Source organism: Lissotriton helveticus, chromosome 8, assembly GCF_964261635.1.
Source record: "Lissotriton helveticus chromosome 8, aLisHel1.1, whole genome shotgun sequence".
NCBI lineage: Eukaryota > Metazoa > Chordata > Amphibia > Caudata > Salamandridae > Lissotriton > Lissotriton helveticus.
In genome coordinates this window covers 408,418,024-408,994,739 of record NC_136069.1, presented here as the reverse complement: position 1 = coordinate 408,994,739, position 576,716 = coordinate 408,418,024, and the positions used below count along the sequence as shown (strand labels likewise).

Sequence of the window (576,716 nt, the reverse complement as noted above, 5' to 3'; positions counted from 1 at the left end):
TTATATAGTTTAGACTAAAATAACAATGTTGCACACTTGTAGAATACTGTGTGTGAATCGTTTGTATTTGTGTGAGAAGAAGAGGAGTGAACCTGTACAGTAGCTGCCGGTGAGTTGATAGAGTGGCGAGACGGTTGGGAATGGGGGGAAGGGGGAAGGTGGGGAACGGAAACGGGGGCAGACAAATACTTTTTTTTCCAAAAAACACTTACCTGCTCGCTGCATCACGCTCCTCGCTTCTACAGGCACAGGTTCCCAGAGTGCACTGCGGCCAATCGTTACGCTGCTTTCATGCAGCTGAAAGCAGCATCAGGATTGGCCTGAGTGCCAATGATTTGCGCTCCCACACAGCCTAGGAGCCTGTGCCTGCTCTCCAACCCAGCAATGCAGTTAGGGATGAAGAGAGCTTCACTGCGCATGTGGATTTGGCCACCCTGAGACAGCTGGCCAAACCCACGTGCGCAGTGAAGGCAGTGCCCAACACTATCCCTCCAGCCTTTCACCACCCTGGCCTCGCCCACAGGCCTTCGCTCGAGAGACAAATAAAACAATAATAAACAAAAGATTATTATCATTTTATTTTTCATTTTTTTCGGCTGCATACAGGTGGGGGCGACGCTTCTCCGCTATGGCCACTGCCGTTGCGGATCCTGTTCCCCAGAAGAGCCCTGAAAGATGATAGGACGAGATAAGGAGAAGATTCAAGACTAACAGCAACATGATTTTTGACTGCTTATATTAGTACGTGTTCCTAGAGTAGGTTAACGCCATTCTGTGAGAAGTTGGCCTGGTATATGCTGTCCACTAAATATAGTGGGCACCTTGTACCAGTCCAAAAAACCCTTATTGATGATTAGGTTAAAGACAACCTTCATTGAAATCTATCCTAGTGGTAGCTATGGAGAGCAGCCTTCAGGCTAAGTCTTGAAGGAATGTAACACAGCTTGTTCTACCAGTGTATAACCTCCCAAATGACCAAATGAAAGGAGAACCACACAAGGAATATATGAAATATATGTATTTATTACTAAACACTCTCTAATAACCTCTTTATGAGATTAGAGAACAAAGCACACACTATTAAATCTCTAGAACAACAGTAAATAGCACAATACACAGTGGGCTCCAGGGGGAGACCAAACCATATACTAAGAAAGTGATATAACAACCACAACTTGACTAGACACGGTGCCTAGAGCATGTAGAATCACTGGGACTCCAAGGAGCCACCCAAAGTAGTGACACAGGGGGATCCACAGAGGACGGGTGCAGTGTGAGAACACAGACGCGAGCTCCGTACAACTCGTGGTTGGAATTTTAAAGATTAAGGACACTTCGGAGAGGACTTTGAGCAAACCCTTTCAAACTTAGAAGGTTCTAAGGCCAGCACCCTTGTGAGTACCCGTGTTACTTAGCCCAGGGAAGCCGGGTGCATAGGTGTCAAGTGATGTTGTCTTCACCATTTTCAATGGCATCATGCTGATAAGTGCTGCTACCGGAAAGATGAAAAGTGGCCGGTGTGATTCAAGAGAAGAGAAGAACCTGAAAGCAGAGGGGACAGAGTCTAGGTCCCTTCAGGGTGACCAGGGGCTCGGCAGACGAATGCTCACCGATGTCGGGTCTTCAGGTGAGTTGATGGAATGCTTGACTCTGCAGCCACGGGTACCAGGAGATGTAGAGGACAACCAAAGTTCAGAGGTGAGCTGTTCCACAAAGGCTGTCGAGTGCTGGGTGTCAGTGTCCGGATGGAACACCAAAAAACCTTGGCAACTGCAACCCATGCGGTCAGAGGAAATTTGCTTTGGTGAGGACCAGCAAGGTCCTGGGGAATCTCCAAGCAATGTAGAGTCCAGGCATGTCTGGAGCAACCAGGAAAGCCCACGGAAAGTCAAACTTTCCTTCACAGGGACCCACAGGCCAAGGACCAGGGATCACGAAGGGACCTCAAGAGAAATCACAAAATGCCAGCCCACCGAACACTCGTGGAGTGTAGGCCGGAAATCTTCAGTGAAAACACTGCTCAGGATCAGAACTACAAGGAGCCCAAAGCTCAGCCTCAGGCATTGCCGGAAAGCATATGCTGCTGCAAAAGTACACAGTGCACAGGGGTTCGGGTTGCACAGACCCCATGAGGGATACGGGCCTCAGAATAGCTGAGAGCGCAATTCAACCTCAGAGACCATGCGAACCCACCTCCTGTGTTGCAGAAATCTTCGGAGTTCTCAGGAGCTTCGGAGATGCAAACCGGTCAGATTTGTTTTGGTGCCTGTTTAGCAGAGGAGTAACTCTTTTACTCCTAGGGAGATTCTTCAGTCATCCAGCGTCGTACAGATCACTAAAGTACTTGGTTTCTGTAGCTGAGTTTAGTCCAGGTAAAATCTAAAGTCCTGTAGTCAGGGTTCCTACTTTTCCTACTTTATACCCAAGGAAGGGGTGGAACAAACTCTGGGGACCCACCTCAGGACAGAGAGGTGGCTACACCCATGTCCTTTGTTCAGTTTCGCGCCAGAGCAGGAGCAAATGGCTCCTGCAACCGGTTTGAGCTGGACTATGCACAGAGACACCAAATGTGCCCCCAGTGCAGATATCAAAGCACTCTGAGAGTGCACCTACCCAGCCCCAATGCACTAAAGCCGGGCTGGGAAGTGGTTACACATCCATGTGACAGGAAGCCTATTTTCAAGCCTTCCTCTGCTCGAGCTTGGCTCAGCAGCAGGAGGGCAGACTCGTGTCTGTGGCTGGCAGCATCCACCTTTAATGGCAGGGTCGAGAAAGCTGGTACCGCGTGTACCAGTGTTGTCATATTTCTCCCTCTAGGAGGGTGGAATCATACATCCCCCACCAGTTACTGGTGGGGAGGTATGGTTCCAAGGCGTTTGACACCGCACACAACATGTTTCCTGGCAGCCGTTTTAAAGTTAGCATTTACCGCAAGGTTATAATGCACTTAAAACTATATGGTTGGCTGCATCACAGAAAAACCCCGGAGAATAGGTTCCGAAGGCTGCAGAGGGGTTCTGCTCCTGCATGGCCACCCTCTCACATAAAACCCAGCACCCTGCCTTCAGGATTGATGAGGCATGCCATAGGGGTGACTGATAAGTTTATATGTGCAGTGATATAAGGTAGATATAGTTAACCTATATCTAAGTAAGGGATGCATGCACCACCTTACACAGGCTGCAGTAGCAGACCTATGGTGTCAGTTTGAGTGGTCTCTCAGGGGTGGCACATTACATGCTGCAGCCCCTGGTAGGCCTCTGGGGTACCTATGCCATAGGTACATAGTATACCATATACTAGGGACTTATAATGGTACCCCAGAATCCCATCTGGAGTGTACCTAAAGTACCTGCAATCAATGTAGGGAGAAAGCAGATAAACTGGGGGACTGATTAGCAGGATCCTAGTCAGACTAGTCGAAAACCAGCAAAACACCATGAAAAAAGTGGGGGAAACCATGCAGTCAGATTCCACCTTCCTACACATTCCACGCTGTTCCATGCCATTCTTTAACTACCGAAACTCACTCGATTTACAATCCCTATGCCATTTTTCCATCCTTCCTTTTTATCTTTGCTCATACCATTGCTGATTGCAGTTGCTATTGCTACTGCACATTTCCCCTGCCTTATTCTTTATTGCTTTAAGACTCTACTGAGGTTCATTAACCTTTCTTTATGGGACGTTCTGATGTGTTCGATTATTGACTTTTTGAATATAATTTGAGCTTCATGCTACATCTCACTCTCTATCGAAATGTAACTGTTTATGGGTTCCTACTGATGCCTTTCGCCCCATTCTTAGAATAGGTATTTCTTCCTTTATGGAACATGCTTAATGCATTTTTAAATATTTATATTTGAATTAGCCAACTTCTTTTATCAATTCCGTAAAAGATTGATTATTTGAAACTAATATGAATAAATTGTATGATTCTGAATAAAGATGATCTACTAAACTTTGAAAAATAAAACCCTTAAAAACTTTTAACTTTAAACTTTTAACAATTCTCATTATTGACTAAACTTCAGATAGTTGTCTTTAAAACCAAGTTTTATTTAAACTGATTCCAGCTCCAGAAAATTTGGTTGCAGAAGGAAGGTGTACGTTGTGAGTGGAGGAGCTACAAATACTCGCCCAAGTTAGAGAAATACCAGAGTTCCAAAGCCCAATGCCCAGAACTTGAAGATTGATAGGGTGCAATTTTCCGAAAGTGGTTGCTGTATTAGAGGTATGAATATCCATAGGGTTATGTGTCATGAATTGTGATTATTGTTTACTTTTTTGATTGAAATGGAGTATGCGTGTTGAACGAGTTGGTGATGTTTTTGTGTTTATTGTAAAGAAGTTGGAGAGGTGATCAAACTTGTGTACCCCAAGATCCCAGGGCTTCTTGTCTGCTAAGATCATGAGGTACCATTGACTACAGAATTGAGATAGGGATAATAATGATTTGTTATGAATGTATTAATATTGATTGATTGATTGATTGATCTGCCAACGCAGAACCTAATCGCACAAAGGGTGAAGCTGCATTGATTAGAGTGATTTCCCAATGGTTGAGATTTTATTCGTTTGTGTGAAAACTCTTTTTGTGTGAAAAGTCGTAATGTGTAAAAACCTTATTATTCCGATTGTTGAATTGCCTTTTTGTTTTTCTTTAGTGTAGATACTAATATTTTTGTATTTACGTTGTTTGTAGATTGTAGTATTGTGTGTATTAGAGAAATTGTAAAGAAGGGTGAACCGCTGCAAAGAGTGAGATCATGGGTCATAGTTTGCCTTGCCGAGATTGGATGGTTGGTGTACTGTCACGCTGTGATAGGTTGATGACGACACAGTGTGCCATGCTGTGATGGGTCAGTTTATTGTGTGAGCACTGCACTGAGATTGATTAACTAGTCTTCAAGAATTAAAACTGTGACATGATTGGAGAAGGAGTTTTGACATTTGCACAGGAGCGGCTGCTGATGGTCTGAAATGGTGAGGTGGGGGAAGGAAATGAAAACAAAACACTTACCTGGGCAGTCTCTCCATAATCGTCTTCCTTATTCCTGTCTCAGATGGCAGCAGGAAGTAGCAGGAAGCACCCAGGCTCCCCTAAGCCAATCACAACATTGCAATGCAGCACTGTAATTGGTGTGATTGCTGTGTTTGGGGACTGGGAAGCTTAGCATGTTCCTCACCAGGCTGTGTAAGTCAGCCTGGTGGGGAACATAGAAAGTGTGCATGACTGTTTGGCCGGCTCAAGAGGGCCGGCCAAGCAGTAATGCACACTTAAGGAGGTCAAAGGACTCCTCCCCCCTGCTCTGGCCATCCCCACCCTGCCCGAGAGCCACTGACTTCAATAGGAAAAAGAAAATTATAATAACAATACGTTATTATCATTTTATTTTTATTTTTGAGTAGTGGGGCGACTCTCATCCGCCTTAGCGGAGGAGCCACCACTGTGTTTGCGAAAACAGAATCAAAACATTGAATTTGAATTTCATTACCAAACAATTTATTGTATACATTTGCAGAAATCATGAATTGTCTTAAGGGATTTAAGAACTTTATGAAAGTTGATGTTACAATTCTGAAACTGGAAGGTAAAGAGGCGCTTCCCAAGGTTACACCTGTTTGTGGATTCTTCAATGGTACAATATTCAAGGAGCTACCTTTATTAGAGGTTTGTTCCGACATCACAGAATTCACAGATTGTTGCCTGGAATCCACCTCAAATGATTCAATCATTGAGAAAAGGGGGAAGGATTATCGTTACGGAACCAATAGCTCAGGGAGTAACCAATTTATTTGAAGATTGGGTTTTTCCACCATGGTTTGAGGAAGTGGCAGAATTTAAAAAGACAAAGAGTGCAGAGTGAAAACTTATCACAGAACCTGAAAGGGAGGGACCTCTGACTGTTTCCAAATTAAAAGTGTAATTATAGAAGATTCTAAGGGGATGTTTAGAACCTGAGCATTTAAACCAGTACAGAGAAAAAGAGTTGATTTATTTGAGTAAAGAAATTGCAAAGCGTGCAGCAATTACACATGATAAATTAACTGATTTGGCTCAAAAATAGGATAATTATCTTTCAAAAAGTGTTCACATACAGAGAAGTTACAGAGCTCAATTGGATGACGAAGCTATAAAGAAAATGCATTCTTCAGGAATGTGATTACACATAACTGAATTTGTAAAATGCATCAGTAAATGGAGTGACTTTGAAAAATTAATTGAGTAAATAGTCAAAGAAACATGAAAAGAAAAATAAACAATCAGAGGTAGATGAGGATAATGTGGTAGAGGCGTTCTGGTTGATCCGGTTGATTCGAATACTGGTATGGATGTTGCGACGCTGAAGAAAAATATTCCTTGTCACCTCTGTAACAAGATTGGGCATTGTGAGAGGGAGTGTAGACTTAATCCAGACAGAAATGTACAAATGCAGGGAGGAAATCAAATGCAAAAGCAAAATGTGCCAGTTCAGCAAATGCAAGTGTCAATGCAGAAACCAGTTCCAATGATGCAAGTCCCACAGGGCTCGATGGGCCAACAGGATATGGGGAACACAAGATTTAATTTGAACTAGTTGCCCAAAGCAAATTTAAATGCATTCCAGAATCAGAACCAATGACAACAGTTTCCTATGTTTGATAATGATGGTTTCGGCTCCAACAATTCCCAATGAGGGTGCCTGAGGAGGGAGGAAGATTGCATGCTTGGCATGGTCTTAGAAGAAGACCAGAGTGTACTATTTGTAAAAGGAGAAGTAAATGGCGACAGAGTGTCATTCCTTATTGACAACGGTGCTATCTGATTCACTGTGAGAACAGCAGAAGTCCCAGACCTACCCCTCTCGAGAAAGAAGATCCAAGTCACAGGAGCTTGAATAAACAGAACACAAACTCCGTTTCAGAGAAAGCTCCTGTAAAGATAGGGTAATTTGAGTAAAAACATCAATTTGTTATTAGTGGTTCAAATCCTGCAAACCTGTTAGGAAGAGATTTGTTGTGCAAGTTAAGTTGCACAATTTACTGTACTCCAGATTGCATAGAATTTAAAACATATGATAAAGACGTTGAGTTTAAGATGGCTCAACAAGAGACAGATGTAGGATTGTTCCCAGTGAGAACAATTGCAGAGTTACCTCCTGATTTCAAAGAGAAAGTTAACCCAGGATTGTGGGATTTCACTGGGAAAAATATTGGTCTGATTAAAGGTGTAGAGCCTGTTCGAATCACACTGAAACAAAATGGGGGGTATCCAAGAACACCGCCATACAATTTGACACCAGAAATAAATGCAGTTATAACATCCGTAATTGAAGATATGCTGAGTAAAGGGATATTAAAAGAACTCGTTGGGAGTCCCTGCAACTCTCCGATCATGGGTTTACAAAAGCCCAAAGGTAAATATCATATGGTGTAGTATATCCGAAAGATTAACAGCATTGTTGTCCCATGTTGTCCCGTGGTACCGAATCCAGTCACTGTACTTTTTCAAATCCTGTGCACTGCAGAATGGTTCACAGTTGTGGACCCTTATCAAGCTTTTTTCTCAGTGCCATTGCATGAAGGTTCACAGTTTTTACTTTATCTAGAGTCATTACAGATGCCCTACAATTTGGTTCTCATGCAATACATTGATGACCTACTTATGGCATCAGAGACAAAAGAAACTAGTAAACAGGATACAATATCATTATTGAATCACCTGGCCAAAAATGGACACAAAGTGTCTCTAGGTAAGTTACAATACTGTCAAAAAGAAGTCAAGTATTATGGACATACCGTTGAGAAAGGAACAAGAAAAGTGTCACCAGAAAGGGTGGAGGCGATTCTGCAAATTAATTCGCCTTGAATACAGAGAGAAGACAGGATGTTTTGAGAAATGGTTGGCTACTGCAGGCCGTGGATACCTAACTCCTTCCTATTGCTAAGCTTTTACTTAGGCTGACATACAAAGATATGCCTGATCTGCTGCCATGGGACAACAATTGCCTGAAAGCTTTGCTAGAGCTGAAAGCAAGTCTCCGTCATGCCAAAGTAGATTCTCCAGGCTTTTTAAGTGTGGGCAGCCGTTTTGATACATATAGAGGCCCTCCGTCACTACGCAATGGCTAATATATAGTGGCTGTGCTGAGCATGTTAGAATCATCCCTCCAACACCGTTACCAGTGTTGGACGGTGTTGGAGGGATGACTCCATGCACTGGGGGGCTCCTCCGGGGAGCCCCCAGTACTCCTGGTAACAGCCTTCCAGGGTCTACCAGCAAGCTTTTGCTGCTGCCAACCACAGACACGATTCTGCCCTCCTGCTGCTGAGCTGAGCTCAAGCAGGGGAAGGTAGAACAATAGGTTTATTGTCACAGGGAGGGTTGACCACCACCCAGACAGGACTTAGTGTATTGGGCTGGGGTGGGGGTGCTTGCAAGCACCACCAGACTGCTTTTTTAGTGCACATTTGGTGCCCTGCTTGCATACACCCGTTGGAACCAGTTTTGGGAGCCCTTGGCTCCAGCTCTGGCATGAAACTGGAAAAAGGACATGGGGGTATCCTCCCCTCTGTCCAGACCCTTCTTTGGGTGGGACCCGAGTCGGCCTAACCCCTTTTTTAGGGTATAAAAGGGCTCACCTGTGGGTAAGTCCTCAGATTCATTGTGTAACAGGACTCAAGCCTAAAACTACGGCACTCTTCGGCTGTCTGGACACATGACTTTGCTGAACTTCACCTGGGACTGAGACTGCATCAAGGAAGACTCCTGCTGCTCCTGGTCTTGCTGTTCTGCAAGTTTTCTTCATCATCTGTGTCTGTGCATCTTCCAGGATCTTCAACAGACCTGTTGGCATCAAGGACATCCGGAGTAATCTCCCTTGGAGTAAAGGAGTCACTCCCTGCATGTGCAGGCACTGCAAGAAAGCTGACAGGTCTGCTCCTCCTGACGTCCCACAGACTTCAAAAGGCTCAGCAACACAGGTGGTAGTTCTGCTACTCCCTCCAGGCTTGATCTGTCTTCTCAGCCATTCTTAGGCCAGTATCCTTCATTGTAACCGCTGGGATGGAACCCCGGAGCACCGCACTGACTTGGCTTTGCCAAGGCTTGTTGGCTCTGCATTCCAAAACTCTTCAGGTTACAAAAATCTCAAGCCTCCAGCATCCATTCATGCCAAGAACAGCATCCTTACTACATCCTCTGTATCCTGAGCCTTCATCTTTGGAGAGCTTCTCATGGTCCTCTTGCTACTCCTGTGCCCTTGGTCTGTGGGTCCTCTCGAGGGTCTTCTCCTTCTTCAGTGGGCTTCCTGCTTGCACGGGGCCTGCTCTGACTCTCTTTCTCTTGGTGAGTCCCTTGGACCTCGCTGGTCCCAACGTTGCTCCTTCTTCGATTTCCTAACCTGTTGCAACTGCCAAGGCTTGTTAGTATTTCCACCGGACACCGACCCCCTGGATCTCGACTTCCAGGGTGGGACAGCTCGTGCATGACTCCTGGTCTTCCTCAGCATTGCCAAGTCCTCACAGCTGCAGTGACAAGGTCACCGCCAACTCACCTGAACCGTCCGTCATCAGTGGACATTGCTCTTCCGTGCCTCCTGGTCATCTCTGAGTGACATAGACTATGTCCCCTCTACTTGCAGGTTCCTCTCTTCAAGAATCTACCCTTGGATTCCATTGGAGTCTTGCACAGTCAGCGCCAGCTGCATCTTTACTGAAGTCCTCCATTGTGGTCTATCGCGGTTTCCGACGTCAATTCGCACCTATGCAGCCGGCTTCCCTTTTGTAGGTATCCTGGTTCCTGGGATATCCACAGGTGGGGTGACTCTCCAACCTCCTGTCTTCAATGGGGTTTTTTCAGGATCCACTGGGAAGGATCTTTCTTCTTCAAAACTGCAACCACAACTTTCCCATTGACTTCTATTGAGTATGCGGCTGTGTTTCCACTCTACACACAGTCTTCGTGGGGTTCTTAGATACTTACCTTGGGTGGTTTCTGGTGTTCGAAGCTCTTCTGAGTCTCCTGGTCCAAGTCCCGACTTTGGTCGCAGTTCGCATTCCATTTTTTTAGTATATGGTCTAGCCTCCCCTCTGGAGACCACTGTGTATTGTGCTTACTTATCTATTTGCAATTGAAGCATTGTGTATTTGTATTGATAGCTCTGGGTAGGAGACATACCAATGTGTTAGTGAGTGCTGTGTAAGAAATAGACATATATTAATAAATACACTGTATGGTTCTTTTTCATTTACCCTACAGTACATGATTAAATCTGGTAAAACAAGCTGCTTGACAATCCTTCAAGATAAGCCTGTAGGCTGCTCTCCACAGCTACCACTTAGAGAGCTTTCTATGGTTGTCTAAAACCACTAAAATCACCATAGGGTTGCCTGGATTAGAGCAAGGTCCTACACTTAAATAAGTGTGCACCATATACTAAGCCAGCCTCCTACAATTTTGAGAAGACTTGTCTGGAACTGGGAAGGAAAGGCCAGGTGATTTTAAAAGCAAAGACAGCTTTCAAGTGTGCTGGAGTACAAAACTTGGTGCATGCCTCGCACACCCAAAGAGTTAGAGATCTACATGAAGTAATAGTGTTCTTTGAGCCTGAATGAAGATTACTGGGGACTGCATGACCGCAAGCTAAACGAGTGCAGAGAGCCCGTCCACCATGCAGAAACCCTTCAGTACTCGCCCGGCCAGCTCTTTCCGGCCGAGGGAGTACAATGGCAGTTTCCCACTGCCTTTCTTTGCCGGCCTTTCCGACACAGAAAGGCATTGGGAAACTGTCTTTGGGGGAACCAGCAGGTTCCCCATGGGTTTGAAGTTGCTGAATGGTGGCCTAGGGGGCACCAATGGTACCACCGTGTTGATCCCTGCACCCGGAGGCAGGCACCTCGGGGTGCCTGCCACGGGGTGCAGGGATTAACCTGCTCCCATTATTAAGTATAGGATTGTGACCGAACAGGGTTCGGTCGCATCCTACTTGCAGGTCTGGAACTGATGACAAGAGGTCTTCAAGTTCCAGTTCCTGACTGATCTCAGGCAGACTCCGATCCGTTAAACATCAGAATCGGCCCCTTAGTGTTTTAGAACATTTTGGAAAGGGAATTTCAGCCATTGCCAATTGGTTTGCTACTGCCAAAGAAGGAATTCGGAAAGCTATTTAATGCAAAGATTAATAATAGCTCTTTTCTTACTTTCCTTGTTTGCTTTACTCAAAGGTTGTAGATATTGCATTAGCAAACAAAAGATTAGAGAAATGAGTTAAAGAATAGAGAGAGAAATAGCACTAAATGATCACATACAGAAAATCAAAACAATTTAAAAGTTTGAAAAGAAAAAGAGAACACTCAACTGAAGATGAAAGTGAGCTTTGAGGGATTCACATGTGTAAATATGATGGTTAAAACAACCATCAGAAGGGGGATTGCAGAGGCGATTTTAGTAAAATGCAGAACAATATAGCTAAAATATGTGTGCAATAATAACATGCAGATTTAAATTAACAAAATGCATTTAAAAATGTACAAAATATTAGTAAGTAGCTGCACTTACACATACTAGGCCTCAAATTCGTTTAAACCAGCATTACATTGTTTAATAAGTATCTTGACTATATTGTGCTGAAGCATGCATCAAATGTTTAATTCTTGACCTTTCCATGATCCTGTTTTTATTAAATAAACGTTTCACATAACTCTTCAAAATGTTTCTACAAAGAAAGGCTTGAAATACTTGTTTAGAATGTATTGTTTAGTAGAATTATGAAGAATAGCCACACATAGAATGCAGCACATGAACTGAACTTAACCTCTGTTAACATTTTTGTTTTATTTCCAAAGGATGATGTGGAGTAAAAAAGTTTTTTTCGTTACTGCAGATGTCTCGATTTCTGCATGGCCCATTGTTAGGTAACATACATTTTGTTTATTAGAAGGTTAGTGTTGTAGTCCCATTCATGAGAAAAGATCTTTTGAATGTAAAACACCTAATGTATAGTTTAGACTAAAATAGCAAAGTTGCACACTTGGAGATTACTGTCTGTGAACCATTTGTAGTTATGTGAGAAGAAGAAGAAGAGTAAACCTCTTCTCAGGAAGAGCCCTGAACGATGATTGGACAAGAGGAGGAGAAGATGCAACACTAACTGCAACATAAATTTCATCTGTTTATAATAGTGCATGTTCCTAGAGTAGGTTAATGCCACTCCACGGTATTCCATGCCATTTTCCCACTACCAACTTTCTCACCATTTAACCTTGCCATGCCATTTTACTCTCATTCCATTTCTCATTGCCCAGATTCCATTGCTGATTGTCGTTGCTACTGCTGCTGCACATGTCCCCTCCCTTATTCCTTATTGCTTTGAGACTTTACTGAATTTCATGAACCTCTCTTTATAGGAAGTTCTACTTTGATCAATTATTGACTTTTTAATATAATTTGAGCTTTATGCTTGATATCACTCTTTCGAACTTTAAACTCTTTATGGGTTCCTGCTGACTTTCAACTCATTCTTAGAATAGGGATTTCTTCCTTCATGGAACACTCTTAATACATTTTATTGTATATAATTCTGTAAAAGATTGATTATTTGAAACTAATATGAATAAAGCATAGGATTCTGAATAAAGATGACCTATTAAACTTTAAAAATAAACACTTAAAAACTTTAAACAATTCTCATTATTGATTAAACTTTAGATAAAAATTATGATTACTATTTATGATATGATATGCTCCTGATGTATTTAATACACGGCTAAGGTCCGTTGGTCTGTTGGGCTTCAGCACAGCAGGGACCATCCCTGTGTGTGATGGTAAGCCGAGTTTTATTTAAACTGATTCCAGCTCCGACAAATTTGGTAGCAGAAGGAAGGTTTACGTTGTGAGTAGAGGAGCTATAAATACTTGCCCAAGTTGGAGAAATGCCTGAGTCCCAAAGCCCACCACTAGTGTCAATGTTTGCTACCCTATCAACGTACAAGTGTCACTGTCTTGATGTCAACATCTCCATGTCTGTGTTGATGCCCCTCTATCAGTATTCTAGTGTCTGTGTCTCTACATCTGCCCAAAATATAAGTACTCAAAGAAATAAAGAAAACACAGAGACATGCAACTTCTATTTTGCTAATACCTCAGTTCTACAGTAAAGGCTGTGCATACCAGAGGCTTAACAAAGGCCCCCGCAGCCCCCGCGGTGCAGGGGGGGCGAGCTCCAGGGGTCCCCGAAGAGCACTGTACACTTACACTCACAGACAGGGTCCATCTGAACTCTGGGACCTAGTGTTAAAGTTAACTCGAGTGAACTCGTCGCTCAATGCACTGAAAATGCAAGTTTTTTCCAGAGCCGCTGTTGAATCTGGGTGGGTGATTGGGCACACTCATCTGCCATCACCATAAGGTGGGAAAGGTGACGATGGGGCAGTGCAGGCACTGGGCCATTCTCTCCCTGCCTGCTTCATTATCACAGACTCCTCTTGCACCACTAAACTGGAGTGATTTAGAAGACTGTTATTTATAGCGCTAAGAATCAGCAGAAGTGCAGTGTTCACGCAATATAGATCACAGATTATTATTGCATAATAGTAACAGTTCGATGTAAATTGCAGGGGCAGTGATATCCCTAGCATGGTGAAGGGGATATTCCAACGGCAGCTTCTCCTCTGCGTTTCTCTTTTCCTAATTACAAGAGAGTGTTGCCCATAAGCGCTCGGGTACAAACCCGAGCCCGTGGATTCATCTCTGATGTGGTCTTGGAGCATCGGCCTTAGCGAGGTCTGTGCCAGCTGTACCCCTTGTGCTGGCAGGTGGGGTTTCTCTTGTGCATTGTTGTACACCATTTTGTTTGGACCAGATTCCTTTATTTGCACCTCAGCCTCTCTGCCAAGTGGTATCCCGTGATGCCTTGCACTAGAGTCACACTTCCACTGGCGCATACAGCTAAGCCTACTTCTACCGCTCGGGTATTTAAATGCCTCTTTCCTATTCCTCCTCTCTCCTCCCTTTCACACCTGGTGACCTTCTTCACTGGGGTCTCTTGCCTGTCTTTTTTCTTTTGGAGTAAATGTCCCGGAGAGGACTGGATAACAGCAGGTACTCTGGCTACGAGGCTGAGAGACAGAAAGAGACCGATGTGGAAAGAGAGACAGGTAGAGAGGCAGTGAGCGCATAGGGTCAGTGAGAGACAATGCTCGAGAAGGAAAGAGAGAATAAGGAGTGAGAGAACGTGCTAATGCGAAGGAGAGTGACGGGGAGAGACAGAAAGAGATTGAATGCGAAAGGCAGGAAGAGTGAAAGAACACACTGCAGACCGACAGAGACAGGAGAAAAACCATAGAAACAGGAAACAAATTGCGGAAGAGGGGGAAGAAAAATGTAGTGTATTTTGTAAAGCGCACAGCTGCCCCAACGTGGCCTCCCAGCGCTGTATAACGATGTGGAACCTTTCCTGGCTCTCCCTGTGAGATGCCTCTCCTGGGCACCCCCAAGGTGAAGCCAGGCATCCCAGAGTTGTAGGGGCTGTTGTGGAGATTAAGAAAGCTATTGCCCAGAGTTGCAGCGTGGGACCCATGATTAGAGTAATTCAGAAAAGGGGGTGGTGATGAACAGAGTGTCTGAATTAAGCAGACCACTCTTACCCAGTCCAAAGATCAGGGCTTGATCCATCACCGTTATTTAGCTCACTGCCCCATCCCAGCTCAGAACCTGGCTATATGCAAATTAGTCTGTCCCTGGCCCAGTGCATCATGGGAACAGGGCAGACCAAACTACCAAGCCAATTCTTCACCAGAAAGGAGACAAGCTACCGGGGACCGGTTTCTGGCATTTCAGCCTCTTCGGCCCGGCTTGCTTGAATCCTGATGGAGCAGTGAGCAAGGGACTCATGTCTGAGTATACCCTTCCACGCTTGTGGTGGACAAAATGATTCAGAAAAGGGGGTGGTGATGAACAGAGTGTCTGAATTAAGCAGACCACTCTTACCCAGTCCAAAGATCAGGGCTTGATCCATCACCGTTATTTAGCTCACTGCCCCATCCCAGCTCAGAACCTGGCTATATGCAAATTAGTCTGTCCCTGGCCCAGTGCATCATGGGAACAGGGCAGACCAAACTACCAAGCCAATTCTTCACCAGAAAGGAGACAAGCTACCGGGGACCGGTTTCTGGCATTTCAGCCTCTTCGGCCCGGCTTGCTTGAATCCTGATGGAGCAGTGAGCAAGGGACTCATGTCTGAGTATACCCTTCCACGCTTATGGTGGACAAAATGATTCAGAAAAGGGGGTGGTGATGAACAGAGTGTCTGAATTAAGCAGACCACTCTTACCCAGTCCAAAGATCAGGGCTTGATCCATCACCGTTATTTAGCTCACTGCCCCATCCCAGCTCAGAACCTGGCTATATGCAAATTAGTCTGTCCCTGGCCCAGTGCATCATGGGAACAGGGCAAACCAAACTACCAAGCCAATTCTTCACCAGAAAGGAGACAAGCTACCGGGGACCGGTTTCTGGCATTTCAGCCTCTTCGGCCCGGCTTGCTTGAATCCTGATGGAGCAGTGAGCAAGGGACTCATGTCTGAGTATACCCTTCCACGCTTAAGGTGGACAAAATGATTCAGAAAAGGGGGTGGTGATGAACAGAGTGTCTGAATTAAGCAGACCACTCTTACCCAGTCCAAAGATCAGGGCTTGATCCATCACCGTTATTTAGCTCACTGTCCCATCCCAGCTCAGAACCTGGCTATATGCAAATTAGTCTGTCCCTGGCCCATCACCACCCCTTGTTGTAAATAATTTTGTCCACCCTAAGCGTGGAAGGGTATACTCAGATGTGAGTCCCTTGCTCATTGCACCATCAGGATTCAAGCAAGCCGGGCCGAAGACGGCTGAAATGCCAGAAACCGGTCCCCGGAAGCTTGTTTCCTTCCCAGTGTAAGAATTGGCTTTTGTAGTCTGGTCTGCCCTGTTCCCATGATGCACTGGGCCAGGGACAGACTAATTTGCATACAGCCAGGTTCTGAAACTGGGATGGTGCAATGAGCTAAAAAACGGTGTTGGATCTAGCCCTGATCTCTTGACTGGGTGAGAGTACTCTGCTTAATTCAGAGACTCTGTCCATCACCACCCCTTGTTGTAAATAATTTTGTCCACCCTAAGCGTGGAAGGGTATACTCAGATGTGAGTCCCTTGCTCATTGCACCATCAGGATTCAAGCAAGCCGGGCCGAAGACGGCTGAAATGCCAGAAACCGGTCCCCGGAAGCTTGTTTCCTTCCCAGTGTAAGAATTGGCTTTTGTAGTCTGGTCTGCCCTGTTCCCATGATGCACTGGGCCAGGGAAAGACTAATTTGCATACAGCCAGGTTCTGAAACTGGGATGGTGCAATGAGCTAAAAAACGGTGTTGGATCTAGCCCTGATCTCTTGACTGGGTGAGAGTACTCTGCTTAATTCAGAGACTCAGTCCATCACCACCCCTTGTTGTAAATAATTTTGTCCACCCTAAGCGTGGAAGGGTATACTCAGATGTGAGTCCCCTGCTCATTGCACCATCAGGATTCAAGCAAGCCGGGCCGAAGACGGCTGAAATGCCAGAAACTGGTCCCCGGAAGCTTGTTTCCTTCCCAGTGTAAGAATTGGCTTTTGTAGTCTGGTCTGTCCTGTTCCCATGATGCACTGGGCCAGGGACAGACTAATTTGCATACAGCCAGGTTCTGAAACTGGGATGGTGCAATGAGCTAAAAAACGGTGTTGGATCTAGCCCTGATCTCTTGACTGGGTGAGAGTACTCTGCTTAATTCAGAGACTCTGTCCATCACCACCCCTTGTTGTAAATAATTTTGTCCACCCTAAGCGTGGAAGGGTATACTCAGATGTGAGTCCCTTGCTCATTGCACCATCAGGATTCAAGCAAGCCGGGCCGAAGACGGCTGAAATGCCAGAAACCGGTCCCCGGAAGCTTGTTTCCTTCCCAGTGTAAGAATTGGCTTTTGTAGTCTGGTCTGCCCTGTTCCCATGATGCACTGGGCCAGGGACAGACTAATTTGCATACAGCCAGGTTCTGAAACTGGGATGGTGCAATGAGCTAAAAAACGGTGTTGGATCTAGCCCTGATCTCTTGACTGGGTGAGAGTACTCTGCTTAATTCAGAGACTCTGTCCATCACCACCCCTTGTTGTAAATAACCATGATTAGAGTAGGCGCCGATGCGAGAATTATCGAGTCCGCGGACATTGAGCCTAAGACCCTGCCGCATCGGGACTGTAACCCTGGTCCCGGGCCTGATCTCTGCTTCAGAGTCTGCTGCTAGTCGACTAGCACCAGCACACAGCGTTTATTATACTCCTTTCCAATATGGCGTCCGGTTTACAACGGGCGACTGGTAACATTGAACAACAGTCCATTTTCAGTTTTGGTATCCAGAGGTGATTATATTTTCATCTGCTGGCCATGGTGGCCACCGTTTGAATATTCGAACATTCTGAGATTGGAGTACTTGGATATACGAGGAGAGACCATTACAAAGTATGCGACATAGACCCATCCCGATTTTCCTCCGTTTAGAACGCTAGAGGCTTTCTATAAGCATTGACTTATACCCGTTTATGATCTTTTTTCAGATACGTGAAGACAGTTACATATCCAGGTAGGAAGTTACGTTTTACCAACAGGTTGTAGAGAACGATCTCGCAAAGGCCAGAGAGTAATTTGGTTTTCTATTCTCGTTGTTTTTAAACAACGTACTGGTTAAAAGCTCACCGACTGCACATACAGGTAGGAAACCTAATATTGCTCGATAGAAAACATATAAACGTCTTGGCTCACTGAGCTTGAATGGCCAGTAGTATGTAGGCAATGTATTAACAAACCACACGTGTGGTTTTCTATTACAGCACTTATCACCGAGGTTTCGCAGTATACCCGGGTAAGCTTACATTTAAAAACGCCATTACCCATTACTAAGTTGTCAAATACGATGACATCAGTTATACAAAGATGCTTTTCCATTTTTTAGGCGATATTCTACAATTATCAACTCAATCAAGGTATGAGATTTAACATTGATTTAGATTTATCATTAGCTACCATGGCCACACACAACAATAAACACATTTTCACTTTTTTCTTTTAGAATTGCCCCTGAGGAAGGTACCGTCTGGGTACCGAAATGCATCGGGCGTGCTATACGTTAATGTTGACTGTAACATAAATTGAAATGTGAATAGTATCAAAATGTATACATAACGTTCAAAAAGTGATTGAGATGAATTTATGACATGTGAAAGGAAACATGAATTTTGTTGAAACTAAGAAAGATTACAATGTATGAAAAGTGATGGTATTATCAATTGATTTAAATTGAATAGCAGAATAGGTGTGGGATAACACCAAGTGTACAGTGCATGATTGGACTAACCTTTTGGCTAGTCTTACATATGCTCTAACCAGTGAGCTACACTTCTCCGGTAGAGACATTTATTAAGAGACCGAGGTGAAAAGAGAGTCCAGCGAGAAAGAGACATAGAAAGGTGCCAATAGGGAAAGGATGAGGTAAGGTAGGAACAGAGAGAGAACGCACGCCTGAAAAAGAGGAAGAGCAAAAAAAAAACATGAAGCGGGGAAGAAAGAGCGTGCGCAAGAGAATGTGGACTTCAGAGAGGATCTTGTGATGGAGGAGAAAATGCAATGGGAAGATGCCAACTGCTGAAGACAGCCAGTCACCCTGCTTCTCTGCACTGGCACAATGAGATGGCAGCTGCTGAAGGCAGCCAGTCACCCCGTTTATCTGCACTGGCACGATGAGATGCCCACTGCTGAAGGCAGCCAGTCACCCCGCTTCTCTGCACTTGCACAATGAGACGCCAACTGCTGGCGGCAGCCAGTCACCCCGCTTCTCTGCACTGGCACGATGAGATGCCAACTGCTGAAGGCGGCCAGTCACCCTGCTTCTCTGTACTGGCATAATGAGATGCCAGCTGCTGAAGGCAGCCAGTCACCCTGCTTCTCTGCTCTGGCATGGTGAGATGGGCATGGTGAGATGCCAACAGCAGAAGGCAGCCAGTCACCCTGCTTCTCTGCACTGCATGATGAGATGCCAGCTGCTGAAGGCAGCCAGTCACCCTGCTTCTCTGCACTAGCACGATGGGATGCCAGCTGCTGGAGGCAGCCAGTCACCCTGCTTCTCTGCACTGGCACGATGAGATGCCAGCTGCTGAAGGCAGCCAGTCACCCTGCTTCTCTGCTCTGGCATGGTGAGATTGGCATGGTGAGATGCCAACAGCAAAAGGCAGCCAGTCACCCTGCTTCTCTGCACTGCATGATGAGATGCCAGCTGCTGAAGGCAGCCAGTCACCCTGCTTCTCTGCACTAGCACAATGGGATGCCAGCTGCTGAAGGCAGCCAGTCACCCTGCTTCTCTGTACTGGCACGATGAAATGCCAGCTGCTGGAGGCAGCCAGTCACCCTGCTTCCCTGCACTGGCACGATGAGATGCCAGCTGCTGGAGGCAGCCAGTCACCATGCCTCTCTGCACTGGCACAATGAGATGCCAGCTGCTGAAGGCAGACAGTCAACCCGCTTCTCTGCACTGGCATGATGAGATGCCAGCTGCTGAAGACGGCCAGTCACCCTGCTTCTCTGCTCTCGCATGGTGAGATTGGCAAGACATAATAGTCGCAAAGTGGCCAGATTGGTTTTATTCACACTTAAGAGACACTTTACAAAGTTTACCAGTGAAGCGCTTCTTTCGTTTTCTCGTCTTTCTTTGAACAGCATTGTTTTCCTCAGTTGGAGAAGCGCAGCATTCCTGAAGGGACTGCAATAACTAGTTAATGTGTAGAGTGGGAAACGTTTAATGTGTTCAATATAAGCTGTTTTCCTTATTTTAGTTTATCTGCGTCCAGGGATGTGGTCTTTATAAACCAAACTGCTTACGTTTTGTAAGGATATAAGCAATGGACATTGAAATGGTTCGCTTATAGGCCCTGTAGTCATTTCCTTAATTTTCAAGCAAAAACATTCATTGATTTCTGAATAATGAGTGTAAAAGCTTTAAGGTAACCAAATGGTTCCTGCTTACATTTCACATGCTTTACTTAATCTTGTATTTCCTATGAGAGTTTGCTTTTTCCAGGATGTTGTTACTTTTTTTTTCAGGCAGTATATTACTCTTGTCTAGTGCATTCTTTGAATTGAGTCACATCCAGGTGTTTATAGCACGGCAGGATTTGGTTGTAGCTGAAGGTGGTGCGAGTTTCTCTCAGTGGAGCAGTCTGGTGTTCAGTGGGGGAGAGGATGTGGCACTATGGCCACAGCTGTCGATTTTGGTACTGGGGAACCAGGTTCAGCCTTCCAGTCCACCGGATCACTATCCTGAAGGAGCACATTCCCATGCTAGACCTAAGAAGGCACTGCAAGACCTTAGAAGCACCAGCAGGTCTACCCTAGTGCTGACAAGTGTGCGTTACCTTTGAAGGCCTGTCCAACACAATCCATACAGAAGTGTACCTTCAGTCTTGCGGGCAGACCTACGAAACAGCACATCCTAGAGAAACAGTGACCCTGTCACTGAGGTCAAAGGACCCTTGAAACCAGTCCGCCTCACCCATTGGTACCTCCATTGGCCTTGTTACAGCAGTAGTAGTGCAACTCACCAGGGATCGGCAATGCAGGATCTGCACACACATCAAACTAAGTTTGCAAAATTCACTGTCTCTCTACTTCATGCACGAGCAATTTTAACATGTGATGCCTGCTGTGGGTCCACTGGAATTATACAGATAAGGGCAACAAAATTATGCCGCAGTGTTTACTAAATTATGCAGCAAAGAAATGGCTGCAGCTTAATGTGGTATATTTTCTGATACTTTATTATTTTGACTTTTTACACATACTAACTGTCTTTGCAAAGATTGTGCCTCATTAGTACCAGTGTAACATACAAATGAAGCAGTGAGAAAGGTGACTAGTCAACCTTTGCAAAGGGCCCTCCACTTCGCAGCAACACAAGTCTCATGTTTAATAACCTTTGATCCATTTGAGCTACAAACAATTTATTAGTTATAATCACCAAATTATGCAGCCAATGATGTATTATGTGACAAATATGGCAGAGCCATAATTATATGGAATACATTTGCAAACTAGGATATTTTGCCATTCATTTTTGAACTGCTCTTGTGGAAAAGGACAAGAGAAGTTCTGATGACAGAAACTGCATGGCTCGGAGACAGATAATTTGTGATTCCACTTTTGAGCATATGTGGAACATTCTGTGATTGGAAAAGTATCCCACTTTGTGAATGTATTTTAATGTTAATAACTCATATTAAACCTTTAATAAACATGTGCATCCATTGGTTGAATTAAATAATGTAATAAGCTGTAACTGGTCAGTGAAATGCTAAACAAATACTAGAAATTGGGATGTCCTTCTCTTTCTGGCCACAGCTCTGACACTGCCCACTTATCCAATCCTCGGGTTATCCCCACCCTCTGATTCCCCGCCCACAGTTCCCCTACATTTTTTCTCCCACTTCGACCACTGGTTGAGTTCAGTTATGTTCTCTCTTCAAATCTCTGCAGCGGGGGCTGCTTTTATTCAGGGACCTGGGCCCCGGATTTGCTTGCATGCCATTTGTGAGACTCTAGCCACCATAAGCAGTACACCTATCATAAAATAAGCCTAACTTTTTTTTTAATTTGGCAGTTTTGCAATGTCAGCCTGCAGCCCTACAAGGGTATTTGATTTATTGATGCTTCTTTATTGGAGGGTCCGGTGTCTCCGGATGGGGGGTGGCACATGAAAAACTTGACAAATGTCTTTTTCAACAGCCATTCACCATTACAGCCTGCTGGTGACTATGAAAGTGGACAAACAGCAAGACCCAAATGTCTTAAATCCCATGCTTCCTCTGGAGGAACAGTGTTCTGTTAATATGGCAATGTACATTTTTCATTGTACTGAAAATACTCAATCGTGCTTCACATCCACACATTCAGAGTAAATTGTGCATGTCTCTAATTCTTTTTTCTGCAACATTTGTATGTATATTAGGCAATACTTCAGTGATTATTTTGTCTTCAGCAATGATGTAACATAAGTTCCTGCAGAGCTCCAAGGGCCCCCTCAGCAAAAGTGGTAGGTGTTGGGGAGGGGGCCCCCTCCATGTACTTTGCAGGGGAGCCCCCTCAAGTTTCGTTACGCCACTGGTGCATACAAAATAACACTGACACCCTGGAGCAGAATTGCCCCTCCTGCAGTAGTAACTTCTTTAAAAGCACAAACATTATTACACTCTACAGAGTTACACTAACATGAAAGAATCAAAATAGGCTGTATCTTGTACCCCCAAAAATCATAAATGATCTCCCAAGCTAAGAAGCATATTGTTCATGAGCCGGAGTAATCAAATTATTTTGGGGATAGCTCTGAAGTGCAACCAATGCTCCCATAAAAAGCTAATTACTTTTTTGGGGGGGAAATGAAAACCTATTGCATTCTGGTGTTTATAGGAGGGGGTTAGAACCCTTAGGCAATGTCAGGCAATAATAAAAGCAACTACATATGTAGTACTACGGAACTAGAAGAGTGTGTTGGTCGGTACATGGACCAGCTGGCCACAAACAGAAAAAAAGGAGAGAAATATAAAACAAGCACATGGATGGCTCCCTCTGCGTTAAAAAGAAGTATTAAATGCTGAGTTTTACTGAAGGGAAGAGATGGCGCCTTTAAGTAGAGGGCATTAAGCAAGTTCTAAAGATTTTCAGGGGGCACTTTATGTAGAGCAAAACATACCTGCCGTGATAAGGTAAATTTTTGCATGGTTAAAGAGAAGTTCTGTGTTCATGTAGAAATATCAATCAATCAATTAGTGTTTATAAAGCATGCTACTCACTCGTTAGGGTCTCTAGGTGCTGGGGAGGGGGGTGGAGGGTGCAGCTACATTGAGGTCATCTGAAGAGCCAGGTCTTGAGGTCTTTCCTGAATTGGTCCAGTGTTGTGCTTCACAGTAGATGGAGGAGCTTGTTCCATGTCTTCGCTGCAAGGTGGGAGAAGGACCTTCCACCCGTTTTGTTCCTGTAGAAGCGTGGGACGGTGGCTAGGGAGAGGTCGGCTGATCGTAGGTTTCTCTTTGGTGCATGCAAGGAGAGACGGTTGTTGAAGTATTGAGGTCAATGTTGTGGAGGGCCTTGTATGCGTGCGGGAGCAGCTTGCAAGTTATCCTTCTTTCGACAGGGAGCTGTGTAGGTTGCTGAGGTGTAGGGTGATGTGGTTCTGCCTTGCGATATCCAGGATTAGTCTGGTTGTGGGTCGTTCTGGACGGTCTGGAGTTTGCGGAAGAGTTTCTTGTTGATTCCGGCGTACAAGGCATTGCCGTAGTCCAATCAGCTAGTGATGAGGGCGTGAGTGACCATTTTCCTGGCGTATGCCGGTATCCATTTTAATTTTTTACGTAGTATGCGGAGGGTGTTGAAGCAGGTGGAGGAGACAGCGTTGATGTGGCGATTCATTGTGAGCAATGCATCCAGTATGATGCCAAGGTTGCATGCATGGTCTGTCGGGGTGGGTGGGTTTCCGAGGGCGAGGGCCACCAGGTGTCGTCCCATGCTGAGGGGGTGGAGCCGAGGATGAGGACTTCTGTTTTATCTGAGTTGAGTGTCAGGCAGCTGTTCTTCATCCAGGTTGCAACGGCTTTCACCCCTTCTTGGAAGTTGTGCCTGGTGATGTCGGGTTCCTTGGTGAGGGAGAGGATGAGTTGGGTATCATCGGTCAAGAGATGATGTAGAGCCCATGGTTTCTGGCGATGTTTGCGCGGGGGGCCATGTAGACTTTGAAGAGGGCGGGGCTGCGGGACGATAACAACATGAACTCTTGCTATCAAATGTCCTCAGAAGGGAATAGTGGGCTTCAATTTGTTGAAACAACAATAACAGAAACTGATGCTGTACCATTGGGGAAGTGAGTAAGGGACTAGGAATGCATAACTGAGATGATGTTGACTGACAAAATACTTTCAACCATCATTCGTACAGCCCTCACGGAAGTTAAACTAACCAGTCTAGGAGAAAGCCCTTACCTTCACAAAGATGATTCATGTGGGCAAAGCCAGTGGCCTTTTCTGCTCCTGTAACCTGTGACCCAGATTTAAGTGGGAGTTGGGTTCCAGGAGATTATGGTATGCTTTAAAGTCAAGGTGAGAACTCGACTATGGCCCTCCTTGTTTGTCCTTCACACTCATTTAAAAGCCTTGTGTGGATAAAATCATCATTCAGTTGCATTTCTGAACATTCTTAGGATATGTAAACAGGTTGTGTGGTTGGAATTTCTCAATACATACACATCAGTGTGTTAGAACAAATTCATAATTCAAATATTGAAAATTACAAAAATAGCAAGTGTTGATGTTATATTGATAGTGATGATGTGGTGGTAAAAAATTGTTCAGTAATTATATATGTTTCTTTTTTTTAGCCCTGACAAAGGGATACATTCCAGAAACACATTTTGGAATTTGGAATTTGAATGAAGTACTTCGGAAATGTACGTCAATCTTGCATGGATTGAATCTTTATGAAATAAATAAATGCAGTCAAATTATAAAAGGCTTCTTGCCAGGTGCCTCTATAAACTTTGAGATGTATGCGACACGTATTTGCTCAGACTTAAAGTAAATGTTTTTTTTTCTGATGGATTTTTCTGTCATTCTCACCGACCTCTATTGAGAAGTCTCTCGTCCCAAGGTGAGAATAGTAGGAAACGATGTTATGGCATGCACTGAAACTTGAGGATACATTCTATGGCGTATAATAATTATAGGCTGGCAGGTTTGCTAAATATACATTGCCGCGTGCATCTCGTGTTTTTTAAGTCAGGCAGGATGTCTGTGAGACTTTTCACGTGCCTAAGGCACATTTCGCCCTCGTTGGCATGTATCTCCATGGGAATTTTCGTAATATCTTGTTTCCTCTCTTGGTTTCATGTTTAGAGTTTAAGAGCTTTAATCCTGAAACCCCCAGCAGACAGCTAACCCGTAGCAGCCACGCTGCCATTTCACGTGTCACAGGGCAATTGCAGAAACGTGGAGCCAGGGCGACCTCCATTCATACTTGAGGCAAGTGGTAGCCTGGGGCAGACAGGTGGCACAACTGCTCTCCAGGAAGGGGTCTCACTTAGCCCCGGACAGGCTCAGATATAAATAAAAGCCACAATTCAGCATATCGTTTTTGACCTGTACACGACCTGTGAATGGAAGCCTTGCAAGACCCTTCTACACAGTCAAGTGGGAACTTCCTTACACTGTATTTAGTTCTACACGACCTGTGAATGGAAGCCTTGCAAGACCCTTCTACACAGTCAAGTGGGAACTTCCTTACACTGTATTTAGTTGCCTCCTCTACCCCCACCCATCGCACCACAGAACTGTGTGAGCTGGGTTCGGTACTCAAGTTAGCAAGCGAAGCGGGGGTGGGGGCAGTAAAGTGTACAAATAAGCATGATGGTGAAGTCAGCATCTTATTCGGCCAGTATTCTAAAAAATGCAGGGCACAGTCAGAAGAAAGACATGTATTTTAACAATCACATAAATTGGAACCCATTAGCATATTTTATTTTACCAGTTGCAAATGGGTTCTACGGGAGGCGACTGCGGACATGGGGTTTGATATCTGCTGAAATGAAATGGAAATTTCCAGTTTATTTCAATTGCATTTAAAGCGCATTGTTTATACTTCATGATGGTTTTAGCTGTTTTGTTTATCTTCATTGGGCACAATGTTCTGTGTCTATATCCTCACAAGCCTCACCTGATTCCAGGGAAAGCATTTATAGCAGATTGACTGAAAAACCCATTACTTAATTTGTGCCAGTGGTTACTGGTAGTGAGCACTGCCTCTAATTGTTGAGGACCATGAATTACTGCATCAGATTTTCAGCCCAGAGCAAGGAAGAAGAAGACAAAGAGAGAGCTGGAAACAGTGACAAAGGGAGAAAGAAGAGAAGACAAAGAACTTGCTGGAGGAAGATGGAGACAAGAAGAGTAGGGTGGTGGAAGAAATAGGTATGAAGTGGAACCAAATCTAAGCTGTGTTAGCAATCGGCAATGGCAGCATTTGGCAGCAGTGGGCTCCTAAGAAAATGATTGGACCTGTGATGATGTTTTTACTAATTATGCAACCACTAGAGTGCTCAATAAAAAGAAAAACAAAACACAGCTCTTCAATTTAATTCACGTTAAGCCACACAGTCAACACCAATGTAAAGCTAGTGCAGCATATTCCATTGCTAGTTTTTGCTTCATTGACAAACTTTGTATTGTTGCGTCCCCTAATGTCTGTAATTATTGGTTGACCTCTTAAATGTGGTCCCTTATGTCATCTTAGAGACCCCCAAAGGGTACTTCCCTGGACAACTACAAGTGGTCTGGAGTTTCCACAGACTTTGTTGGGTCTTGAATGACTATTTCTGGCGTTACTAGGTATAGATTAACCCCTTTGTTGCTAGGCCTTTCCCCCCTGTGCCAAGCCTTTTTGTGGGAGTGTGTGCTTAGGCCCGTGGTAACTTTTTAACCACATAAGTTGTGCACGCCAAATTTGCTTCCTTTTCTTCCATCATCCTGTGAATTCTAAAAGTACCCAGGGTTTGTGGAATCCCCTGGAGGGGACCCAGAAATTAGCCAAAATACAGCAAAATTTTGTTTTTGGGGGGGAAAAATGGGGAAAAAGTGCTGCAAATGAAAGCGTCTGGGTTTTTCCCTCAAATGGTATCAAAAAAGGTTTGTGGAACTCAAATCACAATTTTCCCAGCTTTTAGGGAATGACAGACTTTTGTCAGAAAAACTAAATTATTTACACAGTTTTGGCATTTTCTGGGACATAGCCTATTTTTGCTGTTTTTTGTGCTTACAACCTCTTTCCAGTTAATGGTAGACATGGGTATGAAAACAATAATGGATCCTAGAAAGCTATACATTTTTTAAAGGACACAAAATTCTGAATTCAGCAAGGGGTCATTGTGTAGCTCCTTCAAGGTTTCTTTATAGGATCTAACAGTTAAATATAGGAAAAATTGAAAATGAGTAAAAAAATGCCTTTTGTGTCATCGTTTTCACCTGTAACTTCTTCTAAATATGACAGCTCTTTGAAAACAATATACCATTACAAACGCTGGACCTTACTGGTGGTGGGGATATATAGGACTTGTAGGTTCACCAAGAACCCGATGAACCCAGAGCCAATAACTTAGCAGAGACTTGCAATGATTTTTTATTATGTATCGAGTATATAGCAATTATTCTGGGAAATTGTATACATGGAAAATCGGTATGAAAGATACCTATGTATTACTGAAATGGGAAAAAATAAAGAGTTTAGAAACAGTACATATTTGCACCTTTCCGAAATTGGGACTATTCATATTAGCATGAGAATTATCGATCATTTTTCAAAATTACTTCTTTTTTACACATTGTCTTTCATTTGGAAGGCAGAAATGCATCGAAAGTCAATAGGTAATAACAGTTGCTTTACAAATCTGAATTACTCTAAGTCTCTCAATAAAAATGGTACCTCACTTGTGTGGGTAGGCATAGTGCCCATGACAGGAAATGGCTCAAAACGCAACGTGAACACACCACATTTTCACAGTGAAAAATTACCCTTTTTTTGCAAAGTGCCTAGCTGTAGTTTTTTAACCCTAGCTCGGCGGGCACCTAGGGAAACCTAGCAAACATATACATTTTTGAAAACTAGACACCCAGGGGAATCCAGGATGGGGGGACCTGACTGTCTTTCACCAGGTTCTGTTACCCAGAATCCCTTGCAAACCTAAATAAATATTTAAAAAAACAGATTTTCCTCACACTTCTGTGGTGGAAAGTTCTGGAATCTGCGTGGATCCAATAATTTCCACCCACCCCACGTTCCCCAAAGTCTTCAGAGAAAAATGGTACCTCACTTGTATGGATAGACCTAGGGCCCGTGATAGGAAACAGCGCAAAACGCAACTTGGACACACCACAATTTCACAGTGAAAAATGACCGTTTTTTTGGCAAAGTGCCTAGCTGTACTTTTTGAACCCTAGCTCTGCTGGCACGTAGGGAAACCTAGCAAACATATACAATTTTTTTAACTAGACACCCAGGGGAATACAGGATGGGGTGACTTGACTAGCTTTCACCAGGTTCTGTTACCCAGAATCCCATGCAAACCTAAAAAAAGTTTTAAAAAAACACATTTTCCTCACATTTCTGTGGTGGAAAATTCTGGAATCTGCGTGGATCCACAAATTTCTACCTACCCTGCGTTCCCCAAAGTCTTTTGAGAAAAATGGTATCACACTTGTGTGGGTAGGCATAGTGCCCGCGACAGGAAATGGCGCAAAACGCAACATGGCACACCACAATTTCACAGTGAAAAATGACCCTTTTTTGGCAAAGTGCCTAGCTGTAGTTTTTAAACCCTAGCCCTGCCGGCACCCAGGGAAACCTAGCAAACCTATACATTTTAAAAACTATACACCGAGGGGAATCCAGTATGGGGTGACTTGATTGGCTCCCACCAGGTTCTGTTACCCAGAATCCCTTGCAGACCTAAATAATTATAAAAAAACACATTTTCCTCACATTTCTGTGGTGGAAAGTTCTGGAATCTGCTTGAATCCACAAATTTCCACCTATCCCACGTTCCCCAAAGTCGTCAGAGAAAAATGGTACCTCACTTGTGTGGGTAGGCCTAGTGCCCGTATACACTAGAGCCGCCCATCGGCCGGGCTCCTGTTCATGGTTGAGAACTGCCCCATGACCTACAGGGCTGGCATTCTTCAAGGATTTCGGTCTGTCAAAGTACACCAGCGTGGTGTGGTCGAGGAGGGCCCTCTTGACGGCTTGAAATGCTGTCTCTTCGGCTGGGCCCCCCTGCCACATGGCATCAGCCCGAGTGAGATTTCCGAGGGGTTCCGCAAGTATAGCTATATCCGGAATGAAGCGGCCACAGTACATGGCCATTCCCAGGAAACTGCATACTTCCGCCACGATAAAGGGGCAGTTGCTGTCTTGATCGCTTGAGACTTCCGGGGATCAACCTGTATGCCCTCTTGGGATAACATGCAGCCGAAGAACTCTATCTTTTGTAAGAACAATAGGCACTTTTCTTTCTGGAGGGTGACTCCATGGTTCAGAAGTCTCCTCAGGGTGGCTCTCACTTGCCGGTAATCTTCTTCCGCTGTCTTTGAGTAGATGAGGATATCATCACTCACGTTTAGGACGCTGGATTGCCCAACCAGGATCTCCTTGATGGTGTTTTGGAATATTTAGGCAGCAGAGGATATGCCGAAGTTCAACCGTCTGTACCTCCGGAGGCCTAGGTATGTGCTGAACGTAGTTATGTATCGTCTGTCTTTGGTGAGGGCTAGTTGGTGATAGCCCGCGTTCAGATCCAGCTTCGCGAACCATCTGGATCAGTTCAGGTTGGCCACGATGTCGTCCATAGTCAGCGTTATGTGGCCTTGTTTGGGAGGCGGATGTCAATGCAGAGTCGAATGTCCCCTGGTTGGTGAGGCTTCTCTGCGATTACCATGGGTGACACCCACGGCATTCCTGATGATCCTTGCCCGTTCTCCAACCCCTAGGCCTTAGCCAATCGGCCGTAAGGTGGAGGAGCTAGAGGCGGGGCCAGGCATAAAAGGCTCACCATCACGCGGGAGCACAGCGGTCGCGCGCAGTGGGCGCGCCGGCGGCGCACCGATGGCACGCCAAAGGCAAGCCTGTCTGCGTCCATCCGCGCCCGGCCGGGCCCAGGGGCCACGGACTATGGCCAAATTACCAGCTATTCTTCTAAAAAGCTACGGTCACTAGCCCAATAATGCCACCCCTTAGACCCCGTTGCATATAGTCGCATCTTGGCTAATGGTATTCTTCAAACTCAGCCGGGCCACGTCCCCCTACCCTCTCCCATCCCTTATTTTTTCCCAATTATCGCTCCCACAACAGAAAATCAAATCGCCCTTCGTATTCTTCACCTCAACACACGCTCCCTGGTAAAGCACCAACCCGATATCTTTCTGCTGCTCACCTCGGAAAAACCTGATGTTCTCTTGATCACCGAAACCTGGTTAACCCAGGATGCCACTCCAGACATCTTAGCGGCACTCCCCTCAGATTACTACATCCTGTCGGCCAATCGGCCCCTAGGGAAGATGGGTGGCGGTGTTGCCGCCATTATACATAAAGTTCACAAATGTATCACCATGACCTCCCTTGACCTTCAGGGAGTAGAGAACATTGTTATTAAACTCGACACTGACACAGGGTCGCTGGTGCTAGTGCTCATTTACCGACCCCCCCCCCCCAGGCAATGCCCACTTCCCTCTCTCCGTAAGCGAACAAATGGCCACCATCGTCGTAAATCATGCTAAGGTCCTACTTATTGGAGATTTGAACTATTAGTTAAACGACACCTTGGGAGGGCCACATGCAGCAGAACTCTCCGAGCTACTCTCTAACTTGAACCTGGCCCAGCATTTTTACTCCCCCACTCATGAAAAAGGACACACCTTGGACCAAATATGGTCCCATAATCTCTCATTGTCGGTGCCCATAATCTCCCCATGTATAAGGTCAGATCACCACTTAATAAAATTTACAGCTACTATCAACGGTAAGATCAAACCCCCCACACTGGCGGGAGGCATGATAAGAAAGTGGAGAACCCTCGATAAATTGGAATTCATTAACACCTTGTCTAGCTCATTACCCATCTTGAGCTCTGATGTCAACTCCATGGAAGAGAACATCTCAGATTTGGCTACTGTCGGCAAGTAATGAACACGTCCCACTTGTTCAATTTACCCGCGCCCGGCATTCAGACGCCCATAAACGGTTCACCGCTGAACTCAAAAAACAAAAACTCGTGCTTCATCAAAAAGAGAGAAAATGGAGACTAAGATACTCCACAGAAGATAAGGAGCAGTTCTCGCTATCTCAAAGAGAGTATAAAAAAAGCCATCTTCGATACTAAAACGGCTTACTTCTCTTCCAGAATACTAAATGCCCACAACAAATCTAAAGAAATCTTTGTGATTGTGAACGACCTGTGCAATGACGAGAGAACATTGCCCAGTCAGGCACCTACCCACGAGCTCTGCAATTCCTTGAACAATTTCTTCTTGGACAAAATTTCCACCATCAAAGCCAGCATCACCAACACTGCCAGCACGTAACCACTGGAAGATGTATCCAGTAACCAATCCACACTAGACCTCCTCCCACCTATCTGTCCCAAAACATTATTAGATCTAATGACTCGTGTTAAATCCTAATGACAGTTGTCCACCTTATGTCTTGAGGGACATTTTCTCCGTCCTGCCTCAAAGTGTACTCCCTTTCCTTAATGAGTCACTCGCTCAGGGCAAGGTACCCAGCGCATTCAAGAATGCTGCGGTAGTTCCTCTTATTAAAAAAAAAGGGGCCGACCCCTCGAATCCCTCGAACTATCGCCCTATATCTCTCCTCCCCTTCCTGGCCAAGATCTTGGGGGCACACGTGGCCAGGTGCCTTTCCAAATTTATTGAACAATCAGACTACTTAGAGCCAAATCAAGCTGGCTTTCAGCCGGCGCATTCAACTGAGGCAGTGATCCTCGCAGTTCTGGACACTCTCAGAGCAAATGCGACAAGAGGTGTCCACCAGGCTCTGGTGCTCCCGGACCCGTCAACTGCGATCGACACGGTCGACCACAACATCTTGTTGAACTGTGTCGAACAGGCAGGTCTATGAGGGCCTGCACTCAATTGGATTTAATCCTTTCTCCCGATCGAACCCAAGCAGTAAGACTTGGAACTTTTACCGCCCCCAAGCTCACCTCTACATGCGGGGTCTGTTCCCATTATTGTTTAATCTTTACCTCAGGCCCCTGATCCACTCCATAAACAACAGAAAGATCATCATTTTAACTACGCAGATGACCTTCAGCTCGTATTTCCGCTGTATTCTCCTGATTCCGCTGCTGAATTCCAAGCTCTCATGCTTCATATCCAGCGCTAGATGGATCTGAACCACTTGAAACTTAACCCAGGCAAGACGGAATTAGTGTTGCCTGGGAAGAGCGAGACCAGCTGGGGCCCGCACTACTGGCCGACCGAACTTGGACCACCCCCTACTCCCTCCCCCTCGGTGAAAAGCCTAAGGGGGTCACCATCAATGCAGACCTCTCGCTCAGTGGACAAGTGGGAGCAGTGGTTTCCTCCAGCTTTTTCCAATTGCGAAAATTAGGAAAATCGCCCACTTGCTGACCCATTCATCCCTCATACAGGTGGTGATAGCTTTGGTTCTTTTGCGTCTGGACTTCTCGAATTCGATCTACCTCGGCCTGCCGTCGTGTCTACTCAAACGCCTACAAATTGTTCAGAACCAGGCAGCAAGACTTATCCACAAACAGCCTAAATGGCTGTCTGCCAGACCTGGGCTGCTTAAACTCCACTGGCTACCAATGGCCCAACGGGTAGCCTTTAAGACAGGATGTTTAGCCTTTTATGCCCTCCACTGTAAAAGCCCCAAATTCATCAGTAGCATGATCTTAAAACACTTGCCACATCGAAGTCTACGATCGGCTCACCTTCACCTGATAGCCACCCCGACCATCAAACGCAAACGGCAAGAAGGGTGCCGTTTCTCTTACCTCGCCCCTAAATTCTGGAACTCCCTACCCCTGGTGCTCAGGAGCTGCGACAACCTCCTGGGTTTCAGAAAAGCTCTGAAAACCTGGTTGTTCTAGCAAGCCTATGCATAGTTCGATCTGCGGCGACACTACTCATGATTAGCGCCATGAAACCTCTGGGTGACCGTGCGCTCTAGAAGTTTTTATTAACATAACATAACATAGGTGCGGACATTTTCTCTATGACCCCTTGGTCTTCGAGCATTTGTAATTCTTCCTTTACCAGTGGTCGGAGATGAAAAGGGATCCTCTGGTGTGTTAGGGCCGTTGGCGGGATGGCCTGGTCTATGTGTAGTCGGATGGGGGCTCTCTTAATCTTCCCTAGTCCCTTGGTCTGCCTGTACTCTCCTGGCAAACATCACCGGCCCTAGGTAAGTCTTCAGCAGCATGGCTGCTGAGCAGGGTGTCCACTCCTGGTTTATGACTGTCGCTGTCCTCCGTCTGAATCCTCAGGATTGTGCTGATGCTCAAAGGGGGCCCACCTCTGAACTACCCCAAGTCTGGATTACGAATGAACACACAGACTATTGAGGAAATTGAGCAGGGGAAGGAAAGGGTAGGACTGCGGGGAGGGAGATCTGTGAAGGAAACAAGAAAATAACGTTAGACCTCTTCTGTCTACTCTCCCTCTTAAGCACTATCTCTATACCTCCTTCTCCTATGAACTATAACCCCTACCTGTAACAAAGAAAAAATGAAGCGATTACTTCAGAAGAGAGCAGCGGGTAACGACACATTGCAGAACATCTTCAAGACCTTTTGTCTCTCATACTGTGATGCCAAATCATGCCTCTGTAAAACAACCTCTCTCCTGAAGAAACTGGTATAAAAGAAGAACAGCCAAAATTTGACTTGTGTCAGAGGGTTTACTCGGAACTCAATAATTCACAGCTTGATCCTTAGTAATCAAGATCAAGATCAATGCGCAGGAAAGCAATAAAATCACTTGAGATCCCAAACACTTTATCAGATAATTGTTTCGATTAGAAATCCAAACAATATAGGCAAAGTCTGTGTGCAATATGCTCCTGTAATGTCTCGGAAATACTCAAAAAGCTGTGAGCAAAACCAATGTACATGAATAATCCAGAGGTATTTTATTCATACCCTGGATCCTCGCGGGCGCTGAGCATTCCCTGCATGAAACAGATAATGAAAACACGGTTTCGCCAAAAGGGAAAACGCAACCCAAGTGCCTTTACCAGCACCTAAGCTCCCCTGCAAGAGACCACAATACAGTGTTTGTATCTCGTCCAACAGGGGAGTGTAATGAAGATAACGTGGTACTTACTACAGTACTGTAGTCAAAACTGACGGTTCGAAGATCGGTGCTCCAGCACCCCTACTGCCAGATGCAACTCTTAGGTTCTTTGGAGAACTTCACATCAGGATACCAGGTAGAATTATTGGCAGTGCTTTTGGGTTTTCGCCGATCTAATTCCTTCCGGCGTCACGTCTAACTCACGTAATGTGGGACGCCGCAAGGGATGTCGGGATATGTAGTTTAACGCGGGTGTCTCGGGACGGGTCCGCGCGAAGAGGGCAGGCAGTGTTGTACCCGCATGCTGAGCCTGACAATGAAATGGATGTCGATGGTGATCTCAATGCCTTCTGACCGTACTGGCACAGTAATTTTGCCCCAGAGGGGCAATGGTGAGCTGCTACCATCCGCGAAGATCTGGGCTTTCGATGGTTTGAGTTGTGGTTTGGGTCTTAGCTTGTTGTATTGCTGGATTCTCATTACTGTAACTGAGGCTCCTGTGTCGATTAGCGCATTGACATCTGACCCTGCAATCTGTACTGTGCTGCGAGGTTGGGGTCGTCTCCTACTCTTTAGGGCTCGGTGAAGGAGACTAGGTACGTCTCCCCTTCATCTTCCGATGTGGAATCGTCCCCTTGGTAGACTGTTCGCTCTCTCTTTTTCCCTCCCTGTTGAGATGCGAGCGAGACATGCCATAGTTGGCGGACTATCCTCCTCATTTGTTTGGGTCAGCCCCCTTTCTTCTTGTCTTCTTTCTGCACACTGACGCGAAGTGGTTCGCGATGACACAGTTGGTACAAGTCTTACCTTGCGCCGGGCATGACTGCGTGGGGTGCTCCTCATACCCACAGTATCCACAGTGGTTCTTTGGTGCTTGCGGCTGGTGATATTGTGGTCTGTAGGACTTGTCTCTTATTCTGACTGCGTCATTCCTTTCCGTTTCGACAACTACGCCCTTTTCCGCCCCATGCACTAATGCCATGTCCATTTCGTCCGCCCACACCGCCGAAAGGTCGTGAGACCATGCCAGGACAAGGATGTTGTTCATTGGCATGTTTGGCTGCCTGAGTATGAGGCCTCGCAGGACTTTGCTGCGTATCCCATTAACCAGCTGGGCTCTGATTTTTTCCGCTGCATGATCCCCCACGAGGTGAGTATTGTCTAGTTCCCTGAGTCGTGCGTGAAAAGTGTCCACTGACTCACCCTATCTTTGCTTGGCTTGCCTTAGCTTGAAATGTTCGAAGTCCGGGTTCATTTGGGGATCAAAGTGAGCGTTCAAGGGGGTAAACGCTTCGGCGTAGTCTTCGGGAGGGCTCGTGTCCAGTAGGTGCTTAAATAGTAGATAGATCTCTTCCCCAGCATAATGGAGCAGCAGCAAGTGTTTTACTGCCCCATCTTTTTCCCTTGTGGCGATGAAATAGTTCTCCAGGTGGCCAAGGCAGGTCTGCCACTGTGGCGCTGCTGTGGTGGGGTCTGCCAACTCACTGATTGGAGGTAGGACACCTGAGGGGGGGTGGTGCGGAGGTGCTGGCACTGGGGCCTGGGCGGCGTTGTCCTGATCCCCCATGGTGGTGTGTTCGGTGAAAAGAAGGAAGGAAAAGTAAGTGACATAGGATAAAACAGAGATGCGTATTATTTCCAAAACGGCACTATGATCGGTTGTCATTCACCGTCATGCGAAGCCTAGCTCCACTTGAATTTATACACAATGTAAGTCTTGTGTTAAGTAATATTCAAAATTTGCACGGTAGGAGACACAAAGGTAACTCTAGGCTTATGTAAGGGCGTCGACGTTTCGATCCGACTTGGGGCGCAAGGGTGATTACATCCTCGGCCGTGCGGATCTCCTTCAGGACAGGGGTGTTCTGGGGCAACCTAGATGAGGGTGGGTGGGTCACCCTCTCGTTGGGTGCGAAGCCATGGTGTAGATCCAACAATTGTAGAGGTTCAATTAGGGCACTCGAATAACCATCAATGGGATAAGCAGTCTCCCGGTGATCCAGGAATCAAGCCTGGGCAGGTTTTGAGAGCGCCGTCGACGTTCGTGTGCATTCGCGGGTAATTTTGATTGACGATCTGGAGTACAGCAGTCCTCTCCGTACAGTGTCCCAGCAACGAATGAAGAGCCTGAGACACTGTACGGAGAGGACCGCTGCACTCCAACCTCTAGTTGTGTTTCAAGGCTCCTGTCTAAATATATAATTGAAATTAAATATACTTTGACCAAATGCTTTTTGCAAATTAGGTTCTAGGACCACTGTATTTTGTATCGTACAGTGCCCAGGTCCAGGACTAACCTTGGGTATACCCCATTTTTTTAAATGGCCCCCATGGTGGTGGGCGTGTGCACAGAGAGGCGGCCTGGTGAGAGCGCTGCATGCTAGTGGTGGGCCGTGATGCGCCAGGTGGTGGTGCGAGGATGCTGGGTGTAGCGTGGGCCCGCGTGCGCCTCGTCGCGTGGCACGTGCTTGGGCTGGCCTGGGATGAGGCGCGCTTGTGGGGCCTTTTCTGCATTGTGCAAGACTCACCCAGCCTGTGCAGTGCCGATCATCTTGACCGGTGGATGCTGGAGCATGAAGAGATCGCCGTGTGCTACTGTTCTTTAGCAGCTGCCCGATCTGAAGTTGATGCGCGGCAGGGATTACTGAGGTGTGGCCTGGCAGGGGCTTCAGTATGCAAGTAACTTCCTCGTGGCCTGGGCTTGCTGAGGTGCTTCTCAGCTGGGAAGGAGCAGGCATGAGCTCCTTCCGCTCTTCGTCGCCAATGTTGCATTTAAGGGGGGGTCCACCCTCCCACCGATGGCCGCGCTCCGAGGCCTTACTGTGCCATGAAATAAACACACTCGCATGCTGTGTGAATATAAGGCACGGACTGCCGTCGCAGCTCCGCCCATCTTTATTTATATATGTGCTCACGCCGGCCAGCGTGAGCGCAGGGACGGGGAACTGCTGGCGCGTGCCAGTGGTAAACGCTGGTGCGCTGACTGTTACAGGTAGATGGTAACAGAAGAACGACCATTATTTGGATGATATGTGAAAAAGGAACTGGTAGTCCAGAGTCCAATAGATTATCAGGTGAAATTTACAATGCCCATTATTGGGGCGAGAATACTGTCTGAATAAGAGATTCCAGCCCCCCAGTATTCTGCACCAAATAATGGCTGCCCCTAATTGTACTGGGGCTCCTTGTGGCTCCATTGATGGTCAAGACTGCGGACAGTGTCCGAGTCATGCATGCCACATGCACAGAATGAACAGAGATGTCAGACACTGGGCTGAGGTTATACCGGTCAGCTTGTAACTGCCATGCAGTTCTGCCCGACATCTTTTATTTACAAACCCACGCCTGCGTAGGCTGAACCAACCATGAGATACAGGCGCGCAAGAGCTTTTGTATGGCCCCCTCTCACTTGATGCTGTCCCCTCGCAGCCCTTTTTGGGGCGGACGCTACATCGCTTCTTACTCATAACCAAAACGTATTAGTGGTAAAACAACACACAACCTTACAAACAAAACAAAGAACCAGGGTTCCTAGTCTTCCATGGCACAGTTTGTTCACACACTACATTCCTTGAGCCCGGAGGACAGTGTGGGGTTGTCCCGTGGTTGGTATTTCGTGTGAACACCCCTTCCGCTAGGAGTTGGTCTGTTCGACGACAGTGGAGAGCCAGGGTCATGTTCTGGGCATTATTCTTTGGGAGAAGGAGCTGGGTTGCAGGCTAATTCATGTGAGCCTGGCCCATCACCATCATCTCCCGGTGGTGCTAGGGAGGATTCACTTTCCAGGCATATTTCTTCCTGGCTTATGTCGTACTTGGTGGGTTTAATGAATGACGTGTTGCAGATTACTGATTCTTCATGGCGTTGGGCTATGATTGTAGTGCTTTGGGGTTGGGTGACAACTCAGAGTCTATGTTCAAAAGGGAGCCTGAACTTGCTGCCTGGGTATAAGTCTCACACGTAAACAGGGTCCCCAGGGCACAGATCCGGCAGTCAGGCCCCTCACACTTGCCTGTTGGTTGGAGTTCTTCTATCTCTGTGGCACCATGGTGTCGTCAATGGAGAAGGCTAACACCCACCTCATGCTGGTATGTCCCAGGGGTTGCCCGGTGGTTGAGTGGGAGGGTGATCTAAAGTCTCACAGGAAGGCGTACACCACCTACTCCAACGGTTGCTAGTCAGCACGTGCTATCCGAATGACTCTATTGAGAGTTTGCATGAACCGCTCTGCTTCACCGTTGGCCTGAGGCCACCGTGCATTTATCCTTTTGTGTCTGATGCCCCAAGATAGTAGATATGCTGCAAACTCCTGGCCTTGGAGTGGTGGGCCATTGTCTGTTTGACGTTTTCTCAGTAGCCCGTATGTGGCCATCATCTTCTCAAGCTTGGGGATGACATCTGAGTCACGGGGTGTTGTGTAGAATCCAGGTTTCGCTTCTTTGGGAACACCATCTCAGCAGCCGGAGTAGCCCCAGACCCAGAAAAAGTGTGCAACATCAGAAATGTGCCAGCCCCAAGCAACGTGTCATAAGTTAGGAGTTTTCTAGGAATGGTGAACTATTGTGGCCAATTCATACCAGATCCAAACACTCTCACACAGCCACTTTGCAACCTCATGAAAGCGGCAACTCCAAGGACATTTGGTGATGAAGAGCGACCAAGGACGCCCTCCAGGCTGACACTACGCTGGCATATTTCGAACTGTCAAAGCCCACCATAATTGCGGTGGACACCCACCCCAAATTGCTAGGAGCGGACCTCACCCAGGAACAGGCCCATGGAGACTGTAATCCCACTGCACGTGCCAGCCGGTCGCTGACCTCCCTAGGACAGTGGTACTCGCAGATAGAAAGAGAAGCCATTGCCTTTCACTGGGCCTGTAGGCACTTTCATCTGCATACACACGGACATTCTTTCAAACTCATGGCAGATCACAAGCAGCTTATTCCTTTCTTCCTAGACACGTCCTCCAAGCCACCTCCGTGCATCAAGAAGTGGACGCTGCAGTAGCAAGACTAAGACTGTGGTGTGCAATACCGGCGGGGAAGAGAGAGCACTGTAAGTTTATTTGCTGCTGCACTTCTCCCCACCTTGATTGTTCGTGGAGTCCTTTATTAGATCTTTTTTTTTTCATATTTTCTTTTTTTTGTAGGTACTGCACCATGTGCACTTCGTGGCACGAGCACCGCTGGCAAAAGGGTACCGCCACGCAGATCGACAGAGTCACTGAGGGGGCGAGAGGCTGTGCTGCGGGGTGGCAAGGTTCGTACTGGCTACCTCACCCTGTCACCAGAGCACTGGGCCTCCCTGTGGCTCTCCTGCTGTTCAGGGTACGGACAGGGCCCGTGTCATAAGCACCGACAACATGAGATTAACAGAGATGAAAGACACAGGGCTGAGTCCAGTCAGCTCATAACTGCTGTTCAGTTGCACCCGCCATCTTTTTTTGCAAACCCACGCGTGCAGTGATGAGTGGGAAAATGGTTTCTCATCTGATAGGCACATTAGCTAATTAAAAATGTTTCCTAGTCTCGATCTCGAATATGTTTTTTTCCTAATTAATTCAAACTGTGCAAATGTCCATTGATTAGGTCTCTCGCCCAATCTGTCTACAAGGAGCTCCTGGCAGACTTCCAAGACATGGCTATTTTTCTTTTAGCCAGCTAGCATTCAAGATCTATTAAGTTATCTGTTTCCCCTTTTCACTCAGGGTGTTTCTATTATCTTTAGTATACACAACAAAGGCTTGCTTTACTTGTCCCAATAAGCTCTCATGCCAGTGTGTGCACTATTTTCTGAACTTCCCAACGTACTAGTGTACAATCCCAGCTGTTGTATCAGAAGTCCACTCTCTGGCTTCTACACCTGAGACATGTTTCGTTGATGTGTGCTTCACCTTATGTAATGTGGATGATATCCTGCATACGTAAGTTTAAGTAAGTTTCGTTTATTTGTACATAATTAATTAAAATCTTTACAAAATTAGAAAACATTAGTAAAAATTATTTAGAAAATTCATATGTGCTCAATCTTATCAAATTAAAAGTTTGGTTAAGATCAATTCATGATTATCCTTAAAATCTTCCAGTGTTCATCACGCGCTCTTAAGTCTTTTTTCTACTAAATCAAAAAAACTTTATGACCTGGCAGTTTAATTTGGTGTTGGTGGGGTTAAAACACAGTTTAACAGCCTGCCTGCATGTCCGAATGCCGTGTAGTTTGAAGGAAGGCCGTAATAAGTTGTACCTAAAGCCCTTTAGTTTGGGACAAATGCAAATCGCATGGACAATGTCCTCCTTACCAGTTTTGTACAGGCGGCACTGCTGTGAAAAGTTTTTTCTCTCCCAAGGTGGTAAATGTGGGAGTACAGGAATTACACAGAGGCATAGTTTTAGAAACTGTTCTTTGATCTTTATTTTCATACCAATGTTCAGGTATGCTTGTGGTTGCGTGCTTCCATAATCACTGAGCGTGATCCAGCCATGCGCTCTGTTTGCTAGTGCCTCCTTGTCCTCAATTGCTGAAATGATACGTGCTGATTTTTTCGCAACTTTTTTGAAGGACAAGAGGTCTATTGACGTCAGACAGACCTAGGACTTGAAGTGATTCAAGTAGATAGTCTCTGGCTGAAGATTTATGATGCCGAAGCAGCTCTTCCCATACATTGGAACTTAAAGAGCCAATCTCGACAGTGCGGATCTTATGCCAGCTGGTTACAAACGCACTCGCCTTTCTAGTGTTTGTTTGAGAATACCGAATTCCAGCCGGATCTGAGTGGGTGAAACATTTCTTGGGAGGTTAAAGATGGCCCTGTATGAGTTAGCTATGACTATGTCCAATAATGCGTCGGCCTTCCCATGAAGGGATTCACTCCCGTATGTAAGGGTCGGCTGTAATTTTGCACGCAAGATCTGGAGGGGAGGGTTAAGCGTTAGATCAGGAAGTTTGGCCTTTAACGATTTTATAGCCAAGTAGGTCATGGTTGCCTTCCCTCGTAAGGAGTCTAGTTGGGGTTTTAAATGTATTTGAGTCCAAAATTACACCCAAGTACTTGTAAGTAGTTACCAGGTCCAATTTTTCTCCGTTTAAGTGCCAACTAATTTTCCTTTTTTTCCTTTAATTCACAGCCATAACCTTTGATTTATTGAAGTTTATTTGCAGGGCATTCTTTACTGAAAAGGTGTGAGCTACATTCAGGAGATGCTAGAGGCCCATGGGTGTCCGACTTATCAGCACCAAGTCGTCCGCATATAGCAGGTTGGACAGGGTAATTTTCCCTAGTTTAGGTGCATGATTAGGGCATTTATCAAGTTCCCCTGGTAGATCAGCAAGGAAAAGATTGAATAAGATTGGCGCTAATACACACCCCTGCTTTAACCCTTTTGTTGTCTGGATGGGTTTAGAGAGGTGTGTGCCTACTCCTAGTTTGACTTTGATCCAGGTGTTTGAGTGGAGTAATATCAGCACATCTAGGAGGTGTTTAGGTATTCCCCAGTTGTCCAATTTCTGCCAAAGTTTGTTGCGATCCACATGGTCGAATGCAGCGGTGTAGTCAATGAAGGAGAGATATAGAGGTGTTTTAATCTCTTTTGCTGCTCCCATCAGCAGGGTCAGTGCCATGATGTTAGTTGTGGTCCCTTGGCCTACGTAGTTCAACTGAATGAGCAATAATCTCTTAGTTCTAATTACCTAATTGTCTGGGAGCGCATACTGTTTCTCACATCTGGTACATCAATTACCAGCCTTTTCGTGGCCTCACATACCATGTTTTAGTTAGATCACTCAGATGAAGGCCAGCCACTGTATCACAGACTTATAAGTGTTAGTATTTTTGTATGATTCTAATGTATTTGAGAACGTGGCATGCTGAGATATTAGATTCCTTGTTTATCGGAGCTAGCAGTTTCATCCTGTGTTCCTGCAAACATCTCTCATGTAGTCAAGTCATATTTCTTTCAGGCGTTTCTTTTGATATATCTGGAAATCTTCCTGGAGAACTAATTCCTTTGGCATGGTAGCCAGATAATAGTTACCAGCGATAATTGGTTTTCTACATGTATTACACCACACATGTATCAATATGGAGACAACTAAAGCAATCCCCCTATTAAAAAAGCTCAATCATGTTGCAATCTGTCTCTTCAAAGAGTTGCTCAGTATTACTTATTACAACATCCTTCGTTGTCTCCCGTTGAACTTGTGACTCTTGGACCTCAATGATGAGTGCACCCACAATTTCCAATATGTGAGGTGAGTATCATGGCCCGCAGCCATCCAATTTTACCTAGGCAGATCTTGAATACACATCGAGGGAAAATGCCTGGTAAAGATCGGGACATGCAGATTTTATTGCAGATAGCACCAAAATCAGGTTTTTTCAAAGCTCAAAAGAGGGGATAATCATTGCACTTGATACATTTGAAACACCCAGTGTTTGATTTTATTGGGTGCAACAACTATATGGCTTTTGGGATGATCCGAGGTCATGAAGCAGAGCCTCTGGAGATTGGGCAGGATCCTGGGGTATCCAAGGGCTGCACGTGTTAGCTCAGGGATGGCTTGACCTAAAATGAGGATAAGCTTGGTCCCTTGGTCAGTTCTGAAGCATGTCAGGTTGGGCTGGGATTGATTCTGACCTAAAGCTAAGCAAACACTTTAGCGTCTGAGCATGTCAGAAAGACACAGTCTGCCCAGCTCCACTGATAATATCCCCACTTCCTGTTTGTAACAAGTTCAGACAAGAAAAAGTCATTCCTCAGGAGGAAGGGGAAAAGGGAAGAGAAACAAAAGAAATGTAGGCAGCTCAATCACGCGGTAGAAATACGTGCCCTCTGCAACATGTAAGGCTGAAGAGACAGCAGCTCAATACAAACACAAGAATTATTCAAGCAGTATGCACGATGTCAAATGATTTAGGAAAAGTTTAACCTCGTCCTTCACGAGCAATTGTTGGAAACCTAAGGAAAAAGAGGTTACATTTCAGAAAACCAGAAGAAGCACACTGCGAGCTAAGAGCAGGAAACTTAGGGCCCCATTAGGATGTCGGGCGGATTGCCTCCGCCAGGGTGGCGGTGGCCACCGCCACCCTGGCGGAGGCAATCCGCCCGACAAGCACTCCCGTTTTCCCCTCCGCCAGATTAGGATGGCGGAGGGCACAGCAGCGGACGGAAAGACCGTCCGCCGCTTTACCGCCGCGGTCGCAAGGCGACCGCGGCGGTAATGGATTAATATGGTGGCGGTGTCCAATGGACACCGCCAGCCATATTACAATGGCACAAAGTGGAGGCCTTTCCGCGGCGGCAATGCCGCCACGGAAAGGCTGGCGGGGATTGCTGCGGGGGCCCCCTGCAGGGCCCCCAGGTTGACACCACTGTCAGGGGGCACATGGGGGGTACCTATGGTACCCCCCCACATTTGCATATGCAAAGCGGCAGGCACCGCGCGGTGCCTGCCGCTTTGCATATGCAAATGCAAAAAAGCATTTTTAGCATTGTGGCGGGCGGTGCAGAGTGCACCGCCCGCCACAATGCTAAAACTACAGGATGTGCCCGCCACTGTGGCGGGCACATTCTAATTCCCCCCACGGGGACCCCCGCCCTTATGGTGGGCGGTCCCGTTCCCCACTATGGTGACAGGCGGACAAAGTCCGCCCGTCATCATAATGACCCCCATAGTGTTAATACTTACAGCAAGAGAGGAGAATCCAGAACCACATGCTCTGAAACAGCAACAAACAACCTACTCTGAACTCAGAGAGAGAAAGAATCGGAAAACACAGTAAAGTCATGGGAGCGAAAGCCAAGTGAGCAAACTCCTCAAAAACAGAAGATCCAACAACTCATAACGTTGCTAGAGGCTGTCCGCTAAGTGTTGGTGTCCTATATTCAGTTCTTCCCCAGTTTTTCCCCAGTCTTACCCGTCTTACCCATGACCCTGTCCTGGAACCACTCTTGAGACTATACTAACCCAGCCAACAAGATCTGGTCTGACACACACAGGTGTGGCTCTCCCCCTAGAGTACCCGGGACTTCTTCTGTGCCTGATACTCTGTCCATCAGGTAAGTGCTAATGTTTGCGGACAGAGCATGATAGTAAGTCGGAGGCGCATGGTGAATCAATCACTAGAGCTACCAACTGAGGTCAATAGGTCTAAATCGGTTGACCTGGTCTCATGTATTTATCTGGAGGTGGGAGATTATGTTATGCCTTACACATACCTAGGACCCTCAATGAACGTTTGCACAAGAGGAATAGGTTTACTCAATGTTGCTCCAGGGGCTCAAAGGGTGAGACTCCCTCAGTGACTCCATACACTGTTTCTTCCTCATGCAATTATTATTCTGCCCGGGGCAGGAAGAGAAAAACCCACATTGACCACAGGTGGTAAGGGAGCGCTCTATGCCACTTTCAGATAAGCTATAGACACAAGATCATTCACTTCCATTTCTTGAACAGGCTGTATTGCACACCTAAATTGCTGCACAACGTTGATCCCTCACGCCCCTCTGGCTGCGCTAGGCGTTATCTGGTGGATTTTCTTCATCTAGCCGGAAGATGCCCGTCTATCTGAGACCTTTGGATTGCTAATGTGGCATGCATAGCGGTGGTTCTCCTGTTGAGGTATGTTGCAGACATCCCTATGCCCTGTTAGGCGACTGACAGCCCTCTTAATACTGCTCACTAGGCATAGGGTGCTCAGATGGCGGTTGTGTCACCCTATCCCCAATGTGCGGGATTGGCTCAAGGATGCTGCACTCTGTAATGAAAATACTGATAAGTATGCTGCTCCGCAACCCCAGACCATACAGCTAAAGGGTTTATTGGGCCCCTTCAGAGAGTACATGCTAAGAGAGAAACATGGCGGATCCGGCGATTGGTACCAATGGTTAAATATTTTTTTTTACCCTCCAAAATTCCTGATGCTACTACAGTGATTTGGGAGATGATCCTGCCCTATAGCATACATGCCAACAGACCCGATTCAGGTGGGAGACTCCCGATTCTTACATCCAAATTGGCTTTGTTTTTGGTGTCTGCTGCCTCAAATCTCCTCCTCTTAATGTAAGTGTTGTAATATCCTCTTGTCCCACTTTTCCCTTCCTAATGCATTCTCCCCTCTTTCCTGCCTCACGAGCTGCCAACATTCCACGTGTCGGTTAGCATTGATAGTTCCTCTTAATTCATTGCAACCGTGGTGGTGGAGGCAGATGTGCGAAATAAAAGAATTGAACTTACCTTCTAAAGCCTTGAGTCTCACTTCAAGATTGGCGAAGATCAGCTGTTTGGGGAGAGCATATTCAGCCTCTTCCCCGGCATTTTATCCCCACCACATCTGGGGTCTGTTCCTCACATTCATGATTCTTCAATCAATCAGGGGATTGTAAGCACGCTACTCACCCATGAAGGTCTCAAGGCCCTGAGGGGGGGAGTCCACAGATCTGTTTAGCCGAAGAGCCAGGTCTTGAGGGTCTTCCTCAAGGCGTTCAGGGAGGGGGTGCATCTGATGACTGCCGGTAGCTCCTTCTAGGTCTTGGCTGCAATGTGAGAGAATGATCTTCCAACTGCTCTGGCTCTGTGGATGCATGGGGTTTCGGCCAGTGCGAGGTTGGAAGATCAGAGGTTTCTTTTGAGTGCATGGAAGTTGATTCTGTCATTGAGGTATTTGGGTCCATTGTTGTGTAGGCATTTGTAGGCGTGAGTGAGGATTTTGAAAGTGACTCTTTTCTCCACGGGGAGCCAGTGGAGATTTCATAGGTGTTGGCTGATGTGTTCATGTCGGAGGATGCTGAGAATGAGTCTGCCAGCGGTGTTCTGTATTGTCTGGAGTTTGTGGAGTAGGAACTTGTTGATGGCGGCGTAGAGTGCGTTTCCATAGTCCAGTCTGCTGGTGACGAGTGCGTGGGTGACTGTCTTCCTTGACTCAGGGGGGTTGCACTTGAAGGTCTTGCGGAGGATACGGAGGGTTTTGAAGCAGTTGGACCTGACGGCGTTGACCTGTCGGTTCATGGTGAGTGATGGGTCGAGTACGATGCCGAGGTTCTTGACGTGGTCTGAGGGGGTAGGTGCGCTTCTGAGGGCGGTCGGCCACCAGGTGCAGTCCCATGCAAAAGGGGTGGTACCAAGGACAAGGCCTTCTATCTTCTCAGCGTTGAGCTTCTGGCAGCTGCTGGTCATCCAGACTGCAGCGCCTTGCATTCCTTTCTGGAAGTTGAGTTTGGCAGTGGTGGGGTCTTTGGTGAGGGAGAGAAGAGATGGGTGTTGTCTGCGTAGGATATGATGTTGAGGCCGTGTTGTCGGATGATGGCTGCGAGGGGGGCCATGTAGATGTTGAAGAGGGTGGGGCTCAGTGATGAACCCTGTGGGACTCCACAGGTGATTTTCGTGTGATCGGAGAGAAAGGGTGGGAGTCTGATCCTTTGGCTTTTGTCTGTGAGGAATGATCCGATCCAGTCCAGGGCTGTTCCTTGTATGCCTGCGATGTGCAGTCTGGCGACTAGTGTGCGGTGGGAGGCGGTGTTGAAGGCCGCTGATAGGTCAAGTAGGATGAGAGCTGCGGAGTGGCTTTGGTCAGGAGGGTGCGGATGGTGTCTGTGGTGGCATGTAGGGCGGTCTCTATGCTCTGGTGGCTTCGGAATCCGGATTGGGACGGGTCGAGGATGACGTTCTCTTGAATGAATCATGTCAGTTTCCTGTTGGCTGTTTTCTCTGCAACTTTGGCTGAGAAGGGGAGGAGCGAGATGGGACGGTAGTTCTTGAGGTCGGTGGGGTCAGCTGTGGGCTTCTTGAGCAGGTGTATGACTTCTGTGCTCTTCCAGTCATCTAGGAAGGTGCCTGTTTTAAAGGTGGTGTTGATGGTGCATTGTAGTTCGGCTGCGATGGAGGTCGCAGCTCTGTGATAGATGTGAGGGGGGCGGGGGTCGGTTGGGGCCCCAACGTGGATGCTTTTCATGGTCGAGGCGGTGTCTTCAGCTGAGATCGGTGTCCAGTTGGAGATGGTGGGCTGGCTGGTGTTTCTGTTGCACCTGGTGGATGGTCGATAAAGTTGTCATATAGATTTTTGATCTTGAGGTGGAAATAGTTTCCAAGCTTGTCGCAGAGGTCTTGGGATGAAGTGATGTTTGTGGTTTCGCTGTGTGGGTTGGTGAATTCTTGAATGATACTGAAAAGTTCCTTGGAGTTGGTGGAGTTGGCCAGGATTTTCTTGTATATGAAGTTCCTCTTGGTGGCTCTGATCTGGTTGTGGTAGTCCGTCATGGCGTCCTTGTAGGTGGTGTGTTTTTTGGTTGTCTTGGTGTTTCTCCAGTTCTTCTCCAGGTGTCTACAGGTGCGTCTGGCTTCTTGGAGAGCAGTGGTACACCAGGCGGCTTTCCTGCGCCATTGTCTGATGGGGTTACGTAGCGGGGCAAGCTCGTCTGCGCAGTTTGTGGAGTAGGAACTTGTTCATGCCGGCGTAGAGTGCGTTTCCATTGTCCAGTCTGCTGGTGATGAGTGCGTGGGTGACTGTCTTCCTTGACTCAGGGGGGATTCACTTGAAGGTCTTGCGAAGGATACGGAGGGTGTTGAAGCAGCTGGAGCTGACGGCGTTGGCCTGTCGGTTCATGGTGAGTGATGAGTCGAGTACGATGCTGAGGTTCTTGATGTGGTCTGAGGGGGTCGGTGTGCTTCTGAGGGCGGTCGGCCACCAGGTGCTGTGTGGTACTGAGGACAAGGACTTCTACCTTCTCGGTGTTGAGCTTCAGGCAGCTGTTGGTCATCCAGACTGCAACGTCTTGCATTCCTTTCTGGAAGTTGAGTTTGGCAGTGGTGGGGTCTTTGGTGAGGGAGAGGAAGAGCTGGGTGTTGTCGGCGTAGGATACGATGTTGAGGCCGTGTTGTCGGACGATGGCTGCGAGGGGGGCCATGTAGATGTTGAAGAGGGTGGGGCTCAGTGATGAACCCTGTGGAACTCCACAGGTGATTTTCGTGCTGTCGGAGAGGAAGGATGGGAGTCTGATCCTTTCGCTTTTTCCAGTGAGGAATGATCGGATCCAGTCCAGGGCTGTTCCTTGTATGCCTGCGTCATGTAGTCTGGCGACTAGTGTGCGGTGGGAGACTGTGTTGAAGGCCGCTGAAAGGTTGAGTAGGATGAGGGCTGCGGAGTGGCCTTGGTCCAGGAGGGTGCGGATGTTGTCTGTGGTGGCGAGTAGGGCGGTCTCTGTGCTCTGGTGGCTTTGGAATCTTAATTGGGACGGGTCGAGGATGACGTTCTCTTCAATGAATCGTGTCAGTTTCCTGTTGACTGTTTTCTCTGCAACTTTGGCTGAGAAGGGGAGGAGCGAGATGGCCCGGTAGTTCTTGAGGTCGGTGGGGTCAGCTGTGGGCTTCTTCAGCAGGGGTCTGACTTCTGTACTCTTCCAGTCGTCTGGGAAAGTGCCTGTTTTGAAGGTGGTGTTGATGGTGCATTGTAGTTCGGGTGCGATGGCGGTCGCATCTCTGTGGTAGATGTGAGGGGGGCAGGGGTCGGTTGGAGCCCCCAAGTGGATGCTTTTCATGGTCGAGGCGGTGTCTTCAGCCGTGATCGGTGTCCAGTTGGAGACGGTGGGCTGGCTGGTGTTTCTGGGGGACGGGGGGCCGTCTGTGGCACCTGGTAGATGGTCGATGAAGTTGTCGTAGAGATTTTCAATCTTGAGGTGGAAATAGGTTCCAAGCTTGTCGCAGAGGTCTTGGGATGGGGTGATGTCTGTGGCTTCGCTGTGTGGGATGGTGAATTCTTGAATGATACTGAAAAGTTCCTTGGAGTTGGTGGAGTTGGCCAGGATTTTGTTGTAGATGAAGTTCCTCTTGGTGGCTCTGATCTGGTTGTGGTAGTCCGTCATGGCGTCCTTGTAGGTGGTGTGGTTTTTGGTTGTCTTGGTGTTTCTCCAGTTCTTCTCCAGGCGTCTGCAGGTGCGTCTGGCTTCTTGTAGAGCAGTGGTGAACCAGTCGGCTTTCCTGAGGCGTTGTCTGACGGGGTTGAGTAGCGGGGCAAGCTCGACTGCGCAGTTGGAGATCCAGGTGCGGAATTCTCTGGCTGCGTCGTTTGCATCGGGTGGCCAGGTGTGGTTGTCTCTGGTGAGGGTGGAGTTAAGTTGCTCGTCGGTAACCTTTCTCCAGTTCCTTTGTGGTGGGTGTGGGGCTGGTTTGGATGCCTTGAGTTTGTGGCACAAAGCGGTACAAAAGGGGGTGGTGATGGACGGAGCATCTGAACCAATCAAACACTCACACCCAGTCAACAGAGCTGGGTTGAGTCCATCACCGTTCTTTAGCCCACTCTGCCACCCCAGTTCAGACATGGCCATATGCAAATCAGTCTGACCCTGTGCCTCATGGGAACAGTCCATCCCGAACTGCCAAGCCATGCCTTCCCTGGACCGGAAACAAGCTTCCTAGGACCGGTTTCTGGCATTTCAGCCGTCTTCAGCCAGGCTTGCTTGAATCCAGTGGCAAAGTGAGCAAGGGACTCACGTCTGAGCATACCCTGTCAACTTATGGCGAATAAAGCGGTACAAAAGGGGGTGGTGATGGACGGAGCATCTGAACCAATTAAACACTCACAACCAGTCAACAGATCTGGGTTGAATCCATCAACGTTCTTTAGCCCACTCTGCCACCCCAGTTCAGACATGGACATATGCAAATCAGTCTGACCCTGTGCCTCATGGGAACAGTCCAGCTCGAACTGCCAAGCCATGCCTTCCCTGGACCGGAAACAAGCTTCCTAGGACCGGTATCTGGCATTCCAGCCGTTTTCAGACAGGCTTGCTTGAATCCAGTGGCAAAGTGAGCAAGGGACTCAGGTCTGAGCATACCCTGCCAACTTCTGGCGAACAAAGCGGTACAAAAGGGGGTGGTTGCTCACTTTGCCAAGTGGCTTCTGGGTCTAGACGAGTTTTATTTTACCATGGAACACGTGCCTAGTAAGAAAAATTGGGTAGCAGATTGTCTCTCAAGTTTGCCCTGCAAGGAAACTGATGGCGTTGTCAATTCCGGGGATAGTGAAATTGTTGCATCGGTGGAAATCCCAGGAATCTCCAAAAAAGAATGGGAGTTAGAAATGGAAGAAGATGAGAACTTGAAACAAGTCCAGAGTAAAATTGTTGAGGGTTGGCCTTTCAAACCTGGTTCTTTAAGTGAGGGTCTCCAGATATATTGGGTTTTACGACACAAATTAAGTATTCTCAATAATAAGGTAATGAGAGTGGACAGGTGGTTCCTCTTGAAAAATTGTGGGGTAGGTTTGCAGCGATTGCGCACGAGAGGCATTTGGGCAGAAGCAATAGAATGACCAGGGTCAGAGCTAACTATTAGTTTCCCAGAATAGATTCCGTTGGGGAAGAGACAGTCAAAGATTGTTTGACTTGTGTCTTTAGCGACAAATCGAGGTTCACTAGGAAAGCACCCCTGTTGTTGTCCCTTCCAAACCATGGGATAAGCTGGGTTTAGACATAATTGGGCTGCTCAAAGTACCCATGTTGGAGGGGAAGTTCATGCTAGCTTTCTTAGATTATTACTCCCATTGGATCATGGGCGTCCGCAGGGGGGAGGCAAGAGGGGGCGCTTGCCCCCCCTGGATTCAGGCCCGGTTCTAGAGGATGGGCCCACATCCCTGGGCCGATTTTCCTACCTGAAAGGCTGCTACAGCACCGAGTGTGACTCTCAGCAGGTCACAGAGTGAGGCCGGTCCATTGTCATGGGCAGAATGACAATGGGCCGGATGGGCCGGCAGAGGAGGCACAGCATGGAGCATCTCCGCCCATCCCAGGCCTCAGGAGGTGTGGAGCACGGTATGCAACGGTTACCACGCATTTTTTACAACGCGGTACCGTTACCACGCTACTTTTACCACGCAAGTCGTTACCACGACTTGCGCTGGGGGGCGCTCCAGGATAGTAAATTGTTTAATTTACTATCCAACTCCTTCCCTAGAGTCCACGGGGACTGGAGTTGGAATAGTAAATTAAAAAATTTACTATCCAGCGCCCCTCCACGCAAGTCGTGGTAACGACTTGCGTGGTAAAAGTAGCGTTGTAACGGTACGCGTTGTAAAAGAACGCGTGGTACCGTCATACATCCGTGGAGCACAATTAGCAAGTCTTAGGCAGGGGACGGGAGCTTTAGTCTCTCACAGCAGGCCACAACAATCAGATAAAAAGCTACAGGGCGTGGGTGGGGGCGTTTGGGGAGCGGGGTTAGTGCAAATATTCTTAGTTTCAAAACTGTGAAGTGACAGACCGGATTGAAATTTAAACTTTATTATGAAATTCAATCTGTTTGTGCAATGGGGAGAATACTGTATACAGCTAACAGTGAAAAAACTCTGCAAAAAACACTAAGGACTGAAATAACTACATTTAAAGAACAATCAGCTAGATTCATCAACGTGAAATCTGCTCGCAAAGGGCCGGATTCTGAGAATCTGGCCCTTTGCGAGCGCAATTTATGATTTGGGATTCATCATCCCAAATGCAAAAATCGCTATTATAGAATTCGCATTTTTGTAATTGCATTTAAGGAATCTCTATTTGAGATTCCTTAAATGCAATTTATTAACCATTTTTACTTTGCGAATTCGGAATTTTTGAACGCTATTTACCACAAATTGAAACTTCGTGGTAAATAGCGAAAATTTCGAAAAAAGCACTTTAGTGCATTTTTCTAAGTTGCATGTTACACACACACACTTGTCCTGCGGACATGTGTGTGCGCAACACATGTGTACATTTGCATTTCAGGGGTGCTACAGGGTGTCCTTTGGACACCCCTGCACCCTTGAAATCGCATCCTTATTTGCGATTAGCAATTTGCTAATCGCAAATAAGGAAGCTGTAGAAATCGCAATTAATATTGCGATTTCTACATGGATCCCGTTTTGCAAGTCCTTAATAGCGATTCCTTAATAATCCCTATTAAGGACTCGCAAAACGGGACAATGATGAATCTAGGGGTTAGTGACTAAAAATGGAAAAAAAATGAAAATTCGATTTTGACAATGTTGTAGTGAAAATTTCTCCTCCATGTTGTGGCCAAGGGAGACGTAAGAGCAGAGGAGAGATAAAGAGAGAGACAGAGCCAAAAGGAAAGCTAAGAGACGTAGTGGGGAGTAGAGACAAACGGAGAGGGGGAAAGGAAAGAGGGAGAAATGATTGACGAGAGAAGATAGGAAAAGAGGCGAGAGGGGGTGACATAATTATAGATAAACACAATGAGGGAAGGAGACGGAGGGAGAAAGACATAGGGAAGGGGTGACAGAGGGAGGGAGACAGATAAAGGGAGATACAGGGTGGGATACAGACAGAGACAGACAGAGGGAGGGAGACAGAGAGAGAGGGAAAGAGAGTGAGACAGAGAGAGAGAGGGAGACAGAGAGAGGGAGACAGAGAGAGACAGAGAGAGGGAGACAGACAGAGCGAGGGAGACCAAGAGCGAGGGAGACAGAAAGAGGGAGACAGAGGGAGACCGAGACAGAGGGAGACAGAGGGAGGGAGACAGGGAAGGAGCCAGGGAGGGAGACAGAGGGAGGGAGACAGAGGGAAGGAGACCGAGGGAGGGAGACAAAGACAGACAGAGGGAGACAGAGAGAGAGGGAGACAGATAGAGCGGGAGACAGAGGGAGAGAGGGAGGGAGACAGAGGGAGGGAGATAGAGGAAGGGAGACAGAGGGAAGGAGACCAAGGGAGGGAGACAGAGACAAACAGAGGGAGACAGAGAGAGAGGGAGACAGATAGGCGGGAGACAGAGGAAGATAGAGAGAGAGAGAGAGAGAGAGAGAGAGAGAGAGAGAGAGAGAGGGTGGGAGACAGAAGGAGGAAGACAGAGGGCGACAGACAGAGGTAGGGGGGTGACAGAGGGAGGGAGACAGATAGAGGGAGACAGACAGAGACAGACAGAGGGAGGGAGACAGAGAGAGAGGGAAAGACGGCGACAGAGAGAGAGAGGAAGACACAGAGAGGGAGACAGAGGGAGGGAGGCAGAGGGAGACAGAGAGAGAGGGAGACAGAGGGAGACAGAGTGAGGGAGACAGAGAGGGAGGGAGGCAGCGGGAGGGAGGCAGAGGGAGGGAGACTGAGGGACAGAGACTGTGGGAGGGAGACAGAGGGAGGGAGGGAGACAGAGAGAGGGAGACAGAGAGAGAGAGGGAGACAGACAGAGTGAGTGAGACAGGGATACAGAGGGAGAGAGAGAGCGAGGGAGAGCGAGAGAGAGAGGGAGATAACTACATTTATCTAAATGGGAATGTGCTAAAAATCTAGCAGGATCTGGCACTCCAGGACCGACTTTGTAGAACCCTGGTATATGGCCCTACTGCCGTACATGCTGGTAGCCGAGGTTGTGGGTTCTGTGCACAAAGCTGAAGCAAACTTAAAGTGAAAGGAGCATTTGTCTATTTTGCCTACTTGCAAGAAATCCATGATCACTGATCTAAGCTGTCAGCAAGCAGACAATGGCTTCAGCTTTGATGAGTACTTCAATCAATTTATTGAAGAAAATGTGCGCTTGGTGCAAAGGATACAAGCATGTATTTGCATCCCATTGAACTTTTCCATCAAGTGTCCTTCAGTTCTAAACTTGATTATAAGATATCCATATAGACAAGGTATAGTCAACAGAGTAAACTACTAATTTTCTTATGTGAGATTGTGGCACATCCTTCATCGACATCCCACAGCCACAATATTTTAAGCACACGCTATTTTAGATAAGGGAGAATCATTACCTTTGTGCATATTACGCTTTAATCATTCACACGCCACACAACCTCTTTAAATGGACAATTGAGAGGCTAAAAGTACCATAATTCCATGTGTGAAAAGAATCTGGGATCAGAAATAAAATAAAACAAATTGAAAACTTGAGAGACCAAAAGTATCATAATGCCAGCAAGAGAGAGGTCGCAATGTCCTGGCTCAGCTAGGGCAGTACTATTCAAAAATATGAAGCAAACTCAGTTGTTTAGCTGGGATCACTGATAGAATATCGAGGAGCAGAACATCGAGCTGCCAGAATATCAATGAGAAAATATCGAGTGACCGAATATCGAATTCCTATCGACAAACATATAAGTACAAAAAAATTGAATCCTAAATATCATTGCCAATAATATAGTTTGCTAAAATATCGCCTTTTTTAAATGTCTTAAAAGTAATATAAAATTAATTGAATAATAAATATAATTAAGTAAAACATACTTAAAAATAATTTGGAAAAATATTCAAATTAATAACTAATAAATGTAATGTAAAAAACATGCATTTTTATGTTTATTACATGTATTAACTTAATAATATTTAAAAATATTACATATTTTTAATTATATAAAACAAAAAACAATGTAAAATGTATTTACATATATATATAAATAAACCTATATAATAAGGTTAAAAGATTAAAATAAATATTTTTATTAAATAGTATTTTACACAACATTAAATATAACAATACTAAATACGCTGCATAGCACAAAGTATAAAATTACTATTTCCTCTCCAACGAGTGGTACAGTAGGGAAAGTGTTGGATAGCGGGTGGATAAAAATTACTGTTCCCACTCCAGCGAGTGGAACAGTAAAGAAAGTGTTGGATAGCTGGTGGGTAAAAATTACTATTCCCACCCCAGTGAGTACAACAGAAGTGAAAGTGTTGGATAGCAGTTGGGTAAAAATTACTATTCTATATCTAGTGAGTGCAACAGTAGGGAAAGTGTTGGCAGCGGGTGTGAATAATGTACTATTCCCACTCCACCAAGTGTAACAGTAGGGAAAGTGTTGGATAGCGGGTGGGTAAAAATTACTATTCCCAATCCAGTGAGTGCAACAGTAGGGAAAGTGTTGGATAGCGGGAGGGTAACATTTACTATTTCCACTCCAGTGAGTGCACCAGTAGTGCACCAGTAGGGACAGTGTTGGATTTTGAATGGTAAACATTACTATACCCACTCCAGTGAGTGCAACAGTAGGGAAAGTGTTGGATAGCGGGTGAGAATTATTTAATATTCCCACTCCACCAAGTGTAACAGTAGGGAAAGTTTTGGATAGCGTAGGGGAATAATTTAGTATACCCACTCCTGCAATATAATTAACATTAATTAACAAGTATTTTTTTCTCAAAATTAATTTACTTCCCACCATTTTCCCCTATAAACATCACCTACAATATTGTAAAATATTAATAAAATAACATAATTGATTAACAATTAAATAATTAACAAAAAACAGTTAACAATACAATTAATAACCATCAAATCTACATTAATTCACACAATAAAATATCTTTTAATAAATATAATATAAAAAATAATCAAAATTACATAAAAACTAAATTTCTTCCTACCCTCATCCTCTATCAACCCTCAACCCACTCCTAAAAAAAGTACACAATTACCATATTTACAAATTAATTATTAATAACGAATTACTTACTAATTAATAAAAAATAACAATTACCATAATTACCAATTAAATATTAATTGTTATTAATCACTTTATACTTAATTAACAATAAATTAATTAACTTAATTAACAATATAAATAATTACATATTAAATGATTAACTACTAAATGATTAATTGATAAAATAATTAATTAATTACAATTAAATTACTTCCCACCCTATTCCCCTATAAACCCACAACCCGCTACGTAATTAAATTACACAAAAATTAATCAAAATAAAATTCATTCCTTTAAAAAAAATTCAAACATACATTACAAAAATAATACATACTTTTAACACATATACTAATACTTAAAACACTAAAAAAATGATATTTTTAACAACTATATTATTACTGTCGATATTACTAACTTCGATATAATGACAAACGATATTTCTTACCTGCATTTCGATATTCTGCAAAACTATATTTTTGAAAGTCTATATTATGTCCACTCGATATTTTAAACTTAATATTTTGCCATGTCGACATTTAAAATTCGATATTTTGACTGTTCACCGTTTAGGTGTATCCACATGCAACACTTTCTAAACATTTAATTGGTTTTAGGAGCTTGATGGATTGCAGCTTCTATGGATGAACTTTCTCTCAGAGGTAACTCTGCATTTGCCATTTGAGTGATACTAACCAATGTGATTTACTGCTGTATTTTCTCTGGTGAATGTAATGAATGCTATATATATATATATATATATATATATATGTATGTCACTTCTACGATAAGATTCATGGAAAATTGAGAAACTAAAAGTATTATCGTGCAAATATGAAATGGACGACCAAAGGGACCCCAACAGGCTATTCCTACAGGAGCCAAGCGGTTTTGTTTGCTGTGGCCTCACCACTGTTTCACACTTCAGGGCATGAAAGTAAAAGCACAATCCTCACTATTTGTTTGGAGTTAAGAATTGTAAAGGCATGTATTTGATTATACAGAACTGAACAAAATCACCATAATAGAGAGGACTTCCCCCCCAGGGTGTACAAATTGATGCTGGGGGGGCACTAGGCTCTGGACAAGAGAAGTGTTTGGTATGCCCTTGAAAAGCACCAATAAACAGTACCCAGAAAAACAACGCTGTGGTTTAATAAAGAAAGAGTGGAGTGCATAACAGTAAAGAACTGTGATGTTTTGATCTTTAAATATGTTCAGAGATGCTAAGTATTCCCATTTCTTTGTAAACATCATCAGCCGTTATATTGCATTTTGGGACTTGTAGTACCATATTTAACATTGTAATAACAGAAAAGAACTGTAATGTTTGGATCGTTAAATATGCTCAGAGATGCTAAGTATTCCCACTTCTTTGTAAACACTATCAGCCGTCATATTGCATTTTGGGACTTGTAGTACCATATTTAACATTGTAAGAATGGTCTCAACAGTTCCAGCATGCAAGACTTTTGGCTGAAATGTTAGGACCAACTGGAAGTGTCACATCACATAGAGCCATTGGCAAACTGTGTATGCTGATGTGAAAAATGAAATGCAAGAATAAACATGAAATTCTGTCAAAAAAGGTTTGATGTCTATAACACCCAATACACTTTTTTGGCTCTTTTAATTACAATATGTTTGAGGTTCACATAAGGGAATTGCTGTAAGAACTATGAACACTGCTTTACCATATTCCTCTACCCTTCGATCTCATGTGAAACGTGTGGCCTGCATGCATGTTTTACACAGCACACATGTATTGTGAGAAAACGAAAAGCACTTCTGCAAAGCAGCTTGTGTCTATGTTTGTTGAAGTGTGGTCCCCCAAGCAAGACCTTCACAACTTGGATAATGATGAAAGTGGTGAATTGTATCAACAGGAAGTCCCTCATTGGTTTTCTCAAGGAAGTTTTCATGTTGAAAGGGATTCCCGGCTCTCTCATCCTCGACAATGGAGTGCAGTTTATTTTCAATGAGATGTGTGAGTTCCTGAAGAATTTGTCCGTATGCCATTTCAAGACAGCCTTATATTGCCCCAGGGCAAACGGGTTGATTGAAAGGGTTATTTGGATCATAAAGGAATGCCTGCAGTCATCCTTTGTGTCAGGTAACCCTGCAGACTGGGCTATCCAATGCATGATGTGGTCCTATCACACAACACCTAATTTGGTTACCAACATTTCTCCATTCCTGGCACTAAAATGGAGATTATCTGGAACAAAGTTGTCACCTAATTGGTTGAGTGGTGGGGAGCCCAAGTGGGTGAGAAGGGATGAGATGACTCGGCTGAGAAAACTTCATAAAGATTCCTACAAAAGGAAGTATGACGTAAAATATAGTGCCATCGAAGGCAGATGGAAGGTGGGCAACACTGTTCTTATCAAATTACCAGTGCCGCGTCATAGTGGTGAGAGTAAGTTGTCAAAGCCCATGAAAGTAGTCGGGGTGGGCAAGAATGTGGTTACCTTAAATGATGGTCATACATGGAGAGGCTGTCCGTGTGTTATCCTTCCCTAGTTAAAGAGAAACACGTGGGGTTCCCAATGGCTGTTTCTAGGATTAGTCATGATCGTAAAAGTACGAGACCTCATAGAGCTCCTGGATGGCATAGTGATTATGTTCCACATTAAGTAGTAGTTTCCTGTTTTAACATTTCTTGTTAAATTTCCCTTTCCTTTTCAGGACTGTCCACCTTTTGTTCTACTGATGAATAATTCTGTGAAGGGGCAATTTGCTATGGCGTATTGGATCTGTCAACTTGCCTTGCATGTTCTATTGCCATTATTTGACTGTTTTTGTCAATTTGTTTTACTGACACTGGAGGATGGTTGGTTGAATCCTGGACACCTTATGCCTATGCATCTTTATCTTGTTTTATCCTGTTTTGTTAAGAGGGAGTTATGTTGTAATATCCTTTAGCTCCTTGTCCCACCTTTCCCTTCATAATGTATTTTACCTTCTTTCCTGCCTCGCGCTGGCCTCGCGAGCTGTCAAAAGTCCCCGTGTCGGTTAACGTTGACAGTTGCTCTGTCTTCGTTGCAACGGTGTTGGTGGAGGCGACTGTGAGAAATAAAAGATTTTAACCTACCTTGATCTCATTTCAACAGTAAGTCAGTGGGGTAAATCAGTTTTCCCTATTTATTTTCAAAATTTCGCCCTTGCCACGTTCAAAATCTTGGCATCTGTGCTATTGCCAACCATATAACTTTATGCCGCAGTACTCAATTATTGTTAAACTGCTGTTGCCTGCCTGCAAACCAAATAATAATAATAATACTTTTCGTGTAAGTATTTGCTATGCAAAAAATCAATAAACAGAAGTTTAAATTGAATGATCCCACTGCGAGCTTTGGAACAGATCAGTCAATCCTCAGTTGTTAAACACTAATCAGCACAAGGGCCATGTTGTGAAGGTGAGAGCTCTCAGCCCGCAAGAATGTGGTTATATGCTTTTATGAACTACCTGGGTCGAGCTGGTGCCACTGCATATGTAAAGACATTAATAGAGCATGGAAGCTAGAAGACAGAGAGAGTAAGAGAGAGAGAGAAAGAGAGAGAGAGAGAGAGAGAGGGCGGGAGGGAGGGAGAGGTTGTGTGTATGTGTGTGTTTGTGTGTGTGTGAGAGAGCGAGAGAGAGAGAGAGAGAGAGAGAGAGAGAGATGGAGAGTGTCTTTATGTGCAGTCCTAAACTCAAAGAACCAGACAAGGAAATCTTGTGAATAACTTAGAAGTGACTAGGGTGACTGGGGTTACCCTTGGGAGGACACAAGAAGCACTCAATTGCCACTTGATTACCCCAAATTAATCAAGTCCTTCAGGCAGAATAGTCTTCTGTGAAGCAGGTTAGCAGCATCAGTGACTATTAATCCATGTTATTGCTTCATTGGAGGAGGGTGACTGCTAGGGGAACAGCAACTGCACGATCCACTAACACCAGCCCTGCTGACTCCCATATTAAAGGTTGAGTCCATTGAATTTCTTTGGGAAATCTTGAAGTTTTTTATCTTTTAATCTCTACTTTTCAGTTTTTAAATATTTTGAGTAAATCTAGTTACAAAATGTTCTTTTGTAATCTAAACTTTGTTTAGACCAGTACACTGTTTATTGCCTAACTATGCTTTTGTCGCATGCTCACATTTCTACAAGAGTTAGCTGTGTGCTTGACCTATTCTGTCAAGAAATGATGCCACCTGGATACCCGGACACATGAAAAACACTGTAATACACTATATTTCACAAATATTGTGTAGTACAGTACAATGTATATACAACTTTTAATGTATTCAATTCTGTAAGAAAACCATATACAAAGTACCATGGAAATACCTAGAAAATACCACACAAATATCGCACAACCTAAAGTATTTTTTTTAAAGAAGCATTTTCCTAAAAATTACTGTATTTACTAAATACTAGTGCAGTAATTTTTTTAAAAATATGTAAAAAAAATGTTTAAATACATCTCCCTATCTATTACCATTTAAAGAAGTGTAAATAGGTAGGGAACTACAATAGTACCTACTACTTATACCTATATCTTAGGCCGTATCTTAGACAAAGTGTAGTAAAAACAATATGGCTACTTTTCCATTTTCTAAAATTACACAATGATATGCTGACTTATCATCGCAATGTACCACAGTGTACCGTAGTATACATGCCCCAAAATATAACTAAGACCTAGCTGTATTATTGCATTCCGGTACCCTTGTATCACTCAAGGTGTCACATGCGCAACGCAATACTTAAATCAGGTTTACAAAGCAACACAAGGCCGCCATGCGTGGTCCTGCATTTATTGGTAAATCTGGAGAAACACAAGGGATCGCAATTTGATGTTTGGTGTTACTCTGCACACCATATTCTACATTGCTGCTAAATTTCACATACATCTGTATGCCACTCCACTGAACACCACTGCTCTATACACTACTCCCATCTATGGTATGCCAGTATACGCCACTCTTCTGTATGCCACTCTACTATATGCTATTCCACTCAATGGCACTCCACTCTGCACCTCTTCACTGTACGAGTCTCTACTATATGCGACTCCACTCTACACTATTACATTGTACGCAACTTCACTCTATGCTCTTACACTGTACGCACCTCCACTCTACATCTCTCCAGTCTATGCCACTCCACTGTACGAAGCTCCAATGGATGCTACTCCACTATATGCTATTCCACTATATGCAATTCTACTCTGTGCTCTTTCACTGTATACCACTCCACTCTACAACACTCTACTGCATGCTCTTCCACGGTGTGCAACTTCACTATACGCTGATCCACTCTGCACCACTTAATTCTTCTCTATTCCATTGGATGCCACTCCAATGTTCACCACTCCACTACAACACTCTGCTATATGCTACTCCACTATATGCTATTACACTCTATGCCACTCCACTGTACAACACTCAACACCACTCCATTAAACGCTACTACATTGTACAAAACTCCACTCTATGCAGTCCACTCTATGCTATTACACTGTATACAACTCCACTTAACGCCACGTCAGTGTACCCAACTCCACTGTATGCCACTCCACTATACGCTACTCCACTATTTGCTATTTCACTCTACACCCTTCCACTGTACTTCACTCCACTCTATGCTATTACCCTGTATGCCACTCCACTGCACTACACTCCACAGTATGCTATTCCACTGCATGCTACTACAGTATACGCTATTCCACTCTGCGCCACTCCAGTGTATGCCACTCCACTCTACACCACTCAATTATGCTCTAGTCCATTAGCCACCACTCCACTCTATACCACTCCGCTGTATGCTATTACATTCTACGCCATTCCACTCTACACCACACCACTGTACTCAACTCTACACTGTTCCGCTATACATCACTCCACTGTAAGCCGCGCCACTGTACACTTTTACACTGCATGCAACATCCGTCTTCGCCACTCTACTGGATGATATTGCACTCTACCCCACTCCACTGTACACCACTGCATTCTATGCTAATCCAGTGGATGTCACTCCACTGTATGCTATTATATTCTACCCTACTGCACTGTACACCACTACATTCTATGCTAATCCAGTGGATGTCACTTCACTGTACGCCCCTCCACTGTATGCTATTACATTCTATCCTACTCCACTGTACACCACTCCAGTCTACACCACTGCACAGTATTCCACTCCACTGTACACTACTACACTATACACTATTACACTCTACACCACGGGGTTGCTGATGACACTTACCCACAGGTAACGGGGGAGTTAGATCACCCTACAGAGATTCTGGCAGATTTACCCACACTAGGAAGGAGCAAAATATACCAGTATTTATATGCTTGTATATATTCTTAATAAACAGCACAATGGTTGAATTATTCATCTTCTCCACCATTCTTGTATTGCTGATCACATTATTCTATTTCCATCTAGTGAATATTGTGGCATGCATATTTCGCTCAAGAATCATAATGCTTCAATAAATATTGAAACACCATGTTGTGTATTTCTTATGTATCTCTTTGGGTAAGCCTGAGTTACCAGACGAAAAGGTTCTAGATCTGTTACCGTGATTTCCTTGAGGAGCCAGGGTTGTCATTTTCTGAGGTTGCATATTCCACCTGTTACTTTATCTGGTTATAGGTACAGATGGTGCACTGTGAGCGAGTAGGCGCTAAGGCCAACATATCCTGATGATGTGCGTAGATCAGTATTGCACAGTTTTAACATTTATTTTGTCGAACAAATGCACAGTTTTTACTGATAAAGTATAAACTGTGCAACAGTACAACACTACACTCCATGAGACCCTCCGCCACTCTACTGTATGACAGTGCTCTTGACAACCCTGAACCGTACGACATTCTACTCCACTGAACTCCACTCTACACCACTATACTCTATAACACACTACTACACTCTGTGCAACTCTATGACACTCTACTCGATGACACTCCACCACACTCCATTTCATGACACTCCAGTCGACATCCCTCTACTGTACAACAGTCATCTCTACTTTTTGACATGCCCCTACATTATACAACTCACCTCCACTTTACAATATCCTACTCTACAACACTAGACTCTAACAGGCACATGCATCAAAGGATTTTGCGATCGCAAACGGTGCGAATCGAAAAAATCAACCGTTTGCGATCGCAAAATCTCTTTTTGGAATGCATGAAGGGTGAAGGCCCTCGCAATTTGAGAATTCACAAATATTTGCGAATTATCAAATTGCGATTGCATTTAAGGAATCGCATTTTGCGATTCCTTAAATGCAATGCATGAAACTTTTAAAAATTACGATTTCGCAATTAGGGGGAGCAAATTACCATGAGGTTGAACCTCATGGTAATTTGCGAAAACTTTGAAAAATGCACTTTTGTGCATTTTTCAAAGTTTCATGTTGTGCACACACATGCTCTTAGGACATGTGTGTGCACAACATATGTGCACAGATTGATGCACATATACAGATTGGACACCCCTGCACCCTTGAAATCGCATTCTCAATTTGCGATTCGCTAATTGCTAATCGCAAATTGAGAATGTCTTCCCATTCATTCCTATGGGCCTCTAGGCCCATAGGAATGAATGGGGAGGTATTCCTTAATTGCGACTCGCAATTTGCGAGTCGCAATTAAGGGATATTAAGAAATCGCAATTTATTTAGCGATTTCTTGATGCATTGCATTTTGCAATTCCTTAATTGCGATTCCTTATTTTTCGCAATTAAGGAATAGCAAAAAGCAATATTGATGCATGTGCCTGTAAGACACTCTCCTTCATGGTACTGTATGACACTCCATTTAAAGGCACTCTAGTGAATGACACTCTATTCTACGATTTGAAACACATTTTTATAAAAAAATAAAAACCATTGATATACAATGAAGAAAACAATGGTTAAGGATAATTTCTAGTTAGCAATACTTTATTTACTTTTTCTATGCAAACTCAACTTACAATACACAAGCATAAAAATTTGTAAAGTTATAATTATAGCTTCAATTTATAATTTTTCCACCACCTTTAAATTACTATGTCGCGCACCACTGTACACAGTCTTGCCAACTCACTAGCTACACTATGTTAACTATAACTCACGCCTTCTCCATGCATCGGTTATATCCTTGCGTGCTGAATCACTTATAGTGTGTAAAATCATAGCATTCATAACAACACTTATAACATCTCAATTGACATCACTTGTTACAAATTTGATTTTGGCATTCAGTTAAATGTCAAGGCAATCTAGTTTCATGAAAAAATTTCTGCCATTTGCTTTTTACTTACCTGTTTATTTTCTAATCTTTTTTCATCGTAAGTATGCAGCACAAGTCGATGTGCATGATGGTTCTGGGATGCACCTCTATGTTTCAGGTTTCTTTCTCATTTTTTAAGTAATAGTGTTAGGTCTGGTGAGTGAAGAGGATAGTGCTTGTTAGTTAATGTGGTTTGGTTAGTTGGGCTTAAGAATCATTAATGTTAGTTTGTTAAGTATGTTAGGGCTTGTGTTTCATGTAGTGAGTTTGAAAGTTATTGTTTTTTAGATAGACCAGTGCTTGAAACAGAAATATTGAAGTGCAGGTACTCCTTGTATCAGAGTGCCTGTATGCTGCTGAGAAGTTCTAATACTATGCCATCAAAAGAGTTGGAACAGGGCTGAGAAGTGTCAGTACTATCATTTTCGAATTAAGGAAGTGCAGGTACCGAGTACATAAGTACCTGAGAGTACCTTCCCAATTAAAGCACTAAATATAATAATGTATTTAGCTATGTCGGACATTTAAGGAAATTGTATTTTTCAAAGTGGTAATTATTTTCTGGGTAGGGATGTAAGGTTTGTTCTTACAGGTAAGATTGGCTACTGAAAGAGTTTTTCGATCTAGACTTAGGGGTTCATTACGATCGCAGTGAATCCGCCACCGGCAGCCTGCATGTTTTTCCATGTGTAGCCAGTGCAAGGCCTTAAGAGCCTGCGTAGCTGAAGAATATTTAGGAATCCCAAAAAGCAAACGAGTTGCAGAATTTTTAAGAACCTGCAGCTTGATAGGGAAACCCTTTTGTATACCAACCAGAAGGGCGTTGCAGTAGTCCAGCCTGGACAAAACGAGCACTGAGACCACTGCTTTTTGCAATTCTGGAGGTAGAAAAGGGAAAAACGTAGATAACGTGAAAGCCTTTACTTGATGGGAAAAAGACAGAGGTGGGTCAAAAATGATTCCTAGATTTTTTGCCATTGTGACCGGTGTGGGAAGGAGGCCTAATTCCTGAGGCCACCAATCAGAGGACTAGATGGACAGATCTCTGCAAAAGAGTAGGACTTTTGTTTTATTTGAATTTAATAAAAGGCAGGTCTCTGCCATTCATCTTTCTCTATTTGATAGGTTGCCTTGTTGCGTAAGCTCTGACTTTGGTGTAGCTCTACAAAGTGTGTTTTCCCACCCACGAGTGACACAGTTGAACATGGCTCATACACTAACAATAAATGTAAAATACAGGTTATTGTAGCCCTAGAGACCTCTAATCAATGTGTTATTCAAATAGAGTTGTTGTTTTTGGGTTACTAACAATTCCGGAGAAGAAATTAGGGACACCATGGTAACCCTAATAGGCCTATTTCATTATTCACATCACACACTGTACTAAGAAGAATGTGATCCAGCGGGTTACCAGCAACAGGTAATGTAACACCACATACTCATCTGGGCCCATAAATTAATTCACAACACACTGGCAATATCCACTGAGGTCATGTTTTATAATTCACTAGATTAGTTATATTTTTGACCCTAACTAATCTTTCACTGATCAAAGGTTCTTTCCTCTGGTCAATGGACCATTGGTTGGAACTAGTTGATGGTGAAATGACATAAGATTTCAGTATACTTACACATTTGGGATAATCACAGAGTCAGAATGTCTTTTAAAATGTTATCTTAGATTAAATTCATGTGAACCACTTACACAGTACAGAACAAACACAGTTTCTCACAGGAAGGAAGATTTAAATAATCAATCAAAATTGCATTCAAATATACTTTGCAATGACACTGCATGAGAGAGAGAGAGGAATCCAGAGAAAAGTACATATGCGCATATACAGATATAGATATAATTACCATGTATGGTGTGGAAATCAACTCCCAGGCCTAGGAATTGGAAGGGGTCCCCCAGGAAAGGTCCGGCAAACAAAGAATTCAGGACAGTATTCAGGACAGGACAGATGACCTCTCTATCACCGACGCTTGTGTAGCACCCATCTCTAACACTCTCTTCCTCCTCGAGATTCTTCAGCGATCTTCTTCTAAATTAATTTTCTCAAGATAATTGGTTCAGCAATTCAGCATCTCTGTCTAAGACTTCTCCGTGCTCTCAGACAGCATCCCAGTCTCCCAACTTCTCTGGACTCTCGTCTCTCTAACTAACTAAAAACAACCTCAATTATACCTTTCTGTATGCTAGTACTACCCATTAATGTTTCAAATGTATGAAACTCCTAACTCTGATTGGACAGGCAAGGGGAGGTGATCATCACACCATGCTCATTTTCTAACATTTTCTTTCAATCCTTTGTTTGAAATCCCACCCCTTAAGGTTTATACATCAGTCTTTATTCCCACCCGTCTTCACAATGTAATTGTCACATATTAGAAGAAAAAAACAGTAATTCTCATGAATTTCAGTGGACTGTCGTTCCGGTTCCCATGAAAGTTGCAACTTGCAGCCTTGGATGAAGTTCAAGTTGACATCGCGTCTTTCAATTCGGGTTCACTGCGCATGCTCGGTAAAACGAGAGGGAACAGACTGTAGTTCAAGTCAAAAAGCCCATAACAAGCACTACTGAAAGAGTCAAAAAGATAAACGTTAAATCAAAAATAAATGATTTCCCTGTATACCACCTATCTCTACTCTAATCCCATTTACTTATTTTTATTCTTCCCGCATTAGCATTAGTAAAATAGTTTAGTTTAGTTTTCCAGCAAGCAGGTGGCAAGCATGTGAGTTTCAAGCGGCCATTTTATTAGCTACTGCGCAAGTGCAGAAAGTTTCCCTCAAGCATAGTTACGTCATACTACGAAGATGCAGTTGACACATGCGCACTTAAGAATTTCAGTTAGCGGCCATTTTAGCATCACTCTCGAGTTACTGGTTAGTAAGACACATATGCAAGCTTCGATCTTATACTTAAGGGTCATGTAAATGCATGTTATTTCCACAATACAAATTTAATACAGGGTTAGCAGTTACTGTAGAGGATTCTTTTTAAGCAAATCTCTTTTTCACGAGTCCTTGCTACATCAATCCCCTCTCTGATGGCATTTTAAAGCCATCACAAAATTACATATCCCTGATCAGATGCCAACTTTAGCATTTCTCAATTTGTTTTCTTTTACCACTCCTGTACTGATGTTTATTCTTAAATCCTTTCATTTTCTCATATAACTTACCTTTCATTTCTTCCAACTGAATTTCTTCATAATTTCTCTTATTTGCCTTTCCATTTATTACATATCTTCTCTTTCTTAATTTATTAGAACAACACTTACACCATATTATTATTGATAACACTATTATTGCTATTCCTACTAGGGAATACTATTTGTCCTAAGAAACATTTCCCTATATTTGAAAACCAACTCCCTACTGAGGATATACCTTTTGTTAGTTTTTCCCATACATTATCAACTTCCAGTGGTTTAAGTTTTTCATGCATTTTGTAATATTCTTTATGTATCCTTTAATTTCAGTACGTTTGTCAGGCATTTAAGTGCAACAATGTTGCACCTTAAACATTTTACAGACTCTGCCTTCTTTAGCTAAAAGTATATCAAGCGCAAGTTGATTTTGCAAAACCATAGACCTAATCGCAACCATTTCTGTATTAATCATCAAGAGGCCTCCAGCAGTATCAGTCGATAGATGAACAACCACTGTTGACAATTGACAGATTCTATGAAAATGTAGTACAACTCCCACTGAAGTTATCAATGCACTGAATATGCCACCTATTATTTCTGTATAACTAGCTCTCCTTCTATGTATTAGTCCATTAGCATTTTCATTGCTTCCAGTGATTCTTTTTGCGTGATACATTTTTGGAAAAACAATTCCAAAATAGCAACTCCCATACCACCTGATAGGCAGCTCATAATATGCCTTATTCCCACACACGTAGTAAACTCCAGGAAAGACTGGATCAGTTCCCCCTTTTAGTCCCCGACCTCCCAAAATTAGGAAGTTATGTTCACATTCACTGGAACCAATAAATACGTTATTATAATCTGTCTTTAATCTATGGAGGCATATTTTCCCTGTTTTCACAAAATCTAGAGCCATTGCAGCGTGTTCCTTGCCAGCAGTATAAATCCCTTCTTTTTCTGCCCTTGATGGAACATGATATTTCTGTTCAGTAGCTTTTCTTTGGACATCTTGCCTCCTTTCCTCAACTAGATTCAAAAACACTTTCTCTTCTTCACATAATGAACATTTTAGATAATATTTATGTGCCTGTTCTATATCTGATTACTTAATTGTTAGGAAAAATTCACCCTTAAACTGTGCATCTAAACTAGTTTTCACTGGATTCATATTCTTTTGAATAGGAATTTCTGTAAACACTACATCTATATTTGAATAATAATACTGTAATTTCCCAGTTTTATAAAGTAGACTTGATAATACACCACAAGAAATGCCATATGTTAACGGTAAGTGGTGATATGTTACTCCAGCAACTGAAGTAACTCATTTCATACAAACATAACAATCACTTATCTCCATTGTGTCTACGTATTGAAATAATAACTTTGTGAATACATTTAAAGAAGTATCATTGTCAGTTACTGTATGATGTAAATCTATCTCATCTGATGCTTCTAATTCTACTCTATCTCCTTTTATGTTAGCTGTTTCTAATTAACATTAGTGTGATTCTTTTTATCTGTTATTAACAAATAAGGGACTGCTATTGTAGAAATAACCAAATGAATACCACTAACAATGGACTCCATATACAAACTCTGCAACATCTTGTTAAACAACTTATTTTCGGTCTTTAAGTAACTCTGGTTTCAGCCATTTTAATTCAAGAAGATTTCTCTTTTTTCTTTTAATTTGGAATCAATATTTTAAGTACTTCACGGAGGTCTCACTTCTCTTTAAATATTCTGCTCTACATTTACTTCTTCAGATTCTTCATTTATGTCAAGATTCTCAAATTCTTAAAGAATCACACAGGACCACTCGGGTCCTTTGAACATATTATTTAATACTTTCAATCTTGGACTTCTAAGAATATTTTTAGCAATTGACTGTTCACCCTGAGTCTGACTTGTATCTTCGTTTACTTGTTCTGGATCTTCAGTTGTTGTTTTCAAACGATAATTTAACCTTTTGACCCCACCTGGCTAATTGTCACATTTTCGGAACCTTTTGAATTGCACTGTACTTTCACTTTCTTGGTCTCTTTCAAGAGTCCTTTTATTTTCGTTGCATTGTGGCACACCCTAATTTTCTTCGTTTTCTAAATCCCTCTCTACCTTTCCTTGTTCAGGACTTGTCTGTGTTGCTTTCTCAGCCTGAACTTGTTCTTCTGCTTCTACCTGTTCCTGTCAGATTGTTCTTTTCCTTCTTCATCCAGAACTTGTTCTTCTATTCCTAACTGGTCCTGTTCAGGTCTTATTGCACCTTTTTCTTTTTCTACCTGAACGTGTTCTTCTACACAACCTAATTTTTCTACACACCTGTCTTTCCCTGCTCTGGTCTTTTGATTTCTTTACTTGCCTGAGTATGTTTTCCTGTCCCTATCTGGTCCTGCTTAGAATTTTCAGTTCTTTGTTCGATTCTTACTGAGTGTGTTCTTCTTTACCTATCTGGTCCTCACTATTCTCTTGTTCTTCTAACTTTGCCCTTCTCTGTGTTTTGATGTAGACCTCAGGTATGTCAACTATTGGTACTTAGTCTTCCTGACTTGTCGAACTCTCTGGAATCTCTTGTTCCAGGCTCTTCGACAGTCCAACCTTCAGTAGCCTCAACTGTTTTTGTCAGTTGTGGTCTATCTTCATCAGGGGCTGGCACCCTTTTCGTATGACTAGCATGAACCCAGTTTGGCAAACCTGCACTCTTCACTGCTGTGGCCATAACAAGTAGGACTTATCGTGGCTCATCCCACCTTGGTGCTAGCCACGACTCTCTGGTGTGGTTCTTTTCCACCACCCAATCTCCAGGACTCAAATCATGAGCTTGATCCGGCTGCCTGGTCACTGCTTCTTCTCCAACCTGGTGAGAGATAGAACGCACTAGGTCAGCCAATCCTTTGCAATAATCTAGTACCAGATTATCAGTTATACTCAACAATCTATGTCCTGGTATAAATGCCTGGCTCATTGCTCTTCCCATGATAATTTCATGGTGACTCAACCCTGTTTTCCTGTCTGGAATACTTCTGAGTCCCATCAGAACAAGAGGCAATGAATCTGGCCAATTGATTGAAGTGGAAGTACACATCTTTGCCGGTCTCAATTCTATTGTGCCATTCAATTGTTCCACCACTCCAGAAGCCTCTGAGCGGTATGCACAGTGCACTTTTTGTTCAGTCTTAAATGCTTCACAGATTATTCAAATTATTTCATTGTTAAAGTGAGTTCCTCTATCTGATTCCAAAGTTACTGGAAAACCAAATCTAGGGATGAGTTCCCTCAGCAGTAACCTGGCAACAGTTATGCTGTTGTTTCTTTTTGTAGGGTATGCCTCCACACACCGTGAAAACAAGCAAACAATCGCAAAGACGTACCTCAACTCACTGCATGGTGGTAATGTTATGAAATTGAGGTATAACCTCAGAAATGGTCCTTCTGCTTTTCCAATTTTCCCCAACTGACCACTGTCTTTCTTCTAGGGTTTATATGCTTATAGGTTAAACATCTCTGGCAAAGACTCTCTGCAACCGACCTAAATCTTGGATTATACCACGCTTGTCTGAATAATCGAATCATTGTGTCCCTGCCTACATGTGTGTCTCCAATGTACATTCTTGCCATATGTAAGAGTAAACAATCTGGCATAGCTGGTCTGCCATCATGGCACACCCTCACACCATCTTCTTCTCTTCGTTCGCAACCCTGTTTTATCAATTTTCTCTTTCACTTTCTTACACCGGTTCCTGCAACTGTCTCACCTCCTCCCACATCTCAAAAACTGAAAATGACATAGTTTGGCAGCTGATTCCACTAGTGTCCATTTTCTGATTTATGGACATATTGTTTCGAGCACAATACTGAGCAGTTTGGTCAGCGTAACGATTGCCAGTTGTCACTTTGTCATTTCCTGACTGGTGAGCAGCTCACTTGACCACTGCTATTTCTTTTGGCAATTGTATTGCTTCCAGCAATTTTTTCACAAAATTTTCATTTCTAATAGGGGATCCTGAGGAAGTCATGTATCCCCTTTGCGACCACAATTGGCCGTAATCATGCACAACCCCGTAACCATATTGGCTATTAGTAAATATGGTCACTCTCCAATTGTTCCCAATTTTACATGTTTTAATTAAAACTATCAATTCGGCTACTTGTGCAGATTTTACTCCAGGTAAACAAGATGCTTCTACAACCCCAGTTAATTTGCATGCAGCATAGGCTGCACTCAGTCCGCCTTCCTCAAGCCTAAGGCTGGAAACATCAACGAATAATTTGTGTTCTGGTTCTTTCAGTGATTCTTCTTTTTTGTCAGGACGTTGTTTGGTGCACATGTCGGTAACATCTACGCAGTCATGTTCTACCTCATCTTTTACTTCTTCACATTTGGGATCTGGTAATAGAGTGGCTGGTTTCATCACCGTACATCTGATTACTGTCACATTTTCTTCTCCTAGAATGATTCTTTCATACTTTGTCATCCGACTAGGGGTAAGATGCTGTGTTCGGGTTCTTGTTAACAAAATCTCTACTGAATGTGGATCATACACCTTTACTGAGTGTCCCATCACAACTGACTCACTATGTTCTATGCTCATATAAGCAGCAGCAACTGCTTTTAAGCAGCCTGACAATGCTGAAGCCACAGGATCCAAAGTAGCCTCAAAATAGGCTACTGGACATTGGCTTAATCCATATCTCTATGTTAACACTGATAGTGTGCAACCTTCTTTCTCACAACAGAACAGTGCAAACTCTTTCGAATAATCTAGCATTCCTAGGGCTGGGGCCTCACATAAACAGCTTCGCAATTTTACAAAAGCTTCTACACTTTCATCATCCCAAACTATTGGATCTTTCACTCTTTTTCATGTCATTTGAATTAAAGGCTTCCCCAGTAAGGAGAACCCAACAATCCATTGTCTACAATATCCTGCCACCCCCAGAAACATCCTGATCTCTCTCTGTGTTTGTGGTAGCTGCATTTGTCTGATTATTCTGATTCTCTCTGTGGTCACTTTCCTCACTCCTCTTTCTATTTGATGGCCCAAATATTTTACTCCTCGCTTGCAAAATTGTAATTTTTCTGGAGATACCTTGTGTCCTCCATCAGCCAAATGAGTTAATAGTGCAATTGAATCAGTGACACAATCATCTTTGCATTTTGATGACACAAGCAGGTCATCAATGTACTGCACTAAGACTGAATTTCGGAGCATAACTAACTTTTCTAGACACTTTTTCAAAATCTGATTAAAAATAGATGGACTTTCAGTATACCCTTGAGGAATGCGATTCCACACGAAAATACGATCCTCAAATTTGAAAGCAAAAAGATATTGACTATCAGGGTGAAAAGGAATCGAGAAAAATGCTTGACACAAATCAATTACAGTGAACCATCTAGCATTCCAAGGTATCTGATACAATATCACTGCTGGATTTGGCACCACTATCCTGTACTTCCCACTAGGCTTTTTAAGACCTATTATAGGTGAGCTACAAAGACTGCTCATTATTTCTTTTGGAATGCTTTGCTTAATCATTCAATCAGTTTCAGAAGCTACTCCTGCTTTAACTTCCGGACACATTTTGTATTGTGGAGAGTTTGGATAAACTGCACCTTCTTTCACTGTCACATTCACTGGGTCAACATTTTCCATTAGACCTATTTATTTTCCTGTGAAATCCCATACTTCTGAATTTACTGTAGTCTTCAGCTCTTCTGGTTAGTCATTTTCTGTCATTAATGAGTACATCTCGTCAACTTCTGTACCTTGCTTAGCTAGCATTGTTTTATAAATCATGTCTTCGTCTGGAGTTTGGAGAGCAACACCATCCGGCGTGCAATAAATCTTGCAATTTATTTTGCACAAAAGATCTCTGCCTAACAAATTCACTGGACGTGAATCCCATACTACAAACTTAGGCATATCTTTGAAGGTTCCAATTTGTACCTCCATAGGCTTTGTAATTGGAGTTCTGATCTGCTGATTGGTAACTCCAACCACTTGGATTGAGTCTCCCGAGAGGGGTAGGTTTGGGATGTCTGCTGTTCTAACAGTAGAACGGGAAGCACCAGTATCCAATAGAAAAGTGATGTCATTACCTTCCACTTTCCCATCTACAAATGGACCTGACTGATCTATCGGTAAGGCTGCGCCAAGTCCGCATTCCTCTTCCTCCCTCCTCAGGCCCCGTCATTGCATACATTCATCTTCCTCAGTATTATTCTGCAAAAATTATTGTGATACCACTGAATTTTTCTTACCGCTTCCTGGAAATCCGGCATCCACACTGTACTGTGCTTGATTTACAAAATTTGGTATGGGGCAGGTGGCAACTGATACTTCTGATTAACTACCTGCTGCGGTTGATTCACAAATCCTTCATTCTGCGACTGTGGATTTAAGTTTGGATTTGGGCCATTATTATTCTGGATATTTTTACACTTGTTTTTCCAATGTCCAAGCTTTCCGCATCCATGACAAGGAAACCTTTTCTATGTATCCTCTCTGCTCATTCGTCCCTTTTATTTGCCATTACTTGCCAAATTTTCACTGTGACTCTGTTCCTTAGTCTGTCTGCTGGTTTGACCATATAAGTTTATTCCTTGCTGCTCTGCCAACTTCACTTGTGCCCACATCATCTTTTCTTTCAGTTTCTTATGTCTATCCTCAATATCAGCCCCACAATACTTAGCATACTTTAATATCTCATCTATGGTCTTACTTTGCTAACAAATCTTATGTTGTTAATTCATCTGACTAATTTCTGGTTTTAGTCCAGTAACAAATCGATACACAAAATGCCCATATCCTTGTTTCCAATACTTCCAAATCCACTGTACTGCTTAAATACCTGCAATAGCCTTTTGTAATCTGCATGAACAGATTCATTTGGTTCTTGAGTAGTTCTATCTATTTTTATCCAATCTGTTTCTTTTGGATGTATCTTTCCTTTCAAAAATGTAATTATGTGATGATATTTCTTCATCATATCATCTGAGGGTGCTCCTGTTTTTTAATGTCTCGGATATTCTTCACTAGGCCAATCAACTGTGATCTTACATTCTGTCCACAAATTTGCATGCACCACTATGTCAAATAAGCCATCTAAATCTTTCAACAAAACCTTTGAAACTTTAACGAATCTTTCAACTTGCTGATACCATTCAACTAGTTTCTCTCTCAACTTTGGGAACTCTTTTGCAAACAACAAAATATCCTGTTGAGTCCATGGACATGCACATATCCTCCACGAGGTACCTCCCTCATAGGACACAGTCTTTCTACTTTTCCTGTTTCTTTCATTAGGTATGCAGTAGATGCTTCCTTTGCCTGTGCTTCTTCTTTTTTCTTTTGCCATCTCACTTTCCACTTATCAATGTCTCCCCATTTCTGCAAGATATTCAGAAACTCTTTCACTTGCAACTTTCTTCCAGACACATTCATATTTTCCAAATCCTTGTCAGTAAGCTCCACTCTGTAAGGTTTCTGTAATACCTTTGATCTTCCTATATCTATTCCTATTTCAGAGGATAATTCTGTCAATTTCTCATGAAACAGCCATGCATTACTAGTTATGCTCCTGCATACAAACAACAATTCTTCTTCATCTCAAGTGTTTAGTCTATCTATTCCCACATTTCCAGCAATCAATTCTTCCAATTCTACTTTTAATTTGTAAATATCTAATATTTTAGGAGGTGAACTCTGTTTTTCAGTCCCTTGGGCCCATCTCTAAAGTTCTTCTGGGGTTACTGGTGCGGCACTCCTTATCCCTGAGGTTGTCACTGTCCTTCCTTCCTTTGAATTATTAGATATAACTCTCTTTGAGGTTTCGCTTATATTATCACTTATTGGTAGATCCATTCATGAAATTACTGAATCGCACTCACTGGCTTGGTCATCAGTTATTATGATTTCTTTTCTGGGATTATTATTTAAAGGAGACGCTGCAACTTGTGGCTTTAGATAATTTACCTTGTCTCCATACAAAGGAACAACTGGTCCTATAGTTACAGGTATTGCCAATGCTTCAGGATTCACAATTAATTGGGTTATTTTCTGTATTAATTCTTCTCTATTTTTATTCAAAGCTTCTTTTTTCATGTCATACAGTACTCTATTAACTGTTGGGTCATGTACAATCTGTTGAATCAATGGAGTTCCTAATACTGGAGCATTTGGGATAACGTTACTTGGTCCCTTTTGATACGGTGGAGGGTTTTTATTCAAAATGTCCTCTAATAACTCATCCTCTGATTCTCCACACCCAGTTGCACTCAAATGTTTTGATTTCGCTTTACACTTACTCCCTGTATGTTCCTCAGCCATTAGTACAGGATACAACCCTTCTGATACAACATTTCTTCTCCACTGTTTCATTTGTTCTTCATGCGTCCCATGCATACCTCTGGTATAAAATCCTAAAAATCTTCCTCTTTGACCCTTTTCTCTCTCAAATGACTCAGTCTCCCATTCTTCTAATGCCTCATACTGATTTAATCTAGGTCTTGGCTCCAATTCATACATCCCCATTTCCAAATTCTGTAAAATTCTTCCATTAAAAGTACCATGCTCTGGAAAAGCTAGAACACTATCATCTTTTCTGTATTCCATCCAATTTTTCATCCATACACATGTGTGATAACCTCTCTCCAGCATAATAAATGAAACGGGCATTTTAGGTGGCGCAATAGGAATTCCCTCCCTAGTCAAAACGGGTTTATCTTTCTTGAAGAAATTCTTAATTTTCTGAACAAATGACTTTTTCCTCCTTTCTCCATACATTTTCCTGGACACTTGAAGAATAAAGCAATAATCTGCAAAACCTTGAGCTTTCCTGTCAGGACGATTCGTGTAAACGGACAAATGAGAATCGAACATACAATTATTCACTAACCAATCAAAATGTAGTTCTTTTTCAGCTTCCAATCAGGCTTTAGGTCACACTCAAAGTCTGTCCAATACTAGCGCGGCCTTTTGATTGACGTCATTTCTACTCCTTACTACTGACCCCTCCTTTACAATCTTTGTTTGTCACACATCTGCTGTTTCCACTAATCCAAGCGTGGCTCACTGTGATGTCAGTGCAACCTCTGGCAACTGACCCTCCCTTCACAAGGTAATGCTCAAAATAAATCCATTAAAGACAACAATTAAACATTCTCTACTCTGTCTGCTTCACTAAAACTAAGGATAGATTTTTTTTCAACTGCAAGTAAAACCTCCGCTCACTCTTCTTTGAGTAAGACCTTCCGTTTACTTTTCATATATTGCAAGTAAAACTTTCTGTATACCCTTCAATCAAGCTCAGAAGAACCTGCTACTGCTTCAATGTTACCCTTACTAGGTAATAATATAACACAAAGTTTCACCAATGAATTCTTTGCTACCAATCACTCTCACTTTTCAAACGAAATAGTCCCTAGTTCAACACTGCCAGCCCTATCAAGCTTCTCAGTGTTATTCCAACAGACTAGTAACCTTACTGCAGTGCGGTTTCTATCGCCACCCGCTATTCAATTTCCCCGGGAATTCTGGGCAACATAAAACAAACATACAGAAACAATTTTTCAAAAATCAATATTTATCACCAAACTAGTCAATAATAACCATAGCTCTGCTACTAGAAAACTGATCCAGCGGGTTACCAGCAACAGGTAATCTAACATCACATACTCACCTGGGCCCATAAATTCATTCACAACACACTGGCAATATCCCCTGGGGTCATGTATTATAATTCACTAGATTAGTTATCTTTTCGTCCCTAACTAATCTTTCACTGATCAAAAATTATTTCCTCTGGTCAACAGACTATTAGTTGGAACTAGTTGATGGTGAAATGACATACGATTTTAGTGTACTTACATATTTGGGAATAATCACAGAGTCGGGATGTCTTTTAAAATGTTATCTTATATTAAATTCATGTGAACCACTTACAGAGTACAGAACAAACTTTGTTTCTCACAGGAAGGAACATTTAAATAGTCAATCAAATTTGCATTCAAATATACTTTGTAATGACACTGTATGAGAGAGAGAGAGAGGAATCGAGAGAAAAGTACACAAGCGCATATACAGATATAGATATAATTACCAAGTATGGTGTGGAAACCAAATCCCAGGCCTAGGAATTGGAAGGGGTCCCCCAGGAAAGGTCTGGCGAACAAAGACTTCAGGACCCGATTCAGAACAGGACAGATGACCTCTCCATCACCGTCGCTTGCGTAGCACCCCGCTCTGACACTCTCTTCCTCCTCGAGATTCTTCCACGATCTTCTTCTAAATTAATTTTCTCAAGATAATTCAGCCACTCTGTCTAGAACTTCTCCGTGCTCTCGGACAGCATCCCGGTCTCCCGACTTCTCTGGACTCTCGTCTCTCTAACTAACTAAACACTACCTTAATTATACCTTTCTGTGTGCTAGTATCACCCATTAACCCTTTGTATGCTGATGACGGAACCGCTCCGTCATCAGCTGAGGTGGCGCTGTGCTGATGACGGAGCGGTTCCGTCATGGCTAGGCCGCCGCCCCTGCACGGCGTGGATTCCGCGCCTGCGCTGGGCGCTCTATTGAGCGGGCGGGGCCACTACGGAACCGCTCCGTCATTAGCACAGCCCAACCGTGGCTGATGACGGAGCGGTTCCGTCACCAGCATGCGGCCGCCCCGCCCCCTTAGCACTGCGGCGGAATAGCCGCCGCAGTGAAGGGGTTAATGTTTCAAATGTATGAAATTCCTAACTCTGATTGGACAGGCAAGGGGAGGTGATCATCACACCTTGCTTATTTTCGAACATTTTCTTTCAATCCTTTGTTTGAAATCTCACCCCTTAAGGTTTATTCATCAGTCTTTATTCCCACCCGTATTCACAATGTAATTGTCACATATTAGAAGAAAAAAACTGTAATTCTAATGGATGTCAGTGGACTGTCGTTCCACTTCCCATGAAAATTGCAATTTGCAGCCTTGGACGAAGTTCAAGTTGACATCGCGTCTTTCAATTCGGGTTCACTGCGCATGTTCGGTAAAACGAAAGGGAACAGACTGTAGTTCAAGACAAATGGCCCATAACAAGCACTATTGAAAGAGTCAAAAAGACAAATGTTAAAATCAAAAATACATGATTTCACTGTATACCACCTATCGCTACTCTAATCCCATTTACTTATTTTTATTCTTCCCGCATTAGCATTAGTGCCATTGCTGAGTTTAGTTTTCCGGCAAGCAGGTGGCAAACGTGAGTTTCAAGTGGCCATTTTATTAGCTACTGCGCAAGTGCAGAAAGTTTCCCTCCAAGCATAGTTACGTCATACTTCGTAGATGCAGTTGCGCATGCGGTTAGCGGCCATTTTAGCATCACTCTTGAGTTACTAGTTAGTAAGACACATATGCAAGCTTCAAACTTATACTTAAGTGTCATGTAAATGCATGTTATTTCCACAATACAAATTTAATACAGGGTTAGCAGTTACCGGAGAGGGTTGTTTTCAAGCAAGTCTCTTTTTCACGAGTCCTTGCTCCATCAATTGAATACTTTTAAGTTAATGTATTTATTACCACAGTAACAATCTGTTTCTCAGTGCCTCTAAAACAACCACAGAGAATATTATAAAAACGGAAAAAGGCATGTTATAAATAACGAGAATGAAAGGAACATTTCTAGCATGTTTAAAATGTAATCTAGATCCTAACACCCTAATTGCTTCTTCTATGTGCTATACTAAGAGAGAATGGAAGGCAGAGCAACTTGCAGTCTAGAGTTTCTTAAAGATAAGAAACACAATGCATACCTTGTTGACAGCAAAGGCCTTCTTTATCAGCGGAGGCGTGAAGAGATTGTTCCCCATGAAGGGTAAACACACACTGTGCTCTTCCTCCAGGACTCGGCTTTATCGGCATCAGGTGAGAGGTAGCATCTTTGAAGTGTGATGGCAGTAGGTGAGACCATCTCTGGCAGAATCTTGTGCAATAATCTGGACGAAGAACCTCTCCTGACAAGTGGTCATGTGGCAGTCCTTATATACTAGATCTTATCTGAAATTGGAATGTCTGACATATGTTTAGGAATGTCTGACACAGTTTATTTGTATCAAGGTGTGCACGCCAGACATTTTCTTATGAACATATATGCTCCCGCCCCCTCATCCCCGATCTGTGCCACTGCCCGGGAAATATCATAAAGGTCACCAATTAAACTAGACACAGAAATAGCCATATGACACTGAAGGGTGGCCAATGTGCATATGAGAAAAAGCACTGTGTGTAAACCCAAGGTTAAGACAATATGGTTCAAACAGGTCTCTTTCATTGAGAAGTTGCCAAGGCACAAAACATGAGCTTAATGTTTGTAGTGCCCAATTTAGTGGTATAATTGCTCTTTACTAAGCCTGCCCGAAGGCCAAAGACAAAATGTGAGTTAATGAGTACATTCTCCACCTTGAGCCCGACTCTCTTTAATGTCTATGTGCATCCACTGACGGATATCATTTCTCCCTTTGGGATTCATATAGTTACATATGCCGATGACACACAGTTGGTTGTGTCATTGACCCAGGCTGACCATACCATACGCCCTCTGATCTCCACGCTTGTCTTAAGGAAGTTACTAAGTGGATGAGCCTGTCCCACTTAATACTCAACGGTGATAAAATGGAGTTTTTGCTGCTCGACAACCAGTTAAATTTCAAATCTAATACCATGTGGCCAGCCTGTATGGGCCCAGTACCCACCACAAAAACTGAGGTAAAAAGCCTGGGTGTCTGGTTGGATCAAGATCTTACATTTAAAATCCAAGCCAGGAAGACCGCTGCTTCATGTTATTGCTTGTTGAGAATGATCCGCAAAGTGCTGCCCCTCCTACCGGACGAAGCAAAAAAAAATTTGGTCCAGGCACTATTCCTCTCTAGGATATACTATGGCAACGCCCTCTACCTGGGCGCCCCAAATGCAATCATCACAAAACTGCAGATTGTACACAATTCCGCTGCAAGACTGCTCATGGGAACCCATAATCGCTGCTCGGCAAAGCCGGTATTACGCGCCCTCCACTGGTTACCGGTGCAGGAGAGAATTAATTTTAAAGCCCCTTGCGTTGCCCATAAGACTTTAGGAGGAAATGGACCTCCTATTATCAAATCAATGATCTGCCCTTACAAGGCCAACAGAAGTCTTCGCTCAGATGCGCTGTACCTAGCAGTGGTACCTAAGATTAAGAAGGCCAGAAGTGGCGGCCGGCGTTTTTCATATAATGCCCCAAAACTATGGAACAGCCTGCTGCTGCATCTGCGTAGAGAATCCAACCATCTATCATTCCGGAAACAACTAAAGACCTGGCTCTTTCAATAGAAGTCCTGTCCAACTCTAGAACCACTACAGCGCTGGGATGCTCCTGGGTAGCCATGCGCTATATAAAAATCTTTCCTTTCCAATCCATTCTTTTTAGAAAGCGTTTGCATTCCATTGTCAATAACTTTAAAAATAGTCTATTTGCCTAATTCTTTCTAAAGCTTCTTTCTCTGAGAATTTGTTTAATTCATTATAAATGGCATATATTCCTGTAGCAAGGAATCTTTTATTTCTTTCAGGACACTGTCCGAGAAGAAAATCTGAAAAATCGTTGTTTTCATTAATTAGGGAAAAGTGTTCCATTCACCACTGAAAGACTAGACAATTGTAGGCATCATTGGCTTAGCTTACCTACACTGCATGTGGCATCTACTACAGGTGTGTGTGTTTCATGACATGGGCCAGGATAATTAAATATTAGGTCAAGGAACTTTGGAAAGAAAACTCTGCATACAGTAGTCTGAATCATAAGGCCATAAGGCAAAACCTCCAATAGGAAAGTGGGTTGAATTATAAGTTCCATTTGGTATCATATCGTTTATGTCTGATTCGGACATATTCCAATTATTGAACATGGTTAAATTGGCTTTTGGTATAGAAGGTTTCTTTAAGTCCTTCATTGTTCCAAACCCCAGACAAGTAGTCTGTTGGATAGTTTTGTTTAGAAAGATCATTTATTTTGGCCTCATACAGGCCTAAAATATGTTTCTTTGTCTTGGATCTTACAAAATTTGGTACCCCAAATATTTTTCTCGTCAACATTTGCTTTCCAATACTCCAGTCCTTGAATAGCCAGATTTGACTAAACTCAGTAGAGTAAATCAGCTCATTATCAGTGATTAGAATTTTGGAAGCTGCTGAGGTTTCTGTATGAATTAGAAGGCTTAAGGGTGTGCTTGATTAGTACTCTGAAAGTAAGGACATTTCTCCAAGATAGCTAGTCGTATGTATGAAATAGTGTGCATAATGATGATAACAGTACAATTCTTTGTAATGAGCTACATTCAAATACAGATCTTCATTATTCAAAGTAGCATAAGCCTGAAAATCAGACATCATTCTTTTAACAGTCTCAGTGTCCCAATGATCTGTAATAGAACCGGGTATTATACTATCATTCATCAACACTATTATCACATTATCAGGGTTTATGGTTAGAGCCGTCAACAGAAGCAGAGACTCTACCACTGGAGTAGTTGCTGGTACTGCCCAGGTGCTGAGTGGGGAGGAGGGTGTGGGGGATGCATGCTTCCGGAGTGGGATTCTTGGTGTGATATTTAGGCTGTGGACACGATCAAGCGGCTGTAGTGCGACCTTGGGGGGTTGGGAGAGCGAAGGTGGGAGTTAGGGGGGGAAATCTTTTTTTATTATTCAGCATGTCTTTGTTATGCATTTTGATCCTATGACTACAAATGTCAAGTGAATATATGTTCTCTTATGTATGATTTGGCAGATGTCTCTGGAGTACAGAGCTCTGCGTTGTAATTGCTTATTGACGAATAAAATATGTTTAAAAAAAACAACTATTATCACATATGGCAATTGCAATGTCTTAGTATGTCCCATAATCTGGTGTGGAACCTTTTCCCATGCTGTGCTCTATAATGTTCCCAATATAGAGACCTCTTCGCGCTCCACTGGATGAAGAGTGTGGCTGTAGTTCACGAACCACAGGTGAGGTGATTGTTCTTGCAGGGAAAAATGTCCATTCAGCAGTAGTAGAATGAGTAACGTTGATAACCACATGAACAGAAGGAAAGTTCCCATAATGATCTAGGAATAGGATGATGGAGTAATCAGATACTTGTCATTAAACCATTGCCAAAAGTGAAGCAGTCTTTGGTTCTGAGTGACTGTAGAAGAGGTTGAAAAATCTCCTGCAAAATATCCAGAGTCATTTTCAGTATCGTAGTCTCTCTAGGCTATGGAAAGGGCACCAGTTCAAATAACGTAGCGTCAGGTGGAATTTTATAGTAAATCATGGAATTACGTAGGACAGTAGCCGCTGTCATATTGCTAGTATCAGCTGTGTTTGTTGAAATCACTGTTCTGCGTAGGGTGTTGTGCTTAGATATCCTCGGCTCGGAACTTGAGCCAGAAATTTTACTGCTTTGTTCAGGGGGCTATGTTATTCAGTGTAGGGAGTGGCTGGTAGAACAGTGATGGGTGGTCTGTAAGATGGTCAGTGATAACCTTATCTTCACCGGTGACTGTGGCAGAGTGGTTTGTGTTAGCTTGTTTCTGATTTCTTGGATATTCTGTAGAACATTTAAACATTTCTCTAAGTCAAATTTATCTTCATCTGCCACCTTCCCAAAATTATCTAAGCCTCGCACTCCTAATAGAACCTCATATGGAGTGCGTCCTTCCTAGACACGTTTTTTAATGTTTTCTGAACTCTGTACTGATTATGGTACCATGAAGACCTAAACTTAGCACCCTAGCACTAAAAGCATGTTTAATCATGCCATTAGCATGCTCTACAAATTCATTCAATTCAGCTTTGAACAGGTTGCTGAACTGCAGACAAATTTCCAGAGCAAACATTGAATCCCTGAAAGCCTTTGAGGTGAATGCAGGACTGCTATCTAAATGAAATGAATGAACTACCCAATTGCTACCAGGCACTGCAAATCATTTACTACAGCTGAAGCGCTTGCATTTCAGCATGGCCAAACCCATAGGAATCAGGAACATGGATCAATAGCTACCAATATGTATTTAGATTGTTAAGCTGAGGGGAGGAGACCAATGTGGTCAAAATAAATCACCCGGGAGGCGATATTTGAGATCATGAGTGGAGTTGGTGAGGGTCTTTTGACAGTGGAGGGTTTAATCTTTTGACGAATGTCACTTTGCATAACATAATCCCTAGTCTCTTTATAAGTTATCCCTTTGAATCCTTGAGTACCTTCAACCGCCAATGCTGTAGATCGACATTGTAATCTTGCGCACAAAAAGATGAGTCGGACACAATAAGTGTGAGAACTGATGAGTCAGCCTTTTGCAATGCATTGACAGGGTATATAATTATGCATAGTGTAAAGTATTGACACATTATTTTATTATGAGTGCCGTGTGGGATGAATTCACCATCCTTCACTACACCTTGTACTGCCGCGCAGGCTGTGGAGTACTTGCATTTTGTTCCTACTGCAGGTTGGGCAGAACCATGAGTATAGAATATGCTCTGGTAAGACTCAATGGGTAAAGTAGTTGAAGTTGGAGCAACGTCCAGTTGATATTAGAGAAATGCTTATGTATGAAGAGCAGTACACTGAAACTTTATGTCCACTGCACTTAACCCCTTCGACGCTCATGACGAGCTCAGCTCGTCATGGAGTTGCCATTGATTTCAATGGAAATTACATGGAATGTCCGCCCACAGGCTTAGCATCCAAGTGGTTAAAGAAGAGGCCCACTGTACATATCTTGGATGTAGGGCAAAAACATTAAGAATGCTTGCCTTGGTGGTTGCTTCCGGTGCTGGCAAGGGAGAAATAACAATGATATGTTTTCCCTGTGCCAAATGGGCACTTTTAGGAAAGTGGGGGTCCTCTCAACAATTGGTCTGAGAAAGTGGTCACAGAATTTGGACAGTGGTTCAAGAAGCAATCCAATAAGTGAAACTGTAGGTTTTTCCCTCGACTCTTTGTGAATTTTAGGAAGGGAGCAGAAATAATGAATTCTAGGTTGTTGAGTAATAAGATTTAAAAAATCTGCTTCCTTTTTAGAAATCTATCCATATAACTCAGCCTCATTGACTGTTATACGGATATTTAGTAGGAGTCTTGGGGAGGGGTTTTGCTCGATGATTTTGTAATACTTAGAGCCCCCTTACAGTCTAACACATTCTTGCCTAAAGGCTAATGTGGATAGGATAATGATTTTTCCTCCCTTATCTTCTGGCTTGATGGTTACAGATTCACCTTCTGTCAGTGCTTTTCATTGTAATTGCATTTATATAGCCCTTGCTACCCCTGATGAGGCATCAGAGTGCTTTTTGGTGAGTAGCACGCTACTCCGGAACCCAAAAAGGATTAGTGGTGATTTAGTATAGGGAAATATGAAATTAGTTTGAGCAGTGGACATGCGAGTCTGTTATTTGGATTGAAAAAGGATAGCGGAGGGATAGAAGAAGGAAGGGTCTAGACAGTGTTTATTTGGAGATCATACAGTTAGAAGGACATTTGGGATGAGCAAGGGGGAGGTGGGGGAAGAGTCAGAGGGAAGAGTTTAGAAAGGCCTGTTTGGTAGATATGAATAGTAAAAGAGGATTGAGATGATGCAAGGAGGGGTAGAGGAGGGAAGAGTCTAGAAAGGGGTATTTTGGGATCACAGTAGTAGAATGGGGTTTGGGATGAGTCAGAGTGGGGCTAGAGGATATATTGAGAGAGGTATAGGGTGAGAAATAGGGTAGTGTATTGGAGTGAGTAGTAGAATGAGATTTGGGATGGGTCAGAGAGTGGAGGTAGAGGATATGTTGAGAGGCATAGGGTAAGATATAGGGTAGTGCATTGGAGATGCTGAATTAAGAGTAAAGTAATAAAGATACATAAGTCATGGACATTATATATGTACAAGTAATTGATATATATTTAGATTTAAGTTGTATTTAATAACTTCAGACTTTTAAGTGTTGCTGTACTTTAAGTGAATGTATTTGTTCTTATAATGTATACAATTGTTTATTCAATAGTGAAGCAACTGTAGACAGTTATGATAAAAATGCACTTATTTATGCAGTGATCTATATGCATGTTAAACATAGAATATTATAACCATAAGAAATATGCACATTTGTTAAGCAGACACTAATGAATATCTATATATTTATAAACATAATTATACACATTTATACAAAGGAATACAGACAAGTAGATGCACATCTATAAGCCAAATAAATGTTTATATACACAGGGATATGCTGTTTATTTGTGTTTGAGTATGGTGGTTATGTGGGGAAGAGCCAACTCAGGAGTGCTCAACTGAAGATAAGGTAGTTATCCATTGGTCGTATGTTTGGGGTAAAGAGTTTCATAGTTTGGCTGCTTGAACAGAGAAGGATGTGCCACCAATGTTTTTCTCCTTGTATGGTGGGATTTTGAGGCAAGGTTCCAATCTAGAGCGGAGGTTCCTTTGTTGAATGTATTTGGTGATTTTATTCCTGATGAATAGCAGCCCTGTTCTATGTATAGTTTATGAGTGATACAAAGCATTTTGAATATGGATCTTCTGGCAACCGGTAATCAATGCAGGGCCTTCAAGGCTGGGGTGTTGTGGGCTTGTGGCTTTACATGTAAGAGTAGCCTGGCAGCAGAGTTCTGAATCCGTTGTAGTCTCTTCATAATTGTTAAAGATGATCAGTGGTAAAGGCTATTTGCGTAATATACTTTAGACAGAACCAGAGAGATAGTAGCCTGGACCATGTTTGGAAATCCCAGGTGGGGCAAGATGCGTTGTTGAGTTTTTATAGTAATGAAACTGGATCTTGCTAGTTTGTGCACTTGGGCATTCATTAATAGCTAGGAGTCCATGGTAATTCCAAGGTTTCTAACTTCCTTAGATAATTTAGGCGGTGTTCCAAGATCGTCGGGCAAGGCAGTGAGCAGGTCATAATTCTTCCAATTGCCACATGTGAGTACTTTTGTTTTGGAAGCATTCAGTTTGAGATGGCTCCATGTCATCCACTGATCAACGTCTCTAAGGCAACTGTGAGTGTCTAATGTCTTTGGGGATTAACAGTTTAAGGAGTATTTGTGTGTCAACTAGTTATAGCATGTGCGATTAAATTGATTGATAATGTAATCACTTTATATGTAGTTGTTGAAGAGCATGGGTGAGATGATAGAGCTTTGAGGGACCCTGCTTTTTTGAAGTACGGTTTGAATGAGAAAAGGGGGTATGGATGACATTAGTTCTGTTTTGAAGGGAGGATGTGATCCAGTTGTGAGCCGTCCACCTATGCTGGCTTCATAGAGTCTTTGCATAAGTGTCATGGTCAATTATACCAAAGGCAGTTGAGAGGTCCAAGAGGAGTAGTGCACAAACCCCGTTCCATTCAACTGTGTTCTTAAGGTCATCCCTGATAGAAATGAAGGCAGATTCTCTGCCTCTTCCTAAACAGAATCCTGTTTGCAAGTCTGAAAATATGGAATTATCTTCAATGAATAGTGACATCTGAGCAAATGCTGCTCTGTCCATCAGTTTGCCTAGGAAAGGTCCATTTGTAATTGGTCTGTAGTTGGGGTTATGCCGGTCCAGGTTTGTATTCTTTAGTAATGGGCGTATGTATGACTTTTTTAGGTCTTCTGGAAATATTCCTGTAGTTAAGGAATTGTTGATGATTCTTCTTACTGGTGTGGCAGCAGAGGTAGTCAAAATAATGTTCTTGAAGGTTGGTGTTGGACACTGGTCAGAAGGGCTGCCAGCAGGCCTGTTTGGTTTGACCAGGTACATACAGTAACTGTGGGATATTTGTTGGAAGGAACGGAGAAGCTGGATTAGTCTATTTTGGAGGTTTTCTTTAGAAAGAGGTTAGTGCTAGTGTTTTTTATTTGTTTTAAATAGGAGTCAAAAGTGTCCGCTTTGGTTGTGTAATGATTTGCTTGTTTGTCTGTTAATTCTTGAGTAATGGGATGATATACAACTAGGTTGTTTGGCTTATGAAATTCTGTGAGAATTTTATAGAATTCTTAATTTGCACATGCAGACTTTTTAATTCTGTCTGAATAGCATCTTTTCTTAGCTTTTGTGATTGCGGACTTTTATAATCTGTTAAGTTTCTGTAGGTGAAGTTTGTCTTTATTGTCGTTTGTTTTGAGCCAGGTGCGATGCAGCTTTTTAGTTTGCTGTTTTATGTCTTTTAGATAGGTATTTCTCCTAAGTGCCTGTTTCCTTTTGTTCTGTTGTGTCGTTCTCACTAGTATGTAGCCGCTCAGTTTTTTAACAGAATTTATTGTGCGTATATCTGTATTGGATGTTAGTTGTGTTTTTAAGTGTTCGAAATTTAGTTTGTTCTACGGTCGATAGGTGGATGCATGTAAGGTTGTTTTAGGTGTGTTATGTTGGAAAACAAGTAAATGGTGGTTTGACCATGTGACTGAAGTAATGTTTGAAAGGTAAGTTTTGGATTTGCAAAAACAACATCTAGAATGTGTTCAGCGATGTGTTTGGGTTTGAGGGCGATCTGATGTAGGTTCAATGCGTCTATGCAAGTAATGATTGTTTTTGGATTGGGCATATTGGGTTTGTCATACCAACTGTTTGGGTCACAAAGAATGCATAGGTTGGAGTGTAGTGTTATCAGGTTTGAAACTGTGTCTAGAAGATGGTGTACGGTTGCATCTGGTGAAGAGGGCCTCACAACCTTGTATGGAGACGTCATCAGCTTTAGTGATATTTAATATTTGCTTGAATACAACAGCTAGGTCACCTCCTCTTTTGCCTATATAATTTTGTGCGATAGTTTGATAGCCTAGAATAATGGCTTCATGCAACACTGGCCCCATGTCTTCCCTCAACCATGATTCAGTTATAAAGAGTAAGTCAGGTTGTGGTGTGTCAGTGAGAAGGTTGTTGGTGTGATGCTTGTTTTTGTAAGTGAACAAGCAATTATTAGAAGACAGTTGAGAAAATGTGTTTTGGTGATGGTGTGACTTTGTTTTGTGTAAGAGTGAGCAGTGTTTTGTGGACTTGTAGCAGGTGTGTCATTAGTGCTGGTATTAGCTGTATGAGGAATGCAATAGAGTAGCTGTTTTGTATCATATTTCTCATCCAGCAGGCATTTTGATGGGCCGATGTGTGTAGGTGGTAGATATGGTGGTTGAGAGTAAGTTGGTGAGCTTAAGTTGGTGAATGAGGAAGGAAGATGGCGGACTGAGGCTGCCGTAGAGAGCACATGCCTCTGGTTGCTCCCACTTGAGGTTCGCTGATCCTCAGTGTGGGATCGATGTAAGCAGCGACACGACAACCTGGTTGCGATACAGGCAGCATTGCAGCGGTAGCTGGACTGGATAAAAGAGGCTTGAGAGGATTTCCTTGGTTCCATGATCCCGTTACTAACACAGGCAGCTCACCGTTCCTGGCAACTCACAAGAGCTGCAAGGTGGCTGGCAGGCAGAGTCGATCTGCCCTCAACTGCACTGGGCTGACTCCGGCATTGTACGTGGCAGTCATGGCTCCACAGCGTGCGGTTAGAAACCAACATGCACCAACAGAGAAAACCAAGAGGTCCAAAAAAGAGGACGCGCTCGCTCAACCGACTCGGGAAGAGATGACAGGTGGCCGCACCGCTAACATAGCTAAAGGTCACAATTCACAGCTGGGAAAGCCCATTCTAAAGTTACTGCATTCAGGAAAAGCAACAGATATTTCACAAACTTGGTGCTTAGCGGCACCTACACTGGAGAAGACTATGGCCGATGCTCTGCTGGAAGCAGTTTGGTTGGAATCCGACGGCGACGCTGTTGCCATTGACGCCTCTGGCAATGGAAGAGGTGAAGAGGTCGATCCGGCTCGGATGGTGGAGAATGGCACAGTGATACAAGGTAACTCTTCTAACGCACAGGCAACCCCAGCATTAGGCAGTACAAACGCCACTGCTACCATTACTGTAGCTATCTTTGGCATTATTCCTCCATTTGCTGATGTTCCTGACTGCTGTGCTTCAGCTATGCCTCAGTTGGGTCTCACTAATAAAACTATCATTGATGGAATTTACTCCAGCATTGGGCAAGGGGGGCCCTACTCAGGTTGCTGTTGGGGTAAACCCTGGGGGAAGCCCCCGCAGGTGTATGGGGGACTGGCCTACATGCAATTAGAAGCTGACCGTGAAAACAGTGACAAGGTCGAAACAGAGGCTGTGGCTGGTGTGCAAGCAAGTAGTTGGGCTTCGGACTCACGCACTGATTCCATATGCAACAATAATTCCTTAGGTGAAGCCGGAATTTCACCCTCGCTGACTCTCCGGTGCTTCATCTAAGGCAAATGATACACAATTTAAGAAACAGGCTGGTGTTTCAAATAGTGCCAAAAGGAAGTTAAACACTAAGAAGACTACTAGGATAGGGGAAAAGGCAAGAACTATTCTGTAGTTTCACGAAGTGTCTTAAAAGCGCACTCAGATGGCAAATTGGATGATAAAGTGAGTCCTTTCTGCAAGTGGGTCACTGGCCGATGCGAAGTGAGAGCCATAATATGAAAGCTGTCTAGCTCATCACTTGGCACTGGCATTACTACTCCTACAATTCCTAATCCTACAATAGCCACTTTAGGTATCTAGTTTCAAGCACAGGAGATTTCTAATAGCTCTAAATCTGGTGATGGAGGTGTGGATAGTGCCCCCTATCTGATACCGGCAGAGACTTTCTCTAATAATGAGCCTTCGCTAAATATGATTCTTCAAGAGCTTCATGCTCAGAGGGCAGAGACACAAGAATATTTTAGCCAAGCTAAGGCTGACAGTAATTTGATACAGCAAGTATTGTCTGAGGTACCACGTAAAGTGACTGGCCTGACACAAGAGATTACAGAACTGCAACAACGTGTGCCGCACACAGAAGATCAAAGTGCAGCTACAGCTAAAACTACTAAGCTACATGATGATCAACTGTTATTTCTCAAGGACATGGTCGAAGACTTGGAAAACTAACAGTGAATGAATAATCTGAGAGTATTCGGCATAGAGGAGGAGAAAGAGGGGGCCGACCCAGGGGCATTTATAGTACAGCTCTTTCAGAATTTGTTTCCTGACCTATCAGACTGGGACTGGGACTCACAGATACAACAAGCTCATAGACTTCCACCATTACTAAGTCATGAATCCCGAGCTAACAGGTAACATCCGCGCCCCATGATTATCTATTTCTGCTATTCTCTGCTACGTCAAGCTGGTTTTTTTCAGACCCGCCCCGGCACAGCCAGTTCGTTATCATTCTTTGTTAGGTCGGATCTCTGTAAGAGAACAATGGCACAGAGCTGGATACTTCACCAGCTGATTGACCCTATGAAAGCAGCTGGGGCTCAAGCATTTCTTCAAGAACCAGTCCGTTTAAAGGTTATACATGATGGTCACACATGGACTTTTCATGTAGTTAATGAGGCCCAGCAGATACTTAGTTCTTGGGGGATCCCCAGGTAGGAAGGATCCCCTTAGTAGTTGGTTCCTGAACTTGATCAATCGACTATTGGTCTAGCTTCACAAGTTTCACTTTTGTTATAATGTCTTTTTCTTTTTCTCTCTTTTAGAAGCTTGAAGTCGGAAATTATAAGGATGCGCTAGGCGATGGCTAGAGATTTAAGGAAGGGATACGGGGGGGCTGGTGATCTCTATCTTCTCTCCTTTCTTACTCTAAGCTATGAATGAGGATTCATCTTTTGTCTTGTGGATCTTTAGGGTCTGTCTTTATCCACGCCCAGGGGGCAATCTCCATAGCGGGCAACACGGGGGTACCTGTGCTCTTTACTAGCTGTCAATGTTATCGACAGCCTGTGTGGGGTGATTCCTTCTTTGGGAAACTGGGGTGGGTGGGCGTCTCCCACTGGGTTGGTTGGGGGGGCCACAGCTATGGAAAAGGGTGGGCAGGAGGGCGTTATAAATAAAAAGGCATAGAAGGGAATAGATTTGTGTGATTATTGGGATGTTTGACATGGTTTCTAGTAACCCTGGGTGTAGCGGGCGTAGTGCCTATACGCGTATTTCCACTGAGTTTTAAAAAAATCAGTGGAAATGCTCTACACTCCGCTACGCTCCCTCCCACCTCCCAAATCTTGAAAAATGTAAAAGAAGCCACTTACTTGTTGTCTGCCGCCTTCCCTGCCTGGCCTCTCTCCATCCTGCTCCTCGGTCTTCGCGTCCCCTTCTATAATTAAAAAAACACTACGCTGTATGTCTGACACGCATGCACATGCGCGTCAGACATACAACTTAGTGTTTTTTTTTATTATAGAAGGACACGAGGAGCAGGATGGAGAGCGGCCATGCAGGGGAGGCGGGAGACAACAGGTAAGCGGCTACTTTTACATTTTTAAAGACTTTGGGAGGGGGGAGGGAGCGGCTAACTCTGCACCGCCATGGCTGCAGGATTTTTGCCTACTCCGCATTATCCACAGAGCGCGGAGTAGGCAAATCTCCGCAAACTCCGCTGGCGGAGCGGAGTCACCCGCCCAGGGTTAGTTTCTAATAGGGTTCTCTGACTGGGTGCAAATTTCTTGCTAATACTGTTTCTTGTTCAGGTGCTAATGAAGGTGGGGGAGATAATCACATTTTTCTTTGGGTTTTTGCTTTTTTTATGCTTCAAGGAGGTAATTAAGTGTCTGTGTTGGAATGTGGCTTAGATTCCGTTAACAAATGTCAGATGGGTCGGGAGGAGCTTAAAATGTATAAGCCTCATAAAGTTGCCCTTACTGAGACTTATCTAGCTAATAAAGGCAGACATTTCTTGAGACACTTAGGTTATAAGATACTTGACTGCACCGCTCAGACTGTTTCTATTAGAGGAGTTGCTATTTTGACGGCTAAATCATTCGACTGTACCCTCCTCAAGGCTTCACATGATATTCGATGCAGGTGGATAATTGCCCAGGTTTTGATTAAAGATCAAAAGTTTGTGTTATGTACAATTTATGGACCAAACTGTGATGAACCTCAGGTGATTGATACTCTAGCATTAGAATTGCCATATTGGCAAGGTGAGCTAGTTGTTATGGGCAATTTTAATTGCATCCTTGATCCTAAAATAGAATCTACCAACCGGTTTGCCTCAGTTAGGATGAGCAAAGTTAGAGCAGCAATCTTAGAGATGGCGCACTTGCATAACCTTAAAGGTGTATGGAGATCGTTATTTCCTTCGAAGCCTGGCTACACTTATTATAGTGGCCCACATAAGCACTATTGAAGAATCAATATGTTTTTTGTTAGTAGAAGAATTCTGAGTTTGACCAGGTGCGAGGTATGCCCTCAGATTGTATCAGATCATAATCCTATTCTACTGTCATTTTCGATAGGCCTCGCCAGCAGGCAATTGCGTCTGTTTTCCTTTCCACTATATCTGTTGGCTGATACTGACTATGTGGTACTTGTTAAGAATAGTATTAGGGGTTTCTTATTCGACAATGAAGGCTCTGCCTCCCCTCTTGTAGTATAGGATACGCTCAAAGCTTATCTAAGGGGGATCACTCAACAGTATATCTTTCGGCAGAAAAATAGTAAAAACACTGCTCTTAGGTTGGTCAGTGACGCGATTCTGCAGCTAGAAATAGCTAATAGTGGAGAGGCCATGCTGGGGGGCCACCTGCAAGGAGCCACGCAATCATACTCACATACATATCTGTCCTCGATCGAAAAAGGGCTATGCCTGGGAAGGATACTGAAAGATAAAATAGGGGCTAGATATAATAAAAACCGGGCCCTGCAATATGAGTATGGGGAGCATGTGTGGAAGGTTTTAGCATATCAACTCTCTGACAAAAGTGCGAAGTGTGAGATAAAAGTTATTAAAGGTGAAAGTGGCCTACTACATACACAACCACAGTTAATAGTAGAACAATTTGCCCAGTATTATAAAAATCTATGTGGTAGTCCTGGCTTGTTTGATGAAAGCAAATATCTTGAATACATTGGAAAGTATAATTTACCTGGGCTTGAGGAAGAATAGACACGGTCCCTGAATAGGGTTATCACTAGCGAAGAAGTACTTGATGCAATGGCGGCCCTTCCGTCGAGCAAAGCTGGTGGTGATGATGCAATATCAGTTGAGTTTTATAAAACGTTTAAGGATTGCATGATTCCCCCAATGATCAAAGTCATACAATATGTAAGAAGTGAGAATGGGGATACACCCAAGTCTTGGGAGACAACAAATATTGTTTTCTTTCCCGTAAAGAATAAACCATCAGTTGAGTGAGGGTCATACCGCTGAATCTCACTAATTAAAGCAGATGCTAAGGTATTCGTAAAAGTATTGGCAACTCGCCTGGCACCTTTTATGTCCCAATTGGTCTCACAAGAGCAACACAGATTTATGCAGAGATGCTACAGCACATGCAAATGCTACTATAATAACCGTTGATGCTGCGAAAAAGCTAAAGCTTGAAATGGGAATGGTCACACTTGGTGATGGGAAAGCATTCAACCGTGTCACCTGGGAGTGTCTCTGGGCCACCCTAGCGGAGTTTAATATCCATGGTCTATTTTATACTTGGGTCAGGACTCTTTACAAAGAGCCAAGCGTTAAATTAGTTTACCTACAGGGAGTGGGTGTATGTTTCTAGTTTTTTGACAAAAGGTATTATGAGGTTGTGTATGTGTGTGTTTTTGTTGTGCTGGTGTGTGTTATGTTTAGTTTTTGATGAGCAGTGAGAGGAGATGATGATGTAGTTTTCTAAGACGTATTTGCATGTAAAGTATTGTTGGCGAGTGAAGGTTGCAACATAAAGGGGTGGTGATGTGTTTTGGAAAAGAGTGTATGTGGTGTGTGAGAAAGGATGGACAAGAGTTAAGAGTGTTTGTGTTAGATTTGATCGCTGGAAGAGGTAATATGTGCAGTGGAGTGCAGTGTAAGGGTTGAGTGGTTGTGTTTTTTTTTATAAAAAGAGAAGGAATATGTTGGTGGATGAAGAGATGGAAGGCTGAGTATAGGTTTGGTTGTAACAGAAAGGGGTAATTAGATGACAGAGCTGAAGTTTTGTATGACCAGGGAGTGTGTGTCTTGATGGTTTATAGTTATGTATGGTGTGGATTTGGGTTGTGTTGGTGATGAGTGGATTGGTTAGTGGTATGGAATAGAGTTATGTTTTGTGTGAGAGTGAAAGTGCCATTGTGTGGATGTTGGGGTAGAAGGGTGTATATATGTGGTTTTGTAGTGGGTGCTAAGACATTCAAATGTGTGCAGGGTTTTTTTTGTAAATGAGTAGATTGCATTTGCTGTGAGTGTGTTAATATGTTTGTGGATGGGTGAAGGTGGGTGCTGGCGAATGGAAAAAAGGGAAGCATTTATGTCCCTAGGCCCGACCTGGCCCGAACAGGCAACTGCCCTTGTCCTTTCCGCCCCTAGCCTTAAACCATAGGCTTAAATAGCCCTAGTGGTCAGGTGACACCTTCAGCCAATGAGAATCATAGCTCTAACCCTAACCAATCACAACACTAGCGCTAAGCCCTATGACAAATTGGAAACCAAATTCTTGCAACCAATCACAGCTCTAGTCCAAGCAGCCAATCAGAAACCTAACCCTAAGCCCTAAGTCCAATAGAAAACTTAGCCCGCGGGACAAATCAGAAGAAGACCTATCAGCCAATAAGAAACCTATGCCCAAAAGAAACACTGGATACAGGAGCCAATCAAAGCACAGATGTAAGGACCAATGGCAAGCCTATATAAAGGAGTGTGTGACTTCAAGCACAGGCTGATGGCAGAGGGGCAGTTAGCTGCTCCTGAAAATCAGAATCTCCATGGATGCAGACAGGCTCAAGCCACACAGTGGTCAAGTGCCTGCTTCACCCTGCAGGTAGGCCCAAATCTGACCCACTAAAATACCGCTTTTCGTGCACTTCAACAAATTCCTTTTTCTAGCCAAAAACCAGGGTTACGTGCACTTTCCAAACACAGTTTAAAACCTTAAAGCAGATTCAGCAGTCTTTCATTTCTTTCCTGAGGGAACTGTACAGTGGAGCCACAGCATCCGTCCGCTACGGCAGGGGGGGCGAATGCTCCAGACAATTTAGTGTGGGCCGCGGAGTGCGCCAAGGATGCGTTTTAGCACCTTTTCTTTTTTTGCTCTATATTAATGGGCTCGAGCACCACCTGCTGCACGAGTGCGGGGACATGCCCAGAGTGGGGAGGAGGGCAATCCCCGCACTAATGTATGCGGATGATGCCGTGCTTATGGCACGCACTCCCCGGGCTCTGCAAAAACTAGTAGTAAGCTTCGAGAATTTTATGCTTAACCTAGACCTGCTAGTTAATTGTAGCAAAACTTTTACAATGAACTGTGGTTCCAAATCATGCAAGCCGATGAAACGTATAATTTTAAATAATGTTCCTCTAGACAATACCCCAACTTTTTCATATTTAGGTATTTTATTTCATGAGTCAGGTTCTTGGACAAGTGCCATCAAGGCAAGAACTCTTTTATTTATGAAAACTATCATGGCTTTAAAGAATTTTGTAAGAAAACTGGGCAGGAGGCCGATAAAAGAAATGATAACTATTTATAAAGCAACATGTGTATCGGTGGCTATGTACGGTTCGGGGCTGTGGGGCTACTCAAACGTTGATCCAATCCAGGTTGTGGAAAACAAATTTTTGAGGGAAGTCCTTGCTGTTCCACAGTGTGTGGCCACTTTTAATTGTCACGCTGAACTTGCCCTAACGCACATAACTGATATTATCAAAATCCAACCCATTTTGTTGTGGCACAGGGTATGGACTACAAATGAATGTGTTATGAATCGGGCTTTATTACAGGACACCCTCAATTTGGATCACGTGGAGAGATCGCAATGGCTTGCCTACGTTAAGAGCTTCTTGACTGAGATTGGGTGCTATTCTTACTATTTAGATCCATCAACATTGGATAGCATCTCAAGGCGCTCACTGAAGGTCCTCTGCTTGGCTCATTTAGAAGCTAAGAGGAGGAGAGCTGAATCTCTAAAAAATTCAGTACAGTCACATCTCCTGACCTTATGTGAGCTTAAGTCCGTACAGCCATATCTATCCCTGCCTATGACAAACTATGATCGTTTTCTTTTAACACGATTTAGATTTTGTATATTTTTTAGATTGGTGTCACTTCCAAAAATGAACCTATGGACACGTACTTTACCCCTCTGCCCATGCGATGTCACCTCACAACAGTCAGATATCCATATCCTGTTCTTTTGTAGATTTTATACTGCCTTACGTAGAGAAATTATAATCCCTTTTTTAAAAGAAATGAATTTTACCAGATGCCGCCCAGCTTTCTTAGAGCTCCAGAGAATGGACACGGTTTTATCTGTATCTGTGGTCTTAAAATTTTTAAAGAGTGTTTTTAAATTACGGAAACATATGATAACAGAAAACTTTTAGATTAATTCATAGTTTTCTTTCCGTTTTAAACATTTATTTTGTTGGTCCTCGGTATTGAACTTACTTCAAAAGCTGTAATTATTGCAATTTGTTTTGATGTTTGTCTCTTTCTTGGTTACTTGTTTTTTAACCGAATAAAGATCATTGAATCTGAATCTGAATCTGAATCAGTCTTTTAAACACACTCTTCTTAGCCTCTGGGGGAGTAGTTTGCCTTTTTAACTTTTACAAGACCCAAAAGGAAAGGGGGGTTGCCCCTGCTTCCCTATGCACAGTACAGGGGAAAACTAGGACACATTTTCAAACAATCACTGGTAGAAAAACTGTTTTAAACAATACCGAATTCACAGAAATCAAGGGTTCAATTCAATGTCGCTAGCAAAAAAATGCAGTTTTTAACAGTACAAATTGCACACAAGAGAATTATTTTTCTCCATTTGTACACAAATCGTTTGGGAATTGTATTATTGCTCAACTGTGTGAGAGAGCAGATAGTGAGGTAGAAGAGAACCAGAGGAATATATAATATATTGACATGTGTTGACTTTTCTCAATTGTAGCAACATTGTTAAAAGCAGATGAGACAATTGATAAAGATGTAAAAGGGCCTTTCATATTTATCAAAAGAGTTCCCGAAGTCTTAGACTGCTATCTTGACTGCCGCTTGCTACAAAAGAATTCACTTTCATGAACAAAATCACAAGTCAAACAATTCATATGGTTACGCTGAGCCTTAGACAAATTAATTAGCATTGTCCAGAGAAATAAGGCAAACCCAAGTCCTTCGGTCTTACAACTGCCTTTGCTGCTTCAGGAAGAAAACTAAAAGAAGGATTAAACTACGGGTCTGCATGCAATATCCTCTTTGCTATAAGTGGTGTGTGTAAACAAAATCTACATCTTTTGGACATGCTAAGAAACACCTAGGGTTGAAGCCTGGTGCAATTTTGACTTCATATACTGAAGAGGTGCACTTTTTTCTTTAGTTATTTACTGAGTGTTTTGCATGCTTTGTTGGTTGATTCAATTCAAGAGCGTCATCATCTAAAGGACCTTTATTCCAACTACAATGCAGTGTCAATACAAGGCTGAGACATCATAAGGGACTGTGTTTTGCTCCAAGTAATTACTGTAATTCCTGTAGTTTTGGTGTAGGTCTGACACAGTCTGACACTGTTGGAGAATGGATAGTTAGACAAAGAAATGGTTGCGCATTGGTGACTGGATGGATGATGGGAAAATAAGTGAGGATAAATGAATGAAAAACTTGATAAGAGTATAAAGATTAATGAGTCAACAAGGCCATCTCTAGAAAGAAGTATCGATGAATGTGCATGCACTGATGAGAGAGCTTGTTATTTTAAATATAGTCTTTTAGGTAAGGGGGTGGTGAGAGGCTACTGAGGTGTCTGGAACGGCGAGCACTACAAATAGCAGGGCATCTGTACAATAAGGAACGTCAGCTTCTAAGGTGACGTCATGCTTATAAGAAGGTAGTATGAAGACAGACCTTCAACTGTGCTCAATGTTGTCTATTAAACGGCAATGATTGCACTGCATCTGGCTCCTCTGTTCAAATTTAGCTAAAAGCAAACTGCGTCTGCCACTCCACAGTCACTATTTTCATTGCCTCGGAACTGGTTAGGCCATACATATGCTGCTGTGACAAGCAGGTGGCATGAGGCTGAGAATGGAGCCAGGAATAGGTGGGCTCTAATGATGTATTTTGCAGTAAAGCTGGGTCATTGGAGCAGGCAGCACACCTGTATCTGATTCAATCCCCTCTTGCCAACATGTTTTCTTACATTCTGGCTCTTTCAAATAGCAATAGGCAAAATGCTTTCCTCACACTAGGTGGACATAAGCTGCAGTCCCAATGAAATACATATTGTAATGTTGCAGCATTCAAGCATGTTGGGTATGTGACCAAACTCAAAAATACATTTTACCAGAAAAGCAGAAAGACCCTGGTTTGATGAATTAGAAGTTCTTAGAATCAGTCTAGTACTAGATATGAGTTATTATGTGAGGATTTAATGCCGAGAGTTCTACCTAACCTCCAACTCCAACTAACTGTCATTGTTGGTTGCAACGGTTCAGCGAAGCACACCTATATGCTAAATGGTCTTAAATTAAGATGAACATACTTTCTAGCTCCATGCTGTTCGCGATTGAGCAGTATTTGGCGCCAATCTCTTTTCACTTAAGGCAGAACAGTCCTCTAGGAAGTGGGGTCGCTCCATATATGTCTCATTCTGCTGAACTCTATATTTGTACTGGCTTTAGAACATTGTGCACTTGAACCCTTTTAACCAGTGGTAAAGTGCCTGTGTCCCACCTTTAAACATGGTCGAACTGGCATATTCTTAATTGGGCAAATACAAGGAAATAATGGCCAGAGCACGGAAACTTCTCAGACACTCACCCCCAGTCACTATTAGATCTGGGTTTAATCCATCATTGTTCTTTAGCCAGACTCAGCCATATGCAAATCAGTCTTGACCCTCTTCCTCGTGGGAACAGTCCAGCCCAAACTGCCAAACCTGGTCTTCCCTGGACCGGAAACAAGGATCATGGGACGGGTTTTGGAGTAACACCTCTCATCAGCCAGGCTAGCTTGAATCCAGTGGCAAAGAGTGCAAGGAACCGACGTCTGGGCATACCCTGCCAACTCAGGACAAACTGTTGGGAATGCTCCGCTCCCGCTGCGAGCTACAGCGAGGGCAGAGCAGCGCCGGCTTAAAATAGCCAGACGACCCAGAAGAAGCACTTTGCGTTCTAGTTATGCAGGTGTCTCCTTCTTGTCCGGGTTCCTCCTACCACTTCTGGGTCATCGCTTTTGTTCCGGTCTCCTCGCGTCCAGTTGGCAGGGTGTCTGTTGCAGCGTTTCTCGTCCCCTGGATCTCTCCCAATATTAGGGGAATAGTCACCTCGGGCTGCTTGCTAGTGAATTGCCTCGTGGGTAATCAAGCGTTTGAATCACCTGCAAGAGAAAAAACAAAACCCAGCTACAGAATCAAAGGCTCCAGTAATACTGGCAATGCCCTTGTGCTGGCATACAAATATATATGTTTATAAGAAGCTATACTTATCTGACTGAAGTCCCCATGGCATTTCTGGAAAGTATCCGTATTCTTTCTGCACATTGATAAGGCTGTACATGAACAGTAGTAGCCTGTTTATAGTTTCCTGAAATTAAGGAGGCACAAGATTGGCATGCATATGTTTGCATTTTTTAATGTTACTTACATCTGAATATACATATAGTGTTCTAGCTATTGGCTATATGTAAACAACTTATTTTTGTTGGGCTATACTTTTTCTTTTCTTTTTTCCTACATTGATGGTAAGAAATTTGGCATGTATTCTCAATTGAAAAGTTATTCTATATATACGCTGGTGTATCCCTGTCTTGGTCCTTGTTGTCCTTGATATAAAACTATTTTGATTCCGGAGGGAATTTTTTTGGATTATAGTAGAAGAGGGGAGTGAAACATGTAGTGAAGATAGTTACATACCTTTTTGATATACACACTATTCTACACTTTCTCCCTTATGGTTTCCTACCCTTTTTCTCTCATTTCAGGGACACACACATCTTCCGTTGATGATTAACTGCTGCACTGGGCACGCCAAGGGACATTTCTTCAATTTAATTCATTTATTTCCCCTCTTCCCCTTATACACTGGTCTTGCTTTGACTACTTTGGGCATACCCCATGGGTAAGGAAGGAGGGACCTACTCTTCAGCTTCTCACATCTCGTTCCTGCGGGAACTTCAGGTGAGCCCTGATACGAACAAAACAAACAGATGATGGACAGAGCACTGAAACTTTTCACGCACTCACCCCTAGTCACTATTAGATCTGGGTTGAATCCATCATCATTCTTTAGCTCACTTCGCCACCTGAGTTCAGACTCAGCCATATGCAAATCAGTCTTGACCCTGTTCCTCATTGTGACTGTCCAGCCTGGTCTTCCCTGGACTGGAAACAAGCATCCTGGGACTGGATTTGGGGTAACACCCCTCATCAACTAGGCTATCTTGAATCCAGTGGCAAAGTGAGCAAGGGACCCACGTCTGGGCATACCCTGCCAACTTAGGGTGAATAAAGTAAACACAAGATATGGTGGACAGAGCGCTAAAACTTTTCAGACAATCACCCCCAGTCACTATTACCCTTCCAACTTAGGCTGAATAAAGCAAACACAAGGAGATGATGGACAGAGTGCTGACACTTTTCAAACAATCAGCCCCAGTCATTATTAGATCTGGGTTGAATCCATCATCATTCTTTAGCTCACTTCACCGTCTGTCTATAAGCATCCAGCTCACCGGGGTGAACATGGCGGCAGGCTGAAAAGCTCGGCCGGGAGGGCTGACTCTCTCTAGGCTAGTAATATAGAAAAACAAGGGTACCCCAATATGTGAGCCTGGAGTGGTAAGGCGTTTTGGGGAAACAATGGCTCTGGCGTGGCCTACAAGAACAATTCAAATTTGACCCTTTGGGGGACACTGCGTTTAAGAGTGGGAAGTTAATTCTTTAAGGGAGCGGTAAGTAATATACAGAGGGACATTTAGGTCAGTTTATGACAGGTATTTATTTCCAAAACAATAGTATTCAGGTGCTCACACAGTAAGTGACAATAAGCATGCCGTGAAAAATGAGGGTGATAATAAAATAAAGACATCGCATTGACAACTATAGTAAGAACTCCTCAGAAAAAGTTTACAGAGTGACAGGAGTTCATGTTGTAGGGGGTCGACAGGGTTTCCATCTCAATTATTCGAGATCATCTTCAGAACATACAGTAGGTGAGCAAGCTGAATTAGGTATTTAGGCGGTTTTGACAGCATCAATTGGGGCAAGGGGCTGCGAACCGCTGCAGTGTTGTTCACTGGAGCGCGTGATAGAAATTTTGTATCAGGAATGAATCGCCCGATACTGGAAGGACAGCTGGGTAGGTTCAGAGGCGTCGCTCTGGGCTGGTTAATTATTTTGGGATGAACACAGGGCACCAAATCATAGCCTGGAAACGGAGAGCAGAGCGTGTCCTACTGCTTTGTAAACCTGCGAATAATTGAGATCAAAACGCCGTTGACCTCCTACAACATGAACTCCTGTCACTGTAAAATATTTCTGAGGAGTTCTGACTATTGTTGTCAATGCGATGTCTTTATTTTATTACCACCCTCACTTTTCACGTCACGCTTATTGTCACTTAACGTGTGAGCACCTTAATACTATTGTTTTGGAAATAAATACCTGTCATAAACTGACCTACATGTCCCTCTGTATATTACTTACCGCTCCCTTAAAGAATTAACTTCCTACTCTTAAACGCAGTGCCCCCCACGAGGTCACTTTGAATGGACCTTTAGGACACACCAGAACATTGTTTTCCCAAAACGCCTATCTAGGCTAGAACACGGAATACTTATCAAATTTTCTCCCCCGATGTAATTTTCATGTAAACTTTCGTGATTTAATTTGAAAAATCAAAAAATGCTTTCCTCGCAAGGGAGTGTGGCTGCAGAGGGGACTCTCCGAGCCTGAGCCTCAGCCTCCGTTTCTCATGTGGGGCAGCTGGGAGCCAAGCCTGTAATGTTGCAAGAGCCAGGAGAGTTCGGAGGAGGGAGAGGTGCGTGTGCACAGTGTCTGCGTGTGGACTAACGCAGCGGAGGAGCTTCAGTGGAGCCGAAGGGTAACGGCGAGGATTGCTTACAGGGGGCCCACAAGCAGGCGGGAGGACAGCACATTAGACCCTGGGAATCACAGACAAAAAGACAAAGGGAAGCCGTGCATGACTCTGGTAAGTGGTAGGGGGAGGGGAAGGAGTGGCGATCTCGCCCCTAGAGTCCCTTTAGACCATACATCCCAGGCAACCTCCACTCCAGCTAAAACCTCCTCTAGAGGAAGGAAAGCTCAAAAAATGTACGCCTTAGAGGAACGCATAGATACAACTTTGCAAGGAGGTGCCCAAGTATCAAAAGTGGAGGGATCACCACAACCAATAGGTTTCAGGTACTGCTCATGGAAGGAAAAGAGGCAGAGGCATAGCCAATTTTTCCTATTGTTTGTGCTATCAACATCCTTCCAGTAGTGGTAGAAATGGGTGTGAAAACAATAATGGATCCAGGAAAACTATACATTTCTGAAAAGAAGACACTATTCCAAATTGAGTAAGGGGTGATTTGTGTAAATCCTTCAAGGTTTTCCTATAGAAAGTAACAGTTGAAATAAAACAAATAGTGGAATAGAGTTGAAAATAAACCAGCCATTTGTGCCTACATTTTCACTCGTAACAACTTCTAACAATGCTAGATTCTTTTAAGCAATATACCATTACGTCCGCAGAACCCTTCTGGTTGCAGGGATATATTGGGCTTGTAGGTTCACTAAGAACCCAAGATACCCAAAGCCAATAACTGAGTTGCACCTTGCAATTGTTTTCCATTTCGTATCGCGTATACTGCAATTCATTTGGTAAAATATAAAGAGTAAAAATGAGGAATCAAGGAAACCTATGTATTTCTGAAATGGGACTAACATGTGGAGTTTAGAAGCAGTGGGTATTTGCACAGTTCTGACCTTATGGGTAACCATACTAGCATGTGAATTAGGGGACATTTTTCAAAATGTTTTCTTTTTTATACATTGTCTTACATTTGGAGGGCAGAAATGCATAGAGAGGCAACTGGTAATAACACTTGTTCTACTATTCTGTGTTTCCTTAAGTCTCCCATTATAAATGGTATCTCACTTGTGTGGGTAGGCCTAGTGCCCGTGACAGGAAATGGCCTAAAACCCCACATGGACACATTACAATTTTCCACAGAAAACTGACACTTTTTTTGGAATATGGCTAGCTGTGGATTTTGGGCCCTAGCTCAGCGGGCACCTAGGGAAACCTATCATAGCTGTACATTTCTCAAAACTAGACACACAGAAGAATCCAGGATGGGGTGACTTGTGTGACTCTCACCAGATTCTGTTACTTAGAATCCCTTGCAAACCTCAAACTTTGGAACAAAAAAAAACACATTTTCCTCACATTTCTGTGACGGAAATCTTTGGAATCCACAAGGAGCCACAAACTTCCAGCACCCAGCATTCCTCCCAGTCTCCCTATAAAAATGGTACATCACTTGTGTGGGTAGGCCTAGTGCCAGCAACAGTAAATGGCCCAAAACGTATTGCTGTATCATAACATTTTTCAACAGAAAACTGACCCTTTTTTGGCAAAGTGCCTACCTGTAGATTGTGGGTCCTATCTCGCCAGCACCTAAGGAAACCTAGAAAACCTGTACATTTTGAAAACCTAGACACCCAGGGGAATCCAGGATGGGGTAACTTGTTCAGCTCTCACCAGTTATGTCACCCAGAATCCCATGCAAACCTCAACATTTGTAAAAAAAATAAAAATGAAAAAAAATCTCACATTTCTGTGATGGAAAGTTCTGGAATCAGCGGAGAACCGCAAACTTCGACCCACCCAACATTCCTCCAAGTCTCCCGATAAAAAATGGTACCTCACTTCTGTGGGTAGGCCTGCCCACAACAGGAAACAAACAGCCCAAAATGCAACATGGACACATCAGATTTTTCGACAGAAAACTGACCCTGTTTTTGCAATGTGCCAAGCTGTGGATTTACGGGCCTAGCTCAGACGTACCTAGGGAAAAATTGTGCAGTCTTTCTGCCCCTCCCCGGGGTGCAGATGGGGGTAATAGCCCCAGATCTGCACCCCTGGGGGGGGCAGAAAGGCCACTAGGCACCAGGGATTATTTTTTTTTTTTTATAATAGAGGTGTGTGGGCTGCCCACAATGCCAATGCCCCACTCCCAACACAAAAGGGACAGGGTTACTACCCCCGATCTGCCCCCGGGGAGTTAGAAAGCCCACTAGACACCAGGGATTTTTTCCTATCTAAAAGAGGGGTGGGGCTGCCCAGAATGGGCATGCTAATATCCCCAACCCCCAAAACGAAAGGTACAGTCTTTCTGCCCCCTCCTCTGGTGGTAGAAGGGGGTTATTACCCCCGATGTGCTTCCGGGGGTTGGGGGGGTAGAAAGCCTAGTAGACACCATGAATTATTTAGTCAATGGCTAGGTCTACATGATGTTTCATGGCTTTATTGTCCAAGAGGATCTGCAGTAATTCTTCAGAAACAAATATCTATGACCTAATCTTCCCTAGTGGACGAGTTACTATCCTAAACAGGATCAGAGCGAACCCCCACCTTAAGAGAAGAAATAACAATACTAGTTATTGTCCACAAGATCTTCATAACATACGTTAGGGTTGTAGTCGACCCAATTATGCTTACGACCTAATAAAATAAAAAAAGTTAACACAAAGCGACACAAATGGAGCAAACATCAAATTAACAAGAAGCAGATCCTTCTTTCACGTTAATTCCTATCTTGTGGTAAGTAAACATCATTATTGATTTATATATGGCAATATAACCAGCATAGTGGTCATGTGTGCACCATGCTCATGCAAAAAGCGGTGTTGTCATGGGTGGTACGCCATCTCTAGTGTAGAGTGACAAGTTTGTTACAAACATAAATCTTTGCAAGTTGTTACATTTTCACCCTAAATTCCTAATTAAAAGGCCACTTGGGGGAACATGGATATTAGAATGTTCCCTGGTTGTCTACAAAAAAGTGAGCAGAAGTACACGTTGCACCAATATACATTATATTTATGTCATCAGTCGAATGACTTGACATTTTGATAGTTCTTAGAAAGATAAGGTCAGACGATATCTGTGTCAAATGACGGACATGACAGTGATTCTGCATAAATCGGGAAAGATGGCAACTTCTATTGTTTAAGATTAAGAAGATGGAGACTTCTATTCAAACAGATGGAGTCAGACCTACATAAAATGGAGTCTGCCCTTCGAGGCTTTATGTCAGCATTTTTGGATCTGTATTCATATTTCCCACATAATTCTCGGTTATTAGCAAAGCATCACGTCTGAACTTTTTTTTAGCTTGATTCTGTTTGGCAATTGAATTTGAGAGATCATGAGATAACTATTTTGTTAATTACTGATAAAAATTCATCACAGCTTCACAGGATATATTAACTTCAGGTATGGATCTCAACGGTTCCTCAACAGAATACTAGAAAAAGGTGGCATTGTGCAATTTTTTAATCATAGTATCCCTTCGTATGACTCAAACTTCCCTGTTAGATTATACAATAACATAGGATACAATTATCCCCTATGACTATAAATGCAACTTCAAATACCAGGAGCTCCTGAGACTTTCTGTCCAGGGGGCAAAAATAGGTCCTTTAGCAAAGGTCGAACAGTCAGAATTCTAGGATGATGTATTCTATGATGGATGATCTAACTCCTGGCCTGCAATTTACCTTCAGTCTGTCTGCCAGTTCTACAGCAAAACTGTTCAAATAACTGATCCAATTATGGAATAACACTTCCAACTCCACTGCTTCTTCGATGTGCAACTGCCTTTCTGAACTTTTTCTCTAAAAGAGCCAGTGGTCCCGCTGCATTACTTCTTTTGCTTCCAAACTCATTCAACTCAGGTACAACCTTGGCAAACAGCCTGCTTGATCCGAGCAACTGCCTGCACTGAATAACTGTTTCAACTAAGGTATTGCTTCACTTAAACGACTGCTCCTGCTGCCTACTGCTTCAAACAAGCTACTACTATGACTGTGCAACTGTTTCAGCTGCGTTACTGCTGCAAATAAACCTACTGCTTCAACTCTTCCATTGCTTTATCTGAAGTAATGATGCAGGTGAACCATTGCAATTGCACTATTAGCTTGACTAACACAGCTCTTGCAGTGCGACTTCGACAGCACTACTTCTTTGTTGAGATACTGCATCTCTTGCACTGCTTCAACAGCACTGTTCCAGCTGAGCGACTACGTTTCTTGCACTACTTCAATAGCTCTACTGCTACAGACGTGATACGGTATCTGCTACACTACATCAACAGCACTACTGCTTTGCTGAACAACTGCATCTGTTGTTGCACTACTAGTCGCATTACTCCTTATACAGAACTGAGGCTTCAGGTCCGCTCCTGCATCCCAACTGTGCAGCACGAATACATCCTCTGTCAGCTCCAACGATCAGTGCTTCAAATGGAAAAAATAGAAGTGCAGGTACTCACTATTTAGAGTACCTGATTGCTCCTGAAAAGTGCCAGTACTCCCCCTTTAAATCTATTTCAGCCGTGCTGAGAAGTGCTGGTACTCTCCATTTCAATTTAAAGAAGTGAAGATACTCAGTACCAGACGGTACCTGCCCATTTAAAGCACTGCCTATAATATTTCTTAGAAAAACCAAAGGTGGTGATGGACGGAGCGTTGACAATACAAACACTCAACCCCAGTCAACTGATCTGGGTTTAATCCATCACTGTTCTTTAGCTCACTCCGCCACCCCAGTTCAGACATGGCCATATGCAAATCAGTCTGACGCTGTGCCTCATGGGAACAGTCCAGCCCGAACTTCCAAGCCATGTCTTCCCTGGACCGGAATCAAGCTTCCCAGGACCGGTTTCTGGCATTACAGCCGTCTTCAGCTGGGCTTGCTTGACTCCAGTGGCAAAGTGAGCAAGCGACTCAAGTCTGAGCATACCCTACCAACTTAGGGCGAACAAAGAAAAACCAAAGGTGGTGATGGACGGAGCGTTGACAATACAAACACTCACCCCCAGTCAACTGATCTGGGTTTAATCCATCACCGTTCTTTAGCTCACTCCGCCACCCCAGTTCAGACATGGCCATATGCAAATCAGTCTGACCCTGTGCCTCATGGGAACAGTCCAGCCCGAACTGCCAAGCCATGTCTTCCCTGGACCGGAATCAAGCTTCCCAGGACCGGTTTCTGGCATTACAGCCGTCTTCAGCCGGGCTTGCTTGACTCCAGTGGCAAAGTGAGCAAGGGACTCACGTCTGAGCATACCCTGCCAACTTAGGGCAAACAAAGAAAAAACAAAGGTGGTGATGGGCGGAGCGTTGACAATACAAACACTCACCCCCAGTCAACTGATCTGGGTTTAATCCATCACCGTTCTTTAGCTCACTCCGCCACCCCAGTTCAGACATGGCCATATGCAAATCAGTCTGACCCTGTGCCTCATGGGAACAGTCCAGCCGGAACTGCCAAGCCATGTCTTCCCTGGACCGGAATCAAGCTTCCCAGGACCGGTTTCTGGCATTACAGCCGGGCTTGCTTGACTCCAGTGGCAAAGTGAGCAAGGGACTCACGTCTGAGCATACCCTGCCAACTTAGGGCGAACAAAGAAAAACCAAAGATGGTGATGGACGGAGCGTTGACAATACAAACACTCACCCCCAGTCAACTGATCTGGGTTTAATCCATCACCGTTCTTTAGCTCACTCCGCCATCCCAGTTCAGACATGGCCATATACAAATCAGTCTAACCCTGTGCCTCATGGGAACAGTCCAGCCCGAACTGCCAAGCCATGTCTTCCCTGGACCGAAATCAAGCTTCCCAGGACCGGTTTCTGGCATTACAGCCGTCTTCAGCCGGGCTTGCTTGACTCCAGTGGCAAAGTGAGCAAGGGACTCACGTCTGAGCATACCCTGCCAACTTAGGGCGAACAAAGAAAAACCAAAGGTGGTGATGGACGGAGCGTTGACAATACAAACACTCACCCCCAGTCAACTGATCTGGGTTTAATCCATCACCGTTCTTTAGCTCACTCCGCCACCCCAGTTCAGACATGGCCATATGCAAATCATTCTGACCCTGTGCCTCATGGGAACAGACCAGCCCGAACTGCCAAGCCATGTCTTCCCTGGACCGGAATCAAGCTTCCCAGGACCGGTTTCTGGCATTACAGCCGTCTTCAGCCTGGCTTGCTTAACTCCAGTGGCAAAGTGAGCAAGGGACTCACGTCTGAGCATACCCTGCCAACTTAGGGCGAACAAAGAAAAACCAAAGGTGGTGATGGACGGAGCGTTGACAATACAAACACTCACCCCCAGTCAACTGATCTGGGTTTAATCCATCACCGTTCTTTAGCTCACTCCGCCACCCCAGTTCAGACATGGCCATATGCAAATCAGTCTGACCCTGTGCCTCATGGGAACAGTCCAGCCCGAACTGCCAAGCCATGGCTTCCCTGGACCCGAATCAAGCTTCCCAGGACCGGTTTCTGGCATTACAGCCGTCTTCAGCCGGGCTTGCTTGACTCTAGTGGCAAAGTGAGCAAGGGACTCACGTCTGAGCATACCCTGCTAACTTAGGGCGAACAAAGAAAAACCAAAGGTGGTGATGGACGGAGCGTTGACAATACAAACACTCACCCCCAGTCAACTGATCTGGGTCTAATCCATCACAGTTCTTTAGCTCACTCCGCCACCCCAGTTCAGACATGGCCATATACAAATCAGTCTGACCCTGTGCCTCATGGGAACAGTCCAGCCGGAACTGCCAAGCCATGTCTTCCCTGGACTGGAATCAAGCTTCCCAGGACCGGTTTCTGGCATTACAGCCGTCTTCAGCCGGGCTTGCTTGACTCCAGTGGCAAAGTGAGCAAGGGACTCACGTATGAGCATACCCTGCCAATTTAGGGCGAACAAAGAAAAACCAAAGGTGGTGATGGACGGAGCGTTGACAATACAAACACTCACCCCCAGTCAACTGATCTGGGTTTAATCCATCACCGTTCTTTAGCTCACTCCGCCACCCCAGTTCAGACATGGCCATATGCAAATCAGTCTGACCCTGTGCCTCATGGGAACAGTCCAGCCCGAACTGCCAAGCCATGTCTTCCCTGGACCGGAATCAAGCTTCCCAGGACCGGTTTCTGGCATTACAGCAGTCTTCAGCCGGGCTTGCTTGACTCCAGTGGCAAAGTGAGCAAGGGACTCACGTCTGAGCATACCCTGCCAACTTAGGGCAAACAAAGAAAAAACAAAGGTGGTGATGGGCGGAGCGTTGACAATACAAACACTCACCCCCAGTCAACTGATCTGGGTTTAATCCATCACCGTTCTTTAGCTCACTCCGCCACCCCAGTTCAGACATGGCCATATGCAAATCAGTCTGACCCTGTGCCTCATGGGAACAGTCCAGCCGGAACTGCCAAGCCATGTCTTCCCTGGACCGGAATCAAGCTTCCCAGGACCGGTTTCTGGCATTACAGCCGGGCTTGCTTGACTCCAGTGGCAAAGTGAGCAAGGGACTCACGTCTGAGCATACCCTGCCAACTTAGGGCGAACAAAGAAAAACCAAAGATGGTGATGGACGGAGCGTTGACAATACAAACACTCACCCCCAGTCAACTGATCTGGGTTTAATCCATCACCGTTCTTTAGCTCACTCCGCCATCCCAGTTCAGACATGGCCATATACAAATCAGTCTAACCCTGTGCCTCATGGGAACAGTCCAGCCCGAACTGCCAAGCCATGTCTTCCCTGGACCGAAATCAAGCTTCCCAGGACCGGTTTCTGGCATTACAGCCGTCTTCAGCCGGGCTTGCTTGACTCCAGTGGCAAAGTGAGCAAGGGACTCACGTCTGAGCATACCCTGCCAACTTAGGGCGAACAAAGAAAAACCAAAGGTGGTGATGGACGGAGCGTTGACAATACAAACACTCACCCCCAGTCAACTGATCTGGGTTTAATCCATCACCGTTCTTTAGCTCACTCCGCCACCCCAGTTCAGACATGGCCATATGCAAATCAGTCTGACCCTGTGCCTCATGGGAACAGACCAGCCCGAACTGCCAAGCCATGTCTTCCCTGGACCGGAATCAAGCTTCCCAGGACCGGTTTCTGGCATTACAGCCGTCTTCAGCCTGGCTTGCTTAACTCCAGTGGCAAAGTGAGCAAGGGACTCACGTCTGAGCATACCCTGCCAACTTAGGGCGAACAAAGAAAAACCAAAGGTGGTGATGGACGGAGCGTTGACAATACAAACACTCACCCCCAGTCAACTGATCTGGGTTTAATCCATCACCGTTCTTTAGCTCACTCCGCCACCCCAGTTCAGACATGGCCATATGCAAATCAGTCTGACCCTGTGCCTCATGGGAACAGTCCAGCCCGAACTGCCAAGCCATGGCTTCCCTGGACCCGAATCAAGCTTCCCAGGACCGGTTTCTGGCATTACAGCCGTCTTCAGCCGGGCTTGCTTGACTCTAGTGGCAAAGTGAGCAAGGGACTCACGTCTGAGCATACCCTGCTAACTTAGGGCGAACAAAGAAAAACCAAAGGTGGTGATGGACGGAGCGTTGACAATACAAACACTCACCCCCAGTCAACTGATCTGGGTCTAATCCATCACAGTTCTTTAGCTCACTCCGCCACCCCAGTTCAGACATGGCCATATACAAATCAGTCTGACCCTGTGCCTCATGGGAACAGTCCAGCCGGAACTGCCAAGCCATGTCTTCCCTGGACTGGAATCAAGCTTCCCAGGACCGGTTTCTGGCATTACAGCCGTCTTCAGCCGGGCTTGCTTGACTCCAGTGGCAAAGTGAGCAAGGGACTCACGTATGAGCATACCCTGCCAATTTAGGGCGAACAAAGAAAAACCAAATGTGGTGATGGACGGAGTGTTGACAATACAAACACTCACCCCCAGTCAACTGATCTGGGTTTAATCCATCACCGTTCTTTAGCTCACTCCGCCACCCCAGTTCAGACATGGCCATATGCAAATCAGTCTGACCCTGTGCCTCATGGGAACAGTCCAGCCCGAACTGCCAAGCCATGTCTTCCCTGGACCGGAATCAAGCTTCCCAGGACCGGTTTCTGGCATTACAGCCGTCTTCAGCCGGGCTTGCTTGACTCCAGTGGCAAAGTGAGCAAGGGACTCACATCTGAGCTTACCCTGCCAACTTAGGGCGAACAAAGAAAAACCAAAGGTGGTGATGGACGGAGCGTTGACAATACAAACACTCACCCCCAGTCAACTGATCTGGGTTTAATCCATCACCGTTCTTTAGCTCACTCCGCCACCCCAGTTTAGACATGGCCATATGCAAATCAGTCTGACCCTGTGCCTCATGGGAACAGTCCAGCCCGAACTGCCAAGCCATGTCTTCCCTGGACCGGAATCAAGCTTCCCAGGACCGGTTTCTGGCATTACAGCCGTCTTCAGCCGGGCTTGCTTGACTCCAGTGGCAAAGTGAGCAAGGGACTCACATCTGAGCATACCCTGTCAACTTAGGGCGAACAAAGAAAAACCAAAGGTGGTGATGGACGGAGCGTTGACAATACAAACACTCACCCCCAGTCAACTGATCTGGGTTTAATCCATCACCGTTCTTTAGCTCACTCCGCCACCCCAGTTCAGACATGGCCATATGCAAATCAGTCTGACCCTGTGCCTCATGGGAACAGTCCAGCCCGAACTGCCAAGCCATGTCTTCCCTGGACCGGAATCAAGCTTCCCAGGACCGGTTTCTGGCATTACAGCCGTCTTCAGCCGGGCTTGCTTGACTCCAGTGGCAAAGTGAGCAAGGGACTCACGTCTGAGCATACCCTGCCAACTTAGGGCGAACAAAGAAAAACCAAAGGTGGTGATGGACGGAGCGTTGACAATACAAACACTCACCCCCAGTCAACTGATCTGGGTTTAATCCATCACCGTTCTTTAGCTCACTCCGCTACCCCAGTTCAGACATGGCCATATGCAAATCAGTCTGACCCTGTGCCTCATGGGAACAGTCCAGCCCGAACTGCCAAGCCATGTCTTCCCTGGACCGGAATCAAGCTTCCCAGGACCAGTTTCTGGCATTACAGCCGTCTTCAGCCGGGCTTGCTTGACTCCAGTGGCAAAGTGAGCAAGGGACTCACGTCTGAGCATACCCTGCCAATTTAGGGCAAACAAAGAAAAACCAAAGGTGGTGATGGACGGAGCGTTGACAATACAAACACTCACCCCCAGTCAACTGATCTGGGTTTAATCCATCACCGTTCTTTAGCTTACTCCGCCACCCCAGTTCAGACATGGGCATATGCAAATCAGTCTGACCCTGTGCCTCATGGGAACAGTCCAGACCGAACTCCCAAGCCATGTCTTCCCTGGACCGGAATCAAGCTTCCCAGGACCGGTTTCTGGCATTACAGCCGTCTTCAGCCGGGCTTGCTTGACTCCAGTGGCAAAGTGAGCAAGGGACTCACGTCTGAGCATACCCTGCCAACTTAGGGCGAACAAAGAAAAACCAAAGGTGGTGATGGACGGAGCGTTGACAATACAAACACTCACCCCCAGTCAACTGATCTGGGTTTAATCCATCACCGTTCTTTAGCTCACTCCGCCACCCCAGTTCAGACATGGCCATATGCAAATCAGTCTGACCCTGTGCCTCATGGGAACAGTCCAGCCCGAACTGCCAAGCCATGTCTTCCCTGGACCGGAATCAAGCTTCCCAGGACCGGTTTCTGGCATTACAGCCGTCTTCAGCCGCGCTTGCTTGACTCCAGTGGCAAAGTGAGCAAGGGTCTCACGTCTGAGCATACCCTGCCAACTTAGGGCAATAATATTTCTTCAACAGCACTACTTATTCAGCAGAACTACAGCAACACATGCACTTGTTCTTCGACAGCATTACTTCTTAAGCTCAGGAGCGACATTAGCTAGGCTGCTTCTTCCCTTTGCTCCATTGTTGAAATGAACTAAGGCAGTTCTTCAACAACACACTCACCTTCAGCTGAAGTACATCATACAAAACTCATAACATAAGAACAAAACTTGCCCACAGTTTGCACAGCTGTGTTGCTACTAAGTGTATGTGCCCACCTATCCGCCATACTTTACCATTTTCTCCAAATTATCCACAGCGGCACAGACCTTAGCAACGTTTCCCACAACAGCAAAGGCAGTAACAAAGTTCGACCATCTTGCAATCCAAGTTTAACATTTTAAAGAAGAAGACCAACTAACTGAGGGGCATATTAGCAAAAACCTTGTTAAAATTATCGCCATTTTAGCGGCAGGAAACTGCCATTAAAACGGCGATAATGGGCTTGCTAATATGCATTATAGAAGTCCAATAGAAGCCCAGGTTAGATGTCCTGCACATCTAACCTGGGCTTCTATTGGAATTCAATAATGCATATTAGCAAGCGCATTATCGATGTTTTAGCGGCAGTTTCCTGCCGCTAAAACTGGGAAAATTTTAATGAGGTTCTTGCTAATATGCCCGGAGTGTTTAAAACATCCTTTACAACGCTGATTATACAATGCGTTGCCTTTACAACGTGGTTGTAACAACGCAACTACCATTACATTGCATGGCATTACAATGCAAATGTTTTTACCATGCATGCCTTTACAACTAATTTCCTTGTAAAGGCATGTATGGTGAAGGCATATGTGTTTTACTTGTAAGTATAAGGTAAGTATAGGGTTTAAGGGGGTGTGGGTGTAAGGGTACAGATTTTGGGGTACCTAGGTTCATTTTAGGGTGCAGGGTCGATTTTGGTTTTGGGGGTTCCAAGGGTAATTTTAAGTGTTAGGGTGGGTATGTGTTTTGGGGTAGCAAGGGTAATTTTACGCTGTGTTTGGGTTTTGGGATGCTAAGAGTAATTTTAGGGTTCAGGGTGGGTATGGGTATTGGGGAGCCTGGGGTAATTTTTGGGTTCAGGGTGGGTATGGGTTTTGGGGTGCCAAGGGTAATTTTAGGGTTCAGAGTGGGTTTGGGTTTTGGGGGACCTGGGGTAATTTTAGGGATCAGGTTGTGTTTGGGGTGCAAGAGTTAATTTGGTTGTTCAGGGTGGGTATGGGTTTTGGAATGTTTGGGGTAATTTTAGGGTTCAGGGTGAGTATGGGTTTTGGGGTGCCAGTGGTAATTTTAGGATTCAGTGTGTTTGGGTTTTGGGGTTCAAGGTTTAATTTAGGGGTTCAGGGTGGGTATGGGTTTTTGGGTGTCAAGGGTCATTTTGGGATTCAGGATGTGTTTGGGTTTTCGGGGTGCCAGAGGTAATTATAGGGTTCAGGGTGTGTTTGAGTTTTGGGTTGCAAGGGTTCATTTTAGGTTTCAGAGTGGGTGGGTTTTTGGAGTGTAAGGGTTAATTTTTGGGTTCAGGGTGGGTATGGGTGTTGGGGTGTCAGGGGTCATTTTAGGATTCAAGATGGGTTTGGGTTTTTGGGGTGCCAGGGGTAATTTTAAGGTTCAGGGTGTGTTTGAGGTTTGGGGTGCAAGGGTTAATTTTAGGTTTCAGGGTGTGTGGGTGTTTGGGATGTAAGGGTTAATTTTGGGGTTAGGGTGTCAGGGGTAATTTTAGGTTTCAGGGTGGGTTTAGGTTTTTGAGGTGCCAGTGGTAATTTTTGGGTTCAGGATGTGTTTGGGTTTTGGGGTGCAAGAGTTAAATTTAGGGTTCATGATGTGTTTGGCTTTTGGGGTGTAAGGGTTAATTTTGGCGTTCAGGGTGGGTATTGGGTTTGGGGTGTCAGGGGTAATTTTGGGGTTCAGGGTGGGTGGGGATTTTGGGGTGTCATGTAATTTTAGCGTTCATGGTGTGTTTTAGTTTTGGCATGCAATGTTTCATTTTATGGTTCAGGGTGTGTTTGAGTTTTCAGGTGAAAGGGTTAATTTTGGGGTTAAGGTGGGTGTGGGTTTAGGGGCGTCAGGGATAATTTTAGGGTTCAGGGTGGGTTTGGGTTTTTGTGATGCCAAGGGTAATTTTAGGGTTCAAGGTGTCTTTGGGTTTTGGGGTCAGGGCTTATTTTTGGGTTCAGGGTGAGTTTGGGTTTTGGGGTGCCAGGGTTAATTTTAGGTTTCAGTGTGTGTTTGAGTTTTGGGGTGCAAGAGTTAATTTTAGGTTTCAGTGTGTGTGAGGGTTTGGGGTGTAAGGGTTAATTTCGGGGTTCGGATGTCAGGGGTAATTTTAGGGTTCAGGGTGGGTTTAGGTTCTTTAGGTCCCAGTGGTAATTTTTGGGTTCAGGTTGTGTTTGGGTTTTGGGGAGCAAGAGTTAAATTTAGGGTTCAAGATGTGTTTGGGTTTTGGGGTGTAAGGGTTAATTTTGGGGTTCAAGGTGGGTATTGGGTTTGGGGTGTCAGGGGTAATTTTGGTGTTCAAGGTGGGTGGGGATTTTGGTGTGTCAGGGGTAATTTTAGGGTTCATGGTGTGTTTGAGTTTTGGCATGCAATGTTTCATTTTATGGCTCAGGGTGTGTTTGGGTTTTGAGGTGCAAGTGTTAATTTTGGGGTTCAGGGTGGGTATGTGTTTAGAGGCGTCAGGGATAATTTTAGGGTTCAGGGTGGGTTTGGGTTTTAGTGATGCCTGAGGTAATTTTAGGGTTCAGGATGTGTTTGGGTTTTGGGGTCATGGCTAATTTTGGGGTTCAGGGTAGGTTTGGGTTTTGGGGTACATGGGGTAATTTTAGGGTTCAGAGTAGGTTTGGGTTCTGCCAGAGGTAATTTTAGGGGGCAGAGTGTGTTTGTGTTTTGGAGTGCAAGGGTTAATTTTGAGGTTCATTGTGGGTATGGGTTTTGGGGTGCCAATGGTAATTTTAGGGTTTAAGGGGTATGGGTACAGGGGTGGTTAATGTATTTTTTTCTATTTAGGGGGTATGTGTATTGGGGCAGTAAGGGTAATTTAAGGCTTTTTGGTGGTCAAAAAAAAAAATATATATATATATGTATATATATATATACATTTACTTACCTTAACAGCCTTTACCAAGTATTTGGGGTGTATGGGTATTGGGGTAGTAAGGGTAATGTAAGAAATGTGGGGGGGTAATATATATATATATATATATATATATATATATATATATATATATATATATATATATATATATATATATATATATATAATTTTTTTTTGTTTTTTTTTTTATAAAGTACACGATTGCTTCAAAGCAATAAATTGCGCACTCAGGAATCCGCTTATCAACTAATTTATTGATTTACAGTTTACACGCTACGCGTTTCGACACAATGAGTGTCTTGGTCACACGTGAAGTCTCCGGGAAAGAAGTGGCAGATAAACACATCACAAAAGTAAACATAGAGGAGGTGACTAGTAAATTAACCAATAGTGGAGCGTAACTATGGGTGCCATTTTGAAGTGGTGTATTTCTAAGGTAAATCCATCATCACATATATATGTACTCCCCTAAAGCCAATTAATTCAAAGGCCATAGGTTATATACTATTTACATATTTGTCCCTATTCATGGGTAAGAATCAAGGGGCATGAAATAATACAATGATCATCATACAATTCATAGGTTCTAGTGCCTTATGTATAATACTAACGACTATTGTAATGCCGATAGGTATACATTTAATACATTCCTGCAATCCAATTATGCAAGTAGCTGCATTCGGTCTAGTGCCCGTAATCTACCACATATGTGCACCTTGGTATTCTAGTTCTACTTCTCTTTTTTCATCATATTACATTTGTAGCCAACTACATAACCCCAAATTCGAGTGCACATCTACTATTATAAAACTTGCATACAAGTGAAAGTGTCTTTCATTCCAGTGAGGAATTATTGAGATCAGAGGACCGTGAAGTGAAGGTGACGGAACCAATTTTTCTCCTCAATAATATCCTACAAAAACAAAAATAAACATACCATTAAAATCTCTTCATAAAATCTTGTTTATAAAAGAGGTTTACAATTTGAAGTTCATTAACACATAAGAGCATATTCTATACTGTAAGGCATAACTCTGTCATATTGGCCCAATTAGTCTTCATAGAGGTGTGTGCTAAGTTCCTCATCGAGGTTGTGTCCCCCAGGGAACTTTGACTCTAGCTCCATTATCCATTTTGACTCCTTCTTTCTCAGGGCTAGTTCACGATTCCCACCCCTTCTTCCTATGTTAACCTGTTCTACAATAAAGTAACGTAGCAAGGACTCATTGGAATTTTGGTACTTCTGGAAATGTCGTGCAATAGGGTATTTCTCATCTACATGCATGATGGCTCTGAGATGCTCTTGTACCCGCTTTTTGGCCAGACAGGTAGTGCTCCCTACGTACCTAAGTTTGCATGGGCACTCCAGGACGTACACTACAAAGTTGGTATTACAGGTCAGAAACTGTTTGATAACCCTGGGTTCCCTTCTCCCAGGGACGTCAACAGTTTTGACCATGGTGCTGGCTTTGCAAGCTTTACAATGGCCGCATGGGTAAAAACCTTTGAGGCCCTGTACATGTGTTCTTTTTTCAGTGATATCTGCTTTTACCAGGATATCTCGTAGATTTCTCCCTCTTCTGTATGTGATTTGGGGTCTATCATCTAGGAGAGGACCAACTGTGTTATCTGCCTTCAAAATATTCCAGTTGTCAACCAATATTTTCTGTACCTTTTTGGATTTACTATTGAAAGTAGTTATCACCCGAGTCTTGTTGTTGGTGGCCTCACTTTTGTCTCTGGGTTTCAGGGTGTCTGTTCTGGCTACTTGCGAGATTTTAAGAACTGCTTTTCTAAAACCTCTTCCGGATAGCCCTTTTCTCTGAATCTATCCAGCATGGTCCCTTGTTCTTTTTTGAAACCTTCTTCACTGCTGCAGTTTTTCCTCGCCCGCAGAAGCTCTCCATATGGGATACTCCATTTCAAGGGATATGGATGAGCACTAAGGGCGTGGAGTAAACTGTTGCCTGCGGTGTCCTTCCTGTGGAGGTTGGAAACAAGTTTTCCATCCTCCACACTGATTTCAGTGTCTAAAAACTCCAGGACTGATATTGTATGTCAACTTGATATTACAGTTGTTGATATTGAGTTTCTCTATAAATCGGACCGCATCTTCCTCTGTCCCTGTCCAGATTAAAACCAGATCATCAATATATCTGATCCACATGGTTACATTAGCTAAGTCATTGGAGAAGTTGGAATTGCTCATTATTTCCTCCTCCCACTTGCCCAGGAAAAAGTTCGCAAAGCTAGGAGCAAATGCCGAACCCATAGCCACACCCCGTATCTGCTTGTGCATGACCCCATCGAACATAAATATATTGTTGCGTAGGCATATCTTCATCATTTCGATGAGCATGCAAGTATGTTCCCTAAAGCAGTTGTCTCGGTGTTTGAGATAATGGAGACTTGCTTCCATACCCTGCACATGATCAATGATCATGTACAGGGCACTGACGTCCATCGTAATCAAGAAGGATCCCTCAACCCAGAGTAAGTTATTGATCCTATTCAGAAAATCCGTAGTATCCCTTGTGTACGAGGGTAATTTACATACATATTCTCTTAGAAAATGATCAACATACTGTGATACACATTCATTGATACTGCCTATTGATGATATAATGGGCCTTCCCGGAGGGACCCTAGCATCTTTATGAACTTTGGGCAGCAAATAAAAAATGGGTAACTTCGGATAGTCTTTTTTGAGAAAACAATACTCCTGCCAGGATAAAAGACCCTCATTTTGCCATTCCTGTAGTTTTTCCCAAGTTTCTAGTATGCTGTCATTATAGTTATTCATAGTACATTTTGAATAGAAATTGGAAGTGTTTAGCTGTCTTAGGGCCTCAGTTACATACAATTCTTTGCCCCACAGAACAATGTTACCACCCTTGTCCGATGGTCTCAAAATGATGTTCTTATCATCTGCCAGGTCAGATAGAAATTTTCTTTGCTCACTCGAGAGATTCGTGTCACTTTTACGCCATTGTTCTTTGCTGTGTTTCAGTTTTCCCAGTTCCTTAGTGACAACCTCGTGAAATGTGTCTATGGTGTCATGAGGCATGATAGGATAGAACACGGATTTAGGTTTAAAAGACGTGCAGGCTGCCCTATCCGTTCTCATCTCATCGTGACTAACGTTATATTCGATATTCTGATTGACAAGAGTCGTATCATCGTCTGGTACGTTTAGGTTCCCACTGTTGTACATATCAAAGAGTTCCTCTACATCATCAGCAATATCAGCGAGATCATTGTTTCTTGCTTGTTTAAAGAAATGCAATTTTTTCAGTTTGATCTTTCTGACAAATTTAAAAATATCCACCCTGGTATTTGCATAATTGAAGCATTCAGTGGGGCAGAAACTAATGCCCAAACAGAGAGTTTCTTTTTCTTTGAAAGATAAAGTACGTGATGATAAATTAATAACAGTTTTATTTACCGTTTCTGCATCCATGATTATTTTCTGTTTTTGTAACCCTTTCCTTTGTTTCCCACGGGTTTGTTTTTCTTTTTCTCTTCTTCTCCTCTGCTGGAGCCTGAGTCGTCTCTTTGCTGATCTCCCCTGCCTTTTCCCCTGCCCCTTGGTCTGCCTCGTGTTGGATTCTTCTTGAAGACTAGAGTTTGTTCTGGTACCGCTTTGCTTCTTGTTCTTAGCACTCTGAACTCCTCTAAAAAATTCGCCGGCCTTGTAGTTATTTCAAATTCCGATGATGTACTTGAAGACTGTCTTGATGCATCCGTATCTGAGTCAGTGGTCACCTCTGTTATTTGAGTTGCTGCGCCAGAGGCATTGACTCCGCCTGATTGTTTAGCTGTGCCCGTTTGATTGTAGAGATGATCATATTTTGGACTATAAGTTAGTATTCGTCCACTTTCATAATCTCCACAGTCTCTGTGGAGTTTACGCTGTTTGCGATATTTGATGTCATCCTCATATTTTTTCAGACGACCCTTTAGTTCATCCTTAAATTTGATTATAGTCTCTTGTTCTGGGCTTTTGTCAAAATCCTTATCCAGCTCTTTAAGTTCTTTCAGAATTGCCTCGCGTTCTTCCCATGCGTCTTTGATAAGGATGCATAGCATATTTTTACTACTCATAGCCGAGTTGTTTGCCCAATCCTCCAGCATTTGAGGGTTAGATGACTCTCGTGAAGGCGTTATATAGATGCGCAGACCACGTGGCACCATTGCCTTATCAACGTAGTCCTGCAATGATGTTGCCTCACACCAACGAGAGATTTCTTGTTTAACTAGTCTCTCATACTTCCTTAGTTGGATATACAATGAGTCATTTTCTGGTTTAGTCACCATTTTAGAGATATTGCTGCCGCTGCCTGGGGCTCTGGCAAATAGTGTTGCTGCCTCACGTTTTCTATCTCCATCCTCCTCCATGCTGTAAAGAGACAGGTTATGCCTTGCAGATTGCTCTGTGTTATTTAAATCCTGCACTCGTAGTATGGAACTGTAAACATCGGCGGTATATTATACCATTCCCAAAGAATTCTTGACAAATGTCTGTAAGCGTTTTCCCCCACTTTTATAAGTGGTTCCTGATGCCGCTTCGTTTTTGTGTCAATGAGGACTCTCAGTACATCGTAACGGACATGATAACAACCGCTGTTGTTTTTATAATACAAATAGTTCCGTGTCCCGTTCTGTACCCTGCGCCGCCCGCTCGTACTCGGCAAACCTCCCTCCGCCTCCCCCAGCCAGGAAATCAGAGCGAAACAATCGCACTCCTGCCACTGCTTCCCTTGTTCCCCGCACTTAGGCAGACACGGATGGGCTCACCTTTAGAGTCGGGACGGCGGCTCCTCAAAGACTCGACCTTCTCACAGCTACATGAATGTAGCTTAGCGTCTGGGGGCAGGCACTGGATCCCTCCGTTTCAATCACAAAAGGCAAGCAGGGTCCTGCTGGAATCCTTTCTCCCAAGTCAGGTAGCGCAACAATATTCGGCGGACCACAATGGCCGAATCCAATTTTTTTAAAGTACACAATTGCTTCAAAGCAATAAATTGCGCACTCAGGAATCCGCTTATCAAGTAATTTATTGATTTACAGTTTACACGCTACGCGTTTCGACACAATGAGTGTCTTGGTCACACGTGAAGTCTCCGGGAAAGAAGTGGCAGATAAACACATCACAAAAGTAAACATAGAGGAGGTGACTAGTAAATTAACCAATAGTGGAGCGTAACTATGGGTGCCATTTTGTAGTGGTGTATTTCTAAGGTAAATCCATCATCACATATATATGTACTCCCCTAAAGCCAATTAATTCAAAGGCCATAGGTTATATACTATTTACATATTTGTCCCTATTCATGGGTAAGAATCAAGGGGCATGAAATAATACAATGATCATCATACAAATACACCACTACAAAATGGCACCCATAGTTACGCTCCACTATTGGTTAATTTACTAGTCACCTCCTCTATGTTTACTTTTGTGATGTGCTTATCTGCCACTTCTTTCCCGGAGACTTCACGTGTGACCAAGACACTCATTGTGTCGAAACGCGTAGCGTGTAAACTGTAAATCAATAAATTACTTGATAAGCGGATTCCTGAGTGCGCAATTTATTGCTTTGAAGCAATCGTGTACTTTAAAAAAATTGGATTCGGCCATTGTGGTCCGCCAAATATTGTTGCGCTACCTGACTTGGGAGAAAGGATTCCAGCAGGACCCTGCTCGCCTTTTGTGATTGAAACGGAGGGATCCAGTGCCGGCCGCCAGACGCTAAGCTACATTCATGTAGCTGTGAGAAGGTCGAGTCTTTGAGGAGCCGCCGTCCCGACTCTAAAGGTGAGCCCATCCGTGTCTGCCTAAGTGCGGGGAACAAGGGAAGCAGTGGCAGGAGTGCGATTGTTTCGCTCTGATTTCCTGGCTGGGGGAGGCGGAGGGAGGTTTGCCGAGTACGAGCGGGCGGCGCAGGGTACAGAACGGGACACGGAACTATTTGTATTATAAAAACAACAGCGGTTGTTATCATGTCCGTTACGATGTACTGAGAGTCCTCATTGACACAAAAACGAAGCGGCATCAGGAACCACTTATAAAAGTGGGGGAAAACGCTTACAGACATTTGTCAAGAATTTTTTGGGAATGGTATAATATACCGCCGATGTTTACAGTTCCATACTACGAGTGCAGGATTTAAATAACACAGAGCAATCTGCAAGGCATAACCTGTCTCTTTACAGCATGGAGGAGGATGGAGATAGAAAACGTGAGGCAGCAAAACTATTTGCCAGAGCCCCAGGCAAAGGCAGCAATATCTCTCAAATGGTGACTAAACCAGAAAATGACTCATTGTATATCCAACTAAGGAAGTATGAGAGACTAGTTAAACAAGAAATCTCTCGTTGGTGGGAGGCAACATCATTGCAGGACTACGTTGATAAGGCAATGGTGCCACGTGGTCTGCGCATCTATATAACGCCTTCACGAGAGTCATCTAACCCTCAAATGCTGGAGGATTGGGCAAACAACTCGGCTATGAGTAGTAAAAATATGCTATGCATCCTTATCAAAGACGCATGGGAAGAACGCAAGGCAATTCTGAAAGAACTTAAAGAGCTGGATAAGGATTTTGACAAAAGCCCAGAACAAGAGACTACAATCAAATTTAAGGATGAACTAAAGGGTCGTCTGAAAAAATATGAGGATGACATCAAATATCGCAAACAGCGTAAACTCCACAGAGACTGTGGAGATTATGAAAGTGGACGAATACTAACTTATAGTCCAAAATATGATCATCTCTACAATCAAACGGGCACAGCTAAACAATCAGGCGGAGTCAATGCCTCTGGCGCAGCAACTCAAATAACAGAGATGACCACTGACTCAGATACGGATGCATCAAGACAGTCTTCAAGTACATCATCGGAATTTGAAATAACTACAAGACCGGCGAGTTTTTTAGAGGAGTTCAGAGTGCTAAGAACAAGAAGGAAAGCGGTACCAGAACAAACTCTAGTCTTCAAGAAGAATCCAACACGAGGCAGACCAAGGGGCAGGGGAAAAGGCAGGGGAGATCAGCAAAGAGACGACTCAGGCTCCAGCAGAGGAGAAGAAGAGAAAAAGAAAAACAAACCCGTGGGAAACAAAGGAAAAGGTTACAAAAACAGAAAATAATCATGGATGCAGAAACGGTAAATAAAACTGTTATTAATTTATCATGACGTAATTTATCTTTCAAAGAAAAAGAAACTCTCTGTTTGGGCCTTAGTTTCTGCCCCACTGAATGCTTCAATTATGCAAATACCAGGGTGGATATTTTTTAATTTGTCAGAAAGATCAAATTGAAAAAATGGCATTTCTTTAAAAAAGCAAGAAACAATGATCTCGCTGATATTGCTGATGATGTAGAGGAACTCTTTGATATGTACAACAGTGTGAACCTAAACGTACCAGACGATGATACTACTCCTGTCAATCAGAATATCGAATATAACGTTAGTCACGATGAGACGAGAACGGATAGGGCAGCCTGCACTTCTTTTAAACCTAAATCCGTGTTCTGTCCTATCATGCCTCATGACACCATAGACACATTTCACGAGGTTGTCACTAAGGAACTGGGGAAACTGAAACACAGCAAAGAACAATGGCGTAAAAGTGACACGAATCTCTCGAGTGAGCAAAGAAAATTTCTATCTGACCTGGCAGATGATAAGAACATCATTTTGAGACCATCGGACAAGGGTGGTAACATTGTTCTGTGGGGCAAAGAATTGTATGTAACTGAGGCCCTAAGACAGCTAAACACTTCCAATTTCTATTCAAAATGTACTATGAATAACTATAATGACAGCATACTAGAAACTTGGGAAAAACTACAGGAATGGCAAAATGAGGGTCTTTGATCCTGGCAGGAGTATTGTTTTCTCCAAAAAGACTATCCGAAGTTACCCATTTTTTATTTGCTGCCCAAAGTTCATAAAGATGCTAGGGTCCCTCTGGGAAGGCCCATTATATCATCAATAGGCAGTATCAATGAATGTGTATCACAGTATGTTGATCATTTTCTAAGAGAATATGTATGTAAATTACCCTCGTACACAAGGGATACTACGGATTTTCTGAATAGGATCAATAACTTACTCTGGGTTGAGGGATCCTTCTTGATTACGATAGACGTCAGTGCCCTGTACACGATCATTGATCATGTGCAGGGTATGGAAGCAAGTCTCCATTATCTCAAACACCGAGACAACTGCTTTAGGGAACATACTTGCATGCTCATCGAAATGATGAAGATATGCCTACGCAACAATATATTTATGTTCGATGGGGTCATGCACAAGCAGATACGGGGTGTGGCTATGGGTTCGGCATTTGCTCCTAGCTTTGCGAACCTTTTCCTGGGCAAGTGGGAGGAGGAAATAATGAGCAATTCCAACTTCTCCAATGACTTAGCTAATGTAACCACGTGGATCAGATATATTGATGATCTGTTTTTAATCTGGACAGGGACAGAGGAAGATGCGGTTCGATTTATAGAGAAACTCAATATCAACAACTATAATATCAAGTTGACATACAATATCAGTCCTGAAAGAGTGGAGTTTTTAGACACTGACATCAGTGTGGAGGATGGAAAACTTGTTTCCAACCTCCACAGGAAGGACACCGCAGGCACCAGTTTACTCCACGCCCTTAGTGCTCATCCATATCCCTTGAAATGGAGTATCCCATATGGAGAGCTTCTGCGGGCGAGGAGAAACTGCAGCAGTGAAGAAGGTTTCAAAAAAGAACAAGGGACCATGCTGGATAGATTCAGAGAAAGGGGTTATCCGGAAGAGGTTTTAGAAAAAGCAGTTCTTAAAATCTCGCAAGTAGCCAGAACAGACACCCTGAAACCCAGAGACAAAAGTGAGGCCACCAACAACAAGACTCGGGTGATAACTACTTTCAATAGTAAATCCAAAAAGGTACAGAAAATATTGGTTGACAACTGGAATATTTTGAAGGCAGATAACACAGTTGGTCCTCTCCTAGATGATAGATCCCAAATCACATACAGAAGAGGGAGAAATCTACGAGATATCCTGGTGAAAGCAGATATCACGGAAAAGAGAACACATGTACAGGGCCTCAAAGGTTTTTACCCATGCGGCCATTGTAAAGCTTGCAAAGCCAGCACCATGGTCAAAACTGTTGACGTCCCTGAGAGAAGGGAACCCAGGGTTATCAAACAGTTTCTGACCTGTAATACCAACTTTGTAGTGTACGTCCTGGAGTGCCCATGCAAACTTAGGTACGTAGGGAGCACTACCTGTCTGGCCAAAAAGCGGGTACAAGAGCATCTCAAAGCCATCATACATGTAGATGAGAAATACCCTATTGCACGACATTTCCAGAAGTACCATAATTCCAATGAGTCCTTGCTACGTTACTTTTTTGTAGAACAGGTTAACATAGGAAGAAGGGGTGGGAATCGTGAACTAGCCCTGAGAAAGAAGGAGTCAAAATGGATAATGGAGCTAGAGTCAAAGTTCCCTGGGGGACACAACCTCGATGAGGAACTTAGCACACACCTCTATGAAGACTAATTGGGCCAATATGACAGAGTTATGCCTTACAGTATAGAATATGCTCTTATGTGTTAATGAACTTCAAATTGTAAACCTCTTTTATAAACAAGATTTTATGAAGAGATTTTAATGGTATGTTTATTTTTGTTTTTGTAGGATATTATTGAGGAGAAAAATTGGTTCCGTCACCTTCACTTCACGGTCCTCTGATCTCAATAATTCCTCACTGGAATGAAAGACACTTTCACTTGTATGCAAGTTTTATAATAGTAGATGTGCACTCGAATTTGGGGTTATGTAGTTGGCTACAAATGTAATATGATGAAAAAAGAGAAGTAGAACTAGAATACCAAGGTGCACATATGTGGTAGATTACGGGCACTAGACCGAATACAGCTACTTGCATAATTGGATTGCAGGAATGTATTAAATGTATACCTATCGGCATTACAATAGTCGTTAGTATTATACATAAGGCACTAGAACCTATGAATTGTATGATGATCATTGTATTATTTCATGCCCCTTGATTATTACCCATGAATAGAGACAAATATGTAAATAGTATATAACCTATGGCCTTTGAATTAATTGGCTTTAGGGGAGTACATATATATGTGATGATGAATTTTCCTTAGAAATACACCACTACAAAATGGCACCCATAGTTACGCTCCACTATTGGTTAATTTACTAGTCACCTCCTCTATGTTTACCTTTGTGATGTGTTTATCTGCCACTTCTTTCCCGGAGACTTCACGTGTGACCAAGACACTCATTGTTTCGAAACGCGTAGCGTGTAAACTGTAAATCAATAAATTACTTGATAAACGGATTCCTGAGTGCGCAATTTATTGCTTTGAAGCAATCGTGTACTTTAAAAAAATTGGATTCGGCCATTGTGGTCCGCCGAATATTGTTGCGCTACCTGACTTGGGAGAAAGGATTCCAGCAGGACCCTGCTTGCCTTTTGTGATATATATATATATATATATATATATATATATATATATATATATATATATATATATATATATATATATATATATATATATATATATATATATATATATATATATATATATATATATATATATATATATGTATATATATATATAATATTTCACAATAGCTCTATCAAGTCCACTCCAATTCACTTGTAGGATAGCAAGACAAGAAAGCAAAATCTGCACTACAGTGCTTCTAATTTCAAATATTCTTTATTTCACCAGTGGAACTGTGTGGCGTTGAGTGAAATGATGCTGATTAGAATTATGTAGTATGGTTTGGAGTGTATTTATTTGTATTGTTGCTATGTGCCATCAAATGAACTTAAAAGCCATGTTGCCTTTCTGATACCAGCAAAGCAGTTCGCCTTTCATCTCACAGAAATGCATGCTTAATTTACATATTGTAGTTATTTAGCGCTTACCTACCATTGATGACGAGTTGAACTGCTTTGTTATGAGTTGCAAGCTAACCTGGAACCTAATATTAGCGGTTAATAGTAAATTAGTAATCTTTTTTTCTTTGTGCATTGGTTGCACATCTTTGCTGTTGTGTGGTACAGCGCTGATGTCTTCTCTTCCAGACCTATACCATCGACATCGAAGATGTGCACATCATGACCGGAGACATTGCTGTACCGTCCTGTAAAAGCTACATCTACAAAGGGTGCTTCTGGGAGCTACAATACACTCCAAGGGCCAGATGTAGGTGTCAAAATACCGGTCGGAAACGGCCGAAAATACCGATTTTCGGCCGTTTCCGACCGGTATTTTGACATTGGTATGTAGGGGCACTGAAAACTTACAGATTCGGTAATTTTACCGAATCGGTAAATTTACCGCTCGGTAAAATTACCGAATCTGTATTTTCCTATGTAGGTAGCACTTCTAACAGTGCTACAGGGCCTTTAGAATTCGTTATTTACCATGCAATACAATTGCATGGTAAATAACGAATTCCTGTATACATGCACATCTGTGCATGTACACCTGTGTGCCATATGGCACACAAGCCAGAAACAGGGGTGCAACAGGGTGTCAAAGTGACACCCTGTCCCCCTTGTAAATTCGGTAATTTTACCGATTCGGTAATTACCGAATCGGTATTTGCTATTGAATCCTATGGGCTTCAAGGCCCATAGGAATCAATGGCAAATACCGATTCGGTAATTACCGAATCGGTAATTACCGAATATTACCGATTCGGTAATTACCGAATATTACCGATTCGGTATTTTTACCGATTCATTTACCTACATAGCAATTACCGAATTGTAAATACCGAATCTGTAAAATTCGGTATTTACCATTCGGTAATGTGCTATTACCTACATCTGGGCCCAAGTATTGCAGCGGTGCAGAGACCCTATCCAGGTGCACCCCATGAGAGCCCTATTCTGGGCTGCAGTGCTGTCTGTATGGATACCATGCAGGGATATGTACTAGGAAATCAGTAGTGTTTTGTACCAGTGCCATTTCATCCACATGGGAAGGATGAAAATTTTAGCGGACTCCAGGTTCCAGCCTCCGCAAAGTGCTTTTAAGCCACTGAGCAATCGTCCGAAGTGAAAAGGCAGAAGAGGTAAATGGGTGGAATAAAAAATTAAATAAATAATCTGTATATAACAAGAAATGAAATTCCATGTAGTGCGAGGCGCTTTTTATAAGGTTGAGCAGCTGTTGGCAAATGTGGCCCACAGAACGTGCTTCAGATTTGGTGCTACAGCATGTGTCTTACACATGGAGGGCATGTGAACAATTGTGAGGGATTGTTCCTCAGATGGAATATTTAAACCAATACCACTAGTTGTCTACAGGTCACTTGAACCATAATTCTGAGAAAAGAGGATGTTTATTGTTTCTTCTGAATTCCGTGTGGCATTTGATACATATTCTCTTTGGAAAAGTGAAGAAGGTTCACTTTTCAGGTTTGGATGTGTTTCAGCCGCGGCCCGCTGAGGGAGTTGTGGTGGGGCAGGCAGGCGGGGCTGGGGAGGGGCAGGGTGGGCGGTGATAAACACCGGAATATGGATGAATACAGGTAAGTAAACAATTAAATTAATAAAATGACTTTCGTAGCTCGCCCTGCATTGCATTTTGCGATGCAGGGCAAGAAACGAAATTCGTTATATTAATTTAATTGTTTACTTACCTGTAACCATCCATATTTCGGTGTTTATCACCCCCCCGCCCCGCCTGCCTGCCCACCGCAACTCCCTCCACGGGCCGCGGCTGATGTGTTTGTCTAGGACCATAAAGTATGACCTATATTTCTTACACACATTAACTACCTATCTCTTCCTCATTCTTTAGCTATGTATCTTTTCTTCTGGCTACCGATCTTTTGTCTTTACCTTATGTCTCTCCCGATCACTACCTGATTTCTAGTTCTACTACACCTCTCTCATTATACTGTCTCATTACCTCTCTGTTCACCTCATATTTCCCCACTGCCCCTAGTTGATACTGCCCAGAAGAACTGGGGATCACTGCCTAAATAGAGTACTGCACACAAAGAAAGAGGGGAGGGAGGACAAGGTGGCAAAAGGTACTTACGGTCAGGGAAAAGTGCAAAATTTATGAGGGAGCTAGATTTAATTTATCTTGAGTGTTTTGCTAAATGTTTTTATGGCTGATATGCAAAATATATTTCTTTATTGTTTGTTATTAGAAGTTCTATTCGCCAAGGCAGAGGTTCAGAGCTACTCTTCCTCTTACTGTTATATCCAGAGATTCCAGTCTTACTCTGACCCCTTGACTTTGTATTTGATTTCTGATTTATGTGATGATCAGAGTCAAAGACATAGCAGGTTGGGAAAGAGTAACTACATTGTGCAGGGCTTTAAGACTGCAAGTAAGTATTCAGTTTTCAGAGCTGCAGTGGTCCTAGTCTTTACCAATGTTACTCGCTCAATAAGCTTTCAAATGCTTAATTTACCAAACATTTTCTACAAATGAGACCTCGGATAGTAACCAAATGGTGTTTCATCAAAGTGCACTCCCGTGAAAGTGGGCAAAAGTGTGAATCCAATCAGACCCTGACAGTCACTGAGAATAAGCAAGATGCCTACACAGTGTAGTGTGCTACCCATGTAGGCAAGCGCTTCAAAGCCAGCACATAGAGATAGGAAGCTCTATATAAATGTTGCAATACAATTCATAAACCACGACTTCATCCCTGCTGGTGACAAAGGATGCTTCAAAAATGAGAACATTAAACGCTGGCTCATCCGAAAACTGTGCCATACTTTCTAGTAAAAGAAAACAGGCTGTCTCCCTCGTGCTTCCGTGACAGCAACGAGGAGCGGCGGAGGGGCGGGTGGGGGTAATTTTCTGTGCTGGTTCTCAGCCCAGCCCCCCCGTGATAAGTTGCCTCCGCCGCTCGCTGCGCCGCTTCTCGGAGCGGGCTGGAGCTGGGTGTGGTTTGCGGTGATTGATGGTCCCCCTGTGAGTTTGAGACACGCGCACTCACGGACACACTCACTGCCGCTCGGTCTCCAGGAATGCAATAATTCTGTTTCCTCTGCGGGGTCGTGGCTGGGGAGGGGGCGGGAGCCCGGCTGCTGCCTGGAGAAGAGACAGCGGCGCATCGGAGGCAGCTCTCTCGCCCGGATCCCCGCGCTGTGTCACTCCAGGTCTGCGGGAGAGACTGCCGCCCGGAGCCGGACCTGACCCCGCTCGACAGCGCGGCACCCACCGCCGGAGCGCCGCCTTGCATCCCCGGGGGCGGAGGCTCAAGTTTCCTGCCGGGACTCTCCGGACGGGTCCGGCCGTGCGAGGACTCGGAACCGGCCATGTAAGTGACGGGGTCCGGGGCTCGGAGGCTGCATTCTGCGCGCAGCGGCCAGAGGGACCCGCTGCTCCGTGAACTACTTGATGCTGGCGGAGACGGAGCGCAGCGGGGACGAGACTAGCGGGGACCGGAGGATGAGGGAGGGCGGCCCTGTGCAGGAGGGCGCGACACCGGGGCTGGGGTCCTGGGGAGGGGGTCGTCGGCTGATCCGGAGCGGGCAATGAAACGGGGGACTGGAGGAGACTAGAGCGGGAGCGTGCAGCTAGGGGTGAGGGGATGAGAAGGGGGCAGTGGGGGAGAACCCAGAGAAGAGGCAGGACGGAGCCCCGGGGGCAGGGGGTGTAGGAGAGAGGGTAAACGGGAGAACATCCGAAGGGAAGAAGAGGGTGCTGCTGATGGAAGACGCACTCCACAGGGAGGTGGTGCGGGATTGAGAGAGGGGTGCGCCCAGGGGACGGCTACAACTCCAATAACATGCATAGATGGATGAATGGTTCACGCAAGAGAAGCGATGAGAGCGGAGACTGGGGGGGGGGGCAGTAGTAGGTGTCCACAGATAGATGCTTAAGTAAGGTCGGGCTAAGGGGGGCATGTGACGATCTAAACATGCGTGTGGGTTGGGTCGGTGTAGGGTGCAGAAGGAATTACTTGGACTGTAGTAAAGAATGGACCCAGGGAGAGGGTGTTGGCGAGCCTGGGACAGCATTGCTGCCGGCCTACTATGTAATGTCATGTCCTTCTGCTGCTTACTGTGTGTATGTAAAGCGCTCTGATACTTAACGGGTCAAGCCAGCGCTATATACAACTTTAAAAATAAAAAATAAATAAAAAAGTGGGTGTTGAGTTGGACTACGAGCCAGAGATGAGAACCAGCAGTAAACACGGCAGCGCGACGGCCGGGGAGGAAGTATTTAAAGTTGAGCGCGACGGACGAGCTGGGGATCTGTGTGCTCGTCCGGTGACCCCGAGCTGCGGAGAGGTCACCGAGGGTCACTTCTTTATTTATTTATTTAAAGTTGTAGCTCCTCGGCGTCAGAGCGCATCACTTTTGACAGAAAATGATAACGTTTCTGACAAAGCCATCATTACAACATGCATATGTCATGCTGGCTGGGTCCCATGGGGGCCTTTAAAGCGGGCTGCTAGGCATTTCACCGAGGACCTCATCGCCTCGCTTAAAGGCACCCTTTAAATATGTTGGAGTTGGTGTAAACCAACAGCGCACGGAGTTCATGTGTTCGGCAGCTGAAGCCTGTCCGAAGCTGGCATCCCTTCTCTGATGCTTCATTCGTGTCCTGCCCCCCCCCCCCCCTCTCTCGCGCGCGCTCTCTCGCTCTCTCTCTGTCTCTCTGTTATCTCCGTTGCCCAGCGCAACTTTTACACTTTGTGGCCTTCAGTACTCTTTTTGGCTGTTTTCCATTTTTTAGTTGATGAGTTACACAATAATTTTTTCTCGCTTGATTTCAGAAACATAAGATCAAGAGTCGTGTGGGAGGGAATAAACAACTTGATTTATTTAGGCGTTTTCTGTTGCCCCAGCCTACCACCTCTTGCCCACTTCTGCGCATCATGCATACAATCGAATAAATTATAGTTGGAATCGCATACGGTGCCCACTTTTGATCAAAGAGGGCAAGTTCCATGTCCGATTTTCAAGGTATCCACACAAGACAGATTTATTCATGATTAATCAATCTGCATTTCATTCACGTGACGTAATGCTTACTTTCCCTGATATTCCGACACGGACTCTCCCCTCCCCTCCTACACTGGAACCCACTCTTGTGGGCTAATATAAGATGCAAAGTCACTGGGGCCAGGTTGTGTCTACTCTCAGAGGGGTTACATCTAATTTCAGAGCTGGTTGTAGTGTGGTGCGGAGTGGACCTTCTGTTGGAGGGTGGGCACAGCTTGTTTCCAATGCTGGTGGCAGCAGTGATCTGTCCACTCGCCGTTCTCAAGGGTAAGTTTGCCAAACACTGTGCTTCTGTTCAGGATCGGAAAATAGGAGTTGGACAAAGCTGTAATTGATCAGCCATTTCTGGAATCCTAGGTTATCTGTTGCTGTTTAGAAGGTAACAATTCTCAGATTAGTGGAAGAGTCTATACTCAGGATGCCTTATCTGGAGAGTGCTCTATAGATTTGGACTTTGTGCTCACAGAGGCCTACCTCATCTTTAGTTTATTAAACTTTGGGGGGGAAATAGTGTATCTTTCCAAGCTTCTTGCATCCTGTGCCCTGTTCTACTTTCAGAATGGGTCATCTGACATAACTACTTGTTGATACTCCCTGTGAAAGCTGATAACTTTAAATAATATGAAACACTGAATTTCACCCGGGCCTGTCCTGGGAGCCAGTGGAATGTGGGTTTCTGGTGGTGCCATTCCTTCCAATCAGGGCTGACTTTGTTGCCCGATTTTGTAGATGTTGTTGCTCGTCTGTGAGCTTCTTACGTGAGTCCGTGCACACCCCACTGTGGTACTCCGGCCAAGCCTTGACTAGTCTTATGGCGGGCTCCATTCTGAGGGCTGCTGGGTGAAGCGGGTTGACCTGGCGCCGCAGCGACTGTTGTAGGTCAGTTCCAGCTGATGGCAGGTTAAGGTTTACCAGGGGAGGCAGGAAGTGTTGATGTCTTACCCAGCAACCTACACATAAAGGGCTGTGAGTCCTCTGGAAGACACACACAAGCTGTGCTTGTTCTCCTCACTCTTACCGGCCACGTGACCATCTACACTCTGAAGGCCTAACCCTGTAGACCTCATAGTGTCAGAGATGCGAGACTTTAGGGACATCGTGATCCAGTTAGACCTTATGACTATATACTGCGTTGTGAGCTCTGAACCTGCCACTACTGCTTTTGGTTTGTGGAGTCTTCGGTTCTTGCACTGTTTGACTCCTGGGTAGAAGTGTTTGCTATTTTATTTAATGCCTCTCTTTTTAGGCTTGGGTTGACAGTGCAGCTGATTATTGTCAGCAATTCCTTAACATAATGTGGGCTTTGACTCCGACCCACAGAGTAATGCCCTCTCACCTCATGCATTTTTCTAAGGGCAGATGGCACATACAAAATTCAAGTAACTGCACAAATGTTCTGAATCCATTCGTCATTCATAGTTAGGGTAGCCTGTTTGTTATTTTAAATCGATCTCTCGTGCTTGGCTATTAACCACCTTCTCAGTAAACTCCTGTACACTAGTATAATTGTCACATCTAGTCATCCTACATTGAAATAGTATTAAATTCCCCAAAAATCCAAACTCATAATTTTTCATTACTAAGTTGTTATACTGTGTTTTAAACCCTTTCACGTGAATAATATTTCATGTACATCTGTTGGAATGTATTTCCAACCTGTGGCCAATGGTCCTTATATTGTCTGCACAATTCTTTGCCAGATTTGGTGAAGCTAAGCTCCTCCTTCTTGCTGGTGCTTTTACATGCCAATCACACCAGACCACAGCCAGCAGGAATCCCCATGTATTGCCATTCACTTCAGTCTCTCTCGCGCTGTCTCTCGTTCTGTCTCTCTCTCTCTCTCTCTCTTTTTGTCACTTGGTCGACAGCTCTCGCTTCTCTCGATGTGGGAAGACTAAACCACTTTCCGTCACTATTACAACACAATTGTGACATATATACAATACTTACCCTGGGAAGGAACAAGAAAGCATTGGAATAAAGAACAAAGCCGACCAGAAAACCAAAGTGCCTAAAGAGAAGTCTACAGACATGAGGCAGGGGGGGAGGAATGTAGAGAGCGAGTATGAAACTAGAGCCTGAGTAGAATGTCACAGTCGAATATGCCTCCTTTTCCCAATTTCCCTCATCCCGCATGTTGTTACAACACGGTCCTTACAACGACCGCGTTGTAACAACGCAATACCATTACCCCGCAAGCTGTTACAACGACTTGCGGAGGGGGGCACTGGATGTTGGAATAGTATAATTTACTATTCCAAAACCAGTCTGTGCGGACAGTAGGGAAGGTGTTGGATTTTAAATCCAACACCTTTCCCCTCTGCAAATCGTTGTAACGACTTGCGGGGTAATGCGTGGTTACAATGCGGTTGTTGTAACAACCGCGTTGTGACAACATGCGGGGTGACGGATGCAGGGTGACTGATGTTTACCGTCACAGTGCCCAGAGGAATGACCCGATGCCAACTTCTCTGTGAGGCATCGCGGTTCTGGATGGAGACCAGCATAAGGGCCCATCCAATGCCCTGTTCTCCAATGGTCAGCCCAGATTGAGTTGTCTGTTAAATTTAAGACCTGGTCTTTCTGACATGCCCCCTCCAACTGCCATCCTAGTTCTTCTCAAGCTTCCTTCCAGTTTTGGAACCTTCACTTCCTGTTTCTTAAAAGCTTGTACACAAGTCACTTTACTGTATAGGATACTTTAAAGGTATACGTCACCAAGGATGCGTGCAGTCGCATGATAATGGGAATGCTTACAGAATAGAATCCGGTTCTGTAGTGGTCAGCGGCGGTGATTGCAGGGTATTGTGGGTAGTAGTGGCCCTGATAGGTCAGGGAGGATCATCACCTGAATAATAAAGGGCACTAGCTTTTGAATTGTAGTGTCTTGGGGTCTGTAAGTGTTCTGGTGCTGCAAAGGTAATCCCTTGACCCTGCAAGTTGCTGTGAAGGAAGGAAACAGAAGTTGCCAGTGCACAACCCCTTCCACCAGACAGAGCGATGAATATGAAAATACATTATAGATTCTGAGTCAGTGGTGCGTGTGGCGCCCGCTCCCATAAGAAAAGCCACTTTCGCCAACTCTGAATCGCTGACAGTGTGGGAGGAAGAATCCAACCTCACTAATCATGCTGGAGAGGGCACTTGGGGAGGGGAAAGCTGGAGAGGAATGGGAACTGTTCCCACTCTGCTGTTTTTAATCCACTTGCAGGCTACTTCTACTAGTGACATGCTGTTCCCGCCGTGATGCAGCTGCTAACCTCTTTAAGGAATTAAACACATATGCAATTGTAAAATCCTCTGAAGAAAGACTTCAGGCTAGCTCTTTGCAGGCCTCTGCCCGTTATTTTCTGACTGAAAATAGAGCGATTGTACACCATTCAGGCGGTGGGAGCAGGGTCACATGAGGTGCGTGAGGAGAGTTTAGACGCCATTTTGGGTTGGGATGAACGGGAGAAGCTGTGGCACCATGTATTGGAGAAACGTTCGCACTCCAAATACGTTTTAGAGCTTCAGAAATAACACTTGATTCATTATAGCTATAAATTATATGTAAAAACGAACATTCTTTGAATCTTTTATGTGAAAAAGCGTTTTTGTCAAATGTTGACCATTAACTTTTCTATTGTTTTATTTCCCCCACGATGTCATCTTTTCATTTAGCTTTACTCATTTGGTACCTATGGTTTGAAATGACTTACAGGGATTGTTAGCATGATTCGAACATTCAGTATAAACTGTAGCTAGTAACTATGGCATTCCCGTATAACACATCACTCCTAATGTCAGGGAAATTAAAGATAATAAATCAGTACATGGAAATACTGATCAGACCTAACATTAACGCCATTTGTGCACTTTGATGTGCTTGATTCATTGTAATTTTTTTAAACATTTTAATCAACATTTCTGTTTGTCGCTTTGCAGTCCAAGAGTCAATTCAGTATTTTCAATTATGTTAATGACATCAAAATATATTTCCTGGAGTTTTTTCTATATATTCTTCTAGAAGGTTAAGAATTGTCTTTCTTCTCTGAATCCTCAGGGACAGACCTCGATGCTAGAAGAAAAGGCATGGATATTAGAATTCAAGAACCCAGCAGGTAGCAGTGTCTGCAGGACCGAACAGGATTTGTGATTTCTCCGTGGATTATCTCTGCTGCGTGGATTGGCTTTCTTCAGTGTTAGGATTTGCCCTCCTTGCCCAGAAACCTCTTTGGGAATAAGAGTTTTTTGTCGTTTGATGCAGAGTCAGAAGATGGCTTCCAGCCTTACGTGCACTGGGGTCATCTGGGCACTTATTTCCTTCCTCTGCGCTGGTGCCTCCTGTGTGGGTTTCTTCATGCCCTATTGGCTGCTGGGCTCACAGCTGGAGAAGCCTGTGTCCTTTGGCACCTTCCGGAGGTGTTCATATCCAGTGCGGGATGAGAGCCGCCAGGCCACCGTAATGGTGGAGCAGTGTGGCCGGTATGCGTCCTTTGGAGCTATCCCGAGTGCTGAGTGGCGGATCTGCACTGTGGTAACAGGGCTGGGCTGTGGCCTCCTTCTTCTGGTGGCACTCACTGCCATCATGGGCTGCTGCATCTCCGAGCTCATCTCCAGGGCTGTGGGCAGGGCGGCCGGAGGAATACAATTTCTGGGAGGTAAGATACTCATTTAAGTCGACTCATAGTTTCTCTGTAACACAAAACATGTATTTCCAGCCTTTAAAAATCTTTATGAGAAAGTATTTCTCTGATCTCTTCATTTTCCCTGAATCCATATGAATAAGCAAAGTTATGATGTCACCGTAGGTGGCAAATTTGAAGGCCTAGTGAAGGACTGGTGTGAACCCAAACCAGTTGGAAAAGTCATTAAAGAGCACATTGTCCCTCATTTAGAAATTGTCGAAAGTAGAAATAATTGTGGTAACTGTGCTATAAGTAGATTTCTACCCATTGAATACGATTGTTCCTTGAAATGAATATGGTATTGCCAGATGAAGAAATCCGTGTATAGTAGTTCCATGCTTGTTACAAGCGGCAAGAAGCTGATGGTAGCTCTGCATCCTTAAATGCAGAAAAACATGAGAAAAAAGCATTCCTGCACATGACTTCCCATTTAAAGCTACGCTTGCAGTAATATCACTGCAGGTCACAGTAATGCAATTACCACAATCGTGGTACTAATGCAAATAAGCAGAGTTTCTCTAAATGGGCGTCATTGTATTTTGTCTGATTTAAAAATGTTTATTATTGTTTTGCAAAAGAGCTAGGAAACCTCAGAATTAGGGAACTTTCTGGTACCTCAAGGTGATGGATGCGCACACACGCATGCGTTATAAATCTAAATTTAATTTAATTTAATTTATCAATTCAGGGTCTTTGTCTGTGTCGATTTCTTGGCTTAGTGGACTCTGTTGTCTATAACTATCATTCTTATTATGCTAGCTGCGGGTCCAGATTTGGAGCATGACAATTGTGATGTTGAATTAGTGGTAACTTGAGTATTTTTGGAAGCAGATACTCTGGTGGACAATGCGTGTTTCCAGCACGTTTTCAGACCAGTTCAATTCTTTTCCACTTCTTAATCTTCAGGAGACTGTAGCAAAAGTGCCATTTTTAAATAGAGAACAACTCCAGCCAGAGGCTCAATTATAGAATGCGTGGACAACCTTTACCTGAGTTGATTTGTCTGGAATTTGGTTGCCATTATGCAAAGAAAACAAAGATGTTCTTGGTATAACCACAACGTTCTTATTGTATCAGTTAAGTGTAACCAGAGAGTTATTATTATGTCAGTTAAGAGTTTTCTTTTAATCTGTTAAAATACTGTTTTATTATCCTTGGGGTTTTATGTCTGAATGGAGATGAATGTTGAAGTCCTATGTAGCTTGTTATTTAAGCACATCTCTGATATCAGTTATTACATTTTGAATATTCAGTTTCAATTTTATGTTGCACACACCTGCATTGGGCAGACTTGCCCTATGTAGTTACCTTTTAGTATAGCATTCTAGCAAAATATGAATAATACTATTATTTCAGATACAAGTATACCTCAGCATGGTGTAACAATTGATTTATTTTCCTGCACTATTTTTGATATGCCACAATTATTGTTTTATGAACACACTATAAGTTACACTGTACTACGGTGCACGAGTTTAGCGAGAACAATATTGCAGGCTAATAGTGTCTGTGGAGGATAAAGCAGTTTCAGAACAAATGGAGGTGTTCCTAGGAACAGAGTGCATTAGTAAAGCAAGAACTATTTGACATGTGATGTGTGCATTTGTAAAGGAAGAGATGTAAGAAAAGTCTATTTTTAAGGTGCTATAAACCTGGCGGTATTAATGGATAAGAGCGTTTGATCAAGGCAACAACTGCTAGATGACACGTGACCTAAAATCTGATCAAACAAGCCTCTTTTCTTAACTCCAGGGGAAGACCATTCCACAGTTTAACTCCAGTGACATGTAATAGTTTAACCCATACTGTTTTCCATTTAAAATTAAACGGACAAGCCACTCCTTAGTTCCTAATAAGTGACCAGGTATATAGAGTTTAACCTGAGTCAATTTCGCCTGTTGCCTAGTTGTATCAATCACTAATCGAGTACAAAATCCCCCGTGGGTTGCAATAGCTAGGCAAATGTCCATGTGAATGGTCGGGCTGAAATGCTGCTGATGGCTTAATACAGTAAACAACAAAGCAGCATAGTTTTATATTTTGTACTATCGTCTGGGTACCTTATGAGATGCTTCAATATGGATTGAGCAGTAATAATCAAGCCTTGATCCACTGATAGAACAAGCTGTAGTAGTGGCATTGTTGTCTGCAGCTAAAAGTGGCCTTAGCCTAGAAAGGAAATGAAAGCAATACCCACAGATCAAAGGTCGCAATTTATTCTTTTCTTTCACAGAAAGAAGCCTATCACATATGATCCTCAGCGTCTTCTTCTCACGTTGGTATGGCCACCGTCCACATCTTACGGGAGTTACCTTAGCCTTAGAGCCTATTAACAACTCCTCTGTCTACTGGTATTACAAGCACGACTACACACCTGCAACCATATGTTGATGTTATCCACAACATTAGCCAGATGCGAGGAGTCCACCACACAATCATCATATAAAGGGAGCAACACCTCTGTGTCATCTGTATATCTGTATATATATATATATATATATATATACACACACACACACACACTATATATCAACTTTGAAGAGCTGGAGCACATTGGAGGATTCTTGAGGTACTCTACAGCATGATGCAACAGCTGACTTACCCGGTCAATTCCTCACAGCCTCAAAGGTTCTATTAATTAGAAAGTCATAAGTCCACTTGTGAGAGGCGGCGTATATCCCTGCAAGCTGCTAAGGTCAATTTAAAAGGGTCTCATGGTAGCCATTGTATTAAGCCACGAGGATTGTGTTGCCCAAGCATCCACAGATAACATCAGCTTAGTTGTGTGCATTAGTAAAGGAAAAGATTTACAATAGGTAGGTGACGGAATATTTCTGGTAAAATGTACGATAAGTATGGTGGATGTGCTGGCTAGATATGGTTGAAACTATCACTGTTGTTACGGTACCTGGGAATCATTAACCTTACCACAGATCTTTCAGGATTCCACGTAGAAACTGAGAGGCTCATAAAATATTATTTTGGAAAACTGGGGTGGAAAGATCCCGCTGTGATCAGTGGCGTAACACAGGCCCCCGCAGCCTCTGCAGTGCGGGGTGGGGTGGGGGGGGAGGGGTCTGAGCTGCAGGTGCCCCCTCAGCACAGTACTCTGGTTCGAGAGCTAATGATTAAATCCTGAGCGGGGGCACCTCCATGTACCTTGCAGAGGTAGGGGGGTCTCTAGTTTCGTTACACCACTGACTGTGATACTAGGACCAGATCTAGTTACACGTTGCATTGGTCCTGTTTCGCTTAGTCAAAGAGGGTCTTCACAGTTCCAGCCTGCTGGAAATCGTGGATGGGTCTTGCGTCTAAAAAATAATTTTATAGTTTTAAACACTGCACAGCAGACTTGGGTCCGAACGTGTGCAGGTCCCCCAGACAAGCTCTTTACTCTTCCTTTGCAGCCTTCCATGCCTCTGCTCGTCTACACCATTAGTAAAGCATTTGTATTTTTTGATGTAAAAACAGATCAATACCTACTTGGGCATTCATAATGCCATTCCGCCTATGAACAAAGAGTACCAGTGTTACTAGCATGTATATCTTTTTTGGTCCCTAAATCAGCCCGCTTCTAATTCTTTTTTTGTAAAAGAGAAGTCAGCCAAGGTGAATATGGAATGTTGAAACAAAAAGGGTCTTGCCTAGGCTAATTTGCTAAATTCAACATTAGCCCTCGAATTTGCATGCACCACTGCTTTGAAAAGGCCCGATGAATGTCTCCTTTGGCAGAGAGAGATTACATGGACATGCTTTTGAAATGCTAGATCCTCTGGTGAGTTAATAGAAAAAAGTTTTCTACTGAAGAAGGTCTTCTGCAGAGCCGGACTGGGAACCAAAAGGAGTCCTGGCAAAAAAGTTCAAACCAGCCTGCACCTACCTGTCTTTATTTCTTTCTATCTTTCTTTCTTTCTTTCTTTCTTATCACCTTCCTCCCTCCCTTTTTCTCTCTCCATCTCTCTCTCTCTTTCCATGTGCCACCACTGTGTCCTCTTCCCCAGGGAAAAGGAGAGTCCCTCCCTGGGCCTTCAAAAATGGCTTTCAATTCCCCCCCATGCTATGTCCGATGGGTTAAGTGGGCAAACCGACCGTGGTCTGCTGCATGGTAATAGTCTAGAGACACTCCTATGTCTTAACTCCATGCGCGCTGCGGGTTAACCCGCTGTGCGCTAACTTTTGCGAAAACCCGCGGTTCATGATGAGCTCAGCTCGTCATGAGCGTACGACAGGCGTAACTCATAACGAGCTGAGCTCGTCATGAGCGTCGAAGGGGTTAAGTACAGTCACTTTATAATCACGGTCACTCGCCATTGATATGATGCAGGATTGGTTGAAGGTTTGGGAAGATAATGGGAGAACAATCTCTTTGCTGAAAGAAAATTTGAAAAGTCCTTGAAACAGGTGGAATGAGTCCAGAGGTCCTTGTCAAAGACTTTGCATTCTCCGACAATCGCACAGTAAAATGTGTGTACAGATGTGTGGAAAACTAAGCATTGGTATTCAGTCAGAAGAGATGCCGCTCAGCTGGAGTGTAGAGAATACACAACTTGATCTAGTAACCAAATATAGGTCCTTCAGACTTGTCCTTCAGAAGTTTTTTACGGAAATCTCATTGGTAAATAACCAGCTGTGCAAACAACAATGACCAAACGTACAACAATCCTGAAAACAAACATGGAGGCAAGACAGCTCTGGTAGATTTGTAAGCTCTTAATTTTTAAAAGAACTCAGTCATTTTGTACTTCATAATGGAACTAGAGGAGCAGGTTATTGTCTTGTTTTCTAGGCTAGATAATTTTAATAACCATATTTCTGCCCTTGTTTAAAAAACAACCAATTCTGAATTAAACACAAAAAGAATCCTCAAAAATAGGTTTGCCCGCTGCAAGAATGGGTACTCTGTATAGCATTAGTTCTTGTTGTACAAAACACTACCTGTTTTTGGAACATATTATTTTTCACAGAGTTTGTTTTCCTAAGAACTTAGAACCACACTAAACCCCTATAAGAACCCCAAATTCCCTCCGCCTGAAAAGAGTAGAGAGGAAGAAATTAGTTCTCAACTTTTGAGATGGGATGAGCGAGCTTCTGACTTGTTTGAAAACAAAAGTTGAAATGATCAACGTAGAGTCCAAGAAACAATGCTCCCACTTTGCCCGATAGTGCGTTATATCTTCAGGTGTTGTTGTTGAATATGTTTTACCCAATGGAGCATCTTGTGACCCAGTTCTCATGCAGGAGAATATATCCCTAGGAGCTTCACTAAAATTAACACATTAGGGTGGTGGGAAACCTGTGTGGACGATTTCTTGAAAACAGTTCAAGGATGTGGCATAAACAGCTAGAGTGGTTGTCCTCGAAGCTGGGGAACCGGGTTCGAATCTCGGCATGGACGCTCAACATCCTGTGGTTCTGGGTTAATTACTAAATTACCCTGTGCCTAACAAAATGAATATATCCATCTGTTACGCAACTGGTGCTCATGTAAAGTGCTCTGATACCTTCGGGTCGAGTGTTTGTGCTATACAAAAACTCCCCCCCAAAAAAGGCCTAGAGGTTCTAATACTTAAACAAGAATTAGGGCCTGAAACAGACAACCATAGCTCTCACTGCGTCAGCGTCTCATTGTAAAGCTGAGGCAAGGTGACTTATCAAATAAAGCCACTTGATAGTAATGGCTACAAGGCTTAAGAAGATAAGAAGCAAAGCTGAAAGCAAATACTTGAATCTGAGAGGAGAGGAAACTGTAATACATACAAAGGGCAGGGTGAACTGGGACTTATTAGCAACAGTTGTTCCATGATTTCCCTCCCACCTATGAATAATGGATTGAATCAATCTTTGTGCAGGATTTTGCACCCTTGGTGTTGGGATCGGGAACTTGAGTATGTGCAGTTGTGTTTCATGTAGTATTTATTTTGGGTCTAAATCCATCAGGATGCCTAGTGACTGGCTTGTAAAACCTCTATGGTCGACCGCCTCGATCTGCAACAAAGCACAGATGCATGGTGACAAAAACAGCAATGGCTTGAGATATTCCGTCAGGTGCTACATATATAAAAACACCTTGCCTATGTGATGGAATGCCGTTAAGATGTGAGCATGCCCTCTACACGCCTGATGTACCAATGGAAGTTTGCTCGGTTGGTCCAATAAAGACGCTCCTCGATTTATAGTGGGTGGTCGAAGACCTGGTCTTTGGTGCTTTGACTAAGATACAGAACTAGAGTTTAAGACATCTGTACCGAGTGACCGGTGGTACCAGAGGATTAGGGGTCTCCACTGTGATGATGTAGGTTAGAAAAAATAGACTTCTTCTGATGTTAAACACGAGTGAGATATGATGGTCAGTTGTCTTGTGATATCACCAGAACCCATAGGATGGACAGTGCAGGCCTTGTCAAAGGGAACCTGAGATCATGGCTCGTGCATGTAGCGTGTCTATTTCAGGCTGCTGCCCTCTGCTACTGATGCACGGCCCCTCTGTCCCCGTCGCTCACAACACAGATCAATGAGCACAGTGTCTCTTGGGAGGGAGAGTCATTAGTGATGTATAGGACGGTAAAGGGTAAAGGTCAAGGGAACGCACGCAGAGGTTGAAGGCCAGGCCAGCAGTGAAAGAACAAGGGGCAGGGGAGAGATGTTTTAGCAGGGAGCAGTTGTAAGGTGGAGGTAAACACACCATAGTGTAGCCCTTTAAGGCGAAGAAGCTTTGAAGGTGCACTACTTTCACAGTGTCGTTGAGTTGTGTAGTTGTGCGCCAAAGTGCAAGTTTGGTTCAGTGTAAGGTTTTCAAGGGTTGATCAGTCCCCATATGTTTATGGCACATGAACCTTGTGGATGGCTTTGGAATTCAAAGCAATGCAGTCATATATTTGCCTTCAGTCTGGGAAATGTTTACCCTCTCCGTGTACACAACAATAAAGACTAGCGAGGGAGTGAAACATTTTCCAGTCAAGTGGGATGTCAATAATGCTGGGTCCATCACTATTTTTGCCCCATGTCATTATCTCGTTAGTCACTGCAATAAAGTGAGCAGGGGATTAAGAGTCATGAGAACTTGTGTTTTTTTTCGTAGTCTCTTGATCCCTGGGATAGAAGGCTGGGCACGCTCTCTTGGGGGAATTCAGAATTAAGATTTGTTCACGCTCTGCAAAGTATTTTAGGACGGGTAGCCATTGTTTAACTTGTAGATTCAGATCTGTAAAAATTAACCACAGCACACTTGCATCAAGTGCAATGAAATACCAAACTGAAATGCATTTAGAATGAATACCAAAGGTCCCTGCTAACACTGTGTAATTTATCTGCACTGCCGGTAATGAATAACAGCCCACCCAATCCAAAATAAAAACTGAATAGTCCTTCAGCACAGTCACTCACACATAGAAGACACTGCAGAGATCTTCCACGGCGAAACTCAATTTACGTTCAGACAACACCAACCACTTCTATACTAAAGGTTGAAGAAACTCTCGAAGAAACAAACACCAGGAAACAACAGACACAATCGATGAATGATACTCTCAGATCTCACAAAGGGCGTCCAGATTGAGAAAGTGCTTTAGGGGAAGTTAAGCTTATATAAAAGACGATAACATAACACAATAAAACTTAATCTTAACATGAGTATGTCTCATCGACTTGTTTTGATCGTCAAGTAATCCCACTTTGTCGAGGCTACATCCCTTGCATGATTTCATGTACCATCACCAGCGTAACTCTGACACTGTATTTGTGGTCCAACAGGTGCTAGCTCACCTGTCTCAAAGAACAATAACCTTTTAAAAGGGCAAATATCATCATTCAATGGATTTCCCCTTTAAGAAGCTGAGTGATAGTTATGCTATAAACATAGCTTTGGAAATTGACCCCTTTAGGTATCCTATACTCAAGTTTCGGAAATATTTATTGGTAGACCACAGGGTTCCTTGCACATGTATATTGGGGGTCACCATTAACACCATGCATACCTTGCTATTCAATATTGTGTAATCTCGGCCATGCTCAACCATCTTGGAACATATCCAGCGACTCTTTCCATACCTTTTGTAATGGTCAATGTTTCACACACCTTCAGCCATTCCATAATATGTGCTGCATATGATCTGCCGTGATATGCAGTAATCAGCCACGCTTTGCATATCATGCACCTCGCCTTGCCCTCACCAATGTTCTGCAGACCCTCCGTTGTGTGCAAACACCCTCAGGCATTATCTGCACAACTTTTGCAGCATCATGCACACTCTTTTCGTGCTCTGCGTATCTCCAGGCGCTCTCAGGCAGAATGGACCGCGCTCTGCCCATCCTTTGCCGCACTCTTCCCGTACTCCGCTGGGCTGTGCACACTTGACCCACACCCTGCACAGAATCAGTTGCCCTCCACTTATATGTTCTGCACTCCTTCAAATCCATATTTTCACACACTCCACCGGTCTAATGTGTTTCTGGTGAGAAGGAAGGAACTTTTCTGTATAGGGAAGATGCCGTCAAAGGGAGGGAAACATGTCAGAAGAAGATAGGGCGGTAATACACAACGGAAGAAAATGGGTCTGGCTAGACTCCAGCTGTGTAGGGGGCTCACCAGGAAGACAGCGGTATAACTTCTACCTTGCTATTTACTGCAGCTGTCTGTAAACAGCTGGTTGCAATGACCTGCTCCACACTTTGCACATCTCCCCACTCACAATCTAATGGTCAAGGAAGAATGACAAGAACGGTTGAGAACTACACAGCCACAGACTGTTCTAACCTGATCTTCACCTTATAGTTTCTTCTACCTTACTCCTGTTTACTTCTACAAATGGGAGATGCAAGGAGCCTGCGGTGCTACATGCAGAGGCAAGCAGGGAGCCTGGAGTTTATAGAGGGTGCCTAGGTCATAAGGAATTATGAATATTGTTAACATACCTGCAAATTTTGTTTGTGCTTTTATGGTCTGGTTTGTTTCACTAATTTTGCAGCCTCTGGGCTTTTGTGTGTGAGACACGAATGTTGCAGGTTTATACTTTGTTTAAGGTTTCCTAGGGTGGATTTAACTTCTAAACATTCTTTGTAATAGCTGTGATGCCCAGTGTTTAAGTGGATTAAGATGGATCAGTGGCTTTTCAACTTTGTCAAGAATTGACCCTTGCACAATTGCACTGTTCTGTTACCCTATATACATCCTCTGGTCTTCATAACATTTTTAAGTGGCAACTATTCTTTACAGCAGTTTTGCATAAGTGTAAAAACAGTTTCAATCGGGTCGGGGACAATCGATATTTGCCCGGCGGTATTGCCTCTGTGACCCTCTAGTTATTTAAATCAATGAAGAGGCAGGCGCTGGAGACTGGAAAGCAGGAAACAAGGTTTTTTATTCTCTCCGGAGGAGAACACAACGAAACGGACAGAAGGTATCGTTCTGAGGTGCTCTAACTGCATCCCGGAGGCCTGGCCTCTTATACACGAGTTTATCTCTTTATTACATGTAACACATTCTCGTTGATACTTTGATGTGCGGAAAAGACATTCTCGGAACTCCCCTTTGGGCCCGTTCCCACACACATTTACAGTTAAAGTCCCCACCCTAGTCACAACAGGTGATGAGCATCGCGCAGCTGGATAATCCGCCGGTTCACGGAATGTGGGGAGTCTGATCGGATCTCATGGGGTGGGGGGGCTTTGATCAACCCGGGGATTCTTTGATGGGGGAAGCTTTCTATTGCACGGGGAGGGGCAAGGATGGTATCGGCAGAGCTGGGTGTCGGCTTGGGAACGGGGAGGACAAAACGGGCTCACGGGGAAAAAAGGGGGTTTGCATCTAAGGGCCGGAGATCATGAAAGGAAAGCAGGGAGGTGTCGCGCTGGGAACAGGATGAGGGCCGGGGGCAGAGCAGCGCCGAAGAGGGGTTTATGACTCAAGGCAGGTGCAAGCAGGGGGTGGTCAGCGGGCAGGCTTAGCGAAGGCAAAGGGCTATGTCAGGGGCCAGCGGCATGCAAAAGGGTTGGTTCTGATCGGGGCATCTTAAAATGGCGGGCGCGCACGACAAAAGTGTGGCATCAGGGGAAGAGGCAAGATGGCGCAGATAATGTTCACCAAAACGCACTAATTTTCCACAGTCCCTCCTTTAACATATTCAAGACATCTTGTTGGTTCATTTTCTACTCGGGTCTATTGTGGTGAGCATGAGAGAGAAAACGGTAGGAAACCCAAGATAAAGAGTTGTAAACAATACATTTTGAGGTTTCTAGTTTTTAGGAGGTGCACCTATTTGATAAACTTTGATAAATTTGTTCAGCAGGAAAGTCATAGGAATGAAGTACAAAAAAACGGCGAGCAGCAAGTACATATCATAACGTGAACTGGCAGGTTAATACATATTTCAGATTCGGTTTGGAGCAGGCTCAATACAATGGCGGCTGGGAGAGAAATGAGGCAAAAAACGGTGATTGAGGATGTCAAATGTTCGAAGTTTACGAGTTCTCATTGTTCTTTGTGGTCTTTCGTTGGCGCTGTTGAGCACCGGCGGTGGAGCTACAAGTCCGGCTCTGTTCTAAGTTCTGCGTTGCAGGGCACGACCCTTTCCTCGCGTTTCTGGTCGGAAAGGTCCTTTTCGCCCTGTGTCCTTTGAGGTGATTGTCAGAAAGTTCCGATGGAAGAAGAGCGTTCAAAACAGTCCATAGGGTAGGTCAGAGGAAAAAAGGGGGGATGGAGCAAGGCCAAATTAGGGACAAACTAGGGGAACGAGAGACTTCAAATAGGCGGGCGTGTGACGGAATTTCAGAGAGCGGGGACTGGTCGACAGGCACTGGACGTCGAGCAGGGGCATCAGGTCGACCCTTTCTTTTCATGCTGTCGAAAACAGTGCCTCGTCCTGCAGCTCTTTTCAGTCGTGGTCTCGCCTTGGCTAATGTCGCAGGTGTCCCTTAGTCTGCAGTCGGGCCTCGTGCTCCCACATCCGGTCCTTCTCTCCTCCAACAGCAGTACCCTTAAACAAGTTTGAAAAGACAGTCTTTTAGAAAATTTTCGGATGAAGATAATCAAAAAGTCTATTTCTCTCCCAGCTCCAGGCAAGGAATGAAAATGTCCGTCATTTTTAACGTTCACAACTGGCATATGAATGACCGGTGGCGGACCTGCTGGATTTACTATGACTTTCCTTCATAATCATTTATTACAGGCATGACAGTTCATCTGATGGTAACCCACCTTCGGGAGACAAATCTGGCAAAGATATGCCGTTCTCTAGAGTTTCACATTTACAAAAGGGTACAGTGAGTCGTCAACATGGTACTACACAGGTATTTTGCTGAGAGACGAACATGGCTAAACATTTCCTTTCTATCGGTGCATCCTGTTTTTCAACTACTGCGGGGTTCATTTTGATGATTTCTTTACCTTGGTCTAGTCTGTTAACCTTGTAAAACATCATTCTGGGTCCTACGTAACCTTTTACAGCCCGGTTACTTAACTAGGAAGGACAGGGGTTTTATGGGAGACAACCAGGGACATAGACAGGGGAGGTAGCGGGGGCGATCGTTTTTTCTGGTTTGGGTATTGCGGCGTTTCGGGGAGGGGAGGGTCGCGTATTCTGAGGTCCTTGTTTTATACTATAGGAGCCGTTGACATGTAGTTCCCTCATTTCGGGCCAGATTAGGGAACCTCTGTCGTCTTACCTGTCCTTTCCCTTACGGCCCAACCTGGGTTCATTGACTTCTAGCGGAAAAGGAGAGGTAATGACGCGGCCTCAGGGTGATTGTATTAAAGACAAGCGTTTGTGCAAATACTGACGGTTATTTGAAGCCAATTAGGTGGTGTGCTAGGGGTGGCAATCTGCCAATTTCGGGGCTAACCACTCGGGAGAGTGGTAGTGCAAAAATAGAGAGAGAGAGAGAGAGAGAGAGAGAGAGAGAGAGAGAGAGAGAGAGAGAGAGAGAGAGAGAGAGAGAGAGAGAGAGAGAGAGGGGGAGAGAGAGAGAGAGAGAGAGAGAGAGAGTGTGCAACGGCAGGCTAAATAGTGCACGTGCAACGGAGAGGGCGGCAGTGCATTCAAGAAAGGCTATTTAGTGCATTACACAGTAAAGGGTATTCACGAGTCCACGGTAGAATCTTGTAATCATGCAGTTTGAGCATTAGGCAGGGTAGAGGGGACGTGCTTTGAGAAAAGGAAAGAAGAAAAAGGAGGTACCATTTTGTCGCACTTTCTCGCATTCTCGGTCCTTTGACCAGTTGGGTCAACGCTTCAGTCACACACACACACATTCCCTCACAGTTTCGCATCATACATAACGTGGGTTCATTCGTCCGGTCTGGTTTAAGGGCGATCACTTTTTATCAGGTTGTGCTAATTTTTCGGGTTTGTTCGATACGTGAGTAGTTTGCAGGCGTGCTTAGACACCACCCTGCGGCGCTAGTCCGTTTCGCGTATTTAGACGTGGCAAGGTCTCAGATCTTCGCCACACCTTGGCTGTAATCTCTGATGTAACCTGCAGAGGGAGGAAAAAGGGGGGGGTGGGGGAGACAGCATTCGCGCGCATTCAAATACATGGATTCATAAGTCTTTTACTTACCTCTTACTCGTCTTTCCTCCTTGGGGCAGGGTCCCCGGGGATATAGTTTTCGGAGTCGGGGGGGCGGTAGTGTGTTCATGTAGGGCGTGTGCGGGGAAACATAAGAAGGAAACCAGAGGTGCCTAGTGCGAGGTATCTAGTCAAAGGATATATCTCACTATCGGGATCCTTAAACCTCTTTCAACGCCGTGGCGTTCTAAAGTTCTTCGGTTCTTGGGTCCCTGCTACTTCGGAACGTTGTACTTTACAATATTTACATTATTTCATTTCACCCTCCTTTTACATTCCCTCATTTACACCATTCGTTTTACCCATCCTTGGAAGTCACGGTCTTCCTCTACGCGAGAGTTCATGAGTCAGTCGCGTACTTTTAAGACGGAGTGTCGTGTTGTCGATCCGATCCGTCCTCCAGGGCTGGGCAACCATCTTCCTTTAACCTTAAAGAGAGAGCAGAGTAGGGTGCACAGAAAAAGAACTTTCCTACCCATCCCATATTGTTTTAAAATAAAGCATGCAATACCCGTCCATAGTTTCAAAGACTTTATTTTGCAAATTCCTTTCAGCATATGGATTAGGAGGGTGTGGTCGTATTTGGTCGGTCGTGGCAATGGCTAAAGTGCGTACAGTGGGGGGTGTCGTTTGCAACAGTAAAAACATCGGAAAGTTTTACTCATTCATTTGTGAGAGACTAAAACGTCTATTAATTGGCTGGGGGTTCGGGGGCATATATTTTCATAATTTAGAAACATAATCATAACAGTTGTAATCAGATTTCCTATATGCATACCGTACGTATGCATCGTAAATGAGGTTTACATCAGTTATAAAAATATAATACATTGTATATTCGTAGTCAACATTTGTAACGGGGATCTTTTCATACTGTTCGTCGAGTGAGCTCTCCTTGTCTTTTCTAGCCAAGTGTACAAAGGATCACAAAAATCTCAGAACATCAAGTTTATATTAGTGCGAAGGAACACCACGAGGTGTTCGTAAGTTCCGATTGATACCAGCGCCATTTTGGGCGGGGCCGGCACAGTCCGGAAGCAGCATCAGGGGGAAATGTTTCCATTACTGGCAGTTTGGACCAGAGTCCTTTTCGGCAGTTCTAGAATTCACGCTAACAGAAGGTGTGGCAATGTCATGTTTGTTTCGTTGGCGATCGAAGCAGCCGTCCCTTACCGGAAACCTGCAAAGGCCGAAGGCTCCGCCGGGGACCTTTGTATGATCTTCAAGGCTGCGGAGATGCTGTCGGAGATGGGGGCTCGTGCTCCATGGGACAAATGTTCGAGTTGTATGGCTGGCCAAAGTTACTCTAGTGGCCGGGGCCCGCCTTCCAGCGGATCCGGACGCCATTTTGAGGCCCTACTGTAAAAACAGTTTCAATCGGGTCGGGGACAATCGATATTTGCCCGGCGGTATTGCCTCTGTGACCCTCTAGTTATTTAAATCAATGAAGAGGCAGGCGCTGGAGACTGGAAAGCAGGAAACAAGGTTTTTTATTCTCTCCGGAGGAGAACACAACGAAACGGACAGAAGGTATCGTTCTGAGGTGCTCTAACTGCATCCCGGAGGCCTGGCCTCTTATACACGAGTTTATCTCTTTATTACATGTAACACATTCTCGTTGATACTTTGATGTGCGGAAAAGACATTCTCGGAACTCCCCTTTGGGCCCGTTCCCACACACATTTACAGTTAAAGTCCCCACCCTAGTCACAACAGGTGATGAGCATCGCGCAGCTGGATAATCCGCCGGTTCACGGAATGTGGGGAGTCTGATCGGATCTCATGGGGTGGGGGGGCTTTGATCAACCCGGGGATTCTTTGATGGGGGAAGCTTTCTATTGCACGGGGAGGGGCAAGGATGGTATCGGCAGAGCTGGGTGTCGGCTTGGGAACGGGGAGGACAAAACGGGCTCACGGGGAAAAAAGGGGGTTTGCATCTAAGGGCCGGAGATCATGAAAGGAAAGCAGGGAGGTGTCGCGCTGGGAACAGGATGAGGGCCGGGGGCAGAGCAGCGCCGAAGAGGGGTTTATGACTCAAGGCAGGTGCAAGCAGGGGGTGGTCAGCGGGCAGGCTTAGCGAAGGCAAAGGGCTATGTCAGGGGCCAGCGGCATGCAAAAGGGTTGGTTCTGATCGGGGCATCTTAAAATGGCGGGCGCGCACGACAAAAGTGTGGCATCAGGGGAAGAGGCAAGATGGCGCAGATAATGTTCACCAAAACGCACTAATTTTCCACAGTCCCTCCTTTAACATATTCAAGACATCTTGTTGGTTCATTTTCTACTCGGGTCTATTGTGGTGAGCATGAGAGAGAAAACGGTAGGAAACCCAAGATAAAGAGTTGTAAACAATACATTTTGAGGTTTCTAGTTTTTAGGAGGTGCACCTATTTGATAAACTTTGATAAATTTGTTCAGCAGGAAAGTCATAGGAATGAAGTACAAAAAAACGGCGAGCAGCAAGTACATATCATAACGTGAACTGGCAGGTTAATACATATTTCAGATTCGGTTTGGAGCAGGCTCAATACAATGGCGGCTGGGAGAGAAATGAGGCAAAAAACGGTGATTGAGGATGTCAAATGTTCGAAGTTTACGAGTTCTCATTGTTCTTTGTGGTCTTTCGTTGGCGCTGTTGAGCACCGGCGGTGGAGCTACAAGTCCGGCTCTGTTCTAAGTTCTGCGTTGCAGGGCACGACCCTTTCCTCGCGTTTCTGGTCGGAAAGGTCCTTTTCGCCCTGTGTCCTTTGAGGTGATTGTCAGAAAGTTCCGATGGAAGAAGAGCGTTCAAAACAGTCCATAGGGTAGGTCAGAGGAAAAAAGGGGGGATGGAGCAAGGCCAAATTAGGGACAAACTAGGGGAACGAGAGACTTCAAATAGGCGGGCGTGTGACGGAATTCAGAGAGCGGGGACTGGTCGACAGGCACTGGACGTCGAGCAGGGGCATCAGGTCGACCCTTTCTTTTCATGCTGTCGAAAACAGTGCCTCGTCCTGCAGCTCTTTTCAGTCGTGGTCTCGCCTTGGCTAATGTCGCAGGTGTCCCTTAGTCTGCAGTCGGGCCTCGTGCTCCCACATCCGGTCCTTCTCTCCTCCAACAGCAGTACCCTTAAACAAGTTTGAAAAGACAGTCTTTTAGAAAATTTTCGGATGAAGATAATCAAAAAGTCTATTTCTCTCCCAGCTCCAGGCAAGGAATGAAAATGTCCGTCATTTTTAACGTTCACAACTGGCATATGAATGACCGGTGGCGGACCTGCTGGATTTACTATGACTTTCCTTCATAATCATTTATTACAGGCATGACAGTTCATCTGATGGTAACCCACCTTCGGGAGACAAATCTGGCAAAGATATGCCGTTCTCTAGAGTTTCACATTTACAAAAGGGTACAGTGAGTCGTCAACATGGTACTACACAGGTATTTTGCTGAGAGACGAACATGGCTAAACATTTCCTTTCTATCGGTGCATCCTGTTTTTCAACTACTGCGGGGTTCATTTTGATGATTTCTTTACCTTGGTCTAGTCTGTTAACCTTGTAAAACATCATTCTGGGTCCTACGTAACCTTTTACAGCCCGGTTACTTAACTAGGAAGGACAGGGGTTTTATGGGAGACAACCAGGGACATAGACAGGGGAGGTAGCGGGGGCGATCGTTTTTCTGGTTTGGGTATTGCGGCGTTTCGGGGAGGGGAGGGTCGCGTATTCTGAGGTCCTTGTTTTATACTATAGGAGCCGTTGACATGTAGTTCCCTCATTTCGGGCCAGATTAGGGAACCTCTGTCGTCTTACCTGTCCTTTCCCTTACGGCCCAACCTGGGTTCATTGACTTCTAGCGGAAAAGGAGAGGTAATGACGCGGCCTCAGGGTGATTGTATTAAAGACAAGCGTTTGTGCAAATACTGACGGTTATTTGAAGCCAATTAGGTGGTGTGCTAGGGGTGGCAATCTGCCAATTTCGGGGCTAACCACTCGGGAGAGTGGTAGTGCAAAAATAGAGAGAGAGAGAGAGAGAGAGAGAGAGAGAGAGAGAGAGAGAGAGAGAGAGAGAGAGAGAGAGAGAGAGAGAGAGAAAGAGAGAGAGGGGGAGAGAGAGAGAGAGAGAGAGAGAGAGAGAGTGTGCAACGGCAGGCTAAATAGTGCACGTGCAACGGAGAGGGCGGCAGTGCATTCAAGAAAGGCTATTTAGTGCATTACACAGTAAAGGGTATTCACGAGTCCACGGTAGAATCTTGTAATCATGCAGTTTGAGCATTAGGCAGGGTAGAGGGGACGTGCTTTGAGAAAAGGAAAGAAGAAAAAGGAGGTACCATTTTGTCGCACTTTCTCGCATTCTCGGTCCTTTGACCAGTTGGGTCAACGCTTCAGTCACACACACACACATTCCCTCACAGTTTCGCATCATACATAACGTGGGTTCATTCGTCCGGTCTGGTTTAAGGGCGATCACTTTTTATCAGGTTGTGCTAATTTTTCGGGTTTGTTCGATACGTGAGTAGTTTGCAGGCGTGCTTAGACACCACCCTGCGGCGCTAGTCCGTTTCGCGTATTTAGACGTGGCAAGGTCTCAGATCTTCGCCACACCTTGGCTGTAATCTCTGATGTAACCTGCAGAGGGAGGAAAAAAAGGGGGGGTGGGGGAGACAGCATTCGCGCGCATTCAAATACATGGATTCATAAGTCTTTTACTTACCTCTTACTCGTCTTTCCTCCTTGGGGCAGGGTCCCCGGGGATATAGTTTTCGGAGTCGGGGGGGGCGGTAGTGTGTTCATGTAGGGCGTGTGCGGGGAAACATAAGAAGGAAACCAGAGGTGCCTAGTGCGAGGTATCTAGTCAAAGGATATATCTCACTATCGGGATCCTTAAACCTCTTTCAACGCCGTGGCGTTCTAAAGTTCTTCGGTTCTTGGGTCCCTGCTACTTCGGAACGTTGTACTTTACAATATTTACATTATTTCATTTCACCCTCCTTTTACATTCCCTCATTTACACCATTCGTTTTACCCATCCTTGGAAGTCACGGTCTTCCTCTACGCGAGAGTTCATGAGTCAGTCGCGTACTTTTAAGACGGAGTGTCGTGTTGTCGATCCGATCCGTCCTCCAGGGCTGGGCAACCATCTTCCTTTAACCTTAAAGAGAGAGCAGAGTAGGGTGCACAGAAAAAGAACTTTCCTACCCATCCCATATTGTTTTAAAATAAAGCATGCAATACCCGTCCATAGTTTCAAAGACTTTATTTTGCAAATTCATTTCAGCATATGGATTAGGAGGGTGTGGTCGTATTTGGTCGGTCGTGGCAATGGCTAAAGTGCGTACAGTGGGGGGTGTCGTTTGCAACAGTAAAAACATCGGAAAGTTTTACTCATTCATTTGTGAGAGACTAAAACGTCTATTAATTGGCTGGGGGTTCGGGGGCATATATTTTCATAATTTAGAAACATAATCATAACAGTTGTAATCAGATTTCCTATATGCATACCGTACGTATGCATCGTAAATGAGGTTTACATCAGTTATAAAAATATAATACATTGTATATTCGTAGTCAACATTTGTAACGGGGATCTTTTCATACTGTTCGTCGAGTGAGCTCTCCTTGTCTTTTCTAGCCAAGTGTACAAAGGATCACAAAAATCTCAGAACATCAAGTTTATATTAGTGCGAAGGAACACCACGAGGTGTTCGTAAGTTCCGATTGATACCAGCGCCATTTTGGGCGGGGCCGGCACAGTCCGGAAGCAGCATCAGGGGGAAATGTTTCCATTACTGGCAGTTTGGACCAGAGTCCTTTTCGGCAGTTCTAGAATTCACGCTAACAGAAGGTGTGGCAATGTCATGTTTGTTTCGTTGGCGATCGAAGCAGCCGTCCCTTACCGGAAACCTGCAAAGGCCGAAGGCTCCGCCGGGGACCTTTGTATGATCTTCAAGGCTGCGGAGACGCTGTCGGAGATGGGGGCTCGTGCTCCATGGGACAAATGTTCGAGTTGTATGGCTGGCCAAAGTTACTCTAGTGGCCGGGGCCCGCCTTCCAGCGGATCCGGACGCCATTTTGAGGCCCTACAGGGGCCACTCTTGTCGAGTTTGCAAGAATGGAAGAGACCCTTTGGAGTGAAGGGAAGAGGTCCCTGTTTTGTGAGAGCGGGACGTTCAGCTGGGGTGCAGCTGTGATGCCCCCACCGGGGGGGCGAGGGAGACTCGTTCACATCGTCTCCTTCTCCCGGTGCACTCCATGCCGCTCCTTTTCATCGCCCTGCATGAAGGCCTCTCCACATCCGGTGTTCCCCAAGCGTCACCATTGTACGTTCGGTGCTGCGCAAATACTGGGGTGCCACCATTGTGTGTTCGGTGCTGCGCAAGTACTGGGGTGCCACCATGGTGTGTCCGGTGCTGTGGAAGTGTGGGCACCATCGCCTGACTGGGGGTGTTCGGCGCCGGGCTGGGGGCTGGGAAACCTCCTACCGGTGGAGGTGGGAGAGGCTCGTCCGCGTCGCCTCTCCCTCCCAGCCCAACTTGGACAAATTGTTGTGGAGGTACGTGCAGGACATCCCGCCGTCCAGGACTGCTGCGGCTGTGACGGAAGAGAAAAGGAAGAGGTGCCTCGCTCTCCTCTTGACATGTGGCGGGACTACCTTAGTCTTTCCAGGCCCGTTGCGGCCGGCCAAGGAGACATGTGGCGGGACTACCTGCAAATGCCCAGGCTGCGGGCTCCTGTCTCTCCTCCGGCTCCCCCATACGTTAAGATTTCCTGACCAAGAGTTGGCGGCGGGGCTCGCCTTATATGGGTTGCCGTTGGTTGGGCGTAGCCGTAACCCTGCCCTACTTTGGAAGGTTCCAGAATGGGGGGGGGGCGAATGTTCTGTTTGACTTTCATTTTCTACAGTTTATTATTCCTTGTTTGTTGTGTTAAATTAAAAGTTCAAGTTTATTAGTGGTCTACGGATTTTATTTTATCATTTCTTTCTTTCCAGGTTGCTTTTATGCTAAGTTTCTGCTAACAGGGGTCGAGTAACACGGAAACACGTATAGAGGGATGACGCAGATTTGTACATTACATACACACAAACTCAGACGGGGGACAGTACAAGTACGACATACAAAGACCCAAGACAAATATAAGAAACAGTTATTGGTCATAATTATCTCTTTCCGTCTGTGAATTTTAAACGAGGCTGGGTTCCCGTCTTGACATTGCCCGACCTAGGAGAACTTGATCATGCCGCTGAGATTTTCCTGGCGAAATCTGTGCCATCGGGCATAATCAAACGTGGTGGTTCTGTCTGGCCTGTCTATGTAAGTCGGGTTCTTCTCTGTCTCGCGCCTTTTCTCGTACTGTCGGTCTGTCGTTCCTGTCGGCCCTTTGCTTCTACTCACGCTCAGTAGAGTCGGGCATTGGGCTTTCCAGTGTCCGACATACCTACAAAAAGCGCATTGGTTTGACCCTAAGTCTGGTCGTCCTTTGTATAGTGTCGGGGGATAAGTTGTGGGTAGCGGTGTCCTGGGGTTGTCCTGTCGGTATATTTCCCTACTTGGTTTATCCTCGTCTTTTCTCTGTCGTTTCGTAGCCTCTCTGCGCCACATACCGAGACTGTCGAGCATAATTGGCGTCGTCTTATTATTTCGAAGGGCTATTTCTAACGTTTCTATTTTATCAAGGTCGAAGGATCCTGCCAGTGGCCACTGTTTGTCTTGGCTATCTTCGGTATACCTGTGCCATAATTTATTATAAGCTATGGTGACTAACCCATAGTTTATGAACATGTCCTTATTAGGGGTGCCTTCTAGTGGAGCCATATGGTCCACCTCTAACACCCGGTCCGGGCTAAACAGGCTATTTATCAATGGGGAGAAGACAGACATGACGGCTCGTAACGAGGGACTAAAAAGTCAGCACTGCCTATCTTATCACTAGGTGCAAAGACTAGACAGAATATTTCTATTCTACGTTGTTTGCAGGCAGTGAATACCTCATGGATCCAAAAAAAACCAATAGACCAACAAAATAACAATGGGGAGAATGAGTAGGACCGCAAAGATCTGCGTTACCTACCCTTTTCACTATCTGCAAAAAGGATGGTCTCTTCCCTGCTTGCAGACAGAGAATCTCCAGGAAACAATAGTTTGTGAACAACAGTTCAGTTTCAAGCAATTATTGAGTGGGGGAGAAAAAGAACAAGCACGGCTGCTACCCTACTTATCCTCCACTGCTTGCAAAGGGAGAGAGAGCCTGTTGCTTCTCCGTTTGCAGACAGTGAATCTCTAAATAAAAATAAACAAGGCAATACTAGTATTTTGAACAATCAAGCAATCAAAACAAATTTCGCAACTAGTCGTGGCAACACGACCTTACCCGGACCATGTGGACAGTTTCTTGTCTTCCGAATCCAGCGCCCGATCGTCCTCTTTTTCTCGTATTTCTCACGGCACTCCTGATGGTTCCCAGTCAGGACCGTAGATCACTCGAGAGAGGTCTGTTCGGAACTAGTGAAGTTCGGATGATCGGCTGCCAGACGAGGGTCTATTGGGCAAGAGCTCTCCCGATCGTTGCAGTCGTTCACTCTGTCGTCGGGACCTCTCCCACTGGATCCACGAGTCGCTGATGGGCCCCACGCTTGGGACGCCAATTGTAAAAACAGTTTCAATCGGGTCGGGGACAATCGATATTTGCCCGGCGGTATTGCCTCTGTGACCCTCTAGTTATTTAAATCAATGAAGAGGCAGGCGCTGGAGACTGGAAAGCAGGAAACAAGGTTTTTTATTCTCTCCGGAGGAGAACACAACGAAACGGACAGAAGGTATCGTTCTGAGGTGCTCTAACTGCATCCCGGAGGCCTGGCCTCTTATACACGAGTTTATCTCTTTATTACATGTAACACATTCTCGTTGATACTTTGATGTGCGGAAAAGACATTCTCGGAACTCCCCTTTGGGCCCGTTCCCACACACATTTACAGTTAAAGTCCCCACCCTAGTCACAACAGGTGATGAGCATCGCGCAGCTGGATAATCCGCCGGTTCACGGAATGTGGGGAGTCTGATCGGATCTCATGGGGTGGGGGGGCTTTGATCAACCCGGGGATTCTTTGATGGGGGAAGCTTTCTATTGCACGGGGAGGGGCAAGGATGGTATCGGCAGAGCTGGGTGTCGGCTTGGGAACGGGGAGGACAAAACGGGCTCACGGGGAAAAAAGGGGGTTTGCATCTAAGGGCCGGAGATCATGAAAGGAAAGCAGGGAGGTGTCGCGCTGGGAACAGGATGAGGGCCGGGGGCAGAGCAGCGCCGAAGAGGGGTTTATGACTCAAGGCAGGTGCAAGCAGGGGGTGGTCAGCGGGCAGGCTTAGCGAAGGCAAAGGGCTATGTCAGGGGCCAGCGGCATGCAAAAGGGTTGGTTCTGATCGGGGCATCTTAAAATGGCGGGCGCGCACGACAAAAGTGTGGCATCAGGGGAAGAGGCAAGATGGCGCAGATAATGTTCACCAAAACGCACTAATTTTCCACACTACAGGGGCCACTCTTGTCGAGTTTGCAAGAATGGAAGAGACCCTTTGGAGTGAAGGGAAGAGGTCCCTGTTTTGTGAGAGCGGGACGTTCAGCTGGGGTGCAGCTGTGATGCCCCCACCGGGGGGGGCGAGGGAGACTCGTTCACATCGTCTCCTTCTCCCGGTGCACTCCATGCCGCTCCTTTTCATCGCCCTGCATGAAGGCCTCTCCACATCCGGTGTTCCCCAAGCGTCACCATTGTACGTTCGGTGCTGCGCAAATACTGGGGTGCCACCATTGTGTGTTCGGTGCTGCGCAAGTACTGGGGTGCCACCATGGTGTGTCCGGTGCTGTGGAAGTGTGGGCACCATCGCCTGACTGGGGGTGTTCGGCGCCGGGCTGGGGGCTGGGAAACCTCCTACCGGTGGAGGTGGGAGAGGCTCGTCCGCGTCGCCTCTCCCTCCCAGCCCAACTTGGACAAATTGTTGTGGAGGTACGTGCAGGACATCCCGCCGTCCAGGACTGCTGCGGCTGTGACGGAAGAGAAAAGGAAGAGGTGCCTCGCTCTCCTCTTGACATGTGGCGGGACTACCTTAGTCTTTCCAGGCCCGTTGCGGCCGGCCAAGGAGACATGTGGCGGGACTACCTGCAAATGCCCAGGCTGCGGGCTCCTGTCTCTCCTCCGGCTCCCCCATACGTTAAGATTTCCTGACCAAGAGTTGGCGGCGGGGCTCGCCTTATATGGGTTGCCGTTGGTTGGGCGTAGCCGTAACCCTGCCCTACTTTGGAAGGTTCCAGAATGGGGGGGGGGCGAATGTTCTGTTTGACTTTCATTTTCTACAGTTTATTATTCCTTGTTTGTTGTGTTAAATTAAAAGTTCAAGTTTATTAGTGGTCTACGGATTTTATTTTATCATTTCTTTCTTTCCAGGTTGCTTTTATGCTAAGTTTCTGCTAACAGGGGTCGAGTAACACGGAAACACGTATAGAGGGATGACGCAGATTTGTACATTACATACACACAAACTCAGACGGGGGACAGTACAAGTACGACATACAAAGACCCAAGACAAATATAAGAAACAGTTATTGGTCATAATTATCTCTTTCCGTCTGTGAATTTTAAACGAGGCTGGGTTCCCGTCTTGACATTGCCCGACCTAGGAGAACTTGATCATGCCGCTGAGATTTTCCTGGCGAAATCTGTGCCATCGGGCATAATCAAACGTGGTGGTTCTGTCTGGCCTGTCTATGTAAGTCGGGTTCTTCTCTGTCTCGCGCCTTTTCTCGTACTGTCGGTCTGTCGTTCCTGTCGGCCCTTTGCTTCTACTCACGCTCAGTAGAGTCGGGCATTGGGCTTTCCAGTGTCCGACATACCTACAAAAAGCGCATTGGTTTGACCCTAAGTCTGGTCGTCCTTTGTATAGTGTCGGGGGATAAGTTGTGGGTAGCGGTGTCCTGGGGTTGTCCTGTCGGTATATTTCCCTACTTGGTTTATCCTCGTCTTTTCTCTGTCGTTTCGTAGCCTCTCTGCGCCACATACCGAGACTGTCGAGCATAATTGGCGTCGTCTTATTATTTCGAAGGGCTATTTCTAACGTTTCTATTTTATCAAGGTCGAAGGATCCTGCCAGTGGCCACTGTTTGTCTTGGCTATCTTCGGTATACCTGTGCCATAATTTATTATAAGCTATGGTGACTAACCCATAGTTTATGAACATGTCCTTATTAGGGGTGCCTTCTAGTGGAGCCATATGGTCCACCTCTAACACCCGGTCCGGGCTAAACAGGCTATTTATCAATGGGGAGAAGACAGACATGACGGCTCGTAACGAGGGACTAAAAAGTCAGCACTGCCTATCTTATCACTAGGTGCAAAGACTAGACAGAATATTTCTATTCTACGTTGTTTGCAGGCAGTGAATACCTCATGGATCCAAAAAAAACCAATAGACCAACAAAATAACAATGGGGAGAATGAGTAGGACCGCAAAGATCTGCGTTACCTACCCTTTTCACTATCTGCAAAAAGGATGGTCTCTTCCCTGCTTGCAGACAGAGAATCTCCAGGAAACAATAGTTTGTGAACAACAGTTCAGTTTCAAGCAATTATTGAGTGGGGGAGAAAAAGAACAAGCACGGCTGCTACCCTACTTATCCTCCACTGCTTGCAAAGGGAGAGAGAGCCTGTTGCTTCTCCGTTTGCAGACAGTGAATCTCTAAATAAAAATAAACAAGGCAATACTAGTATTTTGAACAATCAAGCAATCAAAACAAATTTCGCAACTAGTCGTGGCAACACGACCTTACCCGGACCATGTGGACAGTTTCTTGTCTTCCGAATCCAGCGCCCGATCGTCCTCTTTTTCTCGTATTTCTCACGGCACTCCTGATGGTTCCCAGTCAGGACCGTAGATCACTCGAGAGAGGTCTGTTCGGAACTAGTGAAGTTCGGATGATCGGCTGCCAGACGAGGGTCTATTGGGCAAGAGCTCTCCCGATCGTTGCAGTCGTTCACTCTGTCGTCGGGACCTCTCCCACTGGATCCACGAGTCGCTGATGGGCCCCACGCTTGGGACGCCAATTGTAAAAACAGTTTCAATCGGGTCGGGGACAATCGATATTTGCCCGGCGGTATTGCCTCTGTGACCCTCTAGTTATTTAAATCAATGAAGAGGCAGGCGCTGGAGACTGGAAAGCAGGAAACAAGGTTTTTTATTCTCTCCGGAGGAGAACACAACGAAACGGACAGAAGGTATCGTTCTGAGGTGCTCTAACTGCATCCCGGAGGCCTGGCCTCTTATACACGAGTTTATCTCTTTATTACATGTAACACATTCTCGTTGATACTTTGATGTGCGGAAAAGACATTCTCGGAACTCCCCTTTGGGCCCGTTCCCACACACATTTACAGTTAAAGTCCCCACCCTAGTCACAACAGGTGATGAGCATCGCGCAGCTGGATAATCCGCCGGTTCACGGAATGTGGGGAGTCTGATCGGATCTCATGGGGTGGGGGGGCTTTGATCAACCCGGGGATTCTTTGATGGGGGAAGCTTTCTATTGCACGGGGAGGGGCAAGGATGGTATCGGCAGAGCTGGGTGTCGGCTTGGGAACGGGGAGGACAAAACGGGCTCACGGGGAAAAAAGGGGGTTTGCATCTAAGGGCCGGAGATCATGAAAGGAAAGCAGGGAGGTGTCGCGCTGGGAACAGGATGAGGGCCGGGGGCAGAGCAGCGCCGAAGAGGGGTTTATGACTCAAGGCAGGTGCAAGCAGGGGGTGGTCAGCGGGCAGGCTTAGCGAAGGCAAAGGGCTATGTCAGGGGCCAGCGGCATGCAAAAGGGTTGGTTCTGATCGGGGCATCTTAAAATGGCGGGCGCGCACGACAAAAGTGTGGCATCAGGGGAAGAGGCAAGATGGCGCAGATAATGTTCACCAAAACGCACTAATTTTCCACATAAGTACAATTTACATACGTATCTAAATATATTTACATACTTATGTCTTGTCAAGTTCACACTTCTCAATTTGATGGCCAGTATGAACACATTTCCAAACAGAGATGTTTTTTAATGTGGGAGCGAATCAGTACGAATATAGTGAATGTTCTTTAGCTAAAACATAATATGAAAATAAAAAAAACAGTCTCAAGTAATTGTATATCCTTCAGAGGCACTTGCTTTTATACTTTTTTAATTCTTCCATCCTCTTACTGTATTCGTCTCTGTGTGTGGGGCTGGGATTCGGGATGTGTCCCACCTTGTCTCTGAATACCACTGAAATCCACATCCGTGTCCCCAGCTCTTATCCTGCAGGGGTTCCGTATGTTCTGCTCCCGAGGAGGAAGCCTTTGTGGCGTGTGCCCAGAGCACCACCTGACTGTGACCTTTTACAAGCCAACTACCAGCGGGTGAAAAAGCAAAGTATGCTACCTCCTGGGTTAATGGAGGCGCGCTCAGGAGGAGACGGGAGCAGCTGCGGTGATGCTACCACACATTTAACAAAATTGTGCCTTTGATGCTGCAGAAATTGGGGCAGGCGCTTGTTCAAAAAAAGTTCAATTTATTCGAAGGAAACAACTTCACAGGTTCTATTTTTAGGGCATAGATGTGTTAAAGTGGGCTGATATATATTTGCCATGCCATGCGTTTATTAATGATTGAAGGAGGGGGTTTAAGTCGCACCTAGTGTATAATAAGAAACATTTTAAATATGTACTTCTCGGAACATTTGGATTTAAATGTATAGGCAATGAAGTCATTTATGTCTGGTAGGAGTAGCCAATCGTAGTATCTGCTACCTCCTGGTTAATTATTAGTACTTCTGGGTCTGCTGTCGCTACTAGCCTCTTAGCAACAAACAGGAGAGATTAAGGGTTTAAAGCCCACAATCTGATCAGGTCATTAATCCAGATTGGGGCTCCTAAATCCGAATTGGGAAGACAAATTGTTCAAAATTACTGTACCCACAATGGAGTATTTCGTGCAATACATATACAGCAATTATGGATAATCTGAAGTACCGAAAAATATATGATCCCCTCCCAACAATAATCATTACATTACCAAGTCCCTTATCATTACAAATAAGCAGTCGGTCGGCAGTGTAGAAGGTTCAAGCGTTTATTAGACAAACACAAACTCTGCCAGAGGAGCTCCTTGCGACCTGACCCAAAAGGTCCGCCAAGAAGACTGCTGGCACATTGTCAGCACATCACATATATACAATTGCGTTGGCACCGGCATGGCCTAACATGGAAAAATACAAATTGGTACAAGCTAGTACAGTAATAGGAAAGCCCATATAAGGCACACAAAGAGCTCCTGATTTCGCTCAGGCAGCAAGGTCAGACGGGTGACTCCCTTCTGTCTTCTCAGAGACAAACCACTCTGCACCCCTCCCGGAATGTGCTTATCGGCCCTTCCTTGGCTAACTACGACCTTGCCGAGCCTACCGAGCTGAAACAGCAGTTTCTGCAACAGTTGGTTTCTTTCCCAGGAGCAGGGCTTTTAGAGCTAAGGGAGAATAAGGCCTGTGCATGTACGATATTAAAGAGGGCCATAATATGGTATTCATATAGCGTAACGTGGCATGAAGCTAAGTGAAAGAAGATACCGTAAATACTAATTATGCATGTCTACAGTGTGAGTTTAGTGACACCATGCTAATCCTAACATATCGATTATCAATACTACGTGATCAGGAATCGATTCTGGTACCTCAAACCCTCCTTTTAGCGTGGTGGCGCTAAATGATAACAGACATCTACTCCTCAAATATTTCTTCATCGATGATCATCATACCATGTACCTCTTTCTGCAGCATTTTGGCTTTAACAGCTATAGGGGATGGAACACACAGAGTGGTGATACGGGAAGCACAGTAAGAACAGCAGGCTGGACCACAGTGCATCAAGACACAGCACGTGAAAATGATGGCAGCAGCTCCTCCTAAAATTAACATTACCTTCCATCCCCATGTGGCCAGAAGTCCCCAAAACCAACCTGACAATGACCAAGACCCATTGTCAACATGCATTTCGGAAGCAATGCGATGCAGTTTCTGAATGGCTAGATGGACGGAGGGGGCGGAGTCAGGAATATATACACAACAAGACCTGCCGATGACGCGGCATGCCCCACCCCGATCAGCTAAGATAACGTCTAGAACCATTCGATTTTGAAGCGCTACGAGGCGAGTAGCCTGAATTTCCACCGTTAGGTTAGTTAAAATATCAGTAGTGATATTAATGACATTCTCCACTATTCTAGACAGTCTCCTAATTTCCCTACTATTGAAAATAGGCCCCCAAAAGGGTACTAGACCCTTGCTGAAATCCGTAAATTGCTGCAAGGAAGTATCCGTCTGATCAACTTCAGTCATATCGAGCTGTCTACGTGCTCTATGTAAGAGTGTACTACGGGAATGGCTCGAGGTCACCTCGGTGAAGCTTGCTATCGGTGTGCTTGTGATTGGAGCGGCTGGGTTCCCATGATACGACCGCATCGGGTATAACTGATGCGTTTTATGATAGTTGGAGGGAGCCACATAAACAGGGGGAAACAGAAAGGACAGATAACAGCGTCCCCCCCAGTTTCGTGGTAGCCAAGTGTATGCATGTTCCCCGCACACGAAGTACACATTGTGGGGAGTAATCAAAGGAGGGCTAATACGTTTTCGCAGTCGATAGGTATAATTGCAGATGCTATTCCCCATTTGCACCTTACCTATCCCTTGCACACAAAATCCTGCAGAAACATTCAAAATAGGGATGGGGACAGTGCGATCTCTGGTAACATTTCGTTCGATGAAAATCTGAAAGTATTGAGTGGCATTAAAGTCTTTAAAATCATACAGTTCATCTTGTAACCAAGTTTTGTTCATTACCGCTAAATACAGCTGTATACACCCTTGTGGGTCAATTATCACCTTATCCCCATGTCCTGTTCTATTATAAGCATAGTGCGTTCGAACATAATCAAGAATAATATTGTGCTCATTGACATCTAGATCCCTGAAATGCTCACTCCCATGCCGGTATATCGCCAGAAACAGTTTGTACCATGCTTCACAACTACCTAGATAAGACAGAGGGCGGGAGAGAAATAGATCATGATTGCGCACCACAGTAGGCAGGAGTCCACAAACCCAACAATCCGTGGCGTTAGTAACATTGTGCGTCTGATGCAACATTTCTATGAATACATTTTTAGCATATTTTTGGCGATGTCTTTCTTTGTGGGGCGCTAGGGTAAACAGGAAATGTTCGGGAGGTGCGGCAGTTGTGGGCAAAAACTTTTGTAATGGGTATTTATGTTCTAGGTATACAAAGAGACTCATGAACACAGCTACTATAACAGTTATAGTTACAACAAAAGCTATTTTGACCTTCGTGGTCCATGTGGAAAACATTGGCTCGTAAAAAGGTATGCGTCTAGGCGCAATAGGAAACTCTTCTTCTAGGATTACACGACCAAAAGGGTACATTGCTAGCTAAAAGTCCAGAAATAGGCCTAGCAGTCCGACCTGCCAGAGGGTTTCTTCGTTCCTGCGTCCGTCAGAGTCTCACAGGCAGACTCGTATCCCTATTCCAAGGTAGAAGCCATATCCATTTGAACAGAATCTTCTTTCTGAACAGAGCACAATGATTGAAAAGTTCCAGCTCTCAACGAGTTCAGTCCAGTGTCTCGCTCAGCGCTCAGACCGGTAGTCTAGCAAACCCTATCTTATGCAATGAAGTCCTTCCCTATCTCCTGACAATGTGGTCTGAGGCGCCGTGTGTCGGCCTTCTGGGCCGAAGATTGTATCGCTCACGACCCAACACTTCAGGGTCAGAAAAGAGCACACCCGGGCCTTTCCGTACTGGTGACGTTTGGTCGTCTGGGGTACTTGAAACAGAATTCAACGCTACTGCACGCTCACTTGCAACTTCAGTGGAGACCAAGTCATCTGATCTCGCCGATCCTTCCTGTAGCCTCTGCTCAATCTCGCAGGCGTCAGAAAAGGGCACAAATGCATCAGCTCTTTCAGTTTCCTGTGTTAGAATTTCCCCTGGACGTGACCGCTCACCAGGGAGTGGAAGTGGTAGCCGTTTCAGATGCGAAACATGTATCCAATGTTTTCGGCCATCCACTTTAACCGCCGTCCGGGTGGCCAACAAAATCTGCCGTGGCTCAGACCATCTAGGAGCCAAGCTGGTGTCTCGCTCAAACTTTTTGACCAGGACCCACTGGCCGGGCTGTAAACGATGACCGGGGCCCTCTGGCAGTGGCTGCAGTACAGAAGCTACCTGCTGATGAATAGAACGAAGGTCTTTAGTCAAAGCATACAGGTAATCAATCAACATAGGATATTCAATATCTGCAAAAGAACGAGGTCGAGGTACCCCCCACACGTTAGCAGGTCTCCCAAACAGTATCTCATATGGAGAGAGACCCGAACGTGAGTGCGGGGTGACACGTAAAGACATAAGGGCTAGAGGTAAAGTGTCAGGCCAGTTCAACCCCGTGCTCTCCTTTATTTTTGCCATTTTCAATTTTAGAATGCCATTGTACTTTTCCACGAGCCCTGCTGATTGGGGGTGTCGGGCAGCATGGAACTTTTGTTGTATGTGTAAGCCCTCGCAGATATGCCGCACAAGGGCCCCGTGGAAATGTTGCCCGTTGTCCGACCAGATCAAGCGAGGCAATCCGAAGCGAGGCACAAACTCTTTCAGGAGAGCTTTTGCAGTCGCCAATGCTGTGTTCTCCTTAGTAGGGTATGCCTCAACCCATTTGCTAAATGCACAAACTACAACCAGTACATATTTGAGATTATTGACGCGGTCCATATGAATATAATCCATTTGGAGCACTTCAAAAGGCAATGCAGGTGGTGCGAAATTCCCGGCTAAAACAGTTTCTCCTTTTCCTGGATTATGCTGCAAGCAGACCATACAATATTGGACCAAACGGACAGCCGTCCGTTGGATATTCGGATTATTCCAAACTGGATCTAAGATCCCACAGATACCTTTTGCTCCTATGTGTGCTGGTCCGTGCGCCATTGTTACCACAGCCTGTACTAATGCATTGGGCAGTAGCCATCTTTGTTTTTCAGTCAAATCGATCCAACAATTATTTTCATCCAATCTCCCTATCTCTTGTTCCCATTTCTCTAGTTCCGCTGAGGTGGCTTCCTTCTGTAGTATTCTCACACTTTCCATAGTATTATCAAATAATTCACAGTCTCCCCCCACCCATCTAGTAGAGGAATGAACGTACATGGGTGACATCAGCGACTGTGCTGTCTGCTTGGCCACCTGGTCTGCAAAAGCATTGCCTTCTCCTACCTCATCCACAATTACTTTGTGAGCACTGCATTTGATAATAGCCACTTTCTTGGGGAGAGTGAGAGCATCCAACAACCTCAAAACCAGCTGCCCATTCTGTATTTTCTGACCGTGTGAAGTAAGGAAACCCCTTTCTTTCCACAGCCGCCCAAAACTATGGGCTACGCCAAAGGCGTATTGGCTGTCCGTGTAAATGTTGACCTCTAGTCCCTCACTCAGCTCACAGGCTCGTAACAAGGCCATAAGTTCAGCGGCTTGGGCTGATCGGTGGGGTAGTCTAAGTGTTTCAACAACTGTTTTCAGAGTCGTGATCGCATATGCAGCTGTCGTTGTGCCATCTGTTAGTTTGAAACAGGAACCATCCACATATAGCTCTCCCTGGGGTTGATCTAAGGGTGTGTCTGTGAGGTCAATCCTACCCTTTGTTTCTTCCTCTGTGCGATATATGCAATCATGTAAATTAGTGTCCTGTTCACTCGTATGGAGTGGTAACAATGTGGCTGGGTTCAATGTTGCACATCGAGTAATCGTAATATGTGGTGCAAATAAGGTCAGCTCATACCCAGTAAGGCGTGCACTCGTAAGATGCTGCGTTTTTGTTTTATTTAGCAAGGTGTCTACTGCATGCGGCACCATTACAGTCAAATTGGAATTCAAAACGAGTCCTTCTGACTGTCGGATGGCCACTGCTACTGCAGCCGTAGCCCTCAGACTGCTAGGAAGTGCTCTTGCAACATTATCCAATGTCGCTGACAAATAGGCGCACGGTCTTTGCTTACCTCCAAAGGCCTGCGTTAAAACAGACAATGAACACCCGTCGACCTCGTGTACATATAGTACAAAAGGTTTACGATAATCTGGAGTACCCAGAACAGGGGCAGAGCATAAAGCAGTTTTCAGAGAGTCAAAAGAGAGCTGACATTCATCCGTCCAGGGTAGGGGTTCATGCACGTCTTTGGTAGTCAAATGCAACAAAGGTTTAGCCAGAAGTGAAAAATTAGGTATCCATTGGCGACAGTAAGATGTGATGCCAAGAAAAGCGCGGACTTCACGCTGCGTGCAAGGTACAGACATGTTAGAAATGGTAGCAATACGTTCAGGTGTTAGTCGTCTACCCTCCTTCGATAAGAGATGACCTAAGTAGGTCACCTCCTTTCGACAATACTGAAATTTAGATAAGGATACCTTATTCCCCTTGGCAGCCAAATGGTGCAACAATTTAACCGTAGCTTTTCTACATCCATCCTCTGTGTCAGATGCAATGAGTAAGTCATCTACATATTGCAAGAGGACATTGCCATCCGGCAATTCTAAGTCATCCAACAGAGCCTTCAGAGCCTGGCTATATATGCTCGGACTTTCAGTGTAGCCTTGAGGAGCGCGACAGAAGCGGAAGCTGCGTCCGGATAATGAAAATCCGAAGATCTGTCTGCTATCAGGGTGGATAGGAATGCTGAAGAAAGCATTTTTCAGGTCAATGACCGAAAAGTACTGTGCAGTCGGAGGAATCATGGTGAGAATGGTAGTGATATCGGTCACCACAGGATACTGTGGTACCACAATTTTGTTAACGGCTCGCAAATCAATCACAAAACGATAGGCAGCACCCATCTCCCCTTGGTCATGGTTCCTCTTCAAAATCGGGAGGATCGGGCTATTGCAAATATTGGCGTTTGTTTCTTCTACAACCCCTTTGTCAATCAATTCCTGGATGATGTGCAATAAAGCCCGTTCCCCCGCCGGTGCTATTTTGTACTGTGGGATGCGTGGTAGTTTAGCGCCTTGCTTCAACGTGATGTGAACTGGGGGTATGTCCAGTACACCCACATCTGCATCCCCTGTCGCCCAAAGGGAGGTTGGGACGCCATCGAACTCCGGTGGGAGTCGTTCATTTTTCGTAAAACATTGTTTAACAGGTGTTACAGAGGGACGTATAGTTAAATAGACCCCATCCGCAGAACAATGTATAGTAGCATTCAATCTTTTCAGCATATCCAATCCCAACAGGTTCTCCCCACAATTCGATGTCAATAAGAAAGGAGTGTCCATAGTGGCTGGACCAATCGTAAAGGGGATAGGTTTAGAGATGGGGCTTACAACGGGGACTCCGGAAAAACCCACCGAAACATTGTTTTGCCCGGACAGAGCTGCCCCTGGAACCAATGATCGAGCAACGGAACTGTTCATTGCTCCTGTGTCAATTAGAAAATTTTCAGATGTCCCCAACACTTCCCCTCTGATGTAGGGTCCCCTCTGATTGACCGGAATTGACACATGGCCCCCCCTCTGTCCCTGGCTATCCTATGCTGGGGCATATTCATCATCATTCCCTTCGGCATAGTCACCATGATAGTATTGTCTGCGTTGGGTGTTATCGAAGTGGTTCCTTTCTGACCTGTCTTGTTGAACGTCTCTGTACTCGTCTCTATGCATATCACCTCGGTCGGGGCCCCCTCGTCCTCTACCTCGTCCGCGATTTGCTGCGTTCTGGGCGGCCAAGTATGGACACTGAGCCTTCCAGTGTCCCTCCTCTTTACAATAGGAACATTGGTTGATGCCTATTGACGGGGCTCCTCCTGAACCCCTTCCTGTCCCCGCCCCTCTCGTCATTGGGCCCCGACCACCTCTACCTCCTCCTTGCCCTCGAACCACTTGCTGTAACAGTACTCGGGTCTTCAGATCCTTAACCTTTTTATCCACCTTATCCTTATTTTCATTTTCTCTATGCTCATAGTACTGGGCCATGCTGAGTATTACAGACGGGGAAGAGGTAGTCCAGGTACTCTCTGCCGCCTCCAGTCGTGCTGAAATTTCCGGAGCCAGGTTCGTAACGAACCTGTTAACGAACAACCTTGTGCCCCCTTCTGTGGCCAAATCTTGTCCACTAAAATCAATAAAAACCTCTTCGAACCTGGTAAAGAAGTCGGACACACTTTCGTCCTTCTTTTGTCTACAGGCGGACAGTTTATCCCAATCGACTTTTCGGGGTGGGATCAGAGTATGCATAAAAGTTATTATTTTCGCTGGAAGAGAAGTTATTTCCACTCTTGGTTTGTCCCCTGGCTTGCGATCCTGGTCCCAGCCTCTTAACTCCTCCCACGTGCCACCAAATTCAGCATGATTAGAATCGTGCACCTGTCGCCATATATCAACCGGTACTAGTAGTCCGAAGAACAATTCAACATCGGCTAAAGTCATTACAGCGGACGCAGCTGCTTCGGTCAATTCTTTGTAGTACGCAGTAGGATTCTTTCGAGGATCTGGCAACTGAGATTTCAATGCCAGTACTTCACTTCTTTTCCATGGGGTATAAACCCACTGTTCCTGGAACCGAGCCGCCACCCCTTGTCGTATGATCGCCTGGTTACCATCTCGTTGTTCGGGGATTTCGGGATGATAGATTGGGTGTACTTCTCGCATAGGGTATTGCGTAGTCCACTGTGGACTTTTCAAGAATAATCTGTCGCGATATTGTACCAAAGTGTCTACATTCTTAAATACTTCTTCCGGTGTTAGGCTAAATTTATGGGCCCAATCTCTGATAGTATACAGGATCTGGGGGGTTCGGCTGACTCTCGTCTAACCTCCCTTCCTCACTATGGACACAACCAAAACACAATTTGCTAAGGCACGGCATATTGTATTATCTAGTTTCTGGCTGAAAAGGAATTTCTCCGTTAGTACAAATTCAACAAAATTAAATATCACGTTATCCTTACGCTTTCTTTCTCATGGCCATGACACCCATCATCCTCACATCCGTATTTTCCTTATACATCAGACAAACGTAAAACGTGACACATAAGTTCCTGCAATTGCAATCGAAAAAGTGGAGCCCGTCGGCTCCCACTCGTGGAGAACTCTTCTGCTAATTTATTCAAAAGGCTGCAAAAACACGACCAACAACAGTCTCGTCCTCAGACTGCCTAAAGATGGTTACACAGGTTTTAAACCACAGACCGGTCTACAGGCCATCCGACAGCATTCATGGTTCACCTCCCGAACTGTTCTGGCTAAGCCCGCGTTTCAGCGCCGCTCCAGATTTGTCCGGGTGCTACCCAATCTCAACCATCGGCTTTCCCGAGAACAGTCCGGCCGAGCAGGAACCGCAGTTCCCCTAGGCGTATAATCCTTATCTTTAGTGTACCCAGAGCGTTCGCACGTGCAGTTCCACACTGCCCCCGTCGAACCTCCGACCAAATCCTCTCTGTGACAACTAATGCAAAGTCAGAGTTTCTCCGTGACCATGGGCCACCAAATGCTTAAATCCCGTTATTTAAATCTGCATATGCAATTCAACATATAACGAGACACAACACTCACCTGGTGCACGCAGGTTTGCCGGAACGTTCTTCACTGCCGACGTTTGCCCAGTATCAGCGCTGCAGGTTCTCGGGTTGCACCCGAAGGACTCCGGCGTGGGGTTACTAGCAGCTGAAGCCCTCCGGATCGGGAGGGCAGAGCAAAACCCCAATTTCTTATGCGTCTGGTCTGCAACTCTCCCGATCAAGAGGACCCCTTTCGATGTCGCCTGTGGCTACACAGGGACGACCCCAACGCGGAGTCCCGGCGGAGTCGCCAACTGAAGTACCGAAAAATATATGATCCCCTCCCAACAATAATCATTACATTACCAAGTCCCTTATCATTACAAATAAGCAGTCGGTCGGCAGTGTAGAAGGTTCAAGCGTTTATTAGACAAACACAAACTCTGCCAGAGGAGCTCCTTGCGACCTGACCCAAAAGGTCCGCCAAGAAGACTGCTGGCACATTGTCAGCACATCACATATATACAATTGCGTTGGCACCGGCATGGCCTAACATGGAAAAATACAAATTGGTACAAGCTAGTACAGTAATAGGAAAGCCCATATAAGGCACACAAAGAGCTCCTGATTTCGCTCAGGCAGCAAGGTCAGACGGGTGACTCCCTTCTGTCTTCTCAGAGACAAACCACTCTGCACCCCTCCCGGAATGTGCTTATCGGCCCTTCCTTGGCTAACTACGACCTTGCCGAGCCTACCGAGCTGAAACAGCAGTTTCTGCAACAGTTGGTTTCTTTCCCAGGAGCAGGGCTTTTAGAGCTAAGGGAGAATAAGGCCTGTGCATGTACGATATTAAAGAGGGCCATAATATGGTATTCATATAGCGTAACGTGGCATGAAGCTAAGTGAAAGAAGATACCGTAAATACTAATTATGCATGTCTACAGTGTGAGTTTAGTGACACCATGCTAATCCTAACATATCGATTATCAATACTACGTGATCAGGAATCGATTCTGGTACCTCAAATCAATGACTGTTTTTGTCACAACAATGTTCTTTTTGCTGCTCTAAATCAGATAACAATATCCCTAAATACTTAATTAAAGACTAGAGTATCAGGAACAGTTGAGATTTCAGACCCTTGCTATATGCAGCTTCAGCAGGACTATCACATTTTATTCTAGCTAAATCTAAACAACACTATTCTAGGCTTTCTTCTAACTCAAACACAGTACAGGCCCCACCTGGAAAGATATACTTTCTGTAGTGAACCAAGATTTATCCAAACTTGAAAGCAGCCTAGGCCTGTTTTGAATAGGGACTACTTCAGCCCTAAACAGATCATCCATAGAGTGTTTACCCTAAACTCCAAATATGTGTCGGGTTTAACACAATATTTTTGCTTTGCTTCTTCTTCAATCTGTGCTCAATGTTTTCGAATTATAACATGAACTGTTACAAGTTAGTGTTTTTGTATTCACAACACTCATACAATTATGGCATGTTTTATCATCCACGCGTTAGAAACCAGAAGAGAAGGAAGTATGTCTTATACAACAACACCTGTTATTATTAAATGTTTGTTTACCTTAGTTTCATCCCTTCTTCAGGAAAGTCATGTTGCTCCAGGCTAGCTGTTGTCAATCTAAGTCCACGGTTCATAGTTCACCCCTATGTCCATACTTCAGTTTCTTTAACAAGAGTTGATCGGACTCAGGAAGTACTAGTTTGTGGCAACATTCCTGGAACAAGGCTCTATGTAGCCTATGCAGGGTTGTCTCTCCATTGAACGGATAATCTTTGATCTCTCCTCGCAGAGCACAAGGTTACGGAGTACATGCTTTAGCTAACTGAGAGTTACACTCAAGTTGGGAGTTGACAACCAACATGTTTATCATATACGGTGTTTATTTTTGGTTGAGTCGGGTTCGTGCTGTGTAACTCAAAGTGCGTGGGAGTAGAAGGAGTCGAGTTGTGTGCATTACATTTAATTAATTCTATCTACAGATTATTCCCTAAAAATCTTTCAGTCTGGGGCATCACCAGAATGTGTGTTCTTTGGGTCTGTTGCCCCCACAGTCTTTCCAGCATCAATCACTCCTGATCAATTTGTACCTGATCTTTCACTGGAATTTTCTCCTCAAGGCGGATAGAGTGGTCTCATGAAGGATAAAAAAACAATGATTTGTCCTCATTGGGGAAGTACAAGTTCAAGTCCACTTCATAATTAGGTCTAATGTTAGGTTATATTTGAGTTGGACATTTACTTGGCAATTTCATAACAGTAGCAGAGCAGTTTTCTAGTTATAATCTCCTTTCTGGACATTGCTAATTAGCCTTCCTAGACCTTCAGATACTTTATGCCTGTTTTGCTACACCTGTGGCTTGATAGAACTTGATGAATCTGTGTGGACATCTTTTTTGACATCTGCATATATATATAAACTTCTTTATTCGGCTTGTTCACAAAGAAAAACCATAAAAGAAACATTGATAAAAACAAACTACATTTTTACATAAGTATACAGTTTAAAAAGGAATGATTTCTAGGAAGTTCATACAAGAAACATATTAAAAGAGAAAAATTATTTAGGACCATTTCATTTAGTTTCATTTCATTTCATTTCGTCAAAAATAAGGTTTTAGGAGATACTGATTATAAATTTTGCCTATGCTTTATAGTATGTTTTAAAAAATTGAGGACGAAGTAGCAAACAGTTTCAGATTCAAGCATTTGAAGTCTAAGAAGTGCCGGCCTACATTGTCTGAGACCCCAGCTCCTCAATATGGGGAGTAGCCAGATTTTCCTATGTGAGTGATGGAATTTGCAGAATATAATCACATGTATATTAGACTGATTTGATTTTCCATCGCAGGGGCAAGGGGGAAAAGTCAAGTCCCATCCATTTTTCAGAGGGAACGCAACCAGTCTAAAAAATGTGTTCAACCTAAGTCTTGTCATCAGCATTCTCTCGTATGTTGTTACCTGAAGTGTTAATTAGGGGTGAATGCCGTACGTAGTTTGAACCATGTTCGCATGAACTACCGCAGGTTTTGATGATTCAGATACCAGTCTTAGAGTCTCCAGATGACGGAGAGCTAGTTGTTTGAGAGCTCTCTTCGGGAGGTCAGTTATAGTCTCTGGTTCAAGGTAGTATTTCTCAAGCCCAAGATCTTTGAAACAATTTCTGACATAGGAAAGCCATCTTACTTTTGAGGACTTGTCAAGGGCCATTGTGTCAGCTACGATGGACTGGGTCAGCGTATTTTTATCTGATGTCCAAATACGTCGCCACAGCATCAATGGTTGGATCTTGAGTAAGTCCTCTAGGTAGGGAATTCCTAGTTCCAAATGTGAGGCATAGGTCGAAGTGCCTTTCGGGGTAGCTAAAAGGAATCTTAGGAAAGCATTTTCTGCTATCTGGATAGAGCTGGTGTCCGTGTGTCCCCAGGCTCCAGCACCGTACAATGCAATGGCCTGGCATTTGGCATTATAAATTTTCAATAGCTCCACTGGGGCCCTTTTCCCTAACCTCTGACTGAGAAAAGCTCGTTAAGGCCGCTATTGATCTTTTAAATAGATGGCATCTTGTTTCTACCGCTGGCTTCCATGTCAAGCGTTCGTCTATCATGATACCAAGGTACGGGTACTGGGGAGTGACCTCGAGCTTTTGATTATCGAGGTAGATCTCTTTTACTCCTTTTTTCCTGTTGCCTGATATCATGACAAAGGTTTTCTTTACATTTACCCGAAGGTCCAGGCCACCATAAAAGTCGTATATCTATTCAGGGAGTTCTGAAGCTCGCGTGGGGTATGCGCGAGGATGACCGCATCATCCGCGTAGAGCAGAGCGGGAATCAGGCGCTGATTTATACGTGGGAGGTCCTGAGCCCCCCTCAACATCCCCCCCTCCAGACCATTGGTATAGAGTGAGAAAAGGAAGGGGGCCAGGACACATCCCTGCCTGACTCCACGCTCTACTCCAAACGGGGCTGTCAACTCGCCATTCAGGCCAAAGCGTACTCTGGCCGAGGCTCCTGAATAGAGCTCCCTCAGAAAATCTAAAAGTGGTGGCTCCACTCCCATATGACTTAAGACCCTCCACAGTTTTGAGTGCGAAACGCAGTCGAACGCTGCGGAGAGGTCGACATAGACCATGTATAACATGTTTTCCTTAGCCTGTGTGTATTTACCCACTATTAACCCCTTCAGTGCTAATGACAAGGGTAACTCGTCATGGAGTTTCCATTGATTTCAATGGAAAGTCAATGGGAAGAGGGGGATGTACCTTAGCAGCCAAGTGGTTAAGCTAAGATTGAGGGCCTGTTCTACCGTTCCGAACCCCTCTCGGAAACCGAATTGGAGGTCGGAAATGATGCCTCGCTCCTCACCCCACTGCTGGAGTCGCTCAAGGATTACTCTCCCCACAACTTCTCCGAGCGAGTCCAGCAATGAGATGGGGCGATAGCATTTCACATCTTGGCGGTCCCCTTTTTTAAATATGGGGACCATTATAGACTTGGCCTCATTTGCAGCGGCTGTGCATACTCTTGTAATTATGGGTGCCCACAGGTCCAGGTTGTGTTTGAAGAAGTCCACTGGGACCCCGTCAGGGCCTGGGGCTTTCCCCGTTTTACTTGTCTGCAAAGACGCTAAAAGGTCGGGTATATCGAAGAGGAGCGGAATTGGGTATTGTACTTTTGGAAGTAATTTATTAGGGCCATCTGTAGTGGGGCTGTTTTTAAAAATCTTGGAGAAGTGAGTCACCAATGTATCTTCATCTATGGCTACTTCTAACCTGGGGGTGTTATTATCGGTAAGGTAAGGAGCTCTGACCGTTCGCCAGAAGACCTCACTATTTTTTGAAACAGCACTCTTGTGCAGATCGTCCCAGAGTTTCTGTTTCAGTTCTTTAGTTCTCAACTTACGTTCCCCAATATATTGTCGTCTTAGAAGTTGGATTTGACCCACATCCCTTGGTTTGTTATGTAGGGCAAGTTTTAATTTAGTAAGGGCAGTGGTGCAATTGTGATTAAACCACCCTTTCTTAGCTAAGTGTTTGGGCATAGGCCTAGACGAAAGTAGTTCCTTAATTTTCTCTAAAATTTGTTTGAAATTATTTAAAACTTCCTCGTGGCTTGACGATAGGTCCAAGCATTTTATTATGTTTGGATAAGCCAGCTCGACCAATTTTTTTGTTGTTTCAATGGGGTTAATTTTTTCCCATTTAATTGTGTAGTCGTTCTGCTTGCCTATCTCTAAGTTATTCTGGGCAAGGGTGTTTGCTATTGTTAGATTTCGGGGCTTGTATTCTGGTAAATAGAGGTGCATCCTCAACGCTGAGTGGTCACTTAATGAGTTGCCAATAACCTGGAAGTCTTTAGCTATGTCTAACAGGCCTGGAGACAGAAAGATAAAATCAACTGTCGTTTGATGACCTCTTCCCACATAGGTCGGATTAAGGGAGTTTGAATCCGTACTTGGGCAGTTAGCAATTTGCAGATCCAGGTCGGAGAGCACTTCATTTAGAGCATTCCCCGCTTTACTATGCGTGAAATGTACTAATGGGGCCTCAAATTCATCCACTATCCCACAGCAGTGTAAATTCGCCAGTGGGCATGTGTGGTAAATAAATAAATAATACCCTATTTTTGACTAAGCATATAGCATAACAGATAGCTCAATAAATAAGAGTCAAGATTCGAGGTAGTAGGAGTTTCTGCAGGTTTATTACAGCATAAGGACAGGATCAGGACAACCTGCATAGGAACAGAGTGAGAGTGACAGGGCCCGGCAGGACAACCGGGGCCCAGCAGCTGCCGGGGCTTGGTCAGGAATGAGCGCGCTAACTTTTAATAACAATACATTGACTTATATACATAGCGCAAACACATAGCATTACATTGCAGTAGGCGTAACAGTGGGTGGAGCAGAAGGCGTGACGCGTAGCAGTCGCGAGAGATAACAGTAAAAGTAGGTGTAACTGGGAGTATACATGGACATGTGATGCAAACGTAACAGAATATGTCATGAATGGGCGGAAACTTTGGAGGGGGCTACCTAAGGAGCCGGGACCTCTAACCTGGTGGTGCGCGAAAACTGGCAATGACGTATTACTAGGAGAAGCTGGGGGCTACGAACTCTGTGCTAGGAGCAGAGACTAGAGTCTGGAGGGTCGGAGCGACATGTACCTAAACCCTATCTGGTATCTGATGTTTAGGGAACATGTTGATATAAACTAGGAGTCATGAGGGGAAAAGTTAACTTGACTCTAAGACTGGACCATGCATTATTCTACATGTAGTGCGTGATGAAGAATATTAAATGACCATTAATACAGTATTTCTCTAACGTGGAGCCGAATAGGCTAGACAATGACGGAAACTATTGATGCAGTTCAGTAGCTTAGGAATGCAGAGAAGAAGGACTGAACTGATAGCTGGAATCATAACATACTCTTGGCAGACTCAGAGGCAGAGCCAAGCTGCACCGGGCACTGCGAGGCAGGAAGTAAGTGAAGGGTCGAGGATACAGGTGGGGGCTGTATCGCTCCTCAGCGAGGCTTTCAGGAGACAGGAGCTGAATCTGTGGTCCGGGCCCTTTTGAGGCCTGGAAACGGGGACTTTATAATGGAATAACGTGCACACTGAGAAACGTGACAACGTAACTTTACATAGGCCTGATATTCGTAGTATTCACGAGGACTGGAAACTGACATACCAGAGGTGGACACAACTGTAATTGCGTCATTAATCAGACATGGGGAATAACATATGCATATTGGTCATGCACACATAACATATGATGGATGAAGCGTAGGGACACAGAACATGGCAAAATTTACTTTTCCACATTCCCTCCTTGTCACTACGTTTCCATCAGGAAACATCAATATTCATGATACCATCTATCATTTCATACAGTACCATTTGCTCGTCTCGAATTGTCTTGGAACGGGATTTAGAACGGGGCTTGGGACTAGGAATACAAGAAGTAGCACAAATGCCGCAAATCGCAGGGCCACATTGTATACAGAGGCAGCAGCTGAATATGATCGCTACTGCAATACCTAGAAAGGACAGGACTTTCCATCCCCATGCGGAAATTATATTCCAGAACCAACCGGACCATGTCCAGGTGCCTGGATCTTGGTGTAACAGATGGGCAATTTTATGGAGTCTGGTTATAGCTGAATAAACAGACGGCGCGTTATTTGGAATGAAAATGCAGCAACTAGATCCGATGACTCTACAGGCCCCGCCCCTATCGGCCAGTATGACGTCAAGGACGAGACGATTTTGCAAAACGACAAATCTCATAGCAGATTGTTCTTCGGTTAGGTTACCTAGAGCAGAGGCAGTCTCATTTACTACAGCTTCAAGGGTTCTTGTTAACCTACGGATCAGTTTACTATTCTGGACAGGTCCTACAAAGAAGAAGAAGCCTTTATTGAAATCTGTATACTGTTCTAGAGTAGTTTCAGTATAATCGACAATTGGGGACTCCCTTCTATGCCTAATGTGTACTAGATGTGTGTTTCTGTGATAATCAGATGGGGCTAGGAAAACAGGTGGCAGTAGGAAGGCAATGTAACAGGTTCCCTCCCAATCGAGGGGCAGACGAACATATGCGGTCTGACCACAAATAAAATAAGAATGACGTGAAGCTTTGAAAACAGATTTCCTACTGTCACTATACTGGATAACAGTAGTACATTCACTATGACCTACATGTATGGAACCATAACTACGGACACATAATTCGCCTTTGACAGGTAGTACTGAAATAGCAGGTAAGTCTGGAGTAGTATCAGACTGAACATTCAGGACCATAAAATTCGACGAATAATTACCTAAATTATATACTTCATTTTCTAGATCTAAACCTGTTCTGTGGGGGAAACCTTGCTTGTCTGAAAAACATGTACTGTTAAGAAAAGACATATCTGTTGAGGATGACGTTAACGTGGACCATGCTCCACACGAACCATTGTGTGAGAATGGATAAGGAAAGAGTGGCAGAACTCCCTTCGGTGTCTGGAAAGGGGGGAGTCGACCACACACCCAACAATTAGTGGCATTGCTGGTCTGGTGTGAGTAATGTAACATACGGATAAATGAGTTGTTGCGCATAGCAAGGCGGTAAGAATATTCGTGAGGAGGCAGATCACTAAACGTGTGCTCTACTGTAGCATTAGCAGACATATTAGCATGAGGAACTGGAAAATACAGATAGAATGCATAGCTGGTGCAGGAAATCATTATGCTGATGAATAATATGAAACTCAGAAAAACGATACATTGAATTGAGTTATTACTGACTCTCTCACTATGGGGGTCTATTTTATACATGTCAGAAACAGTCTAACCGTTTCACCTAGGGGAGGACTTATACAATCAAACTGACTGACTTATTTTACTAGACCTGAGCTTTAACTTATACTCCTGCTGCGGAGTTTTCTCTAACAAGGGAGGGGTTGTAATAATGTCTTTTGCGGGACAGTCCTTTAAAACAATGTTTTGGCAGTCTTTCGAATCCTGGGAAATGTTTTTAGAAACGGATTTCAATCCTTTAAAAAGTTTAACATGAGAAAGGTGGATCCATCCTTTTCTGCCTTCCAACTTGACGGCAGTACGGGTGGTCAAGAGGACCTGACGTGGCTCCTTCCAACGTGGTTCCAGCGGACTTGATCTGTCAAAATTTCTGATCATCACCAAGGAGCCTGGAACGATCTCGTGCGGTGCCACCTCGGTATTGTCTGGAAATGCGGCGGCAACCTGTGAACGACATGAGTTGAGGGCAGACATCAAGGAAGCTAGGTAATCTGTCAGCATATTACATGAAACATCGGTAATACTTCGGGGTCTAGGAGTACCCCACATATTAGGGGGGCGGCCGAATACGACCTCATACGGGGACAGACCTGATCTGGAATGTGCAACCATGCGCATATAAAACAGGGCGACTGGCAGAGCTACTAGCCAGTCCACACCTTTTTCTTTACAAACTTTGGCAATACGGATTTTCAGGGTCTGATTATGTCTCTCGACCAGACCGGCTGCTTCAGGATGGCGTACACAATGGAACTTCCACTGGTACCCTAACAACAGGGAAACGTGCTTCATTAACTCTGAGGAGAATGGCTGGCCATTATCAGAATATACGACTCTAGGGAGTCCGTATCTAGGGAAGAATTCACGAACCAACTGCTTGGCAGTGGTCGCGGCTGTGTAATCTGGGACTGGATATGCTTCTGTCCACCTGGACAAAGCGCATACTACTACAAGGACATACTTGAAACCTCGACATCGCTCCATCTGAATATAATCCATCTGGAGGACCTCAAAAGGGTGGTCAGGGGGCTGGAAACCACCTTGTTCCACCGGGACACTTTTACCTGGATTAAACTGACAACATATCATACAGGTACGGACTTTCTGCTTGGCTGCAGCTCGTAAATGCTTGTTGAACCAAATGTTCTGAATACTGTCTAACATAGCTTTTTCTCCTAAATGTGCTGGACTATGTGCGGTATTGATAATGACTTGAACCATAGAGTCGGGGAGAAACCATGTGGCTCTACCCTTCGTTAACCATCCTTGATCTGTCTGGACCCCTCCTTGTTCAGACCATTTCTTGATTTCATCGGGAGTAGCATGTAACTGGATATCTATGACATCTTGTGTAGGGTCCTTAACTGTCATGCATGTAGTCAGATCTGGAGTAAGTGTCATGTTAACTGGAACGTCTGGAGTCTGTGCTGTAAGTTTGGCTGTGCGGTCTGCTAGATCGTTACCTTGAGAAATAATGTCAGTAACTTTCGTATGTGCTTTGCATTTCATGATAGCAATAGATGTCGGTAAATGTATGGCATCTAACAGGGCTTGAATAAGGAGACCATGCTGAATCTTGGTTCCATGAGAAGTCATGAAACCTCTCTCCTGCCAGAGCACCCCGAAGTCGTGTACAACTCCGAATGCGTAACGTGAATCTGTGTAAACATTAACTTTCAGGTTCTTGGCATGTATACAGGCTTGTGTCAGAGCGACTAGCTCTGCTGCTTGAGCGGACAGGGTATCAATACGGTGTGTTTCAATAACTTCGGTGTCAGTAGTCACTGCATACGCGGCGACTAGTTCTCCTGTACTAGTTCTCCTACATGAACCATCCACATAAAGTGTCAGGTCAGGATCTGGTAACGGAATGTCTGTCAGGTCTTGTCTTGGCTTTGTCGTAATGTTAACTACTTCCACACAGTCATGTGGGTCAGGATTTGAATTAACTGATGGTAACAGTGTAGCAGGATTCAGGACGTTGCAGCGTCTAATTTCTATGTGTGGCTGGAACAGTGTAAATTCATAACCTGTTAAACGTGCAATTGTCAAGTGCTGTGTTTGTGTTCTGTTTAAAAGAACTTCTACGGAGTGTTGAACTTGTACTGTCAGGGAGTGTCCTAAAACTATGGAATCACTTTGTCTGATAGCTAGTGCTGTGGCTGCAACTGACTTGAGGCACGCAGGCAACGCCTGGGCGACTGGATCTAATGTGCTCGAAAAATAAGCACAGGGCTTGTATTGTCCTGCTTGATCTTGTGTGAGAACAGATAATGCTGTACCTTCGCGTTCAGTAACGAAAAGTGTAAAAGGCTTACTGTAGTTCGGTGTGGCTAGAACTGGAGCTTGACATAGGGCTTTCTTTAACTCGTTGAAACTAAGTGTATGGTCAGATGTCCAAGGGAGGACAGTCGATACGGCTGCCTCCTGTGTCGTTAACTGTATCAGTGGCTTGGCTAGAAATGCATACTGGGGAATCCATTGCCTACAATAAGAAGTAAGGCCGATAAAGGCACGTACCTCCTTCTGGGTTCTGGGCTGGGGAAGACTCGCTATTAACTGAATACGGTCGGGTGTCAACTGCCTACCCCTCTTGGACAGTAAGTGTCCTAAGTATACCACTTGCTGGACACAGAATTGAAGCTTCGAAGGTGACACCTTGTGCCCCATCTCGGCTAGAAAATACAAGACTGTAAGGGATGCTCGCTCGCAATCACGTTCAGAACGGGCTGTGATCAGTAGATCATCGACATACTGGAGCAGGGCAGTGTCAGTTGGCATGTGAATGTTGTCTAGTTGTCTCTTGAGTGCTTGACTGTAAATACTAGGGCTTTCTGTGAAACCTTGAGGAGCGCGTGTAAACATATAGCTCCTTCCATTTAAACAAAATCCGAAAAGAAACTGGCTGTCTGGATGAATTGGAACACTGAAAAATGCATTCTTAAGGTCTATGACAGTGAAAAACATGGCTTCGGAATCAATAGCAGTTAACAGGGAAGAAATATCTGGGACAACTGGGTACTGAGGAATAATACATTTGTTAAGCTCTCGTAAATCAATCACTAATCGATATACTGGGGGTGCATTTGGATCAGTACGTTTCATGACTGGAATGATCGGAGAATTGCATACATTGGAGTCAGTTTCTACAACTACTCCTTGAGCCGTGAGCTCGTCAATAATTTTGGATAAGGCTGCTACAGCCTCGGGTGGCAATCTGTACTGTCTGATTCGTGGTAGCACTACACCTGGCTTGAGAGTCACACGATGGGGTGTGATTTGCATGTAACCTACATCAGTTGGACCTTGCGCCCATAAATGCTGCGGAACATTAGACAATCTGGAATCAAAATCTCGTAATACATAGTGACCCTTAAAGTCACGTAGGAACAGACGTATTCCCTCTGGGGAACAGCAAATAACTGCACCTAATTCTTTCAGTGTCTTAATGCCTAACAGATTTTCTGGACATGACTTAGTAAGTAACAGATCAGTAGTACGGGACAATGGACCTACTTCTAGAGTGACTGGCTTTGATATCTCATTAACTATTGGCTTTCCTGAAAATCCAAGGGAAACATTTCTTGAGCCTGAGAGCGGAGCCCCTGGAACTTCGGCATGACTAATCGTGGTCCTACTTGCCCCTGTATCGATCAAAAACTTTCTATCTTTCCCTAATACTTGACTGTGAACATAGGGACCTTCTTGATCTACAGGTATCTCGATGAGAGGCAAGCCTACCTCCCTCTCTAGGCTGGTTCATGAATATTGATGATACTCTGGATACTCAGACTGTGCATACTGGTACATCTGCGATGTAACGTGCTGTGTTGCAGCTATAGGCTGCGGTGCTGTAACTGTCTGTTGTGCATTCTGTGACTGAGGAATCTGTGAAACTTGTTCTTGTCTAGGCGGACGTGGTCTTTCTTTAGTCTTACCAGTAGCTATGTTATGTTTCAGAACTGCACACTCGTTTATAAAATGACCTGGCTGTTTACAATAATTGCAGTTCCCTTTAACGGGAGCTGCAGGATGACTGGCTTGATTGGCTTGATTTGGACCCCTCTTCTGACTGTCCTGAGGAACAGATTGTGCAACTAGTACTTTCATTTTCGTGTCTTTCATACGTTTTCTCTCGTGTTCTTGCTCTTCCCTGATTCTATTCTGGTGGTACTGGAGCATCTGGAGCATCTGGGACGGAGTATTTGCTTGCCAGGTGCTTTCGACTTTCAAAACTCGATTTTTAATTTGTGGGCTTGAATTCTCGACTAATTTAGTAACAAAAAGGTGAGGGTATGACTCACTACTTGTCTTGAGACCACTGTTGATACTGAAACATTTTTCAAATCTAGAATAAAAATCACTAATATCTTCATCTTGTTTCTGTTTACAGGCTGAGATTGCATCCCAGTCTTCTTTTCTAGTTGTCAATAATCTGGGTAAAACTTGAATCAATAATTCTGGTAAATCTTTACATTTATCTCCAAGACCGGTACCTGGTACTCGCGCCTTGTCTTCAGCTTCTAGAACTGCCCAATCGATCTTTTTCTCTCCCACCTCCCATTCTTTTTCTTTTAACTTTTCATATACCCCTGCGGGCAGCAGGACTTTTAACATTTTAATGATATCTGGGTAAGTGTATTCTCCCATACGGAGCATGTCTTTTAATTCTCTATGGAACCCTGCTGGATCTTTGTCATGACAGGGAATTAATTTCTTCATTTCAAGAAGTTCCATCTTTGAAATCGGAGTGTATACAAACACTCGCTGCATATCGCCACCCGCCCCTTGGACTGGGTGGACCTCTCGTAACGGATTCTGTCTGTCTATGTAGAATGATTTACTTTCTGGGGGTGAGACATGAACAAAATGCGGGTTCAGGAACGTTCTATATTTGTGGCACTGTTCTAAAATGACACTAATTAAATCGGTACCTAGACCTCTCCATCTATACTGGAGTAACTCGTTCAGGATATCGTGTAACGGGCCTGGATCAGAGTGTTGACCCTCATACAGAGTAATGAGGTGCTGGATCATATACATACCCACCAGTCGTTGCTCGGCTGGGGGCAGTTTCAGAAACATTTGTGCCACTATTTCGTCTGGAAAAGTGGTAGAATCAGTAATCCATCGGACTGCTGATCGGGCTAGTTCTTGTTCATGCATAGTACTTAATTCGCTATAACCGATTCGTGATTTCAGAATGTGATCGGTAGCTTGAAATACTTGTTCTAGAGAACCTTGTTCTGGTGCTGGATGATGAAAAATAGACTTGTGTTCTAGACGTAAATGGCGATCTGGAAATCTAGATTTTCCTACATACGCTATTCTGGCGGGATTCTCGTTCTCTTCCTCTTCAGGATCAGAGATACTTTCTTTCTCGCTTACTTGTGCTGCTTTACGCTGTTCGTGTATCTTTATTATCTCTTTACGGATTTTCTTGTACATACTTTCCATGGCACTGACGGTCTTGTGCTTACCCTCGGCTATATTATCACTCCACCTTGTCAGGATTCTCATTTCGGCCGGATCTTTAGACGGGTAATCTTGTTCTCTTATTAGGCAATTGATCAGGAACTTTAATATCATGAGCTGGATCTCGGCTTTCCTTTGAGACATGGCATCACTAATACTTTCTGGATCATCCCCTGTACGGATGAAACGATATATTCTGTCTAGATATTCTTTCATATTCGGCAAGGTGACTAGATACTCGGTCACTCTCCTTATACGTAATGAATATAAAACCATATTATATTCGCCTGGAACTGGATCATAGACACATTCGGTAAGGGTTTGCCTGATCTCTGTAACAGACTGATGTTTGGGCGTACGTTGTAACGCTTGAGCATGTAATTCGAGTAATGTTAAACGCTTGTGTGGCGGCGGGGTTTGAGGAAGACCTCCTCCCGCGGCCCCTAAACCAGTATCATCAACTGATGCTTTCCGACCTGGCAGGGTCGGTAATTGTAAAGTGGGCTGGACTTGTATGGCGGGCTGACCCGGGGGAGCTGTTAAGGGCACCCCGGTGTCTGGAGGCGCAGGAATTACCTGGTTTACAGGGACTGGCGGAGTGCGAACAGGATTTGCATATTCAGGGACTATGTCGTCCAAATAGGACGAAATAAAAATATCAGCTGCGGTCGGTTTGTGACGTAGCTTGGTCGGAACTAATGGTGGCGGGAAATTACTGGATGCCTCTGGGGTCGCTTTTGGCAAGCCCTCGGCAAGAAGAGGATACATACCCTTAATAAGGGCATGCCTCTGTCTGTCTGACTGTTCGGCTTTGACTCGTTCACCTATCTCGATTAATTCTCTTTCTTGGGCTCGTTCTTGGGATTCTCTACTTAACTCTGACTTTCTGACTTCCTTTTCCGTTCTTCTATGAGCTTCTTTACGCCATAACTCGATGGCATCTTTCTGTGACTGTCTGGCTTTCTTTTTCCATAATGCTTCTTCTACTCGCATGATACATTCGGCATCCCATGTACCCGATACGGGCCATCTATACTTTTCTTCTAACTGTTTGGTATACTTTACCCATAAATCTAGATACAATATGGCGCTTATGCCATGTTTCTGATACATAAAATGACCTGGACTGTCCCTGGGCGGGACAGGAACTGCTTCTTCTAATAAACCCTTTCTAGTTTTTAACTGACGTAATCTTGAAAAGAGCGGCATTGTAAACTTGAATCGGAACACAATACAATACACGAAAAACAATAACAATTGGGAAAACAATTCAGGCATACCACGACATTGGAAATACATTGAACAACATTATAAATAACAGTTCGAACAGAATATTACCTGGAATACTGAGAACAGAACAGAACAGAATGTCTCGAGAACGGAACAGACTAGAATTACTGGATGCACTGCTGTAACAGTACGGAACATACCGGTCCCATAAAGGGACGCATCAAGACCCGTATCCACCTAGGTGAACACTTCGTTTGTGAGTCTGGGCACCACCAACCCACGGACCAGGAGTCAATTTAGATTGGTCCTGTCTAGATACTACCCCAGCAATGGTACTCACCGGGCAGCACGGAACGGAAGGCCTCGGACGGGACTGGACTACTACGACGACGAACTTCGGACTTCGGACTTCAGTTACGGGTGGGCCTCCGGATACCTCGGACCTTGGACTCTCGGCTTGGGCTCTGGTCGGGACTCGCCGCGTTCCTCCACCGTCTCGTTCGGATGCTGGACCGCCTCCTCCGTCTCCTCCGTGGGCCTGAGGGATACTTGAGCAGAAATATCTGCCACTGCGCAGAAGAGTTCCGTCACGACTGCAGAGGGTCAGGGGGTCGGCGTGGCTTCACCGACGCGAGGGGAAAGGGCAAGTCCCTGTTCGGGCGCCATTATGTGGTAAATAAATAAATAATACCCTATTTTTGACTAAGCATATAGCATAACAGATAGCTCAATAAATAAGAGTCAAGATTCGAGGTAGTAGGAGTTTCTGCAGGTTTATTACAGCATAAGGACAGGATCAGGACAACCTGCATAGGAACAGAGTGAGAGTGACAGGGCCCGGCAGGACAACCGGGGCCCAGCAGCTGCCGGGGCTTGGTCAGGAATGAGCGCGCTAACTTTTAATAACAATACATTGACTTATATACATAGCGCAAACACATAGCATTACATTGCAGTAGGCGTAACAGTGGGTGGAGCAGAAGGCGTGACGCGTAGCAGTCGCGAGAGATAACAGTAAAAGTAGGTGTAACTGGGAGTATACATGGACATGTGATGCAAACGTAACAGAATATGTCATGAATGGGCGGAAACTTTGGAGGGGGCTACCTAAGGAGCCGGGACCTCTAACCTGGTGGTGCGCGAAAACTGGCAATGACGTATTACTAGGAGAAGCTGGGGGCTACGAACTCTGTGCTAGGAGCAGAGACTAGAGTCTGGAGGGTCGGAGCGACATGTACCTAAACCCTATCTGGTATCTGATGTTTAGGGAACATGTTGATATAAACTAGGAGTCATGAGGGGAAAAGTTAACTTGACTCTAAGACTGGACCATGCATTATTCTACATGTAGTGCGTGATGAAGAATATTAAATGACCATTAATACAGTATTTCTCTAACGTGGAGCCGAATAGGCTAGACAATGACGGAAACTATTGATGCAGTTCAGTAGCTTAGGAATGCAGAGAAGAAGGACTGAACTGATAGCTGGAATCATAACATACTCTTGGCAGACTCAGAGGCAGAGCCAAGCTGCACCGGGCACTGCGAGGCAGGAAGTAAGTGAAGGGTCGAGGATACAGGTGGGGGCTGTATCGCTCCTCAGCGAGGCTTTCAGGAGACAGGAGCTGAATCTGTGGTCCGGGCCCTTTTGAGGCCTGGAAACGGGGACTTTATAATGGAATAACGTGCACACTGAGAAACGTGACAACGTAACTTTACATAGGCCTGATATTCGTAGTATTCACGAGGACTGGAAACTGACATACCAGAGGTGGACACAACTGTAATTGCGTCATTAATCAGACATGGGGAATAACATATGCATATTGGTCATGCACACATAACATATGATGGATGAAGCGTAGGGACACAGAACATGGCAAAATTTACTTTTCCACACATGGATGAAGATTGAAGTCCCCTCCCCATAATAAATGGATTGCCCCATGTCTGCCTTTCCCTTGATAGAGTTGTTTTAATCTCTCCTGTGCACTTCTAAGGAGAGTCATAAATTGCTCTTCCTCTAGATTATTATAGAGGTTAGTCAAAAGGATAGTCTCCTTATTCGCAAAGGAGAGTGAGAGAATTTGGTAATTAGGATCATAGTGGGCAATAAATACTTTTAAATGGCTTAGAGTATTAGCAATATAGGTAATTAACCCACCTTTGGGCCTGCCTGTTATACTGCTTACTGCTGGGATAAAAAATGTTTTATAGCCTGGTAAATGAAGCTCTGCTATAGACCATGTCTCCTGGAGGCAAATTATTTTATAGGGTTCTAGAAAGTTTTGTGCCGTCCCGTCCTCAATTTTAGAGTGCAGGCCCGCTACGTTCCAAAAGAAGATGGGAATGGAATGTATATCATCATTTGAGGATACTACTTCTATGGATGCAGGGGGAGTGTTAAATTTCAGGATACTAGGGGGTAGATTAGTATTAATAGGTTCAGTTTCTGTTGATGGTCAATCGACCATTTCAAGTCCGCTGAATCTATTAGTCAGCGGGATGTTATACCATGGTTCCCACCGGGGCTGCTCTCTAAGTGCCGGCCTCTGTATATAAGGCCTCCTTTCTTCCCAACCTCCACCATGATAACGTGATCCCACTGTGTGCCAAGAATAATCTTGCTCGTAGTGTCTAGGGCCCCCGTAATAACTGGAATTTGGATAATCGGCCTGTCGGGGAGCTGGTACGGCCCATGAGGGGTCAGGTTCCTGGGTGAAACCATTTAGTTGTCTAAAAGGATAAAAGAAGGAGAGTGGTTTGACTCTGATACCTCCATTTGTAATCGTGTCTTCCCAGGAGCAGATATAGTCTGCTATTCGAGGGTCCTCGAAGGTGATTACGATACAGTCCCCTGGGATCGTTTTTCTGGTCTTGCCCACCCATGGTGCCCTACATACTGTCCGAATCCTTCCATGCCAAGTTGAAGGGATGGGACGGTTGGACTGTAGCCAATATTGTGCCTTATTTTTTAGGGACCAGCCAGGTTCCACATTGTGGTCCGCTAGCTCTGGCACACCAGCCATGACCACTACATAGGGTGAGGCCTCAGGTGGCAAATCGGCTGGAACTCTGGGCGCCCCAGAACTTTTAAAAGTATTTCTTCTAGTCCTTACGGCCGGAGGATTAGGGGCCAGAGATTTAGTCACCGGTGTTTTAGTTAATACTTTATTTATGATTTTATTAGATGCCACTGAGTTTGGGGCAGGTGTAGTTGGTGATTGTGGATTACACTGTGGCCGAGTAGTGGGTGGCTTAATAGTTGGATTCGATGTACTCTTAGTGGTCGGCGGAGTGGGAATTACAGTCTGGGGTGTCTTCTTTTGAGCATTTGCTAGATTCAGAGTAGCATTTGCGGTCTTTATAGGAAGTGTTTTTTTATTATTATTGCCCCCTGTTTTTTGCGCCCCTGCTAAATGATTATGTTGTTGAGTTTTAACAAGCTTTGATATCTGTAACTCCAACTGTGCTAACCTTTGTTCTACTGGTAGCAGAGATTGTTTGAATATAGCGGCTATCTTATTTAACAGCTGGGAGTCATCACTGTCATGTGAACCCTGGTTGGTCTGTAAAGGGGTCGGGGAATCAAGAATAACAGAAATAGGTATATCGTGCTCAAGATGGACTAGCACGGGGACTACTAAGTGTTCTGCTCTATCAGGTCGGTCCTGTAGGGCACTAGGTGTATGATCCGACGTATTAAAGGTTGGACTTTTATGATCTTTCCTTCTCTTACTTATCGCTCCCTCCCTCCTTCCCCTTGCTTGGATTCTTTTTAGGGAGGACATTTGTGAGGGGGTTAGCGGTGCTAAGTCAGGCGTTCTTTCTAGATCCGTACTTAGCTGTGAATCTACAAGCTGGGACGCAGATAGATCCACGGTATTAGGCAAGCTACGTCTCTCTCTGCACAGCCTTACCCCTTCATTGATGTTTCCTACAGCTGGTGTTCTAGCCTCCGCCAGATTACCCAGAGACGATCTTTTGGCAAATGCTAGGTCTAGGGAGACCCTTTCTTCTATCAATGATATGCTTTGGTCTATGAACGTGTTCGCCTTAGTTATGAACTCGTCCATAGGACCAAGCAATTTGCCCACGCTACCCGGGGCCTTAGTTTTATTTCCCCTAGTCACCACCATTTTATCTGTGGATAAGCAGGGGGACACAGAGATAGGAAAAATGATAGGGAGATGGCCCAGTCCAGTCTCTCCGGTCCTCGAACGGCCTCAAACGGCCCGCCCTTTGCCCGGGCTTAGCCTCGGGCTAGGTCCCGCGCGCGTCCCGCGTGCGTGCGATTTTGCTTCCTTCTAATAGTTGAGAAAGTAGGAGGGGAGACGGCGGGGGGGCGGAGCGAGAAGAGGAACCAGGTGCGGCCTCTAAGGTGGAACTTGGCCCCCTGGTCCTCACAGTCCCGCTACACGCCCATGTAGATCTCGCCCGGTAATCCCTGTCTTCGTGACAGTTAGAAGCACTCCCCAGTGGCAGCAGGCAAAGGGAAGCAGAGTCTGTGGCCTTCGAGCGGCTCCCGCGGAGCGGGGGCCGCGAGGCGTTGATGTAGGCGGGGGGGGCGGAGCGAGAAGAGGAACCAGGTGCGGCCTCTAAGGTGGAACTTGGCCCCCTGGTCCTCGCAGTTCCGCTACACACCCGTGTAGATCTCACCCGGTAATCCCTGTCTTCGTGACAGTTAGCAGCACTCCCCAGTGACAGCAGGCAAAGAGAAGCAGAGTCTGTGGCCTTCGAGCGGCACCCGCGGAGCGGGGGCCGCGAGGCGTTGATGTAGGTGGGGGGCGGAGCGAGAAGAGGAACCAGGTGCGGCCTCTAAGGTGGAACTTGGCCCCCTGGTCCTCGCAGTCCCGCTACACGCCCGTGTAGATCTCGCCCGGTAATCCCTGTCTTCGTGACAGTTAGCAGCACTCCCCAGTGGCAGCAGGCAAAGAGAAGCAGAGTCTGTGGCCTTCGAGCGGCGCCCGCGGAGCGGGGGCCGCGAGGCGTTGATGTAGGCGGGGAGGCGGAGCGAGAAGAGGAACCAGGTGCGGCCTCTAAGGTGGAACTTGGCCCCCTGGTCCTCGCAGTCCCGCTACACGCCAGTGTAGATCTCGCCCGGTAATCCCTGTCTTCGTGACAGTTAGCAGCACTCCCCAGTGGCAGCAGGCAAAGAGAAGCAGAGTCTGTGGCCTTCGAGCGGCACCTCTGCATATTCTTTTACTGCACTCTACTTCATGAAAGTGTGCTTCTTACTTTATCACCCTTTCCTTCCGTCTGGGTCATCTGTCTGCCACACCTTCATTCCCAGGCTCAATGCTGCCGCTGAGGGGTGCTATGAGGCTTATTTTTTAGGTCTCGCCTGTCGATGCGCATGCGCATCGAGCAAGCGAGACTATAGGGGCTCATCGACTCTTTATCTAACTTGCAAGGAATCGTGGCGATTCCTTGCAGTGCCCGTGACTTTTAAGCTCAATGCGCATGTGCATTGAGCTTAAAAGCGCGTGCACAGCCGCCCGCATTCCTCCGACACCTTTGAAGTGAAGCTTAGCTTCACTTCAAAGGCCCGGCTTCTTCACACCCACATGCCGCTCTGCCCCGCTCCGCCCCCTCCCCTGAGTCAGCACTGCAGAGAAAGCCGCCTCACGCTTTGAAGCCTGTGCATCGGCCATTATCTTTCGCCTTCCTTCTCGCTCACTTAAAATGGCTTTCCAGTCACCACGGGTGGCGGCAACACGAAGCGCAAGTCTTTTGTTGCTTCGAACGAGATATGCAAGTAGCCAGCCTGAACGCCTCACCCCGGATTCCTCTGTTTGTACACGCTTGATATATTTTATTCCTGCAGTATTTGTTAGGCTTCGGTGGGAGAAATGACACTCATTTCGCGTACACAAATGTTTTTTTGAATCTGAGCATATTTATACAGAAGCCCTTGTGTTGTATGGAAATGAGATTAAACGTGTATTACCACCTCCGAACCTTATTGGTTTTATTCTTTTCTATTTGCCTCGTACAACGCATTTTGCACCTTCAATACAAGAACTATCGCATATGGCTTGAATCTGAGCATATTTATACAGAAGCCCTTGTGTTGTATGGAAATGAGATTAAACGTGTATTACCACCTCCGAACCTTATTGTTTTTATTCTTTTCTATTTGCCTCGTACAACGCATTTTGCACCTTCAATACAAGAACTATCGCATATGGCTACACGTCTAGGCAGGAGGAGTACATGATTTCGAGAATGCCCTATTAAACTGCATTATTTTGGCGTATACCATAAAATCGGTGCAACTCCCACGGTCTGACTACCAGTTACAGTCCCCAGGGGGTTATTTCTCCATAAGACCCTAGTACTGTTCGTGGTCTTTGCAGTTGTGTCGCACGTGCATTCGGCTTCTGTGTACGACTCCGGCCTCAGTCTCTACCTGGGGGAGGGGGTGGGCTGGGCAGCTCGGTTCTCCTGCCTGTGAGCGTCGCACGCACTATGCTTGTCGCAGCTCTACACAATGCTTGTCGCAGCTCTACACATTTCACGCACCGGGCGCCACGTGTTTGAGTATATCTCACGCACCCTGAATCTCGTACAGGCATGGTACCGGTGTTCACCTCACACACTTTGTTTTTGAGAGTCACACACAACACACTTATGTTTCCGAGTATCTCACACTATTCCTGCGTCTGTGAGCATCTTCCATGTTATTTTTTTCATTTATTTTATTTAATGCGATTTTATATAGCGCGAATATTATCCAAGGTGTCAGAGCGCTTTACAGGGGCATCACAGGCACACACCAGGCGTCTCGAGAGCGTCAGACTCGCCCATACTCGGCGTCTATCTCACACCCGTGTGTGTGAGCCTCTCGCGCTCTGAGCGGTTCACACGCACTGTACACGCTCGTATTCTCACACCAGGGTTACCCTGTGTGGTAAAATCACACACAGGGCTCGTTTGTTGGCACCTCACACCAGTTTCCCATGTTAAACAATCTTTTCCCACCTCACACTTCTGTGTTTCTATTCCTTCTCCACCTTCCCGTGTGTGAGGAGCCCCACGCATTACATACAAAATGCTTCATGTGTTTGTCTCCCACATACTTGAGTTTGTTGTGCTTGTGTTGTGAGCATCTCATGCACTGCTCTTTTGTGACCTCGTGCGGTGTACTCGCTTGGAAATGTTTCTCACAGTTTTCAAGTATCTCCCTCGGGCTCTCGTGCTGTGTTCATCGCAAACACCACACTTCTGAGTACCACCCACACACAGCCACCTCGTTCTGTATATCGAACTATGCTCATCATTGTGCATTTCCCGCTCCACATCAGGGCTTCTCGCGCGTGTACCTGTATCTCACACACGCCCGCGCATCCTAGCATCTGGCATGCTGCAAGCTTTTCATATTTGTAAGGTTCTCGCACCGTGCGTCTCCTTTTGCACCTCACTATGATACAGGCGTGAGGCGTCTCATAACTCACTCACCCTCACTCACACTCACTCACACTCAGTCACTCTCACTCACACTCAGTCACCCTCACTCACCCTCACTCACCCTCACTCACCCTCAACCCCTCACTCACCCTCACTCATCCTCACTCACCCTCAACACCTCACCCTCACCCTCACCCACCCTCAACCCCTCACCCTAACTCACAATAACCCTCCCTCACCCTCACCCTCACTCACTCTCACTCTCACTCACCCTCAACACCTCACTCACCCTCAACACCTCACTCACACTCAACTCCTCACTCACCCCCACCCTCACTCACCCTCAACACCTCACCCTCACACAGTGCAATAGGTCTCACAGGATTTTTAGTTAAAGCTTTTACAAATGTTTATTGCTTTTTTGATTTGTAATTCTTTAGCATTGGCTACAAAAAATAAAAATGCAAAAGATTTACAACAAAAAACCCATAAACAATTCTAAATGCACTAACTCTAATGCTGCGAGACCTATTGCATTTCCAATGCTTGTTATTGCTAGCTTCTCTTTCACTTCTGCAGTATGTTTGGTGCGCCCCCATGATATCATACAGTGATGGCCTATTTTTGGTTGTTCTATAGAATCTGTCTGTGATCTATTCAGAAGGAATGTGACATATAAACCATGTGCACATGCTCTCCAGTTGTGTATACCGTCAGGTGCCCTTCAATAGGTGCTTTAATCTCTTGGTGATATTTTGGTACCAGGTTGATTTTGATTTGATCAGCACCAGGAGAAATGTGTCTAAGGTTCTGCCCCTGACTATTATCTCGTAGAGACAGGGTATTGGCTTAACTCAGCTACACATTGCACCACTGCTCTTGTAATGGACATTTTGATAGTGATATACAAGATAATTTTGTCTTTATAAATTGGTCATTTGTTTCATGGTGCATTGACTGTGAATGGCCTCTCCTGATAGATTCTGGTAGGGACAAACAGGCAATGTGACAAAGGCACATCTAAATTGCATACCTCTCTTGCCTAGGGAGAAGCCTTTTTGTTCCTCATTTAACAATGGCGTTGAGGTGGGCCTATTTTATAATTTATGTGTGCAGCCTATCATCCTGACTAGAAAAGTCATGCTTCTTATCATTCCAATAATATATAGCCATCGCACCCAATCAAAGACCTTCTCTGCTTCAGAAGCCAGCACCAAAAAAGAATACTGAGGATGGCGGGGCCTGCACTGTCAAGAATTGTCTTGTATTGTCCCAGCCCATCTTACCATTAGTGAACCCTATTTGATCAGTTTGTATTACTAAAGATACTATGGCTCCATTTCTGTTTCCAACCAATTTACTACTTTATTCCTTGTAATCAGGGCCTCTGAAATTATGCGGCCGGGGACCACCAAATTATGCAACAGTGTTGACTAAATTATGCAGCAAAGACAGGAAATTATGCAGCAAAATGCAGCAAATTTTTTGATACTTCATTATTTTGTCATTTTCACACATGGTAATGCTGTCTGAGCAAAGTTAATCAATCAAAAACAGAAAAAAAGCAACTGAAAGATTTCACGAGTTAACTTTTGCTAAGGGCTTTCCGCTGTTTGTGAACCCGCATAGGCATGATTTTAATAACTTTTGATTCGTTTGAGTTAGAAAAAAATGTTTGGGTTCAAATCTGCAGACTATGCAGCAGATGATGGATTTATCTGCAAAATGCGGCAATTCCACAATTATGTGAAAAAAGGCCACAGCTGTGGAATCGCATAATTCTAGTGGCCCAGCTTGTAAATAAACACTGAACACGAAAATCGACATGTAGGAGTAGCATCGCTTTGCAATTACTGTAATCACTGCGCTCACACACATCATGAGTAGCTTTTCTTAAAATATCTTAATCAAGTCAAGTGCCCCGGTGAGAAAAGGTCTAACAAGGGATCCATGTTTTTCAAGGACATTTGGTGCAAAGCCAACTTGTCCCAGTATATTTCTCATATTTTCTTAAGGATCTTTGGTTTTGCCTTGTTACTAGTTCAGAATCATCTCAATGTGTTTAATAGCAGAGCCCAAAGACATATTTAGTACCTCTGGGGTCACTTTAACAATGGATGAGCATTCCTGTCTTATAGAGCTAAAAGGCCAAGAGTCTTCTAGCTTCATCCCATGATTCAAATGATACCCTTTTCATGTCCATGCCCTAAAAGATGTTATTTTTGCTTGTAATACGAGCATTTGGTTTTTCATTTGGTAATGGTTTGGCCAATTAGGGTGAACATCCTCAAGCTCACTATACTCTTATCCGTAATTCCCTATCTCATTTTGTGTTTCGCTTGCATGGCTTGCATATTGTCAACCTTCATTGCAAAACATTTTTATCTTGGATACATTCTGTGTGTTAGGATACTCTTCAGCTCTCAGTAATTTTGGTAGTTGTCTCATTGTGCTTTCCTTCTTATTTGGTAGTTAACTTTTTCTTAGTTGCCATTCACAAGATGCAGATGCCACAATGTGGAATCAATAGCTGTGTGGTTTCCCTGGGTGATGTTTGCTGCAGCATCCCCTGGCCACTTGTTAACTATTGCGGCACACTAACTACCTGCATGGGTGACAACTCTCTTGTATAGTAACACCAGCAGGGGTAGGGAGGATTTAAAAGCAAGAACATGCAGTGACACAAATAGTGTTATATAAAACTGCCCTCACACACAAATGTGTGCGACATGCTTCATCATCGGGTCTGCTTACAATACACCCTGGCACAGCCAAGCACAGGATGGAGCATAGGGCAATGGAAGACAAACAACACAAGACAAACCTAATAGGTGCCAATCAAGTGACTGGGAACAGTGATAGAGATGGTGCAGTGAAAAGTGACTAAAACAAACTTGGGGGTATCCTACAATTAAACTTTATTCAAAGGTCCCCCGGCCAGGATTAAAATAGTGAAGGATGGTCGTGTCTAGAGCTATCTAGGTACTCCTAACACCCCTCCTTAAACTGCCGTGATTGTCCACATGTTTCAACCGTGCCAACATGCTGCCAGTTTAGGGTCAAACCGGTCTTCCTCAGGACTTCAGCCAGTCCCAGTCGAAAAACCCAGATGATGAAGCATGTCACACACATTTGTGTGTGAGTGAGGGCAGTTTTAGACAACACTATTTGTGCCACTGCATGTTCTTGCTTTTGAATCCTCCCTGCCTCTTCTGGTGTTACTATGTTTGAGAAGGGGGTTCGGGGTAAGTGAGTCATTCTCCTCACCCCTCCTTTTGTGTGAGATAATGAAAACTCTCTTACCTGTGTAATACGCCGTACAGATGTATTACTCCCTTCCAGATGACTGTGTGTGTTCTGTTCTTTCTGGTCCTGAAAGTTGGGTCACTGCCTCTACTGCACTGTGCTCCACTTAGGATTTATTGTATTTATGCATGGGGTTCTAGGAGACACTAAAGCTTTTGGTCCACAGCATCTTTGTTCTCAGACTGGCCAATCATTTATATCCTTATACTCCCAAAAGCTCCTGTGTTGTGGGCTGAGTGTCACAGTAGAGTGTCTAATCCTTCCATGGCATAGGACGGGATTTTAGTATTTTGCCCCAGCCCTCCCTGTCAAAGGAGGTCAATCCTGGTCACAGGCCCAACAGATTATCAATGCTGGCCATGCCTCCATCATCTTCCAGGCCTATCAGGTGTGCTCTGGAAGTAAATGTTCCACTTTTTCCTCTCTGGTTTAAACCAGGGATCTCCAAAGTCGGTCCTGGAAAGCCGGATCCATGCAAGATTTTTAGCACAGCCCCATTTGGATAAATGTAGTTATCTTAGAAATCTGGCATGGATCTGGCCCTCCAGGATTGACTTTGGAGAACCCTGTTCTAAACTGTTGTAATCAAGGTTAGCTTTGATTCTGCTATATTCAAAAACCAATGTCCAGCTGCAGCCGACCACAGCTAAAAACCAGGTACGATATGGTGAAAAATGAAGATCTCGTGTAAAACACATTGACCAGATAAAAAGCATTTAATGGAAAATTCTACTGCGGTCATTGATATTTAGGTTGCACACAATCTTACTTATGTTGATTACTACATTTTCTCCAGAATTGTGCAAAGATGGTAAATGCACAAAGGGCAACAACACCAATTGACTGTGGCAATGATGTAGGAGGCTGTGGTGTCTTAATATTTGCCTACTGCCAATTTCTCTGTCTCCTGGTTGAGCGTCAATCTCAATTGCAAACTATTTGTCATGGTGTTTTATTCGTGTGAGTTATGCTGGATTGTTTGTTGGAATGGGATGGAAGCAATAAAGGAAGGAGTGGATTGTGGGGGTATTTATCTGGAGTCCTTCGGTGCATTGAAAAGGAAGAGGTAAACGTTTTTTCTATTTCTCGGTTGAATACATGTTTAGGGTCCTCCCTGCTGCAAGTGCCATTGCTTCATTGTGTATCAGCTCAACTCATGCCTTTTTCACTCTATAGCTCTGCATACTGACATCTGCCTGAACTATACCTTTACTGTATTATCAAAAGTGAACACAAAGCTACTACTTGAAGGAAAATAAAAGCAACATATCGCCATTGTTAAAAAACGCAGAGTTGTCATGTCACGAACTGTTCCTCCTCCGTGCACAACATTTTGCATAAAAAAGATCTTTGTTTTAAAAAGACCATCCAGTAAAACTGACTTTGTTTTCATTTAAACTCCATTAATATATAGAGATATTTAACTATAAATATATCTTTTTGTACATTATATATATATATATATATATATATATATATATATATATATATATATATATATATATATATATATATATTACTAAAATCTTTTTGTATAGCAGCAAAGGAAATATTTTTATAATTGTTTCCCCTCAGTTTAATGATATCAAAAATGACTGGAAGGCAACCCCAGAATTGGTCTTGTGGCATGCAGGCGCAGCCTAATTAGGAGACAGACAATACAGCGAGCCGTTCTGTCCAAAGGAGATCCAGCAATCCCCCCTAGCCATCGAAATTCCTTTACTTTTATTCGCTGAAGCAGCCAACAAAATGTTCATTATTAATTCGAGGGGTATTTTTCCTCGAGGAAAATTTGTGTTCCTGTCACCAAAGCAGAAGGAAAATTAAGTAAGCACTTTGGCACAGATGGGAAACTCGCAAGCACATTTTCAAAGTGGTGAGCGAGATTGACATTAGCTGTTTTATGTTGCAGACGCATAATTGGAGGCCTCGTACTAAAATTCACTTTATTGGTATGGAAATCACGCCACTTTTGCACATTTTTATACACCCAATGGAGCAGATAGCAGGTCGCGTATGATCATTTCTGACATTTGAAACAGAGGTGTACACATAACACAAACATAGTTGGATATATTTTGGTATATATGTGTGTGTGTGTATATATATATGCTTCGCATTGCATTTCTGTCTATCCTGACTACAGGGTGTAACTATCTAGCAGCTATGTGTGTCTAGGTCTTCTGCTAAAATGAGGCAGTCTTGGGAAGACTTTATCCATCTCAGTCAGCCCCAGAAAGTATGTTTTCTGATATCTCTGTAGCTTGATTATTGCAGGAGGATCTGTCTTTCAGTTACTATTTTTTCTTTACTTACATTCCGTATTTCACTTCTCTATCACTTGGTTTAGGGCTCAACCTACCCTGTTTTCTGCTTTTGTGTGTGCACCTTCTTTTTGTTCTTGAGTAAGCCAGGATTGTTTGATTTTACTATAATTATATAAGATGTTTGCCCCTAAGGGCTTTGTTTTATTGTTATAGCTGGCATAGGGACTTGTCTTGATGATGCGATCTGACATAGCACAGAACCTTCGGGGTAGAAGGGTTGTGAAGGTTCTCTGATTCCAAAAGTAACGACAAAACAAAACAAGCACAGGCAAAGCCAAACGGCTGCCAGCCAACACCAGACCTATTGGCTGTGTCAAAGCTTTTGTTTTTATTTGACTGCAGTGATCACTAGGAGCCTTAGTACTCTTATCTAAGATACCCATTAGATAGGTCACCCCTATATCCACACAACAAAATGAAATGAAGATGCTTCAATTCCAGTCCTATACCCTAGAAGGATCAGAAACGCTATTGTGGCATCCAACCCACAGCCCAGAAACCTCTGGGATTATAAGGATAGAAATGATTAGCCGGGTTTATAATTCGCTAGCCATGCTTATAATTATTGCCCCCCACCAGTTGTGTTCCCTCTTTCCCCCCCCCTTGTCCTTCCCTTTCCCCTTTTCTTTATTCCCTTTAACCGATTTTACTGGTATTGATGTTATTGCCATTATTGCATATTTTTCTTATATTACTGTTTACGATTTTATATCGTTTTCACTGATATATTGTATTCCCTTTGTCTACAATTCTTCAATAAAAAAATTTCTGAACTTAAAAAAAAAGAAATGATTAGCTGGAGTGAGAACAAAGAAGCTGTGGACCACAAGCGTAAGTGTCTACCCATAGAACTGTACATAAATACAATAAATCCTACTGACCACTACCTTCCCTCATCATTCATTCACGCATTGTTCACGTTGGTGTGCGAAAGTATTCTTTATGTGAAGACCTTTCTGAAATGCAGATGAAGGATAAGGGAAAAGGAATATGCCTGGAAATGTTTTCTGAAATCTGTGATTCGTAGACTTCCACATATTTTTGGGAGGAATGTTTAAGGGTTCCATTCCGAGTTTGAAGTAAAAACCTATTTGGGTGGCAAAATACAATTCTGGTGTCTGCTCTTCCCGTACCAGATATTTCACTAGGTAATTACTCATCAGGAAACAGGATGAAAATGGGGAACCACCATGGGAATTGTGTGAATTGATACTGAGTGATACCCAGAGTAAATCAACATTGCGCTATAGGCCACGTATATTCCACTTGGAACTGCTCCACTTTGGAAATTACTGATACCTGTGGTACCGCATGTCCTAACAGAACACTTCAGTTATGTGTTCCTGCTGGAAGTGAAGTAGTGTAATGTTCAAAGTCTCACCGCATAGAGTGTGTTGTGTTGGCCTAAGTCTCTGGTGTGTGAAGGTCACAGGTTCATTGCTGAACCTCAAACTTCACAACACATCCATTGCTGCAATGCTAAGGCAAGATGCTGACCCTTGCCTTGCAGTGTGGCATTTGTGCACTAGTGTCCCCAGATAAAGGCTCCATTGTGTAGATGCCTTTGTGCTTAAAGCAATCGCCTTAGTTCCAGACCCAGAGTCTCAGGCGCCGGGATGGGAAAGTACCACTCTTGCCTTTCAGATTGTCACATTTAATACGAATGCCACACATGAACAGCTTCGAGCTAAAAAGACACTGACAATTAGGGATCAAGATGGGTGTACCGATTATCATATAATCTGTATTTCTCCGAATATCGAACTGAAGAACGGATATCTGTCCGAACGCGGAGCCAAAACTCTGCCTTTTCATTAAGTTCCATCACTGTTAAACATACTTTAGAAAAACTATAAGAACCGCACTCCCATTTTTTTTGTATGCGTGTTTTTTTTTTATATCTCCTGTGACCATCTTTAATAATGTTTGTAATTAAATCCGTGGAGTTCGGGAAACAACAACTCTTTGGCTAAAAAGGTTCAGTTTAAATTTATAAACAGTTTATTTCTGAATTGAATTTCTTTTTTGATAAAGATCTGAATCTGCATTTTAAAAAGCCCAGCTTGAACTATTGGGCAAATATAGAAGCGTTTGGCCAAAAACGAATAGCTGTATTTTGTGGAATTTCATTATAAAATGATTTAAGAATCTCAGTTTTTTTCCAAATGTGTGTATGCCCAGGAGGAGTCATTGCCCACATAGACCCATGAGAGCTTATTGGGAGTGGGAGATGGGGCACTCAGCTTGTCCAGGATTACCAGTCAAGAGCTTGTGATCCACATGGGCAGCCCCTCTGCTGCTCTTGAGCCAACCCCAGAGGATAAATACATAATTTCGGTATTTGTAAAGCGCAAACTAATCACCCATAAGGGTTTCAAGGCACTGGGGGAGTTTAAGTGAGCTATTGCCCAAAGTCACATGACGCTGAGCTTGGCTGTTGCCGACACCGGGTATCGAACCGTGATCTGTGGATTCAGCCGCTCTGGACGCTGCGCCACACCTCTCACACCTACAGTAACACTAGTGTAATAATCAGATGCATTGCTCCACTCATACTGCGATTGGCTGCATAATATCCACTCAAGTGGTTTGCTCCTCTGCCACTCTTGGCAGAATGTCACAGCCTTCTTGGAGTCTAAGGAAGCACGCAGCGTAAGAGGAGGTTCACACGTAATGCGGGTTCAACTGTATGGCACTGACCTATCTAAAATGGTGGTAATGAAGCAGTCTATTTTCACACATTTCCCTTAACACTAGCTTATGTGCAGCCTCACGCTTGCAGCAATATGGGCTGGTTTTATCTATAAACGAAAGACATGGAAACACATGATTTACATCACTAGGCACTTACACTCTTCACTCATCCACTCATCAGCTTTAACGATGAATTGTCCAAGTCCTCACTCACTTTCGCTTTAGTCTCATGCCTCACAATCTCGTGCATTCCATGACAACTCTACCCATAAAGGCCACATGACATACACGCGTGCTGTCATGTCGCAGCCTTTTGTTGCAGGGCTTCTGTTTTCTTAGCAGGTGATTTTAAGTCGAAATCGTCACGCTCCTTACAGTAATATAATTATTACGGTATGCTGGTTAAGTTTGTTAGCGATCAGCGAGCATTATTCTTAACAGAGTTCTTATGCAGTTTAAATTTACATTACGCTAACACCAACTTTACCCATTCTCCCACTTTCTCTGTCCTGGGTAGGTCTAGTTGTATTGACTTCTTCTTTAAGACCCAAGCCTGGCCGTGCAGCAGGTGGGTCATGACTCTGTATCATATTTGGTGGAGAAGTGTGGCTCACTGGTTAGAGGAGGCAGACCTGGAAGCAGAGGTCAGCCCGGGACCAGGGTTCAATTCCCAGCTCGGCGGGGTCTTGAGTCCTAAAATGTCCATGGACGCGACAATTCTCGCTCCGGTGCCTACTCGATTCACAGGTTCACACTCTGCGACTCTGGGCAATAGCTTGCTTAATCTCCACAACGGCCCCTAGCGGCGGGATGCCTGGCTTTCACCTTGCGGATACCCTGCCGGGGTTATCTCACAGGGGAATACCAGGACGGGTTGCCTAAGCAAGCGCTTAGAAACCGCTTGGTGATTTGCGCTATATAAATTCCTGTACATTTACATATTTTCATATGTCTGGACGGACAGCAATATTCTCTGAATTTTCCGGCTGCATATTCTTTGTAGTGATAAATTGTTCTAAAATGATGACCATTTAGAACAGAAAAAGCTTGCAGCGATACCCAGATAGATGGTTTGAGAGGCATTGCGGCGTGGCTAATGGTAATCTTCACAAAGCCTTGAAAAGCTCTCCATGGGATCCTGTGGCTGTCCCTGCAGGCTGCACCGTCTACAAAGAGGCCATCCGTGAGCGGAAGGAGGATGTAAGAGACAAGGGCTGGCTGGGCTGATCTGAGTGCAACCTACAGCCTGTAGGGACATACAATCCACTTAATCAATACATTCCAAACTCGATAGTCACATCACTGGTGGAATCTGGGTACACCATCATATTAACATGTATTGCTGAGAGTGGCGTGGCACTGGTGCTGTTTCAGGGCCTAACTGTCCCTCTCTGTTAATCTTTACAATACAATTGATTCTGCTTGCAATTAAACATAGTCGAGCAGGGAAAGCTCCCAACATGACAGAGTAATCATAAACCTATATAAGCACAAAATCAATTTAGGGACCCTCATCTTGACTATTGTGCGTAATGCACCTGGTATTTTCATTTGACAACATCCTGATCACAATTAGTTACACCGATATTGAAAAAGAGGTGTTAGGCGCTATCATTTGTGTCACAAACCAAGCTCTTTGATTGATTTCATTGTTTTGTTTTCTTAGTTTAAAAAAAATTTTCATTGACATTTGCTTGGCAACAATACTTTGCCAAAACAGCATATTACATTAGTTACAATGTTCTTGATTTCAATCAATCTGGATACATGCCCTTACAACATAGGCTGTTGTCATTATTTTGGCTACTTCATGTCAATATCACTTTTTTTTTGGTCCCCCTTAAACTTGGTAACGGGAACTATAAACGTAGCCCCCACCCCCCCATCCCTAACTCCCACTTGGTTCTAGGTGGCAACATTCACGTCGGGGTTCGGAAACCATTTGTTCAATCATATGCCTTAAGGGTCTGTATTATTTTCTGTAGTGTGAGGGGCCTCAAGTATGGATAACGAGCATGTCCCTTCCTGAGTGGGGTGTGAGGAAAGCTCTTCCCGCACTGAGGGATCTTTTCCTTCAGTTGAGTCTGTGATCATTAGATACCAGGCCCTCAAGTCGTCCTCAAGTTTATCATCCCTCCTAACCATTTTCATCCTCACTGAATCTGCAGTGGCCCACTCTATCATATCTTTAATCCATCTCCCGTACTGAGGAAGATCTGGACTCAGCCAGTGGATTGCTAATCGCCTCTTTGTTAGTATGAGCCCCAGCTGTATTAACCTCTCATAAGTTTCTTAGCTTTTGGCGTGGGTAGTAGTCCCAACACCACCCCTTTGATAGTGGCTGGTATGATCCATACTGTGACAGTCTGCAAAGTATCTATGATCTCTCCCCAGTAGGGCGCCAGCTCGGGGCGGCAGTCCCACAGCATGTGGACAAAATGTGTGTCCGAGCCTTTGTATCTGGGACATGTTTCTGCTTGTTCCGGGAATATTTTGTGCAGTGTTCGGGGAGTGAGATATGACTGGTGTACCACATTATATTGGATTAATTTAAAGCGTGTGTTGGAACTTATTTGTTTGATCCCTACATGCACTTTCTGTCATTACGTCTCCATAAGGGGATTGCCCATTGCATCATCCCATTTTGTCCGTAGTGGAAGGGGAGCGTGGGAACATCCTCCCGCAGCGCTCTGTATATGTGTGCGACCAATCTTCGCCCCCCCTGCTAGGGTGGTTATCATCTACAGTACTGTTGTGACCTGTGGCTCTTGTGGAATGATTTCACTGTTAAAGTGGTGGGCAGTATCTTGTTAACAAGATCCAGGCCTAGGCCGAGTCGAAGGGGATATTGGCGGATTCAGACATGGTCTTGGCACTGTTAAACGGGGCCTTAATCTCCATTTGATAAATAGTAAATATGTATAGGCAAAGAAAGGCTCTATCCATCTAGCCTTTATGGATTTAAGCACAATAGGACCTAACTCTGGATAATATATTAGCATATTGGTTTGGAACAAACTTAGTTGATTTTCTGAAATGACTACATCACAGGTTGATTATCGGTGTTAGGTAAGGATAAAATTGGGAGTGTTCTCAAGCCTTTGCCATTGCAAGGGGTGTTCATCAGGGATGTGTTCTCATTTCCCTCTTGGTATTTTGTATACAAATAAAGTAGAGGCCACCTTGGACAGTGATTCTTCTAAGGGGTACTATCCCAGTCCTAGACTACATATACGCAGACAATGCAGTCTTTTTGTCCACGATGCAAATGGACTCAAGAGGTTCATTGATGGTAATGTATCCTTTATGGACAACTTAGTTTCATCCACTAATCTCTACAAAACCTTTATTTTAGTTGCAGGCCCTAAAATATTTAAACATGAAACCATGTATAGTAACGGCAGAGTATTACCAAGTATTTTGTGTTTCTCTTATTTTGGTCTTCCTTTTGATAATAGTATATGTAAGCTTGAGACCAGAAGGTTTTCATATATTAAATCTTTTGGGGCCGTTTTTAGGTCTCGCCTGTCGATGCGCATGCGCATCGAGCTTGCGAGACTATTGGGGCTTAACCACTCTTTAACTAACTTGCAAGGAGTCGTGGCGATTCCTTGCAGTGCCCGTGACTTTTAAGCTCAATGCGCATGCGCATTGAGCTTAAAAGCGCGTGCACATCAGTTCCCTCAGCCGCACTCCAGGCCCCTGCTGCTTTCACACCCTCTCCCCGCTCCGCCCCCTCCCCTGCCCGCCGTGTCGCATTTCTCCTCCCCCCTCCCTTATTTTTTTTTTTACCCGCTCCGCCCCCTCCCCTGCCCGCCGTGTCGCATTTCTTTTCTCCTCTTTGCTCCTCCAGCAGTTCTCTGTCACCTTTCCTTCTCTCCTCCCTTGTCCACCTTTTCATTGTTTTTGCCCACCTCTCCTCCAGTTGAGCTCTGTCACTAGCTCCTTTCAGCCCCTTCTCATTCCAGTGTTTTCGGGTCCCATCTCATACTTGTTATAAAGGGGCTGCCAAAAGCGTACTTACTCCCCTCACGACGCTCCTCCCGCTCCGCCCCCTCCCCACTCTCTCTCCCAGCACACCTCCCCCTCCAGCATACAACACGAAATTCAGGCTCCGCCAGCTCGTCGATTTATTTTAGTACCAACCAATTGAAAAGTCGCCAAACATATGCTTTACTTGAAGTTTGAATTATTTTACTTAGCTTGGGGCTGACGATTATTTGACAGTGAGCGCGACACGCATGAAAGGGTCTCCTTGAAGGAAATTCAGTTTCTTCAACAGCCACTCCGCTCCGCCCGCCCTCCCCTGCCTGCCGTGTCGCATTTCTTCAGGGCACCTCCCCTCATCACTTCCCCAGCAGCATCTGTTCCCCAGCCTGCCTAGAGCAGCTCTTCCTGCTCCGCCCTCTCCCCACTCTCTCTCCCCTCACGACGCTCCTCCCGCTCCGCCCCCTCCCCACTCTCTCTCCCAGCACACCTCCCCCTCCAGCATACAACACGGAATTCAGGCTCCGCCAGCTCGTCGATTTATTTTAGTACCAACCAATTGACATGTTCCTGTAACTTATTTAAAACTACCATATTTTATAAAACACAATTACGCCCAAATTATTTACTCATCACTTTCGCGGTGGCAAGTTTGCAATTCATGAAAGGGGGAATGGGAAGTCACCAAACATATGCTTTACTTGAAGTTTGACTTATTTTACTTAGATTGGGGCTGTCGATTATTTGACAGTGAGCGCGACACGCATGAAAGGGTCTCCTTGAAGGAAATTCAGTTTCTTCAACAGGCACTCTGCTCAGCACCCCACCCTTCCCACACACGTGACTGCTGCCTTCTTTTAAGCTACAAATGAAGCGTACTTACTCCCCTCACGACGCTCCTCCCGCTCCGCCCCCTCCCCACTCTCTCTCCCAGCACACTTCCCCCTCCAGCATACAACACGAAATTCAGGCTCCGCCAGCTCGTCGATTTATTTTAGTACCAACCAATTGACATGTTCCTGTAACTTATTTAAAACTACCATATTTTATAAAACACAATTACGCCCAAATTATTTACTCATCACTTTCGCGGTGGCAAGTCTGCAATTCATGAAAGGGGGAATGGGAAGTCACCAAACATATGCTTTACTTGAAGTTTGACTTATTTTACTTAGCTTGGGGCTGTCGATTATTTGACAGTGAGCGCGACACGCATGAGAGGGTGTCCTTGAAGGAAATTCAGTTTGTTCAACAGGCACTCTGCTCAGCACCCCACCCTTCCCACACACGTGACTGCTGCCTTCTTTTAAGCTACAAATGAAGCGTACTTACTAACACTCAAACCTTCCTGCCTGAACAATTACCTTAACCGGCATATTACACCAGGCTCCAGCACGTGTGACGTGTGGAGTTCAATCTCTTACCTAAATGTCATTTCAAAGTCACATCTGAAAAGAGCTTGCTTATAATGTATAATGGCGCTGACGCATGGCTGATATAGTTCACGTGATAAATAATGATAAACTTGTAACTTTCATTGTTTTACGCACAATTTCCGCAGGAGCATGATAAAAATTAAAACGTAGGCACTCACCCACGCAACGCCACTCACCCACGCAACAACACTCACACATGCAACGCCACTCACCCATGCAACGCCACTCACTCAAAGCAACACCACTCACACACGCAACGCCACTCACCCACGCAACGCCACTCACACACGCAACCCCACTCATCCACGCAACGCCACTCACACATGCAACGCCACTCACACATGCAACGCCACTCACACATGCAACGCCACTCACCCACGCAACGCCACTCACCCACGCAATAACACTCACACATGCAACGCCACTCACCCATGCAACGCCACTCACCACGCAACGCCACTCACCCACGCAACAACACTCACACATGCAACGCCACTCACCCACGCAATGCCACTCACCCACGCAACGCCACTCACTCAAAGCCACTCACACCCACGCAGTGCCACTTTCACCCACACTGTACAGTGCACAATAGGTCTCGCAGTAGGAAAGTTGGAGCTATTGGTTTTGTAAATGACAAAGCCCTTTATGTTTTTAACATGAAAACAAAAATAAAAGGCATTGTTATTTGCAATTGTAATAGCTCCAACTTTCCTACTGCGAGACCTATTGGCAACGCCAGTGCTTGTTTAAATTTTGCAGCATGATTAGGTAACAAACCTATAACACATTATACGGTTAATACGAGCAAGTATGTTTCCATTGCACCGTGTGGGGCGGGTGTTTACAGATTCTGTGACGTCTCCTCTCTTCAGGCTGAAGACCGGCTCACTTGATAAAAATTCCCTATGCCTGTGCAATCATCAGGCGAAGAAAACAGGGATTCATTTCATGTTCTACTGTAACTTCTTTGGTATGGTTCATAATAAGTAACTTAAAGCATTGTTGCCTACAAATTCTTCCCAAATCAAGGTTTGGCCTTGCAGTAGGTCGTTTCCTAGCATTGAATGTAAAGTTGTAATGTCCTGTTGTTTAAGAGTAACTTAATGTGAGTTTATAAATGTCCACAATCTCATGAGGTTGCTGATGTTCACCGATTCTCAAGGCACATTAAATATTGAGCCACTCACTCTACTCCCCTTCTGTGGGTAGTGGATGTACAATTATGTAGTAATAAATGCATTTACACCTACCAGGTAGTCTTTTGTGTATCCCCTCCCCCCAGGTTTAGATTGAATCCAGTTCAGCTGTAAATTTAGTTTTAGATCTGAAAATTGATTTGTCACTCAAACCCACACTCGTCCACCCATAGCACCTCCAGAGATTAGTGTGTTACCCTTCCACAAATGCATTTTGGTGCAACAACAGCTCGGTAGAATACGTGCCCTGTCTGGTCTCAAACTTGAAGCGACTAAGGGTGAAGCCTTCAGTGTGCAGGGATGCATGTCTTCACTTAGAGTTTGTCAAAGAACCATGCTTTCTATGTTTTCTTTTCTGCAGCGCGCTATGCGTTCTTTAGGGATATTAAAGAAAGAGGTGAGACTGTGATTTATAGACACACCAGGTTAGCTATTAAATAGCTGCAACTGCACAAGATGAAATCTCTCTGTCCGTGGGGAAATCATGTGGAAACTGAATACTTTGTCACTGACAAATATATAAACTGGAGTGAAGCTAGACTTTTTTAAACCATGCTACATAGCAATACAGTATGCTCCTTTGCAGTAGGTTAACACAAAATTTGGTTTCTGAAGAGCAGAGTGCCCATAAATGTTGTCCTCTGTGCACTGTCTACAGAACAATGGAAACATCAATTATAGCTTTTGAAAACGATAGGCCCAATTCACAATGCCCTGTGAGTTGGTGTGCTTGTATAAGGATAGCCAAAACACACCACATACTCACCTAGTGTATACCAGATTACTTTGTTTTACATCTGTGGTGGAAAAAATAAAATAAGGAATAAGTACACCCATACATATAATCAGGATGTTGCAAGTCGGGTTGGAGGTCTGTGGCCCTCTAAAATATCTCAAAATTGTACTGACTCCTAATTTCCAATTTATGTATAGTTGAGGAATTTGTTTCTCTAACATTCAACTTCTTGTTGTACACTGCCTTTATTGATGTCTATGAATTGTCCAAATTAGCAAACGCTTGATGATAATTTTTGAACGGTCACAGATATCTCTACCAGATAATCTCTGTTTAGATAATACTACTACACACCTTTCATGAGTACAGAAAAACAAGTCAACTCTATATAGAATAGGAAGCATATATGGCTTAGAAAAGTGAGTACAGTATGAAAAATCACTAGGTGCCTCATATAGAGGGCTTAAGTTGAACATCATTGTGGGAATCTGTAATGGCTACTATTAAGTGCAGCTAGGCCACATCAAATACTAACATGTTCACAGAATCGTTCATAATATTGATGTACTTAATGCTGCAGTGTGTGGCCTTTTGTATATTATGATAGGCTAGGGGAGGTATCTGGTAATCCTCCCAGTTTAGATTGAATGTTCTTTAAGTGCAATCAAGAAAAAATTCAACTATTCCAGCACTGTTCAATAGAATTATGCATTTGAATTTATCAACGTATAGTCCCATATCGAAATGTAATCTGAGATGTTTCCATACTCTATAGGCTTTGCGTATGTGTGTGCGTGTGTGTCCCCCGAGTTTTGTGTCTAGTAAACGTTATTTGCAAATCAAAGTCTGCCCTGAGAGAGCGCATTTCATGATGTGTTGGAAACAGGATTCAATATTTATGTGAAAATAGTCCGTAAATATCAAGCCTAACACACACCTTCACAAACACACCTTCATCATCAAATCTTCATAGATCATGGTTAGGCAACTCAGGAAGGTGAGCTTGTGTTTTTTATATAAGACTAGCTTACCCTTCGCGCGTTGCTGCGATCTCCGAAGAAAGGAAATTCAAGGAAAGTCGTCATGATAACATTCAATTTACATTGTGTCATTTTTATTGAAACGTATTCATTTTAATATGGAAAACTTTTCAAAGTGTCGTTTTAATTGTATTTATTTATTCGAGTGCTTGTGGATACACGATTTTTTGTTTTTCTGTTTGGTGCGTACATCAGTTTTCGAAAGATTATGAGGGCCCTGGGGGTCCGATATTTTTAAAAAATGTATGCCAGAAACCTTTGCGGGAGTGTACTCAACAACTTCCCAAAGTTTCCTGGCGATCGGATGAATGGTGTGTTTTAATTCTATTTATTTATTCGAGTGCTTGTGGATACACGATTTTTTGTTTTCCCGTCTTGTGCGTACATCAGTATTCTAAAGATTATGAGGGCCCTGGGGGGCCGATATTTTTAAAAAAATGTATGCCAGAAACCTTCGCGGGAGTGTACTCAACAACTTCCCAAAGTTTCATGGAGATCGGATGAATGGTGTAGTAATGCATATGCCAGAAACCTTCGCGGAAGTGTACTCAACAACTTCCCAAAGTTTCATGGCGATCGGATGAATGCTGTAGTAATGCATATGCCAGAAACCTTCGCGGGAGTGTACTCAACAACTTCCCAAAGTTTCATGGCGATCGGATGAATGGTGCAGTAATGCATAAAGGACAAACAGACAGACAGACAGACAGACAGACATACATTCGTTTTTGTATATATATAGATTGTGGTAGCACTCTATTATTAACCCATATTTTTGCCTTCTTTTGATCTGAATAATGTACTTATGAACCATATCAAATGTATTCAATGTCATCTCCATATCTTGTTTGCTTGCACATGACATTTGGTATTTGTGTGAAAGCGTTTGGAAGCTAAAATCAGTTGTTATTCTAGTTTTGATTTTTTAACCTCCATTCAAACCGTATGTTTGTCTTTGGTGATGCACAGCAATACTTCTGCAGAAAATGATACAATGTTGCTATGCTTGTTTTTAGTTGAATAACCAATAACCCCTGAAATAACTTAATTTACAAAGCATTTGAAATGGTGTAGACGCATATAGTTTTCCTCCCTCCTTTTTTCTCTCATTCTGTAATTTAGTTGACTAAACCCCTATTTTGCTGCTTTGACGATCCTCCGTAGAAATGAACAAGAGGGAGTGTTGCGCTAAAAGGACCCCTTCTTGCACTCTATCCTTATCCATCAAGCCTTGCATCCTTCTAGCTTATCCACCAGCCTTTTTAACTTTTCAATAGAACTTCCATCTCGGTATTACCTAAACTGGCTAATTTATCCGCTCACTTCCCTATCCTCCACGTAGACTTATTGAAGCCGGTAAGATGCCTTGTTGGGAAGATATGTCTAATACAGATGTGATGTGCAACCTGTAAATCAAAGATCGAAATTCCTAACATAAAGTGCTCTAATCCTTCTAAGGTTAAGGAGTATCACTGAGTTGGTACACATAACAGCTAGTAGTATAATACATGCATAAATTCCACTTAGATTTTTTGTGTTAAATAAAAGAAATAAATATACATCTCAATCTCGCTGTAAAACTTTAGCCTCGGGTTCTCTACTTTATCCAAACCTGTATTCTAGATTCAACTACTCTGTATGCACTTCATGCTACCTTTCCACAAGTCCCAATCCTCAAAGGTCTTGTGTATGCCCCAAATCAGTGTCAAACATGCATGATTCACATGTTCTTGCATGAATAAAGACTGCTTCATTTGTCCATGATACTCATATTGTGGCCCCTATTGCCTCTAATGTAGGTTGCTCTTTGTACCTCAGATCCTCAAACCATTGCTGTCTACCTATTCTGTGCCCATTCCTTTATGGAGAAACTCTCTAAATGTATTTATTCTGGTCTTGCCTTCTAAAGCAATAAATGTCTTATTGTTATAAGCAAATTGAGACTCTACACACAGTAAGCACCCTGGATTTAGTAATCTGTAGAAATAAAACATTAAAACTAGACTTTTGTTTTTCCATGGCAGGGCTACGTGCTGACATTTTTTCATCCTATTAGAGTTAGGAAGAAACATTTACACAGTGGGCCTTCAATTTTTAATTATAGTTGTTCTCGTTAAGTAATCTGCTAGCGGTTAGTTCGTATGGGACAGGCATCTCTTGAGACATCAGGGTGCAACAGAGTCTTCCCTAAGCCCCATATATACTATAATTTTTTTCAATGGAAGGTCACGATGATACGGTTCATGTCTTGTCTACACAACCCATTGTTTTTTCTAAATCTATCAAAATCATAAAAATATTTTTGCTGCTAGGAATGCTGCACCTCTTAAAATGTTGCGTCAACAAAACTGTTTTTAGAATTGAAAGAGGAAGCGTCAGCGTTATGTAGGAGAAAGATGGACTTCATCACGCTGCCAGAGGGTGCACACGCTTTTGTCAAGTGACAGGACCCAGCCCACATGATCACACACATGCCAAATGCATGGGTTTTGAGGTTGTAGCCATGGGCTGGAAAACAAGTTCAAGTCATGTGATCTCGTGCAAAACCTTGTGCACTCTTTACACAGCATGATTCTTCTGCCTCAGTAGGAGAACTACTGTCATAGTGAAGAGTACAGGGTTTCTTTTGCTTCTGAGAACTTGACATATGTCCAAGGAAATAAATGATGTTGGAATTTGCTTCCTAGGTATTATTAGTTAGCAGAATGGGAGTTAGTATTTGGAATTATGTTCTGAAGTTTAAAAAAAATATATATCTGCAGTACAGAACCTTACTTTAGCACACAGGAGTCAGACATAAGAGTCATTGATAGCATAATGCAAAAACAATACTCCTGCTTGGAGACATGAGGAATTTATAGAGACATATTTTCAAGGAAACAAGGAAATAGTGCAACAAGTCGAGGTAGTTCTTTCAAGCCATATTGTCTCTTCCACTTTGCACTTCATATACAGGTCAATTCCTCTCAAGAGGGAAGGTCTCTGAGTTTCTATTTTTGAATTTCTAGAAGTTCTTTTAATACTATGTAAATTTCGTTGTTACAGTTCTTGTAATTTTTTTAACAATAATCTCTTATCATTAGTTAATCTATATAATGTTCCCACTCTTAGTAACTTGTACGTTTTATTGAATGTACCAGGTATTTTAGTTGAATAAATGGCAGATTTGTGAATGGAATGATCTAAGGACTGAATATAATGTTGGGGCCGATTTAGAACATGGAGGTCTATCTCACTGTTAAAGTGGTGGAGATATTACATCTGCTACCTTGAGAAATGGAAGACTGCCATAAGTAGAGATCACCACCCGTCCAGTGTTCATCTCTGTGCCATTAGAGGAAACGCAGCCACAGTGTTTCCTCTGAAGGCATTGCCAGTTTAGTGCATTAGTGCTGTGTTATAGGTGGCTGCTAGTGAAACTTTTTAATTTTTAATTTTGTGAACTCCCAAAGCAGGAGTTTGTTATTGAAAGCAAAAACTAACGCCAGCCATACCCTGGGATATTTCTCCCAGGGTATTGAGATAATATATTTTTTTTAGTTCGAAACCAACTGCTTTTTAGGGCTCGGACTCCTCCCCCTGGGGGAGGAGTTAAGAGATCCTAATGTTATAAGAAAAAAAAGAAGAAGAAGAAGAAGGGCCTTGGTGAGAGGAATTCCACACATTCCTTTGCGTTTTCTGGCATCTGGTCAGTGATTCGTCTTCCCTGTGCTGTGTATGTAGTAGCCTTGAAGTGATAGGCTGTAAGTAATGTACGCGTGCCCGATGTGGCATTTTGTGTTCGAGAACGAGCATGGCAGAGTGATTAATCTTAATTACGAGCTGTCAGAGTGCCCGTGTAATGCAAGCCAGATGATGCGAACGCGTTCACAGCGGTGAGCGCGTTCAATGTTAAATGACGAGAGGCAGCAGGCGAGGCTCACAGAAGATGACTCATACATGCTCGGGCTAGGGGCCCGCAACGTTTGTCTTCCCCTTGGTTGCCGCTCCTGCCTGCAAGTGCCAAGGTACTGTTAATATCCCCCGCGGTGCGAGCCGTTCCTTTCACCAGACTCGCACCGCTCTGCTCTGTGTGCCTGCCTGCAGCCGTGAGCGCGCTCCAGCCCCTCCCGCTGGAATCCTTGGAAGTCGCCGAGTGCCCAGAGCCCCCACGGGTGAGTGAAAGCTGAAGGCTTCGTCTGCACTCCCCGTCAGGGACTCCGAGCCTCCCCCTGCCGCCCGCACTGCTCCCGGAGCCCTCCTGCACCGCTGGGCCGGCCCGCCTTTAACTCTGTCCTCGAGCCGAGAGGAAGAGCCGGGGCCGGCACAGGCGTGCTCACGCCCGATGCGTGAGCGTTGGTAGGGCCGGGTCAGTTTCACCGCGAAGAGGCAGGAGAGGCGCTGCCAGGCACGCCGAAGGCCGGGGAGAGTTCCAAAGCCCCAGAACGGAGAGAGACTTTCGTTTAAAGGGCAAAGACACCTGTGGCTCATATTTACACGGGCAAAGATGCAATTAAACTGAGGAACTTCTCCAACTTGAATGTCGGAATCCAGACACTTGGCAAAAGTAGCCTGTGTAAAAAAAAAAAAAAAACTTTTTCCATACCCTTAATTCTGACCCCTCCCAGTGCAGAGGAAACGCCGAAGCTGTGCTTCACAAATATTGACAAATTCAGGTTTGCCCCCACCCCTCTGCATGCATCTTAAAGTTTACGTATAGAATTTATTTGAAATAATGTAATGTTTTTTAAAGAAATACTTACATTGACTAAAAGTTATTCACATATTTTGTAATAACAATATTTGTTTTATTTATATATACTTCTTAACATGAAATAAAATATATTTATGTTTAAAAGAAGGTTTCTACGGAGAGTGTTGCCGTACAACTGTTTGTCCGTGTGAGGGCAGAGTAGTGAGGGCAGAGTAGTGAGGGCAGAGTAGTGAGGGCAGAGTAGTGAGGGCAGAGTAGTGAGGGCAGAGTAGTGATTAGTGAGTAGAGTAGTGAGTAGTGAGTAGAGTAGTGAGTAGAGTAGTGAGTAGAGTAGTGAGTAGTGAGTGCAGAGTAGTGAGTAGTGAGTAGTGAGTGCAGAGTAGTGAGTAGTGAGTGCAGAGTAGTGAGTAGTGAGTGCAGAGTAGTGAGTAGTGAGTAGAGTAGTGAGTAGTGAGTAGAGTAGTTAGTACAGAGTAGTGAGTAGAGTAGTGAGTGGAGAGTAGTGAGTAGAGTAGTGAGTAGTGAGTGCAGAGTAGTGAGTAGTGAGTAGAGTAGTGAGGTGAGTAGAGTAGTGAGTAGAGTAGTGAGGTGAGTAGAGTAGTGAGTAAAGTAGTGAGTGCAGAGTAGTGAGTAGAGAAGTGAGTAGTGAGTAGTGAGTAGAGTAGTGAGTAGAGTAGTGAGTAGTGAGTGCAGAGTAGTGAGTAGTGAGTAGAGTAGTGAGTAGTGAGTAGAGTAGTGAGTAGTGAGTAGAGTAGTGAGTAGTGAGTAGAGTAGTGAGTAGAGTAGTGAGGTGAGTAGAGTAGTGAGTAAAGTAGTGAGTGCAGAGTAGTGAGTAGAGAAGTGAGTAGTGAGTAGTGAGTAGAGTAGTGAGTAGAGTAGTGAGTAGTGAGTGCAGAGTAGTGAGTAGTGAGTAGAGTAGTGAGTAGTGAGTAGAGTAGTGAGTAGTGAGTAGAGTAGTGAGTAGTGAGTCGAGTAGTGAGTAGAGTAGTGAGGTGAGTAGAGTAGTGAGGTGAGTAGAGTAGTGAGTAAAGTAGTGAGTGCAGAGTAGTGAGTAGAGAAGTGAGTAGTGAGTAGTGAGTAGTGAGTAGAGTAGTGAGTAGAGTAGTGAGTAGTGAGTAGAGTGGAGAGTAGTGAGCAGAGTAGTGAGTAGTGAGCAGAGTAGTGAGTAGAGTAGTGAGTAGAGTAGTCAGTAGTGAGCAGAGTAGTGAGTAGTGGGTGCAGAGTAGTGAGTAGAGTAGTGAGTAGAGTAGTGAGTAGTGAGTAGAGTAGTGAGTAGTGAGTGCAGAGTAGTGAGTAGTGAGTAGAGTAGTGAGTAGAGTAGTGAGTAGAGTAGTGAGTAGAGTAGTGAGTAGTGAGTGCAGAGTAGTGAGTAGAGTAGTGAGTAGAGTAGTGAGTAGTGAGTGCAGAGTAGTGAGTAGAGTAGTGAGTAGTGAGTAGAGTAGTGAGTAGAGTAGTGAGTAGAGTAGTGAGTAGAGTAGTGAGTAGAGTAGTGAGTGCAGAGTAGTGAGTAGAGTAGTGAGTAGAGTAGTGAGTAGGACATCACAGGCAGCAGCTGTGCAAGCTTCTTACACTCACAAGGAGACCACAGGCAGCTGAGGTGCAATCTTCTCCCACTCACAAGAACGACATCACAGGCAGCAGCAGTGCAAGCTTCTTACACTCACAAGGAGACCACAGGCAGCAGAGGTGCAAGCTTCTCACACTCACAAGAAGGACATCACAGGCAGTAACGGTGCAATATTCTCACACTCACAAGGAGATCACTGGCAGTACACACCACATGAACACACTCCATAACACATAGCAACAATACATTGGCATTTACAATGCCATTAGCTCAAACTCAAATAAATCCGAGCCCGATTGCATTTCTAATGCTTGTTTCTGGTGGTCATGGACAGAAAAAAAATACATCAGACTGTCTGTTCTCAGTAGGGTGGGCTGCCACAAGTCCTCACTCTGACGGCCCCTACTCCGTTGGCCCGTTGTAGTAATCTTTTTGACAGTGAAACCAGCGGGGCCACCGCTGTTGGAAAGAGGAGCGTCTGCACGACTCATAATAGAAAGGGCAGACTGAGGAGTTGACAGACGGTTATCTTCCCCACATTTGAGGCAGAGTACCATGTCCATCAAACTTTAAATCTGCCCCTCTACACAGTTTACATAAAAAAAATACATGTATCAATGTGCAAATTGGTTCAAATTTATATTCTTAAGTTCAGAAATTTAACATAGCACTGACAGTTAAAGTGATTCATTCTTGCTTACTGAAGTATAATGTTTTAGTCCTTTCAAGGTATTTTTAACTAGATTTTGATGGGGTTTTCCAGTAAATAATGCTAAAAATGAGAAATTAGTCATGAGAATGTGGATTTAAATTTTTAAAAGGCAATATATGGGTAAGACTACAATAAAGGTAAAAGTAGAATACTCAAGAGTAGGTACGCACAGTTTTACTTTAGCAGGGTGAGCCTGCAATCTGCTTGATAAGAAAGCCAATGATAAGGCATAGGACATTCTAAGAAAATGGAAGAAAATACAGAAAGTTGGTATAAAAAGCACAGATGCATGTTAAAGCTTAACTAGTCACAAAAAGGGAGTCATGAAGTACTGTCATTGAAATGTACACAGTTCTGTTGAGGTTGAAAACTGTCTCATTATGGCATTGATTTTTTTATATTGGAGATTAAGGAATGGCTTATAATTACCTGCAGTGGCGGTTCATATTAACACCACCAAAAAGTTGAAATGAAGTCACAGTCTGCAGTATGGACCAACTTATTTAAGCGGATAAAGGAAACCTATTGACTTAAAATAAATAACACATCATTTCTAAATATCTTTTTTTTAAACGGATTTTACATAAAAAATAAGTGAGACGGATAATTAATAAAAACATCTCAAAATGACTTTTTTTTTTAACATAAACTGGAAATCAGGAAATTTGTATGCTACTGGTGTTATATTCCGGTTTGCAGGCAGGGGTCCGGTGCATATTTGCGCCTATTTGGGAGGAGTAATTTAGTGCTGTACTTGCATCAGTTTTTGACCCAAAATTGTTAATGCTTGTAAAAGTTGATTGTGCTGCTGTATCACTGCGAAGCGCCTCCTTTCACCGCATGAACGTTCTCTCTAAATGTAGGGAGAATTTGGGCCTGTGTGTGAATTCCTGCTTCAACTAAAACTTAACATGAACCACAGTTCATCAGGCACTTTAATATGCCATTTAATCCATATACATGCAGAGCTAGTTACATGAGGCTGGATGCATAGTGCTTAGTCTATCAACCCCCAGCACAATGGTCCCACTCCTGTTTACTTCCTTATCCCTCCGCCCCCCATAAATGTTTTACTTACAGCAGATGTTCTGTGTCATAGCTAGCAAGCTAGGGTGAAAAACAAAGGGTGTCAACACTTAAAGAAGTCACAACACAAGGACATGATTATCAAAGACAGAGTGAGAAAGCAACACGGTTTTAATCGTTATACTGAGGGCAGAGCAGGCCATGGCTAGGAAGGTAAACCTAGTAGGCTTTGACAACCAGGGCCAGCTCCTCTGCTAAGACGGAGGAGACTCGCCCCACTGCTTTAAGCAGTGCAAAAAGGGAAAACAAAATGATAATAACACAGCGTTATTATCATTTTATTTTCCCCTACTGAAGCAGTTTTCAGCGAGGGGCGGGGCTAGGCTGCTCATAGAGCAGGGGAAGGAGTGGTTCGGCCACTTTCTAAGTGCGCATGACGGTATTACCGGCGTCTTGGGCTGGCCAGTCATGCGCACGTTGCATGTTCTCCACCCGGCTATACTACTGGGTGGAGAACATGCAGAGTCTGAGTGCCGAATCATGGTGCTCAAACCAATCACGACGCTGCTGTCATGGTGACAGCAGCATCGTGATTGGCTTACGGGAGCCTGTGTGCTTCCTGCTTATGTTCCAGGGCTCTTCGGAAGGGAAGCGAAGGAGAGACGCAGTCGGCCAAAGTGATTTTTTTTCTACACCCCTCCCCCACGCCTTGCTACCCTTGATCTGTGCCAGCTGCCACTGTTGACAACAGGAGTGACAGAACCAGCCCCTGAGGGATCTCATATGAGAGAGTGTGTTAACAAGCAGCACTTTGAGACCCATGGCAACTACCTTAGCCCTGGCCTGCTGTGTGTGGATAGAGGTGGACCTCAGCCACAGATGCAAGTAACTGAGTAGATATTCATCCGTACCTCACAGTATAGCACTCATAACGTACCTCTGCACCTCGTCTGAGGTATGTATGTGGCACTGCACAAATACAATTACAATAAGTAATTAAGACTTTGCAATGCGTTTTATGGAACAGGAATTCATGCCATTTTCCTTATAATGTATTATCTCGTGAGAAACCTCTTCACAGTCCAAGTGAAGTAGACTTTGCAATCCACCTTGTCCTTGAAAACTCTTTCTACTGAAGAGGCCTTATTTATTTATTATTATTTTTTTATGCAACTTATACCGCGCAGACTAAACCCGAAGGTATCAAGGCGCCTACCAAAGGAGATCAAAAATGCAGGGCACAACTACAGATACGCTTGTACATAGAGACGTGTTTTAAGGGCAGATCTGAAAGTCTGTAGGGAGGGGAGGATGCTTAGACAAGGGCGCGAGGAGGATGCTGTGTAGTCCCGGAGTATCGTAATCAAAATACCGTCTAATAGAAATCTAGGCCCCGGTTGCAAGCCTGGGTGCTATTTAGAGCACCTGATGAATAGCGACACAATGGTGAATGTTATTTATCGGATGTGATAAACAGCACCTATTACAAGTTTATGGGGAATTTCATGCGGGTTTTGATGGTTAACGCACCGAGGGGCATATTATCAAGGGGGTTTATCTCCGCTTTTTTGGCTTTAAAAGCCAAGAAAGCAGAGATAAAATTATCTCCCTATTACCTAGCTGTCGCTAACACCAGTTAGCGACAGCTAGTAGGAGATAGCGACCATCTTGGGCCCCGCTTTGCATGTCAGTGAAATTTATCACTAATGACATGCAAAGTGGGCGTGCCAAGATGTTAGCGACTGGAAACAGTCGCTAACATTGCTATCTCCTATTACCAACTTTTGGAGATATTCCCGCTAAGCGCGAATATCTCCAAAAGCTAACACCTGCCCCTGAGCAGTTCTTAGCCATGTTATCCAATGGTAGGTGGATAACATGGCTAAGAGCATTAGCTCGGTAATGCATGAATATCGCTGACTTTTCAGTGATATTCATGCATTTCGGCCGATTTTTATCGCTTAGGAGATAAACCTTGATAATAGCAAGGTTCCTAAGCGATAAAAATCGCCGCAGCTCGGCGATAAAAATATTGCCGCTAAGCCAACATAGCGATAATTATCGCTAGTTGTTGGTAATATGCCCCCAAAATCTGCACGATACGATAAAATATCGTATACTTTCCCCCTGTTAAATTTCAGCAGGTTTGACCTGCCGAAATTTAACGAAGCTTGGGTTATTTAACGCATCCGATAATTATAGGATGCCTTAAACAAAACTAAACTCATAATTCCGACCAGGAAGTAAACAGAGCATCCTGTTCACCCCGAAGTCACACACAGGCCATAGATGCTTCCAAAATGGAAAGTGGTAAAGGTTTGTGATAGCACAAAGGGCGGATCCTCGCCTACAGTGAGCGGAAGTGGCATCAGCCCTATTATCACAGACTAGGCACATTTTGTAGGATCTGTGAGTGAGGAAGCGCACGGCTAAGACAACAGGCAGCGCACCGAATAAACATTTCAACTTTTCTTTTCATGCCTGGAAATCGAGTTTTTTTTTCTGGACTGCTGAGGGGGAAAAGCCATTTGCCATTTATCGCATCTGCCACCCTGACTGTCCTGATTACAAGCCCCCCGCCTGGCACCTTTTAAAATTCAATTTGGCAGCGTCTGCCCTTGGCACTCAGCACGTTCCATTAAATTTCACAGCGGTTAGCTTCTGTTCGCCCAGTGGCACCTTTTATCTGCCTTTGACTCCTGTGTAATCAGAGACAATGGTAATTTCGCTGTAAGTGTGCGGTTTTACAAGCTCCGTTTTGTGGTTCACTGAGCGTGTTTTGTAATCAACAATAGCAGCTTATTGTGGTGCCAGCAATGATTACAAAGGCGAGCAAAGTGTAACATCTTTTGTCAGTGATGGGAGAAGCTCCCGTTTCCTGCCGGCTTCCTATCTGACGTGGCAGTGCACACAGTACTGCTGCACAGGCCAGCGAGCTTGGGCATAATAAGCTCAATAAATATCTATGGACTGAATACATATAATGGGATTTGGTTTGAAGTTTCATAACGCCTCCTAGGAAATATGCAGATCTCCTACTTCGAGATGACCATTTATTTTATTCTGCAGTCCCTCGATTGAGAGATGTATATGCTTCTTCGTTGTGCGCAAAGGATCATGGGTAGTGTTTACTTTCTATTGCATATTTTGAACTATTAACAGAAGTGAAACTTTGTCCAAGGGAAGAGTGTCTTTGGAAGCTTGTGAGACCCTCCAGCTTCCTAACCACCAGTATTACATGATCCCGGGGTTGGATATCATAGTGGTGACGAGCATCTAAAATGGCGTCCAGTGAGTCAGAGAAGTGGGGCCCGCTCCTGTCTTCATACCTCGAAGCATTCTTCTGCCTTGGATTATTGACACTAGTATTACTACTTTGTTGGTGATAGGCGTGCCACGTGCCAATGTCAAAGCATTAACGAGATGCAAGACGAGACCAGGTCCATTCTTGGCTGAAAGATCTCTCTTTCATATGATGTCATGCTGCGATGCCACCGGATCTGACCAGAGCTACTAAGCAGTGGCACCAGTGGCTGTAGAAACATAGTAGGGTGCGTGCATTGCTGTTTGGTGAGTGAAATGCTACTCCTTTAAAGACTATGGACCATATTTAGAGTTAGGCGGAGCGGGACAGAAAGTGATGGATGTTCTGTCTGAATATTTATAGTGCTATTGACATCAATGCGTTCCTAAAACAGCAGACGGGCACCCTCTAAATGCCACACCAGGCCTGATGTCAGTGGTTCTCTGGAGCTCTGCTGCCTGCACCCAGCAAATGTGCTTTTTCTGAAAGGATCCTAAAACTGAGCAGGTTCAAAATAGAATTGATCAGTCCGGGCCATTTTCACCCACTCTTACTGTGGATTTGACCCATAGTTAGTTTATGAGGGTGTTCAGTCCTCATTACTAGAACAAAGACCCTTCTTTTTTAGAGAACATATGTAGATAAAGCCCACAGATTAATCAAGGCGAGATCTGCACTTTGCACAAACCAACTACGTTTCTTGAGAGGACAAAACAGAATTCCACCCTTAGTTAAACTAATTAGTAAAACATGCTGCTTCAAAGAGTCTCTCTTGAAACACTCCTCGTTTGTGAAGTTGCAAATGTATGCCTGGCCCTGAGGTGGTCCATGATGTCAGAGGACAGATGTCGGTCCAAACGTCGAGGTGCTTACGTTCATAACCAAACTACTTTCTGGTTGTGTGTGTGTATCACAAGTGGACACGCTTGTATGTTGCAGCTTCTCTGGAACTTTAGGGTGATCTGGACTAAAAAAGCTCATGGTAGGGGCAGAGCAGCCAGTTTGATCATACCCAGAAGCTGGTGAAGGATTCTCAATGCACATTCCTCACCACTACCTAGTGAGTTTTTATGTCCAATATGGTTCAATCACATACATGACTTTGCACAAACATTATAGTTTTGCTCTCTGCCTTCAGTAGCAGTGGTCAAATATTGATGTGACCACGGCTTACCATTTGGAATCCTTACCTCTAAATTGGCCTAGCTAAAAGTAATGGCATGTTCAACAACCTTTGTATGCTTCATCTCATCCCTGGGTTGGCTGTTTGCACCAATGAGGTATTCTGCATTGTCTACCAGAGGCTGTGCAGGCTTCTATTCCTTTCTATCTAAATATAAAACTGCACTTATGATGCACCTTACCTTGTGCTAAACAGGTGTTTTTTTAAATGCAAAGTTACTATGCATAATGCACACATGTGCATTACAAACCATCACGCTCCTACAAGTGTGACAATTCAGACTATTCTAGGGAGGAAGGTATTAGTCATTTCTCCTATATATTGAATTAATAACCAACTGTTGGTGTGCTCATCTCAAAATTAGATTATTAGCACCACAAGGTGTCACACTGTCATAAGTACTGGTGTTGACAATTATTTGCTGATGCCAAGCACCGGAAACCATCGGCTCAAATTAAGCACAGGTTATTTTGATAGTAGTAATGTCTCCATTTATTAAGAAGAGTTTTAAAAACCGGATCAAATTAGGCACTGATATTCTGATAGTAGTAATGTCTCCGCCCATTAAGAAAAGTTTTAAAAGCCCACGTTTGTAACTAGTGAGCATGAAAGGCAGGCAGATCTAGACTATGGGAAGTGGATATGCACAAAGCATGCATGCTTCAAGCATTTGTTTAATAAAACAGGATTTATCTTTGTGCATTTGAGTCTCTGTTCTTGTTGACTTTAGAGTTTGCTGTCTTTGAACTTGATTTAACATAATGCTGCAGCGGCTCGACTCGTACTCTGGCGGTCCAACCAGCCACCTAGCTGTGGTTTCGCTCGGCTGTGGTTCGGCTCAGGCTGTGGTTCTTGGGTCCAAGCCAGCTTCCTGGCCCAGCTGGGGCTGTGTCTGTTAGGTTCAAACCAACCCAGTGGTTTAAATGGGCAGAAACTGTTGGGTACTGAGTACAGGCACTTCTTTCATTTGAATGGGAGTGTATCAATCAATCAATCAAGAGTATTTGTAAAGCGCGCTACTCACCCACTAGGGTCTCAAGGCGCTGGTGGGGGGGGGGGGGGCTGCTACTGCTCGAAAAGCCAGGTCTTGAGTTGCTTCCTGAAGTAGAGATGATCCTGGGTGAGTCGTAGGTGGGTGGGGAGGGTGTTCCAGGTCTTGGCCGCCAGGTAGGTGAAGGATGTTCCTCCGGTGGTGGTTCTGCGGATCCGTGGGACGGGCTGGGGGAGCGGAGTTGGCGGGTTGGCGTGTAGAACGTGAGGCGGTTGTTGAGGTATTCGGCGCCCAAGTCGTGGAGAGCCTTGTGTGCGTGGGTGAGGAGTCTGAACGTGATCCTCTTGCTAACGGGGAGCCAGTGCAGGTCCCTCAGGTAGGCGGAGATGTGGCTGTGTCGGGGGATGTCCAAGACGAGTCGTGCTGAGGCATTCTGGATGCGCTGGAGTCTTTTCTGTAGTTTGGCAGTGGTCCCAGCGTAGAGGGCGTTCCCGTAGTCCAGACGGCTGGTGACGAGGGCCTGGGTGGCCGTTTTCCTGGTTCCAGTGGGGATCCAGCGGAAGATCTTACGGAGCATGCGGAGTGTGTTGAAGCAGGAGGAGGTAATGGCTTTAACCTGCCTGGCCATCGTGAGGGAGGAGTCAAGGATGAAGCACAGGTTGTGGCGTGGTCCGTAGGCTTGGGTGGGGGACACAGAGCAGGGGGCCACCAGGAGTCGTCCCAGGCGGAGATGGATGGGCCGAGGATGAGGACTTCCGTCTTACCTGAGTTCAGTTTCAGGCGGCTGAGCTTCATCCAGTCTGTGATGTCTTTCATTCCGTCCTGGAAGCTGGCTCTGGCGGAGGTGGGGTCATTGGTGAGCGAGAGGATCAGTTGGGTATCGTCGGCGTAGGAGATGATGTTGAGGTTGTGCTTGCGTGCGATGGCTGCGAGGGGGCTCATGTAGACGTTGAAGAGGGTGGGGCTGAGCGAGGAGCCTTGAGGTACGCCGCAGATGATCTTGGTGGCTTCTGCGAGGAAGGGCGGGAGATGGACTCTTTGGGTTCTGTCGGAAAGGAAGGAGGTGATCCATTCCAGGGCCTTTCCTTGGATCCCGGCGTGGCGGAGGCGGGTTGTCAGGGTGCGGTGGCAGACCGTGTCGAACGCAGCCGAAAGGTCGAGCAGGATGAGGGCGGCGGTTTCTCCGTTGTCCAGCAGGGTCCGGATGTCGTCGGTGGCCGCGATGAGGGCGGTCTCGGTGCTGTGGTTCGCTCGGAATCCTGACTGCGATGGGTCGAGGGAGCCGTTCGTCTCCAGGAAGGCTGTCAGCTGTTTGTTGAGTGTTGAGTGTACCTGCACTTCTCAGCATAGGGGCAGTATATTTAATGGGTGAGTACCGGCACTTCTCGAGAGCAAATAGGTACTGCTGTTAGTGAGTATCAGCACTTCTATATTTCCATTCAAAGCACTGGGTCAACGCCCCGGCTCTGCTGTGGCTCTTGGTTCCAAGCCAGCCTTCTGCTCCGCTGTGGCGCAATTTGGGCTGTGGGTCTTTGGTCTAAGCCAGACCCTTGGCTGAGCTGCGGCTCAGCTTTCTCTAAATGAATTTGCTGGCTCGTGCACTTCTAAAACATACACATCCGATGACGTGAGCTGACCTCTTCCCAGAAGAAGCTACCTTCCTGGGAGGGCTGTTTCGAGGAATGGCTGCCTCTGGATTATATAACTGTTTGAAGAGACAAGTCGAGTAGAAGTCCCTTGTACTTTGGAGATGACCGATTCCGCCGCCGGCTGGAGATTAAAAGTGACGAGGCCTAGTCTGTTTGTTGTTGCTGCTGCACTCGCAGAGAACACGCGGAGCTGTTAGTGAGGTGTGTCGTGACAAGCCTACTTTGATAAAGGAGCGATGGGGACAGCCCGAGTGTTCCCGGCTCTAAAAATGTTTCCGTTTCTATTGCATTTGATATCTCGAAAGAACACTCTTGAGAATTCCTCCCGGAGGCGGGTACATTAATTTCTAGTCAGAAACTCTTGATGGGGAGGCGGAGGCTGGGTTAGAAAGCCTCGTACTCCAAGGCCACAATATTTAACACACGCCTGCCCCCTGTCCGCGTGACGGTTCACCTCACGCAAGTTACTGCGTAGGTACCGGCGGTGCAAGGAAAGAAAGGGCCCGTGACGGTGCTTGCAAAAAATGTACCGACCGCGGATGATAACTCGTCGGAGCTTGACATGCATACATATTCATTTCTGCAGCTCTCCAGGGGCCTGTCAGAATTCATGCATAGTTCAGAATGATCTAAACCCGTGCCGTTTCTGTACTTTTTTTTTATTTCTATGGAGATGGATAAACTGTTCGGTAGCAGATTCACAGAATCGTACCAGGGGACAAGATCAAATGGAGTATAAGCAGGGCCTTTTTAATTATGTGATTTTGAGGCTGCTGCAACAGCCGCATAATTATAGATTTGCTGCATTTGCCACATAGTGGTACATCATCTGCTGCATAATCTGAGGATTTCTAAAAAAATGTTTCTGTCTCAAACGGATCAAAAGTTACCAAAAACGTGGTGACACGTGTTGCCGTGCAGTTGACAGTCCATGCAGAGGTTAACGTGTCCCATTTCTGTTGCTTATTGTTGTATTTGGGTGTTACACTGGTATTAATGAGATGAAACCTCTGCCCAGATAATGTGTTAACCTGTGTAAAAACAAAGACAAAATAAGGAAGTCATACCATCACAAGTGTGCTGTATTGTGCCACATAATTTGTTCCTCTCCATGCCATATAATTTTGCCAACCCTACTGCATAATTTGGTACTTCCCTGCCGCATAATTCCAGTGGGCCTCAGTCTAAGGCAGAGGGCCACACATGTGCATTTAAGTAATCCCTTTGAGTTGGGGGACTGACTGCCACCAGCAGATTGTGATGAAGGTGTGTGCTTCTTGTATCATAGTGCTGTGTTGTGACACAGCAGGCAATGTCTAAATAGAAGATAATATCAATCCGTGCCTGGGGCTAAGAAGCTTGCTACAGAAGACTCCCATGGACATGTGTAAATAGTTTGGTGTGCTCTGATTAGTCTCACATTTTAAGATGTGAATTCTGTGTGTACAGTATTGCCGAAGAGACCGAGCAGAGCTGCTGCTTCTGATTTAAAGCAGAGCATTGGGCCTCTTTACAAGAGACAGTAACATTCCTGTTAATGACCTACATAAACAGATAGCATGTCCTCCTTACAAGAACACGTGATGAAGTGCCTCAGACAGACAGCAGGTACTGGCACTGCCCTATTCATTATCTCTGCAGTCTGCATCCTTTTCTGGGTTAGTGCATGGCTTGGCCTATCTGTGTGATCATACTGATACAGGATGCCTGCAGGGGACTCCTCTACAAGTCCTTATTTAAGTAGATGTGCAGATTGGAGTCATTAAGGTAGAGTTGCCTATGGCGTACAGTGTAGCATCACGTTGGCCATGTTACCAAAAATATGTTCCATTCCAATGTGGGCTTTTACACTAGGAGTGGGCGGAACTCGCGGAGTTTCACCCCACAGAGTTCTCCAAAAACTCTGCGAGATTCTACAGTGTTCCACGAGCGGGGACGTTTTTGTATGTCACGCAGCTTGCACTGAGTTTTAGCGCCGAGAGCGTGTCCCATGCTGTAAAATCAGTGTGAATGGCGGTTGGCAGAGTTTTTACCGAAACTCTGAGCTCCAAGAGGAGTGCAGAGTGGGAAAACTCAGCAAACTTCGCTGAAGGAGCTGAGTTTCAGGCGCACCCCTATTTTACTCTGTATTTGTGTGTGGCTGCACAGTATTTTGTCCAGCGCTCCCCTTGGGGTGGCAGTTGGACCAGGCGGCGTTGCATGGGACTGCGTTGCTGGACTCCGTACATCATAACCTCCGTATGGCTTCTAGAGAGACCTGTGACTCTACACCATCCGAAACAGGGGAAGAGGCTGCAAAACGTAGACTACCTCTTGTTGGTTTACCTTCTGGGCCTTCATTGAGTGCAGCATCAGCCAGGGAAATGTTCCTTTATGGAACCAGCAACATGGCCGATGGGAATTCCGGCATCTGTGTGGGCCCGCCACACTGCCAATGAGGGAATACCATTTCAATGATGCATGGGTGATAAAACAATGTCTGCTGAAGCTATATAACTAAAATGGTATTGTTGGCCTTCTACGATAGGAAACCCATAAAAAATGGTAAATTGATGTACCATTAGTTTGCTTCTTTGTTTTCTGTGATGAGGAATAACGAGAACACAAGATGACTATAAGAGTCAGCATTTCGAATGATCACACACTCGGTATGCTATGATAACAGTGGTAGGGACTGGAAGTGGTCGGATGCACCAAAATGGATGTTCGCCACCGCTGGCGAACAGCCAATTTAGTTGTAAGGTATATTCAAAATCTAGAAAAAAGAGTAAAGCTATTAGAAAATTATACTTAAATGAATTTTTTTTTTTTTACTTTCATGCAGGTGTTTTGCGGGTGGCCACAATGCGCCGGCAAAGTGTAATGTTTGCATGTATTTGCTTTTTGCCATATTAAGTGTGTCAGAAGTCACTCAGGTGCCTTTGTTTTACCAGAAGCCATTCTCAGTTTCGAGGCTTCCGTTGCCATTAATTGCAATAATGTGTTTGCAGACTGTACTTGCCTGAATACCAGTTGGCCGTGCCTGACGCCTGTCTCCTGTTTTACACTTTCTCCCCACCACTGTGAATGCTAATAACAGTGTTTACTAAGTCATAACGGTACCCAGCAGTGCACAGAGGAAACGACATAATGACAAGGTGTCTGTTTTCAGAGAGCAAGCCGTCTGTTTTGTAGCCAAGGCTTTCGCCTCACGCAGATTCTGAGAGATGATGGGGATGGTGAAAATCAGAAATAAAGGCCCTATCAGAGCTGGGGTCTTTAACTCTTTCCCCGCCAAGGTTGCAGGCTGGTGTCCTACCCGATAGAACAAATACTCCTATATTGCGGAAGATTATATTTTTATTTGAACATATTGGTAATAAATTGGTTATGGCTCGATGTGCCAAAGAGTCCCTACTTTTTGTCTGTGTCCAATCTGTCGGGGTGGAAGCGTCCCCTGCATTATATACAGGTGTGTACTCCTGCCCCGAGTGCCCAACTGTGTCAATATCTGGTGTCCTGACTTTTACTTTTGACAGTAGCGTTGCAGTGATCTAGTGTGTGCCGAAGCCCAGGCCTGACCCCGACAACGCAATGTCCAGGACCTGTCCTAGGACCATCAGGTGCACTGGCAGAGAGGACAAAGGACTACTGTCCCTTTCGTGGGTCAGCACATAAGGCGAAGGTGGCAGCATATCGTGTTTTCTGATCTCACGTGATCGAGCAGACCTTTGTATCTGTGCCAATAAGAGGTTGTCCCTCTGCCCCATCATGTAAAGTTCTGCTGTTATGGGACACCCAGAACCTTGCGCTGACATTCTGCAACTCTGTACAGGAATGAGTCTGAACACTGAGAGCGGCTGGATCCATTTTAGATGCCCCTGCTTTACCATGGCACAAGATGGAGGACGACGATAGCTCCATCAGGCGGTGGAAGTGTATTTCTTGCATTCCTGTGGCTTGGAGTTGGAGGTCCATGCAATAAAGTGGGGAGGATCGAAATAGGGCTACCTTTAGAAAATCCACAAGGACTTTGTTAACAAGAGGCTGCTGATAAGTTCTTCCTGAGCACTGCCATTTGGTTGACGGTGGAGGATTTGGCTACAGTTTCTGTTCTGTGTGATGAAGGTTCAAGGTCAGGCCTGCTCTGTTGCCTGTGCTTGATTACTATTGCTGGGAGGCTGATGACAGGCAGGTGCAGAGATCTCGCACTTTATTGTGCCCATGCTGTGGATACTCCAGTTTTGGAGACAGCATCAGTGCTAATAGTTCCAACAAGCATATCTTTACACAAAGGATTTGTCTGGAGGGTAGCCTGAGAAGGACACTTGAAAGAGAACAACCCAAAACCGGTGCTGAAGTTTGAGACAGTGGACCCAGGCCGCTTATATAGAAAATGTGTGCAAAAGTGTAATTCAAGGCACCCCGCTTTGTTTCATTTCCCAGTTCTTCATGCCCAAATGAAGGGTGTGCTCACACAAGTACTCAGAGGTCTGCTGTGGGACGAGGCCTGGTGTCTGCCTGACACCCATTCTTCCAGACGTGAGGGACATCACCTGAAGCCTGCACTGGTTAGTGGAGGTGAGGGCCTGCATATTGCTTAGAAGCATGCATGCCTGCTGAGAGATAACACAAGTCTGCCTTGTCCTGCAAGAGGAGAGACTGTACATCAGGAGAAGTCCAGGAGGTTTCTAGCTTGAGCAGCACTCAGGAAATGCAGTCTGCCTGATAGTGTGAAACCAGGACTTACCCTGTTGAACAGCGGGTCTCCTAGTCTCTCTGTGGTTCCCAATGAGAACCACAAAACATAACATATCTGCACATTAACCGGAGGTGGTCTGCATCTATTTGCCAAGTGTATTAGTCAAAGTCGAACCTGGCTTAACCTTGATATGCATATCGGCCAAGGTCAGGACTGCATTTCCCTTGTCATGGTTATTGACACAGGTCATGGCTGCATCTGCTGTGCCATGTGTACTTGCCCAGGCTGCAATCGATGTACGCATTGGCCCAGGTCAGGGGCTGCAGCTCCTATGACAATCATCCATGTCAGCCCAGAAGCAGATCATGACTACCTACAGTAGCTTCAGGGTCCGCGAATTGATGCCCAGCCACCCAGGGCTGCCACGCTCAGAAAAGACATGCGCAATACCGACTCCTTTGGCGCCTTCTTCTGAAGCTGTATGCAGTCACTGCCTGCGGTGAAGCTGAGCTGCTGAGCTCATACTGAAGAAAGTGCAAAGGACTAAAGCCTGATTTCCTAGCCACTATGACATTGGCTGTAAGAACCTGAATAAGAAGTGTCTGACTGCATATTTGACTTATGGGACACGTAAACTACACTTGAGCCTTATTCTTGCTTCCATGGTTTTGCTGTGGAACAGAGCCCACTAGTGTCGCCTAGGTGGAAGAGAGTTGGAGAGAGGGAAAGGAACTGTAGCTCCATCAAGAGAATCATGATCAGCTGTACAACCCTACATGCTGGATTTAATTGTATAGTATTGTTATGTAATGAAAAAGTGTTCTTTGTTTTCCAAAAGACTAGCAATGGACTGGACATTAAAGTTATTCTGTCTGTTGGTTGACTGTTGAGGTCTGAGCTCATGCCCCCACACTACATCCCTGCTAAGCCTGTAACTGCTTGCCCTCACTATCCTGGGAGTCGATTATGGAAAGGATTGTACTTGACTCAGTCTGAAGAGCCATACTGGGATGGACACCAGGACACCCGTGTCAAACAGCCTCAATCAACACATTTAGGAGCCAGCAGTCCCTGTCTGTACTGTGGCCCCATGAATGGGGTCTTACTCAGCCCATTCTTCAGATTGCAAAGTTGAAACATATTGCACACTCAAAAATGTGCCCTGGAAGGCTGGGTCTAATGTTTTACTGACAACAAAGCAACTCTCTCAAAACACTGCTTGGCTACTCCAGCATCATTCAAAATGGAGAAGTAAGGAGAAAACATAGAATGTGCATTGGCACAGGTACAAATATGCATTCTGTTTTGAGTTGTGGTGGCTAGTTTGATACTTTGAAATAACAATAAATGATACAGAAACCTCTATCCTCATTTAGAGTTTGTGGCATGCATAATTCTCCTGAAATAGTTTCTGCCATATGGCGATGTCTGCTTCTGGGGATAAAAAGATGAATACCGGTCCTGTCCTGTCATGGTGGCAGGGTGTAAGTGTTGTGACTCTGTAAGCTACAGCGCCGAATTGGGGTCCATTTCCAGGACTTTCATCACAAATGTTGCTAAAGCACTGCTTGTTTCTTCAAGTGCATGCATCTCATTTATAGAAATCGCTGCGTTGGACTACAATGGTTTCAATGGTAGTGCCTGGTAAAAGGAATCCATTCAAAAATAGCATCCAACATGCTGCCCTAAAATGGCTGGCCCATCCAGTACCATTTAAATTGGGGCTAGGCATTCAAAATGGGTGTGCATGGGGGTAGATTTGGCAGTGTTACCACCATTGAGGACACTGCTTAATACCACCTATAAGGCCATCATTTAGAGTGTTTGGCACAGTACCCTTGGGGCTAAAATTCCTGGTTGAATTCTCCAGGGCTTGCCTTTGTCTCTTGGCTTAGATCTACTAGGTCTGTAAACTCTGTATCTAATAATTCCGGGCCCAGAGACACCAGACCCAAACTTTAGAGTAGAGCTGCAGGAGATTCAAGCAGTTGTTGCACCCAGCAACGTCATGCTATTTATCACTATATGGGTAAGAAGCAAAAGTTCCCCTCACCCACCTTGTGCTCCACCACCCCATCTGCAGAAAGGGCTTCATAAAAACTCACACACACATTTACCCCCTGCTCCAAGTATGGGTTAAATGTATGTGCAATTAGTCCCGTCTTTTTGCCTGGAAAACAGATTTGGACTAGGTATTTCCTGATCCACGTGTTATTCCCCATTTGTTTGCTAGGCAGATGTACTGTTCTAGTTCCAGCCTGTTTGAAAACTAGAGTGAACTGGTGGTAATGATATGTTGTTGTAGTAGCCATACTTTATCTTCCAATTCTTTTTTATATCACACTAAATAATATTCATACTAAAAGTTTTAACTGAAGGGTTTTTCATACCAAACGTTTCAAACTATGGGCCAGATATACAAAGAAGTTATTTGGTCGCAAATGCTCTGATTCAGAGTTTACATCTGAAAATCTGTTTTTTAGTCATGTATTTCTCATTACAAAACATTTGCAGAGGTAAGCCTGGAAAGCTGCATCATGCACTGATATTCAGGCATACTCCTAGGAAAATCAAGTGATATCCATATCTCCTATTCCTGGAAGAAGTTTTTCATAGTGGGAGCAAGAACCTTAGTGTAAATGCACATGTTTTTTCCTCTGAGAGGAGAAAGCTATTGCCTCCACACCCCAATCAAACATAGGGTGATCTGTTCTGCTTCCCATCCAGGAGGGGGGATATACACTAACTATATGTGGTGTAAATTTACGGTTCTTTCCAGGGTTGAAAGGAGATTGATCGGAGTTTGGGAATGCCCCTAAACATACGTCTGTTGGCGTTCCCAAACTTCCAAGACAACCCATCCCTTGGAATGCCTACTTCCCACCCCTCAAGAGGAATCTATGGCTGTGGAGACCTCAGCACTCCTGGTGGAGAGCTATGCCAATGTCTATGAGTTTACACGTGCCAGGAATCCCTTGTGAATTCCTGACCGGTGTTAACAAGGTAAATGTGGTTGTATGTAAATGTTGTAAACACATGTTTAAGACCAAATGTACCCTTGTAAATAAGCTCCCAATGTGGCGGTTAAAAGATGCTAAGACATACAAATAAGACACAGGTTATATTCCAAGGATTGTCTCTTTAGAAGAGGATATTCAGAGATTATGTTTTAAAGTTGTTATGTTATGTTACGGAAGTTTGTAGAGCGCCTGGTTACACTGACCCAGTGTGTCCCTGCGCTAGGTACCAGAGCAGAAAGAAACCTAAGTCCACAAATGGCACAGCACTGATTATGTCTTTGGGAATAAATAAGTCTTCAGACCCTTCCGGAAGAGAGTTTCGGATTCCTCCAAGCGGAGGCTTTGAGGAAGGGTATTCCATAATTTTGCCGCCGTGTAGCGGAAAGAGCGACCACCCATCCTGGCCCTCTTGATCCTAGGGACACACACAAACCCACTTCCACTGGATCTAAGCTTCCTAATTGGGTGATACATGCCTAGTAAGTCATGCAAGTAAACAGGACCCTTATTTCGCAGGATACGATGGCTCACGCACATGGCTTTACATTTCACTCTTTCCCTGATAGGGAGCCAGTGCAGACAAGACAGTGCTGCCTTTGCTGATGATCTTTGGACCACATCAGGACAAGCCTTGCTGCCGCATTCTGGACGCCCTGCAGTCTGCGCATACACCTATCACTTGTACCTAGGTATAGGAGATTGCAGTAGTCCAGACGTGAAGTTACCAGTGCCTGTACCATATTCCTTCTAGAGGACGTGGGGAGGATGTCCAAGGTTTTCCTTAAGTTGCGCATGATGCCAAAACAGGCACCCGCCACCCGTTGGGTATGGTAGTTAAATGACAATTGATTGGCCACCCAAACTCCTAAATTTTTTGCGTGTTCAGTGACAGTTACATAACAAAAGAGGTGGCACAATGACGAGGATGAGGCAGTGGGCATAAGGTATGTAGCAAGGATGACGAGTTGCAGTCTTTGAACACTGGACATATATCAAAAGGTTATGAAGGACAGTATGGCTATGAGTAACTTGGAAAGAAATTTGCGAGAGAGAAGTCCCATCTGGATTTTTAAGGCGAGCAGCATGCTATGTTTTATTTTATGAGCTTTTGTATACCCTATTTCTGCTATTGTAGCACTTTTGTCTGTCTGGAGGGTAATCGTCTATATGTTTCTTAGTATTCTCGCCAGGGTATCATTGTGTTTGGTTAGTTTATCAACAGGTTTGCTATGTAGTGTTTTGGCGATGGTTCCTATTTGTTTCATGGGGTGATGCCTTTAAAGTACATAATATGGGCTAGTAAGGCTCACGCAGAGAAATTCTGCCAGGTGTAAGGTAATACAATCGACAGTAGCCATCAAGATAGCTCAGTGAGTTAAGCATTAGCTGCTGGCATCTGGTGTGACCTGCAGGTGACAGAGTGGAATCCTAGCAAGGCCAATTTACGATTTCATTTTTCTGAGGGCTACGAATTGCTGATCTTTTAATTGGATATTGGCATGGGTGACAGCTGATATATACAGTGCTCAGGGATGGCAAAACCTTTGGCATCAAATACCATATAAAACCAGGTTGTTTTGATAACATGACAAATGGGTCGATTACTTTGGGAGGAACATAAGCATATTCTTCAGGGACAGTAATAAAGAATCACCATTCTGCTGCAGCCACAGAATGCCTGACAATCTTCCAGGGTTAAATATTTCTGTTTCTTTTATTTCTCGGACGTGCAACTTTTGTAAACATTTCATGAAATTCTTGGATAATTGCCTGCAAAAAACATTAAACCATGATTTCCAAAGCAAGGCTTACTTTTTTGCCTCTGGCACCACTATGTTTATCCAGGAAAATAGTTAACTAATCGCAGCCCTCTGTAGTCTCTCCGTGTGCGTTTGTTTGAAAGCTTTACGGTGTTTGTTGATGCCCCACCCCCCACCCAGGGCAATTATCATTACTGCGGTTCCACTTAAAGGCCGGCGCTGCAGGAAGGCCGCGCTTAGACAAACCTCCTCTGAAGCCCCGACATGTTCCTGCCTATGGAGGCCCGTCTCCTGCCACAGCGAGGACGCTTCCCAGAATCCTTTGTGGTCTGAATGGGATGCCGATACGATACAGGAGAGTCCATTGAGCAGTCTTCTCAACGTACACTCCAAAATACGCAGGGGCAGACACGTGCAAGCCCCTTGCGCCACTTTTGCGTCACTTTTAACATACTTTTGCGTCACTTTTCCCATGTTAAAAGTGACGCAAAAGTGGCGCAAGGGGCTTGTAAATCTGTCCCGCGGTGTACAATGAGCCGACGTCCGTTACCACCTCTTCCCACACCCACCTTTTTATTGCCAATTGGAGTGCGCGTGCAGGGGCAGAGTCAGGGGTGGCCTGGCCTTTGCTCAGAGAGCGCCCTGGGCGAAACCAAACGTGGCGCCCCCTCCCATTCCTCCTCTACAGCTAGCTGTCTGTGTGTTGAGAAAAGTGGGAGGTGTAGGGTAAGATGAGGAGGGGTGCAAGAGAAAGGACAGGGAAAAAAGCAGTCAACATTCAGACACAACAAGCAACAGCAGCCTCGAGAACGTGTGCTTACATTCACTTTTCTTTAGAGACTCGTTAGAAAAAGACTTCTCGGCAAAGATCTGCGTCCTGGGCATATGCCCAGCTCGCACAAGCTAAAGGTTGGTCCTGGCGAGAGTGACACGAGTTCGACCAGTCCCTTCCACTGCATTTTGATAGGGATAAACGTGGAGAAAATGTGTGTTTTGCTTCTGGATGACACCTGGGTAGAAGTCCCCGATGATCTCGCAATTGTCAGTGACGAGGCCTGCCCAGATCACGTGACAGGCGGTTGAGGGCAGGAAGAAAGGAGCAGGTGGAGTAGCTACAAAGGCCCCTGATGCTTTTATATCTCTTGACACTTGCTTTACATCTAATTATGTCGAAGGGATGTACTTAATGCATTTTGTTTTTACCTCGAATGCCTTTACGCAGCTGGTGCCAGACAAGTGTCAATTATATGTGATGCAGGCGTCTAAATGTACAGTGTGCCTGCCACATTCTGCTCCGGAGGAGCTGGGGGAGCCAAGGACTTGCTTTTTGACTTGTTCTCAACTTCTGTCTGCCATAAAATAAGTTGCCGCCCCCATCTTCAGGGCCCTCTCGCTTATTTTGCTCTTAAATCACTCTTGTCACAGATACTTCTGTCATATTTAAAATTGTTTTCTTTGAGTGATTAATGTGCAGTTGTAGCTTTTGGCTTCGTTTTGCATATTTCTTTTTTACAAGGCTATAGCAATTTGGATACAAAGTTATTTTTCGTTGTGAGGATGTGTTTTGCAGGTGAGCACATTTTCGCTGTCTCTTTTCTTCTTTTAGACAAGATCATTGGCCCCTTGACCTAGACCAAAGCATTTGGGGAAGCTGGGCTCTGAAGTAACTGCGGTGGCATGCGACCCTATGCAAGGCATTATGCAACAAGCATTGGCAAATCCAATAGGTCTGGCTAGCTTGACTGCCAGCATTTAGGCTTTGTTAATGTTTGTTTTGGTTTGTCATATTTTCGTAAACCTTTACCTTTGGCAGTTCTGCTAAACTCTCTCCAGTACTAAAAAAACACTGGTTGAAAAAAGGTATTTTTGGTCTTAAAAGCAGACGTTGCCCAAGTAGTCTAAGGTACTGAAGTGACATACTTTGTGTGGCTATGTGCAGCTCGAGAAAGAACAGACTGTGTTGCTCGCATTTAGTTATCCAATGGCTGATGTGGGTTGTGTTACATGCTCACATGGCCAATATTCTGTTAATCAAGGGGATCACTTTGTGTGCAGATGCCGTCACTCATAGTGACATTAATCAATGACTGATGTCAACTACTCAATGTTGCATGGTTCAGCGAGTGGACCAAGGGATATATGAGGACTGTCTGAAAGCTCCTATAAGTACAATATACTTATATTTTAGTAAAATCAAAAGGTCTTGGCCAGTGCCAGAACTACAAAGAAGTAAATCCAAGTGGTACTATGCAGTGCTCCTACTGTAGGTGGACAAATGGGGAAACACAATTTTTTGAAGTAAGCAAAGCATCTCCTGCTCAGTGTATTGGTTTCTGCCAAGGCTGAGATTCGATATTTCACACCCAAGAGTCCTCATTATGAACCTCAGGAGCAAGCTTCTCCATACACCAGATTCACTGTGGCTAAGAGGTACGCCTCTTCTGTTACGCTTTTAGATAATAATAGAAAATCAGTTTCTCACCTGTTTAATGTCTCCCTTGAATGGTTCTATGCCTAAGACCATCCTTGACCACCCATCAGAACGATGTGCATTTAAGCATCTGTTTCCTGTACATTCACTGTAAAGCCTTACCATTGTTCCTGTAACAGTGCAACTTTTACCATCTACCGACCTGAGTCATCCTTATGTTATGTGCCTCATATGCTCTGTTTTTGTCCTCTTTCTGAAAATCTTTGTCCCTCTTTTGTCTCCACTCTGATCCGAAGTGGCTTGATCAGCGGTTGCCCCTCCATTAGAGCGGAGGAGTGCCGCCTCCCTGCCACCACTCCCAAATAAAACAAAGCTAAAACAGGTTTTAAACCCATTTTATTATAATTTTATTTTAATCCCCCTGGACTCGCCCCCAGGGCTCAGCCGAGTCTTGGGGGCTGGTCCAGGGGGATGACACTGAGGTGGGGGAGTGGTAGTACACTCCCTTCTCTGCGCATGAGAGTTTGGCCGACTGTCATGCGCAGTGAAGCTTTCTCCAGCCCCAGCTGCATTGCTGGGGCTGGAGGAAGCAGATACAGGCTCCCAGTCTGCCTGGGAGCGCAAGTTGCCGGCACTCAGGCCAATCCCAACGTCGCTTTCATGCAGTGTCAGGATTGACCGCAGGGCATTCTAGGAGCCTGTACCCAGAAAAGCACGACGGCGATGTTCATGTAAGTTTTTTTAATTTTTTGATTATTATTATTTTGTCCCACTCCTTCCCCAACTCCATCCTCCGGCCCGCCCAACCACTCTAGCAGGGTATAGGCAGCTACTGGGCTTGATAGTGGTTTGAAGTTCCCAAAAACACCTTAAAGAATGAAATATATGTTCCACAGAATACATCTGATGTCTCTTGTTGAAGTTTTTTTCAGGGGGACACATTTTATTCAGCAAGGGGCTGGAATTGAAAAAATATTGACTTTATGTGGTCTCTGGGAGTTCTATGGGCTCTGCATTCAGACGTTGTGTCAGCGCTTCATAAGCTTGAGATTCCTTGATCGCGATCCTGGCACGGTCAACTGAGCCATTCACCTTACCAAGGACGGTACATATGGATATATTGAAAAAGGGTAATAACATCAGCTGCAGCTTGGTTGTAAAACCTTTGATGTCTTATTAGTGCTATAGCTTGCTGTAAAAGAACCAACAAATCACTGTCATGACAGTTAAGGTGACACAGAAGTCTTTGCATATTTTATTTTGCATTTTATACCGTCTAACCTTTGTGTCATTGATGGTGCGTTTTACTTTTCGGCTAAGTGGGTTGTCTAGAAAGTAGTGCTTAATTTACAGCTGCCTTGGGGTTTCGCTGACCGCCAAAGACTGGATTGTGAATGGCGGCACAAAAGCAGAGTCTATTTCCATTTACTGTTCACTAGTAGAGTTAACCTGTTTTTACGTCCCCCCTCATTTTGTGGTCTGTATTTGGGCAGGTTGGTCAGCTGAGGTGAAGGGAGACAATGCGGATTTCCCAGTATCATACTATTTGGTTTCTTAGAACTACAGATTTTTTACTGTTTCAAGTACTTTAAATGCCACTCCAGAAACTCACATCTGGGACTGGCATCCTCCAACTCAATTTACAGGTTTCCTATTTGGCAGGGTTCATCAACAGCACCACAGTAAGGACCTGGGTCAAAATCACTTCTCGTTCCAAGTTTCAGTTTCATACTGCCTGTGGCGCACCAGCTGCATTTGGGCGGGACCACTTCTGGGCCGCAATAGAAAGCACAGAGCGCGTGGGAAACGGAGACCGCTGAATCGGCACATGAGGACCCACAACCACACCGCTCATGTTGGCCCTGGACTCATAGGCCAAGTGCCCAGCAACACAACGCAGAGGTAGGCAGACAAGGCAATGAACCTGCTCCTCAGCAGCCAGCCACAGGCTGCGGATCTTGGTGTCTTCACTAGTAGCGATTCACAACTTTTTAATGGGGAACCGCAACAGGAATTGGTGCTTCCAAGAACACACTTGGTTCTTCAATACAGTGGTGTCGATCAATAGAGAAAAGAAATTCAGGTTATGCTGCATTTTTGATTGGCGCTAGGCAAAAGAATGCAAGCTGAGCTGGATTGCATCAATCAGAGTCTGGTTCACCTCTCTTGATCATACGAATGACAAATTTAATAGCAAACCGCATCGTCTCCCTAGTGCATTCTCCATAAGGCATCCTTCCATTAAACAGTATCCCTTGCTAGCTGAAAGCGAAAAGCAATTTGTTTATGTCTTGTTTGAGAAGATTATCCCTTATGTGTACACTGACTGCATCTTATATTCACCTGAGCAAATACAAATCTGAATACCATCAGGAGGTGAATTCAGTTAGGCAGACACCATCTAGTCTACCGCTGCAGGATGTGAGCAAATGTAATTATTGTCACTGAATTGGCCTTCTATTGTTTTTGACTAAGAAGCAAACATGTTGCTTAGTTGCTGGGCTGCACAGTCTCTTATTGTGAGTATTTTTCGCCGCAAACAAATACTTGCATTTAAAATTGGCTATCTTTAAGCCTGTCAGATATCCACAAGTAGATACCTATGAGGCGTCCTGACATTTAGTACATCGTAATCGTATGACGTGTCTGCGTACATTTACGCTGTAGTGAACCCCATGCAGTCTGTGGCGAGTGGGTGGAGCGAGGTGTAGTTTGCCTTGAGAGTTTTTGAAAACCCACAAACTTCTGAGTTTGTGAGGATTCACAAGCTCCTTTCTGACACTTTCTACCATGCAAATGGTGGTCAGAGAGTTTTTCAAGGAAAGTGCGATAGTAAATAACTTTCCAGGGTGGGAAGCAGAACAGAATATATCCAAACCTCATGGTGGTACAGTGGGCACAGGGGTTCTCCATTGAGAACATATTTTGCCTTTGTAGGAAAATAAAGAAACGAAAAAATGTACACCAGAACTATTTTCCACTGTGTGAAATTATACTGCATAATTCTGCATTATAAAAATGGTAAGAAAAACATGTGACATTATATTGCTAGTGCACCTAGAAAATTGCTTGAGCAGCTTTCTAGGCATTTTTCTGCTAATGGTGGTGAATAATAACAAATATGCATCAGTTCATATAAGTACTTCTGTGAGTGCAGAGCCACATAGAGTCAGCCCCCAGACACTATAGAGAATGTACCTTTTGGGCAACCAGCAGTGTGGTCTATGCCATGAAGTTCACGTGCACCCTGTCCTGGCCTTTAGCTTACAGGATGGATCCTGGGCCTTGCAGTTTACTTTTTTTGTTTGGCCCAACAAGTGTCACAGCGTGAAAAGTGTAAATCTGGCCTCAGCCCTGTGAGCCACCATACTTGAAAGTTGATGGTAGGGGCCAAGTCTGGGTCCACAGTGGTTGTTAGGACAGAAGGAATGGGAGGGGGAGGGGGAGGGAAGAGCCATACAGGTGGGGAGGTGAGATGGGGTGAGGGATGGAGAAGAAAATAGAGCAAGAAGAAGGAAGAGAAACATAATCCTTCCTCCGTCCCTCTTTCCTTCCCTCTCTTCCTCCGTTTGAAAGGGTAAACATCCTTTACAACGAAACCTTTTCCATGCAGTACCTTTACAACGCAGGTATTACAACGCAAGTCGTTACAACGACTTGCGCTGGAGGGCGCTGTAGGATAGGGAATAGTTTAATTTACTATCCAAAACCTTCCCTACTATTCACGGGGACTGGAGTTGGAATAGTAAATTAAACTATTCCACTATCCAGCGCCCCCCAACGCAAGTCGTTGTAACGACTTGCGTTGTAAAACCTGCGTTGTAAAGGCATGCGTGGAAAAAGCATGCGTTGTAACGACATACATCCGTTTGAAAGAGTGGAAGAGCATGGTCAGAGGAAGGACAAAGAGACAGGCAGAGGAGCGGATTAGAATAAAATCAAAGAAGAGAAAACCAGAGATCCAGAAAGGTGGGGCAGTTGGTTAATGTGGGAGAGAAGAGGCAGGCCCACAGTAAAAAAGGGGGAAAAGATGATTAGAAAAGCGCAACTAATAAAAGATAAGCCTCGGAGACTGAGGAGAGAGGCGGGCATTCAGGCAAAGAGTGGATGTGATAGACATTCATAATGTATACTAAAATGTAGTACTCTTTTGGAAGCCACCTTCTCCACGTAAACTGCATTTAAAACATGATAAGTGAATTTCCCCTTATAAACAATGGTGACTGTCAGCCTAGAATACATGGAGAAAAATACAGCTTGAAACAAAATATAACTATAATCCTCTTTTGTTTTCCAAATATAATTACCAGACTTCAGATATCTTGAAAACATTTGTGCGCGTGGAGCTCTGGGTAGTACTTTGACAGCTTGTTCTTATTGTGGATCCTGAACTGCACAAGTCACCCAAGGACATCACAAGGCAACATGTGCCAATGCTAAGACCACTGCTGCTGTGTTTGTCAGATGTAGGCGAGGATTCAGCCAGTGGAAACAAGCTCTTCTGAAGACTGCTTCCAGACCTTTGTAGAAAAACATGTTTTGAATGCATTAAGTCATTGGCAATTAAGGAAGGGTTTTTTGTTCAGCCCCACGTCCCATTCATCGCCAATGTAGCAATTATTTGTGATGAGTTTCTATTAGTGGTATATCAGCAAATTGAGCAAACCTCAAACAACAAAGTCATCACATTGAAGCACAACCTCACACAATGATTTAAAGGTCCCACTGCGAAATAAAGCCCTGGCATAACATTTGACTCAACATCTTTATAGACGGTGCAGAGTGGAAGAAGTGAAAAGGGACCAGGCAAGCATACATATGCCTTGCTGTGTGCTTTTGCAGCAAAATTGTGCATTTAATCTTTCTTCTGTTTATGCAGGAATGTTACCTAGTTCAATCAGCGTGCCATTACTTATCCTTAGAGAATGAAACAGACATTCTGGAACGTAAAACTTCCAAGATACATTTTCAGATCCATAAAGAAAACATAAAAAGGCAAGAAATTAGTGGTAAGCAAAGTTATTCTGGTATTTCTAAATTAATTGACGAAGACGTTTTTTTCTCAAACGCATAAGGAATTATATGACTAATTGCACAATAAGTGTATCTTTTTCACCATATGACTGGGCGTGTTTTGGCACTTTGTTATAGACACATGAAGAGTTGTATCTGCTCAACATATGGCTCACAGAGTTTCCTGCTGTACACCTTCAAAGTTTTACAGTAAGCTAACATATTCCCTATGTAGACCACCCGTTTCCTTTGTGCTGAACATCACTAGGACAAAAATCCTAAATATATGAATACTTCAAAAACCCATGGAAAAATATTTACAAATGGATGCCTACAGGAGCGAAGATGATTTGGTCCGGTGGCTACGATGCTAAATTTGGAACCTGGGGACCTGGGTTTGAATGATGACAGCGGCATTAGACTGAACATCATGTGGTTGGGGGAAATAACTTAATCTTACTCCAGTGGAGTTTTATTCACAGGTGTCAGACCCTACTTCATGGACACTAACATTGATTCACCTCTCAGGACCCCCTTGATGTACGTAGCCCAGCTAGGTTCGCTCCCTTTAAATACCAATACGTATTTGTTAACTGTTTTTTCCGCCCTATTGTAGACACAAACGAACAACAAACAATCTGTGAATGATGATGGTTAGATGACTTCTTCATGAACCTCTTTGAGTTGACTAACCATACTAGATTATTGTCTGTATTTTGATTAAAAACAACTGTGCCATCATATGTTTTGGGCCTAAATTCAAACCAGAAAAGGGGATTAAGGCTGCTCTGCCCGCACTGGTTATGAAATCCCTAAAGTATAGGAATATGAATGTGCTGGTGGTCTGGGACACAATCCCCTAGATCCCAATAATAGAGAGCCAAGAAGCTTGGCTTTCAAGTCAGGTTATACAAAAATGACCCCGCACCCTTCAAAAGTTAATGTAATGTTAATACAGTTTTAACAGTGTTATTCACAATGTTCAATTAGCTTTCTGGTCTTTCTCCCAAGAATTCCAAAGTCAAGTTCTTCAACAAAAAGAGGTTCTTTATTCACAAATGATGATCTGTTTCAGATGACTGCACGCTTTACTACATGGCGACACTCTCTTTACGGGCTCTACTTTCTATAACCATCAAAACTGGAACTATTCATATCATGGAATTATGACTATTTTCCGTTCCGTGAAATTAACTGAACCTTCATGTGTGAAGACTAACGAGAAGCCTTGCTATATAAAGAATTTTGATAAGCCCTGAAGAAGTCTGGTTTCGGACGAAACGCGTTGGCTATTGGTTTTAATCATCATATGTTTTGGGCCTTTCTGACCTCTTTAGTCAAGAAACAATATGCAGATTTATAAATGAGGACCCTCTGCAAAGCTGTAAAAAGTCAATGCCCAGCACAAAAAGTTCAGCCATCTAGAATTAATACCATTCATTAATACTGTTCCTATTAATGTCTGTCCCTCACAAGACAGGGCAATAAGACCACTGGAAAGATGCTATGACTGTACCCCTCCACTCAAGCACGACCAGGAGGACACGTGCTGCCTGACCAACACTAAGGACCAGTTACCTCCTTAGGCCGTCCTTAGTGAACCCCAGCAGTATCCGAGGGGAAGAAGGTCTGTTTCATGCTTTTCTTGATGCTCCTCGCTTTCTTGGGAGAGGGATTTAAGTGAAATGTCGGAAAAGATAATACATTAGTCCGTGCTCTCGTGGATGCCTTCTCTGCCTTAGTGCCATAGCTACTTCTGCTCATGCCATGCCTCTGCTTCAAACCATGATGAGACTTGGAACAGCTGTGGGTTGACTCATCATCTGTGCTACACTGTTATATGTTATGTAGCTGGTGCAGAGGTTTTGGTGGAAAAAGCAAAGTATTTACTTATTTTTTATTTTATTTATAAAGTTGTGTATAGAGCGAACTTGACCCGTGAGGGTATCAGAACGCTTTACATGGGATATGAGTGAATAACCAGTAAAGGCACAGTAATAAAATACAGATACGACATAAATACAGCCATGGAAGAATACAAAATTGAAGGACGAGACCTCCCTAGGAGACCAGAAGGATAGTAGTCATGATCAGCAAAATAAGAAAACACCAGGTAAGATCAGTCGATATAGGGTATGATTTAGATTTTAGGCCAACCATTTGTTCATCAGAAATGTTTTCACTTCTATTTTGAAGGAGGCAGTAGAAGGAATCATACTGATTTCCTTCAGCAAATCGGTGCGATGCCTGAAAGAGCTCTGTTGCACGATTTCTTTTTGAAGAAAATCTGTAGTTGCAGAAGCAGGGAGCTGGTACTTTGCGATGATCTACATCCGCCAGATAATTCTCAGAGATCTTGCAGAGTCTAAAGAGTGAGGTGTCCAATTGAGTGCAGTTAGATGCTTCAGCCACAGGTCGATCTTGAGATTGTGTTTGGGTGGAATAATGAGGAGGAATTCTGCTTTGGTGGTGTTAAGTTTGAGATGGTTGAGAGCAAGCCAGTTCTGAGTGTTTTGAAGAATAGCTTTGAGGGTAGTTGAATCATCAGGGAAGGAGATGTTTAAGAATAATTGTGTGTCGGCTGCATACATGTGATAATAAATGTAGGAGAATGTCAAGGAGTCTGCTAAAGGGTCTATGAACAAGTTGAAGAGAATGGGCGAGAGGGCAAATCCCTGTGGGACTTCCAGGGTGACCACAGAGGGCTTGGACAGAGAATGGTTGACCATGACTCTTTAGGTTCTGTTATGGAGGAATACTTTAAACCATTGGAGGACGGCCCCTGATGACCCCAACCTTCTTGCAAGTAAGTTTGAAGATTGTTGTGTTTCACAGTATCAAACGCTGATGATAAGTCAAGGAGAATAAGAAAACACGCTTCATTCTGATCCAACATAGATAATATGTCACCCACTATGTGTGTGAGGGCTGTGGTAAGGAATAGATGTGTGGTTACTTGTGAAACAGAAGCCTCACTCTCCCTTCTGAGGCACAAGCTTGCTCCTTAGGCACAGCTGAAGTGAGTGAGTCAATTCCCTGAGAACCAGTCAGCAACGTTTTCACAGGTGTTCATCTAATGAACCTCAAGATGTGCCAGAACTTCCACAGTTACTTTGGTGAATCTTCATGGTGTAGATGTAAGGTTGCGTGAAAAGCTTGGTTACTGGTAATGGATACCATCAGCTTTCATCTCTGATTCACCTTTGAGAGAATGATGGGCATGTAGAAGTATGCATTCCTCAGCTTGAGATAGCATATCCATGCTACGTCTCCAATAAAAGGCTATGTATGCAGGGTGACTAGTCACCAATGCATGCATAGAGGGTAAAGCACCAATATTCTTACATGAAAACATTGGCTTCAGCATTAGCAGCGATGCTTTGACTGAAATAGAAGTATTTCTGCTCTAAATATCTAATTTTTATACTTGTTCATTGTGTTACATACATGTTGCAGCCGAGTACACGTGGCGTCTTATCATTGTGGCTTACCAGAGCAAATTTTTGTGATTGTCAAACATTTCAGTGTAAGAGGGTACAATTGATCGGATTGTTCACCTAAGAAACAGATCAATTTGCTGGAGAAATATAACAGAGACCCATACCTATTTGAACAACTGTCTTATGTGCCCTGAAAAAGTCCATAGCATATGAGGACGAAACGTGTTGGCTGAATGAAATTGAATATCATGTTTTTGAATTTTAGACATGCTGAAGATAATATACAATTAACTGGTTCTGAATTTTTTACAAGTGTTTGACCCAACGAACTGTTAGTTATGTGTACATCTCCTCCTGTGAAGATGACACAATTGGCAGAATGAATCCATATAATTGCCATTTGTCTTAACCATGTTTCATGCTATCAGCACTGATCAATGTACCAATATCGCAGCACTGTACATCTTTTCTGTATTAAATATTAACTGTTGCTTATAAAAAATATAGAGATAGATTTCATAAATTGTTCCTGTCCTGGGTTTGAAATATCTGGATTACTTCAATAGCAGTGGTGCTGGTGCAATTGTGCACTTAGATTTGCATCCTCTCACAATTGGAAGCACGAGAATTTATGCACTGACAAATACAAAACAATATTTTGTATAAGTAATCTGCATAGTTGTTGGTGCAAAGGTACACTAGAAAAAGCAGAAAACCACGTTTTGGACTATCTGAGGTTCGAAGAGTTCCCTGTTATGAGGCCCTTGGAAATGCTTTTGCATATTCCATTCAGGGCTGAGCTAAGTGATTTTCTGAAATTTTCTCCTGGGAGAAGCCTGTGTGACAAGCACAGTTGGTTGAAGGCATATTCGAATACTTGGTTTATCTGTGGTTTCAAGGAGAAGTCACAATCACACAGATTCACCAGTAAGGGACACTAGGAAAAACCATCCCCACACCACCAGCAAGGGACACAATTAAGAACTACTCCATAAAAAATAACAAGCATTGGCATTGCCAATAGGTTTTGGGGCCTTATAAGTATTTAGTTATGCAGCACAATATCCTTGGTGCATCAACATCAACTGTTGCATGGCTAAACACTTATAAGGTCCCAAAGGCGAGACCTATTGGCTATGCCAATGCTTGCTTTGAGAATCTGGTCACCTTATCCATATATATAATACAAGTAACATTACTTGATTACACCTACAACAAGCCAGGACTATTGGCTTTGTCAATGGTTGCTAGTTGTATAAGATAAATGAGTAACAACTATGGCTTCGGTGTATATAATATTGAAAATGCTACAGTTCTGACATGATAAGACTGTAAAAGAACTATAACGAGCCTCTTTGAAGTTACATCAAAGTCAGTGAAGAGTGGTACTGCTGTAGAGTTAAGATCTTTTTTTCAACCTGAGGGTGAGGACAGAAATGGACAGCCCAATAGGGCCCCGTCACAGCCGCTGCTTTTTAGAACTTCGGGTGCTGAACACCGGCAGTACCCAGCCCACTTAAAGCCGTAGGTCCTCCCCTACTTGTTTATCACTCCTTGGAGTTATGGGAGCCGTCACTGCACGTGACACTGCAGTTTGCCTTCCAATCATGGAATCCAAATCCTGATTATTCTAATAAAATAAAAAATATCTTATTTTAATGTAAATCAAGGTCAAGGTTACTACCGTTTATATGATAAACCAGGGAGTAAAAAACATAACTACCATTCTAAGATGGCCCGCATTTCCCCAGCATTGATTGTCATTGGCGTCTGTCTTTTATATCCATGACAACTACTGGCAGACTACCCTTCTAGTCCGTCTTTTATATCATTGACTGCTCTCCAGGGTCATGGTTTGAACATGCTACCTAGTGGGTGCATCTTCCCGTAAAACAAAATACAGTTAGTGAAAGAAAGCCATGTGTAAAGTGGATCTTAAGGAGTTACGGGGATGGAAGAAGAGGAGACCGTGAGTTTTCTCGTTGTCACAAGAGTGTGCTTACTTTTAGCCAGAGGAAAGAGGAGCACATGTGCGTCGTATATATAGGACGAGACGTATTGAAATGCTAGACTGTGTTTGTGTCCCTCTTGCAGCCATGTTAAGATCAGGCGAATCCTCATCACTTGTAACGTTTAGCGGGAAACCGTATTCGTCTTTGGTAGACCGAACATGCATTTTATTCTCCTCTAACGTCGGTTGTGGGGCGAGTTCTGATAGTCATTGCAGGAGTTGCGGCTTTAGCCGGCTCGCAATTAAACAAAGTTAATGCCACACGATTGTTGAAGTAGGGGAGCATGGTAAGATGCGATGTTGCTGTAGACAGCTTTGTAAACCAGACACCCCTATCTGAACAAATATTCTGGCTAGTGTACCTATGACAGAATTGGGGCGATGCTATCAATTTATATGGTGCTAGACAAGAGCCTTGCTATTGCATGTAAGATAGTTTTCAGAGGCACGAGTGCAGTGGCTGTGATGTCTGCCAGAACTGTGTTACTATAGTTAATCATAGTCAGAATGAGGGCACGAGGTGTTGTTTTTAGAAAAGGCCGGATATGAGAGGTTTTAACAACTTTAGTGCAAGTAAATAACAAGCATTAGCTGTGCGCCAAGCGATGCACTTAATGAGCTGTGAAGAGGAAAGCCAGATGGCGCCTCTGCTCGTAAGCGCACAACCACGCGTGCAACCACAAGCTCTAGGCCACAGTGGTAGCATTTTCTGAAGCCCACTTACTAAAAGTCTTGCCAGAGCAGCGCATGCGCTGGCTCAGGCGAGATCTAAAAATGGTTTGGATTTTATCACTTATGAAAGAAAACGAAGTTAAATTAAAAAAGAAGTTTGTGGGGTGCTAGTGTTAAAGTCCCCCATTAAAAAGTAAACAAGCATTGGCAACCAATAGGTTCTGCCGAGGCAAGATCTGTTGGCTTTGTCAATATTTTTTTAGACATGTTGCATAGCAGCGTGGGCTGCTTGCAGCATGGGTTAAGTACATTTTAAAAAGTGCATGACATGCCAGCATTGACCGCATTATGGCACTTTCTTTTCTTAATACCATGTTGTACAGCAGTCTGCAATAGTACTCGCATCAGTGTAAGTTATTTGGCTTTGTTTAATGTTTTTGGTGGTGGATGGGGAGGGGGGTTAGAGGGTGCAAGGGGAACCGTATGGGGGCAGCAACATCATTTTTTGATTATATTTGTAGTTTACAACTATAAAATTAGCCAAATGACAAAAAAATTGCATCAAGGCAAACAATTGAGCTACTTAATTGTGCGCCATATTTAATGCTTAAAGAAAGAGAAAACAGATTGCATTATTTTTTTCCTACCCTCAATGCTACAGTACCATTTTGCACCTTGGAAAGCGCTCTTGTTTGAGTGAGCATCAGGTATAGGGAAACATTAAGTTGCCCCACTGTCTTGCACAAGTTCCTGACCCCATTAAAGGATATTGTTGGACCACACACTGTATAAGGTAGTCATTAATACCAGTAGTCCTAATTATGCTTTTTCACACTCGATAACTGTGCAACAACAAAATACTCATGCCATATGAAGCTAATTGTTATTTTCCATTGCACACTTCTGTGCACCAACAAATATCCTACAGGAAGGAAGCAAAAAGACCATATTACATAGATTTCAATGGAGTCAGAAGTTTTGCACCGATGTCAGCACAGTTTTGCGCCCATTTGTGTGTATAGACTTACAAGGGTGACAACGGCACGAGGAGACTGCCCCAGACTTTCGGCACTGGTCAGTCGGTGGAAAAGGGTTTGCACTTGTCTGTTCTTGCAAATAATAGAGTGACTTCTGCAACACTAATGCCATCTAAATAATGTGTTCCTTGCTGTCTAATATGAGTGGCATTGGCTTTTGAAGTTACAAATGTTGTGTAACAGGAAGGTGCAATTTTTCATCCTCTGATACAAAGCTCTTGATATCTGCCCAAATGTGGGCCCGTCCAAGTGTATCATGTTACCTCACCCTCTCATTAGTCACCGCAGAAAACATGCAAACAAAGATGTTGGGTCTTTAAACACAGTGATAAGCATCAGATATGCGCATTAGTGTTGAAAGAGGAATGGATTACCGGAGGTAGCCAGATCTACTGCTTCCGGCGGCGCAGGACAGAAGTTTTGAATGTTTTGAACTAAAGTATGTACTAATAGTTTTAATGAAAGGGAGGAGGAACTGCACAACACTGCCAAGAAATGCAAAGTGGCTATCCACTATGCAGAAACAGGTTAACCTGGCTTCAACCGCGTCTAGCTGGGTCTGGTGGCGTAGTGGATAATTCGTCCGCTACAGAGACCTGTATTTGACCTCATAGTCACAGGTTCAAATCCCTCTGGGTCCACTCAGCCTTTCATCATTAGGAGGTTGATAACATGAGTACCGTTGTGTAACATTAAACATCTGTTATTCAGTGCTTGGGTGCATGTGCTCTTTACATATGCACATGTTATGTAAACAACTTTTTTAAAGGCGCTATGACGTGTTCAGTGTTGACCGCAACATAGCGTTTTTTCCCTTCAATCAATCAATCAATCAATCAATCGATCACGGCATTTATAAAGCGCGCTACTCACCCGGGAGAGTCTCAAGGCGCTGGGGGAGGGGGTATGTTACTGCTCGAACAGCCAGGTCTTGAGCTGCTTCCTGAAGGGAAGATGGTCCTGTGTCAGCCGGAGGTGGATGGGGAGGGAGTTTCATGTTTTGGCTGCCAGGTAGGAGAAGGATCTTCCTCCCGCGGTGGCTCTGCGGATGCGTGGTACGGTGGCGAGGGCGTGGCTGGTCGATCGTAGCTGGCGGGTGGGCGTGTAGAAGGTCATGCGGTCGTTGAGGTACTTGGGGCCCAGGTCGTGGAGAGCCTTGTGTGCGTGGGTGAGGAGTCTGAACGTGATTCTCTTGCTGACGGGGAGCCAGTGCAGGTCTCTCAGGTGTCCGGTGAGGTGGTTGTGTCGGGGGATGTCCAGGATGAGTCGTGCGGAGGCGTTCTGGATGCGCTGGAGTCTTTTTTGAAGTCTGGCTATGGTTCCGGCGTAGAGGGTGTTCCCGTAGTCCAGTCGGCTGGTGACGAGTGCCTGGGTGACCGTCTTCCTGGTTTCAGTGGGGATCCATCTGAAGATCTTGCGGAGCATGCGCAGGGTGTTGAAGCATGAGGATGAGACGGCGTTGACTTGTCTGGTCATCGACAGGGAGGAGTCCAGGATGAAGCCCAAGATCTTGCGGAGCATGCGCAGGGTGTTGAAGCATGAGGATGAGACGGCGTTGACTTGTCTGGTCATCGACAGGGAGGAGTCCAGGATGAAGCCCAGGTTGCGTGCGTGGTCCGTTGGCTTGGGAGCGGTGCCCAGGGCCGGGGGCAACCAGGAGTCGTTCCAGGTGGAGGGTGATGATCCCAGGATGAGGACTTCCGTCTTGTCTGAGTTCAGTTTAAGGCGGCTGTTCTTCATCCAGTCGGCGACGTCTTTCATCCCTTCGTGTAGGTTGGCTCTGGCGGTGGTGGGGTCGTTGGTGAGGGAGAGTCTAAAAAAAGCACAGGAGGGATTGAGGGTGCCAAGCAACATGAGGTAGGAGGGAAGGGGACAAAAAACGGAAAGCGGAGGAAGATGGTGTGAAACAAATGGTAAGAGGAGTGGGGGTTAGGAAACAAAATATAACGGGTAGGAGGGCGGGGGTGTTGAAACAATAGCAGCAGGAGGACAGCGGTGAGAGGAGTGCAGTGGTGGAGGTGGGGGTAGGAAAGCAACTATGGACTGCTGTAGGAGGGCGGGATGAAAGAGAGGGACTGCGGAGACATGCACTCTATAAGAGTGCATGTCCAAAAGTTTTTTAAAAAGAGTACCTGTTGGAGTCTGCAGTCAGTGGAAGGACACTGGCCGCAGACAGGTAGCTGTACTTGGTCCATGCTCCACGGCAGGGACACACGGCGAAGCCCCAGGAGGAAGTCAAACCGAGGAGCACACTGTGACCTATTCCAATCAAGGAAACTAGAGTGACGTTGAAACCAAACAATGGTAACTAATGGTAAGTAATGGGCAGTCTCTAAGTCCGTATTAAGGGGGTCATTAGGATCGCGGACAGACGCCCCTGAGGAGGAGGGATCATCCGCAGGGGCTGCGGCGTTCCCTCCGAGTAGATTAGGATGTGACCGCCAGGTTGGCGGTCACATCTTCTATCTTTAACATTGCGGCGGGTGCAGCGCAAGGTTAAAGATGCATGCATCGCATTTGCATGCACAAAGCAGCAGGCACTGCACAGTGCCTGCCACTTTGTGCACGCAAATGCAGGGGGTACCATAGTGACCCCCCATGTGCACCCCCCACCACTCCTTCACCCAGGGGGCTCGCAACAGGCCCCCGAAGTGAAAGTCCGTATGCTTTTCCACAGCGGAAAAGCCGCCGTGGAAAAGCATGTATTCACCACCATCCTAATATGGCTGGCGGTGTCTGATAGACACCGCCAGCCATGTTAGAGCTTTTCCGCCGCAGTCGGAAGGCGACCGCGGGGGAAGAGCTGCGGACGGAATTCCAGACCCACCAGCCATCCTAATTTAGCGGTGGGTCTTTGGAGACTCCGCAGCGGTTTTTCCGCATCCTCCGGGCCGGCGGTGGCTTCCGCCGGCCCGGAGGATGCGGAAAAACCGCAATCATAATCGGCCCATAAGTTTTTTTCATTTACAAGAGATTTTGCAAGCGCTGTGCAGGCGGAACCTAAAAAGGGGGTTGGGGGTGTTCCCCATATGTTGTGAATGTGATGCAGTGTCTCTAAATATGGGTTACTGTGATGTTAAACCTGAGCTTGTTTTGGTGCATCGAATGCTGAATATGTTTCAGACACTTAGCTACGGGTGCCTGATCTTGTGCCAATGGTCTACATGTGGGAATTGATATTCTAGGTCCCAATGATGCAACCGGTGGAACCACTCATCCATTAAAAAGAATCTGTGAGAGGACCCGCCCGTGAGGGATGATGCTGTTGATTTCGTAGGTTGTGGAGATGGAGGGGCCCAGTTTAACTCAGCGAGTATGGCTTTGCAAGGAAGAGAAGAATCACCTGAGGCTGGTACTATAATTGGTCCAGTCTGTGGTCTACACTATCTCATGTTTGATGGCGTTGAAGGACACAGAGAGGCAACATGTACTCACCATTCTTTTGAGCTCTAACCACAAAGGGCCGGGCAGCAGGAATGACATACACTATGGAAGCACACTCCCTAATCCTGCTTTAGTGAGTCAGTTTATCTTTTGGGTGCATTTATCAATGAAAATTAAAAGTTGCCCTCAGTAAGAGATCAGCCAGTGGTCAATCAAAGAACTGACCCTGTTTTTGAGATATGTTCTCCCTTTCTTGCCAGCATGAAATTGGACTATTGGCAAATAAGGGCTTCCTTTGTGCAAGTGATATCTTGGGAGGAGCTGTGAATCTCGCCAACCTCTCACCTGAGCGTTTGATCCTTTGCCTGTGTCTGCTGGAATCCTCACCGGCAACATTACTGTGGGTGACTGCGCCGCAGTACCGAATTCGGCAATTCTACACACAACAGCACGCGTTCGCACATGTACAAAAAACACTTTGATTAAAGATGCACTACTTCTCGCCAAGATGTACATTTCAACCTTCTACATCAACAGTCATTTCTGGAACTGTTCCTGGTTTGCAGTGTGCTTATTTCCCCATTCCTGTTTGTACCAACCGGTGGCATATCAAGACTGTTGTGGCCTGCGGGACCTAATGGCTTTGGAGAAAATGCGCCTCTACGCCAGTGGTAATGGAGAAAAATAAAGGTGAACTTGGGGTGCAGTGGACCCTGCGCGCCCCTGAGCATCATCTCCACTGTACCTGCTATGCTAATCATGGCTAGTCTCCTGCGCCCCTGTATCTGGACACGCCCCTGTAACTTGCCATTATTCCTTGGAATATCTCTAGCCCCTCCCTTTTCTTCCTTTTCCTCCATATCACACTTCCTTTCATCTCTCTCTTCCCTCACTTCTCTATATCTCTCTACTTTCCTCTTCTCCTCTCTTAGCTACACTGGTGGTTTTATTCCCCACAGTCTCTTATGTTATGTTGTGTTATGTTATGTGCACTATCACCCGCGAGGGTATCCTGGTGCTGAGCAGGTGTGAGTCTAAACAAACGTAGGACCCAGTGGAATTACTCAGAAAGACGGGCCTTCAGCCTCTTGCAGAATTCATGAAATGATGGGGAGGAAGAGCCCTTCTCCCTTGTCTCCTGCATCTTTCTTGTCCCTTTCGCTCTGTCCCCTCTATCTCTTAACTTCCCCTTGCTCTTGCCTCTGTCTCCCATATCTGTCCATCCTTCCATATATATCTTCCTTCTACCCTCCTCACAGTGGCTCTGTATCTCACAGCTTTTCTTCATTCACTCCCCACCTACCTTTCCTACACGTATCTCTCCACTTTCCCTTCTGTCCAGTCTCCGGTGAGGTTTCCATTCTGCACTATGTCTAGATCACTACTTCGCTCTTTCTTTTCTACTACATTACTTTAGGCACTTTTTTTGTCCCCTTTCTTCTCTCCCTTCACTTCACTCTGCCTTACGTGCTCCCATTATCCCCTCTGCCTCTTTATCCTTATTCACAGTTCACACATTTCTCCTCTTATGGTTTTCTTCTCCGTCTTTCTTTCCTTCTCTCTGCTCCAACTCCACTTTCTCTGCTCTCTAGACACTACCTCCCACTCCTGTACCTTTCCATTCTCCCTTGTATCTCTGAACCCTCCTCTTTTCTCCGTACTACCTGTTTTTCTCCACTCTTTCATTTGCTCTTCTCTCTTAATCTCTATTCTCCCTTACATTTCTCTGTTCTCTCAACTCTTTCTCACCTTCCCTTATCCCCTGCGTCTCGCCGCACATTCCTTAACTGTCCTCTCCCTTTTATATATCCATTGTCTGCATGTTCTCTTTATTCTCTCATCTATCTCTTATTTGTCTGTTGTATGTCTCCATTCTTTCATTCCTTATCCTTGTGACGTGTAGCTCCGTCGCCTGGCTCCCTTAACTGCTTATAGTGTAAACACTGAGCCAGGCCCCAGGCAAGTGCAGGAAGAAAAACCTGTGCGTTCGACCTGTTAAGTAAACTGCTGCCGAGACCCTTTGTAGATCTCCATAAAGGGCTTTTTCTGTGGGACAATAACTGGGTTCCTCTTTCTCCCCCTATGTTTGATGGATATTAATGTGACTGTTTTATATTTATCTATGTACCCCTTCCTTCTCATCTTGCCCCGCTCTTTTTTTTTTTTTGCAAAATAATTTTTATTGCCATTTCTTAATTTTCATTCTTGCCCCGCTCTTAATGCTGACATGATTACTTTCCTTGGAACTGGAATACAGTGTACTGTATCATTAAAAACGATATTGGAGGACTTTGCAGTAGCCATCTTATGTTTTGTATTGTTCTTTTTGGTCTATAGAGGCTAATTAAGACATGCATAAAAAAATAAACTGCAGCCGATGCAGACAGGCTGTGCCCCACACCCCGGTGGGACTCGGTGCCGCTAAACTTGCTGCACCTCTAATAGCTACGCTGCTGGTGCCGTAATGTGCACCATGAGGTTTGTACCTGAGCAGCACCTGTCTGCTTGTGTTGCTGCTTGGCCACTAAGTGCTTCAGGGACCAATGGTATCTCTGCCAAGTCTATAACGATCTGATGATGTGTTGCAGCTCGTGCCACCTCTTTTTTTCTCTTTACTCTTGTATTTTTGGTGAATGTAGAAGCGGTTGAAGTGAGCCATGCCAGTTGGACAGGTTTCTTGACTTGGTTTGTGAAGTTTCATCTTTGACAAGGCGGGCGTTAAAGCCATCTGCACTTGGTGTATTCTGCACTCTCATTCAATGAGATTGGAAAACAATGGAAGGTCATGTGAAGGTACCAAGTATGTACTTGTCGTCACTGCATACTTCGCGCAAGCAAAGCACGATCCTTACAAGGCTGCCACTGTGCGGCTAACCTGAGGCAAAATGCACTTTTTGCAGAAAAACCTGGACATTCTTGGCCAATGTTCTAAAGTGACTGTGAATCAACACGCTACCATCACATCGAATCTGAATAAACCAGATCATCTAACTTTAATGACCAATGCATCACGCACACTCTGATTGGCAGTGGCAAACTATGGACGCAAACTCAGCTGTAGCCATTTTTTTTCTATGAACCTCTTGCATTTGCCCTGGGGTGAGCTCACACACAGAACACAATATATGTGTGACTATGAAATGATGTATGGTGACAATATGAAATGTGTGGCATCAGAGGGCTTGAAGAACCTGAGCAAGGATCGAGCCTTGCCACTTTTCTTTGGTCATCTGCGAAGCAAAGGAAAGAATGATAGGTCTATGGAACTGGGAATGCGTGATCCATGAAAATGATTAGTTGAGGTCCTTGTGAAGTGGTACTAGCTGTATTGACTATTTATTATCCCCTATCATTTACCAAGGCTAGGCAACAATAAGATACCTAAAGAAGCCTCGAGCATTTGAGTATAAACTATTAGGCCTGGATGTTTTTATCCTAATTTATGGGATTCCCTGATTGTTGCACAACGGTTTTAAGATGTTCAAATAACTATACATGAATTATGGAACAAATCAAACATATGGATTTGGATTTTAATTCTTGTTCTATGATGTTTTTAGATGACAATCTTAATTTGATCGTTTTATGACATATGGTTGGGTTTATTAACTGTGATGCATTTTTTAATGCAATTTCATGCAACAAAAATTATACAAATAAAGTTTTCTGACTGACTGAGTCTTGCTCAGGTTGAGTGTCTGGCTCGTGCTCGGCTCTTGCCTCATGGGGACAGGCGAACCAAAACAGAGCCAAGCCCAGTGTCCAGGGACTGCCCTTTTCGATTCCTAATGTAGCAATAAAAGACACAAAAAGACACTACACATAAGACAGCTGAGCACACAAAATCTAAAGAACTGATTTTCTGCTGTGCATGTCTGCATCCGAGCTGAGCTGCAATTCGTATGTGTCTTACTGGATGGTTACCTGTATTCGGACAGGAGGTCAGAGTCCTCGTTGTTTTAATTGATGTAATCGTCATCATTGGAAGGCAGACCCTCTTTCTCTGCACCGTTTGTTCAGTTAGGAGGGGGGGGGGCAGTAATATTAAAAGCAAATACATTTTCTACCCACCTGGGCTGCAATCTGAACACGATAAATGGTGTCCTGCTAATCAATGAAAGGAGATCACATTTGTTTCCTGCTCTTTTCTTCCCCAAACTCATGCTCCTTAGGCCTTAATATTTCGATCTTGTTTTTCTCCAAAATTATGTTTTGTTTATGTAGCTTGTGCGTTTGTTTCGCCTTCCTCTGTGACCTCAGTCACCATTAGATATTTATTGTTAGTTATCGCTGTGGTGTGTCGTTGACATCCAGCTTGAATGAATGAATGAGTACGCTCTTGTATAGCGCATGGCTACCCTGGGGCATCCCAGCGCTGCTTGAGCAACAGACCAGGAAGCAGGGGGTGGTCTTTGTTGTGTTGTATGAAACTCGCCCCCTCCCTGAAAGATGGCGCTGGCTCTGATACCGACAGGGGACCCTGGCTTTGTTTGAATCCAGGACTAAAACCAGCTGGTGCGAAAGACAAGCGTTGTGAACAAAGAACACTGCTGTTTGATTGTTTTGTGATGACTGAAGGATACACACACCCACAAAGCTCTTGGCTATTGGACTTGTGAGATTCAGCAGGTGGGACAGCCGCGTATAAGATGCTGGCCCAGTAACAGGCAAACTTGGTGGATGCAGTGGCGGTGTTCATTTATCCATAGTCGTAACATACATTAAAACAACTTTTTAATCAACATTTAGGATTTTGCAACATCAAAATGTTTATTGATGTATTTGACTGTGTGCCGTGCAGTGGCTGTGGGATTCAGATTCTCGCCGAAATCCCAGAATTTTCCTAAAACCCTTGAAGGGACATAGAGCCCACTGTAAACCTGAGGCCTTACGTGTGTCACCAAACCGTATTTGTAGTAAATGTATGTATTTGGTTCTAGTAGTCATAATCGACCTCAACACAATGAGTTGATGTCCATGATTAGATAACAGCCTTTACAGCGATAAGGACCGAATACCTAATATAGTTGAGTCTATATCTCCTGTGCTGGGCATATGCTGTTCTTTAAATAGTTCATTTTCTGTCTATGCACATGTTGCTTGAATATCTTAATGGTGACTCGTATGAGCCCAGAGTTGTAGTCTTAATCTACAAAATGTAATTACTAGAAATCATCATATTGTGCTACTATTTAATAAATGCATTGTATTGTTAATTAAAGCCATTACAAAATACAGATTATAAACATACATTAAAAAAAATACTACAATCAACATAAAACCTCAAAAAAACATATTCCAGGCCGATTTATTTTTACACACATAGATGAGGCTCTAACAATAAATAAGATTTTAAAAAAAGTTAATCATGTGCTCTGTGTCTACTTGGAGCACACCAAAGATCCATATTGTCAAAAGAAATGGCACACTGTGAAAGAAACAAAAGGTAAAAGACTGTAGTTCATGAAAACCTCTAATGCATGAGCAGTTTCAGAACAACATCCCTTCACATATCAAAACAGCCAAGTAATCGTGGGTTATGGGTTATCATACAAGCAGGAAGATGTTCACTATGGGGCATATGCATCAAGGTATGATTTTGAGAGTCCTTAATTGCGATTATTAAGGAATCTCAATTAAGGACTCGCAAAAGCCTATGCATGTAGGAATCACTATAAAAATAGCGTTTCCTAAACATTCCTTAATTGCGACTTGCAAATTGCAAGTCACAATTAACCCCTTCGACGCTCATGACGAGCTGGGCTCGTCATGAGGTAGCCTCCTCGCACGCTCATGACGAGCCCAGCTCGTCATGTAAAGTGCGTTTTTTAAAACATGAGCACAGGAGCGGAATTTCGCTAGCGCTCATGTGGTTAAGGAATGGCTCCCCATTCATTCTTATGGGCCTACAGACCATAGGAATAAATGGGAAATTGCATGCGCAATTTCAGAGTACCAATAGGTACTCGCAAATAGCGCATGCAATTTCAAGGGTGCAAATGTGTCAAAAAGGTTGATGCATGTGCCTATATATACTCTCCCCATAGGCTCTGGATGTTAAGGTAACCCATTGGGTGATGCCCCTAGGTCTGTTGGCATTGGTACTCGTATATTGCAAACCGAGCTTGGGAGCACTGTAGATTAGGAGTGTGAGCAGGGGCGTACCTTGGTCAGGAGGATTTTGGGGGGGGTGGGGAGGGGGGTGTGCTTCAGATTTTCCAACAATATAAGGTTAAAATATATTATACAGGCAGGGCACATGAGAGGGGCTTAAGGGGCGGTGAAAATGCAGAGGAATGTGGATTGGTAACATAACTAACATTTTTGAAGAGTTTCAAAACTGAGAGACGGCGAAAGTGCGTGTGCATTTTTATCTGTGTATATGTAACTAGTCCTGACGGAATCTGGCAGACACTTCCCCATACCTGACTGAAAGCACCTGTACCCAACTATTTACCAGAAAATACATTTGTTATAGGGTGTAACACCCCAAACACCCCCCGCTCCCCTTGAAGCTACACCCCTGTGTGCGTGGCGTTGAGAGACCGTTCAGGATCATGTAAATATGTGGGAAGTTTTACATTTGAATTATATTATATTTCATATAGTTACAGCTTTAGGCACAGGCATATTAAGTGATTTACCCATTATCACTCGATTTTTGCCTAGCATCGAAGCGAGGTTTAGAATTCAGCCCCCCATGTTCCAAAGGCGGCGACTTTGATACAAGTCCACATCTCATGCCGTGTAACCTGCAGGCCAGATGTTTGAGTCCTGGCAGAGCTGACTCAGCCCGCATCTTTTTCCAACTTTAATGAGCTGCACTGATTTGCTTATTGCGTTCACTGAGTTGTATACTATTAAAACCTACATTTCCAGATACAAGTTATTATTTAGTTGTAGTCTTCAGATGCCTCCTCTTGCAAGGCAGTTCTTCAGGTGTGTGGTCTGTAGTGTTTGGTTGTGTTGAAGTGAGAATCATATAGTTTCCCCTTGGTGGAAATCCTTGTAGCTCCAAGGTAGTCGTTTCCCTAATCTCCGTTTTGTCAGGTAGGCTGTAGATCAGGTTCCTGCCTAGTGTTGTAGAGCGGTTTGTGTTTTTATTATGGTTTCTTTAACTAGATCTTGTATTTTGTAGTTTTAAGCGTTTGTGTTGCATTTATGATTTGTTGTACACCTAACTTGCAGTACAAATGCCTTTTCCAAATGAGTAGAAATGCAGGCTTACACTCTCTTATAAGGCCCACGAGGAGGTGGACTTGTTTAGCACCAATGAAGTATTGTCACAGTCCCGAATCTTTTCTTTTCCCACCATGCCAGAATCGCCGTAGGACAAGCTTGAATTCAACACGAAATGCATTTTACACGTAGAAGTCCATTTAACTGAACTGGAGAGGCCAGGCTCGCCTCTTCTGGGACCCAGATGACAAGGCTCGTCTCTGAGCGAGTTTCCTGATGGGGCGCCCTGTGACCAGCCATCTTAACAGACACATTATGCGAGCGCTGGGGAAACTGCTCGAACATGTGTTAATACTTATGTCTTCGGCTGGAATCATTTCCTGAAGTCTGAAATTGAATCTGCAGATTTATGAGGTTTGGGATTTGAGAGTATACCGGTGCAATTTTGGGGGGAGCTGTCTACATTTTCACATAATTTTCCAGCGAGCAACAAAGACATCTCGAGAAAAAAATATAAAGTGACTTAGCTCCTGGGAGGCAGCATGCACCTGCACTTTGTAGAGATTTACGTCGGGCAAGCGTGCTGGCAAACAAATAGGAATGTGCATGTGTTACCACCTCGTTTTGTGAGTTTCCTACACAAATGTATGGGATTCACATACATTCTGATGTGCACATTTTTATAACTCCAACGCTTAGTACTGTGTAATAGCTGCATGTATCGTTTGAGAACAATTGTACAATTTTAAGAATAACTTTTGCTTCTCTGTTTTTCTTCACGTGAGAAACAATTTTTCATGTAAAGTCTCGTCTCTTCTCTTTCTGCACTTAACCTGGGTAGGTGGGAGATTTTCCTGCTCTTTTCCACACGTTTTCTTGCACTTGCGCCTGGTTTATGGATCTCTACGTTTAAGAGTAATGGTAAGTTTGTCAAGTGCATTTCGACTGCTTATGAATACCCCCCAAGTTGCAAATTTGCAGGTGTTCATCTTATTTACAGAAGATTTTTCTACCCGCTCTTTACAGTACCAACTTTAGGGCGTCCACGCGTGGCTCACAATTGCAGAAGTTCTGTATAATTTTCTGAGGCACCATCGGTGTAGCTGTCAAAGATGCTTCAACCTTTGTGAATCAGTATTATGCCAGGTGTGCAAGATTTGGGACTCTTTGCAGGTGAACGTATGATTTACGCTCTACAACGTTTTGGGAAACCATTTTAACATGTCTGACAGTCTGCTGTCTTTGGGGAAAGAGAAGACGTCCTCCTTCTATCAATCCTCAATTCGTAAAAGCCAACATATAACATATAATATTGTTTCTAATAAATCCTATATTTCCAGCATCAATATTTGTAAAGATGGACCTCTAGGCTGTGCAGTGTAACTGTCACCTACACAGGGGCCCATCATGGCCACAAGTTAACCTTGTCTCATTTTAGAAACCATGTTGTGACTTCGAGAGTGTAAGGTTAGGCACATTAGGGATGTACTATCTTTGCTTCACTTCCAGCACGTTTAGTAAGGAGGCCTGAGGACAGCTGTTAAGAGCAAACCACAGACTTTCTACCTCCATAAAAACAAATGTTACTGACTTAAATATAGTCTAATAATTTGTCTCTTTTCATGGCAGTCTGTATGTCTTCTGGCATATAAAAGAATTGCGTTTCTCAGCATAGAGTCACTCAGTTTTACAGCTAGTCCCTAGTCGTGTAACTGATGTGGCGTGCGAGCTATATAATCGTTTTGTAGCTTTATTTCAAAGTCAGGAGCTAAAAACTGATTTATTTCAGGCAATGCCTAAAAAGTGTTTACTTGTGTGAAATAATGCTTTTTTCTGCTTACCTTCCGACTTGCTCTCTTGTGATGGTGCTATTTTTTAGTTAACAATACTATATATATTTAATATGCTTTGGCTGTTTGCAGTGAAAGTCTTCTCCACAGAATACATTGAAATGTAATTAAAAGCCCATGAACAACATTTAATTTCTCTTTTGAAAGTTTCCATGTTGAACACCACAGACTTTGAAATTTGTTTGCTATGTTATGTTTTTTTACATACTAATACCATTTCTCTAGGGAATCTATGCAAGGTACAAGACGCTCCAATGGTGTTTAATGTTTATGTAAACACCCCCTTCAAGGCCTCTTGAAAAATCCCTGGTCGCTAACAAAGCTTTCTGAGGTGTTTTCATTCCATGGTAGATTAAAAACACGTGCAAATTCAATGGCCAACTCCAGGCGAGCTCCTTTCCAGCTGTTCGGGGTTGTGGGAATTCTCCAAAGACAGGTCTCTGAAGAACAACACGCGGTGCTGGGAATGGAAAGAACCCGTGGCCGGGCCTCTCCCTCTGACTGCCGCGCATTTGTTCATTCCTTAAGCACCGAGGCAGCCTCAGCTCTGGTACTCAGCGGCCGTGCGAAGGCTCTACGTCGCCTCAGTGAAGGGCACGTCTGTTATCGTGTTCGGAGGGTAAGGCGCTTAGGAAGCTAAGCGCAATTGGCAGTAAAGTGGCCTTGCACCTTTTATTTTCAAACCCTTCTTTTACAAAACAAATGCTAACCGTTCTGAGGAGCTCCCCAGTCCCAACTCTTCACTTTAATTGATCTACATTCCATGTTCTGTTTTGGTTTGAACCAGAGGCTAAGTAAATTCATCTGGCGCGCGGTAACAGCTGCTGAGAGGTGAGGGCTCTGTACTGAGCAGGTAATTCACCCTGCACACCAGAAAACAAAGTACAAGGGGTAATATTTCGGAAGACACTGAAGGAAAGTCGTATTTTTCCTTTATTTGTTGCGGACAAGCAGCAATAAGGCAATACAACTTAGAAATCCATTAAACTTACTTAGCTCATTGTGAGTAGTTGGCCTGGTATAAGATGTTCACTATTCTAGTGAGCACCTTGCACCAGTCCAAACAACCCTTATGGTGATGGTTGTAAAGTCAACCTTATAGACCAGCTATCCTAGTGGTAGCATGGACAAAGCAGTCTTAGGCTAAACTCAAGAGGGCATGTGAAGCCAGCTGTTTTACCATATGCAATCCCTTTAACACCAAGTGAAAGGACACCACACAGGTTATATATATAAAATATATGTATTTATTACTAAATTAATCCTCTGAACTCTTTATGAGGTCAGAGGCACAAGCACATAACAAGATACAATAAGTTGCACAAAATACAGTAATGCCCTAGGGGCAATTCAAACCATATACTAAAATAGTGGTATAAGAACCACGTCACGAACAAAGGATAGGCCAAGGGCCTGGAGAATCGCTGGGGCTACGCTGTACTACCAAAGGATAGGGAGCAGGAGGCCCACGAGATGCAAGTGCAGTGTCTTTACACACACGCGAGTTACCATAGAGTTAGAATGGGAACAAAAGAATTGGAAACTAGTTCTTTTTGGTCACTTCTGGATGGACTAGGAGAAAGCCACTGAAAACTAGGACACTAGGATAGTTAAAACCCACAGGAGCACCGGAGTACTCACGTTACCTCACCCACAGGAAGCGAGTGCATAGGTGTCAAAGTGTGTCGGGTTTCGTCGCTGAATCCTATGGAGCCTCGAAGAAAGATGCTGCAAGCGACCAGGAGAGAAGTATCCGGTTGGATCCAAGGGCGGATCGAGGATGAAGAGTACCTGAAAGCAGAGGGGACAGATTCTGGGTCACTATCCAGTGACCAGGATGGAACCAGGAAGGAACCAGGCGATGTCGCGAAGCAATCAGGTGATGTCGTGAAGCTTGTCTCTGCAGCCACGTGGACCAGGAGGTGCCGACAAGCTTGTGCCATTGTTCGTCACAATTGACCTCGGCCGTGGACGCCTTACTGCCGCTCGTACCACACAGTGGACCACATTTGCCACCTCTGAACCTTGCAGCACGTGTCCCTCGGACGATCTTTAATCCCCGTCCACCTCTGGATATACACACTTCCCGAACTGGCAACCCGGTCCTGATGAAGATCCTGATTCAATAGGATCGAAACGCCGTCGACCCTTTTACAGCGCGACTTGTGGCGTACCATCAACCTTGGTTCTCTATGCTAGTAAACCATTACTCATTGATCGAGGAAGAACCATTGCCTTTGTATATATATTTTTTTCACATTGTCACCTTGCGTCCTTCAATGTATTCACCCACCTGTCACTCGCGCCTTCACTCTTTGCTTCACTATCTAAAGTGCACAAAGCCTCCTTGGGTTGCCTCCGAATTTCGTGCCTACAGTGCTGTTACTAACTGTTTTGTATGGAAATTTTTTTCAAATATATGATGCTATGTGCACTTTCAAAAAACTGAAATTTACAGTCTCTCTCCCTTTTTTCCTATGTTCTCATAATGTTTTGTACATATAATTTTATTTGTCCCTCTTACCGAATCCAGTGGAGATATTGTTGTTAAAAAACTTCACGGCAGATGTGGAAAAAGCAAAGCCAACATTGGCGTGGTTCTTGAAGAAAGATTTTGCATGCTGATGTTTCAGGATCTGCTCTCCAGTAGTGAAATATTGGGACTTGAGCCTGTTTGCTAAAATGTGCTTTGAGGAGGACCTCAGGAGAAATGAAATGCGTGGAAAATTAGATAAAGTTACCAATTGCTGGCAACCCCATGATAATGGGAAAATCGGCCTGCTTTCAGAAAAGATTTCTAGAAATGTGGACTGTTTAGAATTGAATCTGTTGTCTGAGATTACATTTTGAACACTGGTGAAACCGGTTGACTAAAAATTACATTTTAAACACTTATGGGTCATATTGAACAAAACCTTTGATGTACAAAGGCAAAATACACAGAGACTTCAGTCGAAGGAGCTGTTTTTTCCTCATCTCCCTAGACTCTCATACTTGAAAGATTAATTTGCTTCAGAAGCAGAAGGCAGTTCTGTAAACCTCTGTGTGGGCTGCTGAGGCAGGATTCACCCACTCATGACAAATATGTTAAAATCGTTCTCTGCTTGTTTTTCAATTCCATTTTCTATTCCTCATCAGATTCTGCTTCTTTTGTGCATGATGGTACCTTTCAGACAAAAGCATATTATGAATGAGGCTATTTTAGGTCCTGGTCTTAAATCCCTTTGACCTATAATGGACCAGATGTAAAACAGTTGTGGGCTCCTCTTGCAAAATGGCCTAGGGCACCTGATTTCACGTTCCAAATCAGGCACACATTGTGCTTGGACACAGGGTATTTTCCCATACAAATTCCTCCTGGTATTATACGCAGAAATGTGTGAGTTTAACAGGTTGGAAAGGGGGTAGGTGTGATTTACTAATTATTAAACCAAGATGCATGTCCTTTCTCCTTCTAAACTTTGAAATCCGTATTCTCACAGTAAAGCGGCCTGGGGGTCATACCCCAACATTGTGGGAACGTTGCTTCTCAAGGGCGGATTTACCAGGCACATTTACTGCACTCCTTGAAATCATCAGTTATTAGGTGGGAATGTCCCTCTAAGTTCAGAACAGGTACCTGAGCTAAGGGCATCATTCTGTGCACCAGTGCTGCACTATGAATGTCTTTGGGGTCTCCTTGGTATATTTTGGGAATCATTACAAGCCTCTCTCAAATAATGTATGGGAGGGTTTGTCCACTCTTAGTGAGTAGGGACTCAGCATAAAGGGGATAATTCCATTATAGTTTGCGCCTAACATGTCTGGAGGGGCAAATTATTGTGAAGTGCAGTTTCTCAAGGTACATAGCAGCATACCTGTGAAGCTATGTTGCACAGAGGTGGTATTACAATTCCCTTATAGATTTTAGACCCATGGGCTTCTGAATAGATACCTGAACCTTGGCCTCTGAGCCAGTCCATGGGAATATATGATGTTACAAGGCAAACAATTGCAACGCATGCCTTTACAACACAGTCTTTACATCGCAACTAGCATTACATTGCATGATTTTACAACGCATGGCATTACAACACATTAAAACAAGCATTAGAAATGCAATCGGGCTCGGTTTTATTTGAGTTTGAGCTAATGGCATTGTAAATGCCAAAGTATTGTTGCTATGTGTTATGGAGTGTGTTCATGTGGTGTGTACTGCCAGTGATCTCCTTGTGAGTGTGAGAATATTGCACCGTTACTGCCTGTGATGTCCTTCTTGTGAGTGTGAGAAGCTTGCACCTCTGCTGCCTGTGGTCTCCTTGTGAGTGTAAGAAGCTTGCACTGCTGCTGCCTGTGATGTCGTTCTTGTGAGTGGGAGAAGATTGCACCTCAGCTGCCTGTGGTCTCCTTGTGAGTGTATGCACTGTCATCGCTAGCCTGTAGATATGCACTGTCATCGCTAGCCTGTAGATATGCATTGGCTTCACTAGCCTGTAGATATGCACCATCATCGGTAGCCTGTAGATATGCACTGTCATCGCTATCCTGTAGATATGCGCTGTCGTCGCTAGCCTGTAGATATGCGCTGTCGTCGCTAGCCTGTAGATAGGCATTATCATCGCTAGCCTGTAGATATGCACTGTCATCGCTAGCCTGTAGATATGCTCTGTCATCGCTAGCCTGTAGATATGCTCTGTCATCGCTAGCCTGTAGATATGCACTGTTATCGCTAGCCTGTAGATATGCACTGTCATCGGTAGCCTGTAGATATGAAGTGTCATCACTGGCCTGTAATTATGCACTGTCATTGCTAGCCTATATGCACTGTCATCGCTAGCCTGTAGATATGAAGTGTCATCACTGGCCTGTAATTATGCACTGTCATTGCTAGCCTATATGCACTGTCATCGCTAGCCTGTAGATATGCATTGTCATCGCTGGCCCATAAATATGCATTGTCATCACTAGCCGGTAGATGTGTACTGTCATCGCTAGCCTGATGATATGCACTGTCATCGCTAGCCTGTAGATATGCACTGTCATCGCTAGCCTGTAGATATGCACTGTCATCGCTAGCCTGTAGTTATGCATTGGCTTCACTAGCCTGTAGATATGCACCGTCATCGCTAGCCTGTAGATATGCACTGTCATCGCTAGCCTGTAGATATGCATTGGCTACACTAGCCTGTAGTTATGCACTGTCATCGCTAGCCTGTAGATATGCTCTGTCATGGCTAGCCTGTTGATATGCACTGTCATCGCTAGCCTGTAGATATGCATTGGCTTCAAAAGCCTGTAGATATGCACTGTCATCGCTAGCCTGTAGATATGCTCTGTCATCGCTAGCCTGTAGATATGCATTGTCATCTCTAGCCTGTAGATATGCACAGTCATCGCTAGCCTGTAGATATGCACTGTCATCGCTAGCCTGTAGATATGCTCTGTCATCGCTAGCCTGTAGATATGCACTGTCATCGCTAGCCTGTAGATATGCATTGGCTTCACTAGCCTGTAGATATGCACTGTCATTGCTAGCCTGTAGATATGCACTGTCATCGCTAGCCTGTAGATATAGCCTGTAGATATGCACTGTCATCGCTAGCCTGTAGATATGCATTGGCTTCGCTAGCCTGAAGATATGCACTGTCATCGCTAGCCTGTAGATATGCTCGGTCATCGCTAGCCTGTAGATATGCACTGTCATCGCTAGCCTGTAGATATGCATTGGCTTCACAAGCCTGTAGATATGCACTGTCATTGCTAGCGTGTAGATATGCTCTGTCATCGCTAGCCTGTCGATATGCATTGTCATCGCTAGCCTGTAGATATGCATTGGCTTCACTAGCCTGTAGATATGCACTGTCATTGCTGTCATCGCTAGCCTGTAGATATGCACTGTCATTGCTATCCTGTAGATATGCGCTGTCATCGCTAGCCTGTAGATATGCATTATCATCGCTAGCCTGTAGATATGCACTGTCATCGCTAGCCTGTAGATATGCTCTGTCATCGCTAGCCTGTAGATATGCATTGGCTTCACTAGCCTGTAGATATGCACTGTCATTGCTAGCCTGTAGATATGCTCTGTCATCGCTAGCCTGTAGATATGCACTGTCATCGCTAGCCTGTAGATATGCTTTGGCTTCACAAGCATGTAGATATGCACTGTCATCGCTAGCCTGTAGATATGCTCTGTCATCGCTAGCCTGTAGATATGCATTGTCATCGCTAGCCTGTAGATATGCACTGTCATCGCTAGCCTGTAGATATGCACTGTCATCGCTAGCCTGTAGATATGCTCTGTCATCGCTAGCCTGTAGATATGCACTGTCATCGCTAGCCTGTAGATATGCATTGGCTTCACTAGCCTGTAGATATGCACTGTCATCGCTAGCCTGTAGATATGCACTGTCATCGCTAGCCTGTAGATATGCTCTGTCATCGCTAGCCTGTAGATATGCATTGGCTTCACTAGTCTGTAGATATGCACTGTCATCGCTGTCATCGCTAGCCTGTAGATATGCATTGGCTTCACTAGCCTGTAGATATGCACCGTCATCGCTAGCCTGTAGATATGCACTGTCATCGCTAGCCTGTAGATATGCACTGTCATTGCTATCCTGTAGATATGCGCTGTCATCGCTAGCCTGTAGATATGCATTATCATCGCTAGCCTGTAGATATGCACTGTCATCGCTAGCCTGTAGATATGCGCTGTCATCGCTAGCCTGTAGATATGCACTGTCATCGCTAGCCTGTAGATATGCATTGGCTTCACTAGCCTGTAGATATGCACCATCATCGGTAGCCTGTAGATATGCACTGTCATCGCTATCCTGTAGATATGCGCTGTCGTCGCTAGCCTGTAGATATGCGCTGTCGTCGCTAGCCTGTAGATAGGCATTATCATCGCTAGCCTGTAGATATGCACTGTCATCGCTAGCCTGTAGATATGCTCTGTCATCGCTAGCCTGTAGATATGCTCTGTCATCGCTAGCCTGTAGATATGCACTGTTATCGCTAGCCTGTAGATATGCACTGTCATCGGTAGCCTGTAGATATGAAGTGTCATCACTGGCCTGTAATTATGCACTGTCATTGCTAGCCTATATGCACTGTCATCGCTAGCCTGTAGATATGAAGTGTCATCACTGGCCTGTAATTATGCACTGTCATTGCTAGCCTATATGCACTGTCATCGCTAGCCTGTAGATATGCATTGTCATCGCTGGCCCATAAATATGCATTGTCATCACTAGCCGGTAGATGTGTACTGTCATCGCTAGCCTGATGATATGCACTGTCATCGCTAGCCTGTAGATATGCACTGTCATCGCTAGCCTGTAGATATGCACTGTCATCGCTAGCCTGTAGTTATGCATTGGCTTCACTAGCCTGTAGATATGCACCGTCATCGCTAGCCTGTAGATATGCACTGTCATCGCTAGCCTGTAGATATGCATTGGCTACACTAGCCTGTAGTTATGCACTGTCATCGCTAGCCTGTAGATATGCTCTGTCATGGCTAGCCTGTTGATATGCACTGTCATCGCTAGCCTGTAGATATGCATTGGCTTCAAAAGCCTGTAGATATGCACTGTCATCGCTAGCCTGTAGATATGCTCTGTCATCGCAAGCCTGTAGATATGCATTGTCATCTCTAGCCTGTAGATATGCACAGTCATCGCTAGCCTGTAGATATGCACTGTCATCGCTAGCCTGTAGATATGCTCTGTCATCGCTAGCCTGTAGATATGCACTGTCATCGCTAGCCTATAGATATGCATTGGTTTCACTAGCCTGTAGATATGCACTGTCATTGCTAGCCTGTAGATATGCACTGTCATCGCTAGCCTGTAGATATAGCCTGTAGATATGCACTGTCATCGCTAGCCTGTAGATATGCATTGGCTTCGCTAGCCTGAAGATATGCACTGTCATCGCTAGCCTGTAGATATGCTCGGTCATCGCTAGCCTGTAGATATGCACTGTCATCGCTAGCCTGTAGATATGCATTGGCTTCACAAGCCTGTAGATATGCACTGTCATCGCTAGCGTGTAGATATGCTCTGTCATCGCTAGCCTGTAGATATGCATTGTCATCGCTAGCCTGTAGATATGCATTGGCTTCACTAGCCTGTAGATATGCACTGTCATCACTGTCATCGCTAGCCTGTAGATATGCACTGTCATTGCTATCCTGTAGATATGCGCTGTCATCGCTAGCCTGTAGATATGCATTATCATCGCTAGCCTGTAGATATGCACTGTCATCGCTAGCCTGTAGATATGCTCTGTCATCGCTAGCCTGTAGATATGCATTGGCTTCACTAGCCTGTAGATATGCACTGTCATTGCTAGCCTGTAGATATGCTCTGTCATCGCTAGCCTGTAGATATGCACTGTCATCGCTAGCCTGTAGATATGCTTTGGCTTCACAAGCATGTAGATATGCACTGTCATCGCTAGCCTGTAGATATGCTCTGTCATCGCTAGCCTGTAGATATGCATTGTCATCGCTAGCCTGTAGATATGCACTGTCATCGCTAGCCTGTAGATATGCACTGTCATCGCTAGCCTGTAGATATGCTCTGTCATCGCTAGCCTGTAGATATGCACTGTCATCGCTAGCCTGTAGATATGCATTGGCTTCACTAGCCTGTAGATATGCACTGTCATCGCTAGCCTGTAGATATGCACTGTCATCGCTAGCCTGTAGATATGCTCTGTCATCGCTAGCCTGTAGATATGCATTGGCTTCACTAGTCTGTAGATATGCACTGTCATCGCTGTCATCGCTAGCCTGTAGATATGCATTGGCTTCACTAGCCTGTAGATATGCACCGTCATCGCTAGCCTGTAGATATGCACTGTCATCGCTAGCCTGTAGATATGCACTGTCATTGCTATCCTGTAGATATGCGCTGTCATCGCTAGCCTGTAGATATGCATTATCATCGCTAGCCTGTAGATATGCACTGTCATCGCTAGCCTGTAGATATGCGCTGTCATCGCTAGCCTGTAGATATGCACTGTCATCGCTAGCCTGTAGATATGCATTGGCTTCACTAGCCTGTAGATATGCACTGTCATGGCTAGCCTGTAGATATGCACTGTCATCGCTAGCCTGTAGATATGCTCTGTCATCGCTAGCCTGTAGATATGCACTGTCATCGCTACCCTGTAGATATGCATTGGCTTCACTAGCCTGTAGATATGCTCTGTCATCGCTGTCATCGCTAGCCTGTAGATATGCATTGGCTTCACTAGCCTGTAGATATGCACCGTCATCGCTAGCCTGTAGATATGCACTGTCATCGCTAACCTGTAGATATGCACTGTCATTGCTATCCTGTAGATATGCGCTGTCATCGCTAGCCTGTAGATATGCATTATCATCGCTAGCCTGTAGATATGCACTGTCATCGCTAGCCTGTAGATATGCGCTGTCATCGCTAGCCTGTAGATATGCATTGGCTTCACTAGCCTGTAGATATGCACTGTCATCGCTAGCCTGTAGATATGCATTGGCTTCACTAGCCTGTAGATATGCACTGTCATTGCTATCCTGTAGATATGCGCTGTCATCGCTAGCCTGTAGATATGCATTATCATCGCTAGCCTGTAGATATGCACCGTCATCGCTAGCCTGTAGATATGCACTGTCATCGCTAGCCTGTAGATATGCGCTGTCATTGCTATCCTGTAGATATGCTCTGTCATCGCTAGCCTGTAGAAAAGCACTGTCATCGCTAGCCTGTAGATATGCATTGGCTTCACAAGCCTGTAGATATGCACTGTCATCGCTAGCCTGTAGATATGCACTGTCATCGCTAGCCTGTAGATATGCACTGTCATCGCTAGCCTGTAGATATGCTCTGTCATCGCTAGCCTGTAGATATGCACTGTCATCGCTAGCCTGTAGATATGCATTGGCTTCACTAGCCTGTAGATATGCACTGTCATCGCTAGCCTGTAGATATGCTCTGTCATCGCTAGCCTGTAAATATGCACTGTCATCGCTAGCCTGTAGATATGCATTGGCTTCACAAGCCTGTAGATGGCTTCACTAGCCTGTAGATATGCACTGTCATCGCTAGCCTGTAGATATGCGCTGTCATCGCTAGCCTGTAGATATGCATTGGCTTCACTAGCCTGTAGATATGCACTGTCATCGCTAGCCTGTAGATATGCATTGGCTTCACTAGCCTGTAGATATGCACTGTCATTGCTATCCTGTAGATATGCGCTGTCATCGCTAGCCTGTAGATATGCATTATCATCGCTAGCCTGTAGATATGCACCGTCATCGCTAGCCTGTAGATATGCACTGTCATCGCTAGCCTGTAGATATGCGCTGTCATTGCTATCCTGTAGATATGCTCTGTCATCGCTAGCCTGTAGAAAAGCACTGTCATCGCTAGCCTGTAGATATGCATTGGCTTCACAAGCCTGTAGATATGCACTGTCATCGCTAGCCTGTAGATATGCACTGTCATCGCTAGCCTGTAGATATGCATTGGCTTCACAAGCCTGTAGATATGCTCTGTCATCGCTAGCCTGTAGATATGCACTGTCATCGCTAGCCTGTAGATATGCATTGGCTTCACAAGCCTGTAGATGGCTTCACTAGCCTGTAGATATGCACTGTCATTGCTAGCCTGTAGATATGCTCTGTCATCGCTAGCCTGTAGATATGCACTGTCATCGCTAGCCTGTAGATATGCATTGGCTTCACAAGCCTGTAGATATGCACTGTCATCGCTAGCCTGTAGATATGCATTGGCTTCACTAGCCTGTAGATATGCGCTGTCATTGCTATCCTGTAGATATGCGCTGTCTGTGTATTTATGTTTTTCTTGGATAGGTGTTATTCCGAGCTGCAGCGCAAGCGTTATGTTGTCAACCACCACCTACCCTGGCCTCAACCCTCAGAGGTAGCAGCATCTAAAAATGCTGCACTGTCAGGCTCCATTATCATCCCAGCTGACAAATGATTTACTAGGATTCAGTGAACACGATTTGAAAGATCACTTCGGGGAGCTCAGAATTGCAATACGGATTCCTTTAACGCAATGTTGTAATAACAAGCAAGAAATATGTTTTAAAGTTTTCAATAACCGGCTGTTTCAGTGCTAAAAAAATGTTGGAAAGAAGGCAGCTTCATAGGCATACACTTTTCATATTGGAATAAATGTTTGCTGTCATGTAGTTTTTAGTCACGAGACGTGTAGCGCTTTATTGTTCTACGGATGTTATTTGGTGTGATTTTTACTGGGGGGGACAGATTAAATAAAAGGAGGCATGCATAATCCTTGTCTCCGTGTCCTTCATAGAACGAAAAGTGAACGCGCTCGCACCATCTGGATTGCATTACACGGGCACTCTGACAGATCCTAATTAAGATTAATCACTCTGCCGTGCTCGTTCGCGCACACAATATGCCATACAACTGCAATAAATGACGGACGAACAGTAAATATACCCTATCACGTCAAGGCTACTAAATAGACAGCACAGCCAAGACGAATCACTAGGCAGATGCCAGAAAAAACGCCGACGCGCACTAAAGAATCTAAAGAATGTGCCAGCCGGACCCCTTTCAGACCTTTTTTTTCTTCTAAATGCATAAGAGCTCGGAAGCTCCGCCCCCCACTTCGTGGAGGCCTAGGCCCGAGCCCTAAAAACTACCATTACAACGCATACCATTACAACGCATAATACTTTTAGGGTAACAGTGGGGGAAGTGTTGGATAGTATAGGGGTAAAAATTACTATTCCCACTCCAGTGAGTGCAACAGTAGGGTAAGTGTTGGATAGTGTAGGGGTAAAAATTACTATTCCTACTCAAGTGAGTGCAACAGTAGGGAAAGTGTTGGATAGTGTAGGGGTGAAAATTACCATTCCAAAGTACCCCAAATCCCATACCCACACAAAAGAAAAAAAATCTCCATACTTACCTTATAATGCGTTGCAATGGTATGCATTGTAATGGCATGTGTTGTAGTAACATGCATTGTAATGGAACGCGTTGTAATGGCATGCGATGTAAAGGTAGTTGCATTGCAACAGCTGCGTTGTAAAAGTAGTTCATTGTAATGACTGCATGTAATAGTTGTTTCCCGGCCATGGGGATGGCTGTAAAGGGGTTCTGGTCCTGAGCACACACCTTAATACCTCTGAACAGCCACCAGATACACAAGCTTAAACTGATCACGAAACTGTACAATATCCACTGCACCCTACAAATGAGGCCTAAAGCACGCTCAGAACCCCACTACCCCCACGAAAACAAGTCCCAATTACTTGTATCGTCCATTTACCTGACCCCTACTCCCAGTGGCTTAGGCACCAGGCCTGCCAATCCCTATTTCGCCCACTCCTTTCACCTCCATCCAGAAACAAGGTGTGTTTGGGGCAGCTCATTACAGCACACCTTATTTAAACACCCACATGCCTTTTAGAGCATGCAAACTATTTATCCGGAGGGACGAGCATTAATGATGACACATAAGGAAATATTTACTAACATTATGCACCGAGTTTGCATCACTACAGTGATGCGAATCAACACAAAATCTTTTCTTCCCTACTACTTTTCAGTGCATAACTTGTTTTGCACTGGTAGTTCACTTGAAAGTAGCACAAAGCAGCGCATAGTGCTGCTTTGCATTATTTAGCACCAAGGGGGTGTTCCATCGTTGGTGCATCTGCGGGTGGTGCGTGGGCATTCTCATGCAACCACCCATGGTTTTTGATTCAAAACCCTATCAAAAAAAGTAGACAGAGTGTTGCGTCAAATAATAACACCTGTTTCAAATAGGTGTAATAAAGGAGACATGCTTTTATTTCTCCCTCCTTTTCAAACTTTGCATGTGTGCTGCACTGTACAGCACAAATACAAAGTGGGTCAATTATTGGAGTTAATCTAAGCATAGTATTTTGTACTGTAAGGGTTTCCTTCCACTACAAAACTTATGCTATACTCATGCAGACACCCTTGCACTATGGTGCAAAAATGTGTGCATGGCGTGCGGCTGCCTGATAGTGCGCCACTGCTAGGGAGAGGGGAGGAGAGTGCCCGATCACTGTATATATAGCGCTCTCCTCTCCCCTTCTCAAGCAGCGCACCCCGGCATTTTTGAGTGCTGCGCTACACTGCGTGGGAATTTGGTAAATAGACCCCATAATGTTTTTTAAATTGAAGTTTACATTTTTATTGAGTGATTTTGGGACATAACAGTTTAGTCTCCAGGGAAATCTGACAAGATGGCTTTATTGTTGTTTCAGAATGGGCCCATGGTAGAGGATGTCATATAGAGGTGGCGGATCGTTCCTAAGTGGGCCATGGGTTGGGTGAACGGAACAGCATGTCCTAGATGGTGGTTGGCGGATTTAGGAGTAGGAAAGGGAGTCCTAGGGCTGTGGGTGATTCTTGGCAGAAGATGCAGTGGTCTTTTTGTTAATTGGTGGTATTTGGCTGGCAGGTCCGAGGGTCCTGCGGATTATTAACAGAGGCTCTCCCCTCCATGGGGGGAGCCGGGGGCGAATGGTGCACGGTTGCCCCGTCCTTTCAGGTGCGAGCCGCATGCAGGGCCGGACTAGGAACCAAAACCGGCCCTGGCAAAGTGCTCGGCCGGGCCCCCATCCCCACACGGGGGGGTTGGAGGTGCCGCCGAGCGCTTTGCTAGGGCCGGTTTTCAGCCGATTTTGTTGCAGGGCCGATTTTGCAGCTGTGCTGCAAAAACGGCCCTGTAATAAAATCGGCCCCCAGGGGCCCAGAACCGGCCCCCACCCTTGCGGCGCACCGGGGGATTGCCCGATGCCCGCTATGGCCAGTCCGGGCCTGGCCGCATGGATTGGTCAGTTGCACTCCCTGCCCCGGAAGCACTGTTAGTGCTTCTGGGGAAGGCGTGCCTTAATCCCACCCCTATTTAAACGGCTCCGGCGGGCAGGCGGGTCTCTGTTTCCTGCCTGCCCCAGTACGCGGACTTGAAGGACTCCAGGCGCGGCACCATCCACCCATCGTGGAGCTGTTGGGGGTCCCACCATCTCTAATCTTGTTAGGAACCTTCCTGGGAGCCGTGCAGAATGGCTCCTGCTTTTGTTTTAACAATCCACAAGTTTTGTCCCCCCATACCAGCTTGTCATTTCATTAAGTACTCACATGTAGTACTTTCTCACACGGACAAGACCTTCCTCCCATCCCCTTGTACCACAATGACATTCTAGCGTTGTGTTGTCATATGCTGGTAGCAATAACTACATGTCAGGGATGCCCAATTCATGAAAGGATGTGCTTCAGAAGCTGTGGATGGTTAACATAGGACAGTGACAGATTCTGGTGACAAAGTGCTGTTAAGGCGCCAATGTAAAACACCTAATGCAAGGGTCATCATCACATTAAGGTTAATTTACACATTGCAGCGCAGAGAATGTAATCCGCAGGTTGCATGCTTATGTCTAATAAGTAAGTGGGGTAGTGTGTTTGTTGGAGAATATTGCATACCCTGCGGGTAACTAATTAACACCCTAGTAAAACAGCTCAGTTACTAACGACACCAGCTGCAAACAAATACATATAAGCTGCAAGAATTAAGTATGAATTCTTGCACGTTTAAAACCATTTTTTCAGTCCACAAAGTTTCACAAAGTTGGTACCTTCGAGCGTTATTGTTAAAAACAATTCTCTTTTAATTTTGCATAAGATTTACTTAAATATGCGTGGAACTTGAATAGCACAATTCTTTTTTATAGTGGTGTATGTATGTCTCAAACATGTTGTTAAGTAACATGAAGGGAGTATTTTTGTCTCCCCTGACGGGCTGCTGATCCTGGAAGCAATCTGTACGAATGTATAGGCTACCTGGGACTTCTGATAACTGCTTCTAATCAGACAACTATTTGGACTAAAGGAATCCTTGTAGGGGATATGTGGCTAGGTATGATGGTGGTTAAAAGGATTCTCAACTGCCTGCTTCCCCATGCAAGCTGCAATTCAGAACAGCATAATCAGTTGAATGTGCATTGCCAGAGATGCAACTGCCTGTTTCCTGCAGTGGACATCAGTCTCACTGCACCTTCACTAGGGCAGTTTATCAGGGGCTGATGAGGTGAACAGCTGTCTGGGGAATAGCGCCGAGGAAGGGAAAACAGAGGCCTTCAGGAGTGACTGTTTCTGCTCCTCCTGTCCCTCGCCTGCTCTCTTTCTTGGTTGATTTTCATGAACCAACACTCACTGCATTTTAAGTAAATTACTGTAAGGCAACTATCTTTATTGCAAGAAATACCAAACAGGTAGATTGCACCACACCCATCTAACAAATAAACAAATAAACCGCCAAGACATATAGTCAATTGTATGCCAATTGAGCGAGCCACATGCTCCAAATCTGTTGTGTCAAACATCATTAGAAACACAAGTTTTAAATTATATCTGCTGCTACCATGTCATAAAAAGTTCAAATGTCCACCTCTGATAAAATAGACAAGGAAACAATTGAGGAGAATGGATGGCAAAGAAGATGGGGAATAATGAAAGGCATTCAAGGAAACAGGAACAAATCAAATCCTCCCCAATCAACATGGACCAACACATCATGAAGGAATGAATCCCGCAAGTCGTTACGTCCAGTTGTGAAACCTGCACACCATACCGGATGTACCTCAAGGAGCAACACAATTAAAGGCTGCCCGTGCCTCTCGGGTTGTTCTGCAAGCTTTACAGACGGGATCTGGCCAACTGCCCATGGATGGGGATGTAGGGTTTACCTTCATGCACCACTTTCAAATTATGCAGGGCCCACCATGAGGACGAGACCTCCAACCCCAGCAGTTCCTTTTGTTATCTCCAGAATAAATCTCTGCCTATTCTGTGTATCCATACCAAACGTTTGGAATAAAATGTACACCAATGTTGTATATCATGTAGAGCATCTGCTTTTCTTAACACTGATTCTCACAGTCATAATCACTGAGTATCACCATTGTTGAATCACCATCCCAACATGTAGTAGGCCCGGGTTCCTTGGAAGACAAGTGGAAGCACTCGTACAGAGTGATCCAGCTGTGACGTTCTCATCCCGGGTGATGCTCCAGAAGATCTTGCACCTCTCAGAACCTGCTGGAGACCTGGCCCTTTATGTTCTATACGTTGATCTCCCATCACCAATGATTGAAAGAATTTTCTTCCCCATCTCTGGTATTTTTAGGTTGAGCCTGGGCAGCGCCTGCGCTGCTGCGAGGCATGCAGTATTGGAGTATGGCTTTGAAGCCTGTCCCACTCTCTGCCCATATTTGTCATTGGCTTGTGTCATTGTCCTTCGTAAATGCTGGCTTGTGAGTCGTTATTAGGCTTGTTAGTCCCTCCGTAGTACCGTCTTGTCTTCCTTTGTAACCTCCCATGGCGACTGGCCCTTTTACTTGCCACACGTTATGTCTTATTTAGTCTGTAAGCACTCTTTTCTTTAATGGGTTTCTCCTACTGCAAATACGACGTGCTTTCTTTGCCATGCGCACGTTCCCTTTCAAGCAGCCTTGAACAATGGCGGCTGCCTCTTTGAAGTGAAATAGGTCTCACATTTACAAGAGTTTGAGCTATTGCCATTGTAGATGACAATAGCTTAAACTCTCGTAAATACGAGACCTATTGCATTGCAAATGTTGCAAATGTATTGCTCTGTCATTGCAAAGTGGTATACGGTCCAGACCAAGAAACGATCCATGTCATACCAGACATCTCCCTTCCTCTGATCCAGCCAATGATGAATACTATCCTGCACATCCTTCTCGTGGAGCGCTACGTGTTCTCAAGAGCCACAAACACTGGGTAGCCACCATCATGACATGCTGCCTCCACCCAGCAGAAACCTCTCCCTGCCTCCATCTCATCTATCACTTAGGATGATCCACATATTCTGATTGGCATGTTTACCTGTAGAACAACACGTTTCGCCACATGTAGGATGTCAAAAGAGCAGCCATTCAGCTTGGCACCAGGCTTAATGTGGTTAAGTAGCTTGGCACCATGTTTCACCCCCTTATCACTGTTAAAAGGCTGAAATGCACAAAGGTTAGTGTTGTAAGCCACAATTCTACAAAACAAAAAACTAAGAACAGTAATTCAGTCCAATGCAAATAGTAATCTGGAATCTGACTGCAATGCAACTCGAACAAACAATAATTGCAAGGGATAGGTCAACGTGGTGCACCCTTTTTTGCACTCATTGCTGCATATATGTCTGCGCCCATCCGCACACAGACACACTCTGTCCTGCTCGCTCTTTCTCACATACACACTTTCTTTCATTCTCACTCTCTCTTTAGTTCCATCACACACATTCATTGCTCTCACTGTCTGTCTCCTGCCCAGTCAAAGTTATAACAAGTTGAGGTAAAGACACAGGTTGGTGTGATCTTCAGGTCTACGTAGGCGATGCCGGGACATACATCCGATCATACAGATGCTGCACAGAGAGCCATCCCATGCAGGGATGAGGCAGGTGTCAGCGTTGCGTGCATGAACGTATATTTCCCCATCCTTTCATGTCATAAAATGCAGCTAAAATAATCTTAAGAAAACAAAGTCCTCCAAAGACAACTCGTGCTTCTCTGATCCGATGGATTGAAAAGACAAAACCATGTGTGTGTACATAGCTGAAATGCACAAGAGGCCTGTCTTTCATGACTAAACTAGGGAGACAATAAGTCAGGAAAACAAGCCATTCTTTGTCTGTTCTCGAAAGCTCCGACATGAAACAGCATCTTATTGACATTAGAGCCTGTGTAACACGAGGCCGCTTTTCCTGAGATTATGAGGATGGGAAGGGAGCGTTTGACTACAGCAGGCTTAATATGAAAAATAACTCGAGGGCTGTCAAACGGGTCAAAGGTCAGATATCTATAAAAAGATAGTGTGCACTGTATATTACAACCAGGCTGTTTCAGCAGCAGCCAAGCTTTTATAAACTAAATTGGGTGGAGTGCCCCCCCATTAACTTTCTATTTTAAAGTAACAAGAGCAACCCATACATCCTTGTGAGCTGGGTGAGCACTGAAGCAAAAAACACAATGTTCACAAGGAACTCATTTATCCAAACAATACATGATATGCAAACTAAGATAATTTGCTCCGATTAAATCTCAATCAAAGATATATCCATTCATGACCTTCAATTGGATCACAGTACAATTTACCTCAGAGTATCTATACAGACTAGTGTATTAGAAGCCCTTAAAAAAGCCCAACACAACAATTATAGTCCTTACTTCGGCAGAAGTAAGTGAATTTTATTCTGCAGTTACTGTCTGTACCACAGACGTATTTCCTTAAGCATAAAGCAATTACATCGTTTGCATTAGTTGCACATTTAGAAGGGGTTTTGTGAACCCCAGTGACGTGACCATAACCTACCTTAGTGAGTACTATGTGAAAACAGTGAAAAGGCAGGGAAACAGGTTATTGGTAGACTTCAAAAAGGGCGAGCTATATGCAATGGATAATTGGTTGGTTGAAGCTTTTATTCGATATGCAAGATATCTTGAAAGCGTACACAAAATACAGCATTTACAAAACTAGAAAAAACATTTTTAAGAAGCAATATTGAATGTACATTTAAGAAAGATAAAAAGACATGTGATGCCAGAATAAATTAGCTAAAAAAGAATTAAACTGCTATTGACAGTCTCTTGCAACGAATCAACCAGAAATGCTTTAAAAATGTGGCTACACCACAAACAATGGGAGGGGAAGTGTCCGTCATTAGGATGCGAAGGGCTACCAGATAACTACGCGTACCCATATTGCAACAAAGGGGTTTGAGCCAAAAACTCCTGGGTTTAGCATAGTCCGGACATTCAAACAGAATATGCGGTATAGACTCTGTCCTAGTGGTACAACGGGCACAAAAGGGGGACATGTGGGCACCTGATTTCCACTTTGACACCAGGGCCCCTACTGGAAGGGAGCCCACTCTGAATTTGAAGTACAGTGCTCGATCAGCTGGAAGGGTAATTAGGTCCAGGTAAGGTTCGTAAACTACTACATCTTTTATTGTTAAAAAGGCAGCTGTAGATTTACAATGACTAGTATTTATAACTAACTGATCCGCAACCCAATTCCAATATAATCTTTTCAGAACATCTTTTGGTGGAGCCGTTCTTGATGACCAACAGTCCCCCAGCCCAAGTTCCTCCAAAAGCTTTTTGGTGTCTCTCAACCACTTGATCTTCGCCCAACCGCCCAGGCTCATTATCTCGGCCAACCCTTCAGCGTATGTTTTTAGCTCTTCACCCCTCCAAATACGTGCCCATAGAAGGAGTGGACGAAGCCGGGCTTGGTCTTTGATATTCTTACAACCTGTGTCCAACAGCACAGGCACTGTTGGAGTGCTCGGAGGGAGGGCGATTAAAGATTTCAAAAGCTTGCTTTCTGCTGTTGCCAGGGAATCCAGGCATCAATGCCCCCACAGCTCTGCCCCATACAAGGCTGATGTTACTCCCTTAGCCTTGTAAATGTCAATTGCTGGGGCAAGCGACCTCCTCGGTGATGCCCGGAATTCCCTCAGAAGGGCACCTCCTACTCTCTTGTGGTTCAAGACCATCTTGGCAATGTGAGGTGACCAGTTCATGCTATCCGTAATCTGTATTCCAAGATAATCAAATTCGGATACTTTCTCCAAGGGAACAGAGTTGAGAATAGGTGGGTGGCCCAGTTTCCTTGGAGGATTTAGAATTAAAAACTTAGTTTTATCCACGTTGATTACCAAGACCCTTGAAACGCAAAAGTTCTGGAAACGGGTTAGCAACTTCTGGAGGCCTTGCGGAGTCTTAGAAATCAAGAGCGTATCGTCCGCAAAAAGTAGGGTTGGAATCCGCACTCCCCCGAGACAAGGAGCGTCGGCTGGTTCTTGCTGGAGATATTCCACCACCCCATTAACATATAGTGAAAAGAGGGTGGGCGCTAGGACGCATCCCTGTCTCACACCCCTAGACACTGGTATTTTCTCAGTTAACTCTCCATTTCTCCCCCAGCGAACCTGAGAAAAGGTATGGGCGTGAAGGCTAATAAGGAGGGACAAGATGTAGGGAGGCAATCCCAACCCATAAAGCACCCTCCATAACTCCTCCCGAGGAACTAGGTCAAAGGCAGTCCTCAGATCTATAAAGGCCAAGTATAGACTGCCCTTGCCTAGCTCCACCACCTTCCAGCCAAGGAGTGCTAGCCTAAACACCTGTTCTATCGTCCCTGTTCCTACCCGGAACCCTGCCTGGAAGTCTGATAGTATTTTATTTTCCTCCACCCAATGAAGAATCCTACCAAGTATAGCTTTACCTGCTATCTTTTGGGTGGAGTCAATGAGGCTTATGGGCCGGTAGTTCCCCGGGATTTCTCTGGATCCTTTTTTGTAAATAGGGACCACCACCGCCCCTTTCCAGGAATCGGGCACTGGCCCCCCCATCATAATATCATTGACTAGTGCTGCAATAACCCTTCCCCAGGCCACCGGATATGCCCACATGAGATCCCCCGGTAAGCCATCTGGGCCTGCTGCCTTCCGGGGGGCTACCCACCCAATTACCTTTTCAATCTCTAGAGCTGAAAAGAGATTGTAGCCATGGGGTTCGGATACTAGTGGGGGGAGCGCCCTGACATTTAGTGCCCCATCCGCCGGGAGGTATAAAGCCCCAAAGTGTTTTACCCAGCTTTGTGGGGGGATATTACAGGGTCTCATAATTTCGTCTGGCCTGTTCCGGGAGCCTACAAGGTTCAAAAAACCCCTTGAGTCTTTACTTTTACTGGCCACAAGTAGGTCCTCCCAAAATTTCTCTTCCCACTCCTTCTTAGCAGATTTAAGGGATCTATTATAAGCCTTCCTTGCTTCCAATATATCAGGATGGGATTTGAGTTTCACTACCTCTACAAGTCTTGATTTGTGCACCCTACATATTTGTGTGTACCAACCGTTACCTTGCTTTACACCTCCTTTCTTCCCTACCTTGCTCGAGGGGATGGTAAACACATTTGTCAGTGCCTCTGTTAGGGAGACAAAGACCCCGCAAGCCCTACCCACCCCTTCCGGGAGGGACCCCAAGTTTAACAGTGCGTGATCTAAAAGGGTTGATATTTCTCCAACCCTTTCCTCCGAGAGGACCAATTTAGCCCATTTTAGACGCCTTCCACAGAGTGAGACTACCGACTCGTCAAGGGGAACTAATGTGGGGTTAATGGGACCCTTCTTAGAAAAACACCACCACTGGACCATGGTCAAGGAGAGTGGATTGTGATCGCTTTCGACCGTCGGGACCACAACCATGTCCCTCACCTGGCTCCACAGACATATATCTAATAAGATATAGTCGATTCTAGAAGTGTGTCCTGGTCTATTATAGGTATGAGCCCCCCCCCCCCTATCTGAGTTTGTCCTCCCATTCACTGCCCTTAGATTTAATTCGATACTCAGGGTGTATAACTGTAACGCCACCTCTGACCATCTCCTAATCGGTGGAATCTCCAGGGCTGGGATCCCTATCTTAGCGTCCTCCTCATCCTGGTCTAAGGCAACATCCGAGCCCAAAGGCTCGAACGTACAATTCATGTCTCCCGCGACCAGGGAACACAACTTATATGAAGTTGTACTAAGAAGACTCTCCAGAAGAGATAATACAGTGGACTTCCTCCCGCCCTTAGTCCCCCTGGCGTACACGTTATAAATATTCAATATTGTGCGGCCCCTGGAATCTCTTAAAATAATATTTTGAATATCTGGACAGCCTGTCTGAGACTCCTCAATTCTGCAGTCTAGGGAAGCTGCCACCCATATGAGCAGGCCACCCAAGGGGCGTCCTCTCCCTGATTCCGAGATTAGTGCAGGCACAGAGTAGGAGGAGAATCCCACCCTATGTATCGGCTCCAAACTCCAGGTCTCCTGGAAGATGCATATGGCATGCTCATCAACCAAAGCATTCCAGTCTGGGAGGGCCAACTTTCTCGCGATCCCTGCGACATTCCAGCTGAAAACCTTGAAAACACGGTCCGTCACAGCTGATGTGTCGCTGACCTCGAGAACACTCCTGTCCACAGGCCTCACAGGGGGAACAGGCAAATTACAGTCCAAATAAATGGGCAGAGGGTCTACCAACCCACTGTCGCCAGTACTTATAGGTGAGACTATTCGGGGTGGTGGTGCTGTCATTAAACCTATTCTATTGCCAGTTACCTTGTCAGAAACTACAATTTCCCTCGTATCACCCCCCTCCAGTCAACATCTCCCTGGCCCCCACAGGGGGTTCAACCCGTTGTACCCAAGACCCCCAACCCAACATGGGTCCCGGTTTTGGCCTAAGCCAGATGTACTAGGGCCCGCCCAGGGCGACATAACAATTGGCCTGGGGTAAAAAAAGGTTAGATCCACTACTTTAACCCTACCGCATCCATATTTTGTATAGGGCCACAGTTGGAGCTCACCACTCTGGGATCTTGAAAATTTATTATTACACAATCCCCCTCCTGTGTTTTTTTTCCTTGTCCTACCCACCCTACTCTGCGAACACTTAGAATTAGCCCATCCACACCACTCGGGATTGGCTTGTTTAACTTTAGCCAGTGGATACACTTATTCTTGAGGGCCTGGTGATTCTCCAACTGGTCTTCCCTCAGTGGGGGAACGTTTACTAGTACAGCAACAAAAGGATGACAATCTGGTGGGAGATTTGTGGGGGGGATCCTCCGTGGGAATTTGCGGGGGGCCACTGTGGTAGCAACTGGAGCTGCAGGTTGAGGGGCAGTTTTAGCGACCATCTCTGTCGCTACTCCCTTGCCTTTGTCTTGTGTACCAGAGGCTTGGCTAACCTTTACCGTCCCTCTACTTGTCGGGGGCTGCAATTGGGGTGTTAGTCTTGGTGTACTTTTGGCAACCTCAGAAGATGTTTCCATTCCCTTGTGTTGGGGCCCTACTTTTGATGGGGGAGGAATTACAGGTACTGGTATTTGCAATTTGCTAGTGTCTACCTTATTTGCCCTAGTTGGAGGACTAGAATCCGCCTGTAGTGGCAAGGAAGCTACTGGGGGCACACTCCCCTTTAGTCCAATCGCCTGGTTCTCACTCACTCTTTTATGCTGTTTAATTGTAGATTTAAGTGAGAAAAAGCCATCGAGGGTAGATTGCTCTAGTTTATCTATTCTAGCCCCCAAACCCTTAACCTGGGTCAACAGGGGCATCAAGAGACTGTTTACCCTCTCCATAATGGTGTCAATAGTCTTGGGGTCAATAAATGTGGAGACATTAACAGCACTGCTACTAGGGGACGAACAATTATTGTTACCCATGGGTGTGTCCACAGAGCCCCCCTCCGCCACTGCCTTGTCCTCTGGGACCGACCCCTTTACGTCCTTCCCGCCCTGCCCAAGAGGCTTCCTCGGTCGCTTGTAGAGCGCGGCTTGTCTCACCAACCTACCCTTACCAGAGCTGGCTGCCCTTTTGTTTTTGGCCCTTTTACTCTGCCCACTCGAGTCATACACAGATGGCACCCCAGCTGGGTTTACTTTTTTGGGAACAGGTGGAGTTGGCGATAATATTTGGGTTGTGCCTATGTTTGGGGGTGCAGGTGAATGTGATATACTTGCGCCACCCTCTTCCACAACGCCACTAGATAGAAGCGCAGCCAGATGTTCCAACCTTTCTATGTTTTTCCCTATTTCTACCATCTGGGGAGAATCTACAGAGCCATCCGGGACATCAGGGGGAACAGATTGGGCCCGCTCACAGGCCGGTGACAAGGCCTGGGCTACATCCCCCAGTGAGGAGCATCTAGAAGGGAGATAGACCTCAGAGAGACGGCGTTCAGACATAGCGATCTCCTTATCAATGACCGCCGCCACTCTGGTTATAAAACGGTCCATGCTTCCAATCACTGGGCTCCCAACAGCACCTCCCCTTTCGCCCTCACTCCTAAGTAATTTGCCAGAACGGGTTGACATGGTAAGAGGTACGCCTTTAGGGAATGACACGCAACCCACCAGGGCCCAGGGCTGGATGGAAGAGACGTGGCCCAGCCCAGCCTCTGTCTGCCCCTGACTGCCACAGACTGCCCGCCCTTTGCTCGGGCTTCGCTCGGCGTCCCGCTCGCGTCCCGCTGAGCGTTGTGAAGAACGTAAAGTAGGGGCGTTGCAGGCGGGGGGCGTGTCTGGCTGTGGGCGCGTCCGTGCGCACCTGTGGAACGCAGGGACTCCTGGTCTTCCGAGTCCCTGCTGCACACGCCCTTGGTGATCTCCGGCACCTCCCCGGTTCAAGCGCCCAGGCAGCACCGCCCCTCACTGTGAGCCGCGAAGCGGCACCCGCGAAGCGGCACCCGCGAAGCGGGTGCGGCGAGCTGCAGCAGCACAGTGGTAACCCAAGGGCTAAAGGGCAGGGTGCTCCGCGAAACCTCCTCCGGCAAGGCTCCCAGGTCAGTCACAAGGTTTGTTGGATAATTAATTATTCAGGCATACAAAATTTCAACAAAAATATTTTACTAAAGGTACCATGCAAAATATTCTATAATAGAACTCAGAGGTTGGATTGGCGGTGAGGCGCTAGGGAAAGTAAATTGTTGTTGATTTCAAAATCCACTTTCTTTACGGACACAGGATGTCCTCACCCAAGTACAAGGGAGCAGATTGTTGCTTGAGTTAGAAATCCTTTAAAAAAACAGAACAGAAGAGAAGAGCTATTTGGTGAAACAGGAACAGATTGTTTAATTAAACATTACAGCTGGGAAAACAGTTACAGGCACAAGGTCTGAGGACTGTCTCAATTTACAATCAGTATATGTCCTTCTTTTATGCACAACATGAAAGATTATAAAATTTCCAGGCATACCATATATGGTGAGGAATGTTGGTTGCTGTCTTTGGAGTCATAAATGTATGGTCTAATGGATACTACTGGGGGGGGGGGGTTCTCAACCTCATGTGGACACGGTATGGCCAGTGGATAACGTGTCCAGATGTTTGGCATGGGGAGTAAGTGATCACTGTGTGTGCTAGGTCTTGATTGGTTATGTGTTCCTAACTCATGTGGCTTCTGACATTTTATGGTGTTCTTAGAAGCGCACGTACCCCCTCCGGCCATGTGTGCTTTATTAGGGCAATCTCCCTAGACCGTTGTAATTTCGCTGATCCTATTTGTGGGATTGATCAAGAGTTTCCTGCCCAAGTATTTGCCTGCTAGCTATGCACCCTTCCACCTGTTGCATATCAATCAGGAATCCTGGGCCAAGGTCTCAGGGCCTGCTTGACTACACATTTGCGAGTCGAAGTTGATGTTGAGTTCAGAACTGGTAATTCAGTTAATAAGGACGAGATTTCCTTTTTATTGATGAATATGATTTCCATATTAACAAGATAAAAAATTGTGAATAAAAAATAAACCTTTTGATCTGAGTCCTGTAGGCAAGCAATGGTCTTCTGGGTTGGGGTTGGGCCCCTTCTGGGAGCCCCGACATGTGCTATCTGGAGTTTGTTTAGTTGTTTCTTGGGTGTTTCAAGGTAGATTATTAACCCTGGAGTTATCCACCTGGAAGTCTCAGTGTCTCATACTACTTCTGAGAGGATGCCATGAGGTGGAAAGCCTTCTTGTGATGTCAATGAGAAGACGGAAAAGGTCAAAGAGCCAAAGGCAGAACAGAAGCTGTTATTATTAACATTTACTGTAATGTTATACTGATTGCAGATATCATTCGTAGGTTTAATGGTTATATTTTGCATTTGACACTTGGGTTTGCAAATTATTCTAAATAAGACCAATTCCCCATAGCCACTGGTAGCGGTATCCATGGTAACATGCTGTAAATTCCAGCTGGATTATTCAGTGGCTTTCAGGCCATGACCTTACGAGTGTCAGACAAATGGGCAGTTTAAAGGTCCGCAGCTAATTAGGCCATTTAGCGTTCTCAATGTGTAAAGGGAAATTGCGGTCTGACCTCTCACCGTGCCATCTCCTCTCAGACTTGCCTCTTGTGCTCCTGCTGAAATATATATTAGGAAAGTCACGCCAACTAAATATTACCCGAGCAACTTCTAACTTGAAGAAGCCGCTGTGTCAAAATGAGTTTACAAAAGCCAGGGATGGAGTGAATAGGTTGGCGAAGGTTCATTTCTCAACAGGGGTCTGCATTTAGTCAACACTCGAGGCACATTCTGGCAGCATCCTTTGAAAGCCCTGGGCACCTGCCAGCTTCCGCATTCCTCAACTTACCACGTCCTGATTTAAGGTTAGTTAATTATTGTTAAAACGGAGTCTAAGGTAGGCCGTGTTTCCCGCGTTTTTGCGCGTTATTTGTGTTTTTATATTCAGTACCGAAGCACAGGGGTACCCAGGTGCCTTTCGCGGTCAGACAGAGCCCTGACCTCCTCATTTTCAGGAAAAGTCTGAAGACGTGGCTTTTCCAGCTGTAAATTTCAGAGTCGTGGTTGTGCATGGCTTGACGTTATGTGCTCTTTAGCGCCGCCCGGGACACTCCAGGGAGTAGCTGTGCGCTACACAAATACAGATTAACATAACATAACAAAACGTAGTGCAACCGAGAGGGACTGAGTGAGCAAAGGTGGAGAGGATCTGGTTAATGGGGGAGGGCATGTGGGGAGGGAGGACAGTGATAGATGGAAGAACAGGGTAGAGAGAATAGTAGTTCTCCATACCCTGTGATTAATGGAGGCTGGGCCAAAGATGACGATTAGAGAACGCCGGATTAATAGAGGGACAGGCTGTGGAGAGAGGGGCGAGGGTCTCAGAGGAAGGGAGGGAAGGAGAGGAGTGGCAGATAATCTTAGCTTAATGGCGGGGCATGGAGGCGGAAGAAGGCACAGAGTGCCTGTGATTAATGGAGAACCTTTCATCCAGCAGGGTATGACGTTTCCCGCTTTCCACAATGAGCGACTGTAGTGCAGTGCTCTCTTAGGAAGAGGGTGATATGTTGCTAGCACAAGCATTCCAGCAAGTGTGTGGTGTTGCAGAAGAGCTGCCTCTTTGCAAAAAAATATTACCCTGTGAAGTTCGGGATGTGCTAGCTGAAATACAATTCATCTATTCAGTGCCTCGTCAGGGGTAGTGAGCGCTATATAAATGCAATTTCATTTACGTCAAGGGTTATCAGGGCCAGCTTTAGCAAAGTGGGTGCCCGGTGTGACAATCTTTTTTGCTCCTCCCCCCTTTACCTCCTCCTAGGATTGCCTCACTATCACAGGGCAAAAGTGCCCCTCATCTCTTGTGGCTCTCTCACATACATTTCATTTGTTTTAAAGTGCAAGTAAAGACTGGCTTTACTAATCCACTCAGCTATACACATAAAACACAGATTTGTTCTTTGCAGCAGGCATATTAACCCTCAGCGCTACTTTATCAGTGGTGGCTGCCTTAACAGGGGTGATGGGGCAGGGGGAAGATGGGGCAGGGGGAAGATTAAAAAATACAATAACTTACCTTCTCTGCCGCACAGCTGTACGCCTCTCCGTCTGCTGTGCTGGAAGCACCGAGGCTTCCGGACTCTCGCAGCCAATCACAACGCTACACCTGCGGCACCTAACAGTGTTGAGCAGGAGGTGGTAGGAGACGTAGGGTAGGTGAAAGGGGAAACAAACAAATGAAGGCGACAGGGGCTGTATTAGAGGTAGTGCAGTTTTAGGCAGAGGGACTGAAACATATAGGCAACTACCCAGCACACGCCTAGTTAGAAGGGCAAAAGGGTGTTGTGTGCATATGCACTGAAAATGGGCTAACCAGAGGCCTAGTAATTCACATGGCAGCCTGTGCAAGGCTAAGATGCTGTTGAATGATTAAAATGGATGTCTAATGGGTCCGAATGTAAATTGGCGACAAGAGTAGTAGCCATGATCCTATTAAAGGTAGGTATACTCCTTACCTCTCTACAAATACACTTTAAAAAGAAGAAGCAGAAGAACAATCAAGATTGGCAACCTAAGCAGAAACCACACAGTGCTTACAGATTTACTGCTGCTAAGCCAAAGGATGCCAACGTATTGAGCAGTGGTCTGTGCCCCGCGCACCTATCATACCCCCAAAGACGGAAGAGCCTCAGTCAGGCGAGCACTAGTCAGGTAATGGTTCAAACCCACCATTATAGTACCCTGTCCACGTGAATGTGATGTGAATTTGGTGACAGTGGGAAAATGGTGTGACTTCAAAGGCCAGATTTATTTTACGGGCTTATACAAACTATGTTTTGCTTTGCCTGAAATGTCTTACTAAAATTAGAATGCGGGATTCCCAGAAACGAGTTCTCTGTGTTTGGCTGTTTATCATTAAGATGAAACAGAGGACGACATTGCATCTAGATTCGGAGAGTTAATATTTCTTTCTTGTCCTCCGTCCTTTGGCAGGGCACAGCTTCTTGAGACGTTTTACCCACATACTCTGCAATCTGTACTGAGATGGAATGCTAAATATGCTTTTGCTCAGAATCCAATTTGCTTGCCAAATATATGGCATTCTTTACATGCTTGATGATGCTTTCAGAAACCTCCTGCCAAGCAGCCGCAGAGCTAGGAGCCTAAATTCTTTCGGCAAAGACATGGCGTACAGTTTTCTGCTACTGCCTGGCAGATCCCGACCTTGTTGCTGCATACATGAACTAACCGTGGAATCTTCCTCGTTACTACTGAGGCAAGAAGTACTGTGTAAGTCTGTAGAGCCAAGAAGAGACACCTAATGGGAAGCTGCGAGCAGAGTCCATAAAGAGCAGCAAGAATGGGAAACGGATAGTGAAACAGCGAGCACATGTAGGTTTTGTGGTAAAAGCGGGATTGGTGCAATGACTCCAAACACCTTTGGTGTAGCAACATTTTGTAGTGACTGCCTCTCAATCACAGAATTTTGTGCTTGTAGTTTGACCAACCTGGCGCCCCCTGCAGGAGGCCCTGTAAGTGATCACCCAGTCTTTTCTTGACATAATATGACTACAATGGTCAGAAACCAAGGGTACTGTATAGGTCACGTGTGAAAGGCAGAAATGTGAATACTCTTCTGAGCAAATGAAGAGGTTACAGAAGGAAACTTAAATAAAGGGAACACTGTTGCAGAGAAGCAGCCAGTGGGTTGGGTTGGGAATAATATAATCAGGATACCCAGCTTCTGTTACAACTTAGGTGACATGTTAAAGCAAGGAATTCTTCTTGCTGTGGTCAGGGTTTCGGTAGTAGCTGGTTCTTCAGGCTGTGGTCAAATATTTATCTTGGATTAGCTGCTAATAGATTTAAAGATATATTCTCACACCAGGACCCAATACAGTCCTTAGAGGGAACCAAGTAATTTGGACTCACACGGCAAGAAATACCAAAGCCCCAAACCCTTGGAGTGAACCAACGGTAGGCCAGCAATACCTCCTAAGCAAAGGGTTCAGAATTGACCTTCATTGGTACAACCTGATACAACCTAAAAGGAATTTTGTATTGTTGTGGTTGTTGGTTTCTGCAGACCTTTGCAGGTGATTAAAAGGACCAGTGCCAGCTTCAATGGCTTTGGGAAGGCCAGGAGTCCTGGGGCTGATGCTTCACTAGCCCTCCACATCTTCCCAGCAAGGGTATGGAACAGGACATGGGTGGGGTCAACATATGTATATTAAGAGGGATGGCCTCTGCTTCTTGAAAGCTCTGGCCGCCATCCATTGAAAATGGGACCTGTCACCAGCCACTGTTGCTCCCTTGGTGCTTAGAAAATTAACTGTGGCCTGGGCTGGAAAAGGACCCAGATGTAGCATAGGACTCAGAAAAGGGAAAAAATTGTCATAATAACATGACACAGCAGCTGGCCCTTATTGGTTCCTGATGTGAGGTGGTACCCTGACATCATCAGTACAACCCAGAACCCCACTTGGGAGGGGATACTGTTGGAGATGAACACTGACCTCATTCATACCAGCTCTGGTAGTCACCATGGGCAGCATAGTATATAGAGCTCTGGAGCCAGGGACTTCCTTTCGCAATGTTCCTGTGTACAGAGTGAAGGCGTGAGGTCTGCTGCTGAGCTGCCGTCCCGCAGGCAAGAAATGAAACACTAACTCTGTCCGACAGATCCAGATGTCTCAGGACTGGGCCTGGCTGCGCCTGGCAGTAAGAGGCCACTGCACTCCCGTTAGCATGGATACCTGGGGGCTGCATTCACTCACTGGATGCGGTCATCACTCATCCACCTGGGGCCAGACTGCCTCATCATCACTAGCAAGCATTGGCAGGTTTCCTAGCAGACTCCTATCTTTGCAGGTGGGTCAGCTCCTGTAACATTCATTTGTTTGGCGGACGCCATCTCCTCAACAAGGGCCCCATCAGCATGCCAGTTAAAAAGTGTATGGGTTGGAGCAGACTCCAGGTTTAGACTGAGTATAATTCGTCCCACAATGCATGTGAATGTGGTTGTTCCTTATCTGTATGTGCTGCTAACCATTGGTTTTCCCCAAAGTTAGTGAATGAAAGATTCATTTTTGTATAGTGCATTGTTCATGTTTTAGCCACAGAATGTATATTGTCTATAGAACACTGACGTACCAGGGTTGCGCCCCACCCTCTTTGGTTTTGGCATACTGCTCGCTATTTATGCCATCTTATTGTCCCCAGAGCAGCTCTAAGCTCTGGGGCACACAAATCTCAAACAGATTGAACCCCAAACTGGAGGAACATGAACTAACTCCCTTGTAGACACTTCTCAGCCTGGCGCCTTTGCTTTTCCCAACTTAAGTCACCCTCTACCCGCCTTTACATCATACCTCAATGCTCTGCTACTGCTACAACAAAGATAAAAGGACACCTTAAAGCAGAAACAATTAAAGTAGAAACCAAGCTGTAGTCACATGTTTGGAATAGGAAAGGAAATGTGGAGATACAGTACCTGTTTTAACCAAACATCATGAAAGGTATGGAACATCAATTGCAAATAAGTATATGATAGAAGGGTGTTTATATGTTTTGTGTACGTTTTTGCATTTGAAATAATTATGAGCAAATATGTACTTGTGTATCATCGAAAGTAGTAGGTGAACTACCTACAGACTCAAATTGCAGTTCCACCTATGGCTATGGTCTGGATGTTTGCTTCTCCACTCATGGGTGATGGCCATTTTGGTTTATCTCTGTGAATCCCACAGAACTCAATAGAAGTTTAGCTGAAAGGACTGTGTTATCTCTACAAAGTATGTATGCAGAATATCGTACGTGATTCTTGAAAACAGCAACTCTTCATCTCAAATACAGATATTTCATAAATGGTTTCTCAGGTTCCACCTTATAGTATGTGGCTTTTGAGTGACTAAAGCTATATAAGTTTGTATACGAAAGGATAAAATACCTTCAACTATTTTTAAAAATACGATCTGGTAATGTCCCATGCGATTTAGTGATTCCAGTTGTAAATGTAACACAACTTATCTGTGCTTTATTACACCCGCTATGTAAGCCTGCGAAGTAAAGTTTGATGAGATGATGTCCAGTGAAAAGGTCTGATGTCTGTGCCGCATTCATTTTTCTCACTATGGTTGGGTTTTCTGCTCCCCTAATACAGCCTTTGATCTCTTTTTAGAGGCAGAAAATAGCCAGTAAGCCCCAAATCCGACCTTTGGCAGGCAGGCCTGCTTGGCATCTTTCATTAACTACTTATATTTCGCTCGATATATCTCGGGGCTAGCGATAGCGGATCCTTAATTTACATTTTCAACGCCTGCCGGACCACTTTTAATTTAGTACACGACACACCAGCAGGACAGACGGAGATTTTATCAGTCTTGGACGTGTTCTGCGGTGCGTGTGTGTGTGCGCTGCTGCTCTCCTAATTATGCTTGTCAAACGCCGAGCGATGAATACATACAGCTTTCGGCGCAAGGGCAACACCTTGCGTAAATGCAAACGGGCAGCTAGACCTGCAACAATGCAGCAACGATTGCAATCTTCATCCGTAATTTAAAAAAAATAATTTTTAATCCCCCCCCCCCCCCACACACACACACACACCCACGTGAAGTCTCGTTCCTCAAAAATAAGACAAATATGTGTTTTTAAGCTGCATAAGACTGTCTTTCATGGAGTAGTATGCAACTGTGTCACGTGTGTCTCCTTTCTAGTGGTGTGAGGTGAGCACGCCGCAGCAGCGTGGCCTGGCGCGCGCCGCTCGCGCGCCGCAGGGTACTTGGCAGTTGAGCAGTTTAACCTACAAATAACGGTGGCTGCGAAGGGCCAGACAGGTACGCGCGCTATCCCCTAGCGCGGGACCTCATGAATGCGCCCTTGTAACAATTTTTAATTAAACATGATATCTCTCGTATCAGCAGCTAGCAGCAGGCGGCTCTTTGTAGGGCAGGCTGGGGAGGGGAGGGAGTTGTTGCTACGGGTTGTAGCCAGCACAAAAAGCGACCTCATTTCCAGAATGGAAATACTTCCAAGAGGCGCGTGCTCCGTGCAGGTACTGGGGTGTTTACACGCTAGGAGTGTCAGGGGAATGCGCTTTCTTGTCGCTCACCTTTCATCTTCAGCGCTTTATGCGCAGCTTTTCTAAGTCATGTTGACTTTCATAAATGTTTGAACAGTGGCCCTAGGCTGCGCCAAGGCTCATTTTGGGGGTACAGGGAATTTTCATGCCTTTGGCAGCCTTGACCCTCGTTAGCTGAAACATCTGTACCAGTCAGTGACTTTTTAAGAGATAGCTCTTAGCTGCCACCTGCCTTTTGGCATCTGATGCTGGAGTCCTGAATATTTCCATGCTCACCCCCACCTGGCTCATGAAAACAAGCTAGCGCCATTGTGCTGTGTAAATAAGGAAGTACTAGCATTACACTAAATTGAAATCCTTTCCTCCAACTACCTCCTCTGCTAAAAACTAGTTCCATAAATTGCTGTTACAGGGGGAGGCCATTGAGGCCCTGGCATGCAGCTCTACATGGGGTTCCATTAGGTGACGGCCGCTAATTTAATACTGCAGTAAATGAGGATTACCACCGGCACCTATTTGGGGCCCTTTATGGAAATGTTTCTGTGGTGCCTGGAGCACCCATTGCTGCTAGGGGGGTGTACATGGGGGTACCTATGGTACCCCCTGCAGTTCCCTGCACAACATGGCAGGCACCGCGGTGCCTGCCATGTTGTGCAGGGAAGTGCACGCCATGCCTTCCTGGCATTGTGGTGGGCAGTGCTGAGTGCACCGCCCGCCACAATATCAGGAATGCAGGATGCGCCCGCCACTGTGGCGGGAGCATCCTAATAGCAGGCATGGGACCGCCGCAGCATTGGCGGGCGGTCCCATTCCCCGAAAGGATGGCGGGTGGACAAAGTCCGCCCGCCATCCTAATGACCCCCCAAGCCTTCTTAATGTGGTACATTGTGCGATAGGATTACTTCGTCCTTTTGTCACATGATAACACTGTATGGGCAAATATGTAAGCTCATTAATACCAGGAAACAACCAAATACAGTAATAAGCAACTGAAGAATGACCACTCAACCTTTGCAAAGGGCCTTCCACTGCACATGAGCATGCTTCCACCTTTTTAGTAACTTTTTATCCGTTTGAGCTAAAAACAATTTCTTTGGGTAAAATATGCCGAACATGCAGCAGATGATGAATTATGTGGCAAATCCTCAATCATGCAGAAGACGCCACAGCTGCAGAGACCCAATTGCAGTGACCTAGAATATGGTATAACCCACCAGATTAAATGTCCTTCCTGGAACCGAAGACCAGGCTACATTGGTTTGCACTACACTTCTTCGGAACTAGTGTGCGCAGTAGTACTAGAACCAGCCTCGCCCAGTATTGCTGTTTTATATCATTTCTGCTCGTGGGAGAACCAATGAAGGCTTTTTTGTTTTGCAAGAAACCAACTATAAACTAGGCTTCTACTTTTAATTTAAATCATTTGCACCATTATCGCCTGTGATCCTCGAAATCACAGCTTATCACAGCTTTTCACCCTGGAGATTGATGTGAAATTTGTGTAGAGTTTGCGCCGCCTACCATCTGCTCAGATTAGAGCAGCCACGTGACAGAACCATTTTATCTACTTTACGTTTGCCCCAAGAGAAAGCTCTTTATCTTTTTTATTTTCCACTACCATATCAGTGCACCACAGTGATGCCTCACTTATTAATTGATTTTATCAGGAGGCGGCTATTCTGGGCGCCGTTTTTGCAAAACAGGCTGCAAGATATCAACATAGCCCATTTTCCTTTGTTTCTGGAATCTGCTCATTTTGTTTCCTTCATTCTCACTCCCTGGTGTGGATAGCCGGCGTAGTTCTCCATGCCCGTGCGAAATTAATCAGGACTGAAATTTGCATCAAGTAGTAAAATGACATACCAGGCTAAAATACTTAAAACAGTTACATCTTGAATAAAATCACTTAAATGCTGGAAATGTTACAAATGTTACCCTCTACTATAACATACACGTGTTATGGCACCGGTGTAGTAAATCTGCTGGATGCACAGAAAATGATAGAAATCCAAACTGATCTAATCAATGTAGTAGATGTAGACTTATAAGTCGAAGATGGCTTGGAAACATAATGGCTCTTAGCATCTGGGTGAATATTGTTGCTGTGTTTAGTCTCTGTGTGACACCCCTGCTGCTTGGGAGTGCTTTTAAGCTTAGTGGGCTATCGGGAATCACTGGTAGCTCAATGGTTGCCTAAACATTGTATTCTTTAAGGCACCGGTCTTCAAAGTTTTTAATGCTGCACCCCTCCCCTCGTGTAACATATTTTTATTGGGCTCTTCCAAAAGTACTTACCTATTCTCTCATTATTTGTCTACAAAATGTTAAATACCACCCGCTAGTTAAATACTTGTGTAGGGCTTGGGGGACCACACTTCAACACATATAGACACAAGCTGCTTTGCAGAAGTGCTTTTCGTTTTCTCACAATACATGTGTGCTGTGTAAAACATGCATGCAGGCCACACGTTTTACATGAGATCGAAGGGTAGAGGAATATGGTAAAGCAGTGTTCATCGTTCTTACAGCAATTCCCTTATGTGAACCTCAACAATATTGTAATTAAAAGAGCCAAAAAAGTGTAATGGGCATTATAGACGTCAAACCTTTTTTGACAGAATTTCATGTTTATTCTTGCATTTCATTTTTCACATCAGCATACAGTTTGCCAATGGCTCTATGTGATGTGACACTTCCAGTTGGTCCTAACTTTTCGGCCAAAAGTCTTGCATGCTGGAACTGTTGAGACCATTCTTACAATGTTAAATATGGTACTACAAGTCCCAAAATGCAATATGACGGCTGATGATGTTTACAAAGAAGTGGGAATACTTAGCATCTCTGAACGTATTTAACGATCCACACATTACAGTTCTTTTCTGGTATTACAATGTTAAATATGGTACTACAAGTCCCAAAATGCAATATGAAGGCTGATGATGTTTACAAAGAAGTGGGAATACTTAGCATCTCTGAACATATTTAAAGATCCAAACATCACAGTTCTTTTCTGTTATGCACTCCACTCTTTCTTTATTAAACCACAGCATTGTTTTTCTTGGTACTGTTTATCGGTGCTCTTCATGCCAAACACTTCTCTTGTCCAGAGCCTAGTGCCCCACCAGCATCAATTTGTACACCCTGCGGGGAAGTCCTCTCTATTATGGTGATTTTGTTCAGTGCTGTATAATCGATTACATGCCTTTATAGTTCTTAACTCCAAACAAATAGTGAGGATTGTGCTTTTACTTTCATGTCCGGAAGTGTGAAACAGTGGTGAGGCCAGTGGTGAGGCCACAGCAAACAAAACCGCTTGGCTCCTGTAGGAATAGCCTGTTGGGGTCCCTTTGTTCGTCCATTTCATATTTGCACGATAATACTTATAGTTTCTCAATTTCCCATGAATCTGATCGTAGAAGTGACATATATATATATAAGCCAAAAAAGAGGCAAAACTACTGGCGGAAGAAGAAACAATGAATGACAACACCGTGGTTAACCTCAGCACTATAACCCTTACAAAAGCGGAGGAACAGTTGCTTTCTTTGGGTTTAAATTTCTGTCCTAACACTAATTTTGACTATGCTTCTACGCGTGTAGATTTATTTCTTTTCATAAGGAAATTAAAACTCAAAAAATTTCATGCCCTTAAAAATCTAGGAGAAAATAAGCAAAACAAGCAGGAAGCCTCTAACTCCTCTGGCTTGTTAGTCGGAGAAATACCAGCGTTATGGGCATTACATGGCTTGAATAATGAAGATGAGTTGAATTCCCAAGCACCAACACAAGTAAGAGTAAGAGAACTGAATTTACTACAAAAGGGTGCAGGGGAAAGCCCTTTCAAACCTAAGTCCACCTTCATTCCACTGATGCCTAAGGACGCAATCGACGTCTTTCATGATCGCGTCGTGGAGGAAATAAAAGAATTAAACTGTTCCATCAATCGCAAGAAACATGTTACCATCAATCAACGACATGTTGCTCTAAACAAATTAACAGACAAACTAGCCAAGGATGCTTCGGTCATTATCAAAAAATCTGACAAAGGGGGCAACGTGGTCCTGTGGCCTAAACAACAATATGACTTAGAAGCCAAGAGACAATTGAATAACAATGAATGTTATGAATTAACAACGTGGAGTAAATACAATAAAGCGAAGGACAATCTAAAGAAAGAACTATCTAAATGGAAATCTGAGGGGTTGTTATCGAATGATGAACATAAGTTTCTGTTCAACACCCACCCAAGGCTACCCTTCCTATATTTACTACCAAAAATTCACAAGAACACTACTCCGGTTCCTGGACGCCCTATAATCTCGGCGATAGGAAGTATGACGGAAAATGTGGGCTTATACATTGACTTCTATTTACAGGACCTGGTAAGAACTATGCCCTCTTATCTAAAGGACACTGGTGATTTTTTAAGGCACCTCGGTAACATAACTTGGTCAAAGGAATGGATTTTATTAACTCTAGATATAGAGTCTCTCTATACTAGTATACGTCACGAATGTGGTTTACGTGGTGTTGAACACTTCCTAAATATACGTCCTGCTGAATATGCTATGCACAACAAAATGTTAATTTCCCTCATCTCATGGTGCCTAAATAACAATTACTTTTCGTTCGAAAAGGAACTGTACAGACAGAAGCAAGGGGTGGCCATGGGGGCCTGCTTTTCTCCAAGCTACGCATGCTTGCATGTCGGGTTTTGGGAAAAGCAGGTCCTCATGAAGGAACACAAGACTGTGTTTGAAAACAATGTTATTTCATGGCTTCGTTATATAGACGATGTTTTTGTTATTTGGAAGGGCAGTATGCAAAGTGCACTGGAGTTTGTTGAACTTTTAAATACTAATGAGTTCAATCTACACTTCACTTCAAACATAAGTGACACTACGCTAGAGTTTTTGGATGTCCAAATACAGATAACTGATGAGACACTCACTACCACAGCATATAGAAAACCATCTGCTGGAAATGCAATATTACACGCATACAGTGCTCATCCGCGCCATTTAATAGCCAGCATACCCTACGGTGAATTGCTGCGTTTAAAACGCATTTGCAGCACGCCGGAACAATTTAATATCTGCAGTCAGTTAAGTCTGGAACGCATGCGAGCGAGAGGGTATAGCGAGGACATTCTTGACAGAGCCATGAAGAAAACTAATGAGAGACCTAGATCCACCCTGTTATCAAACACCATTGAGTTAGATGCTGGCACAGCAGATGAAACCTGTTCCCCAAGACTGATCACCACTTACAGTAGACAGGAACGCAAAATACGAAACATCATGAATAAGAATTGGCCCATAGTCCTTACAGACCCTATTCTGAAAACCACGCTATTAGAACATCCTAGCGTGACATTCAGAAAATCAAAAAACATGGGGAATCTCTTATCTAAAGAGATCTCCACTGGGTCTACTAGTATAAAAACTTGGATGCCCTCCAGTAACGGATTTCGTAAGTGTGCTACCTGTAGGGCATGCAACTTTGGAGCCAACACTGCCACCTATAACACCCCGTTCAAAACCAAAGCACAACCCATTAGGGGTAAATATGATTGCCGCACTGAGTACGCTATATACTTTCTCACGTGCACTTGCGGCTTACGTTATGTTGGCAGCACAAAAAATCCTGTACATATGCGTATCCTGCAACACATTCGGGCTATTATCCATAGTGACCCGGCTTACCCGGTAGCCAGACATTTTAAAGTAAGCCACAATAAAGACGTGAATTGTCTTACTTACTTTGTAATTGATCAGGCACCGGCTCCCAAGCGAGGTGGGGATAGGGACAAGGCTCTAAGGCAGTTAGAGACAAGTTACATTCTTAACCTTGATTCTATGCATCCTAACGGCCTTAATGACAGGGAGGACATGCATACCTTCCTGTAATTCTGAATTACTGCATCCTATCCAATACCCCATCCACTGATTCAGTCAGATATGTTACTTGGGTCCATTCTATCGCCAATAATCCGTATGACTACACCAGATGCCTTAATGACTATCTGACTAATGTCCCTGAGCGACCTTTATTGAACCTGTACTTTTATATCTCTCTCCAGTATCACTAGTTTTTAAACCTTTCACATTATTTTGGTTGCACCTATTTCACTCAGCACTTTACATTGTAATTTGCCTACAATACATTTGATCATTCATTCCTTCTAGAAGGAACCATTGGCTTAAGGGTAGTGGCACTATCCTTCTTGTATTAGCTCAGCATTAGCACTTTATGAATAGTATGTTTTTATGTAACAACGGGATAGTTAAGTGTGACATTTTTATGAGACAGTATGAAAAATTTACTCACAAGTCAGCTACATTACGAGTATAGCCATTTGTTTGGTGAATTGCCATTTGCACAATCATTTTAAACATGATATGTATTTATGTAAATCATCAATTGACCGGTTATGTATATAAGGTCTTCTTTATTATTTTAACATATTTATATGTTATTTATTGGTTGCAATGGTTTTACATATTGAATTACTATGATATTGTAGTTGTATTGTGTGGTTTTTAATAATTATGCTGTTAGTCTAAATTTGCACAAGTCAAAACGCATTTAAGCGGTTATATGTTCATTGCAAAATGAACTAAATTGAAAATATTCTACTTTATGTGCAATATATAATATGCTGCTAAAAGGTTATAGCCATGCAGGCAAAATTACCAATTTTTCTGTGCACATGTAAAACACCTTACACTTTAAAAAAGTCCGTTTTCTATGTTTTGATTATTAGAACACGTGGTATTACTATAGATGAAAAAAATGAGTGTGTGCTCTATTTAAAGTGACTCTAACTGCATTTCCGTCATGTGATCAAGGGCAGTCCCTGCCCGAAACGCGTCATGCCTACCTGAACTGCTGCAAAATGGATAATAAAAGTTCGCTGTGACACTCTGCAAGCCGTGTGGTGGTCCGTTACTTCTGTGGTTTCAACTGGGAACAGAAATTGATCCATATATATATATATATATATATATATATATATATATATATATATATATATAGCATTCATTACATTCACCAGAGAAAATACAGCAGTAAATCACATTGGTTAGTATCACTCAAATGGCAAATGCAGAGTTACCTCTTAGAGAAAGTTCATCCATATAAGCTGCAATCCATCAAGCTCCTAAAACCAATTAAATGTTTAGAAAGTGTTGCATGTGGATACACCTAAACGGTGAACAGTCAAAATATCGAATTTTAAATATCGACATGGCAAAATATTGAGTTTAAAATATCGAGTGGACATAATATCGACTTTCAAAAATATAGTTTTGCAGAATATCGAAATGCAGGTAAGAAATATCGTTTGTCATAATATCGAAGTTAGTAATATCGACAGTCATAATATAGTTGTTAAAAATATCATTTTTTTTGTGTTTTAAGTATTAGTATATGTGTTAAAAGTATGTATTATTTTTGTAATGTATGTTTGAATTTTATTAAAGTAATGAATTTTATTTTAATTAATTTTTGTGTAATTTAATTCCGTAGCGGGTTGTGGGTTTATAGGGGAATAGGGTGGGGAGTAATTAAATTATAATATATTTTTTAAGAATTATTTAGAATTAATTAACTATATGTTAATTACTTTTTGTGTAATTTAATTCTGTAGCAGGTTGTGGGTTTATAGGGGAATAGGGTTGAAAGTAATTTAATTGTAATGAATTAATTATTTTATTAATTAATCATTTAGTATTCAATCATTTAATATGAAATTATTTATATTGTTAATTAAGTTAATTAATTTATTGTTAATTAAGTATAAAGGGATTAATAACAATTAATATTTAAATGGTAATTATGGTAATTGTGTTATTTTTTATTAATTGGTAAGTAATGAGTTATTATTAATTAATTTGTAAATATGTTAATTGTGTACTTTTTTTAGGAGTGGGTTGAGGGTTGATAGGGGAGTAGGGTAGGAAGTAATTTAGTGTTAATGTAATTTTGATTATTTTTTATATTATATTTATTAAAAGTTATTTTATTGTATGAATTAATTTAGATTTGATGGTTAATAATTGTATTGTTAATTGTTTTTTGTTAATTATTTAATTGTTAATTAATTATGTTAATTTATTAATATTTTACAATATTGTAGGTGACGTTTATAGGGGAAAATGGTGGGAAGTAAATTAATTTTGAAAAAAAATTACTTGTTATTTAATGTTAATTATATTGCAGGAGTGGGTATACTAAATGATTCCCCTACGCTATCCAAAACTTTCCCTACTGTTTCACTTGGTGGAGTGGGAATATTAAATAATTCTCACCCGCTATCCAACACTTTCTCTACTGTTGCATTCGCTGGAGTGGGAATAGTAATTTTTACCCTCCCGCTATCCAACACTTTCCCTACTGTTGCACTCACTGGATTGGGAATAGTAATTTTTACCCACCCACTGTCCAACACTTTCCCTACTGTTACACTTGGTGGAGTGGGTATAGTACATTTTTCACAACCGCTAGCCAACACTTTCCCTACTGTTGCACTCACTGGATAGAGAATAGTAATTTTTACCCAACCGCTATCCAACACTTTCCCTACTGTTGCACTCACTGGATAGAGAATAGCAATTTTTACCCAACCGCTATCCAAAACTTTCCCTACTGTTTCACTTGGTGGAGTGGGAATATTAAATAATTCTCACCCGCTATCCAACACTTTCTCTACTGTTGCATTCGCTGGAGTGGGAATAATACTTTTTTCCCTCCCGCTATCCAACACTTTCCCTACTGTTGCACTCACTGGAGTGGGAATAGTAATGTTTACCCACCCGCTATCCAACACTTTCCCTACTGGTGCACTCACTGGAGTGGAAATAGTAAATCTTACCCTCCCGCTATCCAACACTTTCCCTACTGTTGCACTCACTGGATTGGGAATAGTAATTTTTACCCACCCACAGTCCAACACTTTCCCTACTGTTACACTTGGTGGAGTGGGTATAATACATTATTCACAACCGCTAGCCAACACTTTCCCTACTGTTGCACTCACTGGATAGAGAATAGTAATTTTTACCCAACCGCTATCCAACACTTGCCCTACTGTTGCACTCACTGGAGTGGGAATAGTAATTTTTATCCACCAGCTATCCAACACTTTCTTTACTGTTCCACTCGCTGGAGTGGGAATAGTAATTTTTATCCACTTGCTATCCAACAATTTCCCTACTGTTGCACTCACTGGAGTGGGAATAGTAATTTTTACCCACCAGCTATCCAACACTTTCTTTACTGTTCCACTCGCTGGAGTGGGAATAGTAATTTTTATCCACCCGCTATCCAACACCTTCCCTACTGTACCACTCGTTGGAGAGGAAATAGTAATGTTATACTTTACGCTATGCAACGTATTTAGTATTGTTATAAATACTATTTAATAAAAATATTTATTTTAATCTTTTAACCTTATTATATTTAATTTTGTTTTATATTAATATTATAGGTGTATTTATACATATGTAAATATATTTTACATTGTTTTTTGCATTTTATAATTAAAAATATGTAATATTTTTTAATATTATTAAGTTAATACATGTAATAAAAATAAAAATGCATGTTTTTTTACATTACATTTATTATTTATTAATTAAAAAGTTTTTCCAAATTATTTTTAAGTATGTTTTACTTAATTATATTTATTATTCTATTAATTTTATATTACTTTTAAGACATTTAATAAAGTCGATATTGTAGCAAACTATATTATTGGCAATGATATTTAGGATTCAATTTTTTTGTACTTATATGTTTGTCGATAGGAATTCGATATTCTGTCACTCGATATTTTCTCATCGATATTCTGGCAGCTCGATATTCTGCTCCTCGATATTCTGTCAGTGATCCCAGGTAAACAACTGAGTTTGCTTCATATTTTTGAATAGTACTGCCCCCAGCAGAGCCAGGAAATTGCGACCTTTCACTTGCTGGCATTATGATACTTTTGGTCTCTCAAGTTTTCAAAAAATGTAATTTTATTTCCGATCCCTGATTCTTTTCACACATGGAATTATGGTACTTTTAGCCTGTCAAATGTCCATTTAAAGAGGTTGTGTGGCGTGTGAATGATTAAACTGTAATATGCACAAATGCAATGATTCTCCCTTATCTAAAATAACGTGTGCTTAAAATAATGTGGCTGTGGGATGTCGATGAAGGATGTGCCACAATCTCACATAAGAAAATTAGTAGTTTACTCTGTTGAATATACCTTGTCGATATGGATATTTTATAATCACGTTTAGTACTGAAGGACACTTGATGGAAAAGTTCAATGGGATGCAAATACATGCTTGTATCCTTTGCACCAAGCGCACATTTTCTTCAATAAATTGATTGAAGTACTCATCAAAGCTGAAGCCATTGTCTTCTTGCTGTAAGCTTAGATCAGTGATCATGGATTTCTTGCAAGTAGGCAAAATAGACAAATGCTCCTTTCACTTTAAGTTTGCTTCAGCTTTGTGCACAGAACCTACAAACTCGGCTACCAGCATGTACACGGCAGTAGTGCCATATACCAGGGTTCTACAAAGTCGGTCCTGCAGTGCCGGATCCTGCCAGATTTTTTGCAAATTCCTATTTAGATAAATGTAGTTATTTTAAAAATCTGGCATGGATCTGGCCCTCCAGGACTGACTTTGGAGAACCATGTCATATATACCGTCAAAAAGATCTGAAAGCCATACCTTATGTAACTAACCCGTTAGAAGGCATGCACTTGATGGCTGTAGTTTGTGCCAGATGATCACTTCTCGTCAATACCCTGGTCTTCCAATAGACCTCTCGTGACACTTCTACTCTTTTACCTCACAGCAGGTTCCAAAGTTTAGCTCCTAGGTAACGCACAGAGCTGGCAATAGCAAATCCTTATCAGTGGTAGTAAGTTTTATATAAATGCACTTTCAATTCAATTTAGTGCTTCTCGTTAGGGGGCCTCGTTTATACTCGGCGGCTGTCCATCAGTCTCACTCAGGAAAGGATACCATCAGTGATATAGGTATTCTGTCATGTGGTTGGGGCTAAAAGTACTTCTAAGTCAGTATTACTGGCCCAACTGCCCACTTCACTGTTTTCTCGAGGAAGAGACAACAACTGGGTATTAATCATGTGAGTGATACTTGTGGGCAGCTGTGCCGCTTGTATATAAAGTATTTGCTATCCAATAGGGCTTCCATTTTAGCTGCTGGATTGATGGTAAGAATCTATAGTATATCAATGACACAATTCAAGTGAATAACATAGATTTTGAATGAAAGAGTAATTCTGCATCACCATTCTTTAGCTCACTAAGCCACCCCAGTTCCGACATGGCCATATGCAAATCAGTCTGACCCTGTGCCTCATGGGAACAGTCCAGCCCGAACTGCCAAGCCATATCTTCCCTAGACCGGAAAAAAGCATCCTGGGACCGGTTTCGGATTCATAATCCTCATCAGCCAGGCTATCTTGAATCCAGTGGCAAAGTGAGCAAGGGAATCACGTCTGAGCATACCCTGCCACACTTAGGGCGAACAAAGGGATACAAAAGGGGATGATGGACGGAGCGTTTGAGCAAATCAAACACTCACTCCCAGTCAACTGATCTGGGTTTAATCCATCACCATTCTTTAGCCCACTCAGCCACCCCATTTCAGACATGGCTATATGCAAATCAGTCTGACCCTGTGCCTCATGGGAACAGTCCAGCCCGAACTGCCAAGCCATGTCTTCCATGGACCGGACACAAGCATCCTTGGACCGGTTTCGGATTCATAATCCTCATCAGCCAGGCTATCTTGAATCCAGTGGCCAAGTGAGCAAGGGACTCACGTCTGAGCATACCCTGCCACACTTAGGGCGAACAAAGCGATACAAAAGGGGATGATGGACGGAGGGTTTGAGCAAATCAAACACTCACCCCAGTCAACTGATCTGGGTTTAATCCATCACCATTCTTTAGCCCACTCAGCCACCCCATTTCAGACATGGCTATATGCAAATCAGTCTGACCCTGTGCCTCATGGGAACAGTCCAGCCCGAACTGCAAAGCCATGTCTTCCATGGACCGGAAACAAGCATCCTGGGACCGGTTTCGGATTCCTAATCCTCATCAGCCAGGCTATCTTGAATCCAGTGGCCAAGTGAGCAAGGGACTCACTTCTGAGCATACCCTGCCACACTTAGGGCGAACAAAGCGATACAAAAGGGGATGATGGACGGAGGGTTTGAGCAAATCAAACACTCACCCCCAGTCAACTGATCTGGTTTTAATCCATCACCATTCTTTAGCCCACTCAGCCACCCCATTTCAGACATGGCTATATGCAAATCAGTCTGACCCTGTGCCTCATGGGAACAGTCCAGCCCGAACTGCCAAGCCATGTCTTCCATGGACCGGAAACAAGCATCCTGGGACCGCTTTCGGATTCATAATCCTCATCAGCCAGGCTATCTTGAATCCAGTGGCCAAGTGAGCAAGGGACTCACGTCTGAGCATACCCTGCCACATTTAGGGCGAACAAAGCAATACAAAAGGGGATGATGGACGGAGGGTTTGAGCAAATCAAACACTCACCCCCAGTCAACGGATCAGGGTTTAATCCATCACCATTCTTTAGCCCACTCAGCCACCCCATTTCAGACATGGCTATATGCAAATCAGCCTGACCCTGTGCCTCATGGGAACAGTCCAGCCCGAACTGCCAAGCCATGTCTTCCATGGACCGGAAACAAGCCTCCTGGGACCGGTTTCGGATTCATAATCCTCATCAGCCAGGCTATCTTGAATGCAGTGGCCAAGTGAGCAAGGGACTCACGTCTGAGCATACCCTGCCACACTTAGGGCGAACAAAGCGATACAAAAGGGGATGATGGACGGAGGGTTTGAGCAAATCAAACACTCACCCCCAGTCAACTGATCTGGGTTTAATCCATCACCATTCTTTAGCCCACTCAGCCACCCCATTTCAGACATGGCTATATGCAAATCAGTCTGACCCTGTGCCTCATGGGAACAGTCCAGCCCGAACTGCCAAGCCATGTCTTCCATGGACCGGAAACAAGCATCCTGGGACCGGTTTCGGATTCATAATCCTCATCAGCCAGGCTATCTTGAATCCAGTGGCCAAGTGAGCAAGGGACTCACGTCTGAGCATACCCTGCCACACTTAGGGCGAACAAAGCGATACAAAAGGGGATGATGGACGGAGGGTTTGAGCAAATCAAACACTCACCCCCAGTCAACTGATCTGGGTTTAATCCATCACCATTCTTTAACCCACTCAGCCACCCCATTTCAGACATGGCTATATGCAAATCAGTCTGACCCTGTGCCTCATGGGAACAGTCCAGCCCGAACTGCTAAGCCATGTCTTCCATGGACCGGAAACAAGCATCCTGGGACCGGTTTCGGATTCATAATCCTCATCAGCCAGGCTATCTTAAATCCAGTGGCCAAGTGAGCAAGGGACTCACGTCTGAGCATACCCTGCCACACTTAGGGCGAACAAAGCGATACAAAAGGAGATGATGGACAGAGGGTTTGAGCAAATCAAACACTCACCCCCAGTCAACTGATCTGGGTTTAATCCATCACCATTCTTTAGCCCACTCAGCCACCCCATTTCAGACATGACTATATGCAAATCAGTCTGACCCTGTGCCTCATGGGAACAGTCCAGCCCGAACTGCCAAGCCATGTCTTCCATGGACCGGAAACAAGCATCCTGGGACCGGTTTCGGATTCATAATCCTCATCAGCCAGGCTATCTTGAATCCAGTGGCCAAGTGAGCAAGGGACTCACGTCTGAGCATACCCTGCCACACTTAGGGCGAACAAAGCGATACAAAAGGGGATGATGAAGCATGACACCTTTCGGGGTGTGAAGGCCCTTGCTCCTTATTGGTGCTCACCCCTCCCTTTCTTCCTTCACTTACCTGGTTTTCCATCCCCTACTGATCATCCCAATCACCTCCTTAGGAACTGCATTCCCTTTTGATATATCTCTACACATACGAACATGTATGCTGGACCTACATCCTAAAAGCCCTCACCCTCTTCCTTTGCATAGGGTAATCTTAGAGTCATGGGCACAAAGCAGAGGTGTGATGGATGGGGCATTTTTTAAATCTACAAACGGCTAAAGTAAATGTGATAAAGAGTGCTGTTGTCTGAATAATTTTTTGTTTAAAAGGTACCACTCGAATAGACCTGTTGCAGGTCTGGTTGAATCTAAAACACTAGTTATAACTGTGGAAACGTCATCGAATGCTTGAAGAGAGCAAATCTTCCTAACTACTAGTTGGCCACAGCACAGCAAAGCAATTATTCTAAACAAGATTAGCGTTAGCCAGAAGGAGACTATATATGCCCATTCACAACTCAGCAAATGGGAATGATGGTGAAAATTTCAAAGTTTGGCCTCCAAAGTTTATTTCATTTTATTTCATTTATAGAGTTTTATATAGCTCGAACATGACCCTTGCGGGTATCAGAGCGCTGTACATCAAATCAAGAAAACAAAAGTGTACAAGAGTATTCAAATGTGGAAGAACAAGAAAGGAACTTTAAAAACGCTGGATCACACTCATAGAATCCATATTCTGAATGGTCACCTAAATAATATATAGAGTGGCATCATAGAAAAATAGTGATGGGTACGTAATAGGAGCAGATAGTATTGTGGAAGGGTAAGCCTTGGAAGTTAAAGCCTGGGAGGTTCATCATCCTCAGCAACCTTCCAATCCACCTTCCCCGTTCTTAAGGCGACTTCAGTGGATATTGTCGGCTTCTCTCGTCTTGTTACTTTAAGTTGACTTCTTATGAGTTTCTTTTTAAAAAAACTTAGGAGTGTTTTTTAAAGAACAGGGAGCATTAACCGTAATATATTAACAGCATTCAGACAAGTTTATGTGGTCTATAAAACTGCGAAACAAGCATGAGCATGTGAAGCGGTGCATGCAGGGAGGTGCGGAACAGTGGTGTATGTAATGTTTAAGGCTGCCCAGCGCAGTCTAGTGTTCACGCACGTAGACGTGCGCCAGCGCGGACGTGGTACGTGGCGTCCGCGCTGACTATAAAATAAAGGAGGCGTGGTCTCGGAGTTTGTCCGGACCACGCGGAGAAGTAATTGCGTGTCCCGTGTCCTGTTGTCCTGCGCAGCGGCCCGGCGCTGCGCCAGTGCACTTCAAGGCCACAACAATGGCGATGAGGGCGTGAAGTGCCCATGCGATGCGAGGATCCCTTCCTTGCTCCTGCCGCCCGTCCGCCCACGTGGCCCCCGGCCTCGGAGGTCAGCTCACGTAGGGGCCGGGTACGGAGCGGCCGATTCTGCCTCTCGGCGAGGGAGCGTGCCGACCTCATGGCACCCTGCTTTAGCGGTGGCAATACCGCGTAGCTTCCTGCCCCGGCGCGGAGAGGGGATTGACCTTTGGCCACACCAAGGTACACGCGCAGTGCTTTCATTGAGGGCCAAGGACGCCTCTGCTGGCCCCCCTTCCCCCGCGCATGCCCAGGACAATGCAGTCACTGCCCCAGCACAGTGCCCTCCTCTGGCTGCAGGAACAGACGCCCATCATCGTGTCCTCCTCCGGATTTCAGTCCCAGGCCCAGGTGGAAGGGGATCCACACTACCCTCACCCCACGTGCCTGTGAGGCGGCGGCTGGCCATCTCGCTTCATCATGGCGTCCATCCCGCCCATCGAACCCTTCTTGGTTGATGGGGCTCCAGCGTCCCTGGCCCCGCGTTGGAAGGACTGGGTGGAGAGACTCCAATTCTACTTTGAGGGAGCACCTTGGTGGAAAGGATATCTATCGAATTTACAAGACTTTGGTGGAGGCCACCCCTCACACTTATATCACCCTCCTCAATGCGCTCAACGCTCACTTTGAGCCAATGCAGAGTAAAGACTATGAGCGGTTCATCTTTAGACAAGCGCGCCAGGAAGCAGAAGAATCCCTTGATGCCTTCCATGGTCGCCTAAAGGAGCTTGCGAGCACGTGTGGATTCCGGGATGTACAAGAAGAGATCCGCGGCCAGATCATCCAGAACTGTTACTCCTCCGACCTGCGGGTGAAGATCCTCCAAGAGGACGGCAAGCCTCTAGCCGACATTCTAAAACTAGGCCGTTCGAAAGAGTTATCCCACGCAAGGGCGTCGCATATGGAAGCAGCGCTCCACAGACCAGTGAAAACAGAGCAAGTCCACGTGGCAGAACAAGTCAACGTGGTCCGACCGAAACAGCGCCCGGCGGGGAGAGGAAGAACACCAGAACGCCGAAAGGAGTGCGGATACTGTGGGGGCGCGCCACATAGAGCCCAAGACTGCCCGGCACGTGGGAGGAAGTGCGGTTCATGCGGACGCATGAACCATTTCGCATCAGTGTGCCGATCATCGAAACCGAAACCTGAAGCCGCCCACGCCATAAGGGAAGACCCAGAGAGTGAAGATATGGACGATGACACTCACGACTATCCGGTGCACTATGTCTTCGCCATAGATCCACCACTGAGGAAAAAGCGGCGACTCCCCAAGTGCAGGATAAAGATACAAAACCAAGAAGTGAGAGCAACCATTGATACTGGGGCTTCTATAGAGCTGATGGCGGCGAACGTCTACAATCAACTGCGAGACAAGCCGACCCTGAAACCGGCCAAGATCAGAGTTTTTGCATACGGACAGAAAATGCCAATCCCGTTAATAGGGTGCTTCCAAACCAAGATACAGCACCAGGAAGAGAAGACAACGTCTACCGTCTACGTCACCAAAGAAGGTAGCGGGATGCTCCTTAGCGGCCAAACAGCTGAAGAACTCCACCTCATTTCCTTCGCCCTGGCCGTCCTAGAAGAAGAGCTAGACACAATTCTGGAAGAATTCGAAGACGTGTTCAAAGGGATTGGTTGTCTCCGGGGGGAAAGAAGTATCGTTACACATTGACAAATCCATCCAGCCGGTGGCCCTCCGTCATCGACGAATTGCATTTCACCTAAGGAAGAAGGTGGAACAGGAGCTGGAGACCCTTGAAAAACAGGGGATAATCGAGAAGGTCAGTGGACCCACCCCCTGGGTGTCGCCGATCGTGGTGGCGCGGAAACCCAAGCAGCCAGGGCAGGTCCGCATCTGCGTCGACATGCGTTTGCCCAACGCAGCGGTAAGGAGAGAAAGACACCTAACGCCCACCATAGACGACATTCTGGGAGAGCTAAATGGAGCGAAATGGTTCTCCAAAATGGACCTGAGGTCAGGATACCACCAGCTGCCTCTGCACCCGGACTCCAGGTACATCACCACATTCTCCACTCACATAGGCCTCCGGCGCTATCGGCGGCTCAACTTTGGAATATCAAGCGCTGCAGAAGTCTTCCAGAACACGATTCGTGAAGTGCTGAGTGGGATCACCGGTGTCTTGAACGTCAGCGATGACTTGTTGATCTATGATGACACAGTGGAAGAGCACCACAAGAGACTAAGAAGTGTACTACAAAGGATTAAAGAATCTGGCCTCACCCTGCACAGAGAGAAGTGTCAATTCCTCCAGAACACAATCAGCTTCTTTGGGTACACCTTCTCCGACAAAGGAGTAGCCCCTGACCCCGACAAAGTGAAGGACGTGCAAACAGCCCCCGCACCGAACAACACCTCAGAAGTTAGGAGCTTCCTCGGGATGGTGAACTTCTGCGGGCGGTTCATCCCAGACCTCTCCAACCTCACCAGACCGCTACGAGAACTCACAAAGTCCACCACCCCATGGCAGTGGGGAGAAGAGCAGGAACTGGCGTTCCAGAACACCAAGGCGGGCCTCTCAGCCAACACGACTTTGTCGTACTTCGACCCTACCAAAGCCACCAACATAGCGGTAGACGCCAGTCCCTATGGACTCGGAGCGGTACTGGCACAGAGCCCCAACGGTGAAGACTGTATGCCCATAGCCTACGCCAGCAGGTCACTAACAGAAACAGAACAGCGCTACTCACAAATCGAGAGGGAGGCCATCGCAATCCACTGGGCCTGCCGGCATTTCCATGTGTACGTCTATGGACACCCGTTCACTGTTTCCACTGATCACAAGCCCTTACTTCCTTTGTTCCGAGGGTCAGTCTCCAAGCCTCCCCCGAGAATCGAAAAATGGATTCTGCAACTCTGGAATTGCTGGAATTCAAGCCAGGTGCGTCCAACCCGGCCGACTACCTCTCCCGGCACCCCCGGGCGGCAACTACCAGAGAGAAAGAAGATGCCGAGGAGACAGAGGAGTACGTACAGCTCATCGTTGAACGATCACGTCCGCTGCCCATGGACATCAACATGATCGTGGACGCAACCCGAAAAGATGAAGTCCTGCAGCTAGTGACAACCGCCCTAAGGGACAACGACTGGAGAACACTCCAGACCTCGCTGAGCCAGAGAACACCTGAAGCCAAGCGGGCCCTTGAAGCAATCCTCAAAGTGAGAGACGAACTATCGATGGACAGTCAAGGTTGTATACTCCGAGGACCAAGGATAGTGATACCCGCGAGTTTGACTCAACAAGTGATCGAATTAGCCCATCGAGGCCACCAGGGAGTGGTGAAAACGAAGAGCAGACTCAGGGCCAAAGTGTGGTTCCCGGAACTAGACATGAGAGTCGCACAGAGAGTCAAGGATTGTCACTGGTGCCAAGCAGCAGGCCCCCCCGAACCACCTCCCCCGGTTATCACCGAGGAGAACCCCGACAGGCCCTGGGAACAAGTGAGTGCGGATTTTGGGCATCTCCCCGATGGACGATACATGCTTGTCGTCATTGATGACCTGACAAAGTATCCTGAGGTGGAAGTGATACCATCGCTCACAGCCAAAGAAGTGACAGCCAAATTTGAGAAACTCATCGCCACCCATGGCATTTTCGAACTGGTCAAGACCGACAACGGACCACCGTTCCACAGCCAAGAATTCGCGGATTATCTCCAAGAGTGGGGAATCCAGCACAAGAAAATCACCCCCAGATGGCCCCAAGCCAACGGAGAGGCGGAGCGCTTCATGAGGACCCTCAATAAGGTGATTCGGATTGCCCACGCAGAGGAAGCACCGCTGGAGAAAGCCATCTACACGTTCCTGAGGGAATACCGGCTTACACCCCATCGCACCACCACAGCTGCCCCAGGGCCAGCCGCCATGGGGCGAATTGTCCGAGACACTATTCCTCATCACCACACCTGGACCCCAGCGGAAGCAAACCCTCAGAAAACCCTGCTCACCAGAAAGCGATCAAACGATTATGCCAGTTTCAAACGCAGAGCCACGGAATCATACATTGGAGAAAGAGATCGAGTATATGTGCGAGATCGATATCCAGGAAGCAAGTTTAGGCTCCCATTCGAACCCAAGCCATGGACAGTCACCCGCCGGACCGGCACGATGGTAACGGCCCAACGCGATGGAGAAACCGTCACCCGCAATGTGTCATTCTTCAAGCGGGCCTCGGGCCCGTCTGATGACAGGCCCAGCCTAAACCCGGACAGAGCGACGCCCAGCCCGCCTACACCATGCGCCAGATCCCCGGTGAGTGAGCATGATGATGCCGCAGACCAGCCGGGGGCAAGCCCGCCGGAATCAGAGAGTCCCTGCATGATGAGTCAACACCCCACCGGGGAGGGGCTGTCGCCAACACCAGCCCGACCTGAAACCCCGCGGCGAGTACTGTTTCGAGGGGAGGCCGCAGGCTACGGCCTGAGAAGAAACCCAGCCCCCTCATCACAGCTGGCGGACTTTGCTGTAGGCTGAGACTGTAGAATCAGAACATCAGACTGGTAACAGGCCTGCCGGCCATTTGTTTATTTTTCACACATCCACCATAGAGTCACTGTTTGCATTCTGTTTTAATAAAGGTGGAAAGGAGTGTAATGTTTAAGGCTGCCCAGCGCAGTCTAGTGTTCACGCACGTAGACGTGCGCCAGCGCGGACGTGGTACGTGGCGTCCGCGCTGACTATAAAATAAAGGAGGCGTGGTCTCGGAGTTAGTCCGGACCACGCGGAGAAGTAATTGCGTGTCCCGTGTCCTATTGTCCTGCGCAGCGGCCCGGCGCTGCGCCAGTGCACTTCAAGGCCACAACAGCGTAGACCGCAAACTAAAGGCCTGACACTGATAAAAATAGAATCAAAGGGAGAAGCCCCAAGACTTGCAATCAAGTGAGACGGCCTAATGTTTAAAATATTAAACACCGCTTCAATAAGCCTATTTACTAAAGCAAGCGCTAACAGAATCCTGTCAGATCTTGGCTGCGCGCCCACCCGCTGAACGATCTTCAAGCTCTGCAGAAAGCAATAAGGGTGAATTCAATAAGCCTCCGGGCCAGGTGGGACTTGTTGTTCAAGAGAAGTTAACCTGAAATGGAGTGGACTTGTTTCTGTGGCAGAAATTCATTTTTCTGACTTAATGGAATGGAAGTGTTCATAAAGCAAACTTGACAGCTGCTATGCAAATGAGGAGAGAGAGAGATGGGTGAAACCACAGGCCAATTTAGGTGTGTGCAAACTAAGGTGCAGTAAGCAAAATTTTCTTTCACCGTTTTCTGGGCCCCAGCCTTGTGGGATAGGGACCTGGATCTCAGAGACGTTTGGTTTAACAGGTGAGGGTGTACCAGAGAGAATGTCTAGGTACATAAGGCCGAAGTGACCATAGCCTGATGGAAGTGGTATGTCCATCCCAGAAGTAAACACTGAAGCCAAAAAATATTACCTTATTAACAACACAAGCAATGTCAACTGTCAAAAATGTTGGGGGTTATACTATTTGATGACAAAACACATGGCTAAACAATGTGAGAAGGTGATTGAGCAAGTAGTAGGCATTGTAGGTTACTTAACCAGGGTTAGAACCAGCCAATAAAAATATGGTAGTATACGCACTGTACCTATTATTTATGAAATATCTGTAGCCCACACTTCCAGAAAGGGTAAGGACAGATTAGAGATAGTCCCGAAACAGAAAACTAATTTTAAATGATTCAAGGCGTGCATTCGTAAAGGAAACTAAGAAGGCATCATAGCACCTGTTTCTGTAAATGAGTAAATCAGACTTTGCATTACTGTTTACACTATTTGCTCACATTGCTTTCCTTTTTCATTGGTTATGTGCTATTTTTAAAGTGTTGTTTGGATGTGGTAAAAATGTTTCTCATTGTTCCCCGTTTCCTGCCCAGGCAGCAAAGCAGTGACTGTCAGAGGTATGTGGTGGGCCTTACTCTGATAGGTTGAGGTTGTCTTTGTGTAGGAGAATTATACAGATGGTAGGATTTGGTAAATTCGTGGCCTCTATAGGCCAGGAGAAATGTGCAGTCTGTGCAACACTCAATGCCCTTGGGTGGCAAGATGACCATTTAACACTGTTTTCTAACTAAACAGAGTGGGCAGAAGGCAGCGCTTAGTTTGAGCCGGTGGTTTCCGGTGCTCAGTACCGGCACTTAATTGTCAACACCTACACTTGTGACACTCTGCCACAAGGTGGCGCTGTCTGGCTAATTTGGAGATGACCACAACAAAAGTTAATTAGTAATTCAATATACATTAAAAATAACTATTACCTGCCGCCCAAGTCATTCTTTTAGCTTTGGGGGCCTGAAATAGTCAGAATTGTCACACTTGTAGGAGTGTGATGGTTAGTAGTTGTGTTGTTACTCTCATTGGCAACACTGGCAGTGGCAATGTATGGTGCAAGGTATAGTGGCCTCGTGACGAGAGCCCTGGTACTTATTTGTAAAAAGAAATTAAGCACTAGCAGGAGGAGATGGCACAGAAAGAGAGCCACTCACACAGGAATAGTGCAAGGATTTCCGGCATTCTAGGCCAAACAGCATTTTAGCCTTGGAGTGCTCCCTTTCCCCTAATAAAAATTATTTTTTGCAGTTTCTAGTTACATAGTGCCCTAGGTCTGCTGCCTTGGCTTGCATTGTGAAAGTGGTGGTCCTGCAATAAAGAATCTACATAGTGCTTGACATACTAAGTAAATAAAGTATTTGCCACAGGTACTTCACATATATCACTGTGGTCTGACTGATATTACACTCACGACAATCTCCTAAATAGGATGCATTCATTTGCTCATTTCTTCATTAACTCAAGTGCCATGTAATATTAGGACTTCATGCAGTGCTCGTGGATGCTCTGTAATCACACAGACCCATGGTGCCTTTGTAATTCAGAAGCATAATGCCATGAGTAATACACTGGTAATTCAGAGAAATTAGAAGTGGGACTTTCCTATGAGGCGTCACAGCACGAATGCTGTAATTTATATTCCTATTATTATTAATATTATTGTTATAATGCACAGCTTTGTACTACTCATGTATAATTTACAGATAATAATTGTCCCCGCTTTCGATGGTAATTACATAGCAATGAAACTAAAACTATAATAGTACTATGTTAATATAATAAACATCTCAAAGTTAATCCCACAACAAAAATGATGACTAGCATGAGAATCTTATGTATTATTTTTTAAATTAATTCAGTGTCCAGTATAGTGGAAGAGATAGGCAATTGGCATAAGGTTATGGGTGGAGGGGAGTGATGATCTAAAGCACGATGTCAACACTAGGAATGGAACAAAAGAAAGACAATTGCTGAGTTAGGGGTTCATTTAAGGTTTGGCAGTAAAAATGAGTTGGTAATACTGCACGTGGACCTTTCAATACCGCACGGTGCAGTATTTCATCAATGTGGTACTACCAGATCATTATGAGGTAGGGAGAATGGGGGTATGGACAACCATTTCCATCAAGTTGTGGTGCTTTCCAACCATTTTTGTCCATTACAAATTTCACTAGGGTTTTCCTGGAGATACCAGGAATACAGTAGTTCTATAAAACATAGTTTCTGTTCAGACTTCAGTTTGCTCCCCAAATGAGGATTCATGCAGGGTTCGGAAAGAGACTACAAGTGAAAGTGGTAAAAATAAAGAGGGACAAACGTCCCGGTACGATTTCATGACCTTAGAGTACTCCCACTTTACACTGATCCTTTAGGCGGTAAGCTACTGTTATTGTTTTAAAACATCATTATCAGTGCTTTAAATGGGTAGGTACTGTCTGGTACTGAGTGCCCGCACTTCTTTAACTTGAAAGGGAGAGTACCTGCACTTCTCAGCACTGCTGCAATACAATTAATTGGAGAGTGCCGGCACTTCTCAGGAGCATACATGTACTATGAATACTGAGTACCTGCGCTTCTATATTTAATTTTATAGCAAGGCTTATTATTTAGTGTTGGTATTTTTATGTATCATAGCCATTCCATATAATTTACTTCCTTGTGTAAACAGCATATTTTACGTTATAAAACGATGTATCTACTATACACACAGTGTTTAGGTCTGGCTTATCCGTGCAGCGGTATGTAGTAGCTATTGTTACCTATTCTTAAACATACATCTACATGAGTATGTTTCTTCCACTTCATATTATTGGGTGTCCGTGTATCATTCCTTCTGTTGTGGGAAGCTTGCATTGCAATGCCTTAGGGACTATTTTACAACATGTATGTACTCTGAATAATCACACATTAAAGTATTTCTCTTGTAGCTGCTTCATACACAGAATATATAAACATAAAGAAAACAATTGTCTATCGTTTTCTTTTTCACTGTAGCAATCTTTTCAAACTATTTTAGTCAAGACTCAAAATGCTAGCCAGATATTTGCTTTGTCAATTCTCGGGTCATTTTTAAATCAACAACATATATATTTGATATACTGATGAATACAGGGGCCACGCCGACATCAATTTTAGTGGTGTTCATGTATGTAGGGTAAATGGCTCCACTCACAGTAGCACCCACTTAGAAATGGCATGTACATAGTTGTAATGTCCATTTTTTCATGGAGGCATGCTTTCTTTGCGGTAATCCATGGAGGCATTTTACAACCATGATGTCAAAGGTGGGAGAGAGGGAATTTGAATAGGAAAACACTTGTTACCAAGATCTTTGGATTACATGGTGTTATACACACGTAATCTTACATTCACGATAAATATGAAATTGCACTCCCCTGCAATATTGTGCTTCCAGGAAGTGGACAGAAATTCAGTGATTTCTTGGGCTGTCATCAAGAATTCTGAACTGCAAAAATGTCCCACATATATACTAGAATGGGGTTGAAAGGTAATCTATAAATACAGCTCCCTTCTTCCAAAAGGAAGTATCCTTTAAGATAGAGTATCTGTACTATGTCATATCACCTTCAGTGGTCTAGCTATGGAAGTTAACACAAAGTAAACATTTGCTACTGGGATCAATCTAAACTGGGAAGAATCAAAGTAAAGTCTTAATTAAAGTAAGGTGTGATTCGACACAATGGCCATCATGTCCAAGATGGCGCTTGCATGCTATTAAGGTCTGCAAAAGAGGGCTTTAGATTTTATCCAGTGATAGTCATACATTTGGATCCAAGGAATAGCAACCATAGCATATGTATTCAGGAGCGCAGACAACTGTGCGAGATATTATGAAGTTATGTAAGTAAGGAATAATCTATTTATTCATTAATTTAAGAGTGTTTTAGGCGTTGAACGATACATTAAGGTTGCCTCGGAGAGGTTGGGGGAGGGTGAAACATGGAAGGCAACATTGAATGCCTTTCTTAATCCTTGGCCAGGGCAGCCCTACCCCATTTGGAGTTAGTAAGTGACAATGGAATCCTTAGATGTCTCTTTTGATGGAAAAGCTTTTAATCTTGGAGCACAAAAGTCAAGAGTGGGATTAGAAGTTTAACCAGCTGCAAGGAGAGGATTGTTTGTGTATGTGGACCAGTAACCGTGTATAGAACAGTACCCCATGCTAAATCTCCCCTAAGAGGCTGTTTCTGGACATTTGGTAATTAACCTGATAGATGTAACTGTATATAACCATTTTGGTATGTGTTTTGTAAAATAATACTTTCATGCACTCTATTTTAGAACAGGAACAATATACAGGTAACTTTCTAAAATAGCTCTATACATCCTTAGCAATAGTATTTCATTTTTAGGTCTTGCTTACCTGTGGGTGAAAAGACCTACAGTCAGCCTACAATGGGCTTAGAGCTCGCCCATTGCTTACCTTTGTGTGGCTTTATTGGCTCTCTTATTTTCTTGGTTTGTATTTATCAGTTTGTATGGGCTTTACATTCTCTTCTTGTGCTTGTCCCTCTCCTGTAGCACGGATGCATTACTTGTATCCTTTCACTTCTCACTTTTGAAGCACTACTTTTTTCTTTTTGGTGAAGCATGCCATGAGAGTGTGTATATTTTCCACCTGTCTCCTTCGTGTACAACTTTCCACCCTTCCGCCACACTTTTTGTTGCTCTCTCTCCCCTACATGCTTCTCTCCGCACCCTCCGTGTTTGCTCACCATCTAGTGCTTCTCGTGGTATAGCTTTATTGCCGGTAAGGAAAGGTGATACCTGTTGGCTTTGTCAATGCTTATTCACGGTAGAAGCGGATACATTACCACAGTAGGTAAGATTCATACATTTTTGTGGAGGATGGAGTAATACTGCTCTAAAAGTGTGTTATTTTCTGATGAATTCAAGAAAATACAGAAATGTTTAATGGACAATTATAGGATAGGGTGGAATAGGGGTACATTCCTTTGCACTGTATTTGCTGAGTTCAGTGAAGATAATTGTGAATGAATATGGATAAGAAGTACAAAATCACATATGACAGCGCTTGTTATTATTAAAGCGATGATGTGATGCTATGGAAGAGACCAGGAAGTTTTCCATTATTGCAAGATGCCATCCAGTTTTGTGGCGCTTATCATCTCAGTTTGCAAAAGGTTGGTGTTTCTGAGCTCCAAAAATGACTTTCCCTCTCTTTGACAGCTGATTCGTCCAGCTATTCTAATCAACCTGTGAGTGCTAATTCTATACAGAACTATGTTTTTATCCAATTCTTTTTCTGCACATTTGACTGCATGTCATTTAGATGGTACTCAAAGATGGAGCATGCCTGACACGTGAATGTACAACGATTAACATGTAATGAGTGGATGGAAATAATGTTATGGTAAGGCAGTTACTGTTGGCCATTCCCCTGTGTTAGCCGAGGTGTAATTGTTGGTAAAAGGTCAATCTCTTGTAGAAGGGTATCTGCTGAAAGACAGTGATGACTTCCTGCTTTTTTAAGCAAAATGTGCACAATATATGAACTTCTCCACTAGTAAAATGTATTGAAACAAATTAATTTATGTAGCTCCAATAAATGTTAAATTACTTTGCTAAATAAAACAAATCTACAATACAGACAAATGCACAAATGGCAAGTAAAAGTAGATTAGATAGCAAAACAAATCACACTCTTTTAACATGGCTGCCAGTGAAAAATGAAAAATGCAAATAAGAGAGCAGCTACAGTCAGACCAGGAGGGTAAGCCTAGCGATTAGACGGTAAGCCTAGCGATTAGAGGGAAATAGACAGCAGTTGATGGAATACCTCTCGCATTTCCACATTCTGGAAGTCTTCAAAACCTCTCCATACAAGCCCTTTCTTTGCAGAGTTTAGAAATCCACCTGCTCTATTTTGAATTAAACCACCCGTAGGGCTCTTCGGGTATATAAACATCCTAATCACGCTAAGGTAGATTTTTTTTCATTTTGATCAAAGGAGCTCCACTTCAACCTGACAGCTTTGTAGCTCTTATTCAAAGCTTTCCTTCATTTTCCACTGGTTTTCAAACTTGCACCTGCTATAATGGAACCTATGTGGAAGAAAACGTGAAACGAGTTTCCCCCCTAGTGTTAAGACACACCAAATAACCAAAAAAGCGATAACAGTCCTGTGGGTTATCACATGCAGAGATGCACATCTTGTCTTTATTCCCAAAAATTGGCCCTCATCAGATGTCTTTAGAGAGGTGTAAGGCTGAATAGATCCTTGCTTTAGATATAGTTTATAGATTTTGCTCAAGAATTTTGAGGCTACAAAATGAGTATATTATGATTTTGATTAATAAAGTCTTTAACAAACCCTCGTGGGCATCCTAGAACTCTGCAGCAGGTCGAGGATAAGAATAGAAAAACAGGGATTTCATCAATTTCAGAAAATATTTAACATGGATTTATTTTGACTGTTCGCCAAAGGAAAAGCATTGCAGAGAATCCTGAAATGGGAGACAAAAGCCTGTCTTTCTGTCTGGTCATTGTTAACATTGGCTACTCTAAAACAAACATAATTTTGCATCAAAGTTTTCGTGCAGGACTCTGGACTTTTCATCTTCTTTTAAGATATCCCATTGAAGGGTGTGTGGCCAATTGTGAGTACTTTAAAAGAACAGCCACATGTCCCTTTACCAATATTAGGCCCATGTGCACTAGATGTCATAGTTTGGACTTGCTCAGCCTCAGACTCATACTGTATATTTCATTTGCAATACTGTTTTTGACTTTTCAGGATCCAGCCTCTGTTTAGTGATCCTAAAATCTTCTTTCAGTGCTTTGTACGAGTCTGTTGTTGTTACCACCCATCGGTCTTGGCCTACTGCATCTGTTGCCTGGATAGAAGAAACATATAGAAATGTGATCACAAATATTTTTGCATTGGTGCTTGCAGAAATCTGTGGTTGCATATTGTGTCTTCTTAACCGAGAAAACAAGCGACCTCTGAGTTTAACCACATCGATGCTATGCATTTTCCCCTCCTGTGCTGGGATTTACTCATTCCCATGTTTCATGACGAACTGGGCTCGTCATGAGCGTGCGAGGAGGCTACCTCATGACGAGCCCAGCTCGTCATGAGCGTGGAAGGGGTTAAGAATGTAGTCTGAGACTGTAGTCCTGAATAAATAAAGCATGGAGCGGGATTTAAGTAAATCGGAGATATGAACAGCAGAAAATTGTGCTGCCTGCTGAGGAACAGGGATGGCATGTTTTTAACATCCTGGAAATGGTAATTCTCAGTCTTAAGGAATTGTCCTGCAGAAGATTGTGCATCCTAGACAAGTGCAATTAAGAGGAACAGATTGGTCTTCCATTTACTAAGAAATGTTGAGAGTTCTTCAGTTCTTCAGTTTTTCGACTGTGTCCAATCTGCCCAGACATTTTCAAGTGATGGTATCTCTGACGCGAGATAGAGGCCTGCATGGGACGACTATTGTTAGTTGTGTAATCTTTAGTTGCGAGGATCTCATAGGCCCAGTGCGTAGCTCCGCAGTGGAGTGGTGTGGCTCACTGGTTAGAGGCGGCAGACCCGTAAGCAGATTCTCAACTCGGTGCCTACTCTAACCAGGGAACACACTCGGCAACTCTGGGCATTAAGCTTGCCTCATCTCTACAACGGCCCCCCACAGACGCCGGGGATGCTGTGTTTCACCTTGGAGACACCCAGAAAGGGACCCTCTCACAGGGAAAACCAGGACGGGTTCCCCAGCGGGCTTCAGCGCCTAGATACTCCTAGGAGTCGTAGTGCGCTTTACAAGTACCCCACATTTACATACTAGTGTGCCGTCTTCCTTTGTATTGTCCAATCTTCATGCCTGAAAGGTGCAGAAGGGGTACATATTCTGCTTGCCACGTACTTAGAGCTGTTGACAAAGAAGAGGGCAGTATTGTTCTCAGCCCTCATTAGTGAAGGTCATCGCAATCTGGCTCCCGGTTCCTCTTATTGCTGTGGAACCTGTGTCTTTAGCAGACCACAGTTCCAGTTCTAGGCACACATGACCTCTTCCACTAGGATTATGTTGGGGGCAGTTTTCTTTAATACCAGCCCTGCGGCACTGTACTATATCTGAAGGATTAGGGGACTAGTTTGGGATTAGTCCATCTGGGATAGGACTGAAATACAATGTTGTATTTCACGAACATTTCACTGACACAATTGCATACTTTATGCTTTCTCTATGCATGCCTATGTTGCGTACTATGTCCAATAAATTATACAGTCGGATCACAGGTTCCCAAGCATTTATCGTCTTTCACAATTGCCCTCTGACAGACTAGAGGGTTTTGCAGATTAAATACCACAACAGCTATTTTCAGATTGACCCTGTGATGACAATCTGGAGTGACAATCTTTTGAGGCTTAGACGGAATGGAATTATGTTCAATCTCAGATAATGCTAAAAACCATACCCAGCACTAATTTGCATACTCCTACATTCATAAGCGTGAATACTTTCTTAATTAGGACTGATGAAATGGCAGGAGGCAGATGCCTGGCAATCTGCTGTGTGTTAGGTAGCTTTATGGCCCTTAGAGGATTGACACTTTGTGGTGGGAGCGAAGCCCACCTCCCTGCAGAATTTCAGTTTTAGGATCCAGGCTTCAGACAAGACTTGGAAGTGTTAAAGTCATACTGCATGCCTTCAAAAGCATATTTCAGGCACACAATATTCAATTAAAAAAAGTTTATTTCACAGAAATGCATTATTTTTGCACTTAGATTTGGTCATAATAAAAAAGGAGGTTTGCCTCCAGCCGTCTCGTCAGTCTAGGCAGACAGGAGTAGAGGGACCTTTGGTTATGTGTTCATGCAGCACCTGTTTGATCTGGTCTGAGAAACAAATCCGAGAACATAGTAGAGCGAGTCAAGGCCCCATGCACCCACTATTCTTCATTCCAGTGTTTTATTTTGTGTACTTACTGTTGTAATTTTACGAGAAATTATTCTCAAAATAAGTTTGATTATTTTGGGCGTACCAGTAAGAAAGGGTGTGATGATCCCGCCTCCAGATGCCCGTGTACAAATGGGTATTACATGCAAGTCAAAGGCTCAATGAATATAATTTACACAAGCTGTGTATAAGGAAGCTATTCTCTAAAAACCTGAAATTTCACCTCTAAGGATAAAAAGGTTTATCTATCCACCCCTTCCTCCCTACACCAAAAATGCGACTGACCTCCTTGCACATTCGGAATTTTTCTTTGTCGAGGAGAGAATGTATTTATTTTGAAATTCATCAGTGCTCATGCTACTGTTAGCCACCTTTGTTCTGCCCCAGAGTCCTTCTGCTGAGGTTATCATAAGGATCTTGGTGACACATTTCAGGGTGATTGCCCTACTCCCCTCACACTGAAAATAATGCAGGGGAGAGGGGGGGGCGTGGTCTATGGAGCGTAATGTCATGTGCATCACTAAACATGCCTTCCAAAGCACGAGAAAGTCTAAGGGAGGACATACTAGGGAGGAACAGTAGTAGGATTGTTGTTGATTGATATTAGCATATATCATGATGCCTAGACCAATGTGTTAGAGCTGGCTAGAGATAGCTTTATTGGTTAGGCTAGCAACATGTAATTGAAAAAATCATAAATAAAAATACATCTGGTACTGGAAGGAAGGGTAGAAGTCCCCTTCTTCATCATTTGGCCTGTTCGGCTGTCATGCACATTTTGCTTCAGCCCACTACAGCTTATAGCATGGAGCAATAGGTCAGCCCACTTCAGCCATTGGCTGACAATATTTTGTTTGATCACATGTGCACATGCACCTAAAAAGAAGTTTATGTCAGTGTCCGGGTTGGTGGGTCAATACTTTGTTTAAAAAAAAATTCTTTCTATTCTTTATCCTTCTACTTTTTAGTCATTCTTGTGCAGTTAAAGTATGTGTATGGGTTACAGTAATTCAAAGCTAAAAGTACCTATTTTACACCAGGAAGAATCATATTTTCATGTAATGTGCATTAAAATTAAAAAGGACTTCTATACCTGTTCTTAGAACAACTTTCTGCTAATAAGCACTCTTGGTGCTTTGTTAAAATTCTGTGCAATCCTTTTTTTTTTAGACTTTTTTTGTAAGAGTGTTTTCTTTTTTTCTTCATTTTATTTTTGTTTTCTACGTTTGCAATAAAAAAAGAAACACATCAGCATGCTAAGACAAACTATTGGCTTTGTCATTGCATTTGTCATTTGTCAAGGAGCAAGTATGATTAGATGAAGCCATCGATGTTTTTATCTTTTAAATGTTAGACTTACCCTTTTAATATTAGTTTAATCGATTACACTGTCTCCTAGTCAAACTACTCTGCAGCACAGGGCGGACACATTCCTGGTTTGCTGTGATAAAAAACTTGCTTATATGGAACACTTTTTTTGGTTTTATTGAATCATTTTCCTAGTCTTAGCATACAGAGTACAGATTCTGCAAGATTCCTTAGACGAACAGTTTTGGATGGCAGTTTGGAAATGCATTTTCCCAAACGTACATGAATTGAGCCATCTTGCAAAAGTTTGATGAGGGAAGAGCTCTTTTCTTTGCAAAGTTTAATCAACTGCAATTGAAAGGAAAGCACATTCTCGCTTTGTTACTGTGGTTTCTTGGCACTGGGGTCGAAGGAACCTTTTTTTCGCCTTTGCAAGTCTTACAGAAGGTTAAGAAAAAAGCAGATACTTAATACCTCTTTAATGAAGAAGAAGTCAGGCATATGAAATAATAGAATAATGAAACATTCCTTGCAGGCAGGTCATTACCCAGTGGTAACAAAAAGGGATTCAGAGTTTCTGGAACATGCACAGTGTGTAATTGCAAGGTGAGAGGTGAGGCCAAGTTTCAGAAGGAGGTGTTTTTGGGCGCTGTGCCCTTTTTATTTTACATTTCATTGAGTAAGCCCTGATTCCAGTTTTGGCCTGCGCTTGTCGATGACCGGTTACCTCCCTAAATTGATTATACTAAGATGGAGAGTGTAGTTTATTGGCATCGACTGAGAAAGTATGGCAGCAGGCTTCTTTGTTGTCATTTTGATGTGCTTTTTGATGATTGTGCATTCTGGCTGTCACATGACCATCTCATCTAAATCTAACGATAGCTCTGCTGTCTACTGTCTAAAGCTCTTTTAAGCAAACCGGTTCAGATCCTCAGGCACATCCACTTGGGCCTGGACATCATTTGTGGTCGGATGAGGGACTGTGTGTGTGCCCAACATTCCTGTGCTTGAAATCAAAAGCAATACACATCACTGTCTAAAGTACATGGCTGAATCCAATTCACAAAATTATAGATTGGACTTCCTTCTTAAGAAAATGCTTCTATGAGAGATAGCTCTGCTGCCTCGAGTGAGAGATTTTCTGCGTAACCGAATGGATAGCTCTGCGGTTTGATGTACGATCTGCAACATATGTGATGGAGAACTGAGCCTGCTAGAGCTGTGTGATCTGAGGATGGTCTCTTCCATCCTGTAACATCTAAGCAACTAAGGGATTACCTCTGCTGTCAGAAGCCTTGGCTGAATCAGATCTTTAATCAGGGGCATGGGGTAAATGCCTGAGGAGTGCATCTGCTATATTTGATTAACCCTAGGGACCGTACTTCTGTAATGCCACTGGAACCTAGGGGATAGGATAGCTCTTCTCAATCAATCAATCAATCAATAGTTTGTGTAGCGCTGCAACTCAAAGTGCTGTATGATGTCCGTCTCTGTAACCAGATTTATATTCTGTATGTAAAATACAGATTTTCGGCCGTTTCCGACCGGTATTTTGACATTGGTATGTAGGGGCACTGAAAACATACAGATTCAGTAATTTTACCGAATCTGTAATTTTACCAAATCAGTAAAATTACCGATCGGTAAAATTACCGAATCTGTATTTTCCTATGTAGGTAGCACTTCTAACAGTGCTACAGGGCCCTTAGAATTCGTTATTTACCATGTAATACAATTGCATGGTAAATAACGAATTCTTGTGTACATGCACATCTGTGCATGTACACCTGTGCCATATGGCACACAGACATGCCCTAAGGGCATGTATGTGTGCCACATGGCGCACAAGCCAGTTACAGGGGTGCAACAGGGTGTCAAAGTGACACCCTGTCCCCCTTGTAAATTCGCTATTTTAACAGATTCGGTAATTACCGAATCGGTAACTGCCATTGAATCCTATGGGCTTCAAGGCCCATAGGAATCAATGGCAAATACCGAATCCTACCGATTCGGTATTTGTTACCAAATTTCTACCTACATTTGAATTACCGATTCATGAATACCGAATCGGTAAAATTCGGTATTTATGAATCGGTAATTCACATTTACCTACATCTGGGCCTAAGTTGCCCAAAAGAAAGTTTTGCTACTTGAAGTGTACAAGTGCCTCATTTCTACATTTAAAAAATAGCTCCACCATTTGGGGTGCGTGCCTGCAACTTATGGCTGACTTCTTGAACAGCCCTGCTGTCGTAGGTTCATGGGATAGGGCTGTAAAGTGAGGTGTAACTACTGTTTGAGGTGCAGACCTGCAACATGTGTAATTCATGGGGATAAATCTTCTGTCTGAGGAGCATGCACGTACCACCAGTGTATCCTGAGGGACAGCTATCCTGTCTGAGGTGCCTGCTTTTATTATCCACACAAGCCACTGGATAGCTCTGTTGTCACCATGTGTTTAATATGCAATCCTAGTGGCAGCTTTGCTGTTAGATCACGGTAATCTGGAATTACGTCTTCTACCCCCTGCACTAGGGCTTGCGGTAGCTCTCTCGTGCTCTGAACGCTGGTCCTCTCCTGTCTGTAACTCTAAACCCTCCACCAGGGGTAGTCTGTCGCCACCACTGCTTAGGTCATACACTTGTGGCAACTCTTCATGGCTTACAATACCAGGGTGTTAGCTACATACACCCAGCGTCGGACGGGGACAAAAAAAGGCCTGGGCATGAAAATAAAAGTGGTCCCCCACTCCCAAATACGATAGCTGAAAAAGCGGCCAATATTTGCAAATCCGGCCAGTTATCTACTCGTAATTACGTGGTAAATGGGTATCTTGCAAAGTATGGGAGACTGCATGCATTTGTTTGCTGCACACACTGCTTGTGGCAGTTGTGAAATCAACAGGAAGCAAACTTCCCACCTGGTCATAAAACAGGCTCACAAACTGCGAAAAAATGGCCCACGCATTGATCTGTGAGGCCAGTCCAACGGTAACTGCCCGATTGCCCTGTGGGTCAGTCTGACCCTGGATACACCTTTGTTATACTGCCATTGAACCTTACACACACATACAGGCTTGCACAGCAAGTAATTCCTCTTCCAACCAGTAGTCAGTGAGTCACCTGTCAGTGTATGTTTTTGCAAACCATGTGTACTTTAGGTTTCTACGTTCATTACAGAGCTGTCAAACTCCCTGGGTTCACCAATACCTGTCTTCCTTCTGTTTGTATCAATAAAGTTTCACTATTTCTTCTTTTGGCACTATGTGGTTTGCAGTAGACATTATTAAAACGTAGTACAAGGATTTGTCATAAATATACTAGACCATCAGCTTAAAGACACGTAAATGATTTAAAAATAATTAACGTCTGCTGGTGTGGAGAAAATAATATCATCTTCCTTAAGAAAATATAAACAATCTAATGTTTTCCTGACAAGGAATCAAAATTGCATTTTATAACCTTAAAAGAAGTATGAAACACTTGGAGTGGTTCGTTGTCCACCATTTTAAGAATTATTGTAAATGTTCATATGTTGGCATATTTTTAGCTATCAAAGGTTCATCCTGAGTGCATGTTTATTAAACGGGAGTATGAATGCTTATGCATATGGGCATGTGTGTGGAGATTGTGTGTAGAGAGTTTCCAGTCAAGTGTGTAAATGCATATGAATTTTATTTCTGAGTTCAGCATGACTGTTGAAGTAAAAATGTGTATGCGAGGGCCATGTGTGCAATGTGTGTGTGTGTGTATGTGGTAAGTGAGGTGTGTAATTGAAAATCAGCGAAACGAATACAGGCGAATTATGTTAATGTGTATTTGGAGTAGGGTGTGTAGCATGCACGTCGTTTTACAGTATGGGTATAGAGTTGTAAGTTTCAAAAGTTAAGTGCGTGTGAATTAAGGGCAGGGTCAGTGGAATTATGAGATGCTACATTTACACACACTCTATTACCTGCTGCATGCTTTTCATATATTAGCAAAAAAATGTTTCTAGTTCAAACAGATCAATAGTTACAAAAAATGTGGTGACGCATGTTTTCTTGCCCCATAATTTAGTCAATTCCTCTGCATACTGTGGTCTGCCCCTGTTGCATAATTCTAGTGGCCCTGGTTAAGGGTTATTTTGTGAAAGGAATGTATTTGTTGTTTATGGTGTTTGTGTGATAATATTTTGTGTCATTTAAGTATGTGTAAGATGAAAATGTGAAGGTGTGGGTAAATATGCTCTTGAATAACCTACTTCCTAAAACCACAGGCTATTATGCTTCTCACTAGGCCCAGACAACCCATCTCTTTAAGCGCCCGTTACATTGCTAACCTGACCCTCGTTCAATCCGACCCTTACTGCCCTGCTTGTCAACACGTTTTCTTTCTTGTTTTTGATGGATAACGTTTGTTATAAATTGTACACTTCCAGTGGCGTCCATTTGTGAAAGGCAGCGAGTCTTCTAAGACCCTCAATGCTGCCCGGTGCAGGGTTCCACCTCTAATTCACTTTGGGTTCTCTATCAAAATAAAGAGGCAAGCGCTGGAAACTGGAAGACAAGAAAAAGGTTTATTTCTCATGAGGAGACCACGTCAACTGCAGACACCGGGATGTCTGAGGGAGGTGTTCGGCTGATAACTTCTTTGGCTCTTCCTTTTATACAGGTTTCACACAATGCATTTGTTTCATCAACATGGTTACACAAGCTTGGAGTCCCCGCCCCGGGCAGGTTGCCACACAAGCCCAACTGTAATTGTCTTCCTACCCAGGTCAAACAGACAATCTTATCTTGCAGCTGGTCCTTGCTTCAGGGTCTAAACCATGTGAGACCGGCCAGATCTAAGAGTCCGTTCTGTTGATAAAAACAGGTCCCATTGTTGGTAAAAACAAATCTTGCTGTTTGCAGTGCAATAAATCATGTTTGCAAGAGTCTTTTTGGTATTTGGAACCTGTTTGTGTAACTAGGTGCAATGAGAGGTAGAGTGTCCAAGGGTTTGCCTGTAAACAGAGATGAGAGGAAAAACGAGTTTGTGGCAGCAAGTGGCGCTGAGGTTTGTCGTGGCAATAGAGTTTATAACCCCCAGCACACATACCAGGTCGGTCAGAGGAGCAGAGGGATGCTAGTAAGAGCATGGTGAAACAAAGGTGACCAGCAGACTACAAAATGGCTGCGATGGATTAAAAGGACTGCAGCTTATGTGCACATAGAAATTTCCACCAGACAAGATGGCGCAGGTAATGTTCACAATTGTCATTTTGCTTTTAACAGCCCGTAATGTGGGAGAGCAGTGGGGTGGGACACACACACCCATACTCACACTCACTCATCCACATGCACACTCATTCGCACCCATTCATTCACAAGCACATACACACGGACACACCGATACACCGCACGCACCCACAAATACACATACATTAATAGATGCACGTATGCACCCAAACATTAAAAAACCTTTCTGGGCAGCTGTGGTGATAGCAGGTCCAGCAAAAGGAGAAGCAGAAGGCAGGGCCGTACTGGGAACCACAACCGGCCCTGGCAAAGTGCTCTGCCACCCCTCCCCCTCCCCCTCCCCACTCGGGGGGTTGGAGGTGCGGCTGAGCTCTTTGCCGGGGCTGGTTTTCGGCCGATTTTGGTACAGAGCCGATTTTCCAGCTATTCAGCAAAAACGGCCCTGTAACAAAAACGGCCCCCAGGGGCACAAAACTGGCCCCCACCCGTGCGGCGCACCGGGGGATTTCCCGGTGCCCGATATGGCTAGTCCAGCCCTGGCAGAAGGTACCAAAAGGAGCTGGATGCTTTGGCAGCGAAAACAAGAAGATTGTGCTGCCTCCACTCATTGGTTGACCTTGTCATTGGTCAGGCAATGAGAGTAAGACCTTCCTTTACTCATCACACAGTCAGTTAGAGTCAATGAGAGTTGCTGACCTCACAACATTTTGTGACAAGTTGTCACTGATTGATAGTCAGCGTTGGGCACTTCAGAGCTTAAAACAGAATCACCCAGGTCCGAGTCTATTGGTGATATGCCACCTTGACATGAGGGGGAGGACCTCATGGGGCTTTGCTGGACTCCAGAGGTCACACCATCAGAGCTGGGAAAACTTCAGCATGGCAGAGTTTAGCTCAGGCTGCCAGCCGCCTGTGCATTTAGTGCATGTACAGCGCCTGGCTGCCTGACCCTTCGCTCAGCCTGACAGGAACTCTTCATACTTTGTAAAAGGGTGGGGGGGCGTGCTCCGCCACCTTTAGTTACGGGTTGTGCCTGTACACTTCACTACACGTCTTTAGGACTGTGCTATATTAAAATAAATACAGTAAATAAAAACAGACATTTTGTTTGTCGCTCTAAATTGAGAGCATAGAAGAGAGAGAGAGTGTGTGTTAGTGTTCATATATTTTTCTATTTGCTCCTGACTTTTCAGATAAGAAACTTGAGACAACAGTTGGTGCAGGAAACAACATTTCTGTAAAAGCCTTGATCAGAACACTGGTTTACTGTTTTCAAAGCCAGAAATCAAGACAATGACCCCGTTTTATGGCCCATTCTCTCTCACCCCTTCTCAGTAGTGGAAATAAAATCCAAATGAAATGGTTCTCTAGGGGAACTTGTTTCATACACTTATTTTTTCCTAGTTTTATTGAAGCTTTGTTAGTCGATTTTTGTGGTTGCTGATCAGGCACATTTTTTTGCAGAATGAGAGCACAAAGCTGTGTTTTAATCTATTTGGATCAATTTCTGTTTTTTCCTGATGAATTCAGGAGATGCAGACTCACAGATTCACATGGCTTTGATCAATGTCATGATTAAGTCATTTCCAAAAGATGCAGAGGAGTGGAAAGATTATCATTTCAGTATGACCTTGTACATATTTAAAAGGAACACAATATGTCCTCCCCCCGGAACGAGGAGCGCTGATATTAGAGATGCCTCTGTGCAAAATCAATGTAACCTAATTGTTTTATCTGGCATTAGCCAAGACCTTTTGGTTTTACCAAAGTTATATGTGTTTTAGGAGTGGCATTAGCCAAACTCTTTAGATTTTTTTTTTACAAGCCAAACTTCATGACAATTTTATCATAATATCTTCATACTCATACACATGGATCGCTGCATTTTTTCTCTTTTATATATTCAGATGCACCAGGATTTTGCGATTTACAAAAATATGGCGAAATCAGCAACTATGTAAAAAGCCAGTGCTTTTTGCAAAAGTGCCTTGAAATTCCTTTATTGGCCCAGAATTGACCACAGAGTCAAATTAAAGGAGGGGGTCAGCGGGCAGGCAAAGTGCTGCTCACCTGCTGCGTCGAATCCCCTTGCCTGCAGGTGCCACGAGAACACTGCTGCTGCTTGGACTGGGACAGTAAATCGCAGGGAAGTTTTGTCCCGGCAGGCTATGCAATATCTCTGCTCCTCTTCCCCTACCCTCAGCACTCCCACCATCCACAGGCTGAAAATGGATGGTGTGATTGCTTGGGCAACATTAAAAAAAAAAATAATTGGGCCTGCTGCCTGTAGGCATGCGCCAGGTTCCGCTAGGGGCAATATATATTTTTTTCTTAAAAAACAAAGAATTCAGAGCCGTTGCCCATGGGCATGTGACAGGACCCGCAGAGCACAATATTTTATTTTAATGAAAGAATTCGGGCCTGCCGGTCAGAGGCCTGCTGCGGGTCTCTCTGGGGGTGATATACATATATATTTTTTTAAATAAAGAAAGAATTCGGGCCCAAAGTATTTGGGCCCGCTGCCCGTTGGCATGTGGCAGGATCCGTTAGGGCACTATTTTTGAAAAAACGAAAGAATTTGGGCCTGCTGACCGTGAGCATGCGGTGGGAAACGATGGGGCACAATTTTTTTTTTAAAAGGCAAGAATTCAGGCCCTTGCCTTGGCCTGTGGTGGGACTGGCAGGGGCTATACTTTAAAACAAAAGGGAGAATTTGGGTGCGCCGCCCGTGGGCTAAAGTGCTGACCCACTAAGGCACTATTTTTTTTTTAAAAAGGAACTCAGGGCCGCAGCCCATTGGTATTTGGTTAGACCCACTGGGGACAATTTGTGAAACAATTTTTAAAACTAAAATAATTGGCTGCTAAAATGCATAATTCCCATGCATAATTAAAACCGCTACTACTTGTATTGGATCTATGCTTCCATCCTCCCTCAACCCATCTCCCACCCTTTATGCTTTTGTGAGTGACATCCTAGTCATTAGCTCCCCATTATTGTAGAAGTCATGCAATCACGGCTCCTCTCATATACTTTGAACCATTATGCCTCTGGCTTTTATTCTCCCCCTATGGGGAGATGTCTATCTGGGCTTCTGTTGTTTTATTCATCATCTCCGTCCAGTCTCTCAAATTCTCTGCCACTCCCTCATCTATTCTGACTTCTCTCATTTGTGACTCTTCAGCTAGCGTCTATTCCATCATACATTATGATCCTAGTCAATCTCGGTGGATCTCTTTCAAAAAGCCAGTGTCTGGCTATGCGGCATTTCACCAGCAATGGGCCTAGTGCAGCAAATCTATAGCGCTGCAATTTTTTTTTTTAGGTTTATGTATAATACCCAACATGCAGTGCCTGACTGTTGCCTCTAATTCTATGTCTGCCATCCGTCGGAGTTTCTTTCAAGGTCATCCAAATACCCAGGTATACTGCATCTGTCATTCCTATAGGTTTCCATTCTGTCTCTCTTTCAAAAGTGCCTGTCGTCCATCAGCCTCCAGGTCTCTATGTATCCGCGAGACAAGCCTGCGACATTGTCCTGCCTCCATCAGCTTCTTAATTTTTATTGACTATGTTAGTGTCCATATCTCCCTGGCTGTCTTTGTCAGCTTAGAAAACTGGAGAAACTGCAAAGGGCCAAACCTGAACCTGTCCTGGGCCTCTACAAAGGTTATAAACCTGCCCCCGGATATAGGTCTCCCAATGTTTGATTGCCACACTCGCCGCAATATAGTAAGTAGCATAGCAGCACTTACTTGTTAAAATGGTTGTAGCCACGATATCTGGAGGGTTCTACAAAACAGAGCTCTCTTAAGTGACCTTCCTACTGCAGTTTCCTTTCCGATGCTGTCATCACCTGCTGCAACAACATGTAGAATGTCCTCTTATGGGCTCTCTTCTATCATCAAGAAAATAGGAAGTGTTTCCTCGTCTGCCAGGCACTGAGTAGCATTTTCTTCTAACTTCCCTCCATCAAAGCACCATTTTGTTGCATGTTGGATATGTTTGGCTATATAATATACCTCCAGGTCTGGTAGGCCAAGCCCTTCCTATCTAGGTTTGGAGTGACTCTGCTTTTTTTCCGGGCCCACACCAGCGGCGCCTCGATGCTGCCTAGTTCTCGAAACGTTGATCTCTGTATTAAGCACACTGTGTTTTGGAGTGTGTATAAGAAGGAACAGTCTTTTTGCAGCCGCTACTTTCCCCATAATGAAGAGTGGGAGTGTGTTTCAGAATTGAATTGAGGTTCCTAATTCCTGCAGAACCCGCCTCATGCTATCGTTATTTTATTTTACTGTTGTATTCGTCACCCAAGTCCCTAGGTATAGAAACCAATCCACAGGGGCGTAGCTTGGTCAGTAAGGCTGTGGGTGTGTGAGCTTCAGATTTTCCGACATTCATGCTGCCATTTCATGTTAACTATTATATGAGAAGCAGCGCCTGAGAGTAGCTTAAGGGCCAATGGAAAGGGAAAGAAGTGCAGATTGTGAGGGGTACTTAAAAAAAATGTATTTTGTCAAATACCCATGATTAAAGACCTTCAAAACAGAAGAGTGTGTGTGTGTTTTTGTCTATTAAAAAATCCCATATGAAATCCAACAGACACCTTACCATACCCGACTGAAAGCTCCTGCATCCAACTATTTACTAACTAATACATTTATTAGGGGGCTGTAACACCCCAATTTCCCCCCCTCCCCCTGAAGCGACTCCCCTGCCTATCCTGTTCCCACTGCCCTGGGTTTTTCCCTGCCATAGTACTGCTTTATTCCTATTGATGTTCAGATTCTAAGCATCTGCAAACGTATCCGACGCTTGTAGAGGCAGGGGGAGCTGTGACCTCCGACTGACTTAAATACAGTAATATATGGTCATAAGAAGTATATGTGTGATGTGTCTCATTGTCATTCGAACTATCCTTCAAACCAACAGCCCTGAAGAGTCACATCTGTTACACGGTGTGACGAAACACGTGTCGTCTGGTTTGTTTCTTTTGTACTGATCAAATTGAAATATAATCTATTCCACATGAAACCCTGGATGTCGACCTCCATTATTTTTCCTATGAACAGTGTTGAATACATTTGGTTTTGACATCAAAACCTAATAACTCTTCATACGTGTGCACAGGACTTTGACTTATTTGTGTTGTGTCGGTCTTGACCCGCACACTTGCAGGGGTTGTTTTTCTCTTCTGGGTTTGTTCCCTCTGACCTGTCTGCACCGTGGACTCACGAGCTACGATCTTAAACCTCTAAACATACACGCCAGAGTGCCACTTCTTCCTGTACCTAATCCAAACCCATCACAGTGACTCATAAATCAACTTGTATGTCTAACAGTGACTTTAGCAAATATATTATGCCCATTAATGACCATTTGAAATAGTGCTCACTGGCATACCCCTATTATGCTACGTAATAGTAAAATGAATCTGATTTAGATGCCATTCAATCCTTTCGTTCCCATTTAAAAATGGAGATGTACTAAATCCTTGTTATTATTATGTACATGAAGCAAAAATTGTTCGAAATTGATTTGGTTGATGTTTTGCCCTGGTGCTAATACCATTTGCCCCAGTCGCTTAGCAAGGATGCCATGAAATGCACAATCAAGTTAAATGGGCCCATTACCAGATAGTGAAATATTGCCATAACATACATGTCAATACACCTTATTCAGACAGGACACTCCCAATTTTTTTTATCCAAAAATTGCTTTCTTTTGTCTTTCTCTCTCCCTAAATTGCTTGTGTTTCAATAGAAGTCAAAAGGGGGGAAAAGAGGAGGGATTCGTTCTCCCGATTGTTTTTTATAATCTCATACTTCCCTCTTCTAAAACGTTGACATATACAGGGCCAGTCCCAATGTAGCGGGTGGGTCGTATGTGTCGGGCTGTTATTTGAGTGTTTGGGCCTTTTTAGGTCGGGCCTAGCAGCAACACGTTGCGCTGCTTGCTCTGCGAGGCATGCAGTAGTCAAGTATGCTGTGGAAGGCTCGCCTTCTCTCCGTACTTATTTTTGATTGGCTGGGATCATTGTCCTTGGTAAATGCTGGTTTCCGATTGATAATGAGGCTTGTTAATCCCTCCTTGTTACCGCCCTGTTGCCATTTGTTACCTCCCATGAGGACTGGATCTTTTGTGGCCTCACACGCTGTCCTTCATAAGTTGGTAAGCACTATGTTTTTAGGTCTCGCCTGTCGATGCGCATGCGCATCGAGCAAGCGAGACTATAGGGGCTCATCTACTCTTTATCTAACTTGCAAGGAATCGTGGCGATTCCTTGCAGTGCCCGTGACTTTTAAGCTCAATGCGCATGTGCATTGAGCTTAAAAGCGCGTGCACAGCCGCCCGCATTCCTCCGACACCTTTGAAGTGAAGCTTAGCTTCACTTCAAAGGCCCGGCTTCTTCACACCCACATGCCGCTCTGCCCCGCTCCGCCCCCTCCCCTGAGTCATCCTGCCTCCCCCCTCCCCTCTCTTCCCTCCGTCTTGTTCCTGCCTGCCCCTGTCTCTTATGTAGGGCGAGCAAGCACGACTTTCCGTAATGGGAAAGCCTACACTATCTTTGGCTTCCGAAAATAAAACGGCAACCAGTGCACATCTTAAAGGATGCTCGAGCCAGCTCTGCATCCCCTTAAACATACATTAGTTGATATTTTTTGTTAAAGGAGTAGCTCCTGTTACCTCAAATATACATCATTATTGTGAATCGCCATTAACACTGCTGTGCTTATTACTCGCCCTGTGGTTTGTAAATACGTAACTTTTCTTACCCGCTCCGCCCCCTCCCCTTCCCGCCGTCTCGCATTTCCCCTGTCGCACTTCTCCTCCCCCCTCCCCTCTCTTCCCTCCGTCTTGTTTATTGTACCCGCTCCGCCCCCTCCCCTTCCCGCCGTGTCGCATTTCTCCTCCCCCCTCCCCTCTCTTCCCTCCGTCTTGTTCCTGCCTGCCCCTGTCTCTTATGTAGGGCGAGCAAGCACGACTTTCCGTAATGGGAAAGCCTACACTATCTTTGGCTTCCGAAAATAAAACGGCAACCAGTGCACATCTTAAAGGATGCTCGAGCCAGCTCTGCATCCCCTTAAACATACATTAGTTGATATTTTTTGTTAAAGGAGTAGCTCCTGTTACCTCAAATATACATCATTATTGTGAATCGCCATTAACACTGCTGTGCTTATTACTCGCCCTGTGGTTTGTAAATACGTAACTTTTCTGAGAAACGGATTGGGTGAGTTGGTGCCCCTAAATAGTTGTGCCCTCGCATTTTTAAACGTCCTGCTCTGCTTGCAGTCCATTGAAAGCGTTGCATTTCAGTTCATTGTTTGGCATTAAATGGGGACCTCCAACAATCTGAAACGAGTTAACATCCGCCTATTGTGTTTCTAAGTGCTCTCAAGCTGCAAGGCCGAAACCACCGTGTGTGGGCTTCCCTGCACCAGCCACGGCCCATGCACAATAATCATTTCAAGTCCCGGACAAGTAATTGGATCTCGCCCTTCATTTAACAGCCAATCAAACTCAGTTAGCATTCTCTTTTTTCGAGAAATTAAATCTTTACTGGCCTCAGCCTCCGAGTATCAGAACTCTGCCTTTTTTGCAATATAATGTCATGGTACTTTTACTGTCTATGCCCTGTCCGACAACACAACGAGCGAGACTCACTTCATGCGAATGTCTGGCGTTATAAGATCAGAAAATGTCTTCTAGAATTAGTTATATGGCTAAAAGTGTCATTTCCTACCCAGAGTGGCCTGGCAGAGGGCATGTTCAATAGAGGGTTAGGTGAAAACCTATTCAAAGCGGGTTTCTTCAGCGAACTAGTACCGCAGAGCCAGTCAACCTCATTTTGTTTAAAGGCATATCCAGGTCCTCCAAAATTAAAAGCTAAAAAAATGGGGGCTCTTGTATTTTTATCACGACTGTAGTGCCTGGGATTATCCCCCCCCCCCCCTTCCCCCCATTCTTCTACCACAATGTTTACACATTTCAAGGCTGTCTGAACACGAGCTCCCTTCCAATCTGCAAACTCCGTGCAAGTGTTTCATTTGCGGCTTTACATAACAGTTTGCACCACTGCAATTTCTGGCATTCCATGCCCCGGCGGCAAAGTGTTACAAAATAAAACTTATGTCTTCACACTAAATTACTGTCTCGGGATACGTTTTACATAACTCTATCAGCTAAGTGTGTTTTCACGGACCAGGAATGCGACCCGTGTTGACCGCGGCCTTCTGGGGTCTAAGCAGTTATTTAAATTGTTGCATTTCGGGGGGCTATGCCGTGAAAGGCGCTCCCCATTCAGCGCCCCACAATAAAACCCGCGTTAACATTCCTCGCGGGGACGCAGTGTCGCGCCTTTGAGGGGAGGGCTGCCCCCCTCATTCGGCAAAAATAAATCCATTCATTTGATCGTGTAGCCATTGAGAGGCGACACAAAACAAGCCAAGTGTGAGAAATGCTATGAGATGAAGTAAACAAAAACATTTCCATGACAAAAAGGAGTCTCTGGCCCTTAATCCACCCACCATATGCAAGCGTTTTCATCAGCATAGCGCCTGATTTGATCTCGCATGACAAGACTGCACGAATGACTGCTGACATCAAATAATTGTTTGCGGGTTTTTGTGATTGCGTGTGTATTTATACATGTATACACACACACACAAAATGTAAACACGTGTAAATACACATTACGTCCATAAGAATAATATATTGCCGTCACAGACATATGATATTCAATATCATATAATGTATTGGAGAACTGCATGCATGCTACTGTACCGGCATGTATGTGTGAACAAACACGTGAAAGTTCAAAGAAAAGTCTACATGCCAAGTTATGTACAATTTACAGCATTTGTATCTACTAGTGCAAAAACTGCTGGATTAAACAGTGCATTTATGTAAATAGAGCGCTGAGACATTTATGTGGAAAGGGAAGATTTGAAAGCAAACTTATAACCTGATTTAATTATGGTCCTAAAGTTTTTTTCATCCAACAAAACTCACCCTCAACACCTCACTCACACTCAACTCCTCACTCACCCCCACCCTCACTCACCCTCAACACCTCACCCTCACACAGTGCAATAGGTCTCACAGGATTTTTAGTTAAAGCTTTTACAAATGTTTATTGCTTTTTTGATTTGTAATTCTTTAGCATTGGCTACAAAAAATAAAAATGCAAAAGATTTACAACAAAAAACCCATAAACAATTCTAAATGCACTAACTCTAATGCTGCGAGACCTATTGCATTTCCAATGCTTGTTTTATTTGCAGCACGGTTCGCTTTTACTTTAGTGGCTGTGCTTGTTTATTTAGTTAATTTGCCGTGCCGGCCGAAAGGGAGCGTTTCTATTCAGTAATCTAACAAGCATTTGCAATGCAATAGGTCTTGCACTTACGTGAGTGACAGCTATTGACATTGCAAATAACAATGCCTTTTATTTTTGTTTTCGTTTTTAAAACAAATAAAAGGCATTGTCATTTACAAAGCCAATTGCTTAAACTTATATAAATGCAAGACCTATTGCACTGCAAATGCTCGTTGTTAATGGGGGCCGGTTTAGCAGCAGTGCTGTATTTTGGTGCAAACGTTGCTGTAGTCGCCTTGGTTCTGTATCTGAGAATCTCAGCCATGCAGGAAGTGACGGAATGCTGCATATTTTCTAGTTTCAATCTCTGTGCCTCCAAAAGAGATTCTTTTAGTGGAATGCATAACCTTGAGACGTTGTTTCTTATTGAGCAAATGTGTCTGCGTGATTTTGTGTCAAGATAGTATAAACTGAAGGAAAGAGCAGATTTGCAGAAACCGCAGTTCTGCAAGGGATACATTAATTTCACTTTATGTCCTCCTGAATAAAGTGGAAACTAAACTGTCACGTTATAGAAATAAAACTGAGACCTAAATGCAAAGCGAATGCAAAAATGAACAAGAAATGTGAAGTTTTTAAAAGGCTTGCAACGTTTTTATTGTAAGACCCACGTACATGCCTGCATCTTTGTGCATCAGTGAAGTCAGAAAGCAGACGATAGAGGAAGCAAATGCCTTCTTCAAAGCAGGAAAATGGACTATTTGCTCTTTGGTGCTGCCAAAATACATTCATTTCCCTGCTTTAGGGCATTTCTTGTGCTTAGGTTCAAGGGCTCTCTCGGGAGGAGCGCACACCAATTTTACATTCATACACACATTTGAGTGGCTAGAGCGGAACGCTTACCTTTGCCCAGCTGCTACCACTGTTATTACTTTGCTGAGAAATCGAGCAAATAAAAGAGGAATATGAAAGACATAAAATGAACGTAATTCCTCCTTTTGCTATTGAACTCCACAATTGCAAAATATTAGAAATTTCTTTCACATCTATTATTTAACACATAGGTGTATTTTGATTTGTTGGAACTATTGTAAACGGGATGATTCTTCACAAAGCGTGCATCATACGAATAGCCTCACATTTTATCACTTGACACGATAAAGCCATGGTGCCTGTGGCATACAAAGTAATGCGTGGTTGTGTGGAAGGAGTGATGCGTGGTTGTGGCAAGAGGCATTTGAAACTAGACAATACCGGAGTAATCGTTTTGCAACATGAGCAAATGTTGCTACATTTAGTGTGTAGCGCAATGCTAAAGTTATGACTGTGTCTGCCCTGTACATTTGCAAATTATGGGTATTTTATTTTTGTGCACTTATGGTACGGGCGCAGTTTAGTCTACACAATCATGCTACATTTAACACGCAGTGCCTCGCTGAATGAGTGAATTTGTCAGTTCAGCACATCTGTAAAATGTAAGTTAGCTTTAGTGCAGCATCACCACATCATCACTCAGAACCACCTGAGCACTAGCGAATGACTCAGCACTACCACATTATCCCCCAGCACCACCTCAGCATCACCCAGCACCACCTCAGCATCACTCAGCACCACCTCAGAATCAGCACAGCACCATCTCAGCATCAGCACAGCACCTCCTCCTCATCAGTGGAGCACTGAGAACCAGAAAAGGGCATGTCGTTAGCATCAGGCCAGCAGCAGGCGGAGAGACAACTGCAGTCTGGTAGGGTGAACAGGAAGCCAAGCAGATACATGTATTTTTATGTGGCTTTTGTATCATGTATTGCCGGTGTTAGGTACTAAAGCACTGCATAAGAGGTAACTGCATTTCAAGATATGATTCAACATCGTATTTTGAAATCGCTGCAGCTAACTAACTTTCTTGAAATTCTCTATTCACCACTCTAATAATTGGTAATACTGCATGCCATTTTACAGGGTCCCATTCATTAGGCCAGTGGTAAGCAGTGTTGCAACGCAAAATGATCCCCCACCATATTATATTGTGATTATAACGTCAGTACAAATGCATTTTACTATTTGCTATCTACCTCATTTGTCAACTTTACTGATATCATCTAATCTGCGGGTCTATGTAATATACATTTTATCTGTTAAGAATTGTCGTCATGAACATTGCTCACTGCTCATGCTGTTTATCATTGCGAAATTAACTGGCTTATGTGGTTTATTTGTGTATATAATGATTTTGTAAATGTTGACCTTAAGAAACTTTACGTTGTGGCTGCTTAAAATAGAAATTGGTCGAATCTTGTTCCTTTTTTTTTTTTCTTTTAGTGAATTTGAAGTCATAATGTCGTTTTTATTGTTCATGTATATTTTTTTATCGATTGTAATGATTTTAATGAATCAACAAATAAATATTTTGAAAAAAGAGTGACGGGGAAAAAAGAATGAAGTTTGGAAAAGTCAAACTTGTATCCAAAGAGGAGGCCATCAAATGCCAATCCTCATGGAGGAAGAGGACGACAAAGGAGAATTAATCACTATTTCATTCACAGGGCGCATAAACCAAAAGAAGACACCACCACCGATGTGTAGGGTGAACATTGGCAGCACCTCAGTAACAGCTCTCATTGATACTGGGGCATCTGTGAACATTGTTAATGCAGAGCAATATCAGCTACTAGAGCCACTACCTCCGCTGGTGAAAAACAAGGCAAAGATATATAACTACAGGACCTCTACTCTCATACCACGGCAAGGAGTCATAGAAGTAGAAGCAAGTCATGGAAAAGTGGTATCGCTGTCTAAATTTCACACCACACGGGAGATTGAACGAACCCTGCTAGGTTGCCACACAGTAGAGGACTTAGGGTTGGCATTATTGGCCAAGCAGGTGCACTTATCCAATGCGGAAGACATCATGGCTGAGCTTCCTGAATTGTTTGAAGTGGCTAGGATGCCTAAAAGACGGCAAATACCAAAAGAAGACACCCCCACCGATGTGTATGGTGAATATTTGCAACACCTCAATAACAGCTCTCATTGATACTGGGGCATCTGTGAATATTCTCGATGCAGGTCAATATCAGCAACTAGAGCCACAGCCTCTGCTGGTGAAAAACAAGGCAAATATATATAACTACGGGGGCTCTACTCCCATACCCCTGCAAGGAGTCATAGAAGTAGAAGTAAGTCATGGAAAAGTGGTATCGCTGGCTACATTTCACACCACATAGGAAAGTGCAGGGACCCTGCTAGGTTGCCACACAGCAGAGGACTTGGGTTGGCATTATTTGCCTAGCAGGTACACTTATTACATGCAGAAGACATCATGGCTGAGATTCCGGAATTGTTTGAAGGGGCTAGGATGCTTAGAAGACATCAAAACGAAGTTACACATTGACCGAACAGTCATGCTGGTGGCACCAAGACATCGGCATGTGTCTTTTGACCTTCGACCCCTGGTAGAAGCAGAGCTGGACTGGCTGGAAAAGGCAGGAGTGATAGAAAAAGTGTCTGGTCCCACTCTATGTGTGTCAACCCTGGTAATTGCCCCCAAACCGAAAAAGCTGGGGGCAATCAGATTGTGTGTGGACATGCGGTTACCAAACAAAGCAATCAAAAAGGAAAGACATATCACCCTGACAATCGACGAAATAGTGACTGACATAAATGGAGCTAAGTGGTTCTCCAAAGTGGACCTCAACTCGGGGTACCACCAACTGAAGCTGGATGAGGCCAATCGATACATAACCAAGTTTTAACCTATGGGGTTTGGGGAGATTCAAGATGCTTCATCTGCAGCGGAGGTATTCCAGGATGCAACAAGGGAGGCTTTATGAGGACTGTTCGGCGGTATCAATGTCAGTGACGACATATTGATCTTTTCTAACACACTGGAGGAGCACCATGTCCAGTTGAGGGGTAAATTACAGAGACACTACGACCAGGAACCAACAGTCCAGAAGAGTAAATGGTCATTCTACACAAATGAAGTAGAATTCTTCGGCTATCGGTTCTCGAAAAAGGGCCTTCAAGTAGATTGTGCAAAAGTAGAAGCCATCAGGGCGGCAGCGATTCCCCAGAACCCCACAGAGATGCGTAATTTCCTGGGGATAGTTAATTACTGTGGGAGGTTCATTCCCCAACTGGCGACCATCTCTGAACCTTTGTGGGCGTTAACCAAGAAGGATACACTGTGGGAGTGGACGAGTGCAGCCTCTCAGGCATTTAGAGACGTAAAGGGAGCACTGCTACTGGGAGTAACTGTAGCCTACTTCAGACCAGGCAGCCAGACGGAGATCATTGTGAATGTCAGCCACGTAGGGCTTGGAGCAGTTTTGTGAAAGCAAAATTCCTCTGGAGAATGAGTACCCATCGCTTATGCCAGGCACTATCAGCGAAAGAAACCAGATATGCCAAAATCGAGAGGGAAGTTCTTACTATACAGAGGGCATGACAACACTTTCACATTTACCTTTGTGAATACCAATTTCATGTAATCACGGATCGCAAACTGTTGGTGCTCTTATTTAGTGGGACGTCAAGAACTGGGCAACCAAGAATTGAGAGATGGGCCGTGCAGTTAAAACAGTACAATTTTGAAATATCGTATGCCGACCCTGAGTAAATAATCCAGCAGATTACCTATTATCATGCCACCCCTTAACAGCCGATCAAAGGACACAGAGAGAAACTGACAGAGGGGTCGAAGAATTCATACGTCTCATCACTGATTGAGCATGTCCCCAAGCACTGTCAATGAGGAACCAGTGGAGGTTACCATAGAGGATACCAGCATTAGAAAGGCGAAAGAGACACTGAAGACCCACATGTGGAAAGAATTTCTTCCAGGGGTAAGCAGCCTCATTGATGACGAGAAAGAATCTCGGACTAGTATGTGGTGCTGCCATGTTAAACTCAGTGAGAGCTCTGAAGGGCTCCTGCTGAGGGGACAACAAATCGTAGTACTGCAGAGTCTGTGGAGGCGCACTGTAGAGTAGGCCCATCAAGGCCACCAGGGGCTGGCCAAAACAAAGGCACGTTTACGCACCAAAGTGTGGTTCCTGGTGGAAGGGCGAGATTTTGATCGATACCTCATCACTATTGATCCAAACCTCGATCTGGTCGACTGAACCTTTGTTGCCTGTCTTTGAGGAAGAAAGTGCCCCTGTTACCAAACCAGTTCACCCAATAAAGGACCCTGCTCCCAAAGATCACAAACAACTTCTAGCTTTCAAAAGTTTATTGTAAAGATATGATAAGCTGCAAATACAGGCATCTCAGAATGAGATTCACGAGATACACAGGTCCAACTACATACATGTGCTCTCTGAAAGCCCTCAGACGAGCAACGGAAATTACTAACACAAGTTCTAAGAATAACAAAGCTATCAGCATTGATGCATATCTCTCCTTCATTTAAGTTGGAGGAAAACGCACAGGTTAGGCTGTCCCTACCCTGCTCTAGATGGTATCCCTACTTAACCAAATCCCAACCTAACAAAGGTGTCAGCAGTGAATGACCCCCAAGGGAAGTCACTCACTCTAAGTCTCTTGGTGAAAACCTATAGTTCTCCAGTCATGACCCCTCTCTGCCTACCCATCCGCTCTCTAAAGGGTCCTCAGGTATCTGCTCTAACTCCACCCAGGGGTGCTGTCCCTAATACAAAACAGTCAACAACATTTGAGACGCCCCTCGCGAGACGCCTCTCACGTGGTGTAGCTTCTGGCTTTTTCCATGCTGCTTTGTGTTGGGCCTCATACGTTGGAGTTGACCTTGCTTCTCAGACTCTTCTCCGGCCCGCTGATACCCCTTAAACATTCCGGAACCCTCCTCCATGTCTGGGCCGTCTACTGAACAGACCTCTATTCATTCATTTATAATTGGATCCCCCCTTTCCTTGCAGACAGACATCTGCAGCCAAGAACCCAACTCTCATAGACTTCCAAAAAGGCTTGCAACATTTCTTGGCCCAGACATGTACGTGTAAATCAATGTTAAAACATTTCAGGCCTACAATATTTCTCATAATGATTATAGCATTCAACTTCTTCATTAATTAAAGCATGTTAATACTCTTATTCTATTATTCAGTAAACACATCTATAAATCATGGCCCATTTAATGCAATGACCAAAACATTAATACAATCTATGTCGTGAAAAGAAACACCTTCCCTTTTAGCTCTGGCCCTGAGGCCTACCACATTCTGCGTTTAACCACATACCATCTTACATTTTAACAGCTACACGACATGGATTCAGAAATAATCACATCTACTAAAATCATATAGTGTCACACATTTCTGTATTAGTTCCACTTCTACTTAAATCTCTACGTTAGCTATACATTCAGAATATAATTTCAAATACTATTAGCACTCATGGCATTTCTCCTCATGATTTGTGCTTACTACAGGTAAGTGTGATGCACTCATACATTTAGGTCAGTTTGCGCTCTCTCAGTTCCCCCCTTTGATGACCTCTCGGGGTCATCACTAACATTTAAACTGTAGTTATTGCTAGCATAACTTGTCTCTGCGCTTCCAGAGCCCTCAGACTCCTGTACTGATTATCTTGTATGGCAGCCAATCTCTGCAGCTGCTCTCTTTGGGCCCTTTCTGACCTTCTTGCTCTGTACCATTTGAATACCCTCACCAATCCCCACAATATGATCCCACAGATCAATATTATGATGATAGGTTTTAGTATATACCACACAAAGCTTTTGCCTAGGGTGGAAATCCACCCTCCAACTGCACTCATTCCGTGGCCCACCTTTTCCCAGACATTTTCTCTACTCAAGTCTTCGATCTCTTTGTGAATATCAGTTATGTTCCTAATAACTTTCTCAAGGGGCTTTGAATTGTCTGGAATGTAAGTACAACATTCCTGAACCTTCAAAGCCTTACAGACTCCGCCCTCTTTTGCTAGTAGGACATCTAACGCAAGACGGTTCTGAAGAACCATAGCCCTTATCGATTGCATCTCTCCTTCTACCAGCATTAAGGACTGAGCAGTGCTGGCAGACAACCTGTCGACGACTGTTGCCAGTCGTCTAATTTTAACATCATTAAGGATTAGACCCAAAAGAGGGAACATAGCTCCAAAGACATCTCCAACCATTTCTGCATCTCCTACATCTCTCCTTCCCCTCGATGATGTCTTGCCCTCAATGATCACTAAGTCTTGTGCATGATATATTTTGGGGAAGACAATTGCTAGGTAACATGATCCATACCAGTTGTCAGGTAGTCTCACATAGGCATTTCTTCCACATACAAAATACACATTTGGAATCACTTGCATTCCTTTCAGGAAATCTTTAGTATAGTACTCTATATTGAAAGCATGTTCACAGTCAACTTCTCCCACGTATACATTTTCATAATACGTTTTGGCTCGGTGAAGACATAGCTTTCCTCTCTGCGTCTTATCTAAAGCTATTGGACCACTACTACCCTTTCTCTTGTGTGCCTTCTCTTCCTCAGTCCAATCTGTTTTCCATTGTCCTGATTTTTTCAAAATCTTTTGTCTCCTGTAACGATCATCCACCTGCCCTATGAACTTCTTCTCGACTTCTGACACCTTGCATGTCAGGTTATTTCTACGGGCATGTGAAGTATCTAAGGTAATCCAAGGAATGAAGAACTTGGCCAATCTGTCTTCACTCTTCCAGTAATCCCATTTGTTCATCTGCTTATAATTTGGGACTTCTGGCAACACTGAATCATAATTGGAGAAATAGTATTCGAAACTATCTCTCTCATAAAATATACTAAGCAATAAGCTACATGTAATGCCATATGTCAGCGGGAGGTGATGGTATCTAATGCCTTCATCTACAGACGCCGGCAACTGCATGCAGACGTAACAGTCCTTAACCTCCATGGCATCCACGTATTCATATAAAAGTTTAGCATAAGCATTTGACCTAAAGTCTCCTTGGGACTCATCTACGTGTAACCTGCGGGCTTCTGCAGCTAATAACGCTTTCTCTTGAGTGTTTTCCCTTTTCTCACCAGCAACAGTAGGTGTAAGCGTTTCTACAGAATTCACATCAGTTACCTTTGCCTCTTCCTCATGTCCCTTTACATAAGAAATTGTTACCACTAAAGCTATTAATATTATCACTCCTACTATTAGTGTACCTATTATACATTTAGCTCTGCGGTTCGGGGTGCCGGCTTCCATTTCGTCAGACAATATGGCTCTCTCTTATCTTAGCAAAAAGTTCTTTTCTTCTCGTTCCTTTACAGTCTCTTTTTAATCCTTTAGTCTTTAGAATCCACACAACTGGAAGCTGACAACCTTCTTCGCAAAAGTCCTTTAACAGTTCAATAAAGACAACCCTAACCCTTCTCCATCAACTCAAGGGAAGTTCCCTAATATTCTCTGCTTCCTGGGCGCTAGGTAATCTTCTTTTTCTGCTTGCTTTATTTACAAAGTCCTTTAACAGTCTACTATCAGGTTTGTGCCTGCAGCTTCGATAGCATAGTTCAGTATTTCCAAACGAAGATTGTGCTCTTCATGTGCTGTTATCGTTGTACCAAAGTCGGGGAATTGCAATTCTGAGAGAAACATGTGTTTTAACTTGCTGAGGCGGGGAGGTCTGGGGAGCATGAATGTTAGTGACCCTTCTTGTTCGACTCCGGGTACCAACAGTCGTATTTCCACGGTGACAATGGGCTCAGAACTGGACACCACCACCGCTCGGATCCTCCCTGTCTCCGGTTTCACAGACATTTGTCGCCAGATATGTCCACTCAGGTGTGGAGTATCTTCTGTTAGGCACACGCACTCTTCTTGACCTTCTTCGGTCGGGTGCTTCAGCGCCCTGAGCACCTTCTTCCGGGTCTGAGTCTTCTGATATCGGAGGAAGGGTTACCTCTGGAGTTGACCTCAGGCTAGAGCTCCTTCTTTGCGGCCAATTAGCTTCTCCACGTGCCCTTCTACTCCTTCTCCTTCTTGTCTGTTCTCGCTCTCTGTCAGACCTGTCAGTGTCTGACTCGTACTCCCAGCTACTTTCTCCTTCTGTAGCGTCTTCCGTTTCGCTGTTGTACTGACCGTCCTCAGCTTGGTCAGACTCGTTCCCTGCTTCCGCTGGCACCTCTACAGCTTGGCTAGCCCCCTCTATGGCTTCTCAGTCCTCTTCTGGACGTCTATCCGAGAGAGGAGCTGTTTCTTCCCGAGGTGCTGGAACCCTTCGCGTATGTGACGCGTGGATCCAATTGGGCAGGCCTCCCACCTTCACAGCTGTGTTCGTGATCAGGATGATCTGGAAGGGCCCACGCCAACGAATATCCAAGCAGCTTCTTCTCACATGTTTTTTCACCAGGACCCAGTCCCCAGGGTACAGGTCATGGCACGGGCCCTGGCACGATGGAACCTCGGCAGCCTGCACCTGAAGGGACACAGAACGAATGGCGTCAGACAGCCCCTTACAATAGTCCAGGATCATATCATCTGTGATATTTAACAGTGCAGTAGTTGGGACAGATGGCAGCCTCATTGCTCTCCCCATTAACACCTCATGTGGTGACAACCCCGTTCTTCTGTCTGGGGTACTACGAAGGCTCATGAGGACCAATGGCAGGGCGTCAGGCCAACTCAGGGTCGTTGAGGAACAAACTTTGGCTATTCTGGCCTTGATCGTGCCATTGATCTGCTCCACAATTCCTGAGGCTTCTGGTCGGTAACTGCAATGCAACTTCTGATCGATATTCAGAGCTGCACAAATCATTTTCACAAGCTCGCTGTTAAAATGTGTTCCCCTATCTGATTCCAAAAAGGCCGGCACCCCGAAGCGCGGAATGAGTTCCCTAAGCAGTAACTTGGCCACTGTGAGGGTGTCGCACCTACGTGTAGGGTATGCCTCAACCCATCTGGAGAACACACAAACAACCACCAGGACATAGCGGAGGCGGTTGCACCTTGGCATTTCAATGAAATCTATCTGCATTCGATTGAATGGACCTCCAGACCTTCCTATGTGACTCAGTGCAACTGGTGTTCTTTTTCCTACGTTCAGCTGCTGGCAGGTCACACAACGCTGGCACACTGCTTCTGCTGCTATTCTAAACTTAGGATTGTACCAAGTCTGTCTAAACACTCTCAGCATAGCATCTCTCCCTAAGTGTACGGGACCATGTATGAGTCTGGCCATTGGACTCACCATCTCATTGGGCAACACTGCTCTGCCGTCTGCTGAGACCCAAAAATGGGACTCACCCATTACACATCCTGCCTTTTCCCATGTTTCTTTTTCAAAATCAGGAGCATTTTCTTGCATGTTTGACAGTTCATCCCAAGTATCAACAGTTTCCAGTATCATGGCTAATTCAGTCCTTACATTTATTCCACCCACTTCCACCTCTGTGAAAGAGTACCCTTGCTCCGCGCAATACCGCGCAACTTCATCAGCATATCTATTGCCTTTCGAAACGAAGTCCTCATTTCTGGTATGTGCGGTGCACTTTACAACTGCGATACCTGCTGGGCATTGCAACGCCTCTAACAACAGGCGCACAAACTCTCCATTGCGAATGGGAGAGCCTGAAGAGGTCATGAACCCTCTTTGAGACCATAACTGCCCGTAATCATGAACCACCCCATAACCATATTGGCTGTCGGTGTATATGGTGACTCGAATTTGATTGCTTGCCAAGCAAGCACGTGTCAAAGCAATAATCTCGGCTACCTGAGCGGAGTGTACTCCTTCCAGGCACCCAGCTTCCACAACTCCAGTAATTGTACAAACAGCATAAGCTGCTCTCAACTGCCCAACTTCGTCTCTTACACAAGAGCCATCGACAAAGAAAATTTCGTCTGGGTCGGTCAGTGGCTCATCTACGATGTCGGGTCTGGGCTTGGTGCATAGTTCAGTCACATCAAGGCAGTCATGGTCTGTACATTCATCATCATCCTCGATATCATTTGGGAGTGGCATCAAGGTGGCAGGGTTCAAAACAGAGCATCTCTTGAGGGTCACATTCTCTGCAGCAAGAATAACTTGCTCATAGCGCGTGAGCCTGCTGTTGGTCAGATGCTGTGTTTTGGTCCTGGTCATCAACAGTTCAACAGAATGGGGCACGCACACCTCTAACGGGTGCCCCATGACGATATTTTCACATCTTTCAATGCTGACACCCGTTGCAGCAACGGATTTGAGACATCCGGGCAACGCTGCGGCTACTGGGTCTAAAGTAGCCGAGAAATAAGCAACTGGTCTACGGGCATTCCCATGGATTTGGACTAACACAGACAACGCGCAACCTTCTCTCTCACAACAGTAAAGAAAAAATGGTTTATTGTAATCAGGCATTCCCAATGCCGGAGCACGACACAGGTCCTCTCGCAGCTGTAGGAATGCCATCAAACAGTCTTTGTCCCATGGTACCGGGTCGCTCACCTCCTTGTGCGTCAGTTTTTGCAAGGGCTTTGCTTTCAGTGAAAAGTTCACGATCCACTGTCGGCAATAACCCACCATCCCTAGGAACATCCTGACCTCTCTCTGTGTCTTAGGCGCATTCATTTTCATGATCGCCTCTATCCTGTCTGGTGACACCTTTCGTTTGCCTTTCTCTATTCTGTGTCCCAAGTACTGCACTTCTGTCAGGCAGTACTGCAATTTTCCCGGGGACACCTTGTGCCCATTGGCAGCTAGGTGATTTAACAAAGCAATGGAGTCCTCCCTGCAAGCTTCTTCTGTTTCTGACGCCACGAGGAGGTCGTCTATGTACTGGACCAGAACTGACTTCTGGGGCAGCACTAGACTTTCAAGATTTTTCTTCAAAAGCTGGTTAAAGATCGATGGGCTCTCTGTATACCCCTGAGGGATACGACACCATGTTAGGACGCGATTTTCCAGCTTAAATGCGAAAAGAAAATGGCTTTCTTCGTCCAGAGGGATCGAAAAGAAAGCCTGACAAAGATCGATCACAGTGAACCACTCAGCTTGGAATGGAATCTGAAACAGTATCACTGATGGATTCGGTACCACTGGACAACACGAAACGACTATGTTATTAATCTTTCGAAGGTCCTGCACTATCCTGAATTTCCCATTTGGTTTCTGCAGACCCATAATCGGGGAGTTGCATGGACTACCCACGATTTCTTTCAGTATTCCCTGTTTAATCATGGACTCGATCACGGGTTTTATGCCTGCAATCGTTTCTGGAGTCAATTTATATTGGGGTGTTCTTGGGAACTCAGCATGCGGTTTCACTACAATTTTCACTGGGTCCACCCCTTTGACCAATCCAATCTCTTCCCCAGTGAAATCCCATACTTCTGGTGCCACTGTCTCTCTCAAGTCCCAGGGGAGCTCATCTACTGTCAAAGTAGGGTACAGCTCCACGCATATTCTTGAGTTTGCAACTTTGAAATCTGCGTCATCATCATTGGTCAATACCTCCACTCCCTGAGGTGTACAGTATATAGTACAATTCAATTTACACAACAGGTCTCTCCCTAGCAGACACACAGGACTTGAATCGCAAACCACAAACTGGTGCTCATCGCTGTACTTCCCTATTTTCACCTGTACCGGTTCTGTCAATTGGCTGGTTATTCTCCTGTTTGCGACCCCTACCACTTGTATGGTCTCTCCAGACATGGGCAGGTCTGGAACTGCAGCTGATCTGATCGTGGATCTAGTGGCTCCTGTGTCCACCAGAAATGTCGTAGGGCACCCTGCTACTTCTGCTTCAACATAGGGTCCCCTCTGGTCCACCTCCAAGGCTGCCCCGAGGGTGCAGTCTTCTCTTTCCACTCTCTGTCCGGTTAATGGGTCCACATAATAGCACTCTTCTCCCTCTACAAACAGGGGCATTTGTCTATAGGTCTTACCCATAGTCCCTACTCGAGGAGGTTGCGGGAACTGGGCTCGGGGAGGAGCCCCCCCCCCTTTGAGCACCTTTCCTTGGTATGGCGTCACCCCTCTTGTAGGCGCGCTCTGGACCTCTTCCTCCTCTATCTCTTGTTCTCCTATCTCTACATTGTAGGGACACTCGCGTTTCCAATGCCCCACCTCGTTACACTGGTGGCACCTAGTCGTTTTCTTCAAGGCAGCTATGTCTATTCTGGGTCTAAAGGTGGAACTCTCCTCATTGCCCTTGTTCTGACTGTACTGCTTCTTTCCTCCTGTACCTGTTCCTTGCTGCTGTTGCTGTTGTCCCCCCTTCCCTGCTGCCTGCATCTGTACCACCATCAACTTTTCTTTTAGTTTCTTAGCCTTGGAGTCTATCTCATCACAGCAGTACCTGGCATATCTCAGTATTTCGTCTAGGGGTTTACTTTGCCAACAAATCGAGTGTTGCTGAATCATTAAACTAATATCCGGTCTCAGTCCCAGGACGAACTTGGACACGAATTGCCCTATGTCTTTTGGATCCATTACATCCAAGCCGCTATACTGTTTAAACGCCTTCAGCAATCTCTCGTAATATTCGTGGACGGTCTCTTTGGGTTCCTGTCTGGTTCGGTCTATTCTGACCCAATCTATGTCTTGCATTGGCACTTTCTCTTTCAGCCAAGTCATTACTCTCTCGAATTTTGCCATCACAATCTCGGACGGCCCATTAGTCTTAGCATCTCTCTCTGGCTCCGTTGTGGGCCACTCAGCGCTAACCTTGCATGCTGTCCACAGATCTCCTGGTACTACAATGTCAAACAGCGTGTTCAGATCTATCCATAGGACCTTTGAGATTTTTACAAATCTCTCGACTTGCTTGTACCACTCCACTGGGTTTTCCCGCAATTTGGGGAAGGAGGTGGTAAAAGCAGCTAAATCTCCCCTACTCCAAGGGACATGTACATAGTTCCCATTTGCGACTTCACGCAAAGGGTAAGCTTCTATTCCCTGCTGTCCTCCTGGTGTCATACCAAGCGTGCTTCTCCTGCCGGTCCCTTTCTTGGACCACCTCTCTTCCCACTTATCTAGTGCCCTCCATGTCCTTATTCCAGTAATCAGTTCCCTTATGTGCGTTTTCAGCCCAATCGTTCTCCTCTCATCTAGGTCTCGATCTGTATAATGTAGCCTGTGGTTACCCTGTAATGCTTTGGTTCTTGACAGGTCCACCATATATTTGCCTGCTAGTTCGACTAACTTCTCATGGATTGCTCTCGCTTTTCGAGTAATGTCCTTTGCCATATACAGTATTTCATCTTGCTCATACATTTCCATTCTTTCCAAAGGCAGGGTACCATCTATCATGTCATCCAGGTCTGACCTTAAGCTGGCGACATCAAGTCTCTTGGCTTTTATCTCAGCTCGCAATATGTCTTTCGAAGGGGGCTCACTGGTCTCCCTACCATCCCAACTTCGAGCTCTACGTTTGGGCTCAGGAGAGTTAATGAGTGGTCTCCCTTGCTCCCATCTCTCCAGGTCCCATGCTCGGCCATCCGATCTTGGAAGGTGATGGAACACGGGCCTGTTACCCCCACTCTTGATCTGCCCACTCTCTTCTTCTTCTCTCCTTTCACCGTACGCCTCTCTGTTATTTTCCCTCTGGTCGCTACTCTCCCTTTGCCTAGTATCGCTCAGTATCCGATACGATCCTTCCTGGTTCCCCATATTCCCTGGGCTGCGCTCATTTCCGTCATCACAGGGACTATGGTGCGACCTCTCACAACTCCCATTCAGTTCTCTGGTGCCGGGCACACAGTGTGGACACTTAAAGCTGTTTCTGTACTCTTGCGCTCTCCTCTCCTCTTCACTGAGTATTGGGCGCGCCACCCTCCCATTCCCGGGGCCCCCGTTTTCCAGGTCTGTTCTACCTCCACTCCGGGCCCAATGGGTGACTCCCCTACTATCTCTCTCTCTACAGTCCCACTCCGGGCTACTCTCCCCAGCCCCGCAGTGAGTCCGTGCTCTGCTGTCCTGACTTTCCCTTTCAGCTTCTGCAGCTATGATGCTCTTGTGAGCCTCCACTGCCTCATCCCACTTCTTCATGTACTCATTTAGCTCTTGAAAGGATTTTCGTCCAGATCCCCTCAGATCCACTGGCCATCTAGGGCCCCCAGGATCCCCTCCTGGATCCCCTTCTGTGTGCATCGGGGTGCTCCACTCTCTTGGTATCGGCATCTGACTTGGGGAATTAATCGTATCGTTCCTCCTTGCCGTCCCTGCTCTTTCTCTGTCCTTCCGTACCCGTTCTTCCCCTCTTGCTCTCTCTTGGTCATATATCGATATTATAGGACCTATGGTAACAGGTACCTGTAGTGCATCTGGTAATGCGTAGGATGTGGCGCTTTCCGTTTCCGGCGCTCTTTGTACCACAAACCTCCCGACTACCTGTTGCACCTGACTAGGCTGGGACAGCTCTTTCTTTGCCTCAGGATCCCACTCTGAACTGGGAAGCGGTCCATGCTCTCCTGCATTGCCCCCCTTTTCTCCTTCACTATGCTCGACCTCTCCCCCTGCTCTATTATACGGGGGTGGCCTGTCTGTCAATAATCTGTTTATCAGGCTGTCCTCTGTTTCGCTCTCATCATCTTCTTCTAGGGGGCTTTTATTTTCGGGCACCTCTAACACTGGGTACAGTTTATTTACTTCCATGTTATGCACTCTCCATCTTTTAGCATCCGCATCCCACCTGGCATCCTGTACTGCCCTTACCGATCGTTTCACCCTTTCTTGTCGTCTGTTCATATTCTTTTCATGCGCTGCCCTAATCCATGCATCAAGAGCTTCAAACTGGGTCGGTCTAGGCAAGGGTCTCATTGAGGTCATGACTGATTTTAATCGATGTAACACCTCTAATCTGAACGTCCCGTACTTCGGGAACGTCAGTTCCTCATTTCCTTCCGTAATCTTACTCCACTCTGATATCCAAAGGATCGTATGCAACCCAACATTTACTGCCATGTAACGAGCCGGCGTACCCTCCGGCGGGGCTTCTTCCCCTTCATACGATCCCCGCTTCTCTTTTTTAAACACCGCTCTCAGCCATTTAAAACACTTCATAATTATGCGCACAATATCCAGCCTCGCTACCCTGTTTACTTCCTGATGACAATCCACCAATCCTGTCGCGGCTTTGTTAACTTGGCCTATCGCAGCGCGGTCTTTCTCCGGTCGGCCAATCACGTCGCGACACTTTCTGACGTCTTTGCTAGCTGGCCTATCACGGCGCGGTCTTTCTCCGGTCAGCCAATCACTGCGCGACACTTCCTGACGTCACTTTTCTCCGCTTCGCAGCAGCACCCCTCCTTTCTCAACTCGTCTCCCGGTCATGCATGCGTCCCATTCATACACCGAAAAATGACTACTTCCGACCAAGCGGTCACTTCCCTCGACTGTACGTCCACAGTCTATATGTAATTGTCAACACAACTGACGAAATGTCTATCGTCTCTCTGATAGGTTGCTTACACACACAGTAACCTCCGACCAGCGTCCGTTACTCACGCACTCACTCTTACGTTCCCCCTATCTCGGTCTTTCGGGTGATCAATGGTACCTCATGACCCCCTTCACACTAGTTAACAATTACTCTGGGTGTCCGATACACCCGAACCACTTAAGCTCTCCTTGAACTTAAGATTTCCACCGGTTGCGCGCGCTCACAACCTGTTCCACAGTCACTCTACAGACATTCAACTCCGCCAGACATTACAACATAGATACAATACAAAAACACCGCAATCTAACACGCATGACCCTTTATACTCACTCTCGACCGATACTGCTGCTTTTTCTGTCTCACGTCATCCGGATCTTCTTCAGCGGGCGGTTCTTCCGATCATCGATCTCTAGGGGCCTTGGGGTAAGCTAACCTGGCCTAGGTCACCGTCCTCAAGAAGGCAACCATCCTCTATAGCTACCAACTGGAAGGGCGAGATTTTGATCGATACCTCATCACTATTGATCCAAACCTCGATCTGGTCGACTGAACCTTTGTTGCCTGTCTTTGAGGAAGAAAGTGCCCCTGTTACCAAACCAGTTCACCCAATAAAGGACCCTGCTCCCAAAGATCACAAACAACTTCTAGCTTTCAAAAGTTTATTGTAAAGATATGATAAGCTGCAAATACAGGCATCTCAGAATGAGATTCACGAGATACACAGGTCCAACTACATACATGTGCTCTCTGAAAGCCCTCAGACGAGCAACGGAAATTACTAACACAAGTTCTAAGAATAACAAAGCTATCAGCATTGATGCATATCTCTCCTTCATTTAAGTTGGAGGAAAACGCACAGGTTAGGCTGTCCCTACCCTGCTCTAGATGGTATCCCTACTTAACCAAATCCCAACCTAACAAAGGTGTCAGCAGTGAATGACCCCCAAGGGAAGTCACTCACTCTAAGTCTCTTGGTGAAAACCTATAGTTCTCCAGTCATGACCCCTCTCTGCCTACCCATCCGCTCTCTAAAGGGTCCTCAGGTATCTGCTCTAACTCCACCCAGGGGTGCTGTCCCTAATACAAAACAGTCAACAACATTTGAGACGCCCCTCGCGAGACGCCTCTCACGTGGTGTAGCTTCTGGCTTTTTCCATGCTGCTTTGTGTTGGGCCTCATACGTTGGAGTTGACCTTGCTTCTCAGACTCTTCTCCGGCCCGCTGATACCCCTTAAACATTCCGGAACCCTCCTCCATGTCTGGGCCGTCTACTGAACAGACCTCTATTCATTCATTTATAATTGGATCCCCCCTTTCCTTGCAGACAGACATCTGCAGCCAAGAACCCAACTCTCATAGACTTCCAAAAAGGCTTGCAACATTTCTTGGCCCAGACATGTACGTGTAAATCAATGTTAAAACATTTCAGGCCTACAATATTTCTCATAATGATTATAGCATTCAACTTCTTCATTAATTAAAGCATGTTAATACTCTTATTCTATTATTCAGTAAACACATCTATAAATCATGGCCCATTTAATGCAATGACCAAAACATTAATACAATCTATGTCGTGAAAAGAAACACCTTCCCTTTTAGCTCTGGCCCTGAGGCCTACCACATTCTGCGTTTAACCACATACCATCTTACATTTTAACAGCTACACGACATGGATTCAGAAATAATCACATCTACTAAAATCATATAGTGTCACACATTTCTGTATTAGTTCCACTTCTACTTAAATCTCTACGTTAGCTATACATTCAGAATATAATTTCAAATACTATTAGCACTCATGGCATTTCTCCTCATGATTTGTGCTTACTACAGGTAAGTGTGATGCACTCATACATTTAGGTCAGTTTGCGCTCTCTCACTGGGGATGGATCAGAGAGTGGAAGATGTGATTCGGGGATGTCATTCCTGTTTGATCACTGGGGCTGAGGCACTGGCAACGCCAATATTCAGAGAAAATCCTTGCAACAGGCCCTGGTTAACAGTAACCATGGACTTCGGAAGCTTTCCGGATGGCCGTATCACACTTGTGAAGGTAGACAGCAACATCCAATTCACTGTGGTGGAACTCATCAGGTCAACAGCCTTTGAGTGCATTAAGCCTGCACTGGAAAGAATATTTGCCATGCTTGGTTTGCTGACAAGGTGAAAAGAAATAATGCACCACCATTTCATGGTCAGGAATTCAAGGAGTACCTACACCATCTTAACATCCGACACCGGGGAATCACTCCCCAGTAGTCCCAAGCGAATGGGGCAGCAGAAGGCTTTATGAGGACACTCAAAAAAGTCCCTCCGGATAGGTGAGGATCAAAGAGTGGATTTGGAGGTTTTCCTACAACAATTCTTGAGGGCCTATCGACAAAGTCCTATTTCTACCCCAGGATGTGCCCTGAGTGAGCTCCTCATGAAAAGACTGGTGAGAGACTTGGTACCCGTGAGCTCCCAGAGGGCACCGGTGACCTTAGACATAGAGGCTGCCAAAACAAGAGAAAAGAGACCAATGAGTCGGCAAGTAGAAAGAGGAATGCACATTAGTCGACAATAAGACTGGAAGACAAAGTTGTGATTAAAGACCGACATCCTGGATGGAAATTCGGAACCTCTTTAGAAAAAGAGATGTGGGAAGTGGTTGGACTCAAAGAAACCATGGTCACGGCCAAGAGAGGAGGACTGGTTGTGTCTAGAAACATTCCTTGGTTCAAGAGGGCATCGGGTGGACCTGACCCCATTGATACAACAGAACACGACTCATCACTGGCGGATCAGCACATGGGTGAATGGGAGCCTGAGGCCGGCAGTTGTGGAAATACCATCAGTGCCAGTCTTTGAGATCATGCAGCTACATGGGCGACCCTCAACTTCCTCCGAGAGCCAGCACTACAGGGTCGATGTTCCAGTCACTCAACGAGGTCATCCGTATAGTCTGAGAGAAAATCCGAGACCCAGTCAACGATTTAGTGACTTTGCGTGCTGAAGGACCATGCAGGATTCTGTAGACCTGTTGTTTTCATCTCATATGTTTGTTTTATTTTGAAGTTTTGTTGTAAAGGTTACGAGGGATGTAGTGAGCCACTCGGCCACTACTATACATTGTGTCAGCATGCACCCCAGGGGCCCAAACACAAACGGGAAGGACTAAAGGTAAATATATCGCTTCGGGTCCAAGGACGTAACAACTTAGCAGTGTCCAGTGTGGCTGGCCTGCACGCTGCAAGAGGGGCCTAGCCAGCGAGTGACGCCTGCGAGGCAGTGGCGGCTCCTCGAGGGAGTGGGGCGGGGCAGGGGAGGGACAGGATGGGGGGTAGTAAACTCCGGCATTCGGCCAAACGAAGTTAAATAAATAAATAAATAAATAAAACAAATGACATTGCGTGTGCTGCATCGCCAGTTGGCGTTGCGGCACACGCAATGTAATTTGTTTTATTTATTTATTTACTTAACTCTGTTCGGCCGTCTGCCGGAGTTTACTACCCCCACCCAACCTCAAAGCCCGCCCCTCTCCACCGCCGCCTAGCACTCCCTCAAGGAGCAGCCCTCTACGGGGCCTCTGTTACGCCACTGAATTAACGCAGTGGAACCTTAGAGGCTCTAGTAAATTTGGAAGAAAACTTTGCCAAAGCAATGCCAGCTTCATTTGACAGCATGCCTGCCTCCCTGCTCTTCACTTTCCTCACGTGCTGTCGACGAGAAAGAAAACCGGAGCTGTTATAATCACACAGCTGACACTGCCCAGATTATCTGTGAGAACTCTCACGTTTTCGTCGCACCTTTCCCCCTCGCTGGCTGTGCCCCGCTTGTTTCTATAAAAAGCTGCCAGAATTACAGAGCGCCTTTGAAACGGGACGCCAGGAAGCAAGAACCTTGTTAATTAGCGGGTGACAAGGCGAAATGAAGTGTTCTTCGGTGCGAAATTCCAGATCGCTGCAAATCATGTGGAACCCCGCAGGGTGACGAGCACAGCTAACCCCGCGCCCCCCACCCCGAGCAGGGCACGCAGTCAGTCAGGACCGCTCTTATTACAGGTTGTAAAACTGTGCACTCATACGTGAAAGCTATTACAAGGCGGACACGGTTTTTAATTCTCAACCGATTTGATATGCCTTTCGTAAATAATAAATCATTGCGCTGTTTCATTCTAGAGATGTTTTCAGCACATTCATTTCTATCTCAGTATCTGCAGTTTTCAATTTCCCTTCCATACAGTTAGACTTGGACTTGGTTCTCCATTAAATATAATGCCCCCTTTTTTAGTTCAATCAGCGGTGTACCTTGCACTCTTGATGTATTACATCTGGAAGAAGCAACGATACTGGTCAGCAGACTTAAACATGTACAGCAGAGAGTGATAACATATAATGGCCCCTTCAACCAGAGTGATTCAGAGCTCGTACGTTTCCCAGATCCACAGGCTAGTAGCTCATCTGTGTCTTTGCTTTGATTCCTGGGACTTGTAGTCGTGTAAGATAGAATTGTGTCTCATTACAATTGTATTACTTAGCAGTTCTGTTCGCTGAATGGTGCTGAATGTCGTGATCCCAGCTAGCCTGTTTACTTTTGATTAAGGCGCACTCTTAGGGTTGTGTGTGGGCCCACCCATTCGGATTGTTGAACAAGTGGGGTTGGCGAAGGAGCTTAAAGGCAACCCTGCCGCAGAGGAAACGAACAGTTATCATAACCCAGTTCTGCATCCTCAACAATCACCAACAGTACACATTCTAGAATGGTGCTCTATTTGATGACGTCTTCTTGGGTTTTGAGATGAATTGTGACGTCATTCGCCGGATGGCCTCTTTTAATTCTTACCAATGGGGACGCCACCTCCCCCGTCCTCCCACCCCCCATCCGCACCCTCTGAGTCTTATTTTCGTCCAGGGGTTGACAGGAGATAATTAATGCCCCCTTTGCCTGCAATTTGTTTTCATGTGTTTAATTAACAGTGGTCAATAATGCCCATAGTGTGGAATCCATAGACTTGCGGTATGTGGATCTGCTTTGAATGAGACAAGCATGGCGCCCGCTCCTGGAGCAGATGATAAAGGGAGCTAGAGGAGGTTTTGATGAATTTGTATCTGAATCCGTTCCACACCTGTAGATCCCCCACCTTACTAGCCTTTGTGGTCCTACGGCTTGCACCACTGCGCTATGCGCTATATGTATGGTCGAGATCTCCACTTCTACATATGGCAGCCAGTGACTCCAGGGAATGGTACATCAAACTAGATACTTACTGCACTGGTTGAACTGATGTGCTGGTCCTGCTTAACTGGAAAATGTGATCAAACTAATGGGGCGTTTCTTGTTTGGTAAAAAAAGTTACTCCGATTGTCCCAATACACCTACAACTGTAAACGTAGTCGTGGTCGTTTGGCTGTGATACTTCACAGCATTATGTAGCTGCAGTATCTAATCACCGCAAGCCTAGAAGGAGAACGTTTGAGCTTTCCCTTACCCCCAGTGTTTTCCCTGATTCTGCATCATTTTTCGATGTTTGATGTATTTATAGATGGACTTGTGTACAACGTGCAGTATATTATTTTCTCAGCAGTATGTTGCTAGCAGAAACAGCTTTGATATAGTGACCCGGAGGTATCAGAGCGCTTTACATGAGTATGCAGTGGCCAATGGACAGCGACTAGTTGCCAGGACACAATATACTTGCCTTTTATCCTGCAGGGTTTGGACCTAATGTACACCCATCTATCTTCATTGTATTGGTGTATTGGAAATCCTTTGCGGTGTTTGATCGAACCAGGAAACGCAGGCATGTCGATCGCTTTTTATGTTCATTGTATCATTATGTGAAGCAGTTTCTTTTGTCGCGCTACTGATGAAGTTCAGGTTGTCCTCTCACGGAAATACTCTGCTTTTGCTAATCTATTTGAGTTTTGCTAGACATACGATTGTCAATCCTTGATGTTCTGCCACTTCTATTGGGCCATTAGTGTTTTGTAGTTAGCTTGGAGCAATTTTGCAATAAACAACACTAAATAGTCAACTTGTTATATGACTAGTAATAAAAATGGGAAATAGAATGTTGATTCCGAAAATAAAATAGTTACCTTGATTGACTGTTATTATCAATAATAGCAGCACTTAGTAGTAGGAGTAGTAGTGGCAGTGTTATAATTAGCATTAGTATTTTTGTTAATTTGCCTTATTAATTTAGATAATGGGTATTATCAACAATTCGTGGGTACAGTGGTTTCGGTAGGGCAGTGGTCCTGGGCAAAGTGTAGTTTGGTGAGTGATTCTAGGGGTAGGGTTCAAACTTTAAATTGTTGTAAGTAGTCTCCTAGATTCATTGTGGGTTCGTCTTTTGTCTTTTCTGGGTGGGCTTGCACATACCCCAGTGGAGCCGTAACCTTAAGGCTCAGTGGTGGCTTACTCTAAGGGATACTGATCACGCCAAATGAATTGTCAATATCTGGTCCTGCATCTGTTTGTCACACTGTGAAAGGCCTCGTGCTCATGCTTGCATGTAGTGCTGTTGGCCATAACATGTTTGAAGCATGTTCCTGAACTTCACACACCTAGCCGAAAAGCTCCCATATAGGTCATGCTACATCCAACACCGTTTCAACTGTGCAGCTTGAACGGGAGCCTGGGAGCCCGATTCAAATCAGAAATAGCTTTGTGGTTTCATCAGGAGTGTGAAACGCTACACATATGCTACAATACTATGCAGTAACAACAGTCCAAAAGGCAAAGATAATAGATTTTATATGGCACTTTCTACCACGGATTTACTGCTCTGTAGCATTGTATATAATATGCAACATTTTAATTTTATCTGCAATAAAGGCAGAAGTAAAAACGTTGGTTAACGCCTCACAGACGTGGGTGGAGAACTTAAGACAGTCAGTGACATGCTTCCTTTGTTTGGCCACTGTTTGCTTTAAATGGCTATTGAGCTCTCTGCCATGATCTGTTTGCTTTTAATGCCCATTGAGCCTTCTTCCATGATTGATTACTCATTGTCATTATGCTTGTCTTTAACCGTTGACGAGGTTCCTGCTATAGAAATACCATATACATACATAGAATAGTGTAGCAGCGGGTCTTATGATGTCTCTTCTGCTATTCCAAGTGTTTGCTTACAATTCAAAATAGGCTGCTCAGTGCACAATTGAGACTGGCAGACTTGCGCTGTAGGGGTGCGGACTTAGGAATAGTTTAATTTACTATTCCAACACCAGCCTACGTACAGTAGGGAAGGTGTTGGAATAGTAAATCTACTATTCCTTGTCCTTTAGCGCCCTCCAGCGCAAGTCGTGGTTACGACTTGCGTTCTAAAATACGCGTTGTAACGGTACTGCGGGGTAACATCCGCGTCGTAAAGGATGTTCCCCGCACACCCATTCATGCAGACGATTCTGGCACTTGAAGAAATAGACAATGTAAGACTGATAGCAGACCATATACCATGGTGATCAGATGATGTTGCTCTCAGTGTTCGCATCATGGAAACGTGCAGTCTGCATTCTATTTAGTAGCACACTCAGTGCAATTATACAGGGGTCTAATCAGCGACCTGGTATACCCTTAGAGATAAGTCTTATGCTCCATGCACTCGTCCCCTCTGCCCTACACCCAAACATTCTATAGAGATATACAATCTGAGTCTTTTTAATAATAAAAAAACACATTTTATGTAAGGGGCCTTGGCTGTTCCATGCCATTTTGGTCTCCCTACCCTCAATTTGGAATACTGAAAGGGTATGCACTCCCACATAATCTCTGTGCATCATATAACTGTAATATTGTCTAGTTCTTCTGTATTATTTGGAAAGCGTTAACTAGGAACATTCCCTGATATGTATAGGGATATTACATTTTCACCAAGTCTTACCAAATAATTCTAGCCTCTTTAATATACTTTAAAGAACCTCGTCCAATTACAACGTGAGATTCTTCATCACTGACAGTCTACTTGGGTTTCACCGTTTGTATCATTAGAAATCCTCAAAACTTCCCTGGCAGTCACCTTTTCCTCCCTCCTAAACTTTGGGGTGGGAGATTGAGGTTACGACCTCTCCACGGCTCATAATTAAAGCGCATTACATGATCTAAGGCACTTAGTAATTGAGGCCACAATGCACATCGTTAACCTAATTACCTGTAGAGGCAATCACAATGATGTACGAGCAGGGGTGGAATTCTTTTAGCCAGAGATGTAGCCACCATAAAAAGAGCATTTGTCTCTTTTATTGATACTTTGATAGGCGAGTAATTGATTTCACTGGAAGGCAGGGGGGCAGCTGGCTGTCCAGCAAAGGTGGTGGAAATGTTAAGGCGGCATTTTCCAATTTGCAACATACAAGAGTATTGATGAGAGTAGTCAGTAATCTGTAAGCGGCAAAGCAGTGGCAACATTTTAACAAGTGCTGCTGGAAAATAGGTGGAAAAGAATGCAGGCTGCCTCAGAAGTCCACTTCTAGCTTCAGAGCCCACTAGCCTTCTTTTAGCTTAAGGTCCGAGCAAAAAAACCCTAATGGCTCTATCTCTGGGGAACCCTCAAGGTGTGAGATAAAAGAGACTGCCCAGCTCAATCAAACGCTACATGGCCTATTCTCAAAGGTTTATTGTAGTACACACATAGTACTCCTTAGATATACTCTTTTACGTACTCCTACATGCCTTTGTGAATCGGTCCCGAAATGTCCAACTCCCTACCTGTAAAAGTTGCAGATAGCAAATGATGGACGGAATGTGGAACAAATCAAACATTCACCCCCAGCCACATCTGTCAACATTGTGACTGTAGGTGAGACTGCGACCTAGGAACAATGCATGTGGTGTCTGATTTCAACCGTATGTGCATATAGTGTTTCTGTTGGCAGCATGTACATGGCCCCACCTCCGCGGATGCTCCTGTTTGACAGCCCTTCGTTTGAGTGCCACCTCAGACATCTGAATACGAAGACTCCAAATGGCAGAAATTGTGCGGTAATGGAAGGCACAATGCATTTTTCTGCTATCCTCACAGGAGGCAAGCGCTTGTCGCAGTTTCTTCTCTAATTATCTCCATTACCTGAGAACAATGAGGCATTGTTCACCTAGAAAGATATCTCATAGTGCTGGCTGCCTTCCCCAACAATTATCTCTCGATTGAAAGCAGAGCCTGCACTGTCGCCAACCATCATAATATATCTTGGGCAGCAGGAGAATTGAAGCCTCCATGCACCTGGAAACATTTCTACAATTAAAGAAATGTGCGAAGAGCTGGAATCTCAGAATCCCAACCTGCCTTGTTCATGTCTGAAGCCTCTGCCACAGTAATATTTGCAGCAGCAGGGTAGCATGGTTTCTAACAATGTGAAGACCGAATGCCTCTCACCATTATCCATGCCATCTGACTGCCACTTCTTTGCATCTCTTGTTCCCTCCGTCTCTCTTCCCGCCCCTTCTTTGCTTCTACAGCTCCCTGCCCCATAGATGTTTAAGATTGCCTTCATACAAAGCTTTATATCACCTTGTGATGAGATGCCAGCTCTGTGCGGCATGTTCTGCCATAATACTGAGTGCAGAATATTCACCGGTCACAATATCACCTACGAGTATAACTTCAAGTTAAGTATATATCGTTAAGAATAGATTTACTATACTCCATGGATGTGTACCTTGACAATATGTATATATTTGCAAGTTACATAAATGTGGAGTTATGAATAGCAAATTCACACTTCCCTGTATTCAGCTACCTACATGATATAGTGGTAGTCAATATTCCGCACTTAATATGGTTGCAGTTCAATTTTTCTAACTCGATAGTGTGAAATACAGCTTTGTGGGGAAGTCCACTCCATCTAGAAGTCTCCTCTCTCATTTCCTCCATCTTATCTTCTCATTTCTCTTCTCCTGGGCTCTATTTTCCAATCCCTCTCGCCCACCCTCAGCCCATAGTGGCCTCGTTAGAGCAGCACATAGGTCTTTACAGACAGTACAGCATAGCAACCATAAGACACTATAGCATCCCAAATGTACATGTTAACATAAGCCCTTGTTTTGTTTCAGCCCCTTCACTTGCCTTCAGATCAAGTCAGAAGGGGCTAGATGTATCAACATACCCTTTTGCGATTTCCAAATAGCGATTTTTAATGAATCGCTATTTGGGAATTGCAAAATGGCATGTATGTAGAAATTCGCTATTTTTTAGCCATATCTTAAAACTCCTTATTTGGGATTAGCAAATTGCTAATCGCAAAAAAGGAATAATTTCCCATTCATTTCTATGGGCCAGGAGGCCCATAGGAATGAATGTGAAATTATTCTCAATTTGCGATTCGCAATTTGCTAATCGCAAATTGAGAATAATTTCAAGGGTGCAGGGGTGTCAGGGGTGTCTCAAGGACACCCTGCTGCACCCCTGAAAACGACATGTGTGCGCATATGGCGCACATACATGCCCTAAGGGCATGTATGAGCGTCACATGGCACCTTTACAAATTGCATAAAGTGCATTTGTAAAAGAATTCGCAAATTACCACCAACTAAAATGAAATGTTTCATACATAGCATTTAAGAAATCGCAGTTTGCGATTAATTCGCTATAATGAAATGTTTCATACATAGCATTTAAGAAATCGCAGTTTGCGATTTCTTAAATGCTTGCGCAATGTTTTTGCGATTCCTTAATATTGCAAACTTTTTGCTTGATACATCTTATTTCCCGTTTTTCTTGTCGCAAACGCTGCTATTTTGCGAATCACAGCGTTTGCGACAAGAAAAAAGCTTGATACATCTACCCCAAGGCTCGTGCGGTGATACCTGCCATGCAAGTGGGCCTCACTCAGCTGTGACGGGTGGAGGCGGGGTATTCTCAAAAAAGCTGCTTTTATGTGCTGCTGTCCAAGTAGTTAGTTATGATACTTTTGTCAGGAGGCTACACTTATAAATAGTTGCATTTCCATCACTGTGACATTAAAAAACCTGCTCAGTGTGTCCCAAAATGATGCCAACAACAGTGAACAAATCTCTCTGTATCTTTGTTTCCCATTTTGTTTACACTTGCTTCCTGAAAAGAGGCCTCAAGTCCACGACTAAAGCCAAACTCTCAACCCACCAGCATGCAACAACTTTTCACCCATACATATGTTATTCAGATGTAATTGGAAAGTCTAGGAATAATGAATACATTCTTTACTGACTTACATCCAACTCTGCTTAATATTATAACTCGATGCTCATGCTGCATATTAGGGCTTGCTATCGTTTACTTGATTTCTGTTTTAGAGATGAAGCATTTAAATACAACAAAGACGAACGCTGTAAAGTGACACCCGTACTTGGCTCTGCATTTGTGCTCTGAAAAAAGAAATGTTGTTCTATTGAACACCTTTCCCCTTGTCTTCTGCTTCCATAAACAAGGCCTCCCTGGGGACATTCCCACCTCATGAGAGTTGAGCGTCCAACGAGTTCCCTTGACCTGTGACCCTAGGACACACCCTGATGGACTTTGCATGTGCCTTTCTTTTGGAACAAGTCGTTGTCCTCTTTCTGGTTCCCTCCTGAAGCAGGGAACTGTAAGGGCTGATTCTGTGGCTCCCTCCTGGAGACCGCCCCACCCTGTCAATCAATTTACTGTGCTGGAAACGAAAACATTTACTCTGGGATCCCAACAATTCGGGGTCAAGGGTTGGCAGCAGAAAGGAAGTGGAGTCACATGGAGTGGTGTCATGAGGGTCGAGGTCTGACAATCAACTTACTCATTAAAAAATAAAATAAAAATTGCCCTAAAAAAATCGGTAACAAGGACAAACCTGTAAGAAAATCTGTTCTGACTTAGTTTATTGTCCGCAAGCAGCCTGCTTTTTAAAATATTTAAATGTTAAGGCTTCTACTGCAGAGATCTTTGGTATACCACTGTTTCCAGGGCATAATGCATACATGCCAACCCACCCTATTCGTTCGGGAGAAGCCCGGCTTTTAAAGCCAGAAAGGAAGGTTAATGTGCCTGCTGCAGAGCACAACATGTAACATGTAGGTCACAGAATTTTTTTAATGAAAACTTTATTATTTTAATATTGCTAAAAAGGGTTCCTTGGACAGCAATAAAGACGTGTTTCATAGTGCAATATATTTTGTTTATTAGTGTAATTTATTTGAAAATGTTATATAGCGCTGGGTAGACCCGGAGGTAACAGAGCGCTTTACATGAGTTACAGCGAGTCACAGGTTACATAGTTACATCACTTAAATCAAAGTCATTACTCTTATAAACAGATATGTGTGACCTTCTTACAGTACATACAGAGCTTGGAAAATTCAAAACTCTTCCTCCAAATCATAGTTTATTTATTTATCTCAAGCACTTTGGAAGTGTCAAGTTGAATTTCTTTGTTTCCTCGAAGACAATGGCATCGAGGTTTTTAAGCTCCAGCTAGTCCTTTGCCAGGATGAGACTCAAACACACGGAGTGCTGATGGCCCTTTAGGTGAGGCATTTGTGTTGGACCAAGCTGACATTAAGAGCACTTCCTCATCTCCTGCAGGTTTCTGCTCTGAACACAAAGCAAAGAGTGAGCGCAGCTGACTTTGTCTTGCTGTCAGCAAATTGCACCTGGAGGATGTAAACAAAGATTCTAGATCCGGCTCAATAGCTGTTGGGATCCAGGATCCGGAACCTTTCCAGCGCTGTGAATATCCAATTATATTGCAGATTATTCCGGGTTAGAAAGTGAAAGCCAAAAGGCACAGTTACCCAAAGCCGGTATGCGGTGCCCCGGATGTATTATTGATTTCTCCATGGCGCATTCCCATTTCCACCTCCTTGTGACATCACGGACTGGAGGAATGACAAGGACAGAGTAGACTGTCTTAAAACGATTACTGTGTCATCAAACAGGGCAACAGGGCAGTGACCACTGGGCTGGGGCAAATCGTTACTCTCAGTTCATTGTGGTGGTTGTTTTTGCTGCAGTGCTCAGTCACGTCTAAGAAGGAAGCCCTCTGTCTCATTCGCTTTTGTTATCAAGTGGCATGTTTACCTTTCCTAGATCATGCCTTCACACCAGAAAATAATGTAAGCCTAGAAGGTGCACGTAAAATTATGAAAGTATTTTTATTCAGGGGCAGTATTTCCTGAAATGTGATTGGGTTTTCTTGCAGTGGCCGATTCAATGGATTGAGACTGCTTTGCATATATTGAGGTCAGAGGTGGACGTCTTTAGGTTCTATTAATCCTACCCAGAAGGCCATGGCCATCCTCGGTAGAAATGGGCTAATTACTTTTTCTAAATGGCTATCGACCCTTTGTGAAACCAATTTTAGAAAAGATTTGCTTCTGGAATAGGCTTAGTGTTCGTTGTAATTGTAAAGATACATTCTTAATCTGTTATTGTCTCTCAACATTAAATCGCTTAAGTGGTGACGGGCAATTAAAGAAAAAACTATTTTTGAATAGACAAATTATAATAAGATGTGGTTCACTGGGAAAGGATAAACCATAATGATATTACACTTAGGGCCTCATTTGAGGTGGATGTAAAGTGTAAAATCAGGCCCCCGGTTATGCGTTGAGCGCCCTCAACAGCATGATCGCAAATTCCGCTCACTTGCGATTTTTTTACATGTATGAACCTCCAGTTCGGGGAGAAATTTCTGAGGGCAGTCATCAGTGGCACTAACAATATCCACAAAATATGTCACAAAGACCGTTTTGGTATGTTATTCCCTATTACGCACAGTAAAACAAATAACTGGGTGCAAAAGCCCCAAATATCATGCATAAATTGTTCTGGTGTATTTTTCCAAAAGTTATTTCAGCGTAACGTGGAAGGAAGCTGTAAATAGAAGTAGTGCCCATAACTGAAAGTGCTTCACTATATAGGTGCAGTGAGGTGTATCACTATCATTGTCACATAATTGTGGTCGGAATATCGACATGCAAAAATGTTGACTCTAGATCAACTCCCAATATGTCCTCAAGGTAGGGACATATAAGGTAGTAAAGATGTACTCTACAGTCCGCACCTACTTACCTTGACGATAGAGTAGGAGTTGATATTGTGAACTCAGTATTGTTGCGGGTCGGTATTTCGACGAGGGAAATGTGACTCCTCCCATCTGAAACCCTACATTTGTTGGGATGTAACACAAGTATTTCTCCGAGGACGAGACTTACTGGTATAAAAACGTGTTTTTTATTTACAAGGGTTCATTCTCATCTCTCTCATCAGACACTGAAGGTACAAGGTCGACATGTTTCAGCCATATGATCAGAATCCTGTATCGGTGGCTTGCTTTAGGACCAACAACAGTAGACAATTGTGTTTGCTGCTGCTGATATATACAGTGTAATAAAGGAAAAAAAATAGTGATACAAAACAGGTCACCTCCCGAGGCAGCCACTGTTTGCCACGAGGTACCAACGGACAGAGCGGGGCCTCCTTCCCTGAGCTGCCTGCCAGGTTGAGGTGAGGCTTAAATATCCTACTATTGAGGATACCCCATGTATTACCTGACACTACGTCGCAGGAATACTGGTTTTGTATCACTATTTTTTCTTTATTACACTGTATATATCAGCAGCAGCAAACACAATTGTCTACTCTTGTTGGTCCTGAAGCAACCCACCGATACAGGAATCTGATCATATGGCTGTAACATGTCGACCTTGTACCAATAGTAGTTTTAAATCTATACTACTTTTTTGCATTGCTTTTTAATCCTGTCAGGGAGAGCACGTGAATAAATTTGTGGTTTTGCATCAACCTAGGCAGTTTTAACATCTCACTTTTCACTTTTGTCTATCACATTATTATATTTTTTTTGCGCTGCACCCTTGCTACGCCTTGAGGCTCACATATGGGATTTAGCATCCTCTCCCTTTAGTAACAAACCAAAGAAAAACATCTCTGAGCTCCTTCATCACAGTGAAGAAGTCGTTGCTCCCAGTAGGACTAGGTTTTTCTACTGGTAAGGAGGAACCCATATGATGAAGCATGTCACCCACAGGTGAGTGAGGGTTCTAGTCCTTAAAGGATAAATTCCCCCTTATTGTCATTACTTTTTTCAGTTTATAAACATAATTTCGGTCAATGAGAGAGGTTAGATACAGACCGCATTTTTTTCCGGTCCCGCATAGGCCTATGGTGCGTTGATAAGACCCGAGGAGATAATCTGTTGTTTATTTTAGCTCTCACCACTGTGCCATATCCTTTGCCTTGTCCTAATGCTGGGTGCAGTACCATATGTGGCCACAAGAGGTCCAAGGGACACCTAATGACAGCCTGTGGTACTGCACCCTCACAACACTGCTAGTTTTAGTGAAGTTGGAACTGCCATTTTCACTCCCAGTGCTACAGCACCATTACAGGTACTACATGAAAAAAAACACAACAGAGTTCTTTATTTTATTACGGTCGGGAGGGCATATCTATTGCAGAGGTAACAATAATAGGCCATTTATAATGCCAATAGCTCCAACTCCAACAAATGGTAGACCCATTGCATTCCCAATGCAGGTTTATAACACTGTTATATTCTCTTTCTGTATAGCAGAAATTGTTTATGTTTCTATGTACCCTGTATACACTGTGCCACCTTTCTGTATTGCGCAACAACACCTTTCTTTACAGTATCAATATGTCACCTTTTTGTAAAGAATCACTGTCACTTTGAGGGAGACGGAAGCAGAATAGAAGTGGTAGAAGTTAAGGTAAGGAGAGAGGAGCAGGAGTCTGGAAGGGAGGGGGAGTGGTAAATAAGCAATGTTAGAAGGTTAGAGAATGGGAGAATGCTTTCCCTTTTCGTAGGTCTCGCTTACCAGACAGTGATTAGTCCTATTGTCAGCTTACACTGTGCTTAGGGCCTACCCATTGCTTGCCATTGAATAGCTTTATTGTCACTCTCGTGTGCTTGCTTTATATTTGTTAGATTGTGTTGGTTTTCACTCCTCTTCTTGTGTTTATCTCTTTCCTGGAGCATAGTCCCATTAGTTGTGTTCTTCAAGTGCTAACTTTTCAGGCACTACTTTTTTCTTTTTTGTTTAAGTACTTCCTGCGAGTGCATGTGCTTTCCAGCTGTCTTCAACTTGTATTTCCGTTCCTCCCTCTGCTGCACTCTGCGTTGCCCTCCTTCGGCCATATCTTCTCTCCTGCATGTCTCCATGTTGTGCTCACCCTTGTGTGCTTCTCCGCCATTTTGCTTTCTCAGTTGTGCTTCTCCAAAAGTGTTGCTACCCCCTGCCTGCCCACCCACCCACTCCCAATTTCTGCCCTTGCCCCAAACTGCGGTATTTTATTTATTCATTTTTGGCAGAGGACCAAGCAGCAAATTGCTTCCGCCCGACTCAACTTAAAAGCGCCTTTGAGCTACTTCTTTTTCTTTTTCTCTTATTTTTACTGATCCATCTTGGACCAACAAATACAAAAATGAGACCCATGTCATTTTATAGGCATGCATGCAGAATAGAGCATGTGCTCGCCCACAAAATTGAACAGCAACATCATCACATCGCTAAGTTTTTCGCCATTCTGCACATCTTATTGATGCTGTACAGAATGGCTAAAATGCATTGGCAAAGCCAAGAAGTCCCAAACGAGAAACGTGTTGGCTTTGCCAATGCTTGTTGGCTTTTACAATATTCACTTTTGACCTGAAAGACTATAAATCTATGGTTATAATGCATACTCCGAAATCTAATTTATGACCCGATCAGAATATACGTACCAGATGTTCATTGCTTGAAATTTAAATATGTTTTTATGGAGAAAAACATGTAGAGGCACTTGTGAGAGATTGTGCAGTGCATAGTCTTGGCACTGAGTTTGAGCTGGGGCGATCATATTATTTTATTCATCTTTTTTGCTCTTGGCTCATTTGCCTGTCAACGAAAGCCTTTCATCTAAGAAAATACACACACGCACACACACATTTCCAACAGTATTGCTTTTTAGCTGACAAATATATCAAAGGTTTGCTTTGCAGTGTTGACGTACTGTCAGAGAAGCTGGGAAACATTTGTTGCAAAGCAAAAATAAAAAACACCTCTGAACATTATTGCCTGATCATATATTCATCCATTTTCTGGCTCTGGGAAAATTTTGGGTACTTTGTGTGGACAGATATTCCAAATAAATCACCTACGATTGCAGTTTCCTTGAACACTTTCCTTTTTCGGAGTACTGATTTGTGAGGTGTAGTTGTTACTCGTTAAAATCCAACATAGCAAAAATAGCACTAATCACAAGGCGAGGAAAGCATTTGAAAAACAAAGCTCTCATTTCAGTCTTGTGATGGATACCTTTTGTACTTCCCCATGACAGGCGAAAAATCTGTCTTTGCTTTCTTGCGCCTTTCATTGGGAGACTTAGGTCCTCATAATCAGGGCCTGGTAATTCAAATGAAGTCAGTAACAGGATATATGAGCGACTGCATCCAGACGTACACGTCAGCCTGCACAATTTAGCTACAAAAGAAGGCAAACTCTCTTGCTGGAAAATTTGTTGAAAATGGGGAATAACTTGCACTCCAGTTATTCCCCATTTAGATTCAACTCATGAATCTGAAATTACGGATGCTACTGGTACTAGTAACTCTGGACCCCTATTGTAAACCTAATGCATATGTTATGATGTCTAAAAGGTTCTGCATAGAATTTGAGGTCTCCCAACTAAGGATTACAAAACTTTTACCTTGGTGTGTGTTTTGTTAATCATCATTTTCATTTTAATTATTTATATTTGTGGTTTTATAGAGTGCAACCGGCGATGTACCAATTGGTCGAGCATGTGGTGTGCAGAAACAAAATGTGAATGACAGTTCAACAGATCAATGGATGAAGAGGGCTCATCTAAAGCCCCATGACGTGTGTGTTTAAATATGTTATTTCTTTCTTTACACATTTTGGATTACACAAGGCTCAGCTAAAAACGTCTGTAGGAGAGGCCTAGAAATTGGCCTTGAGTCAATACGCCAGGGGACAATGGATTCTAATTAGAAGCATTGAAAGAGGCTTTCACTGCCAAAGCCAGTGTTTAGTTTGAGCTGGGGGTTGCAGGTGTCACCCACGCCACCCATTTCCTCATCAAACTTTGACTTAGAGCAAAAGAGTTAGAAACACATAAGGAAAAGAGAAGGAGGAAGAGAACAATGAAAAAGAGGTGACAAATGGAAAAAGCATGGATGAAAAAAGAACTGGCAGAGTAAGATAAAGAGGCAGAGAGACTCTGGTGGTGGATTAAAGAGGCGTGAGGCGAAATCAAGACTATTCAGACTTGGTGTTCGCACTCCGGCCGTCGATGGTGCCGGCCGTGGGCCTCTAAGCAAAACGTTTTTCTCCGGCACTTATTATTTTACAAATTAAGCTCTGGTCAAAGCTTAGGTTACACCCCACCATGTAGGTATTTAAAAGTTGTAAAAGTCACTAGTTTGATCATGGCCGGATAATCTGGTTTAATTTAAATGTAATTTAAATTTAATTTTAAATGTATTTAAATGAGGGGCAGGTGGGAGGCAAGTTTGTACAAGCCTTGTGTGGCTTAAGTGACGAGAACACACACACACTTGAGTATACCGCAAGTGGTTTTCCTTCACAGAGGGCCCCTTCTGGTAGGAAGACTGACATTCTCATGGGATCGACCGTGTTTACTTTAGCGGGATGTTAGTCGCATTGATCAGTGCGGTCTGTGGGAACACATTGGGGTTGTGTGTGAGGGTGTGAAGGGGTGGTATAGGCAGGGAGAAAGTGTACTACCAAAGGTGTGCCTGGGTCTCTTCAGCGGCGGCCGGCTCAGCTCGCGGGGGCGTGAGGGTGGGAGGGGCTCAGGCTGCTTTAAAAAAAAATGTTTAAAAAAAACGTTGCCGCTACTGGGTCCCGCATCTTCTCTCCTGCTCGCCTGTGTCCGACTCCAGGTCGGAACAGGAAGCAGACAGCCAGGCTCACACCCATAAGCCAATCACAACACTGCAATGCAGCGTGGTGATTGGTCTGAGTGCCGTGACACGGCGCTCAGCCTGGGCTGGAGGGGTTGGCATGTTCTCTGTGCTGGCTGTTATGTAGCCTGCATGGACGACAGGGAAGTGCGCATGACTGTTTTAGGCGGCCCGAGTAGGCTGGCCAAACAGTTACTGCGCACAGGAGTGTTCTACCACTCCTCCCCTGCAACTCCGCCCCACACCCTCACGCAGCAGAGGAAAAAATTAAATGATAATAACATTATCATCATTACATTTTTTTTCCTTCCTTTGCTGCTCGTGGCAGTGGGTGATGATCCCCTGCCTTAGTGGAGGAGCCGCCACTGGATCTCTCCCTTCGGGTGTGAGGGTATGGATTTAATTTATTTTGATAGTTGGGCGCTGTGCCTAGGAGGGCTTGTGGGTAGTTCATAGCAATTTGAACTGTATGAAGTGTTCCTCAAGGAGCTAGCACAGTCATTTCAGGGACTCACATTTGTTCAGGCTGAGGCACAAGGCCACCTAGATTTGTCATTTTGTGTTATAATCTTGAATGTGTGTACTCGATGGCCCTGTGCACAAGATTGTTCAGCTGTTATTTGCTGGCGAGCTGACTCAGATACCAAGTCTGTGTTTTACTTTATGTCCAGTGATAGGGCTACATGCTAATAATGAGCCAATCAAAGAGAAGTTAATGCAGAACAAGATTTGCTACACATTGTTTTTTTTTTTAAAGATGCATTTGTTTTCTTCCTCTTCTTTCTCAGTGGTGTTATAGTCATCGAGATGCTTGTGTGAATGAACCACGCATGCATTTAACAAGCATGCCGGTTCCACGCAGTCTCAACAAGGCAAGTCTTAACCATGAATATGCCTTTACCACACATGCATTTACAATGAATTATGCGTTGTTAAGGCATGTATGGTAAAGACATATCTATGGTTGAGACTTGATAGGTAAGTGTTAACCCCTGACCCCTGCCGTGAGTCCCAAAACTACCTCTCTCTCCTGAAAACCAACCACCTCCCACCGTGCCCTAGAAACTTCCCTGCCTCCAGTCCTAAAAACTAACCCCCTCCCCTTAGCCATAATAACTAACCTGACCTCCCCCTGAGCCCTAAAAACTACCCACCCTCCCCTAATCCCTCAAAACTACCAACCCAGAGTCCTAAAAACGATCCTGCCCCCTAAGCCTTAACAGAGCCCTAAAATGGCCCCCAAACCCCTGCCCTGACACCTAAAACTACCCCCTCCCTCCTGAAAACCAAATCCCCCCGAGCCCTAGAAACTTCCTAGTCCTAAAAACTACCCTGCTCTCCCTTAAGCACCAACCCCAACCCCCCAGCCCTGAAAACTACCTCAACCCCCCCAGCCCTGAATCCCCCAGCCCTGTAAACAACCCGAACCGCCCAGCCCTGAACACTACCCTGAACCCCTATCCCTGAAAAATACCCTGACCCACCCCAAAACCATACAAACTACCCCCCAAAACCCTGCCCATGCATCAATTACCTCACAGCCTCCTCTCCCTATCTTTCTTGCTGCTTGGCTGCTTTCTGCTTCTGCCAGCAACAGCTAGCAGCTAGACCGTGCACTGCCTTAACCACACATATGCGTGGGTAAGACAAGCGTGGTAGCGCTTGCGTAGTGGGAACACGTGTGGCTGAGGCTGCGGTGTTCCGACTGTTTCCCCATAAAGATATCAACTTTCGAATTGGCTCAGGGACAACAGTTTGTTTTTAGGGCTCCCCGTTTTTCCCTTCTTTGGTTGGGGTTCTGAATAGATCAAAGTCTTGGCCAGGAGCAAATCCATATAAGAGAAGCCAGGCAAATCTAACTAAGGAAGAAAAGAGAAAGGAGACCCATTGTGCAGTGAGAGGAAGTTAGCGGAGAAGCATCACTTGCAGGATTACAGCAATACTATATTTAAAGAGGGAGGGAAAATGAACCTGAAAATAACCCCATTCGCTTGGCAGAAGCAAAGAGAATCTATATTAGGATCTGAAGCTTACAGCCTGTTATCAAACTGTGGTAAGCAACACTGAGAGAATAGAGCAAACAAGAAATTGTAAAAATATGAAAAGCCACGTGTTGGTGTTAACATTATCCAACAAAATGGTACCCATTTGTATCAACATACAACTGAAAGGTTAAAGTGAACTTCCTTTTTTCCCGGAGGAGCACATTTTTCCATGGAGAATGCCCTTCCCCTACAACACTACCACATTTAGAGGTGATCTATTTCCTTTTTGGGTTTCGCCTGCCGAAAGGCTGCGCTCTGCGCAGCTTTTCAGCGCAGGTGAAATCCTTTGTTGACAATAAGGACTTCGGGAACGTCCCCCGGCTCTCATTGGCTAGCTCCATAAATGGAGGCTAGCCATTGAGTGCCGGATCTGTCCGTCAAGGCCGGACCAGATTCGGGGGCGTTCCCGAGATTTTTTCCCTGGGCGGAGTTACGTTGTTTCCCGTTCCCTCCCCTTTCCCGCCGTCCGTGTCCTCTCCCGCCCCCCTCCCGCCGTCCGTGTTCTCTCCCGCCCCCCTCCCGCCGTCCGTGTCCTCTCCCGCCCCCCTCCCGCCGTCCGTGTTATCTCCCGCCCCCCTCCCGTTGTCCGTGTTCTCTCCCGCCCCCGAATCTGGTCCGGCATTGAGCCGGCACCCGCCTTCCTGCTCCGGCCGTCTTCTGCGTCTCTCCTCCCCCTTTCCCGCCCCCTCCCGCTTGACATTTTTACCTTCCGATCAGCCGCATGGAGAGCGAGCAGGCAGCGGACTTCGCTGGAGGAGGAGGAGGAGGAATAGCTGCCCACATCCCGGAGGAGAGGATGAGCACCCAGCCATGGAAGCCGCAACCCGTTTGTGACGACAGTCAGGGCGGCCCCATCAGCGCACCTTCACAGGGGGAGGCCCCCGAGGCACAATGTCCCGGACCCCCGGACTGGGCACCTCCCGGAAGCCCCGAGGCCAGCGGCGGCTCCCTGCTCCCTAGGCAGCGGGAGCACGAAGAAGCCCCGGACAATTCCGAGCACAGCCCCCCCGTCCGGGGCCTCTTCGCTGAACATCAGCGCCGCCTCTCCCAATCCCCTTCCCCTCAGGGCTGTCCCACTGCCCGTCTACGAGGACTCTCACACCCCATCTCCACCTGCGGCCTCTCCTCATCATAGCCACTTAGAGCCCAAGACCACCATTGAAACCTCTCAGTCTGCAGAGACTGCCTTTCAAGACCCCTCGTTCTCCGAGGCTTGTCCTCGCATACCCCTACCCCTACCCCGACGGCTGTTTCGTCAGGTTCCGAGCTTGCCTTGCCCAACCCCTTGTCGCCACCCTTCACATTGCCCTCCCTCTCCACCTCGCCAAACCCCTTGGAACCCGGATCTGCCCCGCCCAGCCACTTAATCTCTGCAGATGTTTCATTGAAGCCCCTGCCTGTGGCTTCCCTACCCACCCTCTTGCCACCCGGGGCCTCTTCATCCACCTGTCATCGTGAGTCCCCAACCCCCCCCCTCCACACCCGGAGGAAGCTCCCCACATAAAGTTCCTTCTTCCAGCTCTCCCCCTGCAGCCACCTCTCCCAGCCTGGACTCCCAAGAGTCATCTTCCCACCTGCCCTCCCACCCCAGTTCGGACCTCAGTGTCAGCGAGGGTCTGGAGGAGCCGGCGGGGCGGGAGCGCGGCACTGGGCAGTCTGACTATCACATCAAGTGGTTACTGTGGAAGGAGCAGAAGACTCCAATTGTTACCCAGAATGAAAACGGACCCTGTCCTCTGCTGGCTATCATCAATGTGCTGCTTTTGACCTGGAAGGTAAGGGGCACAGCTTAGTGTTGTCTAGATTTCAAGATTTACAAGCCGTTTAGGCACAGCCGCACAGGCCTGGAATCAGTCAAGGCCCCTCTGAATTGTAGGGAGTCTCCCCAACTGGGAGACAGTCTTTGCTTATTATAACCATTACTAATGGTCCATGTGAGACAATCACGCCGCTCCTCCTTGAAAAACACTTGAAAACCCAGAGTCTTGATGAATTCACAAAAGCACTCCTAACTATGTGGACTAGGAACAAACACTGCAAATGGTATATTTAGCTTGGCTTGAAAAATGTTTTTGGGATGCAGGGTGAAGATCTACTTTTGCCTTAGATGGGTGAGAATTATGTATTTTGTAGATTCTAAATTCATGCAGGATTGCACCCTCGGATTGCACCATCAGATTGCATGCTGTCTCAAAAATGAACAATTCCTATATCTTTGCAAGAAAAAATGGTGTAGACTCAAAACATTCTCCAAATCACATGCATTTTTGCCTTCATTGCTATTATTATTAAATATTTGTATTCTATTATTGTATTTTTGCAAGTGTCCTGCCCATACCGCAATCCAAAGATCACTGCTTTGAAAGTCATACCCTTGACAATTAACAGTATCTAATCCCATCTAGCTAATTTGTTAATCCTACCAGCCATATGCATGAACTCCCATAACCCCATCCCCTCCAATAATGATCACGCCGAACTCCCATCAATGTACAACAAAGAACCTGAAGTAAATACATGTATGGTTTCCTTGAGAGCATGTAACTAATCTCCATAACCACTGAATTAAACATTATCCTTAGGTTCCGGAGCAGCTTCCTGCCGGCCCAAAATTCTTAAATGCCTCGTAAGGGGTGTAAGACCTACATAGATACAATTGCAATATTATAGTACCAGTTATAGAGCAAGACAGGCACAATTAGGCATCTGTGCGCCAGACACATGGGTGTCGTAAAATTTCATAATAGTTATTATGGGGTGTGATCTAAAGAGCATAATTATTATAGGAGCTGTACCCTATGCAATAAAAAAGGGCAGCGGGTTTACCAACTGTTATTAGGAAAATATGTTTCAGCTCTTAGGCTTCTTTTTTTTACAACCTTATTAATTCTAAAAGTTCTAGCTTTGGTTTGCTACAATCAAACCAACTGGACTAATAAAGATGAAGGCAACGAGTTGTAGAAACACGCACAACATTATATGTCCTGACTACATCGAGCAAGTTGTAACCCTATAAGTGAGGGACCTAGCAAAGGTGAGTAACTGTCATTGAAAGATTGTATGCTCTCAGATTTGAAAATACAGTGTATTCTTGACATCTAACACAACCACTACTATAAAAACACTAGCGCAATTCAAAAATTCCCTCAGGGAGATTGCTCTTGAACAACATCAACAAGGGACCTTCTGAAGGAATTATTTTGTGTAATGAAATCTAAAAATTCATGAGTGGTCGCATAATTTCCAATCCACAATCAATTTCATTATATAGGCATATTTTTTTGGGGAAAAGAAATATATCGAATGAATGCTCAATTGATGAAGAGGCTTAACGGCGTGTACAATGAGCAATTTAATCCAAGTTTTTTTCAGTACTCAATTACATAGGAGTTCTAATTTTGTTTTCTTCAGTACTAAATTGAATAATTATGAAATAATTTTAGAGGGATATGACCAGCCACATTAGACAATGCACACCAATAAGGGCACAGCAATAATTGAATTCCATAATAGTATATAGAAGAGGCTTGAATGATGTAACAATCACGTAGCCCAGCTATAAAATCTCAGAGTTATAAAAGCAAGGCTGTATTCTGTAGATGGCATGTTATCTATTAATTTTTTTTATTTAGTACAGTTGTATATACCTATAATTCTTCCTCAAAAGATCCACCTTGATTGTTTACGGACAGTGTCCTGAGGATCGTCTTACTGATTGCTTCTGTTTGGGACCGAACCGTTGACAACTCTTCTACATCAGCCTATGAAACTTGCAGTTCCTTCAGTTTGCCTCATACTTGATAACTCGGAGACTTTATACTGGGACTAAGTGGTTGTGACGCCATTCAAGGCCTTTTCTAAGAGCTATTAGTATTGAAAAAATAAATTAGAATTCCTATGTAATTTATTATTGAAAAAACGTATGTTTGATACTTAAATTCCTCCATAATATTAACAGTATAGGCCCTATTGCCTCCCTTTTCCAATTCATTGAGGACATCCCAAAATGCTTTCACGTCATTGAACATATTAGCATTTAATAACCGATGCCATAGCACTGCTTGATAATGTGGTTTCTCCAACCAAACTTTTTGTCTATAAGGTCTTCTCATTGACATCAGTTTAACCTTGGGACCGGGATAAGATGGAGTGGAGAGTGGAGAGTGCATAGGGAGTTGAGAGTGCATAGGGAGTTGAGAGTGCATAGGGAGTTGAGAGTGCATAGGGAGTTGAGAGTGCATAGGGAGTTGAGAGTGCATAGGGAGTGGAGAGTGCATAGGGAGTGCATAGGGAGTGGAGAGTGCATAGGGAGTGGAGAGTGCATAGGGAGTGGAGAGTGCATAGGGAGTGGAGAGTGCATAGGGAGTGGAGAGTGCATAGGGAGTGGAGAGTGCATAGGGAGTGCAGAGTGGAGAGTGCATAGGGAGTGCAGAGTGGATAGGGAGTGGAGAGTGGAGAGTGCATAGGGAGTGGAGAGTGCATAGGGAGTGCAGCTCGAGGGAGTGGAGAGTGCATAGGGAGTGGAGAGTGGAGAGTGCATAGGGAGTGGAGAGTGCATAGGGGTGGAGAGTGCATAGGGAGTGGAGAGTGCATAGGGAGTGGAGAGTGCATAGGGAGTGCAGAGTGGAGAGTGCATAGGGAGTGCAGAGTGGAGAGTGCATAGGGAGTGCAGAGTGGAGAGTGCATAGGGAGTGCAGAGTGGAGAGTGCATAGGGAGTGCAGAGTGGAGAGTGCATAGGGAGTGGAGAGTGGATAGGGAGTGGAGAGTGGAGAGCGGATAGGGAGTGGAGAGTGGAGAGTGCGTAGGGAGTGGAGAGTGGAGAGTGCGTAGGGAGTGGAGAGTGGAGAGTGCGTAGGGAGTGGAGAGTGGAGAGTGCGTAGGGAGTGGAGAGTGCATAGGGAGTGGATAGTGCATACGGAGTGGAGAGTGGAGAGTGCATAGGGAGTGGAGAGTGGAGAGTGCGTAGGGAGTGGAGAGTGCGTAGGGAGTGGAGAGTGCGTAGGGAGTGGAGAGTGGAGAGTGCGTAGGGAGTGGAGAGTGGAGAGTGCGTAGGGAGTGGAGAGTGCATAGGGAGTGGATAGTGCATACGGAGTGGAGAGTGGAGAGTGCATAGGGAGTGGATAGTGCATACGGAGTGGAGAGTGCATAGGGAGTGGAGAGTGCATAGGGAATGGAGAGTGCATCCCCTCTACTTCTCTTCTATGGACACTTGTACTTCTTCTACTTCTCCACCAGCACAGTGTGTGTTTCCACTCGCCCGTGGCACTGGAGACTGAAGCACATCCTTCTTAGGGTGAAAACCGTCTTGCTGGTCATTATGGACACTCTTTCCAGTTCTGTACTTTTATGTGATCACACTATGCATTATGGGGGGTGTAGTGTTGCTTTGATTCCATTAGAACACAGCTGAAAACAATGATTTGTAGATAAAAACTCTAGTCCCACTAAATCTTGGAAGTGCTTATTCACACACACATGCATGCACGCACATATGCAAACACACTCTCTCTCCCTCAACAGGTGCACTACCTCCTCACAAGCACGGACACATGTTTGTAAAACAGGTTCTTTAACCCACCATGCCATCCCATAATGCAGTTCGGTTGGCTAGCACACCGTGGCTGACTGAAGATGCGCACTAGGATGGCGCCGGCACTTGACAGCCAGGCACAGAGAGGCGCGTGATTGACAATGGGCGACAAGACGAGCGTGACTGAGAGCAGACGCCAACTGAAATGTCCAACCCTTAAAAAGGAAAGATTTAATGACGGTATTTTTTGTGGAACTGGTGGCGAGCTTCCTGTTTCAAGATGAGTGAGTGAACCATGTCTAAAAAGACTGACACTCCAGTAGGGTAGTGTAGTGCTTTCAGCAAGCGTTGCCTTAATGTGCCACCCCAGCACGATTTAACCCCCTCAGCTGTCAATTGGGCATCTGTCACGTGACACCTGCAGACCAGACTCTGAATTTCTTCAGTGAAATCCAGTAGGGTACAATAGGTCTTACATTTGCAAGAGATTAAGCTGTTGGCAATGTAAATGACAATGCCATTTATTTATCTGTTTTCAAAACCAACACATAAATAAAAATATTGTCATTTACAATGCCAATAGCTCTAACTTTGGCAAAGGCGAAACCGTTGCATTGTAAATGCTTGTTATTCATGGAAAGGGAATCAAGCCATGGCTGGCATAAAGCGCTGACCATTTTCAGGGTGGAAAGGGACCTGAGAGGAGTTTGTGAATGTTCACAACACACACATTTTTGCAGATTTCCCCAAACTTTCAAGGCAAACCACATTTTGAAATGCTTGGATCCCACCCTTGAATGGGATTTACTGCACTCATGGTGTAGAAATCCACAGTAGTAAATGGATTCACTGAATTTTACGGTTCCCTGAAATCTCACTGTTGATTCTTGCTAGGTGTAAAAAAGGTAAATTTAATTTTAAACTTATTTTTATGATGGAATTTACCTTTGTGGATAAGGCCAGGGGTTTGTGACCTAAGTCCAAAAAAGGTTGTGGTATGCAGGCCCAGACAGGCCTTTTATTCCACTGGGCATTTCCCCAGTGGGTAGGAGCCCCTAGAGACCAATTTTGAAAGCCCATATCTGCTCTCCATGCCTCTGTCACTTTCCCCAGCTCCCCGAGTTAATTGAAGCAGGCAGGGGGAGGCTTCAGAAGAGAGATCAGAGAGAGAATGGATGGATGGAAAGAAAGAGGTTGCGCAAGAAGATGGAGGGTAAGGGAGCAGGGGTGGTTTGAGCATTTTTGCCAGTGCTGCTTTTGGTTCCACAGTCCGGCCCTGGTGCTACGTGTTCTTTGCAAACAGACATATCTTTGTACAACTCATTATCGCAAATGCAGTTTTCTAAACTGCAAAAAGCAAGTAGGATACCAATGATCTCATTTTTGTGCATACACTCGACTCTTCCATTGTGTTGCTTTCCATGGCTTGCTAGGACCTTGCATGCCTCATTCACATGTGTTTGGAGTAGAGACTCACCTAACACAGTGCCAAGGCTATGTGTTGACTATTTATTGGACATCTTTTAAAAAGTAAAAATAAAGTGGCATGTGCCAATCAAACATAACGCTTTAATTTTAAAATGATAATAGAACGAAGTGAGCAGCGCCTCGACGAGACACTTGAGCCTCAGACAAAATGGCTGTAATTGGAAGGCCATTTTGCCGCCGCTGCATGTTTACCACTTTTGTGCCCATTAGGTTAGCCTTTTTGGATAATTAGGCTCTTTCTAAATTAGGGTGTTGCCCTTTGTGCAATCTCCATGGCAACCAGATCTGTCACTAAAATGTAATTAATTACCTATGCGACTATCTTCTGTTAAGTGGTGACATCCTTCTCGGGTGGCTTCGAAGTGCAATTATCGACTGCACCTCTTGTTTTTGACGAATACGTCTAGGAACTCTCTTCTACAAAATATTTGACTAATTAGATTCATCTTGTGTATGAGATTAGCCTTTTCTGAGTGTGCTGTTCATTAGTATCTTCAAATCTCTATTGTTCAGCTGGAGTGTAGGCATTTTGTGGGTATTAAAAATGTCTGTTTATTGTTCCATCTATTTTGTCCCATGAGTAAGAAAACAATGAGCAAATTGTTATCAAAGAGGGTATTTTGGGAGTGCTAAAGAACTGAAATGACAGGAAAAGGTGGTTAATAGCCTAATCGTATTATTTTGCTTTCATTCCAGATCCTTTTTATGTGTAGCGTTAGTCAAGGTCTTTTAACATAAAACATTAGTGAATGCAAAAGTAGACAGCCAAGACTTTGCCAACGCTTGTTTTTTTAGTGTCAGTGCCTTTCTCTGATCCTTAGAAGTCAAGATGAAATTATATATGGAGGAGCAATGTATAGGCATCGTTCATTCTGTCCCAATTTTATTTAGAACAAGTTGCATTCCCTTCTGTTAAGATGTATTTTTAAATGTGTGCAGATGCTAGCACAGTACAAGTTTGTAACGTTTGCAGAATTATGATATTTTCATCACTTTGTAATAGGGTGTGACAAGATATACAGTCAAACGGTTTGCTCACAATATCATGACCAAGTTATGAAAAACCAAAATACAGAGGGGGTAAGTGCACAGAGGGAAGTATAGATTAATTATTCTTAATTTCACATCTACATACCTAGATGAGAGATATACATCACTGAAATATATATCACCAAGATATGTAGATGTGGAGTTATGTGAAGAAAAACTAGGGATCATCCTAGATGACAAGCTCAACATGACAGCTCAAGTTGACGCCGTGTGCACCCCCTGCTTCCACATTCTACGCATCCTATGAAAGATCATTAAATGGTTGCCTCCGCATACCAGATGGACTGAATTATGGCAACATTCTGTACACTGAAATCTCCAAGCAGCTCCCACTCAGATTCCAGACCATCCAGAACACCACTACAAGACTCAAACGCAACCTTCCACGCTGCACCCGCATCACATCGCACCTCAAGATGCTTCACTACATCCCCATTCACAAGCGCAGACAATTAAAACTTTTCATGCACACATATAAAGCCCTACACAACACAGAATCAGAATAACTGAACTGCTGCATACACTTTCGCCAACCCAGCAGACACCTACGCTCTGCCTCACTCTCACTCACACACATTCCCTGCATCCTCAAAAGCTAAACTGGAGGTCGCTCATTGTCTTACATCGCACCCAAGACATGCAATGACCTCACCCAAAACATCAGACACTTGTATTTACTTCTTGAGTTCCGCAAGAAGCCGAGGACCTGTCTTTATATATAGGCACCTTGGGGACCACACACCTGCACACCTGCCACAGCACCTTCATACCCTGTCAGGTGATTAGTGCGCTACACAAATCAATATAACATAATATCACAAAATTGGTATATGTAGATATTCTGGTTACAATATTGTGACCATTCGGTACTCCTTCCTTGATATTCCGGGCCTACACTCAGCAAAACACACATGAACACAAGTGGAGGCGTGAAGCAGCCCACCAGCTGTCAAACGCCTGTAAATGTTTAAGAAGCAGCAACGCATGTCAAAATTTCTAGGGTTTTCCCAAGATTCGCCTTTTCACTAAGCACCACATTCCTTTGAAGAATGTTAAAATGCGCTTTGATGGGATGGCGGGGCTCCTGGGTAGGCATGTTGGGCATTCCACCAGAGCATCAGTCCCAATTTCCCGAAGGATTAATTAGCTATGCTCTTCAAGAATGTTGCTTCTAACTGCAGAGATCCTGCTTCTTAATGCAAAATAAATTAGGCGGGAGAGAAGGTGATGAGAAATCACCACGTCTTGTTTTTTATTGCTTATCCTGTAATCTTTTAGGTGAACACAGAAGTGCCACCTAGCATTGACACATGTAGGTGGTGATAGATTGCCAGGCAGGCATTTAATCTCCTGCATGTCCTGCTGGCCCTGCACTGCACATCAGTCCGGAAGAGAACTGCTCTCCACGCAGCGCTGACTCTGAAGCCTGCCGTGGAGAACTCCGACCTGCCCCTGGCCATCACTCTCTGAGCCACACTCCTCCATTTTGCCGTTTGTCCTTTGACCCAAGGACGCACTACCACGTGCCTACTGACAGGCTGTTAAAATTTGACAGGCAGGAAAATTGCTGAATGATGGCCTCTAGATGATTCCCATGCAAGTGCCTTATGGAGACTATAAAAGGCAAACTCCCAACTGGGTGTATGTGGAAAATGAAAACTGTGCTTAGAGATGATTTATTGTGAAGTAAAGTCATGATATAGGGTAAGCAGTTGAAACTCGTATGAAGTATAAAGGGGCACATGCATCAATGGAAATTGCATTCGCAAATGGTGCGAATCGCAAAATTCAGCCGTTTGCGAATGCAATTCCAATTTTTGGGATGCATTACCATTTTTGTACTTTTCGCAATTTAAGGAATCTCAAATTGAGATTCCTTAAATGCAATGCATCAAACTTTAAAAATTTGCGAATTCGCAAATGAGGGGAGCAAATTACCATGAAGTTGACCTTACTTGTAATTTGCGAAAACTTTGAAAAATGCACTAAAGTTCATTTTTCAAAGTTCCATTTTACAGTGTGTGCACAATGTACTTATAGGCAGATTTCAGGGGTGCAACAGGGTGTCCTTTGGACACCCCTGCACCCTTGAAATTGCATTCTCAATTTGCGATTATCTAATGGTGAATCGCAAATTAAGAATGTCTTCCCATTCTTTCCTATGGGCCTCTAGGCCCATAGGAATGGATGGGGAGGTATTCCTTAACTGCGATTCTCAATTAGAGAATCGCAGTTTTAAGAAATCGCTATTTTTTTTAGCGATTTCTTGATGCATTGCAGTTTGCAATTCCTTAATTGCGATTCCTTATTTTTCGCAATTAAGCCAATTAAGGAATCGCAAAATACAATATTGATGCATGTGCCCCAAAATGTGCAAACGGGTCGCAAACCCATTTATGCATGCAAAAACGGGTCATACATCTGGCACTAAAAATTCTAGCCTTTTTGTGTGTGCCGCAGAATCAAGAAGCAATATTTTTCCATATCTGCAAATCAAGTGTGTCTGTACAGGAATCGTGTGCAGCTGAACTAGAAAATGAAACCACAGAAAATATGTACTTATCCGATACAGCTTGCATTCCGGAAAAATATGATGCCAGGAAAAATAATTATGTTTCGCCATATTGTACCAGGATATAATGTAACTACTCCTTTGACAGTTAAAGCCAATGAAAATGTCTGTGCAAGAAAATAGATTGTCATCATTATAAATGCTATCATATGACAGGGTGCTACTGCCATTTGCCAAGGTATATCTCAAATAGGTAATGCCAAATTGGTGTTAGAGTGTAGTTATGGCTCACCACTTAGAATACTAAAGACATTTATAAAAATATAGATATTGCATTAACATGTTCAGGACATGGAAGTGGGTGCAGGGCTGATTCATCCATACGAGGGCATGGTAGAAGACCTGGCCAAACCTGAGATGAAGTGTGATTTCAGCAGTGATTCATCTACAATGCCAAGGGGGAGGTTCTCTTTGATGTACAAGTGATGTGATCAATGATGCCATTTGTGACGTCATGTGTGACCTCATGTACGAGGTCATGGGCAGTCTATGGCGCAATTTGTGGTTGCATTGCTAACTATAACTGGTGAATTGTACTGGTTTATGTGATAAGAATCATGAACTTACCATCCCTTCAACTGGAAAAGTTTAAGAGAATGTTTGTTTATTAACAGTTGTCTTTTAGTATTCTGCATATTTACATTATCTTTCCTTTAACCAAGGTTTTTCAGAGAATATGTTTTTCTTACAGTAGATTGCAATCCATTTCGTTCCACTCAAACTAGTTGTGTCTGGCTTTTTGCTGTGTGCAGCGACTTTTGGGTATCGTTAGCAAATCAATTGGCAATATGATGTCCTGGGATTGTCAAATTCATTTAATTATTTCCTCAACAAGAAGATAATAAGTCATATCAAACCCTTTCTGGATAAACATCATAGGGCAACCAGGGCCTATTTGGTGCTAAGCTTAGCGCTTAACTGTTTTAAATTGGGACCTTCAAATGTAGCCTCAAAAAATTGCAGTCCCAGCAGAACTCAGCAGCCAGGGCTGCTACACACATTCCAGCTAAAAATCATGTTTTCCGTGCTGTGATAAAGCTACATTAGGTAGTGGTTTGTTAGAGAATTTGGTTAAAATCTTTTACTCTACCACATAAAGTGGTTCACTATTCAGCTTTAGCCTTTCTTAAAGAAAAAATGCAGATGCTCTAACTGGAAGGAGACATGTGGGCCAAAGGCAAGTTCCTCCTTAAGCAAATCAGAATGAGGAGAACTAAGGAGAGACAGAAGTTTTACAATAGCCTTATAGCCCGCCGTAGCGGGCTATACCGGCTATTAAAGGCCCGCTGAATCGTTAAAGGCCCGAGCCGAACGTGAGTGACTTTAACGAAACAGCGGGACATTAATAGCCGGTATAGCCCTGCTACGAAGGGCTATAAGGCTATTAGAACATTCTGCCACTAGAGGGCAGAATGTTCTAACAAATTAAACAAAGGGTTCTCGAAGCTCGAGGGGATATAAATCCCCTCGAACTTCGAGAAGCCTTTGTAGAAGATTAGAATGTTGCTCTGCGGGCCTTTACCGGCCCCGTAGAAGCAGGGAGCACTCCATTGTCTGCAATGGAGCTCCCAACATTCCAATGTTCTAATACTGGAACAACATCTCTGTCGAACAAGCACCCAGAAGAGTTGCATAATTGTCTATATCTGCACTCGCTTAGAAAAATGCTAAATGGAGGTGCTTACCTTCTAGCATTGATATATCTGGGTAGTATGACTCTTTCCATTGATAAGGAACACGTTTCTGCCCCTCCCTCCATTTAACTTTAAATAACTTGATCTGCAATAAAGTTGAAATACCAAGAATAATCTCAACAAGTAAAGTTTCTGCCAAATTTTGTGCAGATGTTCAAAACTGTGCCAGTGTTATAAGCCAATCAAAAACATTTTTAGTGTAAACTACAACTTAACTGTTGCTCATATCTCACCTCTACCAAGGGAGGTGGGAACTTTACAGTTTCTGAGTCCCACCCCCACCACGGCAGATGGTAAATAAGCAGCGTTGGAAGTATAGACAATGGGAGAATGCTTTTCCTTTTTGTAGGTCTCGCTTACTAGACAGTGTGAACTGTCTGATTATGAAAAGACTTATTGTCAGCTTACAGTGGGCCTAGAGCCCGCCCATTGCTTGACACTTATTGGCTTTTCTATTACTCCCATTTGCTTCCTTTTTATTTGTTATCTTATGTGGGTTCCCTCCTCTTCTTGTGTTCATACCTGCACATTTAAATTGGTAAAATCAGTGAATTAGCATATTTTATTCAAAATGTGTTTGGTCAAAATGCCAAAATGGATTTTCAGACCTATAGGGATTGCCTTGTATTACTTTGTACTCCAACCGTCCTCATCATGCTCCATTATCATCCAAAATGTGTTCCACAATGTTCACTCCATGACAAATTTGCTAATTTAAGATGGTGGAAAAATGTATTGAAACTTTTCACCAAGCAATCACATCTCTCAAAACAAAATCATGTTTGGTTAATGGAGTTCCCAAATTCATAAATTTAACATCAAGATTTATACCCCAACAAATGAACTATTCTTCCTACAGCTATAGTTTCATGCCAAGTTTAGTGCAATTTACTTCAGTTGCTTTTGCTGTGCGGCAGAACATGTGATCTTATGGAATCTGAAATGGAAAATTATTCTTTTTGATCTGCTACCGTTAACTTTTTCAGCCAGGCAGATCTGCTTGAAACATGACTAACAGAAACTTAGTTGTGAGCATAAATTCATATAGAATCCAGGTTGCCATAGTCTGTAAAACATTGTTTACTATTCTGTATCCACCTTTCCTAATTATGTAAACATTGTCATGCTAATCCACTTTCCCCCAGTATGCAAGGTAGATGCCTCCAGTATTTAAAGCACGTTTTGTATGCCAGTTTCTGCATTGCTGCCTAATGCAGAGTACCCCATTGTACATTTAGCCCCTTATGAAAAGTTGCAGTGCTACCCACTATCCTCTTTAAAACTTCTCCATTGTACTCTGAGGTATCTTGCAAGCCTGTATCATCACCCCTGTGGAGGTGCCAGGGAATGGTAGTGAAAAAGCACACAAGACTCTTAAAGGAGTTCTCAAAAATGTAATTTTATTCTGAGAATTCCGTAACAGTTCTCTAAGTTCTGAGTGTGTATTTCTGAATGCAAATATCTGTCACATAGTCCTTAAAGGGAATTCAGAAACGAAAGTGCTACCATAACTTACTTGCCCTACAGCTCCCATGGCTCATTTCTGAGAACTTTTGTTATTTCCATAAAAATTTAGAAATAAACTCTAACTGTAGCTCAAATCCTATAGTAGTAAATGTTCAACTTTTTTGTGAATTGGGCGCAGTTCTCAATGACGTGTGCCTGTAGGACTCACATACACATGCAAATGACTTATTTTTAAGTGAGTGGAAATTGATCATTGTTATTCACGAAATCTGATTTTGGGCTCAAAAACGTGTGTATCCACATGCAGTGTTATCCCATGATCATGGAATAGTGAAGAATTGGATAATCGGGTTTTAGGTACAGAGGTGCCATGGAAAGTTTGGGTGAGCCCCCATGCTCATGAGTCCTCGGTATTCACAAACCTATTACCATCTTTAAAATGTTTTAAAATGTAGTCTTGCCAAGCACAAGAGTAAATCCTTATCCAGACTGGAAGAGTAAGGGGAACATTCCAAAACATAGTGGCGGCTTAGAGGACTAGCTTTCTCCCTGGGAAAAAAAAATTCCCTGTGAAAATGAAAAAGGAAAAAATACAATTACACAAATGCAGTAGCATTTCCAAGTTTTTCGTGGTATACTATGTACAGTCACACTTGCAGAAAGCGCTTGCATGAGTATAAGTAGGAGTTCTTAAAAGGTTAACAGGAAAAATCGTGGAAACCTACCATGGCCGCATGTTTTCAAGAGTACTCATTCTGGTACTTGAATTGGCATCCATGGTCATTCATCGTTAGTACCACTGAAATGCTTTGGGCCATGTTTCGCTCTCATCTCAGACATTTAAGATGATGTGGGTCCATGGGCTGAGCCACAGATACACATTTATAAATCCCTTCCGATGTTTTCAAATGAACCTGTTTGTGTGATTTTAGGACTTTGGGCCATATGTATCAAGCACTAATGCGTTCGCAGAATTTCGGTATTTGCGAACGCATTAGTGCTAAATGGTATGTATGAAAGAAATCTGCGTGCAAAATAAGGAATCGCAAAATTTGCGATTCCTTAAATGCAATGTAAGAAGCATTAAAAAAAAAGCAAATTGGCCTTAAGGAATCGCAAGTTACCACCAACTTCAAGTTGGTGGTAATTTGCGAATTCCTTGAAAAATGCACTTTTATGCATTTTTCAAAGTGCAATGAGAAGCACATACATGTCCTTAGGGCATTCATGTGCGCCACAGGTGCACCCATGCTAATTTCAGGGGTGCAACAGGGTGTCCTTTGGACACCCCTGCACCCTTGAAATTATTCTCAATTTGCGAAATCGCAAATCGAGAATAACTTCCCATTCATTCCTATAAGCCTCCTGGCCCATTGAAATGAATGGGAAAGTATTCCTTAATTGCGATTCGCAATTTGCTAATCGCAATTAAGGAATACTAAGAAATCGCTAAAAAATTGCGATTTTGTACATACATCCCTATTTGCGATTCTCAAATAGCGATTTCTAAAAAATCGCTATTTGAGAATCGCAAATCAGGTTCTTGATACATATCTATTAAGTATCTATTAAGTATCTGGGGCTGAAAGTGTTGGTATTACTATTGGTTTCTGTTTATCTAACGGTGAAATGCCTTAAAAAGCCTATTCTGCAGTCCAGTAATATGCAAGTAAACTCTTAATCCCTGAGGCTGTAGGCAGTGGGAACCAGAAAGGCCCTCAAGGACACATTATTCACAGCCTCTTTCACAGCCATGTTTGCAAGCTTCTTTGAACATTCCATCTTCAGAGAGGCCTGCCTGTGTTGGGTAGGGGATTGCAGGCTGTCCTGAATAAACCACTGCAAAACTAATTTCACAATTCATACATCAAGCACCGCTGTAGTTCATGTAGCTTCTCATGATTTGATTGGATCTCCCGGAGACTGACAAATAAACCGCAAGCATCGCTGACGAGGAGAAGATAAGGAGTCTATGACTGTGTCCTGTGGAGGAGAAGTGGGCAAGAGAAAAAGTGTAGCAGAGGTCTTCATTAATAAAGATAATAAACACAGGGAAAGAGGCGGCTTTTTTCCAGCATGAGTGTACTCCTTAAAACGCCTGTTATGAATCTGAAGGGTGAAGGCTCGCAGTAAGACTTCTGAATGCCAGGAAATATTGCCCAGCGGTAGTGGCCGGTAGTAAACATTAAGTGGCAGTGGGTAGCAAAGAACGCTGGAAAAAGTGCTAAAAACAGCGTGGCTAACATCAAAGCGGAAGGGTTTGTGAAAAGAAAAGTAACAGTACGCATGAACTAGATCATGGGTACTCACAAACTTTCTCTCGGGGGCCAAATTTACAGTGTGGTTTGTGGCCGAGGGCCGCACTGGTGGGGGCGGGGTCAGAGGGGGAGGGGCGGGGCTAAAGCACAACGAAAACTTGTGACCATGAGGTTGCACACAGGTCCCTGCAGCAGATGCCTTCATCCACTGAGCCACCAGACCCAGCATACATACATCTCTCTCCCTCCTGCCCTCTCTCCCTCCTGCCCTCCCTCTCCCCTCCCTCTCCATGCTGCCCTCCCTCTCCATCCTGCCCTTCCTCTCCATCCTGCCCTTCCTCTCCCTCCTGCCCTCCCTCTCCTGCCCTCCCTCTCTCTCCCTCCTGCCCCCCCTCTCCCTCCTGCCCCCCTCTCCCTCCTGCCCCCCCTCTCCCTCCTGCCCTTCCTCTCCCTCCTGCCCTCCCTCTCCTGCCCGCCCTCTCCCTCCTGCCCCCCCTCTCCCTCCTGCCCCCCTCTCCCTCCTGCCCCCCCTCTCCCTCCTGCCCTCCCTCTCCCTCCTCCCTCTCCCTCCTGCCCTCTCTCCCTCTCCATCTCGCTCTCCCTCCTGCCCTCCCTCTCCATCTCTGCCTCCTGCCCTCCTTCTCCCTCCTGCCCTCTCTCCCTCCTGCCCTCTCTCCCTCCCTCTCCCCTCCCTCTCCATCTCTCTCTCCCCCTGCCCTCCCTCTCCCTCCTGCCCCCTCTCTCCCTCCTGCCATCCCTCTCCCTCCTGCCCTCTCTCCATCTCCATCTCTCTCTCCCTCCTGCCCTCTCTCCCTCTCCATCTATCTCTCCCTCCTGCCCTCTCTCCCTCTCCATCTCTCTCTCCCTCCTGCCCTCTCCCTCCCTCTCCATCTCTCTCTCCCTCCTGCCCTCTCTCTCTCCCTCCTGCCCTCTCTCTCCCTCTCCATCTCTCTCTGCCTCCTGCCCTCCTTCTCCCTCCTGCCCTCTATCTCCCTCCCTCTCCATCTCTCTCTCCCTCCTGCCCTCCCTCTCCATATCTCTCCCTCCTGTCCTCCCTCTCCCTCCTGCCCTCCCTCTCCATGCTGCCCTCCCTCTGCATCCTGCCCTTCCTCTCCCTCCTGCCCTCCCTCTCCCTCCCTCCTGCCCTCTCTCTCCCTTCTGCCCCCCTCTCCCTCCTGCCCTCCCTCTCCATCTCTCTCTCCCTCCTGCCCTCTCTCTCCCTCCTGCCCTCTCTCTCCCTCTCCATCTCTCTCTCCCTCCTGCCCTCCCTCTCCATCTCTGCCTCCTGCCCTCCTTCTCCCTCCTGCCCTCTCTCCCTCCTGCCCTCTCTCCCTCTCCCCTCCCTCTCCATCTCTCTCCCCCTGCCCTCCCTCTCCCTCCTGCCCTCTCTCTCCCTCCCTGTCTCTCCCTCCTGCCCTCCCTCTCCCTCTTGCCCTCCCTCTCCCTCCTGCCCTCTTCCCTCTCCATCTCTCTCTCCCTCCTGTCCTCTCTCCCTCTCCATCTCTATCTCCCTCCTGCCCTCTCTCTCCCTCCCCATCTCTCTCTCCCTCCTGCCCTCTCTCTCCCTCTCCATCTCCCTCCTGCCCTCTCTCTCCCTTTCCATCTCTCTCTCCCTCCTGCCCTCTCTCTCCCTCCTGCCCTCCCTCTCCATCTCTCTCTCCCTCCTGCCCTCTCTCTCCCTCCTGCCCTCCATCTCCATCATGCCCTCTCTCTCCCTCCTGCTGTCCCTCTCTCTCTCCCTCTCCATCTCCCTTTCCTTCCTGCCCTCCCTCTCCATCTCTCTCTCCCTCCTGCCCTCACTCTCTCTCCTGCCCTCCCTCTCCCTCCCCCTCTGTCATCTCACGGTGTGTGTGTCTGTCTGTCTGTGTCAGCCTTCAGCCCGGGCTGAGACAGCTTCCCCAGCGCGCACACACAGACAGCCACACCAAAGTCCTTAGCAGGTCTTTAAAAGACCATTTACATATTATTGAGGCTTTGTTGTAGCGCCCCTGCACTCCACTCTGACAATCACCGCTCGCCTGGCCCCACAGAGCAGAGGCTTTGTTTGTCGTATTTCACCTCTTTGCGCCCTTGCATCTATTCTCCACTCTGCTCTGTGGGGGCCGGGGGAGCAGTGATTGTCTGCAAGGTCCGAGGGCCGCCAAGGAAGGCTTGCCGGGCCGCCACCGGCCCGCGGGCCGTACTATGAGTACCCCTGAACTAGATAGTAATGTTTGCAATTGAATTCTAGATGCCCTTGTTAAACAGTCACATACCTCTCCTACATTGAGTTTCTTTGTAAAGTGTCAGAGGATTGATAAATTGCAGAGGTCAAAGGTCACTTGGCGTTGCTTTAAATCCTTTCCGACAGGAAGTGGTGTAAGGGAGGCAGGAGACAGCGTCTAGCTGGAGGTCAAATAGACGGATAATTCACACAGTACTGCAGAATACGCCCTCAGCTTCAGTACATCTTATTTGCAATCTCAACAAGCATTGGCATAGGCAATTGGTCTTGCTTTTTTGGACCTTATAAGTGTGTAGCCATGCACCACATTATACTGGGTGCTGTGCCGCCAGGGATTGAAGAGCTGTACAATTGCTAAAGGGGGTAGAGGCAAAGAGTTGGCGATGCAGCGAGCGCAAGTTAAATAGTTTTATTTATTTATTTACTTACTTTACTCCTTGTCGTCGTATGTCCGACCCCACTACCCCCCACTCTACCCATCCCCCACCGCCCATCAGCACTCCCTCTGCAAGCCGCCACTAGTGACTATGTACACTGTGTCTGAGGTTGGCTGTATTTGTAGCTGAATGTGCTACCTGCAATAAATGAGGTTTCGGAAATAAATCTGAGAAAGTAAATGCAAAGTTAATGCAATAAAAGTATCTCAGACACCCAAGGAGAGGCTGAATAGTGACCGTCTGCTGCCATCGAATAACGTGCATTTGACACTAACATCGGGTTTCAGTGATAAAAAAATCTAATAACTAAAAACATTTATTCTACTGCTGTTCAGAAAAAGTGCTTTTCACTTGAACATGAACCGCTTATGTTACATTGGGGATTCTTAATAACAGTCTGGATTACAGGATGCGATGTGCCAATATAAGTAAACTCGCTCTCATAAGTATATTTTGCGGTATCCCAAATTTACTTGTGGGTGTTGTCCAAAGTACTGGAACCTCTGTGCAAAATGTAGTCTCATAAAATGTTTTAAAAAATGCTCTATACACTGACATTGGCAGCCATCGCTACATTGCGTGGTTTGCCTCCAAATAAATTGCGGTATTAGAGAAAAATTGTGTTGGTTTATATTTTAATAATTCAAAAATAAGTAGGAGCTTAGAGGGTAAAGCTAGTCATAGGTCGCCCTCCACTCACTATGCAACTAGTACAAAAACATACCTAGACTATACAAGCACTTAATAACCACCCTTGTTTAGGATATACCGTTTGTTGCATTATTTTTACAAACCTTACTCCCCTTTTAATCATTAATGGGGTAGTCGATATGTCCTGGGATAGTGCTTTATTTAAACCATTGGCTGATTCTCAATGACTAAGATACAGTTGTGAGACCACTCATACCACACCTGCTTTCGTGTCCAAGATATATTGTGCTAAACCGAAAAAAAGTGTGCGAGAGCGAGATGGCGCCTCACGGGCACACCACCAACGGGAACCTGACTGGTACTCGCTAGGATAGCCCTGTTCTCATCATTGGCACCATCAAGCTCGAAAAGAAAAAAATTGTGTCCAGAAACTCAACACATAGAGTTTGTGAAAAAATGCAGTGAAAATAGATAAAGAAAGAAAGTGACCAATACAGTGTCAAACAACACATTAAAACACTCACACTCCAACACAGATATACAATTTTATTCTGTCTCTTGTGTTGGGTATGGAGGATAAAAAAGAAAAAGTAGTCGTGGGTATCACCTATTTAACCAACCCTACTTTACTTGCCGACATGTTTCATTGCCCATTAGATTTTAGGCAATTTCTTCAGGGCGTCATGTATATTAAAGCCACTGCATACGGACCCAAACGTCTTCACAACTGTAAAAATACATGAAAAACACACCTCTGCAGTGCACCTGTTTACATAGCGCGTGTCCACCTAGAATGCCACACATATACCTTCCTGATATTTACCCTCATCTGGCCATGGGTGCTCCTACCAGCCGGGGGGGGAACAAGGTTGTTGATCACATTCAATGAAAAAATCGCCTACGGTCGATTATTCAATCTTCCCTTTCAGTTTGCTGCAGATGACAAATTGTTCGATCATTTATATTCGCATGGGTTAGTTTAGCCACTCATTCACAGCATTACTATCCCTCCACCCTCCTGAGATTTAAGTGTAGAGAATGTGAGCTCAGGGCGCAGTATTATTGTTTCTTTCCGAATCTCCAGTCTGAAAGCCCCCTTGTATCCCCGTCCCTTTACATAGGTAACGTCTGCACAATCATCGTAGTATCTCCCACTTACTAGAAGAGGCCAATTTTAGTCCCTCTCAATATGTGTACAGCTATCACATATAGGGAACTTCGGAGAAACCCAATCCAGCTTTCACACCTTAGCGAAATCGGAAGACCCTACCCCTTACCAGAATAGTAGAAGAACACCGGCTGTGTCTCAGCCCCTGTGTATTTCCGGATGGAATGATCTGAGTCTATGTATTGCCCGGCGTGTTCTCGCGTTAACACGCGACCGCCATCTTGGATTGGGATGATTAAAAGGGGAGTAAGGTTTGTAAAAATAATGCAACAAACGGTATATCCTAAATAAGGGTGAAGTTATATTTTAATAACACAAGAAAAAAAGAACAAGGACTATATCATGTAACATTCAGAAGTACAGTACAATTTTAAGTAGAATTTTTCACCAACATTTGAACCCAATAATGCAAAATCGACATCTGCCAAACTATTTGGTGCAATTACCCACAGTGAAAATATTGTTTCTGTTCATTCCCATTGGTGCAAATGTTGTCTTTCAGCTTGTCAGTCAGTGTAAATGGCACTGCAAAATTGTACTTAATAGCAGCTGCTTAGAGCAGCTAAACGTCCATAACAGTGCATACTAGCACTTATGCCAACGTGAAAGGTAGTTGGGAAGCTTAAAGGTTTGTATTTATATGTTTATATGTTATTTCCATGGCACAAACCTAGCCAAAAGGCAGGAGAGCAGTGTACATACTGAAAGACAAACATAAAGTCAATGAGTGATAGGAGTGGTAGCTGTGTTGTGGACACTTAATGCATTGTGATGTATTCTTTGTCAACTCTTCCCTAAATTGAAGCACTGTTGGGGAGCTCCAGATGGTTACAAGAATGTTGTTCTAAGCACTAAAAAAGGCCTGCTGCCTTGTGTTTTATTCCTTTTTCCACATCTTATTCTGCAGTCAGACGGTTGCTGATGGCAAGTGTGCCAAGAACCACCAGAGAGGGTGAGATTGTCTGTAAGATAAATGGGAATACTGGACATGTTGGCTTTGTAAATGATTTAGCTGGTTTTGAAGATGGTGCAGACTGGCACTTGCATTCAGTAAAGTCCATAAGGGTGGGGGTTATGTAATCATACTTCTTTGGTCTCTGCATGCCCTTCAGGGGTGTCAGTGTGGAGTCTGGAAGACCTTAAAGGAGGGCATTACCACCACTGAGATGCAAGAGTGTGAGGGCATTTCTGAAGTTGCTTTCTGGAAGAAATGGTTTCACTTTCTTTAGAACAGAAACCTGTTTTTTTGACAATGTGTTTCTTCAGGGTGAGATTGATGGTCAGGGTGAATCCAGATGCTATCACATGGGTGAAAGTTGGAGTTCAAAGCTGTCAAGGTTCATGTCATTCAGCCAGGTAAGTACTGTGTCTTGTTTTGTTGTTTTGGGCAAATACAAATAATTCTATCGTGGCTGGGTTGAGCTTCAGGAGGGCGCTGGACATCAGGTGTGAAGCAGAGAAGACTGTGAAGCCCTAGAGGAACTTCATGAACATCACAGCCTCTCAGATACACACAAACATTAGACCTGAACTCCAGACAACACCTGTTGAGTGGAAAAAACTACACTACAAGTTATGCTAAAACATTAGATAGGACTTTGTGATAGCACAGAACTCAAAAGGAACTGATGCAACCTCACATTAACCTCAGTTACTATTACTTTATTCTGAACTGGACTGTACTATTTCATTTTTAAAGCTGGCAGTTATGAAAATCAATTCAAGTGAGAATAGGTATTGTAGAGAATGAACTATGTGTAACTGAGGTTAATGTGAATTTGTATGAGTTCCCCTGGAGTTCATGCTTTGCTTCAGTTGCTTTTCTTGCTTGCTCACTAGGGAAGGTGAGAAAACCCTCTGAGCAGTGAGCTTGAGAGCATGTGTAGTCCATTTCCATCCATTCTGAAACCATACATAACGTCAATGTAATTCGAAGTGGGATCACTGTGAACCAGAAAGAGATGAATGTGCCCCCCTGATTGAACAGAAATGTGTTCCTATGTCCTAGGTAACCAAAAGGCTTTAACTTTGCTCATGCAATTATACTGATTTTCTGTTAGCCAGTAAAATAGTCCAAGCTTCCCCTCTGGTTTGGAAGTGTATTTGTAATAAAGACATAAATATGGCACATAGATAACTGGGGTGAGGATGTAGCCTTGCAGCTAGAGCAGTAGATCTCGAAGCTGGGGAACCCCTTGTTGGCTGGATTTGTCACTGGGGGCCGGTTTTGTAGCAGTGCTGCAATATCGGCCTCCTGTAACAAAAGCATGAGCAGTGCTTCTTGCTAGCCCCCTTCTAGTCATTCTTGCTAGCCCTCCCTGCTTCCATGGCCGATCGAGCAGCAATCTGCCAGGTGTGGTTGATGTTCCCAGTCTGGCCCTGAAGGCAAACCACCACGTTTGCCAAGTTCCACAATGGGTGCTCAGCACAGGAAGTTAACAAGGGAGTACAGCAGTTTGATTCAATCTGAAATACAATTGAAGGTAGTTTATCACATACATTCCTGGCCTTCTAGTGCTCACATAAAATATGAATAGGCTAGGATGAAAACTGTATGGAGGTTGCTAGAAAAATATGTTTGAGTACAAAGACTAGGGGAAAAAATAATCAGTTGTTGATAAAGAATTTTATGTATAATATTGATTATTTAGGGTTCAAAGCTCCATATAAAACAAGCATTCTATTAATAATTGATCCAAAGTAAATCAAGTAGAAACACATTGACTCACTAACACCATTAAGCATTTCCGATATGTATGTTCTGGGAAAGGAAACGCTTGAACTACCACACCCGATAGGATGAAAGACTAGTATTGTAACCTGGCTGTATTGTGTTGACTCAACACAAACACTGTAAATGACTACTTGCCAAATGCGTGGCATGTTGCCAATGAAGGGTTATCTTAATACGTGCTAGTTTCTAGACGTCCCACGTGTAACTTAGAGGAGAGTGTGCTACTAGGAGGCACTTTTAGCATATAAAATCTTCAGGAGCCCTTTAAAGTGGCTACCACCAGCCCAAGATTCAACTTACTCCAGGGTTTCAGATAGCAGTACCCGTTGAGCATTTGGCCATGTCATTGTTCCATTGGTGATGTGTGAAGGGAATTCAGGGGAAACAACCTTTACAACACAACTTAAGGCAACATCCATTACATAGCATGCCATTACAACGCAACCATTACAACGCATGACACTACAACGCATACCATTACAACGCATGTCATTACAACGCAGTAATTACAACGCATACCATTACAACGCATACCATTACCATCCAACACTTACCCTACTGTTGCACCCCCTGGAGTTAGAATAGTAATTTTTACCCCTACATTATCCAACACTTACCCTACTGTTGCATCCCTTGGAGTTAGAATAGTAATTTTTACCCCTACACTATCCAACACTTACCCTACTGTTGCACCCCCTGGAGTTAGAATAGTCAATTTTACCCCTACACTATCCAATACTTATCATACATGCAATGTAATGTTATGCGTGGTAATGGTATGCGTTGTAAAGGCAGTTTGCGTTGTAATGGTATGCGTTGTAAAGGCAGTATGCGTTGTAATGGAATGCGTTGTAATGGATGTTGCGTTGTTAAAAATGCATTGTAAAGGTGTGCATTGTAAAGGTTTGCGTTGTAACGTCATACAACCGAATTCAGTGTTTTGAGTATTCATTGACAATGTGCAGAAGACAGTATTCTAGGTGAGAATGCCAAGCATGTAGATTGCCTTGCAGTGTATAAGGGTGGAGGGCATGAGTGATAAGACGTTATCAGGTTGCCATGGTCTGCACGCATTGGCAGCAGCCAGGCTAGAAGTGGAGACTCACAGAATCTCTCTTTACTTCAATTAGGTAGGTACCTCAATGGGCCTGGAGGCATTTTTCTAACTTCACTTTTCATAAATATTGCTAAAGTAGATTTCATGTATACGGACTATACAGGCAATCTGATTTCTCCTTCTTAAACCCCTGATGCACAGCGTGTGCATAACTGCCCTGTTACAAGTGGCGGCCTTTTCAGCTTTCTCCTATTTTCTTTCTCCTTAGTCATGATTGATAGTGCATTGGGCAGTAGGCTTTGTTTATATTATACAAAACACCTTAATAATAATATAAATGTAAAAAAGTTAAAAACACATGAAATCATCAAAGAAAACACCTTAATAATAATAGAAATTTGAAATAGTTGGAAACACATGAAGTCATCAAGAAACATGCATTGTGAAAATCAGTAGATCTCGCCTTTGAGACCTGTTGGCCTTGTCTGTGATTTTTTGCCATGGCTAGAAAGAGGCTGTGCTCAATGGGAGGAACAAATGTAAGATTGACAAGCCTGTATATGAACAAGGAGATGGCAAATAAGAGTGAGAGGAAAGCCATGGGCTTGTTCCAAGCTCCTGGATGTTCTTGGTAAGCCCACGCTATGCCTTTCGCAGCCAGACAGCAGAGCTGTCATGTACGTTTGACCTAAAAAGGGCGAGATCTGTCCTGCACTGTTTGATTGGAGCTTATTTTTAATTAAGTGATATGAATGTGCATGTGATTACGCAATGGATATTATAATTGGCCACATATGGGGCCTGATTCACAAAGGTAAACTTAGACAAAAAGTCTAAGTTTAGACCTGAAGTCTAAGTTTAGAACTAAAGTCTACCTTTACTTCTAGTAAAATTAGGGGGAGATTTTCAACTAAGTCACGCAACGCAACACAGCCCCACGTGACGTTGCGCTGCATTGTGCGACAGGGAGGGAGCAGGAGAGCGCCATATCTTCAGGGATATGGCTCTCTCCTCCCCTTTCCCTTCTGCCGGCGCTTATTTCAGCTGCCGTGCGCCATGCACTCACCTTAGCACCGAAGCGCTATGGTGTGTGCATGAGAGTAGCATAGGTTTTGTACAGGAAGGGTACGTTTCCTGTACAAAATACTATGGTAGGCATGATGCAATGCTTTTCCCTTTTTGCATACGTCCTGCATAGTGGAGCACGCATGCAAAGGTGTAAAAGCACAGAGAAATGAAAGCATTTCTCCTGTTAGCGCCTCCTTTGAAGGGGCGTTAACTTTTGGCACAAAACCCTGTTCACAAATCTTTGTAAAATGGTTTTGCGTCAAAGGACATGGATGGTTGCAGGAATACCCATGTACCACCCGTGTAACCCCCCCCTCAGCACAAAGTTATGCAAAGCAGTGCTTCACGCTACCTAAAGGGTGCTTTCCTGCGCAAAACAAGTATTGTACTGGAAAGAAAATAGCACACAAAAAAATATTTGCGCTGGTTAGCGTCACTTTTGTGACGCAAAACCAGTGCAAAAGGTTCGAAAATCTTCCCCTCTGACTTTTGGTCTAAGTTAGACTTTTGTCTAAACTTAGACCAAACGTCTAACTTTATTAGTAGTAAAGTGTGACTTTAGGTCTGACCTTTGTCAATCAGGTCCAGTGTTTTTCACATCCGCTGCTATGCATATTAAAAATTGACAATTTATGTGACAGAAAAATATCACACACTGACTGGAAGCGGGGGTGGAGAAAATGGGTTGAAGAGTAGTTTAGCCTAAAAGTGATGACAAGATTATTGTTTTTTTGTTCCAACTTTAGAACTATGGCTTGTGCGTTTATACAACTCTTATTGTTGGAGAACTCGATTTGACAGTAATAAGAATACCAAAGTACTCTTAGACTTTCATAAGGTATAATTTAGTTTTAAAAAAATAAAGTTGTTCGCTTACATTTGCATTTGGTTTACAGAGAGGAATGTAAGTACCTGGTTAATACAATGCAAACAGAGTTATTCATTATTTTTCTCCCCTTCCTCCTCGGGGCCCTTTATGGTACTGTAACACGGTTCCTAAAGCTGCTCCAATTCCTCCTACGCTCATGCAACAGAGCCACAAACAACTATTAATCCTGTTCTTCCTCATCAGAAGGCATACGTTTCAACAGTACCCTTAAATATCTTTACATTTTTACGGGTTTCCTCTGTACAACTGAATACGAGACCATGTTTTCTTGATTCTGTAGGTTTCGGACACATGTTTTTCTGAGGCTGGCCCACAGCCTAAATAGGAGTTTCGTGAATCACCGATCGAACAATGGCGGCTGGGCGAGGTTTAAGTTCATGGGCGTGCGGAATGGAACAAAGGCCCCATTATGAGCTCAGCCTTTCAGGAAATCGGAATTCAACCGAAGCCTTTTCACAAAAGTTATTTCAACTCGTGAACTTTTCCATGTCTAGTAGCATGAATGGGAAGGGCTATTCTATAATACCAGCCATTCAGATATTTTTGTACAGATTTCTAACGTTTTAATTAGGAGTTCAATTTAAAATAAAAGAGAACATATCCTACATGGTGGACAAGAGAGATGTAGCTTACTGACTGTAGTTGTGCAGCTTTAGGACATTTCAATTTAAAGATTAAGCTATACGAACTTGTAGGTCAGTTGAACCCTATTCTACTGTCAGTCAGAAACATATTTTATCTTCACCCCTTTGCCCTTCCTGCTTTTAGCTGCACCTGGGCGGCAAACTTCCAGTTCGCCCTGGGTGGCATTATGTCTAGCTACACCGCTGATTTTTATGTCACTTGTTTAACAAAGATCCCAATGGTCCCTTAACACGATAACTGCAGCTTGGTGGGCATCACGCATGACATGGAAACACTTTCTACATAGGCTCAAGCAGCAACACCACACTTCGAACCACACACCTCTCATAGTGTAGCCTGCTGTGTGTGGGGATAAGTGCTTCAGCACCCACATGGGGTGGAAAGTACTATACAGTTGCTACACTACTACATATTCATGAATATTATGGGAAAGTGCATGGCATAAACACCATGGAGCTGATCCTCATGATTTTTTTTTATTTTTTATTTATAAAGTTTTATATAGCGCAAACTTGATCCTGAAGGATATCAGAGCGCTTTACAACTTGAGGCAAAGGTAACAAATCAGAACGAAAATATTACTTACCTGTAAGAATAGTTCTGCAACATAAGACCCCTCTAGACCCACAACACTGTGCACACTCCGCCATCCAGTGGCTGGAGCTCGGAAAGCGCCCGTACCCCTTTTCCCCCCTTTGGATTTCTACATTGTTTTGCCTTATTGCTGCTTGTACCCAACGAATAAAGGAAAAATACGACTTTCCTTCAGTGTCTTCCCAAATATTAACCCTTGTACTTTGTTTTCAGGAGTGCAGGGTGAATTACCTGCTCTGTACAGAGCCCTCACCTCTCTGCAGCTGTCACCGCGCGCCAGATGAATTTGCTTCTGGTTTAAACCAAAACAGAACATGGAATGTAGATCAATTAAAGTGAAGAGTTGGGACTTGGGTGCTCCTCAGAACGCTTAGTATTTGTTTTGTAAAAGAAGGGTTTGAAAATAAATGGTGCAAGGCCACTTTACAGCCAATTGCGCTTAGCTTCTTAAACGTCTTACCCTCCAGAACACGATAACAGACGTTCCCTTCAAATGAAGTGACGTAAAGTCTACGCAGGGCCTGCAGATTACCAGAGCGGAGGCTGCCTCGATGCGTAAGGAAAGAACAAATGCGCAACAGTCAGAGAGAGGCCCGGCCACGGGTTCTTTCCATATGGTCAGGGACTACTGTCCAACCCCCTCCCCTGCCCCGCGTTTCCACACCTTTATTAACAAGGGACATGCCAAGTTTTCTTTGGAAGGCGGGGGTCATACAACCCCCGGCCGTATTTATTAAAACATAAAAGCAAATAATTTTTTTTGAAAGACATTTTTTTTCACAATTATTTATGCAGAAAACTTAATTGACATTAGATTACGATTCATGTAGACAGGTGTCAAAGGCTAACCTTAACATAGTTCTAATACAGCGTATTCCTATCTTAACTAAAACATTGAATCAAAATCATACGTTATTAATTTCTGCATATCCTATTTGGGCCTACGGCAAGGTCACTAACCGGTGTCAGATCCTTATCCAAACAGCCATGCCCTCATGTATCAGTGCGCATGCTCAGAGGGCCAGTTTACCGAGAGGGAACTCCTCCCCACTCACCGGTTACCCCCGTACGCTCTCTGGACTCCATTAAATTAACACATGGGGGGCCCCTGTACTCTGCAAAGTTTACTGACGTCATGGTGCACGTGTGGGGTGGCCAACCAGCTCCCTCCTCCCCCACACCCAGCTATCCATCCGGATGTACCGCCCCTGGAGTTTCTGGAGAGACCCCTTGTCCCTCCCCGAGGGCGACCCCATTCATGAATGGCGCCGCCCTCTAAGGACCTTAAATTGACTGCTCACCAATCATACCCTTACCGCCTGACCAAGAATATCAATAAATACGACGATTGCTGACCTGTAAATGGGAAAAGATTCCTAAGGATAAAACTCACACCAGAACGCGTTCACTTGGGAAGAAGACAAAAATTATGCAAAAAACATGCAAACAACATTATCACACACCGTTGACTATCTTCTTCAGAGGATGGTGGGTGGGGAAAAAAGATTACCGCCTCCTAGAAGGCTGGGGGGCAATGTGCAGGCTAGAGGAGCGCGAGAACAAGAGACCGCTGTCCGCGCTCCTCCGCCTTTTAAACCCCTAAGGTGGTCAGACCAGTTCTAACTGGCCTGACCCCCAGCTCCCCCTTTGACCCGGAAGTGAACCAATTGCTTCTGGGTCAACTGGGTGCCCTACACCAATCGTAGGGGAGGGGCGCCTTCCGCGTCATCGTGACGCGGCGGTGCACGCCCCCCAGGACTGACGACACAAGGGGGGGGCGGTGCCCCGCCATACATGTGGGGGGCCGATATGGCCCCCGCCTTTCTTTTCCCAGCACCGCGTGTTGTTTTTTAGAGACCTGTCTTTGGAGAATTCCCACAACCCCGAACAGCTGGAAAAGAGCTCTCCTGCAGTTGGCCATTGAATTTGCACATGTTCTTAATCTACCATGGAACGAAAACACCTTAGAAAGCTTTGTCCGTAACTCGGGGGTTTTCACGTGATGGCTCTGCCTGCGCCTTGAAGGGGTTGTTTACATGAACACCCTGAAAGCGTCTTGTAGGCCTTGTAAAGATTCCCTGGAGAAATGATATAGGTATGTAAAAAACACATAACATAGCTACAAATTTCAAAAGTCTATGATACAACATAAACATTTTAAAAAGATGAGTTAAATGTTGTTCACGGGCTTTTAATAACATTTCAATGTATTCTATGGAGATCACTTTCACTACAGACATCCAAAACATATTAAATATATATAGTTTTGTCAACAAAAAAACAGCACCATCAAAAGAGAGCAAGTCGTAAGTTAAGCAGAAAAAAAGCATTATTTCACACAAGTAAACACTTTTTAGGCGTTGCCTGCATAAAATCAGTTTTTAGCTCATGACTTTGAAATAGAGCTACACAGCGTTTATGAAGCTCTTACTAAACAGGCTGGAAGTGGAGCAAAGATTGTGCACCCCTAATGTGCCGAACCTACACAAAAAAAAGTCACAATATGGATAGTAAAAAGTGACAAGGTTAACTTGTGGCCATGATGGGCCCCTGGAAAGGTGACAGTTGCACTTCACATCCTGGAGGACCATCTTTACAAATATTGATGCTGGAAGTATAGAGTTTATTAGAAACAGTATTATATGTTATATGTTGACTTTTAAGCATTGAGTATAAGGGCATGAACATTAGTTCTGAAGTCAGTTTTTTCTTTCCTAAGGAGAAAGAACTTTAACCGGGCTATCTTAGCTTTTTTGGGGAAGTGTCCCTTGACGTTGTAATGAGTGCCAATGAGGAATCCAAGTGACTTGGCACGGGGTGAAAGTTGGGGTTCAAATCTGTCTAGGTCATGTCATTGAGTCACATTCAGACTAGTTGTTTCATGCTGTTCTTGGCGAATAGCAGAAATTCTATGTTGAGGGGATTAAGCTTCAGGTAGGTGCTGGTCATCCAGGTCTGGAGAAGGTACTTTCAGTGTTTGAGACATTTGATGTCTGAAGCAGAGGGGATTTTCAAATATAGTTGTGTGACATTGATGTATTGGTGAACTTTGATGTTATCAGTGAGTGAAGCCTCCAGTTAACAGGGTAGATGATGGAACCCTGGGGAACTCCACAGGCAATTGGGATCTTCTGGGAGCTGGAGGTAGCAATGCGAATGAAAACATGCTGGTTGGATAGGTAGGAAAAGAACAAACGAAAGCCATTTCCTGTGAATCCCATTTGAGGTTTCAGGATGTGGGTGAAGGTGAGGTCATCTATGATTTGTCAGGGTGCTGTTGTATCTGAAGCCAGATTAATAGTCTTTCAGGAGATGTTTAATGTTGGTTTAATCTTGAAGTTGTGCATCGACTGCTTTTTTGATGATTTTGCCAATGAATGCGAGATAAGTGATGGTCTGATAGCTAGCAAAGTTATCATTGTCTAGTGAGGGCTTCATAAGGAGTGGTGAGATTTGGCATGCCTTGAGAGCTTTAGTAAAGATGCTTTGAGTGGGATAGGCATTGGTAATGGTGAGTATGAGTGAGAGAGTGCTTTTCCATTCAGGGCTTTGATGAAGAATGAGAATAGGACATTATCTTCATATGCTGTGGATTTGAAGGAGTTAAGGATATCAAGGAGGTCTTTGAGAATCAATGGTATGAAGTATGCCTATTGTGGGATACAGTGTAGAGGAGCAGGTGTCAAGGCAAGAAGCAGATTCGGTGCTGTTGTATCATCTGTACTTTTTCACTAAAGAAGTGGCTGATGGCATTGCGCTTCTCTGCAGAGTGTGCAAGAGGAGGATCAGGCAGGAGATTGGCAGCTTCATTGATGGAATTGGTTTAGTACTTGGCTTTGTCTGATGTGATGGGATGTCTGAGTGTTGGGTGGACGGTCTTCAGTAGTGTGAAGTTGTACGTAGTTCTCTTTTGTTCCATCTTCTTTCTTTTCTATGAGATGAGTTTGTTGTCCTCAAGATGTTTGGATTTGGAGAACCAGGGTGCTGAAGGTTTCGGCTTGGGCCTTTGTGTTTTAGTTGAAGCATGGTGGTTCACATAATTTTCCTGAAACGGATTGAAGTCATTCAAGAGTGTCAACATCAGATGTGGAGGTGGCAGGGTAGGAGATCATGTTAACATTATCTATGGAGCAGTCTTTGAAGGATCTGAACCTTGTGATTCGACACCAATTTTCTTTGCATATCAGACACTGATGCAAATTCAGAAACTACATGTCAATTATATAAGCATCTGAAACGTTTAAACTACACATACTTTTCTGATGCATGGACTGTTTATACTTGAGCATACTGCATATGCCTTTCTCACACCTACAAAGATCATTGTAAATTCAACCCTGCTGAATCGATTCTTTATTGGGAAGTCTGTGTAACAGTTTGGAAATGTTTTACTAATACATGCTAATTCTTCTTATATGTGATAAAAATGTTCTTTGTTATTTTGCAGCTGTATCTGGAACATCCTTGGATTAAGAGGAAATCTGTTCATTTCTAGAAATTGTCTAGATTATCAAATGTTGCCAACAAAATAACATAAAAGACGGGTAATTTTAAGTAGTGCATCCCAAGAGGGTGGCAGTAGAGCAAGTTCACATGCTTGTCAATCAGCAGCGGAGATAGAATATTGAAGAATGGCTATGAGAAATGTGAGCGCGTTGTTGAATCTGAGAATGATGCTTGGAAACCAGCGCTCTTAAATTATGCTCGTTCTGTTCTGTGACAGGGTCGTGGGAAATACAGTACCCTTTTGGATGGCAAGTTATTCCTGCCTTAATGCTGGCAGCGTTTCTGCGTAGAGTTTACTTAGGGAAAATGGCTGCGCGCCACAACATAATTGTTGTGCGAGCTATATTAATGGCAAAGCCCTTTTAGGACTCATTGTGTCAAACAAATGTGAACTCCAGAGTATGTGGTTGGATTATTTATTCTAAATGCGCTAGTATGCAATAACTGATGTATTTTGTTTCGTGCTAAATGCAGTATCAGAGTTTAACCAATTATGTTTTGCACTGTTTGCTGAGCAAGAACATTTTTATTCGCAATTAGGGCCCCTTTCAAAGCAATGACTTTTCCCTTCGAACTATTCTTTTTGATTGCAGGAATATTTCAAGGAGATCAACCTTCGTGACCTGCGAGATGTGCCTTTCTCAAATTGTAGTCCTCACCATGGCAATGGGAATTGTATTTTTAGATTTCCAAGCTTTCCCGGATATTGCAGCTGCTATCAAATTGTAATGGTTTGGACAACAAGTGGACTAGTGTAAACGAAGTGAAAGAATTATCAAAAATATTGAGCTGTAATAGCCTTAAAGGAATCAGCGAAATAGCTTGACATTCGCAATATCATTTGATCAATGTCTGCTTAAGGATAGGTCAGCGTGTCCTTGAAAAGCATCACTGTTGTGACAGATATGTGAGAAAACCTAATTGCTCCACATTTTCCAATTCAGAAGCAGATTATATTGAAAGGGGTCACTGGACCTCATTATAACAAGGGGATCAGTTTTGAATATAGGGTCATGAAAGGCTCCTCAGTAAGGTTAACAAGCATATGAGCCCTCAAGTTACTATTACAACTTGTCTTGAATTGTCCGTCGCGGAGTGATTCTTCTCTCTCAATGCCTGTGTCTAGTCTGGTGAGCAAGGAGGGTGCTACCTAATGACTATCCGTCCAAACCTTGTTTCACAAACACTCCAGACAGGACTATGTTATGTCACATGAACTTGTGTACTCTATTTCCACCATCTGCATGATCCTGAAGCAGTCTCAGAATCTGCCCCCCTTTGCAGTGCAGGTTATCTTGTTGACCTGAGTCAATATGGCCTGATGATATTGCATTTAGGGCTGTTTCCTGTTTTTTTAAAAGCACTAATAAGTTATTTGTGGTGTTAAGGAGAAGTGAATAAGGAGGACGATTGTGTTGGTTGTGTGAACGGGCAGGGTGCTGGGATTTGTGCTTCATTTGAGTCGGTGGTTGCAGGTGAAACCCACCCTCACTCATTTTGTGGAATCCACACCTATTTTATCTCACCAAACTTTGATCCAGAACAAGAGGGAGAAAATACAAAATGGGTAAAGAAAGAAAGAAAGAAAGAAAGAAGACAGAAAAACTGTGACAAAGGGAGAGAGCATGGATGAAAAAGAGTCTGCACAAGTGAGGTAAAGCACCAGGAGTGTCTGGTGGTGGATTAAAGAAGCATGAGGTGGAATCCTGGCTAGGCAGCCTTGGTTTTCCGCAATCCGACCTTTGATGACCTAAATGTGAGTTTGGCATTTATTTTTTTACAAATTAAATAATGGCAGGAGGGGTGATTATCGCAATCTTGTGTACATTTTCAAGGATAAAATATTGTAGGGCTCACTGTTGCTATATAATATGTCTCCTGCAGACGCTCAAAATACTTTTCCACAATGAACCATTTATTGGCACATATCACCAGATGCGAAAAAACTCATATTGAATGGCCCGATTCACAGAACTAACTTAAGACAAAATCCTAAACTTACTATCATTTTGGTATTCACAGAAGGCACTTACTCATTTTGGTATTCATGGAAGGCACTTACTCATTTCGGTATTCACAGAAGTTAGGAGTCCTAACTTTAGGACCATGATCCGAGTTTTCCACTCATTCTGGATTGTTCTATAGAACAAGTCTGTGATAGGACAGACAACCAGGTCGCAAAGTCCTATGTAAACCAGAAGGTGGGGGGGGGGGGAATCCCTATTTTTAGCCAATGTAGCTAGAGAGATATTTTCTTGGGCAAAAATACATCATCTTTCTCTCTGCAATGTGCATTCTGGGGAAGACAATTTCCAGGCTGAGAGTCTGAGTCATAATTTCTCACTCACTACATGTTCAATTTATCTTTATATGGAAATGTTAATTTTGGAGCTTCAGTACTATAATCAGCAATTCAGAATTCATCAAAGCCAACAATTGTATGCTGTTCAAACAATATATTTATATTCAAGAATTAGTTAATTGTTGAATATAAATATATTTATATAGTTTGAGCTGCATAAAATTGTCTCCTTTTTGGCTTTGGTACACCCTCACATTCAAGAACGAGGACAAGGAGGATTACACATGGGGTAATAAACCTCTTACCTGGCAATAATGACGATTAGATAAGATGATGGTTAATTTCATAATACAGAGCAGAAGCAGTTATAGGTTTCAATGTGATGAGTTAACTTTTATGTCTGTGGAGTCTAGGAAGCATTCCTAAAACGCCTATCATTGTTTTTGTCCCCTCACTTTCCTGTGCCCAGATTAGATGGGTGAAATGTTCATACAACTGGTTGGCTTTGATTAATTCTGAATTCGAAAGTAGGACAGCAGGAGTATTCTGGCCAATATGGATTGCTTAATTTACGTCATTGGCTACAGGTGTTGGGCACTTGCACTCATTTTGGGAAGTGGGACTTATATTTTATCTTTGATCCCTGAGCAAACAGAGAAAGACAGAAAAGCGAAAAAGGAGGAGGAAGAGAAAGATATATAAAGCGTGTCAAAGTGAGAAAGCAGGGATTAAAATGAACCTTCAAGAGCTAAGTAAAGAGACAGGAAGTGTAGGATGGTGGAGTGAGGAGGCATTAGTAGGAGGCATGAGGTGGAACCAAGAATAAGAGGATTTTTTATAGCCTCTTTTTATTAGGGTTTTCGGGTAAAGCAAATAATGACATAAGTATGTAGCAGATTCTGCTATCACAATTACGAGCAAAGTATTCAAACACACATATACTGTACTATACAATATTTTTGTTATGTTTGATGGTAATAAAAGGCAATCATATTGACAAGGGATCTTCAGTTGCAGTGGTAGTCATGTGAGAGCGGTGCTGTGGTCAAAATACTGTGAAAAATCGATAATATTTCCGTGAAACATATCATATAGGGCTAACTAGTGATGGGGGGACAACATACCAGATCCATGATACAGGGAAGCGCGAACCTAGAGGGTGGCAGCAGGAGAGGGGACCTCATAGATGTCTATATCGAGTGGCCATGTCGGGGTGGGGCAGGGTCATGTGTCGATGTCCTAGAAGAATTTGTGTCCCAACCAGCAATTGATGTGTCTGGCTCAGCACAAGGGAGGAAAGTAAGAGGAATGACCCCTCTGTGAAATATAGGCCATAATGACTTTACAAGTTGTGAGAGGAGAGAGTTGGAAGTGGCATGTGCTCTAATTGATTTCATGGTGTGGAATGCAGGGCATAATGAAAGGGACAATGGATAGTCAGGGAATCGTGTGGTCCTCTCTTTAGGGGGCATAGTGTCTTCCCTGGGATTTTCACCCAGTGTCGGTCAGAACTCATCTCATTCCCCCGCCATTGGATATTTACGGAAATCTCTGCTCTCTTCTCTTTGGAGAAGCTCCCTGTTTGTGACCATCATATGGTTAGCGAATGCCAGATCTGCACAGAAGGGTCTATTGCTGACTTCCATCGGGACGCGATCACTCGTTTTGCTAGTAAGAGAGCCAGGTCTAAAAACCTCAATGTTGCCCTGTGTCTTCGGGGCGTCAAGCAAGACTAGGAAGCCTTGATATTCTGCAACCTTGATATGGCAGTGCCGGCTGCTGGATTCTAAGGCCCTTGCACTTCTTTTTTTATTTCTTTATTACAAATTAAGCTTTCCTGGCATCTCACCTCGCTTCTAAATTCTAAAAATACTGAAATTGTAAATTGAAATCTTTATTGTTTTCGTTCGTTTAAACCATAACAGTTTTGCAATAGAAAAAATAAAACATTAAAATAAAAAAGGTAATACGCTATAAAGCATCAATATTAGCCATGACAGGTGAAAATGTGCATTGAGTGGAATTGACATAGTGCAAATTGTGGTTAAAAGGTGTAAAGTCAAAGGCGTCCTCATCTTCCATTGATAATTGTTAAAATAGATGAAAGTGCAGATCGCAGGAGTTATTGTCCCCGTATAAAAGGAAGTTTTGCAAGAAGGGCCATCACAGGGTCACCTCTGAATTCCATCGTTTGTATAAAGTAATTCTAGTTTTTAAGAAATCGAATGACTTTTACATTTTTTGGCATATATGCTTATGTTTTTCTCTCTGAAAATGTTAACAGAAGGTACGGAACAGTGAGGCTCGAGATTTTTGCACACTACAAATTGCTCATATCTTTTTTTATCAAGCGTTCCTATGTCAAACACACAATCTGTTCCATTTTATGTGCGCCTAGCTTATGTTGTAACCGTCTTAAAAAACAGAAAGTCTTCATAGCTGGCTTTAGTGTTGCAATACTTCAAAACATTTCTCCAATATGTCTCAAAGTACCCGAAAATTGCACCTGGGATACAATATGAGCAATATATTTCTTAATATGTTATCATATTTCCTATCTTTTTCAGATGTACAGGTAGCAATAGATCCTGGCCAAAGGTCATTGAGAGAAATTGGTATAAGGGAAATTGTGACTGATAAGTAATTTCAAAAGAGTGGAATAACGACACTGTGCACTGTGTACTGTAAATATTTTGGCCAAAACAATCATTGTCCTGGAAGTGGAGCCCTGTGCTGCACAGCAAAATGCATAGATGGGCTCTCACAATCAGTAGCTTAGGTCATGGGAGACTACTGCAAAAAAAATAATAAGGTGATAGAAAAAATGCTTGAACTACTCTCAGGTAGTGGCAATTGTGGTCACATCCCAGTACACTAGAGCATCCTAGTTCATAGTTCTTCTACCTTTATGCCAATCTAGACAGATTTCAGCCATATGCAAATCAATCTTGGTCCAAATTGAACTGCTATGCCAGGTCACCCCTGAAGGGAGCACAAGCAGCCACAGAGCAGCTTCAGTCAACATAGGCCTCCTCAGTGAGGTGTAGATTGAGTTCTGTGGTACAGTGAGCACTGGGCCCACATCTGGGCATTATCCAACACATTTAAGGCATCCATTGCAACAAATAACATGGTGATAATAGAAATGCTTGGATGAATCTCAGCTACTGACCATTGCACAGGATCCCACCCCAGTTCATTATTTTCGTAGCCGTGTGTGTCCTCTCTTGGTCATGGGAGGAGCATCGAAGATGTTAGTGATGTTTTTTTTTTTTTTTAAACACTTGCTTTCACCTTACAAAGTGGACTTGTTGGATTTAGCTGGGTGGAAGTTGGGAAGCATTCAGGAAACGCATGCTGCACCACCAGCCCTTAAAAGGTCAGATTCACAAGAATGTTTTTTGCAGAAGTCAGACTGGTGAATGCAAACATTGTGAAACTGCATAAAAATATGGGGGTGATTCTCTGTAGCAATGGTGCATGTGATGGTATATATCATGTTAAATGAGGAATTTCCACATATAAGACAGATCTTACCCACATTCATTTGCATCACTTTGTGGATTTAAGTTGATGTACACTGCAAGGTCATAGAGGAGTGATCATTGCAAAAAATGTGAGCAGGAACAAGCATATGCGCAAACATATCCAACGAATGATACAATGTCTTTCCAACACTTCTGGCACCTATAAACCTAGCCTCAATTAAATAGGTGTCAGAATTTCATTTGCATTCCTCCGTTTCCCAGGTTTGGGACAAGAAGGGAAGATTTTGCATGGAAACGCACATATACGAAAGAGCTATCCTGGAAATTAGTCTGTCTTGTGTACCCAGTTCATTTCGAGTGCACAGTCGTATATCAGCTCAAGGAATTGGTGTTTATCTGAGCATCAGGAGATTTACAACTATTTTGTGAACCGAGCCCAGTGTGTCCTGTTAAGGTTACCTTATCAAGCATTTAATAGAAAACAATAATACTTTTGTAGAAATAAGACATTTCCATGATAGGTCTTTCACCAAGAGGCAGAGTTCTGCAATTGGAGAGCTGCTGTTTGAAGGACAATGTGGCTGGATTTCTTTTTCCGTCAGCGTTGAGTTGTTTGCGCTTTGGGGTTGTTTGGAAATGGGAGAGCCAACGCCTGGCACCAGAATGGTGCAGGAATCGGACAGGCATTGCGGTGTCTCCTTCATTACAATTCAGAGGGTGCCCCTTAGTTTATATTCTTTTGTCTTCCTGGTTGTTTACCAAAGCCCCCCCCCTCTGCCCGCCAGCTGACAAGGTGTCAATGAAACTGACAGGGCTTCATCATGTGACCTTCCCTCCGCCAGTCACAGTTGATCTTCAGTCGTGGGGGTCAAAAGACAAGCTTGAGGGAGTCCTGCCCGCGAAGGCGAGCAGCTCACCAAGTACTAATATGATGGTCTGACAAGAGCATGGAAATAGCGAAACATGTTGATGAATTGTTTTTTGTTTCCTTATAGTTGCTATGGAAGCCTTCTACCTAAATGTGGGAGCAGCAAAGATTGGGTAGTACCGCCCCGGGGGAACCCGCTGATAAAATGCCTAATTCCGCGAACGCATTGCGCGCCCCAGAGATAGAGGTGCTTTCAGGTTGCGGCGCCCGAAGTTCTGTGGTGCATGGTGCTTTACGTCCGCCACGGTGGCTGACTGGCCCTCTTTTACCACCATCCAGTGGTTTGCATTCTACAGGGGTCTTGAGCTCCTGAACTGACTCCATGCTGAGGAGGGCCGCTCCCACTTCTGAAGCACTAACCCATTCTGCCCTGTGCTCTTTCTTGCTTTATTGTGTGCTATACCTTAGAGATGGCTTCTATACCTTTCTTAATATGGGGCCTATGCAGTCACAACGTGTCGTGCTTGTGGGCTGCACCGCAGTAGTCTGTGGAGCAAAGGGGATTTGCAGCTCGGCTGTTCTAGCTCTGATTTTGACCTGAGAAGCTGAAGTAGGTTATTGGGGTGAAGTTACACTAGAAGTCACTGATTAGTTCTTGGTTGTTGCCAAACTACTTTTAAAGGGGAAGTTTCACCAAACAAGTGTTTTGAGCTTTAAATCAATCCAATAACAATCAAATGACTTTATTTATTTTTTGTATATAATGTAACTCATATCACGGCTTTCTATACTTAACTGATGAACGTTAAAACTTGACACCTACCATCTCTTTCTCATCTTGTTCTTCTCTGGCACACTTCAAGTGGAAGAGAGTCATATGTTACACGGTTACATTATGTTGCTTGCAATGACATGAATGTTCCACATAAAGTAACAAAGTAACAAAGTAACACGTGCTTCAAAGCAAATTACGGTAAAACAGCCTGGGCCTTCTCGTTCAGGCAAGTGAAATGCAGCTCTCTAAACAGTCCCAAATACCCTGTTTGGAAAAGTAGAAGATTTCATCTGAGCCCTTCGGATCTGCCAAAACCAGCAGGCCATCTACTCCTGTTCAGGTGAAGGAAATACCTGGTTTGTACAAAGTCTCATGTACCAGAGACTTTTGGCCAAGGAGCTGACAACGCCCAGGCACCTTTGATGAACTTTGTTGCTATAGCTTGGGGATTGCAGGGACACACTCATTTTCTAGCCTTATTAGCCCTGAATTAAAATATTGTGAAACATTGTCCCCCAAAAATAATTTTATCCATTGGCTTTGACAGCAGGGCATTGCCACTTATGCTGCCTGTAATTTCCACGAACCTCAAGAAACCATAAATGCAACACGTTTAGTGCTAAACCATGTTGACTAAGGATAGAGGGACAAAACAACCCTGAAAGTGACAGGTTCTGCTGTTTGACTGTTGTTCCCTCCTGTGGTGGAAAGCCGGGAGGTTGGCTGCTGTGTGTATACTGTATACCGCTGAATACTAGCGTGTGTGCCTCTTCCTCGCCACCGATTTTAACGCGGCGATTTAAAAAAAAAATATTTTCACTTTTCACATCACTCACCATCATTCTGCTGACTCTTTGGCAGTTTTAATCCCCTTTTCCCCGCATTTTGGGCGGTCCCAGCCGATCTAGGTGCTGAGTACCAGGACCCGGGCGGTGAAATCCGGCAGCTGCCATCTTGGGTGGGAGGCGGCAGCACCTTCAGCGCTCTAGTCCTCCCTACTTAAGGAGCACACTCGGGGCAGACGTGAGTTTCTGCTGTTTGACTGTTGTTCCCTCCTGAGGCGGAAAGCCGGGAGGTTGGCTGCTGTGTGTATACTGTATACCGCTGAATGCTAGCGTGTGTGCCTCTTCCTCACCACCAATTTTAACGCGGCGATTTAAAAAAAAATTATTTCCACTTTTCACATCACTCACCATCATTCTGCTGACTCTTTGGCAGTTTTAATCCCCTTTACCCGCATTTTGGGCGGTCCCAGCCGATCTAGGTGCTGAGTACCGGGACCCGGGAGGTGAAATCCGGCAGCGGCCATCTTGGGTGGGAGGCGGCAGCACCTTCAGCGCTCTAGTCCTGTGGAAAATTAGTACGGTTTGGTGAACATTATCTGCGCCATCTTGCCTTTCCCCCTGATGCCACACTTTTTCGTGCGCGCCCGCCATTTTAAAATGCCTTGAACAGAACAGCCCTTTTCGCATGCCACTGGCCCCCGACGTAGCCCTTCGCCCTCACCAAGCCTGCACGCTGACCAAACCCCCCCCCCCCGCTCGCACATGCTTTGAAGTCATAAACCCCTCTTCAGCGCAGCTCTGCCTCAAAGCCCCATCCTGTTCCCAGCGCGACCCCTCCCTTCATTCTTTTCATAGTCCCCGGCCCTTTGATGCAAAACCCCCTTTTTTCCTGTGCCCGTTTGTCTTCCTCGTTCCCAGGCCGGCACCTAGCTCTGCCGATACTGTTTATTGCCCCTCCCCGTACAGTAGAAAGCTCCCTCATCAAAAGACCCCCGAGTTGATCAAAGCCCCCACCCCATGAGATCCGATCGAACCCCCACATTCCATGAATCGGCGGAATATCCAGCTGCGCGATAATCATCACCTGTTGTGACCAGGGTGGGGACTTCTACTGTAAATGTGTATGGGAACGGGCCCGAGGGGGAGATCCCGGGAATGTCTTTCCGTACATCAAAGCATTTGCCATGAATATGTAACCTGTAATAAAACAATAAAACTTGTGTATAAGAGGCCAGGCCTCAGAGATGTGGTTAGAGCACCTCATGACGATACCTGCTGTCTGTTTTGTTGTGTTCTCCTCCGGAGAGAATAAACCTTGTTTCCTGCTTTCCAGTCTCCAGCGCCTGCCTCTTCATTGCTTAATAATTCGTGGGTTACAGAGGCAATACCGCCGGGCAAATATCGATTGTCCCCGACCCTAGGTTTTACAATTGGCGTCCCAAGCGTGGGGCCCATCAGCGACTCGTGGATCCAGTGGGAGAGGTCCCGACGACAGAGTGAACGACTGCAATGATCGGGAGAGCTCTTGCCCAAATAGACCCTCGTCTGGCAGCCGATCATCCGAACTTCACTAGTTCCGAACAGACCTCTCTCGAGTGATCTACGGTCCTGACTGGGAACCATTAGGAGTGCCGCGAGGAATACGAGAAAAAGAGGACGATCGGGCGCTGGATTCGGAAGACAAGAAACTGTCTATGCGGTCCGGGTAAGGTCGTGTAAACACGACGAGTTGCGAAATGATTGCTTGATTGTTTAGGAAATACTAGTATTGCTCTTTTTATTTATTTGAAGATTCACTGTCTGCACACGGAGAAACAGTAGGCTCTTTCCCTTTTGCAAACAGTGAAGGATAGGTAACGCAGCCGTCGTGCCTATTTTTCTCCCCCACTGATTCTATTATTTATTAACGGTTTTCAGGAGATTCCCTCTCCCACACTGATTAACTGGGTTCTTTGACCCCGAACTACTGTTCACGGATTGTCTTCTGGAGATTCTCTGTCTGCAAACAGGAAATAACAGATTCCTCTTTACGGATAGTGAAAGGGTAGAGGACGCAGACTTTTGCGCCCTACTTACTCTCCCCATTGATTTTATTTATTTATTTATTTTTTTATTGGTTGTTATTTATTATTGGTTGTTCCTTGTTATTGATTATTCTTTGTTATTGATTCATGAGGTATTCACTGCCTGCAAACAACGTAGAATAGAAATATTCTGTCTAGTCTTTGCACACAGTGATAAGATAGGCAGTGCTGACTTTTTGTCCCTCGTTGCGAGCCGTCATGTCTGTCTTCTCCCCACTGATTGATAATTGGTTCAGCCCGGACCGTTTATTAGAGGTGGATCATCTAGCTCCGCTGGAAGGTACCCCTAATAAGGACATGTTCATAAACTATGGATTAGTCACCATAGCCTATAATAAATTGTGGCACAGGTATACCAAAGAAAGTCAAGACAAACAGTGGCCACTGGTAGGATCCTTCGACCTTGATAAAATAGAAACGTTAGAAATAGCCCTTCGTAATAATAAGACAACGCCTATTATGCTCGACAGTCTCGGTATGTGGCGAAAAGAGGCAATGCAACGACAGACAAAAGACGAGGACAGAACAGGTAGAGGAACATATCAACAGGACAACCCCTGGACACCACGACCCGAAGGTTATCCCCCGACACTACGCACAGGACGGCCAGACTTAGGGCCAGACCAATGTGCTTTTTGTAGATATGTCAGACACTGGAAAGCCCAATGCCGACTCTACTGAGCGTGAGTAGGGGCAGAGGGCCGACAGGAATAACAGGCCGACAGAAAGGGAAAAGGCGCGAGACAAAGAAGAATCAGACTCACATGGACAGACCAGATAGAACCACCACGTTCGATTATGCCCGATGGCACAGATTTCGCCAGAACAATTTCAGCGATATGTTCGAGTTCTCCTAGGTCGGACAACGTAAAGACGGGAACCCAGCCTAGCCCTAAATTAACAGACGGAAAAAGATAATTATGGCCAATAACTGTTTTTATGCTTGTCTTTGGATCTTGTATGTCATACTTTTACTGTCTCCCCGTCTGAGTTTGTGTGTACGTAATGTATGAATCTGCGTCATCCCTCTACACGTGCTTTCGTGTTACATAAACTCTGTTAACAGAAATTTAGCTTGAAACAACCTGGAAAGAAAGGAATGGGAAACGAAATCAGTAAGCCACTGATGAACACGAACTTTTATTTTAACATAACAAGCAAGAAACAATAACGCTAAGAACAAGAACGGTAAAACTGTAGAAAATGAAAGTCAACAGAACATTCGCCCCCCCCCATTCTGGAACCTTCCAAAGTAGGGCAGGGTTACGGCTATGCCCAACCGGCGGCAACCCATATAAGGCGGGCCCTGCTGCCAACACTTGGTCAGGAAATCTTAACGTATGGGGGAGCCGGAGGAGAGGCAGGGGCCAGTGGAGTCCGGCCACAGCGGCCCTGGGTAGCTGCAGGTAGTCCCGCCACCTGCCTCCTCGGCCCAGCCGCAGCGGCCCTGGATAGTTGCAGGCAGTCCCGCCACATTACCCCCCCCCCCCCGGTCCGACCACCCATGGCCAGGGACCGGGGCCAACTGAGTCCGGCTGCAGCCGATAACCTAAGGAAGCCCGGCCCAGAGAAGGACGAGACACCTCTTTCTTTTCCCTTCCGTGACAGCCGCAGCAACTCTGGGCGGCGGGATGTCCTGTTCATACCTCCATGGAATTTAGTCCAAGTTGGGCTGGGAGGGAGAGGCGACGCGGACGAGCCTCTCCCACCTCCACGGATAGGAGGTCTCCCAGCCCCCGGCCCAGCGCCAAACTCCCCCAGCCAGGCGGTGGTGCCCCAGTACTTGCGCAGCACCGAACGTGCAATGGTGCCCATATTTTCGGAGCACTGAATATGCAATGGCTGCACCGATACTTGTGCAGCACCGAATGTGCGCCGCAGGTGGCCATACTCCCACAGCACTGAGCACAAGACTTGGGGAGCACCGGATGTGGAGAGACCTTCGTGCGGGCCGATGAAAAAGAGCAGCATGGAGTGCACCGGGAGAAGGAGACGGCGCGAACGAGTCTCCCTTGCCCCCCCAGGTGGGGGCATCACAGCCGCACCCCAGCCGAGCGTCCCGCTTCCACAACAGAGTTCCATCCCCTATTTGTCCTCAGAAAGGTCTCTTCCACTCTTGCAGACTCGACGAGAGGGGACCGCTGCAGGGCCTCAAAATGGCGTCTGGGTCCGCTGGAAGGCGGGTCTCGGCCGCTAGAGTAACTTTGAACGGCAATATAACTCGGTCGCTCGCCCACCGGAGCACGAGCCCCCCCCCCACCTCCGACAACATCTCCGCAGCCTTGAAGAGTCTACAAAGGTCCCCGGCGGAGCCCTCGGCTCCTGCAGGCTTCCGGTAAGGGACAACTGCCTTGATTGCCAGCGAAATAAACATGACATTGCCACCTCTTCTGTTAGCATGAATTCTAGAACTGCCGAAAAGGACTCTGGTCCAACTGCCGGTTGTAGGAAACTTTTTCTGATGCTACTTCCGGACTGACCCGGCCCCGCCCAAAATGGCGCCGGTATCAATAGGAACTTACGAACACCTCGTGGTGTTTCTTTTTGCTAATAAAAACTTGATGTTCTGAGACATGTATATGATCCTTTGTACACTTGACGAGAAAGAAGGAGAGTTCGCTCGACGAACATGTAAAAGGAGCGCGTTAAAAATGTTAATTACAAATGTACGATGTATTATATTTTTATATAGCTGATGTATAACCTCGCTTATGACGCACAAACACGGTATGCATATAGGAAATCTGATTTCAACTAGTCTGACTATGCTTCTAAATCATGAAATAAATGCCCCTGATTCCCCCAATCAATTGATAGACGTTTTTCATTTCCTACAAATGAGTGAATAAACCTTTCTAATGTTTTTATTGCTGCAAAACAACCCCCACTGTACGCACTTTAGCCATTTCCGTGTCCGGCCAAACACGACCGCACCTTCATAATCTACGTACTGAGATGATTTTGCAAAAATAAAGGTTTTCGAAACTATGAACGGGTATTGCATGCTTTATTTGAAATATGGGATCGGCGGGAGAGTTCTTTTCTGTGCACCCTACTCTGCTCTCTCTTTAAGGTTATTAGAAGATGGTTGCCCAGCCCCAGAGGAAGGATCGGATCTACGACTCGATACTCTGCCTTCAAGGTACGCGACTGACTCATGAACTCTCGCGTGGAGAAAGACCTCGACTTCTGAGGATGGGTAAAACGAAACGGTATAAATGATGGAATGTAAAAGTAGGGTAAAATAAAACGATGTAAATGTTATAAGGTACGACGCTCAAAGGTATTAGGGAACAGAGCGGACCAAAGAACTGAAGAACCTTAGAACGTCACAGCGTTGAAAGAGATTTAAGGACCCCGATATTTAAATACACCGGCCAACTAGAAACTTCGCGCTAAGTACTTCTGATTCTCTAACGTTTTCCTACTCACAGCCCATAAGGACACACTGCCCCCACCCCCCCCTGGCTCCAGAAACCACAACCTCAGGGATTCTATCCCGAGGAGATAAGACGGGTATGAGGTAAGTAAAGGACTCTTGAATCCATGTATTTGATATGCGCGAATGTTGTCCCCCTCCCTTCCCCTCTTTTCCCTCCCTCTGCAGGTTACATCAGAGATCACAGCCGAGGTGTGGCGAAGATCTGAAGCCTTGCCATGTCTGATACACGAAGCAGGCTAGCGCCGCAAGGTGGCACCTAAGCACACCCACGAACTACTAATGTAACAGACAAACCAACAAATAGTATGACTCGATGAAAAATGATCACCCTTAATCCATGATGCGTGAATGGACACATGCCGCATGTGAATGAAACTATGAGAGAACGTTTGTGTGTGACTGAAGCGCTGACTCAACTGGTCAAAGGACCAAGAATGCAAGGAGGGCGACACGATGGTGCCCCCTTTTCCTTTTTCTCAACGCATGTCCCCCGTACCCGACCTAATGCTCGCCCGTCCTGAACCGCATGCTTACAAAATACTAACACAGACCTGCGACGTCTTGTATCGAGTAATGCGCTGAATAATCTATCTTAAATACACGGCCGCTCCCTATGTTGCACGTGTACTATCTAGCCTATTGTTACACATCTCTCTCTCTCTCTCTCTCTCTCTCTCTCTCTCTCCCTCTCTCTCTCTCTCTCTCTCTCTCTCTCTCTCTCCTCCACACTCTCACTCTTCCGAACGACTAGCACCTAAATTGGCAAACCGCCACCCCTAGCACACCACCCAATTGGCTTCAAATACCGCCAGTATTTGCTCAAAACTTGTCTTTAATGCAATCACCCTAACGCTGTGTCACCACCTCTCCTTTCCGAAAAATATTTCGATGAAACCGAGATTTGGCCATAAAGGAAAGGACAGGTAAGACGACTGAGGTTCCCTAATCTGACCCGTAATAAGGGAACTACATGTCAGCGGCCCCCTATGATGAAATAAAATGTCTCAGATGACGCGACCTTCCCCGTTCCGAATTGTCGCAATCCCCAAACCATAAAGGTAATCGAAACCTTCCCATCTTCCCAGGACGCACCCAGTATTGTGTTCAGTTGCCCCAGATAAGAGTTTGTAACTATCCTCCACCCCCGATTGTAAAAGATGAGCCGACTTGCACCTAACGCAGGCCAGCTGTGGTTCCTAGAAGTGATTTTCGATAGGCAAATTTCAGAGTTTGGAATTCGAGAAATGCCACTGAACGCTCACCAACTGAACTGTGGCCTTCTGCCGATAGTACCCTTATAACCCAAAAAGTAAGGTGATGTCCCCCCCCCCCCATCGCAGTTTTCCATGTCCCTAGCTATTTTCCCATGAGACCCCTGTCTGTTCTAATTTAGTAATCAGGCCGTGAGAGACTGCATAGGAACCAGAATGATGGTTTACAAAGTTAAAGATTAGACCAAAACGAAGAAAATCATTGCAATGAATCTTGTGGAAAGCGAAAATGTCTAGTTAAAAGGCAGGATGCATTGATAAAATGAAAGATGTTTAACCTATGTTCGTCCCTCAGCGAGATACCTATTAGTACCATGTTGATAACTCACAAACACCCTTTTCAAATATAAACCCCTAGAGAACGGTATAGCTTTGTCAGGCTTGTATTACGAAGGTGGGTCTCCATCAGATGAACTGTCGAAACTGTAATAAATAGTTGTAAAGGAAAGTCATAGTAAATCCAACAGGCCCATCACCGGCCATTTATATGTTACTTGTGAACCTTAATATAACGGACGTCTTCATTTCGTGCCTGGAGCTGGGAGAGAAATAGACTTATGTGTTTACCTTCCTCTACCAATTCTCTAAAGACTGTCTTTTCGAACTCATTTAAGGGTACGACTGTCGGAGGAAAGAAGAACCGGATGTGGGAGCACGTGGCCTGACTACAGATCTTGGAACACCTGCGACGTTGGCCGAGGCGAGACCGCGACAGAAAGGAGCTGCAGGACGAGGCACTATTTCCGACAAAGTGAGAGGAAAGGGCTAACCTGATGCCCCTGCCTAATGTTCAAATGTGTGCCGAAAGGTCCCCGCTCCCTAAACTCGGTCATGAGCCCGCCAACCTGAAATTTTCCGTTCCCCTAGTCTGTCCTCGGTCTGGCCTTCGCTCCATCCCCCTTTTTCTCCGACCTACCCTATGGACTATTTGTACACTCTTCTTCCATCTGAACTTTCTTGACCATCGACTCCGAAAGACGCAGGGCGAAAAAGACCTTTTTTGACCAGAAGCGCGAGGAAAAGGTCGTGCCCTGCAACACGGGACCTCGAATAGAGCTGGACCCTTAGCTCCACCGCCGGTGCTCCACAGCGCCAACAAAGGACGACAAACAGTACTGAGAACTCATTAACTTCGAACATTGACACCCTCAATCATCGTTTCTGCTACGTCTCGTTTCTTTCCCAGCCACCATTGTATTGATTATGCTCTAGCCAAATATATGTGGAGCCCGTATATAATAACCTGTATGCAATGTACTTACTGCTCGCTACAGAATCATTTTTGTATTACATTTCTATGACTTTCCTGCTAACAAGTCTATCAAAGTTTATCAATAGACCCGCTTCCTAAAACTAGAGATCTTAAATGTAAGGTTTTTGACTCCTTCACCTGGGTTCCTACTGCTTTCCTTATGCCCACCATAATAGACCCGAATAGAAAATGAACCAGCAAGATGTCTTGAATATGTTAAAGGGAGGACTGTGGAAAATTAGTACGGTTTGGTGAACATTATCTGCGCCATCTTGCCTTTCCCCCTGATGCCACACTTTTTCGTGCGCGCCCGCCATTTTAAAATGCCTTGAACAGAACAGCCCTTTTCGCATGCCACTGGCCCCCGACGTAGCCCTTCGCCCTCACCAAGCCTGCACGCTGACCAAACCCCCCCCCCGCTCGCACATGCTTTGAAGTCATAAACCCCTCTTCAGCGCAGCTCTGCCTCAAAGCCCCATCCTGTTCCCAGCGCGACCCCTCCCTTCATTCTTTTCATAGTCCCCGGCCCTTTGATGCAAAACCCCCTTTTTTCCTGTGCCCGTTTGTCTTCCTCGTTCCCAGGCCGGCACCTAGCTCTGCCGATACTGTTTATTGCCCCTCCCCGTACAGTAGAAAGCTCCCTCATCAAAAGACCCCCGAGTTGATCAAAGCCCCCACCCCATGAGATCCGATCGAACCCCCACATTCCATGAATCGGCGGAATATCCAGCTGCGCGATAATCATCACCTGTTGTGACCAGGGTGGGGACTTCTACTGTAAATGTGTATGGGAACGGGCCCGAGGGGGAGATCCCGGGAATGTCTTTCCGTACATCAAAGCATTTGCCATGAATATGTAACCTGTAATAAAACAATAAAACTTGTGTATAAGAGGCCAGGCCTCAGAGATGTGGTTAGAGCACCTCATGACGATACCTGCTGTCTGTTTTGTTGTGTTCTCCTCCGGAGAGAATAAACCTTGTTTCCTGCTTTCCAGTCTCCAGCGCCTGCCTCTTCATTGCTTAATAATTCGTGGGTTACAGAGGCAATACCGCCGGGCAAATATCGATTGTCCCCGACCCTAGGTTTTACAGTCCTCCCTACTTAAGGAGACGGGCATGGCTCTGCACAGCGGACGCGATCAGCGGACGTGCCGCATCAGCGCCGGAGTCACGCCAGAATCCAGCCCGTCTGTGCCCGTCAGCGTCAAGGAAGCGCCAGGGGCCAGGGAAGCCGATGTCACTAACGTCCCTGACTCAGTAAGTCTTACTTACTCCCTATGTGCACTTCTAGCTCTTAAGCCATCCTGGCAGCCCTGTCATCACAGGTTCTCACCTGAGAGACTGCGGGATGCATTTGAGTGCTGTTGCACTGGGGGGGGGTTAAAATTGACACCCTGCCCGTACTGTTAGGAAATCCAATTGCGAAGAAGAAAACATTTTCCCCCTCTCCTACCAGGGAAACGGGTTTTTTAATCAATGCCCGATCCCTAGTCAAAAATAATATCGCTTTCAGAGATTTCATTTCGGAGAGGAAGCCCTCGTGGGCTTTTATTACCGAAACCTGGGCCTCAGATTTCTCCAGACCCGAACTTGTCAATGCTATTCCTGAGGGCTATGCCCTCGCGAGAATGGACAGAGAAGGGCGCGGGGGGGGGGGGGGATTGGCATTCTACACAAAAGCTCTATAAATTGCCGAATTGAGTGCCTCCCTCCCCCTCAGGACTCCTTCCAAGCTCTGCATTTTACATTAAATTCCTCCCCTACGGTATCCTTCGTGGGCATCTTAATCTACAGACCGCCTGGTCCCAGGTCCGCGTTCAGCCCTGACCTCCTGGAACTTTTGGAACCATTTATTGATAAACCTAACTTTACCATCCTTGGTGACTTTAATTTCGATTTGGAAAATTCCAACTCGGCTGATACTACATTTCTGGTAGACTCGCTGGCATCTTGTGGCCTTTCGCAAAGAGTTGGAAGTCCCACCCACTCCGCTGGCCACACTTTGGATGGGTTATTTACCAACGACGTTAGGTTGGAAAAAGGCCCCCCCTCCCTCTATCCTGGTCGGACCATATGGCTGTCCCACTTGAGTTCACTTTGCGTCCTTCCGCCGTGCCCACAAAGGACACTAACAATTGGGTCTTGAAAAGGAACTATAGGGGCCTGAATAACGAGTCCCTCGGCCCTTTTATCGCCAATTTTAAGTTCCCTTCAATTATGGACACCGATTCGGCTGCCCTCAATTTTGCCAACACTATTTCGAATGCCATAAACATCTTAGCCCCGGCCAAACCACACTATTCTGCCAGGAAACGTCCTTCGGCTCCCTGGTTCTCAGATTCTCTTAGACTGATTAGGCAGGAATGCAGGAAGCAAGAAAGACTCTGGAGGTCCAATCTTGATCCCAATGAAAGGTTTAAGCATAAAAGTATGTATAAAGGATACAAAGCTGCAGTTCTGGCAGAAAAAAAGGCATATTTTACCGAACTGACGGCCTCCCTCAGCTCGCCCAGAGAGATATTTAAAATCGTAGACTCTCTATCCCTTGCTCAACTTCCCGACCCTATTGTGGCAACCCAAGAACTGTGTGATCTGATCTCCACCTTTTTCCACACCAAAATCATGGATATCTACACAGCCTTGGAAACTCTCAACTCGAATCTAGAGGCTGCCCTTCCCCCGGTCACACACCCCCTGCAGGACCTTACCACTCGGCCTCGGGGCAACCTGTCCAACTTTCCTCTTCTCACCCTGGAACTTCTTAGTCAGATCCTGGATAAGCTCAAATCTGGATCCCCCTTGGATCCATGTCCCTTAAAGACTCTGAAGGAGTGTAGAGATGTTTTGCTACCCCCCTTTCTGGAGATAATGAACCAGGCAATCTCCAAGGGTGTCTTCCCCGCGCCTTGGAAGAAGACCACTGTCAAGCCCCTTTTGCAGAAGGCTACCCTTGACCCTGCTATTCTAAAAAACGTTTGCCCCATATCCGTGCTTCCTGCTCCCGCCAAGATGCTCGAGGCCCATCTCGCTACCATCTGAGCGCCTTCCTGGATAATTCTAGCCTGCTAGATTCTTCTCAGCATGGCTTTCGAAAGGCGCATAGTACGGAGTCAGCCCTCACAGTGGTGGTCAATAACATCCGCGCTAAGGTCGACAGTGGTCAGACTACCCTTCTGATCCTGCTCGACCTTACAACCGCATTTGACACCCTGTCCCCTACCATCCTGGTCACCCGCCTCAGTGAGATGGGAGTGGATGGGCCCGCTTTGAGCCTCTTGACGTCGTTTCTCAATCAGCGCAAGCAAAGGGTTAAACTGGGCGACTTCCTCTCCCCCGCTAAGCCTGTGCAGTGTGGGGTCCCTCAGAGCTCCTCCTTGAGCCCCACACTTTTTAATATCTATGTGGCCCCACTTGCCCGGCTAGTAAGATCGTTCGGATTGGAAGTCCTGTCGTATGCTGACGACACCCAGATTATGGTTCCCTCTCTCAATCTGTGGAGACTGCGGCATTAAATTTTAGGAATTGTATGGAAACAGTGGCAGGCTGGATGACCAAAAACTTCCTTAAATTAAATGGGGAAAAGACTGAGGTCCTCATCTTTGGAGGTAAACAGGAAGTTTGGTCGGCTGACTGGTGGCCGTCTGCCCTTGGAACCTGTCCCACACTCACTCTTGCCGCTCGCAATTTGGGTGTAATTCTTGACACCACACTTTCCTTTGACAGGCAAGTCAATAGGACTGTTTCCACCTGTTGTGGTGTCTTAAGGATTTTGAGAAAACTTTCACACTACCTTTCCTTGGAAGCGCGGAAACAACTCTCGGTAGCTCTCATTTCCTCACGGTTAGATTACTGCAACGTACTCTATTTAGGCATAAACAAGAAGCTGGTCCAACGCCTACAAGTTGTGCAGAATGCGGCAGCTAGGTTTGTTGTTGATGCCCCCAGGCGGTCATCAGGCTCCTCCATCAGAAAAAACCTTCATTGGCTCCCTATGCAGGCCAGGATAAATTTTAAGGTTCTCTGTCTTACCCACCGTGCTCCCCACGGATCCGGTGCAGAAGACATTAGGGGCCCGATGTAGGTAAATCCCATTTACCGATTTTGAAATACCGAATCCTACCGATTCGGTATTCCAAAATCGGTAAATGGAATGTAGGTCCCAACATCTGGATTCGTTACCGAATCCTTAACAATTCTTAAATTACAGATTCGGTAAATACCGAATCGGTAATGCCCATTCTTTCCTATGGGCTTTGAAGCCCATAGGAATGATTAGGCATTACCGATTCGGTATTTACCGAATCGGTATTTAAAGAATTCACAAGGGTGCAGGGGGTGTCACTTTGACACCCTCTAGCACCCCCAAAACGGCCATGTGTGCAATGTGGCACACAGACATGCCCTAAGGGCACGTCTGTCTGTCACATGGCACATGTGTACATGCACAGATGTGCATGTACACAGGAATCGTTTTTTTACCATGGATTTGTATTCCATGGTAAAATACCGATTCTGTAAGCCATGTTCTGCCGGTACATAGGCTACCTACATTGCATTTTCGGTAATTTTACCGAATCGTTATCATTACCGATTCGGTAAATATTACCGACTCGGTAAATTTACCGATTCGGTAATGATAACGAATCGGTAAAATTACCGAAAATGTGCCCCTACATCTCCATAGCCCTTTACCGATCGGAAACGGCCGAAAATCGGTATTTTCGGCCGATTCCGATCGGTAAAGGGCTACCTACATCGGGCCCTAGGTCTCTTGTTTCCTCCTATACCCCTGGCAGGGCTCTGCGTTCTGCCAACAAGAATCTTCTGTCGGTGCCCCGAACTGTGAAGGCCAGATGGGGAGGGAAGGCCTTTTCTGCCCTTGCCCCGAAACTCTGGAACATGCTCCCAACTGAACTCAAGGGCCATGCGTCCCTCGTTCTTTTCCGCAAAGCCTTAAAGACCTGGCTTTACACAGAAGCCTACCTATAGTCGACGGTATACAACCTTTACCACGCAACTTTTACCACGACCTACCTTTACCACGCAACTTTTACAACGCAGGACCCTTTACCACGCATACCATTACAACGCAGGTATTTACAACGCAGATACCTTTACAACGCATACCATTACAACGTAAGTACTGGTAAGTATATTATTTTATTTAAAATATTTTAGGTTTGGGTTTTGGGTAAATGGGTATTTTTAGGGTTCAGGGTCAGTTTTCAGTTTTTGGGTAAAGGGGTATTTTTAGGGTTCAGGGTCAGTTTTCAGTTTTGGGTAAAGGGGTATTTTTAGGGTTCAGGGTCAGTTTTCAGTTTTTGGGTAAAGGGGTATTTTTAGGGTTCAGGGTCAGTTTTCAGTTTTTGGGGTACAGGGGTATTTTTAGGGTTCAGGGTCAGTTTTCAGTTTTTGGGTAAAGGGGTATTTTTAGGGTTCAGGGTCAGTTTTCAGTTTTGGGTAAAGGGGTATTTTTAGGGTTCAGGGTCAGTTTTCAGTTTTTGGGTAAAGGGGTATTTTTAGGGTTCAGGGTCAGTTTTCAGTTTTTGGGGTACAGGGGTATTTTTAGGGTTCAGGGCTGGGTTTGGGTTTTGGGGTACAGGGGTATTTTTAAGTTTCAGGGTTGGGTTTGGGTTTTGGGGTACAGGGGTATTTTTAGGTTTCAGGGCTGGGTTTGGGTTTTGGGGTTCAGGGGTATTTTTAGGTTTCAGGGCTGGGTTTGGGTTTTGGGGTACAGGGGTATTTTTAACATATATATTTAAAAATTAATAAATAAATAATAGTATAAATAATTAAAATATTAAATATTAAAATAATAATTTATTAATTAAAAAAAATATTATTAATAATTACATTATTTTACCATATTATTTACTTACCTATACTTATGTTGTAATGGTATGCGTTGTAATAGTACCTGCGTTGTAGTGTATTGCGTTGTAAAGGTATTCGTGGTAAAGGGTCCTGCGTTGTAAAAAATGCGTGGTAATGGTCTGCGTGGTAAAAGAACGCGTGGTAACGTCATATATCCATAGTCGACATCTGGTTTTACCTCTCATTCAGCTGTTCCATCTTATGCGCCTTGATGCCTTTGGGCAAAGTAGCGCAATACAAATCTCATTTCATTCATTCATTCATTCATTCATTCAAAACATGTTGATCAAGGATAGGTGGGACACTTTCACACCCTTATGCTCTGACAGGTTGTTTTTAATCTTACCACACGGAGACAGTAACAAATGACTTTCATGGCTAAAGTTCACACATATAGAGTTCCCTCTTTCCTATGAATTCTGATTATTAGGGTTAGCACTAACATTTCACATAGGTTCTAAATATGACACCTCCATGGTGAAAAAACTCACCTATGCCAATATGGTGTGTGTGTGTGTGGTCTTTCATTCTCTTAGGGATATAAGGGCTTGTACCAGCGACGGCCGCTCCATAAGAGTGGAGGAGCGCCGCGCCCCCCGCCACCACCAGCAAATAAAGCGGGTTTTAAACCTGTTTTATTATGGTTTGATTTTAATCACCTGGACCCGCCCCCAGGACTCTGACGAGTCTTCGGGGCGGGTCCAGGGAATGACACTTCTGGTGGGGGAGTGGAGAGCACTCCCTTCCCTGCGCATGAGGTGTTTGGCCGGCTGGCTCAGGCCGGGCAAATCTCTCATGCGCAGTGAAGCTCTCTCTAGCCCAAGCTGCATTGCTGGGGCTGGAGAGAGCAGACACAGGCTCCCAGTCTGCCTGGGAGCGCAAGGTGCCGCTGCTCAGGCCAATCCTGAAGCTGCTCTCATGCAAGAGCAGCTTTAGGATTGGACTAAGGGCAGGCTGGGAGCCTGTGGCCAGAAGCAGGAAGAGCCGATGTGGCGGGAAGTGGCGGCGGCAGCGTTAAGGTAAGTTTCTTTTATTTATTATCCTTTTGCCCGGAACCCTTCCCACCTCCCTCCTCAGGTTCGGCCCGCCACCCCCCACTTTGGCAGGGACAGGTGGCTACTGGCTTGTACCAACCCTAGATCAAGATTCATCATATTTCCTGATATTCCTGTGTATCTGCTCTGTCGTATTGTTTGTGAATTACAGGTACAGGACTGCCAAGATCTGAGATTTCTCTCCACCCCCTGCGTGGGCCTTTAACTAGCACCCTAAGTTCACTGACATTAGCTGACATCACGAGAGGTGGCATGGCATGGGGCAGAGTTCTTCTCATCTGTTGAGAAGGTAAGAAGGCCTTCTACTGTGATGTGTTTGCTACTCTTGAGATATCCATGTCCTCCCACTGCTTCTATAACGGGATGTATATTGTCAGGAAATTGACTGCTTTCCAAGTGTCCATGATAGTCTGCAGCATGAGGGGGATCAAAGACGTCTTAAGCCCTGAATGTGGAGGTGGTAGAGAATATCTCTCCAGTGGGGTGATTTATTGTTACTTTTCCTTCTGGTACACAATTCTAGGGCAAATATCTTCATGACATAGCATTTTAGAGCCATATTCCTACGAGCAAAGGTTTACAGAGCATTCTTCGGCATTCAGATAATTACAGCCACTGCTTCTCCTGACACACCATTATCTGGCATTAATCTGAGAAACAAGGTTGAGTCGCTTTTTCTCCATCAAGTTCTTGGTCATTATTTTTCGTTGTACAATATTTTGAGGCATTACTTCACATGGCGTAGCACTCAGTGACTTCATAGATACTGGCATATTATTCAGTGGAGCACAACATTCTGACTTAATAAACGATTAATATCTCATACTGCTATTGCAGGAAGACGGTGGCCTCGCGACGATGGTCTGGAAAGAATAGTGCCAAACAGTTTTGCTTAAAGAAACATGTTGCCTCTTATTTCCCTGCAAGGAGCAATCTTGCACTACAAGGGAATCATGATCCAGAAGGCAGCACTAGCAACACGCTCATGACACCTAATTTACGCCTTGGCCTGGGATAAATTATTTACAATACACAAAGAGGGGGCATATGAATGCAGCTTAATTAAACATGTCAGAAGATGTTGTCAGCTTACTGCCCAGCCTCTGTGGTAGCTAGAGTTGTTGTGTTGCACTGCACAATGACAAGAGTGTATTTTTGCGAAAGCCAGATTTCCAGCCTCAAAGCATTGGACCATAACTATGTCCTATCATCAAAGCACGCACTGTTAGGAAGTCAAAATAGAAAAACCTTATTTTCAAGAACGTTTTGAAACTCCTAGGCCCTGATTATAAATGACTAGACAATGCTAGGTGAGTGCATCCTCTTTATTGCTAGGTGAGAGCATCCATCCTCTTTATTGCTAGGTAGGAGCATCCTCTTTATTGCTAGGTAGGAGCATCCTCTTTATTGCTAGGTAGGAGCATTCTCTTTATTGCTAGGTAGGAGCATCCTCTTTATTGCTAGGTAGGAGCATCCTCTTTATTGCTAGGTAAGAGCACCCTCTTTATTGCTAGGTGAGAGCATCCTCTTTATTGCTAGGTAGGAGCATTCTCTTTATTGCTAGGTAGAAGCATCCTCTTTATTGCTAGGTAGGAGCATCCTCTTTATTGCTAGGTAGGAGCATCCTCTTTATTGCTAGGTGAGAGCATCCTCTTTATTGCCAGGTGGGAGCATCCTCTTTATTGCTAGGTAGGAGCATCCTCTTTATTGCTAGGTAGGAGCATCCTCTTTATTGCTAGGTGAGAGCATCCTCTTTATTGCCAGGTGGGAGCATCCTCTTTATTGCTAGGTAGGAGCATCCTCTTTATTGCTAGGTGAGAGCATCCTCTTTATTGCTAGGTGAGATCATCCTCTTTATTGCTATGTGAGAGCATCTTCTTTATTTATAGGTGAGAGCATCCTCTTTATTGCTAGGTGAGAGCATCCTCTTTATTGCTAGGTAGGAGCATCCTCTTTATTGCTAGGTGAGAGCATCCTCTTTATTGCTAGGTAGGAGCATCCTCTTTATTGCTAGGTAGGAGCATCCTCTTTATTGCTAGGTGAGAGCATCCTCTTTATTGCTAGGTAGGAGCATCCTCTTTATTGTTAGGTGAGAACATCCTCTTTATTGCTAGGTGGGAGCATCTTCTTTATTGTTAGGTGAGAGCATCCTCTTTATTGCTAGGTAGGAGCATCCTCTTTATTGCTCGGTAGGAGCATCCTCTTTATTGCTAGGTAGGAGCATTCTCTTTATTGCTAGGTAGGAGCATCCTCTTTATTGCTCGGTAGGAGCATCCTCTTTATTGCTAGGTAGGAGCATCCTCTTTATTGCTAGGTAGGAGCATCCTCTTTATTGCTAGGTAGGAGCATTCTCTTTATTGCTAGGTAGGAGCATCCTCTTTATTGCTCGGTAGGAGCATCCTCTTTATTGCTAGGTAGGAGCATCCTCTTTATTGCTAGGTAGGAGCATCCTCTTTATTGCTAGGTAGGAGCATCCTCTTTATTGCTAGGTGAGAGCATCCTCTTTATTGCTAGGTGGGAGCATCTTCTTTATTGTTAGGTGAGAGCATCCTCTTTATTGCTAGGTAGGAGCATCCTCTTTATTGCTCGGTAGTAGCATCCTCTTTATTGCTAGGTAGGAGCATCCTCTTTATTGCTCGGTAGGAGCATCCTCTTTATTGCTACGTTAGAGCATCCTCTTTATTGTTAGGTAGGAGCATCCTCTTTATTGCTAGGTAGGAGCATCCTCTATATTGCTAGGTAGGAGCATCCTCTTTATTGCTAGGTGAGAGCATCCTCTTTATTGCTAGGTGGGAGCATCTTCTTTATTGCTAGGTGAGAGCATCCTCTTTATTGCTAGGTAGGAGCATCCTCTTTATTGCTAGGTGAGAGCATCCTCTTTATTGCTAGGTAGGAGCATCCTCTATATTGCTAGGTAGGAGCATCCTCTTTATTGCTAGGTGAGAGCATCCTCTTTATTGCTAGGTAGGAGCATCTTCTTTATTGCTAGGTAGGAGCATCCTCTTTATTGCTAGGTGGGAGCATCTTCTTTATTGCTAGGTGAGAGCATCCTCTTTATTGCTAGGTAGGAGCATCCTCTTTATTGCTAGGTGAGAGCATCTTCTTTATTGCTAGGTATTATATTGAAAATTATCTTCGTGGCACTTCTACTTTAAGTCAGATCATAAAGAGCTTTTCCTGTGCTTTTTTATCCCTCAGCCCTGTTTTGGAACACTCAGTACCCGTAGGAAATGGATGTCTCTGTGGAGACCTTCACTTATCGCGTGCTTTCAAAGCACTTGCAGATAGAGAAAGACACAAACATATCTATAAATTAGCCTTAAGCATGATAGTCTTCAACTTTTGGCTGAGCGCCTTCCAGATGGTAAAGCATTCTGAAGCTGGAAGAAAATATGCCGCAGAAGCATAAACCTGTCTCCTGTATGAACTATCAGACAGTTTTAGTGGAAAAAAAAAGTTTGCTTGGCTGCATTTCATAAGTCTGTCTCATAGGAAAAAATTGTGCCCAGCAGCTGTACTCTTTACCATCTGAATATCTGCTAATGATGGAGTCGCGCCATGAAGGTTTGTTCATTCCTAAGTAGTCTACGCAGAAGGCCTGAGTGGGGACTTGCCCACGGAGGTGGATGGGTTTAGAGTTTACATCAACAATTGTTATGAGGACCTCTTGGGGCTGACGTTGCAGCGCGGGCTGTACGTATAATATTAATATGGCACACTGTTCTGGTTTACTCAAAGCGCCATGTTAGCAAAATAAAATGTGCTGATCAAAGTGTGTTTAAACTCAGGCCTGCACTGTGGACAGGGCAGCATTGAAGGGCTGAATGGTGGTTTTTAAATTGATATTCGGCTATTCTGTGCTAGGGTACCAGTGAGTGGCGTAACGCAAAATGATGGGGGTTCCCTACAGAATGTGATGTGGGGCCCCTGAATCTCCCATGTCTGCCAGATGTTAATGGGCTTGGGCTCAATTGGGGTCCCCTAAAGTGTTGGGGCCCCCTAAAGGGTACAGAACCCGCTGCGGCGGAAGGGGCCTGTGTTACGTCGCTGGGATAGGTCTGCTTGTGCAGAGGGACAGGGATCCCATCTCAACTAGGAAAGTTGTGTGAAAAAGGTAAACCCTTTTTAAAAAAAAGTTTTTGAACACCTAGGCCTTCATTATTAATGGCTAGATTATTCAGATATGACCAGCAACAGTTATCGTCCTCTTCGTAAATATTTATGCGGTTAGTGGGAACACCGCACATCGGGGTATTACACTTGGAGGCCTGGATGTCTGGGGCATTTCATCTGGAGTCAGAGTCCCATATGTATTCCCATAAAAGTTTAAATAGCCGTTAATCTCCCTGCTCCACCAAGAAATGGCGTGCCCCAGAATTGGTAATTCGATGGAGGGTGGAAATAACTGGTGTAAATGATAATGACCACCTAGTAATCTGGGTCATAGCATTAACTAAGATCACCGACACACAACTGGTATAAGTCCTTGAGATAAGAGCAAGAAACAAAAGAGTTAATATGCTGAACCTAATTTAGAGACATAAGACTCTTGGGCATCCAATTTGTTACAATCAACCTGTATTATTGGGGGTTTCCATAAAAAGTAATCTACTAGATGGACTAGTCACAGCCGAGTAGACGGATTCCTCTGTCGTGTTTGCATGGATGAAACCGCTCACCTTGGGGTTTTGTATGGACACACCTTTCTCATTCAGTATCACCCATCTCTGATTCACCTCTCCTACAGAACGTTAATCAAGGTTTGGGGGATGAGAGAAGGTTCAAATGTTTCATACATAAATACTGAAAACACTGTATACAGAAACAACGTATACAACACACATTTTAAACGCATACATTGTTCACACACGTTTCCACAAAAGCCCAAACTTGGTGTTAATAATCAATACAAATGTTCTTGATTACATTGTGGTGTAGTGGCATACCGTGAAGCCAAAATATTAGTGTAAATACAAACATGGCTAACTTGGCAGGAAACAGCTTAATCGATTACATTTCACTATGTCTGACATGAAGTGCCCTTCTTTGACCTCTGCTCCCCCAGGGCTTATCAATTGTCTCATATGCAAATTGAGCCTTTAGATCTGTTACAGGTTCCAAGCCAATACTACTTTTTCTTTGTGCTAATTAGATCAATATTTTTCTGTGGTGTGCATTAAAACTAAACAGGGTCTCGTGCCCCATTCTGCGTACAGCTGCCGACTAGGAAGCACCAGAACTGCTCAATTCTAGTTATATGCCATGGTTATTTTTATGTAGGTTTTTTTGCAAGCACATAGTTGCCACATTAAGTTGTTGGTGTGTGTCATTTAGTTTTATGATTGTGTCTCGTGCATGCAATAAAACATAATCACTGCACCGCTTTCTAAAGACCGACCTAATGGCTTTAGCTGTGCATTTTAGGTCTCCCCTGTGACAGTGCATGCGCTCTCGCTTTAGAGAGGTATTGTATACCACAAAGGGCTTGCACCCCATCCATTGCTTAACATTTGTTAGCTTCATTGTCACTCTTATTTGCTGCCTTCTAATTGGTTAGCGTGTGCTGGCTTCACTACCTCTTCTTTCTGCTGGAGCATGGACCATGGACTGATTACATCAGCTTGATTGCCGTCCTTCTGCTGATTGCGCTGTAATTGAGACGCTAAAAATTAGCTTTAGCCACACTGAAAAGCATCCCTGCTGCTGTACAGCATGGCTACAAAACATTGCCAAAGCCAATAGCTCTCCTAAGCGAGACCTATTGGCTTCTCCGCTTGTTGATTCTATGCAGTGAAACAAAATCCAATGCAATATTTTTTATGTAATGCCTGTAAAGCATTCCAATGTGAGATAAAAAAAAACATTAAACACACAAGGAAACAGGCAAACAACGTATCACCCTAAACTCATTGGCTATTTCAAAGAGCGGCTGAGCTCTCTAGGGAGGAAAAGATTAAAAATGTATAATTTCAGAATGAATTGCTTTGGCATTGTGTACAGTGTCATTCCCCAGCTACTGCTGTTGAATTGTTTGAAAGTGCCCCGTGTTAATATAAGTTTTCTTTACCCACCAGTGCAATGTTAGATTCCGTTATACTTTGCTCTTGTATAACCTGAGTCGATGGTCGAAGGCCCAGGCCCCCTAACCACGGTGCTCTCCTTCTCAGGAACGCGAGCAGCATCCTGAATATGCGACCACAGAACAGCTGGAGAAGGGCGTGGGCCGCCCAGAGGAACAGCTGCCCAAGACACCCACTAAAATAACCTCTCTGCAGCACAGCAAGCCTGCAGATACACAAACAGACTTCAGTGGGCTTCGGCCTTCACATACCAACTCACATGCGTTTCGTGTTTCTCTCGTTGTGGTTTACGTATTGCAACATGCAAAGGCCAAAGCTGTCCATCACGGAAAACCCGCTGCGAGTATCAACTGACAAACAACAGACAGTGGGATACTCAGGGAGTTAAACGCTCGCAGCTGAGAAATGCAGGGATCTAGAAGTCACGACTTCGACTCCTGGCAAGGCCCATTCCGCCATTTGAGGCCGGTAAATAGGGCGCTGTTAAATTGGAATATAAAATCTTTTATAGTGCTTTGAAAATCCGAAGTGAAGTATGACGCGCTGAATTTAAAAGCAGGCTGTTTCCTTTTGCAGGCGTGGGGGAGGGGGGGGGGGGGCATAACTGGCAAAATAGTGTTTTCACCACTGATGCCAATAACCTTTGCACTGTTTCTTTGGAAAGTGCTGTGTTATAGTGACTGAGAAAAGGGGAGTTTGTTGTTTGTTTCTATTTTGGTGCAGTGCCAACAACAAGTCCTAATAGTATAGGTACAAAAAATACCCCATGCTTCTGCCAAGAAAACAGCATATGAGTCCATTTCAGCAACAGTAATATCTGTATGCCTAGATGTTGCGAATAGAATCAGACCGTGTTATCACAATTTGCTGTTTTATGGCATTTTAAATACCAGGTTAAACTTTGATCTCAGCGCTACGAGACAAAAGTAATGTTATGTTAAGTGATAAATAACACGAATTTGGCAAACATTGAAAGTGTTTTACGTGAGTCGATTTAAAACTTTTTTTGTCTCAGAGTATGCAGACAGCATCAGACTGAAAACGCTGCAACATTGAAAAAATATAGCTAGCTTTTAGGTCTGGTGTTAGCCTAAACCTTCTCGTTTTACTATAATAATATCTAAAACATGGTGGCTTTTTGCCGCTCTCTTCAACATTTGTCTGTTATGATATCATTCACCTTCTACCTATGCCCACAATAACATGCAGCATGGGGCAGTGGGCCAGCCCACTTCTGCCATTGGCTAACTTCTCTGCAAGCACATTCAAAAAGTAGTTCCCTTCACTAACATAGACTGTAATGGCACTATGTGTGCGTTTTTTCTTTTTAAATCAAAATGTATTTATTTATTTAAAAAGACAAATAAAGGCACAAAAGACACGATAAAGTATATACATATTGTAGATTTTAGTAATTTTTCCTTAGATTGGCGAGTGTATTTTATCTTCACCAGCAATGAAGTTTTGTAAACACCGTGACAAAACAGAGCAAGCATTGACAAAGCCAAATTGGTTTTGCTGATGCATGTTAAATTGTTTGGGGAAATGTTTGACTTCGCCCCATGAAGTTACATTTACATTTGTACTAACTCAGATTCTAACTTTGTTCTAAAATGTTGCATGTCATTTAAAAAAATGTTTATACTTGTATAACCCCTGCCTAGTGCTTAATTTGAGCCGGTGGATGAAAAAGTGTCACAAAAGGAGAAAGCAGCAACCCACAAAAGTGAGATAAAGGGCAAGGGATGAAAAGAGACATGAGGTGAATTGAAGACTGTGTTTAGCCTTGGTATTAGGAGTGCCAATATTTAATAGCACTGGCTGTGGTAAATTGACACAAGATTTGGGCAACTGCACTCATTATTTTACACATTAAGGACTGCCCATGCCATAGTTCTGAACTGAGCCTGTTAACCTCCTCCCACATCCCCCAATTGCTGCTCAGCAGGCACAATGAGGAGTGCCTAATCAGTGGATAATATTGTTTTTTTTTGTCAAAACTGTAAATTACTTGGAATCATTGAAAGTTTCCCTTCTTTTATACCTAATGTAAAAAACATCACAGTTCCAGCCCGACAGATTTTGCACCATAGTTCAATAAGCCTGTACAGCCTGTCGTTTCTGCACTGACTGCAAAAATACCCACCACTGGTGCCAAATATAACATCACTCGTTAAAAATTGCCCAGCACTGGTGTAATTTATGAAACCCGAACTCATATGCTCTCTACTGTCATTTAAATCAAATACTTTGTTAGGGATATTGAGGTATCTTGCAGTTCTCTGGTGAGGACTCTTTCTATTGTCCGAAAGTACTACTAATAGGTCTAGCGCTTGAATATATTTACTTGTTTGCCAGCATTTGAGAGCCATAATAAAAGTTTGTTATTTAGCACATGGGACATATCCTTTAGTTTTATTTAATAATATTTTTTGTAGAAATGCTTCTTTACTCACAATACTGCATGTTTAGTCAGTGTTGGATGGACTTTGTTTCATTGAAACACAAGCAAGTACAGACCCACATGACCAAGACTTCCTTGTCACAGTCCTTACTTAAGTAGTTGTCTGTTGAATAAGTCAGCACCGTGACAAGTAAGACAACTGGGTGGTAATATATCTTTTATCATAGCCTGATTGAGTAAGTGAGGCATGTATCGGAATTTCAGTCTCTAATAGCTACAGATGCTGTAGTCATTGCTTCTTAGTAGCACTTTAGGTGACAATCAAAATGGCATTGGACGTGTATGGTAGACATGCGATAACTTGCACATGAATCGTAAGATTAGTCGTAAGATGGTAAGATGAATCGTAAGATGGTGTGCACCCTGAAAATCAAACCCACAATATCAGTGAGAGAACATCGAGGACAAAATATCGAAAAGAAATAGTGGCAGGTAAGTAAGTCTAGATTTTCTATATCTAACTCCACAAATATGTACCTCCGTGGTACATATATCTTTAAGGCACTTGGATGTGGAGCCAGGAATAGAAAATCCATACTTCACTAGATGCACTGACCTTTCGATCCTTTGTCTCTCAGTATCCTGTTCCTCGATATTCTTGTACCATGATATTGTTGGTGTCAACATTCAGTAATACAACCTTAATGAATGATTCTCTGCTTCATTTCTGTGCAGCAATATCTTTTCCTGCTCGTTCTTATTGAACGTCTTGCTTTGGCGTTGACGTAGTGATGTGGGGATGGTGGATACAACTGCCATCACATGTGAGGTCATGCTGCAAAGATCTGCATTTTATTTCATCACAAATTTTTGTTTTGTTATTCAAATTGGGTTCTCTGTTTAGCAGTAAACAAGCCATTTTCACTGCACCACAAAAGCCGCTTTTTATAGACCAATTGTCTCTCAAGAGCAACCGTGCATGTATGTGCCCACATCAAACTACATGGATCCCTTGCAATAGAGTTACCATCCAACCACCAACCCAGCACCAGCCAGCCAGTCAATCACTGAGCCACTCAAGTGAAGGGATTGTGAACGGCTGAAATGTACTCTTCATTAAATACAAAAGTCTCATTGTCTTTGCTATTCATTTAAAAGGGATACATTCCTAAACTAATTAGAAGTCCCCAGGGCAGGAGACAGTGTCCCCTTTTGTTCTTTTTTACAGAGGATGGTGTTTGTGCCAAGTCCACATTCATCCAACAATTGCTGCCAATATTGACTGTTCTGCCAATTGAAAAAACAGCTCTTGCAGTAAACCTAGCAATAAGAGGACGGGAACACATGCTTGGCAGTTGCAGATATATTTGGCTGCTTCATCCCAATTAATGCTGGAATATCAAGTGGTTAAATTAAAACGAGCTGGGACTAGGCTTATGCATGCCAAAAATGTGCTGTTGATAGAGGATGCTTGTTTACCCTACTATTGTGCAACTGCCCAGCAGGCCTTCAAAAGTGTGATGAGACCATTGTTGTTAGCAAATGTACTTCCTAGAAGTAGAGAGTGCACTGGTCAGATGCACAAGTGTTGTTTTGACACCGGTTGGTGCAAATGCTAATACCCCATTCACCTGCAAAGCCAGTAAATGTAAATGTGTTTCGATTTATATAGCGCACTAATCACCCAGGGGTCTCAAGGCGCTTGCTTAGGGAACCCGTCCTGGTATTCCCCTGTGCGATACCCCGGCAGGGTATTCACAAGGTGAAAGCCAGGCATCCCGCCGCGAGGGGCCGTAGTGGAGATTAAGCAAGCTATTGCCCAGAGTCGCAGAGTGTGACCCCATGAGTCGAGTAGGCACCGGAGCGAGAATTGTCGAGTCCGTGGAATTTTTGTGCCCAAGACCCGCCGAGGCAGGGAATCGAACCCTGTTCCACGGCTGATCTCAGCTTCCGGGTCTGCCGCCTCTAACCACTGAGCCACGCTTCTCCACAGTAGGCCTGGGTGTGATGTGCTATAGTGTGCAGTGCTAGCACGTTAGAGTGCGAGACACAGGAGGGAGTCAGCAGGAGTGGACAGAGAGGGCTATAGTTGTAAAGTAGCTCCTCGTGCAGATCAAAGCAAGCACGTGAGTGGAAGTGGAAGTATAGACCCAAGCAACCAACAGAATTAGGTGAGAGAAGAAATCTCTACTGAGCCAAGATCTGATTGATAAAGTTACAAGCCAAAGCTAGAAGTGACTGGTCGAAGAAAACCAACAGTTGAAAAGTGTGGACCCAAAGCCCAATTTCTTCATTTTAACAAATAAAATAATATAACTGAATCGGAGGGTCCATGTGTCTCAGTGTGGTCGTTCAGATGTCTGTGTGAGTGTTGCCAGAATTGATACAAATAGGTGCTGAAAGCATGTTCGAGTCGCGCAGCCCACGCTCTCAAGAGCAGGGCATCTATAGGCACTTAACAACACTTCAGTAACAAAGAGCTTTATAGTGAAATACAATAATGGCTGTCTCTAGGCATGTTTGAAGATATAAAGGATGAATATATTGGAATTTACTATGGAGAATGATCTTTACATTACAATGAATTACACTACTGAGAAGATAGACTATGTGAAGTGAACAGGTGCACATGTTATCACTTTCTATGAAAATTCTTTTATCTATGTTTATCACTGTGCCTGAGGAAGGCTCAGGGTACTGAAACACATCACTATTAAATACACCCACCATGCATTAATCCCTGGAGTGCGGGCTTTCTGTACTGTGAGACCGTTTCCACACACACACACATATACATACATATGTATACAGTCAATGAAAAAAACAAAGATTAAAGTAATGTTGTCACAGACAAGTACACCTAACTTGAAAGTTAGGTGAATGTGCCTGTGAAAGCATTAACACTTTGACCTAAAATAAAACACAGAAATTAGCCAGTTTTAGTTTCCTGGCCCCGCCAGGCACTGCTTACGATCTCACATATTGCATCACTCATTACATGTTCTATGACATCATTTATGGTATCACTCATAACATCTCAAGTGACCTCACTGATGGCATCTCAAGATCCTAGATCCTTTTTTAAAGGGGATTTGGGGCCTAGTGGCCCCCCTCTCTGAGGCTCATACGGCAATGGGGTCCTCAACCCCCAGGGCCTTATGAAGTTGCGGACATTCCATTGGGGCTGAGGGTGGGCCAAAGTGTAGGGGGACAATGTGGCCCCTCCCTCTTGCCTTGTTAGGCCCGGTGACCCCATCCTCCAAGGCCTTATGCAGTCGCAGCAGGTCCATTGGGGCTGGGTGGCCTCACCTGCTCACCTTTTGCCCCTCACAAACTGTGTCTGCCAGCCTGAGGAAAGATCAGCCTGACTGTCATTGTTCATTTTCAGGTCAGGCAGCCAAGAGCTAGACATGCGCTAAATGCGCAGGCTCCTGGCTGCCTGAGCTGAACTTTGCTGGGCTGAGAATGTCGCAGCTCCTGTGGGCGTGACCTCCGAAGCTCAACAAAGGTCCTTGAGGCCATCCCCCTCAGTGACAAGGTGTAGTGTTACTCATTGCCTCGCACCTGGGTGCTTCAGTTTTAAGGCCTGAAGCTGAGCTGGTTATTCTGATCCACTTGTATGATTGAGCAGAATTTAATCCACGTATCAGTCCTGAAGAAGTCGAGGTGCTACATGCCTATCGACGAAACACGTGTTGACTGAAATGTTCTATGCTGGCTGTATAAATCTACTATTGTTTGGAATTTTTACTGGCTGTGTGAATCTCAACTAGCCCCTTTGTGAAGATTTGTGGATTACACCTCTTTGGCTCGAACAGATGAATCAGATTCAAGTGGACTGTACATCATTTATTGTTGGACTAAAGACTGATTTTTTCTTGAGTGCTCGGGTTAGCTTGTTAATACAGTTTGTCCTTCTTTTTGAGAGATTTGTTAGGGTTGTTTGGTAACTGACCCCCTTTTCCTTTGAGCACCATTTAAAGATAATTTTGGGTTCTATTTTCCCCATTTGAAGTGCTGAGCACTTTTGTATCTACTTTTGACCTCATTACCAAAGTGTTGCAATTTAAAATTGATATGTTCGGGCCTAAAATAGTGTTTGTTTTTTCAGATAATGTTACACTAATGTTCCACCAGTTAGGCGTGTTTACCTAAGCATAGCTTTGATAGCCAATTGTATATTTTCAGAAACTGACAAACTAATGTTAAAAATAAGATGATTGCAGAGAGGTATTGTCCACTAGAAGCCATTGCTGACATTTCATTGCTCATGTAGAGGTATTTCCTGTTGGTAAAAAATGTTTGACACCCTCCCTAATGCACTGGGGTGGGTAGTAATGTCACTGTGCCTGATGAGATAGGTCACAATTGTTTGTATCTCAGTATGTTTTTTTTTATTGTCCAGAAATAGGTCTTCTTACAGAAATTGTTGGAAGTCCCCATTTGCGACTATATCTTGTGGTGCCTGCCTGTTGTGTGAGCTTGTCTTGGTATTTTGATGAGTATCGGTTGCCTCAGAATTAAAGGTGCATTTATTCTGAAACCTCGAATTGACAGTTTTTTTTGTGCATTTGAGCGTCACACGTTGGACCCGGCATCAGGCATTTGCTCAGCAAATAAAGTGTCATCAGTAGCTATGCCTTGGAGTGACTGGTCAGAGAGATCTGAGCTGCACAAATTCTTTAAAACCAGGGACTACAGTACAATGGAAAGAGTTGAAAAGTGCTGTCCCTTTCTTGAAATGGTACATAAAGTAAAGGAATTATTTGCTTTATGTCTGTGCCCCGGAGGACAAGCTGGCGATGAATCACCCACCTCTGACACTTAATTACTGTGACCAGAGCGATGCGCCGAGGGTTGTTTTATTGTAAGCACGCGGCAAATTACGTACACTGGTTCATGGTCTCGACGTGACTTTGGAAGCAGGGGCGGCCTTAGGCATGTGCAAGCTGTGCACCTGCACAGGGCCACCAAACCCCAGGGGCCACCATGCCAATATATATCCTTAATATAATGATCCTCTGAGGATGGATACATATTTGCGTGGCGGCCCCTGGCAGGGATTTGGCGGCCTCCGGTTTTGTTCCGCTTCCAAACACCCTGACCCCGCCCCCCCTCCCCCCCTCTTCACTGGCCTCCGTGCTCCGCCCCGCCCTGACCGCCTCTTCGGGGGCCCCCTACCTACGCTCCCGGCCCAGGCCAGCCATGAGCCTAGAGCCGCCCCTTTTGGAAGGGTTAAAATGTTGCACTCATTGGCGCATCATTGACTTTACATCAAGTGTGTGAGATGCTGATTACGTCATGATGACTGTATAAACAGTTTTGTTATTCGGTTATATTATATCCTGAAAAACTGATACAGTGATATGAACTTTGGGGGTGTTTGAAAGCGTGCTGTGTGGCCTAACGACTAGGGCGGTAGATCTCCAATCTGGGAAACAGGGTTCAAGTCTCGTCATCAACGCTCAACATCCTGTGATTCTGGGCAAATCACTTAATCACCCCGTGCCAAATAAAAAATATGAAAATGAAATTGCTGCTCATGTAAAGCGCTCTGATACCTTTGTGTCAACTTCGCACTGCATAAAATTCCAACAAAATAAAATCCTTCTCCTAGTTAAAAGAACGGAAGCGGCAGCGTAAGACTGTTGAGTATGTCAAATTAAACCACCAGCAAAATGGCGTTTAGGTGTATGCGTAACGAAGATTCATAACGGAAGAGCTATATCACGGCTTCTTTTTATGTTCAACGATTAAAAACAGGTATTGCAATGGCAGACACTGACAATCTTATTGAGTGTATACATCTGCTAAGCAGTTCTAACCTTTTCTAAAGTGATCAAAAAGCAATTACTAGGAAAATAAAAACTGTCTCTAAGTGATACCATATCGATATGGATTGTGTGCTATCAGTGGACTTGAAGATTTTACTAAAGAAAGGGCATCATGTAGCTGTTTTCTACAAAACGTGTGATGAAGCAGATTTATGAAGCGAAACACGTGTCAGTTGAAGATGCCTTTGTTCCCCTGTAATTCAAATTTTAAAAAAATTACCAAAATAAATATTGAAGAGAAGAAGAAGACGAAATTAGAGTGTTACTACAAGGTCTGTGCTCAAACCCAAGCCTCAAGTTTCAGAAACACTACCGGAGCCGGCTACAAAGTGGAAACGGGGAGGGGGCCCCCAAAGGCAAAAAAATGCAAAGATGCTAAAAACAAACAGAAATGGTGGGTTGGTGACTCCAATACTGCCAACGATAACTGAGCCTCAGCCTACCACCCTCACATCGGGCACTCGAAATATGGATTCAGTAGGCGTTCCCGCGCTTGAAATCGAAGAGGTCCTATGGGCCAGAATGGGGACCCTTATTTCGGCATCCTTATCTCCAATACTTGAAAGACTGACACTAATCGAGGAAAAACGAAATAATCTTGAACTGTTTGTCATGTCTAACCTTGGTCCTATTAAGGCCTTATTGGGGGAAAATAATCGGCCCTCTGAATCGATAGCTAATGTGATGTGTAACCTCACAATTTCCAATCGCCCATTAGCGACTCCTTTAACAACCGATCCTATGCCCCTACTATCTAGTAGGAACGGCAGGGGGAGTACTGCTTCTGATGTTGGTGTAGTGGCTCAGGGAGTTGGTGCGGGTGAATTAGGGAATACATCTAGTGAATTTGCGCAGCTTATCCCGAGTTCTTCTAGGGTGGAGGGAGATAGACCTTGTGCTAGGTTAATAAGTAATACCCTACAAAATAACCCTACTTCTGGTTTAGATAACCAATTAATTACTGCCCCTGGGGGTACTGGTTGTGACTTTTCAGCAATGCACTTTGGACTGGTAAACAGCCAGTCCAGAAACGATTGTAGGGTATTACATCTCCCACCTGCCGCCTCCCCACTGGTGGTGGTATTGAGAAATGTACCGACTCTACATGCTGGCCAGACTGAATCTATTGACCTAGAGGAGCCCCCATCCCGGAACCCTGGCATGGGGCTGTAATTATCCCCATATATAAAAAATGGGATTGTGTTAGTCCAACCAACTATCGACCTATAAACCTTATAGACACTATGCAAAAGTTGGTGGCTAGATTAGTGCTAAGCAGGGTAAATAGGTGGATTGATGATAATGAAATTCTATCCACCTATCAATCAGGATTGTGTTCCCATGTTAGCACTATCAATCAAGTTTTTTGATTTATGATGATATAAACGATGACTAAACGAGCAGGGTGGTGGCAGCTCTCTGTTTTGTTTGTTGGGTTAGCACAGACTGCGAGGGGATCCTCCTCTGGACGCTACCGGCCACTGTGAAACGCTGACAGCATTTGATTTAAAAAAATGTATTTGTCACCTATGCAATTGAATCACTAATTGTATTTTTTAAAAATCCACTCGCTTAACTTACTTTGTGTGCATTACTCCCACCCTTTGCCCCGGTCCATCGCGGCTCTGTGCCGTTTGCGTGGAGGGCAGGGTCAGCTCCATTGCGCCTCAGCCCTGGCTCTCCAATTACAAGGGAGCTAGTGTCTTAGCTGGGGGCGGGGTTCTGGATTTAAGGCGAAGCATCAGCGAGCCACTCGACTAAACGAGCAGGGTGGTGGCAGCTCTCTGTTTTGTTTGTTGGGTTAGCACAGACTGCGAGGGGATCCTCCTCTGGACGCTACCGGCCACTGTGAAACGCTGACAGCATTTGATTTTAAAAAATGTATTTGTCACCTATGCAATTGAATCACTAATTGTATTTTTAAAAAATCCACTCGCTTAACTTACTTTGTGTGCATTACTCCCACCCTTTGCCCCGGTCCATCGCGGCTCTGTGCCGTTTGCGTGGAGGGCAGGGTCAGCTCCATTGCGCCTCAGCGCTGGCTCTCCAATTACAAGGGAGCTAGTGTCTTAGCTGGGGGCGGGGTTCTGGATTTAAGGCGAAGCATCAGCGAGCCACTCGACTAAACGAGCAGGGTGGTGGCAGCTCTCTGTTTTGTTTGTTGGGTTAGCACAGACTGCGAGGGGATCCTCCTCTGGACGCTACCGGCCACTGTGAAACGCTGACAGCATTTGATTTAAAAAAATGTATTTGTCACCTATGCAATTGAATCACTAATTGTATTTTTAAAAAATCCACTCGCGTAACTTACTTTGTGTGCATTACTCCCACCCTTTGCCCCGGTCCATCGCGGCTCTGTGCCGTTTGCGTGGAGGGCAGGGTCAGCTCCATTGCGCCTCAGCTCTGGCTCTCCAATTACAAGGGAGCTAGTGTCTTAGCTGGGGGCGGGGTTCTGGATTTAAGATGGCCACCCGGAAGCGCAGCGGTAGAGCGCAGCGGGAGCGCCGTCTCCGCGCCGAAGCCGCGCCAAAGGGGTGCCAGTCTGCGCCAGTCCGCGCCGGGTTCGTGCCGCGTGCCACCTCCTCTGCCCACCACTCACCCCAACAACCCTCTAAGGTAACTACCTATCCCAGGTCACAACTCCTGAGTATAGGCAACAGATTACCGGACAAGAAATGCTCCCATTTTGCTTTTAGTTCATTGTATAATTCTTTATACTCCGTCTGCTCTAATTGCGCGTTCACAACTACACCTGCTATCTCCCAACATCCCTTGGTCACACCTTCAGGGGATGACAGCGCTACATATATAAGCTGCATTCTGATAAATACACGCTCTCTCGTTAAACACAGGAATGACGTCGCAGAACTAATAACCAGCCAAAACATTGACATTATGTTTATTACTGAGACCTGGGCAGATCTTGCATCTGGCCCGGATTTCAACGTCGCTACTCCAGCTGGCTATCAAGTAACAAGACTAGATAGGGCATCAGGGAAAAGAGGAGGAGGGCTGGCTATTATACATCGAGCTAACCTAGCCTTAAAAACCGAACCGCTTGATTACTGCTGTGCGGAAGCCCTTGCCTTTACAATCTCTCTTTTTCCCACACAAACTTTTAAAGGAACCCTCCTCTATCGATCACCCACCTCACGCACGCTTTTCCTAAAATCTCTCAATCCTTTATTAGAACCAGTAGCCGCTAATCAGGACTACACCATATTGGGTGATTTTAATTTCCATTTGGAGAATGCGAACGATAAGGACTCGCGTACGCTGATCTCGGACTTTCGGGCCGCTGGTTTAGAACAGCAGATCACTACAGCTACCCATCAAGCGGGGCATACCTTAGATGCCTTATTTACCAACAATGCCCACATCACCATTTCTACAGTACTCCCTCTTACCTGGACAGATCACCTAGCTGTCAAATTCATAATTTCACTTAAATCTTATAAGAATCTTCCCTCTAGCACCTGCCCTTCGATCCTATGTCGCGACTGGAAAAACATTGATGTCACTGCCTTACGTAACATACTGGAATCTTCGATACCCGAAGATCGATCTGATCCCCACGAAGCCTCTCAGAGCTACCAACGCTGGCTATTTAAGGCATTAGACCACCTAGCTCCCCCCCAAAAAATGCAGCCAAACCGCGTCAAACCTTCTGCGGCCTGGTTCTCGGAGTCATTACGGCTCGAGAGACAACGCTGCAGAAACTTGGAGCGGCGTTGGCGCAGGAACTATGCCAACCCCGACCGGGAGACCTACAAGAACGCGATGACTAGCTACAGAAAGCTGATCACTGCCGAAAAATGCGCCTTCTACAGTACACAAATAGAAAATGCTCTCAACTCTAACAGACAGCTCTATAAGGTAGTAAAAGACCTAGCCAATCCTCCGGCTCCACCTTCCATCGAACCATCCCAATCATTTTGCAATGAGGTGGCAGACTTCTTTCAGGCCAAGGTTAACGATATTTTCGATAAATTCACCACAATACCGACGGCAGACGGAGTCTCTTTGGAGACTCTTCCTCGGCCATTAAAACCAATCTTAGAGGCGTTCACGCCACCAGCATCTATGATGGAATTCATAAATACTGTTAAGTCAGGATCCCCACTGGACCCCTGCCCCCCACGTATCATTAAATCAGTCTCTGACGTAATCGCCCCAGTACTTACCAATATCTGCCAAGCTATATTTCAGACAGGTGTATTTCCCGCTATTTGGAAAAAGGCAACTGTAACACCACTCCTGAAAAAACCCGCATTAAACCCTTTAGAGCCCAAAAACTACCGTCCAATCGCCTCCCTTCCCTACCCCTCAAAAATAATCGAAAAGGTAATAAACCAACAGCTGTCGACCTTTATCGACCAGAACGATCTGCTTGACAACACGCAGTTCGGGTTTAGGAAGGGCCACGGGACAGAGACAGCTCTAATAAAAGCGTCAGAAGAGGTCAGGATTATCATGGACAGGGGCGGCGCCGCTATCCTAATACTCCTGGACCTATCCGCGGCCTTCGACACGGTCGATCATTCTATTCTGATCGACCGTGTCGCCACCCTCGGCATTCAGGGCAGGGCCAGAGCAACGCTAGCATCCTTTCTGGCCAACAGGATACAGTCCGTAAAGATGGGAAATTTCAGCTCCCCTGATTTCTCTCTCCCGTGCGGTGTTCCCCAGGGCTCCTCGCTAAGTCCGACACTTTTCAACATCTACGTGTCGGACTTGGCGAGGGTAATTAAGTCATTTGGCATAGGGCTAACATCGTACGCCGATGACACACAATTGGTCCTGGAAATACACAAAAACGGAGAAGCTGTGGCAGCGAATTTTCAGGCAGGCATGAAGGCCATCAGCACCTGGATGAACCAGAATTGCTTAAAGCTAAATTCCGACAAGACGGAGGTACTGGTTTTTGGCGAACTGACTCCGTCTTGGTCTCCAGTCTGGTGGCCTTCGGAACTGGGTATGCCTCCATTGCCAGTAGCCAAGGTGAAAAACTTGGGCGTGCTTTTTGACAGCAAGCTCACATTCCTTAGTCACGCCAATGCCGTGGTTTCGGCCTCTTTTTACACTTTGAGAATGGTGAAGAAACTGCTCCCTTTTCTTCCTCCTACTGCTGGCAAAACCTTAATGTCCTCCTTGGTACTATCCAAGGTGGACTACTGCAATGGCCTTCTGCTCAATGCACAGGAACAAGTGGTGAGCAAGCTACAGCTTGTCCAAAATGCCGCTGCAAGGATCCTCATGGGGATTCCAAAATATGCCTCTATCTCTCCCACAATTCGAGAGCTTCACTGGCTACCTATAAGAAGCAGGATAAAGTTTAAGGCCATGTGTATCACTTACAAGGCGCTGAAAAATAATGGGCCTGACTTCTTTAAAAACGCTTTTAAAATCTACAAACCTAGCCGAACACTGCGGTCATCTACGGCCCAACAGCTCCAAATCCCTCCAACAAAAAAGGTGACATGGGGAGACAGACGTTTTGTAGTGGCTGCATCCAAATTATGGAACCAGGTTCCCTCTCAGATTAAGGAACACACTTCGCTGTTTTCCTTTCGAAAACATCTTAAAACCTGGCTCTTTAACCAGTAACATCTTATAACCCTCGCAATCTGCAATCTGCAAATATTAGCGCCGAGACGCCGTAAGGCAGTTGTGCGCTTTAGAAATTTTAAAAATAAATAAATAAATAAATAAATATTGGATCACAGTGGTCTTAGCTGGAGGTACCCTTTATGCAGCATTCATAGATCTTAAATCTGCATTTGATCTAGTGCCCCGTAACAAACTATGGGACAGTCTCAAGGAAGTAGGGATGCCTGCTCAGATCTTATCATTCATCATAAAACTACACAAATCTACCTATGCCCAAGTCCGGTGGGGCCAACGGTGTGAGGTAACAGAACGTTTCCCTGTGAACAAGGGAGATTGGCAGGGGTGTGTTTTAGCCCCTACCCTTTTCTCTTTGTTCATTAATAATGTTATCTCATATTATACTGAATTTCCTACGGACGCTCCTACTCTCGTTGGTTCGAGGGTTCCTCTTTTAATGTTTGCAGACGACACTTTAAATCTTGTCTAAAGCACAAGTTGGTCTGCAAAGAGCTCTTGATAGATGTAGTCTTTTTTGTAATGACCATGATCTTGTAGTCAATGTCGACAAGACAAAGTTCATGGTATTACATAAATATAAAACAGTGAAAGCCAGAGTAGAAACGAATGCTGCGTCCCTCGAACAAACTGACTCATTTACTTACCTAGGTGTTACAATAGGCAAAAGGATGAACTGGAAGCCTCATATGGATTTGTTAGTTTTAAGGCATAATCAACTAGCAGGGGCCCTTTTAAAAGAACATCACCTATCCCAAACTAAACCAGTTGCTCCGGTTTTTACTATTTAGCAAGGTAAGGTTAGGGCCTCAATAATTTATGGAGCTGAACTTTGGGGCTTCGAAAAATTAGTTCCTTTAGTGCAAGCTCAGAACAAGTTTCTGAGGGCATTGACTGGCCTTCCTCGATCGACACCACTTAGACCCTTACTTTCAGATCTGGGGTGTATTTCTTTTGAGGAGGCTGCGGGTTTTAGACCTCTTGCCTATCGGCGAAGGCTTTGAACCACCCCGGAGTTAGCTCCCTATGCGCAAGCTGTTAAGTACATTAGAGAAGCTGACAAATCCAATAAAATCAAATGGTTACTAAAGATTAAGGCTACTTTATCGGATATAGGCCTCAACCACTTGTGATTGGACCCAGAAGGGAATTCTTTCCCCTCAAAAACAGATTTTAAAGCCTTATATAGGGACATGGTCCACCAGAAGTCTATTTCGCAGGTGAATGGCGCTTCCTTAACAGGTCTCTTTTTGGATCATAAAATTGTATATAGGCTGGATGCCTATTGGTATACCATTATGAGCCCTGGTGATAGGAATCTCTATCACCAATTTAGAGTGGGTACTCTCCCCCTAAATTCTTTTACAAAAAAGTGGGGGAATGATCAAGACATAAAATGTCATTCTTGCCCATGTGACGAAGAGACCTTACCGCATGTTCTGTTTGTGTGCCCTGCATCCAAGGGCCCTCGTGATAAATGGCTCAAGCCGGTTTGTGTTGAAATAGGAACAAGATCTTGCCAAACGGCTTTGCATATCTTAAAAACTGATACTAGTGAAGTCATAGTTATTGCTATGTCTAAACTTTGGAGTTGGACGTGGGCCCTTAGAAGGAATAGGTTGCATGGTACTACGTAACTGATTCTAATGAGTGTTATGGTACCTATAGCCTCTTCTATTCTAATCTGCTTATATGATTGAAGTGTCTAACCAAAACATGTGTAATTATGAACATAATCCTCTCTCTTTCAGGAATTTTTTGATCTGTTTTTAAGAAAGCTAAGGATTTATATATTATTTTTAGTTTGACATGTTTTAATGGAATTCTATTATGAATTATATCATGTGATATTTCTAATGTCTTTTAAAAAGTCATTTTGTGTTTCTTATATTGTTTGTTTATATGTGTCTTTTATTTTTATGATCGAATAAAGACTAATTGAAATTGAAATTGAGTGTGCTTGTATTATGACTTATTTATTCCAGACTTATGTGGGGTGCCTCTGTTTCAGTTCATGGAGGGTAGCTAGTATTAGCGACAGCACCTGTAAACAACTGCAGGGCTACTTAACATTGTTTTTATGGCACATTCATGCTTTTATTTTACCAGATCATTCTGGAATTCCTCTATTAGATAATCTTTAAATCACTTTTGCAATGTTTATTAATTTTGTTTCCCTTTTAGGCTAATGATTTATAATTCATGTTAGGCAATAACGGTCTAACGGACCGGGTTGCTAGGTAGCTGTGATATACCATGCATGGCAGCTTTAAAATTCATTACCATTAATTCATTACATTGGCAGGGCATAGCCAGAAAATCCAGCATTACACACAATTTGCACTATCAGTCTGGTTGCCATCTTTTCAGCTGTGATGTATGGTGTAAGTTGTATGCTTGTATTCATGTTGTCATTTACTTTCACAGGCCTGTTGATTGGCTCCGGCTGTGCTTTATATCCTCTGGGCTGGGACAGTGAAGAAGTCAAACAGACCTGCGGGAACCTGTCCCAACAGTTTGAACTAGGTATGTTTTGTAATTGTTTTATCTGACTTTGCTAGTGTAAATTTGAAGTTTATAAAATGTGCGATTCTAGTGGTGTCTAGAGATGGCACATTTATATATTACATTAAAGAAAATAGTCAAAGTAGTTCTGCAGCAGTGTTAGCTTCCCTATACTGTTTCCTTAATGCATCACAGCCATGATGTGAAATCACCTCTAATAGATGGCGGTACAGAAAGTTCTTCTAACTTGCACATGGAGGGCATATTCTGGTTCAAAAGAGTATTTATTTTTGAAGGCTGCAATCCAATGCTGATTTTTGTGGTGCCGAGACAGGCCCACTTCAAAATGTACACACACATATGGCATAAAACCACAAAACGGTTCTTTATTGGTCATCAGAGTTTTTCTTCCAACTTCTTCAGGTCGAAGCTTGCTGCCAAAGGGGAAACATCGGGACTTGGCATTGCGGTTATCCATTTACACAGCTTCCTTACAAACAATGATTTCCATTTAGTCTGATGTGAGCTCTTTCGGTGAACAGTATCATTATTGTATTGCATATTTCCTGCATTTACTCTTTTTTCAGTCTTCAGTGTGAATTATTATTCCCATTAATAGTCCCTTTTGTCACTGTCTGTTTAAGGAGGGTTAACGCTGCCAAAGAAAGAAGGTCAGTGGCGGCTCCTCCACAATGGCGGAGGAGCATTGCCCCACTGGCTCAGAGCTAGCAGCTGAAAAATAAAACAATATCTTACTATTGTTTTAGTTTTTAGCTGCTGGCTCTGAGCCAGTGTGTGCAGGGAGGGGTGGGGCCGGCCGCGGTGTGGTAGGGGGGAGGGGGACTGGTTTGTGCACTTCTAAGTGCGCATTTGTTTTAGGCCGGCCATCTTAGACCAGCCAAACACACATGTATACTCAGGTTCCTCCAACGTGGCTAAATTGAACAGCCAGGCTGGTGAAATAGCACATGTTCCCTGTCCTGAGCGGAGCCTCAAACCAGCCCATGCTGTTCTCATGCCTAAGAGTAGTCTGGGGATTGGATGGCAGTCATGATGCTGACCCAGGGACTACTGGGACCGGAACTGCAGCAGAAGAGTGCAATTGGGCCAGCAGCACCAGGTAAGTGGTTTCATTTTTAAAACATTTTACCATTAACCCCCCCATCGCCGTGTGCACCTACCTGCGAGCTACCTGCTGGTCCTACTACGCCGCGTGTGCCCTTCACCGGTACTTTTGTGTGTCGGCCACCACTGAAGAAAGTGATCATATTTTGATACAGTAGCATGCTAACGTCAAAGTTGTACATCATCAAATGGGATATTTTCAGTTTTTATGTCTGGCTTGACGGCGCAGGTGGCGAGAATACCTATCGTTACCAGCTGTCTAACTGTACTTAGGCTTTGGCTCTGTGCAGAGGAGAATTTATCTTCCATCTAATGTTATTGGCTGCTTGTTGCATCATTCTGCCTTTTATGGGATACCTGCACTGCAATGAATGAGGGTCTTACATATCAAAAGTACATTGAATGACAACACATTACATTGATAATCTCATAGGTGAATTGTATATAAATATCTATTGGCTTTCGCAATGCATGTTTGTAAATCAGTGCATTAGAAACAATAAATCAAGGTTTTTCAGCTCCTGCCTTCCTTTGAGAGTGACAGGTGCTACCATGCAGAATAGACCAGGCCTAATGAGTAACAGTATTGCAACTTGGCTCATCGTAAAGTGTTAAGAGGTAGAGCCTAGAGAAACTGATTTTTGGGAATAATTTGGGGTGCATTTTGAGGTGGAGAGACACATGCATTTGTAAGGAGACAGGGCGTTCACATAGATACATTCAAACGAATAACAAAGCAGTTAACCATTGCGAACATCACCTCCAGATTTCCCATCCATTTAAATGCGTTTCACATGAGATTTTTCACGTCGGCCTGCGCATCAATTGGGAAGTCAAAGTACACGGCACAGTTTCCTTTAATCATTGCATAGTAGGATTTCTCCTACTGGACTTTCTTTTTTCTTGCATCTTAATTATTGGTGGTTCTCTTCTTTATTATATGCAGTTTCATAGTACTAAATTTCCCCATGCTTCTTACCACTGATTGCTGAGCTTACAACCAGGCTGGGCCTACCTGTTGTGTATGTTTACACATATTTTATTTCAGTTGGTGTTAAAACAGAAAGTACATTGGTGTGTAGTTGGCTGTCGTCTACAGATAAAGCAATACCGGCAAGAGTATCCTTGTCCCATCAGTGGCTTCAAGGTGGACAAAACTAGCAGCTCCTGTTAACATGGCACCATCACCATTACTTATTCAGTGTTTTAGTGCTGTTTACACCTCCCTAGATAAGGTTGCAAAAACATTTCTTTGTTACTCAGTCATTTTCTCCAGTCAGTATTCAGAGGACTTTGGATTGATGGTGTACCCCATGTACTCAAGTACTGCACGGTATATACATATCAGAAAGTGTAACCGATCCAAGACAATAGTAAAGTTGGTAGATTAGGTCTCATCTAGATCCATCCACAAAATAGATACTGCTGCCACCTCAGCATATATCACTCCTGATGTGGATTCTAGGAGGCCGGGTTCTTCCTGATTCCTGCGTTGAAGAAGAGATGGCGGCTGGTGGCGGAGACCCCAGGTACGTTTCTGTTTGCCAAAGAGGACTTGGAGGGGGAGGGGAGGCACTGAAGTACTGGGGGTTAACACTTATTAGGAAATTGGAATGTTGGGAGCTCCATTGAAAACAATGGAGTGCTCCGGGATTATAATGGCTGGTATAAGCCTGGAGCTTCAACATTCCAATGTTTTTTTGTTCACAGCTCTGGCTGTGAACAAAGGATTCAGGGAGCCTGAGGGTATTCCAATCTCCTCATGCTCCCATAAGGATTTTTATTTGCTGTTGTTAGAACATTCTGCCCTCTAGTGGCAGAAAGTTCTAATAGCCTTATAGCCCTTCGTAGCTGAGCTATACCGGCTTTTAATGTCCCTCTCCCTTGTTAAAGGCCCTCTCCGTTGGCTCAGACCTTTAATGCTGGAGAGGGCCTTTAATAGCCGGTATAGCCCTCTACGGCGGGCTATAAGGCTATATTCCAATCACTCCATCCATGGGATGGGCAGTGTCTGGGCCAGTTTTTTAGCAGCTGTGAACCGGTTTTATGCTCAGGTGGACCGGTATTTACTGTTGATTTCTCAGATATTACCACTTTTTTTTAGCTATCTGCTTCCGTAATGGGCCACTTTTATTTTGGTGACCGCTCCTATATATTGTCTCAGTCTGACCCTACTTGGTGTTAGGGACCCTGTCTGGTGGTATGGGTCTACTGGCCAGGCTATAGATAACGGTGATCCAGAGAGGGCAGTCCAGAGATGTCAACAGGAGTCCTGGTTCTGGGAAGGCTCTTGGTTTGGAAGCCGATGGATTAAGGTTGAGCATTCGCCACAGCGTTCGTCTGCTGTGGGTTTATGTCTGTGGTTCTTAGTTGGGTGTTGCCCTTTCCTGCTGCCATCTGGGCAGGTTGGTGATGTGCAGGACATGTTTGGCCAGTCACTCTCTCCCTGGGTGTCTTTCAATCCTAGGACTGTCCTCACTTTATCCATAGTGCGAACCATATGCGTTTCCTTCTACCATGCAAAGGTCAGACGAAAGGGATGTCTCCACTTGTGTTTGACTCCTTGTGACGAAAAAGGAGAGTGACATAGCTTTCTAAATTATCAGAGTCCGCGTTTAATGGGATGCCATTAATTCTGATATTGGAGTGGCACAATCTGTTTGCGAGGTCCTCTAAGTGGAGTTGCAGGTCCACGTTCTGATCTTGTAGTTCCAGTAGTTAAAGTCAGTGGTTATCGAGCTCCTTCTCCCTGGCATCGTTAGCTTGTTTCAGAGGGGCCATCAAGTCTCTTTTAATTTATTTAACGTCTGTGGCGGCGTCTTTCTGCAGGGCTGCTTTACTATTTCGGAGTGAGTCAAAGAGGGACTCCATCAGGGGCGGCTCCTCCACTGTGGGAGAGGAGCTTCGCCCCACTACTTTAAAGCAGGGTAAACAAAAAATAAAATGATAATAACAAAATGTTATTATTATTTTATTTTTAGTATTGCAGTTGCACTGCAGCCAGCAAGGTTCTTAGGGCGGGACTGGGCTCCCCTGACGACGTTGAGGGAGGAAGAGTGGTGGCTGCACCTCAAGTGTGCAAGACGGTTTGGCCGGCCGTCATACGCACTGTGCATGTTCCCCACAGACTATATTATACAGCTTGGGTGGGGAACATGCCCTGCCTCCAAGCCCCTGTCTGAGGGCTTAACCACGACGCTCAGGAAAATCACAACGCTGCTGTAAGGCAGTGTTGTGATTGGTCAGGGGAATCTGGGAGGCTGTTTTCTTCCTGGCTCCTGTGTTGAAGGTGAGACCGCGGCTGGTGATGGCGATCTCAGGTAAGTTTTATTGTATCTTTTTTTTCTTTCCTACCCCACCCCCCACCTTCCCCTGCCTCGCCACCATTCCCTACCAGTCGCCACTGGACTCTATAAAAGAGCGGGTGATCAGGGCCTCACCTTCTGAGTGCCCGACCTTCACAGATTATGTCTCGAGAGATGATTGTGGCGTGGGTGAGGTGTCCCAGGCATGTTCTGACTTTTTAGCAGGCATATTGGTGAGCATGTCATTCATTGTGGTATCCTTCTTGGGTCTGTGCTGTCACAGTGTTGGCAAGGCTTTGTATAGTTGCATAACAGCAGCTGCTCTATAAGGCCCTATTGATGTTGTTCCCGTCTCTTGGGTTGAAGGGTAACACCACAACGAATCTGGCAGTCTAATGTGGTTGCACGGTCTAGGTCTTGGTCACTGTGTGTGCCCTATCTCATGTGAGGAGGGGTGAGGACACGATCATCTCCTGTAGGTGGAACGTCAGTGGGGAGGCTAGGGCTTAGGTGGATGCAGCCAGCGCTCACTGCATTGCGGGGCACTGAAGTTGTCTCAGATGTCTGGAGACGGGGCTCCTCTGTGAGTCCGTGGAAGGGCCCAAAACCGGTTCTTTCATGCAAAGGCCTTCTGCTGTGCTTTGAAGCACCGCGGGGGCTAGTGTCAGTCTGCTGTGGTCACTGGGGCTCTGTGAGCCCTTCACCTACATCTGCCTTCACGTCCGCACATAAGCCTTGCTCACTACTTGTCAAGGGGCCTGAGGATAAAGGTTGCAGGGGGACCCTTGTTGTGCTGTTAGTTGAGTGCCCTACTCAGCGTTGGCGTTCTGCGGTAGCCTAGGGCAGGCAAGAACACCTTGATTGCTGTGCTGGTACTGCAGAGGAAATCGTCAGGCAGGTTTAATTGGCTGCTATCTCCTAAGCAGCCCCTATCTTGAGCAGCGGCTGCGAGCCTCACGGTGCTGCTATGCAGATCTACACAGTCCCCAGGGGGCCTCAGGAAAGAGACTGCAACGGGCTCATCGTTTTGCTGTTTGTAGAAGGCCCTTCTCAGCATTGGCAGAAGATGCTACTTTGAGCTCCCGGTCACCTCCAAGGCTCCGGCTGCCAACATCAAGTGCCTGGGCTGCATTGCATTCGCTGGGACCCCAGCTTGTCGAGAACGAGCGGCGGAGCCCAGTGAGATGACTCCTGTACGGGCGCCATCTTGAACATGCCCCCCACAGATGAAATTTGAATGTATATGGTAATATTATCGTACATATGACTTTCATCAATCAAGGTCTGCATCACCTCTTCTAATGTACCACTTATAATGTTTGGCAGTAGAAAGAGACACCACTAAAGTGAGTCCAATTCACAAAGAAATACTACAAAACGGAGTCATATTCACAAAACCACTACAAGCCTGAGTCCTGCACACAAAGAAAAACTACAAGACTTGAGAAGGTTAGAAAAACATGCGTCATAGGTTTCCTCTTATGATTTTAGATACCATTTCCCCTACAAACTATGAAATATGGGGGTGGCTGGGTGCTTTTTTGCGCCTCATTTACACATTTACGCTAGCATTTTAAATTGGGTGAGAAAGACCATTGGAAAGTTTTGTGACATTCCAAAAAGTCGCTGTTCACATTATCAAATGCTCCCTGTAGCCCACCCCTAACACACACTTACCACTGTTGACAATAGTCCCAGCTACAGAATATTCTATTATATTAGTGGATGTTGCATCCTAAAAATCTGCAAACATGTATTTAGATCACATTTGGGGCCAGATGTAGGCAATTCCTATTTACCGACTCTTAAATACCGACTCATACCGAATCGGTATTTAAGAGTCGGTAAATAGGAAGGAGGCAGATGTAGGTAAAAAATTACCGAATCTGTAAGAGTCGGTATTTACCGAATCTGTAAATACCGATTCGGTATTTCACATTGATTCCTATGGGCCTTGAGGCCCTTAGGAATCAATGTGAAATACCGATTCGGTATTTACAGATTCGGTAAATACCGAATCCTGCAAGGGTGCAGGGGGTGTCACTTTGACACCTTCTAGCACCCCAACTACAGGCTTGCGTGCCATGTGGAACACATACATGCCCTAAGGGCATGTCTGTGTGTCACATTGCACAGGTGTGCATGCACAGATGTGCATGCACACCTGAATTCGGTATTTTACCACCCAATAGGATTGGGTGGTAAAATACCGACTCTTAAGGGCCTGTGACACTCTTAGGAGTGTCACCTACATATGGATTTACAGAATCGGTATATTTACCGATTCGGTAAAATACCGAAGTGGTAAATTTACTGAATCGGTAAATATACCGATTCTGTAAGTTCAGACCCACCTACATCTCATAAGCCAAATACTGGTCGGTAACGGCCGAAATCGGCCGTTACCGACCGGTATTTAGCTACCTACATCTGGCCCTTGGCAATTATAGAGTATTCCAATAGTTACATTTATTGACTAAAATCTCACTCTAAGGCTGTATGGTTTTTCAGTAGACGTAAAGAACTTTACATCACCAGGCTCCTTTGCACCCTACTGTATGCAAACAGAGGGCAGTATATAAATAACTTTAACATGAAAATTCGGAAATTTACTTTTGTAGATTTGTTCATCCTATTAGTTGAATTTCTGATTTTCTAGAAATTCTCAAAGAACTCCAAGAAAACACACACACACACACACACACACACACACACACACACACACACACACACACACACACACACACACACACACACACATATATATATATATATATATATATATATATATATATATATCTATATATATATGAGTATCGAAATGTAGCAAATCTACATTTTTACATACAGTATTGTAATGCATCATTGCTTTTATACTCTATTATTTTATTTTTGTTTCTTCAAGGAAAATATCTATCCCATTTGAGAAAATCCTTACTTCCCTAAATTGAGTAAGGCCACCCATTTCCAACACTGAAAGCAACTGTATTTCTGTGCTTGAGAGGGGTAACTCTCCTCACATTTGAAATGTGACCATATCAGTGGACTTTTAAGAGTGAATAGTTGATTTATGATGCAATGCTCCACCGTTCCTGATTTTGTGAATCCAAAACAGGGTTCTGTAGTTGTAAATGCTCATAATTGCTTAAAACCGCTTCCGTGCTCCCGACGGCCAACGGCCGTCACGAGCACTACCTGGCTAGTACTGCGTACGTGCGCTGGCCGACGCGGCCCCGCCCACTCGTTAAATCCGCCGCACCGCGGCAGAATTAGTGCCACAGTTTGCTAGCCCTTTGTTTTTTTTGTTTTTTAAAATATTTTTATTGAGAAATTGCATGACAGATAAATAGGCAGTAATCACATACAGCATCTACAAGTTACATATAGCACCGCAATTGGGACAAAGGCCAGAAAAACACGTGTATTAAACATTCGCTTCCCTGTCTCAGTTTCTCCGCATTTCTAATTCCACCATATCACATACATCTGTCAAATTCCTTCAGCCATATTGCCACTGCCGGCTGCGCCATTCCACCCCACCCTCTCGCTATCTCCCTCTTAATTAGCGTGAAGCCCAGCGTCGCCAACTTCTGCTCCGTTTCAGTTAGGTCCGTATCATCCCATACATTAAGCAGGCCCAAGCGGGGTGGCAGGCTAAGCGTCATCCCCAATGCAGATTGCACGTGAGTCGTGGCCCTGTCCCATAAATTCCGCACTAACGGGCAGTCCCATACCATATGATAAAAAGTAGCTGGCTGTCGGCAACCCTTCAAACACAAGCCATCTTGTCGTGTCCCAATTTTCGCTAATGTTATTCCTGTCAAATAGGAGCGGTGCAGGATACGAAGCTGGATTAGCCTAAATCTGAGTGTAATAGCAGCCTCTCTAGGCAACATCAGTGCCTGTCGCCAATCTTCCTCATCAATCGGCCCAAGGTCTCCCTCCCAGCTCTCCTTAAGCTTTCCAAAGGAGTCAGGCATATTATTACTAAGTTTTTTATAGGTCAAGGAGATCGCCTTGGATTGTAGCAGCTCATCTAACAGGCAATCCTCAAGGGGTGACGATTCCGGTATGTCCTTGCAACTAGGGAAGGCCGCCTGCAAAGCATGCCTAATTTGTAAATCCCTAAAAACCTCTCCTGGGGCTACTTGGTAGGTCCTTTGGTAGCTCCTCAAATCTGAGAATCGCTCCTCTTTTTACCAGGTCTTTAACTGTCGAGATACCAATGACATCCCATCTGTCAAACCCCGGGAGATAACAAAGCATGCAGAGTTTCTGGGAAAACCACAATGGCGTTGACTTAGTGAGCACCCCTGCCCATCCCAGACGTGAGTTAGCTAATCGCCAGATCTGTACCGTATGCAGAGTGGGGCCAATATAGCTCTGCTTCTTAGTGCAGGAATACAGAGCCCCGGGATAGCCTGATCAATCCATCTGATACCTTTCCAGGGCACATGCCAGGTCATCCGGTGAGGCGTATCGCCATCTATTCACAGCCACCAACTGTGAGGCCCAGTAATACAACCTTACATCTGGCAGCGCAATGCCCCATCACACCATCCTTTCATCAATGTCTGAAGCACAATCCTCGGGACCCTACCATCCCATAGCAATGTGCAAATCTCCCCCTTCACCGCTACAAAATATGTATCTGGAATCCTGTACGGGCAGTTCTGGAGAATGTATAAAAATCGTGGGAGGGCCAGCATTTTAAAAAGAGCAGCAAGGCCCACCAGCAACAGAGGCAGCGACCTCCAATGCTTAACATCTGAGCGCAGCCTGGCCAATGGGTGTGCCAGATTACGGCTATAGAATAGAGCCGGGTCCGGTGTGATGAAGACTCCAAGGTACTTAAAACCTTTCGCTGAGACCACCAGCGCACAGTCTTTAGAGAGACGGGGGGTCTGCCCAGGTGGCACATACAACACAGACTTACTTCAGTTAATTGCATATCCCGAATACTTCCCGAAGTTTGTGAAGATGTAAAGAACAGTATGGATTGATTTGTACGGAGAGGCAAGATATAACAATATGTCATCGGCATAGAGAGATATTCTATCTTCACACTCGTCTGACCATCTAAAACCCAGCATCATTGGCCACGACGAATCCAGGCCACCAAGGGCTCCAGCATGAGGGAAAACAACAACGGTGAAAGAGGGCACCCCTGCCTGGTGCCTCTCCGCAGGGTGAACTTTCGGGACGTATAGTTGTTGACTCTAACCTTCCCCTGGATGTCAGTATACAGTAGCCTTACCCACCCTATAAACTTAGGGCCCAACCCAGCTCTCACCAGGACCTCAAAAAGATATGGCCATTCGATCGAATCAAAGGCCATGGATGCATCAAGTGACAATATGACTGAATCCTCCTCCGGATACTCCCGACGCAACATCACATTATGGAGCGGGCGGATGTTAAGGGCAGTGTTTCTCCCAGGCATGAAGCCAGACTGGTCAGGGTGCACCAGAGAGAAGATCACCATTCCCAGCCGCGTGGCGAGGACTTTTGCTAAGACCTTTGCCTCAATATTGATCAGTGAAATCGGCTTATAGGAACGACAGTCATCTACCGGCTTTCCGGTCTTATAAATAACAACTATACTAGCTAGACGCTGGTCATGCGGCAGAACTCCCTTCTCTCAGCTTTCCTGATACATTGCCCGCGGGACCACTTGAGAGGCTACGGCCTTAAGGAATTCCACCGGGGTACCATTTGGCTCCATCGCCTCCCCAGACTTAATTTTGCTGATCGCCTTTTGGATCTCCTCATTTGAAATATCCGCATCCAACATATCCCTATCCATATCCGAGAGGGTCGGCACGTCTCTATACGCCAGCATCTGACGTGATTCCTCTGCTGTATACGTCGTAGAGGGAGAATACACCTTCTCAAAATAATCCGCAAACGCCTCCGCTATATCGCCGGGGCTCTGCAGAACCTCACCACTAGTCAGCGTCAATCGGGGCACCCACCGCGCACTCTGCTCCCTCGTCTCCAGCCACGCTAGCGTCTTTCCTGCCCTGTCTCCAAGCTCATAGAGCCTGTGCCGGGCAGCTGCCTATTTAGCCAACACGTGTTCACGTGTTTTGATCTTATACTCCTCCTGCTTTAATGTCAAGCAATGCAGTGTCTCCTCCGAAGGATTTAACACGTGAGCCGCCTCAAGCCATCGCAGGGCCTCCTCCAACTGTACCAGGATCTTGCGCCTTTTGGCAATATACTTTACTTTCAACGACAGGTCATACCCCTTCAGAACCACCTTATATGCCTCCCATAGTGTTTGTATCGACTCTACTGACCCCAAATTCTCTTCCAGAAAGTACCCCGTTTGCACTCCGAGCTCCTCCCTGATATCCGGAATTTTTAACAGCCACAGGTTGATGACAATGGTGCAACGCTGCTGTCGTTCCCCATGAGTGAACTCCACTCCCACTGGGGAGTGATCTGAAATGCCTCGGGGATGCGTCCGGGGATTCCTAAAATTACCCACCGAGGCCGCGTACGTTAAAAAGTAGTCTATTCGGAAGAGACTACCATGCACACTAGAAAAATACGTATAGTTAGAGTCTACGGTCTGCAAATTCCGTCCCACATCCGAGAGGCCCAATGCTGTGGTTAATTCCGCCATAAGCTCATTTGGCCTGGCTCCTTGCCTCCGCGGGTATCTATCAACCGTATTGTCCATTGTCATGTTATAATCCCCGCCCATGAGCAGAGTACCATCAGGGAGTTTGGTCAATACCCGGCCTAGTTCTATTAAGGCATCCCTACCCAGCGCTGGTGGCAGATAAACAAAACTACATTCAGGGCCCTTCCCTCCCACAGGGCCTCAGCTACCGTAAACCGCCCTCCCGGATCCGCCCACGTGTTATGGACGATCAATGGTGTGTTTTTCCTAACCAGGATACACGTGCCTCGAGATCCGGTGGTATAGTCAGCATTTACTAGGAGCCTGTACCCCCATCTATTAAGAGCCTTACTTTTATTACCAACCAAGTGCGTTTCCTGTAGTAGGACAAGATTTGGGGAGTGCCTCTTCAGGTACTGCTGGACGACACCCCTCTTTATCTTATCACCTAAGCCATTGACATTCCAGGAAAAGACAGAGAGCACTGATTCCTGTTCAGCCCCCATCCCTCAGTACGGCCATATTCAGAACCCAGCAGGTCAATAGTACAGCAATCACTTCTACATGCAACTCGCAAATACAGGCAGCGCCATCACACCTAAGTCTGTAGCATTGAATAAGAACAAAGAAAACAAAACATCGCAATACAGTACAGTAACTTTGGAACTCATCTCCGAAACACATGTCCCGAAGTCCATCCAGTCTGTAACATAGGAGTCCACCGCAACTTTGAAAACCGCAAAAAGCTGCAAAACACCCCCCTCCACCCCTCACTCCCGATTCCACCCCCCTCCCTGTCTCCCTGCCCGTGGATATAGAACTACCCACCCCCAAACACGGCAGAGTGCCTCTCACCCACCCTGATAGCCCTTGGTTTTTTGCTTTGCAGAACACTGTGTTTACATAAAGAAATTTGATCTAGTAAATGGCAAAGCATGGTAGGAAAAAGACACCAAAGATACATGACGAAGCACAAAATTTCATGAATGGTTTAGCTTTTTGAAATAATTCGGAAATAGAGAAACTTTCCCAAAATGGAGAGACTGCAGAACTCATTAGAATTTCACACAGTAGAATTTTTTAATCAACTGGGCTGAATCCGCTCAGTGCCCAGAAGACCGCCATGGGTAGATTTCGAGAAAATATTTGGCACATCAATTCTAATTGCGTTTCTCAGAAATACGTAGAGAAATAAACAATGGCCTGAGGTGCAAAACATTTTTATGGTCATAAACAAAGATTCGGATTGTCTACAACCATATAATGTTTTTCTTTTACTGTGTACAAAGCCCACATTAGGAGTCTGTAAATTACCGACTGTTAAAATGGGTTTGCACTTTCATAAGAAATTGCTATTTGGTAGGGGTATATTGGATCATCACTTCAAATAGTGATTCTTAATAAGATTTGACAATGTTTGTGACTGAAATCCAGTCTCAAAACATTGAAAATATATTGACTTCCAAGTTGTGGTGGTAAGCCATACGCAAAAAGTAAGGGGTCCCATTTCCTCTCTGTGAATTAAAAAAAAATAAGCTTGTTGGGAAGCCAGCAGGGACCACCACAAACTATCAAATAAAACTATTATAAAAGTATTTTTTTTAAATGCGTTCCTGGTACCACTTAATGGTCCACATTTAAAAAATAATGTTTAGTATATCACAGGCATGGCGGTCTGTTGAACCCAGTAAGTTACCAGTCTTGTGATGGCATTCAGTCGGAGTAGGTCGCAATTTGTGACATGTGCAGTATTTTTCATGAGGTGGGTCGGGTTGTGAAATCTCTTTGAATAGGAATTTTGCCAAGCAACGTATTCGTTTATAGGTTGGTTTGCAAAATCTTTCACTAGCGGTACAATTTGCGACCATTATTTTAAGACCAGTGTTGTGTACTTCAGGCCTCAATTTTGGGTGTCAGTGAGAGTTCTTTTCCACTTACTGTCACTCATTAATTATGAAAGATCTTACTCCCTCTTTTCCCTGGCCCATCAGTTAGCAGCATTGCACCTTTTACTTTGGGTTCAGTGCCTCCGAAATGTATAATTAGTAGCTCGAAAAAAATATTGTGGTTTGAGTCACCACGGCCAGATGGGTTTGGGGAAGATATCGTGTTGCCTCAATAGGCATCAAAACCACATGCCAAGACTGGGAGTAAAGCTGAAATGCAATTCATTTGTGGTTGCTTTTGATGTGGGTGAGCTATTAAAAGACTCCTGTTAGTGCAACATGATTAAGGTTGATGGTGTCCTTATTTTTAACACTGCAACGCCTAAGAATGTGCCAGCTTATTCTTAAGACTCGAATGTGCCTCAGAGTATTGGGACAGCACCAAGAATGCCCGAATTGTTTTTTTCAAGGGAAATGCAATTTGAAATATGTATTTTTTGTAACAACTTCACCAGTTTAAAAAAAATACATCTATATTAGTTGAAATAAAAGTAACAGGTTTATGGCTATCAGCTGGAAACAGTTATTTAAAATGAATTATATGCTGAAAAATATGAGATAATTCATGCTTTGTGAAAATCGATAGCAAATAGGTGGGCGTATTCGTCCATACATAATTTAAATGGCCTTTGATTGTCTAACATGAAATCAAATGCTGGTTAAGCTTGGACATAGACGGTAGAATCTTTACCGCGCAATCGAAAGTCAGAATTGTCGTAGATCACTCGATTTGAGTGAAATTTGCACCCTTTTGTTACAGACACGTTGGATTCTGGAAGACACCCAATCCATCTTAAGTCCATGGTGCAAAAGTTTAGCAAATGTACAAACACATTCCATAAGGCACAATGGATATATGACTGCACATGATAGATATTATTATTAGAAAGGAATGGATGTGGACTGTAGTTTCTTAAGATTTACTTTGGCAAAGGGTGATGGCACAGAGAAGGCAGGCAGTCAGTAGAGGATCAATATTTAGAAGCCTGTTACTGATGGGCCTGAAAGGCAATTCCCAAACAGTGTATGCTGAGGTCAGAACAGTGGCTGTGGTATGGGTACAGGGGCTTATTTATGGGATTTTGGGGTATCGCTGCGCAGCAAGCCACCTTGCTGCGTTGCCCTACACCAAAGTGAAAGGGCAGGAAGGCACTGTATTTAACAATACACTGAATTCCTGACCTTTCACCCGCACTGGTGCCGCTTTGACAGCCTAGCACCAATGTAGGCTCTTTTGCATGAAGGATTGTTTTTGTGCAGAAAGGGGTACCTTCTTGCACATAAATCAATCCTAAGAGGCGTTTTCCTCTTTCAATGTGTGCTGAAAAATGCAGCACACAAAAAAAGATGAAAAACGAGGGAAGTGAACATATTTCTCCTCCTTGCGCCTCACCGCGGAAGGCATACAGATTTGCTGCTTCGCCAGGTTTTTATCACTTTGTAAATCTGGGGCAGCATCAGATTCCATGGGTGTTGCTTGGAAAAACCCACCTCAAGGCCCATGGATTGCCTCCCGGGCGCAGAGTAAGGCACTGCAGCGATTTGCCCTGCATCGCTTTACTCATGATTTATGAGGCCACTCAAAGCCACGCAGGGTGGCATTGCGTGGCTTCATGAATCGAAATGAGAGCCCTGCATCGTGCATGTACCACTTTACGTGCTGCAAAAGTGATGCAGGGCTCTCATAAATAAGCCCCACAGTTTCATAATTTGACCCTGCAGGAGAGTAAAAAGTGTGTGTATCACCAAAACGCTGACCTGTTAGTCTTCTAGGAGTTCATGGATTCTACATAGTAGGTGTTCTGTGGTGGATAATTTTGTCATTTCAGACCAAGAGCTTTGCCAAAATCCCTTCAAAATGAATCATGTGTTGCTGTGCCTAGGAACAAATAACTTATGGTGCACCTCATGACGTTGCAATGCATCTGCGGCTGCCTGTGCAGAGTTATTGTATTGTATTGGTTTATATAATGGAAGGTGGTGATGGACGGAGCGTTGACAATACAAGCACTCACCCCCAGTCAACTGATCTGGGTTTAATCCATCACGTCCTTTAGCCCACTCTGCCACCCCAGTTCAGACATGGCCATATGCAAATCAGTCTGACCCTGTGCCTCATGGGAACAGTCCAGCCCTAACTGCCAAGCCATGCCTTCCCTGGACCGGAAACAAGCTTCCGAGGACCGGTTTCTGGCATTACAGCCGTCTTCAGCCCGGCTTGGTTTATATAATGCCTTAAACACCTGTTGCAAGATTATTCTTTTTTAAATATATTTTTTGTTTTAATGTCGAAACACTGCAGCAGACGCAAAGAAGAACACCATACATTAACAATGGAGTCCAACTCCCCTGACTGCCAAATAATAACAGTGAGCATAAATATCCCCTGAACCTCTCTGCCACCTCCCACTCTCAGATGCCAATCGGCCACATGAATAAACATCAAAATATAAACCTCAGTACAACAGCCCACGTCACACGTGCTCCCATCTACGCGTGACCTAGTATCCTCCTATATTTTCAAAGAATAGTACTGTATCCATTTGCCTCACACCCGACGAATTTTTCAGTGGGCAACCCCTGCTGACATACGTCACTTTTTCAGCCACCATTTACATATCGATGCACCTGTTTCCATTCGTGTAGTGTTACCCCCCCACCCACCCTGCACCCCCAATATCGAGCTATGTCTCTTTTGGCCACTACTAGGCCAAGGCTGCAGAGAAAGAGCTAGGACTGTGGTAAGTCAATATTCTTTAGGATCCCCAATAGGACAAATGTAGGGTCTAACCGGACCGGTGCCGAAAACACTCCTCTGAGTTCCCCAAGGACACAAAGACAAGTAGTCTTGTAATAGGGGGTAACCCCAAATCATATGCAACAAGCATTTGCAATGAAATAGTTCTCACATTTGCAAGAGTTTGAGCTATTGGCATTGAAAATGACAATGCCTTTTATTTATCTGTTTTTGATAATTAACACATTAATAAAAGGCATTGTCATTTACAAACTCTTGTAAATGCGCGACCTATTTCACTTCAAAGATGCGGCTGCCATTGTCCCGTACTGCCTGGAAAGTGAAAGCACGCATGGCACTCATTAAAGAAAATAGTGCTTACAGACTAAATAAGTCACATCATGTAACAACAGACGTAAACATTATTCATGGTAATATCTGGTACCATGACAAGCAGATTAATATGTCCACACACACACACTATTAAATTACACCCACATGTAGTGTTGTGGTAACATCTAAAAGATAATGTTTTATAGAGAAAAAATTAATAATTCAAGCACCAGTAAATGTTATGAAGTGGATTCTATTCTAGATAAACGTGGAGCAAAAGCATCTTAGTCAAATTGATTATACTTCCACAATATTTTAGCTCTCAAATACAGTGAAACCAAGCAACGTCCAATTAAAGTAATCTGGTAATTTCACCTAAAAACTAGCGTGAGTGCCTATAACAAAACCAGTTAGTCAAGGACTTGTGAATGGCTCTTATATATCACTTCTCAGTTTGGACACAACAAACATGTCACACTTGAAGCAAGAGTGATCAACCAAGTATTAACTTACCAAAGCAATAATCAATATTTTATCGCCACAACAGTTACATACGGATGGATTCCTTACATTTCAGGAAATCACTTCAATGTTAATTCTCCATTCAGCTCAACAACGCAAGACTGCCATAACAACACAATGTTTTCTTTTGGGAAAGATGGTCCTGTTGGTAACACGTTGAGAGTAAAATTCTTCAGGACAACAACCATACTCCAAATTAACTTTCAACTGCTGTTTGAGCACCTCACTCTTCTGAAATGGCTCTACTTGTTTAAGTGCTTCTAAGGCAGAGGTCTTCAAACTATTGTATGTTGAGCCCCCCAGCTGATTTTTTTTTTTTAAATGTCGGGCCCCCCCCACCGCCTGACAGAAATTTCTGTAATTTGGTACACTACACAATTGACCACCACCTGCATATCCCGGGCCATATCCGGCAGGCTGAGTGGGTGAATGGTGGGAGGGCATGGGGAACAGTGTGAGGGCATTGTGATTGCTGTGAGTACAGGGTGAGAGTGAAAGTGAAGGGCGAAAATGAGGAGTTTGTTGTCTGAATGTAGGGTGCATTCCCAGACACTTGAAGTATGTCAGCATGTTATTGACGGCAGGGTAGGATTTCACATGTAAGGTAAACTATTGCTATTATGGCATTAACCAGGGATCGAGGGTGGAGGAAATAAATAACGTGCTGATCCTGCAACAAACTTCCAGTTTTATGATTAGAGTTGCCAGCTCCTTATTTTGATGTCCCAGGCGGTACAAAAATAAGCAGTCACCTAAAGCTGTATTTTCAGCACTTATTTGTGCATACTTCAAACAGCAAATATAAATAGAAGGCACTTTAAATTGTGTTCTAGGGCTGCCTGAAAGATCCATGACTAAAAGGGAACAGAGACGGAAAAGACACATTACAAATGAATATATACTTCTTTATTTATAACCCGTATTTAGTGCCAAGACCAGCAATTTGGAGGTAGTTTATACAACACATGGCTGGCATTTTTTGGGGTGCAACTTGAAGCCCTTCTAGCCCTGTGGGTGTTGCTGCCTGCCTGTATAATTCTAAAAGAAACTACGTATTTTCCAGCTAGGCTGCTGTGATCTTCTAAATGCAGCCCAAGTGCAACATTCCACACAATTGCCTAGGAGGCCTATGTAATTGTTGAACTCCAGTACGGGAATATTTTAGAGAAAGTTAAACATTCCCCAAATATTTACAAACAGGGGCTGCTGCCCCAAAGGTACCACTGAAGACATCCCCCTGGAATGGTGCTGCGCCCCCCCCTTGATTGAAGAACTCTCACTTAAGTGTACCCTAGCACCTCATTCCACATTGTAAACGTCACACCATTGCCCCCAAATCTTTTGGTATTTCCATGTGTTGAACTCTTAAAGTCAACGTGTCTCCTGAGAAGTGCAGAGCTGCCAAGGTTTCAGATTGCTATGTGTGACATTTTCATAATGTTAGTGTCTTATGAGTGACATTTCAATGACTATGAGTGACACTTTTGCACACGCAAAATCAAGGAAAAAAGATGAGGGAAACATAAATATCAGAAATCACACCCTGTTGAGAAACAAGAAACTCTTAAGAAGTCACTGAACTGAAGTGTCTGACTACTTCATGACTAGGTAAAGCACTTGGTACATGTTTCATTGAGGCTTAGATGTGGTCCTGAAATCTTATCAAATAAAACAATAAAAAACACTTCAAATTTGTGTTTGATTCTTGAACAGCCTGCACTTAATGAGTTTCACAGGTATGTGTGCTTTGCCACCATATATTTTTACACGCCCCTTTGTGAAGCATATGCTGCAAAAAGTACTTTATTTTTCCCATAGACCCGTTTGGGTACCTGGCCTAATGAAGAACCAAAATCTTGAACAATCAGGGTTGAAACCCACAGCATTGACTTTCAACAAGGACAACAACTTTTTGTTTTGAGTCTGGGAGAGGCCGAGAACTGTGACCGTACTCCTAATAAAACTGCTGCGCATGCTGCCCTCTGCACTGATTTCAATAGCCACAGGGCTCTGATCATGAAGCCCAGTTTGCTCTGATCTTCCTTTAGAATTATTACTTTCATCCTAAACTACATATTACGGCTGTATTACACTGTTTATGAAGGCTACTCTGCACGAATGAGGATTCCTACTTTTCACTAATTCTCATGGTTATTCTGTCTCTAGTTAGCATTTCCACTGTGAGACTGACATTAATTCACTATTAAAATTAAACTCTCAACCAGCTCTGATTTTTCAGGAAGCACTGGAGTTACGGAATATACTTTAAAGTTGTATCCCATACTGGACATGTTAAAATAGAAATTACGAGTCCAAGAATGCAAAACTGTCTTGACAAAAATGGCAGGAATGGCCGATATGTTATGAATGACATGGAGGCTACTTGGAAGCTATTCAAAAGAAACGTTTTCACCTCTGCTCAAATGGACATGTAAAACTGCTTTGAAAATTGTGTGCAACAGCTGATAATCCTCAATGGTTGTTAATAGAAAGCCAAAACCAACATCATTGCCAGTTCAACACCATCCCTTTGCAAACCGTGCAATAATGATTGATATACGACTGAAACAGTGCAGCCCAGCACTGAAATCCGACAGTACAGAAGGGTTCCATAGTGGGTGAATAATCACCACATTGCAGAACGGCCCTGTAGCAGCCAGGAAACCTGTGCAGATATCAGCAGTCCTTCACAGCGAGGCGACGGGAAATATAAGGAAAGCTTTCACAGGAAACCAGGAAGAAAAGGCAGTAAAAGTGGAATGCAGGAGCTTTATCCCCACAAATTTCGCAGCACTTCCTGCAATCTCAGTTGCTGTCCCCCTCATTGGTGGAACGTCACTGGTGACGTTCCTTCATGCTGATTGGAGAAAGCGGGAGCAGCAGCCAATCAAAAATCCTCCTTTCAAATGGGTGATAACTTGCGACATGGGACAAGGGAAAAACAAGACAACAAAGGTACTATGTTCGGATGAAGTGAACGCCCCCCCTGGGATGGTGGTGCGCCCCCCTTGGGGGGCACGCCCCACAAATTGAAGAACACTGTTCTAAGGGCTCGTACTAGCCCCATTCCGCTAATGCAACACAACAAGCAACATAAATGGACACATGTATAGCATAATGAGCCTGAAAGATCGCTCATTTTTACTAGGCACTCAGAGAAACAAAACTCTTTTTTTCCAAACAGTTAGTTACTGCGCATCATTTGTTACGAAGCCCAAAGTTCTGTATTGTAAAGACAGATTGGTACTGTATGGTTTCTTGTTCCCCTGGTAGTGCCTATTACACATCATTTTTACTACCAAACTCTTCGTGTATCGACACTTAAGAGCATCGCTGTGAATGTTGCCCAACTAGACGTACATAACACCGAGTCCTGGAACTCCTAAAATATAAGTGCTGGTACACACTAACCCATGTCCAGTTTGTTAACATGAAGTGCTGGTACTCTCCTATTAAAAGTATTTGATCCCTACTGAGAAATGCAGGTGTTCTCATTTCAAATTTAAGTGCAGATTCTCAGTGCCTGCCCAATTAAAGCAATGATCCCAGGAGGGAAACAGCCATTACATTGCATGCGTATAATGCCCCCTACAGCAAGTCGATGTAATGACTTGCGTTGTAATGTACTGCGATGTAACAACGCGGTGGTTGTAACGACCTCGTTGTAAAGGCATGCGATGTAATGTGCTATATTCATCCCAGGACATGCTTTATTAATTCTAACATGCTAAAATAGTACTCTAACGGCCTGTATGCATACAAAAGAGAAGATGTAAAAATACTTATTCAACTTGAAAGATAAGCAAAACCACTTCCGAAAAGTTGCAGGATCCACGAACGGCATGGACAAAGATCGGCCTATATCTATGACGTGTATCGGAAATTAGCTCACGGTATTAGGAAGATGTCCCATAGCGGAGATACATTTCTACCACCACTGCAGGTCTAACAAGGGCTCTGGTTGGCCTAAGGAACGTGAACTTTCAGAGTTGTATCAAGGTGTCAGCAAAGAGAGGAGGCTACAATCTATATATACTAGAATAGGGGCATGTTGCCAGCTTCGCTGTCTCGGATTCACATGGCTAAGCAGATACACGGCCCACCCACACTGGAGCCACTGAGGGTGTGGCACCCGAGCCACAGTCGCTAACTACAGGATGGGTGGGTACCACCTCTGAGGACAGCCCTGCATAGTGACCTCAAACACCTAGTAACTGCTCTCTGATGGATCTTAAGGAGCAGCTTCTCAGCACAAAAGTCCAGCCCATTGCTGCCGCCTACCCCATGACCCAGGTGTGCCTTCTCTTTTCAGGTGCCCCGCCTTCACCTTGCTGAGGACCCCACAAGGCTCCACTGGAGCTCCGGACTCGGTCTCTAGGTCCTCTTCGGAGCCAGACGAGTTCCAACTCTGGTTATCCGACATCAGTGGTCCGGGGGCAGGATGGTGACTGCGTGAAACTCCAGCCCTCCGGTAGGTGGTCCCTTAGGGGTTTTGCTGGGCAAGCAGCGCAGACAGCTTAACAATCTCCCTGGCATCTCCCTCTTCTATCAAACATTACTGAATGAAGGGTCGGACACAGCTGACCTCGAGCCACTCTCGGTCTGGAGCCCAGAAACTGGCCATCAAAACCTTGAGACAGGAGCTCACACTGCCGCCAACTTACCCTGTGACGGAACTAACTCCCTGACTCTCCCCGCCATTATCAATAAAGTAAATATTGCTGACCCCCAAGCTAAAGCATGCCGTGTAACGAGCTAAGTAAAAGGTCCTGTCCTCATGGGAGGTAACAAAAGGCAACAGGGCGATAACAAGGAGGGACTAGCAAGCCTCATTATCAATCGTAAGCCAGCATTTACCAAGGACAATAACACCAGCCAATCAAAAATATGGGGGGTCGGGGAGGAGCCAAGCTCGCGATCGTAATGGTCGCTTCGTAGCTCGGCTCCGTCAACCATCCGGCCTGCAACACATATCCTGCTTCATATCCTGCCCCAAGACGACACACTCGAGCGGATAAAGATGCGTGAATTTTTGCTCGTACTCACCGTTTGACCTGGAGGCTGCGTGCAGCGATTCCGAAGTTCTGCCCCCGGAGAGAACGGGGCCTCCATGGAGTCGAGACCGGGGCCTCGCCTACTGGACTCAGCCTGGCGGTGGTGTCGATGATAGCCCCGGCCGAGAGAGGTGCCTGACAGCGAAGGGCCGTTGTGCGAGTAACCCGGTGGATCCGGCCCGGGCCTGCCGCGGCGGCAGTGGTGCTGGTGCGGGGTGCGGCGCTCCGAGGACTAATCGTGTGAGGGGATGCCCCCCGCCACTGTCCCGTCCATCCATCCTGGAGCCATGCGCCCTGGACTCTGTTCATAGACCGTGCAGGTGTTAGTGCGGCGGACCCCCGACTTTGGCGGCTCTCCTTTCTGCACCAAGGCTGTCATTAGCGGGGTCCCCCCTTCATTTTTAGGTCTCGGTGAAGCGAGCGAAGCTCGCTCTCGCCAAAGACCTATAGTTAGCGTGTCTGCTTTCCAGCAGCTTTCCAGGAGGACAGCACTGGCCGCGCGCGGCGATTTGTTAAGGTCACGCGCACGAGAACGCGCTCGCGGCCAGGTGCTGTCCTCCTCGAAAGCTGCCTCCCTTCCCCGTGCAGGGCGGGCCGCCGCGCTGCCTGCGGCGACCCGGAAGCATTGCCGGCCAAACCGGAAGTAGGTGCTGTTGTTGCTTGTTCGTAAAGCGAACGTGTCCGTTCTCTCAACACTGAATGGAAACACTGCCCTGTTGCTGCTAACATTAGGAAGTGGGATATGCAGCGGTCCGCCCAAGATCAACCCTCATGTCTACAGGAAACAGACGCGGGCTCCCGTCTCCTTGCACTTTGCACGAGCCCCGTGATTACCAAAGGCTAGGGGGAGTACAGAGGCGCCCCTCGTTATTACTGCGCCTAATGACCGCGGCCAGAGGCTCGGTTTCCTCTCAGCCTTGCTAATGACCCAAGTGGCTCGTGAAAGCCGCCCTGGCTCAGCCTGCATTAAGGCGGATAATGCCATGGTAAAGCTTTCATCGTGCATCGGAATGTGGCGCCCTGCGCGGTCGGTTGAGGCCACTTTATCTGCACCAGATTAGAAGGCCCTTTGTTCGGATGCGCCGCTGCTGCTGGGGAGCCCAGCGGAGCTCACGCCGCCAGGCGACGAGGAGCAGGCGGGCAGGGAGCGGCCCGAGTGTGGCACCAGCAGTCTGCATGGACACCGAGGGGCCACAGCTTCAGACTGAAGGTACACATCACTGTAGACTCATGGTGGCCACTGGGGGAGCCACACTCTGACAAACGTAGGAACTCATTTATAAACCTCTAGCGAGGCTCCACTCAATTCATAAGTTCATGCAAAATGTCCAGGCGGAGTTCCACTCTTGATAATCTAGGAAACTTCTATATAAACTCATCAGTTCCACTGCGGCTCATCCAAAGAGCTCCTGTATAAATTCAAGGCCGAGTTCCACTTTTACTTATCAAGGGAACTTCTGCACAAGTATAGCTCCAGTATTGCTGCTCATTTAGGGAACTTGAACGTACACGCATAGATGTAGTTCCACACTTGCTTATCTAGGGAACCAGTCCATAAACTCATTAATAGAACTCCACTCTTGTTTAACTAGGGAACTCATACCTAATTGCACAGGTAAAGCTCCACTCTAGTCATCTGGAGAACTCGTAGGTGGCGCTCCGTTATAGCCACAGAGGAAACACATCCATAAACTCACAGTCGAGGTGTCCCAGTACATAAACCTACAATTACCACTCCACTCCAGCTCACCTCTGAGTTTACAGGTAAAGCTCACACTATTTTCACTAACTCAAGATTGGAACTCTTTCCAACTTACTTTTTACACATTAGTTCGGTTAGAGAACAGTCCATTAACTCACAGGTAGCAGGCCCTCACTCAAGGAACTTGCGCATAAATTCTAAAGGTGCAGATCATCTCTAGATTATCTAGGGAACTCATATCTGAAGCTTCAACTCTGGCTCACCTAATAACTCATGCATAAAATAGCAGGTGGCGTTCCGCAGTAGTCACAGAGGAAACAGGTCCATAATTTCACAGGTGAAGCTGCTCTGTAGTTCATCTAGGGAACTCTTGCACATTAAGTTCCACTCCAGCTCATCTTTCCAAACCGACCATAAATTTACAGGTAAAAGTCCCCTCTACCTACCTCATCCACTGCCCTCATGCATAAGCTCGTGGGTTAAGTACAGCTCAAATCACCTAGTGAACTCGCCCATACACATACGAATGGGTGAGGAGCTCAGCTCTAGCCCACATCGCAAACTCTGCCTCAAAGTCATAGGTGGAGACGCACTTCTGCTCATCCACGAAGCTCTCAAACTCTGAGACTGAAGCCTCCTATTGATCTCCTCTTCAAGCTCGTAGGTCGCGATCCACTTCGAGGCCTACTGAATGCACCTCCAACACATTTTTTTGAGGAGATTTCCTCTCATTGCTCCGACTGGAACCATGTTCTCAATTTGTTATTAACACAGGCCATAAAGCAGCCCCACATGCAACATCAACACTGGCCACCCAGCAGTCCCGCATGGGACATCAACATGCAGGTACTGAGCAGCCCCGCACGCGACAGGTACCCTGCAGCACCACACGTGACATGACATCAACACTGGCCACCCAGCAGTCCCGCATGGGACATCAACACTGGCCACCCAGCAGCCCCACACGCGATGTCAACATGCAGGTAACCAGCAGCACTGTATGCAACATCAACATGCAGGTACCCAGCAGCACCGCATGCAACATCAACACTGGCCACCCAGCAGCCCCACACGCGATGTCAACATGCAGGTAACCAGCAGCACTGTATGCAACGTCAACATGCAGGTACCCAGCAGCACCGCATGCAACATCAACACTGGCCACCCAGCAGCCCCACACGCGATGTCAACATGCAGGTAACCAGCAGCACTGTATGCAACATCAACATGCAGGTACCCAGCAGCACCGCATGCAACATCAACACTGGCCACCCAGCAGCCCCACACGCGATGTCAACATGCAGGTAACCAGCAGCACTGTATGCAACGTCAACATGCAGGTAACCAGCAGCACTGAATGCAACGTCAACATGCAGGTAACCAGCAGCACTGTATGCAACGTCAACATGCAGGTACCCAGCAGCCCCGCACACCTTCAACATGCAGGTACCACACTTTTTAAACAGGGGACAAGCATGTAGGTCTCTGGCTCGAATCTCAGCTGGGCTGACTCAACCCTTCAAGGAGACTGCTGATTTGGGTAACGTTAAAACCATTCAACAGCGCCAAGTCACAAGATGGTGTCAGTAAGCACTATATTAAAGCCAAGTTATTTCGATCACATTAAAGCAGGAGGCAGGTGTGCTCCATCCCTCGCCCCACACTCCATCCCTCGACCCACACTCCATCCCTCGCCCCACACTCCATCCCTCGCCCCACACTCCATCCCTCGCCCCACACTCCATCCCTCGCCCCACACTCCATCCCTCGCCCCACACTCCATCCCTCGCCCCACACGCCATCCCTCGCCCCACACGCCATCCCTCGCCCCACACGCCATCCCTCGCCCCACACGCCATCCCTCGCCCCACACGCCATCCCTCGCCCCACACGCCATCCCTCGCCCCACACGCCATCCCTCGCCCCACACGCCATCCCTCGCCCCACACGCCATCCCTCGCCCCACACGCCATCCCTCGCCCCACACTCCATCCCTCGCCCCACACTCCATCCCTCGCCCCACACTCCATCCCTCGCCCCACACTCCATCCCTCGGCCCACATGCCATCCCTCGCCCCACACTCCATCCATCACCCACACTCCATCCCTCGCACACCCTCTATCTCTCTCACTCTCCCTCTATCTCTCTCTCGCCCTCCCTCTATCTCTCTCTCTCTCGCCCTCACTCTATCTATCTTTCGCCCTCACTATCTATCCTAGCAGCACAGCATCACTCGGCACCACCACAGCATCATTCAGGGGCACCACAACATCACTATGCGCTACCAATATGCTTATAAGTATAACAGTAACTTACAATATTATTATAATATAATATTATTGCCAACATTGCTTAATATTTTGCAACAGCTATCATCTTGCAAATCATCTTTATACACAAATACAGACTTTGCTAAAAATTTAATGCAACACATTGTCATATACAATGCCAATAACTCAAACTTTAATGCTGCGAGACCTATTGCATTGCAAATGCTTGTTTCCCTTTGTGTGCCGGAGGGGATCCGCATCTGTGTGCCGGCTTCGAGAGCCGTGGAGAGTGGTGTCGCGGCTGGAATTACAAAATGGCGCCCGGCGCCCTGGGCTGTGGGTATCCCCAAATCGGTGGACCTGAGATGTTGGGCGGCACGGAGACCTTGCTGTGTGAGCATGAGCCTACTATCAGTGATGTTATCAACGCCTTGCGATCCCTGCACGCGGCCTTGATCCCCGGTGCCCCGGGGGAACCTGTGCGGTCCGCCGCCATCTTGGATGGACGGCTATTCACGGTATCCTCTTGTCTCGATGGAGCCGCTCCCTCGCCCCCCCTGGTCGCGGCGAAGATTACTGTCGCCACCCATCGACAGGTCTGCAATCCGGTGGCATTGGAACCTTTGGTGACTCACTGTTTGGAGTTTGGAGACTTGGACCCCGGGCTCGGGCCTGTTCCTGTCCGAGCACCCAATGAACATGGTGGACTGTTGTCTATCTCTGTTTCGGTGAGGTCGTCGTCCTGTGCTGCGGGGGAGCCCCGGTTTTTTCAGATGGCGAGACTGAACTCCTATGTTCTGTGGCTCGGGTTAATTTTCCTGGGACACTTGAATTATATACCCGGACTTCTGTTCTCTTGTCTGTTGATGGACCTACCTGATCTACATCTTTGTCTAATGTCTATTCATTCGAGTGCTTTCTTCATGCTGAGTTGCCTATTTCCTGCAGCTATGTGGTGGGTGGTGGTGGTCATTAAGAAAGGCCTGGGGTGAGACAACTTATTCCCGGTGGATCGCCGGGGTACAGCTTAGCGGCGGACCGGCCCGTACTCATGGCGTTGTGGGTGACCCCCTAGTGTGTTTTACGATTCTCGAGAATGTGTCGCTCTGGATTTAAAATGTTACGTTTGTATGGCTGGGCGGAGGGTTGGGGCCGAACGTATTGTTTATTGATCCTTTACTCCCTCCTCCTCTTTCCTTCTTGTCTTTATGTTTTTTGTTTTTTGTTTTTCTTCCTTTTTCTTTTGTCTTTACTACATTTCGGGTTCGGTTTAGGGCGACAGGCACGCTGCTGGGGGGGGAGGCCGTAGCCTTCTGCAGGGGTGCTGGGTGGGATGGGTGGGTTGGGACTTTTTCGTTGTCTTCCTTCTCAGTTCTATGGCCCTTTTGTGTCTCTTTATAGGGGGGCCGCGTCTGTCACTGTCTCCCATGGGCTGTGTGGGTGGGGTTTGCATCCCCGCCGCCTCCTCTATGGGGCTATGCTGCATTTTGAACGCGACTCTCACGCCCTCCTTATAACTGATGTTCCCAATCCTTAAGTGTTTTTGCTGTGGGGTACTGGTATCAGCGCGGTGTTCTTCCCCTTCAGCTCTGTTTTTCCTCTTTTTCTTTCCTTTCCTTAAGGTCAATATGGCGGGTTAGTTTTTCCTTTACGATGTCAATATTCCGGTTCCTGTTTTGTCTCTAAATATGCTAATGAGTGTGGGTCTGAATGAAACGAGTGAAACTAATTATGGCCTTGATTTACTGATATTTGCTCTTACACTGATGTGCGTTGCTACACCATTCTCCCACATTGTCACCCTTTAGCTCTATTGTTGTCAATGGCTCGCTCTGGGAACCCGGTAACGTCTTGTGTTGTAGTCGAGCCTGCGATATTCCTTTTTGTATTATTATAAAATTAACCTTCATTGTTCCTTTTTGCTGGCCGTCTGTGTTCCTCCCCCTTTTTTTGATGCTGTAATGATTGCGATTTACTGCGTTTTATTCAGTACACTGTCACCCTGGATTTATTGCTTGCCCTCTCGTATTAGTGGCCGGCCTGACTGGTTGTAGGCCCGTATTTGTATATCCTTTTTGTCCAAATAAAGGTTTAAAAAAAAAAAAAAATTGGGGGGATAGAAGGCGAGGCTTCCACATCATACTCGAATACTGCAGGCCTCGCAGAGCGAGCAGCGCATGTGCACTGCTGCTAGACTCAACCTAAAAAGGAGCCATCCTCAACTTGACATCTCAAACAATGTGGGGTTGGGGCTCTCCCCATAAGGTGTAGCCAACGTCTGTCATAGTACACTCGGTGTAATATTTTGAACGTTTTATTGCTACCTCTCCTGGCTGCATTACGGCTGCCTCCCAATCGATATCTTCCTTGTCCCACATTTTCTCCGCCCATTTCTCCCACAGCTTAACCACATCGATGCTCGATGAGTTCCAGCCCTGTGCTGGAATATGCAAAAACCCATTATTCATGACGAGCTGGGCTCGTCATGAGCGTGCTGGGAGGCTACTGCATGACGAGCCCAGCTCGTCATGAGTGTGGAAGGGGTTAAGGAGAGTATCTGCCATGATATTATTAAGAGTTTTATATGTGAGGGAGATCGCTCCCTTTCCTAGTTCCTGCTGTAAAAGCCGTCCTTCTAGCGGAGCAAATTCTGGGATACCATCCCCGGGAAGTCCCTCTGTTTTCTACGTGTGTCTTACTTGGGTATATTTTACAAATGGATTTGCATTCATCCTGTAATCTTGTTGGAGCAAGAAGAATGGCATGATATCGCCACCCAACATCAAGTACTTCACCCTGGAAATCCCTATGAAGTCCCAGGCCTAGAATCCCAGCAGTTTTAGTATTTTGGGAAGCCACTGTGCCTCCCATAAAGGTGTCTCCCTTGTGGGTTTGCTGTGCCACTCTATAGTTTTCATGGCCATAGTCCATAGTCCATCCCTCGCCCCACACGCCATCCCTCGCCCCACACGCCATCCCTCGCCCCACACGCCATCCCTCGCCCCACACGCCATCCCTCGCCCCACACGCCATCCCTCGCCCCACACTCCATCCCTCGCCCCACACTCCATCCCTCGCCCCACACTCCATCCCTCGCCCCACACTCCATCCCTCGGCCCACATGCCATCCCTCGCCCCACACTCCATCCATCACCCACACTCCATCCCTCGCACACCCTCTATCTCTCTCACTCTCCCTCTATCTCTCTCTCGCCCTCCCTCTATCTCTCTCTCTCTCGCCCTCACTCTATCTATCTTTCGCCCTCACTATCTATCCTAGCAGCACAGCATCACTCGGCACCACCACAGCATCATTCAGGGGCACCACAACATCACTATGCGCTACCAATATGCTTATAAGTATAACAGTAACTTACAATATTATTATAATATAATATTATTGCCAACATTGCTTAATATTTTGCAACAGCTATCATCTTGCAAATCATCTTTATACACAAATACAGACTTTGCTAAAAATTTAATGCAACACATTGTCATATACAATGCCAATAACTCAAACTTTAATGCTGCGAGACCTATTGCATTGCAAATGCTTGTTTCCCTTTGTGTGCCGGAGGGGATCCGCATCTGTGTGCCGGCTTCGAGAGCCGTGGAGAGTGGTGTCGCGGCTGGAATTACAAAATGGCGCCCGGCGCCCTGGGCTGTGGGTATCCCCAAATCGGTGGACCTGAGATGTTGGGCGGCACGGAGACCTTGCTGTGTGAGCATGAGCCTACTATCAGTGATGTTATCAACGCCTTGCGATCCCTGCACGCGGCCTTGATCCCCGGTGCCCCGGGGGAACCTGTGCGGTCCGCCGCCATCTTGGATGGACGGCTATTCACGGTATCCTCTTGTCTCGATGGAGCCGCTCCCTCGCCCCCCCTGGTCGCGGCGAAGATTACTGTCGCCACCCATCGACAGGTCTGCAATCCGGTGGCATTGGAACCTTTGGTGACTCACTGTTTGGAGTTTGGAGACTTGGACCCCGGGCTCGGGCCTGTTCCTGTCCGAGCACCCAATGAACATGGTGGACTGTTGTCTATCTCTGTTTCGGTGAGGTCGTCGTCCTGTGCTGCGGGGGAGCCCCGGTTTTTTCAGATGGCGAGACTGAACTCCTATGTTCTGTGGCTCGGGTTAATTTTCCTGGGACACTTGAATTATATACCCGGACTTCTGTTCTCTTGTCTGTTGATGGACCTACCTGATCTACATCTTTGTCTAATGTCTATTCATTCGAGTGCTTTCTTCATGCTGAGTTGCCTATTTCCTGCAGCTATGTGGTGGGTGGTGGTGGTCATTAAGAAAGGCCTGGGGTGAGACAACTTATTCCCGGTGGATCGCCGGGGTACAGCTTAGCGGCGGACCGGCCCGTACTCATGGCGTTGTGGGTGACCCCCTAGTGTGTTTTACGATTCTCGAGAATGTGTCGCTCTGGATTTAAAATGTTACGTTTGTATGGCTGGGCGGAGGGTTGGGGCCGAACGTATTGTTTATTGATCCTTTACTCCCTCCTCCTCTTTCCTTCTTGTCTTTATGTTTTTTGTTTTTTGTTTTTCTTCCTTTTTCTTTTGTCTTTACTACATTTCGGGTTCGGTTTAGGGCGACAGGCACGCTGCTGGGGGGGGAGGCCGTAGCCTTCTGCAGGGGTGCTGGGTGGGATGGGTGGGTTGGGACTTTTTCGTTGTCTTCCTTCTCAGTTCTATGGCCCTTTTGTGTCTCTTTATAGGGGGGCCGCGTCTGTCACTGTCTCCCATGGGCTGTGTGGGTGGGGTTTGCATCCCCGCCGCCTCCTCTATGGGGCTATGCTGCATTTTGAACGCGACTCTCACGCCCTCCTTATAACTGATGTTCCCAATCCTTAAGTGTTTTTGCTGTGGGGTACTGGTATCAGCGCGGTGTTCTTCCCCTTCAGCTCTGTTTTTCCTCTTTTTCTTTCCTTTCCTTAAGGTCAATATGGCGGGTTAGTTTTTCCTTTACGATGTCAATATTCCGGTTCCTGTTTTGTCTCTAAATATGCTAATGAGTGTGGGTCTGAATGAAACGAGTGAAACTAATTATGGCCTTGATTTACTGATATTTGCTCTTACACTGATGTGCGTTGCTACACCATTCTCCCACATTGTCACCCTTTAGCTCTATTGTTGTCAATGGCTCGCTCTGGGAACCCGGTAACGTCTTGTGTTGTAGTCGAGCCTGCGATATTCCTTTTTGTATTATTATAAAATTAACCTTCATTGTTCCTTTTTGCTGGCCGTCTGTGTTCCTCCCCCTTTTTTTGATGCTGTAATGATTGCGATTTACTGCGTTTTATTCAGTACACTGTCACCCTGGATTTATTGCTTGCCCTCTCGTATTAGTGGCCGGCCTGACTGGTTGTAGGCCCGTATTTGTATATCCTTTTTGTCCAAATAAAGGTTTAAAAAAAAAAAAAAATTGGGGGGATAGAAGGCGAGGCTTCCACATCATACTCGAATACTGCAGGCCTCGCAGAGCGAGCAGCGCATGTGCACTGCTGCTAGACTCAACCTAAAAAGGAGCCATCCTCAACTTGACATCTCAAACAATGTGGGGTTGGGGCTCTCCCCATAAGGTGTAGCCAACGTCTGTCATAGTACACTCGGTGTAATATTTTGAACGTTTTATTGCTACCTCTCCTGGCTGCATTACGGCTGCCTCCCAATCGATATCTTCCTTGTCCCACATTTTCTCCGCCCATTTCTCCCACAGCTTAACCACATCGATGCTCGATGAGTTCCAGCCCTGTGCTGGAATATGCAAAAACCCATTATTCATGACGAGCTGGGCTCGTCATGAGCGTGCTGGGAGGCTACTGCATGACGAGCCCAGCTCGTCATGAGTGTGGAAGGGGTTAAGGAGAGTATCTGCCATGATATTATTAAGAGTTTTATATGTGAGGGAGATCGCTCCCTTTCCTAGTTCCTGCTGTAAAAGCCGTCCTTCTAGCGGAGCAAATTCTGGGATACCATCCCCGGGAAGTCCCTCTGTTTTCTACGTGTGTCTTACTTGGGTATATTTTACAAATGGATTTGCATTCATCCTGTAATCTTGTTGGAGCAAGAAGAATGGCATGATATCGCCACCCAACATCAAGTACTTCACCCTGGAAATCCCTATGAAGTCCCAGGCCTAGAATCCCAGCAGTTTTAGTATTTTGGGAAGCCACTGTGCCTCCCATAAAGGTGTCTCCCTTGTGGGTTTGCTGTGCCACTCTATAGTTTTCATGGCCATAGCCTAGGCTGCCAGTGTAACCTGAGTGGCGGGAAGGAAATGCCAAGTTCCCTTGCCGCATATGTATAGTGTAGGCCAGACTGTTCCCCATTGCTCTGGCTCAAGCAGAAAAGTAGGGTGGTCCAAGGGGGCAAACAACCAATCATTGATGATTATGAGGTGAGCAGCCGAGTAATAGGCAAATACATCAGGCAGTGCCAGCCCGCCCAATAAAGTCTGCATGTCAACCTCAATTGCAATAAAGATCTCAGGAGAGATCTGATAATATGTGTTTTGGAGGATGTAGAGTAATTTGCGTAAAGAAATCATCTTAAACATGGCCGCCCTACCCATCAGTGTAAGGGGCTGACCTCCCCATCTCTCTATTTCTTCCCAGCAAAATCTCATTACCCTCCCGAGATTGTGTTTAAAGCAGGCATCCCTCTCCATCATCATGTATATGCCTAAGTACTTGAATCCCTATGTTGTATGCATCAGAGGGAGTGGGGGCACCATCAATCACCCTGTGGAAGATAATGCACTGACTTTCCCCAATTGATGTTATAACCAGAGTATTTCCCATAATCCTCAAACAGTTGGAAGCTTGAGAGGAGAGACAAGGATGGTTCTGTAATGTAAAGGAGCTTAAAGCAAAATATTTTCTTCCATCCCAGTCCCCCCACAATCTGCAAATCATGGATCACGAGATGATTACAGACTGCGCAGGCCAGGGATTCTATGGTGAGAGCAAACAAAAGGGAGGACAGGGAGCAACCCTGTCTGATGCCTTTACCAATGGGGATCTCCTGGGACAGTACCCTGTTCACCCAGACCGCGGCCATCGGGGTCTTGTGTAGTATTCTAGCCCATATCTCGTAGACCTACCAGTCATGAAAGCCTGATTGGTCCATATGGATTAAAGGCGTAATAATTTGCAGCAGTCTAGTGGCCAACACAGTGGCCAAGATTTTCACCTCCGTTTTGAGTAATGAAAATGGGCGTTATGAGTCACAACTCTCTTTCGGCTTACCTTCTTTAGGAGTGGCAACTATAACAGCTCGCCGATGGTCTCGAGGGAGGGTGACCTGTTCATTAGGTTCTAGGAACATGTTAAGAAGAGTGGGTCTTACTTGCCCTAGAAAGTGCTTATAGAATTCTGCAGGAATCCTGTTTGCTCCCGGTGTCTTGTAAGAATTCAATTTCAATATGGCAGCTTGTGCTCCTGCCAATGTGAGATTGGCATTGAGTGCTGCTCGATCCTCTGCATCTAGAACTGAAGTGGTCACAGACTCCAGGTAGTGCTTGATTTGAGGCAATGTCCGCAATGGCCTAGCCCTATAGAACGCCTCGTAATAGCGAGCAAAAGCTCCAGCTATTGCTTCTTCCATAATTTCACCCTCCAGCCCACCTATCTGGTCCACCCACCGGCTTCTGCTTCCCATTTCCCCAGCCATGCTAGTAGCTTCCCTACCTTGTCACTGCCATTGTATAATCGGTGTAGCGTGGCTAACATTTGGGTTTTGGCCCCCTCTTGAGCCATTACTCAATATTCATCCCTTGGCGAACTAACTTCCTAAGGGTGGGGGAGTCGGTTCCTGTCCCAGGGTTCCCTCCATATCAAGCAGTTGGTTCTCCAGTCTCCCCTCCCCCTCTTCCTCTTTTAGGCTATCCAGTTCTGGGCGCAGACTTGGAGAACTATTTTATAAGCCTCCCAAAGCACCACCCTGGAAGTGACTGAGCCTTCATTGTCCTGAATGTAGAGTTCAGAGTCCTGCCTCAACCCTATTGCCACCTCTCGGTCCAGCAGATCCCATGCGTTGAGTTTCCAACCTATTCCCCCACCCCAAATATAACCCACCTTCAACAGTAGAGCGGAGTGATCAGAAAGGCTGAGTGCCAAGTAGCCCATCTGCTTTATTGTACCTACTTTCCCTGCCTGAGTGAAGATATAGTTTAGGCGGGAAAACAGAGGAGTGGGGTTATCTGTTTTCGAGTGGGTGAGCATGCATCCATAGATCGGAGAGGCCCTAAGTGGCTGCAAAGTCTACCAGCGGGATGGGTTGCATGGCTAGGCCAGAGGAGCCTATCCTATCCGGTTCCTCTACCATAACATCCTTGAAATCCCCTCTCATGATGTGGCGGGAGTAGTCCACCTCCAGCATTATATCAGCTAACTTCTCCAAAGTGGGGGCCTGGAGCCTGGGGGACACATATACACTAAGCAACTTAACATCCTGTCATCCCCAGAAACTTCTCACTCCCACATATCTCCCTAAGGGGTCTGTCCATTGCTTCATTATTCAGAAAAGTAGATCTTTCTAGATCATAATAGCCACTCCCCTTGATGCTGACGTGTAGCCCGCATGTGCAAATGTGGCATATGCACTTCTCCCTAGAATTCTGCATTATGCTCCCTTACGATAGGTCTCCTGCAAGAGAATCACATTGAGTTGCAAATGTCTAATGTATTGAGTCACTAGGCCTCTCTTGACCTTGTCGCCTAGACCATTCAAATGCCATGACAGGATTGACAGGGTCCTATCTACTAGCAGTGGAGTACTCATCCTGGCTCTGGGAATGGAGGTAAGATATGCAAACGATGCGGCTGCGGCAAACTTGCCAGCCGGTTATCGAAGCGATGTATGTGATTCCAAGGCCATCGGCCCACGTGACTTTCCAGTCTGAACTGCATCGATCATCTAGACCTGTCTAATGACTGGCTGGGAAAGCTGCATCTGCCCCTGAACAAAACACACCCTGAACCCCAAAACCAGGTACCTTACCTACCCCCTCCCCACCCATAAGGACCAAAACACACACTGAACGCCAAAACCAGGTACCTTACCTACCCCCCTCCCCACCCCATAAGGATCCCTGCAAGTGATTGTTCTCACAGCTGAAGTCTAACTGCTCAACAGGGGAGGCTAAAAGGTCTGTAGCCCACCACCCCCTCCTACTAACTCATCCTCACAAATGTATTAAACAACTGCAGAGCCACCTGTCCTTGTAAACAGTAACTCTGTGGTAAGGAACTAGAGGAGTCTGGTAGAGAGTTCCAGAGTGGTCCATGGAGGGGCGTGGGAATAGCAGTTCCATCACAATATGTCTCCGGATCGTCTGCCAACTCAGCCACTACGGTGCCACCACCATTCCGGAGGCCGTCTCATCAAAGAGAGCATTCTCTGGACCATCTTCAAGCATTTATTCCCACCTCCAAGAGGTGGGGGGGTCTCTACATCTGGCCCCTGTGTCACCCTGCATGAAGTCCTCCTCCACATCAGATCTGCTTTTTTTAGTATCTCTGATCGGCTCCCATGTGAATCTGTGGAGACCTCCAGATGTGCTGCAGTTCTTGTTCTTTGCCAGGTAGTGTCAGTCCTCCTGAACGAAAGCCGTGGACCTATCAGTTTAAGTCTTCTTCTGTCTTTTGGCCACGCATCTTCCCTCACATAGGGGCAGGGACAAGGCCCTCTCGTCCTGATATTCTAGGATTCTCCACTAGGCAGGCCCAGGCCTACTCCGGTGATCGGAACAAAAAGGACTTTCCCCCTGAAACTGAACTTTCAGTTTGTCTGGGAAAAGCAACATGTATTGCCGCTGTCCCCCAGATCCTGGTGTGCCCTTTCTATAATGAAGCAAGAGGAGAACTTATCCGGGGGGGATGGTGTCTTGCAACCATTTGTCTAAGAAGTGCACCATGTCGGGGCCCTCAACGCCTTCGGAAAAGCCCTCAAAGCGTAGGTTATTTCTCCATGTTTGATTTTTGGCATCCTCCAATCTCCACAACATGTCTTTGGTTGAGGTCTGAGCCTCCGTTACCTTTTTACGGAGCATTAATACCATATCTTCAAGTTCAGAAATCCTGGATTGCACAGAAGCGACCGTCTCTGCCACATTTTGGAAATCTTGGTGCAGAAGGAAAACCTCCAACTGCCCCTCGCCCACCCTTCCATCCAGAGCCTCCCGGGAAGAATGGATTGCCAGGAGAAGGGCAGCGTTATCAGGCATGGGCTGCGGAGCGCTCTCCGGAGGAGTCACCACTTTGGCATACTGATTCATTCACCCCTATTGGGAGGGTTTAGGCTCTTTGTCTTTTACCAAGTGTGTAGCCCAGTCACTCCCCTTGGGGTAACTATGAACTACAGGGCTCAAGCAGGGGTATGTATGACTGGCTCTATGGCTCTGTGCTCCATCCCGCCCCCATTCCTGTGTCTCGTCCCCAGGGGCACGTTCAAGGTTCACAGACCAGTGCTAAGGGACATGGGGGGCTCATCTTCCAGTCCAACAAGAGAGTCTCTTCCCATCTCACCAGTCCAGGAGGCAACGTCTCCATAACAGCAGGACGTGGTCGCCATGGGGTCAATAGGGCAGTAGGGGGGAAAGAGAAGGATCAGGTCATGTCTCTGGGGCTACTGCTCACCTCAGGCCACAGGCTTTGTGCATGTTCTCTGTACAGGAGGGGCCCCGACACCCTGGATGACTGGACCGGCATCACTGCCCCTCAGGTGCCCTCCAGAGGGGAAGAATCTGTCTGCTAGGCACAATAAAGGAGCAAGGAGTGGGGATCAGGGGGCTGAACCACCCTGCATCTCGGTGCCAACCCCCTCACCCGAGTGCGATCTTACCGACAAAGTCAAGATCCCATTGAAGATGCCGGGGTTAGGCAGTCCCAGGTCGGCCCAGGCTTCTACCAGTCCCCAACTGGAGGCAGGAGATGGGGGCGTACCTCAAGGAGAAGAGGCCAAATCACTTGCCTACAACCAGTGGCACCACTCCAGGTCCACTGAAGCAGTCCTTCCCCCACCACGCCTTCCAGGGGTAGGTCACACTACACCGTCCTCTCAAGGCAGTGGCATAACATAGGCCCCCGCAGCCCCTGCGGTGCGGGGGGGGGGGCAAGCTCCAAGGGGCCCCCTCAGCACTGTACTCTGACCCGAGAGTCCGGAGGGGGCCCCTCAACGTACCTTGCAGAGGTGGCCTCCTCAAGTTTCCTTACGCTAGTGCCTCAAGGGCAAATATAGGTATCCCTCAGCATCCAGCACTCACCTCTTGTCTCCATGCGGGATCCAGATAGGCCCCTGGTATTCCCTGGGCTCCCAGCCCCTCAAGACACGGCAGAGCTGGACGCCCCAATCACAGCCTCTTCATTTCCTGTACACCCTCAAGCAAGGACTCACCAGGTCTGCATGGCCAGTGTGCCAGGTCATGGCAGCACTCCCTCGTTGTGGCCCTTAGGCACCACCCAGTAATGCCAGAGGTCGCAGGTCTCTGTTCCCAGCTCCCAGGGCTCGAGTCGGGGTACCACGCGGGTGGATGGCGTCCCCCCCACTTATTTTACCGGGTGGACGCCATCCCCCCTGACAAACAGCTGAACTTCACTCTTTGGCCTCTCTGGGACGAGATCGGAGCGCACCTTTCGTGACGTCACTTCCGGTCGTGACGTCACTTCCGGTGACAGTTCCCCCCCACTTCTCTTTTTAGGACTCGTGCCCTGCCAGCTCCTGTCAGAAGTCAAGGCTCCCGCGCCGTTCCTCTGCCAGCAGCCTTCCTCCGCTCTTTTGGAGGCAGCGCGCTCCACAGCACCAAATTCCTTTCTGCCTCTCCCTGGTCTGTAAGCTCCCGGGCTGGTATGCCGGATAGTAGGCAGCACTCCTCCGTCGCAGCCTTCAGGCACAGCCCAGCAACCCTGGAGATCGTGGGCGACTGTATTCTGGCTCCTGCCAGTGAAGTTGGGGCCCTTTTGTCGTTTCGCAGTCTAGCACTAGCAATCACCTCTGCCACAGCAGCGATGGCGAGTAGAAACCAGGCTATCGGACACCTCAGCCTACTTATTTAGAAGCACCTTCTTAAATGGTTTATTATACGTATGCCAGAATTGATAGCGTGTGTTTGAGATGGACATGTGTATATTTTTAAAAAGTCATAAGCTGATGTTTGGAGAAAAATGGCTGAATTTCCAAAATATATTTAAAGCTGATTTTTGAATGATAAATTATGTGGCATCAGGGAGACTCATACTAATATTATTACTGTGGGCTTTGCAACAATGGCTGTTCAGTATTATCTAAGGAGTGACATTCCAAATTGAAAATGCCTTTTTAGGTTACTGTTCACATCCCTACCTGACGTGATGGGATGATCAGTTCTACTAATGTTGCATATAGTGGCCATTAATGTAATCTTGTCTGATGTGATCAATATTATAACTCCAATGATATAAGTAGCTCGGGATGATTTTCATTAAACAACAGTAGCTTTTGTTATACAAAAAGTTGATGACCCCAGGCCAAGTGATTGAGGCTGGATTACTCCTTCAAGTGCTCCCAAAATTGATGTTATACAGTAGGACTCGTTCTTGAAGTAGCACAGATAAGCATAATGGAATGAAAAGTTATCTTGATAAGGTAAAAATGATACAATGAAATGTTTTCCTGATAAGGTAAAAATGATGGAATGGAATTTTTTCCCCTATAAATTCCATGTGGTTAAGAAGCATTGCCTCAACTACTACCACCTGTCACTTTATGATACTTTAACAAAATGAAGGTCATCTCAAAGATGTGTGTTTCTCGCTGTCATATAAGTGCTGTAGCAGATCTTTAGATGTGGAAATAGCATAACAATCAGAAATCAAAGGTTCTGTCGATTGGAAGTACCTTTGTAGCAATTTGATGGAAGAATAGTCTTGCTCTTATTTCTATGAAGCATTTTATGTGCTGAAGCTTACTCGGTTCAATTACAGGTGGAGATAAAAAGCTGTGACTGAGGTGAATTGTTTTCTTTACACCAAATCCCGGGAGCAAAGAAATGTGTCTCAGTGATTTTATCTGGAAACTTCTGAAGACCGATTTGAATAATTATTGCTGTAATTTACATATTTAATTTGATCAAAGAGCCTTATGTCTTCAGCACTTTGTTTGGCTGTCAAGGTACCTCACTGTGCAGACATAAAAAGCACTCCCTGTGCGCACTCATTCAACCTATGGCAATGAAAACCAGGCAGCTATGAAAAAAGTAATTGAAAGAGAGCAACCCTCTTAAAACTAAGCACTGTTAAATAACCAGGAACCATTTAATATGTTTATGTTAAGGCTGATGTGTGCAACTACTTTAGGTTTGCAAAAGGGAATACCCTACTGAATGTGTGATAATGAATACTCTGATGCAGCCCCCAATGAATGGACCTATTCTTGAAGAGCGATATTTACACACACTGTTCTACACACCTTTAACACGCAATGTTCTACACAACTTTATTGCTTTCTGTAGACGTCCTGCTGTCTCTTACTTTTCCACCAGATCACCCACTATCAATAGTGATCTACCAAATGCACACAGGCTGCACTCCAGGAGCACAAGGACATCAGGAGAAGAGTAATCTTTTCTCTGAAGGGTTCTACAAGTATTCCCACATCCCAACATGTGGAACTGACAAGGCCTGAAGTAATGGCACGACTACACTACTAAAATGTGCTATGCATTGGACTTCGCCAAAAAACTGTAAAGGATGCACAGGTTGTAGAATCAGGCATATCAGCTGTGCTTTAACACCTTGGGTGCTCATGACGAGCTGAGCTCGTCATGAGGCACAGTGGTGCTGAGCTCGTCATGAAGCCGCGGAATGCCCACACAGGGATAATTCCCCTGCTGTGCTGAGCATTTTATGGAAACGGACGTGGTCATGACGAGCTCAGCTCTTCATGAGCACAGCGCCACCGTGCTGCGTGACGAGCCAAGCTCGTCACGAGCACCGGGGCACCGCGCGCGGCCCCCCTCCCCCCAGCACCGTGTGGGAATTAGCCCCAAGGCGAAGGGGTTAATCTAAGTGAAAGAATCACTCCATCCTTTGATAGGGTGACCAGACGATCCGGATTTGCCCCGACAGTCGCGTCTTTCAATGACTGTCTTGGTGTCCCGACACTTGTTACAAAAACAGATCATTTTGAGAGAGGGTCAGGTGAGCATGCACATTTATCACTGTGTTCATTAGGCTCACGTTCACAACGGCCCTCTCATGACACCATGGACAGAGTTTTGTTTTAAAGACTCCCCTGCTGTGTTCCCTGACTTAATTCAGTCAGCGCAACAGGATTTAATGAGAAAGAATATACCATTGTTTCTTTCCTATACATTATTGCATCTTCCATTTGTCTCCCTTCTTATGATGGTTTTCTGACACATATATTTTAAACTACTATCCTTGTGTAATTGAAATAGTTTGCTGTGGTCGATGGCCCTTTTTAGCTCTGATACCATCAGTCTTTTGTTAGCTCTCACCTACCAGAGAGCATAAACTGTCTGCTTTAAAAAGGCTGATTAGAAACTTACAGACGGTTTACAACCCAGCCATTGCTTACCATTGGTTGACGTTATTGTCACTCGTTCATGAATGCTTCTTATCCAATGGCTTGACTTCCTTTTCTTGTGTTTCCGCATCCCCTGGAGCATAGCCTCTTTATCATCCCATTATTGGCTGACTTGTATCCTTCCACTGCCCACATTTAGGGAACTATTTTTTTTCTTTTTCGTTCAGTATTCCAAGAGAGTGAATGTGTTTTTGAACTCTCTTCCCTGTGTGTGGCTTTTCCCCCTCAAACACCCACCCTGGGCTGTGTTGCTCCTAGCGTGTCTGTAAAAGCAGAGCAGCAGGGATATATCTGCTAAGGTATGGCTGGCTTCATGACCTGTTTTTGTTGTGCCTTCAGGAGGCCACTTTTTGCATAAAGGCACACACTGTGGCAGGGAAGAGCGAAGGGCACACTGCTGCACTCACTCTGGCATGAGGCAGGAGGTATACTTAGTATGGCACTTTACTAAGAGGCCCATAAATGTGCTCCCTGAGCTACTGCAGAGGGCTAAATGGATGAATCATGTGGGAAGTAAAGTAGGCCCTGGCAAGCATTTGCCTTTGCATTCTGACACTTCCTTATTCTTTTTAACACATTTTATTCATTTTATCCAGTTACAGTACATGGAAAAAGAAAACTCAAATAATCGTTGTCTGCATAGCAGGATCTCACATATATACATGATATTGAAATAAATTGCATACTGTTACATCATATTTTAGCCTTGTGCCACCTTTATAATCTCGCCTCATTTGGGACCTGGCTGAACAGCTTACGTCCTGATATGGCATCTCTTCCGGTCCTGCTATCATAACAATTGTACTATTCTCCTGAATCAAGATGTAGCCAGTAATATACATTTTTGCTAACTCCCCACCCTCCTCCCCAGCTGATGGGCCGCTCCGAATTGTTAGAAACTTAAATCTGTAAGGTTGTGATTAAAACCTAGTTTGTGGAAGCTGAAAGTGGGAAATCTGTCCAGTTTGGTAGGAACTTCATAGTATGAGGGTGAATGGAGACCTGGGGAAGTCTTGACCACGGCAGGCCCTGTGTCTCGGTTGCGGATATGGAGGCTCTTATTTGGGCAGAGGACTAGTAGTGGAGTGCGATGACATTTACAGAGCCTCATGGAGTGATAGTGTCGGCCGCTTTGAAAGATTTCAATAAGACGTCCAAGCTCATTGCGATTGGTTCCTTTCTTAGGCCTCTTTTTTCCTCTCTTGGGATAGCTACGCTTTCCACCAGTCTCCATTTTCCACCTCTTCCTTCCAACTGAGCAACGTTGAGGCCACAGGGAATTTCCATCTCCTGGTAACACCTCACTTAGCAAGGAGCAAAGTCAAGTCAGACGTCCTTATTCTTTTTAAATTATATTCAGACTTTCTTGAGTGTAAAGTGTTTGAAAAGTAAACCATGCCATTTATAAAGATTGAAAACGTTAAATTTAATACAAAGTTTTGGAATACCATAAGAAATACGTTTGCTTTTCCTCCAGTATTTTGAAACTATTTTTCTTATACTTTTTTTTAAGCAATACTTTACAGGCAAGCATTAGCAAAACCAACAACTATACCATTACACTATAAAGGTGAGACTTGTTGGCTCTGCCAATGCTTCTTTTAATATCATGTTCGCAGTTGCTTTAACATTCCCTCTGTTTTGGCAATGGCTTAAAGCACTTTATTTGATTCTTTTAACTTCATTTTCCTAGATACATAAGCCCATCCATTTTATCCCCTGTACCTCAATTTACCTCAATTTACCACCTGTTCTGTTTTTGAGCACTTAGATAAAGTGACTTTTTTTTAAATTCCAGTTTCCCTTTCTACTTCTACCACTCTCGATATTTTCCTTCCCTATACCCGCACTCATAAACGGAGCAGATATGGATGTTTTGATTTAAAGCAATGTCGTTAATGTTCACTTTTTCATGTCATGCTCTAAGGCTCAATAAAATGTTTTTGGTTTTATGGTGTGGATACAAGAAAAACAGTTGTTTAACAACATTCACAACCTGCTCAAAGCCTTAATGGAAAAAATGTGTCTGACAGCTACTGAGATAGGCAGTTTCTTCAGCAGTGTAACTGCAAGGTGTTTGCCCTTCTCGAAAAGATTGCAGTCTTATTATCTTGATTCACATCACATCTCTTTAGGTGTTATTTCGTGCATGCATAAATGTATAGTAGACAGCTTTTTACGTATGGGCTGTTAGTCTAATCTGTATGCGTTTGGCATAATCTTCATAATCTTATTGCTTTGGAGGTCACAGTTAAGGTTTGTATTGAATGCCACCTTCTCAGTTCTTGTAAATGGGTGAATTGTCTCATTTGTAATCGCTTTTGTGCTGGATTATAACTTCGCTGTCAAATGCTTAGATTTATAACATTTTAGTGTAACTTGAGGCTCCAGAGTTCATATTATTGCATGCTTAGCTCAGCCTTTCATATAGCTAAAACAGAGTGGGCTGCCCAATCTTCGAGTGGGCCTACCTTCAGCCACTCTGGTTAGGGACACAGATAACCTATGGTTCAGACGGGTCCCTTCAACCCTATAGTAGTGGAGCAGGTTTAGAAATCTGCACTGGGGTTTAACCAGGATGGGTGATCGGGTGCACATGGGTAATTGTGGACTTAGATTGGGGAGATGTGGGATCGGAGGAGGTCTGTGGGAATCAAGAGGCAATGGTGGAGAGGAGGTGTATAGGAACATGGCTTGTGACCAGATGCATGGATAAACACAAAAAGTACCCCTGATACACCCAGTTCACACTAAGTGCCTTTAATTCCTTACGCATACACTCACATTGTTTTTCATCTCTCAGCCAAGAAGGGCTCGAATGGTAAGGACTATGTTACCTCTAAACTCTGTGTCCTTTGTGCTGTGGTTTATAGGGTGATCTAGACTTCTCCGGGTACCAATCCTTTGAAGAATATCTGATCTGATGGCTTTGCATATGCTCTGTAACTGGTTCCTTAGGGGTTGCATTAACTACCCCAACAATCAAGTTTTGACAATAGTCTGGAAGCACCATATTCTCTTTTGCTCAAAAGATTGAAGACCACGTCACTCATAGTATGCCCTCGGAACCCATGATATGTAATCCATACAAGGATGTGTACAATTCCCTCCAGAGAGTGAATCAATTTCAGTGAAACTACTATCTCCGTAAATACTCCATTGTTTTATTTATGATCACATCTGTCTTTTCAGAATCCTCTGACTAGGCTGCCATGACTCCGATCCTTCCCAACCCTCAGGTGGTCAGATCGATGCATCCAGATGTAGAGGCCACATGTCCAGGCCAGTTATTATATCCACTGCAAGGATCCCTGAGTTCCATGCCTATCCTGGTGTGCCTTGAGAGCCCAGCTCGTTTATTAGGTCTCGTGACCTCTCAATGCGCATGCGCATTGAGAGAAGCGAGACTATAGGGCTTTAAACAAAGTTTACCTAACTGTGGCGATTTGGTGCTGTGCCCGTGGCTTTTAGGTCAATGCGCAAGCGCATTGACCTAAAATGCGCGTGCACAGCATCAAATCGCCAGCCATCTGTTCCCCAGCTTGGATCTCCTGGCTGCTCCTCCCCTAATTATCCGCACATCAAAGGCTGCTCCCGCCCCCTGCTTCACACTTCAAACGAATGCTACCGAGAGCATTTCCCGCCGGCCGCTTTTAATTTCATTTCGAAAGCAGTTCCCCCTCCTCCCTCTCCTCCCTCTCCTGACTTTCTCCTGCCTGCCACACCAATCCAAACTGAGTCGCTGCTGCTCCAGTCCCTGTATTACTCCCACTCATCTATGATTAGGAATAAAAGACTGTCGGTTAGACAGTTTCAAGATAAAAATGGTTTCCCATTACTTTTGCAGAATGTTCTGCATTTCCTTAACCGCCTCCAACTCTCCGACTTTCACATGCACATACCACTTTGCTGATACTGACCGAGACATGCGCTTTATAAGCAGGAAATAGAATTCTACAGGAAACAATACTACTGAAGACCATTCGAGGGTGTGAGCTCAATGCCACCGAAGAGTACGTACAATTATTATACTTATAGTTCAGTCAACTACCCTTGATGCACGGACAACCTTTGAAGAAAGTGAAAAGCATGTACCCTCACCCTCACCCTCACCCACCCTCAACCCCTCACCCTCACCCTCCCTCACCCTCACTCACCCTCACCCTCCCTCACCCTCACTCACCCTCAACCCCTCACCCTCACTCACCCTCACCCTCACTCACCCTCACCCTCACTCACCCTCAACCCCTCACCCTCACTCACCCTCAACCCCTCACCCTCACTCACCCTCAACCCCTCACCCTCAACCCCTCACTCACCCTCACTCTCACTCACCCTCACTCACCCTCAACCCCTCACCCTCACCCTCACTCACCCTCACTCACCCTCAACCCCTCACCCTCACTCACCCTCACCCTCACTCACCCTCAACCCCTCACCCTCACTCACCCTCACCCTCACTCACCCTCAACCCCTCACCCTCACTCACCCTCAACCCCTCACCCTCACCCTCACTCACCCTCACTCACCCTCACCCTCACTCACCCTCACCCTCACTCACCCTCACTCACCCTCACTCACCCTCATCCACCCTCACTCACCCTCACCCTCACTCACCCTCACTCACCCTCACCCTCACTCACCCTCACTCTCACTCACCCTCAACCCCTCACCCTCACTCACCCTCACTCACCCTCACCCTCAACCCCTCACCCTCACTCACCCTCACCCTCACTCACCCTCAACCCCTCACCCTCACTCACCCTCACCCTCACTCACCCTCAACCCCTCACCCTCACCCTCACTCACCCTCACCCTCACTCACCCTCAACCCCTCACCCTCAACCCCTCACCCTCACTCACCCTCACCCTCACTCACCCTCAACCCCTCACCCTCACTCACCCTCAACCCCTCACCCTCACTCACCCTCACCCTCACTCACCCTCACCCTCACTCACCCTCAACCCCTCACCCTCACTCACCCTCAACCCCTCACCCTCACCCTCACTCACCCTCACCCTCACTCACCCTCACCCACCCTCACCCTCACCCACCCTCACTCACCCTCACCCTCACTCACCCTCACTCACCCTCACCCTCACTCACCCTCAACCCCTCACCCTCACTCACCCTCACCCTCACTCACCCTCACCCTTACTCACCCTCAACCCCTCACCCTCAACCCCTCACCCTCAACCTCTCACCCTCAACCCCTCACCCTCACCCTCACTCACCCTCAACCCCTCACCCTCAACCCCTCACTCACCCTCACTCTCACTCACCCTCACTCACCCTTAACCCCTCACCCTCACCCTCATCCTCACTCACCCTCAACCCCTCACCCTCACCCTCACTCGCCCTCATCCTCACTCACCCTCAACCCCTCACCCTCACTCACCCTCAACCCCTCACCCTCACTCACCCTCAACCCCTCACCCTCACCCTCACTCACCCTCACCCTCACTCACCCTCACTCACCCTCAACCCCTCACCCTCACTCACCCTCACCCTCACCCTCACCCTCACTCACCCTCAACCCCTCACCCTCACCCTCACTCACCCTCAACCCCTCACCCTCACTCACCCTCACCCCCTCACCCTCAACCCCTCACCCTCAACCCCTCACCCTCACCCTCACCCTCACTCACCCTCACAACACATATTGTGTTACAATAGGTGTCACATTTGCGAAAGAGAAAACTATTGGCATTGTAAATAACAAAGCTATTAATTTCGCTATTTTCAAAACAAGCACATAAATAAAAAATGTGTCCTTTACAATACCAATAGCTCAAACTTTCCTAATGCGAGACCTATTGCATTGCTGTGCTTCTCTCCCCTGCTGCACTCTCCTGCTCTCTAGAGATGTGGCCTAACGACCAGAGCTGCCATCTAAGTCACGTAAATACAAAACATGTTGCATTCCAAATGCTATAGGTGTCACATTCGCGAAAGTTATAACTATTGGCATTGTAAATGACAAAGCCATCAATTTAGCAATTTTAAAAACCAACAAATAAATAAAATGTCATTTACAAGACCAATAACTCCAACTTTTCTAATGCGAGACCTATTGCATTTCCAATGCTTGTCTTCTTCTTAGTGTGTTTGAATAAGGGGAGAAAGAGACGCCATTTTTAACCTAATCTTTAATGCCGCAGATCTGAATCTATTCAAGAGAGAGCGCCTAGGATTTAAACCTTATCACTGATATCATTCATGTAGGTCTGACACCCCTTCAGATGGCAAGCCTCCACGAGCTGCCTAATTGTGAGGTTCATGATAGGAACCTTTAGGCAGTAAGTCCACCATGGTTGGCCCCTGGCTTGACTCATAGACTACCCTTTTCAACAAATAGGCACATCCTATTTTCACCTCAATATTGTTTTCTTTTGAATTTTTTTTCATTTTAGTTATTTATGGAATGTTACTGAAGATAGCCACGTTACAAATTAAACCTCTTCTTCATTCAAAACAATTGCTTAACTACTTGACACCACCCTGCAGTGGCCTGGAACAGTACAAATAATCCATTTATACATGCACTGTTCCCTGTGGCCTAGGTGCTTTAATCACAAGCTATCTTACATCATAAATCTCAACGATTCAGATGTCTTTTACATCCTATAATGTGTTCATAATTTTTTTCTTACTTACAAACTCCAATAATTTATTCCTTTTAAATCTAGATATGCAAAACTCATCTTATTCAGATAAATGGTTACCGGATTCGACCCATACGGAATGACTCTTTTTATTTAATACTATTCTTTGAGCTATATTAAATAAACTGATAATACCAACAAAGACAAGACATTTTATCCATGATCTTTCATTGATTGATTTCAGTCTTCAATGTAGTGACCAGAACAAAAGAGCCTGTTAAACTACTGATAATGCAAAATATTGTCAATCATTTTAAACTGTAGGTCACAAAAGAGAGAAACAATTATTAACACAGTTCATTAAAACGATTTACCCAAATAACATGCAGTAACACTTGTCCACACCTTCACAAACACACACACGCACACACACACACGCTCACGATATTTGTTTGCATAGTTATTACTTAATGTTTAGGTTGGTTATTGATTCACCTATACACCAACCCTTGTGCATCCTTTGAAGGAGTCATACTTCAATAAATGTAAATTGTTTAACTTCATGAAACAGAACTCATTCTTATTCCTCTAAATTATGAACACAAATCTCTATTACATTGGATTCAACACATATAGTAGATAGGGGAAAATACTTTAGAACTCCTGATCCAATAACAATTGTGAACTTAACAGTATGCTTGAGGCATATGGGCTGCATATAACCCACTAGTGCATAGATCGCCATCTGGTGGTGGGCCCGGATGATTACACTTTGTTGTTGTCCTGGAAGAGTCTTTGGGCCCGATGTAGGTAAATGGCATTTACCGATTCGTAAATACCGAATTTCACGGATTCGGTATTTACAAATCGGTAAATGCAATTTAGGTATATTTACCGAATTTTTTACCGAATCTGTAACATTCGGTAATTACAGAATCGGTATTTACCGAGTTGGTAATTGCCATTGATTCCTATGGGCCATGAGGCCCATAGGAACCAATGTCAATTACGGAATCGGTAAATACCGATTCGGTAAAATTACCGAATTTACAAGGGGGACAGGGTGTCACTTTGACACCCTGTTGCACCCCTGATTCAGGCTGTGTGCCATGTGACACACATACATGCCCTCATGCCCTGAGGGCATGTATGTGTGTCACATGGCACAGGTGTACATGCACAGATGTGCAAGTACACAGAAATTCGTTATTTACCATGCAATAGTATTACATGGTAAATAACGAATTCTTAGGGGCCTGTGGCACTGTTTCCAGTGCCGCCTACATATAGATTTACCCATTTGGTAAATATAAAGATTCGGTATTTTGCAGAATCTGTAAATTTACCGAATCGGTAAATTTACCGATTCTGTAAAATATAGGCCCCCTACGTCTCAATCACCAAATACCGGTCGGTAACGGCCGAAATCGGCCGTTACCGACCGGTATTTGGTGACCTACATCTGGCCCTTTCTCTGGTAGATGACTCCTCCTGTGGAGCATAGTGCGCATGGGCATCGACTCCATCTTCAGATTATTTTTTTTCCGCCATCGGGCTCGAATGTGTTTAGTGCTCGGTCCCATTACCGATCTCCTTTCGACGCCCATTCCTTGATTTCTACCGCCGGTATCGTTTTCTATCGCAATTTCCTTCATACTCGCGTCGAAAAAGCCTGTACTTCTCGATTCCGGTGATCGTCGGGCCGTTGGGCCCAACTGCTCCATTGGGCCTTTGGCTCATGGAAAGAACACCCTTCAAGAAGTGCCCTCAGTGTGGACACAAATTTCCCCACACTGATCTGCATGATGTGTGCAATCTGTGCTTGTCCCCAGAGCAGGAGAGCCGAGATTGCCAGGCCTGTGCTTCATTCTGGTTGAAGAAAACTATCAGAGACCGAGGAGCTCGAAGGGTCATTGCACAATCCTCTTCCTCTGCACCAGACATCATCGTTGAAGATACTCCAGTTGATCTAGAGTCCGAAGAAGAATAGGAGGAAGAAGTTGTCATTTCTGGAGCAGAGGATTCAGCTTCCGGATCAGAAGAACAATCAGACGATGAGGATCCCCTTCCAGCTGGTCAACAGGTCGTGAGTACAAACGTCGACCCTGTTCACGCCCCCATACCAGGCTAGACTTCGGTTCCACCTCCACATTCTGGTCCATCTCAAAAACTGGGATTGCAAGGTGGATTGTCAAATGCATTCAAATTTGCTACCAGAAAGCAAAACGCACTCTATCTATTCCCCCTAGGGCTCATTCCATCCGTAAACTAGGGGCATCTATGCCATTTTTAGGGAACATACCCTTAGATGATATCTGCAAAGCAGCTACATGGTCTACACCGCACACATTCACAAAACACTACTGTGTAGATGTGCAAGCAAAACAACAAGCTAGTATGGGCCAGGCTGTACTCAAAACACTATTCCAAACCACTGCCACAGATACTGGTAGTCGCCACTGAGGGAGAGTACTGCTATGCAATCAATGCACTAGTGTGTGATCTGCAGCCCATATGCCTCGAACGGAAAATGCTACTTACCAGTAAGCATCTGTTCTAGGGCTACAGATTCACTCACGCCCGCCCTCCTCCCTGGCTACCTTTATCTGTTCCAGTAATATCTTAATTAGATACACAATACATATACATCTCTTTCTGTTCTTACACAACTCCATCATTTTCCCTAATGGCGAAAAACAATCTGAGGATGGAGTTGATGCCCATGTGCACTATGCTCCACTGGAGGAGTCATCTACCAGACAAAGACTCTTCCAGGACAACAAAAAGGGTAATCATACAAGCCCACCACCAGATGGTGTTCTATGCACTAGTGTGTGAATCTGCAGCCCTACATGCCAAGAACAGATGCATACTGGTAAGTAGCATTTTCCTTATGTTTTCCTCCAGCAGCAGGTCTTTGATGTTATGGCAAATCATGTATCTACTCCACTTCCCAGAGTAACAGAGAGGTGAGCTCAGACATTTACGCAGTCAGAAAGAAAACTCCAATCACTGGATGCCTTGATTGCCTCTGACAGTTCTCACCCCTTATCTGCACTGCCAGCATGATGGTTGCCAAATTACCATATGGAACCAGGGGTTACATAATCCACTTCACTTCTGATACTCCCTCCTTATTGTGGTATTTACTAGGTAGACACAAGGTACATACAAATAGGCCAAGCAGAAACCCCAGCGGCCGGCCCAGACTGGGGCTTTGTGCCCTGACTAGGAAAATCTTACACCCCACCTGGCAAGTTGTCTACATCCACCACCCTTCAGTTTATAATATTTTGGCTTACCACTCTACCCTGCACCACTCCACTCTACACCACTTCACTCTACTGTGGAACAATATACTTTGTGCCACTGTACTCTATGCCACTCTATGCCACTGCAATCTGCGCCTCTCTACTCTAAACCATTGCACTGTACAGCACTGCACTCTATACCAATCCATTCTACAAACCTGCTCTCTACATCACTACACTCTAGTCTGCACCACTGTACTCTACACACCTGCTCTCTATGCTTCTCTATTCTATGCCATTGTACTCTACTCCAATGCACTTTATGCCAAACCACTCTGCCACTCTACACCACTGTACCCTGCAATACTGAACTCTGCACCTCTCTACTCTGCGCTACTGCACTCTATGCTAATGCACTCAATGCCACTCTACTCTGCATCACTGCACTCTACTCCATTGCACTTTGCATCACCCCACTTTATGCACCTGCACTCTATGCCACGCCACTCGGCACCACCGCACTCTGCCACTCTACTCTACGCCACTCTACTCTACTCTGCACTACCACACTCTATGCGACTGTACTTTATGCCACTCTAATCCACTCCACTTCACTCTGCACCACTGCACTCTACTATGCGCCACTTTAATCTATTTATTTATTTATTTATTTATTTATTTATGATATTTGTAGAGCGCATGCAATGGCCCGAGGGCGTCTCGGCGCTGAGTGTTTGAGTGTTTACCCTAAAAAATGAATGATTTATTGACTAAAGAGCCAGGTCTTAAGTTGTTTCCGAAAGGACCATAGAGATGAACTGGCTTTGATCGTTGGTGGCAGAGTGTTCCATAACTTAGGGGCTGAAACCAGAAATCTTCTATCGCCCCAGGAGACCGTTTTTGTCCGGGGTATAACAAGATCTCCTGAGCAAGATGACCGTAATGTTCTGAGCGGGCGATAAGGGGTCAGATTACGGACAAGATGTGCTGGTCCTTGGTTGTGCAACGCCTTATATACGATACACAGGGTCTTGAACCTTATCCTGTTTCTGATGGATAACCAATGCAGCTCTTTGATGGTCTTAGAGGCAGAGTGATGTTTAGGGATATTTCCCAGAAGCCTCGCTGCAGAGTTTTGTATGGATTGTAGTTTATTCAAGACTCCTTCCTGTGCATTGAGAAACAGAGCGTTGCAGTAATCCAGGGTGGACAGCACAAGAGATGTGACAAGAGTTTTTCCGGCTTTATCAGGGAGAAAAGGGATGATTTTTTTAATTAGCTTCAGCTTATAAAAAGCTGAGGAGGTAATCTGGTTGGCATGTGGATGGAACGTGAGTCGGTCATCAAAAATGACTCCCAGATTCCTTACTTTGCTAACAGGCTCAGGGGGGGGGCCTAAAGAGGAAGGCCACCAATTAGATGACCACTCTGGTGTTAACTGTCCAAAGATAACTACCTCTGTTTTTTCTGAGTTTAACTTTAAACAGTTAGAGGCCATCCAATTTCCTATTGCCGTCATACCAGCCCTGAGATCACCTGCCACTTTATGGCCATTGTTCTTAATGGCTAGAACCAGCTGGGTATCGTCAGCATAGGACGTGAGGCTCATCCCATAAGCCCGAATGACATTGGCTAAGCCCGACACATAGATATTAAAAAGTGTCGGGCTTAGGGATGAGCCTTGGGGTACTCCACATGGTAGTGACATAGTGGACGATTGAAATGGTCCCGTTGTAACCACCTGAGTTCTGTCAGCTAAAAAGGAGGCCAGAAGTTTACTTGCCATCCCTTGTATGCCCAGGCCCTCGACACGGTCAATCAAGATGGTATGATCGACCGTGTCGAAGGCTGCTGACAGATCAAGTAATATCAGAACCGCTGTACCCCCAGTGTCACGGATGAGTCTGATGTCATCAGCTGCTTTAATTAGAGCTGTCTCAGTCCCATGACATTGGCGAAACCCAAACTGAGTTTCATCAAGTAGCTGGTGTTGTTCTAGAAATGCAGATAGTTGTTTATTTATAGCTTTTTCAGCTATTTTGGCCAGGACCGGTAGGTTGGCTATAGGTCGGTAGCTTTTGGGTTCAGCCTTGTCCAGGTATGATTTCTTTAGCAGAGGTTTTATGATGGTTCTTTTTAGACTTTTAGGGTAGATACCTGTTTTAAACATAGCGTTGCATATAGAGGTTATGGCCGGAATAATTTCCTCTAAAAGTGGCATTAGAACTTTGACAGGACAGGGATCAAGTATTGACCCTGATCTGATTGTAGTAATTATGTCCCTTGCCTGAACTTCTGAAATCTCAACGAATTGAGTAAGCATAGGACCAGCCTGTGTTTTAAAAATGCTTTCAGAAGGGTTTTTGGTATTGGTGGCAAATGCAACATATATGTCATTAACTTTACTAAAGAAAAACTTGGCCAATGTGTCACATAGGAGTTGCGATGGAGGTGGAGTCAAGTTAGGAGATTGACCGGCTAGCTGTCTTGCAGTCTCATACAGGATTTTATATGAGTTTTTTGCGGTTTCAATTTTGTGACTGAAAAATGATTTCTTGGCTTCGTCAATCATTTGTTTGTATTTAGCCACCATTATCTTATATTTGATTTTGGCATCTTCGGCATAATCTTTCCGCCAAAGCCTTTCATTTTGTCTACATCTTTGTTTCTGCTGTCTTAAGGCAGCTGAGTACCATGGAGCTGAGGGAGTGGATCTATTCTGGGATATTTGCTTAGTGGGGACCAATGAGGATGCAGCTGTATCAACCCACTCATAGAATTGAGAGGTAGCTGTATTTGGGTCCTGTGACAGGGAAGGCGTGGAGGCTGCCAAAGATGTTTTAAAATTATGGCTGTCTATATCATTCCATGCCTTAAAAGTTTGATTAATATTGATAGATTTCACGGGAACAGCTGATTGATACGGGTTGAGTGATGCCATGATGACATGATGGTCTGACCAAGTGACCGGAAAGATTTGGGTTATAGAGAGGTCATTGGAATTGGAAAAAATGCCATCCAAAGTATGGCCCCTTTCATGCGTGGGAGATTTAACCATTAGGGATAGACCAAACATAGTCATATCCCCAAGGAACGTGGCAGTATCCGTGTCATCTAAATTTTCAAAATTAAAATTAAAATCTCCTAGGATAGTAAAGGAGCTGTCAAGAGCATATGATTCCAAAATGGATCTTAACTCAGTAATAAATCCTGTTCTCAATCCCGGAGGACGATACAGAAGGATCCCTTTGAAGTTGTCAGATGGAGTCAATTTGACAGAAAATTGCAGAGCTTCGCATGATAACAAGGGGATGGTACTGGTTGTAACCGTGAAGGAGTCACGCACAACAAAACAAGGGGATGGTACTGGTTGTAACCGTGAAGGAGTCACGCACAACAAAGGCTATTCCCCCACCTCTCCCTCGTGGCCTATCCAATCTGTGGATAGAGAATCCCTTTGGGACCGCGATAGCAATGTCTGGGTCAGATGAATTATCCATCCATGTTTCTGTCATAAACAACATATCTAAGTTGTTATCCTCCATTAGATCGCATATGTCCTGGCGATGTTTGCCCAGCGAGCGGACATTTATGAGTGCCAATTTAAAAGGATTGGTGGGCCGAGTCTTAGGTCTGTTAGGGTGAGGTATTTGAGGACTAAGTATCTCCATTAGGCAGCATGGACAAATCAAGGGTGAGGCTGCATCAAGATGTGTTGGATCTAGGATAACACAAGACTGCTGTATTGAAGGCCGTAGACCCATAAGCGTACTTGGTATGTAAGGACCTGGGCGGACAGAATCATACAAGTCCAAAGGACCAGGGGGACTGGCCCTCGGCCCGGGCCAGGCGCGGACGGGCGCAGACGGGCCCGCCTTTGGCGCGCCTTCGGCGCGCCGCCGGCGCGCCCGCTGCGCCCGCCCGCTGCGCGGACGATAGGACCTCTTGTTTATATCCGCCATTTAGAGTGGGAGGAGAGAGGGTGGGACCAGCGAGCAGCTAGACCGCCACCTTCCCCATTCCAAAATGGCGCCTGAAATGCGGCTGGAATCGGCGTGGCGATGTCCACTAGGCGATGGTGAAGGAGCCTTGGGCGACGCTAGTCTCGCGCCAAGGTGGGGGCCAATGCTAGGTAATTTAGCTTTTAAAAAAGCTGAAGTATTAAAATATCGCTAATTTCCAAATTAATAACGATATGCTCTGCAAAGTAGATTAAGAGCGCATAGGTCGCGCAGAGAACCCCCGGCTTCCGCCTCAAGGGTGAAAATAATAGCAACAAACAAACACCTCGAGGGTGGAAGCAAGCCCCTTTTGTATCCGGGGAGGGCGGGACCAGCGAGCAGCTAGACCGCCACCTTCCCCATTCCAAAATGGCGCCTGAAATGCGGCTGGAATCGGCGTGGCGATGTCCACTAGGCGATGGTGAAGGAGCCTTGGGCGACGCTAGTCTCGCGCCAAGGTGGGGGCCAATGCTAGGTAATTTAGCTTTTAAAAAAGCTGAAGTATTAAAATATCGCTACACCACTGTATTCAACAACATTGGATTGCATGCTGCTGAATTCTATGCCAGTGCACTCTACACCATTGGACCCTATGCCACTTTACTTTGCACCACTCAACTTTCCACCACAGCACTCTAATATGCACAACTCTTTCGACACCAATGCCTTCTACAACGCTGCATTGTACCCCACTGAATTCTCTGCTGCTGTTCTCTACACCACTGCTCTATACTCTGTAATACTCTACGCCAATGCACTCTACACCAGTCCAATCTACTCTATGCCATTACACTGCACTGTTCTCTAATCTACTGCACTCTGCACCACTGCACTCTATGCCACTGCTCTTTACGCCAATGCACTCTACACACTACTCTGCAACACCGCACTCTATTGCACTGAATTTTATGCCACTCTGCTCTGCACTACTGCAATCTATGCCAATGCACTCTACTCCAGCACTGCACTCTACTCCACATCACTCCACTATACGCCACTGCACTCTATGGCACTATATTCTACTTTGCACCACTCTATGCCACTGAACTCTATGCCATCCTACACTACTCTGCACCACTGCACTATACACCACTGCACTCTACACCACTGTACTGTGCACCACTGTACTCTGTCACTGAACTCTACTTTGTAGCACTCCAGTCTACACCACTGCATTCTCAGCACTGCATTATACACTGCTGAATTCTAAGCTGCTACACTCTACGCAACTGCACTCTACACTGCTATAGTCTGCAACACGCTACACCAGTGCACTCTAATCTAATCAACTCCATTGTACACAACTCTACACAACTCCTCTCTATGCCACTTCAATATACAACACTATGCAACTCCACTCTACGACACTCTACTCAACTCTTCGCTATCCACTCTGTGACTCTCCATGCCACTCTCCTCTATGCAATTAACTTTTAGCCATGCTGAACACTGGTGTACAACATGTCTAAAACACGTTAGCAAAACTAGTAGCTCTTGCATAGGTGAGGCCTATTGGCTTTGCAAATGCTTGTTTCCCATTGTTTCTCCTACCTTCACTTCTTTTAATGGTTTTTGCGCTATGTTAAGCACATTATACAAGTTAAAAAAAAGAAAATTGAAACAGGTTCCAATACTGAAATTGTAAACATCAAGTTACACCAGCGAGCGTTGTTTCCCTAAGCAGATATAATTTGACCCTGCATTTGGCAAACAACTTGTGTTACTTTGGACAACTGTGGACCTAAACCACCTTCCAAAATCATTACTGACAAATACTCTGGGAGTTGAATAGTCTCCGCCCTCTCTCCGCGCTATTCTTAGAAGTTGCAGGAGTCATTTGTTTTAAATGTACCCTTTGTTATGACGGAACAGTTAACAAGAAAACTTATCATTTTCATTCTCCTGCACACCTCTTCCCTATAATTCATTTTGTAGACTTGTAAAAGCATCTGTAGTTTGGTGCTTAACGCCTGATGAAAGTCATACTTTTTTATAACAACCCTCAAGCAATTCATTCTTCAAAAGTGCTTTGGTTGATGGCGTGTGACCTGGTAGAGCACTAGCCTGACTGGTGTGTTGTGAATGAGTCATGCAGCATTTACAGACGTTTCTATTGCTTAACATAATGTCCAGCTGCCCTGTTATTATTCTGTTATCTGATGCCTCATCACACTTAGATGAACTGCAACTGGGAGGAGACGACTTCAGTGTATTCTTTGCATTCCTTGCATCTTTTCAGCATTTACAAAGCACTGGGTGTGAAGAGGCAGGGTTACCTCAGTGCCCCAGGAGATGACCCTCAAACTGAGGGTGCATCCACAACAAGTAGAAGAGAGCACTTTCAATCACAAACACTCACCAGGTAACCACAGTTATTTGTCCAACTCATTTTCTTGATAAACTTATTCCCTTGAACTGCCAGTCTTATTTATTTTCAGAGGAAAACAGGTTTTGGCAAAGCCAATAGCTCTTCCCTTAGGTACTTATTCCTTTACCAATGCCATTTGGCAGTGCTGTACAACATCAGCAGGATGTTGTTCAGCATGGCCAAAAGAACAAGCATTTGCAATGCAATAGGTCTTGCCTTTGTGAGAGCTAGAGATCTTGGTGTTGAAAATGACAATATTTTTACTTCTGTTTTTTGTGTGCAGAGGGTGATGATATGTACATAGCTCTACTGCCATTGGTATGACCTTGCGGCGCTGGAGAACCAGAAAATTGGAAATAGGTTATGAGGGATGGGAGACAAGAGTAATATGCTGACTGGAAAAAAAAGCAACAACAATGGAATTACATTCTCTGAAAGCCACAGCATTTTAAACCGGACTATGTATTTCACAAGCAGGATATGACACATAACTACCTACTGCATAGCCTCAGATTACAACAACACACATACCGTAGCTCAAACGAAAGCACTATGTTGGGACGGGAAGTCTCCTGCATGTCTCTGGAGAGAGTGCTTCCCCTGCCTTATGCTAATCTCCAGGCAAGTCACTCAAAAAGCTACTGTATAGTTTCTAGATCCCTACCTCAGTGAGCATGACAATCATACATGTCCACTGAGGGTCTCCCTGTTTACCTGGATTGAGACCCTAGAGCTTGGCTCTGAGGTCGAGGGGGCATGCCTAGTGCACCCCTATTTTTCAGAGTGGCTACTGCCCTCTCTATTATGGCTGTGGTAGACTGACAGTGGTGGCAGCAATAAATCTATAGTCAGGAGGGGTGAGTCCCTAGGCACCCTCCTGACCAAGTCTGTGCAGTTTGCCATGCCTGTGGGCCTGTTGCCGTTGTCTGGCTGATGTGTGTTTGAGAGCCCGTGGGTGTACAGGGGAAGAATGGTGATTTGAGCCAGTGTGAGGAATGCGAGCTGTCCTGCTGGACATTCCAGCTCCCCCGTCCCCCTCCCTATTTCCTTGGAAAGGCCTGGTGGGCTGGGGAGACCCTCAGCTCTTATCTGGGTTTAGCTGCACTAACTGTGTGGATAGGACCCTCCCTCAATTGTCAGGGCCTCCTGGGCTGGAGTTAATTAAAATTCCTCTCTAGAGGGTGGCGCAGCCTGATACCAGAACACGACCTGCTACATGCTTTACCCATGCATTGAACACGCGGTGAATGGTCTGTGATTGGAGGTGTAAAAAGTAGCAGACCCTCTGATTGGATGAGCCTATCAATCAGAGGTGATAAAAGTCTGGCCTGAGTGGTCAGCTGTTGTTCAAGACTGGTGTATGACTGTTGAGTGGCCACACCAGAGCCCTCGGACAGTTACCAGCCGCGACCCCGCGGTGTGAAGACAGGGATAAGACTCTGTTCACTGCGGTCTGGAAGGAAGGCAACATTACAGACCAGCTGTTTGTGAGGCTTGGATGAGCGTTCGCTTTGGACCAAGGAAATTACAGACAGCTGCCCAGTGTGGGAAGGAAGCTTGCGGCACATCACCAAAGGTGTGGGAAGGAAGCTTACAGCACATCACAGAGGCTGGTGGAAAGAAGCTTGCAGCACAGGACGAGAGCCAGAGAGAGAGGAGGATGCTTGATTCTAGTCTTTGAAGGTGAGATCAAATCGCCTCTAGGCTCCTCCCTTGCGCTGTGGGAGCCTGTACAAGCAGTAACTGGGAAGAGAGGCCAGTGAAGCAGACCCCACCTTTCTTTTTGTGAACTCTGAGGGTATCAGGGTGAACTGGCACTCTTCCCAGCCACTACCCTCCTTCAGCTAGCCAGTGGCTACTGGACTAGTGGGACTCCAGTAAACTGTGCCAAGACATCCGGCACCTTTGATCAGATCCCTGACACCACTAGACGGTGTCCTCACTCACAATGGGAGGGCACTTCTGTTGCTTTGGGTGGGGGGTTATGGGGCCGATCACGACCATTTGACTTCGCATCATATGCTGAAACTATATCCTTTCAATACAAAGTTTGGTATCAAGGCTCTAGTGAATGAGAACAGCCCTGCGTAACATGATCTGTAATATGCAATGCTTACTGTGTGTTTTCATGTTAACTGTGTTTTTATAGTGCTTGGCGTCTAGGCGCTATAATACTGTTTGGGGATCCTTTCAATACAAAGTTTGGTATCAAGGCTCTAGTGAATGAGAACAGCCCTGCGTAACATGATCTGTAATATGCAATGCTTACTGTGTGTTTTCATGTTAACTGTGTTTTTATAGTGCTTGGCGTCTAGGCGCTATAATACTGTTTGGGGTCAGAACTCTGCCCCAGAGGGTTGTAGAGACTTCTGGTTTTCACTGTTTATCCTAGTTTTATGTGTAGAATAATTATCTTATGTGTATTAAAGTACTTTTCTTTTATAGAAAGTAAAGCACTGACTGGACATTGAGTTTATCAGCTGGTGGTACGGTTTACACTGTATTTTGAATGTCTAACCCCACCTCACCTCCTTGAGTAAGCCTTGGACTGCTCTGTCTCGCTACCCTGAGAGAGTCAAGTGCTGGAGAGGAGTACTTGGTTATCCAGTTTTGGGTCCTTTAGTACTGAGGCCCCAGGACATCAGTGAGGGAACACTCCAGTTGATTGGAGCGCAGTTACCCCTGAGTGCCCTGGTGCCCAGGAAGCCGGGTCTAACACACACAAAAAATGCATGACACGTGGTGCTGGGCACTGGCATGTTCTCTCCAAAGTTTAATCTGTCACCGTACAGTTACTGATTGTTGAATTCAAGTACTAAACTGGTACTAATGAGGTTAATCTTTTCCCCAGAAATTAGTTATTGTCACTGATATTGTTCTTATTAAAACGCTCTCACCCACCCCCTGAGCCTTTTAGGTAAAAAAAAACCCCCTTCAAAATAAACATAGATGCACAGATAGACAAACACAAACGTGCAAGCACAGATACAAAGAAACATGCATACACAAACGCACACATGAACATGTACACATTTGGAAACACAGCCACCTGTAGCCGTATACACCGATAGATGCAATCCCACAAGCATACACACATACTCATGAACACCTACGCATGCAGGCACGAGCACATACAAACACAGACACAACCACACATAGACATGCTTATAAGCAAGCATGCATATACATATACAGCACTATCAAGAGTAGATACATTTACACACACACATGCATGCACATATACAAGCACACACACAGGCACTCCTACATACCTAAACATATGTGCACATTCAGATAAATATAAATGCAGGCATGCACGCACACATACACACGCACACACTCTTGTGTCTCTTGTCTCACCCCTGTGAGCGCAAGCATTTGAAGTGCTCTGACAGGGGCAGGGGGCGGGTGGAAGCAGCCTTGATGTGGGAGTGGTGTGGGAGGTGGGTGCAAGTAAGGACGGGGGAGGAGGGGAGACGGCTTGCTAGAACATCCACTCTCATGGAGCGTGACAATAAAAATGTAAATTAGTTAATAAGAGTCTGCCTTTGAAGAAAGTGAAAAGCATGTACCCTCACCCTCACCCTCACCCACCCTCAACCCCTCACCCTCACCCTCCCTCACCCTCACTCACCCTCACCCTCCTCACCCTCACTCACCCTCACCCTCACTCACCCTCAACCCCTCACTCACCCTCAACCCTCCATCACTCACCCTCACCCTCACCCACTCACCTCACTCACCCTCACCACCCTCACCCTCACCCACTCACCCACCCTCACCCCTCACCCTCACCCTCACCCTCACTCACCCTCTCACCCTCAACCCCTCACTCACCCTCACTCACCCTCACCCTCACTCACCCTCACCACCTCACCCTCACCCTCACTCACCCTCACCACCACCTCACCCTCACCCTACCCTCCACCCTCACCCTCACCTCACTCACCCTCACCCTCACACCCTCACTCACCCTCACTCCTCACCCTCACTCACCCTCCACCTCACCCTCACCCTCACCACCCTCACTCAACCCTCACCCTCACTCTCACCTCACCCTCACTCACCCTCACCCTCACCCCTCACCCACACCCTCACCACCCTCACCCTCACCCTCACCTCACTCACCCTCACTCACCCTCACCCTCACCTCCACCCTCACTCACCCTCACCCTCACCCTCACTCACCCTCACCCCTCACCCACCCTCACCCTCACCCTCTCACCCTCACCCTCACTCACCCTCAACCCCTCACCCTCACTCACCCTCAACCCCTCACCCTCACCCTCACTCACCCTCACCCTCACTCACCCTCACCCACCCTCACCCTCACCCACCCTCACTCACCCTCACCCTCACTCACCCTCACTCACCCTCACCCTCACTCACCCTCAACCCCTCACCCTCACTCACCCTCACCCTCACTCACCCTCACCCTTACTCACCCTCAACCCCTCACCCTCAACCCCTCACCCTCAACCTCTCACCCTCAACCCCTCACCCTCACCCTCACTCACCCTCAACCCCTCACCCTCAACCCCTCACTCACCCTCACTCTCACTCACCCTCACTCACCCTTAACCCCTCACCCTCACCCTCATCCTCACTCACCCTCAACCCCTCACCCTCACCCTCACTCGCCCTCATCCTCACTCACCCTCAACCCCTCACCCTCACTCACCCTCAACCCCTCACCCTCACTCACCCTCAACCCCTCACCCTCACCCTCACTCACCCTCACCCTCACTCACCCTCACTCACCCTCAACCCCTCACCCTCACTCACCCTCACCCTCACCCTCACCCTCACTCACCCTCAACCCCTCACCCTCACCCTCACTCACCCTCAACCCCTCACCCTCACTCACCCTCACCCCCTCACCCTCAACCCCTCACCCTCAACCCCTCACCCTCACCCTCACCCTCACTCACCCTCACAACACATATTGTGTTACAATAGGTGTCACATTTGCGAAAGAGAAAACTATTGGCATTGTAAATAACAAAGCTATTAATTTCGCTATTTTCAAAACAAGCACATAAATAAAAAATGTGTCCTTTACAATACCAATAGCTCAAACTTTCCTAATGCGAGACCTATTGCATTGCTGTGCTTCTCTCCCCTGCTGCACTCTCCTGCTCTCTAGAGATGTGGCCTAACGACCAGAGCTGCCATCTAAGTCACGTAAATACAAAACATGTTGCATTCCAAATGCTATAGGTGTCACATTCGCGAAAGTTATAACTATTGGCATTGTAAATGACAAAGCCATCAATTTAGCAATTTTAAAAACCAACAAATAAATAAAATGTCATTTACAAGACCAATAACTCCAACTTTTCTAATGCGAGACCTATTGCATTTCCAATGCTTGTCTTCTTCTTAGTGTGTTTGAATAAGGGGAGAAAGAGACGCCATTTTTAACCTAATCTTTAATGCCGCAGATCTGAATCTATTCAAGAGAGAGCGCCTAGGATTTAAACCTTATCACTGATATCATTCATGTAGGTCTGACACCCCTTCAGATGGCAAGCCTCCACGAGCTGCCTAATTGTGAGGTTCATGATAGGAACCTTTAGGCAGTAAGTCCACCATGGTTGGCCCCTGGCTTGACTCATAGACTACCCTTTTCAACAAATAGGCACATCCTATTTTCACCTCAATATTGTTTTCTTTTGAATTTTTTTTCATTTTAGTTATTTATGGAATGTTACTGAAGATAGCCACGTTACAAATTAAACCTCTTCTTCATTCAAAACAATTGCTTAACTACTTGACACCACCCTGCAGTGGCCTGGAACAGTACAAATAATCCATTTATACATGCACTGTTCCCTGTGGCCTAGGTGCTTTAATCACAAGCTATCTTACATCATAAATCTCAACGATTCAGATGTCTTTTACATCCTATAATGTGTTCATAATTTTTTTCTTACTTACAAACTCCAATAATTTATTCCTTTTAAATCTAGATATGCAAAACTCATCTTATTCAGATAAATGGTTACCGGATTCGACCCATACGGAATGACTCTTTTTATTTAATACTATTCTTTGAGCTATATTAAATAAACTGATAATACCAACAAAGACAAGACATTTTATCCATGATCTTTCATTGATTGATTTCAGTCTTCAATGTAGTGACCAGAACAAAAGAGCCTGTTAAACTACTGATAATGCAAAATATTGTCAATCATTTTAAACTGTAGGTCACAAAAGAGAGAAACAATTATTAACACAGTTCATTAAAACGATTTACCCAAATAACATGCAGTAACACTTGTCCACACCTTCACAAACACACACACGCACACACACACACGCTCACGATATTTGTTTGCATAGTTATTACTTAATGTTTAGGTTGGTTATTGATTCACCTATACACCAACCCTTGTGCATCCTTTGAAGGAGTCATACTTCAATAAATGTAAATTGTTTAACTTCATGAAACAGAACTCATTCTTATTCCTCTAAATTATGAACACAAATCTCTATTACATTGGATTCAACACATATAGTAGATAGGGGAAAATACTTTAGAACTCCTGATCCAATAACAATTGTGAACTTAACAGTATGCTTGAGGCATATGGGCTGCATATAACCCACTAGTGCATAGATCGCCATCTGGTGGTGGGCCCGGATGATTACACTTTGTTGTTGTCCTGGAAGAGTCTTTGGGCCCGATGTAGGTAAATGGCATTTACCGATTCGTAAATACCGAATTTCACGGATTCGGTATTTACAAATCGGTAAATGCAATTTAGGTATATTTACCGAATTTTTTACCGAATCTGTAACATTCGGTAATTACAGAATCGGTATTTACCGAGTTGGTAATTGCCATTGATTCCTATGGGCCATGAGGCCCATAGGAACCAATGTCAATTACGGAATCGGTAAATACCGATTCGGTAAAATTACCGAATTTACAAGGGGGACAGGGTGTCACTTTGACACCCTGTTGCACCCCTGATTCAGGCTGTGTGCCATGTGACACACATACATGCCCTCATGCCCTGAGGGCATGTATGTGTGTCACATGGCACAGGTGTACATGCACAGATGTGCAAGTACACAGAAATTCGTTATTTACCATGCAATAGTATTACATGGTAAATAACGAATTCTTAGGGGCCTGTGGCACTGTTTCCAGTGCCGCCTACATATAGATTTACCCATTTGGTAAATATAAAGATTCGGTATTTTGCAGAATCTGTAAATTTACCGAATCGGTAAATTTACCGATTCTGTAAAATATAGGCCCCCTACGTCTCAATCACCAAATACCGGTCGGTAACGGCCGAAATCGGCCGTTACCGACCGGTATTTGGTGACCTACATCTGGCCCTTTCTCTGGTAGATGACTCCTCCTGTGGAGCATAGTGCGCATGGGCATCGACTCCATCTTCAGATTATTTTTTTTCCGCCATCGGGCTCGAATGTGTTTAGTGCTCGGTCCCATTACCGATCTCCTTTCGACGCCCATTCCTTGATTTCTACCGCCGGTATCGTTTTCTATCGCAATTTCCTTCATACTCGCGTCGAAAAAGCCTGTACTTCTCGATTCCGGTGATCGTCGGGCCGTTGGGCCCAACTGCTCCATTGGGCCTTTGGCTCATGGAAAGAACACCCTTCAAGAAGTGCCCTCAGTGTGGACACAAATTTCCCCACACTGATCTGCATGATGTGTGCAATCTGTGCTTGTCCCCAGAGCAGGAGAGCCGAGATTGCCAGGCCTGTGCTTCATTCTGGTTGAAGAAAACTATCAGAGACCGAGGAGCTCGAAGGGTCATTGCACAATCCTCTTCCTCTGCACCAGACATCATCGTTGAAGATACTCCAGTTGATCTAGAGTCCGAAGAAGAATAGGAGGAAGAAGTTGTCATTTCTGGAGCAGAGGATTCAGCTTCCGGATCAGAAGAACAATCAGACGATGAGGATCCCCTTCCAGCTGGTCAACAGGTCGTGAGTACAAACGTCGACCCTGTTCACGCCCCCATACCAGGCTAGACTTCGGTTCCACCTCCACATTCTGGTCCATCTCAAAAACTGGGATTGCAAGGTGGATTGTCAAATGCATTCAAATTTGCTACCAGAAAGCAAAACGCACTCTATCTATTCCCCCTAGGGCTCATTCCACCCGTAAACTAGGGGCATCTATGCCATTTTTAGGGAACATACCCTTAGATGATATCTGCAAAGCAGCTACATGGTCTACACCGCACACATTCACAAAACACTACTGTGTAGATGTGCAAGCAAAACAACAAGCTAGTATGGGCCAGGCTGTACTCAAAACACTATTCCAAACCACTGCCACAGATACTGGTAGTCGCCACTGAGGGAGAGTACTGCTATGCAATCAATGCACTAGTGTGTGATCTGCAGCCCATATGCCTCGAACGGAAAATGCTACTTACCAGTAAGCATCTGTTCTAGGGCTACAGATTCACTCACGCCCGCCCTCCTCCCTGGCTACCTTTATCTGTTCCAGTAATATCTTAATTAGATACACAATACATATACATCTCTTTCTGTTCTTACACAACTCCATCATTTTCCCTAATGGCGAAAAACAATCTGAGGATGGAGTTGATGCCCATGTGCACTATGCTCCACTGGAGGAGTCATCTACCAGACAAAGACTCTTCCAGGACAACAAAAAGGGTAATCATACAAGCCCACCACCAGATGGTGTTCTATGCACTAGTGTGTGAATCTGCAGCCCTACATGCCAAGAACAGATGCATACTGGTAAGTAGCATTTTCCTTATGTTTTCCTCCAGCAGCAGGTCTTTGATGTTATGGCAAATCATGTATCTACTCCACTTCCCAGAGTAACAGAGAGGTGAGCTCAGACATTTACGCAGTCAGAAAGAAAACTCCAATCACTGGATGCCTTGATTGCCTCTGACAGTTCTCACCCCTTATCTGCACTGCCAGCATGATGGTTGCCAAATTACCATATGGAACCAGGGGTTACATAATCCACTTCACTTCTGATACTCCCTCCTTATTGTGGTATTTACTAGGTAGACACAAGGTACATACAAATAGGCCAAGCAGAAACCCCAGCGGCCGGCCCAGACTGGGGCTTTGTGCCCTGACTAGGAAAATCTTACACCCCACCTGGCAAGTTGTCTACATCCACCACCCTTCAGTTTATAATATTTTGGCTTACCACTCTACCCTGCACCACTCCACTCTACACCACTTCACTCTACTGTGGAACAATATACTTTGTGCCACTGTACTCTATGCCACTCTATGCCACTGCAATCTGCGCCTCTCTACTCTAAACCATTGCACTGTACAGCACTGCACTCTATACCAATCCATTCTACAAACCTGCTCTCTACATCACTACACTCTAGTCTGCACCACTGTACTCTACACACCTGCTCTCTATGCTTCTCTATTCTATGCCATTGTACTCTACTCCAATGCACTTTATGCCAAACCACTCTGCCACTCTACACCACTGTACCCTGCAATACTGAACTCTGCACCTCTCTACTCTGCGCTACTGCACTCTATGCTAATGCACTCAGTGCCACTCTACTCTGCATCACTGCACTCTACTCCATTGCACTTTGCATCACCCCACTTTATGCACCTGCACTCTATGCCACGCCACTCGGCACCACCGCACTCTGCCACTCTACTCTACGCCACTCTACTCTACTCTGCACTACCACACTCTATGCGACTGTACTTTATGCCACTCTAATCCACTCCACTTCACTCTGCACCACTGCACTCTACTATGCGCCACTTTAATCTATTTATTTATTTATTTATTTATTTATTTATGATATTTGTAGAGCGCATGCAATGGCCCGAGGGCGTCTCGGCGCTGAGTGTTTGAGTGTTTACCCTAAAAAATGAATGATTTATTGACTAAAGAGCCAGGTCTTAAGTTGTTTCCGAAAGGACCATAGAGATGAACTGGCTTTGATCGTTGGTGGCAGAGTGTTCCATAACTTAGGGGCTGAAACCAGAAATCTTCTATCGCCCCAGGAGACCGTTTTTGTCCGGGGTATAACAAGATCTCCTGAGCAAGATGACCGTAATGTTCTGAGCGGGCGATAAGGGGTCAGATTACGGACAAGATGTGCTGGTCCTTGGTTGTGCAACGCCTTATATACGATACACAGGGTCTTGAACCTTATCCTGTTTCTGATGGATAACCAATGCAGCTCTTTGATGGTCTTAGAGGCAGAGTGATGTTTAGGGATATTTCCCAGAAGCCTCGCTGCAGAGTTTTGTATGGATTGTAGTTTATTCAAGACTCCTTCCTGTGCATTGAGAAACAGAGCGTTGCAGTAATCCAGGGTGGACAGCACAAGAGATGTGACAAGAGTTTTTCCGGCTTTATCAGGGAGAAAAGGGATGATTTTTTTAATTAGCTTCAGCTTATAAAAAGCTGAGGAGGTAATCTGGTTGGCATGTGGATGGAACGTGAGTCGGTCATCAAAAATGACTCCCAGATTCCTTACTTTGCTAACAGGCTCAGGGGGGGGCCTAAAGAGGAAGGCCACCAATTAGATGACCACTCTGGTGTTAACTGTCCAAAGATAACTACCTCTGTTTTTTCTGAGTTTAACTTTAAACAGTTAGAGGCCATCCAATTTCCTATTGCCGTCATACCAGCCCTGAGATCACCTGCCACTTTATGGCCATTGTTCTTAATGGCTAGAACCAGCTGGGTATCGTCAGCATAGGACGTGAGGCTCATCCCATAAGCCCGAATGACATTGGCTAAGCCCGACACATAGATATTAAAAAGTGTCGGGCTTAGGGATGAGCCTTGGGGTACTCCACATGGTAGTGACATAGTGGACGATTGAAATGGTCCCGTTGTAACCACCTGAGTTCTGTCAGCTAAAAAGGAGGCCAGAAGTTTACTTGTCATCCCTTGTATGCCCAGGCCCTCGACACGGTCAATCAAGATGGTATGATCGACCGTGTCGAAGGCTGCTGACAGATCAAGTAATATCAGAACCGCTGTACCCCCAGTGTCACGGATGAGTCTGATGTCATCAGCTGCTTTAATTAGAGCTGTCTCAGTCCCATGACATTGGCGAAACCCAAACTGAGTTTCATCAAGTAGCTGGTGTTGTTCTAGAAATGCAGATAGTTGTTTATTTATAGCTTTTTCAGCTATTTTGGCCAGGACCGGTAGGTTGGCTATAGGTCGGTAGCTTTTGGGTTCAGCCTTGTCCAGGTATGATTTCTTTAGCAGAGGTTTTATGATGGTTCTTTTTAGACTTTTAGGGTAGATACCTGTTTTAAACATAGCGTTGCATATAGAGGTTATGGCCGGAATAATTTCCTCTAAAAGTGGCATTAGAACTTTGACAGGACAGGGATCAAGTATTGACCCTGATCTGATTGTAGTAATTATGTCCCTTGCCTGAACTTCTGAAATCTCAACGAATTGAGTAAGCATAGGACCAGCCTGTGTTTTAAAAATGCTTTCAGAAGGGTTTTTGGTATTGGTGGCAAATGCAACATATATGTCATTAACTTTACTAAAGAAAAACTTGGCCAATGTGTCACATAGGAGTTGCGATGGAGGTGGAGTCAAGTTAGGAGATTGACCGGCTAGCTGTCTTGCAGTCTCATACAGGATTTTATATGAGTTTTTTGCGGTTTCAATTTTGTGACTGAAAAATGATTTCTTGGCTTCGTCAATCATTTGTTTGTATTTAGCCACCATTATCTTATATTTGATTTTGGCATCTTCGGCATAATCTTTCCGCCAAAGCCTTTCATTTTGTCTACATCTTTGTTTCTGCTGTCTTAAGGCAGCTGAGTACCATGGAGCTGAGGGAGTGGATCTATTCTGGGATATTTGCTTAGTGGGGACCAATGAGGATGCAGCTGTATCAACCCACTCATAGAATTGAGAGGTAGCTGTATTTGGGTCCTGTGACAGGGAAGGCGTGGAGGCTGCCAAAGATGTTTTAAAATTATGGCTGTCTATATCATTCCATGCCTTAAAAGTTTGATTAATATTGATAGATTTCACGGGAACAGCTGATTGATACGGGTTGAGTGATGCCATGATGACATGATGGTCTGACCAAGTGACCGGAAAGATTTGGGTTATAGAGAGGTCATTGGAATTGGAAAAAATGCCATCCAAAGTATGGCCCCTTTCATGCGTGGGAGATTTAACCATTAGGGATAGACCAAACATAGTCATATCCCCAAGGAACGTGGCAGTATCCGTGTCATCTAAATTTTCAAAATGAAAATTAAAATCTCCTAGGATAGTAAAGGAGCTGTCAAGAGCATATGATTCCAAAATGGATCTTAACTCAGTAATAAATCCTGTTCTCAATCCCGGAGGACGATACAGAAGGATCCCTTTGAAGTTGTCAGATGGAGTCAATTTGACAGAAAATTGCAGAGCTTCGCATGATAACAAGGGGATGGTACTGGTTGTAACCGTGAAGGAGTCACGCACAACAAAGGCTATTCCCCCACCTCTCCCTCGTGGCCTATCCAATCTGTGGATAGAGAATCCCTTTGGGACCGCGATAGCAATGTCTGGGTCAGATGAATTATCCATCCATGTTTCTGTCATAAACAACATATCTAAGTTGTTATCCTCCATTAGATCGCATATGTCCTGGCGATGTTTGCCCAGCGAGCGGACATTTATGAGTGCCAATTTAAAAGGATTGGTGGGCCGAGTCTTAGGTCTGTTAGGGTGAGGTATTTGAGGACTAAGTATCTCCATTAGGCAGCATGGACAAATCAAGGGTGAGGCTGCATCAAGATGTGTTGGATCTAGGATAACACAAGACTGCTGTATTGAAGGCCGTAGACCCATAAGCGTACTTGGTATGTAAGGACCTGGGCGGACAGAATCATACAAGTCCAAAGGACCAGGGGGACTGGCCCTCGGCCCGGGCCAGGCGCGGACGGGCGCAGACGGGCCCGCCTTTGGCGCGCCTTCGGCGCGCCGCCGGCGCGCCCGCTGCGCCCGCCCGCTGCGCGGACGATAGGACCTCTTGTTTATATCCGCCATTTAGAGTGGGAGGAGAGAGGGTGGGACCAGCGAGCAGCTAGACCGCCACCTTCCCCATTCCAAAATGGCGCCTGAAATGCGGCTGGAATCGGCGTGGCGATGTCCACTAGGCGATGGTGAAGGAGCCTTGGGCGACGCTAGTCTCGCGCCAAGGTGGGGGCCAATGCTAGGTAATTTAGCTTTTAAAAAAGCTGAAGTATTAAAATATCGCTAATTTCCAAATTAATAACGATATGCTCTGCAAAGTAGATTAAGAGCGCATAGGTCGCGCAGAGAACCCCCGGCTTCCGCCTCAAGGGTGAAAATAATAGCAACAAACAAACACCTCGAGGGTGGAAGCAAGCCCCTTTTGTATCCGGGGAGGGCGGGACCAGCGAGCAGCTAGACCGCCACCTTCCCCATTCCAAAATGGCGCCTGAAATGCGGCTGGAATCGGCGTGGCGATGTCCACTAGGCGATGGTGAAGGAGCCTTGGGCGACGCTAGTCTCGCGCCAAGGTGGGGGCCAATGCTAGGTAATTTAGCTTTTAAAAAAGCTGAAGTATTAAAATATCGCTAATTTCCAAATTAATAACGATATGCTCTGCAAAGTAGATTAAGAGCGCATAGGTCGCGCAGAGAACCCCCGGCTTCCCCTCAAGGGTGAAAATAATAGCAACAAACAAACACCTCGAGGGTGGAAGCAAGCCCCTTTTGTATCCGGGGAGGGCGGGACCAGCGAGCAGCTAGACCGCCACCTTCCCCATTCCAAAATGGCGCCTGAAATGCGGCTGGAATCGGCGTGGCGATGTCCACTAGGCGATGGTGAAGGAGCCTTGGGCGACGCTAGTCTCGCGCCAAGGTGGGGGCCAATGCTAGGTAATTTAGCTTTTAAAAAAGCTGAAGTATTAAAATATCGCTACACCACTGTATTCAACAACATTGGATTGCATGCTGCTGAATTCTATGCCAGTGCACTCTACACCATTGGACCCTATGCCACTTTACTTTGCACCACTCAACTTTCCACCACAGCACTCTAATATGCACAACTCTTTCGACACCAATGCCTTCTACAACGCTGCATTGTACCCCACTGAATTCTCTGCTGCTGTTCTCTACACCACTGCTCTATACTCTGTAATACTCTACGCCAATGCACTCTACACCAGTCCAATCTACTCTATGCCATTACACTGCACTGTTCTCTAATCTACTGCACTCTGCACCACTGCACTCTATGCCACTGCTCTTTACGCCAATGCACTCTACACACTACTCTGCAACACCGCACTCTATTGCACTGAATTTTATGCCACTCTGCTCTGCACTACTGCAATCTATGCCAATGCACTCTACTCCAGCACTGCACTCTACTCCACATCACTCCACTATACGCCACTGCACTCTATGGCACTATATTCTACTTTGCACCACTCTATGCCACTGAACTCTATGCCATCCTACACTACTCTGCACCACTGCACTATACACCACTGCACTCTACACCACTGTACTGTGCACCACTGTACTCTGTCACTGAACTCTACTTTGTAGCACTCCAGTCTACACCACTGCATTCTCAGCACTGCATTATACACTGCTGAATTCTAAGCTGCTACACTCTACGCAACTGCACTCTACACTGCTATAGTCTGCAACACGCTACACCAGTGCACTCTAATCTAATCAACTCCATTGTACACAACTCTACACAACTCCTCTCTATGCCACTTCAATATACAACACTATGCAACTCCACTCTACGACACTCTACTCAACTCTTCGCTATCCACTCTGTGACTCTCCATGCCACTCTCCTCTATGCAATTAACTTTTAGCCATGCTGAACACTGGTGTACAACATGTCTAAAACACGTTAGCAAAACTAGTAGCTCTTGCATAGGTGAGGCCTATTGGCTTTGCAAATGCTTGTTTCCCATTGTTTCTCCTACCTTCACTTCTTTTAATGGTTTTTGCGCTATGTTAAGCACATTATACAAGTTAAAAAAAAGAAAATTGAAACAGGTTCCAATACTGAAATTGTAAACATCAAGTTACACCAGCGAGCGTTGTTTCCCTAAGCAGATATAATTTGACCCTGCATTTGGCAAACAACTTGTGTTACTTTGGACAACTGTGGACCTAAACCACCTTCCAAAATCATTACTGACAAATACTCTGGGAGTTGAATAGTCTCCGCCCTCTCTCCGCGCTATTCTTAGAAGTTGCAGGAGTCATTTGTTTTAAATGTACCCTTTGTTATGACGGAACAGTTAACAAGAAAACTTATCATTTTCATTCTCCTGCACACCTCTTCCCTATAATTCATTTTGTAGACTTGTAAAAGCATCTGTAGTTTGGTGCTTAACGCCTGATGAAAGTCATACTTTTTTATAACAACCCTCAAGCAATTCATTCTTCAAAAGTGCTTTGGTTGATGGCGTGTGACCTGGTAGAGCACTAGCCTGACTGGTGTGTTGTGAATGAGTCATGCAGCATTTACAGACGTTTCTATTGCTTAACATAATGTCCAGCTGCCCTGTTATTATTCTGTTATCTGATGCCTCATCACACTTAGATGAACTGCAACTGGGAGGAGACGACTTCAGTGTATTCTTTGCATTCCTTGCATCTTTTCAGCATTTACAAAGCACTGGGTGTGAAGAGGCAGGGTTACCTCAGTGCCCCAGGAGATGACCCTCAAACTGAGGGTGCATCCACAACAAGTAGAAGAGAGCACTTTCAATCACAAACACTCACCAGGTAACCACAGTTATTTGTCCAACTCATTTTCTTGATAAACTTATTCCCTTGAACTGCCAGTCTTATTTATTTTCAGAGGAAAACAGGTTTTGGCAAAGCCAATAGCTCTTCCCTTAGGTACTTATTCCTTTACCAATGCCATTTGGCAGTGCTGTACAACATCAGCAGGATGTTGTTCAGCATGGCCAAAAGAACAAGCATTTGCAATGCAATAGGTCTTGCCTTTGTGAGAGCTAGAGATCTTGGTGTTGAAAATGACAATATTTTTACTTCTGTTTTTTGTGTGCAGAGGGTGATGATATGTACATAGCTCTACTGCCATTGGTATGACCTTGCGGCGCTGGAGAACCAGAAAATTGGAAATAGGTTATGAGGGATGGGAGACAAGAGTAATATGCTGGCTGGAAAAAAAGCAACAATGGGATTACATTCTCTTAAAGCCATAGCATTTTAAACCGGACTATGTATTTCACAAACAGAACACGACACATAACTACCCACTGCATAACCTCATATAACTCAGTAACAACAAGAGAGGGAGGAATAAAAAGGAGCTTGTCCTTTTCCCCAAAAGTATATATTAGAACAACGAGGACAAGAGCTCAAGCAGGTATAGGTCAGGGATATTACCCTGGTGCCTGGTCAGTCAATTGGCGTTAACAACAAACTCTTGTTGTTAAGAAACGCCTCACCCACCTACCTGGTAGGTGGCATGCTTCATCATCGGGGCCCAGCTGGATCACAGAATGCGATCCAGCTGTGCTGTAACGCCTGTCTACAGCGGAGCGGGATTTCGTGTACTAGTGAACAAGTGCTATGTGTGGTGAATTATGTGCTAAAAATGCCTATAGGAAATACCCTTATAAAAGTTTTAATGGAAGGGTCCTATGGCATGGGTAAAAACATAGATAGGATATAATTGAGGTAATAATTGTCCCTCTATATCGCAGTCAAAACAGTGTAGGTCTACTAGTTTCAGCCTACTACGATAGTCGTGAGGCTTTCTTCAGGACCACTGGTGAGCTGACCCAAACAAGGGCACAGCCGTGTGTGTATATATCTCTCACCGCGCACCCTAAAGCGCGTTGTGTATGTAGTGGATCAATATACTCACAGATACGGTTCGTAAAGTATGTTATCTTTACGGGTAAGAGGCTACTTGGATCGAGCCTCACGTCGGGGTGCTAGGGGACTGTTTGTCACCACTAGTTGCTTCCAAACCTAGTACGTGGAGCTCATCCGATGACGACATCGGATGAGCTCCACGCACCAGGGTAATATCCCTGACCTATACCTGCTTGAGGTCTTGTCCTCATTGATCTAACCTCATATTACAACAACAAACACATCGTAGCTCAAACGAAAGCACACAAAAAAGCATGACACTTGGTGCTGGGCACTGGCATGTTCTCTCCAAAGTTTAATCTGTAACCGTACAGTTGCTGATTGTTGAATTCAAGTACTAAACTGGTACTAATGAGGTTAATCTTTTCCCCAGCAATTAGTTATTGTCACTGATATTGTTCTTATTAAAACGCTCTCACCCACCCCCTAAAAAAAACCTTCAAAATAACCATAGATGCACAGATAGACGTACACAAACGTGAAAGCACTGATACAAAGAAACATGCATACACATTTGGAAACACAGCCACCTGTAGCCGTATACACAGATAGATGCAATCCCACAAGCATACACTCACACTCATGCACACCTACGCATGCAGGCACGAGCACATACAAACACAGACACAAGCGCACATAGACATGCACATAAGCAAGCATGCATATACATATACAGCATTATCAAGAGTAGATACATTTACACACACACATGCATGCACATATACAAGCACACACACGCACACAGGTACTCCTACATATCTAAACATATGTGCACATTCAGATAAATATAAATGCAGGCATGCACACACACATACACACGCACACACTCTTGTGTCTCTTGTCTCACCCCTGTGAGCGCAAGCATTTGAAGTGCTCTGACAGGGGCAGGGGGCGGGTGGAAGCAGCCTTGATGGGGAGTGGTGTGGGAGGTGGGTGCAAGTAAGGACGGGGGAGGAGGAGGGGAGATGGCTTGCTAGAACATGCACTCTCATGGAGCGTGACAACAATAACAATGTAAATTAGTTAATAAGAGTCTGCAGTGATGCAACATGTCATTTTTTTCCATTGCATCATGTATTTTGTATGAGCACCAAACACACATAAGACAGTGGGTGCTACACAATTGTGCGGTTGGTTAAAGCAGGGTCAAGGGGAGGAGGGAGAAGATGGCAGCCGAGCTAACGGTGGAGCGCAGTGACCAGGATTTTTAGGAGAAGGCTGCGGTTGTCAAGGGCTCTCTTCATGCAAACTTTGTAGATGTCTTTCCTATTTCCTGAACCACAGCTGTGAAGGTTCAGAAGACCCTGCCATTCACTGGTTTCTAATGGGAGGTTTGAAGCGTCCTGTCGGTCTGTGATGGTACAGTGCAAAAAAAAAAACAGAGCGAGCGGCACTCACTGTGTCAGTAGCCTGAAGTGTCCCAGGAGCAGCGCCCACCCTGCACAAATGGCTCTGAGAAGAGCCGGCGGCCAGAGCCGGCCGCTGCATCCTCACTGTGCCATTGCAACCTTTGTATCCTTGTGCAACCACTGTCACTGCCTCGCGCTGCTCAGTGCTTAATTTGTGCAGGTGCTTTCTGGTGCTCAGCACCGGCACTTAATTGCCAGCACCAGGGCTTATGACTGTCTGCCACATGGTAGTGGTGACTGCCAATTTAGGTATGAGCACAACAACTTCTGTTTATTATTTTAATTTCAGCTTTGGGGGCCTGTAATAGTATGAATGGTCACACTTTTAAGAGTGTGATGATTAGTAGTGTGTTGGTGATGTCATTGGCAGTGCTGCCAGGGGCAACAGATGGTGCAAACTCTAGTGTCCTCCGGTCGAGAGCCCCGGAACTATGTTTTTTACAAATTAAGCACTGGCGCTGCTACCTCACGCTCCTATTGCTGATTGGTTAAAGTGTCAGCAAAGGTGCAAGTAGGGAGAGCCAATAATTTTTAAAATATCACACGTGGCTGCCATTGGTAATAAAAACAAATTGGGTGCGCCACGCTTTGTGAAAACATCACCATTAGTTAAAAGAATGAATCGTGGTAGACATTGTTAAAGTGAAAGTGTGCATGGCGTGCTGCAAATACAAACAAGAAGTAGCCTGCATAGGTTTTGTAGTGGAAGACTGGACTGGAAGACGCCAGTGCCCTGCTGAAGTGCAATACATAACCAGCCGATTATCGCGGGGCCCTTAGTGAGTGTGGGGGGCCCTGAGGGACCACCCCAACAGCACTAAGTGGGCCGGTCGCAGTTAGACCCCAATAGAGACAGTGCTCACAATGCCATGTGCAACGGCAGATAGTTGATCTTGTGAGGTAATCTGCCTGGGCCCCGTGAGTACCTGGAGGGCCCAGTGAAGCGGACTGGTCTCCCAGGAGGCCTTATCAATAAATAGTAGCAATAACCCTGTGGAACTCGGGGTGAGGTGCCGCAGCCTTGCATCCTGACCCCCGCACCCATCCTTTAATTGACTAGGTGGTCTGTTCCCCCCACCTTTATCCCTCATAATGGAGAGACGATGATGCTAAAGAGCCTTTAGCACGAAAGTAAGTCGGGAGCCAGGATCCCGGATATCTGAGACGTTTGAGGGTAGACCATAGGAAAATCAGCAGGATACAAGGGAGATCCATGCTTGTAGGATACCCCTGGCTGATGGTGGCCACTTCCACTCGGGCCCCCAAAATCTACGGCGAGACCAGCAATCGGCAGAGATGACTGGGGTAAGGGGAATGCAAGCATCGCATGACAAAACTAGACAAATTTACCCTCCCCACAACAGACCCAGTAAGACAGGGATTCAGGAAGTGTGGAATCCTGTTGAGCAACCCCTGCCGAAGGATAAGTCGCTCATGCTCAAAGACATTATGGCTTCCATTCAAGGAGTCCAGGGGTCCCTGGAAACCAAAATTGATACAGTCTTGACAGAAGTTACAGTAGTCAGAGCTGACCTACAAAACATGAGTGCAAGAGTGAAGGAAGCAGAGGACTCGATCTCGTTCCTCAGGACTGAGACTACAGCACTGAAAAAACAAGTTAAGAAGCTGGATGCTACCACAGATATCTTGGGGGCAAAGCTGGAGGCTATGGGGAACACTCCAGATGAAATAACACGTGCTTGGCCTGGGTCCCTGAGAAAACAGAGAGGCTAGTGGTGGACCTTTTTGCGGAAGATCTCATTTTGAAGGTAATTACATCCCCAAGGCCTATCAGGCCGGGGTACCTCCTCGTACGATAATAGCTCACATCTTCGACTTTAGAGAACGTGATGTGATTCTTCAAGCTTGAGAACACAGTTAATATTTTTTTCCTGGATTTCATGCTCAGAGTCCAACGGTTCTGCCGTAACTTTGCCGAGCTGAACAGGTCTTGCGGGGCGAGACCTGAAGTGCTCAATTATGTTTCTGACACAGATCAGAGAAGTAGAAGAAGGGGAAACGTGGCACTTTGCTACCCTGAAAGCGTTATGGGACTGGCTAGATTGATGGAGGCAAGCCGAGGAGGCATGACTGAAGAGTCAATCCCCCAAAAAGGAACGTGAACAGGACAATCCAGACCACAGATGAGATCAAGACGAAATGAGAGAAGATCAATAATCGACACAAAAACAAGCCTCTTCGGAGGCGACTCCACAGGAGCTGCAACAAGACTGGTTCAATGGAGTGTGCTGAGACCTACAATGTTGCGATAGCCAGTAGCTCAAGAAACATAAAATGCCACTAACCTTTCTATCTTGTGACCAGCAGGAACGATGGAAGATGAATGAACCCCCAGTTCCCTTAAACGCAACCTCCAACAGAGAAATATATCCTACTGCTTGAAATTGCGCACAGAGTACACAAAGTCTCGATACCACAGGGAGACCTCAGAGAATATCCGCTGATCAGCGGATTGGGAAATAGAAACGGAGTCAACAGCAACTAGAAACTGCTGTAAAGGAGGCGAGCCTGCACTCTTCTTTGATATCTGATTCCCGACAGGGAAAATGAAGCAGCGTTACTTCCACCGGGGATGAGAGCAGGAGCTCGATCTCACGGAATCACGGCTTCTTTGTTCTTGCTGGAATCCGGCGGGGGGACACCATCCGCCATTCCGGAACACAATGAACAATTGTCAAGCACCTTCCCATTGCAGGGGAGGTGCTTATATCGGATCCGCCTTTGCCTCCATGATGCTTGCCCCATGGCCTGCTGGTACATGTAGTGCCGGCGTATTCGTGGCATTTTAGACCAATGCGCACGTTCCTGGACACGGCGAAACGGCCAGGCAATCGCTACATAAAACAGTACTAATATTCTAAGTCACTGAGTACCTGCGCCACTAACAGTAATTTGTGGGGTGATGTTGCTGTATCTAGGCTGCAGCTGACGAAGCTGATAGAGCTTATTGACTCTTGGTAATGTTAGAGTATTGGTGGGGGAGGATGGGTGGGGCAGTTGTTGGTAATCACCATCGTCACCTACTGTTTAAGTATTGGTTATGTGCGACAGGCACTCTGCAAAATTGGGGAGTAGGCAGATTTGAGTCCGCTGTGTGGGGAGGCAGAAAGGGGGGATTAGTTGAGGGGATTGCCCTTTTCTCACTGTTTGTTTTGGGCATGGTTTTTTTTTTTTAAGGCACTGACAATACACTATAACACCGTCGTACATTCGATCCCCCTGCCCAATGCACCCGATGGGCTGACTGGCTTGCTAGGCTGCATCTTCGCTTAACAGACATGGGCGGACGGACTGATATGCCGGCTATGAAGCAGAAGCTGTTATCCTGGAATGTGAATGACCTGGGAGATAAAATGAAATGGCTAGTCATTCTGCAGTATGTCAAATGACATGCTCCTGATGTGGTCCTTCTCCAGGAGACCCACCTGAAGGGTAACACATAGTGAGCGGTGGTAACAAAATAGTAGGTCATGCAGGATATACCACAGGATCCAGAGGGATGGGTATTTTAATCAAGAAGTCGCTCCCGCTCATGATCCATCAGGTTTGGCCGGACACTCATGGGAGATATGTTGCCCTCACAGGGAGCTGGGAGGGGTTGACTATCAATGTCTGCTTGGTCTATGTCCCACCGCGCCTTCATGATGTTACCCTACATGAGTTGTGTACCCTGCTACTTCAACTGCTGAATGGAAAGTTGTTCATGGGGGCAGACTTTAACCGTATGTGTGAGGAATGAAATTGCTAGCCCCCTGAACAGGCTCCAGATGCCCGCTGTTTGATTTCCTTACAGCTCTTCGGTTGACTGACATATGGCGGGCTTATAATTCCAGGGATCAGCAATTCACATTCCACTCAGGAACTCATGGCTTTCCCATATTGACTATGTTCTTGTTCTTGCACACCAGCTTCATTACTTCTCAGAGGTCCGGCCTTGGCTAGAGTTATCACTGATCACTCCCCCACATGGGGGTATTTGGTCTTCGTGGGGGCCCTCGAACGCGCGCCATATCACTTAATCCCTGGTATTTTAAGGCACCCAATGTTGGAGAGGAACTCACAGATGCAGCTGAGCATTTTGCCAAGAACGAGACATTGGTTCACTCTTCTAAGACACTCTGGGATGCCTACCTGGTGGCAATTAAAGGTCAGGCACTCTCCTTAATCGCGGGGCACAAAAAAGAAAAATGGGCCAGGATTAAGACACTGGAACAGGAGTTTCAAATGCAGGAAAGGGAACTGCGGTTGCGGGATAAGACTATGGCCAAACATACGCTCCTGCTGAAACAGAAAAAGTATGGGGACGTGGTGACGAATGCCAGCCAAATAAGATATAAGGCCAAGCAACATTGCTTATATGAGGTGGGTAACAGGCAGGCAAGCTATTAGCCTGGTTAGACAGGAGCAAGCAGGCCGGTCGTTGGGGGTCAAGCCGAGGGATGGTACTGTAGTGAAAGACAGACAGGGCGTGGTAAATGCATTCTTTGCCTACTACACCCAGTTATACTCCCTGGCAGTGACAGCCACGGTAGAGGAGTCCTGGGAGTTCTTCTCTGATATCCGCTTGGCGACTCTCTGTAATTCTGACTGTGAGCTCCTTCAAGAGGAGATGACGGAAGACAAAATAACAAGAACAATACCTGATCTGAACTTAGGCAAAGCGGTTGGACGTAACGGGTTACCAATTTAGCTATAAAAGCTGACCGCCCAAAAACCGGCATCTCATAGTTAAAGGTGTTCAAGGAGAGACGCAGCATGGCTCGTTGACCACAGACAAGAGGTTGGCCACAATAGTGGTCATCCCTAAGGATGGAAAACCACCAGAAGACTGCACCTCCTACAGGCCAATCTCACTCCTCAATGCTGAGGTTAAGGTCTTACCCATGGTTATGGCTCCCGCCTGACGAAGGTGATTATGTGATATCAAAGGGGATGATGGATGGAGCGTTTGAGCTTCATGGGAACAGTCCAGCCCGAACTGCCAAGCCATGTCTTCCCTGGAGCGGAAACAAGCATCCTGGGACTGGTTTCGGGTTGATAACCCTCATCAGCCAGGCTATCTTGAATCAGTGGCAGAGTGAGCAAGGGACCCACGTCTGGGCATGCCCTGCCAACTCAGGACTGTTCCCATGAGGCACAGGGTCAGACTGATTTGCATATGGCCATGTCTGAACTGGAGTGATGGAATGAGCTAAAGAATGATGATGGATTAAACCCAGACTGGGGATGAGTGTTTGATTTGCTCCAACGCTCCGTCCATCATCCCCTTTGGTAGCGCTTTGTTCGCCCTAAGTTGGCAGGGTATGCCCAGGCGTGGGTCCCTTGCTCACTTTCCCACTGGATTCAAGCTAGCCTGGCTGATGACGGCTGATTAGCCAGAAACCGGTCCCAGGATGCTTGTGTCCGGTCCAGGGAAGACATGGCTTGGCAGTTCGGGCAGGACTGTTCCCATGAGGCACAAGGTCAGACTGATTTGCATATGGCCAAGATTGAACTGGGGTGGTGGAGTGAGCTAAACAATGATGATGGATTAAACCCAGATCAGTTGACTGGGGGTGAGTGTTTGATTTGCTCTAACGCTCCGTCCATCATCCCCTTTGGTATCAAGGTGATTATGGTCCTGCCCATCCAGGCCAGTAGGGCCTCATGCCCCATCGAAGCACCACTGATATGCTGTCATGGATGCTAAGCCAGGTGCCCAAAAGGCAGGCTTGCATACTGGTGCTCTCCTTGGACTCCAGCATGGCGCTTGATTGGGTGGAGGGGCCTATATGTCGAAGTGCTGGCTAGAATGGGACTCAGCCTGCCCTTCATGCTTTGGCTGCTACTTTTGTATACTGAGCCATTGGGGGACATCCCGTGAATTTAGGCTCCAGCGAGGTACTCAACAGTGCTGCCTTTTGTCCCCCTTTATCTTTGCCACAGCTCTAGAGCCCTTGGCAGCCTGGATCAGGCAGGAACCACTGGTCCGCAGTCTTCCATGGACTGATCACTGGGATGAAAAAATATTTTTGTATGTCGACAATATCCTGCTTTAAGTGAAAGATCCTCAAAATACCTTGAACAGGTTAATGCAAATCATTACCATCTGTGGATGCTACCTAGGCTATACAATCAACTGGAGAAAATCCTAAATATACACTCTACAGGGACAACCGCCTCAATTGCCTCGTGACTGTGAGGAGAAGATAGCCCCTGAGGGTTGTTTTCGCTACCTCAGGACTTTTGTAACAATTAACTGTGACTTGTTATTCAGCAGCAACTTGTTGCCACCACTATAGAGGTTAAAGCGAGATGTCCGACATTGGGGGCCCCTGTCGTTATCGCTCTGAGGCAGAGCTGCTCTATTTAAAATGATGTCCCTGACGCATTTCCTATATGTTCTGCAAAACACGCCATGTGCTGTACATAACTTGTCTTTTAAGGAAATGGAGGGCGAGTTCAAGGCGCTGCTCCGGGATGGGAGCCCTGCAGGGATTGCGCTACACAAACTGATGAGGGGATGGTATAATAGGGGGATAGCCAATGTGATATCCAAAAATACTACTGGGCAGTGCAAGTGACCACCATAAAAAGAACGAGTCTTCCGCTCCCCAGAGGAACCAACTTTCCACATGGACCGACTTGTGTTGCAACAGGGGATACCATTGGACTCTTTACGGTACTCTGAGACACATCCACATTCATGGAAAAACGGGGACTGTAGTCGACCTCTAGCACACAGCCATACGGGCCCTAGGCTAGAGGGGTAAGATTACACAAGCCACTCCTCTTTGGGACGCGGCAGCGTTAGATACACTGGCATAGCTGCCAAGGTTTCTGATTGCTTATGTGTGACATTTTCATAATTTCAGTGTAATTATGAGTGACATTTAATGACTATCAGTGACTCTGTCTCACAAACATTATAATGTCACCCACACTTAGTAGCAGCATGGCGCAGCCCAGGTCGCACACCTGATGCCAGGCGGGACGACAGAGAAACAATAAATTAAACATAGGTTTCCTGCCTTGGCCAGCTTGTGCCTCCCTGGCTGGCAGTCAGCCAAATGGATGCAATAATCAGATCATGATCAATTGACAGAGTCTGTTCAGGCACTCTGCCACATGGAACCCAAGGCCGACTATAGGATGTGAGGGGGCCCCAGCGGGGATCTTTTCCCTTTACAGTTCTCCAATTAGACCCCTCTTTTTCTGCAGGTTAGACTGACCCAATTGTTGGCATGTATTTAGAAGCTTCATTTTGCGACTGGATATAAACATCTGTAGGATACTAATGTTTGAGCAGTGGGTTTTTTTTTGCATTAATCGGGGGGTGTGTGGTTTTGTGTTTCGGTCTTCAAATCTCTGAAGTTTGTTAGTCTTAGATATGAGTTTCTGTGATTGTGGGATAGTTCCACATTATAATATATTAAGAATCCTATACCTCCCGTTGCACAGTAGCTACAGTTTGTGGCTTCTGAAAAACAGTACTGAGAGCTCAGCTTTTATGCGTCTATCCCAGCAAAGCGAAAAACTGGAACTAAATGGTTTCATTGCACTTCAGGGCACGGTTGTTTTGCGTGGCAATCTCAGGCATTGCAGCAATGCAGGAAAATTACCAGAAATTAGTTATTCTAATGCAAGATGCGTGCCACTTGGCAGTGCTGCACTGGGAAAAGTACAGGGATTTGACAAATGGAACCTCATTAGTCCCTCTTGGGTGGATGACCTGTGGACACAAGGAGATGTCATCACATTTGTTGACTTGCAGCAGAACTACCAATAGGCTCCAGCCAAAGCATATCGCCACATACGGGTAAGCCATACATTGAGGGCGTTGCTGCCAAGGTGAGTGGAGCTCAAGATGTCTTAGCCCCTGCCGGACAGACTGCTCTACGAATACATACCACTTAAGGCCATGTCCTATATGTACAGAATCTATCTTATCTAGGCTGGAGGACATTGGCATCTCGGGCACGGTTTTAGATTGGATTAGGTCTTTTCTATCTGACCGTTCCCAACAGATTTGGTTACCCCCATATTACTCCTCCAATAGAAAGGTAGAGACTGGTGTCCCCCAGGGGTCGACCTTAAATCCCCTTTTATTTAATATTTATTTAACTCCTCTGATCCGGCTGGCTGAGAGCTGGGGTGCTAAGATAATGGCCTATGCTGACGACGCCCAGCTTCTCTTCACCTGGAAAAAAGAGAATTTGTGCACCTCTGGAGTACGCCAATGCCTATCCTCTGTATTTGCCTGGCTAGCCAAATCATGCCTCAAATGCAACGAGGAAAAAACTGAAATTCTGCTCTACGGCCAATTCCCCACTGAGTTTAAGGAGTCTATTTGGCCCAGCGAATCAACATGCCCTACGGGAGAGAGTGGGATAGCCAAGAACCTGGGTATCTGGTTCGGAGCCGACCTATGTTTCCGCGACCAGATCTCGCGCTTGGCGGGGATGTGTTTTGGAACCCTGACCACTCTGCGCAAATTCTTTCCCCTCCTCCCTCAAACGGCCAAAGAAACGGTAGCCAGAGCTCTGGTTCTCTCCCGTCTGGACTACTCAAACGCCCTTTATATAGGGGCTCCTGACTATATGATCAGAAGGTTACAGGTAGTCCAGAATGCTACGGTGAGACTCATTTTTAACATCCCCAGGAGACTCAGCGTTCGCAAACAGCTGAAGGAGCTTCACTGGCTTCCCGTGGCACAAAGAGTGCGCTTTAAATCTTTGGTCATCGTCTATAAAGCCCTCAATGAACCGTGCCCTTCCTATCTAGCCAAAAGATTCACTCTCTACCTCCCGACCCGACAGTTGCGATCTACCTCCAGAAAGCAGGTGGTCGTCCCCAGATTCAAAAGAGTCCGCATGGGTGGACAATCTCTAACGGTAAAGGGAGCTCAAATGTGGAACGCCCTGCCAGACGCTCTTAGACACGCTCCCAATCTGACCAATTTTAAAAAACTGCTTAAAACCCACCTCTTTCAAGTTCATGAATAGCAGACTCCTTTTTCCACTCTGATCCAGTTTCTTCCCCGCGCCAGGACAGTCTTGACTATCGGAGGGCGCTACAAATCCGCATATAACATAACATAACATAACATAACAGAAAGCTACTCAATAACAAACCTGACACCCTCAGGCAATTAAAAGAGCACTGGGACAATGATTTGGAAAGCCTGGTGTACGACGAGTGGGCAGAGGCCCTGGCATCCCCTGGAAAGGTGGCTATCCGAGCTAGCTTCTGCCCAGTTCAATTGAAGATCCTCCACCACTTCTATTACGCTCAGACCACACTGGTTAGAATTGGTAGAGCACCGAAAGAGAGTTGCCAACGAAGCTGTGGACACTCTGGTACCCAGTGGCGTCACTAGGGTTGTGTCACCCAGTGCGGGTAACTCGTGGTGTCACCCCCTCACGACTTACCCCATGGACCTCCTCTGTGACAGAGCCACGGCCGCCTCTTCCGGCACGCCTTCCCGGTGGTGATTCTGGCTCCTGCAGACCTCCCGTTCGTCCATGTCCTTGGTCAGGGTGTCCCTTCTGGATCTGCCGGCCTCTGGTCGCGCTGGTTGTTCTCCCACCACTTTCTTCTCCGTAGCGTCCATTACCGCGTCCTCCTTTGTGTTGTCCTCCTCTGCTCTTCTGCTTTCACCTCCTTGCATCCGAGTTCCCCATCGCAGTTCTGGGCCATCGGAATATAAAGTCCCTCCTCCCCCTTGCACCGGAAGTATTACAATGGCAACAGAGGAAGAAACCAGAAAGCAGGGCTCCTTGGTGCCCCCGGGGCTCCCGCCACAAGCCCCCAAGGCCTTTTCCTTACAGAACTCCCCTACCAGGCTTGGTCGATCGGGCCAAGAGTCCACCGGAGCACGAGAGAGGAAGTCCACATTGGAGCGACCAAGAACGTAATACTGAAAGGACTGGAGGGCCCTTTTAATGGCAGAGGCGAGGCTGCAAAGTTTGGCCAGCAGCCAACACAGCGTAACCAGATTGGTGTCACCCCATGTGCTGGTGTCACCCTGGTGTCACCCGGTACGGTCCGCACCCCCCCGCACCGCCCTAGTGACGCCACTGCTGGTACCTTTTACCTCACAGTATGGGACTGTCCAATACTTCAGTGCTTTTGGGTGGTGGTGGTTGCAAGTATGGTTGAGGCATGTGGAGGTTCCCTCACTGCTTCGGCAAAGTTGTATCTCCTGAATATTTGGGAGGAAACAGATTAGCTCTATATGGATCGAATATGGGTCACCCTAGGGTTGGCTGTCCCTGTAAACGGAATGTGGCAAGATTGTGGGGCGGGGAACAAGCGCTGCGGCTGGAGGACTGGAAACTGCTATAGATTGTTGGATGTTGGCCGAGAGGGCAGAGGATTACCCCAAAAGTGGGCAACGATTTGGGGACGTTGGAATATTTAAAGGTAATATATGTGCTGATCTCGAACCTAATTGGTTTGAAGTCTTAGCAGCCTAATTTGGTCTATTCAAAAATTGCTACTGGTTGTGAAGAGGAGGTGGTGGGATGGAACGGTTTGATGCCGCAATGGCGACGGTGATGCTTGTATTTTGTTTCTATTGAAATGCCAATAAAAAGATTCATAGAAAAAGTTATTATTATTAAATTTCTCATTCGTATGTCACGTTTGCTTCTCACACTGCAGGGTTCAACCAAATGTGTTCGGCTTTTATAGTATGTATACACGAAAAACAGTCATTTAGCAACGTACACCCATTCCCACAAAGCCTTGATGAAAAAAATATGTTGTCTGACAGCTGGGGAGAAAGACAGTTTCTTTAGCAATATGATTGTAAAGTGATTAGATTTCTCCCAAGGCTTGCATTCTTATTAGCTCTACTCAAATACCATCTTTTATGTGTTATTTCATGCATGCATAAATGAATATTAGCGGTTTCCTATGGGTTGTTAGTCTAATTTGCATGCGTCTGGAACGATCATATTGCTTTAGAAGTCAGTTAAGGTTTGTGTTGAATGCTACCTTCGCTGTTCATATAAGTGGCTGATTTATCCCATTTATAGTCGCTTTTTGTGTTAGGTTGAAACTCAGCTGCCAAATGCGTAGGCTTATACCATTTTAGTGTAACCTGAGGCTCCAGGGTTCACATTTCCGCATGCCTTGCGCAACCTTTCATAAAGCTGAAAGCTTAGAGCCAGCCTTAAACGTTTTTTTCTAATCTCCTATCTGAGGCGCTATTGTAAGCACAAGTGCAAATACCCCAGGAAGAATACTATTTGCTATGGTTGAGCGGATGTAAGCCGTGCGTACTTCTGTTAAAGACTGCAGCATAGCTGAAGGTAGTGCCAGGAGATGCCTTTTCCTCTGCCTACAATTTTTAGGTCTCGCCTGTCGATGCGCATGCGCATCGAGCAAGCGAGACTATAGGGGCTCATCGACTCTTTATCTAACTTGCAAGGAATCGTGGCGATTCCTTGCAGTGCCCGTGACTTTTAAGCTCAATGCGCATGCGCATTGAGCTTAAAAGCGCGTGCACAGCCGCCCGCATTCCTCCGACACCTTTGAAGTGAAGCTTAGCTTCACTTCAAAGGCCCGGCTTCCACGGCCGCCAGGCCACATCAAAGGCTTCCCCAGCACTGCCCCGCCCATCAATCACCCTCCCACTGCCACCCCCCTCCCTCTCCATATGGTGCGCTCTGCCTCAGGCCTCTGAGCCGTCCCTACGCTCCCCGCCCACCCCCATCCACGGTCATTATATGCAGACATGAATGTATTGCAACCTCTAATCTAACAACAATAACGTCTTCCTTCTGTGCAATGAATGCCAGCCTAAATCAGGAGTGAGAGGCATGCCACTACGCTGCTTTGCTTTCTTTCCATCTTCTAGAAATTGCAACCATTCCAGTGGAAAACAGATGAAATCATGCGTTTCTAACGCACCTCCCGAGAACATCTAGGCTCCTTCACACCCACATGCCGCTCTCGCTCTCCCCGCTCCGCCCCCTCCCCTTCCCGCCGTGTCGCATTTCTCCTCCCCCCTCCCCTCTCTTCCCTCCGGCTTGTTTGTTTATTTGACCCGCTCCGCCCCCTCCCCTTCCCGCCGTGTCGCATTATTTTGAGGATATATTTAATCCCTATGCGATCGTATTTATACTGTTTGGACCTGATTTTACAAAGTTTAACTTTTTCTGATACTAAAATGCATTTGTTCTAATATGGATTAAAAAAGCATTTGTATTCCCTGCAGCTGCACCATGAAATTAAAAAGGAAGTTATTTTGTGTTCCATTTTGCTCTAGAACTCTGAGCAATTCACGCGTGACCGGATATGAGGAGTTTCACGGTCATTATATGCAGACATGAATGTATTGCAACCTCTAATCTAACAACAATAACGTCTTCCTTCTGTGCAATGAATGCCAGCCTAAATCAGGAGTGAGAGGCATGCCACTACGCTGCTTTGCTTTCTTTCCATCTTCTAGAAATTGCAACCATTCCAGTGGAAAACAGATGAAATCATGCGTTTCTAACGCACCTCCCGAGAACATCTAGACAAACCTCAAAATTTTGAAACATTCAGGTAAATGCTTCCGACTGAGTTTCACCTAATAGGCTTATATCCATTAAGAATGTTTCCAGTACCACAAGCATTTCTCAAAGCTTTCCTTCATATCCCAAGCAAGCCACTAGAACCAAACTAAAGCATAAATACTACAGAACACAACAACTCGGGCAGCTTAACCCACCGAGGGCCTCATACTTCATTCCTCATTAAAGAAACTGCATTGGCTCCCTATCAAGACTTGGTTACATTTCAAGACCATGACCATAAACTATTAAGTTTAACTTTTAAGTTCTTGGGTTTATTTAAAACACCTCATCTTCCAGCACACCTTCGCAGATCTGCAGGAAAACATCTGTTGAGTCCCCTAAATGCACCCGCTTTTTACCTTTTTGAGGTTTGAGTCCTCTAAATAAGGCCCCATTCTGGCTGATCTGTGAAACTGGATAACGTACGCCATTAAGCAAAGTCCCCTTTAGCACAGGCGCAGCTTGGAATTTGACAGACTGGCAGGCCTCAGATTAAGGGTGCCACAGGTATAGAAAATAACATTTTTATTTTTTCCATACAGAATAAAAAGCATCATCAGACGTGTCGTGTCGAAAGTAACTGCATTTAGGAGGGTCAAATACAGAAAGCAGCTACTCATGCATGCGATCTGTGAAATGTGCCCACCCTTACGGTGCTTACTTTGCATTTTCTACACTTTCTCCTACCCGTTCCTCTTGGCAGGTCGCACTTCTGCTTGTCTTTCATCACCCACCACTCCCAACTTCCTTCGCCCCCTCCCCCAAACTTTCCCTAGCACAGACGCACACAGGTTTAACCACCACTGTAGATGTTTCAGGATTGCAACACGTTTCGCTGGTCACAGCAATATTGCATGTAAAATTAGAACAACCTGCACTCCACTGAACAAGATTTGTTTTTAATGTCACTCATGAAGTCCTCTTATGTATCATTAGTAGTGCACGATCGGGGAGAAAAGTTAATGTTTCCCTCCATAGTGGATACTTCGTCCTCCAGTTTTTTTCAGCATCACCATCTTGCCTTGTCCTTTTAACTTGTGAAGCAGACATTCAGTACCGTCCACCACCTGTCTTATTTCCAAATCTACATGCAAAGAGGCAGAGGCTAACAAAGTAAAATATACAAGAGCGCAAACTATGTTGGTCTTCTGCGTAGATAGGGGCTTCTTGAGAAGCGCGGTTAATCCTTACTTTACGTCAAGGGAAACCATTCCTCACCCACCCTCAACACCTCACCCTAACTCACAATCACCCTCACTCACCTCACCCTCACTCACTCTCACTCACCCTCAACCCCTCACTCACCCTCAACCCCTCACTCACCCTCACCCTCACTCACCCTCAACACCTCACCCTCACACAGTGCAATAGGTCTCAGAGGATTTTTAGTTAAAGCTTTTACAATTGTTTATGGCTTTTTTGATTTGTAATTCTTTAGCATTGGCTACAAGAAATAAAAATGCTAAAGATTTACAACAAAAAACCCATAAACAATTCTAAAAGCACTAACTCTAATGCTGCGAGACCTATTGCATTTCCAATGCTTGTTACTCCTCTTTTCTGTCTGTCAGTGGCTGTCCTAAATATTTCTGAAAATCGACCGGGCCTAGAATTCCTCCAAATAAACCATTCAGTTCTGCAAAGAAGACATTTCATTCTCCTGCTGATTTGCCCCCTCCTATCGCCTTCAAAACATTGTCTGCCACCCCCTCCTCTTATTTTTTATAAAAAGTACAAGCAATAAGAGTTGGTATCAAGGTGCATCACCAGGGACTTTTTAAGGATTTTTGGGGCCCTGGGTAAAACGTATTTTGGGGTTCCTGCTTGGAACAGCTTTGAATTTATAATTCAATGACACGTCTTTTATGCCCTCTTTGGCGAGTTCACAACAGAGTGCACAGGCTCACTTGTCCAAATTCTAAATGTCTTTCCATCTAATATTGAGGGAGGTGAGGTGTGTTTTCAAAATTGTTACCCAGCAGCAGCTCACAAATATTACTGCAAATAATCTCTGTGACCTCCTCCCATTTCTCATATGTGAGGTCCTGTTTTGACCTAAAAGAAACTTTTTTATGTATGCTGCATAAAACATAAACTCAACATTTCTCTGCAAACTGCGTGTAACAGACTATCACACATCACACATATTAAAAATAAATTAAAGAAAAACGGTATTTAAACTCTGTTTAAGAATTATTCAAGGTAAATAGGGTGCGACTCTCTGCAGAACACAGCATGATCTATCAGGCGCCCCTGAAAGACTGTGGCCCTGGGCAGAGCCCACTTCTTAAAACGTCCCTGACAATCCTGATGTTACATCAAATGTGTTGTCTTCCTCTCTGTCTTCAGAAGCCTCTCATCTCCCAGAGCCTCCAGTTTTCTACCCCTTAGCTTTTCTCGTACCTCAGAGGACCCTGGTTAGAAGTCTTAAGTCCTCCACCCTGGAAATAACAAAGAAGCATGATTGTTACTTTAACACTTTCCTGAACCTTTTTGTTATTTCATAGCTATGACCATCAATGCAACATTCCAAGAAAGAATGTCATCATCCTACCTTCACTGCGAAGCAAGCAGCAATCACCCATTGGTTACCCAGTCTTGACACATGTGAACGCAGAGGTTATCCACCCACTGCTGCGGACTTCCCAACCATTAGCAAGTTATTACAGAAGGTTATCATATCATCCTCATGCCCACCTGGGTCTCCATATCCAGCTAGAACCATTGCAGTCTTGAATCGGTCCAGGCAATTACACGGAGACAACGTTACTCGAGGCTGAGGCTGTAAGCCATGTTGGACCTTTACACATCTCCAACAGAGTGATAATTCACGGCTGATTCATAAACTTAGAAACCACAGATATGGTCTTAGGGATCACCTTGACCAGTTTAAATCGCTCTTAAATCAATTATGTTTGTGAAAAAAGGGGTTTTGTAATGAGAACGCAATGAGGCACGTAAAGCACTTCTTCATTCACCCTCTCTCCGGCTCTCTCTGACGGGAATGCTCCTCACAACCTCAACTGCCTAAACTTTCAGTATGTTCCACTGCAGGATGTGGTATGAGGGTCTTGGAATGGATTGGCTCAGAATATAACACATCTCCTAATTATAAGGGAACAGCAACTTTGCATGACATTATAAACATTATACCAGGGTTTTACAAAGTTGGCTATTGTCTGTGGTATTTCCTTGTATAACTTCCCCTGGATAAACATGTTGCCAGGGCTTTTTATCAGTCTGTCTTTGCACCACAGCTGACCATAGTCCATTGCCACAATTTTATGTTTAACCATGGCAATACATATAGGTTTGGAAAATTTACGTTGGCCTCCATCCTGAAGCATAGGCCTTCTAACCAAAACAATATTGCCTTTCTTCAAACCTTGCTCCTTCACCCGATCTTTCTTATCATACCCTTCCTTGTACGTTTGTTGATGCTTTATAGTTTTGCTTTTGTTAACTGTTTTATCCACATTAATGGGATCATCTCCTCCCAACCAGCTCGGCAGAGTGTAGAGCAAGGTGACCTACCTCTAAGCAAGACAAAAGGTGGAAAACTTGTATCAAAGTTGAGAGCAGTGTGGAAGGCCCATAACAAATCATGGATAGCTATGCCAACCAGAAGATCATTTACCCAATCAAATTGAATACAATCTTTTATCATCCTATTGGTTTCCTCAAGCAAACCATTCGTCTAAGGACAATACAATTCAGTGTTCTTGCGAAAAATAGAACCTCCTATATAGCATGTGAGGTACATTGAACCCCATTATCCATGACCAATACAAAGGGGACATCCTCAGAGGAAAACTCTCTTAGAAAACCAATTAGTATCTCCATTTTGGTATTGTTTACCATTTTAGACCTTATCCAATGTGAATGATAGTCAACAGGTACAAATATGAACCAAATGGAACACCTTTCTTTTTAATGGGTGCATAATGTCGAATGCTAAATTGTCCTTTGATTCTGCTATGACTTGAACTGGAGCTAGAGCTGCACTGTGGTTTAATTTAGATTTGTCACCAGACGCACAACTGTTACAATTTTTCACTTTAGTTTCTACTATGGTATCCATTTTAGGGGACCAATACTTGTATCTTAGTCTTGATTTAGTCAGGTATCTGCCTAGGTGCCATTTGGGTCCCAGATCTATAAATCTATAATCTTATTTCTTAACTCTGTTGGAGGTATAAGCTTGACCTTCCTTGAAACAATATCTCCAAAAATGTTAAGTACATACCTGACTTCCAAATAGCTTTTCCATTCTTCGCTAAGTATACTCCACTTGGGAGGACAACCTTGGACTAACAACTTTTTGAACTGATTTAGAATGGTGTCTTTTGTGGTAAATTCTTTCCATTCATCAACAAATATAGCTGTGTTAGTTACCTTAAGAACAGGATATTCACTTAACTCATAGTTGTCTTCCAATTTCAAAGGTGCTCTTAATTTGAAGTCTGCTGCTAAATTACGTCCACCTGGGTCTACTCAAAACTAAAACAAAACCTTCTAAAACAATAATCTATTTGGAAATACACAAAATATTGTTTTCCACTCCCTTCATTGTGAACATGTAGCTTAATGGCTTATGATGTGTGTAATCTATGAATTTGACACCCCACAGGAAAAATTCGAAATGACAAATAGCCCAAAAACAGGCTAGTGCCTCATTTTCGACTAGCCAAAAAGTTCCTTTCAGCTTAGTAAGGGTTAGTGGGGCGAACACAACAATTTTTACATCCATTCCACTGTTTGAGATATGGCTGCACCTAAACCTTAATTGTTTGCACCTGTGTTACAAACTTTTTGGGGATCGAAATTCCCTAGAGATGGGGCAGTACATATGGTATTTTTCATCTTTTCAAAAAAATTGGAATTGTTTATCCCAAACAAAATATTTACCATGCTTCAATAACTCTCTGAGGTTATATGTGATCTCTGTAAAATTCTTGACATATTTGGATATGTACCCCACTAAGCCTAGGAAAGACTTCAGTTTATCTTTGGAGGTGGGATGGGGAGCTTTTTTAAATAGCATCTACCAAACTCAATTTAACTTTGAACCCCTCTCTTGAAATAGAGTGCCACCAGATATCCTACAGAACTCACCCCAATCTGACAATTATCTTTTTTTAGTGTTAGACGTGCATCACCTAAACCTCCTCAACACGACCACTCTTAACAAGTCATTATGCTGTGAAATAGACAACCTGTGCACCATAATATCGTCTTGGAAACATAGGATGTTAGGGATACTAGATAGAATATCCTGCATTATGTTTCCAAAAACAGCCACTGCAGAGGCAAGACCAAACGGCATTCAGCAAAACATAAATGCACCTGCAGGTGTGATGAAGTCTGTCGAAGGCCTGAAATCAGGATGGAACTCCACCTAATGATATGCCATGTATACATCTATGACACTGAAACAAGATACTCGACCTGCTGTGTTTAGCTCTTCATTTATGTGAAGAAAGGGATGCCTTTACACCCATATGTTGGCATTGAGATCCTGCAAGTCCACACATAGCCGTATGTTGTTACCCTGATCTTTTTTGATTGCCACTACTGGGGCAAGCCACTCTGAACAATCAATAGCTTGAATTATACCTAGTTGAGTTAGCCAGCTGAGTTTCTTTTGTAAAGGATCTTCCAATAAATGTGGCACACTAGAAGCTTTATACACTACTGGTCTTAAATTGGCTTTCACATTTTTCTTATGCTGGAAGTTCTGTAACTAACCCAGATTATCATTAAACAGTTAAGGGAACTCTTCCCATATCTGGCTGCTTGTTATGGGTCTGTTAATTACTATTACTTGCTCAGGATGTTTGGGATCAAGGGTTATCCCAAATTCTTTTTGGTGCTGCCAACCCAGCAGGTTCGACCCTCTTTCTTCATCTGGACTTCTATCTGTATCAGGCACTCACTATGGGTCCAAATGTTCTTGTATAACCTTTTTTTGAATTCTATGCGACAGCATTTTTTCAAAGTTCAATCAGAGATCTACTCAATCTTTAAAATCCAGACCAGCAGGCAACATTTTGCATGGGCATGGTTGTAAGCAAGCGCAATATAAATGTTATTTATTTATCTATCTATCTGCTATCTGTCTGTCTGTCTGTCTGTCTATCTATCTATCTATCTATCTATCTATCTATCTATCTATCTATCTATCTATCTATCTATCTATCTATCTATCTATCTATCTATCTATCTATCTATCTATCTATCTATCTATCTATCTATCTATCTATCTATCTATCTATCTATCTACCTATCTACCTATCTACCTATCTACCTATCTATCTATCTATCTATCTATCTATCTATCTATCTATCTATCTATCTATCTATCCTACTGAACTCTATTCTAATGGCAGCCCAATATCCTTTTCTCATTGTATTTCCATAATGAAAATTGTTTTTAATGTGCCATATGCCTATGTTGTAACATTTTTGGAGGATACTTTGAGAAAACCAGAAGTGGAAAAGTACATGTGAGTTGTTTAGTTGATGTGGTATTTTGATACCACTGTATTTCTTCCATTTTAAAGAATTCTCTTCATGATTCCAATATTTCAGAGAATCTTAATATGCATAAGTGGAGCCTTGTGTACAAAAGAGTAATGATCTCAAGGTCAGCTAGAAACATGGTGATAATAAACATGTCTAATCTAACAATCAACGTTGATCAATATACGTACTAGGCAGAATTTTGTAAGGGAAAACACGCGATCCAAGTAAGCTACATCATAAATTCTTGGCACTTCTGATCAGGAACTGAATGGGGCTTAAGAAAACTGTGGAATTGTGTAGACAGAGATCTCACGAAGGGCTGTGACCAGAGATCCATATTCAGACCTGTTTGTGGCTAAGTAAGAAAGTACTTGCGAAGTTCAAGAGCATTGCTGAAAGCTCATGTCAGACCTGAGTGAAGACTCCAAAGGCTGAGACATTGCTGCGACTGAAAGCATCAGTCTTAATATCAGCAATTTGCCCAGAAGAATGAGGTTCCCAGCACTGTCATTATAGGTCATATAAATAGGCACATACTAGTATATTAAAACAATCTATTTGGGGAAGCCTATTATATTACCATATAATACCACAGACAAGGACAATTTTTCACCTGCATGTATCTGACCAAACCCCGACTGAGTCACTGCTACAGTAACAGTGGTATGATTCACAGCTTTTCTAAAGGGCATTATCTGGTAGTGGCATTGCCTGCTTGAAGAAGTATGTCAGAATCATAAACGCCTGGATGCAAAAATCCTAGCTCAGAGTAAATTCAACCAAGCTAAATCTTGTTCTCATTCAAAATGTCAGAATGCAAATCAGATCCCAGAGTGGCTCATTGAAATACATCTGGATACCTTCAGACCATGTATGGTCAACAATGCCAGATTTTTGGCATTATACATTATTAGCTGCCTATGCTCACGGCCACTGGAATTATGAGATTTAGCAATCATCAAGATTTCTTTATATTTATGGATTTGCAGCATTTGCTACATAGTCCGTCATCTATCACATAATCTGCATTTTGTAGCAAATTTGTTTTAGCCTAAATGGATCAAAAGTAAGTAAAAAAACGCATCAACTTGTGTTACCGCACAGTGGAAGACCATTCACAAAGCTTGACTAGTCACCTTTCTGTTACTCACCGGTGCATTAGTGTATTAAACCCGTACTAATGGGGTGAAACCTTTTCCCTGACAGTGTTAACGTGTTGAAATGACAAAGTAATGAAGTGATGGTATCACAAAATGTGTTTCATTACACTACATCATTTCCCTTTTCCTGCCACATAATGTAGTCAACCCTGCCGTATAATTTTGTCCACCCCTGTTCCATAATTTCAGTGGCCCTGCCAATGCTTCAGATCTCACATTGTGGCCAAGGCAGCTCACCATCAACTGACCTTGCGCTGCAGAGGGGAAGCCATTTCTACTAGAAGAGGATGCAGAACAGTGTTTGAGATGCCGGACCTATCTCATGTTGAAGGCAACACCGCTGGGTTCTCAAGTGTACCTAAAACTCATCTTACTTTTTGACAGGTCGCCTCCAACACTTAGAGAACATCCTCTGGCTCGTTCTACCCGCCTGCAAGAGGAGGAGAGGGCAGAAACAGCAATACATTTGCAAGAGCGTTCAGGGGAATTTCCTGATGCACCTTTTTTATTCATTTCAGATCCTTTCTGGTCCTTTTTACCTTGCCTGGTTTAGGTCTCCTTTTTATCCAATAGCCACATTGTCCTGCATTTACTTGCCCTCATGTAAACTTATTGAAACCCAGACCAACAGGCATTAACTTGAAATATCAAGTTTCTCTCTCTTTAATTTTACTCAATTCAGTGCTATTTTTCCCAAACCATCCCGAATTTTAAAATCAACTTAGATGGGCACCTCACTTCTCTAAGACTTTTTTATTCCTATCTTGGTTATAAAACTATTGTTATCCAGGAATGGCACCCAGTGCATGACTGTCTCCTGCATACCCAGTCCTGAATATTAAAAAACGATTGACCCAAAGACGGTAAAAGGTAAAATGAGATCTCACCCATGATAAACGTCTCATGGTCGGTTAATCTAGATCTCAGAAGAAATTTAGTGGGGAACATATCCTTGAACACATATTTCTCGTCTATATTTTCATTTCCATGGGTCGCTGTAGAATCGACTTCCACTCATATTGAGACGAAAAGGGGCCATCTAGCATTCCCAAGGCTTCCTAAGACTTGCGTCATCCCATGCTATGAGCTATTATCAACATGGTGTACTGAAGAAGGTTTCGCAGTGCTAGAGGGCACCTTGTGGTGTGAACACACCCTGGGGAACTACTTCAAAATAATATATCAACAAAAAATAACATGGTTGTATGACACAACTAAAATGGTAGGTGTCAACAGGGTGCTCATAGTGGTCTGTTCGCCTGCTCCTTGTTGGAGATGCGATTTCTGGGGGCAGCTCGGAAAGCTGCCCTTATTGTTATAGCTTCTATTTTCCCTAACATGAGAGTGTAGATAACAACCTAGGCCAGTGCATTTATGCAAAATGCTCAATTATACACAACCACCAGTTTTTCTCTGAGTGTCAAAGCTGATGAAGCAGGGAGTTAAATTAGCTATAGGAAACCGGTGTAAATTCCCACCCACCCTTACAATAAGGCGATGTTCTTAGCCAGAGCGGCTTGAATTCAACACAAAGCATCCTTTGTGTGCAGCCACTTATTTGGGCAGGGATACCTGAAACTCCATGGTGCTGTTTTTGTTACTATACTTTACACATTGGCTGAGAGCGCCTGACATATTAGTGTAACTCGTCGTTCTTTCTGCTGAATGCAGCCTCCCGGGTGAAATAACTTTGCAGGTGGGTTTGAGTTATCTTGCGCTGTTCATTCTCTCCTGTGGTCAGCATTTCTTTAGAAAGCACAGTTAGATTTCAGAGACGATTCATTCTCTCCGGATAGAAGGAAAAAAGAGAGGTGTCTTATTAGTCTAAGTTTGCTATTCACTCTCGATCACTCAATGCCGTAGCAATAAAAAGACCGGATTTATGTCTTTTTACCTTACGTTTTTATCTAACCAAATATAAAGATTCCACAACATAAACTTAAAGTAAGTGTTCAGCGATTATAGGACAACATATTTGTCTATAACTATCTTTTTATTTTTATTTATTTAGAGTTTTATATAGCGCTTGCTAGACCCGAAGGTATCAGAGCACTTTACCTGAGAATCAACAATGTAACAGAAAAAGATCATCAATTACACAATACATCAAAATTAGGCAATACATTAGGAGAGGAGAGAAAGGAGAGAGAAAAGTAGTGGAGGGGGCAGGGGAGGTGAGAAAGGGAGGATAAGGGAAGAGACAACAAGGAGAGACAAAAGGAAGTCTGTCTAAAGACTGACTGGGTAGGTGACGACCAAGAAGGGAATCCACAGCCCATCTCCCCTATAGCTAAACCAGGTAGCTCCATCGGGCATCAGACAAAATAGTTCAGTCTCAATACATTGACAGAGGAGAGAAGGAAAGACATAAATAGAGGGAGGATGCGGGAAGAGACGACAGGAGAGACGAAAGGAAGACTGTCTAAAGACCGACTGGGTAGGTGACGTCCAAGAAGGGAATCCCCGATATGTCTCCCCTATAGCTAAACCAGGTAGCTCCATAAGGCATCAGACAAAATAGTTCAGTCTCAATACATTGAGAGAGGAGAGAAGGAGAGACATAAATAGAGGGAGGATGCAGGAAGAGACGACAGGAGAGTCGAAAGGAAGTCTGTCTAAAGACCGACTGTGTAGGTGACGTCCAAGGAGGGAATCCCCGAACTGTCTCCCCTATAGCTAAACCAGGGAGCTCCATCGGGCATCAGACAAAATAGCTAGATCTCAATTGACGAGGGAAATTCACAGATAAACAGGGTGGGGATTAAGGGCCAGGACAGGTGAGGACAAAGGTCAGTAGCAGGAAAGTGGAGAAGAGTAGAGCAGGGAGGGGTAAGGGAGGAGTGAGATACGGTCAGGAGAGACTCAGGAGGGTTTGTTGCGGCTATCTAACTGTAAAGAGAGATGCTGTAAAATGCCACTGTAAAATACATTTGGATACTCACAATTTGGCAAATACACGTATTTACAGTTAAACTGCCTTGTAATAATGCACTGGGCAGCACCCACAGAACATACACATTATTTGATTAGTATTTCTCTTTGGTAAGCAAGCAGCAATCATTATTTTAGATTTTAGAGAAACATGACGTGCTTTTCCAATTCCATTGTTGGATTGACCAGGAGGGCAGCACCATTCGTTCCACCATCCCACAGCTGCAAACGGAAAACAATTGCTGCAGAAACCTACCACGTGGCACCCTGTGGAAGGGCAGTGGAAAAGGTAGAGGAGAGTGTGGGGTCTGGCAGCCCAGGGGAAGTCTGTGCGTAAAATCAGCACTGCGCTACAGAGGTAGATCACACGGCATTGCTGTAACAATTAGTTTTAATAACACCTGATGACATAAAGGCCCTTACTGAACAAAAGTGAAACAATGGAGCGGCTTCAAAGCTGTTGGTAGGTGTATGTAAATTAGACAGCTCAGATTTGGTAGGGTAGGTCCATTACATGTTGCATAGATCTAATGGACGCAAGCTTCCAATAACCAACCCACATATGTTAGAGACTTGTTGTAATGTACTAATTACCCAATGCAGTCTCCTTACAGTGGTTCTCTGCCTTGCTGCTCAGTCTATGATGAGGTCATATAGAATGTTGAGTGGGTTTGTATGGAAGAGAGAATCAGTTGGTGTGGAAGGACTGAGCAGCGAGGAGGCGGCTCCTGTTGGGGCACCTTTATGGATCAGAACATCTTCCTGTAACCTCGAACCTGTGATGTAACTTCAAGAATAAATCTATTACCTTTACCTACAAGACTTGCCTGCACATTATCTTTGTTTTAACAAGAACCAAGCAAATAACAGGAAAGCTATCTCTTTGGTCACACAGATGTTATAGGACGCAGACATTTTTCAGGAGATCGAATCTTCATGCAGTACAGATATTTCCAGCTGTGACCTTAGTAAATAGATAAACCCTTGTGGTTCCACAAACCTGGCATGTCTTGAAGGTAGTGATGGTTAGTTAACTTGTAAAGTGTTGAGGCACAAACATCTGCCTTGAGAATGAGCATTTGGGTATGAAGTTAAAGAGCATGCCAAATAGCAAACTGTACATTATTATTTTCACCTAAATTGACTAAATGTCCTGGGTTTCTGAAGGAGCAGTAATGAAGTATTTGAGATATTTTGTGGTGTGACAGGCAAGCCTTAACCCACCCAGGGGTTGTTTGTAGTTTGTATTGGGTTTTCTGAACTGCTCATACACGTGATGGCACCTTGCACTAAGTGGAAGCTACAAGAAAGAGACTACTGTCAAATGATTCATCGAATAGAGAAGAGTAGAGAAAAGCCACATTTTTTATGCTTTTTTAAACTTCAGCAGTGTGTATTCTTGTCAAGTGGTTATCAGGAGTTATTAAAAGTGCTTCCTTCTACTGCAAAAACTCTACCTCCTATTTTCCAGTATTGTCAATTTCGGTATATGTACCAGGCTTCAATCTGCATATCTGATGGTGCAGTCTGGGCGATACCATTGAAAGCAATTAGAAAGGGATTTGACCCGATTACTATACATGGTATAGGCACAAGGACTTAAAATGCACACCCTGTTTAACAGGGAGCCACTGTAGACTTCTCAACGCTTCTCAAACCTTCTCAAAGGTGATCTTATTTTGACAGTCTTTGAATCATTCTCGCTGCAGCATTTTGAATTAGCTGGAGTCTAGAGCTAACACTGGCAAGGAGATCCATGTATAAAGTGTTGCAGTAGTCAATCCATCAGAAATGATGGCATTCATAATCATTACTTTATGTGAAAAGTAGAACAGTTGGAGCCTTCTCTTGAGAGTACGAAGGTGGAAAAAACAGGCACAGCCTACCGTACTAATTTAATCCAGTTTCAAACTTGACTCCTAAGTTCTTTACCTGAGGGCCTACTTGTATCATAGTTACTAACTCTGGAGGCCGAAAGGGCAGTGCCAAAAAGGTGTTTGTTCAAACAAATGGGGCTAGTAACTGTGTCTTGGCTCAATTTGAGATTTGGTTGGTTACTGCTCATCCAATTCTCTTCCTGTTGTAAGCAGGAAAACAGATTGCTAGCTCTGGCATTTAGATAATGAAATAGCTTAAAGATTATTTGCATGTTGTCGGCATACATAAAAACGTACAGCCAGATCATTTGATTAAATATACCAGTGGAAGGACATACAGAATAAATAATAGTGAGGACAAGATAAGCATCTCTGTATCTCCATTATTGATTGGTAGAGAGCGCGAGGTAAAACAAATTAGTGCTAATGTCTGTGTATACAAGGTTAGGGAGTCCTAAAGGTAGGCTAACAGGGTTTCCTGGACACTAAGACCATTCTAACGAGTTATCACTGTTTGGTGGTTTACAGTGTCAAAGGCCGCAGATAAGTTCAATACCATGAGGGTTTCAAATGCCACAGACAAGTCCAATAATATGAGAGTTATCAGGGTTTACCCTCCCCAAGAAAGCTTTTAAAAACTGGTGACACAATGGTGACATTTTCAGGAAAATTATATGGAAAATGGGGGAAAAAAATTGTTGGAAAGTTTTATAAAAATATGATTGTTCAGTTCCACATCAGCCATAGCAGTAAGTGTCCACTAGTAGCAAACAGCAAAATCAGGCCAAAGCATTTTGAAATCTGTATGAATTATCCTGAAATGGTGAGATGTAAATAAAATTAAATATACATCAGAAAAGGTATAATTGTTTTATAAAACATCTTGCTTGTATCTGTAAATACAGATATTTAATTGTGAAATATGAAAGTTGCATTTGGATAAATAGGCTCAGTCCTCTCCCACTTAAACAACTGTATTTTTCTGAACTGATAAAGTTACAGTTTTAGTAAATTCATGTTTGCTTTGTGAAAATGGCAAGATTCTTCAATCACATGTACTACTACCACACCTGCCTATTTATAACCATCATCCAACTGCAGTAATTTCCATCTAATGGCAAAGGTGTTCACAATTATAGTACTGGGGATGACCAGAATGATGATTAAAATAGTCACAATAAGTTGATGGTGACTACCCCTGTGCGAGTTCTACCATCATAAAATGTAAAGCTACTGTTATATCAAGGGTGTCAACAATATGTCAAATATATGCCCTTGTTATGCCAAGCTTAATGAGAATGCCACTATCAATGTCTTCTTCTCGGGAGGCACCAGCACGAAGCCAGGGATACCCAACATGATACAAAGTATGCCTACAAGGTCAAGGATGGGATTATCCACTAAGTCAAGAACAGGTGACTATTATGCTGGAGACAGCCAGAATGTTTCTAGGATTGCCCTCTATGTCAGGAATGGGACATTGTTACGCCAACGATAACTAGAATTATTTCAATAATGCCCACTAAGCCAAAGATGGACCACCACTATTTCAGGGACAGAACTATGTCAAAGATGAACCACCACTATTTCAGGTACTGAACTATGTCAATGAGGTGCCAGGGCTATATATATTATTACCAAATATGTCCACCATGGCAAGGATGTGCCAGCATTATCTCAGGAGTTAAGCCACTGATGTGCCAGGGAGAGACAAATAGTTACCCTATCTCTCAGGATGTATTCATTTATACATGCACACACATGTGCACACATATTCAGTCTCACAGGGTCGACATGCCCATTTGTGAGGATGAATTTTGAGCAGTACCTTATGATCAGCAGTGTCAAAGGCCACTAAGAGGACGATGAGCGCTAGGAGGCAGGGATTTCCTCTGTCTGCCACCCATAGGACATCACTGATGACTTGTAGAGTTGCGATTTTAATCCTGAAATGAGTGCGGAAGACTAGCTGGTATACTCGCACTAAGTTGTTTATGACCATATGCTTGTGAAGTTGATGTGCTTCTCTGGTATCAAGGACCTTGTCCAACATCAAATGTAAGATTGAGACAGCCATAAAAGGCCAAAAAACGATAAGTAATGGACATCTGACCAACTCTGTCCGGTCTCTTTCACTGTAATAACTGGAAATCCCATTTCTGTATTTCTTGAAACCCTCCCTCCTTTGGATTGCTCTTAGAAGCGGCATCTTGATAGCATTAGTGCTATACTAGCTTACCCGTCGTGCGTTGCTGCGATCTACAAAGAAAGGAAATTTAAGGAAACTCGTTATGATAACATTCAATTTATATTGTGTCATTTTTATTGAAACGTATTCATTTTAATATGGAAAACATTTCAAAGTGTCGTTTTAATTCTATTTATTTATTCGAGTGCTTGTGGATACACAATTTTTTGTTTTTCCGTGTGGTGCGTACATCAGTATTCGAAAGATTATGAGGGCCGTGGGGGGCTGATATTTAAAAAAATGTTATGCCAGAAACCTTCGCGGGAGTGAAATCAACAACTTCCCAAATGTTCCTGGCGATCGGAGGAATGCTGTTTTAATTCTATTTATTTATTCGAGTGCTTGTGGAAACACGATTTTTTGTTTTTCCGTCTGGTGCGTACATCAGTATTCGAAAGATTATGAGGGCCCTGGGAGGCCGATATTTAAAAAAATGTTATGCTAGAAACCTTCGCGGGAGTGTACTCAACAACTTCCCAAAGTTTCATGGCGATCGGATGAATGGTGTAGTAATGCATAGACGACAAACAGACAGACAGACATACATTCGTTTTTATATATATATATATAGATAAACAGTATATAAAATAAAGTAAACAAATCTTTTTCAGATCATTGAACTTGAGCTTGTCCATGAGTGGTGAGTTCTTTTATAAGTAAGACAATATTTATTTAAAACCTACTTTTCAGCAGAATTGAAATGTTAATTATAGTGTAGCACACACAAACAAGGCTCAAACTTGTCATCTTTATAGCTAGATTGAGAACAGATAGGCACTTTATTTTTCTTAATTCTGAAATAAAAGAAAGAGTGGGTTTGAGCCTTGCTGTAACTGTAGGATGCACCCAATGGAAGAAATGCCTTGCTCTGTAACCACCATTATTCAATGAACTATTTATTATTCTCGTGTGGTGGATATTTTTGATTTTTGGTGTGCTGTATAAGCTTTTACATTGAAGGCAAAGAAGGATCTGCATATTCACTACATTGCCCATGATAATTTGAGCTTATGCCCATGCACCAACATGTCAATAAAACGTAAGACACCAGCAGAGGTCTGGGAACATTTAGGAACATTATTCTTATGCTTTATGTTTGAAATTCAAACTATGCATTTACCTTTTATGAGAAGAACAATTCTTTCAAATGTCAAATTTAAATGTTTAGCTTTTTTTAAAGCATTGGCTCATTCCGCTGCCTCCCCTTACTAGCAAAGGTGGGAGGAGGGTATTGCCAGTGTCTGGGGATAGCTGAGATATTATGAGCAGCAGTGCTTGCTTTCATCTGAAGCAGACTGTGGAGAAACAGCTCATGATCACCGACCTCTCTATCCAGGGGCGAAACTAGAGTATTTAAAAGGTCTGTGTAAGTCTGAAGCTTGGGCGGACCAGTTCGGTTTCCAAGGTGCTTTGAGTGTGATGGGAGCAGTGCTTTTTGGGTTTAACCTTGAACGGTAAACGAGCATGGAAGACTTAGAGAACGGGAGGTGTGGAAGTGTAGCAGGAGCTCGGGGAGGAGAGGTACTGGTGTTCTTAGTTATGGTACAGAAGGTACCAGGTACATTTTATGTATTTTGTGGCTGACCTGAAGCACATTTCTTTCCCTTATGTTCCTTGTACATGTTAGCAACTCAAATGAAGAAAGGATACACGTGGAATATAAAACATTGAAGTGTAGCTGTGTGGAGAGCCTGCACTTTTTTGTGGAAGCACACAACATCTGCTCTAACAAACATGTGCTCCTGCCTCCCCACATGTGGGTGGAGCCAAAGCCTCTCTCTTGGTATCCTCACATAATTGGTGACAGCTGTGCTATCAAGCCAGACCACAAAAACCTGTACCACTGAATACCATGGCACACACTAGTCTCCCTCTATTGCCAGAAAAGCATTTTGTTGAATCCTGTGACGTAAGCAGTAGCTTAATGTGTCTTCTTCCCTTGGTCTCACACAAAGACTGCTAAGCATGCCTGTGTGCTACAGCATAGAAATCCAAATAGACAACATTCATCTCCATTCCTTTATTTAGGTCCTAAACTGTACAGTCTTATGAAATCAGCTAGGTATCTTCAACATTTCCCTTCACTGTGGCATCAAGAAATTCTACCATATATTCCCTCATTGCTTTTTCTGCACTATCTCCACATCTAGCAGATGCTAGCAATGCTATGATTCCCCCTATCTTCTTTTATGTGATATTGAACTGCATTAACTCAGCTTTTGTTCCCTGGCATAGCACATTTCTCCCGCCATAAGATTGTCTTAGTGCCACTAATATCTCATCAATCTTCAGTCATATCAGAGTGTTCCCCCCAATGTTTCCGTTGCTGCATTTAGGGTCCCAACTGAAATGATTTCTCTTAATGCATAACTTCAATAATTTGACACTGGGAAGGATAGGAGATCATGCAAACTCTATCATAGTCTTACACAAATGAAATTACCGTTCTCAGGTAAGTCTGTTTAGCGTTCATAGGGTAACTTTCTTTCTGGCAACCTAGCCTCTCAATGTAGAGCAACAACTTAACAAGTGGATACGGCCATGCCACCATTGCAGAGCAGCAGAGGACAGTGGTGCATATGAGCACCTTTTGACCCCAGACTCAGTAGTAGTAGTAGAGGCAACTCAAAGCACTACCGACATTAAAAAGGCAGGATATCATCTTCTCAAATAAAGAGAGCTGTTGCTCACAGTAATGGATTTAGTACACCACCATAAACAATATCCTTCAGATAATACTTCCCTTAAAGTGTGGCTGGTCTACATGTGACAGAACAACAATGAGAAAGAAGCAAGCAAATTTATGAGTTAATCTCTTACTACCATGGCATAATGAACTGAGATAGGACAGTGCTCCGATGAACGATGAAGGGTCTATGCTGAACGACTGGGACTTTGATTTTAGGACTTTATGATTTCAAAAGAATTCGAGTTTCCAGTGCACTTCCACTTGATTGCAATAGATTCACGTCTGTACATACAAAGAACATATCATGGCAAGACTACTATGTCAAAAATCTCTGAAGACCATACAAAAATGGCAGAATTGTTTTCAAGTGACATAAGCAAAAGAGCTCCTAAACTTGAAAAAAAATTTATATTAATATTCACCAAAACATTTGCTTTCTTTGCAAATTGTTACAGAGAAAAGGTGCTGTTGAAATGTAAACTGTATACAATAAAATATAATTGAAAAGTAAATATTGTGTAGGCTGACTTTTACATTCACAACGTTTTTGGTTTGTTTCAGGTACTTGCAAAATTGGCTGGGCTTACTACTGCACCGGAGGAGGAGCTGCGGCAGCAATGCTGATCTGCACTTGGCTGGCGTGTTTCTCAGGAAAGAAACAAAAGCAGTACCCATACTGAAGGACCACAAGGCATAGTCAAAGAGACTTATTTTCAAATGGACTCTAAGAGACTATGACTGCGATCTCAAAGACAGCCCTTTGCTCCTGTCTCTCAGAGTTAGTTTGAGATTGAGAAAAAGTGGGAATGTCTCCACACTGAGGGTGGGAGCAAGGGTAGCCAGCAATGATGGACCAAAACATCATCCTCAGAGGGAGAAGAAGTCCAAACCAACAGATCATTGCTGGCCCTCAGCTAAGAAATATCTCTGCAAATGGGAGCAGCTAAAGGGAATAAGTCTATGAGATGATTACGGGCCTTACCTTAGGATTCTCAGTTAGGCATGATTCTAGCCGTTACCCATTCACGGTACACTTCTGAAAGTAAGCACACATAATCACATACCCATGAAAATGGCACAGAATGACTACAGTAAAAATTAATTCATGCATTTTTTTAGTTTAACATTTTATTTTGCTCAAACGTCAGTGTTATTACTTTCTGAAGCCTTTATCAATAAATGGACCAACAGGCCACCGTAACAGTATTTTGTATACAGTGTCTATGTAATTTCTTTCCAAGCATTCTCAAGCATTTATTCACGTATTCACTATGCTAATTCAGAATGATTTTCTGCATTATTAAAAAGAATGCAATATTGTCCTTGGAAAATATATAGCTGTTACCTCTGTAACTCTTAATGCAATAACTTGGTTCTCTCTCCAGAGCGTCAGTGCTAGTGTGATAATATTGAATGCTGTGGGTTTCTTAAGAGGAGTAGGGACCTGTTCCAGGTGAAGAACTAGTGGCCTACTTTAGCTATTATAGTTGTATTACTCTGTATTTCTTTTTTTTCAATACTCATTTTGTTGCAGCAAAATAATATTTTATGTTTGTAATTGAAAAACACTGTAAATAAACGTTTTGTTGGAGTTTTCTTGGGTTTGTTGGACTTGAATCTGTTTTGCCACTTCTAAAACCATGTATTGACTTAAAAGCTTAGCAAAAAATCAATATGTACTAAATACAACACTCATTCTTAAATCATAAAAATAAGTGAGATCAAGTTTAAAAATTAGCTAGTGACTCACACTACTCAAATTATTTTTGAGAATTTTCACAAATTGCTAAACATAACAGAGTAAAGTTATGTCAAATTAAAATGTTTAGGTTAACTAAGAACAAATAGTACAGCAGCTCACACATCTCTTATACTCTGTTCCGTAAGAGCAAATTAAAGCTATAGCTCCAAAGAATAATAATTAAATGGGCAGAAAATATGACATGCATATACAATTTATGGATCAGTGAAACATAGCTGTAAAGACGTATGGCGCCTGTTGTGCCAGTTGACTGCTCCTCTCAAATCAAGCTCAAGTGACCCGATTCCTGTCAAGTATGACATTTAGTTAATGTTTGATTCGACTACTTACTGCCACATTTTCACTCTTCCCTCTGTATCTGAGAGTACATTTGAGTTGACCCACAGGAGCTTAATTCCAACAGATTTTAATTGGCTCTTTGTTTACATTTGTTACATTGATCCATCTGCTTGGTTGCCGTAAGGCCCTAGTGCAAACATGTTTGTCCTGCTCATGTTTTTCTAGAGCTCACATCAAATGTATCCAAAAATAATACTGATTCTGTCTTCCAGAGTGAAATTCTTCCGCATCTGCCCAACATCATGTCTCACTGTAAATGTAGGTGTTGAATTGATGCAAATGGGGTCTAACAGAATTAAATAACTCATAACAGCTATAGATCGATACATGTTCTATAACCCTGCCATACATTGACACACTGCGATGGACTTCCTATTTCCTTAGGAAATGCTGGTAGGCTGATAATGTCCTCATCTTCTTCCACTCTGGCCAAGTGTTCTTGTTCCACTCATATTTCTGTCCACATACAGCTTCCACAACTCAATCCACTAAGACGAAACAGGACCTAAAGATTGCCAGAGGCATCAGAGCTCTTTCCATTGGCAAACTTCACTTCCCTAATCATTCTAACTGTTGTTAACCGAGCCCTAAGTAAGTAAAGGTAAGTAAAATGTTTCTAAAGCGCAACGAATGCTGAGGTGTCTTGGCGCTGAAGAAAACACGTACTTCATCTAGGATAGAGGGAAAAATGTTACTTTTTACTGGGGGGGGAGCCAAGTTTTTAGCAGCTTCCTAAAAGATCTGTTAGATTGCAATCTGATTGGGGTAGGCAGGGCATTCCAAAGTTTTTCTGCCAGGCAGGATAGTCTACGACGCCCCCACCCTCCCACTGAGCCCTTCTAATTGTAGAAATGTGGACAAAACCAGCATTGGCAGACCTTAGGTCCCACCGCTGGATGTACCGGGCAAAGTGTTTCTAGAACTCGTGAGGACACCCCCGCCCCCAGTACAACAACTTATGCACCAAGCGTGGTGCCTCAAATGTAATCCTTTCCTGGACAGGCAGCCAGTGGAGATCCCTAATGCTGTTGGATATGGGGTTGAGAGAGCGCAAACTGACTTAAATGTATGAGTACATCACACTTACCTGTAGTAAGCACAAATCATGAGGAGAAATGCCATGAGTGCTAATAGTATCTGCAATTATATTCTGAATGTATAGCTAATGTAGAGATTAAAGTAGAAGTGGAACTAATACAGAAATGTGTGACATTATATGATTTTAGTAGATGTGTTTATTTTGAATCCATGTCGTGTAGCTGTTAAAACATAAGATGGTATGCGGTTAAACGCAGAACGTGGTAGGCCTCAGGGCCAGAGCTAAAAGGGAAGGTGGTTCTTTTCACGACACAGAATGTATTAATGTTTTGGTCATTGCATTAAATAGGCCATGATTTATAGAAATGTTTATTGAATAATAGAATAAGAGTATTAACATGTTTTAATTAAATGAAGAAGTTGAATGCTATAATCATAATGAGAAATATTGTAGGCCTGAAATGTTTTAGCATTGATTTACACGTACATGTTTGGGCTGAGAAATGTTGCAAGCTTTTTCTTTTTAGAAGTCTATGAGAGTTGGGTTCTTGGCTACAGATATCTGTCTGCAAAGGAAGAGGGGGGATCCAATTATAAATGAATGAATAGAGGCCTGTTCAGTAGACGGCACAGACATGGAGGAGGGTTCCGGAATGTTTGAGGGGTATCAGCGGGCCGGAGAAGAGTCTGAGAAGCAAGGTCAACTATAACGTATGAGGCCCAAGACAGAGCATCATGGAAAAGGCCAGAAGTTGCACCACGTGAGGGGCGTTCCGCAAGGGGCGTCTCAAATGTTGTTGACTGTTTTGTATTAGGGACAGCACCCCTGGGTGGAGTTAGAGCAGAGACCTGAGGACCCTTTAGAGAGCGGATGGGTAGGCAGAGAGGGGTCATGACTGGAGAACTATAGGTTTTCACCAAGAGACTTAGAGTGGGTGACTTCCCTTGGGGGTCATTCACTGCTGACACCTTTGTTAGGTTGGGATTTGGTTAAGTAGGGATACCATCTAGAGCAGGGTAGGGATAGCCTAACCTTTGCGTTTTCCTCCAACCTAAATGAAGGAGAGATATGCGTCAATGCTGATAGCTTTATTATTCTTAGAACTTGTGTTAGTGATTTCTGTTGCTCGTCTGAGGGCTTTTCGAGAGCACATGTATGTAATTGGACCTGTGTATCTCGTGAATCTCATTCTGAGATGCTTGTATTTGCAGCTTATCATTTCTTTACAATAAACTTTTGAAAGCTAGAAGTTGTTTGTGATCTTTGGGAGTAGAGTCCTTTCTTGGGTGAACTAGCTTGGAAATAGGTGCACTTTCTTTCCTTATAGACAGGCAACAAAGGTTCAGTCGACCAGATCGAGGTTTGGATCAATAGATATAAGGTATCGATCAAAATCTCGCCCTTTCAGTTGGTAGCTATAGAGGATGGTTGCCTTCTTGAGGACGGTGACCTAGGCCAGGTTAGCTTACCCCAAGGCCCCTAGAGATCGATGATCGGAAGAACAGCCCGCTGAAGAAGATCCGGATGACGTGAGACAGAAAAAGCAGCAGTATCGGTCGAGAGTGAGTATAAAGGGTTATGCGTGTTAGATTGCGGTGTTTTGTATTGTATCTATGTTGTAATGTTTGGCGGAGTTGAATGCCTGTAGAGTGACTGTGGAACAGGTTGTGAGCGCGCGCAACCGGTGGAAATCTTAAGTTCAAGGAGAACTTAAGTGGTTCGGGTGTATCGGACACCCAGAGTAATTGTCAACTAGTGTGAAGGGGGTCATGAGGTACCATTGATCACCCGAGAGACCGAGATAGGGGGAACGTAAGAGTGAGTGCGTGAGTAACGGACGCTGGTCGGAAGTTACTGTGTGTGTAAGCAACCTATCAGAGAGCAGTTGTGTTGACAATTACAGATAGACTGTGGACGTACAGTCGAGAGAAGTGACCGCTTGGTCGGAAGTAGTCATTTTTCGGTGTATGAATGGGACGCATGCATAACCGGGAGACGAGTTGAGAAAGGAAGGGTGCTGCTGCGAAGCGGAGAAAAGTGACGTCAGGTGGTGTCGCGCAGTGATTGGCCGACCGACCCCAGCTAGCGAAGACGTCAGACAGGGTCGCGACGTGATTGGCCGACCGGAGAAAGACCGCGCTGCGATAGGCCAAGCTAGAAAAGCCGCGACAGGATTGGTGGATTGTCATCAGGAAGTAAACAGAGTAGCGAGGCTGGATATTGTGCGCATAATTATGAAGTGTTTTAAATGGCTGAAAGCGATGTTTAAAAGAGAGAAGCGGGGATCGTATGAAGGGGAAGAAGCCCCGCCGGAGGGTACGCCAGCTCGTTATATGGCAGTGAATGTTGGGCTGCATACGATCCTTTGGATTTCAGAGTGGAGTAAGATTACTGAAGGAAATGAGGAACTGACGTTCCCGAAGTACGGGACGTTCAGATTAGAGGTGTTACATCGATTAAAATCAGTCATGACCTCAACGAGACCCTTGCCTAGACCGACCCAGTTTGAAGCTCTTGAAGCATGGATTAGGGCAGCGCATGAGAAGAATATGAACAGACGACAGGAAAGGGTGAAACGATCGGTAAGGGCAGTGCAGGATGCCAGGTGGGATGCGGATGCTAAAAGATGGAGAGTGCATAACCTGGAAATAAATAAACTGTACCCAGTGTTAGAGGTGCCCGTAAATAAAAGCCCCATAGAAGAAGATGATGAGAGCGAAACAGAGGACAGCCTGATAAACAGATTATTGACAGACAGGCCACCCCCGTATAATAGAGCAGGGGGAGAGGTCGAGAATAGTGAAGGAGAAAAGGGGGGCAATGCAGGAGAGCATAGACCGCTTCCCAGTTCAGAGTGGGATCCAGAGCCAAAGAAAGAGCTGTCCCAGCCTAGTCAGGTGCAACAGGTAGTCGGGAGGTTTGTGGTACAAAGAGCGCCGGAAACGGAAAGCGCCACATCCTACCCATTACCAGATGCACTACAGGTACCTGTTACCATAGGTCCTATAATATCGATATATGACCAAGAGAGAGCAAGAGGGGAAGAACGGGTACGGAAAGACAGAGAAAGAGCAGAGGTGGCAAGGAGGAACGATACGATTAATTCCCCAAGTCAGATGCCGATACCCAGAGAGTGGAGTACCCCGATGCATACAGAAGGGGACCCAGGAGGAGATCCTGGGGGCCCTAGATGGCCAATGGATCTGAGGGGATCTGGACGAAAATCCTTTCAAGAGCTAAATGAGTACATGAAGCAGTGGGATGAGGCAGTGAAGGCTCAAAAGAGCATCAATGCTGCGGAAGCTGAAAGGGAAAGTCAGGACAGCAGAGCACGGACTCACTGCGGGGCTGGGGAGAGCAGCCCGGAGTGGGACTGTAGAGGGAGTAGGGGTGTCACCCATTGGGCCCGGAGTGGAGGTAGAACAGACCTGGAAAACGGGGGCCCCGGGAGTGACGGGGTGGCGCGCCCAATACTCAGTGAAGGGGAGAGGAGAGCGCAAGAGTACAGAAACAGCTTTAAATGTCCACACTGTGTGCCCGGCACCAGAGAACCGAATGGGAGTTGTGAGAGGTCGCACCATAGTCCCTGTGATGACGGCAATGAGCGCAGCGCAGGGAATATGGGGAACCAGGAAGGATCGTATCGGGTATTGAGCAATACGAGGCAAAGAGAGAGTAGCGAACAGAGGGAAAATAACAGAGAGGCGTGCGGTGAGAGGAGAGAAGAAGAAGAGAGTGGGCAGAGAGAGAGTGGGGGTAACAGGCCCGTGTTCCATCACCTTCCTAGATCGGATGGCCGAGCATGGGACCTGGAGAGATGGGAGCGAGGGAGACCACCCATTAACTCTCCCGAGCCCAAACGCAGAGCTCGAAGTTGGGATGGTAGGGAGACCAGTGAGCCCCCTTCGAAAGACATATTGCGAGCTGAGATAAAAGCCAAGAGACTCGATGTCTCCAGTTTAAGGTCAGACCTGGATGACATGGTAGATGGTACCCTGCCTTTAGAAAGAATGGAAATGTATGAACAGGATGAAATACTGTATATGGCAAAAGACATTACTCGAAAAGCGAGAGCAGTCCATGAGAAGTTAGTCGAACTAGCAGGCAAATATATGGTGGACTTGTCAAGAACCAAAGCATTACAGGGTAACCACAGGCTACATTACTCAGATCGAGACCTAGATGAGAGGAGAACGATTGGGCTGAAAACACACATAAGGGAACTGATTACTGGAATAAGGACATGGAGGGCACTAGATAAGTGGGAAGAGAGGTGGTCCAAGAAAGGGACCGGTAGGAGAAGCATGATTGGTATGACACCAGGACAGCAGGGAATAGAAGCATACCCTTTGCGTGAAGTCGCAAATGGGAACTATGTACATGTCCCTTGGAGTAGGGGAGATTTAGCTGCTTTTACCACCTCTTTCCCCAAATTACGTGAAAGCCCAGTGGAGTGGTACAAGCAAGTGGAGAGATTTGTAAAAATCTCAAAGGTCCTTTGGATAGATCTGAACACGCTGTTTGACATTGTAGTACCAGGCGATCTGTGGACAGCATGCAAGGTTAGCGCTGAGTGGCCCACAACGGAGCCAGAGAGAGATGCCAAGACTAATGGGCCGTCCGAGACTGTGATGGCAAAATACGAGAGAGTGATGACTTGGCTGAAAGAGAAAGTGCCAATGCAAGACATAGATTGGGTCAGAATAGACCGAACAAGACAGGAACCCAAAGAGACAGTCCACGAGTATTACGAGAGATTGCTGAAGGCGTTTAAACAGTATAGCGGCTTGGATGTAATGGATCCAAAAGACATAGGGCAATTTGTGTCCAAGTTCGTCCTGGGACTGAGACCGGATATTAGTTTAATGATTCAGCAACACTCGATTTGTTGGCAAACTAAACCCCTAGACGAAATACTGAGATATGCCAGGTACTGCTGTGATGAGATAGATTCCAAGGCTAAGAAACTAAAAGAAAAGTTGATGGTGGTACAGATGCAGGCAGCAGGGAAGGGGGGACAACAGCAACAGCAGCAAGGAACAGGTACAGGAGGAAAGAAGCAGTACAGTCAGAACAAGGGCAATGAGGAGAGTTCCACCTTTAGACCCAGAATAGATATAGCTGCCTTGAAGAAAACGACTAGGTGCCACCAGTGTAACGAGGTGGGGCATTGGAAACGCGAGTGCCCCTACAATGTAGAGATAGGAGAGCAAGAGATAGAGGAGGAAGAGGTCCAAAGCGCACCTACAAGAGGGGTAACGCCATACCAAGGAAAGGTGCTCAAAGGGGGGGGGGCTCCTCCCCGAGCCCAGTTCCCGCAACCTCCTCGAGTAGGGAGTATGGGTAAGACCTATAGACAAATGCCCCTGTTTGTAGAAGGGGAAGAGTGCTATTATGTGGACCCATTAACCGGACAGAGAGTGGAAAGAGAAGACTGCACCCTCGGGGCAGCCTTGGAGGTAGATCAGAGGGGACCCTATGTTGAAGCAGAAGTAGCAGGGTGCCCTACGACATTTCTGGTGGACACAGGAGCCACTAGATCCACGATCAGATCAGCTGCAGTTCCAGACCTGCCCATGTCTGGAGAGACCATACAGGTGGTAGGGGTCGCAAACAGGAGAATAACCAGCCAATTGACAGAACCGGTACAGGTGAAAATAGGGAAGTACAGCGATGAGCACCAGTTTGTAGTTTGCGATTCAAGTCCTGTGTGTCTGCTAGGAAGAGACCTGTTGTGTAAATTGAATTGTACTATATACTGTACACCTCAGGGAGTGGAGGTATTGACCAATGACGATGATGCAGATTTCAAAGTTGCAAACTCAAGGATATGCGTGGAACTGTACCCTACTTTAACCGTAGAGGAGCTCCCCTGGGACTTGAGAGAGACAGTGGCACCAGAAGTATGGGATTTCACTGGGGAAGAGATTGGATTGGTCAAAGGGGTGGACCCAGTGAAAATTGTAGTGAAACCGCATGCTGAGTTCCCAAGAACACCCCAATATAAATTGACTCCAGAAACGATTGCAGGCATAAAACCCGTGATCGCGTCCATGATTAAACAGGGAATACTGAAAGAAATCGTGGGTAGTCCATGCAACTCCCCGATTATGGGTCTGCAGAAACCAAATGGGAAATTTCGGATAGTACAGGACCTGCGAAAGATTAATAACATAGTCGTTTCATGTTGTCCAGTGGTGCCGAATCCATCAGTGATACTGTTTCAGATTCCATTCCAAGCTGAGTGGTTCACTGTGATCGATCTTTGCCAGGCTTTCTTTTCGATCCCTCTGGACGAAGAAAGCCATTTTCTTTTCGCATTTAAGCTGGAAAATCGCGTCCTAACATGGTGTCGTATCCCTCAGGGGTATACAGAGAGCCCATCGATCTTTAACCAGCTTTTGAAGAAAAATCTTGAAAGTCTAGTGCTGCCCCAGAAGTCAGTTCTGGTCCAGTACATAGACGACCTCCTTGTGGCGTCAGAAACAGAAGAAGCTTGCAGGGAAGACTCCATCGCTTTGTTAAATCACCTAGCTGCCAATGGGCACAAGGTATCCCCGGGAAAATTGCAGTACTGCCTGACAGAAGTGCAGTATTTGGGACACAGAATTGAGAAAGGCAAACGAAAGGTGTCACCAGACAGGATAGAGGCGATCATGAAAATGAATGCGCCTAAGACTCAGAGAGAGGTCAGGATGTTCCTAGGGATGGTGGGTTATTGCCGACAGTGGATCGTGAACTTTTCACTGAAAGCAAAGCCCTTGCAAAAACTGACGCACAAAGAGGTGAGTGATCCGGTACCATGGGACAAAGACTGTTTGATGGCGTTCCTACAGCTGCGAGAGGACCTGTGTCGTGCTCCGGCATTGGGAATGCCTGATTACAATAAACAATTTTTTCTTTACTGTTGTGAGAGAGAAGGTTGCGCGTTGTCTGTGTTGGTCCAAATCCATGGGAATGCCCGTAGACCAGTTGCTTATTTCTCGGCTACTTTAGACCCAGTAGCCGCAGCGTTGCCCGGATGTCTCAAATCCGTTGCTGCAACGGGTGTCAGCATTGAAAGATGTGAAAATATCGTCATGGGGCACCCGTTAGAGGTGTGCGTGCCACATTCTGTTGAACTGTTGATGACCAGGACCAAAACACAGCATCTGACCAATAGCAGGCTCACGCGCTATGAGCAAGTTATTCTTGCTGCAGAGAATGTGACCCTCAAGAGATGCTCTGTTTTGAACCCTGCTACCTTGATGCCACTTCCAAATGATATTGAGGATGATGATGAATATACAGACCATGACTGTCTCGATGTGACTGAACTATGCACCAAACCCAGACCCGACATCGTAGATGAGCCACTGACTGACCCAGATGAAATTTTCTTTGTCGATGGCTCATGTGTAAGAGACGAAGTTGGGCAGTTGAGAGCAGCTTATGCTGTTTGTACAATTACTGGAGTTGTGGAAGCTGGGTGCCTGGAAGGAGTACACTCCGCTCAGGTAGCCGAGATTATTGCCCTGACACGTGCTTGCTTGGCGAGCAATCAAATTCGAGTCACCATATACACCGACAGCCAGTATGGGTATGGGGTAGTTCATGATTACGGGCAGTTATGGTCTCAAAGAGGGTTCATGACTTCTTCAGGCTCTCCCATTCGCAATGGAGAGTTTGTGCGCCTGTTGTTAGAGGCATTACAGTGCCCAGCAAGTATCGCAGTTGTAAAGTGCACCGCACATACCAGAAATGAGGACTTTGTTTCGAAAGGCAATAGATATGCTGATGAAGTTGCGCGGTATTGCGCGGAACAAGGTTACTCTTTCACAGAGGTGGATGTGGGTGGAATAAATGTAAGAACTGAATTAGCCATGATACTGGAAACTGTTGATACTTGGGATGAATTGTCAACCATGCAAGAAAATGCTCCTGATTCTGAAAAAGAAACATGGGAAAAGGCAGGATGTGTAATGGGTGAGACCCATTTTTGGGTCTCAGCAGACGGCAGAGCAGTGTTGCCCAATGAGATGGTGAGTCCAATGGCTAGACTCATACATGGTCCCGTACACTTAGGGAGAGATGCTATGCTGAGAGTGTTTAGACAAACTTGGTACAATCCTAAGTTTAGAATAGCAGCAGAAGCAGTGTGCCAGCGTTGTGTGACCTGCCAGCAGCTGAACGTAGGGAAAAGAACACCAGTTGCACTAAGTCACATAGGAAGGTCTGGAGGTCCATTCAATCGAATGCAGATAGATTTCATTGAAATGCCAAGGTGCAACCGCCTCCGCTATGTCCTGGTGATTGTTTGTGTGTTCTCCAGATGGGTTGAGGCATACCCTACACGTAGGTGCGACACCCTCACAGTGGCCAAGTTATTGCTTAGGGAAATCATTCCTCGCTTCGGGGTGCCGGCCTTTTTGGAATCAGATAGGGGAACACATTTTAACAGCGAGCTTGTGAAGATGGTCTGTGTAGCGTTAAATATCGACCAAAAGTTGCATTGCAGTTACCGACCAGAAGCCTCAGGAATTGTGGAGCAGATCAATGGCACGATCAAGTCCAGAATAGCTAAAGTTTGTTCCTCAACGACCCTGAGTTGGCCTGACGCCCTGCCATTGGTCCTCATGAGCCTTCGTAGTACCCCAGACAGAAGGACAGGGTTGTCACCACATGAGGTGTTAATGGGGAGAGCAATGAGGCTGCCATCTGTCCCAGCTACTGCACTGTTAAATATCACAGATGATATGATCCTGGACTATTGTAAGGGGCTGTCTGACGCCATGCGTTCTGTGTCCCTTCAGGTGCAGGCTGCCGAGGTTCCAGCGTGCCAGGGCCCTTGCCATGACCTGTATCCTGGGGACTGGGTCCTGGTGAAAAAACATGTGAGAAGAAGCTGCTTGGATATTCGTTGGCGTGGACCCTTCCAGGTCATCCTGATCACGAACACAGCTGTGAAGGTGGGAGGCCTGCCCAATTGGATCCACGCGTCACATACGCGAAGGGTTCCAGCACCTCTGGAAGAAACAGCTCCTCTCTCGGATAGAAGTCCAGCAGAGGACCGAGAAGCCATAGAGGGGGCTAGCCAAGCTGTAGAGGTGCCAGCGGAAGCAGGGAACGAGTCTGACCAAGCTGAGGACGGTCAGTACAACAGCGAAACAGACGACGCTACAGAAGGAGAAAGCAGCTGGGAGTACGAGTCTGACCCTGACAGGTCTGAAAGAGAGCGAGAACAGACCAGAAGGAGAAGGAGTAGAAGGGCACGTGGAGAAGCTAATTGGCCGCAAAGAAGGAGCTCTAGCCTGAGGTCAACTCCAGAGGCAACCCTTCCTCCGATATCAGAAGACTCAGACCCAGAAGAAGGTGCTCAGGGCGCTGAAGCACCGGACCGAAGAAGGTCAAGAAGAGTGCGTGTGCCTAACAGAAGATACTCCACACCTGAGTGGACATATCTGGCGACAAATGTCTGTGAAACCGGAGACAGGGAGGATCCGAGCGGTGGTGGTGTCCAGTTCTGAGCCCATTATCACCGTGGAAATAAGACTGTTGGTACCCGGTGTCGAACAAGAAGGGTCACTAACATTCATGCTCCCTAGACCTCCCCGCCTCAGCAAGTTAAAACACATGTTCCTTTCAGAATTGCAATTCCCCGATTTTGGTACAACGATAACAGCACATGAAGAGCACAATCTTCGTTTGGAAATACTGAACTATGCTATTGAAGCTGCAACCACGAATCTGATAGTAGACTGTTAAAGGACTTTGTAAATAAAGCAAGCAGAAAAAGAAGATTACCTAGCGCCCAGGAAGCAGAGAATAATAGGGAACTTCCCTTGAGTTGATGGAGAAGGGCTAGGGTTGTCTTTTTGAACTGTTAAAGAACTTTTGCGAAGAAGGTTGTCAGCCTCCAGTTGTGTGGATTCGAAAGACAAAAGGATTAAAAAGAGACTGTAAAGGAACGAGAGGAAAAGAACTTTTTGCTAAAGATAAGAGAGAGCCATATTGTCTGACGAAATGGAGGCCGGCACCCCGAACCGCAGAGCTAAATGTATAATAGGTACACTAATAGTAGGAGTGATAATATTAATAGCTTTAGTGGTAACAATTTCTTATGTAAAGGGACATGAAGAAGAGGTAAAGGTAACTGATGTGAATTCTGTAGTGACGCTTACACCTACTGTTGTTGGTGAGAAAAGGGAAAACACTCAAGAGAAAGCGTTATTGGCTGCAGAAGCCCGCAGGTTACACGTAGACGAGTCCCAAGGAGACTTTAGGTCAAATGCTTATGCTAAACTTTTATATGAATACGTGGATGCCATGGAGGTTAAGGATTGTTATGTCTGCATGCAGTTGCCGGCATCTGTAGACGAGGGTATTAGATACCATCACCTCCCGCTGACATATGGCATTACATGTAGCTTATTGCTTAGTATATTTTATGAGAGAGATAGTTTTGAATACTATTTCTCCAATTATGATTCAGTGTTGCCAGAAGTCCCAAATTATAAGCAGATGAACAAATGGGACTACTGGAAGAGTGAAGACAGATTGGCCAAGTTCTTCATTCCTTGGATTACCTTAGATACTTCACATGCCCGAAGAAATAACCTGACATGCAAGGTGTCAGAAGTCGAGAAGAAATTCATAGGGCAGGTGGATGATCGTTACAGGAGACAAAAGATTTTGAAAAAATCAGGACAATGGAAAACAGATTGGACCGAGGAAGAGAAGTCACACAAGAGAAAGGGTAGTAGTGGTCCAATAGCTTTAGATAAAGCGAAGAGAGGAAAGCTATGTCTTCACCGAGCCAAAACGTATTATGAAAATGTATACGTGGGTGAAGTTGACTGTGAGCATGCTTTTAATTTAGAGTACTACACTAAGGATTTCCTAAAGGGAATGCAAGTGATTCCAAATGTGTATTTTGTATGTGGAAGAAATGCTTACGTGAGACTACCTGACAACTGGTATGGATCATGTTACCTAGCAATTGTCTTCCCCAAAATATATCATGCACAAGACTTAGTGATCATTGAGGGCAAGACATCATCGAGGGGAAGGAGAGATGTAGGCGATGCAGAAATGGTTGGAGATGTCTTTGGAGCTATGTTCCCTCTTTTGGGAGTAATCCTTAATGATGTTAAAATTAGACGACTGGCAACAGTTGTCGACAGGTTGTCTGCCAGCACTGCTCAGTCCTTAATGCTGGTAGAAGGAGAGATGCAATCGATAAGGGCTATGGTTCTTCAAAACCGACTTGCTTTAGATGTCCTATTAGCAAAAGAGGGCGGAGTCTGTAAGGCTTTGAAGGTCCAGGAATGTTGCACTTACATTCCAGACAATTCGAAGCCTCTTGAGAAAGTTATTAAGAACATAACTAATATTCACAAGGAGATCGAAGACTTGAGTAGAGAAAATGTCTGGGAAAAGGTGGGCCACGGAATGAGTACAGTTGGAGGGTGGTTTTCCACCTTAGGCCAAAGCTTTGTTTGGTACATTCTAAAGCCTATCATCATAATATTGATCTGTGGGATTATATTGTGGGGATTGGTGAGGGTATTCAAATGGTACAGAGCAAGAAGGTCAGAAAGGGCCCAAAGAGAACAGCTGCAGAGATTGGCTGCCATACAAGATAATCAGTACAGGAGTCTGAGGGCTCTGGAAGCGCAGAGAATGCCAGCAATAACTGCAGTTTAAATGTTAGTGATGACCCCGAGAGGTCATCAAAGGGGGGAACTGAGAGAGCGCAAACTGACTTAAATGTATGAGTACATCACACTTACCTGTAGTAAGCACAAATCATGAGGAGAAATGCCATGAGTGCTAATAGTATCTGCAATTATATTCTGAATGTATAGCTAATGTAGAGATTAAAGTAGAAGTGGAACTAATACAGAAATGTGTGACATTATATGATTTTAGTAGATGTGTTTATTTTGAATCCATGTCGTGTAGCTGTTAAAACATAAGATGGTATGCGGTTAAACGCAGAACGTGGTAGGCCTCAGGGCCAGAGCTAAAAGGGAAGGTGGTTCTTTTCACGACACAGAATGTATTAATGTTTTGGTCATTGCATTAAATAGGCCATGATTTATAGAAATGTTTATTGAATAATAGAATAAGAGTATTAACATGTTTTAATTAAATGAAGAAGTTGAATGCTATAATCATAATGAGAAATATTGTAGGCCTGAAATGTTTTAGCATTGATTTACACGTACATGTTTGGGCTGAGAAATGTTGCAAGCTTTTTCTTTTTAGAAGTCTATGAGAGTTGGGTTCTTGGCTACAGATATCTGTCTGCAAAGGAAGAGGGGGGATCCAATTATAAATGAATGAATAGAGGCCTGTTCAGTAGACGGCACAGACATGGAGGAGGGTTCCGGAATGTTTGAGGGGTATCAGCGGGCCGGAGAAGAGTCTGAGAAGCAAGGTCAACTATAACGTATGAGGCCCAAGACAGAGCATCATGGAAAAGGCCAGAAGTTGCACCACGTGAGGGGCGTTCCGCAAGGGGCGTCTCAAATGTTGTTGACTGTTTTGTATTAGGGACAGCACCCCTGGGTGGAGTTAGAGCAGAGACCTGAGGACCCTTTAGAGAGCGGATGGGTAGGCAGAGAGGGGTCATGACTGGAGAACTATAGGTTTTCACCAAGAGACTTAGAGTGGGTGACTTCCCTTGGGGGTCATTCACTGCTGACACCTTTGTTAGGTTGGGATTTGGTTAAGTAGGGATACCATCTAGAGCAGGGTAGGGATAGCCTAACCTTTGCGTTTTCCTCCAACCTAAATGAAGGAGAGATATGCGTCAATGCTGATAGCTTTATTATTCTTAGAACTTGTGTTAGTGATTTCTGTTGCTCGTCTGAGGGCTTTTCGAGAGCACATGTATGTAATTGGACCTGTGTATCTCGTGAATCTCATTCTGAGATGCTTGTATTTGCAGCTTATCATTTCTTTACAATAAACTTTTGAAAGCTAGAAGTTGTTTGTGATCTTTGGGAGTAGAGTCCTTTCTTGGGTGAACTAGCTTGGAAATAGGTGCACTTTCTTTCCTTATAGACAGGCAACAAAGGTTCAGTCGACCAGATCGAGGTTTGGATCAATAGATATAAGGTATCGATCAAAATCTCGCCCTTTCAGGGTCAAATTTGGGAATTTTCTTTAGCACCCGGGCTGCAGCGTTTTGTAAAGACTGTAATTTTAGGTGTAAACATTTATCAATACCCAAAAAACGGCATTGCAATAGTCTACTCTAGAAAGGATCAAGGCCACTATCGCAGTTTTTTGCAACTCTTGTGGGATCAATAGGAAGATCTTTCTCATAATTTTTCAAAGGAAAAACAGGAGGATGTAGCATGAATGATCGGTTCTGAAAAAACAGAGCTGATCATCGAATAGCTAGCTTTGTTAACCGGGCCAAGATGTGGACCCGCGTCAGCAGGCCACCACACTCAGTCACCTC

The 576,716-nt window shown here is 44.8% G+C and overlaps 1 protein-coding gene and 1 pseudogene across 1 annotated transcript; both read left to right on the top strand.

The window, feature by feature from the left end:
* Positions 1 to 129,779: 129,779 nt before the first annotated feature.
* On the top strand, positions 129,780 to 561,719 carry LHFPL6 (LHFPL tetraspan subfamily member 6). The gene is made up of 4 exons (XM_078657243.1): positions 129,780 to 130,214; positions 135,953 to 136,550; positions 455,266 to 455,364; positions 560,685 to 561,719. The coding sequence occupies exons 2-4, from the start codon at positions 136,151 to 136,153 to the stop codon at positions 560,801 to 560,803; spliced, it is 618 nt and encodes a 205-aa protein (XP_078513369.1). The 5' UTR covers positions 129,780 to 130,214; positions 135,953 to 136,150; the 3' UTR covers positions 560,804 to 561,719.
* LOC144773124 (uncharacterized) lies at positions 378,370 to 409,686 on the top strand (annotated as a pseudogene).
* Positions 561,720 to 576,716: the final 14,997 nt, after the last annotated feature.

What these genes read in the sequence shown, in the direction of transcription:
- LHFPL6 (XM_078657243.1), top strand. Translation starts at nt 136,151, where the DNA reads ATGCAGAGTCAGAAGATGGCTTCCAGCCTTACGTGCACTGGGGTCATC. An exon ending in AGGAATACAATTTCTGGGAG is followed by an intron (nt 136,551 to 455,265) that starts GTAAGATACTCA and finishes TTACTTTCACAG; the next exon opens with GCCTGTTGATTGGCTCCGGC. An exon ending in GTCCCAACAGTTTGAACTAG is followed by an intron (nt 455,365 to 560,684) that starts GTATGTTTTGTA and finishes GGTTTGTTTCAG; the next exon opens with GTACTTGCAAAATTGGCTGG.